Here is a 532,732-nt window from a genome sequence, read left to right as displayed (position 1 = left end):
AGGGAAGGTTTTTAGGCCATGTGCTGAGGCTGTGCTCGCTGCCTGCTTGCAGCTGTGTGCTGATGAGTGAGAAAGCAAGGGTAGATGTTATTTCCCAGCTACTGCACCAGCTAGGAGATGTTTAGGTACTACTGAGGGTAGTGAAAAAGGAAATGCCTCTCAAGGAAGAGCTTAGCTGTGAGGCCGTATACCCTTGGGAGCCTAGGGGTAGTGCTCTCCTATGGAGCAGACACGCGAAGGGGCACTCGGTCTGTTAATGCACACCTGAGAGATCCTCTTCCATTTCATGTTTCTGGTCTGCAGTAGTTTTTGCAGTTGTGGCATGTTCCTCCCCTGATACTCCAGCTGTCGGTGTATCGCCCTGCCGGCATCATCTGAGGGATGAAAGGCAGGAGGTGAGGGACCAAGAAGGAGAAAATCTTAGGAAACCCGCTAATGCTGTGGGTCCTCCTGGTCTGCTAAAGTTCGGGGTTTCTCCCTCCCAGCTGGAAGGGACGGGGAGATGAGAGCCCCCGGCCCTTCAGGGGGGGCATCTCCTCCCCTGCTGGGAGCAGAAGTCTGTTCCCCGGCCCCCACCCTGCCCCGTCCTCGGCGGGAGCCTTTCGGGGAGGGGCCGGGGCCGAGGCCGGGCAGCTGCCGGTGCGGCGGGCGGTGCTGGCGCGCCCCCGGGCGGCCGCGGAGCCCTCCGCCGCCAGAGCCTCGGGGGGAGGGGGGGGCGGGGAGGGCTGGGCCAGCCCGCGCTAAAATGGCGCCGAAAGCGGCCGTGGGTCGCGGTGGGGCAATGGCTGTTACGAAACACAGGGCGGTGGGCCCCAGGCGTGGGAAGGCGACTGCTGGGAACCTCCCGTGATGGAAGCAAGGCCACCAAACAGGGAAGGACGTGAGATGGCCTGAGAAGGAAGAGCCTGACCGCAGCGCAGAGATGACAGCTGCTGGCTCTCGGTGTGTGGAAAGGGATGTGGAGAGGAGGATGCTTCGAAGGCAAAAAAAAAATCCTGAAAACTGTGGTTTCTACAGCCAGAGTAAGTGTTTCTGACAGGCTGCTGGGGCATGACCGTAGTTTGATGCCTCAGGGCATTGGGGTCAGCATGAGCAGAGCAGTGGTGACTGGGTAGGGACACAGACTGTGCCTAAGGCTGCAGGATTGCTCACAGGGATCGGCCACAGGCTGCAGCTCCACTGTTGGTTCCTGCTCCTGCCCAGCCCTACCCACAGAGCTAGGCAAGAGCCCAGGAGAGTGACCTACATAGAAAAAAACAGATGGGAGCCAAGCATTGATCTTGCTGCTTTGAGGAGAATAGAGAGGCATGAAAGCATTCGTTTAATGAGGAATAAACTAATGGAAAATAACTTGTGCATCAGCAGGAATGCCAGATCTTGTTTTTCTTCTTTTTGTCTGCTTTCTGGCAGGACCACAGCTCTGTGGAGTGGAAATACTGCCAGGTCCTCACTGCAAATTGTAGTGGTTGGATCTTAAAACAGGTTGCTGTTGGGGAAAAATGCATTGTGTCAGATGTGACAGCCCGAGACAGGCTGCTGCCGCTCCATGTCCTCAGCCCCAACCAATAGCCAGGCTGAGCTTGTATTCCCTGTAGGCACCTACACACAAACACGTGTATACCACATACATACATATATACACGGACGGCCACACAGAGCACTCACACGAACACAGCACCTCATCCCACCCCCTCCTCTGGCTGAGCAGGATGGAAGTGCACTAGTGAGCATGCATACATATATACATGTGTATTTTTATATATATACATACACACACATATGTACAACGTGGCTCTCCCCAGCAGCTGGGCTCAGGCAGTCTGCCCAGTAGCTGCCCCTGGATCCCAGTCTCTCCAGTCCCCCTGGTCCCCCAGTAGCCAACTCCCCCCGTGGTGGTCTTGCCCCCAGGGGCCCCCAGGTCCCAAAGCCTCTTCTGCAGCTGGACGGGACTCCCCCGGCCCCCCTGGCAGCCGGCTCCTCCCTCCCAGACCCCTCCCGGCCCCCAGGCCCCCTCGCCGGCTGGTCCAGCTGCAACCCTCGCTGCTGCTCACACGCTCACCTGCACGCCCGCGCCCTCGCCAGGTGCTGCCCCATGGGCACGAGCCCCAGCCGCTGGCACCCAGACCCTCCCCCCACCCCCTGCGTGTGGTAACGAGAATCCCTCGCCCAGGGCAAAGTGCGAAAGGAGTTTAATGAGAAGACGGGACAGGCTGTGCCGATCAGGCGCAGGGCATGGCCAGACAAACCATCACAAACCACTTACACGCGACCGGCCCTTTTTATTCCCGTATCCCTCTGTTCTCCCACACTTGTTCCTCCACAAATCACCCTGATCCCTCCCTTTCCCGCCTTTGGTTCCTCCCCTAAACATCCCCTAATGAGTCCTGTGCAATCCCCAAATGCTCTTCCCCTGCATCCCATCGTGTGTCCCACCCCCCGAACGCAGCGACCCCCCCAGCCCTAAAGGTGCTCTGGGGCTGAGGCTCCCCTGGGACAGCCCTGGGAGGGGCCCGGACACGGTGTCCCTTCCTCCAAGTCCTTAATTTGGGTTCCCACCTGCCATTGTGCCCCTGTGCTCCTCTGGGCCTTTGGTGGGCTGATGGCTCCTGCGATGGGCCTGGGAGCAGCCCGGCAGGGTGCTGTTTGGGCTCCCCCTCCTGCCGTTGTCTCCCTGTGCTCCTTTGTGGGTGTGCAGACAAGCTTTTGTCACATAACCTGCTTAATGATCAGTATAGTTAGGTTTGGGATCTTCTTTTTTTATATATAACCTAAATAAAATTTCTCTCTTTTAAAGATTTGGGTATCCTTATATAATTTCTCTTGTTTCTTTTAAGTTCTTTGGTCATCTACAAACAAGGCAATTGAGCCGTATGTTCCTGTTGTAAGACTATATAAAATGTGCATAGAGGCACACACGACTTCTACCAGTCTGTTCTTCAGCATAAAGGGATGAGGGACGGGAAGAAAAGCATGTTGTCGCTTTTGCTCCAGCACCGATTTGCTGAAGGGCTCCTTAAAGCCTTGGAAAGCAAAGGCAAGAGGAGCTGGAGTGCTTTATGTGTAGAAGGTTTTTTTTTGCTGGGGGTATAGTGGAAAACCAGATCATATGCAGGTTAATGACCAGGGAGTGAATTCAGATGGGGTGAGTGTAGCACAGGAGAAGAGGTCAGCACCAGGGAGTCAAGTGGGACAAGGCAGGGGACACGGGCGGCAGCTTGCCATGCAGCCCTGACCACAGAAGGGTGCTTTGCAGGAGGGGTGATGGCTGGCACACACGCTGCGAGAGCGTGAGACTCGTGTCTGACGGTTGTGTGTCCAGCTCATCTTGGACCAGCTTATCTAACGCTGACGTTGCCCGGGGGCTGCGAAGGAGCAAAGTCCACTGAAGGGAAAGGGAGCAGGGCCTTGGACTTTGGTACTAACCACAAAACACTGGCGGCCATCAGCTCTGAGCAGCATTCCCAGCTGGTAAACACCCGGCTCCGCCTGGCAGCCGGCTGGGGCACAGCCACCCGCCTGCCCACGGGTACCAAAGCTGGGCAGGCACTGATGGCACCTGTGGGGCACTGGCAGCCTCAGCCCTCCGCAGCTCCCCAGCCTCGAGGAGAGGGCTGAAGCAGCGTCCACCTGCAGCAGGCTGGGACACCGTACCCCAAAAGCCGCTTCCTGGCATCCAGGAGATCATGTCGTGGGGGGTTTCACGCATAGCTCGAGCCTAATTCTGCTCAACATGTTAATTAAACATTTACCAGAGGGAATGTCTTTCCTCAGAGATATTCACCACCTGAGTGACCACCACCCTGTACAGCCCAGCCTAACTTTGAAGCTGGCCCCATTTTGAGCTGGGGGGTGGACAGGACGACCTCCAGTGGTCCCTTCCTACAAAAATTATCCTTCAAGTCTCTGGATACGCTCCTAATAACTGCGGATGTTACCCAGCTAGGAAGGGCCGGGAGCACTCGGGAAGGTAGGGTAAGATCACAAAGTCCTTCTGATGAAGGAGAGACACACTCTGAGATTTCCACGTGGAATTTAACACCAAAAATGACAAGCTATTGCAGTCGGAGCAGCAAACTAACACAAGCAGTCAGCTGGGAGGAGTATTGCCAAGCAGGATGATGAAAAAAGAAACCGCGGGGAGCTTGGATGGCCGAACGGCAAATCAGCAGCGCCCGTGTTGCTGCAGGAAACCGAGCGTTAGCTGCGGGTTGCACTAACCGGAGCAGTGCCTGCAAAATGCAAGAAGTCTCTTTTTTTTTTTTTGGGGGGGGGGGTGTTACTCAGAGCTGACGAGACCTTGGATTTCACATTTGCCCTGTCTGAGGCAGCAGAAAGGTCTGGATCAGGGGGGGCAAGGATAACGCCGGTGAGAGAAGGGGCGTCTCTGGGAAAGCCCAGAGGACGAGACCCGCCTGCTTGAGGCAGAGGCCGAGGGCGGCTGCAGCGCCGCCAACCCCGGCCGCCCCGCGCGCTCTGCGCCGGCGCGGGAAGCAACGAGCCCCCGCCCCGCCCCGGCGCTGTCACTCGGCGCAGTTGCTATGGCAGTGGCGCCGGGCCCCGCCTCCCCGGTTTCCATGGCAGCGGGGCGCCGCGCTCCGCGCAGCTCAGGGTGTCGGCCTCCGCCGGGCCTGACGGAGCTCCCTCCGCGGGGTGGGAAGCGGGGCCTGTGAGGATGGAGGGCGAGGAGCTGGAGGGGGGCGAGTACAGCCTTCAGGAGGAGGGGGAGGAGGGAGAGGAGGAGGAGGAGGAGGAGGAGGAGGCGGCGGCGGCGGCGCTGTCGGAGCAGGAGGAGGAAGAACAGGTGAGGGAGGGGGCCTCAGCACCCTCTGGCTGTGGTTAGGCCAGCGCTGGCGTTGAGCTCTCTCCTTCTCTCCCAGGTGCTGGCCCCGTGTCCCCTGACGGAGGAGGTCCTGAAGGAGGGCCTCTCTCTCCTCTGTAAGACCGGCAATGGCCTGGCCCACGCCTATGTGAAATTTGAAGCCAAATACAAGTGAGTGTCCAACACCTGCCCCAAGAGAAGGCCTCCTCCTCCCCAGGCATCTACGTAGCCATGGAGCAGCTGCGCCATAAGGCCACTGGTGACCAGCTGTGTGGGGCAGGAGCGTTTACAGGCCACATTCTCTGGCTGTCTGGCTTCCAGTCTGTGCCTTGGCATAGCTTGTCCATCCTCAGCCCTGAGCTGGGGACTGTCTCCACTATAGCCAGATGCACTGTTGGGAACATCAGCGTACCCCTAGATTGAGGGGAGCCTGTCCATCCCTCTGTTCTGTGGTCTCCTAGGGGGACCTGAACAGGGTGACCTCCCCACAGTCACTTCGAGAAGTATCCATTAAGCATCTCTCCTGTTAACTGCTAGCCTTTAAGGCATGCACTTGTAAGTACAGTGCCACAACGGCCTGGGGACAGTTTGGAGCCTCGGCCCCATCAGTACACCCACATAACCCTAGAGCTAACTAACAGGCCTCAGTAAGACACTGTCCTTCAGCAGCCTCATAGGTATCTCAACCAGCTTTTTCCCACTAGCAAAGTTCTTCCACACAGTCCTTGGTGTTGCCACTACTGTCTAACAGACCTACCTCCCCAGACTTACCCTCCTTTCTGCTCTGGTTCTGCCGTCTCCTGACAGGTACAGTTCAATGGGAATAAGTACTCCCTGTGCCAGGAAAGCAGGTCCAATCTTAACATTCAGCCTTGTTTACAGACTATTCGTCCTGTCCCTATTGCCTGCCTTTTTCCTCCTTCTCTCCAAGCAAGGCTTCCTAGCAGAGCAGGGAAGTGGGAGAGGAGGATGGCCTCCCTCCAGTAGTGGTGAGGAGCAAACTGAAAGCTGGTAGCAGGGGGAAATATGAGAGATGTTTTATTCACATCCTCCCTCCCACAGGGACTTGACAGACATCAGCCTCCTCAAATGCTTCATTCACCTGCGGTATGTGGATTTGTCAGAGAACAAGCTGCAAGATTTGTCTCCGCTGAGCAGCCTAACCCACCTGCTTTGGCTGAAGGTGGATGGGAATCTGCTTACCAGTGCCTGCATGCAGGAGCTGCCCTACCTCCAGATCATCAGCTTTGCTCGCAACCGCATCAAGGATATGGAGGGCATTACTCACCCCCGCTTAGCCAACCTCAGCCTGAAAGGTGATACGGACCACCTCTCTTCATTCTTGTGCACATAGGACGCTCTCTTTGGGTGGGATTAACTCTCTTGTTGTTTCTTCCTCCTCTGGCACTCAGGAAATAAAATCCAGACAGCGCTGGGCCTGAGTCACGGCCAATTGTTCAGCCTGCAAATCCTGGAGCTGCGAGGAAACATGCTAGAGAGCACAGCAGGGCTCAATCTTCCCAAGCTCAAGAACCTCTATCTGGTAAGGGTTCAGCCAGCTAGGGGAGTGGGACAGAGCTGCTGCAGAGCCTGGCACCTCCAGTCAGGGGAGGAGGGGAGGAGGCTGTCCCTTTCAAAGCAGCATAATTTTCATGCTAGCCCGTTCAGTTCAATCTTCTCAGCCCGAGAGAGGAACAGATTTCAGAGAGCTAAAGAGACAAAATCACTTCTTTGGGGTAGATCTTTCTACGCTGTCTGCCCAGACAGTGCGAAGGGAGTAGCCACTTACTAGTAATTCCTCTGCAGAGAGTGGAGGAGTTGGCAATGTTCAGTGTGCAGGGTTCTTCCCTCCTGGCCTCCTGCGGGAGAGCGGTATTCTTTTCTGGCAGTGTTAGGCAAGCCTGTATTCTGTGTGTCCCGGGACCCCCGGAGGTCAGTGGGGACTGACAGGTTTGCAACAGGTTTGCTCTGGATGACAGGGGGAGGTGATGCCTCTTTCTCCTCTCTGATGGGCCTAATCAAATACCGGTTTAAAAACAGCACAATTATATGATTCACACCTTCAGCTGCCAAAAAAGAAACTGAACATCGCAGTGAAACTAAGATAGGAGAAGCAATTTCCTAATACCATAAACAATTGCTTCAGGGAACGTTTACTCCTAGAGACGCAAGTGAAGAAAGTATGTATGGCTTAGTCCCATGCATCACACAGTGCTACAGCTTGCGAAGACTGGATGGGTGTCCTGAGTCACTACCTCTTAAAAAGCAATTAAAGATGATAAAGGCTTTGAAAAGCTATATGGTTTCTTTTCATCAAGACTCCCTGGCAGAAAACACTGAGGAGATTGCTTGCTGAGATTGTCTGCAATTTTCTGGTAGAAAACTGAGGTTTTAGGGCTAGAGGTACTAGAAGAAGGGATGAAGTGGATAAGTCACTAGATATAATACAGAATTTCAAAGTAAAACCAGGCACTTTAGTGAATGATTGGAGGGAAGCAAAAACTGCACCTATATTAAAAGAAGGTTCCTGGCATGATTGAGGAATTTCTGAGCTGCATATATGAAGTGGGCAAATTGCAAGACGTGATTATTAAAACTAGAACAACTGACTCATTTCTCAGGCGTCTTTGGGGCTTGAATTTGTCTCCCATGTCTGCCTGCTCACTAAATCATTTTGGAGTAGGGTCTTTCCCAGTACTGCTTTGCTTTCAGTATAAAGATTTTGATAGTACTTGAGCCATGGGTAGATGAAGCTGATGCCTCAAGGACAGGGTTCAAGACAAAGGGTTCCATTTAAAGGACCTGAACCAAATTTGGTTAATGTATGACATAGTTGCAGATGAAATTTAGCATTAAAAAAGTTATACCTACTAGCAGGAAGACTATAAGCTGGCTGCTTACCATGTGGCACTTGTATCGGTTTGAGGATTACTGCTGTCAGTAGGACTGTGTTGGCTCCTGGTCATTGTGCAGCAGTGGAGACAAAGGCTAGCTAGAGCAAGGTTAGGTATGCAGGAAGGGGAGAGGGAATCATGGGAAACATATTATAGTAGCTTTCCGTAAGAAATGATGGCATCACATCTATGTGAACAACTGGTATCTAAGGTAAGGTGATGATGTGAGCACTTAATTAAAGCAGTCATATAGAATGTTCTTTGATTTAGGGAGAAAAAAACAACCCTGAAAAAAATCCATTCTGCATTTGTCCTGTTAGTGCTTGCAGGGCCAGAGCCGTTAAAACTATTCACACCGAAGTAATGAAGAAAGTGAGAGTGATGGGAGGTTACTATTCATTTTACAGACCAGTGGTCTGTGAGCTCGCCATCCCATTTCCCACACCAGCTCTTGATTTCCTCTGAGGTACAATTTACTAATCCTTCCTGGTTGTTAAATCTGTTCACACGACCTTTGCTACATCTCTGACTTTCCTCTTTTTGCCCTTGTGTTATCCTCTTTACTTGGCCCAGCTGGTCCAGACTTTTCCTTGTCCAGTTTCCACTAGAGTGCTCCTTTTCTACAAAATGTCCTTTTCCTGAGTGACCCAGTCCTAAACTGTTCTCTTACCCCACCAGTTCAGCCTGTGCCCCTTTCATTAGCCTCAGGTGTTGGCCACTGTCACTGCCTGGGTACCAACGAGGAACAGAGAGCACAACGGCACCTCTCCCCCTGTTTCCCATGCAGGTGTCTGCATCCTTAGAGACTGCAGCTCTGAGCCACAATCGCAAGTGAAGCTGTTGTGGCATTAACCTCAGTCAGCAACTGAGCCCCACACAGCTGCTCACTCACTCCTCCCCCCCCACCCCGGTAGGATGGGGGAGAGAATTGGAAGAGTAAAAGTGAGAAAAACTTGTGGGTTGAGATAAAAACAATTTAATAATTGAAATAAAATAATAATAGCAATAATAATAATAATGTAATAATAATAATAATACACAAAGCAAGTGATGCACAGTGCAATTGCTCACCACCTGCTGACCGATGCCCAGCCAGTCCCCGAGCAGCAGCCCCCCCGGCCAGCTTTCCCCAGTTTATGTACTGAGCATGACGTCACATGGTATGGAATGTTTCTTCGGCCAGTTTGGCTGTGCCCCCTCCCAGCTTCTTGTGCACCTGCAGCCTTCTCAGTCGGTAGAGCATGGGAAGCTGAAAAGTCCTTGACTAGTGTAAGCATTACCTAGCAACAACTAAAACATCGGTGTGTTATCAACATTGTTCTAGTCCTAAATCCAAAACACAGCACTGTACCAGCTACTAAGAAGGGAATTAACTCTATCCCTGCTGAAACCAGGACAATATCCACCCCTTATTCTATACCATCTACGTCATGCTCAAGTCTCATATTTTCCAGTACATTTCCATTAATCACCACCCCTTTTCCTGGGTTTCTTTTTTTTTATATATATATATATATATATATATACACACACACACAGATATCATTCCCTTAGTCTATGGACCATCCCTCTAAAATGTTCAGTGAGTTCATTTAGTCCATGACTTTGGGCTCCATCTGTCATAATAATCTTCCAGGGCAGGAAAGATGGAGATGGTATGTGGTGTTGGATTGTTTCATGTTGAAGTCAGTTCTGGTACCATCATCACTGTGCTTTGCTTGGTTTCATCAAAGTTATTCTTCATTAGTCTGGGTGATTCTTATTGTAATATTATTAGTATGGCATATAACATTATGTAGCACTTAACATCACATAATTCAGATCATTGGCTATTCTCACCCAAAATCAAATCCCCTTGAGGCACACATCGGACTTCCCCATCCTTCCGCATTATCCACCAAGTGCACCCAGGTCCTTGAGCAAAAGCAGTCCCACGGATGGGTTTGCCTTTGCCTGAGGCAGGAATAACCCAAACTGTTTTCCCCAACATATTTTTTATGTGCACTACAGGGACTTTATTCCCATCTACAGTATGTAAAAGTTTTGACTGGGCAGGGCCTGCTCGATTGGCAGATCCCCGAGTGTTGACTAACCAGGTGGCCTTTGCTAAATGTGTATCCCAATGTTTGAATGTCCCGCCACCCATTGCTCTCAGTGTAGTCTTTAACAGTCCATTGTATCGTTTGATTTTCCCAGAGGCTGGTGCATGATAGGTGATGTGATATACCCACTCAATGCCGTGCTCTTTGGCCCAGGTGTCTATGAGGTTGTTTCGGAAATGAGTCCCGTTGTCTGACTCAATTCTTTCTGGGGTGCCATGTCGCCACAGGACTTGCTTCTCAAGGCCCAGGATAGTGTTCCAGGCAGTGGCATGGGGCACGGGATATGTTTCCAGCCATCCAGTGGTTGCCTCCACCATTGTAAGCACGTGGCACTTGCCTTGGTGGGTTTGTGGGAGTGTGATTTAATCCATCTGCCAGGCCTCCCCATATTTATATTTCAGCCATCATCCTCCATACCAAAGAGGCTTTAACCACGTGGTTTGCTTGATCGCAGTGCATGTTTCGCATTCATGGATAACCTGCGCAATAGTGTCCATGGTCAAGTCCACCCCTCGATCACGAGCCCATCTGTATGTTGCATCTCTTCCTTGGTGACCTGAGGTGTCATGAGCCCACCGAGCTATAAATAATTCACCCTTATGTTGCCAGTCCAGATCCACCTGAGCCACTTCAATCTTAGCAGCCTGATCCACCTGCTGGTTGTTTTGATGTTCTTCAGTGGCCCGACTCTTAGGTATGTGAGCATCTATGTGACAGACTTTTACAACCAGGTTCTCCACCCGGGCAGCAGTATCTTGCCACAATGCAGCAGCCCAGATGGGTTTGCCTCTGCGCTGCCAGTTGCTCTGCTTCCATTGCTGCAACCACCCCCACAGGGCATTTGCCACCATCCATGAGTCAGTATGGAGATAAAGTACTGGCCACTTTTCTCGGTCAGCAATGTCTAAAGCCAGCTGGATGGCCTTTACTTCTGCAAATTGGCTCGATTCACCTTCTCCTTCAGCAGTTTCTACAACTTGTTGCATAGGACTCCATACAGCAGCTTTCCACCTCCGATGCTTTCCCACAATATGACAGGACCCATCAGTGAACAGGGCATATTGCTTCTCATTTTCTGGTAGTTTATTATACAGTGGGGCCTCCTCAGCACGTGTCACCTCCTCCTCTGGCGATATTCCAAAATCTTTGCCTTCTGGCCAATCCATGATCACTTCCAGGATTCCTGGGCGACTGGGGTTTCCTATTTGAGCCCGTTGTGTGATCAGTGTGACCCACTTACTCCAAGTAGCATCAGTTGCATGATGTGTACAGGGGACCCTCCCTCTAAACATCCAGCCCAGCACTGGTAGTCGGGGTGCCAGGAGGAGCTGTGCTTCAGTGCTGATCACTTCTGAAGCAGCTCGAACTCCTTCATATGCTGCCAATATCTCTTTTTCAGTTGGAGTATAGCGGGCCTCGGATCCTCTGTATCCCCGACTCCAAAACCCCAGGGGTCGACCTCGAGTCTCCCCTGGTGCTTTCTGCCAGAGCCTCCAGGTAGGGCCATTCTCCCCGGCTGTGGTGTAGAGCACATTTTTTACATCTTGTTCTGCCCGGACTGGCCCAAGGGCTACTGCATGAACTATCTCCTCTTTAATTTGTTCAAAGGCTTGTCGTTGCTCAGGGCCCCGTTTGAAATCGTTTTTCTATCAGGTCACTTGATAGAGAGGGTTTACAATCAGACTGTAATTTGGAATGTGCATTCTCCAAAAACCCACGACGCCTAAGAAAGCTTGTGTTTCCTTTTTGCTAGTTGGTGGAGACATGGCTGTTATTTTGTTGATCACATCCATTGGGATTTGACGACGTCCACCTTGCCATTTTATTCCTTAAAAACTGGATCTCCTGTGCAGGTCTCTTGACTTTACTTTGGTTTATGGCAAAACCAGCCTTCAGCAGGATTTGGACTATTTCCTTCCCTTTTTCAAAAACTTCTCCTGCTGTGTTGCCCCACACGATGATGTCATCAATTTATTGTAGGTATTCTGGAGCCTCACCCTGTTCCAGTGCAGTCTGGATCAGGCCATGGCAAATGGTAGGGCTGTGTTTCCACCCCTGGGACAGTCGGTTCCAGGTGTACTGGATGCCCCTCCAAGTGAAAGCAAATTGTGGCCTGCACTCTGCCGCCAAAGGGATTGAGAAAAATGCATTAGCAATATCAACTGTGGCATACCACTTGGCTGCCTTTGACTCCAGTTCATATTGAAGTTCTAGCATGTCCGGCACAGCAGCACTCAGCAGTGGCGTGACTTCATTTAGGCCATGATAATCTACTGTTAGTCTCCACTCTCCATTAGACTTTCGCACTGGCCATATGGGACTGTTAAAGGGTGAGCGAGTCTTGCTGATTACCCCTTGGCTCTCCAGCTGATGAATCAGCTCATGGATGGGAATCAGGGAGTCTCGGTTGGTGCGATATTGCCGCCGGTGCACCGTTGTGGTAGTGATTGGCACCTGTTGGTCTTCGACCTTCAGCAACCCCACAACAGAGGGGTCCTCCGAGAGACCAGGCAAGGTGGACAGCTGTTTAGTTTCTTCTGTCTCCAAGGCAGCTGTACCAAAAGCCCACCGGTACCCTTTTGGGTCCTTGAAATACCCTCTCCTGAGGTAGTCTATGCCAAGGATGCACGGAGCATCTGGGCCAGTCACAATGGGGTGCTTCTGCCACTCATTCCCAGTTAGACCTACTTCGGCTTCCAATACAGTTAGCTGTTGGGATCCCCCCGTCACCCCAGAAATACAGATGGGTTCTGCCCCTTTGTGGCTTGATGGCATTAGGGTACACTGTGCACCGGTGTCTACTAGAGCCTTATACTCCTGTGGGTCCAATGTGCCAGGCCACCGAATCCACACAGTCCAGTAAACCCGGTTGTCCCTTTCCTCCCCCTGGCTGGAGGCAGGGCCCCTCTAGTCCTCATCACAGTACTCATTTCTCATTTCTTGTAAATATGAGTCAGAAGTTTCTTCATTAAGATCAGAAGTAAGATCAGCCCTTCTACTCTGGGGAACTGCCTGCTGGAAACTGGAGCAGCAATTTTCCTGGAAGAACCCCTTTCTGTGGTTGTTTTCCCTTGCAACTCACGTACCCGTGCCTCTAGGGCTGAGGTAGGTTTTCCATCCCACTTCCTCATGTCCTCTCCGTGGTCACGCAGGTAAAACCATAGGGTGCCCCGTGGTGTGTACCCTTTATATTCTCTCTCTTGAGCAAGAGAACGCTGACTCCTAATAGCCGAGATTGGTCCTCACAGGTGGGGAGTAGGACAGATCCTCTTTGAGTTGCTGGAATTCCCGGGACAGTTTTTTGGACAGTCTCTCCACAGCTGAGATGAGGGAGGAAGAGAGACTTTCTTCGTATTGCCAGAGTTGACCAGCCAATTCATCCACCGTTTGTCCCTCTCCATCTTTCCAGGTCATCACTGCCAATGAGTTGGCATATGATGATGGTGCGCTCCATACAAACTTCTGCCACATGGGTCGTGTGCACTTGACTTCATCTGGATCTTTGGATAGCTGTTCATTGTTCAGGTCACCATAAATCACCTCCAGCACGGCTAATTCCCTCAGGAACTGGATACCTTTCTCCATGGTGATCCACTTGCCTGGGCGACATATGACATCTTCCTTGAAGGAATACCTTTCCTTCACGCTTGACAAGAGTCGCCTCCAAAGGCTGAGGACTCGTGTCCCTTTTCCAATCGCTTTGTCAATGCCCCCTTCCCTAGAAAGGGATCCCAGCTGCTTGGCTTCTTTACCCTCTAATTCCAGGCTACTGGCCCCATTATCCCAGTATCGGAGCAGCCAGGTGACAATATGCTCGCCTGGACGACGGCTGAAATTTTTTCATATATCTCACAGCTCACTCAGGGATAGGGATCGGGTGGTTACTGCCTCTTTCATGAATTCTTCCTCTTCTTCCTCCCCGAGCAGTTGCTGGCCCTCCTCCTCGTGTTCTCGTGATGGCCCTTCTCCAGGGTAGTCTGCCTCGTACACTTCTTCCTCCGGCTCCCTTTTAGAAGAAGCTTCTTCCTCCCTTACTAAACAAGCCGACTTCCGCTTCCAAGATTTCTTCTTGTGTACAGGGGTGACTGATACCAGCACAGGGTGGCTTTTTGGTTCAGCCACAGGGTGTGTCGCCAGGGTCGGAGTGGCTGCAGGGCCTGTTGCCGGAGTCTGAGTGGCCGCAGAGCATGTCGCCGGGGTCTGAGTGGCTGCAGAGCTTGTCGCCGGGGTTGAGTGGCCGCAGTGCATGTTGTTTTACCATCAGATCCAGAGACCTTCTCTTCCCTTTGAGGGCACTGAATGGTGTTGAACAGGGCTCGGTAGGCATGGGCCAGGCCCCAGCACGTTGCAATGATCTGCATCTCTCTGGAGTTGCCAGGGTGACAGCATACTTTGTCCAAATATTCTACTAACTCTTCAGGATTCTGCACTTGCTCAGGGGTGAAGTTCCAAAACACTGGGGGTGCCCATTGGCCTAGGTACTTGCCCATCTTGTCCCACACACCCTGCCACTCATAACTATCCAGCCTTGGGGCAGATCTCTGGATGATATTCTTAAATTGCTTACCAACTTTAGACAAAACCAAAACCATATTCCAAAGAAGTACCAATAGAAGTATCTTAACTACCCAAGGATGTTCAAAATACTGAAAAGTTACTGTAATGAAGGAGGAAACATCATAGAAGAAGGTAGTGACACTGCCATTCTGTATTTCCTCCGTAAAAACCTCTCAGAAAAGTTACTGTAATTGCTAGTTGTCTCCACGAAGTGGTATCCATAGTACAGTAATGGCTTCATTGCGAAATTCACATACCAAATTAAGACCAAGGTCAATGTTTTAAAAATAAACCTCCCAAGCAGAACATCGCCAATCACTGCAGACCACAGCAAACTGCAAAAACCAACACCAATCTTTAACATGTACAGCAAAAAAACAAGCACAATGCAGTTTAGAGAAATCAATATTGAGAACAGAGAAACCAACATTGTGACCCACAACTGTGAATAGAAATAAATTCCTTAATACACTCTGGTTAATCTGTTATTATCTCAAACCCTTCGAGCCCCACGTTGGGCACCAAAAAGGACTGTTGTGGTTTAACCTCAGTCGGCAACTGAGCCCCACACAGCTGCTCACTCACTCCTCCCCCCCCACCCCAGTGGGATGGGGGAGAGAATTGGAAGAGTAAAAGTGAGAAAAACTTGTGGGTTGAGATAAAAACAATTTAATAATTGAAATAAAATAATAATAGCAATAATAATAATAATGTAATAATAATAATGATACACAAAGCAAGTGATGCACAGTGCAATTGCTCACCACCCGCTGACCGATGCCCAGCCAGTCCCCGAGCAGCAGCCCCCCCGGCCAGCTTTCCCCAGTTTATGTACTGAGCATGACGTCACATGGTATGGAATGTTTCTTCGGCCAGTTTGGCTGTGCCCCCTCCCAGCTTCTTGTGCACCTGCAGCCTTCTCAGTCGGTAGAGCATGGGAAGCTGAAAAGTCCTTGACTAGTGTAAGCATTACCTAGCAACAACTAAAACATCGGTGTGTTATCAACATTGTTCTAGTCCTAAATCCAAAACACAGCACTGTACCAGCTACTAAGAAGAAAATTAACTCTATCCCAGCCGAAACCAGGACAGAAGCCCTGCACAGCTCCAGGCTGGAGAACGTGGCGGGGAGGCTGTAGTTACCAGGGATGTTCCAAACTTGGCTGCACAAGGCAGTGGGCAGCCTGACCTAGCGTTGGTACTAGCACTGCGGTGAGCCCGGGGTTGGACAGGAGACCTCTAGTGGTGTTCTCCAGCAGAAATCCTGCTATGAAACTATTGCTGAAATTCACAGCTTCGTATTTCCCTGTCTTATAACTCACATTACAGTGAAGTGAATGAGATTCAATGACAGGGAATTTTGGACTGATAGGACATATTCTTCCTGCTGTAAGATTGTCAGATTTGTTGCAAGAAGATGCGCTTATGGATGGATAACAACAATTCTACTGGGAAACGCTTAAAATTAAACCAACCAACAACCCCCACCCCCCTGCAACTTCTCTCAGGAACACTCGGCCTGCTTCTGCTCCTAGAGGAGTGGAAGGGGAGACTTCCTGGTAGTAGATTTCCCCCACAAGAGAAGCAGCTGACACTGGAAGATCCCTGGACTGCACAGACTATGTGACTGAGAGGGGCTGGTTATTCATCCTTTAAATACCCTTGTTTCAGGCTCAGGTCCGTGCTTTCCCCTCCATGCTGTTGCTCTCTGAGGCCTTAGGGACTCAGATTTGGCACTGCCATGGAAGGGCGTGCTGCACTGGCAGTGGAGTATTCATCTGGGGTGGTTTTGTCTCAGTCATCAAGTGATGCTACAGGAAACACTTTTTCAGCAAACTTTTGGTCCTTGAATCTGAATACTTAGAACCCATTTGGTCAAGACCCTGAGTAACCTGATCTAGCTTCAGAGTATGAGTGGTAGGGAGTCTGAAAGGTAGAAAGAGCTTTAAAGGCCAGAAATAACTGCTGTTCCCTCTCCTGTGTGTCCCCTTTTTCCTTCTCTCTTCCTGCCTCCCTGGTGCTCAGGCCCAGAACGCCATTCGGAGCCTTGAAGGCCTTGAGGGGCTAGGGCAGCTGATGACTCTGCACCTGCGTGACAACCACCTCGAGACCCTGGACGGATTCTGTAGTAGCATGAAGTGCCTGCAGTACCTCAATCTACGGTAGGTCCTCCCTGCTCTCTGTCAGGACCAGAGATTCCTTCACCAGGCTGTACTCCCATTTAGGTCTTTAGGATTTTCTGGTTCCTTTGGAAGTTGAAGACCTGATGGGAATGGGTTGATCTTTACCGTCCTTAATTGGTGTCCAGTGCTCAGCTGTCTAGGAGTATAACAGCCAGGACCTTTCCTGGGCTTCTCAGGAAACAGCTACCTCTTCAGTCATTCTCAGACCCCACCTCATACTTTTTATTCCTTGCCATAACTCCTCTGGATCCCTCTCTGCGTGTTCTCTGTGTCCTGGACATGACACAAGCGCCCTTTACTTTTCGGCATTTGCCATACAAGGGCGATGGTGATATCAGATAATTCAGTGGACTGTTTGAGCACACTTTTTGAGAGAAATCCAGAGATGTCCTTTTTGTCCCTCAGTCTGGGGAGCTGCAGACAGGTCTGGATCTTAGATCACAGGTCTGTGGTCTGAGGTCTACGGTCTATCATGCTGCTAAGTTTTGCTTTGTCTGCCTTGTCAGCTTACTGTTCCGAAGGGACCTCGCTACTCCTATGTGTCTCTTTCCCCTGCCCTCTGTGCTTCCTCTTCTTCAGGAACAATGGGATCAGCAGCCTTCAGGAGGTGGCAAAACTGCAGGTCCTCCCCATGCTGCAGGCACTGGTGCTGTTGGACAATCCATGCTCTGATGAACCCAATTACCGGCTGGAGGTCCTGGTCCTGCTGCCACACCTGCAACGCCTCGACAAGGAATTATTTGAGCAAGATGAGCGGGCAGAGGCGAACAAAATCTGTCAGAAAAGACGGGAAGAAGAAAAGGTGAGAACAGTATGGCGGGGGGAGGAGAAGGAAGTGAAGGGACAGAGAGAGGATCAAACATGCTGATCAAGCCTCTCCTCCTGTAGATTACATGAGGAGAAGGCTGAGGGAGGTCAGTCCCAAGGGCAGAGGAGCCTGAAACAGAGACCGGGCTTCGCAACCTGATTGTGATGGCCAGCATCGCAACCCTACTGCCATTCCCGGCCCCACTAGCAGACCTGAGCGGTGAAAGGGGAAAAGAAGTCAGGCGTGGAGTCATTTAACTTCTCCCTCTTTCCTTCTTCAGGAAATGGAGGGATCTCGCCAGGGTGATGTGAATGAGTGACCCCTGGTTTTAACGCCTGTTCCCAGAGCCAGTCAAGATTTGGAGATGGCCTTCCCCCACATGTGCAGCTGGGGAAGTGAGAGCTGCAGGTAGCAGAGCTACCTTCACCTCATTTTGCCCCCGGAGAAAAGAGGAGGGCTACCCACCTTGGCCCTGGAAGCCGCCCTGAGGTACTGCAGTGTTTTTGCAATCACTGCGCTCATATGCTCCATTCTCAGTAGGCCCGAGAGGGAAAAGGGGAAAGGGGAGAGTTACAGGTTCTGTGGTTCGATTCATGGCTCCCAAAAATCCTACAAGATTTTTTGATTTGAATAAAGATAATTAATGAGCCGGGAGTGACTGGAACTGTTTATCCTGCACACCCACTCCTATTCCCTGGCTCTCTCACCCTCGTCTGTCTATGTCTATCCCCTGCCTGTCTCTCTCTCTCTTTCTCTCTCCATCCTCTACGTGCTGTTTGCAAAGCTTTGCTAAATCCTGACTCATCGCAGCTCTGGGTCACATGCTGCTGTCCCGGCCCTATCAGGGGCGTCTCCATCCTGCTGCCGCCGCCACTGTTGGCTTAGAGGACACATCATCTCCCCTTGAGGTCCTGCATCCCTCCTCAGCTTCGTCCTCTCTCCTTTCTACCAGCACTTTCTCAATCTCTCGTTCACCCCTGCCCTAAGAAGGTAAGTGTCTCCCCACAGCCAGCACCCCCTCACCGCATGCATGTTCCTGCTCCCCACCCTGTGCCCTCCAAACCCCACACGCACTTTGGGGTCCCTGCGGAGAAGGACCACGGTGAGCGGCATTAGCAACTAAACTCCCCTCACTTCCTCCCCCTGCTCCTCCCACCTCTTTCTCCTCACCCCCACCCTTCTCACTTTTCTTTCATATTTTAATTTCAGGTACTCCCTCCTTCCCTACCCCCGGCAAGCATCATTTCAGATGTGAACCTAGGGAGTTGCAGGAGGGGGGCAACCGACAAGGATAGGTGGTGCTCCCAAGGGCATTGCTGGGAGGTGCTGCGGGATGGAGCTTTACCTGGGGGAGGGGGGTGGTAGTGGGGAGGAGGCGAAGCTCAGTTTGGGCACTGCTGGGGAAAGGACCCAGGCTCAGAGCAGACCAGCCCCCCAGCCTCCCGAGGTGTTGACATAAACACAGGCGTTCAGCCGGGTCCCAAGGAGAGGGAGGGAGAGAGAGGGAGGGAGAGAGAGGGAGGGAGGGAGAGAGAGGGAGGGAGGGAGAGAGGGAGGGAGGGAGGGAGGGAGGGAGGGAGGAGAGGGGATGTTTTCTTATCTGCACAGCCCCACACCACACGGGGGGGGAGCAGCAGGGAGAGGAGGTGACAGTCAAGCAAGCAATAGCTGCATCAGCCACGACACTGCAGCAGTGCGGGCTTCCTGGGAGCAGTGCCCAGCCCGGGGGAATCGCAGCCGCACACGGGACTGGTGGCAGTGGCTTAGGGGAAAGGTCTTCGCCATGCTGGCCTGCCTGGTGGGGAGGGGGAATTGCTGCGGCGTGAACTCCAGCGAGACGATGCCCTGGCAACACGCAGTGCCACGAAGCACTGCCCGCAGGAAGGCACTGCAGCAGTGCCAGTCTCCCAGGCTGTCCTGCCCAGCCCCTGTTCAAGCGAGGCTGCCCAGCCTCCAGCCTGGCTCCTCTCTCCTCCTCACTCTGGTCTACAGGCTCCCAGCTATGACTCCGTCCCAATCCCTTATCCCAGCTTATCCGCCTCTGACCTGCTTTCAGGACAGTGCAGCTGATGCCAGGGATTTCAGGGTGGTTCTTTGCGCTGTTCAAAGGAGGGCAAACGCAGCGGGACACAAGGCAGCAACACAAGTGGAGAAAGGAGTGTGAAGGACTAGAGGGGAGAAGAGATCGAATGAGTGATGAGGTGGGGCAGGCAAGGCTGGATTTGGGCTTCTCATTTGGCTTCCTCGGAGCTGGCCCCAACAGGGGCAGGTGGACGTGGGCAGAGGGATGTGACCACGGGCAACATGACCACATAAGCAGAGAGGCACTGCATCTGGCACGGGTCTTGCTGTCAAAGGTCACTTTAATGGGGTCCTGTTCCTCTCTTCCCTGTGGAGGCTGTTGGGGCATGGCCAGGGCACTGCTGCAAAGGAAGCTCACAGCTGCGCTGGCACGGCTCTGGAGGAAGTTCCCACAGCGTGTGCCAGATGGCGTGAGGAGTGCTGCCAAAGCGGCTGATGGGGGATTCCAGCCCAGATGGACATGGTGGAGGGTCCTGTGCAGGCTCCAGAGAGCCCTGGTGTCGCTGACTGAAACTCCCCAGTATGGGAAGCTCTTGCTGGAACTTCAGAGCAGCGCGATTTCCTCACGCCTGTGCCATTTCCACCCACCCCAGGCAAGGGGGTCGAGAGCTGACTCTGGCTTCCCCCAGCCTGCTTCTTAGCTCTCCTCAGTACTGTGATGTGCTATTTGCAGCACCCCCCACACGGCACACACTCCCAACCTGTGCTGAGCCCCCCTGAGAGACGCTCACACGCACCATGGCGTGGTTCCGGCTGGGGCCCCATGGTTACCCCGGCCCCGGCCTCTGCACCGAGTTTTGCGTGGGTCCGGCCCTGCTCAGGGTTGAGTGAATCATCTGTGGGAGCCGGGGGAGGAAAACCTGGCGGGGCTGGGAGCGTGGGGTGACACACACCTCACTGCTGCTACTCCCTCTCCAGGGGGGATGCGGCTCTCCGGCATCGCACAGCCCTACAGCCGGGGGAATAAGAAGGTGGGATGGGGGGGCTGAGTTATTTTGGACTCCCTAGGGAGCAAACTTCATCAAGAGAAGCTCTTCAAAACAGCCGTCCTCACCCACAAGCCTGTTTTCCACTCCAGGTTTAACTAGGTGCATCCAAAACACCAGGTTTCCTCACCCTCCTCATCCGACAGATATGTCTCCCAGACTCATCCGCTTCCCCATGTCAGGAGCAGAGTGAAGGGTCGGGAGCTGGGCCCAGCCCCCGTGTTCGGGCAGGGCCAGGTCCCCCCTCCCTTCAGAGCCCTTTCTCCCACATCTGAGGCACCGTGGCCTTCAGCAAGATGGCTCCTCCGGCTGCTGGCCTCCTCCACCCTCCCATCGCCTCAGCACAGCCTGACCCAGCAGCTCATGAGGGAGCTGGGAAGGCTAAGCCAGGTGTTTGGGCGGGGGGGGACGCGGCTGGGGTCTGCAAGAGCCAGGCTGGGGCAGCTCCCCCCGCTGCGGGCTGGAGAGGGGCTGAGGGTCCCCGCGGGCCGGCAGCCCCCCTGCCCTGCCCGGCTCTGCCCCAGGCAGCCGCTGCACTCGGCTGGCTCCCTGCCCGCTGCGCACAGACACAGCGGCCGCTCGCTGCCTGGCCCTGGCAGGGACCATCCTTGCCTCCCGGCAAGGGGAAGGGAGACACTGGGAGCTGGTGCCCCATCCTTATCACCAGGGTGGGGACACCTCCCGGCTGCACCAGCTGATCTCTCCCTCTCTGCTGCCTGTGGATGCTGTGGCACCCTCCCCATATCTGCCACCCAGGCTCGTATCAGGAGCCCTGAGAAGCAGCAGCACTCAGCCGTGGTGCAGGGAGAGAGGGAGAGAGAGCTCTCAGTTTGTCATCTGCAGCAAAGGGACAGAATAAATTCAAGTAGATAACCAGTTCCTGTACAAAATGTGGCTAGATTCCCACAATCTGGGTTTTAATAGCAATTTCTAAATTTCCTTGAGCCGATAGTTTTAGCTCCAGCTCCTAAGGTCACTTTTCCTTGAGCGCCCTTCTCTCTTTTGGTGTCTTGTCTAGACATTAGAAGGGTGAGCACCATCTCAGAGCTGAACATGTCCTCTCCTCTCCTCTCCTCTCCTCTCCTCTCCTCTCCTCTCCTCTCCTCTCCTCTCCTCTCCTCTCCTCTCCTCTCCTCTCCTCTCCTCTCCTCTCCTCTCCTCTCCTCTCTACAGACTCACCATGGCAGTCGAGAGGATCCATGCCCGCGAGATCCTGGACTCCCGTGGGAACCCCACCGTTGAGGTGGACCTGTACACACACAAAGGTATGCGGGTGAGGACAAGAGATGGAGGGGAAGTCCTGCCCACCCCGGCGGAGCTGGTGCTGCACAGCAGCCTGGCACACTCTGCCGAGAGCATGGAGGGTCTTCTCCGGTGAACCCCTGGCAGACAGCAAGCCAGGGGAAGACGCAGAGACCAAAACTCTGCTTGTGGCTCTGCTTGTGCATGTGCTCAGCAACTTCGCACATGTGCTGGGCAAATCACGACGAGACAGCTGGCTGCCATGCATGTCATGGCTTGAACCATGTGCCTGCTAGTAGCAGGGACAGAAAGTTTCATTAACATAAATATATTTACCTTCTTGTCATATCACCGTGATGCCCTGCTGCAGCTATGCTTTTAGTCCTGGGACACAGTACAAATTTGGAAACATGTCCATGGCCATGCTCATGAGGCAGGGGAAGGTTTGTCCCTGAGATCTCTGTGCAGGTATGTACATGCACGTGTCTCAACTGGAAGAGCTGCATCTGCGCTGGGCCCAAAGCTAGGTGGGCTGAGGGGTGAGGATCAGTGAGGAGCCAGAGCAGGCATCCAATCAGTCTCTTCCTTCTTCGCCGAGGCAGAAACCCAGCCCCAGTCTGAGGGGGAGGAAGCTGCTGGTGGCTGTGGATCAGGCTGCTTCTGGAACCAGGAGGAGGGCTGAGGAGCCAGGCTTCCACCTGTCATCCGTAGTTCTGGGATCAGTGTGGACCTCTGGGTGCCTGAGATCCAGGTTTCTCAGTCTGGAAGCCCTGGGTGCATTTATTTCTGCCACCCTGGTGCTCCACCTCCGAGAAGTGTTCCACCTCTGAGAAGACCAGCCATGAGCAGCCAGCCAGCTGGGCCATCTGTTTGCACAAGTGGTTGCCACATCCTTTCCCACAACAGCAGGACAGAAGCAGGTGCATGAGGGTTTTCCCTCCTTTTCACCCTCTGCTCGTCTCACACCCGTGTTTTGCTGTTTCCCAGGCATGTTTCGAGCAGCAGTCCCCAGCGGCGCGTCCACTGGTATTTACGAAGCGCTGGAGCTGCGAGACAATGACAAGTCACGTTTCCTCGGAAAAGGTGGGGAGATGCCTGCTCCACATCCTGTCTCTGGGGCTGCCTGTGCATGGGGCTCCGCCGGAGGGTGCCGCGCATCCACTGGCGTGATGCGGATGTGTCCCACTGCCCTCAGGGAGACCACAGAGGCACAGACCTAGTGTAAAGTGAAAGATCAGGCCTCGATCTTCCCTCACTGTCTCCCTCTCTCAGTCTCTCTATCGGTCCTCTCCCTCCCTCTTTCCACTCTCCTCTTTGCCTCACTTTCTCTCTCTCTCTCTCTCTTTCTCTGTCTCTTCCCTTCTTCAGGGGTCCTGCAGGCCGTGGATCATATCAACAGCACTGTCGCCCCAGCTCTCGTGGGCTCTGTAAGGATTTCTCTTTGTTCTCCCTTGTCCAACGCTTACTCTGGTCCGTCTCTGTCCCCTGATCTCTGTTTCTGCCTCTCTTCATCTCACTGGGTTAACAGACATAGTGATGCTCTCTGTGAACCTGGGCACACCCATCCTGCCCTCCATGCCTGTATGTGTCCGCAGCAATCTTTTCTATGGGCGGAAAGGATTTAATGCTACCTGGTCCACTGCAGCATCTGTACCACCTAACTAGTCCCCTCGATGCTCCCTGTAGAGCCCTCTTGCTCTTTCAGATGTGCTCCTCCTCAAGCACTGAATCTCATCCACATGTCTGTGGCCTCACACCCGTTTGTCTCATCCAGCATTCATGGTGTGATGAGCAATGACCATACTGTGCAAGGTCTGGCAGCACCCCCAGCACAGCCTTGCGGAGTGGTGGTGTCACATCTGTAACCTGTTTACACCTGAAGACCTGGAGCCTGCTCTGAGGAGAGCTGAGCTGAAGCCACACGTTACACCCCATGCAGCCCGTGGGGGGGTCTGGCTGAGAGCCCAGCTCTCTCCACCCCTGAAAAATACCCGGCCTGGTGGAGGGCTGCCTGTATTGGGCCTAATCCTGCTCTCCACCTTGCTCTGGCATATGGCTCCATCCAGTCTACAGTCGCTTGTTTGGGACTGAGCATGTACTGTTGTTCTGCCTAGCTTCTGTGTGGTCACAGCACCACAAAGCTCCCTGGAAGCTGCCAAAAGGCTGGGTAAATCCCCAAGGGAGTCCTGTGGCCCCAGCAATGCGTAGCCTTGCCTGGGCTGCTGCTGATCCCCTCTCCAGCATGGGTACAAGTGCACTGCACTGCAGCAACATCATCATGGTTACCTAACTTGACTATATACCGAGGCACTAATTTCCGGAGCTTTGTGTGTATGTGTTCCCCCACAAGCTAAAAAGGTCCCTGTACCCCCAGCTTCTCCATCAACGCCTCCTTTCTCGCACACCAGAGCCAACAGCTCTTCTCAGCCTCCCCTTCTCAGGAGCTGTTTCTTTCTTGCAGGGCCTCTCTGTTGTGGATCAAGAGAAGATAGACAATCTGATGCTTGAGATGGACGGCACAGAGAACAAATGTAATTCATTCCTTTTATTTGGCCTGGGAAGTAAAGAGCATGGGAGGCTGCAGGGCTGGAGCGGGGGGCACTGTCAGAGCTGTGGTGAGCCCAAGGCTGGGCTGGCAAGGGCACCCGCTGGGCAGGAGGTTGCTGCCTGCAAAGCCTAACTCCTCCTTTGTTTTGCCCACAGCCAAGTTTGGTGCCAATGCTATTCTGGGAGTTTCGCTGGCTGTGTGCAAGGCGGGAGCTGCAGAGAAGGATGTCCCCCTGTACCGGCACATTGCTGACCTGGCCGGCAACTCCGATCTCATCCTTCCTGTGCCAGTAAGACTCCTCCATCCTTGATATCCACCTTCAGAAACTCCAAAAGAAAGTTCAAAGGGTGTGTTGGGAGGTAGAGAAGGAAGGGATATAGGACTGAAACATCAGCTGAGTGCACTGCACTTGTCAAGGAAGCAAACCAAGGCCTGAGGTTTGTCAGGTTTCAATATGGAAAAGAGGGCCCTGAGGAGGATACAGCAGAGGTTGTGGTGGGGGTTGGCTGAGGATCTCACTGTTAGCACAAGAACCAGAGGGCATCATGTGAACCCTCTGGGACACAGTTCAAAACAAGGGAATGTGGGTCTTCAGACCAGGGGTAGCTGCCCTGTGAAACTCCTTCACAAAGGCTGTTGTGGATGCTAAAGTTTTCTCAGGATCAAGGAGAAAGATCCTGGAAGAGAGATTGACGTAGCATTGTTGATAAACACATACAGATAAACACAGCACAGATAAAACACATATAGCTCAGGAGTGGGAAACAGGTGGGAAAGTCCTCTCCAACCATTTGCTTTGAGCCACTGTTGGAAGGAAGACACCAGGCTGTATGTGCCTTTGGTGTGATGCGTTGTAGCTGATGTGTTACGTTACCCTGTGGGATGTGGCATGAATGGGCATGGTGACTCATCTGCGAGCCTCCTCTAGGTGGTGCCAAGACCGGTTCCTTCGGCTCTGATTCTCTTATGGACTCTTCCAGGCTTTCAACGTGATCAATGGAGGTTCCCACGCAGGCAACAAACTGGCCATGCAGGAGTTTATGATCCTGCCTGTGGGAGCTGAAAGCTTCCGCGATGCCATGCGCATCGGGGCTGAAGTCTATCACAACCTCAAGAGTGTCATCAAGGAGAAGTATGGCAAAGATGCTACCAATGTGGGTGATGAAGGAGGCTTTGCCCCCAACATCCTGGAAAATAGTGAAGGTGAGAGCCTTGCAAAGATGGGATACCCCTGCCTGCAATGTTGTGGCTTCCTACACCCAGCTCACAGCATTCCCCAAAGATTGGTTCAAAATGTGATGCCTCAGTGTTATTGACCTCCTGTGTTAGAGAATGGTTTCTAAGCTCCTTCTCCTTGGGGTGGCCTTGATCTGTCATGGCCTTTCACATGTGCACAGACTTTTCCAAGGCCTTCCCCTAACTTGTCACTGGGCTGTGGATTGTATTTTAATTCCTCCTCGTCCTTTTGGATATGGCCTCCACAGCTCCTTGGCATGTTTCTGTTGCGCTCTGGGCTCCCTTCTACCTCTCCCATCACATCGTCAGACTCTCAGTGGCTCTCGGGACCCTCCCAGGGGAGGTTCCCACTGAAAGTCAGAGCTCTCTGCACAGGCTGACTCTCATGACTGCAACTTTCCTCCTCCCAGCTCTGGAGCTCCTCAAGGAAGCTATCGACAAGGCGGGCTACACGGACAAGATTGTCATTGGTATGGATGTGGCAGCCTCTGAGTTCTACCGTGATGGCAAATATGACCTGGACTTCAAGTCCTCAGATGACCCAAGCCGCTATATTTCTGCAGATGAGCTGGGTGACCTCTACCAAAGTTTTGTACGTGATTATCCAGGTGAGCTGCTGTGCTTGGCAGTAGGGAATCAGCACTGATGTTGCATACTTAACAGGTGCATCCCCTCTGTGTTTTTGGGGTGGAAAGGGTTGCAGCTTTGACTCATGTCTCTTCTGTTGTCCCTTCAGTGGTCTCCATCGAGGATCCCTTTGACCAAGATGACTGGGAGGCCTGGTCCAAGTTCACAGCCAATGTGGGGATTCAGATAGTGGGAGATGACCTGACAGTGACAAACCCCAAGCGCATCGAACGAGCTGTTGAAGAGAAGGCCTGCAACTGCCTTCTGCTCAAAGTCAACCAGATTGGATCTGTCACAGAGGCCATCCAAGCGTAAGTGCAGCCCGCTGCCCTTGTCCTGCGAAAGGGTGGGTGATGAACCACAGCAGGGTGTCACGCTATCCATTGGATGAATAGACTTTTGTCTCTACCAGAGCGTAGGATGCTGAGGGTGGGAGGAGAGGGTGCCTGGATCTCACCCTGTGCAGGTGGTGGTAATAGGAGTGAGAGCTACTGACTGCATTTCTCGCTCCTTGCAGCTGCAAGTTGGCCCAGGAGAACGGCTGGGGTGTGATGGTGAGCCACCGATCTGGGGAGACCGAAGACACCTTCATTGCTGATCTGGTTGTAGGACTGTGCACTGGGCAGGTAGGTGAGACCCAGGCCACACGCAGGCCTGGAGGAAAGCGAAGGGATGTGAAGACAGAATCCCCTGCCCTGCCATGGGAAACTGGTACAAGTCATAACAGTGTCTTACAGTGTTTGTTTTGGGGAATGCTTTACAGATAAAGACGGGTGCTCCCTGCAGGTCTGAACGCCTGGCTAAATACAACCAGCTCATGAGGTAAGGGGCTCCAGGGACGGGAACCCAGAAGAGAGAACGGGGGAGTGACTAATTGGGGTGGGAGAAGCTGAAAGCCCAAGGGTAGATGGGGCTTGTGGGGGAAATGTCATGAAGACAAGGCGCAGAGGTGACAGTGGGATCCCAGAGAGATCTCTGGAGCAGACTCCTTCCCTCCTCCTTGGTGTGAGGGTGCAGCCCCACAGGTGCAGCAGCTGGCAGGAGCTGAGCTCCTCTGGCCCATGTCAGCTTCCTGGCCAATGCACTGCCTCTCCGGCGCCCTGGTGCTTCCGATGCTCCCTCACAGCAAGGGCCTGATGTGTGCTGTCTCTCTCTGTCCTGCAGGATTGAGGAAGAGCTTGGCGATGAAGCACGCTTTGCCGGACACAACTTTCGCAACCCAAGTGTTCTTTGAACATTGTCCCCAGGGCACAGCCACCCTGCTGCTCTTTCCCACCTCACAGACTGTGAAGCCCCCTTCCCTCCACTGCTCCCTTTTTTGCTCTTTCTTCCCCCCTCCGCCACCCGGTTCCCTCTCACCTCAAACCCCCTCGAGTTCAGGTGTCCCCGGCTAGACGTACCCAGGTGAAGGATGAGAGAGAGGCCTACACCCTGTCCCTTGCTTTGGGGTCATAAGCATTTCTGGATCTAGGCATTGTGTGTCTTTTGTTTTTTGTGCAGGGCTGCGTCTGAGCTGCTCTGTTCATGTGTTAGACTATGAGAGCATGCTGCCCGGTGTGTTTCCCTTGTACGCCGAAGCATGTGCAGTGAACATATGTGTGTCGGCTGGTGTGTTAGGACAAGTGTCGCACCTGTAGCTGTGTTTGGACGAGAGTCACCAGTGGCTCGCTCTCGTTGTGCATGCGTGTAGGTGTATGTGTACTGGCCTACAGCGTCCTTGTGCCCCAGGTGTGTGTTTGCGCTGAGCCCTGGTGGGACCCGAGTGTCCCCTCCTTCCACCACGAGTGCTGTGCTGTGCTGTGTTGGGCTGTGCTTGCCAGCAGCTTAGCGTTGAAGTGCACTGCTGTTCCTCAGTGGGGGTGTGTGTGTGTGCTGTCAGTCTCCGGGTCAGCACGTAGTACTGTGGGGCGATATATTAAAACACATCCGTAAACAAACCCATGCTCTCATTTGCTTCTCGTGACCTTTTTCTCTCTGTTTCCTTCCCTCTTGCACTCCTTCACCCTCTTCTCCGCCCATAATGTCTGCTTCACCTTCTGGACAGCCCATGCTCAGCTGAGCAACAGAGAAACTACAGATCCCTAAACTCAATTAAAATGTATTTCACACCTGAGTTGCCTGGCTTGGCCTGATGTTTCTCTCTACATGCCAGTGTTTGGGAAGTGGGGACATTTTGCCATCAATGCACGAGAGGCTCACGCAGAAAGGTAACCAAAACAAGAGAAAGAACAGGCCCAGGTACCCCCACCTCCTTCCACAGCCTTGTCCCACAGCCAGACTGCTCTGTCGGCCACCCAGCTGGGGAACGCCGAGGGGAAGGCAGGTGGGAGGGTGGGAATTGCCCCCACCATCTCCACCAAATCACGTCGCATGAAGATCTGCTGTGCAGGGATTTTAATCGAGCCCTCCACTGATGTAAAGACCTCGGGACTGGCCACAGGCCAGCTGCCCACTTGACATCAAGTGATGGTACGCTGGAACTGCAAGTCTTCGGGAGAGAAAAAGCTGATCCCCCTCCCCCAAAAGGGGCTTGCAGAGCAGTGGAGGGGTAGACGGGATGTCAGTCTCTCTCAGCTCCATCTTGTTTCACAGGGGCAACACAGCGGTACTTGGTGAAAGTATTCCAGCTCCGGCTGGTGCCCCGGCAGGCTGAGTGCCAGCAAACCCCAGCGCCTGCTCAACAGCGTTATTCTGGACAGACTCCAATCGAGGTGGGAGGCCGGGGGGTGCTACTGTGAGAAATCCAACCCCAGCTATGGCAGAGAATAAACGGCACCCTGCCCACCGTTATCAGCTCACGTCAGTAGCCCTAGATCTAGGGGATCACTAGTGAATACAGAACAAATCTTGGTGCTAATGAGTAGCTTGTGTTCTAGCTGCAGGCCATGTCTCTCCCACCGTCTCCCTGAAGTCTCCCCCTCAGCCTCTTGGAGCAGCAGCGTAGCCGCGGAGTAAAACTCCCCCCAAACTCAAAGGCTGCACCTAAAAGCCAGTGTCCAGCTCCACACCTCGTGCCCACGGGTGAACAAACCAGTGCAAACCCCGAAGATGCTGGGAGGCACACGGAGGCCGCCGCTGGCCGTGCCATGCGGTCACAAAGGAGGAAACTCCCGCAGCCGGGCGGCGGGGCTCGTTGCAGGATGCCCACCCCCCGGGGAGGCAGGGGGGCAGCGGCGCCACCAGCACGGGCCGGCAGCCCGGACAAGGCGACGGGAAGAAGGGGGGGCGCTGAGGGCCGGCGGGGTCCCACGGGCGGCTGCCTGCCCCGCACCGCGGCCCGGCCGCGGCTGCCTTCTGGGAGCTGTAGTCCGGGCGCCGCTCGGGGAACGCTCCATTTTCCCGTGCCGGAGCCCGCCGCGCCGCACGATGCGGCCCCCCGGCAGGGAGGGGGCGGCGGCGGCGCCGCCGCACCGGGCTCCCCTCAGGCGTCACCCGCCAGCCCGCGCCCGGCCGCGGGGGCCGGGGGGGGGGGGGCGGGCGGGGCTGCGCGGTGTCCCCCGCGGCGTCCCCCGCAGTCACGTCTCCCGCAAAAGCGTTTGGGGGCGACAGGGCTGTTCTTGTGAAGGAAAGTGCATTTTGGGTGCGTGCGTGCGTGAGGTACGGGGAGTGTGCTATTTTTTCCTGTTGTACACCTAACTGCTGTTTTCCTTTGTTTTAGGTGCTGGGGTTTGGCAAACGGTATGGCTATTGCTGAGCAGTTTTTTGGAAATAAGTTTCTTAGCTTTCATATTCCCAAGAGCATCTCTCCTCTCTCCCCCCCCCCCCCCCCTTTGTCTTTTTTGTGCCAGCAAGGAAATTAGGTAGTCAAGGTAGTCGGTGTTGCCCATTTAAATGCAGCAATGCTGTAGCAGCGGGCAACGGGTATATATGTCCCTACATTCTGGTAAGAATTTGTTAGTGAAGAGTTATCGCCAGTGAGGTATTGTCACGTCCCTGTGTCAGAGAAGACGCGTGAAAGCACTGGGGTGATGAGAATGCATTGCGCCGTAGCACTGCCTCACCTTGGTGCCTTTTCTGAATCAAATCTTGTCAATGATGGCACAATGTAGATAAGGAATATATGACCCTGGTATGTTTGCTTGGGTCACTGCAAATATTTATCCTTAGCCAATGCATCGTAAGATATATGCTGCTTTCTCTTTGCTTCAGTGGCAGAGATGTGGTTATAGTTGCTTTGTGATAGAAATGTCCAAACACTGTGCTATTCCCGCACCTGAGGACTCCTGTTGCATAAGCTGATGTCTCCATCAGATTGGTGTGCCACAATGTGCATTCAGTCGGAGTATGAGGAACAGCACAGAGATGGGCTGGAGATGTGGCAATATCTGTGAAGGGAAACATTTGTCGGATTGGTTTTCTTTTAGCTCTCAAATCATGCTCTGTTTAGATGACATTTTCAGAGCAATGTCGAGCTGTTAAAGGGATAATTTAACACTAGCTCCACCCCCCCACCCCCCCAAAGCCTGCAGAATTGTTCTTTCATTTCTAAATAGGTGCGTGTGTCCGTTGAAGGAGCTGGAAGGGGAGATGTCACTGAATTAGGCTTGTTGTAGAGCACAGGGAAGCCTTAAGGATGAAGAGCTACTGAATCTCTCCGCTATCTTTTTGTCTCTCTCAAGAACGATGGGGTCGTGTTCAACCTTGGGAAACCAACATCTTCAACATAGGAGGCCGTCAGAGACACTCTTCTGCCGAACATCTGACAAAGAGGTCCAAAAATTTGGGTAATTCCTATAAGGTGCTGGACACCTTACTCAAATGAAGAGTATTTGGCTCTGTTGCTGGAAAACTGAATGCGGACAGCTTGGACAGGTTGTCAGGAGGGCATTATGAAGCTTGCTCTCTGGGCAAAGATCAGCTTACCAGAGCATTGCATGACTCACTGTGGAAGCAGCTGTAACTGTGTGCTACGCCATGTATGGGGGAGGTAAAACACCTCTGTAAATGATGCAGATGCCACAGTTCTGGATAAACTGTGTGCATCTTAGGGGTCTCTGCTAGCACAGTGCACATCCTGCTGTGCCTCGGAAATCAGCCGTGCAGCTGTGACATACTGGCACATCCAGTGGACAACTGAACTGGGGTGATGCCCCTTGCCCCTCACTTCTAGAGGATGCCAGAGTGGCACATGAATGAACCTCCACAATTAACACCTCCCTGTGCTGTAGCCCAAGCCCAATTAGCTTGATTAAATGGTAAACTGAGGCAGCTCATTGTTTCATTACCAGTCACTGAGCCACCTCGGCCATGGGGACAGCCATTGCTGGGAGACTGGTGAGACTGGGCGAGGAGGTTTATAACCTTCTCAGTGTTTCATTTCCCAACAAACACCGGTTCACAGGTATTATTTGTGTGAGTTTGAGAGAGCAAGCCAGGAGAAGCCATCCTGGGTGGCCCTGGCTGGGTTCTGGCTCGGAGAAAGACTTTCCTCAGGCCTAGTGCAGACTAGAGGGCTTGCTTGATTATTCTTTTCATCAAGGAAACTACTATGTGTTGTGTGTGTGCACTGTCGAAAAGGGAAATGGGGGTCTGTGTATTTTTAGAATCAGAGTTTCATAGGAAGATTGAGATGGGAAGGGATGTCTGGAGGTCTCCACTCCAAACTCCTGCTCACGGCAGGGCTAGCGCCAGAGCTAGATCAGGCTGCTCAGGGCCTTGGCCAGGTGGTTCCTGAACATCTCCAAGGGGGAGTTTCCCCAGCCCCTCTGGGCACCTGTGCCAGTGCTGAACCACCCTCAGGGAGGAGGTTTACCCTTTATCTAGCCAGAATTTCCCTTGTTGCAAATTTCGTAACCATTTCACTGTGCATCCATCAGAAGAGCTTGTCTCTGACTTCTCTATAACCCTCCCCCCCCAAAAAAAAATAGCTGAAGAGAGTAATTAATGCCCCCCCAACCTTTCTCTACTCCAGGCTGAAAGACTCAGCTCCTTCAGCCTTCCCTTGTACGCCACGGGCTCCAGCACCTTAACTATCTCATTGCCCCCCTGCAGGACTGTGTCTGGTTTATCAGCCTCTCTCTTGTGCTGTACTTCTGTAAGAAGGCTACATCCCAGCCAAGGCCTCTCATTTCGCAGGCTACTGTTTATCCCCTGGTAGAACTGGAAAGCAGTGGGATGACGCGGCTGAAGAGACCTCAAGAGATGGCGTGGCCCATCTCCCTGCTCCAAGGGAGGAGCAGCTGCACCCCAGCAAGCTTGGTGTCTGCTTGCCAATCCTCCTAGCTGGCTCACAGGCTCCCCGAGTCATTTATCCATCCTGAAAAGGTACAGCTAATAATGCTCTTGATTTGCCCAAGGTCTTCAATCTGTTGATTTCAAAGGTGAGATCATTTTATTTCCCGTGTTCTGCAGCCAGTTCACCTTGGTCTCTCCGTACGAGGACACACGACCGCTTGTGTTTCTCTTGTCTGTTTTCCGCTTATGTTGACCGCCCTGAATCGGAGTAAAAAGTGTGGTTTTACCTACCAGCAATTTGGCTATGAGGCTTTCTGAGCGGGGAAGGGGAAACAGTTTGACGCCTTTAGGAAGGCTGACAGCACCTGTGTCAACCCTCCTCACAGCCCTCTGGAAGCTTCCTGGTCACATCCTCCACAGCCTGTCCTCAGCCAGCCATAGACCCAGAAAAGGTCCCGACCAGCTGCACTTGTCTTCAATCACTCATTGTTTTTCGTCCCGCTGGCCAAAAACCTCGGCCTTACTGGTGGAGATGCCGCTTTTTGTCCACAAGCAAGCCCTCAGAAGTCAGGATTACACAAATGCAAATTGTTACCCTGCCCCCTGGTCCTGCTTCTCTTCTGAATCGCCTCCAATGACTTTTCATAAACGAAGACCGCGGGCTTTACAGGAGACAGGCCACCTTTGGCTGGCTTCTTGAAATAACACTAAGCCTAGTAAGATTTTCATAAGGCATTGGGGCATCTGCTTCTTCTCTTACGGAATAATAAATGACACTAAAATCTTGATAATAAATTTAACATTTGCTTAAGTCAGATTTTTGAACTCAAGCAACTGACCTGGTTATGGGAGATGATGACATTAAAACCATTCGGGGCTTGACTTAGTGGTTAAATAAACTTGGTATCACATGTTACTGATCCAGAAGACCCTGGGACTGAAGCAATACCAACCACTGTAGCTTTCACAGAGGCTTTTCCCCAAATCACAAACCTTAGGGATCTGGGTATTTTGTTTAGCATCCAGAAAACAGGGATTTTGACAAGATCTTCCTCCTTCATGAATCATCATTTTGGCCTTTAAGGGTCACACTCATTATGAGCTTGGGACGCAAAGCTGTCAGCTCCTAAGGTAACAGTTTGACTCAGCTGTGACAACTGCAAACACTACCACCTCAACAGCAGTAATAATATTCTTTCTTGTTTTCCGGGGCTCAGCTTGGTAAGACACTTTGTAAAGCAGATAATGCTTACCTCTGTGCTTGGGATCAACAGGGTGTTCTCTTCAACACAGCACCTCTGCAAAATAATATTCTGAAATGTTTCGGACTGACCACCCAAAAATCAGTGGGCATTTTTGCAAATGTTAGCCATGGCTTTTTCAGTCTCCCACTCCACGTGTGTAAATCAGAAAGTACTAGGGAACAATAGCACCCCGGGATTAGTGCTGACAGGGCGGGGGCTCTCGGCGAGGGTCAAGACAAAGAGGTAGGTTGGGGAGAAGGGCGGATGAAAGAATGAACGAGGGCTGGAGACGTGAGGCATGATTATATTGTGCAACGGGGTGCTGCGTGCCAACGGGGCTGGCTCTGGAACGAGAGGCACCAAGAGGAACGCTGCGTCCAGGATAAATAGGGAGGCCCTGAAATGGTACAGTACCCCTGGGAAGAGGGTGTGGAGCAAACGTGTCGGGAGCCATCGGCTTACAAGGGTGTTGCAGGGACATTGTTATTAATGTTTTTAAAGTGTTCGGGTGATTACCACTACAGAAAAACCCACGAGGAGATTAATACATCTGTATTCAGTGTCGAGTTTGGATGCCGTACAGTAAATAGTGCTTGGAGCCATGTAACAGACAATAAGAATTACTGAATAAAAACCCGTTGAGAGCACACCATCCAGCCTGCTCACTGAAAGGTCCTGCCGAGGAAATATTTTGCGATCATACTTAAAGGCTATCAGAGTGCAATACAAGGACTTGCCCATACGCATACCAAGTCTCTCTTATTTAAACGTGCAGACAGGCATGTCTGTACGATGCAGCCTGGCTTTTGCTTATGCGACCAGCCTTAGTCTCTACACCTAAAACGGCCGGGAAGGGCAGCATCTGGTCACTCGTACCTTCTCCCCGGCCCACGCTCCCCAGCTCCAGCGGGCCGTGCCCCAAAGAAGTCAGTGGCAGCGGCTGTGTTTGGATTAGACCCTTCAGTGACTTCTCGGGTAACAAAGCCAACAGGCTCCCCCCTTCCCTTCCCCCTTCCCGAAAGCCTCCCTTCGACGGCAACTTTTCCAAAATGGCCATGTACGCCCTCGGCGGGGCTGAACTTTGCCAGCGAGGGGAGGCAGCCGCCGCCAGTCCGGTTTTCCAAGCACACGGGGGATGACTGTTCACATTTTTAACGCCTGGGTGAACCGGAGCTCCCCGCAGCCCCGGAGCGGCCGCCGCTCCCCCGCACCGTACGGCCGCATTTCTAGCAGCGGCGGGGGGCGATGTGGCGCCGCTCGAGGCCGGCCCGGGCGACGCCCGCGCCCGCCGGCTCTCCGCAGCCCTGCCGCTGACGTGACCGCCCTTTGCGGGGGGGGGAGGGGAAGGAACCGGGACCCCCGGCCCCCCCGGCCCTCGGAGCGGCGCCGTCGCCCGGCGCGGCCCGGCTGCGGGCGGGGCGGAGCGGGCTCCCCCCGCCGGCCCCCGCACGAGGCTCTCCCTTTGTGCCGTTGCCTGGTAACCGGGCGGGGGATGGGAGGCGGCCGGGGGTGGGGGGGAGCGCGCGCGGCCCCGGCGCGCGCCGGCCCCGCGCTGCATGCTGATGAGCGCCAGGCGGGCGGCCGCCGCCCCCGCCCCCCGGGAGGCCTCGCCGCGGGCCCCGGCCCCGCGCCGCCCCCCCCCGCCGGCCGCCGGGCCCGCTCCCCGCCTCCCGCCGGCAGAGTCCCCTCCCGCAGCCGCGGGGAGCCCGGCCCCGGCCGACGGGTTCCCCCCCCCCCCCCCCCGCGGGCTCGGTCGTCCCGGGCCCGTCCTGCTAAAAAGGCTCCTCCGGGCTTTCCCCCTCCCCGGCCTTTGTGCCGGCGCCGGGGCAGGGAGGCGAGAGCCGGGGGAGCGGGGCGCGGCCGGGGCGGGGGCCGGGCTGGCTGCTCTCCCCGCGTCCGGGCCTCCTGCCCCGTCCCACGCTTCCCGCGGGCCCGCTCCCGCCCCCCGCGGGTGGGTTGGGGGGGGGGGGTGTTTCGCGGGGCCCCTGCGGCCGGCGCGGGGAAGGGAGGCGGGGAGGGGCGGCGGCGATCGCGGCTGGGGGGGTGACAGAGCGGAGGGGCGGGGGAGGGGGGCTTGTTCTGGGCTCTTCGGAAATGGGAGGTGGCTAAGGCGGGCAGCGGTGGGAGCGATGGGAGGGCGGCGGGGCAGAGGCGGCGGCGCCTGAACGCGGGGTGCGCGGCGGGAGAGGGGGCGACAGAGCCGCGGGGCGGGGGGGGGGGCCCGCTCCCCGCCGCACCCCCCCGGAGCCGCTGCCCCCGCCACCGACCGGTTATTCCGGAGACGCGAGAGGAAACGAGGGAGCGCGGAAAAGGAGGAGGGAGGAAAGGGAAAAAAAAAGGGGGGGGGGGCAGCGTTTAAATCCCTTCCCCCCGCTCCTCGCCGCCTCCATTCCTCCCTTCATTCGACCTCCCCTCCGGAGCCGCCGGTGAGTCCCTCGCCCGCTCACAGCCGCTCCCGCCCCGCTTGTCATTTTCGCCCACTCGCTGCATTCTTCCGCGGGTGTTTTTTTTTCCCTCCGGTCCGTCTGTCGGGAGGGGGGCGAAGCGGGGGGGGGGGGGGGGGGGGCGAGGGCGGGATGGCGGTTAACCCCCGCGGCGCTGGGGAAGGGCCCCCCGGCGGTGCCTTCCCCGGCGTGGATGCGGCGAGGGTGCCGGGACGCCGCGGGTCACGGAGGCTCGGTTCGGCGGGGCGGGGGCCCCATCGGCCCCATCCCGCTCCCCGCGGCGGCGGGTCCCGGCCGCGGCTGGGAGCGCTCGTAAATCACCGGGGGGCGCTCCCCGCCCGCCCGGGGCTTGTTTGCCTTGGACGGCGGCGGCGGCGGAGCGCCTTCCCCCCGGAAAGGGTGCGGGGGCGGGGGGGGCGGGCGGGCAGGGGGCTCCGCGCCCGCCGCGGGGGTCCCGGGGCGGGGACACCCCCCGCCGCGCGCTCGGCGTGACGTCACCGCCCGCGGAGCCCCCCTTCCCTGCAGCAGAAAGTTCGGCGGGGGCAGGGGGGCGAGTGGCCGGCGGCGGGGCGTGCGGGGGGGGGGGGGCCGGGGCGAGGCGGGAGTTCCGAGTTTGCGGCCCGGCGCCGTGCGGGGAGGAACGCGCAGGAATGTTGGTGGGGGATCAGCCCGCACGCTGCCTGCCGGGCCGGCTCCCGCGCTGCCGGCCCCTGAAGCCGCCTCCGAGCGGCCCCCTCCTCCCGGGGAGCCTCGTATTGTCCTTGCTTGCCCAGGTGCGGCTGGGGAGCGGGCAGGAATATTTGGAAATAATGTTTCCGTCGGGATCTGACCGCTGAGACGCGTCTTTGCTCCCCCTCCGTTTCTGTGGCAGGCACGGGTGGGATTCAGCCCCACCCGATGCCACCCTCAACCTGGGGACCTGCTGCCCGCTCCCGTGAAACGCCAGGTTGCTACTTGGGGACCGGGGAGCGGACAAGACCAGTACGGTTGGGCGGCGTTAGGATGGTGTTTGCGCTCCCTTTGAACTGGCGGAGATCCCTCTCTGTGTTGGGCTGGTTGTCCATTTGCTGTTGAGTTTTTTTGGAGAAGTGGCATCTGTATTTCCCACGTTGTCCTTCCGGCTGTGCCATTGAGCCGGTGGTGGTTCTGCCCCGCTGGCTTCTGCAGGCTGCTGGCCTGTGGCTGCCTCGGCTGTTGTTGCCCAGCGAATTGCCGCTTGTATTTTGCCGAGTGGCCGCTGTGCTGTTGAAGTGGCAGCCATTTGGTCACCGTGGCATTACTTTACGCGCTGCCTTTGCTTGCTGTTGATTCTGCCTTGATAGCTATTGTATGTTCCTGAAGTTGCTTTCGAGACAGGCAGTGTCTTTCTTTGCATTTGTCTCGGTGCTGTGGCTGCCTTGACTTCTGTGGCCAGTTACTTAGTTGCCAGGATGGGTACTGTAAGAATTTCTGTGGCTTTTGTCTGCAGGGTCTATTTTGCAGTGCTGTGGTTTCTTGGGGAGCTTACCCGTGTCCTTACCGAGCTAGCCACTCAAATCTGTTTTCCTTATCTCTGATTGTATTGGGTGAATTGCACGGGAACCGCTATGCTTTCCAGTGTTGCAAAAGTGAGGAGAAAGTAGTGGACCATTATCCTAAGGTGTGTAGCAGGAGAGCAGAGGAGAAGGAGTTGGAAATGCCATTCATTTTGTGTCCACCTGAACGGTGGAGCATGGTTACACATCCTGCAGGTATCCTTATGCCTAAAGCTTCAGAGTTCAGCCCTGACTTCCCACCAGAATCAATGTGTCGGTGTCAGTGCATCAGCCAAATCCATGCCTGGTTACCTCAGTTTCGTAACCTAAATCCCACAGTTGTTTGAATTGAAAGCTAGACCCTCCTTTCTTCTAGGCCCGAGGGTATTGTGCATGACTGCTGTGCTGCATATGCATCCCTGAGGGGCTGGAGCTCCAAGATCATTACCCATGGATGGGACACTTGTAAATGTGAATGGTCAAATTGTTTGTTGGAATGAATTTCATCCTTTTTTCCCTGTTTCTTGGCCAAGTTGTTATTTTTACATTTGTTATTAGTGACTGCACAACCAATCGTTTGTGTATTTCCCCGACTTCTTGGGAATGATCTGGTCTTTCAAACCAGACTTTTCCAACTCTGATTCATGAGGGAGCTTTTCAAGTATGACCATTAAGAAGTGAACATATAGTACCATGGATCATGCTGGAAACGATAAAACCCCTCCAAACATTTGAAAATTAAATGTGCAGTGAATCCTAATGAAGAAGATTAACAGGTTTAACCTGCTGCGGTAGCCTGCCTTTACCTCTCTTCGTATGTATTTATCTCTTCCCCCAGATTTTTTACCCCTTGGATGTCTCTGAAAGGTTCTGGCATTCTCACCTTTAGGTTTGTCTGCACAAGGAATTACAGCTAGGTTTCTTGTGGGCATACTTGTATTCCGAAATAATACTGGGCACGCAAGGAGCTATGATTCTATAGCATAGTGGGATCACTATACTAAAAGCTACTTGATCTGCATTTTTCTTCAAGAGGGGCAGCCTTTATTTGTAACTGAAATGAATCAGGCAGGTTTTGCTCTTCCCAAAGTTCAGCCTCTGTCACTCCTTATATACCTTCCTGATTCCTCCTGGAGCTCCCCCACATTCATCAGCGTTTTTCTGGGGGCTGGAGGTGGAGTTGAGGGGAGCAGTCGCTGTGGAATACAGAGCTGTGTAGGGAAGGATATTTATTTACCAGATCTGGGGTGCAATACCCTCACAAATGCAGTCTCTGGAATTGGTCTGAGCATTTATTCAGCTGTGTCCCTCCTTAAATATCTACCTGAATGTTTACCCAATCTTATATTTTTCCTTTTTGGGTGTCTGCCTTTTCTTCTGAGAACCTGATTTCCTCCTCTGTCAGGCTGTATCTTCCCCAGTTCTGGGTTTTCTTTCTCCCATTCTCTTTTGGACAAAAAAAATTCTTGCCTCCAGTGGATTTTCTGATCTCCTTCTTCCTCCATTAGGAGATGCTATGGAAGTATGAAGTGTATTTCCTGCATTTATCACTTCATCTCTTCCATCTGTACTTCTTGAGGACCGTTCCTAGTGAAGTACATAACAGTAATGCTTTACAAATGTCTTAAAGGCCAAAGGAGAAGGCAACACAAGTTCTGAGTGTGTTTAAAAGTGGAGGCATCCCTGAGAAAGTCATGCTCTTAACCAAGTGAGCTACACCTAGGGTATGTGTTCTCTGCAGAATTAATTAATGTGATCACTGCCCAAGGCTGGTCATAGCGGATGGTTTAACATGAACATGAGGTTCTCAGTCTCGGTGCATTGCCTGAGTTACTGAAGCTGCAACGGTGCCCAAGACGTGTTGCCAGGCTGGCCAGGTACATGTCCCATTGCTCTTTGTGTCACGCTGAGCTGAACACCGGAGAATCTTTCTGTCCTTCCAGTCATGTGGTGGGCAATTGTGGGCCCACAACCCATGTCCTCAGTGAGACTTGTATGGAGAATGATGAGACAGAAGGGGATGTTTCCAGCTCAAGTGGTTTGAGCTTCACCTCTCTACCTTAGTCTGGTTGGCTCATTTGGGCTTTGAGCGTTTTGGGGTGAGGATTTGGCATATGTTAAAAGTTTAACACAAGTCAACTTTGTGAGGAAGCGATCCCTTCAGAAGCGTTGCCTTGCTTCCAGTTCTGATAATGCTCCTGCAGAAATCTCCAACAGTCTGTTTTCTGTGTTTGTTGTGGCAGCAAACACTGATTTGTTACTGTCTTCTGCAAAAATAGCAATGTTTGATTGATTGTTGTGGCAGTATTTTCACCTACAAACCAAAGGGTAACTGCAATATCTTCTCTGAGCAATTTTAGCCAATGATGGTCTGTCTGGGCTTTGCTGAAGGAGGGTAGCTGGTTGCTTTCAATCTTCCTTCATGTCTCCTGCCCTGGTGATATTGTTCATCATAGATCAGTCTAGCTGGAAAATTTTAGTCTTGTACTTCCCTGCCTTACAAGGCACTTGGTGATACCCTGTTTCTTCCACAGGGTCTCTCTGTTTTATAGATCACTTAAGTGAAGGTTGCATTTGAGCAACCTTCGTCTCTTTGGACAGTAGATTGGATATACTCTGTGTGTGTGTGTGTATATATATATTTATATTTATGTCTGTGTATATATATCACAATATATAATATGTTCTACAGAGTATTATATATCTTATATAATACATAATGTTATATCTTATATTAAATTTTATATTGATACATATAACATAGTGTATTGGATATAAATTGTATCTACAGCATAGTATTTTGGATATACTACTGCTTTTCTTTCAGGCAGTGCAATAGATGATGTGATTTTCCTCAGAATTATTCAGCGTTTGCCAGACACATGAAGAGGATCCACCCTCTATGAAGAGCGGTTTATCCAGTCATGATTATCCATCAAGCTTTCCTCATACATTGCTAGACCATTACTTTCAAAGTACATTTTCACCCAGAGCTAGACCCCATCACCTCTTGGCCAACCTCTCTATGACTGCTAATGACTTTAGCATTGAAAAACCTGTTCCAATCAACTGTCTGGTCCTCTCCCCTGTACAGCACATGGCAAGGAATGTCACCTGGCAGTCTTTGCAGAAAATATTAGCGTATTTATTTTAGAATAAAATAAACCCTTAAAGATTTCCAGTGATATGCTAGATCCCTATGCAAGTTCTTCAAGTGACTGATTTCTCCCACTTTTCAGATTTCGCACTATTTCTGTGTGGAATTTGTCTAGCTTCAGCTAGATCCATTGGATCTGGGGTCTTTGTCTTGTAGGTTAAAGAGCCCTCTGCTATCAGAAATATTGTCCCTTTGTAGTACTCATAGGCCATGGTCAAGTCGCCTTTTAACCTTTCCTCTGATAAGCTAAATATATTGAGCTTCTTAAGGCTCTTACTGTAAGGGGGAGGAGTTATCAGACTTCCTTCTTGTTCTTTTTTGGAATTTTTCAATTTGTCAGCATCCTTTTTGGAGTACGTAGGTAGAAACTGCACACACTCCTCCCATAATGGTCCCACCGATCCTATATATAGTCAGGTAAAAATCATCTCTATTCCTGCTCCTGAAGAGCATTCCTCTCTTTATGCACTGGTGGATTTCATTCGTTCAGGAATAGCCCCCTTAGAAATCTCGTGCTGGGAACTCGTGTTCAGTTTGCTATCAGCTGTTAATTACAAGGCCTTTCAGAGCTTCTGTTTATCCTTGGATCTTCATCCTTGAAAGCTTAATACATTATTCTGCTCTTGATGTAAAAATCTTCCATAATTAAAACGCTTGTCTTTCTGTGCGACCCCATTGCAGCAGTAACGCCAACTGGTCTGTGCCAGAGTTTCTGTTTCATCATTTACCATCTCACCTGCCTCAGCACCACCTGCAAACTTTACCAGTGTTTCTGCAAACTTTGTTCAGCCCATGCCTTCACCAGCCACCAATGAATTCTGTGATGGGCCACTGTGGCCTCTCAATGGCAAGCTTTGGGGGACTTGCTTTTTCACAATGGATCCACGTGTGAGGTCTTTTTGCCAGGACAGGTCACGCTTGTGCCATAGCTGTGCACCAGGCTTCAGCCCACAGGTTGTCACGTGCTGCTTGACAGAAATTACCCAAGGCATTAAAAATATCTCAGGCAGTGGTTTCACTTGCCATCATGCCATTTCTCCTGGCAGTCCAGTCTGAGTCTAATTTGGGATCAGTCTCAGGGCTCAGGTGCCCACTTGAGAGGTGGAGGCCTGTATCTGTGAGGTAGATTATGTATCCGTAGGTGGTAGCACTTTGGCATGAATTGCTTGCTTTGAATTCTCTTGGGATCAGGGAGAATTTTAGATACTTGTGACTTGTAATCCTTTGTTGTATTGTGACCAGGAAGATCTTGATCTAGCCATAAACGTCATGTTTTCTGATTTTGTAAAATCATAAGAACTATAATCGTACTTCACTGTGAACTTGGTGAAGTATGTAAGACAAAAACTCTCCTTCCTCCCAAGCACGGTTCAGCACTGGCACAGGTTCCCAGGGAGGCTGGGGAAACTCAGTTCTCTGAGGTGTTCATGACAACCTCATCTAGCTTTGCAGTTTACTATGAACAGGGGGTTTGAGTGGAGACCTCCAGTGATCTCTTCCTGGGTAAATCTTCTTGTGACACACCGTTGGGTTTCCCTTCTCTCAGCCCTACGGGTGAGGGCAGGATCATCCCACTGGCCAGTTCTGTAGACCAAGGAAAAGCTGTGAGATCCCAAGCAAGGGAGTGACTCAAAGCTTATCAGTGTCTCAGGCCTGCTGTACGATTGTTCTGTGTCCATCTCCCTGGCCCCAATTCACTCCTTTCCTTCTTGATCTGTCTGTCTGTCTTCTTCCTGTTCAGACGCTTGCCCTTTGCACAAATGGCTCTCGCATTGGCTTTGCTGTCAGTCGTGAATCCCTAGAAACACAGAATCAAAAAAAAAAGGGCATCCCTGGGTCCCTTTGGGCACCATGCCAGCTACTTTCTTTTGCAAACTTAGTGAATTCTATCTTAATGATTTTCATTTGCCCCTGTTATGCTCTGTGTCCCTCAGCATTCTGGAAACTGTTTTCTGCACCTTCTGCAATCCACTTTCATCTTTACTGATGTTGGGTAACTGAAGCATTACATGGTCTACCAGAGGATGTCTGACAAGTGCAGTGTTCAGTGGCATTAATACTTTTTCTGATTGCTTGATAATACATTGCCTGATGCCTTCAAAATAACATGCCTTCTCCTCCTCAGCGCTCCCTACTGATGAGCAGAAGTTCTTAGGGCGGGTGTGCTTGTCACTTCTCTTCAGTGTATCACAGCACTTTGTACTATTGAACTTGTTAAAAACATACCAATGACCCTACTAGGTCCATCTAGTCCAGAGTCCGTTGCTCCAGCAGTGGTCCCTACCAAATCCCTAGGAAGGAGTGTGAATTAAGGCAAGCTTACGTGCTGTTTTCCTCTGATACTCCTACAGCTTCCAACTGTTTTCAGCAGAGGGACTGCCATAGCTGGATGTGGTTTCTTACTGTTCAGTAAGCACCAGTTACTCTCTCATGCATGAAACTCTCCAGTCTCCCCTCAAGTCCATGCAAACTTCTAGCACCCATAGTGTCCTTTGGAAATCCTGCAGCCACCCATTTTAAGAAGAACTATCTCCTTCTGTTTGTTTTGAACTTGTTTCTTTGTGGTGTTATTTGATGGTCCTCAGTTCTTATACTGGAAAAGACAGTGAAAAATTATTTCCTACACAACCTCTACTTCTCATATATGGTTTTGCAGTCCTTGATCACGTCCTCACTTAGTAACCCTTTTCTCTGGATGCAGATGTCTAACCCACTCAGTCATGCCTCTTCATTGCCCTTTCTAGTTCCTATGGAAGGAGCAGAACTGCACACACATTTCAAGATCTGGGAAAACCATGGCTTTGTGCAAGGGCATAATGACATTCTCGGTTTTGTTTTCAGTTCCTTTCTTGGGAATCTCTAGCATGTGGTTTGCTTTCTTGATGGCTGCTGAATGCCAAGGTGACATTTTCATGGATCTGCCTCTCATATCCCAAGGCTATCACTCTTGAGTGGCACTGGTCAGCTTAGAGTCCATCATTTAATATGTGGAGATGGAGTTGTTTTTTCTCTGTGTGCATTGCTTTATGTTTATCTAGATTGAAGTTCACATGCCATTTAATTGCCCGATCACTCCTCTTGGAAAGTCCTTCTACAGTTCTCCTCAGTTAGTTCTCATCCTCATTACTACCCTTATTAATTTACTCTCATCAGCCACATTGGCTTCCCTTTGCCCTTTTTCCGTATCCATCCTGTCTTTGTTTCTTCAGTGTTTTATTCTCTTAAGTTCTCTCTTAAATCATGATTATCTGCGATACTGACAGTGTCTCCTAATTTAATGCTGTTGGGAGGTAGGACATTGATCCTTGTGAGGATCCAGCAGGCTTTCGTCCACCTAGCCTGATACTTTCAGCACTTCATTCATTCAAATCCATTTGCAGAGTTTGATCCTTCTAGCTTCTTCTCTACACTTTGACTAGTTTGCCTGGGACTGAGGGCTCTAAGCAGAGTCATATCCTTGCCCGGACCTCCCTCTGCCACCTTCAGAACGATGCAGGGTCTTGGCAGAAAGGAGTGACCATGCTTTTCACTGGTCTGTTACTGAAGGGAGGGATGGATGATGTGGCTGCCCTGACTTTGGATTCAGCTTCTGGTTTCCTGTATTCTTCTATATGTCCTGCAGCTGCAAAGTTACCAGCAATTTTCCCCAGTAAAGGCTTGCAGCGGAAGTCTGGAACCATGATGGGTTGACAGGTGGATAACTTCCATGTACTAACAGTGAGGAGCTATGGTACGTGGAGTCACAGTCACAAATTGCAACAAGGAAATTACGACTGGTAGTGGGTGTTTCAGCACTGGAATGCATGTCCGAGGTCAGCTGGGGAAGCTTCGCTCCTGGAGTTGTTCAGGACTTGCCTGGACGAGGCCCTGAGCAACCCCATCTAGATTTGGGGTCAGCCCAGCTGTGAGCAGGAGTTTGGAGCAGAGACCTGCAGAGGTCACTTCCAGCCAACATCTTCCTTTGAGTCTCTGGGCAACTAGCCTGCAATGTCTTTGAGTAATTTACTTTCCATTCCTTAGTAAAGGGACATCTATGTATAAAAAGAGCGGTGTTAAGTATTACAATAGACCCTTAAACCCAAACAGTTCCACAGGTGAGGTGTGCTCAGGCGCTGCACTTCTTAAAATAGTGAGTATGGAGAGTGTGATGTGTCCTTCCTCTGCATCATGCGTCCGTAGGCCTCCATCCCACTCGCAGAGGGAAGAGCCCAGTGTGGTGTGTTTTGTGATCCTCCACTAGGCTCTGCCAGCCTGTGTCTCCAAGAGATCGAGAGGCCCTCCTCTGGGGAGACTGAATGATTCTTCTGAGATTTTTAAGTAAATCTGTTACATACTTACAGTCATTTTAGTGTGCCCTCAGGAATTGTTTTAGGATTAATGTAACCTTCTTTAGTACATCTAACCTTCATTTAGTGAATCAAACTCTATTTTCAGTTGCTTCTGCAAAAATTAATATCTCCTTCTATGCTGTAAATTAAGCTATTGTTAAATGCATGAATGTTTTTATTATTTAGTACCTCGCTTTAGCTCTAATTGTTTGTATTTCACTCTGCTCATCAGAATTTTTTTTTTCTCAGATATGTTTTTCATTGAATGGAGGTTCCAGAATTACAGCCTTCATACTTAAAATAACATTCTTAGTCCTCATGGTTGTGCAGAATTAAGAAAACAAAACATTAATATAGACTTAATAAAATGTAAACTGGCTTTATCTCCCAAGACTGCCAGCACTCTGCCAGTTTATTTTTAGTACTCTTATTTGGCACCCTTTCCTGAAATACGAGCATTTTAATTTTTATTTATCATTTTACTGGGGAGAAGGAGCACCTAGGTGTAGCATGATAAGTGAATTTGTCAACAAGTACTGTTGACAAATAAGTCAACAAGTACATATAAGAAAAGGATTACAGCTCTTGGCTCAGATTGAGTCTGGGAGGTATTATTTTAGGCATAGAATCACGGGACGGTTTGGGCTGGAAGGGACCTTTAAAGATCATCTAGTTCCAATCCCCCTGCCATGGTCAGGGACATCTTTCACTAGATCAGGTTGCTCAGAGCCCCGTCCAACCTGGCCTTGAACACTTCCAGTGATGGGGCATCCACAACTTCTCTGGGCAACCTGCTCCAGTGTCTCGCCGCCCTCATTGTAAAAAATGTCTTCCGTATGTCCCATCTAAATCTACTCTCTTTCAGTTTAAAACCATTACTCCTGTCACACGCGCAGTGTTGGGGGGCTGCAGAGGACAGGGAGGTGTGTGCTCTGATCATGGGGGGGTGTGTGTGTGCAGTGGCGTAGGAGTGGCCCATGGGAGCCGGGCGAGCAGGTGGAGAAAGCTTTAGCTAACGCTCACTGCCTTCAGCCTGGGCTCATGAGCGTTTCAGTCCCCAGCTTCACGTTAGTATTGGGGGAGGGATGTAGTTAAACTTCATCCACTGGGTAGGCAAGAGTTTTAACTGGAGTATGATTATTTGATCAGGTCTGCACTGTTATTCCTTGATTAATCCACCTTCCAGACTGAGTTCACAGCCCCTGCATCCACCCAGTGTTGTAATTATGTTGTAGGAGACAGAAAAATGCCTGTGCTTCAAAACTACCTTTCGTTTGGTGTCACGTAAATATATTTCTTCTTAACAAAATTTACTGAGTAAAAAAAATTTGCAAGTCATGGGAATAGTCACGCCCACAATAATATTAGCCACAAGTGTTTGCCCACTGCCATCTTGGTGTTCAACCATTTTGGCATCCTAATCCGTTTGCTCACACAATCATTTTCCCTTTTAACAGTAGTGTCACGCTCAATCAAAAGACTGACAATAAGACTGTGACATGCAACCTGAACCCTGACCTATTCATTTATTGCTATCTAACACTAAACACAGCACCCTTCCCCTTCCTTCCCTCCCTGTCTCCAGCATACCCTATAGAAAGACACCAGGGTTCAAACATGAAGTCAGGTACTTAGCCACTGGGAAGTGTTGTACTTCAGGTTGTCTGATTGCAGTATTTTGGACAAAACTTTGTGTTTTCAAGATACTACACCGTTGTTAACCCCGATTAAATTTCTGGGAATGAGGGAAATGGAGACAGGAATTAAAAATGGATTGCCTGGGACTGTCATTCACTGGGCAGTATATATAAATATGCCAACTTCTGACTTCCTACCCATGCTGCGTGTCCCCTGGCTATACTGCTCCAGTGGGCACTCCCTTCTGAGTGATCTTTACCTGTCAAGAGGGATCCATTGGTTATCATCCCATCTTACTTTCAGGACACTTTCCAGCATCTCCAATGTGTTAGAAAGCAGCTGTGTTCGTTTTGCCACCCTGGGTCCTCCCTCCAGTGCTAACCCGTCCCTTTGCAGAAGGGGGAAGAGGAAAACCAGGATGGGAACACAGAGCTAATGAATTGCAGAGAAACAGACTCAGTTTAATTCTCACATCTTCTGACTTCTAAATCCCTTTCTTTGCAGCCAAATGCCTTTGATTTCATGTAGGATTTTGGATGTAGTTCCTACATTTCAAAAAATGACTTAAGGAATAGTCACTGTGTACTTCCAGCAGTTCCAAACTGAAGAAAACAAGAGGTTTGAACTTCAGAACATCTGTACTTAGACTAAAGGAGGAACTGACGTCTCACTCCAAACTTACTTTCCATGGTCTGGCATCTAGTGGAAGATAATGCAGTCTGTGTCTACAGTAACAACACTGGTACACAGCACTGGCTGTCCATTACCATGGCGTTCCTTTGTACGGTCTTTGGTCTGTGCCAACGAGTGCTCTCCCAGATGATGCCTGAGCGTGGTTGAGGAGTTAGCGTAGGACCATGCTGATTGCCAGTGGCCAGGTTAGATGTGTCCATCCCCTTTTGGAAGGTAGGAGAATTTTGTCATCCGGGTGCAAGCTGTGTAATGCAAATCACCCCCAGGACCAGAGAACAGGCACTGTCCCATTTTATTTAAAAATACAGATGCTGTCAAATTGCCCCTTCTTGCAGCATTTGTGGTCCTGATGGGTGGCAGAGTTTTTAATTCATTTCTTCTTGGAGACTGAATGATCCAGCCATGCACCTTGACATCTTTGCACTCAGTGCCTCCAACTAGGTGTATGGTCTACCAGGCAATGCCTAGGCAGAGCCTTGGTGGAGAGAGGAGGCTACATCAGTGCTATTCCCCTCCACCCCCAAATCATCACTGGCTAGCTCAGGGGGGACTCCTGTGTCATGTACCATAGCCATGTTCTGCCTGCTGCACCTCCCGTCCTGCTTGGAGCAGGTCTGAATCCACCTGAGATTACTGGGATGTTACAGTCGGAGAAGATCGGGAGTAGTAGATAATAAAACCAGGTAGGTGTTTTTTTTTTTTCCCCCCAAGAGAGGAGTAATAGAAAAGAAAGGGAAGAGACCGTGGTAACTGTTGACAGCTGAGTACCAGCAGCTAATCTCAGTGAGGACTGGATCAGGCCTTAAATGTCTGCTAGCTAAAGAAATGCTGCTGAAGTAATGGTGGTGTTAGCTCTTTTTCTTCAGTGGCATGGATGCTGGGAGCCTTCAGCTCTCCCTTCTGTCACTGGCCCCAGGGATGGCTAGCTGGACCTTAGCTGGCTTTTAACTTTCTCAAGCAGACAGGACCCCCGGACTCGGGCTGCCCATCCTGGAGCTTGCTCTGCCGTTGAGCACCAGCCGAAGTGACAAAACCCTTCAGCCCTCTGTGGATTTGGAGGCACCTCCCAGGCTTCCCTGTCTCACTGGAAATTGCCTCCCTGCTGTTGGGACATGTGCTGGGTGTACCTGTGTGTGCAGCCCCGGCATGTGCAAGCCTTTGGGGCACATAACTCATTTGTCATTTACAGTCCTGGCCAAGCCCCCAAACACCATCCCAGACAACTTGGTCCTGTTCCCGTTTCCTCTGCTTCTGTTGCCATCTAGGAAGGTTTATTTTCTGAGACCCTCAATCTAACGTGTAAATGCTATCCTGAGCCAAGGACAAACATTCACCCAGCTTTCTAAGAGAGACTAAGGGTGTATACTTAAGTAGGTAAAACTTGAGTGCATCTCATTTGAGGTGGACTTGATTCCTGTTTTGTTACCCGTGAAGAGTTGCTCCACACTACAGCCTGGGAAGGAGAGAGCTTATCTGCGTCCTTCAACAGAAGAGGAACTGGAGCCCGTGATCTTCTGGCTGCCTGTGCAGGACAGTCCACCTTTGGCAAGGAGAATTACTTGAAGCTGGGGAGGAGGAGGAGCAGGATCCATTTTGGATCCCATGTGGGGATGCCTGTTGAGTGCGTGTTGCTTGCAGGAGACTGCACCAGGGCTTACACGAGAATATGGAGGGGTTTGGGCAGTAAGCCAAACCAAGCTGGGTTGAATGAAACGCAAACAGAAAATAGCAATTCGCAATGCCTCATAACTCAATCAAACCTGTAAAGGGCTTCACAGGGCCAGGAAAAGGTTATACCTTCGACAGCAGCCCTGCCAAATGTCTCATTTCCTTTCCAAAACCACAGAGCCCTAAGAACTCTTCAGAGACATTTACAGGGATCTTCGGTGACGGGAAGGGTTAGGTGTAACTTTGTTAATTGTCAAGGCTCACATTGCAAACTTTTATTTCATAGATGTTAAAATTAGAAGGCAGTGTTGTGATCCTCTCATCTGGCCTCTGACATAACGGTTGCTGTACTGAGCCTAATAATGTGCGCGTCAGTTCTGTTACATATTTTAGAAAAGTCGTCTCTCTCTAAGTGATAGAAACTTCTGCCCCAGTGGTTAATTGTCTACTGAAACGTACCTATTTGTTTCTGGCTTTGTTTGGTACTGCATATTCAGCGGCTGACATAAGTACTGAGTTGGTATTTCTTTTAAAAAGGGAAGTTTCAGTATGTGGTTGGCTGTATATTATTTTTCTGACTTACTTCTCTGGAAAGACCACCATAACTGTCATTACAGGGTTACTGGAAAGCTGAAGTGAGACCTGTGCGCTGCATTATGATGATTGGTTCTTTGGTGTGGGAGGTGTGGGTGGCATCCCTGTTGAATGTAAAGAGCAGTGACATATTGGTAATGTGCTGTTGCTGCTTGTGTGTGTTCAGAGCTGAGCTAATACTTGAAGGTTGCTAACATGGCATGTGTTGAAGCTGGGTTAAATTAGGATAGCCTTACTTACAATGTTTGTTTCATGTAAGAAATGTTAATTATAGATGCTTATCTAGAATAGCATCAGTGTAACTGGCTGAATTAGCAACCAAAGGCCAAAGTATGACAGAAATGTAAGGCTGTAAAACATGTCAGCTGGTAGAGATTAGGAGAGTGCTCTGCCTCCATTAGGTCAGTTATAAACCATCGTGACCTATTTTTCTATTAAAGAAGAGGTCTCAGTTAATGAATTGCTGTGTGTGGGAATTAATGCTGGATGAGTCCCCTGTGGCTTTCATGATGAGGGTCAAATAAAATATTAATGAAATTAAAACAAACAATCCCCTGCTCTTCCCAAGTACCTTCCGGATGGGTTTCTCTAAGCATTGGTCAGGGAAGATGTGGAGCCCCACAAGAGACAGGCCAGTGTCATTACTGCCTTTTCACAGGTAGGGAGATGGAGGCAGAGGAATGCAGCGACTCCAGGGCCACACAGTCCAGCAGCAGGGCTGCACAGGCGGTCCAGGAGTTCTCCTGTCTGGTGCCTTTGCTCTGATCCCTGGTTTCAGCTCCCTTCTCAGAGGACTGAAAGTGCATCCAGACTGCTCCTGCACTGGCCAGCTAGAAGCTGATCTTTCCAGGTCTGGGATGGCCTTTAGGAGTCCCGAATCTCAAGTCTTCTTATACTTATTCACAAAACTTTCCCGTGCTTCCAGATCAGAGAATATAACCCAGGAGATGTGGATCTTTTCTCCTGATGCCTCATCCACCGGACACATTTCCTTCTCTTGCAGATTGTCCATTCCAGAGGCTGAATATAGGAGCTCAAATGACAGGCTGGGGAAGGACAGTCTCTTTTTGGTTACACCTGCACAGTACAGTGCAGTGCAAAAGGTCTTGAGCTGGATGGAGCCAAGCAAACTAGCTTCAGGAGCAGCATCCCTGAATCACTTCAGTCCGGTTCCCAGGCTAACACAATCATGGTGCTTTCATACTCTAAACTAGGAACTGTGTGGCATAACAGGGTATGAAATATCTATGGTGCTTTTGGACGTAGCACAAAGCTGTAAATTTATTCAGAGGGAGCTCAGAAATCTTCCAGCTGCTGCAAAGTGTAAGGATGTACTCTTGCATCTCTGGGCATGACTCTTAGGTGGTACACTGAGAAGCAGTCCAGTGTATAGAGAAGAAGGAGACCTAGGCAGGCGCTTCAAGCTAAACAGAGTTGATTCTGTTTGCGTCATGCAAAATCAAAGCTAAATGCATTTTCTTGCACCTATTTGTGTACCTTGGACACCGAACAGCCTAAGCAAGACTTCTCACATTTTCTGCGTAACGTGCTGGTGCATGTATGCATGTGCATATGCTCTGGAGAGGGCAGGGCTATATAATACCTCTTCAGCAAAGGCCACTGGGGGCTCATTACGCAGAGCTAGCTAATGACAGCACATGGCCAGTTAAGGATAGTGTAACTTACTGCATTGACAACAAGTGCAAAGAGGAACTTATGAAGTCAGAAAAATTGTCATTAGGAACATTTTAAAGCATTTTCCCATTTTTTTTCCCTCTCTCTCTCTGAAGATCAAATAAACAAGGAAATGGAAATACTAAAATGATTTCAGAGGACAATCAACATACTGATAACCATTCCTCTCTGCTTCCTCCAAAAAATTGGAGGACTGCCTGCCTCACATCGTGTGGGTATCACTCCTAGAAATTGGAAATGAGATGTGAGAGTGGCCAAATCTTTTCCCCTTCTGATGGGGAAGTTTATTGCATTTTTGGTAAAGATCCTTGCGTCTGTAAATAATAATTAAGGAAACAGTAATAATTTTGTCATGTTTCTATAGCAGACCACAAAAGGATGTCCTGCAGTCCACTCACTCTTTCTCCCCTCTCATCTCCTTGTCTGCCTTTCAGGATTCACCGGGATCTTGTTGCATTGCTGGTGTAAGCCCCCCTTCCAGAAGAACTGCTCTTGCCCATCTCCGCCTCCCCGGGAACAGCCGAAGGGGGTTGTGGAGTGATAAAAATTTATGTTTTCATCAAGCCGGACCAAGGAGAATGGGGGTCCCACACCCAAAAGAATGAAGACACGACAGAACAAGGACTCAGTACGTGAGATGGGAGGGGGGGGGGGGTGAGACACAGGAGCCAAGCTGGAGCTGTGGGTTGGGACTGAGGCTCACAGCAAAGCTCGTGGACATGAGTTTGGCGTAGTGGAGTGCCAGGGGTTCAGAGACTTCAGGAGGCTGGGGACAGGGCAGGAGTGGAGGGAGATGCAAAGCAGGACTGATCCAGTGATCCCTCTCTTAGATGTCAATGCGGAGTGGACGGAAGAAAGAGACTCCAGGGCCCCGAGAGGAGCTCAGGTCACGGGGTCGAGCTTCCCCTGGGGGCGTCAGCACCTCCAGCAGTGATGGCAAGGCTGAGAAATCCCGACAGGCGACAAAGGTAGTATAAGCTAGTATGCGAGCGTGGGGTGCCTGGGGACTGCCCAGATTGGGTAGGATCTGTTTGGGGATCCAGGGATGCAGACCAGAAGGGATCTACCAAGGAACCCATGCTGCGTTAGCTCTCTGGAATGGGTGGGATCCCTCTTTCATCCTCAGCATCTTGCACTTCCCATCATCTCCCAAGAACGGTCTTCAGTCTCACCAGCCCTGTTTAGAGCTAATTTTTGCCATATTCTGGCTCAGTGTTGCACTGCTAAGCTCTTCAACACACACGCCATAGTGGCTGTGTCTCACCAGTCTGTGAAGGTCTGGCAGGGTGGGAAGTTTCCCCATGACCCTCCCACCTCCCTGTTCTCCTCTCTCTTGCAGAAAGGCCGGGTGGAGGAATCCTGCACCCCCAAGGGCAGCAAGCAGGGCCGAACAGAAGAGATCTCGGAGAGTGAAGGGGAGGACACCAACGCTCCCAAAAAAACCAAAACCGAGGTGAGTTGTCCCTGCTGTGATTGCTGGCATGTCCTGGGTTCAGGGCAAAGGAGTCCCCTGTTCCCTACCTGTGCTGCTCCCACCTGCCTGGCTTGAGGTTCCCACTGCTCGGGAGCCCTGGCACCTTGGGTTTCGCACTGCAGCTCTTCCAACCTAAATAGCATCTGCCTGGCTACAAAAACGCCACCAGGAGTGATGACTGAGCAGACAGCAGGCTCTCCGTCTCTTTTGCCTTGTCTGCAGGGGACTGCCGCACTCTCGGAGCTGGGCATGTGCCCTGCCTTTCCCGGCTCAGTGGCAAGAGCCTGGCTCCGTGCGCAGCTGCCAGTCACGTTAGACTCAGCCTCTTTTGCTCCCCCAGAGCAGTCTGAAACGGAGATCCTTAAGTCATGGTGGGGTCTGGGTGATGGTTGTGCAAAACCTGCTCACGCACACGCTCTGCATAGTTGTGGCAGGGCTTTTCCGAAATGCCCACAGCACCGGGCTGGATTGGTTGGAGGAAGACTCAGCTCTTGCGCTTCTCAGTTCCCCGTTAGCCTGTTCAGGGAACTGGCCTTAAAGGCCTGCAAACATGGGGATATTTGCTTGCATTATGAGGTCATTGTAATTAAACCGCTGTGGTTACACCTGTTTAATTTCTCCACGTGGACACTCCGTTCAGTTCAGCTCAACAGTGATCTTTTTACAGTTTAGCCTCTCTTGTAAGCCCCGAGGCTCAAGAGAGGCACTTGTTAATTGTCTATGCTAACTGTTGAATCACCAATGCTTCATTGCTTCATTGCCTGAGGCAAGAGGTGGTAGGGAGGAGCAGGGATTGGGAAGTGCAGGACATGGGGGAGGTAAGGAGTGGGGCAGCCAGAGGAGGAAACACTTGGGGCAGGGGGCTGGAGGGGAGTGGGTCTCCTCACCGAGGGAGAGCCCTGCAGGGACAAGAAGAGCGATTCTGGGTCTGGGGGCTGTGCTGGGCGCACTGTGGTGTGTACTGCTCTGTGCCACCTGGTGGTAGCACTGAATCATACCCTGGCCAACAGCCCATCGCCATCGCCGGTGATAGTGGTGCTAGGACCTTTCGTATCCATTCTCAACCTCATCTGTAACAGTTCCCTGCCCTCCCTCGCTGCCTCTGTACACAAGGTGCCCATCGTTACCTCCTCCCTGAGCGTGTGATGCTCATGAAGGACCTGAGAGCACTGAAGTTGCTCCAAGGGGAGGCAGGAGGACTGGTGTTACTTATACCTTGCCAGACGATGTCTCCTTCCCTCTGTGGGGTTTTTCTAGTGCTGGCAGAGAAAGGTCAGAAAGCAAGTTCTCTGGGAATTTGAGAAGTACTGTGCATGGTCTGGGAGGCCACATAACATCTCTCTCCTTCTTCCTACTTCAGGAGTTGCCCTGCCCTCCATCCCCATCCGACGTTGACAGCCTTGATGGCCACAGCTTCAATGATGAGATGAGCAGTGACCCACGGGACATTGACCAGGATAACAGGAGCACCTCACCCAGTGTCTACAGCCCTGGCAGCGTGGAGAATGACTCCGACTCCTCCTCTGTGCTGTCCCAGGGGCCGTCTCACTCCTACCACCACCCTCCACTCTTCCCCCAGAGCCCACCAGTAGCTCCCCCTCCTGACAGCCTGGCCCGTCCACCCGAACCCAGCTTTGGGCTCCCGGGCGAGGTGCACCCCCAGGGACCCCCTGCAGGGAGCTACCACTCCCAGCTGGAGGGTCAGGCCTCCCGCATTTTCCAGGCTCAAGCCCCACAGACACCTGCCTCCTCCTCCTCTGCTGTTGCTGCCCCTTCTGCTCCCCCTTCCTCCTCTTCCTCCTCTTCCTCCTCCTCCTCCTCCTCCTCCTCCTCCGCCCACGCTCCTCTTTACCCTACGGCCAATGTGGTCCAGGTTGGGGCCAAAATTACCAGCGGAGTGGGGGGGCTCCCAGCACCAGGGGGTCGCGAGCAGACTCTCAGCGCCAAGCACAATCCGCCACCCACCACCCCCATCTCGCTGGCGTCAGTGGTCGGGGGGCTCCCCCCTCAAAAGACGCCCCCAGCCAACCCTCCAGCCGCCCCCCCGGCTTCAGCCCCTTCCTTCCCCCACGTCTCTGCCAATCTGCCTCCCCCCCCGGCCCTGCGCCCGCTCAACAACGCGGTGGCCACTTCCAGCTCCCCGGGGATGGTGGGGCAGGCCCTGAGCGGCCACCTTCCCTCACCCCATGGGATGGGGCAGGACAAGGCACCGGCCCTAGCCCCCTCCCGCTACCCCTACGCCCCGCCGCCGCTGCCACCCTCCAGCTCCTCAGCCCAGTACCCCCAGCCCTCCCCGGCCCAGCCCCTGCCCAGTTACAGTGCGTCCTACGGCCACTCCTTCCCCCCGCCCAGCGGCCTCTCTGTGTCCAGCCAGCCCCCCAAGTACACCCAGCCCTCCCTGCCCTCCCAGCCCGTCTGGAGCCAGGGGCCGCCCCCCTACAGCCGCCCCCTGGGCAACGCCAGCTCCCACCCTGCCGCCCCCTTCCCCGGCCAGCCCCCCCATCACCAGCAGCCACCCCAGCAGCACCACCATGGCCACGGGAGCGGTGGGGGGGTCTCCCCGGCAGCTGCAGCTCCCCCTCAGCCCCCCGGGGGTTACCCCCACGGCCTGGACTCAAACAGCCATCACCCTTCCCATGCCACCTACGGGCTGCGCCTCTACCCTCCCCACAGCCAGGCCGCTTACAGCCAGGCTCCCTCAGCTGCTGCCGCAGCTCCTTCTTCCTCCTCCTCCTCCTCCTCCTCTTCCTCCTCGTCCTCCTCTGCCGCCTCTTCCCAAGGAAGCTACCCCGGCATGTGCGCTCACCCCCCAGGGCAGAGTCCTGCCACCTACACCTTCCCCCCACCGCCGCCCCCCTCCCCTGCCCATGGGGCTGGCCCTCCGGTCACCTCCGCTGCCACCACCCTCTCCACTGTCATTGCCACTATGGCCTCCCCCTCCGCGGCCCCCTACAAGACCGTCTCACCCCCGGTACCCCCCTCAGCTGTGGCCCCTTACGGGAAGCGGGCGGCCTCCCCCGTCCCCACCTTCCAGCCCCCAGCCCCCTACAAGCCGGGCTCGCCCCCCGCTTCCTCGGCTGCCCCTTTCCGGGCAGCCACCCCTCCCGGCTACCGGGTGGCCTCCTCCCCCGTGGCGGGGGGCTACAAAGCCCCCTCGCCTGCCCCCTCTGCCCCACCACCCCTGCCGGGGAGCATGGCTGCCCCGGCCCCCCCGCCGCCCCCACTCCCCCTCAGTGCCGCACAGATCAAGCAGGAGCCATCGGAGGAGTACGAGCCCCCCGAGAGCCCCGTGCCGCCTGCTCGCAGCCCCTCACCGCCTCCCAAGGTAGTGGATGTGCCAAGCCACGCCAGCCAGTCAGCCAGGTGAGGGGCAGCTGGGGGGGGGGGGGGGGGGCCGGGGGGTGTCCCCAGGCTGGGGAGGGACGTATGGGGCAGGGAAGGGGAGGTCACCCCACGCGTGGGATGCAGCTGCGCCCTTTTGCATTTTCCATGATGCTCTTTCCTACAGTGCAGGGTTCGGCTTTGCCTGCCCCTGTCCCTGTCCCCATCCCCATCCCTGCCTTCCAGCCCCCTTCTGCACTGACAGGTTTCGCCTCTCGCCCCCAGATTCAACAAACACCTAGACCGTGGCTTCAACTCCTGCTCCCGCACAGACCTGTACTTTGTGCCCCTCGATGGCTCCAAGCTGGCCAAGAAAAGGGCAGACTTGGTGGAGAAAGTGCGGCGAGAGGCTGAACAGAAGGCGCGGGAAGAGAAGGAGCGGGAACGGGAGCGGGAGCGGGAGAAGGAGCGGGAGCGGGAGAAGGAGCGGGAGCTGGAGAGGAGCGTGGTAGGTCTGGATGTCCCACTGCCGCAGTGCAGCCGGGGCAGATGCTCAAGGACCCTCTTGGCCGCTCCGTGCTGGGACCCTGACGCTGGTTTCTCTGCTCTCTTGCAGAAGATGGCTCAGGAGGGCCGGCCGGTTGAGTGTTCATCCCTCGGGCCGGTTCCCCACCGCCCCTCCTTCGAGCAGGGCAGTGCTGTAGCAACTGTTCCCCCGTACCTGGGCCCCGACACCCCAGCTCTGCGCACCCTCAGCGAATATGCACGGCCCCATGTCATGTCCCCCAGCAACCGTAACCACCCTTTCTATGTGCCGCTGGGTGCGGTTGACCCAGGCTTGCTGGGGTACAACGTGCCGGCCATCTACAGCAGTGATCCAGCGACGCGGGAGCGAGAGCTGAGGGAGCGAGAAGCCCGTGAACGAGACCTGAGGGACCGGGACCTGCGTGAACGTCTCAAGCCCGGCTTTGAAGTCAAGCCAGCCGAATTGGAGCAGCTCCACGCTGTGCCAGCTGCTGCCATGGATCCGTTCCCACGCCATGGTGGGCTGAGTCTGCAGACGGCCCCCGGCCTTCATCCCGCTTTTCCCTTCCACCCAGGGCTGGGCCACTTGGAGCGGGAGAGGCTGGCGCTGGCAGCTGGCCCGACCCTTCGTCCCGACATGTCCTACGCCGAGCGCTTGGCGGCTGAGCGCCAGCATGCCGAGCGGGTGGCTGCTCTCAGCAATGACCCTCTGGCCCGGCTGCAGATGCTCAATGTGACACCTCATCATCATCAGCATTCCCACATCCACTCCCACCTCCATCTCCACCAGCAGGATGCCATACATGCAGGTAAGGACTCCATGGTGGTGGTGCCCTGCACAAAGCCCTGCTCTCCCTCCTATCGCGCCCTCCTTGCGCTCTCTCCCTCTGGCCCTGGGGAAGCCCAAAAGCTGCTGAGACTAGACTTTGAGGCCCCAGATCCACCTCTTCAGCCAGAAGAGGTCAGCATCATGGTCATTCAGCCTTGCCCTCACTCCCATCGCACCAAAGACACTGATGTCTGTGAGTTTGCTGCTTAGTGGCGAGCAGAGTTGTTTGCACCGTGTCCTTTAGTTCTGGATCTCTGGGGACGCAATAGGAGTGCTGGGGTACCACTGGCTACCAGGGTGGTGGTGCTGTGGACTGCATCCCTCGCACTGTGGTCAGCAGAGGCAGTGGGAACCCTGCTAGCAACAGTTTCAACAGTATTCTTGGGACTAATGAAGTGTTGGTTCTCTGCTCCTATGGCTCTTGCTGCAGATGGTGGGATGGGATGGGAGAGAAGATGGGCTAATTGTAAGGAACTGGAGGCTGCTGTCCTTCAGAATTGAGTGGTGGTCCCTTCCATTTCCACATCCTACAGGAAAGCAAAGTAAAAAGAAGTTTAGGGATGAAAATCTTGGGGAAGCAAAGCCCAAACAATACAATAGGAAAAAGCGCTGTGCCTTCTCAGGTACTGTGAGCGGTCAGTGGGAACTAGTGGCAGAGTCACAGTTGCCGCTCTAAGCAGCCGCAACTAATCAGAGGTAGCATCAGGTACAAATGAATGTCCATTCCCCGACACTCTGTAGCTGGGCACCTCCAGCCAGCACTCTGGCAGTGAGTCCGAAACACTGGGTAGTTTTCATACAAATAGCACCTTGCATTTCAGCCTTAGGTAAGTACTTGCAAACTTGAGTGCCTGGCACTGAGCATCTGTGCTGGATGAGACCTGGAAATGGAAGCACCCAATATGAGAATGCACATGAATGACAGTCTGTGTGTCAGATAGGCACGATACTGGGTACAGACACGATTGCAGAGCAGGTCCTTGCAGAATTGACTTTAAGGAGCAGTACTTCTCCCTGAGGAGCGTAGGGACAGAGCTATGCCAGACTGGTTCACGTGAAATTCAATGCAGGCAAAGGGAGTAACACTCAGAAGGATGTGGTACTCTCCATGTCTGTTTTGTTGTGCCTTGTGCCTTTCTCCATGTTACCTCTTACAAAGCATGGGACAATTATCTTGTGATATCTTTTCTTCTCAGCCTCAGCCTCTGTTCACCCTCTTATTGACCCACTTGCCTCGGGATCACACCTCACCCGGATACCGTACCCAGCTGGAACCATCCCCAACCCTCTCCTGCCTCACCCTCTACATGAGAATGAAGTGCTGCGCCACCAGCTTTTTGGTAAGGATGCTCACAGGGACTGCTGGTCTCCTCTAAAGAGCACCAGCAGAGCTCCAAGGGGCAGGGTGGTCACGAAGGGTCGCAGGACCAAACTGAGGTCTATTAAACAGAGCTCTGGCATGGCGTAGGACAGGCCTACACTATCGGGATGAGCGAGTCCTGCACATGGGCAGGGCTGGGAAGGGAAGTGCAGTAGTCTTGACTGAGCTATGGGGCCATGGGTGAGGACGGAGCTGTTACATTAACTTGTTTATTCTCTGTTTCGTCTTTGGCTGCAGCTGCACCCTACAGGGACCTGCCGGGCTCTCTCTCCGCGCCCATGTCAGCAGCACATCAGCTCCAGGCCATGCACGCGCAGTCAGCTGAGCTGCAGCGCCTGGCTCTGGAACAGCAGCAGTGGCTTCACGCCCATCACCCTCTGCACGGCGTGCCGCTCCCGACGCAGGAGGATTACTACAGGTGCATGGACCTGCTCTCTTCACAGCGCAGGGCGAGCAGACCACTCTGTCCTCACAAGTACACCTCCAGGCCCAGCCCTGGCCTGGGGGTGGCAGAGGCAGTGGGGACAGGGAAGCATTGCCCTGAAGTGGGTGACTCGGCCTGAGCCCACACCTGGGAGCAGGGATGCCTTGCCACTGGGGCACAGCTGTGGGTTGGCCACCAGGAAGGTCATTCTTGGCAAGTGGCTGTTGGGTGGCTAATCTCATGTGGGGTCTCAGCTCCTCTCCTCTGGTGGGAGGGGTAAACTTGCATGTTTTACACATGCTTAATACGGTTATGACTGATACCCCTGCCAAAATACCAAACATTCGTAAGGGTTGGATGCTTTTGCCAAGACGAGGCTTTCGGAAGTGCATGGAGAAGCACGTTGGGAAAGAGAGAGGTGCAATGTTGTACCTTTTCGATAGCATCTCCTACTTCAAGGATTTGCAAAACTTTCTAAGCCGGCAGTGTCGTGCGGGTCTAGACTAACAAAAGGCAGTGGGAGATACTAAATTGCCTTTTTCTCTCTCACAATCACCTTGTTCCTCTTCTTTATCCTAGCCACCTGAAGAAAGAAAGTGACAAACCCCTTTAAGTGGACTTTTACTGTCAACGTGACATCTTCATGTCTTTCTCTCAAGAGGAGCAATCAATCAACCAAATCCTGGGGGAGGGGAAGCTGCAGAGTGACACCTCCTGAACCCACCATGCAGTAGAGTGCAAGAGAAGACGGGACAAAAAGTACAGGATGGCATCCTGGGAGCAGAAAGTGGAGGCGAGAAAATGGGGAGGGACTGAAACACCACTAACGGACATGAAACGATCGGTACGTGATTTCAGCAGAGCTCTGAAGAAGACAGAATCAGCATTGCACAGAGCTCAAAAAGACAAAGACTGACGTGAATTCAGGATGGCGGCAGCCCCATCCTTTGTTTTGGGGGAACAGTCGCATTAAATAAAAAGCGCAGAGCGTTACAGGACTTCATGTACATGATGCTGCTGCCTTTTCTGCTTCTGCGAGGAGGAGGTGTGGCCAAGAAGTAACTCAAAACCCAACAGAGCCTTTTTTCAAGATGCCTCCTCACACCCCGCCCCCCTTTAGGTGTAAGATACTGCTTAGCGATACAAAAAAGCAACGTGGAACTTTTTCAGATTGGCCAGAGCAGCTTCCCGTTCTCCAACATCCCTTCAGATGCAAACAAAGCATTACGGGACCCCTTCAAAAGCGGCCGCTCCTGCCTGCAGAGGGACGGGTCCCAGCCATCGGGGTGCAAAGCACCGCAAGACTGTTTGCAAGATGGTGGCTGTGCTTTCCCACGGCTGACGGGAACGGGCACGGCTACGAGGTGCAAAGCACCAGGAGACTGTTTTCAAGACTGCAATCACCACCATGACCCCTTCTGAGCCCCGCGGGGAGAGCTGATGTGGCCGAGCGTACTGCGTCCTGGGACTCTTTAAGATGGCGGCTGCCCCTTTCCCCTCACCCATTCTAATTGATGTACTTTAACTCATGCACATCCTATTAGACGTGGCAGTTTTATGTAGCAACTTGTGACTCCCTTGCCCCCGCGTGCGTGTCTGATTTCACAGTTGTATCTCTCGATTGGTCCCCGTATATATATTTACTTAACCATTAAAAGGAAAAGAAAAACCAACCAACAACCCAGCTATGGAAAACCACCCAAATGAAGTTCCCCACGCACTCCCAAGCCCCAACACACATTCTAATAATTTATATATATAAATATATATATGACGCTCTTAAAAAAAAAAAACCCAAACAAAAAGACCCTTCCAGAAACAGACTCCGTTGTGTTCATTTCTTTTTACTGGGGCCAGGAGGGGACCTGGCTGAGCAGGGCCGTGGCGAGCGGCTCGCCTTGGGAGCAGGCAGAAACGCGCTCTCCAGGCAGGGGGGTGAAAACCGGGGCTGCTGAGAAGGGCCGGGCAGCCGGTACCCGCCGCCTGGGAGCGGGCACCGCCTCCGGAAACGCCGCGGAGGAGCCGGTGAGCGGGCCGGTAACGGCCCGCCGGCGGGGGAAGAGGCCTGCAAGGGCCCCGCCGGCGGGCACTGGCGGGGGGCGGGAGGGGAGCAACGCCGCCGGCTGAGGGGCCGCCGGCGGGGCTCGGCGCCGCTCCTCCCGCCGGCCGCTCCCGGCAGCCCCAGCGCCGGCGGCCCGCGCCCTGGCGCCGGCGGCAGCGGAGAGCCCGACCCCCCCGCGGGGCGGGGCGTGCGCGCCGCTGCACCAATGGGAAGCGGCTCATCTGCATACCGCCCGAACGGCGCGGCAGGGCCCGGCTTCGCGGCGGCTGCCGCCGCTGCCAGCGCGGGGCGGGGCGGCGGAGCCGGGCGGGGGGCGCGGGGCCGGGGGCTCGCGCGGGAGGCGGCCCGAGGCGGGAGCGGCCCTCGCCCTCACCTCGGGGCGGGCCGGCCCGGGCGGGGCCGGGCGCGGGGCAGCCTCGCCGCAGTGATTTCAGCTCTTTTAGTATTTGTCCAGCAGGTTTCCCGCCGCGCGGGAAGCCTCACCCACTGGTGCAATGGCAGGGGAGGGCGGGGCCGCGCATGCGCGCGCGTGGGGGGGGGGAGGGGGACCGGCGGCGGCAGCAGCAGGCGGTGCCGAGCGGCCGTGAGGGGGCCGAGCCGCGGGCGCCCCGCCGGGCTCCATGGCGGCGTCCGCGCAGGCCCCGGCGGCGGCGCTGACTGCGGAGCAGGCTAAGGGTGAGTGTGGGAGGGCGGCGGGCGGCTCTGTCGCCCGGGCGGGCTGGCAGCCGTGTGCCCGTCTCCCGCAGCGGTGCTGGCGGAGGTGATCAAGGCGTTCGGGGCGCCCGAGAACGCGCAGCGCATGGAGGAGGCTCGGGACAACGCCTGCAACGACATGGGCAAGATGCTGCAGTTCCTCCTGCCCGTGGCCACCCAGATCCAGCAGGACGTGATCAAAGCCTACGGCTTCAGCAACGACGGCGAAGGTGGGTTGTTCCCCCTCGGGCGGGGAGCTCCGGGCCCGCCGATGGGGCGGCGGCGGGCGGGTGCCTCCTTCCCACCGCTTCTCTTGCAGGGGTCCTGAAGTTTGCTCGGCTGATCAAGTCCTACGAGTCGCAGGACCCGGAGATCGCCAGCATGTCGGGCAAGCTCAAGGCCATGTTCCTGCCGCCCATGACGCTGCCGCCGCACGGGGCCGGGACCGGTGGAGTGGCAGCCTCCTGAGACCGTGGACCTCTCCTGCCCCACCGGGTCACGGTGCTCTGGCAGGGGCTGTCAGCCCCGGGAATGGAGAACTTCAACAAGGGAGACGCTGACCTGAAAGAAACGTGATGCTTTGTGCGTGCTTGTGTCTGCTCGTGAATAAAAAATGCCTTGAAAATGCCCTTGTTTTATGGATGAACGTGAGCTCAGTGGTGCTCCTCAGGCACAGATGCTTCTCCCTGGTGCAGAGGCAGTTACAGCAGTGCCCACCTCATTCTTGATGAAACCTGTGCTAGTGTTTTGAGGGGCGCAGTATGTACCAAGTTCTGCAAAAAGGTAATTGCTTATACAAGCCTTGGTGCGAAGCCCTAGGACTTGATATCAGAGTGACTTATTTTTTTTTAATATTTCAGAGGTGTCTAGCATTTCAGCCCTGTCTAAGAGCAAGCATTTACAAATGTGCTATTTGAAACACACTAGGTAATGTGTCCCTAAACATAATCTAGCACTGTTCAGCAAGGGCCATAAATGCCGCTGAGACCCCTGTCCCCAGCAGGGTCGGTGCTGCTAACTCACTCCTACCACCAGTGCCTGTGGCTGCATTGTTTTCCAGCTGAATGCGCAATCAAACACGTCAGCCCTAATGAAGAAAGCAGCAGAGGGATGCAGCAGGGAGTGGCGCGGTATGGGAGGGCTGGGCTTGACCCATTTGGCTGCAGCCCGGATTAGAACAACAAAAATGATGTAAAACTATCTCGCGTCTTCTGGGACTGAAGAGAGACAAACCTAGCGGAGCAGCCTCACTCCAGTGTGACGTTTTGTGTTTCCGTCTTGATTCAAATGAAGGGGCATCGGATACGTCTGCTTGTGGCCTCCTGGCCCACGTGCCTGTTGCCCTTGGAAGCGTTGAGGTCTTCGGGGAGGGCGATGGGTGGCAGGGCTGGGGATAAAGAAGCCAGGCCAGGGAGAGCAGGGAGCTGCGAGCCAGGTGTGAGAGCGCTGCGTCTGGTTTTGCCTTCTGTGCCTTTCGGTTACGAACCAGACAGGAATGTAGCCAGCGAGGGCGTAAGCTTAGTGGATTGGAGGCAGGAAGAGCAGTCAGTCCCTTCCGTCTCCATCCACCTCTCCCAGCTTGGCCTTGGCCTTCCCCCACCCCTCTAATTATTCATTAACTACAGCCCAGGAAGTGCTTTGCAAATGGTGAAAATTAAGGCCTCTGCTTGAGGCCTGCAGTTTGCCTGACCTGGAGCTACCACCTTCTTAGTCCGCCCAGGAACAGGTGGGATTGTGCCGGTGTGGATCAGAAACAGGTGGGTCACGGGAGGTGTCGCAGCCCCCAAGCACTGCCAGTTGCTCCTCCAGAGCTGTGGCACTCACCGCCAAGAGCATCCAGCCCTGTCGGGAGGGTGCGAGTCCGCCCCTCCTCTGTCAAGGTCTTTGATCTCTCTCCCAAATCCGTCTCAAGACACTGTCTTGATAATTCCAATACTGTTTTATTTTCTTTAGTAGGACCCCCTGGTTAAGGGCTGTGGTACTTCCTCCACCAGCTGCTGTCAGTCCCCCATCAGTGGGGATCTGAGGGTCAAGATCCTGATGCCATCCTGTGGGTGAGTGCTGTGAATGCTAGTTAGGGGAAGAAAACAAGAGTTGTTGGTGAGAAAAATAAAAATACTGGCAGTAGGAATTGGGCACAGAAGGGAAAAAACCCACCTTCTAATAGGAGCTACAGGATAGCTGGAGGACTGGCGTTCAGGGCGGGTTAGATTGTTACTGCTTTTACCTTTGCTCCTTCTCACTTTGATAAAGAGCAAACAATTGCAATGCCCAGTCCGCTACAGTTACTCTTCCAGCCCTGCAGCTGCAGCATCTCTGAATGTTTTTGTACAGAGAGAGGTCAGGTGGCTGACCTTTTAAATCCTGGTTATTTCTTGTTTTGCTTACAGTCTTTTCTAGCCCTTTGTGGAACAGCAGGACATAAAACCTTCACAGTCAGTCCAAACGGGTGCTCTGCTCTAGGGACTACAGTGGCGTGGTGTAAGGAAATGGGATTCGCACTAGCATTACTCTATGGTAAGGATCTGGGCAACCACGATGGTCCAGCGCTGTCCTGGGGTCCCGTGGCCTGACAGAGAGCATCTGGCTTGGGCAAGCTGCAGGAAGATGGTCCATCTGCCCATTCCCCAAGCCCAGGTGGCCTTCACTCTGCACTAACAACTGAACTACGATGCAGTTCTGTGCAAAACGGCAAAACCTCCTGTCTAAAGTCATCTCAGTGCTGAGAATTAGAAGTAACAAATGCAATGCTTGATTCTCAAAAAGGGCTCCAAATGAGATCCCCCAAATGCGAGGGAGGCACAGAACAATAAAGTTGATATCTGGGCAAGAGGGTAGACAGTATAACAGAAAGCGACAAGTGTGATATTAAAGAGTCAGCATCTGCTTTTGTAAAGGCAAATCCTGTCTTGTAAAACTGGAGGTTTTTGAGGGACTTAGCAAGCTTGTGGATAAGGCAGGTCTGGCTGATACAGTTTCCTTGGATTTCTAAAAAATGATTTTACAAGATTTTCTCATCAAAGTCTTTAAATAAAGCTGAAGTCATGACATAAGAAAGAAGATGAGGTTTTTCTTGGGTAAAGAATTAGTAGAAAATAGGAAACGGAAGGTGGGAATAAACATCCCGTTTTTACAGCAAAGGGAAGTCATCAGTGATGAGATCACAGGAGCCTAACCTGAAATATACGCTGTTCAGTATATTCCCAAATGACCTGGAAATAGAGCTTGTATGGTGAGGTGAGAAAATTGGATGATGGTAGAAAGTTATTCAGGATAATAGGGTGGGAGCTGACTGTGAATAATTGCAGAAGGGCCTTATGATAGTGAATGAACGGGCAATAGAAAAGCAGATGAAATATAAATATAGGCACAGGTAAAACAATGTTCATGGAGAAAAATAATTCAAAATTTACATATAAAACAATGAACTGTGAACTAATCGTAACCTCTCTGGAGTAAGACTGTGATCATGCAATTGTTAGCTTAATGCTTGGTTGTGGTGAACAAATAGCAGAAATCATCACTGTGCCTGTATACGTATATATATATACACATATATGTCCATGTCTCACCAGCATCTTGACCACTGCAGTTCTGTGCCACCCTTCACCCTTATCTCCAAAACAATACACCAGAGTTGGAAACATCTCAGAGAGGGACAGCAAAGGCGATCAGAGGTGTAGAAAAGCTCTGTAGGAAGAACACCTAAATAGGACTGGAGTCTTCAGCCTGGCAAAGAGCTGAGGAAGGGTATGGACGTTATGGGTCCGTATCATGAGCAGCTTGGAGGGGGTGAGTAGGAATCAGTCATTGATTTTTCTTTCTTTACAACAACCAGATGTTAATAAAAATGAGGCAGGGAGCAGGTTATAAGCAAGCCAAAGGAGGGGGTGTTTCTGTAGCTGAGCAGTGGAACTCCTTGCCAAAGGATGCTAAATTTGTTATGGATTTGAGGGTTGACTCTGCAAGTAGCTGCAAATAGAGGCTTAGGGACTACAGGGGGGAAAAGAAGCTCCACGCATAACCTCTTCCTCTACCCTTCCTTCGCCTACCATTTTGATCTCTGGATCACCTAGTCCAACCCCCTGCTCACAGCAGAGCTAACCCCAAAGCTAGATCAGGTTGCTCAGGGCCTTGTTCGGGTGAGTCCTGAACACCTCCAAGAGTGGAGATTCCCCAGCTTCTCTGGGGACCTGTGGCACTTGCTGAACTGCCTTTGGGGGGCAGAGCGTGTGCAATTTTTTCTGATACCTAGTCAGAATTTCCCTTGCCGCAAGTTATGCCTGTTGCCTCTTGTCCTTTTGCTGTGTCCCACAAAGAAGAATGTGGCTCTAAAACCCCCAGTCCCCCTCTAGGTACTCTCAGACAGCTGTTAAATCCCTCTTTAAGCATCTTTTCTCCAAGCTGAACAAACCCAGCTTCCTCTGTCTCTGCTGCGGTCCAGGCTCCTCACTGCCTTAGTGACTTTATGCTGGATTCTGTCCAGTTTCTCAGTGTCTTTTTTACAGCAGTCCAGATGTGGGTGTCTTTTAATTAGCTATTTAATTTATCTTCTCCTCTAAATTTGTTCCTGTGCTAGCTGTGGCTTGGCTCCACAAAAGATTTACAAGATGAGGTTCTACCATCTGTGTTGTACTGAAAGCCAAACAACAGCATAAAAGTAGTCTCTTTGCTGAAATCTCTTGACCTGTTAATTATATTAAGAAAGCATTTTAGCGACTCAATTATAGTCTGCTGTTGCATGCTGCAGCCATTCAGGAGAGCAACCTCAAAGATACCAACAAATTGCTGCTTTACTGTGATATTTGCCTCCCTTACCAGCAGGAGCTCCTCGTTGGTGGTTTTTAATTAGGTGGCCCAGATCAAAGACACCAAGGCAGCTGTGCGCATCCAGTCCCTTCCTGAGCTGAAAGCAACCAGCGGTATAAATTCATGCTGTAAATTATGTGATTTGGGATTTGTATCCACACAACTACTGACAACTGCACCCCGTGGTTTGTCCTACTGGAGGACACTGAATTACACGGGTTTAGTGCTAACTGACCCTTTCTATTCTGATCTGGACTCTTTGCTACCTTGTTCTTTCCCTGTTCCCCTGTGTTCCACTAATTTATCTTCCTCGGACAGATTTTCTGCTTCAGCCAGTTCATAAGGTGTAGGGATGCCTAGGTTTTATTTTTGTCTGCCGTGGCTTCATATCAACCCTGCATAATCTAATATTCTTTTGACATCAGGAATTCTCTTCTGAGACTTCTGCCCAGAAGTTCCTGTCATTTCTGTCCTACCACTAAACAACATTTCTTTCCTGTGCCAGTGCTAAATTGGCTCAGATTTATGTGCGGTCTTGTAGACGTTGCATCTAAAACTTTGTGTGGAAGTTGTTCCCTTGAGCCACAGGTCTCTCTGCCTTGAAAGTCTCCTTTTTTTTAATATCAGTTTTAAGTCACTACAGCTGGATCCCTGCAGCTCACCACATCCCAGCTCATCATGTGTTTGAAACAAGAAGTATTTCAAAGGAAGCTGTTGTAGGTGCCTGGACTGCCTTTCTAGCAATGAAGTTTAGCTTCCCACTAGTCTCTCCTGTACTTCCCCTTGTTGTTAGTTTCTGTCTTGGCCACGAGTTTTGTCTCGGTCATTGCTAGCGGCCTGTTCAGTTTTTTGCAGGATTTACCAGTCTGGTGGTGTGTAGGGAAGTCTGCAGCTGCTCATACTTGAAATGGGCAAGTCTCTTGCTGTTCCTGCTGCTCACACCACCACACAGGGTAGCTGAGATGGCCCCAGGGAAGAGTCAGGCTCCTTTGCCAGCTGGATTGCCCTCTTCGGCCACTGCTTATCTCCCATTCTTTCATGAGCGCTGCAGACCTTGAAACCAGTGCTATGGAAAAGGGCAGTCATGGGCCGTAGCTGGAAATGGCTAGGTAACTGGAAACGGTTAGTTTTCCTTCTTTGTATCTGGTTGTCCAGGTTGACAGCTTTGGCCTCAGTATGCTGTACTGGGATCTTGAAGGAACTAGGCTAAGCTCTCATGGTGCTGTGTGGGCCCACTGCAGGCAGTAGCTCTTTGCCCTGCTCTCTGCCTGCTTTTCTGGGCAGCTTCAACACCACCTCCCACCCCATCCCCCTCGAGCTACTAATGCTCGTGTCAGTTGCATCCCCCAGCAGGCTGTTTTCAGGAAGGCAGTGCTGTGCTTAGAGTGCTAGCCTGGACCTCAAAGTCTGCAGCTCTGGGTTTGCACAGATTGCCCCTGTGGCTGTACAGAGCACGTGGGATATTTACCTGTCCAGAGGGTTCCTCAGCGAGCTGGAGTATGGAGGTTTCAGCTGGGTAGCTGAGGGCAGCCCAGCAGAGCCAAGCTGTGTGGCTGGGCAGTCATACCCTGTAGCAGGGTGCTTCATTGCTCAATGTATGCTAGCGTGTGCTGCCTGCTTCAGCCTTGCAGGTGTGTGGGTGACCCCAGGCAGCTGTGGTCCCCTTGGCTCCACGGCCAAGGGCTTGGGAGCACTCATGCCTCACTGGCCTTTTGGGGAAGAAGGGGAACAGAGGACGTGCAGAACTGAATTTTGTGAGCACAGCCGGGACCCAAGATGCACTTGTAGAGTCAAGCCTGGTGTGAAAAAAGACAGGGACCCAAGAATAACAGGGGGGATGGGGAGGAAAGACACGAAAGGAGAAGCAGAAGTGTGTGCAAAGCAGCTTGGGGCTGGGGAGTTGATAGCTCAGAGCGCTTCCTGTTCCTGGAGCCGCGTGTGCCCAGCTGTGCATGGGCTTGCGCCCGCCTGTGCCCAGCAGCACTGTGCAGAGGGCCAGAGATCAAGGCACGTATCCAGAAACAGGTGGATGGAGAGGGTCTGAATGGACTGACGGTAGACGCCAGGAGAGATACATGGCCAGCTCCCAAGAGGCGCAGAAACAGCTTGGCGTTGGGTATTCCAGCACAGACCTCCGACTTCCTTTTTCTCGCCAGCGCAAACTGATTTTTCCTCTGTGTTTTTTGAGTTGCTTTGGTGGTAGCCACTTGGTCCCCTCTTCTTTTGCCCTTCACCATGGTGAGGTAAGAGGGGCTGAGAAGTATGTGTGTGTGTAGGGAGTGGGACCAGGAAAGTAGGACCGATCAGAGGGGGGATCATCCTGGAAGCTGTATCTCAATGGAAACCTTTCATAGGCTGGCGGAGGTATCGGGTAGGAAGGGATGCTGCTGCTGGCTGTCACCTGTATGGTATCTCTGGGGATGCTGACCGGGGACCATTCTTCACTGTACAAGTCTCCACAATAGTGCCTGGCCTTTTTTATTCACCTGGTCTTGTTTTTATCTCCTCTGCTAGGTGGTTTCACCGTGACCTGAGTGGGCTGGAAGCTGAAGCCTTACTGAAGGGACGAGGTGTCCATGGGAGCTTTCTGGCCAGACCCAGTCGGAAGAATCAGGGGGATTTTTCTCTTTCAGTTCGGTAAGTAACTTGGACCCCAACTTCTGTCTTTCCAGGGTTACATACGCAGAATGCTTAGATCCTCACATGTCCTGTGGCATCTTCTTCATCCTGTCCTTATTCCTTTGATTCTTTCCAAGCTGTAAAAGGACCTGAACTTCCCAGCATCTTCTAGACCCCCCCTCAAGTTGCCCCAGGAGCTTCTCTTTCCAGTCATCTCCTTCCACTGGGATGGTTTGCTCTGGTTCCATGGCAGGAGGTAATGCAGAACATTTTCTGCCTCTTTTCCAACTGCCTCACTGGACTGCTCTGTGCATCATCCCACAGGGTTGGTGACCAGGTTACCCACATCCGCATCCAGAATACTGGGGATTTCTATGACCTGTATGGAGGGGAGAAGTTTGCCACCTTGTCAGAACTGGTGGAGTACTACACGCAGCAACAGGGCTCGCTGCAGGACAAAGATGGAACCATCATTGACTTGCGATACCCGCTCAACTGTTCTGACCCCACTACAGAGAGGTACGGAGAAAGCAAAGCAGCTGGTGTGTCTGTGATGAGACATCCTCTGTGTTTCATGGTCTTCTTTCTGCCCTGCCTGCATCCCCAGGGCAAACCCTGCAAAAAAGTGTCTCCTGCCTCCCATGCCCTCCTATGCTTCCACAGGGGCAGCATCCCCAGGAATAGCTGGACATATCTTGACCCGTCACAGCAGACCTAATAGGGCTCTATTTTTATTTCTGGTTTCCTGTTGCCTTTGCTATTTATATACTGTTCCTAAAAGCAAAGGTTGTAGTGTTAGTTACGGGTCTGCAGTGGTCTGTAGAGTGACATGTTATGTGGAAGCCCTCAGCCTTGCCCCAAACCTCCTTGGTTATTCTGGGCCTGGGTGACTCACGTAGCTGAGAGCAGGACCATGTTCCCCTGCTATTCCTAGCCTGCTTAGTCTCCTTCCTGTACCAGCTTTGCATATGTCTCTGACACCAAGTTCCTAAATCAAATCAGGTGGTTTTGCCCTTGTGTTGTGCTTTCAGGTTGTTTGATGCAGCTCGGGGAGCAGTTCCGCCGTGCTCTGGGGCAGACAGGTCTTCCTTGTGCGTCTGGAGACAGGGAGCAAAGATGCCCTGGGCGAAGCGCCTGGGTACGCCCCTGCTTACTCTGGGGTCAGGCTGCAGAGGGGCCAGCGTCTGCATGCTTGGCTGTCCTCTCACTCAAGGCTGTTGGGCTGTGGCCCTGCAGTTTCCTCCCTTCCTCACTGCGGTTGGAAACTTCCCCCCCCCCCAGGCTCTTATGAAAGCTCCTCTCGCTCTCTCCCCAAGTGATTTTCCATCACGTGGCTTTGAAGAGCTGGGCTCTACTGGGGGAAGGGAGGGGGGGAACAGGACCCATTAACCCCTTCCTACCTGTGGATGGGAGGCCCAGAGACCTCTTTGACGAGCAGGAGGGGTCAACCATTCCCTGGGGGGGCATCTGAGCACTGGCACATGGTGGCTGAATCCTTCTTTGGGAGGAGGATCAGAAATTAATGACTGCTGTGCAATGGAAGTCACAAGCTATTTCCTGCAGTGCATGAGGTGAGGATCAACAGAAGTTACTTGCTAAGGCACAACAACTGCCTGCCACATCTTGCTGTCAAAATGGTTTCTAGATGTTGTGTAGAGAAATGTGTTGGTCTGGCCAGATACAGGGGTGAATGAATGCCCCGGCTGCTTCTGTGACTGGGGCATGGCCTCCCGAACTCCATTTCAATTCTTGGGAACAGATAGCTCTAACAATGTGAAGTTCACCATAGGCACCAATACCACCCCAGGCCTCCACTGTTAGCTGCTCCGCGGGCAGTAAACCTGCTCCCACAGCTCTAACTACACTGGCTCATCTACTAAGCGTCAGCCTGGCCTTGATGGCAGTGCGCACCGTGATGTATGGAGCATGCCTGGTGCTTGTTGCGGTACCTGCAACAAGCGGGAGCAGGGAGGGGCGTTGCAAGTCAGTCTGATGCAACAGCTACCTGCTTTTGAAATGCTGTTCACCAGGGGAGATTGCCAAAACGGCTGTGTCTCCAGCTGCTGAGGCAGCTCTGTGGAAGTGGGACAGAGCTGCAGTGAACACGGCCTTCGGCTGGCACAGCAGCCAGCCCCTGCAAAGCTGCAAAGGCCCCTGAACGCAGAGCCCAGCACATGGCTCCGTCTGGAGATGGGGATGTCTCAGGACCAGAGGGGCCTGTTTGAACCAGGCCCATCCCTGCTGGAGGAGAAGGGCCCAAGTCCCCTCCCTGACACCAAGCTGGGAAGGAGGGAAGGGGCCGGGGCAGGAGCACCAGGGCTGTGGTGGCCCCTGGGCTGAGATGGGTTCAGATCCAGTAGGGGCTCCACCAGCAAATGGGTACCTGGAGAAGTGGGATGATTCAGAGTGTTTCCCAGTGCCCAGAGCACCACACAGCTCTCAACTTTCTATAATTTGGATCTTCAACTCCAGCTTCCAAGCGAGTTTTGTGGAAGCAGGACAGAGCTGCAGTGAACATGGCCTTCTGCATCTCTACTTGGCAGCTCAGCAGTGTCCCCCAGGACCTTCTGGTGTGGTCCAAAGAGACTGTGGAGCTTGGGACAGGCATGAGGAACTAGAGGATCTGCACAGAGACAACCTGGGTCACATCTGGAGTTTCTGCAGGAAGAGCAAGCCCTGCAGTAGGAGGAGAGGCCAGGGTTGTCCCATCTCCCAGCCTGCTTCTGGTGTCCGTCACTTGCACCCACACCACACAGTGCAGTGAGATCCCACCAGGCAGGCACACTCCCCACCCCACCCCCCCGAGACCTTTGTAGGTGGGAAGGGGCTTGGCAGTAGCTGTGCCATTTGCACCAGCTGTGCCATTTGCACCACACTTGTGTACCTCTCTGCTCTGGGTCCAGTCCCGCAGCAAGGCAGAGAGCATCTCGGTCAAATGGGGATGCTCCTCACCTTGCGCTGAGAGGAGAGAAGGAGCTGCTGACTGGGTGTTTGCATTGAGGACAGGAATGCGCACATGGATCAACAACAGTGATAAGTACCAAGAGCTCTAGGTGACTCCTGGTGTTCACTCCCATGGCTAGGCTTATTGCTGCAGTGTGATGTGCCCAGGACATGGGAATTATCCTTTGATTGAAGAGGTGACTGAGTTTCAGAAAGAGGGGTTGCTGGGATGGATCTTCGATGGATCTTCAATGGATCTGATCTCAACACAGCCATTTGGGTGCTGCTAAATCCGATGGGAGAGTTTCTGACTCACTGGGGTTTTGTTTTTTTTTTCCCCCCCCTGGTGTTTGAGTTTCCAAAGCACCCTGCAGCAGTAAGGATAGAATCCCAATAATGCTGGGAGGTGCTGAAACCCACAGACTACCCTTCCCCAACTGGTCTTCAAGCCAGCAAGCATTGCTTATATGTGCTTGTGTGTAACACACAACTGGATCACACGGTGCTTTCCCACTGTATCCTCTGGTACCAGCATTCTGCTCCCCAGGTCCCTTCTACCTCCACCTCATCCCTTGCCCTTTCCTTTTCTTGCCGGCTCTCTACTTCTTTCTCTCATCTGCTTTTCCCAAGATCCTGCTCCTCCCTTGGTTTCCTTCCCTCTCTCTTTCCCTCCCCTCTGTTTCCCCCTTTCTTTCTTCCTCCCTCACCCTTCCCCAGTGTTCCCTTCACTCATCAGCTCAAGGGCATCCACTTACCTGCATCTCCACCTCTCTTCTGACGCTCTCTTGTTTTTTCCTAGGTGGTACCATGGGCATCTGTCAGGCTCTGCAGCTGAGTCACTCCTCCAGGCCAAAGCCACCCCTTGGACCTTCTTGGTGCGGGAGAGCCTCAGCAAACCTGGGGATTTTGTCTTGTCTGTCCTCACTGACCAGCTTAAACCTGGGTCTGATGCTCCACCAGCTGGGGCAACCAGTGCCTCTGGGGCCCGGCTCAAAGTCACGCACATCAAGATCATGTGTGAGGTGAGTGGTTGGGAGAGCAAAAGGGAAGGGAGTGGAAGAGGTCGCTGCCAATCTCTGCTGATCATGTCCTCAAATGCATGGGCCCTGTCAGCTTGATTACCACCAGCAGTGTTTCTGAATTTGGATCAAAGTGCTGTCACCTTGCAGGTTCCTTGTGTACTCACCCCAGCCTGGGTGACCATGGGCAGTGCTGGGTGCTCAGACAAGGGAGGAAGCAGGGCTCAGCGTGACCGAGAACTCCAGTACAGGGAGTTTGTGGTGAAAAAGAGAGGAGGATTCACAGTCTAATTACGAATTCATCAAAAGAGTTAAAAGCTCTTGCGGGAGGAAGAGGGGCATCTGCAAGGCCTCCACACTTAGTCTGAAGGATGTTACCAACCTGGCTGTCACAAGTTCTCCTATTTCTTTCATGTGGGATGATGCAGAGAGTGAAGGGAGATTTCAAGGACAGAAAGCAACTGACCTTAAATGAGAGCCGAGGGCGATATACCTTCTCTGGGCTTCCATCCACTGAGAACAGGAGTCAGTTCACCATGCTATGAACTTCGTGTTCTCAGGGCAAACTACCATTTGACCTCCCTGTCAGAGGAAATGCTTTTCTAGACGGCACAGGGTGGTGCCTATGGCTTTGCACCCCAGCGTTACCTTTTCCCTGAGCATTATCAGCTTTGTCTGTAGGAATATTATGAGTGGGACGTTACACATTCTTCCTCCATTTAGAATGGACGCTACACAGTTGGAGGTGCTGAAATGTTTGACAGCTTGGCAGATCTGGTGGAGCACTTCAAGAAGACTGGAATTGAGGAGATGTCTGGCTCCTTTGTGTACCTGAAGCAGGTAAATCCCATTTCCTCTGTTTCTTAGGGATCCTTTGGAGGGACCCGCTTGCTGTTTGTTCCTGCTTTGTGTCCCTCTCCTCCTTTTCTCCACAGCACACAGAGGAGACTTTGCTCTCCAGCAGTGTCTCTCTCTCTCATGCCAACCCATTGTGTTTTCCCATTCCCAGCCCTACTACGCTACGAGGGTGAATGCTGCTGACATTGAGAATAGAGTGCAGGAGCTGAACAAGAAGAGTCTATCTGAGGACACGTCCAAGGCTGGATTCTGGGAGGAATTTGACGTAAGAAACTGGTGGGGGACATTATTTTGGCTTTTTGGGAAGTCGCTTTGCACCACCTCATTCTCCATCCCCGACTTCTTCCTGGACACAAACTTCTCAGGTGTCTTGTAAATTCTTGTCAATTTATCTCTGAAAGAAGTCTCTGTTTGGAACCCAGAGGAACACTCTGGGGAGTGAGTGTCATCTTTAAGTGAACCCAGTGAGGTAGAAATGTGCTTTTTCATGGTTGGGAGAACGAGTCACCAAGACAGCAAGGGCATGAACCTTGGACTTTTCAAGTCTAGGTTTGCTTTTCAGTTCTCTGCTCCCCCACAAGCATGCCCATGTGTCCCCAGAGTCACCACTGTTCCTCTGAGTGCCCATCTCCCCTGTCATACATTGTGACCTTGCCATGACTATTCTGTCTTCTGCTCTCAGAGTCTGCAAAAACAGGAAGCCAAGCACCTGTTTGACCGTCATGAGGGTCAGAGACCTGAAAACAAGAGCAAGAACCGATACAAGAACATCTTGCCTTGTGAGTCTTGCTTCTCCACTATAAAAAAAAACCAAACCAACAAATAGATAGGCAATGAAGAGCTGTCCGAGTCATCCCTGTCCATCATCCCTGCCTCAGCTCGCTCTATCCTCCAGGGCGGGTTACAAGGTGTGCGGCATTGAGGATTTAAGAGCTGATGAGAGAGGTCACAGACTTTTCATGTCCTTGAAGGAAGGAGGGAAGGTTGCATCAGACTCATTAGCTTCTGATGGTCCATCACAGAGGTAGAGAGATGGGAGGACGGGGTGAGATTGGTCTGACCCCAGAGAAGGAGAGGTGAAAATATGGGGCATGCTGCATGCACTGGGTAACATGAATGAGGTTGCATGGGGCAGTGAAGGAGCTTCATGTGGTTGGGCACAGAATATCTTATTGCTCTGTTTATTCTTTCGCCGCATCCCCAGTTGATCACTCCAGAGTCATCCTCCAAGGAAGGGACCCAAATATCCCTGGATCTGACTATATCAATGCCAACTATGTCAAGGTGAGACTCTTGAAAGATGCCCAAAATGGAGGAGGGCTTGCCTGCTCCTGCAGCCCTCCTGATCTTCCCCTGTCCACACTCAGAACAACCTGATCAGCCCAGATGAGTGCACCAAGACCTACATCGCTAGCCAGGGTTGCCTGGATGCCACAGTCAATGACTTCTGGCAAATGGTGTGGCAGGAGAACACGTGCATTATTGTGATGACCACACGGGAGGTAGAAAAAGGGCGGGTAAGTAGCAGTCTGTAGGTGTCTTGGAGCTGCCCTCTTTTCCCCTTCAACCACTGCTCTGCTCTTTCTCTCTTTCCTGCCTTCTGCCCGTCCTCACCCTGCCCTCTCTGTCCACACAGAACAAATGTGTGCCTTACTGGCCAGAGGTGGGCAGCACGAAGGAATACGGTCCCTACCTTGTGGAGAACACTGGGGAGCATGATGCATTGGAGTACAAACTCCGGCACCTCTGTGTGTGTCCAAGGGATAACGTGAGTGTGCCTGGTCAAGGGCTGTCATGGAGCCCATGGGTCTAATGGTCACTGTATGTCTAAGGCTGGGAACTGCTGGGAGCTGTGGTGATGCTGCTGTTGTATCAGTCTTGGGGTTGCTGTTCCCACTTGGTTTGGGCTGGAATAACACTGTTGGAATCACCAAGAAGTGCGCAGGAGACGGAGATTCCCTCTGGCTTCAGACCCACCTCTCCCTGGAACAGAGGCCAGGGATAGGACTGGGTTGCAGTTTTACTGGGAGGGTGTTTTGTTATTACCAGGGTAAGGCTGTGCGTGAGATCTGGCACTACCAGTACCTGAGCTGGCCTGACCACGGCGTACCCAGCGAGCCAGGAGGAGTGCTTAGCTTCCTCGACCAAATAAACCAGAAGCAGGAGAGCATGCCAGATGCAGGGCCTATTCTGGTGCATTGCAGGTTGGTACAGAGGATGGAGTTTGAAGCATTCTCCATCCTTTATATAGGGTGAGGTGTAGAAAGTCTGTCCTGCTGCACCAGCTCTTCCCCAGGACTTGCGAGTGAAGCTTATGCCAGCCCCGCTATTTGCTTTTTCTTCTTTGATGCCCCCAAACCAAACTCTGCTGCCTGTTGAATCCTTGACTCCTTCGTGGTGTTGCTGAACAGCTGCTACAAGTGCCGCATCCTTCCCCAGAAGCAGCTGCATTTTGTTTCAGGAGCTGTATTGCTCTTATCTCTGCTTGTCCTCTCCTTGCAGTGCTGGGATTGGCCGCACTGGGACTATCATCGTCATTGATATGATAGTGGAAACAATCTCCACCAAAGGTAAGAGGACTCCAAAGTGTCTTGAAGTGAATTGGCCTACCCAGTAGGGCTGTGCCCTTAAGTCCAGCTGCAAAGGGATGAAAACTGTCACGTGTCAGTGGGAGAGATCCTGCCACAGCCCTGAGAAGGTTGTGCTGTCCTTGCTATGTGGCAGCTGCTGGATCTCTGCAACGTATCCACTTACTGTGGCTTCAGCCTTCCCTGAGCTCAGGCTCTTCCTCCAGGGCCAGACATGGAAGATGCTGAGCAGGAAGGAGGGATAGGAGGTCCATACGGGAGTAAAGAGTATGGAGGGAGGTGGAAACTTCTTGACTGATCTCCACTGTGACTGCTCTTGGTGGAGAATTGGGAGAGTTGGGGTCAGTGAACATGTCCATAAGCTTTTCTGGTGCCCCTTGCTAGGGCTAGACTGTGACATTGACATCCAGAAGACCATCCAGATGGTGAGGGCCCAACGCTCAGGGATGGTGCAGACAGAGGCCCAGTACAAGTTCATCTACATGGCCATCTGCCAGTTCATAGAGACGACCAAGAAAAAGCTGGAAGTTATCCAGGTGAGAAAGGGGACTCTACTTTCCTGTCCTGTGAGTCTAGACCCTGCATGGTGCTGGCTCTGAGCCCAAGCGCTGTTTCCCAAGCCTTAAGCTAGCACGGGAACCTACGTAGACTATGATGGTGCACCAAGATTTGAGTCCTTGTTTCTCCCTTTAAAATTCAGGGGACAACATTGGCAGCTCAAGTACCAACCCCTTCTGAACAGCTAAACAGCAATAAGTTTTAATGCAGTTATTTCAACTACATTCTATATAATGTCTCCACCAAGTGCTATTTTGTTACAAGCTGAATCTAAGACAGGCAAAGACTTTGCCCTCTCCTTTCCTCTTTGTCTTTCCCACCCTGGTTCTGCAGTTGCCTCCCAGGCCCTTGTGGAAAGGATTTTCTCCTACTAGCTGAGAAGTGGCATCTTTTATCTCTCCTTGTAGCCTCTGGCAGCATCCACTAGCTGCTGCTATCAGTTTAATATCCTTTAACTGACACGTGGCACTCTCAGGCATTCCAGTGCCTCCAGAAATTTGTTGCCCCACTGTTCACTGCTGTACAAGGACATATTTGCATCCCTGCTGCTCACCTCTGCGACAGCAGCGGCCAGAGTGTACTGAGCCTGAGGACTTCAGCAATCCACCAACCTCCACTGAGATCCTAGCATGAAGCATGGTTAAACAGCCAGAACTCTTCTCAGCTTGGTTCTTCTCTCCTGTAGTCTCAGAAGGGCAAGCCGAACGAGTCTGAGTATGGGAACATTGCCTACCCCCCTGCAGTGAGGAATGTGCATGCCAAGGCTTCACGAAAATCCTCCAAGTAAGAGCTCACCTAAACCAGAGGCCCACCTATGCTTGCCTTTGGCAACAGTCTCCCTGCTGGCTTGGATGGCTTTTTCCTCTTGCTCACTTTCCCCCTTGTTTTTCCCCGGTCTTACAGGCAGAAGGAGGAGTCAACAGTTTATGAGAACTTGGGGAAAAAGGAGGAGAAGGTGCGGAAACAGCGCTCCTCAGAGAAGAAGCTGAAAGCCTCACTAAAGAAAAAATAAGCATACATTGCAGGTAGCCCCATGGGGGTTTTGAACCCCAGGGTGCAGGACTGGAGCTCATGTCCAGGCTGGCCTGTCTCACCTTCCTCGCTCTTGGACTGGAAGTAGGCCTTCCCCTTCTCTTCCATGCCACTTTTCAGTGCCCTGAACCAGCCTGCTTTCCAGCTCAGCTGACCGACTTCATCGTCCCTTGCCTGTGCTGCCCCTTCATCATTCATTAACAGGAAAAAATCACACCCCTTCTTTCCCTTGCTCTCTGAGCACTGGGGCCCAAACTCACCTCTGCTGTACCAGCTTCAGTGGACTTCTTGAGGAAGAGCTAAGGAAGCTCTTTACAGGAGCTACATCTCTGTCCACTGCTGTGAGTTAGAGTTTATCCTGTTAGTGTTCCCTGAAGCCTCATCTTTTAACGTCTGGAGTTTTTGGCCTGTTTCAGCTCAGCTCCTCTGTAATTCAACAGGAAACTTCCTCTTGCCTTAATACCAACCCCCTGCCCTATGATCCCTTTTCTACTTGATCCTTCGATTGGATGCTGTAAATATACCAGAATTTGGTGTGATGGCCATGTTTTCTCCTTTGTTTGTAAATAAACGTGTATTTGTTTGAATGCTGAGTCCCAAAATTTTTTTCTATAATTTCTCTTGGAGTATAGCTGTACTCCTGGCTTCACTTGCAGCCCTGCAAAGACTTACAAGAATGGCTCTAGCTTACTTTTCATCACTTCCTGCAGCCTTCAGACTCCTGAACAGAAGCTGTGACCAAATACAGTGGCTCCTTGCTGTGAGACTTGAACGTTGGTAGTCGTCAGGGAAGTCTGAGCGCAGAAAGTTAGCTGTGACAAACTCAGACGCAGGCTTTTGCACTTAAATTTTGGTATTTGGAAGAGTCGTCCTCATGCCCCCAAATCATTAGTCATTTTGTCATCTGTCCCATCTGCCTTTGGTGGTATCCAGCCTCAGCTGGAGGGTAAGTCAAGTTGTAAGGGCTGCTTCAGGAAACAGTGTAGTGCCTGACTGTTCCTTCCTAGGCATGACTTAGTAGAAATGAAACTTCATCTTTATGGAGAGGGAAGACCAGAGCATGGCTTCACAGATACTAGTCAGTCACCTACAAGGAGGGGCTAAGGGAGCTGGATTGTTTAGTCTGGTAAAGAGGAGGCTGAGGGTTAAGCTACTCTCATCTACAACTACACGGAGGGGTGGTAAGAAAATGATGGTAGTGGCAGATAATAAAACCAGAAGCAATGGTCCCAAATTGCAGCTCGGGAGGTTTGGATTGAACACTAAGACTGCTTTTATCAGACAGCATTCAAACAGATGCTCAGAGGGAGAACTCTGGCCTTGCAGATTTTCAATACTTGAATGGACAAAGCCACAGCTGATCTCGCCTAGTGCTGGTAATACTGCCACTTGCAGCAGCAGCCTGGACTAAAGACCTCCAGAGGTCCCTTCCCACCACTATTTATATCATTCTGTGAATGCCGGAGGGCATTCCTTAGCACTGGAACCCATCCTTGGTGGTGTTAAAATGGGCCTCAGCATGGTTTTTAAACTCTTGCCAGTTAAAACTAGGCCCCAGCCTGTGAACTGTACCCAGGAACCATTTGGGAGAATGCTGAGAGAGTTTGGATGAAACCACAGCTAAAGAGTGCAGACCTGAACCCTTCTGTGGCAGCTGGCCTAGATTGCAGAGAATGTGCTGGGGAATCCTTAATTTACAGGTACAGGCACTGCTTAGGCTGTGGGCGTTTGCTACTCAAAGAAAAAGATGGCTCAGGTGTCCTGGACTAGGACCTGGTTAGAGCTGATGGCAGGAAGAGCTCAGTCTCACTTAGGGAAAAGTCTGAGCTAGGTCACAGAGTGACCTAGGACACAGGCCAAGAACGCTTGGAAATGTGGGACAGGGAATTTTGTCTGGTCTGAGCCACATCTAGGCTCTGTGTGGGAAGGTAACGGCATTGAGGGACCTGCACAGTCAATCCCTATCAGCTGCCTGACACAGGACCATACTGAGCACTTTAGAAGTCCAGCTGTAATCGTTCCCTGCTTTGGCATTGGGACCCTAGGACTGGGCTCTCTCCTCTCAGTTTAGAGCACAAATCCAGATGGGGGAAGGGGCAGAAAAGAGAAGGAATGCGGCATGCCTTGAACTCTGTTCCACGTAGCTTGTAGTACAGTGGCAATGGCCAATGTGCCTGCAAGGTGACGTACCTGCCTGGGAGCCGGCAAGGTGAAGCAGCTACCAGTCTGTACAAACCAGCTGGAAGCAGGCACTGCATCCTTGTAGCCCTGCCACCTGCCAGAGGACATGCCCACGCTCATGCACTTTGCAGGAGGGAGCAGGAACCCCATCAGCACGGCAGGGGCAGGATGAGGGGCAGGATGATTTAGCCAGCTTCAGCTAAGTTCCCTGCTTTGATCTGGTGCCAAATGCATAAACAGAGCCAAGGCAAGGTTGGACAGTGTACAAAGGCGTGGACAAGCTCTGTGGATGCTGTGGTGATTTCAGCCATGCTAACACAGAGAATAGCGTCCCCCAGGCCAATGCTGTGTGGCACAGGTACAGCAAAAATGCACTTCCAAGATGAAAGAACTCATCCTGTTAGAAAAAACAACTTCACCCTATGTCTAGGCAACAGGCAAGCTTATGAGGGACAAATCACAGCACCAAGGATGAGTGGCACATGCCATCCTGTGCATACCAGGGGTATTGTGCCCCTTCCTAGCTGCAAACTCTGCCTCAAGCAAGCAAAGGCAGAAACAATGCCACAGCGGCAATCCCATCCTTTTTGAGTTCAGCAGCCGATTCTAGAGCACGTGGCTGAGAAAGCTGCCTGGGATAAAGACACATACCTGAGACACAATACAGTGGGAGGAAGGACACTGCTTGCTGTCATTTGACGTGGCAAGAAATCTGGTTGGAAGCATTCGGAAGATAAACGATACTTTGTGAGCAGACCCTCTTCCCCGCGTGCTGGACTTCAGCTTCCCTTAGCCTGTGAGCCAACAGGCATGTGCATTTACCGGCTGGATTTGCAACTCTGCTGCCACTAGAGTAAAAGGCAGGAAAGGGATGGTGGGGGAAAACAATGGACAGAGAAGTAAAGCTGAAAGACGAGTGAAGGTACAGTGTGTTTCACCTCTGAATGATGCCACATACCCTCTTCTAAGCCATGGGCCTAAAGAACTACTCTCAGGAAACACCTGCTTTTGCTTTAGACTCCAATCCACCTCCTTCTTAAAAAGCTGCCATAGCGTAAAGCAAGGCATACCAAACTCTCCCCAAAGCATGAAAATGAAGACATCTTGTGGAGCAAGTTTGGGTTACACTGAGAACTTCATTTGTGTTTAAATTCCAGAGCTTAATGTGTCCATAATATCCACTGTCTGCAAAGAATATAGACTGAACAAGAACTTTCATGACTGTACGTCAAGAAATGCAGCACTGAAATAAGCGGTCTACTCTGCTTTACCTTAGGCACTGTTACATACAGTACATACATACTTTTGGGTAGCTATTTGAGAATGCATTTTCAAAGGTGGTTCAAAAAATTGGTGCTTCCTTGATGCTGCAAGTCAAGACAAATGGGTATTAGTTATGGCTCTGATTTCTAGTAACAGTGAGTTGTAAAACCAGGAATCCATAGATCATATCTGTTCCTTTAAACATCTTGTGCTCTGCTTCACCTGCGTAAGAGGTCCCTAAAGGCCTCTCTTCTTCATTGGAGAGCTTAAGTTGGAGTTGTTTGTAAATAGAGATGGTCTCATGGGTGGCTGTCTTGGCCATCGTGATCATGAAATAGTTGAGTTTAAAACCTTTGGTCATATGAGAAAAACTGTCAGCAGAGCTACTACCCTGGATTTTGGGAGAGCAGACTTTAGGCCACTCAGGGAACTAGTTAGTAAGGTCCCCTGGGAATCTGCTTTTGAGACTATTAGGGTCCATAAATGCTGGTCACTTTTTAAGGGCTTTCTTTCAAGAGCACAGGAGCTCATTCCAATGTGTCTGAAGTCAACCAAGTGAGGCAGAAAGCTGGCTTGGCTGAATAGGGATCTCCTTCTGCAACTTAGGTGGAAAAAGAAAGCGTATGGACTATGAGCAAGGACAGGCTACACAGGAGGACTATAGACATGCTATTCACCATTATAGGGAGAAAATTTGAATGGCCCAAGCTCAGTTGGAGTTGAAGCTGGCCGGTACTGTGGTGGATAACAAAAAAGGCTTTTTTAAGTAGGTTAACAGCAAAAGGAAGACTAAAGAAAACATTGGTCCGTTACTTGATGAGGTTGGTCACCTCATCCCCAAATAGGGATGAAGATAAAGCAGAGACATTTAATGCTTTCTTCACCTGTCTTTAACACTGATGATGGGCCCTGGAATGCCCGGAGCCCTGGGTTGGAGGACCGCAACTGGGGGGAGTGATAAGCTCCAAGTTGACTTTGAACTTGTACGGGATTTGCTGCTGCAACTGAATGCACACAAGCCTATGGGGCCCGACAGGATTCATCCCACGGTACTGAAGAGTTGGCCAATGTTATTGCAAGACCTCTCTCAGTTATTTATCATCAGTCTTGGGAATCTGGAGAGGTCCTGGTTGACTGCAAGCTGGCAAATGTTGTCCCAATTTTCAAGAAGGGCAAGAAAGAAGACCCTGGTAATTACAGGCCTGTCAGTTTCACTCTGGTGCCTGGTAAAATTATGGAGAAGATTATTCCGGGAGTTATTGAAAAAGACTTGAAAGACAATGCAGTCATTGGTCAAAGCCAGCATGGGTTCATGAAGTCATGCCTTACCAACTTGATAATCTTTCATGACAAAGTTACCTGCCTAGTGTAGGAAGGGAAGGCAGCAGATGTGGGGTTTTTTTGATTTTAGCAAAGTTTTTGATTCCTTCTGGACAACGTCCAGCATACAGCTAGACATGCACACAATACAATGGGTGAACAATGGGCTGATGGGTCAGGCTCAAAGACTTGCAGTAAATGGGGTAACATCTACCTGGTGGCCAGTCACTAGCAGTGTTCCCCAGGGCTCGCTTTTAGTGCCAGTTCTCTTCAAAGCTTTTATCAATGACCTACACGCAGGAGCTGAGTACACACTAAGCTTGCCGACAATACTAAATTAGGAGGAGCCGTTGACTCCCTCAAGGGGACAGAGGCCTTAGAGAGAGATCTTGACAGATTAGCATGCTGGGCATACACCAACCGTCTGAAATTTAGGAAGAACAAATGCCAGATTCTGCACCTGGAATGGTGTAATCCTGGATGTACGTATAGACCGGGGGACAAGAAGCTGGAGTGCAGCCCTGCAGAAAGGGATCTGGGTGTTTTGGTCGACGGTGAGCTCTATGAGTCAACAAAGTGCCCTGGCAGGCAAAAGGGCCGTTATCCTGGGGTGCATTAGGCACAGTGTAGTTAACTGGTCAAAAGAAGTGATGGTCCCACTATACTCAGCATTGGTCCAGCCTCACCTTGAGTACTGTGTGCAGTTTTGGGCTCCACAATGTAAGAAGGATATAAAAATGTGTCCAAAGGAGGGCAACAAAGATGGTGAACGAGGACATGACTTACAAGGAGCAGCTGAGGATACTAGGTTTGTTCAGCTTAGGGCTGACCTCCCTGCTGTCTACAATGTCCCCATGAGGGGAAGCAGAGAGGGAGGTGCTGATGTCTTCTCTTTGGTGTCCAGCAACAGGACACGAGGGAATGGCTTAAAGCTGCATCAGGGGAAGTTCAGATTGGATATAAGGAAAACGGTCTTCACTGAGAGGGTGGTCAAGCTCCCCAGGGAAGTGGTCATGGCCCCAAGCCCTGTCTGTGTGCAAGATGCATTTAGACAATGCTCTTATCCATGGTTTAACTTTTAGGTTGCCCCGTGGGCAGTGAGGAGTTCGACTCGATGATCCTTGTGGGTCCCTTCCAACTCAGGATATTTTACAATTCTATGATTCTGTGAAATCTCTGAGTCCTAAATCTAGTATGGGGCAACCCAGTGAGACAGGGAAAAAGCTAGCCCCTGAAGCAGACAATATTTTGCCTTGGAAACCCAAGCACAGAAGAAAGTTTAGTCAGTGGAGGAAGATTTCTCCTATACTTCTGGCCAGGAAAGCAGGAGGAAAAAACCAAGGTGTAACAATGGAGGTCAGGACATAGTACATACATGCTGCTGTGATATGGAAAAGCAGGTAAACCTATGTTCACCTCTAGCATCTATAGGCAGCTAAGAAACTGGCCCTGGTCACCTGTGCAGCTGTATGAGCATCCACACCTGCTCCTTCTCTCCCCACTCTGTGATTTCTCAGTGAACAGGAGGGCATTTCCCTTGCTCCTTTCCCCACAACATCCCAATTCTGCCTTCAACCAAATAAAAGCTCTGTTCCACCTCCCCCTATGCAAAACAACCTCTTTTTCTGGCACTAAGCACACTTAGACACAGTATAAATTTTGGGGGTTTTAATTTTTACAAATGTTTGAAAGAATCACTGAGCAGACAGTGACACAAATAGATACTCCAGCAGTGACAGGCACCCAATGAATGACATTTTCCTGAATTCAGTCCCAGGTTCTCTTGGGATCAAGAGTGAAAGAGAAACAAAATTTACTGGAAAAAAAGCCTGGTGCTGATGGCAGCAGAACTCCCTTGCTTGGCCAAAAAAAAAATATTCTGATTTCACCCTACGGAAATCTAAAAATTAATGAAGATTAGAGGTGAATTACTATTCCACATGGGTCAATACCAGTAAGCACCCTTGCCCCCTCCCCAAATTTAACTGGTGGGGTGAGAAAGGGATTACAGCTGCCTAGTGGCAGAGCCCAATCCCATAACTGGATCACCACAGATGGAGCAGGGGCACGGGAACCAAATCTGGTTACTGGATTAGCAGCTTCAAAGTGAGGGCAAACAATGCTAGTGGAGGGAGTTCAAAGCTCCTCACTCATATCTTCTGCTGGTCAGCGCCGGTGGTTCTAGGAGGCTTTAGTTTCTTTCATTTCTTCCCTTGTTTGAGTAGGAGACTGTCACTGAAAGGGAGACAGAAATGAGTCACTAGTCCAGAAAGCACAAGCAAAGCTGAACCAGACCCTCACTACAGACTTGGGGGTGGGGGGTGTGACACCCAAAGGATCTGGACTTCAAGTCCTTCCTATTAGGTACTTTTTTCAAAGTCCCTTAAGCCTTCTGGGATGAATAAGACAGAATCTGGTCAGAGTAAGGAAGAAGGATCTTACAATCAGAGATCCCACAGAAAAGAAACCAGCTCTGGCTTCCTTTCTTGATTCTAAGAAATCTAAGCTTTTAGCTGCACGCTATCAGCTCAGCTGGCACTGCCTTGTCCAGTAAACACTGGACAGATTAGGCAAAGCCACCAAACTCCTGCCAGCTCTGAAAGCAGGGGTTTTCTAGCATGGCCTGGAAAGCTTTTGGAGAGTAACAACAACATCCTTCCTAGAGATCGTTACCCCAAACCAACACAAATTCCTACGATCATCTAACTGCCTTCTCACAGTCCCCTTTGCCGTAAATGCAGGATGCCCTGTATGCGCAGGACAGATCAGAGGACGCTCCTCAGTTACTCCTGCCTCCCCACACAAGGTTCCTTATGGGACACACACAAAGCTCCAATTAGAGTATCTCCTACTTGATGTAGATGTTTGTGTGGCCTCTGCAAGGAAGGGTTTGAGCTTCACATCACAAATGGGAACTGAGGCAGAGACGGAATAAACTTCCTGTGGCCAGAAAGGCCCAAGCCAGAAACATCCCAGGCACCAGGCAAACATCAACACCCTTGTTGCAAGTACTAACAAAAGGATCAAAATAAACAGTGCCTTACCTTCCTCTGTGTGTCAGGAGATGCAGTTAAGGGGCGGAAAAAAAGGAAGAAAACCAAGAGTAAATTGATTAGATTTAACAAAAATGTCAGTTTCCACAGTAAGACAGACTGCTCCCTACTTGGCCGTGTCCTCTGGCATCAGGCTCCTCTCAGAAAAAAGATCCTGAGAGCGCTCCAGAAAGGGGACCAGCTTCACAGGTAGGGTGCAAATAAATCCAGCCATCTGGCCCCTTTACCTGGTGAAGCCCTCATCCTGCAGGTTCAGTACCAAGTTATCTGCTGTGAGATACACACGGTTTTGTGAGCCAGCAATCTGAAAAAGAAATCCATTACAGAGATGGCATAATGCACACAGAGGAACAGCACTAATAAAGAACCTATCTCCCCCTCCAGATACAGCACTCTTGTTTTATTCCCTTAAGATCTTGGTTAAATCAATGCAATTCCCCAAAACAACTCTGTAACTTCCTGACTTCCCATGCCAGTGCCATCAGACTTTCTAAAAGAAGCGCTCATTCTGTCTCCCTGTCAGACAAACCTTTGATCCCACGCTTATCTGTTCCCTTTTCTCAGCCTGCAGGAAACCAGGAGCTTTTGGTGGCTGCAGCTGAGTGTGGGTGATGGAATCTGATGTGGATCTGGCCTTGTCATATGGAGGGCATGAACTCTTAGCCTCACATCTAATTGCCGATCATTGCAAGCTAAATCTTAAGCTCTACTTGAACAGAGGAGGGCCGGGCAGGAACAAAGACCAGGACAGGGCAGGTCACATTCGCCTTAAATTCATCATGTGGCCACTGGGCTGGGAGGACAGCACAAGGACTGCAGAAGGACGAAGGAAATTCTGTGCCTCATTGCTCACCGTTTTTGAGATGTTTTGAGCAGCTCGGATCTTACGTAGCTTGATGTAGCCTGGATTCCTGCTGAGAGCTTCACCGAGGTACAGGGGAGCAAAAGTTAAGGAAAAACCTGCTAACAGAAGCTGCCGACCCTCAAGGAATTCTTCCCAAGCCATACCATCAAATATCTTAGCAATCTCTATCCCAATAACCTGGGCCTTTGGGCAGGCATATTTTTACTTCCCCAAATGAAGAACAACATTATGGATTGTGGTCACACACAGCCAATAAAAGTTAAACCTTACAACAGGGAGCGAAGGCTCATGGCCTTCTCTGCTCTGACCTGTAACCTCACTCCAGCCAACTGTAAAGGGGGGGGGGGGGGGGGGGGAAGACAGTGACCTACTTGAAGCTATCATCTGATAACAGTCTCCTAAGCGTGAGCCCAATGTGACAGATTCTTGGGACTGTCAAGCTCACAAGCCACATCCCACAAAATCTCCCAAAGCAGGATATCATCTTGGCAGCTGTAGCTTCCCCTTCAGCCTGAACAATCTTCTGCTTCTGCTCCTGCTTGGCCTTCTCCACGAGAAACTGCGCGCGCTGTGCCTCCTGCTGGGCTGCAGAGAGAATGGCCAAAAGCATTCAAAGCAGATCCCATTTTCTGAGCCCTCCACCAGAACCCTACAGCTGAGGCCTGGGGGCTCCACTTCCAAAAGAACCGATAGCATTCTGGGGCCATATCCACAAATAAGCAATGTATCTAAGTGTACTTTACTTTTTCTTAAATAAAATCAACAGCATCCAGACCCTCTAAACATAACCCCCATAGTAAGTGATAAGAGTCCCAGCCTGAAGAGGAACCCTACAGTCTTGGGAGCTCAGTCCCACTGATGGTCTATCCCATTAGCTATGACCCAAAGTTTTCCGATAATACCGGTGAAATAACCTGTTTAGCTCCATTACTAAGGAGTCTGAGATTTATAACTCTGTAGCTGTATCAATGCAAAAGCAATGACACGCTAGCGCAAATCCTCCTTCCTTGTTTAATAATTCAATGGAAAGGCAAAGGCAATCCACCCTTTCCAGGCATAAATTGAACTCACCCACTTGCTTAGCCTCCACAGCTGCTGTGTATTCACGACTGAAACTAAGCTCCGTGATAGCCACATCATCCAGGATGAGGCTGAAATCCTTGGCTCTCTCAGTCAGTTCTCGCCTAATGAGCAGAGACACCTGAAACACAAATATAGCAAAAAGAGTACCAAACACAGGCTGTTTCTCACTTCCTGTGCACTCCAAAAGTGAAGCACAACTGCTCTTCACAGTTCATTCACATCGGGCCCAAGAGAGACATTACCTAAAATAAAGCCTGAACCATGGGCATCAATACCACCTCTGAATCTGTTGCCTCTAAATAATGCTGCATATCCATAGCTACATACCGCATTTTCAGAAGTATATTACAGCTCATTTACAGTTATTACTTAACTATACTATACAATTAATAGTGCAAAAATAAAAAAAACCTCCTTGAAAGTTTGCTTTCACATCCTATCACATCTGGTTCCACAGTTCCTACACATGTTTTGGCAATAAGTATTTCCTTCTCCATCTTGAATTTGCCACTGTGTGCAGTTTGACCGTCTCCTCGTTATTTGTATTCAGATTAAGAAAATAAAAATTACCACTCCCCACTCCTACACTGTAGACGTATCACGTCTCTTAATTACTGTAGCTACTTGTCTACTGTGGCTACTCCACTTTTTTTAGTCTCTTTGGATCAGTGTTGTTGGTAGATCTTTTGATTTATTCTACTAATTTCTGAGTTACCTTTAACTTGCCAGCATCTTTTTCAGGCAGGCTGACAACTCCTGCACCAAATATTGACTTAAATAGAAATCACAGAATCATAGAATAGTTTGGGTTGGAAGGGACCTCTAAAGGTCATCTAGTCCAACCCCCCTGCCGTGGGCAGGGACATCTTCAACTAGATCAGGTTGCTCAGAGCCCCGTCCAACCCGACCTTGAATGTTTCTAGGGATGGGGCATCCACCACCTCTCTGGGCAACCTGTGCCAGTGCTTCACCACCCTCAGCGTAAAAAATTTCTTCCTTATATCTAGTCGAAATCTACCCCCCTTTAGTTTAAAGCCATTCCCCCTTGTCCTGTTGCAATAGGCCCTGCTAAAAAGTCTGCCGCCATCTTTTTTATAAGCCCCCTTTAAGTACTGATAGGCTGCAATAAGGTCTCCGCGAAGCCTTCTCTTCTCTAGGCTGAACCCCAACTCTCTCAGCCTTTCTTCACAGGAGAGGTGTTCCATCCCCCTGACCATTTTTGTGGCCCTTCTCTGGACCTGCTCCAACAGGTCCATGTCTTTCTTATGCTGAGAGCTCCAGAGCTGGACACAGTACTCCAGGTGAGGTCTCAGCAGAGCAGAGTAGAGGGGCAGAATCACCTCCCTCAACCTACTGACCACACTTCTTTTGATGCAGCCCAGGATACGATTGGCCTTCTGGGCTGCAAGCGCACATTATGATGTGCTACAGTACAATACAAATTATTGCTACAGTATCACATCCTTGATCAGTCTAGCATTTGCTTTTACTTTTATTGCAGCTGTTTCTGAGCAGAGTTCCAAAATGATGCCAGAATCCTTTACTGAGTGAACTGTGAGCGTGTAACTACGTAAAGTCACTTCATTTTCTTCTGATTATCAACCGCTTCAATATGCATCACTTCACAGTAACCAATGCTAGATGAATATATGACAAGGCGGCAAATTCAAGTCAGTTTGTTCAGAAATTGCAGATACCCAAGTGTCCTTTGCTTCTGATAAACCTAAATCCCTTGCAGACATTTGTTTCTTTGCTGTAAATCCTCCCTTTCCACTCATTCTCTTTATACAAGATCATTAAGAAATCCCTTCAGTGCACAGCATGTGGCCTAGCACAAAACCCTGAGGTCCCTGCTATGGTTCAGTTCTCACAAGAAGACCTGGGTGCTTAGTTCTACTCTTTGCTTTTTTGTCATGGATCAACAACTAGTTGAGAGATGCTTTGTATTTCATTTTTCTGACAACTTATCCTCTTTAGCAGTCTCACACAGGATCTCCTCTAAAGCCTTTTAAAAGAAGATCAGCAACTTTTCTCTTCCTCAGCTGTGATAGGTGACAGATATTCTCAAAATCCCTGGCAATCAAATGATCAGAACACAAACTTTCAGGTATAGGCTTTTATAAGCTAAGTATTTCTATTATTTTGCAACCCGCCCAGATTACTCTGTGATCTTTTTCTAAACAGAAGTATTTGCTACCCTTCTGTAGCACCCATTACTGAAAGTTTACTGCTTTGTTAACTGCTCATCCACTTCGTTTTTCAGATCCTTTAAAACTGTTTAATTTGCTCTGACAGCTCTTCTGAGACCCATGAAGGGCCAGCTAATCATTTTTTTAAAGCCAGTTCTACTGTTACTTGTGGACTATGATGTAAACCAGCTTTCCCTCCCCCATCATTACATTACGGTGCAGTTTTGCACTCTATATACCAATGAATCCAGTTTTCTTCTCAGAAGCTAGTGGTACAGCCTTAGTGTTTGTATCTGTATCGGAATCAAACTGTAAGCGGGATACAGTTCCATTCCCCTTCCATTTGGATGCACCATCTACCAGCCGAATATATTTATGCTTCCTTTGTTATAACATTCCTCATAGTTTCATTGCAATGTGAGTGTAGTCTCCTCCAGTAAAGTTCACCTGGGCTCTCTGAGTGATGAGCTGTGAAGCGTTAAACTTGGCTACCACACTCTTGAGCACTTCATTAACGATGGAAGGCAGGACTCGCTCCTCATAGTCCAGGCCCAGGCGCTGGTACATGCTGGGCAGCTCTGCGGCATTGGGGCGTGTGAGGACACGCAGTGAAATGTTCACCATCTGCAAATCTGAAGAGGAGAGAAAGATGTGAGCGGGGACAGCGCCGCAGCCGGACTCCTGCCCCCTCCCACCCCCACAGGCGCCGCCTGGGCCTCGTGCTCTGGCCCGCGGGGCCGCTCTCACCTTTGGAGCCGGTGGGGGAGGAGATTTTCCGTGGCCGGGCTCGAATGTCGTAGATGATGGGGTACTGGAACCAGGGGATCCTGCGAGGGGCGGGAGGCCCGTTACGCGGGGCGATCAGGACAGCGCGGGCACCCGCGGCGGCCGGGTCCGGGTCCGCGGGGCCGGGCTCGGGGCGGGGGAGCGGGGCCCTACCTGAAGTGCAGCCCCTCGGCGAGGATGGTGTCCTGCTGGACGCCGCCGATGCGGTTGAAGAAGATGGCCCGCTGCCCGCCTTCCACTGCGGGGAGAAAGGGGCACGGTCAGCGCGAGAGGCGGAGGAACCGGGCGCGGGGGGGAAGGGGGGGCGAGGGGGACTCACCGATGAAGACGGACTCGCGGACGCCGTAGGCCAGGGCGCCGGCGCCCAGCAGCAGCTTGAGGGCGGTGCCGACGCCGCGCGGCCCGGCCGGCAGCCGCCCCGCCAGGTCCTTCAGGTTCTGCGCCATGGCCGCGCCGCGCCGCGCGCCCCGCCGGGAAGGACACCGGAAGCCGCCGCCGCCAAGGCGCTCCGGCGGGAAACCGCGGTGCGACAGGCGCCACCGCCCCTTCCCGCCCCGCCACCGCCTTCCGGCGCGGCCGCACTGCCCTCCGGAAGTGGGTCCGGCCGGAGCGAGATAACGGGCGCGCCCCGGGCGCCATCTTGGGTGGTGGCCGGTGGGCGGCCTGGGGGCGGTGCTCCCGGTGACGCGTGCCCGGTGCTGCGCTGTGCGGCGGTAACAAAATGGCGGCGCCCAGGCGGCCTCATGAGGAGGAGGAGGGGGAGGCTGAAGACGCTTCGCTGGAGGCCAAGCGGCCCCGCGGGCCGCGGCGGCTCTTGGTGGTGCTGGAGGGGGCGAGTCTGGAGACCGTGAAGGTGCGGGCGGCGGGGGATCTGGCCGGGCCGAAGGCAGCCGCGGGCACCCTTGCCCACCTCTCCATGCTTTGGCCGTAGGTGGGGAAGACGTTCGAGCTCCTCAACTGCGACAAGCACAAGGCGCTGCTGCTGCGGAACGGCCGGGACCCCGGGGAGGTGCGACCCGACATCACCCACCAGGTATCGGCTGGATCCGGGCAGCGTCTGCGGCGGCCTGGGCTGCTCGGGGCGGCGGCAGGGTGGTCGGCTTGAGGGAGGTTGTCTCTCAGCCTCGGGGTCTGCTTGTGCCCGTGGAACGGGGGCGAGAGTTGGCCCTTACCCACTATGTTCGTGGTTTGTAAGTTTAGTAATTCTCTTTATTTGGATAGAGGATTGCTTTAGCTCAGCATTGCAGCAGAGCTCGTATGGCTGGATGAACTCCTTTCTGCCTCAACGTCGGTCCCTTCTGCATTTATGGGGCCTAACCCTCAAGTTTTCCAAGAGTCCTCTCTCTTGCACCTTTTCTACTTACACTACTGCATGTTTTTCTATTTCAGAGTCTCCTGATGCTCATGGACAGCCCCCTGAATCGGGCTGGTCTCCTGCAGGTTTATATCCATACCCAGAAGAATGTTCTAATCGAAGTCAATCCCCAAACCAGAATCCCAAGAACTTTTGATCGATTCTGTGGTCTTATGGGTAAGTGATTCAAATTTTATACCAGCCACAAAATAATGCAGGAAGGCGGTTAGGGGTGGAAGAATTTTGGGAAGAGTCAAAAAGTTGCACCAACCTTAAAAATGTGAAACTGAGAAAAGAGCAGAGAAATGAAAGTGTCTTTTTGCAAGTTCCGGGATGCATAGTCCAACTATGTGTTCCTTAGCACAGTGGGGAGTGCCTGCATGAGACTGTACTAGCAGCAAAGTAACTTGCTGATCAGTATTTCTTAGGACTGCTTTAGAAGATGCTGGGAACTCTAAAGATAGACTTTTTGTCTACTTTAGCTCTGATCACTAGGTAGAAGATAGGATTCCTCTGGCAAAAGAACAGACAGCTTAACTAATTTTCTTCTCTTATCAGTTCAGTTGCTGCATAAGCTCAGTGTTCGAGCAGCCGATGGGCCTCAGAAATTGTTGAAGGTAAACATTCTTTGACTGTTCACAGGTAATGTTGCAACATTCCTCCTTTGCAGCTGGTGATGTAGGAGTGATTTTTTTTTTTTTTTTTTTTTTTTACAAACCATGGACTTAGCTATGTGGCAGGGTCTCTTACCTCTATGCCCCTATTAACTTTCTGCAGGTGATTAAAAATCCAGTCAGTGATCATCTCCCTGTGGGCTGTATGAAGATAGGTACCTCTTTTGCAGTTCCAAAGGTGTCAGATCTGCGTGAACTAGTTCCTACAGCGGAGCCGGTTGCCATTGTTGTGGGAGCTTTTGCCCACGGTTCGGTAAGTGCATGTATCCCTTATTTGGAGTTGTAAAAATCTTTATCAGCATAGATTTCAGTCTAGTTCTGAGTATGTGTTTTTTTTCTTCTGCTCTTTTTTGCTTGGTCCCCCCTGTCCTGCCCTCCCCCTCCTTCTTTTCCCCCGGGTAGGCTTGTCAAAAAAAGGCCCAATGCTGCAACACTTGGGACTTTTCTCCCTGCCGAGAGAGGGCACTAGTGAGGGCTAGCAGTTGTCCTACTGTGTCTTATTGTACCCGTGCTCAACCTTGGAGAAATACTGTGCCCCTCCAACCAATGGAGATAGATGGGACTAAGTGAAAACTTGCAGCTTGATTTTTTTTTTTTTTTTTTTTCCCCCCCCCCCCTCTCTTTCTCTAGGTCAATGTTGACTATACAGAAAAGATGGTCTCCATCAGCAACTATCCCCTCTCTGCTGCCCTGACATGTGCTAAAATTACTACTGCCTTTGAGGAAGTTTGGGGAGTAGTATGAGCTTCTGCTGCTACTACTGTCATGGTGGACTCCTATACAGTGACTCCGTGTTCTGGAGAGGCTCTTTTACTTAGGTGTGAACCTGGTGCAACTTTGGGCTTCTGGAAGGGAAAAGGCTTCAATTTTGTCCTTGTAGCTTCTGGAGCAATGAGACTTTAAATGGACTGCCCTACTGACCTTTTTTTCCCTCCTATTAAAGGTCACTTTTGATAAGAGTGCTTGTGTATTTTACTTTCTCATGTTTAATACATGGGCAGGCTTGATCCCTTTATAGCAGGGACTCAGCCCAAATTTGTCATGGAACTGAAATTTTTAGCTGTGCCCTACTCACCCTGCAGGTGAAGCTACTCAGTCCTGTAGAATCACCTTACTCAGTGGTGTGTGACAGTTCACACTCCCACACCGAGGCACTCAAGAGGAAAGGAGCTGAAGCCGATATGAAAAAGACCAGGAGCAATTTTTATCTTGGATGACAAACGTAGAAAAGTCAGAAGGTGGCTCCAATCCAATACAGTGCCTGCATTGAGTGTTTTTACAATCATCTGATACCAGCAGAGAGACACGAGTGTCCACTGGAGGGCGGCAGAGAGATAAGGCAACATACAGAAGGTGGAGGCTCTGGAAGGAGGCTTACTCCATTCCCCTCCTTTCGGGTCTCTGACCCTGTGCTTTCTCTTTCCCCCTCCTCACGTTGAAAAAAAGTCATACTTCAACACAGCAAACTTGGCAGGTGATGCGTTGATTCCGGAGTGTTAAATCAACTCCTAGAAATGCACAGGTGGTACAATCTGAAAAAGAGAAAAGTGCTAGATTTGTTTCTGTTGGTTTTATGTTTGCCTTTTACCTTGGGATGTAATATTGCTGCCCCACTTCACCTCCCCGTCCAAGTGTGAGATTCTCTCTGCATAGCATGACCCTACCTTTTGGCTGTTATTCTGCTTTTTTTAGTTTTTCTTTTCGTGGCACAATTAATCTGCGAATGTAAGGCAACACCAATAATAAGCTGAAGACCAACACATGGCCAAAGAAATAAATAGACTTGTACACCTGTAAAGAGAAAGGCAGGGTTAAGGATCAGCAAGCAGCTTTGAGCCAAGAACATATGAGAAGGCATGGAGGGAAAAGGATGGGTTGTCTGTTTGTGGCTACTAAATACCTTCATCCATTTGTCCCAGGTGAAAAGGCAAAATGGCACCAGAGAGTAACCCATAAACATCCAGTGGTTAGCCTGTTGCAGCACGTAGAAGATGGGCTGCAAGGCAGTGATGGAGGTCAAAGTGCTTAGGGGAGGACTGTCCCGAACAAGGTTTATGATCTAATTTAAAGAAAAAACAGAATTCTCCTCAGTTGGATGTCCTATGGCTATATATGCAGGCTCTGGGGCCAAAGTATCTATCCAGCTGTGTAAAATGAATTTTAGTAAGCAGTTAGTCTAAAAAAGTAGCTAAGTACCCTGTCCTGCTCAAAGTTTTAATTAAAAAAAGTTTAAATATGGAATGTTGTTCTCTCAGTACTGGGAGATTTAGCAGAGGCATTCAGCTCGTGCTTGTCCTCCAGCCTTTCCAGCTGCCAAGCACTTCAGTTACCTTCTACACATATGCCAAGTTCTCCACTTTTCTTCCTGTCAGCTTCTCCAATAAATTTATGGCTTGCCTGTGCAGAAGCCAGCAACCTACTGAACTCTTGAGAACAGAAACGTATCATGTTTGAACACCCAATTCCAAAGTGAGCAGCTATTTTTCATATTTAATCCAAGTAAAGCCTTCAGCGTGGCAGTTTCCAGAGTCACGGGGAAAGGCTAACGCAGGCCACCCCATTCTGGTAAGTCAGACAAAGCGCACCTGTCTTTCAACGATGACTATAAGCAACTCCATTTGAAAGCACACCAGGTAGCCAGAGTGCAGCCCGTGCCAAATGGCCAGGAAGAGCAGGGCCAGTGCCTGCGACAGCAGTTTGTTACCCAGGAACTTCAGACGCTTGAAGATGTAGCTAGAGCAGAAAAGAAACAAACTCAAAGTGCTTCTAGTTTATTGTCTGTCCTCCCCTCTCCGTGTCAGAGGTGCAGGGCCCAGGGGACCGTATGCCTTTGCACACCCTGTAGTGACAGAAACAGCAAGACAGCTCCCCTTACCAGGGCACAGTGTACCTCAGCCCTTGTCTTAAAGAAATCCCAGCTAGTGGGGAGAAGTGGTTCATCTGACAACGCACACAGAAATGAAGGTATTTTACAATTCAGTTGTGTCCCCCAGCAAGTGCCGAACCAAAACCCGGTGGAGTCATTGCATAGGGAGCATCAAGAGGCATGATGTAGGAACCAGCTGTTAGAGCAGTTCTGCAGCTGTTTGACCGGGCAGGCCAAAGGGCTCGCTGTGGTCCCGTTCTAGCCTCTGCCCTCCTGCTGCCATCAACTGCTTGCCTATATTAATGAACTGCCCTTTTAGATTGAATGAAAAGATCTGTCTGACCCAGTAACCTGTTTCAAACGGGACAGCAGCAAAACGTGGAAGAAAGTGTAAGAACTGAAAACTGGCAGATTCTTCCTCTAGTGCTCCCTCTCAGCCTAGGACCTTGGTTCTGTTGACAGACGTTACCAACACATTACAGAAGGGGAATTTTGTCCTGCTCACCGGGCCACCCAAGCATTGGTGTTGATGTTGAAAGAAGCAATGGTCCCTGTGAACAAAGGTGTTGTCTCATACAGCCAGACTTTCATGTTGGCACAGGCATCCCACAAAGGCTTTCCACTCTGGTCCTTTCCATTGTACCCCAGACCAACAAGGATGCAGACACCTTCCTATGGAAAAAGATTCACAAGAAGGAGATGAGAGGAAAACATTGCCCCCTTTTTTTTTGGAAAGGCAGAGCTGGGGAAGCTCTAACTCACTGTGTTGAGTGGAGAGACACTACTGCAGATGGAACAAATGGATTAAAAACTGCCTGCTTTTTAGTTAGCTAGCCTTTGCTAACTTAAAGCAAGCTAAACTGACCTGCACTGATCTCCAGACATTTGGCTTACTTCCATTTAGCACTAAGTCCAAGAGCATACTAAGTAGCTGCAAAGGTACTATCTTTGTTCATTTGTCTTTTGTTTCTGGAATGACATCTAGACTCACCGTAACAAGCCAGCAGGTTACGTATTTGTAGAGTATAATTTTGCCCCAGATCAGTATGTAACCACAACGGAACCAGAAAGGCTTCTCCTGCAGAGATAACAGTGAAATAGAATAAAAATTAAAAATGGAGTTGAGTGGCAATAATAAGACAAAATAGACGAGATCTCATCACTGTCTTTCAGTTTAATCTGATGTATGTGTTGGGACTGCTACATGGACTGGACTGCCAGGCTATTGGCTTATGCAAATTTACACATCATTCTCCTTCCTTTGGTAATATTTGGCTGTACTGAAGTAGGTACTTTGGGAAGACTCTGTGGTTAGCATAATCATTGTGGAATTTACACCCTCATTTATTCATACTGACACAAACACTGATAATCTTTAGGTAGGAATTACTTATTAAGAGTTTTTCAAGAACCTCAAAGATTCTGGTAAGCCTTGCAAGTTACTCTAGTGAAGTTCCTTGCATGTAATGGTTAAATGGAAGGTCATTAAAAGGTCACAAAATACATATGTTAGGTTTCCAAAAACAACAGTAGCATCTAAGATTAATTGTCTATTTGTAAAAGTTTTCATTTGGTTCAGTTCAGCTTAACACATTCCTGTTCTGTGTCAAATGGAATCCACAGGACAGGCAGTAAAGCCAAATCAGTTGTGGAAAGGCTTATCACTAGTTGCTGACTTACCCTATTTTTAAATTGAGGCAAAACTAAAAATAAAAATCCACTCTTGTAGATCCACTGCCCACCAGAGCAGTAGAATTCTTCCACACCCCAGAACTGCCAAATGAATACATACCATATAATCATCTGAGATGAGGTATTCATCAGAGACGTACAGGCTTGACAAAGTATAGGTTACTAGAAACAAGAGACCCAAACTCAGGCGCTTGAGAGCAGGCACAAAACTGAGAAAGAAAAATATGAAGGTCAAAGAAAAGCCTCGGAAAGAGACCTTCAAACTCATAATTTTAAAAACAGAAGTGGAGAAGAAGAGGTAGGGGAGATAGCGATAGGGAGTCACCATGTTCCACTGCAGCAGATGCCTCCGTTTGGAAGCTGGGATGCTAACATTACCAGGTTGGGACCGAGTCTGTACTAAAGATGTCAAATGGTTGTTGACGTTCATGCCCTGGAACAATGCTAGGACATTATGCAGAGAGTTATGAGCAACTTTTGAAAGACTGCCTTGTCTTGTAAGTCACTTTTGGTCACCGTACTTCAGTGTCCAGGTGAGAAGGCACTTTGCTGCAGGGAATATGTGGAGGATTCAGCATTCTGGGATCTCAGGAAGGTGAGGAGCTAAGTGGCTTTTTGTTACCTATTGGGTCTCTGTCCTTGAACGTCAGTCATCTCACCCCTTGCCAGTTTCTGATAGTCTGTCATGGAGAACTGAGGCCCCACCATGAAGGCACCATAGAAATAGGAGAATCCTGAGACCTCCAGCAAGGTAGGAACTCCCCGGACAGCAAATCGCCGCTGCTCAGGGGTCAGGAACTCCTGCACCAAAGGGAGTGGCATTAACATCATCCTAGGGGATCTCATACTAGCTCTGGATGTTATGTTCTCAGCCTACCTCCTTAATGGTCTCAGTTCTTGCTCTCCATGTATATGGAGCTTTCCACTTTGTACTTCACATCCATTCCTCTTCCCCAGCCCTCTCTATCCCCACCCCTCTAAATAGCAACAAGATCCAATGGCTGAGACCAGTTGCACAGACCTGTATTCCCAAATAAGCTCAAAACATGGAAGGGATCTATTGACATATATCCCTGCCAGCGTAGCAGGCATAGTAAAAGCACTGTACCTGACCTATTCCAGGCCCTGACTGCAATCACATGTACTCTCCCAAGACCTTATCGTCCTACAATTCCTACTTCTTGATGCAAGAATTCATTGTCTTTCAATACTTTAAACTTCAGCTTAGTAAATTTCAGCTCAAACTTGTTTTCGTGCAGTCAGCAGCGATTCCATGGATGCTAAAGACTGTGTCAGGCCCCAAACAGGAGATGGGGAATGCAAATACTTGAAGTAAGACACTGTAGCAAGTGTTCTGCCCTCTCCCACACATTGTGCCATGCAACTCCTCTCACTGTTTCATCTGCTCTAAAAACAGGGCCCTAACAAACAGTAAAGGGTAACCATCCACAAGGATATGGTAAGACTAAACAAAGGAAAGGAAGATGGTAACTGAGATCCAGTGCTGATGGTCTGCAAGTTAAAGGTACGCTACCCACAAGACACAGAGCATTGGGGATCGGGAATCTAAAGCAACAGATTTGGGGGAAGGAGATGGTGGGGAATTTGGAGGGGGGCAGAATAATATTCTGACATGATTAAAACAACTTTTGTCCATCTCTAATCACTACTGTCTCTGTTCCAAATTACTTTTTTCCACTCCAGAATTCAGTGCCCTCAGACACTCACAGATGCTCCCCCCTCTCAGCTATGGCTTTTACCAAACAATGAATGCAGCTTGCTAACTCGCATCCTTTGAACTTGATTTTCTGACCTCTAGCTCACTGGAATGGCACTGAAGAGCGGAGGAGGAATGGAGAATGGTGTCTTACTCACCAGATCTTTTCCTCCATCATAGTAATCGATGGCCAGACCTAGAGGTGAGAAACAATTATATGAAGCCCTGGGATGGGCTGGTTGGGCTGAACAAGCAGTCCCCTCTTCCCTGAGGCACAGCTTGTAGAGTGCAAGAGATAGGAAGGAGGTGTCACTCACCAATCAACTTGAGCGTCAAGACACAATGTGGCATTGTCCACTTGATGTCATAATGCTCTGTGGCTGTGAAGTAATATCCAGCCATAAGGTATGTCTGAAAGAAACCATTGTTTGGGTTATTCAAACTAATTCCTCCAGCTGGTTTTGATCTGTCTCCACTTTTCCACCCACAGTTGCTAGTGGGAAGTGCAAAACTAAACAGAGGGCTCCTTTCTACAAACCGATGCAGTAAGAAAGAGAGTTTTACCATCTGAAAGAAGAACGTGGTGAAGACGGCAGTGATTGTGCGACCCATAAGTCTCAGTATGAGGAACTGGATTAGGACACATAGCAGGGAATGAAAGAACTGCATCCCTGTGGAGCGGGGAAAGAGAGAGAGGTGAAGTAGAAATCATATTTTCCCATTATAGGTCCTCCCAAACCACAGCACACCCTGGGCCAGGCAGCTCTCTCTTCCCAAACTCATCTTACCAAAATTGAAGTAAGCAATTGAGAGTCCTGTGAACACATTGTAGAGATGAATGAGGTAGGTCTCCTTCTGGAAGAGGAAATAGCGCTGGAACAAGGCAAAAGGATATCCTGAGTAGAGGAGAAAAAAAAAGATGAGAGTTGTAAATTAGTGTAGACAAGCGTTTGTAATGGTCCAGATTATAGCTTTCTTGAACATGTTATTAGGAATGTGTACTTTATATAGATAACATCATCAACACAGGTCACGGTATACATTCCTGATATTGTATTTCCATCTCAGGGGATACATGCCAGATGACTTACTCTTTATATTATACAGAAGAAAATACCTTAGCAGGAACGTTATTATATCAAAGTTGACACTGAAGTACAGAAATTCGAGGATTACAGTTTCTGGCCTCATTCAATACGTGAGGTGGATAATGCTGAAATACATGAATCAAGACTTTAGTCTCCGATTCATTTCCAAATTCTGTGACAAATACAGTGAATGTGGCAAGAAGCCAGATTAAAAAAAAACGGGGGGAGGGGAAGAGGGGGAATTTTATGGTTAATACCATTACATTGTCCTAAAAAATTCAATCCCTGCTCCCACCTCAATGTGTTCTTACATGATGCTGACCAACTTTAACACCAGAGTTCCACAAGAGATCTCCACTAGTACGCTCTTTCTTTTCTAACTTCAGATTTGCATCTGATTTGTGAAGTACTGGGCACACAAAGCTGTAACCAAAATTCACGGGGACTACGCATGTAGTAGTTTTGAAAAAAATCAAAGTCAGAAGCATTTCATATGGAGCAGCTAAGATAGGTAGAAGGAGTTTTTTTCTTGCATTTTCTGTGTGTTAGCTCCCAGTCTAATTTAGGAATGCCTCCAGATTATTCATCTGTGGCTCTAGTGAGAAGCAAACATTTGTGAAGCACTCTGGTAGTATGGTGAGAAGTACCATACAGAAACTCATGAGTAAATTAAATTCTGTCACCTAGGTGAGGTTCACGTAGCATGCAATAAACATTGCCACATATTAGACAATAAATATATTATGTTTTAATACATATTGACACAGGAAGCATTGTCCATGAGTACGTGAAGTCTGTTCATGCAACTAGTGTTTCTAAAGGCATGTGCACAACGAGCTGAATTGAGATAGCAGAAGCAACTTTAATTCTGGCATTTCATAACTTGGTGCTTTACTTTGCAAACTTGTGTTCTTTAGCCTGATTAAAAACAAAACAAAAAAACCTCTTCTACCAAAAAAAAAAAAAAAGGAAATTCATCACATACCACAATACTGGCATCCACACTGCTCATTAGCCTAGCTGAAATCTGTAGCAGTGGATAGATCTCTGCTACTTGCACTAATGGAGTAATAGTAGCAGTAGGTAGTCATGTTTTATATGGAGCAGTAATAAAAGGTGATGAAATGCACATTTTGCCAAGAAGCGTTTGATGGATGAAAGGTTTCCAATAAGCAAGGCCAAATCTAGTCACTACTGTAAGAGGAAAGGAGAAACTCTATCATGTTATATAAAATACACATATTGCAGTCTGTCAGTGCTAACGGGCTGAGGCGTGACTGGAGCCATTTCAAGGTCCTTTCTGTCCCCCCAGGTCCCTTGGGAGGGAGTCCCAGAGTTTGGGACTTTCGGGCTCCCTTCTAGATCCCAGACGGTGGCATGCTCTACTGAGCCCAGGTATGTACCTGCTGCTTCTTGAAACTAAGCTGCTGCTCCCCATTTCCTCCGCCTCTTGCCACCCTACTTTTGGTCTTCCCTGCCTCCTCGTTCCTGTTCCTTCCTCCTTTCGTGTCCTGCGCCTGTTTCCATGCCACAGGCTGCTTTCTTGGTCTGAGCAGCTGGCCAGCCCCACATACCACAGCCCTTCATCCGCAGAGCCTAGCAACCTCGCTCCTGCACGCTCATTCAGCTTGCTCTTCCCTTCTGCAGCAGCGTCTCCACATTCCTCGACAAAATGCCTTACCCAAACTCTCCCTTTCCCTTCCTGCTCCGACACCAGAATCGGAGGTACATGCCTCTGCTGTCCCCAAACGCCAGCTGAAGAGGAAATAGGGAATCAGCAAAGAGAGTTCATCACATGGGCTCTTTGGAGATACAGGAGTAACTCAAAGAATTAGAGCAATTCACATGATTTTAAGAAAAAAAAAGTAAGCAGTATTGTCTATCAGCCTTATATGCAGAAACATATAGACGGGGATTCTTTTTTCACGTGTCAATTTTCCTGCTGAAGTTTAGTAAACATATTAACAACGACAACAGATTTGAAATGGAAAGTAGTAAAAAAAAAAAAATAAATAAAGTGTTACCATCAGTTTAGATCAAAAGTTAAAATACTGAGGTTTACTGCAGAGAAATGTTTCCCCCTTTTGAGCAAGGGGGAGAAAGATCAGATCAGAAATACAGGCAAAGCACAATTTATTGCTGTTTGTCGACACTTACGGTTTTAAAACCACATTTTCAAGGATTTCCCACTCTCTCAAAAATCAGTAAAATCTCGCAAAACATTCCATTTTCATCAGAAAAAAAGTATCTGGTTTCTGGCTCCAGCCATTGCTGTAGACAGAATTAAATTATGACTGAATACTATAATGCACTTCAAGTTTCTAAAAGCCAGAAATTTTACCTATTTTCTTCCATCCCCAACTAGTGTTCCCACTCTTTAAAAGACCTGTCTCACCTGTCACACATACTCCTTTTTAGCTCTACACAGGAGATCATATCGTGGTTTGGGTAATGCTGCTCTGAAGGAGAAAGAATTATGAGCCCTTGCAAATAGAGAGCTACTAGTATGCACAGCATATATGTTTTTAGAAAGCCACAAATTTAAATCCCGGTCTTGTACTACATGGATGCTGTTCCAGTTCAAAAGTCACAATGCCAGCCTAAATTCTTCTGATATCCAGAGCAACTTGCTAGTACTCTGGACTGCAATTTAGTTACAGTTTTGCTGCCCGCAAGGTAATTTTCTCAGTTTTACAACTGGGCCAGTTCCACACTGCAGATATAAACTTTAACCCTCAAATGGCAGTGGATACTGAATATCAATGGCCATCCTGCTGAGGCCTGTGCATTTTTGAACACTCGTAAACTATCTATTAAATAACGAGCTATTCCTACCGATAACAACGGCAGTACTCCCGCTCCACTACGGTGTTCTTGAAGCAGCCTGAATTAGCAGAGCAAAAGCAGGAGAGCAATTTTTGAAGTTACCGTTGCCACCTGGCAAGCTTGCCGTCACATTTGGATATGTCAGCGGCAGGATGCTGCGCTGCTTTGCTTTTGCCATTCAGAAGCAAGAGGACGGGAGTCCCCGCTCCTTGCTGCCGAGGGACCCTGCACAGCAGCTCCCAGTCCGCCAAACTCCTCTTTCACAGCTCCCTCAGGCAGAGCGGACCGAGGCAGGAACCCAGCTGTAATACTCCTGGAGAAAACAGAAGGTGACCTCCTGATCCGAGGTAATTCTCCTTCTCTACGCACCATGGAGTTGAAAAGCAGTCTGCACGCAGAGTTGACTTTTGCCTCTATATAGACTTTCTATAGAAGGGAATTAGCAATTGATATAAAAGGGACAAATTAGCCGAGATATGCTGCTGATGATAAATTCCTCCTTTTTTTTTTTTTAACTTCACAGGAACAAGAGGATGACCTCTGGTTAAGAGAACCCCGGCACTGGAAGAAAAGGAAAAGGTCAGCTTCTTCACCACAGCCATTTGGGAGAGTAATGGGCCACTGCACAACGCCCAGGTTGTCCACAGATACAAGAATCTAGTTGAGCAAGAGAAGTAAATGATCAAGAGGCTGGATTAGGCAAGAGGAAAGTTCTACTAATTCCAAGCAAAAATAGCGCTGTCAAGTTTGCCATCTTCTGGAATGGGTGATTAAGATGCCTGTCTTTTTCCGGAGATAAAGCTGCAAATAAGAACACCAGAAACATTCTTTTAATCTCTGCTCCCTTTATTTCCCCTTTTATATGTGTTAGCTTTGTTTCATCTTCAAGAGAGCAGATCAGACTATTTTTCCTCTTCTCCCTTCTGCTGATCAGTTAACACTACCTTTGTTAACATCCAGCAGATCAATTGTCTCCATTTTCTTATAAGAAAGCTAAAACTAAAAGGAAGGGGACAACAGGAAAAAGACATGTTAAAATATAAGCCTTACCTAATACTTTGACTTCAAAGGTATTCTCTTTTTCTGTCTATAATACTGCAAAAGTCCTACGCCCTGTCTAACAGTAAGTGTTACATGAGTATTTTAATTCAGCTCAGGAGTGTACTTTTGAAGTCCACTTACAGTGCTTTAGTTTGCATAGCAGAACCATCTCAAAAGCATGTGAACAGGACTCTCTTCGGATGAAACTGAACTGAAAATGCACTCCAATCGGTGCTCAGTCCGCATGACCAGACTGAAGCAAATCCAAAGTAAATGCCCAAAACCCGTGTAGTGAGGACATAAGGTACTGCACACAAACTAGTCTGCTCTACAGATACATTCCTACTGGGCCATTTTACTTGCTAATGTAGACACAGTCAGTGTGTAGCATTACACAGCTCTCTTTTTTTTTTTTAATTATTTAAGGAATAAGATGTATTTGAAGTTAAGAGTTTAAAAAAGGCAGTACGTGAGTGCTCTGTGACAGGGCTGGTTTTAGCACCTGTGACAGGATGGTGCTGCCTCTTACAACTTCTCCCATCTCTTACCCATTAAAACCAGTTGTTTGCCTCCCCTTCAGTAAGGTTCTTGCTTGGCTGACCACCTGGGGACTTGATTTGGGATAAGTCATCAGCTATGGGTGACCAGAGGGAGAATTTCACTGAGCCTAAAAATCTTCAGGATGCAGACAGCAGGAATAAGCAGAGGATGTAAAAAAACAGGTGAGAGGCAGAAGAGGAGGAGATAAGACCACTTATCTCCAACCAGCAAAGCAGCTGGTTTCTGGCACCTATTCAGTAGGAACGTGTTACTTTCTGCAGGTCACTGCTATGTCTGTAGATAAGGGAACATGTCCCCAGTGCTTTTCCTGGCAGGTCTGGGCAGATCAGCAGGGTCAGTTCTGGCTCAGGGCTGTAAACAGTATGTTGGCCCCCCTCCATATTATGCAGCAGAACATGCCAGGCAGCTTGCAAGCCACTGTGTAATAGTATGGCCAGATAAACATCTTTAATTCCTTGGGATCGTACAGCCACACAAGAAATAAGATCAACTTAAAGTCTTAAATACACAGCGCCACGAGGCCTTCTGTATCCTGGCTTACACTTTGAGCGGTGACAGCAGGAAAGAAATGTCTCCTCTCATGGGAGGACAAGAACAGCAGCATATAAACCCTCATCCCTCCTTCGTACCGCTGGAGGGGCTCCCTCCCCTTCTCCTCCAAGAGGCTAGGACAGCATTTGTTCAGACTGCTTACTTCAGCAACCGGAAAGTAACTCTGTAGGTACAGAGCTGAGACCATTGGTGCCTTCCATGCTGACCTAAAGACAGAGTTTCTCCTGGGGGAACACTGGGCCCTGGACCTACTGAAGAATGCAAGGTAGAATACATCTCTCAAAAGACATTTTCATATGATTGATAGACATACCACAGTTTTTTAAATGACAGGGTCCAGAACTATGCTTCAAGTATTACTGCTGTTGATAATATTGCCAAATTGCAGCCTAATTTCTTCAAAGGCTGTTTATGCAAATTTTCACATACAGGAAGTCTGAAGTAAATTTTTAATCTTGTATGATCTGAGTAATGGACTCTATTCTAGTTGTATGCTTTGCTTAAAAATTGCAGGATGTATAAAAGGTGTCTCTGATTTAAATACAAAGCTGTGATTAAAATCCCCATAATGTACTCAGCAGTGTGCTGTTACAATCTTCATTTGTTCACTGAGAAAAGGTGGTGCCCTTTAGGACTACTCCAATTTTTCTTCTTAGTTGCTCTTCCTTTCTCCTCCTCTCATTCTCCCCTGTATTAAGTTTTTTTCAGTAGTGGCAGAATGTTAACAGTTTTAAATTACCTCTTTTGGTTATTTCAGATCATGACTAAGCAAACACTCTTATTCTGAATCAAGAGAGTCCATTCAGACTTTTTTTTTCAACAATAATTCAGCTTTCTCCAGAAATTAACGTAAGAAGTTGCAAAGTCCTTTGCGATTCTTCCTCTTTTGCAGAAGGCTATTTTTACCAGTTTCTGGTGATCTCCTGAACAGTGAGACCCTAGAAACAGCTGTCGCAGTAGAACTGCACAGTGTAGATGGTAAACTGCATCACAGAGGGAGAAACAAGCAACAACTTTTCAATCCATCTTTGGAACAGAGTACCGTGCTTCATCCTCATGGTCTTGTTCTGAAATAATTCAATAGTATTAGCTGCAGCCAACAAAAATAATTTTCTTCCTGAATCTATGCAAACACCTGAAATGGAGGAAGTGAAGGAAAAGCCATACCTTGCCTGTCCTAATGCCATTTCCAGCTTTTAGAAATGCCTTTCATTTATACCCCATGCCATCCTATGAAGTGGTCATCAGCGCTAGTTGCATTACCAACAGGCTTAAGGGTTTCAGTCACATTAAAAGGATTGTAAGCTAAGCTGCAATTAAATGAACACTTCTTTTCATGTTAGTGCTGGGTTAAGGAACTCTTCTCACTCTTCTCTCATGCTGCTCTGGAGTGGTGCTTGGCACTTCCTTTTAATGTAATGGTACACTGCTTTACTACCCACCCATTAAGCAGGAAAGCTGGAGTCAATCCCTCTGCCTGAGTGGTTCAACCTACATGATCTGCAAGAGTACCAAACTAGAGGCGAGGCTGTTCTGCATGCCTTTTAAGCCTTCCGTCTGAAGTTATGCCTTCAATTGCATGTAATTAAGAGACACCGAGCGAGGGAAAAAGGACAAGGAAACGTGCAGCTCTAGCCTCCTAGTTTGGTATACATTTCAGGTATGCAGGGGAAAGAGACGTGAGTGGGTTCTCAGTCCTTGATCCCCAGACTTTTAATACAAATTATAAAGATCCATTAAGAATTTATGCAAAATAGACAGTGGCCTACATCAGGAAGGGACACTGTGCCATCTCAGTGGCTTAGTGTCAACACTGTACGTGGAACGTTTGTAATGACACACACAAACCTTGGACTTAATGAATCTACTGACTGCAGTGGGCATCTCTTCTTATCATTAAGATGATAATTATCTGCTGTTCATTTCAAAGAAGTAAGTAGTTTTGCTCACCCATAAGACACCAAGCAGGAAACAGCCTTCCAATATCATGTTCTAGCTTATTGCTAGTAAGAAGGAAGAAGGAACTCTGAGAGTACGTTCAAGGTACATTCTGCAAAGGCATCACTACTGTATCCGTCTGCCTCCACACACGCTTTCTAACACCTTTTCTGCATCAGTACTTGTTAGACTAGTCCCTTGGTTGGTTCAGTTGACTAACCTGGTAGTAAACTATCTGCTTTTTCTGGTTTAGGTTTCTGCCAGGCAAGTAAATTCAATCAGATCGTAATTAAAGTACCAGAGACAGACGTGGGAGAAAGGAAAGCAGGACTTTTCCCGTTCAGCTGTGGGGAGCTGCTAGATTAATTCATGCTGACTTATGTGCATGTCCTGTATATGTTTCCTATTACATTTTTCTTTATAGAAGTTTGGTTTAACTAACTTCTAAGTTAAGTTCAAAATGATAGTCAGTTCAATCCCCTGTATCTATCCTTGACGTGAAGAATGTTTTGGTTCAGTTTGATCTTACACATCGTAGATTAAATCAGGCAGAAACGTCTGGTTCAGACCACAGTTATGAAGTGACACAACTCTTCTTGCTTCCCTTTTTAAAAATTATACTTTTAGTTAGCCAAAGGAACTTTATTTTGACAGATCACACAGTAGCAGCTGTATCCCTTTAGATAGACTTTTAGGTTCAGGGAAAAGCTTGTCTTTCCTAGCTGCTAGGTGACTACACCACCAAAAGCTTTCAAAACCTACAGTTTCATTGGGTATCTGCAGAGATTCAGGTAGACAGCATGTCTACATACATTTGAATTAGTGTTTTGGGAGCTATGACCTCCCCCTCAATTGTTAGCCCACATCGTAACTCCAGCCCTGCCTTAACCATTTTACATGTGATGTAACTATCTCATGTTTAGATAAGCATAAGCAGCATGTGTTTTGCAACATGCTTTGCACTGCAGGTGGAGCGTAGCACAGCATCCCGGGTCTTCTGCCCACTTAGCCAGCAGGCTTTGCACACCCGACCTGGTAGTCCCCGTGGTGACACGCCACTCCCGCATAGTTCCATGATCGCCGCAGACACTAATAATGTCTCTTGGCAGAGAGCTCCCTGCACTCGCACAGGGCGACGTCTCAGAGGGGTTGTGGAGATTCCTAAGCGTACACCCCTCCCGACACATGCTCACGGGGGATCCGATGCACATGCAGCACCTGGCACTCGCGCAAAGACAGCGGAACAACTGCAGACAAAGTTCTGGCGCCCAAAACAGCGCTCACCACACAGACCCAAACCGGACGCGTTTCGCGGCACGCCGAGTGCCAGCACCACGGCGACTGGCTCCGCAGGTCTCAAAGCCAGGCTCTTCCCCTCGCCCCCGCACGCGGGGTGCCCGCACCCCTTTCACAGGCAGCCTGCCAGGACCGCACCCCCCCTCCCTGCGGGGAAACCCGCCGGCTCGCCCGCCCCGCTTCAGAGCGGCTTCCCCCTCTCCACCAGGAGAGTCGGAGGGTCGCTCGGGGCTCCCACCCCGACAGCTGCTGCGAGGCACGTCCCGAACTCCCCGCCGCGCCGCGGCACAAGCCGGGCGCACGCCACCCTCCGCCGGCCGGGCCGGGCCGGGCCGGGCCGGGCCGGTGCCGGTGGGGGGCTCGCCCGCCCGCTCCGCGCGCACACGTGGCCTGGCACGGCGGCGCTGACACAGGTGCGGCTCCGCGCCGGCAAGGCGCTGCCCGGCCCTGGCCCCCGGGCGGCGCGGCGCGGCACAGCACGGCGGCGGAGCAGCGGGGGCGCCCGGCCCCACGACGGGCGGGGCGCCCTCCCCGGGGCGCCAGACCCGTCACCCCCGACCGCCGCGCCCCCTGCCCTCCCTTACCCATCAGGATGGACACGATAAGGCGCAGCGCCTGCTCCGACGAGCCCAGGGCCTCTGCCAGCTGGGCCAGGCCCCAGCCGGACCCCGCCACCGCCATCTTCTCCCCCGGCCGCCCCGCCGGCCGGTCGCTCCTCGAACCTGGCAGCGGCACCAGCCACCGCGGCCCCCGCACCGCTCACGGCCCCCTCCGCGCCCATTGGCTGCGCCGGGCCGGCCACGCCCCCACGGCGCCTCCGATTGGACAGCCGGTGGCAGCGGGGCAGGGCCCTGCGCTCACTAAGGCAAAGGTTACCCCGCGAGTGGGCGGGGCCGCGGGGCTGTCCCCGCTAGCCAACGATTGGAGAAAACGCTTCCGAGGGCGGGGCTCGGTCCGGGAGGTGGGGGGCGGGGCCAGGCAGGCGAGGCGGAGCCCGCCTCCCCATTGGCTGTGGCGGGACAGGAGAGAGCCGGGCAGGGAGGGGTAGGAGGACGGGGCGGGGCAGGGGTTATTCGCGGGCACGAGGCGCGCGGGGAGGGCGGTGCGGGACCAACGATCCTGCGACCGGGGCAGGGGCAGGCTGTGGGCCTGGGCCTGGGCCCGGGCCCGGGCCCGGGTCTCGGTCTCGGCTTGTGGCGCTGTTCTGCTGGCTAGGGACAAGACACGCTACTGACCCTCCCCAGTGCTGCCGGGTTCCACCACCCCAGTGGCTCCTGTGGGACAGACTGTCGCTGCTTGGCTCTTGTGGCCCAGAGGGACCTGCTTCTCATACCAGACAGTAGGGCAGCACCTGTCCCTCGCCCTGTCCCTGTGGCATCCAACTCTTTGTAGTCACTGGGCGGCTCTGCCTACACAGCCTCCTCATAACTCACCTGTTGGAGGACCTTCTAGGTGTGTCCCTTCACGCAGACGTCCCGGAGTGTGCCCCAAGTTCTCCTCAGCAAAAGCTTCAGGTGCAATGGATGTGATCCTCTTCCCCTTGTTTGTGTTACCATTTTCCTGCTGTGTCATTCAGGTGGGCAGTATTGCCCAAACATCGCTGGAGGGGCAAACACAGACTCACACAAAGGTTTATATGAAAAGGGACCCCTGGAGGTCTCTGATCCAAACCCCTGCTCACAAGCAGGACTCCAAAGCTGGATCAGGTTGCTCAGGGCATTGCCCGGGCAATTGCTGTACGTTTTCATGGGTGGAGAGCTCCCAGCCTCCCTGAGCCTCTGCTGAATCATGCTTTGGGGGAAGTATTTTTGCCCAGTTATACTCTGAATTGCCTCTGTTGCAAGTTATGCCCATTGCCTCTAGTCCTGGGAAGGGTCTGATTCCATCCTCTTTATAACCACCAGTTATAAAGGCAGTAGCATCTGTTAGATCCCATTCCTTGTCAAATCTGACTGGGAGAGGGACTGACCAGCAACGTGCCCACATAGACCTCATTTACTTAGGAGACCAGGCTAAAAAACCTTGCCTCCCCTTGCCCTTCTCTTTTCCAGTCTAAAAAAATCCAGATTCCTCAGTATCGATGCTCTAGTCACCTATCCAGTGGTCCTCCACTGGGCTCTTCACAGTTTGTTCACACCTCTCTTGTGCTGGGGAGCCCATAATGGACACAGCGTACCAAATACAACTTTATCTGTGCCATACAGAGGGAAATAATCACTCCTCTCCACCCGTTGACTATGCTGTCATTCGTGTCACCTGGTGTGCTGTTAGCTTTTATTGCTACAACGGTGCATCATGGGCTGGTGTGCCAGAATCGCCAGGATCTTTTCTGCTGAGCTGCTCCTTAGCCCGTTGTCTCCCAGCCTGTGCTGGAGCATAGGATTACTCTGCCTCAGGTGCAGCTCTGACCATGAGGTTACGGTGTGGCTCTGGGGTGGGCTCGTCTGCTGGGAACAGGCCTTGGTGGGCATGGGTTTCCCTTTAAATGATGTGGTTTTTTCCTCCTATTTTCCTTTCCCTGCCCCATCGTGGCAAAGGCACAGATCCAGAGAAGGAAGAGGAAATAGTCTTAAAAGAGCAGTTTTCCCTGCACATTGGGCAGTGCAGCAGAAGATGGAGAGAGTGCAGAGAGTAGAATAGATAAGGAATGAGAAGAATGAAGGAATGGCTTGACAGAAACCTCACGAAGTTCAGAAAAACAAATGCACCCAACATAACGTGTGGCTTAACGTGGGGCTAAGGAAGAACTGAGCCAGAGTCACTTCAGAGGTCCACAGTGAAACAGCGAGAAGCTGCCACGAAGGAAATTTCAATTGGACCAAAGAGTGGTTCACCATGGGAATAGGTGCTTAGAGAGGCTGGGAAATCTTAAGCCTTGCAGATGTTCAGAAGATGCCTGGACAAGGCCCCAAGGCTCACAGAAGGTGAGAAAAATGGAAATGAAGAGTAATCAGTGCAGTAAGGAAGCGCATGGAGGGGAGATCTTGGCCTTGACCTCCAGAAGTCCCCTGAAGGCAGTGTAAGGTGCGGAGTGGCAGGCCAAGATGGTTAGTAGGGGTTTAAAAACCCTCCTGGATAGCTGACTCTATCAGGTTAGACTTTACAAATAGGTTACTCTATTTGTTCACCCTAACTGATCACTGTTTGCCAAACTTTTTGCAAGGTCCAAGGACTGACTGAATATCAATCTGTCATTTCCATGTTTAATTGGGTGTTTATGGTGTTTAGGCCAGTTTCCTAAGTAAATGAGGCCTGTGTGAGCATGCTGACTCTCTGTCCCTCCCCCAGTCACATTTGACAAGGAACAGGCATCTCAAACTTCTATGTTTGCAGAAGTCTCATGAAAATGGAGAGCCAGATTGGAGAGAGAGGCCTGTTAACATCACTGCTGAAGGAATCCACTCTATAATCAAGCTTCCTCCCATGTTTGATGCAATTAAATTATCCCACAGATTTAACACTTCTGGGGTTATAACCTCTTAAAATCTCTATCCTGCTCGACTATGCTGTTGTCTGACAGGGGATCATTGTTATCATTTTATTAAAAGTCCATGAACGAGTTAAAAAGTGATGAGAACATTCATGTAAGAAAGATCCACTGAGGGCATGTAAACAGTAAGATACGGATACAACTTCTGGCTCAGGAAGTCTCTACGCTTCAGATAGCCAAGAATGGAAGAATATACCAGCGAAATATCACCGTGTGCTAGCTTCCTTCCTTAAACCTCCACATCTGGCTTCCCCTCTCCTCATCCTTCCCCTTCCCTTCTCAGCCCCTTTCTATAAAAATTTAGATCATGCCTGGAGAATTATTTAGATTCTGTGGGCAATGGCCTTGCTTTGGAGGTCAAACTGTAACCTGGCACTGTTGCTGCGGCCACTGGTACTCTGTTGGGCTTGCCACGAGGGCTTATAGCATTGGGCTTAGCTTTCCATGTGCACCGGTACATCTCCTGCCCAAGTAGACCTCTGTCTCCTGGCAGATGCAGACTCCTTCTGATTTTGAAAAGGCAAGGTGCTCCATCTGGTTTTGGAGGCCTCATTTGTAGCAGCAAAAATGGCTTTGGACCACAGTCTTTCTCAAGTGGTGTCCTCCCATAGACCTCCAGCAGTCCATGCAAAACTGACCTGAGATTGCAGAAAAAAGGAGAGTTAGAGGCTGTATGCTGGGTTGGACCAACTTCTGTCTAGGTCCTTTGTGTTCTGGAATAGCTCAGGAAACAAACCTGTGAAACACTCCTTTTGTGCACAGAGTAACTTATTTGAAATGTCCACTATTTGTAAAATAAATTTTAAAAATACTGTAGTATTTAAATACACTTGTGGTCAGTTGTGTGTAGTGAAACAGAGTGCATATGAACTTGTAGATTTATTTCGTTCTGTAATTTACTATTGTCAGAGAAGGGTTTCAGAAGCAGCATCTACTCCTGAGATTGCCCAACAGTTTCCATTGCGAGATTCTGTTTTCAGTTGCTTGAAATGTTGCTATATTTGACCTGTTTAGACTAAATGCTAGATAGCCACTTCGGGTCAGAGCATAGCAGCTGTTTTTGAGACTCAGATCGTAATGAGTACCATTATTTTTCAGTATTATTATTTTTTAATAATCAGGGCAGTGCTATGCTTGGGAGGAGGGGGTGTAACCAAAAATCTTTCTTTACTGTCCTGAAGATATACCGTGGTTTCATGACATTACATAGGTATTAGTGTGAAACGTGAAGTTCACATGAGCTCAGCGTGGCAATAAGGGAATGTAGCTGCTAAAGGTTCTGCAAATTAATTTTTATTGACTGTGTTCAAGTGGTTCATGCAGCTTTCCCACAGACCACAGCTGCACAAGACCCCAGATGGTTCTTCAAGAGCTCTTGCAGGACTTTCCTTCCAGGACCATTTCTTCTGCACCGAGGAACTGAAACAGGAATCTTGTGCCCTGCCTTGCCAGTGCCTCTTCTCCCAGGCAGGCCTAAGAGCCTATCCTGATTCAAATGGCCACGGGAGAGGAGCAGGCTGCTAGGGGGCAAGGTGTCTATCTGGAGAGTGGGTGGGACTGCAGTTTAGGGTTGAACACTGACGAGGAGGAAGATACTGGAAAAGCAAGAGTCGGAATAAAATTAAATCTGACTGAAGTGTGCAGCTGGGAATCGCTGAGCCAAGGGAAGAGAGCACAGAGGGGGTGGGGAGAGAAACACCACTAGCAAGAGATGGAGTACGGAGGGCGAAGGGTGACTGCTTGGAAAAACAGGCAGGGGAAGACATGAAAATAAGTTTTAATTAGAAGCGTGGGTAGGAGGCCTTGGAGCCGGTAGGGAAATAGAAGCCAGGAGTGGGTGAATGACAAACCAGAGGGAGTCGGAGGAAGCTGGGACTCGGTGGACCTTTGAGATGGGGAGGCAATGGTATGCTTGGATACAATTCACCTTTTCGGTGTGGAAATTACTGCACAAATAAACACGATGTCAGAGCCTGTTTTTCAGACATCGCTGGCTCCGTTCCCCGGCCCCCCTCCACGAAATTAGGGAGTTGCAGTCCGCGTCCACTGTTTACGGTGGGTGAGCTCGGACACAACGCGACCGGCACACGCTGGTGTCGCCCGGGGGGGCGGTCAGGGAGCGCAGCACCAGGCACCCCACCCCGCTGACATCCATTTTGTCGCCGGGAGGGCCGGGCGGGGCTGCTCCCCAGGGCCGGGCCTCCCCGCCCTCGCCGGCTCCGCGGGGCCGGCCGGTCTCTGCTGCCGCCTCTCGGTGCCGCCGGGGCCGGCTGCAGCGGGCGGCCGTCGGCGGCGGGCTGGGCCTCCGCCCTTAGCTTCAGGGTGGGGGAAGCAGGCGGGAGACCCTCGCCCGTACCCGCAGCGCTCATCACTCGCGGCGTGGCTGCTCTGCCCTGGCTGGCAGGAGCGGCTGGCGCGTCTGAGGAAAGCTCGAGCACCGTGTCACTCCCGCCGGCCCAGGCTAGCCGTCTCCTGGAAGTTACCCGTCCTGCTGCAGGAACGTCGCGTTTCCCCTCACAGCAGCTGCTCCGCCACTGCAGTTTACAGCCGTGTGGTTTAAAGTAAGCCACAGTATTTAGGAACATTTTACTCTGATGGACAAAACTCTAAACTGTTCCTCTTCAGCCACTGGTTCACTGCTGGTGAAGCCATGCGTGCGGCGAGGATGGAAATCCCTAGGAAGGTCATGGCAGAACCCACGCCAGTTATCCACGGTGGGATATCGCCAGCTGTGAGTCAGAGCCCCGCACCCACAGGGAAAAGGCCTTGGGTGCGAACAAGACTATAGGGCTTCTGTTTTGTGGGAAAGGTGGTGCATCGCCTGTGCAGGCACTGTCTGTGCTTAACAGTCACAGGCGCTTGAAGCTACATCCAGGGGTGTAGAGGAAGGGAATCCAGAAGGGAAGAGGCATCTCAGTGTGGTACAGTGCATGGAGCAGAATGGTCCCAAGTCCCAGCTTTTGCTGGGAGGCTGTGGGAGCTTTGCATTCAGACTCGGTGCTGGAGGGAGTAAAAGAGGTGGATGGACTCTGGTGAAAATGTCCCTGGTACAGTATGCAGAATTAGAAATCAGTGGGTTATACTGAGCAGTTCTGAGCCAGTGCAGATTTTCCTGGGGCTTACCCAAGGCTCTGAATTTAACCACTGGCAACAAAACTGGCCTGGGTCACAAGAGCTAGGTGGGGAAGCGCGGCGTGCAAGAAACCCACTGAATGCTCTCACTAGCAGAATGGGAAACAGGCAAATTACTGCCGAGGTCTTGGTGGATCAAGGACATTTTACTTGGTACTTACGTATCCTTGATTTCCTGCTGATGGATTTCACCTAGTTAATGTTATGTTTTCTCTTTTAATATTTACTCCCTTTGTTTTATGCACTTACTCAGTGTTTCCAGATGGGAAAGTGTGGCTTTTCTTAAGAACTTGGGGAAAGCTTTTTTCCTCCCAACTTCCTGGGGGAAAACAAGCCAGTCAAGCCTGTTTTAGATGGTAATTTTATGAAAACCGGAACACTACTGCTCTTCATAACGTCTGGCAGAAATGTTACAGGTACGCAACTCTGAGTAATTTTAAGAAAAGGTTTGTTTTACACAATTTGGGAAAAGTAGTATGTGGTCATGTAATTTAGGAATTTAAGAGAATGTGTGTGCCTCTGAGCAGAATTATATTGCATTGGCAAAGTTAATGTTATCATTTATTAACCTTAATGGCATGATTTTGCCTCTTTTAAATTATTATTTTAATATGATTTCTGACATAGTTTTAGTGAATTGTAGAATATATTATCTAGCTGTTTCATCTTATGAATTGTAAAAACAATACAGATCTAGGCAAATGCAATAAAATGCTGTATGTGTACTCAATGTAACTATATACATCAATATCACCGGTCTTCTGCATCAATAGTTAGCATTATGCAGATATGTGCCCATATAAAATGCAGCTACCTTTTTATTTAACTATCTTCAGCAATCTTTTTCTTAATTAATAGGTATATTTCTTCTAAAGAATTATTAATATTCACACACATATTAATTTACCACTGCTACAGACAAGTTGAGTCAGGTTTATATGAAAATATACAATTCCCTTGTGATGAAATGACATGCATAATATATCAGCCCACACTCATTTTACTTCTGCCATGCCCATTTTAAAATATGATTGTGACTTAAAGAGTCACTGGCAGGGCCTTCACTTTGCCCAGTTCAGAGGAGAAAACATCTCTCCATGATTTGCTGTGTATCTTTTATCACTGTTTTCCTGGTTCTCAAAATTCTAGTTAGAAACACCATGCTGTGCTCCCAAGAGACATCAGAAGTGAGATGACATGCTGTTTTCTTTCTCTATCCATTCTCAGTTTGACAAACAGACTAGGCATGTTCTTCAAGTAAAGCCTTTATCCTGACTACAATGAAGTCAGTTATGATTCATCTGTAGGTGTTTCTCTCCCTTGACAATATAAAGGAGTCTTTCAGCTGGGCTTTGCTAACACGCTTTGCCCATGGCCTGTTGAAACTTGAACCATCCTGGCCAAAAGCAGCTCTGGAGTGTGCTGTGCTGATTGTAAAGGGTAGAGGTTGCAATGGAGTTTTACATTTTCATTTATAATCCAGCCCTGGTATAGCTGGTTTGTAAGGAGGAGGGGTTTTCTAGAGTACTAGTGACAGGTCTTTTAGCTTGTACGGTGGTATTTTGGTCTTGGCTTGTGGGCACTGGCTGGATTAAGGGTCCTACCTGCCATAGGTCTTGAAACTCCTTTCTGTACAGTCTTAGATCTAACTTGCTCCAGAGCCAAGTCTGATAACAAGTTGCTCTTACATGAAGTTCACTTGGTAAATAAAGAGGTAGTTATGAGTTCTCAGTCAAGTTCTTACTTACACGAGTGTTCCCATAACAAAAACCAGCAAAACAATGCACTCTTAACTCCTGCTGGTAGCCTGAGAGGCACAACATTGAATAGGCCACTGTCGTTTCCTTTTTTCCCCCTAAAAAAGGGTCTCTGAAGCATCAGATGAGGAGCAGTGGCAGCAGCCCTGTGGCCACCAGGTTGCAGTAACAGAATGGGCTCCGGCAAAGTGGTCTCTGGACAGGATGATTAAACATTCTTTTCCGTGCAAAAGCATTGGACCAGTTCTCACGTGGACTCTCCCTTTTCTACACCCTTTGGATTTTGTTCCTAACTTTTAAAAGGGAGGGGGAAGAGGGGGAGATGGGACGCAGCCGAAACTCTGTTCCCTGCCCTTTTCCCAAAAGTCATCTGATTTCCCGAAAATGCCTAATACAGACCAGATCTGTGTGCTCCCCCCGCGCAGCCGGAGCCAACAGGATTGTGCAACTTGTTCTGGAAATTCCCCTTCCTGCCGAGAGCCAGCAAGCCGAGCATCTCACCGCAGCGGGGAGGCTGGGAAGCCGCATCCCACAGGTAGAGGGTGCTGCGATATTGCGCGTTAGAGGTCTCTTCCCCAGCCCCCAGCCTTGGCTACGTTTGGAGGAGGGTGTGAACAGCAAGAAAAAAGAAAAAGAGAAAGAGAGAAAAGAGAAGGGAAGAGAGAAGAAAACCAGACACGAACTAGGGAGAGAAGGTAAATATTGCAAGCATTAGAAATGGGAAAGGAAAATATTCCTGAGCGTCGCTGTCTGACAGCTAGAAGAGTCAGGACAAGTTGCTCCCCAACCCCAGGGTCTTAGCATAATTTTTGGGGTGCTGGGAAGAATGGATTGGGTACCCTGGGGGGGAGGTGCTTTCTATCTTAATTTGCTGTGCACCAGCATGGTGTTTGGAGACACTGGTGGTCATAAGGGGAGAACGTGAGTACCAGTGAATACCAAGGTAGAGACTATCTCTCCGTTTTGTCAGTACGGAGCCTAGCATCCCTTCTTGATGCTTGGGGTTGCTGTATGCAGGAAGGAACAGAGATACAAACTTGCTTTTGAGGCAAAACATTGACGTATTCTCCACAAGCTGGGGTTTTAGGGTCTTTGACCTGCCTAGCAGACACGCAGAAGCACAGGCAACATTAATCAATCACACTGTTTTTTGTCCCAGACCATAACTCCAAAGTCCAATTCCCGAAAATTTTCGGAAAGGAAGATCTGCTTTTTCCAGATGTGGTGAGTTATTGAACCTCCAAGGGGAACTCAGGTTTATTGATAATTTCATTTTATAAATTAGGTGGTTTTCCTGTAGTACTGTACTGATTCTCAAATCTGAATGTATCTATAGCCCAAGTAGCCTCCAGAACAAGGCAGTGAAGTAGGGAATAGCACTTAAGACCCTTGTGTTCAACTCCTGCAGCATTACCAGCTCTTACAGAGCTGGAGAGGAGCAGAGAGCACGACTGAGGTTGTACTCTTTCTGTGTGGAGGGCTACAGGAGAAAGACAAGCACCACACAGCCACAGCGTTGGTCATTAAAACTCCAAAGCCAGGAGTTATGCTGCATGCTATGTACAGCCAAAGACTAGCTTTTTCACTATAGACTGTGTGCGTATGCAGACGGAGAAGACTACTGCAATGTCATCTTCCTTCCTCTTTTCTCAGGTACCTTATCTTCTTCTGTTTCCCTCTCTGGGCCGATGCAGCCTCCATGTATGGTGAGATCTTGTCACCCAATTATCCTCAGGTGTATCCCAATGATGTGCAGAAATCTTGGGAAATCCAGGTCCCTTCAGGATATGGCATTCGCCTTTATTTCACACATATGGATCTTGAACCATCGCAGAACTGCGAATATGACTTTGTGAAGGTACTGTCCCTGTCCTCAAGTGAGAAAAAGACAAGAAGGCGGGTTACAGAACAGCAAAGCTGTGTACAAAGCTCAGGGCTGGAAGAGGAGATAGTCACATCCTTCCTGTTCTGAGCTCCAAGAAGCCCAAATGATTGAGTGTATCTGCACTAGCAGTCACTAAATTGATTTGAGTTTGCCTCATAGCCACATGAGTATTGTCTGCCAACTGCATGTCCCATCTATATCCCCTTCCCCATGTTTCTCCTATATTCATACGAAAAGCCTTCTTAGCCACCACTGACACCTCCCTATTGCAAGGCATATTCTTAGCCAGTGAACCGTAGGTATAAAAGGACCATTTTCTTAGAGCATTGCTTTTCTGTCCCTGAAAGTATTCAGAATTAATCCATGAGTGGACATAGATGATTTAATGCTATCAGAAATTGATTGGAAATGATGAAGGTTAAAAACAACCAAGAGATCTGTGTATGGATAGTGGGCACTCAGATAAAGTGCTGTGGTCCATTGCACCACAGTTTTCTATGATCTATGTGCCACAGATTTCTTAAAACTTAGAGACCCACTAGCTCTGCTCCATGTTGTCCCACAAGGCACAAAAGATCAAGCATTTCCACACAGACAGAAACAAGACCATCCTATTCTGCAATAGCTATGTGTGAAAAGGGGCAATAAGATCAGGTGCAGCACCAGAACGAGACTTTGGAGAAGGACCAAGGTGGGACAGTAGGATGGATGTGCTCTGCTGGGAGCTGTAATAACACGTGTCCTTTTGCAACAAACCGATGAACCTGTTAGACTGCTCTGCAGACTGTCAGTGATTGGTTTTGCCATTTTGAACCACGGGGTTGATTTTTTGTACAGGTGGGCCTGAGGAAAGGATGTTAACAGAGAATTTTCTGGATTAATTTGTACCTGAGAAATTAAGACAGGCATTTCACAGCTGGGAAGCCAGTAGGAGGGAACACTCCTCAAGCGTCTTGAATGTCATAAAACTGGTTGTCTAGGGGCTCTGTTCAGCTGTACCCTGGCTGCCAGCCTTGGCCAGCTCGGTGGATGACACAGCAGCCTTAGTCCCTCCTGCTAGCTATGTGACATAGCCGTGCCCTGGCAGATCTACCTGAATGTTGTGAGAAATGCATGCAATTTAGGAGCCTTTGGTTAGCCACCTATAAGCTGAAAGACTCAAGTGTTGGTGATTACATGTATTCCAGTAATGAGATAAGACCTCTCTGCATTCTTCTGCAGATCCTGTCTGGTGACCATGTTGAAGGCGTGCTTTGTGGGCGGAAGAAAGCTCATGCCCCTGGCTCCTCGATTGTGGAGGAATTTCATGTTCCTTATAACACCCTCACTCTGAGCTTCCAATCAGACTTTTCCAATGAGGAGCGTTTCACTGGTTTTGCGGCCTACTATGTTGCAGTGGGTAAGGTTAAAACAGCCTCCTCTGAATCTCTGTAGTGTCCAGGCTAGCCGGGGAGGAAAGCTGACAGAAGGGTTTTCCTTACAAGAATGCCTTATTTGAAAGAGATCCCAGCAGACAGGACTGCTTTCCAATATGACCAGTATAAATGCTGTCTTCGAGATACCTTTTCCTTGTTGTCCACCAGTGTTTGCTTCACTTTCTCATCTTCCTCCTGCCCTTAGGGCCCTTTCCTAATCTTGGCTGATTCATCTTTTCACACTTGCAGACTTGGATGAGTGTACGGATTTTGTGGAGGAACCTTGCAGTCATTACTGTAATAATTATGTTGGAGGTTACTTCTGTACCTGTCCACCAGATTATTTCCTCTATGAGGATAAGAAAACATGCGGAGGTAAGAGACCTACATAAGCTGTGGTCAACAGCAAAAGTTAATTTAGGCCAAGTGAGATACTGTATATGGAAGACCTTCTCTATCAACCTTCTCAACCAGTTGTGACAGGTATATTTTGGGGAAAAAAACATACCAGTGCAAATCTGAACTGGCAGTAAACTGTGATTTTGGGAATGTCTATTAACATATTCTTAACGTTCTTCTTTTTTGTGTCAAAAGAATTAAGAAACTACTAAATGACATTCTTTAAAGACTGTGATGGAGAGCCTTGTTAGCATACTGCTATCTGTGAATCTTTTAATCTCTGACAAAACAGGGCAGTTCAATAAAGACACAAAAATGGCCAAGGGGCTGCTTGGCTTGAATCAAAAAATTGCAAAGTCACAAATGGTGCATGTTGAAAGGAGTATAATATGAGGACCTGAGCATGAGGGGAGGGGGCCTAAATCACGGGTGGAAGGTAAAAAGAAAGGCCACTAGAAGTTAAAGGCCCTGGCTAATTGGATAGGGAGTGGCCCTGGTTTCAGTTTCTTGGAAAGATGCAGTGTTGTGACATGGTTAATGCAGGCGACTGGGGAGACTGGAGAGGTAGTGGAAGAGGGAAAGCTTGTCAGCTTCATACATGGACCATTTCCTTTCTGAATCCTACCTGTGTTCCTACCTTAATCCTAGTGAACTGCAGCGGAAATGTCTTCACTGAGCCATCAGGGGAGATTTCCAGCCCCAACTATCCCAACCAGTACCCGGAGAACTCGCGGTGTGAGTACCGAGTGGCCCTGAGGCCAGGCTACTTTGTGGCATTGACCATACGCAGTGGGGACTTCGACGTGGAACCAGCCGACTCAAAAGGGAGTTGCCACGACAGCTTAACAGTAGGTGTGGGGCTTAGGGAGGGATTCAGGATGCTCTGGATCTCCCCTCAATCTCCTCATATTCAGAAGACCCTTTGACTGCTTAACTTTATTTTCAACTATGTTGCCTTTTGAAGTTCTTGGGGATACATTTGGATATGTATATATTGAATATATATTTGAGTATCTCTCTGAATACATTTGGTATTTCTCATTTCTTCTTGTTTGTTATTTTCCCAGCTTGTCTCTGGAAAGCAGCATTTTGGTCCCTATTGTGGCAGCAAATTCCCAGGTCCTCCTGAAATCAAAACTAGGAACAACATTCTTGACATTATCTTCCAGACAGACCATGCAGTACAGCACAAAGGCTGGAAAATACGCTACTATGGGGATCGTGAGTAAACACTTGGGAAAGCGTTCCCTCTGCTGCTGAGTTAGGGAGAGAGTTTGTCCCGGGTCAGATTCATGGTACAACAGGTTGTTAACAAGTTCACAGCTGCTGGTATTGAGTAAACAGAGGATGCCTGTTTACTAGGGAAAATAGTCACTGGGGAGAAAGAAGTTGGGAGCTGGAAGGAGAGTAAATCTTGAACCAGTTAATCGCTGATTTGCTGGAAGAAGAGTAAATCTTGAACCAGTTAATCACTGATTTCCACCTATCTCTTCAAAGCTGTAACCTGTCCCCCAAGTGTCATCCCAAACTCTGTTCTTGACCCAAAGAAGGACAGGTATATCCTCAAGGACAATGTGAAGGTGACCTGTGTGGAAGGCTACGAAATTGTGAGGGTAAGTTACATAAAAAAGTATGTATCCTCTCTGGCCCTCTCAGCAGCTTCCTGATGCCATTTCCCATCAGGTGTCCTGAGCACCTTTGGGGACTCAAAGTTTTCACCACAGCTGTAGTAAGTGGAAACTTCTTTCAGCCACTGCAGCATTTTGAGGACCCTCCCTTGGAGTGCCTGTGTCAGATACATTTCATGGCCAGTGACTTACATGGATCATGTGTTCTTTTCCCTAGCAACGAGACAGCATCATGACTTTTCACTCCAGCTGTCAGGACAACGGTGAATGGAGCAACTCCCATTTCAGCTGTGTTCGTAAGTGATCTGTCTTTGTATTGTGGGAAGCGGACTGGAATGGAGCCTTTAGGCTCTAGATCCACTGTATCTCCAGATTAGGAGAATGCTGAAGGACTGGGATGTGAGCATGCTGAAGGGACAGAGGAAGTGAGTGCTGATGACTGTACAGGGACCAGAGGAGCTGAGTGGTTCCGCATCATACAGAATAATCATATTGTTGGGTAAGGATGCCCCTTTGTTTATATTTGATCGTTTTTGTTTCTTCTCTACAGCTGTGAACTGTGGTGATCCCATTCCTATTGACAATGCCCAAGCCGTATACGTCTCCGAACTTCATGAGCCTCTGTACAAAGCTGCTTTCCGGTACCAATGTGATGCACCTTACTATACCCTAAAAAACAAAGGGGATGGTAAGCATTGCCTCTGCTACACAAAAATATTTCTTTGATCAAAGGCCTAAGAAATGGTACTGGCATCATCATGGGACTAGGATTATATCCCATCAGGTCAAGACTGGGAAAAAGTTCTTATTGGTGTGGGGTTGCAGGTGGTAGTTTTGTGTTGCCTTTGTGTTTAATATGCTCTGTTAATGTCTGTACTTGGGCTGTTGACCTTAAATGCATTAGTAAGTCCTCTCTCCATTTGCCTGGTGTGTGAACCATGGAGATTTTTGTCACATCTACTTACCCTCTCTTCATCTTGATTGTATCCTTATGGCATTCTTTTTTCTTGTGTTTTCCAAGTGGTGTATCAGTGCTCAGCCAGTGGAGAATGGGTCAATGAAGAGATGGGAACAAAACCACCAAAATGTGTCCCAGGTACTACCAAGAACTGTGTATATGTACATGCAACATATGAAGACCACTGCTCCTTTCATTTTCCTGTTTTTCAACTGCTAAGCCTGAAAGTACAGTTGATCCTTTCTATGTTGTTTGAATCACATTGGACAGGGTATTTCTGAAAGCTGTGGGCCCCAAAGAAGGGTCAGATGAGGCAGCAGAAAGAAACTGGAAACAAAAGTGGGCAACATAATAAGACATCTGGTATAACAGGACCTTTTCAAGTATCAGTGTGTGTTTCTGCACCAGTTTCCCCACCTTCAAGTGTGCCCATTCTCAAGTCGTTCAGTGCTTTAGATCTCTGGCTGCATTGCAGGTAGCAAAAAGACTGACAGGTCAAAAGAGATGTCCAACAATGCTGGGCCTTTCTGTCTTTGGTCCCTCCCAAGCTACACTGAGAGCTGTAGCTTCTCTTCAGTCCTCTCCTGGGGGTAGTGCCCAGCTGTCCACTGGTCACTACAGATGCAGCACTACAGGGAAAGGTCTTTCACTACTCTCACTGGAAGTCATAGCCTAAACCCTTAAGGTTTAATGTGTCCGTCAGTATTCAGCTATACTTAATATGTCTGAAAGCTCAAGCAAGATTCCTGTCAAGGACCTTCTCATCCTCTCTTTGTGTACTGGGGAGACACTGAGGAGGGAAGTGCATAGGTACTACTCCTGCTCGTGACTGCTGGTAGTTATGGCTGGGTCTTAACTTCCAGCTGATAGAGAGAATTTTAAATCCTATGTATTCTGCACGCTGTTCAGCTTACCTTCTTAGAGGAGGCAGCATGCCTAGGTACATAATGCCTGTTCACTACTCCAAACCCCCAAATCTTCATTGGCAAAGTACAAGATCCAGCTGAAGATGATTCAACCCTCTTAAGGGCCAGCTCAGCCAGTGACTTGGACTATACAAGTGCACGGTGCAAAAGGCAAATTGTAAGATAAAGCTCAGGGAATTTACCACCCAAGAGGAGGTTACAAAGAATATGAAGCCTGACTCTTCTCAGTGGGACACAGCAATAAAAGACAATGCCAGGCAATGGGCACAAGTTGCAACAAAGGAAATTCTGATTGTATTTAAGGAAAAATACTCCCCCAGAGCACTGGAACTGTTGTCCAGAGAGGCTGGCTAATCACCACCCTTGGAGGTGATCAGAAATCACCTGTCAAATCCCCTGAGCAACCTGGCTTTGCAGTTAGGAGGGCAGGGGGAAGGGCGGTTAGGTTGAACTAGAGACATCAAGAGGTACCTTCCAGCCTAAATCTTTCTATGATTACGTGAAATTCTTTAACAAACTCTGCTTCATTTAAATTGGAAGCTACCTACTGGCTATAGTTCCTTAATCTCTGACTATATGACGAAGGGCTCAATGTAAACAAGGCAATGTGATAAGAAATCAATTTCCTAGCTATGTCAGAATGACCAGCCTTATTTATGCCCTTAGTGCTCACATTCTGCAAAACCTTATAGAACATTTTACTCAAAGAGCATGGAGCATCTCTGCACCCATAAGACCCACAGATAAGATCTCCATTAACCCACTGCTTAAGATTTTACATACCAAAAGAATGGAGAGGAAAAATGGTAAAACATCAGTGACAAACCTGAACACTTAACCTGAGACTATCTGGAGTTCACAAAAAAAAATCATTTTAAAGAGCAGTGTCATATTTCTAAGAACTTAAGCAAATATTTTTTCAAAGACAATCCCTTCACCTACAGGACATAATTCAGCAAAGGAAAAATGCTAACTAGAATGCAATTAAATTGTGAGCTTCGACATACCCAACAGTGGCAGGATGACAACTGCTTTCCACAACAAGAATTTGAGAATGAGTATCTTCAGCCTAAATTGAATGTTGATAGTAGTTTTGCTTGAATTTTCTTGACTTTCTCTGTAAATACTAGTTGCAAACTCTATGACATAGAATATAAACATCAGTTACTCAGAATCAAAAATTATTTAGAGGACACAGGAAGGAGGGGACTATGGGCTTTTTAGCAGTACCAAAGAACCCCCTATTTGTAATTGCTGATTCTCCCATCTGGTTCCTCTTTTTTTCTTTTCTTTCCAGTCTGTGGGGTGCCTAGTAAACCCATCCGAGAGAAAGCAAAGATTTTTGGAGGCACCCTTGCAGAAAAGGGCAACTTTCCCTGGCAGGTGTATTTCGATTACCCAAGAGGAGGTGGTGTACTCATCTCTGAAAGATGGGTAATGACTGCGGCTCATGTGCTGGAGGGATACGACAAGCCCAACATGTATGCTGGGGTAATCAATGTTGGTAGAGAATCTCTGTACTGGGAGGCCAAGCAGCTGATCCCAGAGGCTTCATTCATCCATCCTGATTGGAAGAAGCAGCCCATAGAAACCAGGACCGATTTTGATAATGATATTGCACTAGTGAAGCTGAGGGATCCCGTGAAGATGGGCCCAAACATCTCACCCCTCTGTCTTCCTGGTAAATCACCTGAGTATGAGCTGCAAGAAGGGACTCTGGGCTACATTGCTGGCTGGGGCCAGAGAGAGCGCGGAAGACTGCCTATTTATCTTTGGAAGGCCCAGATTCCTGTGGTGGACATGGATAAGTGCCGATCTGTGAAACCAGAGGGCTCTGCTGATTCCAGTGCTTACCGATTCACTGACAATATGATCTGTGCTGGTGGTGACAAGGACAGCTGTAAGGGGGATAGTGGTGGAGCCTACGCTATCCAAGATCCTCTTGATGACAGACGGTACTATGTGGCTGGGCTGATCTCCTGGGGACCAAGATGTGGTACCTTTGGTCTTTACACCAAGGTAGTGCGTTATTTGGACTGGATTACAGAGACCATGAGCAAGCATGAGGATGCAGAAGCTTGGCAGGATTAGCTCTTTCTCCTTTCAGCACAGTCACCCTTTCTAAATGTGATGGTTACACGTTCAGGCTGGCTGTGATCCTGTTCACTCTGTGTATATAACGGGCCTACTCATTGTGTCTGTGCTGAGTGGAGAGTCAGGAGTATGTATCTGTTTCTCCCACTGTCATTGTGTCTGGGAAGTGAAATTCTCTTTCTTCCACTCATAGTAGCGTAAGAGGAAAATGGAGGCTTCTTCTGCTTCCTCTCATTTTTTTCTGTCCCATTTTTTCCCACTTGGACAAGACCTAGCCATGCACCACCTGACAAGGAGATTTCAGTGAAGATGAGACAATAATTGTTGGTTCCCAGGGTAGGTTCAGAGCCTGGTTTCTGATTTATGTATTTCCTGTATGGTTCAGAATATCTAACAGCATTAAAGAATGTCCGAACTGCCTTTTGTGCAATGTGCTATTGTGTGTGTATTGCCTTTCTTCTTCTCAGTCTAGACCTAGTTCTCCTTGAAACTCCCTAAATCAAGTGTCTAGTCACATTTTGACCCACTATGCTGCCAGTTTTTGCCAAGCTGTAACTTGTGCTACCTCACCTCTCTACCTGAGAGTCTTTATGAAGTTCTTCTGAGATAGTTGCATCTCATTGACCAACCATTACCAGCAATGAGGACTTCAGACTTCTGAATCAAGCTGAGCAGAAGACATATCTTCAAAATCCTTTCATTCACCTGTCCTCAGGGCTTTATTTTTCCAACTTTATTGTGTTAGATAAGAAATAAAGCTTGCTTGATTTAGGGATTTAGGGAAGGTAGTGTTGTGGGGGAAGATTGCCTGATGTGCATTAGGGGTGTCTTCTGCTCCAGAAAGTCCTATATCACTCACAGATATCCTTCCACTAAGATGGTCAGGGAACTGGTGCAGATGGCATATGATGAAAGATGGAGGAAGCTGGGTTTGTTCAGCTTGAAAAGGAGGAAGCTAAGAGGGGGATCTAACTGCTGTATTCAGATACCTAAAGGAGGGCTAGAGAGTACACAGAACAAGACTCTTCAGAAAGGTGAACAGCGAAAGGACAAGAGACAATGGACACGAATTGCAATAAGGGAATTTCCAATTGGGCTTTTTCCCGAGGTGTGGGTCAGCACTGAAACAAGTGCCATAAAAGACTAGGGAATCCCTGTCCCTGGACATCTTCATAACTTGCCCAGGCAAGGCCCTGAAGCTCTGAAGTTAGTCCTGCTGTCAGCAGTGGATTGGACTAGAGACCTCCTCTTCCAGCCTAAGTTTTTCTGAGAGTCTAGGAAATGGTGAGGAGGATGTGTGCAGCTCTTGGGAGATTTCATATAGATCCCTGCACTCAGCTCAAGCACCTTCAGTTTTCTGTAACAAGCAAAAGGTTATTTTGTTGTTGGGCTAGTAACCAGGGATCTTATACTACATTCCTGAAGAACTGTGACTCACAGGATGTTGAATGCTTTTTGCTTTTATATCTGTATGTGCCAACTTTAATCTACTATGAAGTTTTATAGTCATTCCTGCTTGTTGCTAACTAGGTGGACTCATCTCAGCTTTCATCTTTTGGAGCGCAAAAGGGAAGTGTCCATCCCTGGTAACTAGTCCAGGCTGCAATCTTAGCCCATGTTCCCCTTGTGCAAAGATGTGACTATATACTGGCAAAGGAACAATAATGATGCAGTGGTGCCATTGTAACTATTTTATAACTTCACAGTACGTATTAGAATTTCATAAATCATACAGACATGCCCAAACATCTGGGGTAATCATGAGCAAAAGTCACTGGAAATCTTACAGACTGCTATGTCTGGCTATTAGGAAGCTTCTGCTTTGGTATGTGATGGATACTTCAGCAGTAGAAATAGCTCAACAAAGTACATTTTAGGGAAAATTAATCCATTTTAAGTTCTGAAAAAGTGACCTTCAAACTAAGGTAAGACATTTCCTTAGCTTCTATGACCACAAAGCCACTTAGGCAAGCAGCGTCGCAATGATTACTCACTAGCTCACTGATTAACTCCAGTCTCTCTGGAAAAGGACAGGAGGACAAACTGCTGAAATCAATTCAGGACAGCAGAGGAGAAGAGAAACAGAAATGTGGCTGAATTGTCCAGGAGTAGGAGACAGGAAAGATACTTATTTAGCTGGGATTGCTATTCGTAGGAGGGTCACAGATTCCTATAGCGATTTTGGGCAAATCATCTATTCTCCATGCCTCAGCTTCCCAAAGTTCCCTAGTCTCCTGCAAAGCAGGAGATTCTTTAAGATGGCTTCTCAGTAATTTTTCCCAATTTTTACAAGGACTGAAGAGTTGGGTATTTTGTTGTTCTTGTCACCTGTACTCACTGAGCATCCCAGAAATTCCCTGTTCTTCACCTGAATACCTCCCAGTTGCATATGCCTCATTCTCCCTTCCCTCCCCCAGACCAGGGTTTATCCATTGCTCCTGTACAACTGGACAACTTGTTTTTCCATGCTCTTGTTGCCTCTTATGCTCCTCTCTTGCCCATACAAATGGGAAAAATCAACAGAATTCTGACCCATGGAGATCATGGATGAACTTACATCAGATGTGCAATTTCACAGATCACTCCCCAGGGTATATTATCTCAAAAGCAAATGAGAGATACTGACACCTGAGAAGATCTGGAGCTGGATCTCACAGAAAACAGTGCAAGAAGGCAACTATGACCTTACCCCCCGAGTTCCCCTGTCAAGCTCTTGCAGACTTCAGTTCTTTCAGTGACCCACATGAAAAAGGTAGGTTGTTCTGCAGTAGCAAAACTAGTCACGAGACAACTCCAGAGAATACCCACAACACAAAAGGGGTCATCTTCTCTCTGTCAGCATCATTTTAGAGCTGCTGTCCTGCAGTCAGAGCTTTATTTCATACAGTATAAAAAAAATCCATCCTCAAATTCTGATTGGTGAAGGTTCCTGGGCTCTTTCCTCCATGAGATTGGTTGTTGTCTTCCCTGTCTTTTGAATGTGGCATCACACAGACAACTTATTTTTGCCTCCTTTGAAGCCATCTGGAGTTTCAGACTGGGTAATCTAATTGTAGTTTTGTGACAGGTGAGCAACTGCCACATGCTGTTGCAGAACTGGAAACACTTTAGTGGTAGGTAAAGCAATCCCTATATAAAGTCCGCAAGTTGCTTTCTGTGATGGGGAATATTTAGTAGTTGTTAAAAACAAAGACAGAAAGACATAACACAATTGTTTTCTCCAGCAATTATTTTAATATTCATAGAATCTCACTGATGCCAGTGGGCATATGCACACTGTACTCAGCACAAAGTACCACATCCTTCAAGAAAGTCTGCTGCCCTGCAACCTTCCCACACAATAGAATACAAAAGTAGACAGCAGTAGTCTGATGATATTGTCACCACTTCAAACAATAACGTTTGCTGTCATGAGATTTCCTGATATTATTAAGGCTTCATCCAGTAATAAGATTTGGAAGAACTAGAACGTCCACAAAGGTGTCCCACAAGCTGCCAATGGTACAGCAGCTTTGGTAAGTTTTGATGGTACTACCAAGAATTGATCACACAGTATGGTGGCTTTCAGAAGTGCCCGTGAGGAAGGTTACATGGTCTGCATGTATGAAAAGCCTTTGGGACATCATCAAAAGCTTTAGATATGATTTGCTGTGTCTGGAAATTTACATGCTATCAGTGATTCTTCAGCTAGTGGGACAGCAACATTTAGAGCCTATCCTCCTTTACTATCCCTTTGATCCAGTCCACATAGTTGAGGATCTTAGTGTAGAAGCCATAACCTTCGGCACAGCCAATACCCCAAGAAACAATACCGGTAGCCACCCAGCGACCACTTTGTGTGTCTAACACCGTGAAGACACTCCCACTATCCCCCTGGCAGGTATCCTGTTTGACTGTGAGAAAGCCAGCACAGAACATGTTCTCAGAGAAAACCATAGGTATATCTCTCTTCTTACTGTCCAGCCAACTCTGACACTTCTCTCGAGCAACCGCTGGTAGGCTCACATACTTCAAATTATTTGAAATAAAGTTTTTTTCCACACCAAAGCCGCTCACGTAACCCACGTGCCCATCCATGTAGAACGTGGTGTTGGTGGTATCTGGGAGACAGATGGGCAGTACTGTAGGGCCCAGGGTTACGGGGTGTTTCAGCTCCAACAGGGCTATGTCCCCATTGAAGTTGTGCTCATCTTTAGGGTTGTAATCTGGATGGATAAAGATCCTACGTACAGGGTGGTTACCTATCTTGTAGAGCTCTTCTACCTTGGTGTGGCCGAGGAAAATGTTAGCCTCCTCTGCTAGCTGGTCCAGGCTAGCATTGTTCCCGCCTGCCCCTTTGGGGAAGATGGTGTGGGCAGCGGTCAGGATCCAGCGATCGCCCAGGAGCGCACCACCCCCTCGTCCATGGATGCCAGTCAGAGCCTGCCAAGGGAAACTGCCTCTCCTTGCTGACCTGCCGCCCAAGATCCGCTGGACTTCAGTAATGGGATTGACCGGCTTCCCACACACTGTGGAGAAATGCAAGGAAATCATGACACCCTCTGTTGCCCTGGCTTTTCTCTCTCTTTCCTGCACCATCACTGTTCAATTTCACCTTATTTTTGCCTTCCTGGAGAGATTTCCCCGTCCTCCCTCACTGATACCATTATCCTCACTCCCCTCCCTGCATGTTGTCCCAGCTTTGTACTGACTGTAAGCATGAATCGGTAAACACCAGACAAAGTCAGAGTTTTTTACTGACCTGGCAAGCAGGCAGGAATCCTCACCTGGCCATCTCGATCCACCCAGGTTCCCTCGGGAGAGCAGGTGAATCTGTCTGTAGCATGAAAGGGAAGTGAATGAGACCCAGGCCTGCAGGCATGGGGTGGGAAGAAAGAATAGAATAGAATAGAATAGAATAGAATAGAATAGAATAGAATAGAATAGAATAGAATAGAATAGAATAGAATATTTTCAAAGGGTTCCTCTCTCCAAGGTGTCCCACATGCTGCACTCAGCCCTTCCATCCCAAAGGCACCCTTTCCCAGGAAAAGCCACCTGTGGTATAGTCTGGAATGTCTCCATCTGGGATAGCATGTACATCTCGAAGCACCTCAGTTCCAGGTGACGAGTAAAGCTCAGGCACTGCTTCTGTAGAAGAAAAGCCTGAAGAGCCATTTGAGTAAAGTCTTAACTTCACTCAATCCACATGCTTACAGAGCACTGTTTGACCTTATTTAGCCCAAAGAAGGGAGAGAAGAAGTAAAGACATGGATTTTAGATTCAAGTTTCTGGTCTCTGTATTTTACAGAGAATAGGACAAGGTGGTTTGTTCCAGAAAGAGGAAAAAGATGAGCCAGTTACTGTACATGCTCAGTATCTATTTCTGAGGCTATATTGCAGGTCAGCTAACTCGCATGTCACCTCTCAACACAAACTCCGCGACCTCCAACATTCTTGCTTTTCTTAGAAAGTTTGTGCTGGTGACTAAAAATAATTTATATACAATTTATCTTACACTGTAGTAAACGCTTCCAAGAAAGTGTTTGCTGTTCTCTTTCAAAATTGACTAAATCACAATGACTCCCCATCAGAATTTGGTGGTGCTGATATTTACTTGCTCCTGATTTTTTTCTGATGAGACTGAGCTCTGACTCTTTATGAAGGAGTTAAACTCAGATGCAAGAATAATCAAATTCAACATTAGTACCAACTTAAAGAACTCCTTAGCTGTTTGCTCCTGGCCCCAGTACTAGCATGTCACCTCTCAGGCATGCTGCACAACTGTGTGTCCATGCTGGCAACCATATCCAGGAACTGATTCAATTCAAAAATATACATTTTTTTGTGGAGGCTAAATGAGCAGCCAAGGCAAGGAAATGATGAACTCCTTATACTGTTCTTGTAACCAAAGCTCCTGTGTCATCAAATCATGTCTCAGGTGCAAAAAGAAGGCATGTGAATGGTTTTGAATGTTGCCTTAATTTTTCTGAGCTGCTGCATAAAAATAGATTTTTCTGTATGTATGTTATTTAGCCCTTAGATGTCTCTGCTGCTGAACAATATTCCAAAGAGGTAAACAGAGTTACAGTAGAGTAGAGTGTGAGTTTATTTATTTGCATCTGTAGCAACTTGGACTGGTGTGATGAGGTTTCAGAATTTTGGTGATTCCCAGACACCATGCCTCAAATGTCACTGAAAGAATGAAATCCACTGGAGAAGAATAAATGATGACTACAGATGAGAGAATAAGACCTTCTGCAAAAGTTAAGGAGAGCGTGGAGGAGGGATGTGATGGACTCTGGGACTGAAGCAGCGTGGGAATAGGCTGAGATGACAAGCCTCAAGAGCTATGCTGCAGAGCCAAGGAAAGATTGGAGAGCCTTCACAGGAGGAAAGCATGAGCCCTAAGCCTGGGGAGCAGAGAATTCTAACTGGAAATCTGGGAGGGCTTTTCACGCACAGATTTCAATGTCTGTGTGGGATTAGGACTCACCACCGCCTGTTCCGGTGACAATGTGATAATATGGCTCATTGCATCGGTACGTGATCACTGACTGGTACTTGTTGTTTGCAGGTTTGTTAACATAGCTGAATGCCCCATTGGTCAAGTTTGTAGGGTTGCCACAGTTCACAACTACAAAAAAGAAAAAAAAAGAGATGACTCAAAGACAGCCTTACTGCCTGCAGGTTTAGGCTTGACTGGATTGTGGCCATGATGTGAAGGACCAGTTAGTACAGCAGGCAGAGAGAGGTTGTTCCAAAATGGATCCCAGACTGGAATCTTTCGCTTTTAGATGTTACAACATTATAGCAAATTTTTAGTGATATTTTGTGTGTTTTTGTAAGGGAGGAAAAACATTTACGTTTTTGCAAGCGGAAAAATGTAATGAAAGTCAACAGTGGACCTCCACAGGTCCCTCCAACCAGCATATCCATGAGTCTATGGCCACAGACAAATTGAGTCATAGAGGCTGAACTCCCCATGTTCTTAGAGGGGGAAAGCCACGGCAGGGGACATAATCCCCGTTCTCAGATCACTCACTTTCACAGCGGGGCATGGATTGATGCCATGTCCCATCAGCCTGGCAGACAGCCGTGAAGGACAGCAGCTTTCGGTCGCCCTGCATGGGAGAGAAAAACATCTCTGTTGGTTGTACAGAGCCTTACATTCCCTTCCCCACATTAAAATATTACTCTATCTGCCCATCTTTTCACTGCTGTCCAATAGTTGCCCCTCTGCAGTTTGTTCCAGTTGCTGTCCTCTCCCTTTGCTGCCTTCCCTCTATCCTGGGTTTTCCACAGGCTACAAATTATTCATAGCAAGCCAAGGTATCAGCAGCCAGCAACCATAGACCGTGACAAGTCTGGGGCGCTACCTAGTCCTGGCAAAAGGATGGCAAGGGAGGCAGGTAACATCTTCTGCTTCAAGTCTGATTTCATATCCTTCCAAAGAGATATTCTTGTTTACCAATGTCTCCTGGGATCTTTCTCTCTCATCTTCTACCAGGGCTTCGTGAAACAGTAACTGCATAAGGAAGGGAGCTAGGAAAGGAGAAACCACTGGAAGAAAGCAGATAGAAGCAAGGAAGAAACAGAAATTGCAAGAGGTTGCCATGAGTGAAATCTCCAAAGAAAGTTTTACTGAAAGGTGAAAGACTTACACAAACTGAAGAGAAGCCAGAATATGGCTGAAGGGAGTGGAGAAGGGATCTCACCTCCATCAGGTTATACCCAGTCTTGCAGCTGACAACGAAATAGTCCTGAAATTGATACACAGGCTGCAGGTCTCTGATGATGGTAAACTGATCCCGTGGGACAGGCTGTGGGCACCGTATTTCTGTTAGAGAATGGGACAAAGTAAGTTGGTACACTACTACAAATGGTGTAGATAGGCTGTAATAGCCTCTGGGGAAGAAATGTCTTACTCTCTGAGGTGTAGTGGATCTTCCAGCCACGGCTGAACCCTGACTCATCAGTGAGGAAGAGTATGTCTACCTCATTACTGTTGGTTTCAATGCTGCCAGGTGACTCCTTGCCACAGAACTCACCAATCTCTCTCCCTCGTGCTTGGATCTGATGAGGAAAACGTATCACAGGGACAGAAACACATATGCCTCTCTGCCCCAGTATCCCTATTTCAATCCAGACCAAGTTTGCCACAGTGCCTGTGATGGTGAACAGAGCTGGTGTCTGACCCATCTTTGCTGATGTCTGCACTGACAGATCAGAACAAAGGGCTGACCTCCCACAAGCTCTGCTTCTCCCTTATCATGGGAATCAGAGCTATCAACCCCTTCAAATCCTGAGATTAAATCAAAGGAAGATAAAACTGGAAGAAGGACCATTTTTTTGGCTCTACTCACAGGGGCTTGTGACCCAGAGCCTCTGACCTCAGGACAATGGTAATTAAACGCATTGAGGGAGGGACAAGGGAAGAGCTCAGTCCTTCATGCTGGGGCATTCTCCTTGTACTGATCCTGTATTTCTCATCCGAATAGTGGTGTCCCCACAATTCCTGTCCAGGTCTGGCAGCAGGGTTGGAAGTAGAGTCTGCTAATCTCCAGTACCTTGAGTTGGTCATAAGGACAGTGGACTTGCTGGTGTTCATCAATCTCAAAGGGTTCCAAGAACTTGAGGATGATAGACAGGCCCTTTTGCAGACGGATGCTGTAGTTACACCGGAGGTCTTCAGGATAGGGCTGGGGGTACTCAGGGCTGCTCAGGTACCCAGATGCCTCTGTGAACAGCTCACTGCTGCACTCCACTGGTGTAGACGAAGAAAGTAGAGGTCACATTGTGGAGCTGTGTCTTCTGCAGCCCTGTCAACTGCTCCCTAAGTCATTTCTCCCACCCTTCCTGGCTGAAGGGCTCCCTCCCTGGAACCCTCTGATCTTTCAAAATTTCAATTTACCTTTGCAGGAGTGGTGGTCACTCTGAAGCTGGTAGCCAGTCCGGCAAGAACAGAAGTAGCCACCCACATAGTTGTGGCAGAAGTGCTGGCACTGAGGCCTTTCATCTTTCTCAGCATCATTGTTAGGGTCACATTCATTGAGATCTGAAGACATAGGAGATACAGGGACAAGGGGCGGAAAGTGTTAAACCTCTCTGCTGTACACTGAAAGTACACAGAGATCCATATCCTTGCTTACAGCTTCTCTTTATTTGCCTGACAAGGAGGAAAATTGCTTGGAGCCACAGAGGCTTCTTTCTGCATGCTGAGGGTATTGCCTACTCACCCACAGCTTGGTAATAGGCCAGGAAGCCCCTGTAGGGAATCACTGTGCCATTCTCTTCATTGGAGAAATCAGAGTAAAACACCAGGTGCATCCTGTTCCCCTTAGATTCAAACTCCTTTCTTCCTGGGTGATTGCCTGTGGTTGACCCAAGCTGGCCACAGTATCTGCCCAAGTTCTTCTTGTCTGCTTTGATCTGTCAAGGTTAAGGGGAAATCACTGTAGCCTGGTAAGATTCAGTCTGCTCCACGCATCACTATTACCCAGCCATGAGTTGCCAGTACCTGCTCCACCCATTTCTATCTTTAACTCCTTCCCTTTCCTTTGTGGGAAGCATGAGAGGAGGCCTGGTGAATGAAGAGCCATTGCATGTGGTGGCCACTAGATTCCCATCTCCAGCCACCCCTTGGAGTGCACATACCTTAACATAGTCATAGAAGCAGGACTCAGATGGCTCCAGGTCAAAATATCTGAAGGTCAGCTTCACGACATAGCCTTTTGGGACGTGGATATCCCAGGTGCTGACATTATTGTTGGGATATGGCTTGGGATAACCGGGGGATCTGATCTCCCCAAAAAGCTTTCTCGGGACTGGACTGGAACTGATCACTCCGAAAAAGAGGAGGGCCCACAGGAGAAAAGGAACGTGCCTGTGAACATGGCAAGTAAACTGTGACATTGCACAAAATCAGGTCATCCAAAATCAGGGGAGACGTCACAAGTGACTTGTGCGCTAATGGAATCCAAACACAGGAGGCCTAGTTGCAGGTCCAACTTCTGGCTTGGATCACTCAGGAACAAGGAGCACAGCTGAAATGAAGACACCAGCACTACCCAGGTTCCAGCAAGGCATTGTGGCCCAGCCAAAGAGATTCATCAACCCAGGAAGCAGTTTGAAGGAGGATGAGTGAACTCTCTGAGCAACGTCTGCTTGTTCCCAGCAGTCACGAGGCTGGATCCCTTAGAACCAGGGGAAGTTTGGTTCCCTTTGGCTCTGGGCCAGCGGGTCATTTCTGTTTATTGCTAGTTTAGGATCTCTGCCCAGTTCATTTGGTGAGGGTCTGAAGATCTCAAGCTCAGTTTGCAGGAGCAATCCTGCAGTGCCTCCTGGGCTGCCCTCTACCCAGTCACGCCTCAATCCCTCTCCTCCAAAAGTTGGCCCGCATTTTTTTTTCCCATTCTGCAGATCGCCCCTCTTCCCCTCTGGGGAAGTGTTCCTCCAAAACGAGCTCACTGCCCGGATCTCATGAAAACATCAGCCAGGAGGATCCTTCTTCCTCAACCCTACGTGCTCGCAAAGCTTTAACGGAGGGACAGTGAGCATGAGCTTAGCCCCTTGGACCTCTTCTCCTTCCTGGAAGGGTCTAAACCCCCCCCCCCGTTCCCTCCCCGCAAAGAAGTGGCTGTGCGTCCCCCCTCCCCAGCTGCCCCCACTCACATGTCCATGCGCTCGCCCGCCGTGCACGCACCCCTGCCCGTTCTCCCCGCTGCCCCGGCCGGAGCTCCGGAGCGGCGGTCAGCGGGACGCCTGGGGGCCGGTCGGGTAGGTGGGGAGAGGCGGAGGGAGGGAAGAGAAAGCCCGGCTGCAAGCAGCCTGGCACCGGACCAGGCTCCCGCAGCCCGGCGCCTGCTGCCCTCTGCTGCCGAGCTGCTGCCGCGCTGCGGGTCCCCCTGGCCGTGCCACCGCAGACTCCGGGGAGTCCTTCTGGGGGGCTGTCACATCCTAGCCAGGCAGAGCCGGTCTGTCTCTTCTGGGCGAGAAGGCAGGAAAACGATTGCTAGAGACCATTCCTAGGGTTTGATCTGCAATCCGGCAGCTGCTCTGAGTTTGTTCCCCCCCTGAAGATGTCCTCCAAGGAAGTCTCCCCCACTCCTTCTGGGCAGTTTCCTGGTGTAGGAAGAAGACCAGAAATTTTAGTCTTAACAAATTAATTTAAACTTAAAAAAATCAAACCAGTCAAAAAAAGTCAAGCTTTCTCTGTTCTGGCTTGCTGAAGAGCACTGCAGAGGTTTTTTGGGATGGGAACTGGGAGCTTTTTCAGGGAAAGCAAGAAACCTCAGACATTTGAGTTAAATAGGTATCATGAAAAATGAACAAATATATAGAATTAAAAGCATTTTGAGAACAAGTCCCTTTTCAAGGACCCCTTCTTGCTGTTTGTTCTGCAAGCATTTTTAGGAGAAACAAGATAGATAGATAAGGCCTTCAGTATTTAATAGGGAAATGACGAAAGATAGCAACTTAGAAACACATTTCAGGCTTTTATCAACATAGTGCCCAAGACATATATTATGTGCCACCAACTTTGTGAAGTTTAAAATTTCTTGGCTTTCAGACTTTGGTGTGAAAGGTAAAACACCATTTTAGTGCTTTCCCTTAGAATTATGGGTGGCTTCAGAGAAATTAGCAAGTTTCTTGCATTGAAATCATAGGAAATAATTCACAGCTACAAAAACATGTTGAATGAAGATGAAAATAGTGTTACAAAGAATGAAGAAAGTGTCTTTGGGATATTTATGGAAGTGTACTGGAGAACCTGCTCATCAAATGTCTTTGAATTATTATCTGAAAAAGATCACATAAACATGTAATTAGTGCCTCTGTAATTACACCATATGGCCCCACACATCAGAATTAAGATTAAGCGGGGGACATTACTCCAGTACTTCTTGATGTCCAAATATCTCCTCTGCGTGATGAACATACTTGGGCAGGCTCACTGCTGTGCTGTGCCGTGCCGGAGCAGGTTCTGCTGGCTTACTGTCCCACCAGAAGGGAAGCTTTTACTCAGAAACCACATCTGGAAAGTAGCTGGCAAGCGCTGGAAACCACTCTCCGAGGGATCTGTTATGAACAGGTCACAGGTGGAAAGAGTGTTTCCTGGCAAAGCATGGATAGACAGAGGTGACTGGGGATCCTTTGTAAGGGAGCTGATCATTTCAGTGTGTTCTTGACAAGGAATCTTCTATCCAGGGGGCACTACTGGGAGTTCCCCGTGGCACTTTCAAGGGACATCTCCCATGTCTTCATTCCCCGCCCCCCCCCCGCGATAACACCATCTGAGCTGCTAGCAGAGTACTTCAGCTGGTAAAGCAAGGGTGGTTAGCTGGGGATACGCCTAACTGGAGCAGCCCACCTCTAATACACGTCTCATAGACCCACTTGGTTTGGACAATACAGCTATGCCCTCAGTCCTGCTCCAGTGCTCCCACTGGTGGCGTTCCTCCTCAGATGCTCTGTGCAATCCTTATGTTAGGTAGGAGCCAGGAAATACCTGGTACCATTTTTTCCTCGGCAGGATGTCTGCACCTTTCTTTGCTTAAGGGCAGAATACATGTAGGACCATGGAATACATGTAGGACCACAGAACACCAAAATTAGCATCTGTTTGCTGCCTGCTTGGCTGAGCTGGGCTACAAGAGGACTGGACAATAAATCCAGACAATATCAGAGCAAAGTAAAGAAACCATAGATCTTCAGCACAATTAAAGATGCCAGCATCCTCTCATGGAGAGCGACTCCTGCTTTGAATACAGTGTGTTGCAGGAGGTCATTGGAAAGAAACCTCCTCTACCACCTCAGAAGCCATGAGATCATCCTCTGATGTGCAGACCCTCTCATCCACTGAGAAGGAGATGACTTAGATACTTTATCCTCAAGCCTGAAGCAAGGAGGACAGAGAAATACCTCTGCTGAGCCTCCTATAGCTACACCACCTACCCTACAGTACACCAGGGCCACAGACCCAGGCTCACCTGTAAACACTGAGCTGCTTTCCCAGGGCACTCTACCTTCAACCCCTTGGTTTGACTACCCATCACTGTCCCCCAGCCTTTTGGGGACACTCTGCCACTAGCCACAGGGCTTGGGCTTCACACAGCCAGGCCTGTGCTATCCAATGGCTTACCACTTTTTCAGACAAATCATGCCACTCCTGCAGCTCTGGCTGATACAGACAAGATGACCTACACCAAAAGAAGGCTCAGGACTCTAAGAGTGGGTCTTCCCCCTGGTATGAGATGGTGAGCAGCATCATCATCTTGGTAGTCTGTTTCTGTGTCTTCTAAATCAAGGAGCAAAGCCAAGTGTAATACTCCAGAAGGGATGTAGTTCTGCAGCACTAGCCACTCAGCAAGGGGCAAGAACAAAGACAGCGTCCTCCCAATATCACACCTTATCCCCTGCCTTACGCTAGCATCCTCACCTTCCACAGGCTCGTGTCTCAGCGATATAGTACTGTTGTGCAAAGTCACCATCTGACTTAGGTATCACAACAAAAGAAAAAACAGTGAATTATTAGTGTTGGTAGTTACTAACTGAAGCCCTAGAATAGGTTGGAATATTATCCCTTGTGATTATTATGAGTGTGGACCACATCAAGTGGGTATGATTCCTATCTATGGTTCCAGCACAACCGGATGCTTCCTGAAGACGAGAGGCTGTCATGGATGTATGATGGCCAGCAACCAGTCAGAAGCAATCCCCTCAGCATATCACCTCGCAGGCTTACATGACAATTAGGTGGATGGTTGGCATGCCAGTGGAAGAGTCTGGCTAACCACCTGAAGGCAATCGCTGTCTACCATCAAACCGGAATGTAGGCTCAGAAAATTAAAGTTGGTACCAGCTTTTGGTGCAGGGCCTGAAATGAGTTGATTAGTTGTTGATCACACGGTCTGGAATCAGTCTGGACATGGTGAAGTGACCTTGGTGTTGGGGATCAGAAGCAGCTCAGAAGGGCTCTCATTATATGGAGGAGTACGAAGAGGGCAACAGTTGAACCAGCTTCAGCTGCTGTCAGCCAAAGCTCTGCCTTTTGCAACCTTGTGATACAACAAAGATCATGTAGAGGCTCCTTGTAATGGAAGGAATGATGGGTTGTGGAGGTCTGCATAGAGCAGATAAATGACATGTCAGATGGCGTGGCTATGATTGCTCATTGGGTTTGATTGTGTCCCACCCCATCCCAGTGGTACTCTTGCACTGTGGATATTGACAGGTTGCTGCAGCCTGGGATGTCCTCAGAGACAACCTTGAGGAGCCAGAGGTTGACATTATAGGCACAGCTGCAGCTCCCCGACCCCTTGCTTATCACATGTTCTGAAGCAGTGCTTTTCTCATGGCACTCATCTTTGCAGTTCCCTGAAAAGAAGCTCTTTGGAAAATACTATTTTTTAGATGAGCTGCTGGAGGAAAAAATTGCATTTTCTCAGCTTGCAAAGGGCCTGTATTTTCAAAATCTGCCTACCTCTTGGTTCTGTGATGTCAGTAGCTACACATTTCTGCATACCCTGCCCTTCAACCTTTTGTTGGGGGGCAACCACAGGTGTCCTTCAGAAATAACTGCCTGTGGGCTCGTGCACATCCCATCAGGTGCCTTCATTAAAGGACACCTCTGTCTTTGGCACTGGTCTGGCTTTTCAGGGGACCTCATCTCCTTTGGTTCTGTCCGTTGGTCTCCGATTGTAGATAGGAGCTGTGAACCAGGCTAGCTATGATGGCCATGGGGAGACACTGCCAGAAACGCCAGAAGGAGCGCTGGGGCTAGAGGTGGTGGCTGTGGTTTCTTACACCAGGAGGAGCCTGAGCCTTCCTCACCCTCGGGACCTTCTCAGGAGCACAGTGAACTTGGGGCTAGTTCCCTTGCCCCTGCCCTCGGATTTCACACCATTACATGAAAATCCTTGACTCTGAAGGACAAGTTCTGTTCTCTACCCATCCTGCTCGAGGATCCCGGCATCCTGAGAAGAACGTGCTGTCCCCAGGGGACAGGAGAAGACGGCTGGTGTCGGTGGCTGCGGAAGAAGGGGCAGCCTCAGCCACCCTTGCCCACTCGGGCATCAGCTCCTGCTTCCCAGGGGGAGCCGGGGGGCAGCGCGGCGTTCGGCTTCGGCGGGGGCGGCAGGAGGAGCGCGGGAGCTGTGGGGGGGCCGGGCCGGGCGCGGGGCAGCCCCCGCCCCGCTCCTCCCCGCCCTGCTCTTATTCTGAAAGGAGCCTCCGCGCAGCCGACGGCCCATCGCCCTCCCCGCTCCGGCCCACCCTGGCCGCCTCCTCTCCCCGCCTCTCGCTCCCCGCGGGCCCGGCCCCGCCGTGACCCCCAGGCCGCGGGAGGGCCCGGCCGGTCCCGCCCCGCCCCACCCCGCCACCGGGCGAGAGGCGAGGCAGAAGAAAACACGCTGCTACGGGGGGCTCGGCTCGCTCGGGTCTTGTTTTTTTTTTTTCAATTCGGGGCAGTTTGCACTCGGGAGCGAGGGTCCCGTCCGGGCGTCCGTCCGGCATCCGTCCGGGGGAGCGCTCACTTCACTTTCTGGAAAACCTGGACACAGACCTCATCTTCAGCGGTCATGCGCTGGCAAAAGAGGAGCGAAAGAGGAGTTTAGGCTGGATCCCGTATTTCTCTCCCTCCCCAGCTGCCACCACTGCAGCCCTGCCTGCCCTCCCAGTGCTGGCTGGAGTCTCGCAGGCCACATGCTGCTGCACGCCCTTCCCGACCCGCCCAAAGCCCCAGCGGGTCAGGCTGCAGGGCTGGGAAGGGCCATTGCCTTTGTCGAGCTGTGTTAACTTTTAAACCCTGGAGGCGGATGTTTGGCTGCCCCTGAGGAGCTGGGGCTGAAGTCTGAGAGGAGCTGGAAGGAAGCTGCACAGCTGGCTCAGAGCCCGCAGCGTATGTGTCCCCCCAGCCCACTGTGATTGGGATTTAGCAAGCTGCCTTGGACCCCTCCTCACCAGATGCAGCTGGTCCCCCTCCAGCCAGTGCCTCCAGCCTCGGTTCCTCTTCTCTCCTAGCTGCTCACACACCAGCTGATCCCCCTCCCAGGAGACCGTTGTCTGAAAGAAAGGAGTAGAGGGGAAGACATGGTCCCAAGACAAGCGGGTCCTGGCAATACAGGTTTCCAGTGATGACACTGACCGTTCCTCTCAGACACATTTTCAAATGCAGCCCCTGATCTGGTGTCTCTTTGGTGGCTCCTTGGGACTGATTCTCTTTGTGGGAGGTGAATGACCCTCTGGCTTCCAAGTGCAACAGAGTACTGCCAAGTGGGCTGAGGTTCTGTCTTTTCAGGGCTTTGCTCCAGAGGATAGTACCCTTTGGGTCCCAAAGTACTGGGTTTCCGGCTGTTTAGTGCTCATCCCCTTTTTGCTGTGAGTGATTTACTCATAGAACCACTTATTCCTGGACCTGCAAGGGCACGCCAGCTCTGGGCTGGGCTCTCATCTGGTTCGTGAATCAAAAGCTGAGCAAGTCCCTGAACTTCTAGTGCACCCCAGTCCGCTGTCAAAATGCACCGCATGGGCTTCTCACCTGGCACTTGCGTCCATCCACGGGTCCCAGGTCTTCCTCAAACTGGACTCCCAGGTCAAAATCCATAACATAGTCCCGCAGGGAGGTGATCGTGCGGATGACCATGTGATCTCCCGTGTGGATGATCTCTTTATCGGGCTTCAGGAGGCAAACCAGTTTCCGCAGGACCACATTGATATCTGGAGGATGAGAGGGAGGGGAGATCTGTGGGAGACCTGGGTCCCTCCTCTAGCAGCATCCCCACAGGGCTCCTCCACTCTTTTAGCCAGGGATCCCCAGCCATGATACCTCCTCCCCACTCCCAACACAGTGCAAAAGTGATGGTCGCAGACAGAAGGACCAGAAGGTTCCCAAACCCCTTCCTCCCCTTCCCGACTTCTGACATTTTTGGCGACGGAAGGGAGCAAAAGGGGAAGAAGGAGCAGGATGAGGAGGGTGGAGTTACCTAAAGCACGCAGGTAATTGTCCATGTTCTCCTGGGAGACGAAGCGGTAATAGCCGGTGAGGTTGGGAGGCATCCCGGGGCAGAGGGACGGGGCCGACGGCGAGGAGGAGAGCGGGCAAGGAGCGGGACAGGCACGGAGCTGGGACCGAGCTCGCTCGCCGGGCGGGCCGGTCCCTCTCCCGCGGTGCGGCGAGCTCTGCGGGGCAGCTCGGCTCCCGGACTCCCCGCTGCAGTAAAAGTCCCCGCGCCGGGGGGCGCGGAAAAGGCCGGGACTGCCCCTGCTTCCAGCATCTCCGCCTCGGCGGGGGAGGGCGTGAGAGCGGCAGGTCACCTCCTCACCCTCCGCCCTCCTCGGGGGCTGCTTGTGTTAAAACTCTTGGCTGCCAACCAGCGGCAAGGCCCCCCTGCCCCCCGCCGGCCCTTCCTCACACCGCGTCGCCGGTGGCTGCGAGCTTCCTCGGGGCAGTGCCCCGGCCCACGCTCCCCCCGGCCCGGCCAACCCGTCGAGGAGACGCGGCGGCAGGCTGGCAGCTCCGCCCTGCCGATCCCGCGGCGGATGAGCGGCGGGCTCCGGCGGCGGTCTGCAGCCCCTCGCCCCGGCACCCCCCCGATCTTCACACCCCCCTCCCCGGCCTGCTCCTCCCGCGTCCCCCTGCAGCTGCGAGGATGCTTCCCGGGGCGAAGCGCCGGGCGCCGGTTTTGAAGCCCCGGCCCCCCGCCCACCACGGCCAGGCGCCCCCAGCCCTCGCCCCTCTCCGCGCCCGGCCCGGATTGCAGCGAGGAGGAAAACAGCGGCGCCCCCGCGCCGCGCCGCGCCGCGCCCCCGCGCCCCCCCCCCGCAGCACCTGGCGCGGCGGCCCCTCGCATTGGCTGCCGACCCCCACCGGCCCCCGCCGCCGCCCGTGACGTCATGCTGCAGTGGCGGGGCGGGGCCGGGCGTGGAGCGGAGCGGGGCTCGCGGAGGTGCCGCGCTGTCCCTGCGAGCCGCCGCCGCCGCCGCCGCCGCCGGAGTGAGGGCGTGGGCCGGGCCGGGCCGGGCAGGGCAGGGCAGGGCCGGGCCGCGCCCGCCGCTGTCCAGTAGCCCCGGGCGGGCTGGGACCCGCCGCCGCGATGGGCGACCCTCGGCCCCGCGCCGCCGTCCTCCTCCCTCTCCTCTGCCTCTGCGCCGCGCTGCCCGGCGGCGCCTGCAACAAAGGTGAGCGGCGGAGCGCCGCGGGCACGGCCCCGGGCGGCGGCGGCGGCGGCGGCGCGGCGCTCCGCTGGGACCCTCCGGCTACCCCCCGCGGCGGGGCTGAGGGGCGCGTTGGCCGCGGCTCATCCATCCGCCCCCGCCGTGGCGGTGCGGCTCCGCGCTGCCCGTCGCCTTCGTCTGGCACGTTTTTGTCGGGGGATCTCCGCGGTCCCCGGGGGCTCCGGCTTTCTTTGCCCCGTCGGGCGCCCTCATCCCATCCCCTCTCTCTACTTTCTCCGTCTGTCTCCTACCACCGCTTTTTTCTCCATTCTTTCCTCTCCTTCTAGCACTCCCCTCGCGTTTTCCCCTTTTCCACCCACTTGTCTTGCTTTTGTTTCAGTTATCGCCGCGTGGATTTAGCTTCCCTTCCCTTCCTTAGCGTGCTGAGAGAGAATGTGTTGCTTCTCCACAGACCCCTGTGGTCTCCAAAACACATCCCCTATCTCCATCTTCCAATTCTAGCTCATCCATCTACAACCTGTCAATAGGAATTATTGTACAGTTACGTGTTAACTATGCAGGTCGCCAATATAAAACAGTATTTTATGTGCTAAATATGTAAAAAAACCCCTAACGCTACAGCTGTAACGTTCTGAATGCAGATGTTCTTTGAACACGTAGAGCAATGGAGAAAGATGTAGGTTTCTGGATCTGTGGCTGTAGACACAGGCGCGAGAAATTCATCCCAGGGGAGTCAGTACATCAATAACCTGACAGGGTGGGAGAATCTGAAAATGTGCGAGGGACTCGAGGGTCATCAGGGAATGTGACACCTCAGGGTGCTTTCTGTGCTTCAGAAGAGGTAGGGCTACAGGGCGGGTGCAACGCGGTGCTCTGTGTATGCTGACATTGGCAGGGGCATTTATTTGTACTGCTCTAGTGCCAAGGGGCCCAGTGGCGAGGCAAGGCCCCTTATGCGCTGGATTTTCTCGCTCCTTTGTGAATTTACACTCTGAAACATCTCCCCACCTTTTGCAAATTATTTTAGATTTACAGGAGCTTTCTTGAAGCTGGTAGGAGTCTGCATCCTAAAAATATTCCCCAAATATTTTTCTAATCTCCAGTAACTCATTTCCCGAGAAATCAGGTTGGTGATTCCCAAGTTGCAGGTAGATGCAGCAAAGGATTTATCTCTCTACCACCAGCCTGTTACCCCAGCAACAGGGCATATTTGGCATTTGTAGCTATGGATTCCCACCTCGGTGATGTGGTGCATGGACTAGAGCCGTCACAGAGTGGAATCTGGTGGGGGCAATGGAAGGGCGGGGTGAAACGTGGGCACTTGCACACAGGAAGGATTCCACCTGCATACTGAGCAGGATGGATGTTTCTCTGGATTTCCTACGCAATGCTTTATAATCTTAATCAATACGGTGAGGGAGAAATGCCAACCCACGCTCTTCGCTCCTACGCCAGGCTGGGTCTGCCCGCTCTGCCCTGCTGGTGCATGCCCACTCTGACCTGTCGCCCTGCCTGCTGGCCCACCACCCGGCTCCGGCAGCATCCCCTGGCCCCGATTTGCAGAAGTGCTTGGTTGTAAGGGATACTGTCCCCTTTGAGTCAACACGTCATGCCATGCCGGTATGGTTTCAGAGGATACTGTGCTGCAGAGGATGAATTCACGTATTGGAAGTAGTGCCCTTGAGGGAGAGGCTCTGTATCCTCCTTCCCCACCAGCTCTGAGCCATGCTGTGCTCAAAGTATTGCTCGGTTGTAATAAATCTTGGTCTCCAGGGGCCGTGAGAGTGGGGGATTATCTGGGAATGGGGGTTGTAACTAGGCCATGTAATATAATCTCTGAGGCCCATTTGGCAGGGAGTGGGCATGGGGGAGGGGTTTTTAATTTGTAATGATTTTTCTTCTCTCTCCCCTCCTCTCCCCTCCCCTTCCCTCCCCCCCCACCCCTTTATTTCTCCCTTTCCCTGCCCCGGAGCCTGTGTGATAAAGATTAATTTGCTATTTCTGGGCCTGTGACATTTTTCAGAGCCTCCTGCTGGCTGCTGCCTCCATGCCAAGCCTGGCTGGGCTCCAGCCAACGGGATTAGCAAGGAGGGGCTGAGGGACTATGGTGCGCACCATGGAGTGGGGAAGGAAGGAGCAAGGGACTTTCAGAGTAGGTTATTATATGCATAGGATGGCTGACTGAAAGTGTACCTGGGTACATGTGTGTAGATCCTGGGCCTTAGTCCAGAGGATGCGAGGCCTAACTGATAATGGCTGCATGCAAGACTTGTCCCCTGGGGACACCCCAAAGGAAGATGTATCCTGGATCCTTTAATTATGGCTTCAGTGAGATAAAGGATTTAGTGTTTGGAATCTGCTTTCAGAATCAGGCTTCTTCTGCCTCTTGATTTCATTTTTCTTAACCGCTCCAGCTTTCCTGGGCGCCCAGATGCCTCTCCACATATTTCTAATAAGATAGTAATGAGGAGGCCAGAAGGAACACATTGTTTCTGATGAGGTCTCCCAAGAGCCATGTAGAGTGGAACTAAAGAAAGATCGCTTCTTCCTCCCAGCCTATTTTAGACTTCTTTATTTCCAGAGAAGAAGGTGGGGAGGGGTGGTTGTTACCTGCCACTGGATGATATTCTGCTCTTTTCCTACTGAGTCTGTCATTGGCGGTTAACACATTCCTGTCCTCCATCCCTTACCCCAAATCCACCTCAGCAAACAAGCACAAACCCTGGATTGAAGCTGAGTATCAGGGCATCATCATGGAGAATGACAACACAGTCCTGCTCAACCCACCGCTGTTTGCACTGGACAAAGATGCTCCACTGCGCTATGCAGGTAGGTGGGTAGCAGCTCTGGGAGGGGTGGGAGGCAGGGAGAGACTTATGAAGAGGCAGAGACAGGGTGACATTCATCCCTGTGCTGGATTCTAGCTCTCTCCAGGAAATGATCACCTCCGAACCGTGTTCCAGAGGAGGTCCCCAGTGAAGTCTGGAGGCAATTTGGGCACAGCTTGATTTAGGATGCTGTGAGCTGTTTCCCTTAGGGAGAGAAATTGAGGGTGGAGCCAGCTACTTTTTGACGCAGTTCTGCTATTTCCAAAGATCACATGCACAGCTCTGTGTCTGTGAGCACTGGAGAAAGCTGGTAGGGCACACTTCGCTGGCAGTGCTACATCCCCTCACAGTAAGCACAAATCCCTGAAACTACAGGCGAGGCTTTACAAGGGTTGTATTCCTGGTGCTTGCTTAGGCCGTGCCTGGAGCTTCCTCATGCATCCTCCCTTAGCTTTGGGAGAGGAAAAGTGGTCCCTGTGAGCTGAACTTTAGGATTTAGGTGACCCTATCTGCAGTTCCCTGCGGTACTGTGTACATCCTGCGTGTGTGGGTGGATGAGACATCATGGATCTTCCTGCTTTGGCTGTCTATCTGCAATATATGACCTGTTTTGCCTCCCTGAGGGATGCAGAGGAGAAATAAGGTGCTCCCTCAGTACTGTGGCTGTGTAGCACTAATAAATCTAGCTTGAGCCTTGTAACCTCTAATCTTTCTTGATGCTGGTCAAGACTCCTTGCTGTGGGAATAGTCTCCAGAAGAGGGCAATCTACATCATTAATGGCTGTAAGAGATGGCAGGAGGAACTCTTAGGGAACCAAAAAATGCTCAAGATGAGAGAGAAAGGAGAAATGAGGGAGAAGGGAGAGTGTAAGTTAGAAAGGAAGAAAATATGGGAGAGGGAAGCAAGGGGGCATAATGCGCTCTCCTCAGTCCTTTTCTTTCTCCCCTTCCTCTCTGCCTTTGTGGGTACCAGGTGAAATCTGTGGCTTCAGGATCCATGGGGCGGGTGTACCTTTTGAAGCTGTGATCCTGGACAAAGCTACAGGTGAGGGGCTGATCCGGGCCAAGGAACCAGTGGATTGTGAAGCACATAAGGAGCACACATTCACCATCCAGGCTTATGACTGTGGAGAGGGACCTGATGGAGCAAATACCAAGAAATCACACAAGTAAGTACATGCAGTCATTGCTGCATGTTACAAAATGCGATCTGTCACAGAAACACAGATGAAAATTGCTGTGGGAATGCTTCCTTTAGCCAGAAGTATTTTTCTCTAGCCTTGATGCTATAACTCAACATGTTAATAAGACCCAAAGAGAAGTGTTCACTGACTGAGTCACATGAGTGAACACACTAGAAATGAGGGCTGCTTGACAGTTGTGTCTAAGGGTGGTGTTTTATGTTGCTGCATATAGGCAGGAGGTCCAGATTACATTATCATTCCTTTTGCTCTTTCTCTGGGGTGGGAAACCATTGTCCAAGCTCCTGCATGCCAACATTGCTGCACTGAAACCGAGGCCTCTTTCCTTGTTGTTGCTTTTGACGGCTGGAGATCAGACTGGCGCACTTTAGGGAACTGACTTACACTGAAATTTAGGTGGTGTATGGCTCCTAATCAGCCGATCAGTTCTTACTGATGTCTCTCTGCATCAGGGCCACAGTGCACGTTCGAGTAAATGATGTGAATGAGTTTGCTCCTGTCTTTGTGGAAAAGTTGTATCGTGTGGCAGTGACTGAGGGAAAGCTGTATGACCGCATCTTGCGTGTGGAGGCCATTGATGGAGACTGCTCGCCACAGTACAGCCAGATCTGCTACTATGAGATCCTGACCCCCAATATTCCCTTTCTGATTGACAATGATGGTAAGAATCTGCACCTACCATGAGCACGTCACTCCCCCTTTCCTGCTTTGCTCCCTCTCTGCCAGTCCCATTTGCTGGCAGAGCTGTGCTATGTGAATTTTATAGCGCTGCTGATCTCTCTCTCCTGGTGCAGAGACGCAGCAGCCATTTTGTGGGATGCTATACCTTGTTACAGAGTGGTACTGGGGAGGGGGACTGAACCCCTTTTTGGTTGTTTTTGTAGTTGATCAAAAATAAGAGTGATTTCTAGAAGGACCATCTTTGAAGAGACTGTCTTTCCTCTCCCTTGATCTCTTTGTTTTGCTAACCAGGGAACATCGAGAACACGGAGAAGCTGCAGTACAGTGGAGATCGTCTCTACAAATTCACAGTGACAGCCTATGACTGTGGAAAGAAGCGGGCTTCTGATGATGCTGAAGTGGAAATCCAGGTGAAACCCACCTGCAAGCCCAGCTGGCAGGGTATGAAACCTCCAAACACAGTTATGTCTTCCCTTTGCTTTTGCTGAACTACTACTCAGTCCTACTCATTGCAAATATTTGTATATACACATATAAATTTTTATGCCCATATATATGGTTCAGTTCTGGCATCAACCCATCAGCCCCATCTAAGGGGATGCAGCAGACATCTAAGTCTGTTGCAAAGCCACTGAAAGGCAATTCTAAAATTGGAAAATCATTCCTTGCATTACTGTGAACTATTATGTATTTGATAAAGCTCATAGACTGTATGCAGTGTAGATTGTTTTTGGGGCTGCTCATTTGGAGGATATTTGACTTTTCCAGAGGTGCTGTATGCCTACAGGTTCACCTTAGTCCATAGAATTAAGGGGAAATCAACACAGCTAAATATCTGCTCTGCCTGATAAGAGAGGTTAACAATCCAAGGAGTGATGCTACACTGGTACTAGCTGTAGAAGATGAGAATTTGGACTCTGTGCTTCTAGGAAATCTTCCCTTACACTGATGCCAGCTGCATAAAGTTGTCTTTTCAACGTGGAAAGGGCCAAAAATCTCTGTTTCTGGGCTAGTCCATAGATGCCACTTGTGTGTGTGCCAAATGTTCTGGCCTTGGGTCCTTGGCAGGACCTAATCCCTCTCTTCCACTCTTCTTCATTAGGCTGGAACAAGAGGATTGAGTACACCCCGGGTGCAGGCAGCCTCGCGCTCTTCCCCAGCATTCACCTGGAGACCTGCGACGAGCCCCTGTGGAACATCCAGGCCACGGTGGAGCTGCAGACAAACCATGTGGCCAAGGGCTGTGACCGGGATAACTACTCCGAGAAGTCACTACGCAAACTCTGTGGTGAATTGATTCTTTCCTGGGCCGAGGGCAACTGTGGCACAGCACACTGCTCCTTCCCCTGGAGGGGTTCACAGTGGTAGCTCTGTGCCTCACACAGCAGAGATGCCGGGGGACACATTCCTCACATCTGCTGTGGTCAGCAGGGCTGGGAGAACACCTAGCTCACGGTGCTGCGTTGAGGGGCAGTGGGCACCCTGCCCGTATTTACAAGGGGCTCCCCATGTTTTCCTTGCTGGGAAGCCAGAGGTTTCTGTGCATTGCCCCAGTACGCAGAGTCTGTGGGACTCCCCTCAGCACAGACGGAAAAGTCACCATCCTTCTCCAGATAGGAGAAGGCCTATAGGCAATTCCTCCTCTCCCTGTGCTCTGGGACGTTACGACGAGCCCTCTAGCACCCTCTTCATCAGTTCCCCAGTTCTCAGGCTCCTTATTCTCCCATGCTGACATTCCTGACTCCTTCCGTTCTTGGTAGGTGCTGCTTCAGGAGAGATTGACTTGCTGCCGGTGCCTAGCCCCACGGCGAACTGGACCGCGCGGCTTTCGGTGCACTACAGCCAGGACAGCAGCCTCATCTACTGGTTCAATGGCAGCCAGGCTGCTCAGGTGCCTGTGGTGAATGGGCCAAATGCCCATGAGGGGCTGAGTGACCACTTCACCTTGTCTGTATGGATGAAGCATGCCGTGGTGCCTGGCAAAGGCAGGCGGGAAGAGGAGACGGTGATCTGCAGTACAGTGCAGAGCGGTGAGACGCTTTTCCTGGGGTTGTGACACTTCTGCCCACTGCCTGTAACTTGTCAGAAGGGATCGTCCCTGTAGGGGGAAATCTCTTGTGTTCCAGAGCGGGACCTGGGCAGGGGTCCCTCCTTTAGGAACACAGCTTCTTCAGGTGTCACTTTTTCAGGGAGCAGTCAAGCCTGCTGTGAGCACACGGTGTTGAGTGCCAGTTGTGCAGGCTAGCGTGTGCTTCTGGGCTCTGGCTAGTGAGAGTGCTCTGAGGTGTGATACGTAACTCCCTGTGCTTGTCCCTGGCAGAGGATGGCTACTCACATTACTCCCTGGCTGTGCATGGCTGCCGGATTGCTTTCCTCTACTGGCCATTGCTGGAAAGTGCAAGGCCTGTGAAATTCCTCTGGAAGCTTGAGCAGGTGAGGAAGCGTTTGCCTCTTCCCCATGTCCCTTCTCCTTCTGCCCTTTGCTGATCCCTTCCCCTGCTGTCTGCTGTAGGTCTGCGATGATGAATGGCACCATTATGCCCTCAACCTGGAGTTCCCTACTGTCACGCTCTACGTGGATGGCGTCTCTTATGACCCTGCCCTCATCCACGACAATGGCCTCATTCACCCACCACGGCAGGAACCCTTGCTCATGATTGGAGCCTGCTGGACCGGTGAGTGCCCGCTCCTTGAACCACGCTCTTCCCATATGGGAAACAAGGGAGTGGAGGGAGAGACAGAAGAGGTGAAAGAAACACCACCCAATACTAAATGATGCAAACCAAGTTGCAGCCATCTTGCATCCTTGGCACCAAAGCCAATGTGTCTCCTTCATTCCTTATGTCATTGGCAGCTTCATGGACAACAGCAGTAGAATATGCGATGGATAACCAGCTTTCAGGCAGAGGAGACTCGAAACTCTATACCTCATTCAGGCGTTGGCTTTCCTATCAAAGCTTTTCACCAGAGAGCAGGCAGTACTATTTGTGCTGCTGGTTGTATTGATGGGGATTTCTGCGTCTTGAGGGTCTATATGAAGAAGTCACAAACCATTCTGTAGAGGAATTGGGTTGGAGGACAAAGATCAGGTTAGGAACATAGTTAAGCCACTACCAGATTAAAACCCGTTCTGTGGAGATGTAAGGCTGCATTTCCCAGGTCTCTCAGTTCTCCTGCAAGACTGAAGCAGGACAGAACTAAAGGAATTTGCCTGCTGCTTGCCTTCGCTCCAGCAGAAATTTCTAGCAAGATCAAATCTTTACTGTAGTATTGCTTCTCCCAGGTCAGGGGTCTTCCCACAGCTCTGTGCTCTCGATTGGCCTTTTGCAACCAACAAATACTAGTCAGCTTGGGACACCCTCCTGGAACCATCTGAGTTTCAAAGGGATGTTGAGAACATGGCTTGTTGTGAACATGGCTAGGACCATGTTCCATAAATGGGAATCAATTCCCAAAATAGGTATCATTGGGAAAGGAGAAAAAAACCCCTATACTTTCTCCCTTGTATCAGTTACTCATCCTACAGTCTCACCATCCCCTTCATGAGAGGGACTCTGCCCTCTTTCATCTGTGATGTGCTGTCTCTAGGCTTGAAGGGTGCACTGCTTGGCACATGACTCCAGAGCTGTTCTTTTGGCCTGGCCAATACAGGGACTTGTATGGATACTTGCCTGACCCTGTAACTACCCTCTTCCAATGCCTTACTACTTGTCTGAATGTTCTCCTTTTGCAGAGGAGAAAAACAAAGAGAAAATCAAAGGAAACGAGAACTCCACTGATACTGTACAAGGTAGGGAAAAGAAAGAAGATGGTTCTCTTCCCCTCTTCACCATGCATGACTATCAGTTCTTGCATGGTACCTTCCTCATACGGCTCCCCCAGTCCTGTCCTGCCACCTCCCACCTTCCTGGGAGGAAACCCCTTATTTGGCAGATTGGTTCTTGATATCTGTGGAGCATGAAAAGGCTGATAGGAGGACTACAGCCTGCTTTGAGAGATGGAGTATGCTTTTCATGTGGAGAAAGAGTCCTCATGCCTGATCATTAAAGTTGGTCTCTGAAGAACACAATAGCCATTAGAGACATCGGGAGATGTCACCTCATCCCTAACTATCTATGGAACATAGAGTTTCTTTTAAAAGCCCTCGCAGGAAGCGGTGTGAGAAGGGGACAAGAAATTGTTTCCATCTGGCATTCAGCAGTTTGGCAGAAACTTCTCTATGCTACCCACCATTCACTACCCTAGTCTTTCTATTGGTCTGTTTTTCTCGCTTTCCTCCATCTGGAATTAAAAAAACTGTCATCTCCTTACTTCAGCATCCCCTGTCTTCTTCTTGTCTTTGCTTTTCCATGTTCTGTGCACCCTTCTGTCTCGCTCTACCTCCCTTGACATCTGTATGTCCCTCACACTGTTGCTTTTGTTGTCTTTGCTCTCTTCCTCGCCATGTCTCTCACACCCTCCACCTCCCATGTTTCCCTCAGGAGATCCTCTGTCGATACACCACTACTTCCATGGTTACTTGGCTGGCTTCACTGTGCGCCCTGGTAGCTTGGAGAGCCGGGAGGTTATTGAATGCCTGTATGCCTGCCGTGAGGGGCTTGATTACAGTGACTTCGACAGTCTGGGCAAAGGGATGAAGGTATGCCCATCTGCCCAGCTTGCATGGGTCTCCTCCACTCTCCTCCCCAGCCTTGCTTCCCAGGACTTTGCCTGCCCTCCCACCTCAGAGAACTCCCCACCTTTCTCCTTTGTGTCTCTCTTAGCCTGAACTCTTGGCATTTGCCAAGGAACCCTGAGTATTTTCTTCTCTTCCACCTGTAGGTTCATGTGAACCCCTCTCAGTCCCTGCTCACCTTGGAGGGTGACGATGTGGAAACCTTCAACCATGCAATCCAGCATGTGGCTTACATGAATTCCCTGCGCTTTGCTACCCCTGGAGTCCGGCCACTCAGGCTCACCACTACTGTCAAGTGAGTGGACAAAGCAGCACCTCCAGCTAAGTTCAGCAAGAGGATTACCTCTCTTTTGACTAAAATCACACTCCCTCACCTTGTATTTTAATTCTAATTGATGGTCTCAAAATGGGTAGGAGTCTTCCTGAAAATAAATAGTAAAGTATCCAATATCCAAATAGATACTGTAATACTGGGGTCTATGCAGGTAGCAGAACTTCTGCCTTCACTCATGGTGTTCTTGGCATGTGGGCTGGTTGTAATTTTCTCTGTGGTGTGTAGATGTGACCAAGTCACCGGAAACCCAGTGATGTCATTCCTACCACACCTCTCTGTCTTGCACAGCAGGCTATAGGGAAGCTTTAGGAAGACTACCAGAAAAAGGATATTCCCTTCACTGGCAGTAATGGGCAGGAGATGTTCTTTTACAATGCTGCTGGTGGAAGCTTGGGCCAACTGATGCTCTCTACTTCTCTCCTTCAGGTGTTTCAGTGAAGAGTCCTGTGTCTCCATTCCTGATGTGGAAGGTTATGTTGTGGTGCTACAGCCTGATGCCCCCCAGATCCTGTTGAGTGGCAATGCCCGCTTTGCTCATCCTACATCAGACTTTGAGGGTCCTGATGGGGTCCCCCTGTTCCCCAACCTCCAGATCACCTGCTCTATTTCTCACCAGGTGGAGGCCAAGAAGGATGAGAATTGGCATGGTACCGGTGAGTAGAGTACAGGGCGAGGTATAAGAGACAAACTGGAGAGACCTGCAAATGTTGCTGTCCTGCAGAGGAAGTAGAGCCCCTCATTACACCCAAAATAGGAGAGAGTTTACAAATACAGAAGCAAGGCACATTGTCTGTCAATATGTAGGCTAATCAGTTCTTATCCCTTTCTGCTCCTCCCTGTACTTTTTCTGTCCACCCAGTTAATTTGCCTCGCTCTCTCCTCCTTTCCCAGGCTGCTCATTCCTAATCCCTTTTACATTTTACCTACATTTCCCTTTATTGAGTCCAGCAGTGGATGGATGTCCTGCCTGTTACCCTCTCCACTCCTGCACTTACTCAGTCTCCTCCTGCTTCCTTCTCTCCTGCTTTCCTTATTTCTCGCCCCCTCCCAACTCTTCCTGCATCACTTATTCCTTGAATTCCCCAGTCAGTTTCCTCACACCCTATAATATCTTGTCCCTCAATTTCTCTCCATCTTCCTCAGATTACTTCTCTGCACTCTGTGCTCCACATGTCCTTTCACTTCTTTCGTATCTTTTCTGGTAATGGGATTTTTTGCTCATAGTTTTCTGTTTAGCAGCTTTGCCTTTCCTCATACAATGATGAGTTTCTTGACTTGGAGCAGGTTGGTCTTAGCCCTGCTGAAAGCAGTTAGTCATTGAATGTGGTTGCCATTTTAAAGAAGATAAGATCTCAACCATGGTAACCAGCAGTTGTGAGACAGGGGAAGGCTTTCAAAAGCACTTCAGGGTCTGGGAATGTGTGATATCCTAATTTGCACATTGTCATTGTCAACAGGGTCCTTACAGCCAAGATGTGTTATCATGAACCAGTCCAATAATAGTATGTCGTTCCAAAATAAAGTGACTTTATTATGTGCATAAATAATGTCATTAGAACCAGGGGGACTCCTCCAACAAGTAATTAGACTGACAGTGATTTTACTCAAGGTCAGTACTAGCCAGAGAAAGAGAAGTCATTATGTATGATGTGAGCACTTTTAAGTAAGTGGGTACCACTCTGAGTAACTCCTGCCTTCACTGATGGCTGGCTGGCTTTCTGGCCCTGTCTTCTTTCCGTTTGCATCTCAGTGACAGACACACGAATGTCAGATGAGATTGTGCACAACCTGGATGGCTGCGAGATCTCATTGGTGGGAGATGACTTGGACCCAGAGAGGGAGTATCTGCTCCTGGATGGGGCACTGCTGCAGCAGCGGGGCCTGGAGCTTGTTAACACCTCTGCCTACCTGACCATCACAGGTATGTCCTCTCCTTTGCCACAGCCGTCTAATTATGCCTCTCTCACTGCCTGTCAGGCATCACTGGGAGAAGCACTTAACCCGATGTTAGAGATGTGTTGGTGTACTTTGTGAGACTCTGAGATGTAACCATTTGTTGAACTCCTGGCTTTTGAAAGTCCCAGGCCATCTCCTCTGGGAGGCGGCTCCTCCTCCAGCACACAGCATGGTGTCTGAGCTCTGACCCAGGCTTCTATCACTCCTCCTGACTTACTCCCATTGCCCTTGGGGTTTGGTGTTCTCAGATACCAGCAGCATTTTGCATGACACAACTGGGGGACAGCACATCCCACAGGTTGTGGACTGGTACAACACTATTGTACTGTCAGAACTTAACAGGGCTGTTGCTCTTGATTCTTCCTTCCCTTCCACGTGTTTCAGCAGTGCAGGCAGGGATTTCATCAGGTCCTTTGCAGCCAGCTCCAGCTCTGCTCCCTTCCCAAAATTAATCAACCCAGCATTGCCTTGGATTCTTCTATAGCTCCTAGTTGCTACAGCATTACGATGCCAGATGACTTTGAAGCAGGAGCTCTCTCGCTCCACACCAATTCTCTTCTTGTCTCAGGTGTGGAGAGCATTGCAGTTTATGAGGAAATACTACGCCAGGTCTCATACCACATCAACCATGGCGCTGCTCTTTATGAAAGGAAGTTTCACCTGTCCTGCACTGAGATGAATGGACGCTACTCCAGCAATGAGTTTACTGTTGAGGTACAAGATCAATACATGCACATACAGGTGTTTGTGCATGCATGGAGGGGACATGGTGGACGGGAATGCACACAATGTAGAATGTATCGCGATGAACACAGGGCTGAGTCTCACTCTGGTCTTTCTGTAGGTGAATGTCCTCCACAACATGAACCGAGCTGCTCATCCTAACCATATTCTGAGTTCCCAGCAGTTCATGCACCGAGGCCATCATTTACCCCCAGAGCTATCTGGGCACAGCTTGGCAAGCATCCATAACAACCCAAGTATGTAACACTATCTTTTGGTTTTATTCCTTTAGGTCAGGATGCTGATTTTCTGATATCCTGGTAGAACCTATAGCAGAGGATTCCTTTCAGGCTCCCTATGCCCATGTTATTGAGTTCTCATTATACTGTACTGTCCCACTCTTCATTAGCAAATGGACTGCAATCTGTGTCAAATTGTGCTTTAGAGCTTGGTACAACAGTCCTCCTCTTTTGGTGTGTTGTTTTCTTGATGTAGAAGCAGTCTGAAATCTACACCTGAGAAGGTCTAAAAAGAAGGACCGTAAGCTGGTACGATTTCATTCATGCACCTCGCAAAGGTGCTATGCAGGCTTGGGTAATGCAATTTTAGAAAGAAGCTTCAACAGCAGGAGAGAAAAAAGAGAATCAAGACTGCCACTGCTCTAAAAAAAGAGATGGGACTAGGTGGCGATCAGCAAGGCAGAAAAATATAGGAGACAGCACCACACAGATAAGAGGATTCTTGCCCCCAAAACAGAGGAGAGAGAGAAGCCTGAAAGCTAGACTAGAGATTAGATTTGTTGGTTTGCCCTGGCAGCCCTGTGCCACAAGCATGACCACAGTCTAATTGGCTCCTCCTAGGCTGTGAAAGCTCTAGGACTGTTACAGAGGACCCTGCGTTGGTTTTGGCCCCCTGTTGTAGGGAACATGGAAAGCACCTTTGGTGCTAGCTTTTGCTGCAGCTTCCTGCAGCAGCTGATCCCAAGCTGGTCCAGTCCTGCAGCCGGCACTGAGCCACTGCAGGGACAGCCTACGTACATGCTGGGAGACGACCAAAAACCAGCCTTTGCCACTCACTTCCCCAGCTCTGCCCTAGCGCAGCAGAAAAGGAAAAGTTGTCCCTGCTGTACAGAACCACGCAGAACAAATCCACGGAGGGCCTGGATAGATTTTGCAGGGAAGGGGGTTATCTGGGGAGTCAAGGCTTGGCCTACAGGCCTAGAATAAAGGGGTGGGAGTTGGGCTAAGGGTCTTACATGTATTTCAGGTTTTCTCCTGTGGAGAAGCTGGGCTTTGACCGTGGCACTAATTAGAAGGCTATCATAGCCCTCACCTCTGCCCCATGTGCAAAACGGACTTATTTTGGCTTCCTTTTTTCTCTACTGCTTGCACAGAAATCACACCCTCTGAAAATCATCCTCGTGCCCTTAGAGGCTCTCCCTGGCACACATTTATCCCTCCCAAGGGGAGGATACAAATGGCTGCTGTGCAACATATTCCGGTGACTCTGTAGATGAAGACATGCAGTCTACAGGCCAGGCTGACATCAGAGGATGCCTGGACCTAGGCATCCTGGCAAACTGTGCAGGCCTCAAGTGAAGATGCAGCAGCTAAAGGCAGGAACTGCCTGTGCCCAGGGGAGCAGAAAAGTCAGGACACGTTCCTGTCTAGACCAAAAACCCAAGCTCTGCCTAGGAACCCCAGTTCCTGCAGGTCAGGTTGGAAATGCATGTTTCTCCGACAGACTCTAATGACGCCTTCTCATTTTCTTTCTCCAAAGTGGTCCCCAGTGCTGCCACTGTCATCATTGTGGTGTGTGTGGGCTTCCTGGCACTCATGGTGATCCTTGGCATCCTGCGCATCCACTCCCTGCACCGGCGGGGAGTCGGGCAAGAGGTCCCTGGGGCTGCTGAAGGAGGGCACACAAGCACCGGAGGCAAAGAGAGCGACATGTTCTGGGACGACTCAGCCCTCACTATCATAGTCAACCCCATGGAGGTGAGGAGCAGCCACCAGTGGCTGGGGCTGGGTGGGCAGCTGTGTTGCCAGATCCTTCCCCTTACCCCGTGTCTCACCTCCCCAGTCCTACCAGAGCTGCCAGGAGAGGGCAGCAGAAAGCGGCGAGGGCAGAGCTAGTGAGGGCATAGACGATGATGACAGCACCGACTCGGAGACACCCGACTCCCCAGACAGCAATGACGTGGATGACCGACACATCATTGGCAAAAGTGACGTCTCTCACCGCTACTAGGAGCTTTAAAACACCAATCCAATGGATCCCCCCAAAACATGTGGCTGGAAGGAGGAGGTGTCTTACTTTTAACTTCTTCCTTCCCCCACCGTGTACACATGCTCTCCTCCCTCATTTGTCATTTTTGCCTCCCATGTCCCCTCATCTTCTGCCATTCTCATTGTGGACATTCCCCACATTATTGACCTCCCATCTGGCTCTCTAGAAACATGTGTTAGGGCACTTGCACATGACAGTGGCACAGTTCAAACTATGATGAGGAAGGAGGGGCTTGGAAAGAACAGAAATTTGGAAGGAGGAGCCAGCCACAGGGCTCAGTGTGGGGTCTCTCACAACCCCTCCCCAGATATTATATATATATATTGTATATTTTTTCAATGTTGTCGTTTGAGGTTTATTCTCGTTTCATGCAAAAAAAAAAAACAAACACTGCAGCTTGTGTCGCTTTGTAAAATTGTCAATACTCCTAAACTAAATGAACGAAGGTAAGAAGGATGAGGAAACAAAGTGGATTTTAAAATAAATGGATTTCAAATAAAATGTTCAGGGCTTCTGCAGTTTTTCACTACAAGCAGGGAAAGAAACGGTCAGTGTAGCCTCTAATGTGAGACTGGAGATTGTCCAGAGCACGTATTTACTGAAATTACTGCCTTATCTCGGGGAAGGGTTACATTTTTTAGTGTATGTGCTGGAACAAGAAGAACACATCACACCTGGCCGTACCCCCTGCCTTTTTGAGAGTCAAAATACTCTTTGTAAACACAATGTAGCCTTCCCCGGGACACGGGGCTAGGAACCCACAGAGGAACAGAAGACATCCCAGCCTGTCACATTCAGCAAACTGAATTCTTGATTACAAAAAAAAAAAATAAGGCTCTTTCCATACACTTAGTGTATCATCAATACAAACAGGCTCAATCCTCAGCTTCATCCATCTTTTCACCTGATCCACTTTACCAGCATAAAAGAGTATTTTTCACACCAGGGATTCCAGCTTGTAGCAGAACAGCCCCAGCACTTCTGAGGGAAGGAAATGTCCTCCTCTTTCTGTTGGGAATGGAGGGGATGGAAACACAACAGATATTGGCAAAGCATGGCTATGAGCCCAGTAGCATGAGTTGTTAGGGTAGTGCTTCATAGCAGGTTGTGCTTCTTCCCTTTATCTACTTGGCCTGGTTTTTCAGACCTTGTAAGACAAAGAGAGTCTGTCAGCTGCCTGACACATCTCGGGGCAATGGCTGCAACATGTTAAGGACCCAAAGGAAGATTGTGCAATAGGACATTTGCTGGCAGCCAAGGTCGAGAAATCCTCCTTAGGGGCAGAAAGGTAGCGCAGTAGGTGAGAGAGGAAGGGCCCCTCTGAGGGCATGAAAGGTCTCAGCACAAGATCTCTGCTTGCTGCAGTTCTCTCAGATGTCTCAGCTCTAGCCTGTCTTCATGTCCAACTATGCCCGTGTATGGTTGTTACTGGGTCCAAAAGAAGTGAACATGCTGAGTCTGTCTAAGATACTCTTACGCTTTCTCCTTTGTCTCCTTCCCAGTAAGTTCCATGCCCTTGTTTCATACAGGGAGCTTACAGCAGGCACTGTCAAACCAGTGCCCTGAAATCTTGAAGCACTGGAATAATTCAAGTCTCCAGAAAGAAGAAAGGCTACATTGTGCACATTGGAGCCAAAAATTTTGCACAAAATAGTCTTATGTCCTGAGAATGCTATGCCTGTCCCAGTTCTGATATGCGATGAAAAGCACCACCTCTCGGAGCATGGAAAAAGACCAAGTCTCAGGACCATGAGGTCCCTGTATCTCTACAGCAGCCTCAGCCAGGTGCTACAGTGTGCTTACAAGGTAGAAGAGGCCAAATGTACGATGAGTTCATAGGTAGCCATCATGATAGCTGTGTTTGGGATCTGGCGGATCAAGTGAGCCAGGAGCCCTCGGTATAAAGCCAAGGGACCCTCTTCATGGACCACAAGCTGCAGAGTCTGTATAAAGGAACGGTATCGTGACCCTTCTTCTCGCAACCGTGTCCGAATGACCTCTGGAGAGACAAAAAGGGAAATGATATTAGCAGATTGATCCTACAGGCATGGCATCTCCCATTGAGGGGAACAGAGGGTGGACCCACTCACCATGTGGGTATGCAATGCATGAAGCACATGTTTTGGAGACAGCAGCAGCTCCCATTAGTCCAAAGAAATCATGGCTGTTTGGTGAAAGTGTGAGTGGTGGGGAAAGGGAGTGATGGCTGTTTCTCAGCTGCTGTTTCAGTGCTTCATAGATGACAAAGTGTATGATGGTCTCTGACACTCCAGCATAGGAGGCAGTGATACCACGGTAAAATCCACGAAGGCCTTCAGTGCGGTACACGTGCATGGCACATTGGAGAGCATTGCTGGCCATCTCCCCCTTCACCCTGTAAAGAAGAGGGAGGGTTAGAACAGCATACTGCTCCACTGACCTAAAATGCTGTTATGAACACAACTGTATGACTCTTCCCAGCATGCCTTGAAGACCTATGTTCTGATGGCAAGTCACAGACCCCTACCCAACCCCACCCCCAAACCAGTCCTGATTTGACACGGAGTGGCTCTGCATTGCTAGCCTGCCTTACCTGGCTTCCAGCTGCATCCTGGTTTTCACTAACCAGATAGGGTTGGTGAGCGTGGCTGAGGTAATGCCTGGAGAACAGACGAGGAAAACAGCCATGAGCACCTGGATCACGCTGACAGTTTGTGAGGAGGTGCTGATCTATCAGCTCTCTGAATACTGCTTGGCAAGCTGCAGGCATTGGCAGTTTGAGAACGACCTTGAGCTCACATGGGAGGAGACATTTAGGGCAGACTATCTCATTCTCCTCCTCCCCCATTCCATCCTTTGTCTGGTGGTAATTAGCTCCTCTGCCTCCAACATACCCTACTACAGGCCCTGGTGTTACAAAGAGGCAGGAAACAACGGGCTAAACTTGCAAGAGTGGAAGATTTTGTTAGAGAACTGGGATATATAAAGAGAAATGATTCTGTGAGTGGTCAAAATTACATGCTGCCTTCTCCCTCTCACAGCTGAATGGAGCTGATAGCAGCTGAAGGGGTAAAGACTAGATCCATGACTTGAAGAGATGACCCTAAGAAGAACGAAGAGTGAGAAAATGTTTTGGTTACCCAAGGAACTCACTGCTCCAGGTGTGGAGGGAGAAAACTTCAGAAGAGAGAGCAGGACTGATGGGAGCAGCAACGGGGAAGGAATGAAACCCATTTACACTTACAGACAGAAGGACCCCTAGGCTCTAATTTGAGACAGAGGAGGCTCACCTGCACAGGCTGCTGATAGCATGTGTACTTTCTTGGACTCCGGTACAAGGACAGCATTGAGCCTCTCCTTAACACCAGAATAGGCAGCAAAATATATAGCCCTGGTGGGAAAAAATACAGAGGAGGTTACAGCTCACCTATGAGGAGCAGAGACAGCACTGCTGTAGGGTCTCACTCCAACTTTTCTTATTCCCAGCACAGGTTTGTCTAATGTGACATCAGATACCATTTATACTAGGCCCACAGCAATCATCTTATCTTACAGCTATGATCAGAAGGTCCAGAAAATGTCTGTGTGAAGGGGTCCTGTGGCACAATTAGCACAAGGCCCAGACTGCTTTCAGAATGTGGGGCAACAGCTGTCACAGAGGACCTTTAAAAAGTGTACAGCATGAGCTATCCTCAGGGACCAGTACTCACCGGGAAGGAGCAACCCCAACAAGGTTTGGACCCAGACCTCGGAACAGGGATCGCATGCCTTCCTTCTCAAGGATGGCCCTACAGAAGGAAATTAACACAGAAATTAGCAGAATAACTAAGCTGGGGGCTCTCCTGTTCCTCCTCCTTCTTTGTTCTTCAGTACTTCTTGTAGCATCCTCTCCTCACCTCCCGTGTTATCCTTTTTCTGCCCTACTCTCATTTTCTCTCCAACAACTTCTCCTCTCTCCTTCAGTCGTTTCTTCCTATTCTTGCTGACACCGTCACTCTGGGTCTGATCAAACCACTAGCTGAGAAATTTCTCACAGTCCCAAAAGCTGCCTTGCAGACTCAGAGTTCAAAGCACAGATCAACTGTGAGAATCAGATGTACCTGTGCTCTGATGAAACTTCCTACCGCACTTCCGGTTTTCAGAGCCTCAGCTCAAATGCTACTTCTGTCTCTCTCTCTCTTCCCCCCTCTCTCTCCACCTGATGGCCAAACCTTCACCTCCCCGGTGCGAACATGCACGCTGCCCTACCCTACTCACCTCAGCAACTTCAGCACTCCAGGAGATGGTGGGGTGGGGTTCATCAGCCTCACACTCATCCCCGGCAGCTGTATCTCTGAGAGGCACAGAGGCCGCAGCGTCAGTTGGGATGACTGTAGACGTGTCTTCACCACTTCCAGGGGACAGGTCAGGATGGCTCCAGCTGTGCCACCACATCTAGGGCATAACAAGGGCATAACAGCACATGTAAGAATGACCCCTGTGCAGGAACAGGGCAATAATTCTGACCCTGTTCATCCACAACCTCTCCCCTCTAGGAGAGGAGGTTAGTTCCCCCAGCCTACGTCACACATGACCTCCTGCTCTGACATTGATTAACGTAATAACGGCTTAGCTTGGGACATCTCCTGGCAGCCTCACTCTGAAACCTCACTCAGTATTTGAGACAAACAGTCCCAAGTCCACAGGGACTCAGCAGTCCCTCAGCTCAAAGCTGCTGATCTTTGCATTCAGAATTTCCCAGAGCAAACATTTCTGCTGCCCAACCTCGCTGCAATGCCTTCTGCTGAGATCACCGGGCACCGTGCCTCACACCTCCCCACAGCAGCATTGGCTCAGAGAGGGACAGCACAAAACCCTCCCACCCCTCAGCCTGCCTGTGTCTTCAACCCATAATCCATTCAGCCCCACATTTGCAAGGCCCTGTAAGCAAGATCTGTATTTTCTGCCAACAGCTAGGCTCACCCCCAGCCTGACTTGCTTAATGAAAGAGGACCCTGACCTTCAGCAGACAGAAGCTATTTTTGGAACTCATGAACCATCACCATCAGTCTAGCCACACCTCAGTAATGCTGAAAGGACACGTATCCCCTTTTTCCCTTTCTGCCACCCAGGGACAAGTCAGAATCAGAGAACCGACACATTTGGTTCTCAGCTTCTGCCCCTTCAGATCCTCTGACTGACAACTCTGTTCTTCTAGAGGATGCTCAGTACCTGAAAGGTTGTTTTGAGATGAATTTGCATGGAACAGCCATGCAAGAGGCTTTGACGAACAGACAGATGTTCATATCTGCTACAGCCAAACTCACTTTGTTTCACAAGAGATGGAGGCTTAAAAAAAGCTCACTCTGCTCCAAAGAAAGAAAAGCCAACCGAAGAACTACAAGATATCAGGGAAGAATCAAGTCTATCAACAGAATTACATATGACGGTACAGGACAGCAAATGGCTAGAGTTCCGAAGAATTATTTTGAAAAAGTCTATACAGTTCAGTGCACTGCATTGCTCTCAAAGCCTTTGCTCCTAGGGTTTCATTTATTATTGCCTGCAGGTTAGGGGGGAGGAAAAGAACAAAAAAAAAAAAAAAAAAAAAAAAAAAGGCCTGGATGCCTATTGCAATGAAGTCCAAGAGTTGAAGATCTGGCAGCTAGAAGGTTATGCAGCTAATGATGCCAGCAACTAGTTACGCTACTCCATTACATTCATGCTGCTTTGTCAAGCCCCTTGCAGATCTGCGCAGTGGTGATGACTTGCAGAGCAGCTGATCAGCAGTAATTTCCCTCAGGAGATATGGTGAGTGGTGGGAGTCTGGGATCAGGTGGAACACAACCAAAGAACTTAGCTCGGGCTCAGAAGACAACACAAAGCAAAGCAGCAAACGTCCTGGCTCAGGTTCTCTGGATGAACAAGCTGATCAAGCACAGACACCAAGACAGCCTACATAGCGATCCAGGAGTCGCATGAGGCAGGGCCTCCTTTTACAAAAGCCATGTTGATTCTTCCCATGTAGACCATATTCATTCAGGGGTCCAACAGTCCTGTTCTTTACCACAGTTTCTACTGATTTGCCTGATACAGGCTCCCGACTTACATGCCTGTTGTTTTCTTGACCAGAAGTGTAGTTTCCAGTTCAGGAGAAGACCGAGTACAGTGGTGACAGAACAAGACATCTAAGAAGTCTGAATAGAGCAGTTTCAAACTCTTGTCTAAAAGCTGAGCAAACACTACAACAGGACAACATTTAGAGAAGCAATTGCTTGGTATCCTCAAGATTTTTCTCTCTAACAGTGCATAAGGAGGCACAACTTTATATAATGTTTTCATAATATCTCATTTCTTCAAGAAGTCCCTACCTGAGCGTGGTCAGGTTATGAATTTGAACCCACGTCTCCAGTATGTATAAAAGTTTCCTGAGTTCAAGTTCCTCAAGCTACTGATACGTATAGATAATAGAGAAGAATTTTAAAAGCAATAATAAGAGTTAAAGAAATTGTTACTCCTTAGCGTGGTGGTCATTTAATCAGCAGTAAGAGAGTCCGAGGTGAAGGCGGACCTCTGAGCCACTATGGCTCAATGGCGAGACTAGGGAGGATTTTTCAGGGAGCAAAGAACACTGACTAAACAAAGCTAAGGAAATAAGGTGTACCAGTTGTTCAAAACTAGGAGAAATCTCAACTATGATGTCTTATCACTCACTACATGATGATACAGCTGCTCACCGTGTACGAAAGGCATAGGTCTCCAAAATTCTTCTGTTTCAGGAGAAATGGAAAATTATGTACACTCGTCACAAAGAGATGAACTGTTTTTCAGTCCAATGCTAATGAAGGCAAAATTTAACAAAATCTAGTCGGAACAAACATTTTTAAAACAGCAGGCACAAAAACCCCATGGCCATGGATATTAAAAATAGCTGACTGAGGAGACTTCACACCTACAGATTTAAATGCTTGAGAAATGTTAGGGATCTGAGGAAATATACTAGCCTAGAAGAGTTCTAATGTCTCCCAGGACTAAAAAAAAAAAGCGTATTTGTAATAATTTATGCTGCTAAGGTTATATGGTTATACGACCTGAGATTCATGCCAGAAGAGAATTACAGAATCAGATCACTATAGACTTAAAAGACACTTTGTACTAATCAATGGGGGAGGGGGGGTGGCTATATTGTTGGGGTTTTTTTATGGAACTTACCAAACAAAAGCTGGATTCACAAAAGCAACTACAAAGATGTACCATACTTCAGTTTTGCAAAAAGTGAGCTTGATATCTGACAAAAACACACTTGGAGCCTTAGCACTCTGTCTACAGCATAGATGCTAAATGGATTAAAATCAGACCACAAAATCTCAAAAAGAAGAAAAAAAATATCAGCCCCACTCTTTCCCTGCCCTGAAACCAGTTGTCAGTAAAGAATCAAACAGCAGTGGTCCAGCAAGAGTCTAGGAAAATAACTTCTAGACTAGACCTAACAATTTTCAGTTTTTCCACCAACAGACAGGAAGTAACATTTTACTCTTGATAAAATCCATGGGTGACAAAGATTGTCACAGTACTGAGCAAAGCTGCAACGACTGGCAAATAATGAAAACACACATGGAACTGAGCAGTCACCAAGGGTCCTTATGCTGCGCTTAAACAGACTGGTTTAACAAAACCAAACCCCTGAAGTCATTACTCTAGAAGCAGGAACAAAAGCAATTCCTGCAAAATATGATGAAGAGCAGCAGTTGACAACCAGTACAACATGCACCCCCAAAGCAAAGAAGTGACAAAAAGAGCTAATTGAAGAAGGCAGGTAATTTTACCTTAGAAAACAGTACTTGCCTCTAGATCTTGCTCTCACATTTTAAAAGGAAAACTGAAAATTTTGAGGTGGCAGAAAAAGAGGATTAGTTGAGAGAAATAAAAAAACCGCTGTTAACATTTTTTCAATGATCTGAAAAGGGTATGAGAACATGCACAGAGGTGACATGGTTTACTGGTAATTCACATTTTAGCCCTTACTTAGGCTAGCCAAATATTGAGATGGCTTGAAGATCTTCATTTAAGAATAGCAATGCTAGGTCAGACAAACCTGCAGTTAAACCAGGATTCTGCCTAGGACACAGGCGAATAAAGATCACCTACAGAAGAGTAGGAGAAATACTCATCTCCAGAACACTCTCCCAGCTTCCTGCAATTTTCAGCTCAGGGACTTCCTCAGCCAGAAATGTTGCATTGCATTTAATAGCATTCAACACATTCTTTTTCATTAATCTTTTTAAAATGCTTTCTGGACACACAAAAAGCTTTTACCCTCTAATATCCTGTGGCCAGGAGTCCCACAGTTTAACTGGACACTGTGTTAAGAGCTAAGTTCTTGCATTAGTTTTGAACAAACCTCTCGCAAGTTTCATTTGATGGTCCCCAGTTCTCGTACTAAAAGATAAAGTGAACAACTGTTCCTTCATCAATGTTTCATTAGGTAAAACAGTAATATTAACTATATACTGCAGCAATAACCTGAACTTCTTATTCATCTCTTATTCATCTTATTCATCTCTTGGGTTTTAATTAATCGTAATTCAAGGATTATTGCTTAATGTGCAAGGACAGGATACAGACTGACAAAGCTCCCACTAGCAATGCTCCTGTCACCAGGCAACCTCTCATAGTTTTTCAGGAACCGAAGTGGAAAATGAGGATAAGGAAAAGCTTAAGAAGAAAGCTAAGAAATAGCAAAAAATATATTAAGAAAGGCTAAGATGCAGTGACTATATAGTTCAAAGGATAAATTAATAAAAGAAAATAACATATACAAAGTAACACTGGGAACAGAGAGTGCAAGTACATATAAGCAAAGATCGACATAACACAACAACTGCATTAGCTGCAGAAAACTAGAAATTTACTAATTAAGAGCAATTAAATGATGTGCTTTATTGCACATGCTATACCGCAGACCTCACTGTCACACGGACTCCAACAGCCTGGTGGAATTTGGAAAGGGATTAGGTGACTGTCTAGGCAAGGGAGTTCTGCGGTTACTCAGCAAAGTCCGGAGGACCACAGTATCTTCTGCTTTAGGACATCATAAACTTAACGTTCATTGTTTTGAGACTTAAATGTTTCTTAAAGAGAAGAGGGTGAAACGCCGCACGAGAAGGGACTTGCTCAAGGGCACGCTGCGAATTCAGAGGCACTGCTGAGATCCACGCTCCAAACACCTGACTCACCAGAACCAGCCGCACTATTTAAAGCCAGAAAAGACATGCAGGAATCTCAGCCACGTGATGATGGATGGTTGGCTGCCCTCCCAAAGACAAGGATGCTCCACCATTTGCTCTGCTGAATGGGCCTCGTGGCGCCTCTCGTTCCCCCGTTCAGCACCCCACTTTCCTTGCCCCCCCATCCCCGGTAAGCTCAGGCTGGACAAAATGCCAGGCGAAGGCCCCCGTGGCTCACAGGGAGGCTCCCCTTCTTCCCAAACTGCAGAACCATACATTCACCCCGGCGCTAAGCGGCTGTGCCATACCAATGTGCCGCCTACATTTGAACCTGGCACAGCAAAGAAAGCGTGGGTGCGGATTATGGGGCGCAGGCAGCGTCTGGCGTGGGGCAAGGCAGGGTCTCCTCTCCCCCGGCTCTTTGGCAGCTGCTGCTGGACGTGCGGCCCCACAGTACCCGCGCAAAGTGCGGCCGCGACCCGAGGCCCGCCCGCAGGGAGCGGTGGTGCAGGCCGCCGGCCGCCGCCGCAGGCCTCGCTCCTCAGGGGCGGGCAGGCCGCCGGGAGGCGGCGGCGAGGACGAGCCGGGGCGGCGGCCGGAGGGAGACCCCGGCCTGGCAGCAGGCGGGAGCGGAGGACGGGCCCGGAGCTCCCCGGGGAGAGGCCGCCGCAGCCGCATGTCCCGGGCCGACCCGGGGGAGGAGGACGAGCCGCGGGCCCGGCGAAGCCCCGCGCAGCCTCGGGCCTCCCCGGCCGCGTGTCCCGGGGCGGAGGCCGTCGGGCCCCGGCCGCCCCGCGCGGGGCCACTCACCCTCCAGCGAGCAGGTGGAGCAGGGTGCTGTGCTGCGGCATGGCCCGGCGCTCTGCGGCGCCGCCCGCGCCGCCGCCACCCCGCGGGCCGCCGCCTGGCCTGGCCTGGCCCGCCCGCCGCCCCGCGCATTGGCTCCCGGTGGCCGGAGGAGGTGCCCGGGCGGCTGCGGGGCCGGGCCCGCCGGCGGCGGCAGCGGGAGGGGCGGGCCGGGGCGCCGCAAGCCGGGAGGGCCGCGTGGGGACGAGACCCCGCAAAGCTGCTGCTCCTGACCCCCTGCCCGTGGGGTCCCGGGGCCCGGCACCCTAGCCTGTGCCGCCTCGGGGACGGTGCCTCCCTCCCGTGTGTTCTCTGGGCTGAACCCAGGCCTCGCTCCTGCCGGGGTGGACTCCCCGCTCCGTGCTTTTGTGTTCTCGTTTTCCTCCTTGCAGATTTTAGGGTGCTAATTCACACAGCTCTTTTTGCCCAGCCACTCAACGCTCTTTCATTTAAAAAAATCAAAGAAACCTCGTCTTTGTTTTGCAAGTGGGGGAACCAAGGCAGAGATGGCAAAATAATTTCTCTGAGGTCAGACCACGGGTGATGCATCCAAGAGCAGACCCTAGTTGTTCCTGACTCTCATCCTCGCTCAGTGGGATCACAGATGCTTCCTCAGATGTTTGGTTTTATATGAAAACAAATGTGTTTCAGACGAAAAAAACTCAGAACAAATTAGACTCATGATTTTGAAGTTCGAAGGATCAGTATGTCAAAGATGGGGAATATTCAGGGCCAGAAGATCCTCTGTTGCTTTTGCCGATGCAAAGTTTCAGATGGTGTCAGAGTTCACAGAATATCATCTTGCTCAGAAAAAAGCAGAACGTACATCAACATCATGCTGTTGCTAAAAAGGTACACATCATATCAGTTTGTATGGCTAGAAGGATAGCCTGTAGGTCAGATGAAACAAGCTGTCGGATCAACTCTGTACTACTGGGACTTCAGCACTCACAGCACCGAGTGACACAGGACTGAGTGTCCAGTTTGGGTACCACGCTGCTACAAAACAGGCAAATGTGGGGAGGCAAATCCACAGAGGGGAACAACTCACCTGGGCCACCCAAGCAGAAGGATTGAAAAAATTGCAGTGTGTATTCTAGAGAAGAAGGAATTGAGGGAGACATGGCAACTGACTTCAAGTATGTACAAAGATACTTCAAAGAGGAAATGAATAATCACCTTGTCTGTGGTGGAGAAGAAAAGAACTCTCAGCCCATCAATAGTGCCTGTCACGACATGGGCAGTGAGGGGAAGACCAGTAAAAGGACTGGCCTTCTGGTCAGTGAAATGGAAAATCGACCAAAGATACCAAGAAGTTGCAAGTATTTTTCACTTGTCTTCACTGTGATCATGGCTAGGTGAATACCTTAAATAGCACCAATGACAAGTGGGTAGAAAAGCCGTTATAGATTTCTAAGCGCTTAGGCAAAGTCAATGCTTTCAGACCGGTTAGGCTTGATGAAATTCATCCTGTGATGGTTGGAGAACTGGCTGAAGCAACGTCAGGCCCACTGACAGTTATCTTTGAGATCTCTAGAGAATGGAGAGGTTCAGAAGACTGGAAAAGGCCAAATATATTGGCTATTTAAAAAAAAAAAAGGATCTGAGGAATTACTGGCCAGCCAGCATTACTTTACTGCCTCCCCCTGTGATACTGGAACAAATAAACATTAAGCAGACAACTCACATTTTCCATTTGCCAGAAAAAGAAATCAAGTCAAACCAATCTGTCATGGTAGACTAACAGGCCTTGTGGATAAGGAAGTAACAATAGATGCTATATATTTTGACTTCAGTAAGGATTTTTACTGTTTCATCTGACAGTCTTACAAACAAGCTAGGAAACATGGGAAACTGGATCTACTGAAATCACTGTTAGGAGAGTCTGATGCTGCTTAGAAAACTCTAAGATTGGTTTTCAATGGTACGCTGTCTATCTGGAGAAAAGTAGTATCAAGAAGGAGTCCTGCAGAGATCTGTTCTCAGTGTGGTATTAATAGTTTCTTCAGTGATTTATACAGTGGACTAGAAAGCAAGTCTATTAAATTTGCAGACAACACTAATCTGAGAGGGGTTGCAATGTATTTGGAAGTCATTAGTACTCAAATGATCTTAATAAGTGGGAGAAATGGCCTGAAGGAGTAGAACAACATTTAATAAAAGCATGTGCAAAGTTCTGCACTTGGAAAGAAATAATGAATTTCACAAAGTTATGATGGGGAATAGCTAAGCAGAGACCTCCATTTTGTCACTGGTCCCCATCAGGCCCAGGACCTTCAGCAGAGTACTGGCTACCATCAAACTCAGACTGGCTGAAGGATGCAGAGCCCAGAATAGACTTTTCAGGAGCTGTACAATTGGCTTTTCTCACCTCTCCAAGAGTTATTGAGGCCCCCTGATATTTCAGTTCTTACTGCCAAAATATTTACACTTTGCAGGCAAGGGTCCATTGACTTTGCTCCTTTTCCTGCTGACTTTAGATCAGACCCTTTGCTTTCTACCTGCAAACAGAAATATTTGTGGCTTCAGCAGGATACTTATCCACCAACAGCTATAGCTGTGGTTGTCCTGGGTGCTCTGCCAACTTCTGATTCCTTTAGTTGCATCACAGTCTTTTGAGACTCTAAGGGATAATGGGGCCATCCAAATTTTCCTTCTGTCTCCTTTGCTCTGGGTCTAAGACCTAGAAAGCCTCACTCTGCAAGGTCTCTTTCTGTCTCTTCAGGTGGAGGGGCACCCACGCCTCACTCTTGGGCAATCCAAACTGTGACTGAGCCATGGAAGATGCTTTCTGAAGGCCTCCTACAGGCTGTCTTCAGACTGGTGCAAATGATACCATGACATTTTCAGTAGATCAAAGGATTGCTTAATGTTGGAACTGGTTCAGTGATGAGCGGTGCTTTGCAAGAGCCTTGGTGAGCCTGAAGGCAGCCAAAAGCCAGGGAAAAGAAACTGTCTTCCCAGGAGAAGAGAAAGAGGGGAAGAGAAAAGAAAAGATACATTTTTCTTTAGTGTGTCTTGTCCCTGCAGGCAGCAGCGATGACCCTGGGTGCGTTCCCTATGGGGCCTGTTCTTGCTGCTCAGACTGAAGAAGGGAGGCTGTGGGGACGTTTTTACAGAGCAGTCTTTCAGAGTCCCTGCCCTGAACCAGTAGGCCAGGCTGGACTGGTATTATAGGCTGGTGTCATGGGCATACCCCAAGACCCTGATACAAATGTTTCTAAATCAAAACTGCTTCATCTGGACTTATTCACTGCTCAGTCTCTGATGACTTTTGGATTTCTGCCCATGCCTTATCTCAATGCTTACACTCCCCTTCTCCATGCCTTTGTGCAGTCTATTGTTTTTCCTAGGAGCAGCACTGTCCGTCTGTTCTTCTTAAAAGTAATTCAGGCTTCTGCCCTCTGTCTCACTCTTCAAGTGCTCTTGCTAACCCTTGATCACGCTGAGCGTATACAGGATTGACATTTGGTAATAGCGGGTGAGTCTTGTTTGTCATTCCAGGGGCTTCATTCTGGAAGTGTCGGGTTAGTGCACTCATAGTCCTGGGATGACTACAACTTACAGGCAAGTAGGGAGCAATATCGTAAGGCAGACATCTGGAAGAGTGGAATGTATTGTGCCAGTGTTACATAGTGTGTGCAGCCTCGGTCTCCATGTGTAAGAGTGGTTATGTAAATGTCCTTTCAAGTGTTGCCATCTTAATGCAGCTGCCTGCCAGATGTAGGGCACTTCCACGTCAGTGCCTGAATGGATGTCTGCAGTGTGCTTTCAAAGTGAATCTTCCAGTAATCCCCGCTTGCTGGGCTTTGGTTTGTACCGCAGAACAGTCTCGGTGTGCAAACTAGATTTCTTTCAGGTGGTGCTAAGCTAGTAGGTGTGCCGTACATAGGAGCACACCTCATGCGTTTCAACCACTAATTGGTGTGCAGTCCATGGAACCAGGGAAGACATAATCCAAAGTAAAGCTCCCCAAACATGTTTGGGGTGGATGTTGGATTTCCAGCCCCAAATCTATCACTTTAAAGATTTGCTCCTGTTGAGCCATACGACTTGCTAGCACAGAACTGGCTGTAGATGTCAAAGCTGTAAGGAGAGCAGTCAAGAAGACTTACTGTCAAAAAATAGTGTCTAAAACAGCACCAGACATCAGTTTTTGGATAGATGAACTGCATCTGGGAAGTTTGGAGAGGACCCTGCAGAGGAGCATATTCCTTTGGAAAAGGAGAAGATGGGATTTGACTCTGAAAACAATTTATTTCTAGCACCCTAAACAATTTATTTCTAGCACCCTAATGTCACAGGAGGCAGTACACATCATGCAAACCCCTCTTTGTACTTTTCCCATCCTTTTAGAGGCTACACACGAATGGCTCTGATTTTCCAGGCAGTTTGCTCTTCCTTTGGAATCACACATGTAGAAGCATGAAAACTGTAAAGGGGTTGACATTTCTATGGCTTATCTGAAGCCATCACATACTTTTTGGCTAAATGCAGGCACTTTTAACCTGTTACCGCCAGCTGCAACATTTTAGTGGTCCCAAAGCAGATAATAAAATAGCAGCCCGTCAGCCAGATGAGTGTGTGCTATTCGCAAATACTACGAGAACCTCCGGTTCTCCACATGCCTTTACAACGACCCTCCGCTCAGGCCAGAGGCCTGTAGCCTGCTGTAGGGTGGGCTGCAGTTAGTTAGTGCAAAAATCACTTATCCGTGTCTGCAGTTCAACCGAGATGGGCGGTGAACAGGACACCAACACCGCGGCAGAACTGCTGCTCTAAATCTAGGCAACTTATTTATTGACTCTGTGACATAGTTTTAATGATTATTATAACATTATGCATATTTGTGCCGTCTATGTACACACCATACACACACCGCTCCGCGCCAGCGGCGGGCAGCAGGGACTGGCAAAGCCCGTGCTGGCATGCCCGTCCTCTCCACCACGGGTGCTGGGCCAACCGCGGGAGCGCCGGGCTCGGGAACCGGCCCAGGAGCTGCGGGAGAAGGGCGGGGGGAGGCCGGCGGCCGTGCCGCGACCGGGGGGACGGCGCCCGGCGGCGGGCGGTGACACGGAGAAGTGCCAGCGCCGCCCCCCCGGCTGCACCTGAGGAGCTGAAGCCGCCCGGGCGCAGCTCCAGCCGCATCGGCATGTCGCCTGCTGCAGGGAGGCCGGGCGGCGGCCCGCCCCTGCCCCGCGGGCGGCGGGAGGGACCCGAGCGGCCGGGCCGGGGCCGGGCGGGAGCAGGGACAGTCCTCCGGGCGTCGGCAGCCCGCGGGACTCTGGCCCTTTAAGGCGCTCTGGTGCGGCGCTCGCGGGGTGCCTGGCCCTTTAAGAGCTGGCCCCGCCCCCCCACCCCGTGAGCCCTGCGAGCCCCGGCAGCCCCAGGTACGGTGCCGGGCGGGGGGAGCTCCGCCGCACCGTCCCGTCTCCCACCGTCCCTTCCTCCCGCGCGGGGCGGGGAGTGCCGGGCCGGGGCGGGGCGGGGCGGGGGTCCCGCCGCCCAGGCGGTTGGCGGGAGGGGTGGGCGGGGGCGCGGGGCTCGGTGGAGAGGCCGCGGCCTTCCCGTCCTGGCGAGCGGGTGGCCTCTCCCGGGCCGGCCCGGCGGCGGGCGGGGGCTGGGGCAGGGCGGAGGGAGCCGGGGGGGGGTCCCGCTCCTCGCGTCGGCCGGGGCGCGGAGGCTCTTGCTGGCCATGGCAGCTGTGTCCGCCCGGGCTGCGCTCGGCCGCGCTGGGAGCCGGCGGGGGAGCTGGCGCCGTGGTGGTATGCCTCTGAGCCTGGCCCCCGCCCGTGCGGGCTCGGGGCCTCCTCGCCCGGGCAGGCCGAGGGGGCGGCCGGCCTGCCCCCGCAGGCTCCCGGGCCCGCAGGGAAGGGAGGGCTGGCGGGTGGCGGCTGGGTCGGGGCCCGGGGCCCGGCGCCGGGCGGCCCCGGCAGCTGGTCGCTCGGCCTGGCGTTCACGCGGTGTCTGTGCCGCCCCGGGGCCAGGTGCAGGCCCGGTGGGGTTTGGCGCCGACCCGCCCTCCCTCCCTCCCTGCCTGGCGCCATGGCCATGAGGGAGCTGGTGGAACCGGAGTGCGGGGGCTCCAACCCCCTCATGAAGCTGGCCGGCCACTTCACCCAGGACAAAGCCTTGCGGCAGGAAGGACTTCAGGGCCCGCTGGCCTGGCCCCCTGGGGCTCCCGGAGCGGCAGCCGTGAGTGTTGCCGGTTGCTCTGCTTGCTGAGCTGGGGTTGGATGTGGGGCCTGCCCGCGACTGGGTCAGTCAGCACGGGATAGGGGTGTGCTGGCTGAAGGGGGGCGTGGGGTGAGCAGTATGGGGGGACTGTTGGTGCAGATAGGTGCAGTGTTGCTTTTTTCTGGGGAAAGAGACCATGGGGTCACCCGATTTGTCCTGCAGGGTTGTGGGGTGAGGGCCTGTTTGTGGAAACTGCTTTTATGGGCACTCAGAGGATGTTGGTGGCTGTGGTGAGCTGTATGCTTTACTGTCACAGGCCCTAACCCAGAAAGTGGTGGGAGGGGGGTTGGACAGTATCACTCAAGGTATTCCTGCTCCTTTGGCTTCCACATAAGCAGGCAGCTAGTGCAAGAAAATGCTGACAGCCTAAGCTCAAGGAAGAGGAAGATGTAGACTAATAGGCTTACAGGGTGTGTGTGGAGAGGAGTATGGGGTCAAAGCTGTTGGGATAATTGCACACTATTCCCTGTAGGTATCCAAACCACTGGGAGTGGCCACCGAAGATGAGGTAAGAACAGATTGATGCGTCTCCTCAATGCTTTTCTCATCAACACTGCTATTTTTCCCCTTATCTGCTATTAATCTTTCCTTCTGACAAGCCCATTTCTTTCTCTCATGCTCCATGGTTCCACCTGTTCATCTTCTATGCTCTGTTTGTAATCCATCTCTGTCTTTGGCAGCTGGTTGGAGAGTTCCTGCAAGAGCAGAATGCCCCTTTACTGTCCCGTGCACCCCAGACCTTTAAGATGGATGACCTGTTGGCTGAGATGCAAGAGATTGAACAGTCAAGCTTCCGACATGCCCCTCAGCGAGGTGAGGGGAGCTAGAGTAGGTGGAGAGCTGGAAAAGATCTTGGTGTTATGGTTAAGCTTCTAGCAGGGTGGTTCCCATCTATTCAGCACTTGTGAGATTGCATTGTTTCCAGATTTGGGCTTCCCAGTACACTGACATACTGGAACAAGTCCAGTGGAGATCAGTAAGGTGTTCAGGGACTGGAATACATGGTGTAAGAGGAAAGGCTGAGGCAACTGGGTTTGTTCAGCCTGGGGAAGAGGAGTCTTAAGGGGCGGGGGGGTGGGGGGTGGAGTGTCTAGTTGCTGTCTTCAGCAGCCACAGCCAGGATCTTCGCAGTGATACACAGCAAAAGGACGAGGGGCAATGGACACAACTTGCAGAAAGGGGAACTGCCTAGATGTAAGGAAACATTTCTTTTCTTGGAGGGTGGTTCAGAACTGGAACAGGTGCCTAGGGAGGCTGGGGAATTGCCAGCTTTGGACAAGTTCAGAAGTTACCTGATGAATGCCCTGAGCAATCTAATCTCTAGCTTTAGTGTTAACTTGCTGTGAGAACACTAGCAACCTCCAGAGATTCCTTCCAAGTGGAATCTTTTCTGTGATTTTATTCTAGCAAAGAGAAAGGGAAGGATCAGAGATGATGAGGGCTAGCCTGGAATACTTAAATGATGCCTTTGAGTCCTCCAATCCTCACTTCTGTTTTTCTTCCTCTTGTAGCTCCAGGTGTGGCAGCCCTGGCACTGTCTGAAAACTGGACCCAGGAATTCTTGGCTGCAGCAGATAGTGCTGGTGATGTCTCTTCAGATTACAATGAAGCTGACTGGTCACAGGAGTTCATTGCTGAAGTGACAGGTGATGGGTCCCTTTTGGAATTACTGTCAAGATGTTGCCCAGTCACATGCCTGTGTGTAGTGGAGAGTTACTGAACATGAAATTGGAGTAATGCTTTGGGCCCAGCAGTCAGTGTTTACTGTAGCAGCTTTAACGGCGGGGGGGGAAAAAGCTGCTTTGCGATGGCTTAGCCAAATTGTGAACAGTGTGGTGTGGAAGCTTTTATTCAGGTGTAAGGATCTTTTGTTTTTAGCTTAGGTTACTTGGAGAACTTGGGAGAAGCAGGCTATTCAAACTACTTTTATAAAAATTATGATTCAACTGATGCAAATTCTGGAGATGGTCTGGTACTGCTTCTTGCTTACATACTCTCTAATTCCCTCTCTTATGGCTAAATTTGCCTTTGGTACAAAGGTAAATACTGTTTAGTGTGCTTTGGCCAAATACTTTTTGTCAGTTTCATGGAGGTAGGGGGATGTTGCACCTTGGAAATGTGCAAAGTGAATGTTTCTGGCCCAAAGGTTAAGCTTTCTGTTTCAAGCAAGGCAGTAGTTTATCTGAAAAGCCATCCTGCATTGTGTATAGAGCTGGGACTGGAATAGGGTCCTGTTACCATCCATGACCTAATCTGGAAGTTAGGAGTAAGACTTAAATAGATGCTATTCTCTTCTCCAGGGGTGGTCACTGTAGGGAGCCAGGCAGTCCTATTCTTTGACCTTCACTCTTTATACTTCTGGGAATATAAATCAGCATTTACAAAGGTCTTTGAGAAAGTTCTGATGAAAACCTAGTGCTTTGTAGGCTGTGCTTTTGACAGAGACTTGTAATGCATTGCTAATTTTCTTGACCTACTTAGTATCCCACATGGAGCAGATGAATAAGTTGTGAAATTAAAGTAGAAAATCGTAAGGTTATTGGCACCACAGTGGCATCTGTATTAATACACAGTCTTGACCCTAAGGCTTGATTTTTAGATCAGAATAAACAAAGTTAGAAGAAACAAGTGTAAACAGTCTTTCTTTGAAGAGGTGTTCTCTGTATGTTCGCTAACTACTGTTAGTGTAAAGTGGAGAGAGCAAAATCTGAAGCTAATCTGAGTGATGGTCTGCCTATCTTGCTCTTCTCCCCATTCTTCCTGATGTCCTATGCAGATCCACTGTCTGTGTCTCCTGCCAAGTGGGCAGAAGAATACCTAGAGCAGTCAGAGGAGAAACTGTGGCTTGGGGAATCGGAAGACCAGTCTTTGGCAGATAAATGGTGAGTCTGTCTTCTCAAGACTAGTTATTGCTGCTAGGCACTTGGGTGGATGAAGTTTGGACAGGTGATAGAAATCTGCTATGGCCTGAATGCTTTTCAGTCATTTAACCTAGATTGACGTTCAACCTAGATTGCCTTTGATTTCAGAGAAAGGAGGAAACAATGCTTGGAGACTGAAGTTTTTAAGAGGTCCTAGCTTTTCTATTTTGTGGGTCGTGTAGGCTAGCTTAATGTCATGCCTAATGCAAAGCTTCTTAAAGTGATTTCAGGAGTGAGTTCAGGAACTCCTGATCAAGCAGAATTTTTTTTTTTCCACAATAGATGCTTTTTTAGATTTAAAGATCTCAAGTACTAGACTCTACTAGTTGTAAACTTTCACCACTTTATTCTCCCTATCTGGCAAATCACTTCCAGCCTTTCCTCTGCATATTTCTAGATTCAGCCTTCCAGACATTATTTTCATGTGTTTTTGTGTGGTAGATTAAAGAACAGTCTACTACTATGGATCTTCTCTGTATAGGTACCTGTTGACTACAGTCAAGTTTTTCAATTAAAGAAGCAAAACACAAGCAAGCAATTTGGGCTTCTTAGATCTTTCCCTAAAAGAGATTTTGCATATTTGGATTCTCTTTCCTCCTGGCTCTTGCCTTTTCTGATACCTTTCTGCAAATATGGACATTCCTGAGTTATTGCCTCCAGTTCCAAAGACTTTGCCAAGGCTGCATGTAGTGGTAACGCCTGGAACTGGTCCTATTCTGCTGTAAACCAGACAACATATTGAGTTGTGTGCTTGCTATGAGCCCTCAATCCTCTGCAGAGTTGATGCTTTTCCAAGACACTGTTCCTCTTCCATGAGCACGACCTACTTTCTTTGTTTCTAGATATATGACCTTGTTTTTGGTGGTGCTAAAACTTGCAATGTCTGATAGGATGTGAGCTTGCCAAGGAATCCAGACTGTTCTGCAGAACTGTGCTGTCACTGTAATTGTTTAATTCTGCTACTGTTTGTAGTTAACTTGCACAGTTAACCTAGTAGTAATTTTGGATTTTTACAGATGGATAAAGGTACTGAATCGCTTAGGAGAACCCCAGAGTCTTTGAGGAGGGGTTGTATCCCTCAATACTGTTGTCTGGCCCTTTGTGTAGATCGTTGTTAGTGAAAGAGTTCACTGTTGCCTGGTATCAGACTATCTCTTTCCCTTTTACTGCCTCTGAACGTAGGTATGAGGAATATCAACCTGAGGATGATCTTAAGAAGACTGTTAGTGATTTCCTCTCTAAAGTGGATGATCCAAAACTCAAGAATTCTGAGGTAAGAAATTCCCGGACTGGGGCTGACAGATATCTAGTGTGAATAAGGGGTGTGGGGAATTAAGAAGGGGGAAGACAGTAAAGGAATAAAGCCTCCTGCTGTCCCGTGTTTCCATTTCTTCCCTGATTCCTAGAAGTTGAACCCTACAATCCACTCTAGATATTATCTGTCTTTACCACATGACTCTGGTGAAGTCCTGTCCTCCCCACCTTTTCGGGCCTTTTGTGCTCACTTTGCAGAGAGAAGTCCTCGTAGTGAAGGAGGGGGGCATGGGCAGAGAGCTTTTGGCAAAGCATCTGCCCAGCTCCACCCTTGTTTCATTTCTCTGCCACAGTTCCTAAAGTTTGTCCGCCAGATCGGAGATGGGAGGGTATCGATCGAAGCTAATCAGGTGACCCACAGAGATCAAGATCAGGCAGAGCAATGGGCAGCTGAGTTTATACAGCAGCAGGTAGGAGCCCCAGCCCTATGTGCTCTGAAGGAGGAAAGCTTTTTGCCACAGTGCACAGTCTGGGAGCGAGGGAGAATGGCAAGTCCAACCCTCAGCAATGGTCCTCTAATGACTAGGCTGTGGGAGGTGAGGGAGGGGCTGTTGGGCTGCTCTTAGCAGAGTCTAGCCAGAAGCTGGTAAGGTATTTGGGCAATGTGAGTTTTCTCATTTCCCATAGCACCTGGGAGGAAGGGGATATCCAAATGAACTCTTTTCCACTTTACAGGCCATCAGTTCTTGCTGATGGGGAGGAGGGGTCATGACAGACCCTCCTGCTGTTTTGGGATGTGCCCTGAGGTTGCCAAATTCTAAAAAGAAAGGTGTGTTTCTGTTTCCAAACTCTCAGGGGGCATCCGATGCCTGGGTGGATCAATTTGCGCGATCTGGGAACATGTCAACTCTTGATACGGAATTTGAGCAGGCAAAGACTGCTGTGGAGGTAAAGCTGACGGAGGAGGAGGGCTGGGGTACCAATTGAGAGCCCATGGTAGGGTTACCTCTCTCCTTTGCATGCTGTGAGGAGGGCTAGAAACATTAAAGAGGGTGTTCTCTGGGGTGTCTATAGAACTCAGTTCATGGTTGAGGTACTCTAGTCACATTCTGTTCTCCCTTCAGTCAGATGTGGACTTCTGGGACAAACTGCAGGCGGAATGGGAGGAGATGGCCAAGAGAGATGCAGAGGCTCACCCTTGGCTCTCTGATTACGAAGACCTCAGCTCCTCATCATATGACAAGGTAATAGAGAACAGGGTCTCTCAGCCCTACACTGTGATGGACTGCCTTGAGGAGACTGGCAGTACGTCTGCCTCACAGGTGAGCTCCACAGACCCCAAATGCTGCTAGGATTCCTTCTCGCACTGATCTTTTGCTGTCACTTGCACCCTCATCCCAGATCAGCTAGGGGTTAAACAAATACTGTTTTCACTTGTTCTTGTCTGCAAATGCTGTCTAGTTCTTGTCCGACACCACATACCAGTTAATGCTGGGATTCTTTGCGATGAGTGCAAGTGTTGTCACCCCCCCAAGCTGATAGGACCCACACCAGATGTTTAGTCTCTGTTGCAACTTATTCCAGGTCTGGTTTGGGGGAATTTTTAAGCACAGAGCAGGCAGGAAGAAGAGCCGTTGTTCTCCGATCTGCTACAAACTAGCAGAGAGGATGAGGTGCTGGCTGGTCTGCAGTTTGAGTGTTTCTGATGCAGCAAGACTAGACTGTGCTGTCCTGTAGAGAGTGCTTTTCTCCCTAAGCCTGTCTCATAGCATTAGCCCCTGTCTGTCTTCCCTGCTAGGGGTACCAGTTTGAGGAAGATAATCCCATGAGAGATCACCCAGATGCATTTGAAGAGGGGCGGAAGCGCTTGGAGGAAGGTGACCTCCCCAATGCTGTCTTGCTCTTTGAGGCTGCAGTGCAACAGAAGCCAGATCATATGGAGGTGAGTGAGAGCAGAGATAACAGGCCAGGTGTCCTGCTACTTGGATCCTTCCCTTGTGTGGTGTCAGAGTGTGTGTAGAAAACTCACTTCAGTGTTAGGAGCTGTGCAGGGTGTATGAAAACATAACATTTTTCTGTGGCTCTGGTTATGTAGCTGATGTATGTGAATCCCCAGGAGGGCTGTAGGCAAGGAGGGTTATGACTAAGGTCAGTTACAAAAAGCGCAAAGGCTCTGGCCAGAGCTGTGTAAAACATTTTGGAGCGCACGAGACTATGCGTGGAGCCAAGACAAGGAGTTCTCATCTCTTAAGTTGCTTCTGTGGAAGTCTTTATTGGCTTTGCAAGTTTGGAGATGCTTATGGCAGATGGTAACTGCTTTCAATATCTGTATTAAAGATGAATTCTGAGCAGCTTGTTAGACTAGGGGACCTGATTAGGTCTTCCATCTAGATGCCAGGAGAAGATGTAACCCAAAAGGGTTGAGAGAGATGGCTTGGGTGTCTTCACAGTCTTCATTTGAAGCTGTGGGCCAGAGAATGATTTTTATACTGAAGACAAATTTCCAGCTCCTAATTCAATGAATACTTATTTCCATAAAGCACTTCAGCTTCTGCAGGATGGATTGAGAAATGGAATAGTCTGTGCTCCTTTCTCCAGAGGTAGAGGACGTGGGTATTCTCAGGAGGAAGAACGCAAATGCACCCATGTTGTCCATTTCTGGAGTGCCTGCCTCAAGGACCCAGGGGTGCTGAATTCTCAGTGTGTCTGATTCAAGCAAGCCCTGCTAATTATATAAGATTGGAAATACCTAATTTGTTAATCCTGAGGCTTAGGTGAGAGTGACCTCTTGGAACAGAGGTTCTTGGCTTCTGGGAATACAGGCATCTAACTTTCTAGGGTACTGGGAGTAGGTGAAAAGTAAGTAGAGGTTTTGGAGATCTACTTTAGCTTTAAAGTGGTCAAAAGGTGTTGCTAATATTCCTTTAGAATCGGCACTCTTGTAGGCAGTGTGGGCTGCAGGCTGAGCATAATGGAGAGGTAGCTGAAATGTTAGGGGAAGAAATCTCGGGCCAGTTCTGGCTAGCTGTATTGAAAACATTCTACTGTGACTCTGCAGAAAGTACAGGAGAAGTCAAGACTTCACAAATGGTACAGTGATCAAGTAGACTTGAACAATTGCTCTGAAGGAAGCGTCATGGTTGCTTTGGTCCAAATCACAACTTTACCTTGAATCTCAGCTCTTCTGTCTGCAGAACACTATGCAGTTACCACTGGTTAGCTCTTCTTGAGTTGCAGCTAGCTATATGGTGAGGCATTAGAGATTTGAGACAGTAGATTGCCTCTTGCTTGTGGTGGCTTGTGCAGTGTGTCTGGGTCTTTGCTAATGAAACAGTTTCCTTCCTTGAGACAGTGGATACTGCATTTTGTGAGACGTTCAAAAAGTGGATACTTCATGCTGACAGTCCTGCCAACTATCTAGTCTATTTTTGATCAAGGGGTGTGGTTACCAACATAAAGTGAACAGGTACTTTGTATTTAGTGCCTTAATTAAATACTCCCTATGTCAGCAGCCTGGAGATGGAAGTGCTTACCTTGGGGGTCTCCTTATTATTAGCACTGCTGCTATGCCATTTGTTCTTAGGAAATAAGAGATCTGCTTTTCCCTCCTTCCTCTGCAGTTTGACCACAGTTAGAAGTTAAAAGTGGAGATTCTGTGACTTAAAAGTGTAAAAACTGCCAACAGTTGCTTTATGATAGATCTCCAGGTAGACATTCACTTCTTTTCACTATAACAACGCCAGTTTTATTGGCCTTGAGGACCTATGTGCCATAAAGTCTATATGTCTTTCGAGTGAAACTTAAATCTGTGGCTAACGTGTACACTTGCATATATTTGGTCTCACTCTAAAAATGTGTGGGAAAATATGGTGGGTTTAATCTCCGTGTCTGTAGTTTATTGGCTGATCTTTTTCTCTGGATGTGAAGAAGTCTGACTTTGTGCATTTTTATCTTCTCCAGGCCTGGCAATATCTGGGAACCACCCAAGCAGAGAATGAACAGGAGCTTTTGGCCATCAGTGCTCTCAGACAGTGAGTATTGCAGAAGAGCTTCTGAGCATGGCTCTTTGTCTAGTGCATAGTGCCACAAGGACCATATGGCTAGCACGGTGTGCTCTGTCTTGACTGTGTTACCTCCTGTATCTGGGTGTCTCCCAGGCTGATTTACTACTGTATTCACTTTTCTTTCTTTAACCTGCAGGTGCTTGGAACTGCAGCCTGGGAATCTCACAGCACTTATGGCTTTAGCAGTCAGCTTCACCAACGAGTCCTTGCAGAAGCAGGCATGTGAGACCCTGCGGGACTGGCTACGCCATAAACCGGACTATGCCCACCTGCTGGAGAAGGAACCGGAGGAGAGCGTCTCGGGGACAAATCTGGGGCCTTCCAAGCGTGTCCTAGGTTCCCTGCTGTCTGAGTGAGTTAGGGTTACAAATTTCAGCCTTCAGCTGAAAGGCTTCTTGGAGGGTTGGGACTGGTCTAGGCAGGAGCAGAGGGAGCAACCCAAGGCAAGCTCTCTCCACAGTATACAATATCCTTTTCTGTGCTGTTCCAGCTCGCTGTTCGTGGAGGTGAAAGAGCTGTTCTTAGCAGCCGTGCGCAGCAACCCCTCAACTGTGGATCCTGATGTTCAGTGTGGCCTGGGTGTCCTTTTCAACCTTAGTGGCGAGTACGAGAAGGCTGTGGATTGCTTCAGTGCCGCACTCGGTGTGCGCCCCAATGTAAGAAAGGGCAGACTCTGGATGCTAGAGGTACCTGGAGGTTTACGGGTGAAGGTTTGGGTGGAGGTGCTGCTTGTATGAGAGTTTCTTTTTTGAAGTGGAGGAATAAGGCGGACACATGGGGAAGGGAGGGTTGGCTTGGAACTTAAAAAGATCCAGTTTATCTCAGCCCTTTCTCTCTGCTGCCTCCTTCAGGACCATCTTCTATGGAACAAGCTCGGTGCCACCCTGGCCAATGGGAATCGGAGTGAGGAAGCTGTGGCCGCATATCGTCGGGCGCTGGAGCTCCAGCCAGGATACATCCGCTCTCGCTACAACTTGGGCATCAGTTGCATCAACTTAGGCGCCCACCGGTGAGCATAGGATGGGCAGATCTGTGACCCATGAGTGTGCATGTGTTTGTGGGAGAGAGACTGCGACAGGTTACTAGGGCAGTGCCACGCTGCCTGCAGCCTTCCCTTGGCATAGGAGAGCAGAGCGAATGTGTGGACTCTGCCCTGAGAACAACGTGTGATGCAGATGCAGTTGCAGTAGGGGCCATCTGGACTTCAGTTTCTGTTAGAGGGAAAAGGGGGATCTCTGATGGTTCTGGAGCGGGGCAGGATCTGGTGAAGAGGAGGAAACTGGTTTGGAGGAGAAGTACTTCAGAAGCAAATGGGGGAGGGAGTATGAGATGTACCGTCTTCTCCAGTAAGCGTGTGTATGTTCTCATGTTGACAGTGAGGCTGTGGAGCACTTCTTAGAGGCTTTGCACATGCAGCAGAAGAGCCGAGGTCCGCGGGGGCAGCAAGGCGCTATGTCTGACAACATCTGGAGCACCCTCCGCATGGCCCTCTCCATGCTGGGGCAGAGTGACCTGTATGGGGCAGCTGATGCCCATGATCTTCCCACACTGCTTCAGGCATTTGGCCTCCAGCAGTGACTCTGGGATGGTCTCCCCTGCGAGTGCAGGGTTGGCCCAGCCCAGCAGTGACCTTCCTTAGAGAGAAAATGTTCACTAGGGTTCACACATCTTTGCTCTGGTAGGGCAGATCATTGGCAACTGTTTTTTCAAGGACCTCCCGCTGAAGCATGCAACTTCCCCTACCTGTCTGTTGTGGCCTGAGCATCTCTGAGTGGTTCATGTTATCACCTCCATGACTGACTGACACTCTGCTGGTAGGCAGATGATCAAAGTGGGGAAGACAGCAACATCCAGCCCTCTTGCCAGAGAGCATTTGCAGAACGCCCAGCTTGGCTACGAGACCTTACAATAGCCACTCTGCAGAGACTACCTGCTGGAGGTGTCTCAAGTGCAGGTTGCTTTGGTGGGGTGGGATTGCCATTTGGTGAAAGGATGAAAAATTCTGGGTTTTGAGCATGCTTCCCCCATGTATGTGCTTGCATGTGTGTATATGTGGATTGCTAGGGAAAACTGGGGGCAGCAGTTCCCTTTTCTGGGTACTGATAACTTCATGGTACAGCCAGATGCTAGTTTCTGTGTCTCTTCATGAACGTTTCAGGAGCAGAGTATTGTACTTACGCTAGGGACACAGGTGGAGGCCCTTAGCCTGTCGGGGTGAGAGTAGATCCCAGAGTTCAGACTTGAGGGAATGTGATAGGAATAAAAGTCTAAAACGTAACCTCCCCTCCCAGAATATGGTGGGGAAAGGGTCAAGTCTTAATTTTCACTTGATCATCTGTCATTGTTTTTCTTTGTGCAGAAGTTCCCCATCTTGTGTGTAACTGAATCTTGTTAATTATAAATATCTGTATATGATTCTATTGGGGAAAATGTTTTTTAATTGTAAAGTATTTTGTATAATAAAGGGGGGAGAATTAAAATTGCCAAAATGACATCTTTCTCTGTGCCTCTGTTGAAGCTGCTTGCAGTAGGTAGTATAGATCTCTGGGGGTATAAGCCCACTGGTTTTCAAAAGATAGATCAGAGTCTCTCAGTTTCTGTCTCCTCTTTTGACCCAGGTTTTGTTTTATTGATCACTCATATGCAAATGAAGCTTCAAGGACCTCATTTTGCTGTAGCCTCAGGCTTCAGTTCTGTGAGCCAGCAGAAGAGCTTCCCTGTGCCAAAAGCGCTCTCTTTTTCCTTGGTTAGGTTTAGGGGTCAGTGAAGCAGTCTTTTTCATTTTCTTGCCATCTGCAGTGAGGGAAGTTGCGTTACATTTTATCACCTCTTTGAGGAACCTGACTGCTGCAGTAAGCAAGACGGGGGGCTTAGGCAGGGAGCACTTCCCCTTCCTCTTCCACCAGGTACATGTTTCTTCATACCTCTACCTCACAGGCTTGTTTTTCTCTCGCTACTGTAACAATCAGGAGCAGAAAGTGTGTGCAGAGAATAGTTCTTGCCGCATGTTTTCTGAGCTCTAGCTTGTGTCTCCCATTCAGCCCTGTGGCACTGAAACCTACATGCACTGTTCTGAAATTGCTGTAATGCATGCAAAACAATTTGCTGCTTGTGCTGTCTAAAAAGAAGGGAAACACTGCTGCTGCGTCCTGCTCACACACACTGCTCCTGGTCAGAGATGTGCCTTTTGGCTTTTACTGATTTCACTCCTTATGTCAGATTCTTCTTTGCTCGGCAAAAGAAAACATTAGTGCCTATGCTGTTCCTCAGCTGCTGTCCAGGTGTTCTCCCTTCCCCAGTTCTCTGCTGTCCCTCTCACCACCGATTTCCTTTGCCTCTTTGCTGCACCACATTCCTCTCTGTTCACACTCCCATTGTCACTGCTTGGCCTTCCCTTTTTCTCATCCTCAGGTGCCATTAATGCTTCTCCTCTCCTTGGCTTCCTGGTTGTCTCAATTTCCCTTGCCATTTGGCTTACCTCTTGACTTTGTGCTTGGTGTCCTTCCCTGTCACACATCCCCTCCTGTCCCTGCAGCTAGAGTGGGCTGTCACCATTTGTTCTCTTTCCCTGTAAATGCTTCTCACTTTCTTCCCTCCCACCTTAAATCATCTCACAGCATCTGTGCTACCTTTGCTGAGGCCAGATCTTCACCTAGACACTAGTCCCTATTTAGTCTCCCAGGGCTGAGCGAAGACTGAGCTGCCTCTGTCCAGACCATGTCTAACCTTGTGCTGTTAAGAATTGTCTTTGGAAATGGAGTGTTGGTGCAGGGAACAGCAGCTGGCTGATCGAATCTGCATTCTGGTTCCAGTTCACACCTTTTGCCTGCCCTCTGCAACACTATCTCTGGCCACCTCTGAACCAGGCTTGCACCGGGGCTCCGTAAGTATCTTGATCCTAGTTTGCATTTCCAGCCACATCCACATCTTCTGTTGCCAAGCCCTGTTGTACAGCAGGGGTGGGTAGCAGGTACTGAGCATTTTAGATTCACAGAAAGGCAAGGCACTGAGGGATGTTTGGAGGTCCCTAATCCGACCCCCTGCTCACAACAGGCCTGACTTGAATGCTAGATCAGGTAGCTGAGGGCCTTATAAATGACTGTGCTCTGCAATTTTTGTACTTTCTGTACTTTTTCCTCTTGTACTTTCCCCAGCGTACAGAACAGTGGCAAGGCCTATCACCACTAGGTGATTGTGAACATTGTGCATGTGAGGGATCCCAGCAGGCCCTTCTTTGTTCTTTACCAAATCCATGGGCATCACAGGACACAAACTAGATCTTTCATAGGGCACTGGGCGTGTGGTCAAAGGGGATGGTTCAGTACACCCACACGTCTTGCTATGTTTCTGCTGTATTTCTTCCTTCAGTGTTTTATTTATTTGCTGCTTAAGGCCCCAAGAAGTCTTAGAATCTCTTGTCTCTTGGTCTTGGCCTTACTCAACACCCAGCTGGGAGGTACCAGCAAATGAAAATTTGTGCTTTGAGATATCCTTATACCTCTAGCCACAGTGCTCCTCTTGTCACAGCTTCTGTACTTGTCAAGAAGGTGGGTGTGCTGCCATTTTATACTCTTTTACCACTGCAGTTTCCTCACCTTGAGCTGCTGAGCCTCATTATGATCCTGAGTTACAAATCAGTTTTCCTGAGTTACAACCCCCTGATCTCTTGTCTTGGGTCCCAGGCTCTTACCTCTTTTGCCTGTGTGTGCTGAAGTCTTTCCAGTCTGGAAGGGGCTCAGACCAATCCTTCTCTAGAGGAATGCTCTAGGGGTGGTGACCTGAAATGGGTTTTCATGGGAAAAGTGTAAGGGCAAGCATACAGTGGGTACTCTCATATTCTCTAGGAATCTGCTGCTTTGAAGACTGCCTGACCCAGAAGTTGCATCAGTATGTTTGTTTAATAGCCTTTGGTGGATTTATTCTCTGCCTATGCCTCACTGATTTTTAAACCAGCTGGTGCTTTTGGTCTCTACAACGTCTTGTGGATGCACAGAAGAACTGTTTAGATATGCAAAGTATTTTCTTTTGTTTTAAGCCTGCTACCTCTTCCTTTGTGGTCTCCTACTTCTGGTACTGTAAGACATAGCAAATAATATGGTTCTAGTACAGTCCACGTCTCCCCAGGGGGGAGCCCTTTCCCTACCTCTGTACCCCACGCTTCTGTATCTTTTCTACTTTTCCTGTGTTATTGCCAGTATTTCCTTCATGCCCTAGCCTGCCTCGAGGCCCTGACCACAAACATCATGCCTCTTTCTCCTCCTCTGAGTCAGTCCCTGAGGCTCAGAAATCTTTTGGCAGGCAAGTCTGCTACTGAGGAAGGACTGAAAGCAGCACAGCAGCTCTCCCACCTGCAGCGGCAAAGCAGCAACAGGAACAGGCCAGCAAGACAGACCACTTTGCCAGAGCGGACTCTGGCAGCTTCTCCATATGGTAGTCCCTTGTTCACGTAGGCATGCGTTTCCTTGCTCCCGCAAAAGATCAGAAGAGAAACCTTTCGCCGGTCACCGTTATGCTTAGTATGGCAAAGCATTGTCTGGTATTTTCTGATGCTTTTGGGTGCCTGATTTGAGACATGTGAAACCTTAAAACTCCGTAGCTGCCCATGACTTTAGGAAGAGTTGTAGGTACAGAGATCCCCTGAAAATCTGGTGCCAGATGGGTAGGTTTTTTTTGAAACTTTTCAATTTCTCTGTTGCATTTCTTAAGCAGAAGTGACACCTAGTGTTGAGTCGAGGGCAGGTCAATGTCTGTCACTCGTGCTTGGACCAGGCCACTAAAGGGTTTAGGAGCACAACCTGCTAATAAAATGAGAGGAACAAAATGCTGGATGCATTTTCTGAACGTGTGACTTTCGTGAGTTGGAGAGGCTTTCCCAGCCAAATGTGGTGCTGTGAAGCTAAGACCTTTTAGGGGTCCGTGATGCCTTTTTTTTTTTCTTCTTCCCCCTGGTACTAAGCATCTAATTAGTCTGGGCCTTTGTGTTTGCAGAGTCCAGCTTAGCAACCATGCCATGGAAACCCATTTGCACATTTATTAAACATGGGGGCAGAAAGCAACCCAGTTGGGTTTCTGACTTTTTGAGCTAAAACAATCCACGTCTCCCCAGGGGGGAGCCCTTTCCCTACCTCTGTACCCCACGCTTCTGTATCTTTTCTACTTTTCCTGTGTTATTGCCAGTATTTCCTTCATGCCCTAGCCTGCCTTGGGGCCCTGACCACAAACATCATGCCTCTTTCTCCTCCTCTGAGTCAGTCCCTGAGGCTCAGAAGGCAGGCTTCATAGACAGTCTGTTGCCTTTTCCTTTATCTGGGAAGGGGAGGCTTTGGGAAGGAAATAATAGTTAGAAAAGCTCTTCCCTTTCCTTTCTGGCTTCTGTGTCTTGTCAAGCGGGACTTATAAGGCTTTTGTCAGTCTGTATTTGCTGTGCCTCTCTTTCCAGCACATCTTTTGTGGAACTGACTCCCAGTGCTGTGAGTGGATATGCAGCACTCATATCCCTGTTGTAGTCTTTGCTGAAAAAGTAGTGGTGTTCAGTCCATTTTACTGACCCCTGGCAATTGGGGAGTGCAGCGAAAACAGTGGCAAACAAAGAGAGAAAAGGAAAAAAGGGGAGTGTGTGTGAGATACATGCTAGGCAAAATAGGAGGCATCTTTTTTCCCCTCAAGGGTTTGGCAGTGAATGCATTTATTGGTGGGTGGGCTGTTCACAGCTTGGGGTTCTGTGGTCGAGTTGCGTGTTCCTATGTTGCATTTTTGGGGGCTTGTTTTGTTTGAGAAACAGAAGTCAGAGCCAAAAGTGAGAAAGAGACTTCCGGCTTTGTGATGAATTACTTGACCAGCCCTAACAACTGCTAAGAGAGTAAAAACCACAAAAAACCCGCCTCCAACCACAAAACCCCCTCCAAAACAAAGAAACCAGTGTCCTGCTGCCTTGAGTCCACAACTACCAGGCAAAATAGCAATCAGAAACTGGGGAGATGCAGTTCATGTGTGATTTTATTTTTTTTTAACCCCCTTATTTTAAAGTAAAAAGAGATGAGTAATAATTGAGATACAAACTAAGGTATCCACTGTGGTGGAGAAGGGTGGGAACACAAGAAGATCTGGAGGGGGAAGGAGTTTGTTGTTAATTTGATTTTTCTACCATTTTACCTTTTCCAGCACTGTGAAGTGGGTGCATATGTGACATCCACAGCTTTAAGTGAAATTGTTTTATCACTCTGCAATCTAGTGGAAAATAGACCCTGGCAGTGCAATGATGATGAAGCCAACCACAGAGGAAATAAAAGTAAATAAATACATAAGAGTCTTGATGTATTTGGAAATGATTCTATGGGAGAACAAAAAAATAAGCTTGCTATTAAACCTTGTCAAAAAAAAAAAAAAGAAAACCAGTTTTATGAAAAAGATAAAAATATTTTAGTAATTTTTGCTCCAAATCAGAATGTCTTCATTTGTTCAAGTGTTTTTTGCATAATGTATTTCTGCACATTTTCAAAGACTCTGCATGTTCATCATTTGTCTTGCCCGTTCTTTTGCTTTTTGTCTGCTGAGGGCAATAGAGGAAGAGGGGTTTATCTTCTTTGAGTTTTCTTCTTTGTCTTTTAACTTTTGTTGCACGCTTTCTTTTCCAGATTTTGAGATACTGCTATTTCTGCAGGAGGGGGGTGGGGGGGAAGTTTGGGAAACATAATTTCCCATAAGAAAAAAAAAAAACCACCCAAGCCATAAATACTTCCAATCTCAAAGTCCTAGCCCTACCCTGTGGTATTCTGCTTTGTTCAGTGGTGTACTTCCTTGTGCATAAAGCACCATATAAATGAGATAAGCGACACTGAAATCCATTTAGTTTTCAATCCCAATAACACTAGGAAAGATGGTCATTAGAACCAGGGGCCATTTCTTTCTCTGAGCTTGAGAGTGTTTATACAGAGATCCTTTTCCAAGCTTTCGTGTCAACACATCCCATCGTATATCACCTTTCCATTTTCCTCGGTGCCATGAAAAGTCCCACTGCCAGCTTTGGTGCTCTGCAGAGAGGATGTGGGGGACTTAGGAGTTCACGGTTGCCTGCATCATTCTGTAACGCAGTTGAGATACACTCAGACTCTTTGTGTTGCCTTCATGGCTCATACACTTGTCCAAACAGCTTTTCTGAGTCTGCAGGTGCTGAGAAAGATGGGAATGTTTCGTTTGTGATGAATTATGTCATTATATATATGTAAAAAAAATTTTTTTTTTTCAGAAACACAACTAAATAATTTCATGAGTGAAATATACTGGCAAGCTAAGAAGAATGAATGTTGTTCAATGGCAGCATAAATCCATCCTATTCTAGGCTGTGTTAGTCCCTCTTCCAAACATTCCTCCCATTGGTGTGCTCCTCCCTTCTCCTACCAGATGGTGGACACTATGGTTCAGGAGTGGAACAGGGCCTTCTCCTTTCCAGCAGCACTGAGCTGTAGGGTGAGCTCACTGCAACACACGGAACCATGCCGTAAAGGTGCGATTTAGCCGTACAGCAAAGCTGATTTCACATCTAGCCGCTGCTAGAAAGTGAGGTCCTGCTTCTCTCCTCCAAACCCGAGAATGCAAATTTCAATTGCTCTGCTTCCAGCCTCTGCAGAGCAGCAAAAGAATGAACCATGTGGGAAAAAAAACCCATGTATTTTTGTGCTAGCTTAGTTCTGTGATCTGGCACGCCATGAGCTCAGCCAAGCACCAGTGAAAGAGATGCAGCAGGAGGATTTGGCTGGAGCTAGTGTACAGGCTGCCTGTTTTGGCAGGGGTGAACTCTCTCCCTGCCTAGCTCCCCATCTTCTCCAGTAATATCCTACCTGACAGAGCAGGGGTCCCTGAAGCATCCTACAGTGGGGCACGTTATAACAGCGACCTTGAAAGGAGCCCTGCTGGTCAAATGTTGCCCCTTGAGGTCATTATGTTTAATGACAGCCTAGAGCAAGCATCTGCTCTGTATCTGTAAGCACAACCACATATTTTCTTTCTTGGGAGTTCTGGTGTATGAAAAACTGGCTCATAGCCCCTGCCTCCTTGGTTCTCTCAGAGGATTGCGCACAGTGCCCGGCCAGTCTGCCCATATCAAAGGTATATTTGAGATCTACCACTACTGAGCTTGTGGGTATTTGATTTGCTTGCTCCAATAACCACTAAATCTCCTCTGAGTCCTTGTTGCGAGCTTTCTCACGTCTGGTGGTAAGGGAGGGAACACTTTCCTCCGAGGGTGGTTCAGCACCCGGAGCGGCTGGGCAATTTCCAGCCTTGGAGATGTTCAGGAGTCACCTGGGCAAGGTGCTGAGCTGCCCCAGGTAGGTTTAGATTCAGCCCGGCTATGAGGAGGGGGGGTTGGACTCAAGACCTCCAGAGGTCCCTTCCCACCTATACCTTTCTGTGAAGCTAAACAGTCGCTCATTTGCTTTCACTGGCCGTGCAGCTTGTTCGTTTTTTTACACAGTTGTTATCATTCATCAGACTGTTGCTTGATTTCAAAATTTGGAGATGGTGAAGGCAAAATAAGCCTTTAAAGGAAGTCTCTTCCTTTTACTGCTGTGGGTATTTGCAGGATCTAGATTGCTCTTGAACTGACGAAGATCCCATTGTTTCCTCCCACTGTGGTACAGCTTGCCAGCACGCTAGCCAATTAACGAGTCTGAAAGTATATTACAGAGTAAACCTGCAACATGAAAATAAGCAAAAATATTGTTACTGCAGCTCTGCCAGAGCCTCCTTGCCCTGCTTTACCAGCTCTGCATCCCTGTGGCTGCTCAAATGGCTATGCAGGTGAGAAGGGGGAAAGTGAAAAAAAAGCTACTTAAATGCCACCTCTGTCACCTGGATATCTCGCATAGAAACCCTTTGGAAAACTAATGTGTATTAGATTTGTCTCCCAGGTAAGCAAAAATGTAAACTGCAGCAAGCAAAAAAATTCTACAGCATGTCACAAAATACTTGGGTGTGTTTTTATTACTGTGATTCAGCTGACTTCTGGAGAATAAAGACAAACAAGAATCAAAGCTCTAAGGTTTATCAAGAGACTTTTGAACCAGAGCAATGAGATGGCTGGCTGTAGGAAGATCAAAACCAAAATAAAATAGTTGATGATTTTTGATCCCTGAGGGTGATACTGGCCACCCAGTTGGTGATTGGGTGATATCTGTTGAATGGGGTGTTTCGCAAGACTTCTGTGCGAGCTATAAATGTAGGCAAGTGAGCCGCCTTTTGCAGACAGCAGCACGGGACTGGAGGAAGTGCCATCAGCTGTCCCCATCTGAGAAGCTGACGTCAAGGTGAGATGCACACTTTTTACATGAAAACTTTCAATGTCTTCTTGGGCAGCTACCATGAAATGCAGTTGAAGAGAAGAGGTTTAAGTGTTGGGATGAGAGCTGCAACATATATGTGAGGATCTGATGTCTGTATTTGCAGAAACTTAACACATCTTTTAGGTGATGAGAAGACAGCTGCAGGATGAACATACCTTGCAGAGGGTGAAGACAGCCATTGCTACAAAATTTGAAGGGGTGAAAGTGAGAATATTTTACAAATTAATCTCGGGCATAGGATCTTTATGTTGTGTCAGCAAAATTAACTGGCTTGTTATTATTGTTACTTTTTCTACAGGCAGAAGGTCATTGTACTCAATCAATCAATAAATTAAAGTTTGATTAACCACAGCCTCCATAAATTCAATTATAACTGTGAAAAAATGCTTAAATGTTTTTAATCACATAGTGAGATTTTTTTTTTTTCAAAGTGAGATTTAAGTGAGATTTTTTTTTTAAATGTTGATTATGTTGCTCAGGTCTTGCAATTTTAGTCTGACTTTTAATCTTACTTGGTCAGATCTTCTCCCATCCCTTCCCAGAATCAACTAGAGTAACTGCTTCTTTCCCTCATATATATTTCCCCTGAAATCTAAAACTTTGCTCCGATGACTGCTATGTGATTTAGAAAGGGAGCTGTTATCTTAATTGGCCACTCATTTCCATTCCTGCAGCTGTTACTAATAAATAGGGTTCTTTATCTGATTCTAGACGACTTTGTGTGGAATTAGATATGAGTATTTGTAACAGTGCTACAAAAAGACATTTACAACTTGAAATTTAGTCTGACTCAAAGAGCTAATGCTTTGAACTTGATTGCTTCTCAGCTTATGTCAAGAACAGGAATCTCTTGATTTCAATAGAATTTCATATAAAAAGAGAAATAAGGTATTTCAGTGAGTGTAAAGGTACAGTTCTGGCCTTAACAGAATAGATATTTTTCCTATCTACAGTACAAAATGCACTTTCATTTAGAAATTAATTGAATGTCTCACTACTTCTTTACTTGTAATATTATGTGGATCATGAAATCTAGTCCAAACAACGAATGCCAATTTCTAAAATAATTCTCAAATGCAGTGTCAATTATCAACTGAAAGATGTATCATCAGTTATATATTTTATCTCATTATTATTTAGGATATACCAATAAGATGTTAAACTAAATGCGCAAATGTCCCTCGCACATATATATAAACCAACATGCACAACTAAATAAAACTGGACAGTTTTGGTGTACATATCTCATTTTACTTTTTTCTTCCAAATTAAAATTTCTATGTCATGCCTTCACTCTTTTCTAGCTGCTGCTATGTTTATCCTCTGCTAAAAATGTTTTGCTTTTCCTTTTTTCCTTTTTTTTCACCCTCTCCAGCATCTTGTGTCTGGTGCGAAAAGGCTTCTTACAAGCATTGCTTATTTTCTGTTTTCCTTTTCTGCAGGCTGTCATCCAGCTCCTACAGCAAGAAATCTGAACTACAGAAGTCCTACTGAGATGGGAAAAATCATCATTTATGAGCATGCCAACTTCCAGGGTTACTGCAGGGAATTCACCAGTGACATTGCCAATCTAAAAGATGTAGATTGGAATGATTGTGTCTCCTCAGTGAAAGTAATTGGCCAGCCTTGGGTGGCTTATGAGCACCTCAACTATACAGGCCAGTTACTGGTATTTGAGGAGGGAGACCATGGCTTTGTTGGTGAGCAGATGAATGACAAGATCACTTCTCTGCAGGTGATCACTGAAAATCTGCACAATCCCCAGATCACTCTCTATGAACATGCCCAATATCAAGGGAGGAGCAAGGTGGTACATGCAGCAACCAATCTGGCTAGGGGACATGACAATGACATCATATCTTCTCACAAAGTTCAGAGAGGTGCCTGGCTGTTGTGTGAACACAGCGATGGAAGTGGTTTTCGTTACATTGCACGAGAACATGAACACCTTCCAAATTACAATGCAATCAATTTCAATGACAAGCTTTCGTTTCTGCGTCCCCTTCTCCCCGGCAAGAGCTGTGGCTGTTAGACTGCAAATCCTGCAACGCTGAGAGAAGATGCAGCCCCAGCAAGAAATCTGATTCCTAGATCTCTGTCTGTGCTTGTATTGCTTTCTTCCCCTGTGTCACAGAAACAGTGAATGGGAGAGCTCTCTTTCATGCTGCACTGCAGAGCTGTATTTCTTGATCCTGCCTTGCGCTGTTCTCCCTCCCCATAATTCCCACGAATGCAAGAACTATCGTATTTGGTCAAATGAAAGAAACTCAAAGATAAGAGACATGCCAGGGGTGTGTAACCTGTTGCACCTGCAGCTGGCATTCCGATGTCCTGTACTATGTAATGTAAAGCGTTGCATGTTGCTTCTGTTGCTAGATGCATAAACAAAATGTGACCATATAACCAGCATCACTTACTTTGTAATTTGTTTTACAATGCTCTTGCTTTACCACGGCCTCTGCCATTTTTTGTATTCCATTTTGTATTGCTGCCATTAAAGAAGCTATTGAAAGCAACAATGGGTCTATTTTATGTATTGTTTGTGGTTTAATATAGATAAATATTGCCCTTTCATGATGAGATATCTCTATGTATTTAGAGAACGGTTTATGCAGTCACTTGTGAACATTTTTCATGGATCTCTCCTGAAAGGTTTTATCTCCTTCTGTTCTCACTTGTCAGTAACATTGCATTCAGGCTTAACTCAACCAGACTTAAAGTCTTGGTGAGCATGCCGAGACTTGACTTAAGTCACCTGGAGACTTGACTTAATTATCACAAGATTAATTGTATCTCAAGGCATTCATCACACTAATGATATAGTCTTCCACTGCCCTCAATTGTGTAATGAAACAGAAAGTTTTGATAAATTTGAATTGATTGATTGATCACAATAGGAAAACCTGTCTGATTTTTTAAAACCTTTTTTATCTTGATATGAGATGAGGTATCATTTTGAAATCACAGTGTTCCAATCAGAATGGGAAAATCCCTTTCTTCTAAAGTTACCTTCATTGTAATTTTACATTCTAATGGCGTTTTACCATTGTAACAATCTCGAGAGTCACCACGTGGTATGGTCTACCATAGGCCAGACTTAAATGCTAGATCAGGTAGCTCAGGGCCCTCCAACACACCAAGCAGTGCCAGGGGTTATCACTGCTACAAGCATGCGAGGAATTCCAGCAGGCCCTTCTTTGTCCTTCACCTATTCCATGGGCATCACAGGACACAAACTAGATCTTTCATAGGGCAAAGAGGCAAACGGAGGATGAAGATGCAAGCTGCAAGAAGCGGCAAGCTACAGGAGAAGGGTTGCTGAAGCACCTGTAGTTCAGATGCAAGCCCCAGAGCAGCCTGGAGAATGACCTACTGTTGAGCGTTCCTGCAGGATTGTGACTCCGTATGTTTACTCTTTGCCTCCAAAGCTACATTAAAAGCTACACGACAGAGTCAACTTCAAAATAATTGCATTTTGGAATATGAACTATGCAAGGCCTTCTTGCAGATGTGGGATCACTAGCTATTTCAAGAACTGTTTTGCCATGTGCAAGTTTACCTAGAGAGCACACAGTTGCAGTTCTGCGTTATCGCTGTCTAACAGCAGCTGCACTCTCCGAGCCGTGTATTATGACAGCTGTCACGCAGCTCCGCATTGCGATGTTTATCTAGCTCTGTGCTGGGTTCCTGTTTGCCATGATTTTCTTGTATTTATAGCTAAAAATAAAGCCCAGAACATGCTGCGCTATCACCTGCTGGGCTTTGTTCCCATTTTGAAACAAGCACTGCAGACTGTGCCGACGTATCAGCCACTTGTGTTCCTCTGCTAGGCTCATGTGGGCAGATGCAATGGTGATAGCTCAGGCTCCATGTGTTTTGGGACACTTCTTACTGCTTTGCAGCCAATTTCAGGTTTCATTGCTCTAGTCACCAAAGATCTTCTGTTAATGGGATTTCAAAATTCAATTCAAAGAACATGGAGCATTCTCCTTACTCTAGGCCAAAATAACTTGGTAACACTGAGCACTCTCCAGATAAAGCCAGCTGTGTCCAAAGAAAGGAGATGATAGTGTATTGGGAGGGGGAAAGCAAGCACTGGTATATTCAAATGTGGACTGTAGCAATGGTATCAGTGGGTATGCAGTATGCGGTGTTTTCAGAATTCTCAATAAGGTAAATTAGACTGTGCAGAGCTCCGTATTGTCACCATTAGACTTCTTCCAGAAGGCCCAAGCACAACGCTTTGTGCAATATACAACAAAGCTGCAAAACACCAATGCACATTATGTTTTTGTTCCCTGTGTTAATGCAACTCTCCAAAATTAATACCTTTTGGAGTGGCAAATCAAGGGGCAAATGTAATCTTCTGCCCAAACCAATTTGTGGAAGAAATTATTTTGGAAGTCCTCTTGAATTGCCTTGGTCATGTCTGAGAGATCCCTTTCAGCATCTCAGCATAATAATAACATTACATAGGCACTGTTAATAGGAGAGAGATTATTTAGGATGTCTCTAATTATCTTTCCTAGGAAATACACTTAATGATACTTTGATATTTCCTTTGTGAAAAATGCCATTTCCTGAAGAAGAAAGAAGTCATTCTCTTATTTTCTTGGCATATATAATTGAAAGTTTATTTACAGCCAGGATATCTCTGAATCAGATAATTGTTATCACTGAGTTTTCCCTCTGTTTCTCTTGGGCAAAGAAAAGATTACATTACCTCCCGAAGTTGATGTTACTCTGTGATTTTAACCAGCTCATACTCCTGTCTGTCTCTGGTTCTCCTAGTCACCAGAGAGGGGCTTTTCTTTATTTTGGGGGTGAGGGGTCTAGTTGCTCTTGGGGTGCAGTGCACTGCAGACTAGCAGGCAATTTCTACACTGCTCAGCTAGCCCTGCCCTTGAAATCATGTTCTCTGATCATCCTCACCCCTGCCCTTGTGGCAGGCTTTAAGAGGCATCTCAGAAGAATGCAACACCCTCCCTGGCATTTCCTACTGTACTTCTCACATGTGTTAGTGGTGGCATGCTGATGCTAGGGGCAAAATCGATAGCCCAGCTCAAGTGCATCTACACCAATGCACGCAGCATGGGCGGCAAACAGGAGGAGCTGGAAGCCATTGTGCAGCGGGATAGATACGACTTAGTTGCCATCACAGAAACATGGTGGGGCAACTCCCACGATTGGAGTGCTGCAATGGATGGCTATAAACTCTTCAGAAGGGACAGGCGAGGAAGGAGAGGCAGTGGGGTGGCCCTGTATGTTAGGGAGTGTTTCGATTGTATAGAGCTCCCCTGGCAGGCTCACTTACCAGCTGTGTCAGGAAGTTGTCTTCCACACACTCCAGGAACCTCCTAGACTGCTTCCTCTCTGCCGTGTTGTATTTCCAGCAGACATCATCGATTGTGATGATGGTACGGTTGAGTGTTTATGGGTAAGGATGAGGGGGAAGGCCAACGAGGCAGATATCCTGCTGGGAGTCTGTTATAGACCACCCAACCAGGATGAAGAGGCGGATGAAGTGTTCTACAAGCGGCTGGCAGAAGTTTCTCAATCGCTAGCCCTTGTTCTCGTGGGGGACTTCAACTTCCCGCATGTCTGCTGGAAATACAACACGGCAGAGAGGAAGCAGTCTAGGAGGTTCCTGGAGTGTGTGGAAGACAACTTCCTGACACAGCTGGTAAGTGAGCCTACCAGGGGAGGTGCCTCGCTCGACCTGCTGTTTACAGAGAAGGACTGGTGGGAGATGTGGTGGTCGGAGGCCATCTTGGGCTTAGCAACCATGAAATGATAGCATTCTCGGTTCTTGGTGAAGTAAGGAGGGGGGCCAGCAAAACCGCAACCATGGACTTCCGGAGGGCGGACTTTGGCCTGTTCAGGACGCTGGTTGAGAGAGTCCCTTGGGAGACAGTCCTGAAGGGCAAAGGGGTCCAGGAAGGCTGGATGATCTTCAAGAAGGAAGTCTTAAAGGCGCAGGAGCAGGCTGTTCCCATGTGCCATAAGAAGAACGGGTGGGGAAGACGACCGGCCTGGCTGAACGGGAAGCTTTTGCTGGGACTCAGGAAAAAAAGGAGAGTTTATCGCTTGTGGAAGAAGGGGCAGGCAACTCAAGAAGAGTACAGGGATCTCGTTAGGTCATGCAGAGAGGAAATGAGAAAGGCAAAAGCCCAGCTAGAACGCAATCTGGCCGCTGTCGTTAAAGACAACAAAAAATGTTTTTACAAATATATTAATGACAAAAAGAGAGCCAAGGAGAATCTCCATCCTTTATTGGATGTGGGGGGGAACATTACCACCGAGGATGAGGAAAAGGCTGAGGTACTTAATGCCTTCTTTGCCTCAGTCTTTAACAGGCAGACCAGTTATCCTCAGGGTACTCGGCCCCCTGAGCTGGAAGACAGGGACGGCGAGCAGGATGAACGCCCCATAATCCAAGAGGAAGCAGTCAATGACCTGCTACACCACCTGGACGCTCACAAGTCTATGGGGCTGGATGGGATCCACCCAAGAGTGCTGAGGGAGCTGGCGGAAGAGCTCACCAAGCCACTCTCCATCATTTATCAGCAGTCCTGGTTAACAGGGGAGGTCCCGGACGACTGGAGGCTTGCCAATGTGACGCCCATCTACAAGAAGGGCCGGAAGGAGGATCCGGGGAGCTACAGGCCTGTCAGCCTGGCCTCGGTGCTGGGGAAGATTATGGAACGGTTCATCTTGAGGGCGCTCACAAGGCATGGGCGGGACAACCAGGGGATCCGGCCCAGCCAGCATGGATTCATGAGAGGCAGGTCCTGCTTGACCAGCCTGATCTTCTTCTATGACCAGGTGACCCGTCTAGTGGATGAGGGAAAGGCTGTGGATGTGGTCTACCTGGACTTCAGTAAGGCCTTTGACACCGTCCCCCACAGCATTCTCCTAGAGAAGCTGGCGGCTCATGGCTTAGACAGGTGTACTCTGCGCTGGGTAAAAAACTGGCTGGACGGCCGGGCCCAGAGAGTTGTGGTGAATGGAGTTACATCCAGTTGGCGGCCGGTCCAAGGCTCAGTTTTGGGGCTGGTCTTGTTCAATATCTTTATCAATGATCTGGATGAAGGGATGGAGTGCACCCTCAGTAAGTTTGCAGATGACACCAAGTTGGGCGGGAGTGTTGATCTGCTTGAGGGTAGGAAGGCTCTGCAGAGGGACCTGGACAGGCTGGATTGATGGGCCCAGGCCAATTGTATGAGGTTCAACAAGGCCAAGTGCCGGGTCCTGCACTTTGGCCACAACAACCCCATGCAGCGCTACAGGCTTGGGGAAGAGTGGCTGGAAAGCTGCCTGGCGGAAAAGGACCTGGGGGTGTCGGTCGACAGCCGGCTGAACATGAGCCGGCAGTGTGCCCAGGCGGCCAAGAAGGCCAATGGCATCCTGGCCTGTATCAGAAATAGTGTGGTCAGCAGGAGTAGGGAAGTGATTGCGCCCCTGTACTCGGCACTGGTGAGGCCGCACCTTGAATACTGTGTTCAGTTTTGGGCCCCTCACTACAAGAAGGACATTGAGGTGTTAGAGTGGATCCAGAGAAAGGCAACGAGGCTGGTGAAGGGTCTGGAGAACAAGTCTTATGAGGAGCGTCTGAGAGAACTGGGGTTGTTTAGCCTGGAGAAAAGGAGGCTGAGGGGAGACCTCATCACTCTCTACAACTACCTGAAAGGAGGTTGTAGCAAGGTGGGTGTCGGTCTCTTCTCCCAAGTAACTAGCGATAGGATGAGAGGAAATGGCCTCAAGTTGTGCCAGAGGAGGTTTAGATTGGACGTGAGGAAAAATTTCTTTACTGAAAGAGTGGTTAAATGTTGGAACAGGCTGCCCAGGGAAGTGGTTGAGTCACCATCCCTGGAAGTATTTAAAAGACGTGTAGATGAGGCACTTAGGGACATGGTTTAGTGGACATGGTGGTGTTGGGTTGACGGTTGGACTCGATGATCTTAGAGGTCTTTTCCAACCTTAATGATTCTATGATTCTGTGATTCTATGATTCTATGTGCATCCCTATAAAAAAGTACTGCATGACACTCTTGCTCAGGAAAGACTAGAGCGTTGGCATCTCAATCTGCCTGTCAACACAGGGATAAACAGGATCTGGAGTCCCCAAGCCCTGTTAAACTAGGCATGGTACTAATACAGAGTAAAAAGACTGCTTCCAAAATAAACAATCAGTAAAAACCTCCACAGAGGGGATTATTACTAATCCACAGTGAAGTGCAAATGGACATTTGAACAGAATGCTGCATAAGGAAGGCTTGTAACCTGTGATATACCGAAAGGAGATGTCTAGAGAAGAAGGCTTGAACACCATAGGTGTAACTAAGAGGTGATACATAAACAGACTGAACTTTTCTCTGCTTGGTTAGAAATGTCTGCAGACCAAGTTCAGGCATGTTTGGGTAACCACAGAATATAAAACTTGGGCTTAAGGTCAGATCTTGTCTACCCAGAAACAGGGAGATGATTACACATTAACCACCTGTGGGGATTAAGGCACGGACTCTGGCTGGAGGCAACCAAAGACCTTTATTATACATTAAGCTCTCCTCTTATACAAAACTCAAGTGTTCACATGCTATCAGCGGCTTACTGATAGGGTACAGCCTTTTGATCACGTGCATCTAGACACAAGCACATAGGCTAGTCTTCTATGAACACAGCAGTTTCTTCTTACTTATTGTTCTCTTCTCACGGACACAAGGCTCGGTCGTCAAGGTCAAACTCCGCAATGCTTGTCGTCAGGCTGCCTATCCCCACAACCATCCACCTTATTTCTGAACAGTGCCGTGTTGCATTGCTGCAATAGGTGCTGCAACCTGATACAGGTTCTTCAGAAAACTTTCCTGGAGCAGATTCCTCACACTGACTCGGCTCTCAGCTCATGGCTGGGCTTGATGCATTGATGGATCATGACTCTTGACTGACAGAACACCAGGTGACTGTCCTTCAATCCATGGTGTTTAAAGTAAGAATTACATTTGGCATGACTTATAGATGCTAGATCCAAATTTCATTCAGAAAATATTGCATAAAAGATGAAATCTTTAAATCCCTGTGTACAATCATTAACTGCAAAAATATATTCCTCCTCTTTTCAAAATTGTGTAACACACACATCACATCACTGTTCTTACTTCCTGTTTTTTTGCTCCCCTTACTTACGCTGGAAGTTATAGTTGGGCATACGCGAACTGCTTGCAAGCAACCTACACTCAGATGACCCCACAGGAGCAATTAGCTCTCAGAAGGGAACATGTACAGAGCTTAAGGCAGCACAAATTTTAATTTCCACCACAAGTTTGGAGGCAGTCTGAGGAGAAACTCCGCAGAGCTTCAGCAGCTGCATATACAGCAACACAATTTTTGGCTGCCCCACTGTCCAGAGGAGAAGGATCCTGCTGAAGGACTTCAATTCTAGGTTAAAGAACGGCATCCTTGGTAACACTTACTCGTTTGGTTCTGGCACGTTTGTTCAGAGGTGAACCTGTGAACCAGCTTTGAAACTCTTACTGCAAAGGAAGTACCTCAGGATGGTGTAAATTCTTTTATACATATCAACATGCAAGCAGTTATTATTTCACATTCAAATAGAGAATGATGCATTTGAGGGCAGATAGCTGATTTCAAAATCCTGTTTAAAAGCTTTGGAGTCACACAAACAATCATAACAGTTAGGAGACAGTAACCCATAGCCTGTGTCTCACAATGGAAGAAACAATGGGGCCATAACTGCAGGCAGATTATCAACACCAGGCCCCTTTGTTTCACTGTTTCAGGGCTGTGATGCAGCTCCTTTGCATCAGCTGTGCAAATGAGCAGCTCTAACTTGTAACCTGTAGCGGCAGCTCCATTGCCCAGGCAGCCCAGAATGAGAGAAGCGGAGGGAAACAAGAAGACAGGATATTCTGCTGCACCTATCTTAGTCTCTTTTTTTGGCTGAATGATTTAACATTCACTTGGGAAAACTCAAGCTGTTTTTCAAATACAGAGTTCTCAGACTTCCTGTTTGCAAACTTGCAAGCTTTTAGTGTTTCTTTCTGTTCTGCTCATTTCATCCAGTGCTGGTGCTCCCCCAGCTTGACATTACAGCAGCTTTTGTTTCTATAACTCTATAAACCTCTCTTTGGCATGTCATAGACACAGCTACCCATGCACCAGAGACGAGTATAATCCTACAAAACTTTTGAGGTCAAGAGCCAAATACGGGAATTTAAAGTGAGGCACATAACAGGGCTGTAGGCTGGTGTCAGCACTGTAGCAGTAAATATTGTAAACTCCTCATAGGTGTCACAGCAAAGGAAAGTTTTAAGGAGGTATATGGATGAGGATGTGTTGGAAACTTTGCATCTGCTATTGCAGAGGGGTTTTTTTGATCAAAGTGACAGAATATAAACAAATGTGAAAGTGTCGGGTCAAAAAAATCTAGCAAAGGATTCTTGAAGGTTTTTCAGTAATAGGAGGATAAAGTAAAGGTGGGGATGGACTTTGACCCTTAAATGGAGCCCTGTGGATTACATTTGATAAGGTAACAAGTGAGAGCCTGTGGAGGAATTGGGAGGGAAGACTGACATTGGGGAAACGGACTTTATAAAAGTCAAAACAGTAATCCCCAAGTTATTGTACATATGACTTGAAATGATGATGAAACTTTTTTAGTTTCAGTAAGATGAGCAAAAGGTCAAATTTGCCACAGAGTGACTAAGGCTTTTTAATCTTTATTAGAATTACTGACGGAAAGATTTAGGCAGGAAGGGACCTGTCTAGTCCAAGCCCTTGTTCACAGCAGAGCTACCGCCAAATGTGATCAGGTTACTCAGGGCCTTCTCCAGGTGATTTCTGAACAATTCCAAGGGTGGAGATTCCCCCGCTTCTCTGGCCTCTCTGCCATGGCTGAACAACCCTTGGGGTGAGAATTTTTTTCCTTATTTTCAGTCAGAGTTTCCCTGTTGCCAGTTAAGACCATTGCCAGTTGTCCTTTTGCTGTGCACCTCCGAGAACAATTAGCCTTGTCTTCTCCAGGCTGAACAGAACCAGGTTCCTCAGCCTCTCCTGATGTTCCAGTGCCATGCAGTGGCCTGTGCGGGGCTCTCGCCACTTTGTTCACGTTTCTTTTGTAATGGGGCATCTGAAATGGATGCTGTATTCCAGATGTGGCCTCATCAGTGCAAGATGGGAATAAACTCTTCCCTTACTCTGCTGGCTACTCCTGTCCTCATGCTGTGCAGTATGCAGCTGGCCTTCTCTGACACACAATTGCATGATTAGCTCATGTTCAACTTCTTGTCCACCAACAGGATGGAGTGAGAAAGAGACAACTCAGAGACAACTAAAATTCTTTAATTTCTCTGTGGTTGCATATACTAAATACCGTTAAGCTTGGGGTAGGGTAAAACCTTTACAGCAATAGTGAGTGCAATGGCTACTCTTCAAAGTGAGTATAAAAAAGGAGTAAGTTGGGTGGAAAAGAGCCGAAACAAGAGAATCCTCTGCTCAGAGACTACATAAAAGTTGGAGTTAGGTGGTCAGGATGCTTTTTTGTTTCCTTGGAGCACCCTCTGAAGAGTTTAGATGTGTGACTCAACTCTGCGAGTGTGAGAAGGCAAGTGGTTGAAATCATTATGGAAGCAAGGATGGCTGAGCAACCTCAGGGTTGAGAGAAGCACATGAGATAACGTCAATGAAATACTAGACCCCCTCCTGCAATTTCACCTCCTAACAGAATAAATTTGCAATCTTCTTATGCTTTTCTTGGGTTAGCAGCAACCTGTTCTCCTAACTGGTGACCCTACAGTGAAATTTTGCTTAGAAGTTGCAATTGTTGATGAGAAGGAAAGGGACAAAGAAAGGTAAGAAACAGTGCACATCTGTTAGATCTCAAATGCTTTAAACAATTAATTGTTCTATGCAGTCAAATATTAATAAAGCTACTGTATGCAAATAGAAATGTGGTAACTTTTCAGGGGAGGCAGAGAAATTTGTTATGAGCTGATGTAACTACTATTTTCTCTGATCCTTTCACAACACTCAGGGTACATTTTCTTTCCCTGATAGACAATTTTTCAGGAGTTCTGAAAGTAGGGCTTGACCAGGAATTAAATTGTGGATAGCACCTGTGATGTGTCCTAGATGTATTTCTTTTTCTGTACCCTTATATCTGTGCCCCTCTACACTGGGTATGCAGATAGTTATGCATTTATTTCTGTCTGTATACATTTACACTGCAGTTTTTAGATTCAGTATTGTGTCTCAGGCTGTGGTGTCTTCTGTACCCACACTATGAGCCTTCTCAGGCCTCCTGAGCACCACTGGCACATTCACACTGCCAACAAAAGAAGCCAGAAATGCCACGTGAGCCATTAGGCTTCACCATCCGTTTGGTTCTTCTAGCAACTTCAGCAGAAACAACCTTACGCACCTCGTAAAAATACGGGCCACATGTCGTCCTGTAGAAATACCACGTTTCAGTCAATCTTTCAGCCTGCTTGGTTTTCCCACACTGTGTGGGGAGAGGCTGGGGGAAGGGAGCCAGCCAAAGCCTACGTTCACTCTCCACCCATTCCTAAGCCAATGGGTCAGTTCTGCTGTGACATTCACACCAAATACCAACAATTCAGAGACCTCATTACCACAGTTCACAACAGGCAGTGCACCCTGCTGTGAAGGGTGGGAATAATATAATTTGTAATATATAACATATAACATACAACATATATGATATATATTGTATATAATATATACTATATAATATATAGTATAGAATATATAATATGCAATATGCAATATGTAATATATAATGTATATATAATATCATATCGTATCTTATGATCCTGGTCCTCTGCAATCTTTCTTCCTTCAAGAGTGGGATGCCCGGGAAACCTGAGTTCTTTTAAGATAGACAGGAAGCTTTGATGTGAATGTTGCTCCTCTCAAGACCAGCTCCTCTGTCTTGAGACCCCTCTAGTTTATCAATATTTGTCCAAACATGTTGTGGAAAAATGTAGTTTATTCCAACTTCACAACACTGTCTCTTGTAAGTGATAGGATCATTCAAGTTGTCAAATCTGACCTTGTTGCCAAAAACGTATTGGAGGTACTATTGCTTCAGTTATCATGCATCATGTATTCACCTGTTGAGCTGGGAACCAAGATTGTCTGAGGAACCGGCTCCAGAAAACAAACTTCCAATGAACTGTGTTTAGAAGAGGCTTTCTGAAAATATAATTTGTTCAGCAAATGAATCAAAACAAAGTGGTACAAATACTTCACAAATGAATTTTTCAGCTTAAGAAGAAGAAAATAATCTAAATACTGAAATTAAATTTTAAGGTGCTAGGGAACAGTAACAGGTGACCAGGCGTTTCAGTGCTGTGGTCTGTTCATGCTGTAGTCATTAAATGGTGAGTGTGTGAAGACCTCATTATGCCTGCAGGTGGAACCTTGGCATTAAAACCAGCTCAGTGGGAAGGGAGCACTGCTTTTGATAAATCCTACCTTTTAGTAGCCAATTATTAGCATCCTGCACGTATGTTACAAAGTTACATATATTACAAAATAAGGTAAGCGGGTATGCCTACTTGTCATCTGGTTTCCTGGCAGACAAGATCTGAACTTGAGCCTAATTTTTACATTTGGCAGTGAGCTAAACCAGCCAGATCTTGTTCTGTGGTTGGTTCTACCTGTGAAATATTAATTCTTTTTACCACCTTTCTGAGGACAGGTTATCTGCAGGGTGCTTTACAGGCTTTACAGGCCAGACACGTTCAAGAGTTCCCCTGCTAAGATACCAATGGAGACACTCTTGTAACTCACCCAAGGGGGCCCTGCAGGCTACTGAGCATACACTATTTGGGAGTCTGGCCTCAGTGGTGCCAATGAGTTTGCTTCTACATGGCAGTGCAACATGGTGTGAAAAAACTGCTCTGGAGCCTAAATCGATGTCAAGTGCCAGCGTAAGGCTGCACCTGAGTTAATTAGCCCTGTTGTAAATCAGCCCCTCCTAGCACAGTGACTGCACTGTACCAACACGTATACACAACTCTGGGACCCAAGCTCGTGTCTTTGTTTAGCACGGTGCTGTGCCCTGCAGACACAGCAGCTCATGATGGTCCCTTGTCAGATGAACTCAACGGTGCACACGGAGATTGGCCTTTGAGTGGGCAGGTCAACAGGGCAACTGGTGTGTGAACTGTTGGCTGGACTGAGGCAACAGACTGCACCTAAATCTTGCATAGGCCCCTTAACCCTATTTGGATGTAGACCTAAGTGACGTGGGATCTTACCTGTACAGTGCTGTAACTTTTCAACAATTGGATTTTTCAAATGCTACTCTTAGTAAATCTTATTTTTCATTAGCTTTAGTGTTAAAATCTTTGAAGTTTTGCACATATGCTGCATAAGAGAGGGAACTTTTATCCTAGAAGAAGGTGTTGAGAGAAGACATCTGGAAAAAATCTCATTTTGAAATTCATGGCTGAGATATCTTTCCCCTGGTGGATTATTACTAATGATTCTGACAGTTTGAGGAACTCCTTACATGTTCCTAATAACTATGGATGAATGACAAGTTTGAAGAGTATAAAGTGGTGCTCTTGACCAGGCTAGTGTATTGCCACCTGGATCTTCATGTTTGTTACTCCATAGACCAGCAGGATCTCACCTGCTGCTAAAATAGTTCAGACATTTTAATTAATGATTCTTTAGCATAAAAAGGATAGGTCACCCATGGGCCAGAACCATGGAGTGCTGACACTGTTTCTTGCAGATTCTCCCCCATCTCCTGGCATACAGGATCATTACCCTTTTTGGCCTGGCCTTTTCCAGCTCCATGCATATCACATTTTTGGTTGCTTATTCACTAGGATATTTCTCCTCGTGCCCCTCAGATGGAGACTTGCAGCCCCCACATATTTACGACTGAAAGACATAGCCTGGAGGAGGTGATGGAGTGCTTGTTAAACAAGTTTGCCTATGACACCACTTGACAACAGGGCTGCCATCCAAAGGGATCTAGACAGGCTGGTGAAATGGGCTGACAGGACCCTTATGAAATTTGACATGAACAAATACAAAGTCCTGCATCTGGGAAGGAAGAACCCCTTGCAGTGACACATGCTGGGGACCAACTGTCTGGGGAGCAGCTCTGCTGAAAAAGAGCTGTCTTTGTAGGCAGCAAGCTGAACATGAACCAAGTCTGCCCTGGCAGCAAAGGCGGCCAACAGCATCCTGGGCTGTATTACCAGGAGCCTAGCCAGTCGATTGAGGGAAATGATTATCCCCCTCTACTCAGTGCTTCTTAGCATCTAGAACACTGCATCCAGTTTTGGGTCATCTAGTACAAAAAGATGTTGATAAACTGGGGTGAGTTCAATAGAGGGCCATGGAGGTCAGGGGCTGCAGCACTTGCCTTGTGAGGAGAAGGTGGGGAGCTGGGCTTGTTAAGCTTGAAGAAAAGGATTTGGTGGGACCTAATAGCAGCTTTCCAATAACTACAAGGAGCTTATTGAAGGCATAAGCCAAAACAAGAGAGTTTCCAACTAATATAATGAGAATCTTTTTCATGATGAGGTCAGTAAAAGTTTAGATCACGTTACCCAGAGAAGTTGGGTAGTCTCCATACTCAGGGGGTTTTCAAGACCTGACTGGATAAAGCCCTGAGCAACCGTGTCTGACCTCATAGTTGTCCCTGTTTTGGGCAGCAGGTTGGACCCGATGGCATCCAGAAGTCACTTCCAACCTGAATTATCTTACGATCCCATGATCCTCCTGGCTAGCAGGATCATTCAAGCTCATTACTTAAGACCCAAGACTGGCAAATCCTAGTATTTCCTGTCCCATGTTATTCCTCAGCAATCTTGCTATAAATAAAGGTGATCCATGTCCCCTGTCCATCCTTCCTATTCAGCCATGTCAGTCTGCTGCTGTCCTGATCTGGATTTATGTATACTGATATTGACTCAAGTGGGTCTAATGAGCTTCTTTGCTTTGTCCGAGCATTCAGCAATTAATTTGTCCCTGCAATTTGTCTCTCCTCAGTTTGGTGTTTTGGGCTACTTGTTGATAATTTTTTTTTTTGTGAAACTAATTTTTCAGGGTGCTGTTCTATTGCTTTCGACACAGTAGAAGTAGAAGAACATTCTACAACAAGTGCAAGAAAAAGGGAACTCTGATAGTATCTGCTGATCTGTAGGATTTCGACATGCGAGATGCTCTTCCAAGAAAGCCCATGGTAGTTCCTTTAAGCTGTTGATCACCAATAATGAAAAAAAGAGTGAAAACATATCACGGAACAAGGACATAAAGTAAAAGGAATGAACAATAGAGTTGCACAAGCTAAAACAATCTACAGCTAATACAAGGTATGTTCACCATTGTTCAACACTGAAAGTTACTTACCTCACGAATTTGCACAGTCCCTGTTGTATGCTAGCCAAATCATACGTAACACACTTTCCAATGCTTGCTGAAATAAATACACTTTATTTTCAATAGGCAGTCCACTGCTGTGGTACGTCAGTCTTTCCCAACCCTTCAAATCCCAGGTTTTCCCCAGAAAAGTGGGAAAACAGTGTTTCTTGCACAGCCTCAGCAGGCGCAGCACTGCCTCCCGGCCCGGCCGGGGTCCCCCGGGCTGCGGGCACCGAGCTGGACCCCCCTCCCCTGGGCAGCCGCCAGGGACAGCTCCGGGCAAGGCAGGAGGGGCCGTGTGGCCGGTGGGTGGTTCTTCTCCTCTTGCACCGCTCGCTGTGTGTTACACCGCTCTCGGTGTTACCCGGGACTACTGTCCAGATTTTGCGGCTACAGAGTGCTACTTCATCCTGCCGTGCCGGGAGCCCTTGGAAAACTTGCTGAGCTCAAGCCTGGAAACAGCAGGGAGCTCAGCGTGGTCTGAACCAGGGAGGGGAGAAGGGTTCTTCAGGGTTGCTTGGCCGCTGCTGCCATCCTCTGGAGAGAGACAGGATGTACCTGCAGCGAGCTGACCCGAAGTGGGCTTCCTTTGTATGGTTTGGGGGGGGTCACTGCTGGTAACAAAGCTTGGATTTCATTTGGGCGGGGGGGGGGGGGGAACGAGACGGGACACACGGACGACTTTGCTGTGATGGCCCTGATTGGAAAGAAGTGGGCAATGAAGCTGGGACCAGTGTGCCCTGAGGAACTGGTTGCCATCATGTGCAGCAGCCTTGTGCCTTTGGCCTTGGGGCCAGCAGCCTGCTAGCGGCAAGAGGGTTTTAGGGAAAGGGGCAAGACTTAATGCAAGAAACTCCTTTTTACTGCTCTCTCATAGTCCTTATTAGAGAAGTTAAAATATAAACCAAACATTTTAGGAATGTCCTTATTTGCATGGTTGACATAATTAATCCTTAGCTGGACTATTAATTGCAGACTACAGTGGCCAGTATCAGATGATTGTGGTGACTATAACCTGAATATCTGCTTCCTAAAAAAATAAATAATAGCACTCACTACCTCTATATTGTTTTGTTTTTTTCACTGTGCTCCTGGGTAGCCAAAAAAGAATGGGGAGGAGAGGGGATGGTTGGCTCTTTATAAGTATTTTTAATTCATCCATCCTTGCGGTATTTGAAGAAAACTCTGCTATACTTGCCCAGAATTTCTGCAGAACTCTCTACTGCACTGTAATTACGATTAACGAGATGTCAAGGATTGATGTTAAGCAAAGATGACATGGTCTGAACTTCAGAATACCTGATGGTGAATGAATATGACAGGAATATGAAGGATTGGTGATGGAAACAGCTCCCAGTCAACAGCAGCAGCTGGAAAGGGAAGCACATTAAGATACCCTCTGCGTGATAAGCTGGAGCTGTAAGCACAACTAAGAATTCATTTGTTATTTATCAGTTGTTCATGGATTTCCATGTCATCAAATCAGTGGAGCATTGTTCAGAAATTCTGCTTCAAGTGGGACTCTCACCAACACCACGTCAGGTCACTGTGACTTTATCTAGCCAAGTGTTGAAAATACTGATGAAGAAGTCCACTATCTTGTACCCAGTCTGGTGCTGCACTGACTCCTAGTGAAAAAGTTTTTCTTAATGTCCAGTTCAAACCTCCTAAATCACAGCTTGTGTCAGAGCAATTACTATTATGGGTGGATGAAGGCTTGTGCAAATACCAGAAGGGTACGATTGTTGAGTGACACGTACTGAGATTATGGTTAGCGCAGTTGGTGGAAGCCCATGTGTAAACACTGACTTTGCTTGAGGGTTGTCCACATCACAGCACTGCATTATTTTAGTTAAGGACTTCCCTACACTACTAAAGGCTAGGCAGATGTAGCTTTTTCTCTCCCCCAAGGAGAGATACAGAGTATGGTAAGAGGAGTGTAGCAAAAATATCTCCCTCGGCAACTCAGGGAGACAGAAGCCCTTCCCTGTATGAGGTACAACTATGCTGAGCAGGGCTGGAGGGAGCTTTTTCATGTTTCTAACTGATGCAACTATGCGCCAAACACAAGGGGATGGGATCAGGAAAGCCAAGGCACAGCTGGAGCTGAATTTGGCAAGAATAATAAGGCGGCTTTTACAGGTACGTTAGTCAGAAAAGGAAGATTAAAGAAAATGTACCCTCCCCCCCACTGATAAATAAGACAGGAGAACTGGTGACAGCTGACATGGTTCAGGTACTCAACAATTTTTTTGCCTCAGCTCTCTCTTCCCACATCTCTCAAGCCCCTGAAACTCAAGACAGGGACTGGGGGAATGAAGTCCCTCCCATCGTAGGAGAAGATGAGGGTAAAGACCACCTCAGGAACCTGAACATACACAAGTCCATGGGACCCAATGAGATACATCTCAGGGTCCTGAGGGAATTGGCTGATGTAGTTGCCAAGCCACTCTCCATCATATTTGAAAGGTTGTGGCAGTCAGGTGAAGTCCCCATTGACTGGAAAAGGGCAAACATCACTCCCATTTTTGAAAAGGGTAAAAAGGAACTACCAACCAGTCAGCCTCACCTCTGCGCCCAGTAAGATCACGGAGCAGATCCTCCTGGAAGACATGTCAAAACATATGGAAGACAGGGAGGTGATTAGAGACAGCTAATATGGCTTCACCAAGAGCAAGTTCTGCCTGACTAATCTAGTGGCCTGCTACAATGGAGTAACTGCATCAGTGGACAAGGGAAAAGCTATGGATGTCACCTACCTGGACTTCTGTAAGGCCTTTGACACAACATTCTTGCTGCTAAATTGGAGAGATGGGGTTCGATGGATGGACTGTTAGATGGATAAGGAACTGGCTGGATGGCCGCTTCCAGATAATTATAGTTAATGGCTCAATATCTGGGTGGAAACCAGTAACAAATGGTGTCCCTCAGGGGTCCATACTGGGACCAATACTATTTAGTATCTTCATCAATGACATAGACAGTGGGATCGAGTGCACCCTCAGCAAGTTTGCACATGACACCAAGCTGAGCGGTGCAGCTGATATGCTTGAAGGAAGGGATGCCATCCAGAGGGACCTTGAAAGGCTTGAGGAGTGGCCCAATGCAAACCCCATGAAGTTCAACAAGGCCAACTGCAAGGTCCTGCACCTGGGGGCCGGGGCAATCACCAGGATCAGTACAGATTCAGGGATGAATGGATTGAGAGCAGCCCTATGGAGACGGACTTGGGGATACTGGTGGATGAAAAACTAGACGTGAGCTGGCCATGTGCCCTTGTAGCCCGGAAAGCCAACCGTATCCTGGGCTGCATCAAAAGAAGCATGGCCAGCAGGTCGAGGGAAGTGATTCTGCCCCTCTACTCCACTCTGGTGAGACCCCACCTGGAGTACTGCGTCCAGTTCTGGGGTCCCCAGAAAGACATGGACCTGTTAGAGTGGGTCCAGAAGAGGGCCACAAAAATGATCAGAGGGATGGAACACCTCTCCTATGAAGAAAGGCTGAGAGAGTTGGGGTTGTTCAGCCCGGTGAAGAGAAGCCTCTGGGGAGATATCCTTGTGGTCTTTCAATATATAAAGGGGGCTTACAAGAAAGATGGAAAGAGATTTTTTACCATGGCCTGTAGTGACAGGACAAGGGGCAATGGTTTTAAAACTGAAAGAGGGTAGATTTAAATGGGACATATGGAAGACATTTTTATGATTGGGGGTGGTGAGACACTGGAGCAGGTTGCCTGGAGAAGTTGTGGATGCCCTATCCCTGGAAGTGTTCAAGGTCAGGTTGGAGAGGGCTTTGAGCAAGCTGATCTAGTGAAAGATGTTCGTGCCCATGGCAGGGGGGTTGGACTAGATGATTGTTAAAGGTCCCTTCCAACCCAAACCAGTCTATGATTCTGTGATTCTATGTTTGGAACTCACCTGGACAAGGCCTTGAGGAACCTCACCTAACTTTGGAGTCAGCCCTATTGTCAGCAGGAGATTGGACTAGAGGCCTCCAGTGGTCTCTTCCCACCTTATCTTTTTCTGTAAATCTGTGATTCTGGCCTTAGGCCTCAATTTGCTGTTTTATGCTTTATCACCAAAAGGTGACAATTTTTTTTTTTTTGTGAAAGGAATTTTTCAGGATCTTTTTCATTGCTTTCGACACAGCAGAAGTAGAAGAACATTCTACAACAACTGCAAGAAAAAGGGAACTCTGATAGTATCTGCTGATCTGTAGGATTTCGACATGCGAGATGCTCTTCCAAGAAAGCCCATGGTAGTTCCTTTAAGCTGTTGATCACCAATAATGAAACAAAGAGTGAAAACATATCATGGAACAAGGACATAAGGTAAAAGGAATTAACAATAAAGTTGCACAAGCTAGTTTTTCTGTGGGAGAACACCAGTTCCAGAGTTTCTTTTTGGTCAACTCACTTTTCAAGTTTAGTGTGTAAGTATAGGTAAGGGATGTATGGCAGGCTTCAGCCCCGGTAACTCCTCCTGCCTGGCTGCTGGAGCCCAGCTGGGGTCTCTCTGTCGAAGGCTGGTGGACAGGGCTGCTGCTTCCCAGATTGCAGGTTCAGCCAGTAGTGAGGTTGGGTGTGTAACCCAGAGACACACGCACACGTGTCCACGCAAAGGACACTGACACGGCCAACTGCACAGGCTGCCACAGATGGGGTGCTGCCTTCAACAGCCCCACATATAACACTACCAGGACTCACATAAAACAAATATAGACAGCGAAGTCCTCCGTCTAAATGCAATGCTAATTACAGCACTGCAAAGCTGTGACATCAAGAACATCCTACATATTTCCTGCAGTGGTGGCTGAGTTACTTACCAGTTCTATTGTTGTCATTCTCAGTTTGGCTCTATGTTTTATTGGAGAGAAAAAGCTTGTGTTTACAGTTTTAAGTAACATACCCTTTTGAGGCCATTCCTGGACTGAGGTGAATCTCAAACAATTTCATCCTAACAGAGGAGATTGTTTCTGGGTAGAAATGTGAATCCCTGCCTAATGCTGCCAACACATCAAACATCACAGACTCAGTTGACTACAGGGAAAGATTTCTACTTCTGGCATATTATCTGAATTTTCAGGCTTTGGGTTTTTCTTCTTCACTGTAGTGGAAAAAAGATATTGGTCCATTTATCTGCCTGGATGTCAGTACACTATTCTGACTATTCACCTCCCCCTGAAACAGAGTTTCCAAAATTCACGTTTTTCCCCAGGTTTTCTTCTTTAAAGAAATACCCAATAAGACAAGTAGCAGTGCTCAGGCTTGGTCTGCTCCCAGTTTTATCACTCTTGTTTTGACCAGGGCCTGATGTTGTGAGTCATTTACAAATCTCTACTCCCAGCGACTTCACTGTTTGTTTTCAGGGTGGCCTTGTGCCCTTTTTACTTTTCCATGGCATGCATAGCTAATTGACAAGTAGAGCCATAATTTGCACCTTGTGTTCTGCCCACCATGCAGCATTTCCATTGCTCCACAGTCCTCAACTTCTGACACAAAATGGGTAGTGTTAAGTCTAATATGAACAATGCCTCCTGAAACGAAAAATTCATAGGACTGCTGTTCATTGGGAAAGCAATGGTGCCTCTGGGAATAGTCATTGAGCTTCCAAAATCAGACAGGGCAAGTAGTGATATGAGAAAGTATGGATATTACTGTTCCATCTTGGGTAAAAATTAAAGCCTTGGTTTGGAGCATCTTGAAAAAAAAATATTTGTTTAATTGTTAGATACAATTATATGCATTACTTAATTCTAATGAAGTTGATCTTCTGATTTTAGTGTTCAGCAGAAGTGTTGAGAGGCACATATATCAAGACTCCTCTCTCTCTGACCTAACTTACGCGACATTTAACACTATTCTAAATTTCAGGCAACAAAAGGCTGCTCTATCCATCAAAGCCCAGAACAAATCAAATCAGAATTTAATAACATGCAAACTTTGCTGAGTTTCATCTCTCGTATTTCCGGCTGGCATTTAACAGATTTCTGTAATTTCATATCCTTCAAAGCCCATCCTCATCATAACTGAGGTTGTATCCAAGTGCGTGAGGCTAGTGAGTATGGCTGTACCTGTTACAGTGTAAATTAGGATCATCTTTCCCAGTTGACTACTCACCTCTTGAGACTGTAAGAGCTGTTGTAGGATGATCTTCATTTGTCCAGTTCCTCAGCAGAGAGAAAACAGTCTACATTAGTGCACTTCTGATGACAGGAAAAAAAAATGGATTCCCAACTTTCATTTATCTCATTGACAAATTTTAATATCTGCAGCCCCTCTGAAGTGACTGCTCTGTTATTCTGAAGACCTAACCACTGTGAACTGAAAGTAGTGAATGAGAGAGATATGATGATCGATGAGCTTATGGGGATAAAAAAAACAAACACGAAAGAAAAATTATAAACAAAGCTTTGCTATCAGTGTCTCCCAGGAGTACAAGGTATTTGCCATGCACAGACCCAGTTGCAGTAGGTTCTCCATCCATCTCTATGGGAACCAAAACGGAAGTGGGGATATACTGGAGGCTGAACTCAGTTTCACTACACAGCTACCCACAGTCAGCTCAGCTCAAGCCATTAGCAATGCAATAGCCAACAGTCTCTGCCTGCCAAGCTCTTGCCCCACACCACAGAAGACAGTAGATTTCATGCTTTTCATTTCACTGCCGGTTCAAATGCCGTTGCTCAGCACAGAAAGACTGCTGGCTAACGAGCACAGCAGTTCAAAGGAAGGCATTGTATTTACATGGTGCTTTCTGCAAAGAAGGTCTAGACTTCACTGCCTCTCTTCTTCAATTCTTTCACCCTGTGACTTCATGCAAAAAAGAGTAAAGAAGGCTACTCCTTCTTTATGCTCTTCTAACAGGCTGTTTTCCAACTTGGTCCTGATGTACTGATCTTGTTTTTCCTCCTTCCTGTCCTGTCCCCCTCTTCCCCCCACCTTCCAGTCCCAAATGGCAGAGGTTTATGACAGCCCCATTAAATCAACAGTAATGGTCAATGGCTATAAATCACAGCTTGGGAGGTTCTGGTTGGACATTAGGAAAAACTTTTTCACCAAGAGGTAGGACAGCACTGGAACTGGTATCCAGAGTGGTGAAGGAGTCTCCAACCTTGGAGGCTTTCAAGACTCAGTTAGACAAGGCCATGACGATGTGATGTGGCATTAGTGACACTCCAGCTCTGAGCAGGAGTTTCTGAGCTAGTTTCTTATGTTTCTGTGATCCAGTGAAGAGCTTCTGTAGGGCTGGAGAGCATTTTGGTATCACATCCACTTGATGCAGTTTCATTACATTTCCCATTCATCAGCCTGAAAGAACATCTGAGTACTTAGCTTGGTTTGTGGCTCAGGGTGTTGCAAGATCTTCAGCCTATGTTCCCTAATTAGGGAAAATTAGGTTTTGCTAATAAAAGAAAGTTGCTAAAACTGAATATGGAGAAAGCTCTGCTCAGTGTTTGAATACAAAGGAATAGGCATAGATATGCTTCTCAGCTAGCACGTGCTCTAACCAGCAGTTTATTTCTAAATACAAGTCTTTGCACCAAATAGATCCATGAAAATAAGGCTTGGAAAACAGAGGTGTCAGGTTTTAGATCACCCATCCAAGGCCTAGCTCTGCTGTATTGGTCAGCAAGCATGTAAACATGAGCATGGTCTCTTGCTAAATGTAAGTGTGCCCCCAGGTCCCCTGCCCAGGACAGGGCTCAGGACTCTGACAGCCGAAGGGTGTTTGTCAGTGCTGTAATGCAAAGTGAGACACAAGGTTCCAGAAAGCCCGGCCAAGCACAAGTCATCTGTTATTGCCACATCTTCACTGAGACTCCCAGAAGGTGATAAGGGCCTAATCTTTTTGTCCTGTGTTTACAGTGAAGGTTCAGTGTCACCTCACCTGCCAATTATTTGTGCTAGGGGAGTCCCAATAACAAAACTGGATGGAAATGGGCGGTGAAGCTGACTGGCCTAGTTTGCCTGCTCAGCAGAAGAATAATAGGGCTATTGTCCCCTTCTTCCCCCTGTTACTCCATACAGCTCATGATTTTGTTGTGCCATGTGATGTCTCCTTTCAGATAAGGGCTTTGGTCACCCATGGAGCACAATGAAGAAATTAAATATATGACACATCTGTAGACAAAGATCCCTGCAGGCTGATATTTCTCTCCCCTATCTCTAACAGGTCCTCATGGAGAGAAGCTATTAAAAAGTCTGTCTCTCTTGCATCCACTTATCTTGAAACTATTTCCTGTGAATCTGTGTTCATGGACACCTGCACTAGTATCATTTTGCTGCAACTCACCCTTTATTCTGCAGTGGTGCTGCGCTGCTTTGCTTTGTGTTAAGGATAGTTCGCTGAATTCTCACTGAGACGTTTTAGTTTTTCCTTTTATGATAGATAAGTATATAGAGATGCTGTGAACACAAGAAACAGAATAATAGAAGTAGATAAAGCATACATCATTGTGTGAGGCAACAAGTAGAAATGATGCTAAAGAATGGTGAAGGCAAGAGCTGGATGGCTCTTCAATTGAGCATCTGCTCCCTTGCTGTCCAGTCCATCAAGCAGCTATATATGGCTTCTAAAACATAGGTTCTGTCTGCCATTAGTGACAGATTGCTCTTTTCTTTCACCTTCTCCACCTAACTTGCTTGAAACGTAGCTTGAAACAACCTCAGGAGTTCGGTGCTAGAACAGATTCTGCAGCCCACCTGCTTTCTCTGACTACACATATACTGGCTGTCTACCACAGTTCCTCTGTCTAAACGAGCTCTAGTTCATCTAGAATTTGTTCATTCAGTTTGGGATGCTGGTTGCCAGAGTTTACTTTCTGCAATAAGCTTCTTTGGAAAAACATGTTGGTCTAGTAGTTATGTGCCTCGCTGCCCTGAAAATGAGCCTTGGGTTCCTTGGGACATAGGTGCAAAACGTTAACCTAGATGGCCAAACATGAGCTGGGAGGAGGAGGAAATGAGTGGTAGCCTGGGTACATTTGGGATGGAGTGTGTGCAGCATCAGCTTGGGATGATGTCTCCTGTGGAAAACTTCATAAGAGAATGAGCTTTTCTGCCACTCCTCCCAGAGGCTGCAGTTGCATCAGATCAAATTAAGCAAAAACAAATGATGTCCCCAGGTGGAGTGTCTCAGCCACTGCCACCCTAAGGAAGAGCTCAGGTGGGACAATGCCTCATTTACCATTGCACAGGGAACAAAAGGAGGCAATAAATACATGATTTTTCAGTTGTCAACACCAGTGATTCTCAGCAAGGCCCCAGGGTGCTGTGATTCCAGTCCCAAGAGGGGCTGAGCACTGCTGAGCTCCTTCAAGGACTATGAGAGATGCAGCTACTCTGTTCCTTTCCAGATGAGCCCCTCTGGCTGCAGGTTATAAGCTGGCTGTTAAAAACCAAACTTTTAATTAGATCTACAGAGACATCCACAAAGTTTTCCAAATGAATCTGAAACTAACTTCCAATAACATTAAGAGTTGCATTCTCCAGTTATCTCCTCTGGTCAGCAGCTCATTTTGAACAACCGGGAAAGGCTTCCAGGGTAGAGATGAAGGGGATTGCAGCCCCCATTACATTGCCTGGTGTCATGTATATATTCCTTTCACATGACTGGGGTGGACTTTCTCACTTCTTGGTCTCACAGTGGTCCAGTTCCACCTTCCTCTTCCCCACTCCAATATTTCTAAGGTCCTTGTTATTGCACTGGCATTTTTTCATTCTTGTGTGTTTTTAGTTACTGATGTGCGACTATGTCATGCTTGTTCTCTTGCCCTACAGCAATATGAGGCCATGTCATTTTGTGTCATCAAGTCCTGCCATTTTAGTCTCATGGGATTATCTTGTTGAGAACTTGACTGATGTTGTAGATGAGGTGGAGCGGTCACAATGTGAGACCTAACGTGTCAGGCTGTCACATGGCGAGACGAAGAGTTGAAAAGGGCAGCTAACAGGCACCTCAAGTTTTTCAGAATTAGTGAAGGGTGATGACCCTAAGGGCTGTGAAGGGCTGAGGACATCTGTACTGATTACTTCACAGAAACAACCAGATGCCCAGGAAAGCTGAAATCCCAGAATAATCATGAAGCAAATTCTCAAACAGATAAGAAAACTTAGACGTTTCTTCAGGATGTCAGCCTTCCTTACTACCTTCACCTTCTTTCTTGTCTTAACTACAGGAGTTCAAGTTAATCTTTTCCAGGGCCTGTAGCTTAATTTTCAGTTTGTCTGTCTTTTTCATTTTCACTTGCTGTTTTCAGTTTAAATCTTTTCATCCTCTCTTTCATGATTTCCCTTTTTAGATTTGTCCTTTCTTTAGTTCTAAACCAGTTTTTGGTCAGTAACTTCATTTTTTTCTGACTACGAAAAGCTTGCTTGTTTATGATGGTATTAACTGATATATGCAACCATTTTCTTAGCAGAGATGCAAGACAATGCCTTTGGCTGGGTTAGAGTATGAGTAAGTACAATGAGGTGAAAGAAACGCCCCACCTTTAACAAACCATGAGGATAAGTCAGCTGCCAGGCTGCCTACCCTTTTTTACAAAACTCGGTTTTGGTTGGTTTATGGTTCCGCATCTTTTCTGGAGTGAGTTCCCAGGCAGTGTTTACCAAGCCAAACAAAAGAAACTCAATGAGAGCAGGGTGATGCTTTTTCTCACCAAAGCAAATTGATGCCAATCATCCTGCTGTTACCACCTCAGCCAGTTTCAGTTTCCAGTTCTCAGAAAGCTCTGAACATTACAGGCATAAGGAAGCACTGCTTCTCCTAAAGGCTATGCACAATTGTGTCAGTGTCTTGCCTCTGTGGGAGGCAGCATTTCTTGACTCCTGTTGACTACAGAACAGGGATCCAGTACCTGTTAAAAAGTCTCTTCAAGATGCTGCCATTTCCAGCCCCTGGCCCAGCTACATCCTGATCACAATTCAGTCTTACTGGAGTCACAAATGCACTTTCTCAAATTATATTAACATTTATTTTCACATTGCCACTGTGACATTTTCATTAGAGTGAATCTTAGTTTTCATTAATCACCAAATAAAATTCAAGCAATCTACCTTAATACTGCCTTAATTTCTCTAATCAGATAAGTCACCATAATGTTTCTGAATAACAAAGTAGCTTCTGCTTGTGAACATACCTGCAGCAGAACATAAATGAAGCTGCTAAAGCCAAAATCTTTGCTTTCTACAGCTGTATGATACCCCTAGAGGATCAATATCAGCATGCTTTTGCATACAAAGAAGATCTGCACTCTTTCTTATTCTCTTTATTCTCTTTTACTACTGGCTAGTTACTTCATGTTGCTCGAACATTATTGTCGGCCTGCTGAAAAGTTTTGCGTCTCTCCGTCATGTCAGAGCCGCAGGGATGTCTGGGCTGAGAGCGCCGTTTCCTTGGCTGTCACTGGGACCGGCCGTCCCTCTCCTCCAGGCTTCCTGGTATGTGTCTCAGCCATTTCCCTTTTTGTCCATATTGCTCCAGATTACGCTGAGCTTCCCAGTAACGCTTCCCAGGCAGCTTTATTGTTTCTCTTGCCTTCTTTGGAGCAGGCTGGCGATTCACAGGTGTGGATAGGCAAGCCCAGCGCTGGTCCTTTTTCTGAAAACCGAGGGGAACATCCTCTGAAGTATGTTGCAATTGCTGATAGAAACTGATATGATGTGATTCATTAACCGTAGATGGATTCCAAGAAACTCTTTATACAAATTCGGGCTAAGGCAGGCCAGTCCCAAAGCCTTGCAGGCGTGTACCGAAAAAATATCACACAGAGTGTGGGGGAGGAGAGCAGGGCTGAACTCTGCAGCAAGGAAGAAGGTACATCTCTCTAACACATTGTAGACTCAAGACATGCAAACACTGATGCTAACGTGCAGCTTTTATTAATCTATTATGAATTTGGCTGCAAGCTGATGCAATGAAAATGCTGGGAATCTGAAAGGCGTGGGCTAGAGGAGGAAGTACGGAGTCACTTTGACATGCATATTCTTATCCTCTCCTGCTCTTTGTTTGTCTTGTTGCTGTGTGTTCTGGCACTGGGATGCATACCTCACTCCAGCTAATGTGCCCCTGTTCGGTGAGCCATGTTTTGGAGGTAATGTGTAGGCGTGTGTTGAAACGTTGCGGGGAGGGGTAAGTTGCGTGTTAATAAATGAGAGCTTATCTACATACACACAAACTGAAACAATAATTTGCCTTACTTATTTCAGTGCAAGGCTGGGCACTATGCTAAAAAAAATTAGTGCATATTACTGCTGACTGGGTGGTATTGGTTACTGGGTACGTGCTGACTCACCTAGGTTCACCTCCAGTCCAGCAGCAGCAAAGGACCATCGGAAGATGAGAGAGTTGGAACAGACTTGTCAAAATAGTTCCTTGTAATTATTTTTGCATTGTTACTGAGGTAGCAGATTTTCTCCTGTGGTTTGGGTTAGAGAAGAGAATAAATATAAATTAAAGGAAGAAATGGCACCTAAGCCCCTGAATTTTATTTAATAACACAAAGAGAAACTATACATGAGCTAATCAGTTGGTGTTCTGAAATTCTCACAGAATTTGCTAGAGGGAGCAATTTTACTCCACAAAGCATTTGAACTAAAACAGACTCTTCACTGTAAAGATTTACTTCCCCTTATAATCCACCCAATTTGCTAGATGGAACTATAAAATAACCGGCTCCTTGATTTTACTCCTGTTACAGCTGCAGAGACAACATGCTACGGAGAGAGACTTCAAGGCTGTTCATTCATTCATTCATTATTATACAACAGCATCTAGAAATTCCAGCCAGATTCAGAATTCAGTTTTGTAAATGCTTTAAAGGCATTCTGTGCCCTGAATTGTTTGCAGCGTCTTAAACAAAAAAAGTGAAGGGAAAAAATTTGAAATAAAAAAAAAAGTTTTAAAAGTTGCAAATTAAAGAAGTGAATTGAGAGACTAAAGAAGATAGACCCCACTGTCATAGCTTTAATTCCAAGAGTTACATGACAGGTTTTAAAAGGAGGAAAAACACTTAAATACGACTTTGGCATTTAAGTTCTGCTTAATTTCAAAATTGTGACACTACAGAATCCCAAGTAGTGGCCTTGGAGGAGCCGAAACTCCACAAGTATTTCAGTTTGTGACAGCAAAGCTCCTCAGGTACACACACAATTCTGCTCCTGTCCATACTGGATATCTGATGAAGGCTGAACAGAATCATAGGCTCAAAGAAAGATTTAGATGGGAGGGGACCTCTGGAGGTCTCTAGTCCAACACCCTGCTCCCAGCACAGCTAGCTCCAGGGCTAGATCAGGCCTTGATCAGGCAACATTTGCACATCTCCAAGGAGGAAGACCTCCCAGCCTCTCAGGACACCTGTTCCGGTGCTGAACCACCCTTGTGAGAAGAAGCGTTTTTTTCTTTATGGCAAATCAGAATTTTCTTTGATGCAAATGTTGTGACTGTTTCACTGTGCCCCTCTGAGAGGACTCTGGCTCTGTTGTCTCTGTAGCCCCCCAATAGCTAGCTGAAGTCATCAGTTGGATCCCCCTTTGGCCTCCTCTTTGCCAGGCTGAAAAAACCTAACTCTCTCAGCCTCTCCTTGTACATCATGTGCCCCACTTGAGCTTGTTGTCTTCTTTGGTATGGGGGACTGCAACAGTGGACACAGTGTTCCAAATGTGGCTTCATGTGTGCCAGATAAAGGGGAATAATCACTTCCCTTCACCTGCTGGCCACATTCTTACTACTGCAGCCCGGTATGCGGTTGGTCTTCGTTGCCTCTTCCTGGCTCACGTTCATCTTGCTGTCCACTGGAAGCCCACGTTCTTTTCTGCAGAGCTGCTCCCAACGCAATTAGTCCCCTACTGATGCATGGGGTAGTTTTGTCCCAAAATGACTACGCCGTATACATAAAATATTACAGAAGAATATTTTGAAAGGTAGACTTCCTCTAAACCATGTCCTGGAAAAATCTTAAGGTACCATATTTACATGTTTCTGCCAAGTTGGGTTAGTGGAAAGCAGTTCCATTTTAGCAGTCAAAAATCTTTACCTCTCTTTTCTACTTACATAAGCCTACAGATCTCTTTAATGATTTCAGTGTAAGTGGCCAGGAATGACTATAACAATACTAATAAAAATAAATTGGACCCGAATAATCTCAGTCCTATCCACTGCTGAACAGTGATTTCATCTGAGTCAGTAAGAAATAATGGATTATCTGAACTGGTGAAAACTCCACACACAGTTCTACAGATGGGTTTAAAGTTTTTATATCTGTTTTGCTTTGCCTTTAAGTGTGAGTTTGGTTTAAACTAACTGTTGTGGTTTAACCCGGCAGGCAGCTAAACACCACACAGCCGTTCGCTCACTCCCCTCACCCCCAGTGGGATGGGGGAGAGAATCGGAAAAAAAAAGTAAAATTTGTGGGTTGAGATAAGGACAGTTTAAGAGGACAGAAAATGAAAGGAAAATAACAACAACAACAACAACAACAATAATAATAACAACGATAAAAGAATATGCAAAGCAAGTGATGCACAATGCAATTGCTCACCACCCGCCGACCGATGCCCAGCCAGTTCCCGAGCAGCGGTCACCACCCCCCGGCCAGCTCCCCCCAGTTTATATACTGAGCATGACGTCACATGGTATGGAACATCCCTTTGGCCAGTTTGGGTCAGCTGTCCTGGCTGTGCCCCCTCCCAGCTTCTCACTGGCAGGGCACGAGAAGTTGAAAAGTCCTTGACTAGCGTAAGCACTACTTAACAACAACTAAAACATCAGTGTGTTATCAATATTATTCTCATCCTAAATCCAAAACCCAGCACTGTACCAGCTACTGGGAAGAAAATGAACTCTATCCCAGCCGAAACCAGGGCACTTACTTAAAGACCCACAGATTTATTTTTATTTAAGAAGAGCAGCAATGCATTCTGTTAACTACATCGTTGCCATTTCTGGTACAAACCAGCCCAATTGAATAGTCAGCTCCTTTCAACTGCTTCAGCGAAAGGAGCAAGAGCCCTCTAGGAGGGTGTTACAACACCGCCCTCCTCTAAAGGTGCAATTACATCCTATTGCTTGATTTACAGAAAAACTGCAAACCCCCTTTTCTTGGGAGGAATGGAACTGCCTGTCATTCATGCAGGGAGGGCAGAGGCAGCAGGGAAGAGGAAAGACCTCTACGTCATATTGTATATAAGGAACTCGGTCCTGCAGAAGAGAAGAGAGGATGATTATGAAATGCTGAAGGAAAACATTGGCCCTAGGGACGCTCACAGCCAGAGGGACCCCAGATTGAGCAAGAAACAGAATCTCAGCCCAGACTGAACCGCGCACATCATCAAGAGGAAGAAGTCTCTATTATCTTCTAAGCCAGAGATGGTATGTTGTCACTGAAATGATCAGCTCCAAATGAAAGGAAGGGAAACCCCTGTTTCTTCCCCACTCTTTAGCTTTGCTGTGTTTTGTAGAGTCCTCTTAAAGTCTCAGTACTTGGAGTAAGGGGAGCCCCAGCTGGTCCCCGGTGATTGAGTCCGCAGTCTGGAGATCACGTATCAACTAATTACTCCTGTTTTCTGTGAAGACCTACTACTTGCATACAGCGTCAAGAAAGCTATATAGCCAGACTGTTTAGAATAGCTGTCGGGGAGGTCCTGGAGCAGCGAAAGGTGGATGTAGGAGTTAGCCATGGCTTTATAACCAATGGGAACTGTGTCTAGCAGTAGTCCTTGTTGAGTTACCTGCTTTTGGAGGATCACTGCTCCCTCTACATTCTCTAAAGAGCTCCTTCTCAGTCTTCACTGACTGTCCATTTTTTTGTCTTGGAGCTTACGGTAAAGTTTCTTCCTAACTTAGTAATTTTGCTGACTTATGCTCTGAAGCACAAAGATTTAATTCCTAGTTTTGCACCTGAGGTAATATATTGTGGATGTTTTCATTATTCTCCTGAGTCCTCAGATGTTTTGAATCCTGCTGAGATACATGATCACAAGGAAACCTTGGGGCAGCATGTTCCAGAGATTGCAGTGGCAAAAATAAAGGCAAAGGCATGTACGCTTATCAGATTCAAATTCTCAACTTTATTGATTATTTCTTTCTGGAGCTTTTTTGAGATGTCTTCTTTCCAGGAAAATCCCTGTCTCCACTAATATATTCCATCACTTTCCCATTCCTTCTATTTTCTCTTATGGCATTGGAATATTTAATGCAATTTTCCAACTTCTTTCATACTTAAATATTGCTGGTTTTTTTATGTGAGCAGAAGTCTTCAAGGAATCTCTGCTTTTATTCCTGGTTTACAGTAAAGTGTAGAAAGGATTGGAATTATTCCTTGTAGTAAATATTGCATTACATGAGGAACACATGAGCAATGAGCACTGTTCACCTGAGACCAGTATATGTAATTTATTATTATACGGCTCTCTACATCCTTATCTTTTCTAGATCTTTACAACTTAAACAGCTTTGCATCACTCCACATTCCTAGGAACTTTCCATTCTTCCTGTGACAAGCAAGATCTCAGTCTCCCTAAGTCCAAGATATTAGCTTTGTATTTTCTTTAAAAAATTGTTATACAGAGTACGTTGCCATGGACAGCTTTGGTTTTGAGTTTGGAAGTTTGTTTACTTCAACTCTGATGCCATAGGGCTGAGCCAGGCATAAAGATGTAAGCAGCCAAAATGTCAGCTCTAATTTTTGAATCTTCATGTCTAATCACTGACCCCTTCCATTTGAAATCCCGTTTCCATATGAACTTTGAGGCAGATCCATTGTGGGGAAGGGAGAAGCCAGTCAGCAAACACCTCAAATTCCCATTAATTGGAGTCAGATTGTAGAGCAGAAGCTCCAGCTCACTGTCAGGTTGTCCTTGTACATCTCTGGCACAGATGTAGAGAACTGCAGTATTGGTGTGAATAGAGAATGAATGGGTCTGCCTGGGAGTGGAAGCACCAGAAGGAGCAGTAGCAGAATGTCTGCAAGACTTAGGTGTCAATGGTCATCAAGATCCCAACACATCCATCTGCAGCTTCTTAGGACGCTCAGATCAGGAGGGAGAGTCCAATGATGACTCTCAAAAGCAGGACAGGATGGAGAGACAGTGTCAACTCCTAAAGGGTACCTAATGCATGTTCAAAACCTGCACATGGTCACCAACCTAAGAACAACACAGAAGAGGTGATGAAGATCCAACAGCTGACATTCCTTGTCATCAATGTCATGGCAAAGAATCCTAGGCAGATCATTTGGGCACAAGAACCTTGGTGGTTGTGAGAATATGGGTCTGAGAGTGTGTTGAATGTGACTGAGTGAAATCAGTTTTGTTTTTAAATGAAATCACCTTCCTCCCCCCACCATGAGCTTTACTACACTGGTTCTACAGTACTGCAACAGTATTTCCCATATGGAATTGATTGCCAGGCATCAGGTCAAATTCAACTGTCTCCCTTCTGTTTCTCTCCCTGTAGATACCATGTGAAAGCTGCACGGAGAGGGACAATAAGAGCACTGGTGAAACCATGGAGTTCCTCCTGCTTGGCTTCTCCGAGCTGCTCTGTCTGCGGGTCCTCCTCTTCTTTATCTTTCTCATTGTCCATTTGGTCACATTGGCAGGGAATGTGATGATCTTCATGGCGGTGGCTATGGAGCCTTCCCGTCCTCCCATGCTTTTCTTCCTCTGTCAGCTCTCTGTCATCGAGCTCTGCTGTACTTTAGTCATTGTCCCTAAGGCACTCCTCAGCCTGATAGTGGTGGATGGCAGCACCATTTCTTTCATAGGCTGTGCTGCACAGATGCACCTTTTTGTGACACTCGGTGGGGCTGAATGCTTCCTCCTGGTAGCCATGTCGTACGACCGTTACGTTGCCATCTGTCAGCCACTTCACTACGTAGCTGTGATGAGTGAGGGGCTCTGCCTCAGGCTGGCTGTGGCATGCTGCCTGGGAGGCTTTGCTGTTGCTCTGGGGTTGACGGTGGCTGTTTTCCGCTTACCTTTCTGCCAGTCGCATCATATCAACCACTTCTTCTGTGATGTCCCTGCTGTGCTGCACCTGGCCTGTACACAGAGTTACACCCCTGAGCTGCCCTTGCTGGCTGCCAGTGTGCTCCTCCTGCTGCTCCCCTTCCTCCTAATCCTGACCTCGTATGTTTGCATTGCTGCTGCTTTGCTACGTGTCACCTCCTCTGCAGGAAGGGGCAAGGCCTTTTTCACTTGCATTTCACACTTGTCCATCACCTTGCTACACTATGGATGTGCCACCTTCATGTACATTCGTCCTAAGTCCAGTTACTCGCCAGCTCGGGACAAGATGGTGTCTCTGGTCTACACCAACATTACTCCATTACTGTATCCCCTCATTTATAGCCTGAGGAACGAGGAAATCAGAGGGGTCATCATGAAAATGTTGAGGAGGAAGAAAATAGCTCAGCTGAACTGGGATACTATCAGAGCTGTGATGTGTGTGTGTGGTAAATTTTAGTAGAACAAATGTGTGCTTGTTGGAAAACAGCCCCATAACCATGGTAGGACCAGATTCTCCATAGATTTCACTATGGCAAAAATCCAGGCAGAATTCAACATGCATCAATACATTTATGACAAAATGACATCTCTGCTAAAAAAAAAAAACAAAAAAGGTCTCTAATGTAACACTTTACCTAAATGGATATGCTTTAATGACTTGTGAGGAAGAAGAGCTTTGATCAGTTTGTGGTCTCACTTCTGCGATCACATACATACTCATGCTTAGATTCATGGTCATCTCAGCACAATCAAAAGATCAACACAAAAAGATTTAAAGCTGCTGTATTGGTTTTGTTATTTTTCTATCAACATGAAAGTAGAAACTGGAAACTGGGAAGTCAATAAAAAATTTTAGACTGGTAAGTTTTTCAGCACAAAAAATCTAAAGAGGGTTATTGGAAGGTTAGAAGAAGAAAGCCCATGCCTAGAAAGAAATGGAAATTAAGCTGTGGTTTTCTCCAAATTTAGTAGAAGGCCGCACTCCAGCATCCCATCAAAAGTGGAAAGATCATGAATGTAAACTCATCTTACTTTGAATTACTCTAGATAATGAAAATGAAAGTGCCATCAATTTGACAAGAGTATCACTTTCCTATGCCTGTTTTGCAGGAAGCAATCTTTCCTTTTATAGGGAGATGCTTTAGGTTTAGATTGTTCCTATGGCAACATAAAGGCTAAGATACTGGTCTTATCATATGACTTTTATCAGGAACGACTGTATCATATAAATAAGGATACCTGAGGAGTGTTGAAATGTATAATTTTAAGATTAATAATACCACTGCTACATTTACTGTAATTTCTTTAGCAAAACCAGTGAGAGTTACAGCACATGCTGGACTGCAGCAGACACAAGAGTCTGAAAGGTGCAAAGCAGTGTTATTTTGTGTGTTTCCTACATGTAGGCGGAACAGGATGATTCAGACAAATTAGGGAAGATCAGTTTTGGAGAGGAACAGGGGGGAAAGAAGCAACTTCATTATTTTATTTAATAGTTCCCTTCCCCATGGCTCTTTAAAGCCGCAAACAGACCCTATGATTCAGAACCCACCTCTTACATATCAAATTGTTGAGAAAAAAATAAAAGGCTTGCTTCTGTTTCTCTGTCTAATCCAAAGGAATGTCAGCACCTCAGCTGCCCTCAGCTCTCTCCCTTGGCAGATTGAGAGAGCAGAGTGTTATTTGCTTTCTCTGGGCTACAATCATTAAAAATAATGGTAAGTGGATTTGACTAATGTAAAAAATTGGCACTGTAACTGAGGAAGTTAACTTGGAGCCATCTGACAAAAGAGAAATGTGGAATTTAAAACTCACATTAAAAGCTGTCTTCAAGTTGACAGTCTAGCCAGGCTAAAACATTAACACAGAATATTGGCTCTCATGTCAATGAATACTTAATTACTGCTGTGAGCAAAGGTTTAGCTGCATTATTTAAAATGATCAAAGTTGTAGTGAACATTTTAATCACCTGCCAGGTCTTCCAAAAATAAGAAGGGGAGGGTCTCAATAAAAGCACATTACTTACTAATAGAGAAGTACTTCAGAAGTACATTAGAGAAGTACTTTGAATCAAATACTATTAAAGGATTTAAAGACAGTAAATAACTGTAATGACCACAGGACAAAACTGAAGCATCAATTCCAAATCCTGTCAAGTCAAATCAAGCTTTGAAGTTAATCCTGCTGCAAGCAGCGGGCTGGACTAGAGACCTCCAGAGGTCCCTTCTGAGACTAGCAGGATTTTAAAGCAGAGATTTCTGGGAGGTATTGATATGCTCAAATACCTGGCAATAAAACTAAGGGACAGAAAGACACTGAGGTTTAAAATACTGATCAGAACCTTGGTAGAGGCCCCCACGTGTTTCTGGCAGCTGTGGGCCTGGGATAGCAGAGATATAACTATCATCTGCTGCTAGCTGTGAGAAGATAGCAGGGCTGTGTCCTGAACTAGAGATGTTCCTCATGAACAATTGCTGACTGGGGCCACCTCGGCAGACCTGTCCTCACTGCAAGGAGATGGATGATGCCTTTGGGACGGATGACATGACTGAAACAGCAGCCAGGCTAGACTCCCAGCTCTTTAGTTCTGAAATACATGTGGGAAGCACAACAAGCAATGGAGGCTTTCTGTGAAGACACTGTCTCCACCCAATGTCCTTGCAGATGAATGGAGTGAGGAGATATCCCAGAGCCCAAGATTATCCCCCATCCTATCCCCATCAGTATTCCCACACCCATTCACAGCACCCACAGTCCCTCTCCTATGCCCAGCTGTGTTGAGTGCAGGGCTTTGCTGTATAGATCTGTAGAGAGGACTCAGGGATGAGAGTGGGAAGGGGAAGCTTACGGTGTAAGAGCAGCAACAATGTATATGAGATGTCAGAACCACTTTCTTTTTAAATGTTATCTTTCAATTGCCAGGAGCTGCCTGAAGTCCCTTTTCCACCACCTCCTTTTACAAGTGGCTGTTTCAGTCCTGTTGACTCAGTATGCTGTATGTTGAGAGCTGGAGAATGCCCAAGTGAAGTAAGACAGCAACATCCCTCACGTAGGGCATGAGCACAGAAAAAATACGAGAATTTCTAAGTCCTTTTCAGAACTTCACAGGGAACAGCAGAATCCAGCCAGGCGGTGCAGAGTTAGACAACTGCATATTCCACCTCCAACCAAAGATAGATAGGGCAAAGATCTTTCCATGGGCATCATAACTGTCTGGGTTAGGTAGGGTCTCAAGACCCCCCAGTGTATGAGTAAGGTTGGGGACCTGCATTCCACAAATGGTCCTGTCCTTTCTTGGAAGAAGAATGCCTACATCCCCAAATTTGCAGAGGTCTGAGATCTGGCAAACACAGGTGTCATGAGGTTTTTCAGCACAACCAGCTAAGACATCTCTAAGAATCCCTTCATGGTTTACACAGCCATAAAACCACAGTATTCATCCTTGCAATTAATTTTGTCAAGGCTGCCCTGCGCAAGGCACTGGATGAGAACACAGCTCTCATCAGTGGTTGAGCTCAATCTCTAAGAGTTCAACCTGTAAGGCCTGTAAGATCTCATCAGTGCTGTCCATGTGCTCAAAAATGAAGAGGGTTTGGAAGATGATGGCAGAGACGTTGAGTAACATTCAGGGTACTCAAGGTCCAGTACCTTGAATGGTACATACCATTCAAAGAGGTACGTTCACTCAAGGAGGTATTTCAAGGAGGTATCTTGGGTGCTACCTACCAGTACCACTGATACTGGTAGGGTACCAGTGAAATCTCCTTTTCAGTGTAGAGAAACCAGTGAAAGCTCATTTTCTTTGCACACTGTCATGTTTTGCTGGCAATCCAGGTAAGACATTTCCTAAAAATTGTTCCTATAAATCATCAACCTCCTAAAAGAATTAAATGCACTTGCATCAAAAATATTTCCTTACTTTTTAGGAGTCTAAATACAAAAAGTTTACTATGGGGATGTGTTTCTGTTATGGGTTAGGGAAGTTGAAATTCTGACAGAAGTCAAATTTTAAGAACATGGAAGAAATTTCAATGTATTCAACCCCTCTTGACAAAGGCACGTTATCACAGTCTATCCATTTTGGCTTACATGGAAAGTGAGTCCACCAGCCTCCCTTCTTTTGGATTCTTTAAAAGCTTAGAAAACCTGCAGATAATCCTGTATTTACCCAAATAGCTTCTTTTGTCCTTTGATCTGAAGCAGAAGGAAAGCATCAAGGTGTAATTAATACAGCTATTTACAACAATGGAGTTGTAGCCAGTGAAAATGGATGTGTGGATAGTATTAAACTTAGAAAGCGGACTTTAATATCATGAGTGTGAAAAGCTGTCAAAGATGGTGATTTGCTTTATTGAGAAAAGGCCCCTATTTTCCATATATTTATTATTCAGCATGCCAAGGGCAATAGCCATATTGACTTTTCTATGATAAAAACTAGAATGCCATAGGAGTTTCTCTTGCAGATATTTATAGATAGAAGATTTACAGAAGAAGGGAGATGAATCCTTCCTGAGATTGTTTTGTGCCATTATATGAAGTTACTTACCCAGCATATAAAATCTGATAGGATCCTATATAAAAAAATAAAGTCCACACCCCTATAAACAGGTTAATGGGGAACAAATATGCTTAAATATTCTGCCCTTCCCCTCCAGAATAAAAAATTTCTAGACTTTAAAAGCTTTTTATTTTCCAACTGGGTTGTTGCACAGGCCTTAAGTCCCCTTTAATGGACTGCCTCAGGAAGCAACCAGGGACGTAGGACAAGAAATAATCAGGAGACCAAAGTGGAGTTGAGGAATGAGGTGAAGCTCCATGCCAGCTGGTTGGTTTCAGAGTCAGTTTCACTTCACCCTGCAATCATCTCCACATCAAAAAGCTGGCTGAAGGTGCTATTAATAATTCCAGTATTGTATCCCTAACCTAAAGCTCTTGGCTCTAAAGATCCTGCCGTGCTCAGTTATTTTCTAGACAAGTCCAGGAAAAAGTGAGAATGGGAAGGTCAATACCCACCCAGTGCGTACCCTTGGCTTTACCCGCATAAGTGCAAAGATATGAGACCGTCTGGTTCTACAAATTGGTATGTAAAACTGAGGGAAGACCAGACGGCTCAGCAGCATATGGCCTCTAGCCTAGTCACTGCTGAATATCAGGCCTCCTAAAATCTGTGTCGCGTTTTATTGTGGTTTTGGTCTACAGTTGCTCTCAGCATTCATTTTAGTTTTCATGTTTTGTTTTAATTAAGAGTTCAAGTTTCAAAAATCAAGTGGGAAGCTGAACTGGGAATAGAGTTGACAGTGAGTTGAGAAGATGTTACCACAATCAACGCCCTCTTTCCACCTGCAAGACAGCAAGATGTCTGTTTCAAATATCTAATATTTTCTCTTGATGTCAACATTGAAACCACTCAGGATGAACATAGGTTGTTAACGCAGTGACCAGCGGCAACTATTTCATTTCTGCACAGGATAGCAACACTACAACACCAAGATTAAGCTACAACAGCAAGAAATAAAGGCAAGCTTATTGTGTTTAGATTGTGGAGGCAACTCTAATTTGTCAAGAAGAGGACCATAAAAGTAACTGCAGATTTGAAACAGACATAAAAGCTTTAAAATTTCTATTAAAAACCCCAGAAATTATAAGATCGATTAACTCACACATTCAGCCGTCAGTGTAGAAAAAAGAAACTTAAAATCACACTATCAAAGTGACTAGTGATATGGCTGCTTACTGCATGTTATTAATGCTAATGATTTTTTTCAATGTTGGTGAGGTATTTTCACACTTAAGCATAATTAATCCAAGAGTGGGAAAGAACAGCTAGAAAATATGAACAAATTACAAATTACAGAGCCGTATGTACTTGTCATGCAGAGACTACTACTGCTGTATTTTGAGCTGTGATTCAATTGCTAAAAATATTATAATCCTATTTTTCTACAACTTAGTTGAAGAAGTCATGAGCATCTCTACTAGAAATCAAATTTCTCTGAGTCAAACTTTATGTTTATCGTACATATGCTGTTGTGTTAGTAATGCTCAAGGAGAAATTGAATTCTGCTTTTTTTTTTTTTTTCTCTTTTTTCCCTGAGGTCAGTAATAGAAGTAATAAAAAAGTAAAAAGTTAATGCCACCAAGATAAATAAATATCCTCAAATGTGCCCAGGAAGCATGTGCTCTTGAAGAGGAGTGGTAAGTGTAGAACTGCACTTTTTGGATTTATAAGTATATAATGTGCTATAATATCTATTGGAAAGTAACTAAGTCTTGTGACCCAGACTTGTACCACTTAGGGCAGTTTTATGAATGGGAATATGAATCAGATTACATTATGGCTGGGTTTGCATTGCTTTCCACTTGTCTATCCAAAATGTCGCATCTTAATGTAAGTGAAGTCCTGTTTTGCTTAGATTTTTTTTTTCTTTTTGCAATAGGTCCCTTGGTCTCTCATGGCTTCACTGTTGACCAAAAGTGTTAACTTGGAAAGAAACAAAATCCCAGCCATCACCAGACAAAACTGATTGCATCACCCTTAAACCACTGCGGTCCTGATGGGTGGGGTGGACTGCTCTCTGCACCTTCAGGCAGCCAGGACCTCTTGGGCTCCACATCCACCGGACCACCAGGGGGAGCAGAACTGGGGTATGAAGGCAAGAGAATTTTCTCAGGTAATTTCTGGGGAAAAGAAAGGTCCTCCTCCTCATTTTCAGGATGGTACGATAATTTAATTTACTCCTGTTTCGCAAGCCCAGTAAGAGCATGACAGACCATGCACAGGATAGCTTGTCAAGAGACAAAAGCCAGAAAGCCTGCAGTTCAGCCAACAGTGGAAGTACACTACTGTGCCTAATTAGAGGTCCAGCCAGGGCATCAGTAGATAGAGAAACACCTATGACTACGTTGCTGATGAACAAGTAAGTGGAGTTTTATGCAGGGATACTGGACTTCTAGTCCATGTTTAGTCCTTCCCACTGGTATGTCATCTCCATTAGGTGGAGAATACATATGGGAAGCTGCCCTCCCGTTTTGATTGGAGCCCAAGTAAGGAGCTGTCTACATTCCTGATGGCAAGAAGACATGATTATTCATCTACTAGTGATGAACAGAATCAGAAAAAGATTAAGGTGGGAAAGGACTACTGGAGGTCTTTAGCCCAAATATCTACTCACAGCAGGGTTAACGCCAAAGCTGTGTCAGGTTGCTCAGAGACTTGTTCAGGCAAATTCTGTACATCTCCAAGGGTGTTCCTCTCCGGATATGTGAGGAAGAGTGAGGGAGTGTCCCCTGCTTCTACTGGGATGAGCAATAAAAGTGAAAACCCAGATCTACCCCCTGTCTTTATCAGCTTTATTCGTTCCCTTGCCCTTGTTATTCTCACGGGAGAAAGATAACCAGCTTGACTACTTGTGCAGTCAAGTCCCCAAGATCCTAAGCTAGGGGTGACCACTTTGTGATCAGCAGGAGTCACTTGCGCTTCTTTGTAGGAGTTTAAAATATCTGTTTAAAATAAAGTCTGAGTTTCTGAATGAAAAAAGTCCATGCACAAAACTAATTTAACAGCTTAAACCACTAGATGGTAGGAGTCTATTTTCTGCAGAAAGACTGTCTGAAGTCAGTTTGAAATATTCTAAGATAATTGCTGGTGGAGAAGAGCCAGAAAACTTTCCAAGATAAAAAAAGAAAATGCTAGAATATTAAACTGTGGTCATGGAGGTGAGAATAAGAGAGAGCGCATGAATTCTCTACAGGGAATGAAACATCAAAACAGAGCGTCCCCTATGCTCTACAGAGCTGTCATATATTTTTCTTAAAGTTGTAGAGATAGTGCATAAAAGGAGTGAATCAGAGGCCACAGAACAAGGGCAAGTTCCTCCTTTAGACTGAAGTGGGGCTTGTTGCAGATTGTGATTGGGGTCCCTGGGAGCCCTATCCATCTATGTTACTACAACACCTTACTGAAAGCCAGTTCAAGATGCATAGATTCAAGTTATCAAAACCAAAGGGATGCTTTCATAGTTTGGGAAGTAATATAAAGTGAGGAACTCCAGAGATTGTTTTTAGGTTCAGTTTCATTATAATCTAGAAGGACATTTAACAGCATAATGGTGAAACTCATAGCTCTTTCTAAAATGTGAGGAGCAGCAAACACAGTAAACAGTTTATAAGAAACATATGAAAGAGTTCTGTCTGAACTGCGGTTCAAAAGAAGCACATCCCAACTCAGTCTTGGAAGTGCCCTTTGACTGTCCCAACAGTACATCAAGACAAGACCTGGTGCATACCCTTCCTCCTCACTTCCCTCACCACAAGCCCACATACCTGTAGGAGGAAAGCCCAGGTGTGTTGTGTAGTGATACTTTCCAGCTAGTTACCTAATCTCAGTGATACACAAAACAGGATACTGGGAAATGGAAGGAAACAATACGCCCTGTGATTCAGAAATACTCAGAGGGACTAGAAACACAGGATGAGATTCAACCCAAAGACACGCTGAGAGTAAGTTTAAAAGATGCAGTTATCTTCTTACCATCAAAAAGCATGCCAGAGATGGGAAGCTCACTGGGAAGCCACGACAGTGAAAAAGTTGTGGAGGTGTAAATCACAGAATCATAGAATATGATTGTAAAGGTAAATATTTTTTAAAATTAAGTTATTTCAGATTTTTTTTTTTTCACTAGACACTCAGGGAATTAGTTTTGTCCAACAGTTTACAAAGACAAAATCCAACCCTGTGATGCACAAGCAAAAGGATCCTGTCAATGAAATACTCTGCAGAGTTGTATGAATAATTCACATGTAGTACTCCACTGTACTGGGTACAACTTCTGTGTAGATTCCCTCTTCTTCCCTTTGGATCTGCATTTCGGTGCAGAGGACACATGGCAAAGCAATGCAGCAGAGCTTTTACAGATATCAGTAAAGTTCCAGGCATTTGGGGTTTCTACTTTCTTATGCTTCCACTTGTTTATAGATTTGCTGCAGATCTTGATCTTGCTGTAACATTAGATTGTATTTTGTTTGACTACTATTGTACACATTCTGACTGGGAGCTACAGTAGGTGAACTCCAATCTACGAAATAACAAAGCAGTACATATGATTTCTGACCACTGTCATCTGGAATACCCCAATTTCTGACCCCCATCAGCCAACACCAACAAGGGGCAGAAAAAGAAAGTAAATCTTTTTTAGGCCATCTTCTCCAAAAAGCCCTAGTAAATCTGTTCCTGCCTATTCCAAATAGCTTAGATCAAATGTCCTGAGTATCTGCCCACTAATGAAACAGAGACAGAGCATCCCCAGGTTCTTCACCCCGGACCTTTGGCACTTCTAAGATTCTACAGATGCAAACTTGGGTAGCCCCGAGGAACTGAATGTAAGGCTGCATCGTGGTTTAACCCCAGCCAGCAACTGAGCACCACACAGCTGCTCGCTCACTCCCCCCTGGTGGGATGGGGGAGAGAATGGGAAGGGTAAAAGTGAGAAAACTCATGGGTTGAGATACAAACAGTTGAATAATTGAAATAAAATCAAGTAAAATAGTAATAGTAGTAGTAATAATAATAATAATAATAATAATAATAATATCTACAAAGCAAGTGATGCATGATGCGGTTGCTCACCACCTGCCGACCGATGCCCAGCCAGTCCCCGAGCAGTGGTCACCGCCCCCCAGCCAGCTTTCCTCCAGTTTATATACTCAGCATGATGTCATATGGTATGGAACATCCCTTTGGCCAGTTTGGGTCAGCTGCCCTGGCTGTGCCCCCTCCCAGCTTCTTGTGCACCTCCAAGCCGCCTCAGTCGGTAGAGCATGGGAAGCTGAAAAGTCCTTGACTAGTGTAAGCACTACTTAGCAACAACTAAAACAACAGTGTGTTATCAACATTATTCTCATCCTAAATCCAAAACACAGCACTGTACCAGCTACTAGGAAGAAAATTAACTCTATCCCAGCTGAAACCAGGACAGGCTGCAACACTGATTTTTTTTGCCTTAGGAAGGATATGAGCTCCTGAGCTGCCCTAGAGCCTTACCCTCCAGTTGCAAATGGTTCTTTCCCATCTCATGTCTATGTAGGCCTGGCCTATGTTGTCCTGTCACAAAGGAGAAGTTAGCCATGGGTCCATCTGCTCCACTGCTACATCATAGACTGAAGAAGGCACAGTACTGTACAAATGAAGACTGAAATGGATACATTCCACTAGTGCAAACTCAAGGTATGGGATGTAGACAAGGAAACCTTATTCCGGTGCTGCAATGGGAGTCATTCAAATGTGGGAGAAAGGTCGGCATAAAAATTTGAGACTTAGCACCATAGACTGAGAAAGAGCACTTTAGACAGGATGAAACTGGAATAAATTTAAAATATAAGTATTCTGAATAACATTAACATTTGAATTATTTGTACTGATATTTTACTTCATGTGCTATGTAAAATTTAAAGCTTAGTATTTTAGCCATTTGTTCTCAAATTTCTCTTGCCTGTGTTCAAACTTCTTGGGATAGATTTTGGTTTTCCAAGATGTATGGTTACAGAATCACGGAACTCACTGAAACATTTAGATGCAAAGGACCTCAGGAAGTCCGTAGCCCCAACCCCTACTCACAGCAGGGCTGACTCCAGAGGTAGGAAAGTTGCTCACGGCTGTGTCCTGGTGAGTCTGGAACATCTCCAAGGGTGGAGATCCCCCAGCTTCTCTAGGCAACCTGACAAAGTCCTTTCTTTAGCCTTCCTTGGGGAGGAGGAGGAAGACAATGGGAAGAATGCAGCCTCACAGCAAGTGGAGGAATACTGCCATCTGTATTTTACGGGGAGGGGTGTAATAGCTATGTATGGGTGGGAGTAACATCCTTGATGAATGGCAGAAGAGATACAACAAAAGCACATTGTTTCATATTCATGTCCCTCAGGAAGGAAACTAAAAAGTCCCATGAGGTCTTCCTACATAGAGAGAGAATCCTTCTGGCTCAGTTCCTCTCCCGTGATGTTTTTATTGAAAAGCAGGCACCTTCCAATGATGCTGAGGAGCTTACTAAAAGACAAACAGTAATTCTGCCAGATAAAATGGCATGGCTACCCCTCTGTGACATGCTGTCACAGCTTGGGGAACAAAATGGGCCGCTGCCACTGCGTGCAGATGGATTTCCTAAATACCTACTGCAAGGATGGCTCAGTGGTTTTAGCCACATTATCACCGAGAGAAGTGGACCGAGCAGCCTCTAACGCAGCGCCCGGGCTGTTTTTCTCTCTAAAAGAAAGTCAGGTTACAAGTGCGCCTCGTGGGGGGGCCGGGGGCAGAGGCGGGGCCCAGCCCTGGCCAGGCGCCCCGCCGAGCGCCCCCGGGGCAGCCCCCGCAGAGCCGCCCGGGGACGGCGGCGGCGGCGGCGGCAGCGGAGCAAGAGCGGGGACGGTGGCGAGGGCTGCCCAGGAGGTGGCAATCGGGAGCTTCTTACGGGACTGGAGCAAAGGTGGAGGGAGGCTCCCAGGAAAAAGGTGGCTGCCTTTAAGGTGGGTTTATTTGCCTGCCAGATGGGAAGTCTGTGACCAGCCCCTTTAAAACAGGTAAAGGCAGTAAGGCTTCTCCACCCACTTGCCTTGATCTTTCATCATAACTGTGGGCCAGGCAGGGAGGTTGTGCAATGTGTGCGCTCCAGTCAGGAGGCTGCGGGAGAGGTTCATGCACTGCGAGCAGGAGCCAAGGCTCGGAGGCCTGAGCCGGGAGAGCAGGCAGGGGCTGGGAGCCAGCCCCCCCTCTCCAGCCAGCATGGAGCTGATGACCTGGAGCAGCAGGATCAAGCTCTCCCTCCGGCTCCTTCTCTTCTGGGCTCTCCTTCCTCCCGAGGTGCCTGGGAAAGAAGGTAAGCGTGGGACCTGCTGGTCCCTCTGCCTGGAGGTTTGGGCTTGGGCAGGCAGGCAGAGAGGGACCTCTCTAAGGGGCAGGGAACAGGGCCTGGCCAACACACGGAGGGCCCCAGGGACACCACAGCCTGCCCAGAGGGACTGGAGAGGGACTGGGGTGTCTGGGGAGGGCAGGTGGGTGTGGGGGGACGAGGGCCAGGATCAAACCCCATCCAACTCTTGGTGGCTCAGTGAACTGAGCCCAGGTATGTTCCCCCCCCTCCACCCCCTCCCAGTTGAAGCACAAATGCCTCGGCATATCCAGTGATCCAAGAGAATTCTGCCTCTGTTTGCCTTAAACACAGCGTTGCAGATAACAAGTTTAAACACAAACTCAGAAAGTTTCTCCCACCCCCCTGCCAACACCCCCGCAGTTTCCTCAGGAAGCCCTCTTGGGAGTTAACCCTTGTAAGCTGGGGACAGTCATTTTTTTGGAGCTTGAAAGGTGAGACAGTCTCTTTCACCTACCTCAGTGTTGGAAGGTAGAGCTGGGCTTTACAATTTCCTCTTCCACCTCTTCTCTTAAGAATCCCTTGCTTCCCTTCTCTGTTCCACTTAGTCCCTTTTATTAGATGTAGTGATCTTTTTTTCTTCCATCTTGGCAGTTGCACAGTGGTTATGAAACATCTGGGGAATGGGAATTTTAATAGAGAGGTGAGAAAGAGTAAATCTCTGTTCTGTTCCCTACCTCTTCGTGCAGTTAATTCCTGCCAGAGACTTCTAGTCTCTGTTTTGCACAGTGAGAGGTGTTGGGGCTTTTCCATCCCAAGGACAGCCCTCTCCTTTGCTGCTCCAGGCTCTCGATCGAGAGGACTTAGTCATAACTGGCAGTTCAGCCACGGACTCATCTCAGACTCTTGCGAGCGCTGAGTGCTCTTTTAAAGTTCTTGACAAGCACGTTTGTATTAAGGATCCAGCTACATGGATGCAGCTAGCAGACATTGTGGAGAAGGCCAGCCTAGGTGAGAAGTAATATGAGGTAGTGCCACACAGCTTCTGGTTTCCGTAAGTGTGTGACCAGTAGTTGGCAGTAACACTCAGGGACGTCTCTGCCAGCTTCTCCCCTATCTGAACCATCTCATTTGGGCTGTGTCTGTGATCCACTCTTCCTTAACGTGTCTATCTGGGAACAGCTCATTTCCCTGGCGTCCTCTCTTATCTGAAGTCTTTCTTCTTTTTGGGGAGACCTCCTCCCATGTGGCTGGACAGCCACGTGAGATTCCTAGCAGTGAGGCTGTGGACCAAAGAGCTGGTAGCCCCAGAGTATTCATATTCCCTGTGTTCTTGTAGTCTTGCTGATTCATTCTTCCTTTCCTTGGAGAATCCCTGTTGTGGGTTTCACTTTGAGAGGTACTTCTTGAGAATGGACTTCGCCCCCTTCCAGTGGGCACTCCACAGCTGAAGGAGCCGCTGCAGGCGGTGCAGCGGCATACCACACGGGCTGTGCCAGGTTCCCGTCCCAGCAGCTTCTGAGTTCCTTTTCCCTTGCTCTGCTAGAACTTGCTATGCAGCCCCTCTCACTTCCACATCACTGCTTCAGGCCTGAAGTGCGTGGGATAGATATTATCTGGGTGACGGTTCTGGAAGGACAGGCTACCTCACCCTAAGAGTTTTTGGAGCCAACAACTCAAGAACAGTATCTCAAATAGAGAGATTGAGAGCCGAAAGGAAGTGAGTGAGGAGCCTTGTCTGGACAGGGAGACTGTAGCTAGGAAGGTTTTTGCCACATGACCATGCTGTGAACGCGCGAACTTGCAAAACCTGGATTCCTGCTTTTCCCTTCTCCCAATCCTGAAAGGGTGTTTCAGAGGTGAGAACGGCAGTGCAATCCCTCTTATCTCTGATTCTGGGCCCACAGCCTGCTTCCTCATTCCACAGGACTCTTGCTGATCTGCACTTTACACTCTATTACTTGTAGTTGGCAGGCAGTATTTGTAAAGCAGTCAGATGAGGGGGAGGAAATCTAGTTATTTAAATGCCATTTAAATATTTCCCCCCTCCTACCTTTCACCCCCAAATTCTTTTCTGAGATGTTTAGAAATAACCCCTCTGAATACACCCACAGGAATCTAAAAGGGAATCCAAGGAATTTTTCCTGTTTCCTATGTTCCCAAGCTGAGGCTGCGATAGGTGCACCAAAACCAGTAGTCTGTTCTGGCAGCACCGGCAGACCCAAAGGCAGGCACGAAGCTGCACATCCAGCAGTATGACTTACTCCAACTCCTCTCCCTTCTCCCTGTTTGCCTACAAAGTGATAAATTTTTAATTTCTCTTCAGATCAAGACTTGAGGACAAACTCTGATCACATTTTCAAATTTCTTTGAGGGCTAACAATGAACATACTGCTGATTTTCTCCTTTTGTCACATGACTCCAGGAGCCAAGGCTTAACAACACAGCCATGCAGTGCAATTCTGCCAGAGGTGGCAATGCTATGCCTGGGAGCCGTTATTGTCTTACTGTCATGGCTAAAACAGTCGTGAGGGGGGGGAAGAGAGTGAAACGATTTCTAGGCCACCATCAGAGATGGTGGACAGCCTGGGTCAGAGGTAGAGGGCTCAGCAGTTTGATGCATCTCATGGCTTTTGGGTACTGGGGCAGTGGAAAGTCCCTTCTACAAGGTCACACTGCCTCTGTACTTTCCCACAGTGTTTCAAGCACTGAATAGTACCTCTGGGTGACACTGATTGATCTTTTGTGTTGGTAATTTATTTGCTCGCCTGCCTCTTCATCCATTTTGTCTGCTGCCTTCCTCTTCCAAGGAAAGATGTGTTCAGCTGCTGATGCTGGGTTCCCATTTCAATAGGCTTCAGCCTCCTACTCCCATTTTGGGGCAGCTTTAGGAAGTGGAAAAATTTGTCAGGGTTGCATTTTTTGGATGTGTGTGGGTATTACTTGAGAGGCGGGTGGAAGGGGAGGGGCGTCTCATATATGAAGAAAATCTTTTAACTCCTGACTAGCTGCACTTTCTTGTATCTTCCCATCCTTCCTCTAGCCATGCTTTTTGAAGGTAAAAAGTCACAAAGGATGTGGGGCTAAGAGGGGAAGTGCAGGCTTTGCCTTCTGTGACAAAAGGAGGATGAAGCCAGTTCACAGGCCATATGAGTCGGGTCACTGATTTTTTTTTCCCCCCCTTCTTCTGGTGTTCAGTGGATCTACTCGACACAAGCACTGCGCAGGGTGAACTGGGCTGGCTTCCAGACCCTCCAGAAGTAGGGGTGAGTACACATGTTCAAGGAAGGGGAGCCACTGGGAGTACTAAATGATGGAAAAGCATAATCCAAGTTGAAATTTCAGCCTGCCTCCCAAAATCGGGCTTCTGCAGCTCCACCCTCTCCTGGACATTGTATGCTTTGTAAGTCTCTCTCCCTTGCAGCCCCTTCACCTCTGCAGCCTCACCCACTAGCCAGCTGTTTGAGGACTGATGCCTCATTGACTTCCAGTAGCTCTTCTGATGCCAATTGGCTTCCAGTAGCTCTCAGTGAATAAACATGTCCTTGAAATATATTGTTTCCATGAAGTAATAAAACTTAATGGAGAAAAAGGAAAAAAATCAAATCATCACCCAGTTTTTCCATCCTAACATGTTGCAAATGCATCTTATGTCTCCTTTTCTGGGCAAATAGCCATGGCAGAAGTACTTCTGTCTCCAAGTCTCTTAAGAATTTAGAATCTTTGTCTGTTTAAGGTTGTTCTGTCTTTTTTTCTCTTGAGTACTAAACTGAATGACTCAGTTACAAATTTTTTAAATCAGCAGCTGACTGAAGAAATAACTGTTAACTCATGGGGCAGCAATCTGGCCTACTGGGTGGGCTGCAAGGTTCTAGGACTTTACACCCAGCCCTAATACTGTGTTTGGCCCTTTATCAGCATTATCGCTGCTGATAATGAGAGAGGCCATTTCCCTGTAGAATTGAGTTGATGGAAGTGCTTCAAAACCTACTCCTGAAACCACTGCAAAATTGGACCCAAAAAGACAGCTGAGCTCTCAGCTATTTTTGTGCAAGTACAGCTATTTTGCATCAAGTACAGTTGATCATCAAGTCCCTCTAGCGTCACAAGCTACGTTATTGGAGATGGTTTCCTTTGTAACAGCAGGACTGTAGGAGTGGTGGAAGGAAGGCACAAAGAAAAGGGAATTCAGGGACTACACTACAGTAGTTAGAAGGATGTATGTTAATACATAGTTCCAGTTCCTCATCCATGCTCTTACCATTCTAGCAAGCCCCAAGTTCTCCTATGGAGAAAGAGTCTTTACCCTTGCTGCTTATAAAGTAGACCTGGGTTCAGCCTGTTCCTAACTCATTTTCGTAACTTTCCTCTGTAATGCACTGTGGCTGGTTTAAATTCACCCCAGCCTCCTCCTACTCCTGGTAGACTTGCTGGGTGAACTGGAGCCAGACAGTCCTGTACTGGCATAACTGCATTTGTTTCATTAGTACAGCTGTTTTGGTTATTATTATTATTATACCCTACTCAAAACAGGTGCCCTAGTGAGACATACATGTAGATCATGTTTTGCCCATTGTTCCCTTTGTTGTCCCCATGTTGTCACACATGTTACCACCCATGTGTGGTAATTTTAACCCAATACTGGGCTCCAGGCATGGTCAGGATGAAGTCTGCCTCTTGAAGAGGTTGGAAAAAACCACTGAAAAGTGCATTCTAAAAATAATCTGATAGAAAGAAGACAAAACCTTTGTTACAGAACATCTGATTTTTGCACAGTAGGTCCACAGCAGTGCTAGGAGTTGGCATACCCTTCTGCTTGTGCTACATCTGCTTTTTAAAATGCATATATTTAAAATATAGTAGCTGTAACTGGGAATTGTAGAAGATGCTGGAAAACACGGCCTGAGAGCAATCTAAACTAATAGATCAGGATACTGATGACTGATAAACTAACAGAGGATGAAGAATAGATTCATTGACTTCTGATGAGCAACTCTTTTGCAGGGATTTGTCTAATTACGTCCTTTCCCAATAACTGTTAGGTGGAAGGCCGACAAATTGCCACAAGCAAAAAGGGAACAATGGGCGATTCTCTTGGAATCAGAACTTTGAACAACTGTTTCTGAAACCATTCTTCCAAAATGAAGAAGTAAATACGTTTGAAAGAGAACTGAGGTTAATTCAGAACATCTTTTGACACAAAAGAGCTAAGATTAATACTGAATAGTCTGACTAGCTTGATTAGTAACAGGCTGGAAACATCTGAGCTGTATTGCATACAGAGTTGAAGGGTATATTTCATGTAACACTGCTACTTGTACCTAACATCAGAATGCCAGAGATCTCCCATCTGTGAGCTGGATTTGTGTCAATATGCTTATCAAACAGAGGAGGAATTTGCTGTGAGGAATTTTCATGCTTTATATGGACAAGGTCTCCGAGGCATAGCTCAGAAGAGGTTGGGTAATTCTGTGGAAGCAGAATTACACCTTTGTTTTCTCCTCACTTTTAGCCACTGACAGTGGATGAGGTGGCTTGCCATGTGTGATTGTTTCATGGTCAGACTTGGTCTGTATCCAGTATAGACAATGCTTCTGTTGACACATGCTCAGCCTAAGAACACTGAGCTGTATACCAGGCAGTTTTGGACAGCATGGGTCATTTTTCTGGATCCTAGAGTACATTAACTGGCAGCAAAATCTTGCCTAAGCTTAAAGGTAGTCTTCAAGTGAAAGTGTCTGAACTTAAGTAAAGTGTCTGTAGAAGTTTGTTTGCTAAAAGATTTGTGATAGCTTGCTTTGTAATAGCTGTTTAGAAAGTGTTTAATTCATTTTAGGCTACTATTGGAAACTAGGCTGTTACAAAGGCAGATTGTAGTTCCTATAATCACTTTCTTATCTTCCTTACCACCACCCCATCATCTAACAAATTCCTTGATAAATTTTTTGTCTCTGAACTTTTGAGATAGCAATATCAGTTGGGCATGGGGAGGTGTATTACAGTACTAGTGGTAGATTCCTGTCTTTCAATGTATATTACAGAGCTAATGGTGATCACTTTGAAGGTGTGAGGAGTCCAGAATTTACTTGCTCTGACATTTCTTTAAGGGTCCCCATGCTGCAAAAACAGCCTGGCTACTTGAACTGATTTCAAAAATCACTGAAACTGTGCAAAAAGGACTTCTCAAATGCTATCATGAACAAACTCAGTTACTGGGCATAGTAGTACTGCTTCTTGGCAGCTTGTAAAATAACAGTATAAAAAGTTATTTATTTTGCTTTCAAGTATAATTGCATCAGCTTTGAACAGATGATGATGAGGAGTCGTGTTATCCTCTTGCATTTTGCTTTTAATAGACAAGGCCCTGAGCAACCCAACCTGGCTTTCAAGTTAGCCTTGCTGTAAGCAGGGGATTGGAGTAGAGACCCAAAGGTCCCTTCCCACCTAAATCTTTCTGTGTTTACGTGATAGTTTTGCATTGTTTGTTCATTAGTATTCTGAGCTTGCATTTTTAGCTCAGGCACAAAAGGCCCTCCCAGTTTTACCTGATTTAATGTTTTGAGCTCTGTAATATCTGTTCCCATGGATTTTCTGTATCAGTTTATGTAGGCCTATGATACAACGTATTGGGCAATCCAATATTTGTCTTTAGTTGCTATGATTATTTCACCCCCAGCTTGTGGGCCTATCTTGAAGTTTTCCTTTTGTCCACTATTTCCAGTTTCTTTTTTGTGTGTGTGAATAGTATTTGCATGATCCAGTCATACTTCCATGAGTATATGTGACTACTTAAGTTCCTTGTACTGTAGGATGCTGCATACTGGGCCTCTCAATATGACTTTCTGTCTCTATGCTGTTGAATGGATTGTAAACTAAACACACTTTATCCTTTCTCCCTGGTATGTTTTCTTGGGAGGCATGCTTTCACCAGTTCTACAGCTGTCTGCTTGTAAAAGTGTCCTTTTTCACAGTAACTTTGTTTTTAAATTGGATATCTGTTATTTCAGAAATCACATGAACTCTGCTGCTGCCACCAATTGCCAAATTGTGTCATATTTATTACATATTAAAGGTTCAGCAATGCTCAGTTCTGAACTGGTAGATGGTTTATGGACCTTATTTTTCCCAAATGATATTCCTGCATGGATCATAGTATTATTAAAGTTTTCAGATGATTTTCTTGGTCTCCTTTTTAAGCTCCCATTGTTCTCAGTCTCCTATGCATGGTGAGGTGGACGACATAATTTTTTCTGCCTATTCCATACCCTTGCTTGCTTCCACGCATACTTCAAAGTGTTGCTATCAGTTTCAAACTTTCTACCAGGTCTCTCAGTGTGCATGGCACCTGATCTGCTCAACTTTTCCAAAATCTACCTTCACACAGGACTAAGGATGTGCATTTAATCCCAGTGACCTAATGTATCCCAGAGGCTATTCATAAATAGCCACTAACTGCAACTATTGTGGCTCCAAAAACACTTGAAAAACTTTGGAAATGATGTAATTCTTGTGCAGTTCTGCACCCCATGTTTCACAGGAGGTCTGATTATGAACATAGCAGCTGCGAAAGCTATGTGAATGCAATATGAGTAAGCCAGTGCTCAGATTTTTTTTTTATGCCATTATTTTCCTATTAAATCCCAAGCATAGTACAAATTCTACACTGCTCGATTATTTTCTTTAGGTAATAGACTAGATCAAGTACCTGTGATCTGTCAGCAACTTTTATATCACTGACCACATGATAATGTTTACATGCCTTCAGGTTCTAGCAAGGTGAGGTAGTGTTCCACCGGACTAAGAGGTCCCAGATGTTAATAACAGCTGATGGCTGGTTTCTGTTTCCACCGCTTCTGCTCAGACAGATAGGCCTGGTCATGAAGGAAATAGCGTTGTGGGCCACACAGCCCTCAACCTGCAAGTTATTCCAGCACAGCACTCCTATTTCATTAAACCAAGGCAGTTCACTTTTAATCAGACTTCTTGGTATCTTACTGAGATAGCCTTACTTGGAACTAGTCTCAGCCAGTCAGCTTTTTGTAGCATCCGAAGATGGTGTGAAAAATAACCATCAGAAATGCTGTTGTGTGCATCTCTTCCCACAACTGTTGACAATGCATGTCCGTTAAGATCTAACTCAAAAGGGGTGTCATCATCTCTGAACCTGGAATTGAGTAGCAGTATATACCTCAGCCTGCTCTCAGTTTAAATATCAGGCGATTAGCTCTTCCAGGTGAACAGGATCTGTATAGAAGGGACAAATGCCTAATAAAGTCAATGACTAACTGGAAATGGGAGCAGCTCTGGCTTGAGGGTCATATCCTGACATGCCCTGCCGCTGTTGATATGCGGACTGGTGGAGATACTTCTTGATGATATTCTGTTAAGTGAAAATTAGTTATTTTGTGTGGATTTGGGAGAGAAGGGGAAAAAAAATGTTATGCATATCCAGATATACTTTACTTTACTCAGAGGGGTGAGAGGGGGAGTAAAAAAAAAGTGAGGTGAGAGGAAGTAAAGTGTAAATTAATAACTGTACTGTAGGCCAGACTGCATGAGCCACCAACCTAGGATGAAGTCACTGCCACAGACCCAAGTAGCAATCTCAGCTAGTGCACTCAGTGTTGTGACCTGAAGGGCAGAAAAGACCACGTTCTGAGCCAAAGCGAAGATGCTGTACAACCATAACATGCATCACCATGGCTGCTCAGGGACTACAGCGATGACAGCGCTGTTGCCTAGCAGCTTCAGGAAGCTGATTCACCCTTTTATAGCAGTTGAATGAGTGGACAAGGTTCACTGAACTTCCTCACGTCAACACAAAAGCACCACAAGTCAGCTGGAGCTTTGAGATGAGTCTGCCTGTAGCAAGGTCCTCCAAGAAGACTAACAGGCTATTTAAAGTAAAAAACAAAACAACTTTTATTATAATACCAACCAAAATACTGGTGAGTTTGCAGGCAGGAAGGTTAGAAGGGAAAGGCTTTATATCTTTTGTTGCCTGTTGTGACTTGCTGGACAGACCTATGCTTTGAAGTGTGATTCTTACCATCTCAGAGGCAAAGTAGCAGAAAAATGTGCCTGTTCCCTCTGATTTCTTGGAAGGTTATTCTCATTGCTTCTAAAGCCTTAGTTCCTGGCTTCCCTATGCTTGACCTGGAGCCTGCCAGCTCCTCACTGTGACTTTCACGCTGCCATCTCCTGCAGCTTCTTTTCTCCTGGCAGGCTTGATCATCTCAAAGAAAAGGCACAATTACCCTGTCCCTGTGTGGGATTCCACCTGACCTGTCACTCATCTTTAAAAGGAACCTAGGCAAACAAAGCAAATATTGCCCATTGCTATCAGACTCATTTCCCAGGTTCTCTGTACATACTGGAAGTATACTTGGCACACCATACAAAACCATAACTCACACCATACAAAGCCCTTTGCCTTGAGAAAAAAAAAAATCACTTCCATTTACAATGGATTCTATGCAATGTACAATGTAGTGCAAAAATAACATGAGAGCTAACATTTGCTTTATTGGTAATACAACTTTAGCCATGAACTCTGAACTCTTAAGATGCACCATCTGATTTTCCACTCCTGTCCTTATTGTAGTTATTGATATTGTTAGTGGGTGTTAGCAAAATACGTACATATGAAACAAGTGTTCCAAAATACCTAGGTGAAATGTTGGACTAGACTACCATTATCCTTCACCTAGTAGCATCTGTTGTGATCAGAACTGTTTTCATGCAAGACCTTAATGTGGCCAGACAGTTCAGAGAATGAGGAGACAGCAGAACCTGGGTTTGATAAACAGGTTCTGTAATCAATACGCTGGAGCTCTGTGGCTCACATGAGCACCTTATCTTCCCATAAGAACCCGAGTACAAGTTAAATTGGAAGGAGATGGGTGGGATGGAGACCTGTGTGCTAGTGCCCTAAAGGACAAGTAATTACATAATGCAGTTGCTCCTCCCTGAAAATAATCAATGGATCATTGTGGGGAAAAAATATATCATCCCATCCAGAAAGATACTGTAGACAAGTAAACATCACTTCTATGTTCAGTTTTGTCTAAGACTCCATGATGATGTGATGAAATCAAACTTCCCTGACCATTGCCAAAAGATCAAAGAAGTAAAAGCAGCCTCTTTGCTGTTCTCAGATCTAAAGTTATAGGACTCATGAAGTTAAGTGTCTAGATGTCACCACACTTCTTTCATCATCGTCATCTAAATTGTCTTCCACACCAGCAAAAGAACTTAGCAAGAGTATTGAGAAACTTTCAGTGAAGGGTCAGAGAGACTTCATTCTGGAATACTGTCAGAACACCACTGTGGTGCTGCTATTTTTGACTGGCTGGTCTAGCTGTACCTCCTGGCAGATTTTTGTCAGATGTATTTTAGCTGAAGAGAAGCTGTTCATCATATCACGGCAGGTATCAGCAAGATGTCTCTATTGTCACAGTCTTTCCTCTGAGGCACTACGCTAAGAACGTAGTACAGCTGAACCTGTAATGTACAACTGCCTTCAACTCTGAATATATTCCAGGAAGGTTTTTCTGGTCACGGTAGCATGCAAATGTACCATACAAAAGTCAAAGAGACTCCATAGGCAAAAGTGCTGCCAGGGGAAGGAGATAGAAACCATTCAGCGGTGCGTGTTCTGCTAGGTAGTTTCAGGCTTGGGACACCAGTGATGTGCTGTTGCTGAAAAGGATTGCTGTTTTGGGGCCCTGCAATTTTTCTTCAAGAAGAGATTTCATGGATTAAAATAGCACTCTGAATTCTGTTGCAGATTAAATGGGAAAGAGATGCACTTGCTAAGCATAGGTACACTGTAGCTGGCTATACTAACTCAGCCAGTGTCTCCATCTTAGTCCAGCTCTCTAACTCTAAGTTAAACAAGTTACTGGTTTTCAGTATGTGGACTCCTATCTTTTCCAGTGGAGATACGCATCTTAGCTTAGTAACTTTAAGCCTATTGGCAAGATGCTTGCCTTGTTACCTTCTGTAAGTCTCTTAAAAGTATCACTGTGCCTTTCCCCAGGGGTCTGCAGGCCACAGATTGGAAGCCACTGTGCTGAGCTAATGTGAAGGCAAAGGAACTATAGATCACAGCAGGCAGGCTTATCTGAAAGGAAACAGGGCAAGTCCCCGGCAAGCTGGAGATGGAGACAGCATTACTGTTGTGAGCCACAAGCTCTTTTGACTCTAGTCTGAGCCTAAGGATTTGCAATACTGTCACAGTCTGCTGCCTCTGTCACTGGTAGCCTACCTCTTTATTAGCAAGGATGAAATTTTTATTTGTCATCATAAAAAGTTTGTTGGGTGTTTTTTTCCACATAAAAAAGACTAAAAACAAAAGACACCACTTTATTGATGTCTGCAGAGCCTGAGACAGTAACTCCAAGAAGACATACGAACTGTCTCAGTTTGTTTCCATCTTATACCTTATGGTATAAGTAGGAAGTAAGAGTAGCCCACAGATGGATGGAGGAATCACAGGTTGTCCTAGATAGGCTCCTTGACACAGACCTAACCTAGAGAAGGCTCATTTATAGAAAAAGCAGAGTAAGCCTTCCTTAGGCTTCAGAGCTTCAAACTGTATAATCAATTCAGAGTCGATCAAGGCAGATATTAAAAGGCATGTACCTTATCTTATCTTTGGATCTTTACTCGCAAGGCAGACCAAACCAATACTGTTTACTACAAATGTCTACTGGTGCCCTTCCAGATTGTCATTCAAGTCATTCTGAATGGCCTTCATAAAGACTGCTCGTCTCCACCACTGCTTTCTTTAAAATGAATCCAACCTAGCAATGGGAGGAAAGTTGCCTGCCTTTTTCCTAAACTTGCAGTGTTCTGAGGTTATTGAGATAGTACTTTTGCTTTGAGGTTTTCATTCACTTAACACTAATTGCTGTGCTGGAATAATTTTGCTCTGTATTATACCACCAGACCAAGACTTTCAAGAACAAATCTCTGGAACTAAGTGCCCGTGTTAGTATATGGGTTCCTGAGAAGTACAGAACACCCTTTTGTTCTCAAATCCAATAGCTACATCCTTAGACTTTTTAGAAAGTTAAGCTACTAATTTATGGCCCTCTCCTGAATGCATTGGCTTTTGTTTTCTTAGCAACTTTTTAAGAATTTTAAAAGGTTTTAAAAGTTTAAAGACTAGTTTAAAGACAGTTTAAACTTAAACAAGAATTTAAATTTAAAAGAGTTTAAAAGGAGTTTTAAAGAATAAAATTTAAAGAGTTCAAAGCAACTCTTTAGGTTGCTTGGAGCAGGGAATTGGACTAGATGATCTCCAAGGGTCCTTTCCAACCTAAGTCTTTCTATGATTTTGAATCTCATGAGAAAGTTTTCTGTAGCATCATAAAATCACACTTCACTTACTGCTAAAATGAGGAAGTCTGACTCGCACTGACCGCCACTTCTCCTAGAAGAATGTTTCCCATCCTGCGGCCAAACTGATGACTGGAGTAAGGATACAGTTCTGGAATGAAATGGGTAAAAAGTTATATTATCAGAGGAGGTGGATTCAATGTCATTGGCAGACAAACTCTAGAGCCAAGTAATTCACATTGATTGAGCCAGACTTTACCACACCTGTTCATTAAGAACATTAGATTAAAAATCTGAGGCATACATTTTGATTTTGCAGCAGATTCTTTGAGGATGTGAGACAGTTGCCTAGCAACTTCTGGACTCATCACCCTTTCATTATGTCTTGTATGTAACAGTTTTCCTCTACTACTTTGAATTTAAAAGCTTCACTGAATAATGAAAAGAAGTCAGAAGCACATTTAACAATAGTTCTGTATTGTTAGCATAAATAATACCCTCATTTTACTTCCTTTACCCATCAGCAGTAGAGTCTAGAAAAACCAAGTCTGACTCCCTTGTTTTTTCTTTGCACCACTCTGCATATGAAACTGTGCAATAGTCAGTGCTAAGCATCTTTGCCCTGAAGAGCTCAGTCTGGAAGAAGCTGGGCTGAGGTGAGCTAAGAAATACAGGAGTGAGCAGTTGGATGTTTTCCAGCAGTAGAGTTTAAAGGAAATTTTTCTGCTAGAGTTGTCACTATTGAAAATGAAATTTTGGTTAAGTTATCACTTAAGTTTTGAAAATGGTATATTCAGGACATGCATCACAACAGCTTATGTCTTTTGGTGAGACATGTCTGTGGCATTACCTTAGAATAAACTGCTAATGGAAACTTGTCTAACTCTCAGCCTTCAAATGCAATTATGCATTTCCCATCAGCTTGGTGGAGGCAGACACCCATGGAAAAATGCTTCTAAAAGCCAGTCCTAACATTGGCAGTTTCTTATGAATGCTACTTTGCTCTTATTCTGCTTTCTAACTTCTTTTCTTCTATTTCAATATACTTCAGGATGTGTTCTAAGTTCAGTTCTGTAGCATTTTCCATAAGTTTTTCAATGCAATAGTGCAAGGGGTGATTAAGTGATTGCCCCTTCTGGTTGATCAATTGAGACTGATCAGTCTGTTTCTCTCTCTTGCTATCCTAAATCCTTTGACCTCCAGTAAGTGAAGTAAGTGTAAATCCTGTGTGGTGCAGGTATATGCCAGGATCAGATTAAGAGGGTGGGGTAACACTGGAGATTAATTACATGGAGAAAAAGGAAACAAGAAGGGACACATAGATACCATCCACAGAACTTCCTGGGAGGAGACCACTAGTATGCACTTAGGCAAATGGCTGAAATCAGCCAGATACGAGCTTATGCTATCAGCAGGGCTTGCTAGTGTGGAGAAAGCACTCTGGTAGTTTTCAGAGTGCTGCTGCATAGGAGGTATGCTCTAAGTCATGGCATAGAAGCAGAGCCTCCTTTGGCACTCTGTGGGTCTGTAATATCTTACATTACACTAGCAGAGTGACCCGCTCTGTGGGATCAGAAGTTAGGAGAGAGGCTGCAGGGTTCTGCTGTGAGGACAGGAGGTGGTGGTGCTGGAGAAACGTGCGAGTCTCACGCTCAGCCCATGAGACTTGACAAGCCTAGAGTAATATAGAGACCGAGGCCTTTTTTAAATTGCATCTTAACCTGGGGTGTGATTTAAAACCAAGATGCTTAAACTTGTGCCAATACCTATGTGGGCACTTGTTTCAATTTAATTTGATTAAACATTTAAAGTGTAATGAGAAAGGCAGTCTTAGCACGGGTGGAAAAAGATTCTAAGTTATTTTCCCTGTGGACAAAACCTTGCTTTCCAAGTTTTCAGTTCTCATGTGCGACTTACTCAAAAGTGAATATTCTTTGCATTTTGTATCTGACCTGTGGTGAGGAAACAAAACTAGAACCACATAAAATTCAGCAAAAGTGTACGTTAAAATACATATCAAACCCTACTGGATTCATACAAATAGTATCAGTGAGGTCATATAACCAGCTGGGCCCATGTCCTCCTCTCAGCCATTATTTGCCTGGGGAAGAAGCAGAACCTAGTATGAAGTCAGGAAAATCAACTGAGTTTTAATAGTTAAATTAGGGTTTGCAAAATATCACACTTAAAGAAGCGTGAACTCCAAATTAATGAGTGCTTGCTCTAGCACAGTCCTTCTGCAACTGACCTTCCCATTGTGTCGGGCCATCTTTTCTCTTACCCCAAAGTGCAGGGGTAGATAATAGTCCTGATCTGGTATGTCCTACTGTACACTTTGAATGTAGACAGTGGCAGAGAGAAGTGGCCAATACATGGGAGTAGTGGGTCTTTTTCACAATCTAAGATACGACAGCGTATGAAGTAGATTGGAACTGAGGTGGGATGAAGGTGATGTGCAAGTGTCCATGCACTGTTGTTCCCTTCAATTTGTCATAAGTCAGATCCTAATTACAGTATCCTCTTTGCTCTCTATGTAAAAGAGTTTAGGCAGATATGGGGCTCTAGATCAGATGCAGCTTTTGCTCAGTGTAAGAGACTTAGCTAGCCAGGCTTTGAGCCCTGAATGCTATATGGGAATGGATCTTTTAGGCTAGATTTTGTCATATTTGAAGCGAAACTTGTTTCTCACATCTGTCTAACAATGTGTGTTTTCTTCTACCCTGGGAGCAGTGGAGTGAAGTGCAGCAGATGATAAATGGTACCCCGGTCTATATGTACCAGGACTGCAGTGTGCTTTCCGAGGGTGACACTGATCACTGGCTTCGCACCAACTGGATTTATCGGGGTGAGGCAGCCTCCCGCATTTATGTGGAGCTAAAGTTTACTGTGAGGGACTGCAAGAGCTTCAAAGGTGAAGTGGTGACCTGCAAAGAGACCTTCAATCTCTATTACATGGAGTCTGAACAAGATGTCGGGATCCAGTTCCGCCGCCCGCTGTTCATCAAGGTCTGTAGCGTTGGGGGTGAAGGCTGAGTCATATCTTTCTGCTTAAACTAGTCATATCTTTCAGCTTAAACTAGGTGTGTCTTGCTGGCTGGGGGAGGCCAGGAGAACCAGCATCTAGGGAGGGGCATGGATAGTAAGTGTTGTCCTTAGAATAAACTTTGCCCCCAGTGCCTTCTGTGATGCTCAGAGCAGTCATTGCCACAGGAGGCACAGGAGTTTTCAAATGAGATCAGCCCTCCATTCTGCCTAAGCACTTATTTAGCTGGACATCACGTAGGTAAGGATTCAAAAGGGCTATAACAGTGCTAGATGGTTATGCCAATTTTTAGAAATAGAAATAGAAAAGCAGAGACCAAAGGAATTTGACTTGCCTTAGGTAACAAAGCAAGATTAGACCAAGTGAAGAACAGAATCCAGTTCAGGTCTCTGTGCTCCTGATCATTTACTTTGATTGTTATGAGATACAGGGTCTTTTTTTTTTTCTAAAACTGGAGGTGATAGCTTGCTATAATGAAATTCTTCCTTGTGTGAAAGTATTTAGCACTGCTATATTTTAACTGCTGTTTCCCCCAACATAGTGCCCTCTTGCTATGGAAACATTTGAATTGCAGAACAGGGAACCTCAGATGTTTTGTAAGGGGACTTCTATAACCCAGTTCTGTCCTAAAAGAAGCCACAGACCTAAATTATTTGACTGCCCTTTCCTCTGCAGTTTAAATGGCATGTGATGAAAACAAAAAATGGTAAAGGCCACCACAGGCAGAGCAGGACTCAGGTAACAGATTCCCCTCCCTCCTCAGTGCTCCTCTACCTCCCCTGCAGCTGGGACCTACCAGGTGAATTTGTGCGATACCTCCGCAACTCCTAAAGCTGCCTTAGGATCCCACTGCCAGATGCAGCTGCTGTGCAGATCCTTTCATCTGCCATCCAACTACACAGAGCGGGTGGTGTCACGTAATGGGGAGGGGCCTGCGGAGGAGAGGATCGGTTATCAGGCTCTCTCTCTGAGAAGAAAGGCCACCCCACCATCAGGCTCTCTGAGAAGAAAGGCCACCCCACCTGCAGTCCGGCTCTTCCATATCACATGATGTCATGGAGGCCTTTCCCATTTGCCCAAGCATTGACAGCATCTCTCTCTCTCATCCTTTGTTTGCTGAGGCAGTGGGAACGTAAGAGCGTGGGAGCAGTTTTCACCCGAGTATCTACAGTGCTGAAATATGTTGAGTGCTGCATGAGAAGCACCTTGCAGTAGATGATCTGATCTGCTTCAAGTACAGCCTAGAAACAGGTGGTGGTAATTCAGTGCTCAATTTAAAACCACAACTCTAAGCATTGTTGTGATTTTACTGCATACAATTTGCAAACAAAGAATATCACAGAAGAGAGATTTGCTCCTTTAGGGGCAGTTCCTAAAGACCTCTGAGATCAGAGACCCAGAACACAGTGTACTATATAAGACCAGTGAATGACTGCTAAGGAGTTGAAAGGAGATGCTGGAAAGTATGGAGACAAGAAAGGACGCGGATCCTGTCGTTAAGACTTCCTCCATGTGCAAAGAAAGCATGCAGTGCACTGGCATTAGAAACAGTTGACCATACAGCCTCTAAAAGGCCTTAGTGTAAAAGAAGTTTGAGGCATGGGTATCTTACCTGCTGCTGCCTGCTCAGGTGTTAACTCTGTTGTCTTTTTCTCTTTCGCTTAGCTCAACACTGTGGCAGCAGATCGAAGTTTCACAAGCAGAGACATTGAATCGGGCGCTATGCAGCTGAACACAGAAGTGTGCCCCATTGGGAAGCTGTCTCGCCGGGGCTTCTACTTGGCTTTCCAGAACTCTGGGGCTTGCGTAGCGATGGTGTCTGTCCGAGTGTATTACAAGACTTGCCCAGAGGCAGTGCGGGGCCTGGCCCATTTTCCAGAGACACTAGCAGGTTCAGAGGGGCTGACAGAAGTGTCCGGGGTCTGTGTGGAGTATGCAGCTGAAGAAGCGGGCTCTCCCCCCAGGATGCACTGCAGCACTGACGGGGAGTGGCTGGTACCAATGGGCCGATGCCTTTGTGCTGTGGGGTTTGAGGAAGTCGATGGGAGCTGTGTAGGTGAGTATGCAGACAGACACTGGCTGTAGGCCATGGGAGAGGTTCCAGGGAGCTAGAGATCAGAGCATCTGTAAGCATAAAGTGGGATCAGGGGAGTTAGTGTGGTCTACCTCTCTCTTGCCTGCCAGGTGTATCTTATACCTTTTCTCCCCTCCTTAGCTTCTCTTTTTCAATTGTGATTTTTCTCCTCATGTGTCAGGTGCAAGACCTGCACACACCTCTCCACTCCCTCTTGGGCTTCATCCAGGAGCCTTCAGCTCCGGAGCTAGTTTCTGCGACCTGTAACTGTGTGATTGACACTGACTCACTCAACAACTGGTTCCCAACCCTTAAATGGCAGCTTTGTTCTCTCAGGGCAGACGGGTCAGATGCATGGAACAGTGTATTTGTCCCGTGACTAGAAAGCCGAGAGTCAGAGGGGGACAAGTTTCTCCTCTGTGTCCCCTTCTGCTTGGACTGGGATGGCTCTTCTGCCATGGGAAACCATGTAAAGCACATTGCACAATACCGTCGGTGCCTGGCTCATTTCTGAGGAAGAGCAATTAGCAGGCATAGGAGTCACTGGGGTACTGGAGCCACAGAGCGAGCCAGGGTTGTTGGAGCAAGCAGTGCAGGGCTCTCCCTTTGCCACAGAAGGGACAAGATCCAGCTTCTTAGGGCAACTTTGTGTATTTGTCAGGGGAGAGGATATGTGTGGTGTTTTGGGGGCTATGTATTACTGCAGGGAGGGAGGTAAAAGACAACACATCTCTGCTCTTCTTGTCAAAGCCATATGGCACAAGGCTAAGGCATATAGAAAAAGGAATGCATGCACTGCTCTCAGGGTCAGCAGGTGCCCTGTCTCTCTGCTTTGTTCTGCCATTGCTCTGCTACAAGGATCTGGTGCCCCTGCCTGTGAATTCCCATTGCTTGCTGCTCATTTCGCTTGGGGAGCTGGTGAAGGTTGAAGCACAAGATCCTTTCCCTTCTCAAGCAATCCCTTCTCCTTGCATAGCTCAGCCAGTTTTTCCACTTAGGTGCTACAGAGCTCTCCCCGCCCTCCTGAGAGCACTCCCCTGGGAAGGGGCAGGGAAGCTGTCATGCCTGGACAAGCCCTGACTGCTATCGCAGCACAGGTTCATTCTACATCTGTGCTTTCATCCCACTCCGCCCAAGTACAGCTGCAGCCAGAAGCGTCTTCTGTAGGATCAGTAGGGACTGGGGAGGTCTCTCAGTAGAGGAAGGGAAGAGGGGAGAACCTAGCAGGGGTAGAGAAAGATACTTCATGTTCAGAGCAGTGTTCTTATTGGAGGATCAGAGGAGGTGGTGAAGGTAGGTTGCCTGCTGGGGGATATCTTGGGGTCCTCTCCCTCAACAGAAAAGACCAGGCATCGTGCAAAGGACTGGGAACAATCCAGCTCAGGATAAAGACTGAGGTCACAGCTTCTACTTTGTCCTCAGAAGATGAAGGACTTCTCCTTCAAACATGTAAAGGGGGACAGGATGGAGGAAGACCTGCTGGCAGTGTCTTCTGGTTCTGAGTTTTGCCTTAATTAGAAACCAAAAAAAAAGGAAAGCTGAACTACAACCCTTGCTTTGTATCAGGGAGGGGAACCTGCCCTCTGTAACAGGACAGGAGGCAACAGAAAGCTGGAGGTCGAGGTTCTGAACTAGTTCACTCAACCTCTCAGTGAATTCCCAGCCATATAAAGCTCTGCTGGGTACATAATGGCTCAGCCATCCCACGATCCCAGAAAAACTGTGCCTGCCCAGAGCATTGTATCTCAGCCTTTCGTAGCATTGCAGACTTTGTTGCCGATAAACCCAGAGCTCCGTGATTAACTTCCTCAAGTACGTAATTTACCGTGACACAAAGGCTGGCTGTGCCCCTGGCCTGTGTTTTGGTTCTTTGATGGGCTCTGCAGGGTGGCAGGCGAGCCGAGCTCCCCGTCAGCTCAGGTCTGGCAACTACAGGCTGCCCAGTGTTTGCGGGCAGTCTCCCGATGAGCACCTGTAGGAATAAGGAATGAAGGGAGGGCCCCAGCTATCCTCTCTGCCCTCCGGTGCCTGGCAAGCAGTGCTGAGCAGGCCCTTTCCCAGGCCTGTTTTTCCCATCTCGTCGCCTGGAGCGGCTGCCTAAGGGCCGGGGAAACCAGGTGCCGGGGGCCAGAGGGGCTTGGCGGGAGCCGAGACTGCGGGCTGCGCACCTCCTCTGCCGGGTGCACTCCGGCGGGAGCCGAGGGCAGCCGCTCATCTGCTTCTGCCCAGGGACCCCAAGATCTCCAGGGAAGGGAGGCAGGCAGCGATGGGAGACAGGCTCCACGGCCCGCCGGACAGCGCCTCCTCGCCCCCTCACGCGGCAGGCCCGGGCGGCGGTCCGCCGGTGCCTGCTGCCGCCGGACCCGCCGGGCGGTCCGGGGGAGGCTTCGCACCGCCTCCGGGGCGGGGCGGGGCGGGGCCGGGCACCGCGGCTGCCGTCCCCGGGGCGCCTCGTCGGTGCTGTGCAGCCGCCTGCCGGCCGGTGCGGGCACGGCGGGTGCGTGGGCCCTGGTTGCCGCGGCGGGGGAGCCGAGGCGCCGGGCGCCGCCACCGCAGCGCCTCGTGCGGTCAGGCGGCGGCCGCGGCCCGGGGGCGGCGGGGCGGGTCCTGGCGGCCGGGGCCGGGGGCTCCGCCCTGAGGCGCCGGGGCCGCTCCCTCTCGGGGCCCGGCGGCTCTCCCTGGCTGCGGGGCTGTGCTGTGCGCGCCGCTCCCAGGGCGCCGGTCGGGGCTGGCCTGGGCTTGTGTGGCCCGCCGGCCCGAGACTGGATGGCCTCATGCCTGCTGCCCGCGGGAGCTGCCCCCGCGCTGCGCCCCGTCCCTCCCAGCGGGCCCGGGCCTGGGGCTGGGGCCGTGCTGGCGTCTGGGTCGTGCAGGCAGCTGGGTGCCTTTGCTCCTGCCTGCACCTCCCTTTAGTTTACTGGTCTAGACACAGCCTCAGGTGATGTGACTTGGTCCGGCCAGCTGGTGCCTGCCCGATTACCTCCTGGGTTTGTCCCTTCGCCCACATGTCCCCCGTGCAGTTCCCTCCCTGCACTCCCTCTCCCTATGAGGCATGCTGTCTCCCTGCAAGGCAGCTCACCTGCTTGAAGGGTCTCAGCACCTCTGGTGAGTAAAGTGGAGACCGGAGACTGGTGAGTAAAGTGGAGACCGGAGACCAGGCAGCAGGTGTGGACTGTGGGCTGGAGCGGCATTGGAGCTTAGTCCGGAGAAACAGAAGCCTAAGAGAGGCTCTCTCGGGGTCAGACCTAACTGTTCTTGAGTCCTCAAATCCAAATTTCCTTAATTTACTTGCTGACTGTCTCAGCCTGATAAGAGGGTGTGTATGTCATCCCATATATATGGCAGGTAGTATTGTCCACGGAACATCAGAACCTCTGTGTTATACAGGTCTGTGGCGCTGCGCTTTGTTTATTTTTTATGTTGCTGTCAAAGCTCTCCTGACCCAAACTGATCTAGTGTCAGGAATTTTGAAATCTTATGCTGGAGCAAAATGGCAGGAGGCCACAAAGCTTTCATCCTCACTCCCGCATGTAGAAGTGCTCTCAGTCATGAGCAGCCTAGAGATCCAAGTAACTTTTCTTCTTCTTGCCTATTTCTGAAAGAGATGATTTGATCTTGAATATAAATGGAATCTCTTTGGGCTGATGACAATCAATACTTGAGCCTTGTAATTCTTTCAACAGCCTTTGCTATCATTGACCACATAGTTGTATGATTGTAGCTCAGAATGACAGACTCGTTCCTGAATGGTTCTGTTATTTCCCAAAATTGGAAGGTGCTGGTTGCTCCTACTTCTTGTGATTATTTCTCCTTTCTGTGCTTTTTAGGCTTAACTGCTACAAATCCTTTTGGCCTGTGTACTGTAATAGTATCCTCAAATGGTTGTGTGATGGTATTACTGTGCAACTGGTAGGCCAGCTAACATCATCCAGTGTTAATGGGACAGTCTGCCTGCCATCCCAGGGCAAGAAGGGGGACCAATAGGAATGAGGTGAAGCCACTTCTCTGATGACAATCTAGAGAGAGATCTCAACGTACAGTGAGGATAATGACTCTTCCTGAGACTGATGGTGAGGAGTCTTGTTTGGCCTTTGTTAGTGGAAATTTTTTTAGGTCCCTCAGGTGTTCCTTTGTGTCACATAGTAGGAGTGGCTGGGTTGTTTTTTGTCTTCTGGATAAAGGATCTTTCCTATGCTATGTTCCACCACAGTAAGCCATTTGTGTCAGGCTCCTGCACAGATGGCTTTGGGATGTTCTCCATTGGGATCTCCTGAGGGATTACACAGGACATTGTTGCTTTTATAGTGCAATATGAAAAGGGTCATTCCCTCAATGCTCAAGTTAAATGCAAGGTGGTAGCTGTGGCAGAAAATTAGTGTATGCATTCCTCAACCATTTGATTAGTGATAGGTTGTTTGTTTCTTTAGTTTAAGAACATTTGATAGATTCATTTAGCACAGGCTGGTAAACCATTAAATTCACAGGTTACTTCAGCCTCCCTCACTCATTTTCTCCTTGCTACACACCTATAGAGGTGAAGCATTGACCTTGAGATAACTAGTAGACAGACCAGTGCTCCTGTAGATCAAGCTGATAGTAATGCAGCAAAAACAGAGTGTCAGATGTTATACTTAGAGCAAGATGCGGCTGCTTATTTTTGTAGCACTGGAAATAGAAAGCATGTGGCACCTGTTCTCTTGCAGACTGTGGTGGCTCCATAGCCAGTTACACTCAATGCTGTTAGGCGAACTGATAGTTATCTAGATATTCCCCAGGGCCCTGCTAGGTGGTGCTCTGGTACAACACTTGAAATCAGAAAAGATGCTTCTGCTAAAAAGCCCGCTGACTTTCCCATATGAAGTCAGCAAGCAGAGGACTCTGAGAAGTACAAGGACTTGGAGCTAGTATTTACAGCTCTTCTTTATGGTGTGGAAAGCTTGAAGGGCAAGGTGGGGACCAGTCTGGGTTTATGTTGAAAGAAATCTCTGAGGTTGACCAGCTTCTGTTTTCATACAGTATCCATGAGGAATGAGATCCCCCTTCTTCAGTCTACAAGTCCTATCATAACATTGATCCTACCTTGAGTTTGCATCTCTTCTCTATCTGCTCTGAGAAGATGATTGGTCTAGGTGACCTCCAGGGGTCCCTTCCAACCTAAATATTTCTGTGAGCTAAGAAAATGGAAGGAAAGCAAGCAGATAAAGGAGTGTTCAAGAAGCCAAACAAAACTGGCAGGTGGTTTCTTTTTGATCTTATGTTGACTTGTTTGTCTCTTCACAGCCTGCCAGCGAGGATTCTACCGTCATTCCCTGGAAACTAAACGCTGCCTGAAGTGCCCCCCCAACAGCTTGTCCAATGAGTCAGGGGCTACGTCTTGTTCCTGCAATGCAGGCTTCTACCGAGCACCTTCGGAGGGCCAGAACATTGCTTGCACCCGTGAGTCGCAGATAGAAAGAAAGAACAATATCTATACAGACTGGGGGATGAACTTATTGAGAGAAGCCCTACAGAGAAGAATTTAGGGATAGTGGTGGGCGAAAAATTGGACATGAGCTGGCCATGTGTGCTTGCAGCCTAGAAAGCCAATCATATCCTGGGCTGCATAAAAAGAAGCATGGCCAGCAGGTCAAGGGATGTGATTTTCTCCTTCTACTCTGCTCTCGTGAGACCCCACCTGGAGTACTGGGGTCCCCAGTAAAAAAGAGACATGGACCTGTTAAAGTGAGTCCAGAAGAGGGCCACAAAAATGATCAGAGGGCTGGAACACACCTCCTAATGAAGAAAGGCTGAGAGAGCTGGGGTTGTTCAGCCTGGAGAAGAGAAGGCTCCGGGGGGATCTTACTGCCGCCTTTCGATACTTAAAGGGGGCATATAAGAAACATGGAGAAAGACTTTTTACCAGGGCCTGTAGTGACAGGACAAGGGGCAATGGTTTTAAACTGAAAAAGAGTAGATTTAGATGAGACATACGGAAAAAATTTTTTACGATAAGGGTGATGGGACACTGGAGCAGGTTGCCCAGAGAAGTTGTGGATGCCCCGTGTTTGGAAGTGTTCAGGCTGGATGGGGCTTTGAGCAACCTGATCTACTGAAAGATGTCCCTGCTTATGGCAGGGCGGTTGGACTAGATGATCTTTAAAGGTCCCTTCCAATCCAAACCATTCTGTGATTCTATGAACAAGGAGATGGGAGGAAGCAAAACATTGGGAAATGGGGATGAGAGATTGGAGAGGGAGAGGCTGGGGGGACAGAGAGCTCCATTTGAAATGCATCAGCAGATGGGAAACTGCCACAGAACTTTGGTTATTAATAGCTGGATCTAATACTTTCTTTCATGCTTCTTGTAGGCCCCCCCTCAGCTCCCCGCAATGTCAGCTTCTCCCTTATTGGCACGCAGCTGAGTCTGTGGTGGCAGCCACCCAGCGACCACGGTGGGCGAAAGGACCTGACTTACACAGTCTTCTGTCAGCGCTGCCATTTCCTGTCGTGTGAGCCGTGTGAGGCTGGTGTGGTATTCTCCCCCAGTGCTTCTGGTCTCACTAAACCTGCTGTGGATGTGGATGGCCTAGAAGCTTACACCAACTACACATTTGCTGTGGAAGCCCATAATGGTGTCTCAGGAATGGGACCTGCTCCACAGAGAACTGCTCCAACTCTCTGGGTCGCAGTTGGACATGCAGGTTAGCAGAAGCAGAGAGAAGTTCTTCCTGCTCATCAGGAAAAGGAAGAGGAATCTCTGTGAATGTTTAAGCTTTCTCCATCTTCTCCTTCTGTCTGCCACATGTGTTGGTATGGTATGATAAGGACTCAGGTACCTCTGCCTCTGCCATGTAAAGTCCATCAGTCATATTCCTTGCAAGGCAAAGCAGCAGTAATCATTACCCACCAAGAGCTATGAATCCACCAAGGACTTAACAGAGGTGAGGAGGATGAAGCCCTCCCTGTCATACACTAGTGTAGACCTGTGTGACAGGAAGAACAGGGACTGTGGCATGAAATATTTCCCGTGACTCAGATATTGCAAAAAATCCAACCAAACACAACAGAAACCCTGCTGTAACTGAAAAAAAAAAAGCTTTGAAAGCATGGAGAAATGAGGATGTTAAAAACATGCAAGTTCTTGACACATTTCTGTAGTTTAGCTTCAAGCTGGCTAGTTTGGCTGCCCTGTGAATACTTTTCAGAGTCTTGTGAAATGTGATTATAGAAAAGTGACATCGCAGTGCTCAGCAGCCCTTGGTGCTTTCCCCAAGTTCTGATTTAGTGACAAAATACGACTTTTCTTCCTGACGCTATGCGGGGGCAGCACAACTCTGAACTAGAAAAGCAGAGCTACTTTTGGCTCGCCTCATCACTTCCTGGTGATGATGAAGGACAAAGAGAGAACCAGGCTTGACTCTTCAGTCCCTGCAGACTGTTGAGAGTTATCTTTTTATTCATGAACAGCATGCATTTGCAGTCAGCTGAGAGATTTTGAGCATTGAATTTCACTGTACACCTATGAAATGGAGCTGCATTCATAAATCACATAGGATAGTTGTGTTACTGCTGCTGTAAGAGCATAAAATCCTAACATTCTTATTTCAAATTGAATACTTTCAGTGCAGTGCTGGATTAAATGTAATTTCTTGGAACACTGATTTTGTTTTGAGGGCCAAAGTTATGCTTCTGTTGTTGGGGTAGAAGCATACTATTCATGGAAAGCAATTAATTACAACCTGAGACCTCATTTCCCTTTCACCACAGAAGAGAAAGATGAGGGAGTGGCAGTGGCAATGAGCGTCAGTTCCAGTTGCATGGTATGACCAGAGAAGGAAAGATAGAGCTTCTGTTGGAGAGAGGGCCTAGTTTGCATTATGTTTGTATTTCTTCCTGATGTTCTCTGTTCTCTCCCCTGCAGCTCCGGTGACAGTATCCCAGTTTATTCTGACACAAAGAGATGACAGTAGTCTTTCTGTTTCTTGGCTTGCCCCACGGCAGCGCAGCCGGACTTCGGTGGAGTATGAGGTCATGTTCTTTGAGAAGGTGAGGCCTGCCTTATTTGTTCTTCCCCCTTTCACCCAAAGTGGTGGAAGCGTCCTCTCTGTTCAACATGTATTTGTTACTTGACCCTGTTTGATTTCTGCAGGGAGAGGAGGCACGTTACACAGTGAAGCACCTTCTTGAGCCAAATGTCACTCTGACAGACCTGCAGCCAGACACAGCCTACCTGCTTCGTGTGAGATCCATCACACCCCTCGGGCCTGGGCCCTACTCCCCGGAGCAGGAATTCCGCACCCTTCCACCAGGTAAAGGACAACCAGTGGTATCTCATTTGGAAGAAACTCACTTCTCCATCAGATTGTATATTCATATGGTACACGGATCTCTTTTTGTCTTCTGCTAGCTGTAAGGCACAGACACCACACTCCGAAGTTTCTTGTCACCAGGGCCAAGCCTGTTGCTTTGTAAAAATGTAGAACAAGGAGACATTTATCCTGTTTCCTTGCTGTCCTATAAAATCCACTTGTACTTTCCCATTCAGAACTGATCAGTCTCAGGTTTGTGTGTTGCTCTGGCAAATTACCTACCAACTCTTCCTCTAGTTCTCCTGAAAGACATTTTGATTCTGGCTAATGTTTCTAAGTTTGAATGTTAGCAAAATTATTACCATATGCCTCCTTTTGTGTGAAAGTTACTAGTGAAAAGGAGAATTCAAAGGACGTCACCACTATTTTTTTCCAGCTTTATTGTTTCCCCTGTATGTAGTCCAGCCCTTGAATGTAACTCTGCCCAAAAAGATGGTATGTGCCGCTGAAAAAAGGTCTCCACCAAAGCACGAAGTGTAGAAGGCCAAGCTGTTGAGGCCACAAGGAAGACCTTTCTCCTATGTCAAAGAACATCTCATACAGGCCTCGCATCCAACCTCCTCTTTCCCTGGGTTACTCAGAGACTTCCCCTTTATCAAAAATTTTCTATGATGGAGTTTGCTCTCTCTTTATTCCACACATTCACAGATCCTCCTATTGAACCTATGGGTAATTTTAGAAATACATCTGTTGAAATGATGCCTTTGAAAGGCTAGTTTTATTGTAATGAAATAAGGACATGGAAGAAAGCAAAGGCATACCTTAATGTAACTAAATAGTTAAGTTAACTGTGTAAAAGCTCATAAGGAGTTGTGATACCATGATTGGAATATCATTTAAAGATTGGGCTTTTTTTTGGCACCAGGAGCTTTTGGTAAAATTTTCATGAAGTCGCAGTGCCAGATGATGATGACATAAATGATCTTTAACCAATAGAATAACGTACGAGAAAGGTTCTGTGGAAAATATGTAAGTTCACATGTACCTTAGATGGTTTTGATTATAAAAGGACATGTTAGAAAATACTTTCATGACGATTATGCTTTTTTTTTAAATAAAAGTTGATCACCTCATCATGCCAAGACAAAAGTATTTTGAATATGAAAGGGATTAAAAAGAAGTGCCAGCAAGGTTTCATGTGGTGGGAGTTCTTCTTTGATAATACTGGAAGCATTGTTTAGCTGTAATGGTCTAGGGATGTTAGTGGAACAAGCTTTGCAGGGAGAGGCAATTTTTTAAAACCTGAATTTGAGAATTTAGATCCTTTAATTTCCTGCAGAAGTGCTATGTACCTAAAAGCTTGTCCATTTTATTAATAAAATATATTATTTCACCTTCCAAATCTTCCCTTTTTGATTTTAACAAAAAAGAACATTAGCTCTGCCTCTTGATTTCTGCTTAACTAAGCTGGTGATTTTTAATAATTTTAGTGGGATGAGTCAGCATCAAATTGAGCAAGAATAACAAGTGTTAATTAGGCTTTACGGATGCTGACCATTGGACTGGATGTTAGGAAACACTTCCAGACACAGTTGTCTGTGTCACACAAGCTGTTCCTTACTTTAAAATCTGCTCATTTATTGAAACAATTTCTTTAGGAATTTTTTTTTCTTCTGGATGTTTTCCTAAATCTCTTTAGGGAAAATATTAAAAAATGTAGATTCTCGTTAGATATGGATATGAACACTTTTCATTAATGTATTTTTAATTTTTTTAAATGTTTTTTTAAGTTATGGGAAATAAGGCTTAAAAACACATACTTCATCAACAGAGGTCATTTAGCATTTCATCTGATGAATTCAAATATACTGTATGGAAATGGATGGCTTTAGCTTGAGAATCTAAATGGAAGAAGACAACCTGTGTTATGTGGATGCTCTCTGAATGCTATCCAATCACAAACTGAAACCACCTGACGCTTAGTTTTGAGAAAGCAGGAATATGATGTTAGACTGCAAGTTCATAAGTCAGTACCTGCTTGTTTCAAAAGTCCTAGGCAGACAGTGTCTTCTGTCAAGGTAATTGGGCAAAGGACCAATCCCAGATATTGATGGAAGGGGAGGGGGAAATTAATTTCATAAACAAGAAGAGGGTCAAGGTAGACTGCGGGGCAAAATCATGTCTTTTCTGTGCCACAGTCTAAATCAGCTACTGAGCAGGAGGAAGGGTCTGATCTGAAAGAGCAGTTGGAGAGGAGTGGGAGGGAAGGAACAGCTGTTCCTCGTTTTTGAAAGTGTCATGGAATTTATGTGGGAAATGAGGCATAAGGATAAATTACTCAGCTAGAAGACCAAGATTGTAGATAAGAGTTAACCAGATACCCACCAGAAGGTGCTCCATACACATGAATAACAATACGATAGGACTCAAATCTGGTGGCTCTGCTGCCTGGAAGACCAATGGCTGTAACTTACCCAATACCATTGCCTGGTAGAAGCTGGTTGCTACATTCCAGACAAACAGTTCTTGGTCTTTTAAACGATATGGCCTTTCTCTTTGTTTCTGCAGACACGGGAGCTCTGTCTGGTGGAGTCATAGTCTCTATTATCTTTGGAGTTCTACTATTTATTGGGCTGCTTCTTGGACTTCTCATCTTTCGGCAAAAGTAAGTGTTGCTTTTTGGTATTGAAAAAGGTATAGGTGTAGGAATAGCTGAGCTATGGGAGCTTGAGAAAGGGAGGGAGGCCCTGATTTCTCACAGGACATTGGATAGGTAGAGGTTAGTTAGGGAAGAAAGAGTAAGACCAGTGTGCTGCAGCAAGATGGAATGAGTCTCAGTAAGTAATTTTGATTAGCAGGATTGGAGGGATTGATATGTCTGTAAGATAATGCTTGCTGCTGAGGACAGAGGAAAATGTGGTGATTTCTCAGTTTTGTTATAATCTAGCACTATCATACTGTTATCATGACAGATGAATAAAAATATTGTTATGGTACAATCATTTCTATAGCTGCTGATCAATTAAGTGGGCAATACATGTATCTAGTAATTTCAAACCATTTTCCATATACCATTACTTTAGCGGTCCTCTACCCAGATACAAAATTCTACTTCCTTTCTAAATGTCTATAAGGCTGCAATTGTTTGGTTTTAAGAAGATCAAGTATTGTACTGAAAGTGTACAGAAAACATAAAATGAATAGAAATTAATCTCTAATTCAGCAAGCAGAAGGATGAACAAAACTACCTGCATGAAAACAAAGCTCTATTTCTAAATGTAAATGAAGCATCACGTTTTCTTGCTAGCTGTACTCTACCAAGTAGGTGCAGTGTCTGGTTCCTCTTTGCTCTGCACTACCCTGAACTCTGTTCCTGACCAACTAGGGCAGACACCCTGGAAGTCTTGCTTTTCTCTTTGCTATCTGCTGACCATTTTATTCTCATGACTGCTTCTTATGTTCCAGGCAGGCTCGTCGGAGACAAGCACGGCCAGATTACAATACTTCAGGCTTTGATCGAGGTGAGCTTCAAAGGGGTAGTAGAACCAGGGAGAAGCCTGGAATGGGTTGGAAGGAATGAAAAGAAGCAGTAGTTCCAAACCAGACACTGGCATGGATTTTCTGATGTAATTTGCCTCTTCCCATAACAGCTCTAGTCTTCAGTGTATGTTTGGTAGATTTGTTTACTGCCATTGTCAGAATCCCATGGATTCACCTCTACTTCTGTAGCTTTGCCCTGCAAAGCTTGTCCAAAGAGTTGACAGGTTAATTTGCTCTTTTGTTTCCCTTTACCACAGAGAAAGTCTGGTTGAAGCCCTATGTAGACCTGCAACCGTATGATGACCCCAGCAGAGGGGTGCTGGAATTCACTAAGGAACTGGATGTCTCTTGTGTCACTATGGAGAATGTGATTGGAGAGGGTGAGTTACTTGTTGCTCTCCCCATCTTTCAGTTCCCCCACACTGTTGTTTTGCTGCCTATTCCTGAGTTCATCTGTGACTTTTTGCCTCTGGTTGTCCTCAGGGGAGTTTGGGGAGGTCTATCGTGGGTCCCTGCGGCTCCCAGGGAAAGAACGTATTGTGGTTGCCATCAAGACCCTGAAGCCGACATATTCAGACTCACAGTGGTGGAACTTTCTGCGTGAGGCAACAATTATGGGGCAATTCAACCACCCGAACATTGTGCGTCTGGAAGGAGTTGTCACCAAAAGTAAGAGCGTGTGGGAGAGAGTCCTGGAACGAGAGCAGAAACTGGCACATTTCTCAGGCCTTTCTTTGAGAGGATGCTGTCAGAGAGGCTATGCTGGAGAAGACAGGCATTGTCATGTTAGCCTATGGCAAAGAATGAGGAAGGGAGGAGAGGTATGGATTTCCAACAGGAGTCATGAGGCAGTGTTAGGAGAGGTCTTCTTGGGTTGGTGAGTGGATGAGAAGTTGATATAGTGTAAGGGACACACTAAGGTTTTGTGTGTGACACAAGGAGGAATACAAAATCATTGGGGGAGATCTAAGGAGAAGGATCAGCCAGCTGTGCCAGTGCAGTGGGGATGTTGGCTGGGATTGGATATGGTTCTCTGTGTTGGGGCAATGTGGAGAGCATTGAAAGGCAAGAGTAGAACTGCAAAAAGGCTGACACCTTCTTGTCTTCCTCAAGGGAGGCCAATGATGATCATCACTGAGTATATGGAGAACGGAGCGCTGGATACCTTCCTCCGGGTGAGAGACCCCAATCTGTAATAGGCTTCTGTACTGATGGAGCTTGCACTTGACCTGCATTTAGGACCCTAAAAGAAGACTAGAAATAAGATCCAGACATCCACTTACTTTCTGCTCACTAACATTTCCAGTCTCAGCAGTTGAAGCTTGATGCCATCCAGTTTGCTCAGTGTCCAGAGTGCAGTCTTTAGTAGTTGAAGTGCAGGTGCACTCTGGAGACCACCACCAGTCCCTTAGTGAGAACCTCTTGGGTCCTTTGGGCTGCAGCATTGCCTTTTTGCTTGTTCACCAGTGCCCACTTTGCACGTTGATAAGGCCAGTAACTAAAAACCAAGCAGATTGATGTCACTTGACCAGGATCTTCTCTCACTTCTTCCATGCAGGAGAATGAGGAAAAATTTAGCCCTGTGCAGCTTGTGAGCATGCTGCAGGGAATAGCCTCTGGCATGACCTACCTTTCAGAACACAACTACGTGCACCGGGATCTGGCCGCTCGCAACATCCTGGTAACACGCAGTCTTCAGTGCAAGGTGTCTGACTTTGGTCTCTCCCGAATATTGGAGAATGATGCAGAGGGAACCTATGAAACCAAGGTAATGCAAAAACAATCTCTCAGTCTTGTAAATGAACTGTAGTTTCAGGGGCATTGAGATTCTGCCAGATAAGAATGGCAGAATTTCTTCACAATAGGAAGCAGCAGGCCAGGGGAAGATTTCGATGGAAAATCGCTGAGGAAAACCCATAATAAAACTGCAAGTCACAGTGTGAACGATTCAGAAGGTGGTGCTTTTCTGTCTGGAGTCCATGTTGATTTTGTTTGCTAAGAGATTCAGAGGGATTGTGGTTTTGAAGTGAGAAGCAAAATAAGAGGTCTGATCTTTTGCACTCAGTTAACTAAATCTAGCTTTGAAGATAGCCCTGCTGCGATCAGGGGTTTGGACTAGAGACATCAACAGATCTCTTTCAATGAAAGTTCCAGTGATTCTAATGTCTGGTGTCATTCAAACTAGGGCTGTGACTGGTGTCAGGCTCTTACTCCCACTCCCTCAGCAGTGGTTTTGTGTAACATTCAACTGAACAGATGGCTTAAACTCAGTCACTTTCCAAGAATGTTTCTGTCCTTTTGAGATATTTCCCCAGGGGTGGTTTCATGTCACTTCAAGTGAAGTGGGCCCAGTCTTTGAATCACTTTGTAAGCTCCTGGTGTGAAAGCACCGGAGAATTATAACTCAGTGATACATGCTGGATACACTATGTCTCTGCTCTTTCACAGGGTGGTAAGATTCCCATCCGATGGACAGCCCCAGAGGCCATTGCTCATCGGATTTTCACCTCAGCCAGTGATGTCTGGAGCTTTGGAATTGTCATGTGGGAGGTGCTGTCATTTGGTGACAAGCCATATGGGGACATGACCAATCAAGAGGTAACAGACACTGAGCTCAAGTGCTGATTTAAAAAAATAAACAAGGCACGTAGGCCCAGCTTTTGTAGATCTCCCTTGGCCTGCAGTCTTGACATTCTTTTGAGCGCATAACTACTATGTCTCCCTCCCTGCTAAAAATCAATGCAACCAAGTCAAGAGCAATAAGCGTTTGGGCCTCTGAACCATGTTCAGGTGTCAACAGCAATGACCCAAATGAGCTGATTAAATCAGCCATGGCCTTTGGGTCTGGAGATGTTCTCTGTTGGTTTCTTTCTCTCCTTCCTCTGGCTCTGGAGTATTATTGGTCTCATACTCATTCTATGTTCAGCACATCTGTGAGGTTAGCTCATGCTGTTGAAATTATTCCTCAGAGTCTGGTTCCCCTTTTCTCACTGGGCCTGTGCCAGGATCATTTGGTCCTCACTTCTCATGAACACATGCCCTGAATGGCAAATGGGAGCTAGGCTAGTAAAGGATTGAAAGTACCTGCATATGCCACTTCACTTTTTGACATCCCTTAGGTGTCCTGATCCTTTGCTGTGCTGCCCAAACCCTAATTTATACACGGAATCTGCTTCAACCCCTCCCTGGCTGCACACTGTGCAAAATAGTGAACTGCCTGCTCCCAGCCCCACAGAGGTCTCTGGCTCCTCTTTCGCATTCTCTGCTCTTGGCCAGATTTCTCTCTGTCCTCTGTGCAGGTGATGAAAAGCTTAGAGGACGGGTACCGGCTCCCCCCACCTGTGGACTGCCCATCTATCCTCTATGAGCTCATGAAGAGCTGTTGGTCACACGATCGGATGAGGAGGCCTCATTTTCAGGAAATCCGGGCACAGCTGCAACATTTCATCTCAAGTCCTCAGCTCCTCCGGCCTGTTGCAGACTTTGATCCCAGGTAAGCAGGCTATCACTGGAGGAGAAGTTAACTGGGAGATTTTCACCTCCCTGTCTCCAGCAGGAGGAGAGGTAGTGCTAGCCATGCAGGCTGGCAAGAGGCACCTTGAATGCTCTGTGTGCAGAAGATAGTAATCATCTCTCTCTCATCGTGACAGAGGGCATAGCCATTGGCCTGGGCAGTCTGACCTCACTGTGCAGAGAGCAGATAAGTTGGCCTAGCTCTGGCAGAGGGGGGTTGCCCTTTAGCTACTGTCTCATAGTACTGGCCATTTAAGGTAGTTGCCTGGCTAATGAAGGTTTTATCTGTCTTTAGGGTAACACTCCGGCTTCCCAGCTGCAGTGGATCTGATGGAATCCCCTATCGATCCATCCCTGAGTGGCTAGAATCCATTCGCATGAAGCGCTACATCTCCAACTTTCGCACTGCCGGCCTGGACACCATGGAGTCCATTCTGGAGCTCACTGCTGAGTAAGGGCAGGCTAAGCTCCCACGAGGCACCCCAGGCTATGCTACAAATAGCTGTGTCTGTCCCTGTGCTCTCTGAACAGGCACTCATATTTACTTGGAAGGCTTCTCTCCATCCTTCTCTGTATAGTTAAATGGAAGTGGACTGGCTTCTTGCCCTAAAAGGGAAGAATCAGCCCAGAAGAATTGGGATCAGCCCAAACTGCGAGACTTAATTCCCTAACTGTCCATGCTTGAGGCTCTTCAGGGGCCTGAGCTGCTCTGAACTCACGTCAGACACAAACAGCAAGGGGAAACAATAGATGGCAGACAGTTCTCTAACCTGACCATCTCCCCACCCTTGTAAGGATTTTATAAGAGAATTTTCTTGCCTTGAACTCTAGATGGGCTAGTGATATTCCCCCCACATCAGCCAGGCACTGTTCTATCATAGAGCAAAGTCCTTCTGGGCTCCTTAGAAGGACTCAGGTCAGATGCTTTACCAACGCAGGCATGTTCTGTTGTAGGGTTGGGAACGTATAGCCAGCTCCAACCAGGGCAGTTAGTTACATAAAACAAATGAACAGGCACAGTGCAGGGGCAGACCTGCTAAGGGGTTGAGACATGGCTCATATCACAAGCTGACATGGACACAGTCCTGGTTTAATGGGAGCACAGGCCTAGTCACAAGGTGGGAGAAGCCAGTTGACTGGGTGGGCAGACGTAGCCAGGGAAGGGCAGAAACATCTAGAAGTTTCTTCCCTCTAGAGAAAAGGTAGGTATAGTAGGAGACACTGAGGGAAAGGAAGCTTTCTGAATTAATACTTGGTAACTGTTTCTGCCCTTACCCCCATCCCAGTCCCCAGGGAACAAGAACAGCAATTCATTTTTTCCTTTCTTTTCCCCTTTCCTTCAGGGACTTGAAACAGATGGGAGTGTCACTTCCAGGCCACCAGAAGAGGATCCTGTGTAGCATCCAAGGCTTTAAGGAGTGATCAGTCGTGGCTCTCTCAAGCTTGCTAAATGCCCATTCTTACCAGATATCACTTGGAACCATTCCTATGGCAATTGCTTCCAAATGAGTGACTGGGACAAGCAAAGTGAAACAGCCAGAACTGAAAGGGCTCGTGAGGCAACACCACCTGCTCTCGTTTCTGTTCCCCCTTGCTTTAGCTGTACAGCAGCCATCAGTACGTTTCAGAGCACTGGTCTTAGAAACTGTTCTCAGCCCTGTCTTCTGTAGTCCGTTCTGTGCAGCACTAAGTAATCCCTGTGGTCCACATATTGGAGTTTCAGACCCTCAGTATATCACATGGAAACATGAGGATACATACAAAGCTGGTTGGGGGCAGTGGATAATGTTTTAAGATTGGAGATGAGAGTTCAGATAGATAGACTGGGACATTCAGGGAACATGCACAAGGACACAGACATGTAGAGATTGGGCCCATTCGCTCCCTGGCATACATCCTTTCCCACTTCAGCAGCCTTCTGTCTTCCTTATTTTACAACAGGAACAAACTATTCAGTCTTTCACAAGGCTGCTGGTAAGGAATATATTTTTTAATTCAGCTATTCTTGCCTTAAACACCAGCTCATGGTGTACTTCTTTCTTTGGAGGAGAAGTTGGGAGTAGCAGCACACTCTGCTGTAACTTGTGTGATCATGTAACCTCAGCATGTTGCTGTTTTGCACATGCACACTTCAGCGGGGAGATTTACATCTCTCCAACCTGCTTAATACCTTTTCTTGTGTCATGGACAGAAAGCCCTTTAGATGATGATACCCATTTTTCTCTGCCCCTTTTTAAAAGAGAGAATAGCCTTGTTTGGCTGGATAGGGTATTTGTAACAGAAAAATGTATAGGTGGTCTGTCTTATTCCTTCTCTGTGGAGGAAATGTTATTATTTATCAGAGCTCAAGACAGTTATAGACTGTAAATAATATTTTGTAAATAAACCTGTGGCAGAGCAGGCTGTGTTGGAGTTCTTTGGTTTATTTCAAATATGATTGGGACCTTTACTTGAGCATATATATTATAAGTTCCAGCAGGGTCCTTACATCCATGTTTAGTTGTTTCAGCCAATGGTCTTTGTCCATTTAACTGCAGATTTAATGTGGAAATGCAGTTGCATTAGGATTAAAGGATACATATGCAGCTGGTCACTTCAGACCTTTTTCTCTAAACCCAGTTACAGCTGTATCCATCCATTAGCCAAGTCCATCTTTTTACAGCTCCTGTGTTTACTCCTAAACCATGAGAAGTATTAGAAGCTACTGCTGTAGTTTGATGAAATACATGTGAGTAGTACTTCCTTCTCCTGCAGAATAGACTGTCCGGGGGGGGGGGGGGGGGGGGGAGAATCTCACTCTGCTGTTCCTAAGACTTTCTCCTACCTGGGAAGAGTAGTCACTCAAGATTTATTTTTCAGTGCTTGAGCTAAGTCTAGCTTGGTGAAGAAGGTGAGTGCTAGCCATTTAGCAATCAGTTACTTGCTGTAGATAGCTATCAGTGTTTCTGTAATTGTATAATGCTCCAAATTCTTAAGGCTATAAATTAACACTCCTGCTCCTGGGAAGGTCTTTCTTAACCATAAATGACAGAAGGGTTAAGAAGCAGAGATCTAAAGAACTGCAACTTAAAGCAAGAAGGCTGGTTTCTATTCAACATGAGAAGCAGCAGAGTGTACATGAATGAACCATAGCACACACGTACCTCAGCTACTCAAGTCACTGCAACTATAGTAAGAGAGACAGCTGACAAGCTCTTATTGTGAGTCTTTTTAGTATCTCAGTAAGTTCAGTCTTAGTAATAGTCTTTAACATGAAGTACAGATAATAAATAAAGTTGCTACATGGCAGATACCCAGGCTAGAAGATGAGTCTTGATGAGGCTGACACAAGATTATGAGCTTGTGTCATGCATCTGTAAACTTTAGCCTATCCTTGCAGATGACAGAAAATTGGGAGTGGTTGATATATCAGATAGTTGTGCTGCCATTCAGAGGAACCTTAACAGGAGAAATGGGAAGAGAGGAGACTCGAAGTTGAACAAAGGGAATTGCAGAGCCCTGCAACTGGGGAGGAATAGCCCCATGCACCAGTACATACTGGGTGCTGACTGGCTGGAAAGCAAGCTTTGCAGGAAAGGACTTGCAGGTCATAGTGAACAGCAAGTTTTACTTGAGCCAGTAAATGTGCCCTTGTAGCAAAGGAGGCCAACAGTATCTGGGCTGCATTAGCAAATGCATCACCAGTAGCTGGAAGGAGGCGATTCTTCCTCTCTATTCAGCATTGGTCAGACATCTGGAGTGTTGTGTCTGATTTTGGGCTCCTCAGTACAAAGAAGGACATGGACTTACTGGACTTGAAGGGATTAGAGCATCTGACATATGAGGAGAGGCTGAGAGAGTTGGGACTGTTCAGCCTCGAGATGAGAAGGTTTGGGTGGCTTTTACCATTGTGTATAAATACCTGATGGGAGGGAGTGAAGAACAGGGAGCCAGACTCTCCTCAGTGGTATCCAGTGAAAGGAGAAGCAGCAGTGGGAACACATTAAAATACAACAAATTCCATTTGAAGGTAAGAAAAAACTTAGTGTGAGAGTTGTTAAACACTGCAACAGGTTACCCAGGGAGGTTGTGGAGTTCTCATCCTTGGAGGTATTAAAAAAATGATGGGGTACATTCCTGAGCAACCTGCTCTGGTTGACCCTGCCCTGTGCAGGGAGGTCCCTTCCAACTTCAACCGTGAGAGCTGCTGAATCAGCTGGCCTGATAGAGAAGAGGCTGCTCAGTTCCATGTCCTCAGGTACAGCCAGTAGAGCAAGCCGGAGCGTGTATTCCCAATAGGCACTCGTGCACACAAAATATATATGTATATAATATGTGCATGTATATATATGCACACACACTGTACTGGCCTGAGGCAGAAAACACAGCAGTCACGCAAGCACAGCACAATCAGCCTGATCTTATTCCCTTCTCTGGCTGATCAGGATGAACCTGTTAGTGGGAAATATATACATACATACTATGGATCCCTCTAATGTCTAAGGCCAGCTATGCAGTAGCTGGCTCCACGATCTAGAGCCTGAGCTGGTCTCCTCAGTTGCTGGCACCAGGACATGAGTCCTTGAGGCCTGCAGCCCCACTCCAGTGGTGGGCACTCAGACCCCTCTGTGCATGCACATACACAAGGGAGCCCTCCAGTAATTAGCCTTAGACATTGGCTCTACCCAGCAGCTGGCCTGGGGATTCCCTGGTCTCCCTGTCACCTCACACACAGATGCTAACTGATCTCTGGTAGCTGGTCCAGGTTTACCAGTAGCTGACTTCCAGGCTGGAGAGTAACTGGCTTGGACCTCGTGGGAGCTCTAGCAGCTGACTCTCAGGCTGGTCTTTCCAGCATCTGGCCAGACTCGCCGCCATGCCAACTCATGGCTTTCAAGCCTCTTACCCTACTTACTCACCGGCTACTCTGACTTGATTTTTGCTAGTGATTATGCTGGACATACACAATACGCATGTACTCAGGTATTTCCAGTTGCTGGCACTTAGGCCTCCACATGCACTGAACAGAGTCCCTTCACACAGGAAAATAAAAAAATTTAAAAAAAAGTTTACTAAGAAGAGAGGACTGATGGCACTGATGACACACAGGGCATGGCCAGACAAGCGTACATGCAGCCAGCCCCTTCTGTGCCCTCTTCCCCCTCCCGTTTTCCCATGCTGCTTCCTCTCCTTGATCACTCCCTTTTCCTGCCTTTGATGCTGCCCCTACACATCCCGTAACAAGTGTTGCAGTCCCCAAATGCTCTTCCCCTGCACCCCATGCCCCTCCGAGGGACTAACCTCCCTTTAATCTGCAAGGTGATTCAGAGAGCCCTTCCCATTGACTCCGTTGGACACGTTTCATAGCCAGACACTGGGGCTATAGTCCTCTGATAGCTCTGGGAGGAGCTAGGTTAGAGTGCTTCTCTCCTCCCCCCCACCCCCCTCATCATTCCTCTCCTCTGTGCTCCTTGGTGTCTGTGGGCATGAGCTTTTAGTCACATAATCTAGAAACAATCACTCAAAACAATGCCTACAAAACAGCAAGAACTCAGATAAGAAAAGAAAAAGAAAGCAAATGTACAATTTGTTTCTTCTTTGCTCATCCTATAGGAAACCTCAAAGCATTTACTGGATCAATTTGCAAGGAATCATTTAAGATTTCCCCAAAACTGGCAAGAGAACAAGAGTAGGTTTCATGTCTTTGAAGTGTAGAAGCATTGATGCTTACCACAACGAAGAGTTTCACCTGCAGTGACCAAGACACTACCATGCTTAAAACCATAAACATCAAGCACAAATGCTTTCTGAGTAGCAATAGTTAAGGCAAAGCAAGCAAACTGACCACTTTATTCCAGTCTGATGCAAGTGGATTGTAATAACTTGCCTCCCAGTGACACCATCAAGCAGACTACAATCTGGCTGTACTGAAATGCAGTCTTCCACTGCTTTAAATGAGAGCTACTCTTCAGGCACAGGAAAGTAGGAAAATAAACAGATTGAAAAGGAGACCAAGAGGTGGAGATAGAAAGGCCATTTTCAGACTCATCATCTCTGGAGGCTAGGTGGAATAGCAACTACACATACACGCTGTACTGCTTAAGACAGCAGTTCTCATGGGTAGTTGAACAAATACAGCAGACACTTGTTAATGGAAAAAACCCACATTTTATTGAATGCAAACAGTGGTTGGACAGTGTACTTATTCAAAAGGTTTATTCAGTTTGAGAGTTTCTAGTCCAGGAAATGGGGCTCAGTGTAGTAACACTTAGAGCCAGACAGTACATTGCAATTACACTGCAGCTTTCACTGACGGCAGTGAAAGAATCCCTACTGGAACGGGGAGACGTTCCTTAGTCTGCTGAATCCTCATCCACGCACTGAGATGCCTCCTCACCATGTGCTGCCCATCCTTATGACGGTCTTTATTTGTAAACATGCATTCTTTGGACTGCTTTGCTACTCTGGTGCCCAGCCTGGCTGTCCAGAAACCACACTGGGAAATGATTCATTTTGGGGAGGGAAAAAGATTTTAAAAAAAAAAAAGTTTCCAAACTCAGGAACAGAGTAGGATTCCAAACATTGGCAGGTCAATCTGGCTAAGGAAAAAAAGTGACAAGACAGTTAGCCAGTAAAATCCATTAGAGACAGAAAAGCTATAGTAGGTTAGCTTTTTCCAGCAACGATAACAGAGATTCCCAGTATGTTCTGCCTCCACACTCTAATGCAGGAGTGAGGGAGGGGGCAGGGGAAGACATCCTGATAATGAGGTGGCACAAGAAAAAAAAATAAAATAAATTGAAGACAGAAGTGGTGCCGAGATGGAGGCTTCCACCTTCTAAGCTCAAATCATCATTCTTGGCTCCGTGGAACAGAAGAATGCTCAGCCCTTCCCAGCACCTGCCACCAGGTTGTTCTTGCTATTTCCACCAGGCAGTGGTGGAGGTCTGGTCTTTCTCCTCCAGAGTCTTAAGGGAACAGAGATTTTGCACTCACCCTGATCATAGCCCCCAGCCTGGAATACACTGTGGCCATGAAGTGGCTTCAGAAGAGGTCCTTTCTTGGTGGGTGTGGAGAGTGAAGTCTAGGAGCAGTTAATCCTACATGAGTAAAGAACTGCGCTGGCATAGTCTCCATTGGTAGCAATCTGCCTTGTCAGGCAGAGGGACAGGACAACGGTGGGGAGGGGAAGAGTATTGAGTGCAGGGGTCTTGAGGGTATGCCCACTCCAAGCTCCTCAGCATGCCGTTTTGGCACGAACAGTGTGACACTTAATACACAGCACGTGCCCATCCAGTGGAAAGCACCCATTCTCATCTGCTTCAATGGACAAGGGCTTCCCACAGTCCTAAACAGGGAAAGAAAAGAGGGAGGGAGCTCAATGACAGCCAACAGCAGGATAAATGCATTCAAGGATGTAAGAAATGCCCCACTGGATCGGGATAATGGCTCACAGCCCACTGCTCTGTCTCTGATGGTGCTAATGGGAGATACTGTTTTGAGGGAAGCGCAAGCCCCTTCTGTGATCCCAGCGTGTTCCTCCGGTATACACAGCTGCTGTATTAGGGATGTTAGAGACTACAGCCCTGCATAGTCCATGTTCATGGACCTCTGGTCTGTGAATGTCTAATCTTTTTCTGAACCTGCTTCAAAATGCTCCAGATTAATTCAAAACAATCTTAGTGTTTGGTCAGGACAGACAACAAAGGTGCCCAGTTGCTGGCAATGGGAATGGGAAAGATGGGAGGAGTAGGGCCACCAGGCTTACCTCACACTTGTAACATTTCATGTGGAAATTTTTCTCCAATGCCACCACACGCACTGTCTCATCCTTTCCAGGCTCTGGCATGATAGGCTCACTACAGACTGAGCAGCGTGGAGCATACTTCCTGCAACCCACAAAAATATGGAGGAGACCATGACCACCATAGTGGCATTCAATGCAGGTTTCCCACTGCCGTACAATAGTATTAGCAGCAGAGGAATAATAAATCACAAAGAAGTTTATGTGGGAAAAGACCTTAATTGCTACAAGGTACATTGCCCTCTCATTATTAACTTCATGTCCAACAGATCACATGGGCAACCCAACCCCATACTGCAGCAAAATTAAACAGGTGTGAAGGAATCTGCCTTCTTTCAGACACCACATGCACGTGCTCTCTCCATACCTGTGGTAGTCATCCACACAGTGAGGCTGGTTGGCCTGGTCCACAATAAAAGAGGCCCCCTCAAGAGGGGTATGGCACATCACGCAGGTGAAGCACTGGGGATGGTATGAGTTACCAGTGGCCTTCAGCATCCGGTCTGTGATGGTCTGTTTGCAGACACTGCACTTTTCCAAGGTCCCCTGCACCCAAAGGAAACAAGTAAGACACGTTAATCCAATCCCCCACCCCTGGGAGGCTACACCACAGACAGGCAAGATGGAAGGCGGAAGGGAAAGCAAGAGAGAGCAACCACAGCAAGCTCAGCTCTCTCCAGCAGCTTTCATCCCAGTGACTCACAGCATAGCAGTCCTCACAGAAGGGCTTCTCATCCACATTGTAGAACTGCTGTCCCTGCAGCTGCTTCTCACATTTGAAGCAGGTGAAGCATTCCACATGGAAAAGGCAGTCCAGGGCCCTCACAGCTGGCTGGGTTCGTGATAGGGGCTTCCGGCAGAAGCCGCAGAGCTCTGTCAGTGGAAGAAGAAAGGGATTAGGAGAGAGGAAAACCCACCACAGTCTTAGTCCTACGGCTGTCCGCTGAGGGAACACACCAGAAGTAGCAGCCTCTGCTGGGGGCGGATGCTCCATATCTTTCATTAGTTTCTGGGTCAACATCTCCAGCTCTTCTACATCCTTCATGGTCAGACAGGAATTTCCCCTAGGTGGATCTGCACTGGAGCCTGTGGGTCTATGCTGCAGGAAGAGGAAACATTCAGTCCCGAAGGACACATATAGACAGACTCCCTCCACATCCTTCCCTAATAAACCTACTTCTCTCACCTTTACTTCTTTTCTCTGTGTCCCTCTAGGGAACTATCTGCCATCCACTGTGCTTGCTCCTTTCCACCTTTACATGAAGTCCTGTCCCTCTCTATCACTGTCTCTAGTTACGCCTCTTTCAGATGGGTAACAGCTTCCCCTAGCCTGGGACAGACCCTCCCTCCTCATCCTTCAACTTCACTCCCAGTGATGCTGTGCCCGTCCAAAGACAGCAGTCCCATGGCTCTATCCCTTACCGTGTCTTTTGCAGCAGCAGGTTGTTCTGTGGGACGTGGCTTCTCCTGCACTTGGGGTCTTTCCCTCTGCTGGGCATAGGTGAAATTGGGAGGCTGTGGCCGAGAGGAGGGCCCTGAAGGTGAAGGGGCTGTGAACTGAGTCTGAAGGGAGGTAGGATATCTTGTAGAGTTTGAGGGAGCCACGGGAACATTGGCACCTGATTTGGACCCAGACTTAGGAGAGCCAGCGACAGGGGCTGGGGTGAATTTAGGGGCAGTCTGAGCAGGAGGGAGAGAGGGGGGTGGAGGGACTGGTGGTAGGGGCTCCTTGCGTTGCTGTGGGGCTGCCCATGGGGTTGGGGCAGGGGTCAAATCCACTCCAGGGGGCTTGAAAGATAAGCTTCCACTTGGCTTTGGAGTGAACTTGGAAGGAAAGGAATGAGGAGTATCTCTGGGTGCAGATGGTATTTCCACATGAGCTTTTGGGGCCGATGGCTTCTCCAGAGAACCTGTGGATCCTGGAGATATCTGTAAAGGGAAGCAACAGAGAGAAACAGGCAGTTATCAGCAAGGTGGAAGAGAAAATATGCTGTCTATAGCAGTAAGTCAGCAGCTATCACAGACCCGCAATGCTAAGAGTTCCCACACTGTTACACATTTACCAGTCCTGACAAGCTGCAAGATCTATGCTTTCTGGTCCTTCACATACACTTTCTTGCTATGGTTTATCCAGACATTTTAATCTTCAGTAGCACCCTTCTCACTACCTCCATTCAGCAAACCAGTCATCTCTCCTTCCACCTGCAACATTCTGGAGAGCTCACCCGCGATTTGAAGGGGTCATTCTTCTCCATGTCATCCAACATTACGGACAGTGAGTCAATCTCAAGATCAATGCTGCTCATCTTGCCACGTACCTATACCACCATCCATGAGGAAAGAGGGAGCAGAGCATGTTACAGGAACAGCCAGAGAACCGGGTGTATCCCCTTACAATAGCAGATTTCGACACTTTGGACTGTGGTACAGATCTGCTCCTTGCTTTGAGTGGATAGCAAGTTGGTGAGGATGAACAGGGCACAGTCTCCAAGGTCTACAAACAGTGGGAAAATGCACAGCCCAAAGAAACCTCACAGACAGATTTAGGTGGGAAAAGACATCTGGAGGTCTCTAGTCCAACACCCTGCTCACAGCAGGGCTAACTCCCAAGCTAGACCAGGTTGTTCAGGACCTTGTCCAGGTGATTTCTGAACATCCCCAAGGACGCAGACTTCCCAGCCTCTCTGGGCACCTGTGCCAGTGTTGAGCCACCCTTGGAGGGGAACAGGTTTTTCTTCTGTCCAACAGGAATTTCCCTTGCCGAAACTTGTGTCCATTGTCTCTTGTTCTCTTCTTGTGCCCCAGTAAGAGGAATCTGTCTTCTCTCCAGCCCTCCTTTAGGTATTACAGACTGCAGTTAGATCCCTGCCTTGGCCTCCTCTTCTGCAGGCTGAACAAACCCAACTCTTGCATCACGTGCTCCAACCCCCAGTGATCGCTATGACCCTTTGCTGGATTGCATCTAGTTCAGTATTCCTCTGGGGTTTCTATACTGGGGAGCCCAACTGGAAACAGTCCTCCAAGATGCAGCCTCACTAGCACTGAAGAGAGACGAATAATCACTGTCCTTGTCCTGCCGACTACACTCTCACAAATGCAGCCCAGCATGTGGTTGGCCTTTATTGCCACAAGGGTGCATTGCTGGCCCACATTCAACTCATTTGTCCACCAGGAACCCCAGGTCCTTCATCTGCAGAGCTGTAGGCTGGCCAGTTGACCCTAACCTACGCTAGTCCATGGGGTGGTAGCATTATGTGCTTTCCAAGATCTCAGGGCTTCCTGCTGCTTAGTTCAGAGAGTAGTGAGAAGCTGTCCCAACTCACAGAGCATCACAAGAAACTATACTTCCCTTGACCTCACTCACCTGTGGGGCAGGTACCTTGCTCACAGGCCCTTCATCAAACATCGGTGGAGGAGGAGGAGAAGGAAAAAATTCTTCTGGGGCTGGTGGAAAAGGCTCTTCAAAGGGTGGTGGTGGTGGGGGAAAAGCACAGTTTGAGGAGAAACTTGCCTCCTCTCCAGGTGGGGGAGGAGGTGGCAGTGGCAGCTCTGTGGGGAAGAATGAGAATAAAAGCAAGTTTGGATCATTTCTTACTCTTAGCCAGTACAAACCCCAGGAGGGGTCTTGAAGGTATTACAGCAAGTAGTTCCCCAGTACCCAGAAGACCCCAGCACCCATCAAGGACAACCGAACTCCACAGGCTGGCTTTCACCTTCGCCAAAGCTATTTGCCATCATATAAACTTTCATCAGTAGCTACTGCAATTAGGCACTGGGAATAGTTATTGTAAAATTGGGAAACATGTCTTACTATGCCCTCTCCCATTCCTCCTCTCATTCTTTGGTCCCTAGCATATGCTTCTCTCACCAGTAACTAGCTCAGATTGCTGAATACAGAGCAGCATTAGAAGGAATGCCAGCAGACAACCCAGGACCCTGAACAGCCTGCATTATTACAGGAAAATAAGCTGGCACCTCGCAGCTGGCTACTAAGCACTACAAGAAACAAGTGGGGGAAAAAAGGCAAGTTGGACCAACTACCCCCTATGCATATGAGGAATCTTTGAAACTGCTTTTATTTTTCTGGGAGATGAAAACAGCTTTCCTTTTGGAGGCTGAAATGTCCCCATACCTGATACAGATTAGGACATGAGAAATTTTCCAGCCTTTTAAGCAGGCTGAAAAGCACCAGAGTGCCTCAATCTCCTGGAAGTAAACCCCATTGCTTCCACCTATTCATATTTGCCAAAGATGTGGAACAGGCAAAAAGAGACATTTTCTACTACAGTGCAGTCAAATAAATGTGAATCCTCTTCCCTTCACCATGTATGGGAGAAGTTGTCTTCTCATCAGCCAAGCAGCAAAGAACACTGAAGACAAGGAGACATAACTTCCACATCCCTTCTTCTAGACACCCACCTCTCTTCCTAGCTAGCCCCAACCAGCAGTAGGGTGAAAGATCATGTTTTCCACTCCTGCTACTCCATGTGCAACTTTTAACAGCAGTAATTGAATTGTCTCATCTTTATATGCAGCTGTTGCCGACAGACTTTATAAGGACTTCTCATCTGTAACCTAAGGGAGATGATACTGCCCTTCCAGAAAAGGAAAGCTGAAATCTTACTAGCCAGCAGAATGCATAAACTGCACGGGTATGCAGCACCTCTTTCAAGCCTTCTTGCGCCACAGAAATTCTGCTTGGGGGGGAAATAATACCAGGCTGGTATTTTTTCTTTGAAACTACAGTTTGGGATCAAGTTTGTATACGCTTGCCTTTTGATTTATTGAAATGATAAAGAATATTGCAGAAATGTAGCCCTGATCTGCGGTCACATTGTTTCAGATGCACTAAAAGCCTGTTTTATGAATTATTCACACAAACAAAAGAGTTCCCCACAAAGTTACTATACCAGATTTACAGAATGATCAATACTAAATATAACATTCCTACAGCAATACTAACTTAGCCATCCTGTCATTTAAGACAAAGAGACCAATTGCTATGGCTTTATGTTATACTACTATTTGTTTGGGGAGTGTATAGGAAAGGGAGAGAAGGATTGAAGAGATGCATCAGAGAAGGATCAAGTCAGATGCATTTCTCTCATGACTGAGCTTTGGTGGTTCATCTGTACTTCAGATGTCTTGCTGGCAGCCCTCACCCTAGGGTGACACAGCAGCTCAAGCCAAATGGTTCTTCCACTAGTCTTTCTGTCAAGTTAGTTTCTCCATAATAAGCTTTATAAGGAAGGGAGAAGTGGAGCAAACAACACCCAACCCTCCACTCGCACTGTATATTGAAAAATAATTTTTAACATCCATCTGTCTACTTTTGTACTTCAGGTAATGTATTTGTGTCAGTTTGAAACCTTCTGACAGACACATCCCTAATCCACATGACTATAGCAGAAGATCGTAAAGCCTAAGATGGGACCTTGAATTACAGACACAAGATTCCAGCCAACAACGTATGAGAAAAAGGTCACCAGAGTTAGCTGGTACAATTCTAGGAGACAGAAGCACCAACATGCTGAGGCCCTTGTGACTCAAGAAATGGAAAAAATGGCTTAATAATTTGTCTCCTCTGAGCACAGGACCAGCCTTCCTACATCAGGTCAGCTGCCCACTAACTTAGCACGCTAACCTAGAAAACATCGGTGTTGCACAGTCTGTGCTAGACAGTGAAAGGAAAGAAATTTAAAACAGCAGTTAGCATTATCTGAATACGTGTATCCCAACTGAGGTGCACCCTGATAAGAGTCCTGGGGTAATATGCAGCATCAAGAGGTCCCTAGGGAAATTTCTGGTGGCCCCATGCTGATCAGTTCCAACTAGGAAGCCACACAACCAGGAACCTTCTGCTTCTTACAGGACACAAAACCAACCAACCAACAAAAACCAAACCAAAAAACCACCCCACCACCACAGGAAATAAAAAAATAAAAAAAAAAAAAGGAAAGAAAAAGAAAACCACACTAAAGCAAGAAGTCACTCTACACAGGAAAACACACCCAACCCAAACGGCTAGGAAAAAGTATAAAACTCTACAAGCCATACAAACTCTAAGTCTCACTTCCTGTTTATGATAGCTTCCACCATTTTTTCATGCAATTATTTCTTCCTCCCCATCTCCAGCAGCAAAGATGGCAATTGCAGAGTCCACGAGAAGGATCTCTACAGTCAGAGACAACCAACTTGAGCTGAGATGAATCAAGAAGAAGGAGAATAGCATGATTCATCACCATCAGGATCAACTTCCCTGCAACACACTTGCTCTCAGACATGCTGGCCAGAAACTGACTGCAGTTACACAATTATGCACTCAGGGAATACTATGAAAAATCCATTGCATTCCTCCAGCATCAGTGCAACGCAGGATTGCCTTTCCGGCTCCTTTCCTAATGGAGATACTACGTATTTTGAGATCCCTTTACAATTGTTTTATTTCATTCTGGAACCTGCCGACCTCTACAGCAAGACTATCCTTCACTCATAGCAGTTATGGCCCTGTTCTCATGTTAACCCCAGTTACAGACCTCACACCCTGAGAATTTAGAAATGCATATTCACATCTCACATGCCAGCCCTCACCTACCTTCTGCCAGCAGGGACATGGATGCTGATGGAATCTCCCCCACCTTCCCCATCTGAGCACGCTGGGCGCCAACTCCAGGAGGTGGGGGCAGCGACGACTCTGACGCACCCCCAGCCTTGAAGGGGTTCACCTTGGGTTTAGGGGCGACCACAGGTGCAAACTTCTTCTGCGGGTTGTAGAAGGAAGGGGTAGAAATGTTGATACTGACTGTGGATGTCATGCGGGTCCCTGGGGCACCTGGGGAGGCCATCTTCTCAGCACCTGGCAGGAGAGAAGAGGGAGGATACCTATATGAAGTCAGCCTTGAGCCAGAGTGGAAATAATAGAGAGGAACACGTGAAACAGAGGGATACAGGAGTTTAAGTCCGCCCAGAGGCTGAGGTGCCTGAGCAGGGCACAGAGCACTTCCAGGATCAGCACAGGAAAAAGGAGGAACAGAAACTGCAGACAGCTTGAATGAGCCAGCGCGCTTCACCATCTCAACTCAGTATGGCATTAACCGCAAAGGGGTTCTTGCCACGGAGAAAACCAAGCTCTTTGCTGCGCAAGAACCCTGCGTGCATGCATGCTGGAGACGACAGCAGCGAGCCAGTTCCTCTTGACCTTAGCCTGTGACAGCCCCAGTAACGTCCCACTTCACCCCCCCAACTCTGGCACCCCCCCCCCCTCCCCCCCCGCATCTTCCATCCTTTACCTCCAGACCACTGCAAGCCGGAGGAGCGCAGGCAGCTGCGGCAGAGGCAGAACAACAGGGCGGGTGAGGAGCTCCCTGGTGTCACGTCCCCGGGCGGAGCCCCCTGCTCTCCGGATCTCGCCTCCGCTTTCTCTCCTTCCTGCCCCCGGCGAGGGTGACAGCGGCTCCCGCCACCCCTCACCGGCTGCGCCGGCGCCCGCTCCGCCCCCGCCAGGAAGCGCTCCTCGGATGCCGGCCGGCGCTCCGCCGCCGCCCCCCGCCGCTCCGCCGCGCACGGCGCCCCTACGCCCGTCCCTTTGGGCTGCGACGGGGCGCAGCCAGCACCGCTGCAGCCGGGGCTCCCGTCCTCCAGGCAGTGCGGCCGCGGTCCTGCCCTGTGCAAGGACAGCCCGTGGGGTGGGAGGGGGGTAAGCACTCCGCTTGCGGCATGCGGGCAGACGAACCCGCTCCCCTCACTCCTGTCCACCACCAGACTCGAACAGCCAGAGGATAGCCCCGCCAAGGCGGCTGTTTCAGGAACCGCAGGTCTCGTGACGAGAGCCACATTTCCAGGATTCCCTCAGTCCTGCAATCCAGGCCAGGAATCTCATCCGTGCTAGAAACCTCCATGGAGCCAGATGCTTTGTTGTAAAGCCTGGCATGCCTATAGTCCTCCTAACACCCCAGCACAATAGCGCTTCCGCCAGCACAGGGGCTCTGTGCCAGTATTCCAAGTTGGCATGTTCAAATCAGTGCCCCTCCACACTGCCGGCCTCTCTCACACGGACAATAACAGCTGCTGGGACAGACAGCCCTGGTGCCACAAACATCCGCCCACCGCTAGTTCACCCATGGCTGCTGCTAAGACCCGCATGCCCCATTCTAAGCGCTCCAACGATTCAGTGCAGTATGGCGAGATGTAGTAACCTGTAACGGCTTCTCCAGGTGACAAGCGTGTGACAACATAGACAAATGTTAAGTCCATGCTGCTGCACTTTTGTTCCCTTTGTGCAGGGCTGTCAAAGTGCATGCAACTCACCAAACTCTTTGGGGCTTTTCAGAAGGAGGAAGAGGCTGCAACACTAAGCAGCATCCAAAAAGCTGTGCTGAGCATCTCCCACGTGATCCAGCATGGGAAAGGGCCAAGGCATAAGAGTTATTAGCAAGGTCTGTCCTCAATCCCTCAGACTTGGAGGGGGTCAACAGACTTGCAAGTCAGAAGGGACTGACCAACTCCCTCTAGTCTCCAGCTTCCCACCGAGCTACAGAAGCTATTAAAGAGACCTCCAGCCTTTCTTTAGAGACTTCTGCCTCGTGCTCCACTGTTTTGCTATGGTGTAATGAACCACATGGTAGTAGTTCTACCAGAATTTACAGCGTTACGAGCAGAACACCACAGTGACAATGCCACTTCTGACCATGATCCATACCCATACCCATCCAGGGTTAGTCAACACAGAGACAGTCTTGGGACATCAGCTGCTTCACAAAAAAGTGCTGGCTTTGCTACCAGCAGCTGCTATCTCCCTTAACCCAAAGCAGCCCGTTTCCTACTATGCTGTGTCACACTTAAGGCCCTTTCTGCTCAGAGCTGTCTCCATCCAGCAGCTGCCCCTGCTCATCCTCACTTCTGTTTATCAGTCCACCCCCACACAGACCAAACAGGCTGAGAAAGGCTGGCCTTGCAGAGTCACCCCCCCCAGCCCTACAGCATTGCCAATACCATCTAAGCCTTACCAGAAACACACAGCTTACGAGAGTCCTGTGGTGCTGTTTGTAAAAGCTATTGCAGAGGGAGTGTCACACCAGCAGACCTAATCTCAAATCCTTCTCATCCTCACATTTTCCCTGAGGGGAGAGATTTTTCTGCCTGCTGTAACAGCATTTAAGATGACTCAAGTGGAGCTATGAAGAAAGACGTCCCCAAAGGACATGGTCAGGATACTTAGTTGCCTCATACACTGTTTCTCTCTAACAGAAAGCAAGGAGAAGTAGGAGGACAGAACCAAGTGACACCTCCCTCAGCAGCAGGGTCACCTCCCAGAAGGTCCCATGGTGGGTCTGCCACCTCTTATGCACCCAGACAGCTTTCAGTTCTTTGACCCCAGGACACCTCTTTCAAAAGCTCAGCTCCTTTCTTGGGGCAGCAAAAGGAGGAGGAACCTGAGGAAGCAGAAAGCTGAGTGTTATTTTTCACCTCTGTTGGTAGAAAGCAGTTTGGCTCCAGCCACGCGGGGAGCCCCTGTAAAAGCTAGCCCAGCGCCGTAGTCTGACACACCGCATCTGTACTTCCCCTGTTTGCCAACTTCCTCCCAACTGAGGGGGGTCAGAAGGAGAACTATAGCAAAAAATATAGAATATGAAGTGAACAGATTAAACAGATTTAGGAGTTACGTCTATTTTCATCCTCTCTTACAGACTAATTCCAGAAAGTTCTCCCAGCCTAGCCCAAATTTACAAAGCTTCAAAGAGAGCAAAGTCCTCCTATCAGCTATACAAGCTGCAAGGTACAGCCTTAGAACAACCGGGCTGGGGGAGGGGGGCATTCAGAGCTACGAACTTCTCCCACATATGCTGGGCTTGCCTCCTCCCTGTGCGGGGGGGGGGGGGGGGGGGAGAGAAAACTCCAAAAAGCTATGCAAACATATTTAAAACGTTAGGAAGTTCTACGACTTTGCAGTACTTGCGTCTTCACTTTCTCAGGGCACTCCCAGAGAGACAGAAACTCATAAATTAAACAAATTTCATGCACAAAGAACCCCAGACTCCTCTCTCTCAAGCACATCTGGAAAAAGGCTCCATAGGTGTCTCACTCATCCGTACGCACACAAAAGAGAGCTTGTCCCGAGCAAAACCAGGCAACACCCCCTCCCTCTTCCCCACTGCTAGAGCTTTTACAGGAGCGTTTAGCTGCCTCCATTTCACCAGGAAGGACGAAAACTCACCAGATTAACACACACGCGAACCTCTCTTCTGCGGAACGGCAAAAATACCCAGGAGCCACGACCTGAAGTCAGCCCCAAAGAGACCGAGACTTTGTACGAGGCCAGCAACCCTCCCGGCGGGAGCGGCAGGAAGCCCGCGCCCCTCGACACGGGCGCACACCCCTAACTCCCTCAACGCCAGCCCCGGGGCTGCAGACAAAAAGCTTTTTCTGTAAGCCAAGAGAAGAGACGAGACTCACCTCTGGGGACGGGGCTCGGGGAGGGGGAAATGCCGCCCCCGGGGCTGGAGACAGATCGCGGGGCTGGGCTCCTCTGCCCCCGCACGGCCAGCTGCCTCGGCCCGCCTGCCCGGCCGGGAAAGGCAGCAGAAATGAAAGGTGGGGGAGCTGCTGAGCCCAGACGCTTCCTACCAACTCGCGAAAAAAGCCTCGCCCAGGCAAAGTTGTTTGACCATAAAAGGAGAGAGGCTGCGCGAACAGCTGAGCTCACTCGCTGGGGAATGTGGCAATGAGGTAAGGGGGGAAGGCGCGCACCGCCGGGGGACGGGGCTTGCTGGGGCAGTGGCGGCGGGAGCCCTGGGCTGGCATCTTGTGTGCACCCCCTTCGGCTTTAGGGGCAAGGGGGGGGTTATTTCTCTACCTGCCAGCGGTCACGAAGAAGAAATGTTTGTTGGGGCTTGCCCCCAGCCCTCTCTCGCGGCCTTACCGGGGCCTCGTAGCGCGGTCCCTCGCCTAGTGCCCACCCCGGGCCGGGCTCGCTGCATCCCACCCTCACAGAGCCCTGCTCCTCCCGCCTGCCCTAACTCCAGAGCTGCCCCCAGCCCATAATTTCACTTCCAGTCGCTGAGCTGGACGTTGGGAAGAAATTGAGCGGCTCTGGTGAGTCAGGGTCCCTGATGGCCTCTTCTTTGCATGAACCAGCTGCAAGAGCGTCTGACTCACGCTCCCCAGTCTTCCAGAAATTAAAGCAAACGTCAGATGACTCCACTGTGCAGAAAAGCAACTTGTTCTCCTTGTACTGTCTGCAGGGCCAACACTAAACTGTTTTATATCAAACACTAGCCACTTGAATTGCTTTGTTGCATTGCCTGTGCTGCACATCAGTTTTATTTTTATCCCAGCGCTGGCTTGGGGGTTCAGCCCTGCTCTAGACCAGGGACAGCCTGACCCAGCACAACAGAGCATGTAATTTTCAACCCCAATCTTTTCTTCTCCTCCTTGCTATCTCTCAGGGAGGAGGGATACCAATAAAGACAGAATTCCTGTGAATTGCACAACCATTGTACTTTGTCTTTGGAATTTGGCCTCAATATTGGGGTTAATACCCCTACTGTTCCAGATTCCCTGGAGAATTACTGTATTTGGTAATGCTCAGGAGATCTGGGGCTTATCTGCTCCTAAGACTTACCTATCAACATAGGTACCTTTCAGTACTGGTAATTTACTCACAGGTGGGTGAGTAAGCCACAAACCATACCAGTTCGACTCCCAGTGTGCACTACTGCAAAATGTTCATATTGGAGAGCTATGCAAAGAGGTTCATCAAGGCTTAAAAAATCCAGTGTAAACAAATCTCTAATTTTACAAGGAAGGTTTGTACAAAGAGTTAACGTCTTTTATTTAACCAGCTGATACAGTTAGAAAAATTGAGCCTTCTGTGAGGTTTTTCATTTTTATATACCATATAAAAATGTCACCCATAGCAATGCGTAGCACTGAGCATCTCACTCCTTACACAGCTGCAACTGTTGAACTATTGATCTATAGCTGTGAATTGCTTAGGGATATATAGCTATTGTATGGGTGCTAAATAATCCCGAAGTTGCTGCCGCTTTTGTAGGCCCGTTACCTCCCATGATTAATGCATGAAGTAACTATATAGGCTAAGGAAGGTATCTCTGTGCTGGGTCTTCTAACACTGTCACTTTTCTAGTGCAGTCTTTTTCCCTCTTGTTCAGATAAAGATGTCAGTGCAGAGCTAAAAAGATTTCATTGTGGAATTGCTAACCAAATTCTGGAACATCACAGCACACCTTACAGAGTCAGCCTGACATCAGAGTACCCTGCCACTGGTCTCTGGGCTAGCCCTGACTCCAGAGGAAACAAAGAATGTCTCAGAATGAGATTAAAAAAAGTGCTGAGAGAATATGAAAAAAAATCTGTTCTCTCACACTTTCTGGTCACATCCCCATAAATCCAGATGCTTGCACATTTGTCTCACCAACGTGGTGAAGTTAAAAGCTCATGAAGGCAGATCAAACGAAGTGGGAATAAGAAAAAGAAAAGCAGACCCTCCTAGACATTTTGTATTAACTCCTTACTATGAGGAAACAAGTACGAAACAGAGAAGTGTTTAGCAGCTTGAACATGTGAAAGCTAGAATTCTCAAATTGGAGTACATCAGAATATACAGGGGGAAACTTTAATCTGATTTCGTGCTTGCCATATAGTGGATTTAAAGTCTGTGCTTTTGTAATCGGAAATGAAGATGAATTAACTTCCCTATGTTAGTTCTGATTCCTCTGGAAAGAAAATAAGAATCTCCTTATGCTAGCAACCTTCCTTCATGCAATCCTTTGCTTGGAAGAGTAGACATTTTTCTGCTGCAAATTGAAATTAGTGCCTTGAGATGTACGCAGTTGTAGTCAATCTCATAAGTTGAAGCAAAATATTAGTCTTGAATAGGCGTTTAGCTATCTGGGTATGGAGATGATCAGCAGGTATACTCAGCTTGTGCCAGATGACACGTTTGACCTTGTCATTTCTGGAATTAGCAGCAGTCCTCTGCATAAATCACTTCGGCTGTCCCATGACATGAAAATAGTGACCTGGTACTTTGGGGTACATTGTGGTGTGAATGCTACTTTGCACCATGGGTGAGATGACAGCCGACTACAAAGCAGATGTTGGAGGGATTTGGAATATGCAGTTCTAGCTCGGTGCTGCTTTGAGATGAGTGTCAGGAGGTAAGCCCTGGTACTGGCTGTAAAATCAAAGCTTAGAAATTCTTAGAGTTCAAGGAACCCACCTCAGAGAGACTAAGTTTTTATGGAGACAGATATAAAGAATCTTCACTGGTAATTCAGCTGTGTAATGCAATGAGTAAATAAGGAATAATGTGATACAGAAATGATGTGGCAAATTCATGTACTGCACTGAGATGAGGAGTATGCTAGCAGTGGTTAGGTGCCTGTAAAATGAAAATAAAAACAGATGTAAGAGAAGAAAAAATAAGTCCTTGAATCCAAAGGAAAGATTATTTGCAAGGACACTAACAGGGCATTTAACTTGTCAGACAGAAAATCTTACCTAGATTCAAGAGGGTTCAGGTAGCTGCAGATGGGAATCTTTGTGTTAAAAATAAGTTTAAGGTCAGAGGAAAGCAATCTGGATGCTGGATAGGATGATTTAGTTGTGTTAATAATGTAAAACATCTGCGTCTGTATAATTTCCATCCATATCAACAGATCAATTAGTGCCATTTTATCTCAGCATGAGTTAGTTAATAATTAGTGATGCCACGCAGGAGTCCATGTTTTCCCTAACCAATGAAAAGTTCTGACTCATATCTGTGTTGCATCTCTGATACTTCTTTAATCATATAACTTCTGTTTAGTCTAACCACATTTTATTGATTAATGCTAAGCTGCTACTCATAAGCTTACCCTGTGCTGTATTAAATGCTACGTCTGGGCCTGCTGGAAGAGCTGGGAATATATAATGGGTCCGCTTTGGTCCCCAGGCCAAGAGGTACAGATGAGGTTAGGCCCGCGCTGTCCAGGGCAGGGCCACCTGCAGCAAATTGTCTGCATCCGTACAGACCAATGGATGTAATGCACCCTGGTAAGAGCTCTCCTAGAATCTGTTGTGCTCCCACGGCACATCCCTCTCCTGGTGTGCTCCTCACTCCTTTCCTCATGCAGGGTGTTCTCCACGTGAAAGGCTACACCTGGCATAGGTTGACACCCGCCATGGCTGCTGCTCCCACTCTTTGTGGAGGCCATGACGTATGCAGAGCAGTCTTTCTCCTGACCAAAAGGCAGTTTCAAGTTGGAGTGCCTCAATCCCATTGTGGGATGTGTGTCGACAGCTGGGTGCCAAACACAGAGAGCTGCACTGGGGACGGCAGAGCCTCCAGTCCTTATGAGCCTAGTCATCCTCCTGCATCTGTGAAACTGGCATGCAGTCAGGAATGCTATTTGCAAAGGTCATGAATTGTCCTGGAGAAGTCCCTGAACAACCAACAGGACAGATAACTAGTGTCTCTCCACTGCTTGCCTTCGGTAGTGTCCCTCCCCAGAAGGGGAGCTGTTTAGCAGCTACAGAGAGCCTCAGCAGTCTCTGAAAAGTGTCATTGCAGGTCTTCAAATCCCACTATGAAAGTATTGCATGATACGCACACATATGTACGTACTTCAAAAGACCATTCTAGCCATACACATACAATTAGATTACCCTGACTAAAACAGTAAAATAGGCTATAAGCTGTAAACAAAAAAAACCCCCAACAAAACAAACCTTGCTGTGCCAGGAAACACTTTTTAGTGAGGCAATTCGGCCACATACAAATAAGAGGGAGCAAAGTATCTCTGTGGTATGACCATGGTCATGACAGCATGTCACAGGCCGTCAGAGTGGCTGGGGAGCAGCGGTCTGGGGTGGTGTCTGTCCAGGGAAGAAGCTCCATTTCAAGCAGGGCTGGCAGGTCATTTTTAAACAGAGCCATGGCAGGGGCTCCTGAGCAGGAGGTGCAGCTCCCAGATGAGTTACCAGCCTCACTGCTGTTTCCTTGTCTCCTGCCACCAAGATTTCCTGCTGAGCTGCTGCCTCCGTCCGCTTCTTGGCGGCACGGCAGGCCTGCAACTCCATGGCTCCTGGGGCTTGCTTGCTAGCAGGCTTCCTCCCCCTCACACTGCTCTCCCACACCTCCTGCTCACTGCTGCTGGGCTCTGTGCCTGAGCAAGAGGGAAGCAAGCAGGCTGTCCCGGTGGATATCTCTTTCCCTAGGTGGAGTATGAGCTGTTCTGCAACTCTGGAAAACTGTGAGCAGTTAGCCAAGGCCTGGAGAAGGCAGTAGGATGCAGCTGAAGCATGGATGGGTGACTGGGGCATGCCCACATATGTGGCTGAGTATGGATGGCTGCCAGAGCCCATTCTGCTTGGAAAGCAGCCATTTCTACATTCCAAGGTACCCTTGCCATTTCCGCAACCATATGCCCCACCCCTTGCCACCAGCAAGGCAAGGAGTGATGTATTTGGCTGTTCTGTGCAAATATTGCTTGTCAGAACTGACTATCAAAGAAACAGATCTGTCAGCCTGTTAATTAAAGAGTTCCTGTGTGTGGTGCAAGCCTCTTTCCACCCCTGAGTGCCATGCTCTTGTGGTAGAAGTCTCCTTTCTTCATTTCATTATGTAGTCTTGTAAGCATGGCACAAACAAGCCATGCTCCTTCCTGCAAATGAGTGTAATCAAAGAGATGTACGTACTCAACAGAGCTGGATGCATACCTTGTTGCATCCTGGGGGATTTTGGCAAAAAGTTCCAGGAATAATTTTAGTGTGTATATGTGTCGGGGGGAGGGTGTCGTGTCCTTGGAAAAGGGTTCTTCCTTCCACATCCTCCCTGTGACAAAGGTAAGAGGCAAAAGCAAGTTCTCAACAGCCTTGGTCTCATACTGAGCCTGCTCCTAGGTCATATGATAGAAGTTCTGTGGTGGCTTCCCAGAGAAGCATCTAGTGCAGCTGCTCAGTACTGGAGTGACACAGATGCTGAGCTACACTCTCAGTAACATTAACCTGGGACAGGATCCTGGTCATTCTGGTCCCCATGTAGCCCCTTTCTACCCCAGTGCTATTTTCTCGCATAAGAAGTGAGATAGCCAAATAAGCAGGGACAGACTTTGGAGACTGCTAATTCTCTATTTTGTAGTGTGCCTACAAAGATGTGCCATGCACATGCCAGGGCATGTTGGACTTGTGAGTACATTAGGAATATGTAAGAAGATTGTTCTGGTCAGGAAGAATGAAGCCTGGTGTAGTCCACACCTGCATTATCTATAGGGCGTGGATCCTGAAGCAAACTACCCTCTCTTTTGAGCCTCACAAAACCAAAAAAATTGGTTAACTCCAGATCAGAGTCCTAGCAAAACCTAGTATGTACACAGTGTAGATGATCAAGGAACCAAGGCCCTAGAGCAAAGCAACAAACCAAATAGGCATATGGTCCAACTTTCAAAAATACTAGGCCAAATGTTGTCTACAAACTGCACAGTAAAACACAATGTTTTGTGTTTTACACAAGCTTTAAGAGGTGTAGCCCCTCAAGCCCTTGCCTTCTAAAAGCAAGAGTTGTGGAGCTGTATGAAGTTTTTTGCAGTTCCCAGGTTTAGTATATGTGGCTACTAGTATGTTTGCTAGTTAACTTACCGCCAGTATGACTAAGAGGATGACTACAGACCAGACAAAAATCTTTGACTGTTTCATGGGGTTGTCAGGATAATTAGCAGGGCCTTGCGGCGGAGCCACTGTCCTTTCAGTGGCAGCTAGGAGTCTGTGACAAGTGACGACTTACGGGAGAGAGCTGGTCTTCAAGCAGAGTATGCTTTTCAGTAGGTTGAAAATGTAAGGGTGTGACAGGTCTTACTGAAGATTTGTGCCAAGTTCATTTTATATCTAGCAAAGTGATCAAGCACTGTATGAAAGCCACCGTCTGTGGAGAATAGGGTAGTAGCAGTTACAGGCCACCATTGCCAGCGCTTTGTAGCTAGTCTAAGTGATATTGAGAGATTGGTAGCCACAGCTATGGCTGCATTGTTCAAAATGCAGGAGAGGTCCTCAAAAAGTGTTCCATCTCGTATTACCAAGTCATTGATAATTTGCACATTGCGTTCTCCAGAGGTGTGCTGGGATGACAGAGGCATAGCCTAATTTCTGGATCAGTTGACTACCGCAACTTTACACCAATGCAAAGGGCTTTTCCTCTATTAACTGTGAATCATCCCTGCCTGTCAGTAGTAGATGCTTGGGCAAGGGCTCAAGACATTGCATTAAAGAACTCAGTTGGGGATGTACATTTCTGGAGATGTACTTCCTTCAATCAAGGCATTCTCCAGTTGCCTAGATGAAGGTCAATACGATGACCATGTCTCTTAGGTACTTGGCAAACCTCCTGACCCTTTGCTCCCATGGCTCATGAAAAAAGTTACTTGGAACCTTTACCCTTATCCAAAACACTTCAGTTTTCATGTAAACAACTTTAGGTATGCATTTGGCCAGTTGAAATCTACATGAAGATCATCTGTGTCCTCCCAAGGTGGTCATCAAGCCTCTATCTTAAGAATATAAAACAAAAATGAGATTTGATAAACAGAAAGGATATATTTGTATTGAAAACATATTTTTGAAGTAAAACAGAAAAGATTGTGGATTTGTGGAAGGGTGTGGTAAATTTAAAACAGTGCAAGAACCACGTATTATACCCAAACAATGTATAGGCAGGCAGTGCATGATGACGTAACCACAGCATCCTCAGATCTAACACCCTGAAAGGGAAGGAGCCGCCTTAGTCAGTTCCAGACATCCACTTGCTTTGGGACACACTGGACAGCCTGCATTTCTCCAATGCAGTAAAATGGCTCCAATTTTCCTCCTGATCCAAGAAAGAGGAAATCTGCATAGAGGTCCAAATTTGAATGTACATATGGGATACTGTCTGTATCCATTCCCTCCTAAGTTTCAAAAGGAGGCATTCCACAGGGGTTAGACTACACACTGCAAATGAGTCTTCTTGAGGAATGGGACAGAGAAGGGTAGAGGGTACGGGTCAGTACTGAGAGGAATGCTTTGAAGAATATGGATGAAGGCCTGCTCTAGTTGATGCTGTTCATTGCCTCTGACTCCTCAGACTTGGTATCACTGCAGACAGATATCAGCCCTTGGGTGCCAAAAGCCTACATTCAATTTAATGACCTTAGTTTGCGATTAAATTAGAGGCATACTAAATTGTAGACTCTTTTTGACTCTTCCATGTTCTCAGGCTCCTGGCTTGGTTTTGAGGCTGGAATGAGTCCCTCATTAGACTCAGAATTCATTTTGTCTTTCAGCTTACACTGATGAGAGGCCTACAGTATGCTGCATGCTATCTGCTTTGCTTTCTTACCAGATTATACCAGAGTCCTAGAGTCTCCATTTGTGTTTGCTCTTGACTCAAAAATTGTTGTTCTCTGAATCCCTGCACCTCCAGTCAGAGAATGGAATTTCAAGTTACATAGTTAGTGCCCTGTGCCTGAAGAATTCCACTCTCCTAAACATAGCAATTATTTATCTGATTTGAGGGACCATGAGACCAGAACTCTTCTCATCTACAATTGTTTCAACTCCTTCTTCCAGCTGACAGTAAACTGAGGAAGAAGTAGTAAATATGAAAGTGTAATAAATGTTCTCTTACCTACTGCAGATTAAAACCAACTTTGGGGAGATAGAAAGGAAGAGCAGCCTTCTGTGAGAGCAGAGGAAAGCTAAGATCCCCCAAAATGCAGCAGACATATTCTTGCATTAACTGCACCTTATGTTTCAGGGCCTTACTATGTAAGAATGGGCCTAACTACACATGAGAGTGTGAGAAACATCGTGATGGCTGATCATAGTATTATACTGTGAAAAAACCCATGTATTGAATGAATGTATGTCTTGATTCCATTTAAAATTGTTTTTCTGTCAAAAACATGGACAGAACAGGGTTGGCTGAAGATTAAAGATGCTGGGTAAGGTCAAGCCACGACCCATCAGGTCAGACAGGGCTTTGAGCAACCTGATCTAGTGAAAGATGTCCCTGCCTATGGCAGGGGGGTGTTGGACTGCGTGAGCTTTAAAGGTGCCTTCCAACCCAAACAATTCTATGAAAAAGTACTTGCAGGCTTTAAAAACATTAGTGATTCATGGCAGGGGTACCCAACTGCAGTTGCTGGTCAGTCACAAACACAACCAGGTTTAAGAAAAAACAGCAGTCATCTGCCAGCACAAAGGAACAACAGTGTTAAAGAAGGCCATCCTCAGCACTGGCCAGCAGGCATTCTCACCCGATGGTTGCTTTGTTCCAAGGCAGTAGCACTCCTTCATATGTGTGGGAAGTGACAGGGTTACCAGTTGCTGGACATAGTGCTGCCCAGACTGGTGCCTATTGTTTTTCCTGTACATGGACTTCAGGGCCTTTGCCTTAGCCCAGTACCGAAACATATGCTTCCATATACTGTGCGGTGCAACAGTAAACATTATTATTCCAGGAGTTTCTAGTGGCCACTCTTGAATTGTATTGGTGCCACAAAACCCAGGAATTCAGGGGATTTCTTTCAAGAATCAGCTGTGATCACAGAGGGTTTGAGGCCAGGATGCTCTCCCTTCCTGGCCTGCTTCTGGTAGGGGATGCCTCTTGGCCAGAAGCATCTGAGGGTATCATCAGGATGTCAAGGATTGCAAGACAATAAGAAGAAAAGGTAGCGAGGCAGCCTCTTCTGAGATCCTGTTCCTCAAATTTCAGTAGAGAACACAGAAAGAAGCAAGGCCCAAATGTGCTTATTAGGAGGTTGTCAGCAGGTGAAAACATTTGACCTCAGAAGACTTGTAAACACAGATGGGAATGGAAAGGTCACCTCCAAATAAGTACAGAGGTAGGCATTCTGGATCCCACCATATTCTTTATGAAGTGCAGCATAGTAGAGGAGGTAGATTTATTCAGATCCTCCAGAAACAGCAGCAGGCCTGACTTGATTCCAAGAACATTGATCCAATGTTGATTTGCCAGAGCCTACTCACAGCAGCTGTGTGCTCTATGTTACATGGAAGAGGGTACTTTCTGGAGATTTTTTAAAATCTGAGGGCCATTCTGTCAATGCATGAGTGAACAGTTTAAGTTGATATTTTGCTTCTGGATACATTATACTTTCATTATTCCAGACATAAGAATTTGGCAGTGAGGACAGAATCACTAGCTTTTAAAATAAGAAGTACTTTCTTTGTTCAGACTTGATTTTAAGCTTTTGGGTATTTTCATATGTTTTTATTAAGATCTGTATAACTCCAAAACCATATTGCAGAAAAAACCCCCTTACTTTTAAAAGAGTTAATATCTACAGTTTCTGTGAGCTTCTATTTCCAATATATCAGACAGTGAGGAGATGACAACTGATATTTTGTAAGGCTAAAAATATTGCGCCTTTTTACATAACACTGGGAATTTAAAAAGAACATTAACTGCTTGCAGATTATTTTTAAAAATGCAGTTTGAGCAGCATCACTAGTATAGATTCAGCTGACATTTAGGAGAAGTAGCTGCTGTATGTTTCACTGTTTGGAAACGAGACATTCAGTAGAAAATGAAGTAAACGTTTTAAAAAAGGAAAAATAAGACTCAGACTGCATCAAAGATGTCTGCACCCTAATATACACCTCACATTGATGTCATTGGTGGTGTCTGTCTTCCTAGTGCATACTGTGTACCCTTTTTGACCCTCCAAAGCGACCTCCTCAGACCTCCCCTCTTGGCACTACCTACCTGATGGCAAGGAACCTGTGAACTCTCAGTTTGACTGCCAGAGATTCACCAAGTTCCCTCTCTCTTACATTCCTGGAATTTCCTTTCTTTTTTCCTCCTCCTTTGTTAGCATCTGCTCAGCCCTTCCTGGCAGGGAGGGAGTGGGAAAGAGTCCCTTATCTGTGAACTCGCTCATCTTCCCATTTCACGTGCCACTGGAAAAGCCCCAGGCCATGGCAGAAGAAACTGGAATTTCAGAGTGTGGCCCAGTCTACCTCCAGTCTCATTCCATGTGAGCAGGCATTTAGCTGGTTCAGACACCAGGTAAGGACATACGAGGATGCAGAATAGATTTATGAAAGATACTCACCAGAATGGTGTTGCTGAGTGGGTGAAGCTTGTGGCAGATGAAGCAGGCTAGACTTGCTAATTGTTTGATACTGAGCTGCAGTTCCAGAGAGCGACGGTTCTCCATGCTCAAATGGCAGGTGATGCCTGATCACATGCAGTAGGTCAGTATGCTACAAAGGCATTGGTGAAATGCTAACAGAACAAACTGCACCACCACAGTTCCAGACGGTTAATTCCTTTCTGTAAAGTCTAGAAATGGGAACTGTATGAGAGATGAGATCTTATTTAATCTATATAGAACAGACGATGACACTTCTGCATGACTCCAGATAAAAATCAAACATGGATGAAGATGCTGAGAGAATCTTACACTTGCTAAAAATCTGCAAAACAGCAATGTTGTTCTGAAAAACCGGGAAGCTACAAATCCTTAAGAAAAACTAATGGAAGGCAAATATCAAGATAAGGTGAGAAAAGAATGATGAACACTGAGCACTGAACATTTATGTAAGTGTGAACCAATATGCCAAACCTATGTGTTTTAAAGAAAGGTGATTATATTTTAAGAGAATACTGCCAAATAAGCGAGGTCACATAGCAGGGATCTTGCATCAAAGCAGGTATGGGAATACTGTCTGTTGTTAGATAACAGCTAGCCCCCTGCTTGCCTGCTCTTTATGTGGTGCGATGACATACCTCTCCACTGTAGAAATTCTTAAAATTTGTTTCAGAAATATATTTTTTTTTAAAATTCAACCTGCATTGAAATGAGGGTGTTTTTAAGGTATCTGGCTAACATCAAAGTATTTCATACCTCTGAGTAAGATTGTCCTTAATTTGGGACACTCTATCAGTATTTAGTTTCCAATAGATGATGCCAGGATATCCAAAGCGTGTGCCTCTACTTCGGCAGCACAGGCCAATTTGAGAACTCGCCATGCAGGGGAAGCGGAAAAATAATCTGTCGGTGCTCACCATTACCTCTCTTCAGCAACATGGGACAAAATACCCAGGACGATTTTTTGATCCACTGTTGTTGAGAGGGTGGATCGATTAGTTCTGTCTTAGCATTGAATTAGTATGTTCTCATAAAGTTTTTTATGACCTCTGGGTGCAGGCAGAACAAGATCTCATTTGCTCGGATGTGAGTGTAGGTAAGCATGAGCTTAGATCACAACACATAATGCAAACATATCCTACGTCTATACCTGCCATCTATTGTCCCTTCTAATCTTCAGCCTCAAATATTTTCCCAGCTTGAAAGGACCCAGCCTTCCACTTATGTCAGATAAGTTACACCACTCTCAGGATCTGAACTACATTGGCACGGCTTTTTTCATTCTTTGAACCTCATAAAAAGCCTTTCTGTTTGTCTCCTGCACGAAGGAGCTCTGAACAAGAAAGAAGAACTGTATGAGTCATTTTGCTATCTCATTTCCTTTTCAGTCCACATGAAAATCCTATCAGTAGCTAATACAGCTTGATGTAGAATTAACTCCTGTGGCATCTACTCCATTACTCCTATGAAGCAATTAGAGAGATCTCTGCCAGAAGCAGCATTTACTGGGGAATCCATACTGCCAGTGGCAGGAGGCCAGCAGAGAAGCATATTGGAGCAACAGTCCCCAGAGGACGATTCCTGCCTCTATAGATCTGATACAGATACTATTTTTGTAAACATCTCCTACTCATGAACTTCATAGGCCTCTGTATATTTTCCACAGCTGAAGACACATCTTGCAAGAAGCATGCAGGAAGTCTCTCCATGTCTTTCTGTGATAGTAGTTGGTCGGGCCAAAAGATTTTAAATAAGGATTTTAAAAAGGATTGGAGAAGGTGGTGAACAATCATTTTTCAGAGCCTTTTCATGGGAGGATAGACATGGTTGCCAGTGAGACCTCTGGGGACAGGAACTAATGTTAGGATGAATGATAGACAGAAGGAAGACATTTTAAATTATTTGGGGGTTGGCAATGTTTACTTGAAAGTGAAACATTAGGTGGCAAGATTTACATTGGTACTTTTTTTCATTTTAACTGGTTTAAATGGCAGCTAAGGGAGACAACAGGGGCACATTACCTACTGTGATATAACCTGCATCCCTGATAATTAATTGATGAAAAGAATAAATTTACTAAGCAGGTACGACAGTGACAATAGCTCTGTATTTTATAAGCAGTGTTTCTTAGGAAGAAGCTGTTCCAGTATTTATAATTTATAAGATATTTATAGAGAGCTATAGGGAACCTCTGGAAAAATAGGCTTAATAGATCCATCAGTGGCTTATAGAAAAGATAAACAATGCTGAACAGCCGTCTCTTAAAAAGCAAACAAACAGTTAACAATTTACAGCATAAGCCTGTCTTCAGGGTTACAATGGAGGTGTCTCAGTGTGGATTTGGAACAAGCTGTTAAAAATCGGAGCTTGTTCTGAAACTGCTTTGCTCTGTGTTATTACCAGCCCCTCTACCAGGCATGAGGTCACTATCTTTAGCTTTGCTGGAAGTATGTTTTCCTCCCCCACCCATCCCTGCTCAGACCTAAGGCGACCACTCTGCCTGTGTGCAGGGAGTGGGGGGAAGAGGCTGCTGGAGGCACGGATCCTTGCCTGTTCCCAACTCACCTTGGCATTCAACCCCAAAACCAGGTAGTACTCACCTAGGAGCACGTGCTTAATGAGTTGATTATGGCATCTCAGTCAAGTTCTCTGTTGCATTCATGGCAAAGGTGCAGGAGTGGAGGAGGAAAAAGTTCCCTTCCACCAGCAGCATCCTTGACCTAGTTAGGGCAGCCCTGAAGCTCTGCTCTGCACACAGAAGTTCCTACCGGCAGTGACCTACAGCCCACAACAGCCTGAACACAGCCACGCTCTTCCGTCTCTCTTGCCCAGCATGCCTCTTGCAACAGGGTCTGTGGAGGGGGAGATCTATAGCTCTACAATAAACAGAGGGGCACATAATTTCACCCATCATACAACTAATTTAGGAGGCTGCAAGTGTCTGTCTCCTACTGCTCCTTCCGAGATACCCAGCTATGTAAAGAATCTATCCATGTTTCTCTCTCTAGATACTTAAATGTTTCCATCTCCTAACCCTGTATGAACACTTATATTTACAAAGATCTTTCAGACCAGCATTTAAATCAGCATTATGCAAAATGTATTTTGTACACAATTTCCTACATGAAATTATAGCCTCATTGTTTAAGAAAGTACCTGCAATGCTTAGAGAAAATATTCAGAGCCTGTCAGAAAGTGTATTTCAAAGAAAACAAAACAATTTATGTTTTGTCATTTACCTCCTGTTTCTTGCAGCAGCAGTGGGAATACTGTTGCTCAGGAAAAGCAAGGACAGAAACTGGGGGGACAGTTAGATTTATGCTCAGTTTTAGTCCCTTGTTCAAAGATTCAGTCCTGTCACTTCCCTCCTACATGGTAATTCTCATGAAATCATATTCTCATGAAATCATGTATTTCTTCAGAATGTAAAATAGCTATGGTTTTCTTATGCTACTGTATGATAAATGTATTTTAACTGAATTTAGGAAGTAAAAGTTAGGTATTGGCTTATTAAAAACTAGAAACTGTTCACTGATGATGAGCTCCCTGTTGCATGGAACCTACTGTATGGAAGAACCAAGCAGCTGTGTCAAAACTGATAGATAGCTGATAGTCTAACAAAGTCTTCCCAACTTCTAATGAGAATGAAATTTACTTTAAATATGTAAAGTTATGTACACAAGGTCCATAACGAATAAATATCTGAGTAAGAACCAAAAGATGGTGAAGAGTCTATCCTTTGATTAAATTGAGTATGTTAAAAATGGCAGACAAAGCATGGTAGTGCTTCCAGCAGCTAAGTGATATTGATTCCAAATAAAAAAAGGAGAGAGCTTGTGACGTCAGGACATGCGACAGGCCAATAGTTCTGTGGAGTGAATGAATGGACACTGGAGTATAATCCTCCTCCTTTCCAGTTTTCTTTCTCTTCTGTGCATGCCTGACACTTGCCTTGCAGCAGCACAGGTGTTTCCCAGATCCCTGTGTAAACTACCAGCTCACTAAAGCAGCAGAAGACAAACCCATCAAGAACTGGAAAGCTGCTTTTCAGGCAGGGTAAGTGCTAGGACTTGCTCACCTGCCTGTGGAATCACACCCCGAGGCAGAAGTCAGAACAGGCTGATGTAGCTGATATTGTAGCTTAATGAAAGGAAAGCCAAATGTGTACTTGCTAGGACCTGGGGTATGACTTTGAGCTTGAGAAAAAGCGGTAAGACAAGCTAAAGCATCACACGGGGGGAACAAAGTAAGAAGAGTCAATGTGACTTACCTGAAATCTGCACTGAAAAGGAAACCACAGCAGAGATCACTCATGGTGCAGAAAGGAGGTTCACAGAGGAACCGTTTTAGATTGGGTGGGTGGGTGAGGCAGAGAAGGGGATTAAAATGAAAGCAGAATCTCTTTGAACAGAGAAAAAGAAATTGCCCACAGCTGTGTCAGTAATACATCCTCTCAGGCTAGGATGAGATGCAAATGCTGTTCGGTGGCATCTGCGGTGAAACTCCTGAGGACAGCTGTCCTGATCAATCTGTCTGCAGGAGACTCTGGATGAAAACAGTTGGCTGGGCAGCCACCAACTTACAAAAAATTTATCTGAGACAGGCCTTGTGTCTCTTCCCATCCCAGTTTGCTTTTGTTTCCCCTTTCCTTGTATTTAGCCTTGGAAGTCAATACAGATCTGCTTTTCAGAGATGCCAGAACACCTCTGATTAACATAAAGTTCCACCAGACCTATGGTTTCCCAGCATTTTTACAGCTTAGGTTTCAAGAGTGCAGATACATCAGGAAAAATATCTTCAGTGAGTCATTCAAAAAGACTAGATGAAAACCGATAGGTTTGGAAATATATGGGGGAGGTGGAAGGAGGAGTGAAATAGGGAAGGAATTCTAGCTGTGGAAAAGCTTCATCCTCAGCAGAGATCTAATGTGCTGTACCCAGTGATAAGCATTATAGCACCAGAGCAGACTGTCACTGGCCTCAGGCACCCAGACAGGAGGAGACTATGATCTCTTACACTTCAGCAGTGTCATGTTCACCATACTTAGTAAATCTTCAATATCATGAAGAAGGGAAAAGATATAATAGCTGCTTATATTCAGACATTGCTATCTTTATTTCTGCACATGTCCTTCCTACGTAAGTTTTAGTTTGTAAGCTGACTTTGTGTGAGTAGACTTCCTGCTTATTGTTTCAGAGGCTCAGGCAAAATATGTTCTATGTGAAGTCCTTTTTTTTTTCCTTCTTCCTTAGGCTGACTGTAAGTTGTGAATGGGAAAATGGATGAACTTCCCTATTTCCCATTTCTGCTGTTAATCAAGGCTGTTCAGCTGCCTTGGGTGACTTCTCAGCAATGCAGACAAAAACCTGAATTTTCCAGGCCCGAGGATGAGAACAAAATGGCTCATTTGGGATCAGCAAATATCAATTTGCTGTTACTAGAGATTGGTGGAAGGAAGCTGGAGAGATCAGTGAGGCTTTTGGGGTGAAGGAAGCACAAAGGGACAGGGAGAAATCATGAGCGTTTCAGAGAGTGAAGGTGGAAGGAGCAGACTGGGGAGAGTCCGTGGTGCTGGGGAAGCAGACCAGGAGGATGCTGCCTGTTGCTGCTGCTATCAGGTGAGGAAGAATTTGGGCTGTGAAGGGAGCAGACCTAACGGCATCTTCTCCATCTGCAGAGATCCCTCCTCACTGCCACGTTAGCGGGGAGGACGTGGGAAAGGCCTCAAGGATCTTCCATAGGGTTGAGCTTGCTTCTTTCACCGTTTTGCGAGGCGACGGGGAGAGGGCAGCGCCCCACATCCGCGCCCCGCGCGTCCGGAGCCCCGCAGCAAGCTCCAGCTCCCCGGGGCTCCGGAAGGGGCAGAGCAGACAGGGGACCACCGTCCTCCCGCCCGAGCCCGTCGCCAGGGCCGCTCCGCGGGCCGCAGCCGCCCGCCCCTCGGCGGCTCCCGCAGTCCCCGCAGGGCTGCGGCGGGGCCGCTCCCCCGGGGCCGGGCCGCCCGCCCCGGCTCAGCCGGCTGCGAGAGCGAGGGAGCGCGCCAGGCCCGCCCCGGGGGAGGCGGCCGCTAGGGGGCTGCCTGTAATTGAGTCGGGCCGGCAAGTGTAGTTACCGGGAAACGGCGCCAGCCACCGCCCCGGCCCCCACCCGCCCCGCCGCCAGCGCCCCCCGCGCCCCTCGCTTCTTCTTCCGGGGACGCTCCCGCCTCCCCCCCTCCCCACCTGCTCGCCCCCCGGCCCCCGGCCTGCGGCGCCGCCCGCCGCTCACCTGTGCCGGCCCCCGCCCCGCTCCGCTCCCCCGGCGGGCGGGAGGGGCCCTGCGGCGCCCGCCCCGCCCCCCCGTCCACCGGCGCCGTCCGCACCTGTCCGCCCGCCGGGCGGGCCCTCGCCTCCGCCCCGCCGCCGGCCCCGTCCCGCGCTCCCCGAGGGCGGGCGGACGGCGCGGCCCGGCCCGGCCCGGCCCTGCCTCCCCGGGCCGCGGAGGCCGGCAGCCAATCGGAGCGGCGCTGCCGGGCCGGAGCTGTTTACCCAATCTCAGCCCGCCTCCCCGTCGGGGAGCCGCCGAGGGGGGAGCGGGCGGAGGGGGGCACGGCGGAGGCAGGGACGCGGCCGCGGCGAGGGAGCCGCAAGGGGAGCGGAACAAAGCGCGAAGGCGCGGCGGGGGCAGATGACAGCCTGGCCCGCGGGCTCCCCTCCCGCCTGCGTCGCCCCGGCACCTGACCATGACCCCGCGCCGGTCCCGGCTGGGCCACCCCGGCGTTTCCCGCTGAAGGGACCGGCTCCTTTCCGACCTCCCCCGCTCCCTTCCTCCTCCGCCTCCTCGCTGCTGAGGCTGCCGCCTCTCCCCGGAGCCCTGCCGGAGTGATGGGCTGCATCGGATCCCGCACTGTGGGTAAGGCGTTGGCGGGGACGGCGCTAGAGGATGCTCGGGCAGTCGCGGCCCCCGCCCGGGTAATGGCACGACGGCCCCCGGCACGGCGGGTGGCGGGTCGCCCCTCGCTGCCCCCCTCCCGGCTGCCAAGGGCCCGTCCAGCGCCATTAGCTGCGAGCGACCGTTCCCCACCTCCCCCTGCCCCGGTCCCCCGTGGCGCGGCGGGGCGGGCGGCGCGGAGCCCCGGCCGCTGGCCTAGGTGCTGGCAGCGGGGACTGGGGGAGCGGGGCTGCGTGGCATGCCCGGGGCTGGGGGGACGTCTCCCCGTGTCACCCGTGGCGGAAGGTCGCGGGACATGTGGGTCAGTGCGGTGCCTCCGGAGAAGCGGGTGGGTGCGGGGCGTGCCTCCCCAAGCGGGATCAGGCGGCCGGCGGCTGCCTCCTTCGCTCGGTAGCGGTTTATTGTTATCCGAGTATACATAACATTGCATGATCTGCACGTCGTCTTCTCTCCCCCTTCTCCCTACGTAGACTTCAATGGCGAACAGCAAACAAGACTGAATCCCTTCCCTCTCGCAGAGCCGTTGCGAGGGGACACAGTGGGAGGAATCGCATCTTTCCACTGGGCCACGCACATTTTATAGCAGAGGATCTCAAGCCTTTAGGCTATGTAACCTAGCTCTCCCCTCCTACACACATGCGGATACCAAAAGATCCCTTGATCCCTAAGCACAGGTCTCTACAGGTAAAAACAGCATCCTGTGGCACACTTTCCTCCCCGCAGGAAAATTTCTTTCTGTGCAAACCACATGTACAGACATCAGTTACACGGGGACGTGTCATTCAAGCCATGAAAACAATCTCTGAGAGAAAAACACAGCTCATTTGGTAGTTCATGTCTCTCTCTCAAGCCTTTCCACAAAGCATGCGGGCACTGTGACATCTGTGGGAAAAGGAAACCTCTGAGGGCAAGAGAGTTGAACCACCTCCCCAGAATAAATCTGAGGGACTGTGTCAAAGCCTGGTGCTGTGACACTTCTTGGCTCAATGGGAAAGCCCTTTGTGAGCACTTGCAGGGAACCATCTACTCCTGCAGCAGCAAACTTGAAACTACAGACTCCAGTTTCTACTTTGGGATTTAATTCCCACATCTAGCTTATGTCTCTTACCAGTCTCAAACGTTGTCATGACCTAAAGAAATCTTTTATGTCTTCTGTAATGTCCACATGGCAAAGATCACTGCAATATTTCCCTTAAGATTCTTCAAGCTCACCTGGATCTGTGTCTCGATCGCATATCAAAACATGTATTGCCTCCCTCTCCTGCCTTTCCCATATCCTCCACACATACACACTGCCAAGGGCATTATCATCCTGTTAGCTGGCAAATTATCTATACCCCTTTTATCAATGAACGAGCAGCATTAATTCTTGGTCCCTCTCCCCACAACACTGTTCAAATAAAGAACAAACACACATCTAGTGACATCCACTCTCTACTCCAAAATGTGGTTAAGCTGTCATACTTAACCACACAGGTATTTGTTCCTATGCATGGCAGCATTTTTATGATCTGTGACCTGGAATCTGTGTTACAAAAAAGCCTTGTATAACTGAGCTATTGCAAGTATCATTCTCATATATAGAGATGAGAATATATACATTTTTATGTATATGTATTTATAAATGTCATATGGATATGTGGGCACAGATGAAAATATAAAAGAGCATCTATGCATTAAAATGATGATGGGATAATGATAATTGAAAATGCACTTTGCAAATTGCACTCCTTAAATATAGACCTTAACGGTACAGATCTTGGACCCTCCATACTATAGTGACTTTTGGTTTATGCAATATATGCTCATTCTAGATGGTGAGAGCACAGTGGACTTTATACAGTTAACGGCGGAATTTTTCCTTGACCTCATGTTATGAAGGTGTGTGTTAAGGGGGATTGCGCAACCGTGATTCTAATCTCTATGGAAGTCAGATATGAATGTAGTAATAGTGCCTGATGCCTGCTTCATGTGAAACTTTTACACTGTTTTGCTTCAGTAGGGGCTTCATCTGTTTAGAGTCCTAGAGGTTGGAGTAGGTGAAGGCGGGATCCTTGAGTTTTACTTGGACTCCTCCACCTAAGGAGGTTTGTTCAGAACAATTCTTATTTGGCAGCCTAGCTTTTTCACTCCAGCCTTACTGGGGTTATTGGGAAGATTCTTCAGACCTATTTTGGGAAATCACTGCTTTTAAGTGCTAGGTCTGGGCTCTCGGGTCTGGTTGGAAACTAACACCCTAGCATGAGTAGAGCTTTGTGTTCTTGCTGTATAGTGTATCTGGTTAGATTTTTGCAGAATTAGTTCAATATACAGGCTCTGCATTTCCTTTCCAAGACCAGGTAGGTCCTAGAGATAGAAAAAGGGTAGTATGCTTGTATTGGTTTTACCTTGGAATTTGCATGTAGCAGATTTTGAACTCAGAATTTGGGAGGTTTTAATTAGTGATAGAAAGCTTGTAATTCGTCACATTTAGTTTATTCACCACACAAGGGCCAGTGCAGGATTGTGCCCTGAGCTTGCTCCGGGCCTTTTTCCATTCCAGTTTTAAGCAAGCCACATGATTACTCCATCTCCCGCAGGGACGTTTTACTATGATCTAGTTAGATGTCATAGTTTGCACATGTTTAGTGATGTGCAACTTCACATTTTCTTTCCTAAATATGAGTTTTCTGGTTATTTCTCCCTGGGGAAAAGTAATTGAGAGGGTCATAACAGAGCAGCTCCATATGCGTAAAATTGAAATGGAGTCATATAACACCTTTCAGTCTTATAGAGGACACCAGAAATCACAATGGCAATGATCAGATTAGGATTTCCTAGGGTATGAAAAAAGCTGAAAAGTTATCTTAAAAGGCTAAACTGATACCCAATCACCTTCTCCACAGATGCACCCACTCACACCTCAATGTCATACATGTGCTTTGTGTTACATGGCATGCTAGCAATTACACAGTGAGCATTGCAGCTGGCTTCTGCCTCTGATAATAGCTACAAGTCAGGTCTGTATATTGGCGATAATTACCCCATCATAGCTCTCAGAGAGCTGCCTAAAGACTCTCATGATAGCTGGGACTCAATTTCTGTGAATGCAAAAGAAGGTTTTCACTGAGGTTGCTGGACAGTTAAGGCTCCAAAATCCAACTGGGAACTTGTAGATATTTGAGTGCCAACTAAATGTAGAGATGAGCTTGATTACCATCAGTGACTGAATTAGCCAAATTTAAGATTTCAGGCCTGCATAGATGTCTGAATGCATTGCAAGTGTACCTTTGACCACAGCTTAGACATCTCCTAATATTGGCTGTTCTGACTAGCGTGACGAGATCGCTCTTAATTCCTTGAATGGATTTAAATGAATAGAAAGCTGAAGCCTATTAAGCTCAAGATTGCTCTCTGTTTTTTCCGGTGGTGTCGCTGACTTCTCTCATGTCTTTGCACAGAAGCCTGCAGCAGACATGTTTTGTGAAGTGACATAAAATGGTGGAAAAATATGCCAAGAAATTAAAAACTAATAGTACTTTTGGAGTGCAGGGGAAGAGAAACTAGAGATTCTCACACTGGATGTCAGGAAAAACTTTTTGACCATGAAGAGTGTCAAGCATTGGAAGGGGTTTCCCAGAAAGGTTGTGCAGTGTCCATTCTTTGAGGTTTTCAAGACCAGACTGGATAAAGCCCTGAGTAACCTGTTCTAACCTCATAGCTGATTCTGCTTTGAGCAGGAGTTTGGACCTCAAGAGGTGCCTTCCAACCTGAATTATCCTGTGATCCTATGCTTAGGATCTAAAGCCTGGAGTGGTTGACTTTCTGAGTCAGGTTTGACCTGGTGCTTTAGTCCTATTCTGCCAGAGGACCCCAGGTCTTCTACAGGTCTTTAGTACACTCCCACTATACCTTCCCCCCATCACCGCTTTCCTGTAACTACTGGGAGTACTGTGTGCTCCCTCACCATAATAACCCCAGCTGTCAGCTGAAGTCCTCCCCATGTTTGTTTGGTCTGGCAATTTTGCAAGAAACCGCTCAAGTGATAGCTGGTTTAGGCTGATGCACAGAGTATCAGTCACTGGGTAGGCCATGCAGAATGGAAAAGACAGTGCTCTTCATTTGTCAATCTCTGGGTCAAATCTGACCTGCCAAAGCCAGCTAGCTGGTTTGCTGGACTCCCCTCTACAAGGAATGGTCAGTGTACTGTCAGAGAGAGGAGTACTTAGCTTCTATGTTGCTTTCCCACTGGATGTGCTATACTAAGTGTAAATGAATGGTTCATAACATCCACAGTAGGAGAAATGGAGCCAAGGACCACCCACTTCTTCTAATCCAGCCACTTTAGATTCAGCAGAGTGGGAGCAGGACAGGAGACTGACAGGAGAGGGTGTAAGCAGCTGGAGGAATCAGTGAACATCCCCTTCATTGTTCTCCTTACTCATCCCCCCCACGGATCTGAAGGTGTGTGGAGTGAGATCTGGTATGGCAAGTGTAGTCTATGCACTTGGAATGTGAAAAAGTGAGACATCTGGTCTGCATACATACATACATCATATCAAGGAGGCCCAGTGTCCAGTTCCTCCCTCCTTCACCTTCAACATGTAAGTCAGTCAGTGAAAAGAAATAAAGAGAGGGAGAAGCCTAGGAGAGGAAATGGTAATGCAGAAGGAAACTGAGTCATGGCATTAGGGATATATTCATTTACTTGCAGGCACACAGGTGGAAGGGGAAGAAGCACAGAACTCTGTGTAGAAACCTCCACTTTATAGGCAATGTGGGTAAAATAGTGGGAATATGTGAAGTAGGGCATCCAGGTATCTTGCTCTTCTCTTACCTGGGGGAGAGACAAGCAGAACAGAGGGGCAAAGGGACACCTCCTTTTCCAGATCAGACTGCTTTGTGCTTGGTTTCAGTTCATTACTCCTACTTCTTCCCAGTCTGGCCTTTCTTCTTTCGAGCAGGTCTCAATTTGATCACTTTAAAAACTCAACTAAAGAGCTCTGGGATAAGAACTTACTTCTGACAGTAAGGATCTGAACAGAGACTGTCTCCTGGACCTAGCAGCCAGTCGTCATGAAGTGCATACAAACTGATCGTCTCTGAGACCCCTTTCTATCTTGTCAGGGTTACTGAGAAAGGCTAGTGGTTTTGAGTTGTTGTGGGGAGAGGGCTAACAAATAGCATGATTGCATAAGCCTAGCTTTATAAGGAAACCATACTAAAAAACATGTGCAAGATAAGTGTATCAGCAACGGTCATTAGTATAAGAAAACAGTCTTTGGCATGTTGCTGGTTGACCTAAGACGACTTTTTTTTTTTTTTTTTCCCTGTGGAGAACACAACAGATGTGATTTTGAGGAACAGAACTGAAGGACAACATACTGACTTTATGAACTCTTATGGGCAGTAATATGAGAGAATTATGAGACAAATTACAAAGGAGGTGATGGGAAAATGGAAGTAATGAGTAGTATTTCATTGACATGATAGAGCTGGGAGTCTGACTTCTATAGACTGATGTGTATTGAAGCAGAAAAAGTGAACTAATCAATAAATATTTTAGGCCTGTTTTCTTGGGGGAAGTAGGAGAAAAATAGTTTTCAGCTCATTTAATAAGGATATACTCTCCAACAGCAACCAACCATGATTTTAGAGTGATACTTACAACAGCCAATTCAACATAACTTGCACTCAAGTGTTTTTAAGCAGTTGGATAAAAAGTCAAAGCTTTGTTTTTCAATAAGTCTTGAAATAGTGAGGAAGATCTGGAATTGAAAAGCTGGGTGTTTATCACAACTTTAAAAGTTCTGTGAGATGACCTAGGTACTTAATTTTATCTATCTGATATAATTCCCAATAAAATATTAGAAGGACAATATGCCAGTCAGAATGGGTTTGTGCAAAACAGATCCTGTCAAGCTAACTTCATTTCATGACTTTTATGAGACTCCCTGCAGCCAAGTACTTCTACGATAGAAGTACCTTTACCTACCATCATGGTAGTGGATCTAAAATACTAGATTGGTAAAAGCTAAAAACATTCATCAGTTAGCAACCAACTTAGTAACACATGATTCTTTGACTGATAATATATGAATACGATACATTTTAAGTGCATCAAAATTCAATAGGTAGCAAAACAGTAACAAAGAAAGAATCATTGTTGAAAAGCTTGTGTTCCTTATGTGATCCCACAATTCTCAATATAGTTGCCAGTACCATGTGATTTTTTGACATCTTGCTCAAAATCTTGAGGGAAATCTAAAATACTTATAAACTTGGTAGAATCTACAAATGCTGGAAGAACTGCTAAAAATGAAAATAAAAATTAAAAGGATAAATTACTGATATGGAACCGTTTGATTCATTTGGAGTATGAATCTTGACAGACAGTGTGTGTTTCAATCTAGCCAAATATGAGTTCATATATCTAATGACAGAGTGTGAACAGTATTTACAGGACCAGAGCTCTATGTTAGAAAGCAGTCACACTGAAAAAGATTATAGATATCTGAACAGATAATCAGTAGATCAACAGCTACTATTGTGATGCTGCAGCCAAAGAAGCTAATGTGATTCTTTGATCTATTAAGAGCTGAATATTGAACAGGAAGAGAGGTGGTTATATTTTCTCTGCATTTGGCACTTGTGAAAAAATTATTTTTCATCTACTTTGTGTAATTCTATTATTATCACTTTGAGAAGTACTGCGAAACTGAAGAATGGCCAGAAAATAAACGCAGAACCATAAATAAAAACTTACAGAAGTGACTCGACGACAGTCTCTAAGTGTTTGAGTGAGGGAAAAAATACCCTTAAAACCATTTGACTCTTCAACCTAGCAGAAAACAGTTAAGATGCGATGGAAGGATGGCAGATACATTCAGATTGGAAATGAGGCAAAAAATCAAATTGTAAAAATACTTAACTATTGGAATAACTTACTAAGAGCTGTACTGAGTTCTCCATCACCTGAACACATAAAAATCAAGATTAAAAAGAAAAAAAAAGCTCTAGTTCAAGCACAGCAACAGAAAGTATAATTAACAAATGGAATACCTTTAGCCTCTCTTATTTTAAAGAGGGCAGATTAGATGATCAGGATGTTTCTCTGTGAGTTTAAGCCCCACGTTCTCAAGTCCAGGAGTATACTAGACTTTTAAAGGAAACGTAGTTTCTATATCCTGGGAAGATGTGGTTGTATCCACAGATTCTGATCAGACATGGCTTATGGGGAAAGCTTCAGTGCAAAATTTCTTAACTAAATTGGAGAAAATAGTTTGGTGATCCAAATGGCTAGCATGCGGATTGACGTTCCACATGGGAAAAATAGTTTTAGGGATTATACTACTGACCATTTATGATCACTGGCCAGGATGGTGACAGGAAGCTGTGACAGCCAGAGGAAGATCAAAGAGGCTGTGAAGGCAGGAAACTCAGTAGTAACAGGGACTTCGGTTAACCCTATGTGTAGGCTGGCAAATTAAATGTTTACTTCAGGAGCCGTTCAAAGAGCCTGTAAAAGACAAGTACCTTGCCTTGTGTGATGATTAGGACTTAGTGCATGATGTTACTACTAAAGAGGCATCAGGTGACTCAGAGAGATTAAGACCACAGCAGAACACCACCCCCACCCCACCACCCCCCAGCCTCAAAAAAACAAAGAACAATTTTGTATCTGTTCATTGTGGAGAAAGTTGTGGAATTTTGTCCTATGGAACTTTTCCTTGTTGGGAATGCATCAGAAGATCAGCTTCAAATTGAAGCCTCAGTAAATGAGGTTGTAAGCAGGTAGACAAACGAGTAACAAGTCATCAGATGGTATTCATGCAAGACTTCTGGAGAAATTTGAGGCTGAAAGAGCTGAGCTACTGATTATGATTTGTAACACCTTCCAATTACTTTGGTACCAGAAGACTGGAAGGTAGCTAGTGTGATGCCGGTTTTCAAAATGATTTTGAGATCTGGGAAACTATAGGTTGGTAAACAAGATAAGCCTAGCAGGCAGACTAATAAACGTTACTCTAAAGAACTGAATTAGTTCATGCATGGACAAATAAGATATACTGAGGAAGAGTTAACACTACTGTTGTTAAGGGATATCACACCTTACAAGTCTTAAAAGGGTTCAAGAAGCATATTGACAAAGAGGAGATCCAATGGCTATAGCCTACCTGGATTTGCAAAGCACATTTGTAAAGGTCACTCACCCCAGGCTGTTAAAGACATGAATGTGCTGTTGGATCAAAGGGACGTTCCTGAAATTATTAAGTAGCTGGGTAAAGATAGGAAACAAGGATTAGCATGAAATGGCCGGTTTTCACAGGGATATTTTTTCAGATTTGTGCATATCCATGAATGATATGGAAAAGGGGGGTAAATAATGAGGTAACAAAGTATGATAATGACAGTAATCATTTGGGGGAGCAAACAAAAAGCTGCATGTAGAGATTTGCAATAGGATTTCACAATATTGAATGACTAGGTATTAAAATTGTGGGTGAAATTTTATGTAGATAAATGTAAAATGATGCATACAGGAAAAGCAATTCTAGCGTTACATTTGCAATGATGGAGGTTCTGAGTTTACTGTTTCCATGCAAGAATGAGATCTTGGGGTTATCATGGATAGCTTAATTCTCAGTACCAGTAAAAATGCCAATCAAATGTTAGTAATTGGGAAAAGAATAGAGAATAAAATGAGAAACAGCATTTTGCTATGCATAAATCCATGCTATGCCCATATTTTGAATATCATGTGTTGTCCTTGATTGCCCATTCCCATTTCAGAAAGGACATAATCAAACTGGAAAAGATTCAGAAAAGGGCAGCAAAGACAATCAAAGGTATGGTGTGGCTTATATGTGAGGAGCCATTTACATAGATATGGATTTCTCAAGTATGGAAAAGAAATGATTAGGGGAAGTTACGACAGATATCTATAAAATCCTGAATTTTCTCTGTGATATGAGCAGAATGGAGAAAATGAAGAGGGAAAAATATTTCATTATCTCTTTCAAAACAGTATCTAGACATCAAATGAAACTAGCAAGTGGCAAGTTTCAAACGAAAGCCAGCACTTCTTCACATAACACAGAGTTAAAATATGGAACTCCTTGACATAGGATGCTATAAGTACTAAAAGTTTTCTTTGGTTTAAAAAGTGAACAGATGAATAGATGCAAACTCCTTTAAAGATGACTAGATACAGAGGCAACATCTCTGTCTCAGGAACTACTTGAGGTGTAAATTGTGGGAGGCTAGCTCAAGTATTCTGGCAAAATATCACTACTGTTTCCCCTGTTCTTATACTCTTTCTTACACATCCACTCCCACTTTAGGGACAAGCTGATATCCATCCCAAACAAATACTAAATGCCCCCCAAAAAGAAGAAGAGAGTGAAGAAAAGAAGCCAGGGAGAAAAAAAGACAATCACTGTGGGGGGGTGGTGGAGGGGTGGGGGAGAAGAAAAAAAATAAGGAAAGAGAACAGGGTAAAGACTAACAGGCTAAAACCAGAAAAATAGGGAACCAGAGAGGAACAGTGAGCAGAGCACCCCTGTATTTCCATGGTATCCAGGGACTGGTGGGTGCTGCCTAGTGATGCCCTGCCCACAATAAGGGAATAGAAATAGCACTGCTAGTTGCTGGGATCTTGGGTTTTCCTCCTCCTGGAGATGGAGATAGCCAGCCTGGTGAGAAACGGCGAAGTTGATAAAGAGGTCCCAGAATTTAGTAGGTCTTGGGATGGGAACTGTACAAGTACAGATGTGAGAAGTGCAGCCGTAATCTCAATAACAAGTTCTGGAGGAGTTAGAAGACTGGCATGCTCGATGTACAGAGGTGCCAGTCTCCCTCTCATTGCATAAGAGACACGAGTCAGGGGGTCCTGTGAACAAACTTGTGCCTTCTGCTTGATGGAGGATTTTTCCAGCTGATGTTCCCAGTGGTCCATGGAATTAGCTCAGAGTAGAAACTGGCCATCAGGTTCCTCACCCTCTCCTGACAATGAGTGGTCCTACAACCATGTATCATGATTGTGTGTAAGGGTGAGGAAGTTGAGCAATTGATGCATGAATGTGTAGAGGTGTTCTCAAGGGAGGTCATCTGGTTGTTCAAACCTTACTGAAGTGATGTGTGAGTTGGACAGGGAGTCACAGGCCAAGGCCTCAGAGGTAGCTCCGTGGAGCTAGGTGTTGGAGGGGGCTACCCACCTGTGGGACTTGCCTGAGGTAGGAGATGGTGGTATAATCTGGGTGTTCTACACTGTACACCAGGCAAGCAGTGTGGGGTTGACCCAGACTCACTGACCATAGACCCAGTGGTCCCCAGTTTTAGTGATGCTGCAGGGACGATCCTTCCATGCAGTGATGAGGTTTCTGCCTGCACATGGAGGTGAGTTTTGTTCAGCTGGGGCTTAACAGGCACATTCCCCCTTGCTGGTGATCATGAGAAACTTGATTACTCCATAGGGCTTCTGGGTTCTGAGGAGGGCCTTGTAAAAGACCAGTAGTTCAAGAAGGTCTTGCAAGAGGCCTCTCGGATCAGTGGTGTAGAATGATAGACATCTTGGAGGTGGTGGGGGAAGGCACATTCCAGCACAATCCAGGTTGGACTGCCTGAACTATAAAAGACCATCCAGAAGTCTGGTCTCTTGGAGGGTGGTCAGTGTTGCAGGGATAGGGCACAGGGTGTTGACGCAGTATTGAAGCATGGGTCAGCACTCATTGGTTGATGACCAGAACCTTCCCTGAAGGAAAAGTTGCTGCATCAGTTCTGCCTGCTTCTGCAGCTACTCAGACCTCTTGACCTCCCTCTTATCCCAGTTAGTAGCCAGAAAGTGGCTGGTAGCACAGAGGTAGGCTCTCAGAGCAAAAGGCACGTGCCATACTGGTGTGGAGTGCAGCTGGGAGGTTGCTAGCTGCCTGCTTAGCATCTGTTTCCAAACACGTGGTGAGACCTCTTGACCCAGTTGACTTGGGCAGAGGAAGATGCTATATACGTGACTTGGTTGACCCATGTGTGCCAGGTCTTCTGGGTGGAAGGAGGCATGTCAGTGGGGTAAAATCCACATGACCACACATAACTTTAGTTCTGTGAGCACCAGGCCCATCATGCCCTAACAGACAATACAGAGGAAGGACTCTATGATGATGGAGTGGCAATGGCTGGAATAGGGCAGCCCTGACTCACTCCCCTTCTGAAGCCAAGAGGACCCTGTTGAGCTTGAACAAGCACTCTGCAGTTGTACACAGCTGCTGGAGAAACTCCATGAAGGAGGATTTGGAACTGAATGCCTCAGGGTCCCCATAAAATAGCCATTACCTATTCTGTTAAACACTTTCTCCTGGTTTGGGGACCAGGAGGAGGAGAGCTAATGACAGACTGTCTCTTTGTGGTCTTAGATCATACACAGTTTCATGCTCTGGATTGGAATCATGTGGCTCTGGTCTGGGTGGACCACATACACCAGCACAGACCTTAGCTACGTTATAGCTTTTGCTGTAATCTGTGCTGAGGAGAAATACTGTGCAGCAGTCCCTCCCTTTGCAGAGATCCCAATATTTTTGGCAGAAGAACTCTCGTGCCTCTCTCTCTCATGAGAAGCAAAGCTCTTCACTCCTGAGAGGCTCAGCCTGGTAGCCTTGGAGAACCTGGAGTTTTGTTACTGGGCATGTGGTGGAGAGTTTTTGACATCTCAGCCACAGTAGGAAGGAGCTCCAGTGAGTCCTGGTCAGCCATTTGGTACTTTTGCTCAGAGCATGGCAAATGCAGAAATCAATATTATCCAAACAGAAGTGGGCTGCACATAAAGTCCTTCCTCCTTCTTGCCTCTGCTCTGGACCAACGTGAGGAGCAGTACCCTTTGCAAGGATGCAAGCAACGTGTTTTTGTCACCTCACTTCTGGAAGAAGCAAGTGCCATAATCCATCTCCCAAAGGAGCTGGGTCTGCAACCAGGCAATGGTGTTCTGGACCTGAACTTCTTCCAGGACCCAGAGCTTGCCCTGTTGCATGTGGCACCCACTGAATTCCTGAGGGAGCCAGCCTCTCCAGGCTGAGAATATCCTGTTTGTTCTGCCACATTCTTCCACTGTCTTGCTGCCATCATGTAGTTGTAGGAGAAGAACTTGGCCCACAACTTCCTACTCTACCTTCTAACACCTTTGGGACAAGGGAAAGGATGGCTCTTCTTTCATGTGTTGATCCAGAGGTCCTGGGAAGCTCCTATAAAGCTCATATTCTTTAACAGGTTGTTAAATTATTGGTAGGCCAGCCTCATCCTACAGGAGGTGGTGGTGAGCACTATGGACAGTGATGTGAGAAGAATAAGCTTACAACATGTTGTGTGAAATAGATGCCATTCAGTCAGGAGTGGCTTATGCTCCGCTACTCAGATTCAGATGGAGGAAGCATAGTCAGGTGTATGGAGTTTGCACCAGGGCATGATCTTCTGATGGACACATGCTGTGGCCTCATATCTACCCCTGCCAGTGCAGTTCAGTGGGATATTTTAAAGTTCCTGTCCAGGAATAGCACTTGGGAGGAACCAGACCAACAAAGAAGGCAAATATCAGCTAGAAGAATTATAAATGGTCTGGGCCTGGTTTTAGGGTACAGACATCAACTGGATTACTGGCCCCCATTCTATGCAGAGTGAAAGGTGCATCAGGTGTCGGGCATGTCTTCAGTGACTTCCAGCACCTTGGGTTGCATTCCTAAGGTGAACAGGGTTGCTGTTCCATGAGAGGTAGTGGCATGAGACTTTATCCATGAGGCAGCTAAAGTAGACCATGCTTTTCTACCACTGTAGGAACTAGGCTTGGCAGTTAGATTGGTGAAGATCTCCTCCAAGAACACAATGGAGAGCCCTCCTGCCCAAAGCAAGGAGAATACCCAGCCCCTACAGAGACCCTTCCTCCTTCCCATGGGGTTTAATGATGGGATTTTGAGCTGTTTCACTTGGAGGGAGAGAGAAGGGGGGGTGAGGAACCTGCTGGCCAGCAGTGGTGGTGTCAGTGGTACCAGCAGTGCTGTATACCAACAAGTTCTATAGCCAGAGCTGTGGTTCCCATGGTACAGGGAAGCCCTCTGCCCCCTGGGTCCCCTTCCCTCCTTGAACAGGGCCCTCACTGATGAAGATGAGGTTGCAATCTGCCATGGCAAGGGTCAGCTGCATCTTCTTCCCAGATCAATGAGTCTTCAGCAGGTAGCAGAGCTTGTCCTTCAGCGTGATGGGTTTGAGGAGCCTGCACACTTGTGTGAGCCCATGGTCCTTGTAGTGCCCAAAAGCCTGTGGACTGGGACATTTCTGTCCCTCTCCTGCTAAATAAAGGTCCCCAGCCCCGCCCAGCCACTGTACCTGGCAGAGAGCAACGACTCTCCCCCTGATGCAAGGACAAGCAGCAGAAGGAGTGGGGTAGCCCTTTCGGGATCAGAGGGGCCTCGTGAACATCAAGCACCTCCTGAAGGTTGCTTCATGTAGGTGCGGATGTCCTCAGGGGCAGCAGGGAAAATCATGGGGTGGGGTTAGGAGTGGAGGTGGTGGTGGTTGTGATGGTCAGCTGTGGCCTCACCCTGACAGGTACAGGAGTGGGCAATCAGAGGCAGGGCTGGTGGTGGCAGCTCTGCGTGGTGAGCTCAGCCCCTACAGTCTCTGTGCCAGCAGGTCTTTGTCATTTTCCCCAGTTGCTTAGGGAGCTGTGGTGCTCTGTCTGGTGAGGACATCTAAAGCCCTGCTGCTGGCTTTCTAGGATTGGGAAGTTTCTCCCTCATTGCCCTGTACATCTGAAGGGAGCCAAGGCATTCTTGGCAGCTGCACTAGGTCACTGGCATGAAAAAGAATGGATTGGTAAGTAAGTAGTCCCTCAGGCAGGGCCTGTCTCATCAAAGATAGTGGCCTGTGCCCCCCGGCCAAGGACCTCAAATTCAGTGCTGACTGGAGCGACCAAATGTGCAAAGGCGGGTGAACCATTCTGAGATCCCATAGCTTGGACCTTCACAGAGGAATGACAGCAACGACCCCATTCTTCCCAGCTAGCTGTGGCCAGCCCTGCCCTCTTGGCTGTCTTTGAGGGTCCAGCGATGGCCTGAAGTGGCCTCCTCTGGGGATGTGGAGAAGGTCTGTCTTCTCTAAAGGGATGGGAAATGTTGGGCCCACAGGTATGCTCTGCATATCTGTGCACAAGACGAGGGTTGTCAGTGGAGAGGGTTTGGGTTTCCAGGCAATAATGCACAGAGGAAGGAGGCATGAGAGGTAACAATTTTTCCCTGTAAGCAGCCCTCTTCTTCCCTGTGTGGGGTTCCCCCAGGTGGGGTGGGTATCTGCTTATGTTGTGACCACTTCCATCCTTCATTGTTTGGAGGGCTAATGACCCTTTCCTGGGCCAGAAAGCAGTCAATTCAGAAGTGTCCTGGGCTCACCAAGGGAAGCCCTGAATGTCCCTTGAGGAGCTGTGGATGTACAAGAGGATTCCTGATGTTGAATGATAAGGGACTCTGCAGCTCTCCATGCCATGTCCTGCCCCCACTGTCTGGATGGGGACTCTCCTCTGGCAGAGGGAGTTGTCCTTTGCAGCCCTGCAGGAGAGGGTTGATGGGAAATACCAGCTTCTTCAGGACAAACAAGGGGAAGATAATGGGGAGAGTAACATTGAGAAGAGGGGTGAGACAGAAGTTAGTGTCACCTCTACACCCAGCTCCTGGAGGGGCTTGAGGAGAATGAAGAGCCCCTCACTGTGAGCCCTTTACCCATTGCCTCCCAAGAAATGGCTTGTGTCGCCAGGAAGAAAACCTACTATGGCTTAGAGGCCATTGTCATGGCCTAGGGCATCACTGCCTCTGGAAACTCCCGCGCTATGGTTTTTGGGGAGGGTGGTGAGAGGGAGGCAGCAGTCTCGGTGCCTCCTGGCTGGCTCTGACCATTGCTGCTGTTCCAAAATCAGATGCTTGATGGGGACTGTGGCCGAGTGCATGATGGCTGTGGTGGAGAAGGATGTAGCCACCTGGTTGTATGCTCTGGAGCTGCCAGAGTAATACCCCACAGCTGAGGGGGAGTACAGATAAGGAGAGTGGAGCCTGGAACTGACAGACTGCCGCTGCCCCTATGTGCTGGTGTTTTGAGCAGGCTCTTGTTCTGCTTCTTCCTCCAACTCGTCCTGCTGGCTGTGAAATGGTAGTAGTGGGCCCAGAGGTGCAGCAGTGGAGTCCCACCTCGGCCTGTTGACATCACCTTGGCAGTGGTGCTGCCCACCCCACAGAGAGGGACTGAGAGCATCCCTCGGGTCAGGGACCCCTGTTCCTCCACCCATCCCAGTGTCTCCACACAGGCAGGGCAATGGGGATGGGCATCTGGGATGTTTTCTGGGTGTTTGTCTACAATAGTGCTTGGGAGAGGGTCCAGGAGGGTGCAGGGGGGCTGGAAGAGGGGAAGAGGCCCAGGGTGCATGAGGCAGGGCATGGAGCAGGGCTGGCCCAGGGACAGGCAGGGGCAGGAAAACAGAAGATGAAAAATGCGTGGAGGTGCTGAGGAGGAGGAGAGAGCCTGGGAGGGCTATGGTGTGAATGGGAGAGCCTGGGGGAAAGGAAGGTGGGGGTATGTGTTTTTCATATGTATAGTAACATCAGGGAGACGAGGAAGAGGGTAAAGAGGGGGAGTAAGGCTCCATGCTGTTCCCTCCCCAAGTCCTTTGGTGTGTTGCAGAACCTGAGGACAGCAGGAGGTGATGGAAGCATGGCCACTATTTCACCAGGTGGACATGGGGGACAGGCAGGGCCCTCAGAGCCCTTGGGCTCCTGTTTTGTGCAGGGTTACGTTCCAGCTGCAAGTGGGGATTGAGGTGTCAGCAGCAACCGCAATGGCAGTAGTTCTGGAGGCAACAGTGGCAGTGACACCTTCCTCTTCCTGCTCCAGGGTGCAGGGAAGGGAGTTCAGGGAGAAAGGCGCATTGTGATCTGCCGGTTGGCTCCCGGGGAGTATTTGGGATGGTTCGTCTTCCCCACTGGTAGAGATGATACTATGGGACATAGATGTCACAAGTAATGGTATTCTTATGCTCTAGGACAGTGCCCACGTGACATGCTGGCCACAGAGATTAAAATTTAAACACATATGGAGAGAAACATATGAAATTGCCTGCTGCATATTACTTCTGTAATGTTGGCTATAGGCCAGCAAAAAAGGGCTGCTACCTTGGTTCATATTGACGTTTTCATGCTTACTGTGCTGAATGATGCCCCTGGGGACACATTCTCTGCACTTCAGAGAAGCAGTAAAGAATGAGGATAAACCCATCGCCGCTGTTCATGCTGGCTGATACTTGTTCTGCAAATGAGACAGGGCTTTGAGATTTTTTTAAAAAATTGTGTTAGTTGGATATGTTTCGCTTTGCAGTACCTCCTTAGCTTAAATGACATGACTGCTTCTCAGAACAGAACTGCCTGTGTCTAACATTAGGCTCTCTGTTCATCTCCTTTTAGTTGTGACGACATGGTACACAGTAGCCTTTAGTATTGGTTTGAAAGTGTTTCCAGTCAAGAAGAAAAATGTTGGTGTTGGAGCTTTGTTCATTAATTCTATTTCCTAAACAGCTCTAAAAAGGGACCTACCTGCAGAAAGAGGCAGAATGGTCTGGAAAAGAATTTAGATTACCCAAATCCAAAGCAAAGATCCTGAGAGCTGCCCATCTGATTCCTAATCTTACAGACATCTCAGAGCTGTAGGTGTTTTCATTTTTGATCAGAAATTTCAAAGACATCTGTTTTGTGGAGACCAAGACATTTCTCTGCCTTGATGAGCACCAAACTGTTCAGCCCTATCTCATCCATGAAAACACTTTTTTCTGTTCATCTTCCACAAGTGATTCTGTTGGTAGGTGCTAACAGCAGCTAACTAATTTCTATGTTTCCTCATGCAGTACAAGCTAGAATACTTACACAGTTATGTGAATAACTTAGGTTGATTGATTTCTCAGCTTTACCTAGGAGAATTTGAACGCTTCTGTCTGAGGTTCACCTCAGGGACAGTTCACCTGACAGAGGTTTATTCCTTTCCTTGATGTTGACCTTTTGGCTAGCTTTGAATGGGTCTCTGTAAAGCATGCAGGGAAGGAAAAGGTTTCTATGATTATGCTATCCATCCATCTGTCAGTCCTTCCCAGTAGCTTCAACTACTTTTATTTCAACCACATTTGTCAGGACATAATGATGTTGTGTTTGACAAAGATACTACACTCCCACGAGTATCATGAAAATTGATACCAGGGAAAGAACAATTTAAAGACTGATCATAATTACTGCAATTACATTTGTTGTTTTCTTAGTTGTTCAGGGAAGAGAAGGGAATGGAAAAGAATAATTGAACCATTTACTCTAAATATTGGTCTTTACCAACATTAAAATTGGCTACCAATATTGAATGATAATGTTTCTACTCTCTGCTGGAAAGTAAAACTTGAGAAACAGAAGAAAGTTTGCTAACAATGGATAATAGCGGTGCTGGAAATCCACTGTTTAATTAATATGTTTCTTCTTATGCTAATTGGCATGACACATCAGAAAGCAATTGACACAAATACATGTTTGGTATATGGTGTACATATTCACCAGCATCATGTCAGGAAGGAAAAAACAGAATTTAAGACTCAAACTGTATTAGTTTATTTAGTGTGGAACAAAATAAGAAGACAAATTAGAGAAGATGTTTAGCATCTAGCAGAGAAGTTACAACAAAATAGATTATTAAAGGCTTCTGCATAGATGCAGATGCCTGATTCAAGCATGTACCTTGTTAAATGAACAAAATACAGACACAGGTACCAAGTATAGTATCAATGAATACACAGTGGTAATAGGAATTGAGAAAATGTCAAGAGGAAACCCAAGGAGAACGGACTTGTTTAGATTAAGTAATAAGTAATTCAGAACAAGGTGAATTTCCTAGGATCACAGAAATGCAAAGAAACTGAAAATATGTCCAACTAAGAAATTCTGTCTCCATGATAAATTAAAGTATGTGGCAAAATGAGCTACTGAATAGGAAAAAAGTAGTAATATTAGATCAGCAAGGTAGGATACAGTCATCCAGATGGCTTCTTGGATTTTTTCCAGTGCATTCATCAAAATGGTCATCATTTTATATTGCTTGGGAATGCTTAGTACACACATTTTCTGATTTCTGAGAGTCCAAAGTTACGATGCTCAAAAAAAAAAAAAGGGGGGAAAAGGGTATTCTCTTTCCCCCATCTTTTTTCCTCTTTAAGTGTTTTTCATCTTTATTCTTTAGAAAGGCCCAACTTAAAAATAAATCTTGTTTTTTACCTTAACAGTACTGTAACAGAAAGAGGGATGATATTTTTCCCCCAAAGGCTTAGACGACTTGAGTTGGAACATTACTTCAGTTGTGATGGAGACATCTTTTTATAATGAGTGCTTCTGGGAGTTTTTTTATCAAATTTGTGTTAAGAATACAAAGCAACCATGATCTGCAAACAGTGTGGCTTAGTGTATTTATGTATTTCAACTGCTTTGGTTTTACCTTGCTGCTTCATGTAATTAGCTTCCTGCTTGTTCTTCAGTCATCTATGGAGTCTTCCAGAACAAGGATGGAATTTATGACGTTAAAAAACCCCAAAACAAATAATATTTTTTTTTAAATAAAGAAATCTTTTAAAAGTTCAATGAAAATGAAAGCCCTCTATATCCTTTCTATACACACCATACAGAAACAATGACAAGGAAATCAGAAACCCAGTTATCTTTTAACTTTTATGATCTCATTTCAGAACATTTCAATGAGAAATTCAGTAGCATGTGTTTGTAAAAATCCCACTTTAAAATTAGCTTTATGACCCACTCATGTTTTAAAATGCTTATCCGCTATATATGGAGAGGAGCAAATACTGTTCTGTAAAAGGTGATTGATGATAGAATTACAAATGGAATAGTCATGATGATTAGCAGAAGCTGGAATGGAAGATGGATAAGAGAAAAGAAATTATATTGGAGAAGAAACGTACCTTTACAAAAGAAAAAACCCAACATACTAACTGAAGTGAGAAAGAGGTTGACAAGAGGTTGAATAAAAACAATACTAAAATATAATTTACTGCTTTCAGTTCCTCTTTTCCCACTTCACTGTCCATACTTTCTGATTTTCCGTGTTTCTTTCCTTCCATCTGTCAGAGCAGAGCTTGATCTTCCATGTTTCTGGATTAATGTTGCTCTTGCTATTTCTAGCAGAAGAGAAAAAAAACCACTAACCTTTATACAACTTTCCATAAAAGCAAGTAACATTGCCGCAGGCCCCATGCCAATTAGAACCCAGAGATTTCCTTTCAACCACAGTGTGTGATGATGTAACTCTTCAGCAGATATTATTGCATTTAAAAGCATTTAACAGATATTAAAGTTATTTTCTCCCAACATATTTATTTCTTTCTTAGTACCTGTGAAACTGTTTAGACCAAGAATTTTCAATAATTATTCAGTCTTTATGACTATAGTGCATGCAAGATCACATATTACTCATTCTCTTCCCTTGTCTAGGTAGATGAGCTATTTCAACTGGAGAAAAACAGTAATAAATAAATTTTATAGGCCTTTAGTTCCACTATTATAGAACAGGTGTGGACTTTGAGACAAATAATTATTTAATGTTCTTCAACTGTTTGACGCCATCATCTGCCAGAATAGTATTAATATTTTCCACAGTCTAAGACTTCATGGAAACCGTCAGTGGGCTAGCAGAATTGAAAGCAAAGGTTGAGTGTCATTTGCCAAACTTGGGGGCTGTGAAGTCGTATGTGCTGAGCACCAGATTCCCTGAGGTTGGTCTCTCTCTTTGGCTGGGGGGGGGTCTTTGCAGCGCATTCACAGCCTGTTCTGCACTGTGTGCCAGGATGTCTGTCTAGACTTACAGAAGGGCCATGGCACTATGCTCAGAAACAGCTGAGAGTACAGGAAAAAGACCTAGGGTAAACGGAGATAAAACAAGCATGACACTGCTACCTGCACTGAAGGCTTCTGTACAGCTGCCTTCTGCTCTGGAGTGGTGGCATCTCTCCTGCCTCTCCAGCATCAGTGTCTTGATCAGCTCTGCGGCAGGAATGCCCCAGCCCTCCCCTTCTAGTGTGAAGGGTTGCAGATGGAGGGAAGGAGCAGAGGCTGCCTCTACAGGAAGAGGCAACGGGATCCCAGCATGCAGGGGCAGGCTCCCGCTCTGCTCTTAACTCCAGTTTCGTCCTCCCACTGACCTCTGTTGATTCCTCAGCTCACCCTGATCACAGTCAACCCCTCTGCTCCTTCGCATACCTGCCCTCTCTAGATCTGCACTTCCTGGCAGTGCCCCTTTCTTCTCCCCTTTACCCCTTCCCTGTTCAAGGGAGACTAAATACAAATGTATTTGATTTTAAGCCACAACCAAACGTTACAGCTGATGCAACTGGGACTGACTGACAATTGGGCTTTTCACAGCTCTGACAGGCACTTCCCTTTTCCAGAGATATTTCTAGCCCTAGAAGGTTTGCTTGGACCCCAAATTTAAGAGGTCTCCAGCCATGATGGGAATGGGCAACCCATGAATGGGTCTGCTAAGGCCTTGCCCCTCTCACTTGAATCCAAGCATACCCCAAACCTCCCTCTCTCGCTTTGCCAAACTCAAGATGGCCAGTCCGATAGGTGGTAGTGCAGTCTGCCACAGCTTTATGAAGCAAAACAGACAGAAAAGAAACTTCTGTCAAACGGTGAGGCCAAAAGCTAATCAAAGGTTGGGTAGAAGGTAGCAATGACGTGCCTAGGCTTTATGCCGTGATAAAAGAAGTGTTTGCTCAGGGTGGACTAGTGGCAGCTGTGCTCCCCAGCCAGAGGGAGTGAGGGGCCCATTCCATCCAGGCCTGCCATGACAGGATTTAGAGAAAGCCTTGGCAGCCCAGCCCTGGGAGCCTGCCGAGGCCTGGGAGTGGAGATGTCTCCAGACCTGCTGGGAAGCTCTGGTACACACCTTCAAGTGCCCTTATATGTTAGCAGGGGTGAATCCAGCATCCCAGCAGAGGTGAGGCCGCGGCAGCTCCCTGCCCCCAGGTGCAGCCAGTAGCCAGGCTGAGCTTGTATTCCCAGTATGCATACACATAAACACGCATACGCAACACATATACATACATATATGCCAGCCACACAGATCAGCACAGACACACTCACTCAGCACTCACGCAAACAGTGCCAACAGCCTCATCCTGCTCCCATCTCTGGTTGAGCACGATGTAGATCCACTGTGCAGCAGGGATCCCTCCTGTAGCAGGGCTGCTCAGTCTGCCCAGTAGCTGCTCCCGGATCCCAGTCTCCCCAGTTGCTGGCACCTGGACACAGCAGCCCCCAAGGCCACAGCCCCACTGCAGTTGCTGGTACAGACCCCTCACTCACAGATACACACACACACACAGAGAGCTCTGTGACAGGTGGCTGGGACTCCCCTGATCCCTCCGGTAGCCAACTCACCCTGTGGTCTCACCCTCAGGGTCACACATCTGGCACCCAGATCACTTCACCTTCATTTTGGCTAGTGATCACGCACTCATTCACACACCCTCACTCGCTCCAGTTGATTTCACTCACTCCAGTCTCTCTAGTTCCTGGCGCTTAGACCTCCATCACAAAACACATGCACCCAGAATAGAGCATCCTTCATGCCAGAAAATAGTTAGAAATGGAATTTAACAAGAAGACAGGACAGACTGCACAGAACAAGTGCAGAGAATGGCCAGACAACCATACTGATCAGCAACCTGTCTACATGCTACCAGCCCCTTTTATCCCTTTATCTATTTTCTCACATTTGTATGTCCCCAAACCACCTAGATCCCCTCCTTTCCCTGCCATTGGTTCTTCCAATAAACATCACATAAATCTAGTGCAATTCCCAAATGCTTTTCTCCTGCATCCCATAATGGGTCCCATACCCCTAGGCAGTAACTGCCCCCCTCAGTTTAGAAGCTTCTTCTGAAGCCTCTCCCCCTGACTCATCTTGATGGGCTTTGCCCTGGAGCCTGGGGCTGAGCCTCTCCTGGGACAGCCCTGGGAGGGGCCCACACAGGGTATCCCTTCCTGTGAGTCCATAATTTGGGTTCCCACCTGCCATTGTCCCTCTGTACACCTCTGGGCGTGTGGAGATGGGCCTTTGGTGGGCTGATGGCTCCTGTGATGGGACTGGGAGCAGCCTGGCAGGGTGCTGTTTGGGCTCCCCCTCCTGTTGTCGTCTCCCTGTGCTCCTTGGTGGGTGTGCAGACGAGCTTTTGTCGCACAACCCAACGTTATGCCCTGCGAAGGGGGATGCCTGCAGATGGGAGCGAAATGATCTGATCAGAATTTAACACAAGTTCAGCTCTACACTTGTAGCTCATGAATTGATCATGGTTAATAAAAATCAGAATTAGAAATAAATAATTGAACTCAGTAAGGCCAAATGCATGCATGTGCTTGTCAAGAAAATCAGTCAAGAGGATCACAACCTTGAAAGGTGGTCTTTGTCATGCTCATCATAGCCATGTCCTGCCTCCTCCTGAAGTCTGGCTCTGTCTGACCTCTATGCTCACCTTTGTAGCATACAGTAGAGGAACCTCCCTTTTTTTTTTAAGTTCCCTGCAACTTTACTCAACCTAGTCATAGGCATATGGGGGATGCTATTAAAGCACTTGGTTCTAATTATCCTGATGAACAGAAACATACTTCAGGTGTGAAGGGGTAAATATGCCTTGGTTCTTTCAGGAAGAGAGATCTTGCACAGCAGAAAATGATGAGATGTGAAGGTGTGGTGGACACCAACTCACGTAGCATTTTCTTTCTGCTGGTTTTCATTTCACCATGTTTAGCCTTTTTAAGGGACCAAATTATTTTTTTTACATTTTGAATTCTAGCTTATGAGTGCCTCAGGCTTCCCATCCTTAAGTGCCTACATGCCTCCTGCAGGCCTGTGTAGGGCGGAGCACAGCGTCTTGTTTCTACTCGGGAACTGCAGTGAACTAGTGTAAACGTGCCAGAGCTGCTAGAACGTGCAAGGGGATTTACAGATGTCTGTGGAGAAGAAATTTGCTATAAAGAGTAAATAAAAAGCTAAAAGCTAATGAAAACAGAGCCATTCACATCCAATGACATGTATTTCAAATAGACTAGAGATTGCTGAATTGGTCCCAGGAATAGATGATCATTTGGGGAGGTATATTTCTTGCCAGGTTCCAAAAGGCTCAGTTTTAAACACAGTGCAACCTTTCCCTCCATGACATGGAAGCAAATAAGTTTTAACTGAGTTTGAGAATGGCACAAAGGCTGAAGGCACGGTAAATAGCTATCTGGACAGAGCAGTCACACAGAGCAGTCCTGGTTACTTGGCTGACTATTTAAAGTGTGTTACTTCGCAGGTAGTTTCACTTTTATTACAATTTAATCTTATTTAATAATCTTATTTTTCATATTTATTAATTCAATTTCATAATTTCTATTTTATGTTATTAATATTTAATTTTACTTGATCCTTTAAGTTCTATTAAAATGCATCTAAAATCAAACGGCACAGACTCTGCTTTTGAATGGGTGACAATCCCGGAAAGCTGTGCAAAGTGCATAGGGATCTGAGTGAACAAACAGCTGAATGTGAGAATCTACTGTGAGGTTATGGCACAATGGGTTAATGTGAAGAGGAGCAGCAAGTAAATTTTAACTTTATTAGCAGAATGGGTGAGAGCAGTCCTGCATTAGTGTATGCTTTTATGTCCACATTTGGAAGAACTGAAAAATTTGAGATGTCTTTTAAAAAGAGACACAGATTTATTAAGGGGGCTGGAAAAATGCTCTACAGTAAGAAACCTAAAGATCTCAGTCTGTTTAGTTTGTCAAGAAGAAAAGCAAGTGTATGAATAACTTTCCTGAAATGTAATGGCAGGTATTAAAAAGGTCTTTAATCTTGCTGAGAACGGCAGAGCAAGGGCACCAGCAGCTCTAAGCTGATGTCAGACCAATTCAAATTATAAAGGAGAAATGCCTTTTTAAGTGATGATGGTTTAGTATTGGGACAGGATATCAAACGAATTGGTTCTTTCTCAGTCACACTTCACGACTGGATGCTTTTTTTTCTGGGGAGCTGTGCTTCAGCCAAGCATGTGTTATGCTTGAGAAAAACACAAATCACTGGTCTTCATATGGAGATAACTGTGTAAACTATAATAGTTGATGGTGTACAGGCAGTCTGATTAAAATAGAAAAGTCTGATTTAAGGCTATTGTGGCCTTAAACTCAGTGATTCTCCTGTATGCTGAGCTGACTTGGCTTAAGACTGCTAGAACAAATTGTAGTGGCATTCAGAAGCCTGACTAGATGTGTTCCCACAGGAAACGAGGTGATTGCAGTAGACTGGAAGGGACTGAAAGATGTGGACCAAATCAATATGGACAGCACCAGTTCACTGCATGGCAGCAGCTTCCATCGACCTTCCACTGAGGTGAGTGCCTGTCCCAGACCCACTTACCCAGGGGGATCGGAAAGCTTAAATTCTTTCTGAGTTCAGAAATGGGTGTTGTGCTTCACTGGGACATCATCTGGGAGAGGACCAGAATGTCAGTGTGCGCCTGAGGATCAGACTTTCATATCTGTGCAGTTTGGCTTGCATTGAATAGAGTTGAGTCACTCCCTTCAGAATATCCATAGTGAGTAAGAATTTGCAAATGAAAGTGACCACTCATGACTGGAGTGGAACAGAACATGAAAAAAACCGTGGCAGTTCTGACAAGCCTGTAGGTCTGCATTCCTTGAATAATGGATTCATTGAAATGTCCAACACTATGTCTGTCCCAGCTTCTGCAGCACAGCCATAAAATCTTTTGAAGAAACACATTTGTCTCCATTTTGATTTTTAGGGATGCATTCACTAGTAACTCACTGCCAATTGATTTACCATGCAGTATCTCAAGGGCTGGTTCATTTGCTGTTCTGAATTATTGCAGCTTCTGCCATCTTAGATACCTGAATTTTCAGGTCTGTAAGGTTCAGGGTATGCAGTCATCATTAATAAAAAGATCAAAGTTATTTTAAACACATAATATTTGAGGAATCACAAATAATGTTCACAAATAACATTAAAAATAACATACAATTTGCAAAACCTTACAAAGTGCTAATGTATAGGTATTTTTATTTCCTTATTATAACTTGCTGGCTTGGAATGTAACTCCAAGAAACTTGGAGTTTCACGGAATCCTGGCAGAAATTGTGGGGCCCAACCTTGTATGGAAAATTCAGTTAAATCAAATGCAGATCTAAAAGTCAATGAGCATAAACTATACCTCAGTGAACATTTTGATTTATGTGAATGGATACCATAGGTGTAATTGATTCATCTAAATTTTCCTGAGTGTCCACATCCCAAAACCAAGATGTTGAGATGTGAGTCCTCCCAGCTGAAGGAAATGTGCTATGAATTGGTACTGTAATGGCTCATATGGGAAATGGATCTGGTTTGTAAGGGGAAAGTGGGTCAGAATGGACAAACTGCAAGACTACAAAAGAAAATAATTTCAGCAGAAAACAATTCTGTAACTTGCTGTGTTATACTCAAAATATATAGGTAGTGTAGCTCCTCCTTGTGTTAGCCTCAAAGCGATGCAACTCCCACGCACGGGTGCCAGCATTGCAAGATTTAGCAAAGAGCTATTAGAAGGGCAGCCTTATGAAAAGGGGTTTGTTTTTTTCTCTCTTACTCTCTCTATATCATCCTATTCACCGTTGTACCTTCAAACACCATGATATCTACAGACATCACAATCAACAGCAGGGAATGAAACCAGCTTGAAAGACACAAGTTTTTTTAATACATCAGATAAAGTAGTGGCTGTTGATTATGGCAAACTACTAGAGATATGCATGGCTGTTTGCAACTTGTTTGTTACACTAACATAATGTCCTTCTTTGCTTTCTTTAGCAAACACGGACAGATTTCTCCTGGGATGGTATCAATGTGAGTATGTGCCATACCACTGTTCAAATTTCTAGTCATAGGAAGACCAGGATTTGTCTGCCATTGGATACAGTGGAGACCAGAATGGAAACATGACTGAAAGTCTTTAGTGCCACTGAAATTCTGGGAATTGTCTAAGATTCAGAGGATGGTGATGAATTTTTGTTTGCCTCTGAGTCTTTTGCTGTCTGGCAGGTATTGAGATCTGCAGGTGACTAATAAATTGGCTTTGTCCTCTTTGGGACAACTGTGTGTCATTTCATGTGGTCTCTTTTTGAGATTTCTGGGCACTGCTAGATAAAAAAGATGTCTGCCCAGCATGTTTAAAAAATCAGTAGTCTTTGATTAGAGCATCATTGGATCTTCTCCAGGAATTTGAGAGAAATGTATCCCTCATTTTCAGTTGCATACAGAAGTAAAAGAATTCTTAATGTCCCCTGGGGGACATGGTCAGCACCAGTTAACTTCAGTTAGCAAGTGGAAGAAGAAACAAGCAAACATTTTAATAACACATGTTCCTTGTTGCTCTTAATACCTATGCCATGAAAAAATATGATTTTATTTTTTTCTTTTTCACTAATGCAAAAACAGCATCCTGAAAAGGGAATAATGCATGTTAGTGCTACCAAACTATTTTTTCTGCTCTGGAGGCTTAAAAAATGTGTTCACATAAATTAGCTTTGATAGTTTTGTACACTTGGAAAGGCAGAATAAGAAGCTGCATTTTTGGTAGTATAAGCATTTTCAAATTTCAGATACTATCAAAACTTTTAAATGGCTGTCATTTTCTGGTTCTCTGTGGATTGAAAGCACTTGGGCCACTGAATATCAAGGGGACTTATATTTTTAACTAACCCTCGCCCTACTGACATCTCTTTCATTGTGGCACTATGGCTTGGGATCTTTTGCTGAAGCTCAGTTAGAGAAACAAATTGTGCAGGAAAATTATGGTGCATGCAGCAACTGTCTAGAAGAAATTTGTCAGGTTTTCCCTCACTGCACTTCTGCCTAGCTGAAAGCAAGGTACACAAAGTCACGTTTTCTTAAAGGTAGTAGAAGACAGTTTCCTTACTTGCAGTTTCCCATTTTCCAACCCATTCTGAACCCATAGAGTTCTTTGATAATGCAGCTCTTTCTCAGCTTAATTCCATGGATCTTTGGTATCAAAGCTGGCTCATGAATTTCTTTCCCTTCCCATTCATTCCTGCCTTCATGTCATAGCTCTCCAACCTTGTAGTGTTAGAGACCTTCTGCAGTTTACTTTCTTCTCTGGACCGTTTCCATGAGGTGGCTCACAGCACAGCCCCTAGACTGTCTTGAAACAAATGGGTGGATACTGAACAGTAGCACCCAGGCAGGAATGACCAGTGGGGCATAGATGGACATTCTGCAACCAGCTTTATCACTAAAGGAAATGCATCATGGAACAAGGGCTGTGTTCTCAGCTACACCTGTCACTTTTTACTTCCCCCTGCTTTCTGATTTCTTCACCTCACATGTTACACACAGACATCCCTGGCTCCACAGTTACAGGATGCCTTAGCTGCTGCATTTACACTCAGTTTCCAGAAAAACTCACCTCTCATATTTTGGCAATTGACTGGGATTATGTGCAGTTCAACATCTTTACAGTGCCTTCCTTTGCCTCCAATTATTTGACTGCCTAGTTATTGCTCCTCTCACCTTTTGTGAGGTTTGTGCCTATGACCAAATGCTTGCTTCATGTCAGGATTTAAAACTTCCAGTGTCATGGTCACTACTTTTGAGTATCTTTGTGTTTGAAACATGCTGGACTTGGTTTTCAGAGAGGTTGAAATGAAGAGCAGAAGCAATGCTTGTTTAGCCCTTGTGAAAATTAAGCCTCATACGCAATGCCTGGCATCTCTGAAGAAGCCTGATGCGTTCATCTTGAGGGACTGTGTTTTGCGATGAAGTCTGTGACTGCTGCCTGTCCCAATACTTTCCTGCCCTTGTTATTCAGGGACTGAGGATGAACATAGAGAAGAGAGTAAAGGGAATTAAGCAGAACTGTAGACCTCATTTGTTTACAGGTCGTTGAAGGTGCTTGAAACAGGATACATCACTGATACAGTTATGTTCATTTTATTAAGACCATATGAGAAGAAATGAAAACCAAAAGTAACATATAAAAATTAATATCTGTAGTATGATGCATATATGATGCATTACTGTGTCTTGCCTATCACATTGTCAGCTCCCCATTGTAAGCTCTCTGAATTGTCTATCAGCCATGTCTTGCATTCTAACAAAGAGCTGGGAACAGTGCAGCATGTCTATGGAGGACTGGCAGGAGCCAAAGGGAGGCTTCTCACAGCCTGCTTCTGCCTCTCCCACTGACCTTGCCTCACTCAGTCCCACTGCGATGCAATATGGTTAAATAGGCTCTAATTTTTCCTTCCCTTCTTTTGTTTTTTTTCTTGTTGCTTGCTTCTGCTCCTCATCTTCCCCCTACCTTCTGGAGTCCTTATACTGATTTCTCACTTCAATTGACTTCCTTTTCTCCTTCCTGTATATCATTTCTTCATATTCTCTCTCTTTTCAGCTCTCCATGGAAGATACGACCTCCATCCTCCCCAAGCTGAAACGCAACTCCAATGCTTATGGGATTGGGGCTTTGGCTAAATCATCTTTCTCTGGTGAGGTCCTCAAAATTTGGGTTTATCCTTGGCAGTTTCTCTCTACAGGCCTTTGTGCCTCTTCCTGTATCTTCCTGTTGCTCTCCCAACTGCTCCTTTCCGACTCTTGCATTTTCGAGGCCTTAGAGGAGTCTCCATCACAATGGTTCTAGATACAGAAATCTCTTAGCTGTTGCCCTTTCCAGATTTGTCTTACTCCTGTTGGCTTCTCACCATGCACCCCAGCTTAGACATCTCCAATTGCTTTCCCTCAAACAGTCTTGGGCTTAACCCCATTTTCTATTTCTTAGTTTGTTCACTTCTAGGCTTCATCCTTCATGCCCAACTCTGTCCTAAATGGATTCTAAGCAAGGAAGGAAATGGTTTTTCATATTTGGAGTTTCCCTTTTTCCCCCTTCTGAGAGCCAGTCCAAGGAAAGATGGAGAAACTCTCCTGGAGAGTGATACAGTGAAAGGTGGGAGACACCCAACCCAAGGCCTGAACCCTGTCAGGAAAGGAGGGGAGAAGCTCCACTTCCAAGAGAAGTAAACAGCATGGCAGACAACCCTGGAGCTGTGTAATAGCCCCTCCTTGTTTTCTAATGTCTGGCCCCTTAGGGATATCTCGCAGCATGAAGGACCATGTCACAAAGCCAACGGCTATGGGCCAAGGCCGTGTGGCTCACATGATTGAATGGCAAGGCTGGGGCAAAGGTAACAGCCAGCAGCAGCAGCACACGCATGAGACAGCACGCAAAGACGCTGATGCCTATTCAGACCTGAGTGATGGTGAAAAGGAGGCCCGGTTCCTTGCAGGTAGCACTAACTTTTTGGCATGTGGATTGGATTGGTTGGGATGTCCTAGAGCAGAATCCCTGAGAGACCAAAGTGCAGGAACCTGAAAAACACACTCAGGAGAGCCTGTGGGTGGTTCAGATGGCTGAAGGAGATGAGAGACTGTGGTTGGAGTATTGCCAATGGAATGCAAAGTGGAGAGAGTGAGGGCCAACTGTGGGTGATGGGTGTTGCTGAGATAGGAGAAGAGTAGGACAGTGTGACCAAGAGATGAGGTTAAAGAGGGTGGTGAGAAGTGGAGACTTTCACACATCCCTGCTTCCCCTCCCTGTCTTCTTTGGCACAGGAGTGATGGAGCAATTTGCTATTTCTGAGGCAACTCTCATGGCCTGGTCCTCCATGGATGGTGAGGATGTGAGTGTAAACTCAAATCAAGAGAACCCAGCAGGCAACTACTCTGAGAACTATCAGGAGCTAATGGAGAGCCAAGGTGAGCTCCAGTGCCTCTTGCTAATCTTGAAACATCCCTTTCCTGCTCTTGTTGTCATGTTGCTCTCTTTCCCTCTACCCTGTTTTATTCTGTAGCCTCAATTTTTGGGATTGGGATCTAGCAGAGGCATCACCTATTTGTGGAGCTGTCCAAGGAACCTAATCTTAACAGGGAGGCTCCAAAGCCCAGTTCCTTTGCCTTTTTTGGGCACAACTGTGGAACAACCTCTTGCAGTCAATTATGGGTATAATCAAGTTCATCTGTCTGTTGCCTAGAGCTGCCTTTTCTCTTCACCCTCCTCCCCTCTAAAGGATTTATCAACCCTGTACAGTACAGTGCCATGCACAGGCACACAAGCTATCTGAATGAGCCAGCTTGGCCTGGAAAGGGTGTCTAACTGTGTCTTGTTTCCCTCCTTTACTTGCAGAACATATGGCCCAGACGCAGTATGACAGCTGGCCTCATTCCTACGTCTCACAGGGCATGTATTGCTTAGGTTCATCCGATGCCTGGGAGACCAGTGACCAGTCCCTCATTGCTTCCCCAGCAACTGGCTCCTACTTAGGCCAGAATTTTGATGAGTCCCAGACAAACCTTCAGGAAAGCATTTTGATTCAGAGCAGCCTTCTCCAGCAGCAACAGCTGCAGCAACAGCGGCAGGAGCAGAACTTCATCCAGAGCACGGGGCTGGTCCATGTGTGGCCCCTGCAGACTGCTCAGGGTGGGGGTGGGGCTGAGTCCAGCACATACATGGAGGACCACATTGAGGATGAAGGGAACCCACGGCTGGAGAAGGCTCCTCTCCTAAACAAGAAGCCCTCTCCAGAGGAGGATGATGCAGTGTGCCGGGACCTGGAATCACTGTCTCCTCGAGAGGAGATGGAACATGCTGCACTGAGCCGCAAAGTCTCAGATGTCACCTCCTCTGGGGTGCAGTCCTTTGATGAGGAAGAGGGAGAAACAAACAACTGATGCTGTCTGTGAAGTTCTTATCACTGCTGAACAAATAGAGGGGTGGCAAGGAATGAAATGACAGGGATTCTTCTCTCCAGCTCCCCATACTTCCGAGCAGACACACCTTCCATTCCTGACATTTAATTATTTTTTTAAACAAGAGGAAAATCTCAAAGCGATTGACACATGAAGACCTCTTCTTCCCCTCCACCATGGACACCTATTTTTGATTTTCATTGCTCTGGGCAACACATGTGAGGTGCTTGGAGAGATCTGGATTGGTAAATCATTTCTAAATCTTTTTAATGCAAAGTCTTGGCTGTGGATACAAACTCTTCTGGTACTGGGGATATGGCTGATGAGACAGGCTTGGTATAGGGAGTGGCTATGTGGCTAGAATCCATCGTGGCAGAATGGATGTTGCTCTGTGGACATGGTCCCCTTTGATAGAATATATGAATATAAACTGGTTTAAAATGAAGATATGGCTTTACAAATATAGATTGCACTAGTGTTGTGATTGTGGCTTATACAGAGGATAAGGCTGTATTTGATACAGACTGTACTGAGATGAAAGATTTGCTGTGTAACCAGATCCTCAATAGCACCTTGATATGAAATTGTAGGCTCGATGGATACAAACTGCACTCTGTGGGCATGGGCTGTGCTGCAGTACAGATGGTGTGTCTCTGTGGGCATGGCTCTACTGTGGCATGGAAGAATGGATGCAGATACAAATCTAATGCTGCTCTCAGATATTCATGCTTTGGTCTCTTTCTAATCTTTCATTTATTTGTTTCTCTCTTTGACATTTCTACCTTCCCAGGAGCTGGCAAGAGTGGTGTGTCCTTTTGGCATTGGGCACTGGATGCCAGTGGAAAGGACATTTTCAGCTACAGAGACAGTCATAAAAAGCTGACTCTTGCAGGGGGCTTGAGAACATGTCCATCTCTGGTGCTGCTGCTATATCCTTCTGTCTTTTCCCTTGCCAGCAGTATGGGGAGACCCAGAGAGTAGGCAGCAGATCCAGGAACCGTGTGTACAGCTATGAGATCACAGATATCCAGTTTACATCGGACTTTTCAGTTTTTGCTTTTTTTTTTACCTTTTTATATTGCTGGGAAAGTGTTCCTAACAAAGCAGTTAATAGTGGGAAAGGCTCCAGTCATCACTTAACAGAAATACTGCTCCTTTCCCATTTCTGCCACTCCTTCTGCAGTGCCAAATGTAGCTGGAGGAAAAGGGGTGAGAGGAATTTTTCTCCTCCTATTTATTTCTTCTTCCTGCCTATATTTTCTTCTTTTGTTTTCCTACCCCCAAGCAATGTAAATAATGCTCAGTACTTGGTCTGTTTCTTTTTCCCTCCCATCTCTTTTTTAGGAGTGGAGAAAGCTGATTTCAGTAGTTTTCCCTATTTGTATGGGTTCTATTTTTTTTTTTTTTTGTTAAAAATATATGGTTCATTGACTAGGGGGAATTCAGTCTCTTGCAATTCCTCGCCATGTTTCTACAGACCTCCTTTTGGCGGGGAGGGGTTTTGAAAGGAAATTGAACTAACTGTCTCCTCTCAAGCTCTCACCAGAAAATAAATGGGAGCAAAAGCAAAAGAAAAAATTGTACAAGGCTATCGATTTTGCTAGAGGGCTGAACAGAACCAGCAGAGATTACCCAAGTGCTGAGTTTTAATTGCAATACCTCTTGCAAGGAAGCATCAGCAAAGCATTGGTTTAGATCAGATGCTACATCTGATGAGCTAGAGAAAGGAATTTGCCTGGGCACTGCCATACTGTCCCAGGGGCAACTCTTTCTCACTTACTCTGACTCATATCTACTCTGTTTAATTCATGATGCATTTGTCTCTGCCTCCTCTTCAGGCTTGGTGTATTTTTTGGATGACAGGAGAGTGATACATGCTTCTTTCCTGATTCAGGTTTAGACCCAGCATATTTGCAGGGAAGAGTATCTGAGGAGAATAAAATGTGAATGAAGTAATATCATCAAGTGTCAGAGTTCAGACAGCTCCTGGCAAGCAAAGCAGATGATGTCCTGGAATTAGGAAAAGTACGAATGGGACTCTCAGGTAGAACTTTACCCCACTCAGCTTTCTCCCACTTGCACAGGCAGCTGCATGAAGAGGGTCTCCTCTATGAACGCCCAAGTCTTTCCAGCCAAGTCCACTTCAAGCGGATCTGTCTTCCCTCTCCATTGCACCTCTAAAGGAAAGACCTTTGGGATATTTAAGTAAGACTGGTAATTTGGTGTAGGTAAGAGATAAAAGTTTTTGTGACCACTTTTTTTTTACCCATTTGCTTGGGCTTGCTTACATCTCTCTAAGGAGGTAGCTCTTCTCCTGAATGATGACCTTTCAATATCTCTTTAAAGATGTTTACACATTCAGGTGCTAACCTCCCCTGAGCAGGAGCGCTTGATAAAGATGATCTCCTACAGTTCTTGCAGGGCCAGTGCTAGCTTATTGTCCTGAACTTGTTTGGGTCTAGCCACGGAGCAGGGCCTAGGAAATCACACTAGCCAGAACAGGGAGACGGGACAAATGCCAAGAGTACCTCAGCAGATGACTAATGAGTAAGTGTTAACCTTTTCTTATTTCTTTTTTAAAAAAGCCTTCAGGGAAACAAAAATGGTTGGTTATGTTCCTTTGTGGGAGAAGATTTGGGTGGCTTGTTGCTTTTTTCTCCAATCCATTTTGTTCCCACGTGCCTCTCCAGGACTAATCTGGATGTTTACGGTAACTTTCAGCGTAGCTTCGAATGATCCCTCTGTGTTGTTTACAGGATTGGGACAAGTGGGTCAGCTTGTCCAGGGCTTCTTTTTCTTTTAATGTGGACATGTGATACATTTACTAAGATGTCTGATCGATGTCTAAAAGATGTACATTATCTCCATGCAAGGCAGTGACAAGGAATTATCTACACGGGAAAAAGTGTGAAAAAAAATGACCTTATAGAAAATTCTATGGAGTTCAATAGGAAAAGAAAACCTATCTGTAGAGTTTTCTAACCTCTGTGGAATGGGATAGAGAATTATACCCTGCTGTATAATTCCATAGCCAGATCTCTAGAAATCTGTAGATAGACTCTCATTCTCTGTGAATTCTGACTGGTTTGAAGACTACGCTCTATATAAACTTTCAAGCTTACTAAATTCTATAAAACTTTTTCATAAAGGTCTTGACTTTCTGTGAATAATAAAATGTCATCCTTTTTCTGAAAAAAAGAAAAAGGCTAATTTCCATGACCTCTCCACAATCCAAAAGAGAAATGTATCTGCCTCTACAGTTGCCAGGAGCTTGACTGGAGAGAGCAGGTCTGCCCATCAACACTTGTGACCTGAGTGAGCATCCTGAGCTGAACTGGAAAGGCAGTTTGAATCTCTGAAAATGGAAAATGGTTTGTATAACCTGGCCTTTTCTTATGCAAAAGGCCTGCTGCTTGTGTGTATTCAATATCAGAAAGAGGGACCTAGAACCTTCTATACATTTCCCAGAAAAGCTGTTATTATATAGCTACACCTATTTAAGCATATGGACGGCACAGGTGCTCTGTGAGCAAAATTTGGCCTGCAGTTCCTTTATCCTGGTGAGGAGGGATGACTGGAGAGAGTCCAGCCAAATACTCAGAGCTCAAACTGAATTTGTGAGGCTGAAAATAAGAAGGAAAGGTAAGCTCAGTATCCCTGATGTACAGTTACTAAGAAACTGAGCCCTGCTGTTCATTTACACAAACCCTTCGTAGAGCAGAGCTGCACTACATAAAAATTTTGGATGTTCTTGAAGCAGCTGAGGTAGAAGATTCCCATCTTCCCCCCCCCACCCCTCCCGCAGACTTTGTCTTCAACAGCAACTTGTTGAAGTTACTGTGCTGAACATGAATGAAAGTTTAAACACAAGTGAGCCTGGTTGAAAAAGATCTCAGATGCCACTGCAAGAAAATTCTCTCTTGGTCCTTTTCCCATGATTGCTCGTATCTGATCAGTTACACTATTTCATAAGTTTTTCTTTTATATAAATCCTAAGCTTTCTTTACAAGCCTTGTGGGTTGTCTTCAACTCCATTACCTCAGACTCTGGGATGGAGAAGTCAACCTGGTTCTTTCAGTTTCTGTGCCTCTAAACCATCATCTTCTGGGAAGCTGCTGACAAGTCACCCACTTCCTTTTCCCGCTTAAAAACTTTAACTAATCACCTTTCATGATAGGCTTGCAGCAGAGAACACAGTTGAACCGTACCTCTAAGCTGATCAAATGGTGAGCTGCTGTGAAGGAGGCAGCCCTCTGCCCTGACTGTGCTCATGTCCCACAATCCTTGTGCAGATGCTGATGCACTGCTGACCCCACAGCAAACCCGTGCACTTTTACCTGACTATAAAAGTGAAGAGGGAACAGCTGTGAGCAGAGAGAGCACTATTCTCAGCAGCTGGCCTTTGTATCAGGTTAGGGAAACTGTGAAAGTGCACTTTGAAATGGCATCTTCATTATGAGTCTAAGCTGGTAAAAGGAGCTGTCATGCCTCCTTCCTTCCGTGACCACCAGCTGTATACTTCCACTGCCTAAGAAGCACCAGTGCTAACACTCATTTGGCTGCTTGGGGACTGACCCCATTGAAAACTAATCCAGTCCCCTATCAAAATAACGGTTTCAGTGGGATCAGCTCCTTGTATTGTTTCACTTGGTGAGGCACGCATCACTCAGGGCTGGTGAAACGTGCAGATGGTCATGTTGAAGAATACTTCTTTGGTTGGAGGTGCAACTTAAATTGGCTTAAGCTGATTTATCTGTCTGAGAAGAATAAACCCAGCTGGGGTACCAGGGAGGATATATTCCCCCCTTCCTGCCCTAGTGTTTTCCTTAGAATTTCTAGTATGCTCTTACCTGATTTGGTTTTTGTTACTTAATGCCCTGTTATTTCCCTCATTATTCCCTCCCCTTCCACAGGCTCCTTCTAATCGGGCAGGAGGAGATGAGTAACTTGATATACGCATGAAATTAATAAAATTAACATGCACAAATCTCGTATGCACTCAGTGATTACACTCCACCGCAACTAAGGATACTGATAATTCTTCTCCTGTAATTGCAAGAGGCAAAGCCTTGTGCAGGAGTGAAGCACAGCTGTTGGAGGTGAGGTTTATCCCTGTCTTTAAGCCAGTTCCAATCTAGTGTAAGATCCAGAATGGCACTTCACACCTAGGCAGAGTCTGTGCGTGATGTACTGTGTACAACAACAACTAACCAGTATTAGTTGTAGGCCCAGAGAAGAGAATTGGAGAGAAGGAAACTGTTCTCTTCATTTGACAGAGGTATGAGGTATGGTGGTGAGGCAAGGTAGCGTGCAACAGTACAGGCTTGTGGACAACTATGCAACACATTGTTGCTCTGTGCAACAGCAAGGAGAAGTCTAGCCAGAGAGGGAAAGACATTGAGAGAAAGGCTTGGGAAAAAGATCAAGAAAAGCTTGAAGGCTTATGTTTACACAACACAGGTAGGAAGCTTCATGGCAGACTCCAGGCAAAATGGGCTCAAGTATAGAATTGCTACGCAAGCTGTAGCTCCAGGATTGGTGCAGCTTATGGTACTCCTTAGTCCAAGCCACACTTTTTTCTGTAAGACAGAGTGATAGGAAAGAGACCTCCCTGAATTTGGGCACCTACTGGCTTCTTTTTCATCATCTTCAAAAAACAGTTCACAATATGCTTAATTCTTCAGGGGAATCGTGTAAGAAATACACCAAATGAGAACTTAGCCATCGTCCAAATGAAGTTAATGTGAGTTCTGTTCTCATTGGAAGCCCAAAATATCTAAATTTAGCTCAGGTTGCCTTAACTGTTTTATTGGTAATTGCCTAGAAAAAGAAACAAACTAAAATAAATCCACCTCTAAATGTGGTGGAGAGCAGAGCAACGTTGGCATAGTCTAAGCTCTTCCTTCTAATTTCTCCCAGATGGAATTTCCCATGTTCCTTGTTCAGACAACTCTAAACAATCTGGCATTTCCCTTAAACTAACTGTTTGACCTTTTCCAAAAGAAAAAGGAAAAGAAAGGAAAGAAAAAAAAATCCATTCTAATACAGAGATTATCAGCAGCTGGTGCCCTTACATCTAGTAAAATATAAATAAGTAGCAGTTTCATCTTTGATTCCCCTCCCCTGTAGCAATCTTACAGGGAAGGATTTCTATGCCATGGCTCAGGAAAAGGAAAAATAAACAGGAAAAATGTGAGTAAAGTAGTGCCTATTAGAACTAAATGTTTGTGTAGCACAGCCTACAGTCATTAAAGCACAGTCTCAAATATGAATGCAAGCTGTAAAGTCAACGTCAGGTGCCTCTTTTGTATCATAGGCTTTTCCCAGGCTAAGTAGTAGTGAACCTGCACAGGAGCAGAAGAGAACAGCTGGACATTGGTGCCAGACCAATGTCTCTCTGTCTCAGAACGCGTCATGGAGCCTGGGCAAGACTGTTGGGGACACTATGATGTCCCAGCAGCATAGCCAGCTTCATGAATTGACTGGGGTAGGGATGAAGACAAATTGTTATTTTGTTAACAAATGGACATGGAAGACCTGCACTTAGAACATTAGGGTCCATTTGCATCCTTGCACCAACATTTTTCCCCAGCATAGGCAGAGCAAAGTGTTATCTTTTCCTTGGAAATCAAGAGCAGCTCTATGATTGTCAGTGTTGGTCTGCGCAAAAGAAAATATGTGATATATTTTTCCAGTGCAGATACACATTGTTGGAAGAGGAAAAATTTAGTCAGGCCAGGACTCTCTGAGAAAGAGTATGTTTACTAAAACTGTAGAGACCTGTTCAAGAATGTTCTCAGTGCAGATAGTATAGAATCATAGAATGGTTTGGGTTGGAAGGGACCTTACAGATCATCTAGTTCCAACCTCCCTGCCATGGGCGGGACTTACCAACTGATGAGTAGTAGCTGCTGTCTTCTAGGAAGAGAGGGGTTGACAGTGTTCTGTGGAAAGAATGCCACTGAGGATCTTCCTCATCTCCTTTGACTGGGGACATTTTAAATGCCCTCTGAAACCTAGTCTTGTTTTTGCTTTCCCATAAGGGATCAAATGTCCATGCTAGCAAGACAAAAACATCTGAACAGGCTTTTCTCCATTATGGAGACAAGACCGTACACCACGATTTACTTCTAATAAGATAAAGACCTCTAGTCCAAATTCACTGGCCTTCTGGATTCATTTTCATTGGGCATGGAAATCCAGTCATGAGTTGGAGGTCAAAAGGTTAAGAACCCTCTTCCAGAGTTCTTCCAAGCTCCCATGAAGCAAGTACAGGCGGACTTCCCTTCTTTTCAGATACTGCATGTGTCAGCAATGTAGCAAGCCAAAAGCTCTTTTGCAGGTATATATTCTTGTTTGGCTTCAATTTTTCTTCTCTGATTTGTGGATGTTGTGCATGATCGGAGGTCTCTGGGAATCCCTACACTATAAAATAGGGACTCAAAAGTAATTTTACAGGGAACAGGATTTACCTTGTTTCAGCTCTTTTCAGATAGGGGAGGGTGTACAGGCTGAGGATCTGGGAGGTACAAGGGTGGATGGGAGTCTCAGGGGTGGCATGCGGAATGGATTCCTGAAGCATGTTTAAAAGTAATTAAAGGCTTGGGTCTTCATATGTTGTATTCTCAGTATCTGAAACTGCTTTAGTATAAGTGTATGGGACAACAGAGGTTGCCGCAAAGCAATTTTAAAGAGCTTCCCCCAAGCCTGTACACATTTTCTGTAGGGGGAGGCTGCATGGTGATTATATGTATTCTTTCAAGCTAGTGTTTGCAGAGGTGCATTGATGTTTGGGGGGAAAGTACTGAATGGAAGTAAAACAAAAAGGGAAAGGGACCCACTTTTGAAAGCTTTCATCCTTACCTTGTCCCACACTAGCCCTTAATAACTAAAATGAGTCTGATTTGCCTTTGGTCTTCCAGCTCCAAAACATGTTTGCCTGAAAATTTTTGTTGGATATACTTCGCATGTTTTGATAATGTGACTTATGAGATAACACTTCTACAAAGCTATATATAAATACATACATGTACAACCACATGCATACATGTACACACACTACATATAGACTTAGGAAACTATATGGCACTATACACCTCCATGCCTGTATGTGGCAGCAACCACAGTAAAGGAAGGGAGGTAGCTCAAAATAGCATGTACAGTCCTTTATGGAGTTGTTATTAAACAGAATGTGGTCTTGCCGTCCTGGCTGGTGGAAGTGTTTTATTTCTGTGGGACCGGTTCCAGGGGAGTTGCGTCTGAGGAAGGAGGATCCTAGGAAGAGGGTGTGGGTCTCAATGAGATAGTGTGATGGAGGACATTGAAAAGGATCCATGGTGGCTTGGAGAAGCATCCCAGAGTAGGAAATATATGATACATTATTTCTCATTAAGAAGATAAGAACATCACATGGGGCTAAAATAATACAGGGCTAAAATCTTGTGTGTGCCTGTGGCTACCATGACACAAATCCCAGGCCCTTGTAGCAGATTTGATGATAGACAGCATCACATCGATGGGACCCTCTAGTTTAGTGTAGAGTGAGTTTTCCTGTTCCACTGAAACAGCATTTTCCGGATGATACATATAAGTCTTGTCCTGGTATTGGTGACATGCAGACACATCTGGTACGGAGTCGGACAAAAGTTTCACATCAGCAGATTAGGACACAAAGAGGAGTCTAATGCTGGGGTTGTAAAAGGCACTGACACTGGGTAGCAAGATTCTGGTTTCACATTTCAGTTTTAAATCGGTGCTTCTCAGCCTGCTGTCCTCATAGCAGGTTGGGGAATTGGTTGACCCAGAGGGAAAGGAGCATCTCTGCACTTCCAACATTGTTGTATCATCTGCTTCTGATTTAGGACATTAGGCCAGATCCAGTAGCGCTTTGTTTACCATATGAGAATTTTAAGTTCTAGACATAAAAGATACCTATTTCCTTGTGAAGATACTTACTTGCACTTTTCCACGGGTTCTTACAGGGGCTAAGCAGTGTCACTTGCCCTGCTTAAGGCATAGTATATTTCACAATCAGGGCTATTTAGCTAGTCTTTGCTTTCTGTGTTCTATTTGAAGTTAATCTGCTTCCTTCCAGTTTACCTGCCTTTGCTTCTGAATAGATTCCCTCCCACTCACCCCTTGGTATGTATGTCTGCATAATTATGTTCATATAATTAATTGTGACTTACAGAAGACATGCATATTTAACTCCTTTAGGTTTTGGGGTTTTTTTTTGTCAATCCTTTAAGTCCCCTAGTACCCGCTCCTGTTTTGTTTGTTTGTTTGTTTGTTTTTTTGCCAACTGGCCTCTAAATTATCACTATTTTTTTTGAAACAGTGTGTGTCAAATGAAATCAGTTATTCCACACAAGTTTAAGGCTTGAGTCCCTGGGAAAACAACATGTCTCTGAGCCTGGAAGTTGTATCTCTGCACAGGAAAAATGTCTTTTTTTCTTAATTTTACATTATGCTACAAAGATGGTGTCCAGCTGCTGAGTGCTTCACCTAACAGAACTCTTCTACCATCATACTAGTCTAGATTTATCCCCCAGTTAAGTACATCTCCTCTGGATTTAGCTGCTTAGCCTCAACATGAACCTCATTCTGTGGTATCTGCCCCACTCTGATCTCCACTTTCTGCTTATTTCTCTGTTTAGACTAGATGGCAAATCTACCATATGTTTCTCTCATGTTACTGTCTTACAAGCTATGCAACATATGTTACTTCCTTTTTCAAGTCATTAATGAAAACAGTAAATAAAAAGGGCATAAGACCATTCTTGCTGCACACCTCACTGGCTCTGCACTTTGCCAGCTGCAAGGGTATTTTCTGTACAGTCCCTCAGACAGTTCGTATCTTCTGTGCCAGAGAAACTGCAAATTTGATTTAAGCATAAGATTTTGTGACATGTTTGGTCATAATCCAACCATCTCACAGCTCCCATTTCTTTTCACAGCCCATTTGCTTAAGTGCATTATAGAAGTTTGAGGGGGAGAAAAAAGCAGATGAGTATTTTTTGGCAAATGTATTCCTCATAAACCTTCCATTACTGTCTTTTGCACTTGTTTCTGTGTGGAAAAACTGAAAAGCTTCTCACTTGAGTTTGTGTGACTAATTCTGAACATATCTTAGTAGTCTTGTATTTTTACCTTTTGTTCTTCAAACTAAGTAAGTAGCTATTCAGTAAATAGCCAGATATTAGCAGCTTTTAGATTGTTGTTCATATAAAGCAGGCAATTCATGTTTTCATTTCTCTACATTGTTTCCTTTGTGAATTTGCTACTGGACTTTTCCTCAACATACTTTGTCTTCCATATCAGGTGCAATCCTTCAAGTTGGATAGATGCATTTCAGTAACTGGTTTTACTACAGAGCACAAGATGTTTGCACAGGCAGCACACCAAAACTGCTGGGTTGTGAGCATTTGAAAGGCCAGTGCTTGAACTAGTAACAGGTTTGGCTGAGACTGGCTTCATTTAGCTGGCACACTAATCCCAGCAGTGTCCACAGTAGTGTCTTTAGCCCTGTGAGGCCTCATCAGGACTTACTGACTTGAAGCAAGCTGAGGGAGGGGGAGATGTGGCTCAAAGCACAGGCAACCCAATTGCAGAGCTATCTACTATTGCACACCCCTGATTTGAAAACGGTCATGTTTGTGTGTGTGTGAGTACACTTGCACAGGGTTGTCTGTACAGTATGGGGGGGTGCACACAATGAGAGCCTGCGGTTTACTGTCAGGACCAGTTTAAGCTTGTCTCCCATAAATAAAGCCTTAAAAAGTTTTGCATCACATGGCTTAAGATAAAAAAAAGTTTTTCTGTATTTGAGAATACTAATGCTCAGGCATGGCTTTTGTGCGGAAGTATTAATTATGGGTCTTCAGTGTTGATTAAATTGTTAAGAGAGCTGTGCCCAGATCCTTGCTTACGTGGCCATGAACAACTTAGTGCTTGTTGTGACAGTATTTTTAATAGTGTGTTTTTAATTATACCCTTCCTGGGATTGGACTAATTTGGCAAAGAGGGATCTTTACTTCCTCAGCTGGTTATTGCCCTGTCTTGTACTCTTTGGCCACACAACACACACTTCTATGCAGTGTTTGCATAACTGGGGGGGGGAGTTATTTTTTATGAACTCTTGATTCTGTCTGTCTCTCTATTCCTGCTTGTACCAACTGGTTTTGTCTGTGGGGTTAGCAAACTAGATTTTTTTTTAGTCTGAAATAATTTGCCAACCAAAAAAAGTTACATTGTCCAGGCAAATTCTTCTGGTTGTCCAGTAGTCCATCTCCATGTGTTTTCTCCTTCATCTGAATCATGACCAAGTCTCTTAGCCTTGTCATAACTACCCAAAGCCCTATCTGTTGTCTTGTCAATCTTAAGTCTTCCTTATTTTTTCACTTCTTTATATTGGTAAGTTTAAAAACAAGACTTCTGCTTTCATATTGAAATGCTATGTAAAAGGAAGAGTTCAACTTTTTGCTAGATTAAAATTTAATGGATAACTTCTTCCCTTCATTAACTGAATATCGGTAAACTGGCAATTAGTTGAGATTAAGATTACATTTATCTTGAAGATACAAGGTCAAAGGATTTTTTTTTAGGGTTTTTGTTGTTGGTGTTGGTGTTGGTGTTTTCCCAAAATTTTCTGCTCTGATGGAGATTTTTCACTATCATGTTCTTCTCAGAGTATTTCCTTTTATGTTGGGTACCAAATGTAGTTCAGCAGGTGCTTGGAGTTGAAAATGCTGAACAAGATCAGCTCTATTTTAGTGCTTTGAGTGGTAGTGACAAGCTTGGTGTGACATGAATCTCTGCCCAAAACAATGATTCTAAGCAACTGCACATGCTATTTAGGAGAAAAGCAAGCTTCTGTGGTTCAAAACAGCCTCAGAGCTTCTTGTTTCTCAAGGCTTGTGCTTGCATTTTTGGGGGCAGATCTGAGATTTGACTTTCTAGCTGAATGTGAAGGCCTCAGTGCTGATACAAATTCTGGGGATATTTTGGGTTGGGGAAAAATTATTTTTGTGTGTAGGTAGCCAAGTTTGTGCTACTTGGATAGGATGAGAGATGCAGGTTTTAGAGTGACAGGTCAGTGTGACTTTGTTTGCTGGACAAAGGTTTCAAGTTTAAACTTTGAGGGGGTGCAAGCTTAGAGTTCTCTTGACAAAGGTTCAGTGTTACTCCACATTTCAAACCTACTAAAGTACTTAGCATCAGCTCAGTGAAAATTTTATTGGTAAAATGGAAGTGGAAACATCTTCAGCCATTGCAAACCATCTTTGCAGTATGTTTTTGTCCCCTCCTGCCTCCCTGTACACATTCATGTATACGTACTTTTTCCCAAGTGAGAAAATGGTGCAGGTGAATGCTGCTTCTGCTCAAAGGGTGGGGGCATACCTGGAATGGATCTTGACTAATGCCTCCAAAGAGCAGCAGTAACACCCACCTTTGTGCTTCCCCACAGAGAGCAGTCCTGTTCCTCATGGTAACTCTGGGACAGCTAAAGGCAATAGGAATGGAGAGATACGTGTGTGTGCATGTGTGGGAACACATGTGTGTCCTCTTGTACCCCCCAGGTGACAAACCTTAAAAAACTTTCCAGGTTAGCTTGTGTCTTAATCTGAGCTCCCCAAGCCTCTCCATGTGCATCATTTTTGTTCCAGCTTCATCTCCCCCAGCTCGCAATCTGTCTGTCATGACTCACACACTCTCTGGCTTTGATTAGGCTCCATCTGCTTTCTCAGGCAGTCAGATACCAGTTCTTCTGTAACACACCGTAGGAGAACTGTGGGACTGGAGCAGAACATATATCTGTATTTGGGAGAGAGGAGGGGGAGGTGTATTGACTCCAGCCTCAAAGTTTCTCCTTGTCTCATCTGTCTCGGTGCAAGCGTTTGGCTAAGCTGCAAAATGTAAGTCTGTACTTGCCAGTAATAAGGCTGGGGCTGACTTGGAGAATCTTGTCCTTCCTGAGGGTGTGTGGACCCCCAGATCAGATTTGGTCTCAGAGTGTTGCCACTCACCGCACATTTATGGGTTTTTAAAAGGAATGTCCTTTCTTGTCCCCTGCTTATTTAAAGGACCACTAAAATAGCCGTTGTTTTGCCTCTTCTCTGCAGGCAGGGGAAGGTGACACAAAGGTAGCAGGGAGGCTGTGTGCTAATGCCTGGCAGCCAGAAATGTGCCACAACCCTCTGGTGGAGGAAAGCAGCTGGTATGCGCAAGAGACTTGCCCTCAGATCACCACTGTCTTCTCACAAGGACAGGATGACCCTCGGAGGACTGAAGATCACTTTGGCAGGGAAAGGCTGTCCCCAGTTAGCTTATAGAGGGGGATCACGTGTCAAAGACAATACAGAGCTGGTGGGCTGTCTGTTCCAGACAACAAAAATACATCTCCCCCTCTTCAAGAGACTAGCTGGGGAGATTTCCCTCTACTATAAGCTTGTCACAGACTCCCCCACCCATGAGCATCATCAGAGAGGAATTGGTGCAAGGTCAATCCTTGGAATTAAAGCCAGGAGGGAATTTTCCTGGGGAGACTGGGTTAGAGGTAACCATATTTTTTACTTGCTCCTGAGACAGCTTATGGATTTTTATTAACTTTCACCTGTTAAGGTGAAACTGGTCACTCTAAGTTAGATAATGCTTTACTAATATGAAGAAGGTGGATGTGGCCTAACATGCAGGAGAATACCCCCAAGAACATATTCTCAGAGCCTGGATTTCTTCTCTGTTGCTGATAAGTGGAAACACATCCAATACGCTGCTTGGATCAAAAATATGATAGAAAAAGATGTAGAATGTTAGAGGAAAGCTGCAGAATACACAGAATTTGATTTTGCCTATTTACTGAGAAAACCTCACAAGGACAGTGAGTTAAACAAAGCAGCATCTTATCTTTGGATGCTAAGGTTTTGCATGCGTGACATGAACTGACAAGACATCTTTTTGCAAGATACAGATCAAGATCTGCTCCAGATTTAGAACTGGAATAGAGAGGGATGCTGCAGACAAGGGTTGAGGTCTCTGCTGTTAGTCACAACAGAGACAAGCTGGCAAAAGTGAGAACTGGAATTCTCAGATCTGAGGTATGCAGAAATATGTGGAAAGTAGGCAGGGTAGAATTATCAGGAGAGAGAGCAGGAGTTTTCAGAGAGAAGCCTGTTTACAAAGTGTAGAAAATGTGGCTTCCCTCTGCTGTATTTCTTGGCAGCCTGCTAACACTCCATTTTTTTTTTTTTTGAGTTGTTATTTTTTAAGACTATAATTTTGTAAAAATTGTGAACAGTGATTTAGGGACAAACACAAGCACTTGAAATATAGGTGCATACATGCTGTTTTACTCCTCTCCCTCCAACACTGAGGATGCCCCCACTTAAGATTTTCCCATTCTATTTAAAAATTCCAGAGATGATGGGAAAACAGAGAGGCTTTCCTCCCTTCCAGTGCTTTTCTTAGAGCCCTGGCTGAATTCAAGACATGAGACATAGACCAAATATTTTCCTCCCACCTGTTTTTAGGGCATGGCTCAGCTAAAGAACAGAGGAGAAGCTCCTAACTGCACCCCCATCCAGGAAAATCCCAGAGTAAAAATAGACAAAGAGAAAAAATGTTCTACATGGGAATGTTTGGGGGGGGATGCAAGATAAGAGCTAATGAAAAGGAGTTGCAGCAACATGGATGGGATTGTAGCCAGAAGCAGCAATATGCTTCTAGGCTGGAGGTCTGGCTGTGTTTACACTGGTGCATGCAGACCAGGTGTGACTAGAAGGATGACACCAATGGAGAATGAGAAGAGCTGCTCCTTCTCCACTTTCCACGTGACAGACTGACCCAGAGCGTCCTGACTGTGTCCAGCAGTATTCATGTCCTGTTACAATCCCTTCTGCCATGTTACTGCTTAGGCAGAAGCCTAAGCATTATGAGCCTGCCCTTAGCCACCTTGCAGTCCACATCTGACTCCTGCACACACCTGTATAGTCCAACAGCCTAACAGTCTTTGCACAGAAAGAAAGCAGCAGAAGAAAGGGTCAGTCCGATGCCCCTTCTCCCAGCTGAATCAATCCTCTGTGGGGATTGCAGAGAACATCCAAAAGCTTCTCTTTGAGGAGCAAACACAAGAAGACTGGCTCAACGGAAGTGTGATGGACTACTCCTCTCACACCAGCTATAAGGGGACATCCTCATCCTCATCTTCATCCTCATCCAGGTCAGTGGAACGTAGGCTTATGTCCTTGAGGATGTCTGAGATGTTTTCAGCAACTGGCCCTGTCAGCTCCATCTCTTCCAACTCAGTATCAGTGGCATAAGTGGAGCACAGGACTTCCCCCTCTTCATGCAAGTGTGAGGGCTGGGGGGAGTGCGAGCAGGGAGGCAGTGGGCTCTCTGTGCCCAAGTCCGCTGCTTGCTGTGCTGCCACCTTGCAGTTGTCCTGCCGGCTCCACACCTGAGTGGCCTGGCTGACCTTCTCACTGCTGATGGAATTCCGGTTGGTATCACGGAAACTGGCAAGGGGCGGGCGGAGGCGAACCCCAGAGCGTGTGGAGCCCTCTATTGCCTTCTGAAGCTATGAGAAGAGAAAAAGTTCAGAAAAAATGGATGAAAAGGAGGCTGACCCAGCCCTACCCAGCAGAAGTTCATCTACTCTCCAGGGTAAAGGGATCACAAACAGAGAGACTCACAGCTCTACCTCTGGGGCCTGTGGAGATCATCTTTTACACTGGTCATGTAATTTTTCATTCCAGGGTAAATAACAAATTCGACACCACTTTCAGAGACAGTAATAGCCGCTCAGTTAAGAGCCCTACGTTCATGAAAAGGACGAACCATCTAACATCCCTGTAAACAACACCTGCTGCCTCCTCTGAGATACAGTCATCCATTCCTCTACATGGCTTCCAAAGGGTTGACTCAGAATTCAATACTGGATTGAAAATGTAGCTATCGCAGTTATATATATTCCCAGCTGGATCCTCCAACACCTGTAAGTTATTGCAATGATCCACAGGACATTTGCAGTTGATTAGGAGGAGATGAAAGGATCTGTACTTACCTCTTCCAAAGCCAACACTCCCCTCAGCTTCCCCATACTGGTTACGTAGGCATGGCTGAGGCCCAGTAATGAGAACAATGTATGCGTCTATGAGCAAAACCACAAAAGACCACGTCAGGGACTTTGGAAACTGGTAACGTGATACTTGTTGCTAGAGCTGGGACTTGGGATTTAGAAATGGGAATCACAAAGGTGCACAAGTCTGCAGTCATCCCAGTGAGAAACTACCTCTTCCCTTCCCCTTCTGTAGCTAGCAAATACTACCCTTTGGTCCTTCTGCTGTGCAGCCATACTTGGGAGTGTGTTGATGATGGAGAGCACATTCTCAAGGTCACTCCCATCCTGCATCTGGCAAACAGAGATTCACATGCAACACCCTGTGTATTTGGGGACTTATGCAGATCCTATTTCATTTTGGTGCTGGAAATTAAACTATCATATAGTAATATGCAAAGTCAGAACCTTCTTAGGTTATTTATTCCAGTGCTTTCCTTAACACTAGAAGATTTCTTTTTTTTTGTTCCAGAATGTTTCCTGTTAGAACTTAAGCTTGTTGCTGCTTATCTAGCAGCAACTGAGAACAAGTTATTCCCTTTCTCTTACAAAGCCTTCTTAAAAGGACAGATATCAGAAGACTGCTATCAGTCTTCTTTTCTTCAGCCTAAATATACCCCATTATTTTGCTGTTCTTCATAGATCAGGCTTTCTAAAACTATCAGCATTCTCAGTGCTCATCTGTGGGGTATTTCTAACCTCCAAGTTCTTTAAGCTGAGCTCTAGCTGGACTTTACCTGTGGCCTCACATGAAGTCATTCTTTCACAGCTGGTGTTTGCCATTTTTTTAACATCACATGAGATATTGAATGTCATGTTCAAGTGTAAACTAGGAAAAATCTCATTTCTCAGGAACAAGACATTTTACCCTAATGTAAAAGAAAATCAGACTGGTTAAATACAATTTGATTATGATAAGCTGTGATATTCTTGCCATTGTCAGTAGTCGTACATTTAGCTCTAACTATGCATACCTCAGACAGTTTGATTATTTATTCCTGCATTTTTTGTGCATCCAAGTTAAGTTGACTTGTGTGTTATTTCAGAGTTTCTCATTTGCTCTTTTTTACAAGAGGTATGAAATTTCCCCCATTTGCAGTCTTCAGGTATAATTTCTTGTAACCCCTATATTCTCAAAGATAAATGTTAGTCGTTTTCAGATTACTTCAGCCAGCCCTTTAGAAAACACCAAAGTCATCTTAAATATATGCTAACCTGTTCTTATTTTGCTCAAGGCTGAGATCCTACCCCTTTGATAACAGTAATTAATTAATTTTGTGCAAGGCATATGCTGACCGTTCACATTAAATGAATATTGATAAAAACATGCACTGTGCACTTTTGCTTCAGTAGACTGCTTTCCCTTTCCATTGAGTGAAAGCCCAGTCCTCTCTTACTCCTGTTATAAAATGATTGCTTTTATCCACAGTCATCCTGTGCTAACCCTAGAAGTTGTATGATCCAGCTTCCTCTTTCCTTGTGCTTCAGTTCAATGAAGAGCCTGTGATACAGGGTGGTTTCAAGCAACTCTTCTCATGCACTGAGGCAGACTCTACACCCTGACAGAAACACCCTGAGAAATCCACGAGTACTCATTCCAGTGCTGCACACTGACAAAGCAGGGTGTAAATCTCAGTGTAATGCCCCCAGCAGCAAGGCATACAATACTTCTGTTAATGTAGTAGCTGGAAAATCCTATGTGGTGTCCAAAAGCTATTTTAATAAATGCACTCAGACTTATTATCATGTGGCCTTTCATATTGCAGGAGATTGGAGGTACATGCAGAAGGTTATAGGAACAAACCGACTTCTGTAGCTGGATGTGGAAGTAGCTGGTGAGAGTGGTTGTAGGTGAAGACAAGGAGAAGAAATAAGTCATAGACTAGACTTGCAATGATAGATAGGGTAGAGAAAAAATGTATGCCTCAGAGAGACATCTGCACCCACCTTGTGCAGGGAAGTTCTCTCCACCAGTTGGAAAGGGGAAGGGTCTATGCGGCAGCTGTCAAAGCACACATTCTTGTTCAGCTCCTCCTGTTCCCAAGCATCTATCTGACACAGGAAAGAAGAGGAATCACTCTTACAGTAATCAGCAGTGTTACTGTCTTGTGTACCCAAGCTAGTCCCATTCTCCTGTTAATGCTTCTTCCTTCCTATGTAGACCATTCATCTTGCCCATTATATCACACCCCTCAGGTTTCCCATCCCTTCTTTGCCAGATGCCAAGTCCCTATGGAAACAGAGTAATTCCAGTACCTCAGAGGTTTTCTGAGAAGGTGAGGTTTTGCTCCTTCCTGCTTAAAGAGGGAGTGAACATCTTAGCTTTCCTTTCTGAGTGCATCTTCGCCTTGTCATTGCAAGATAATAGTTCCTTTGTGTAAAAAATGAAGGAATATAGACCCACAGATTTAGGTGGGGGGTTACCTGTGGAGGTCTCTAGTCCAAAACCCTGCTCGCAGCAAGGCTGACTTCAAAGCTAGATCAGGTTAGTCAGAGCCTTACTCAGCACATCTAGCAGAACAATCTCTTCTGTTATTGGGTGAGACTTGCCCACTGTGCAACTCTAAGAAGAAAATGGCTTTAGCTATGGCTTTATGTGGCAATCACTGAGGTTGTCGGAGTTCAGGAAGTATTGCAAGTGACAGGAAATGGGCAAAAGAAGCATCAATTAACCCCACTCCCTTTCTACACCCGGTCTTACCTCTTCTGGCCTCATTGTGTCAACGACTTCCACCGGCTCCTGTAGGAGAAAACACTGTTCAGGACAGATGAAGAACCCACAGTTTCACAGAGTACAGAAAGGAAAAATTTGCACAGCCTCCTCACCCCATGTGGCCCCCTTTTTGTTCCAAATAGTATATTTCTGAGTGTTTAGATTTTCTTTATGCTCATACATTATAAGGTGTACTCTGTACTTGCTGTGCTTCCCTTGCCAATGAAGATTGACTATGGAATGCTGGTGGAGCAATTCAGGTGCCTAAACATGGTCATCTAGTACTGCTTTAGATGTTTTCAGATACCCCACATGGGGTCCAACCACTGCCCTAGAATGGATGGGTCTCCCATAGGCTCTGGATGATACCCACCAACCCTGTGCAGATATATGAGATACCCAAGGGCATCTAACATGGCACAAGGCAAAAGCATTTTTTCATTTTTATCGGGCCAAAACTGTTCACCAAATGGAATAGAACTGCACTTTATTCCAGGTTAGCCAAAATAGCGTTAAGGTATTCAATGAGAAAAAGATGCCCACACTCAGTCATGATGGTAGCCTTGACACCTGAGCACAGATGGCTCTTTAGGAAGATGCACATTCCTTTACAATAATCACATCCCTTCTCCTTGGAGAGAGTCCCCCACTGATGCTGTCAGAGTTCAGGACCATAAGCGTGTCCGTGCTTTGGCCAAATGCTGAATGGCTCTGAGTAGTAGGTTCTATTTCCATTGCATTCCCTTCCCTCTTCAGAGTACTACTAGGCTGCCTGTATCCCTAACCTGGGCGGCACTCTCTGTTTCAAGTGGACGGTTGTAATGGCACAAGAGCTGCTGGATCAGTTGCCTCAGGCGCCTGAAATTGCCTGAAGGATGAAAACAAACACACGGATAAGAGAGAAGAATAAGTGAGAGACAAAAATACAAAGCCCCATGCCCATCTCCTTGCCCAAGGCAGGCTGGGAAATAGTATGAGTGACATAGCAAATGGTATGTGACAGGGCTGAGCCAGCCACAATCTAGCATTCAATTTGTAAGATGGTGTCTGGGACATGCCAGAATAAATACTCCCATGCAGTATCTTTTCCTTAAGGAGAGGAAACAAACCATTACAAAGTAGCCCTTGTAGATAATATTCATAGATCAGTGTCCCTGAAGAAAAAATAAACAAGTGAGACTACTAACACAGCAAACAATCTGATACAAGGGATAAACTGCTGTGACTAGAGGTTTCTGCAGTCCACAAAGAGAATGTGGTTTGGAGGATGAGTATGGAAAGGGGAGGTGAGAATTTGGAAATTACTTCAAAGACAAAACATATCAACAGCCTGAATGTGACAGGTACAAAGGGGTGAGGAGTCTATGGGTTGTGCCAGCAGTGTAATGGTGGGAATGAAAAAGGCTGCAGAATTATTCTCCCAGGCAGGACATTCAGGAATTAGCAAAGAGGAGGAGATAGGGTTTCATGCTGTTGTGAAGTGAACAAGGCTGCGGAGGAAGGTTGGTCAGAAACAATGACAGCTGTGAGCCAAACTAAAAATTATGGCAGGGAAAGCCTCATAAATTCACCCCTGCTCCACTTCCTCTTGTCACTCCTGGATCACTCAGTACTAGTTTCACGTAAAATGTCTCACACACTGTCCTTGTTTTGATGTGATTCTTTTTCTGATTTGGAAAGGAGAGGTGGATGGCTGTCCCACCACTCTACTGCCCTGGAAGTGTAAAGTGGATTTTCCTGTGCCTTAGAGGTTTAGTCATACATGAGTGGTGTTAAGGAACCAGAACGTGCTATGTGCAATATTACATGCTAACATGGTGGGTGCCTAAAAGCACGAGCCAGAGCCCTATCTGTATTCATTCTCAAGACTGGGCTACACCTCTGTGCTTACTCACTCTCTGCTTATTTCAAGACACATAAAGGAAAAAAAAAACCACCATCCTGCATCAAATATACACGATATATGAATCAGAAATGAGCTATGAGTACAGTCTTGGAAGCAAAGCTAATATAGGCTGGGGTGGCACATAAAGAACACAATGCATCAGTATTTGTCCATCATATTAATGTAGCTGAATCAAAGAGATGCATGTCCAAGGGAGGAGCTGTTCAGTAACAGCTCTAACAACAGTAACTTGGAGATGGCTGAGCAACAGCCTAAGCTACTCAAAAAACAAGTACAGATGTTTAGCTCTCAGGCTGCTTTTCCCAGGGAAATTAATTCATGGGGTTAAGGAGGCAAGAGATGGGACCCTTCCACGCAGACTCTCTAGAAAATGTCCGCGGAGATGTTATTGCAAAGGATGGAATGGGGAGTACTGACAGAGAGAGAGCAGCTTGAGTGGGCCTACTTTTGCCGTGCTCTCTGAGGGACCACAAACAGAAGATGTTTCCAGGTTCGTTATACTGATGTTGAGGTGCATTAACAAAGTACCTTTAATACAGGAACAGCAGAGAAAGCTCCTTCTTTCAGTCTCGGAAATCAGCACCTCGCACAGGCAGGTACACACAGTTAGCATGAAAGCTTCCACAAGCGGGCTAGGACGTGGCTGAGGCATGCCAGAAGTTACCATACCTGGGAGTTGCTGTGGCTCCGAAGTTTCAGGCATTTGTTTAAGAGGACTTGTCGGGCCATTGGGCTCCTCTGGGTAACTGGGAGTGGGACTTGGGGGCCGAGGCAGCTGTTACAGAAAGGAGAGAAAATAAAGTCCACCCCGTGTCATTTTTTCCTCAGCCCTCAGCCTCTCCAAGTGCCTTACTGCTTCTTAAGCAGTCTCTGTGTTGCAGTCTCTCCACTTCTCTCCCTCACCTCTCCCTTCTCATCTGTATCCTCATCCTCATCAACATAAGCAAAAGATTCATGCTTCAGCTTTGGCAGCGTTGCCCATGGTCCCTTGCTGTGCCCATCGTAGGGTGCCTCAGACAGCTTCTGCTGCATTTCTCTGTTGAGGAGCCGTCGCCGTTCTGGGCTTATATGTCTCTGGAGGAGAGCCTGCAGTTCAGATCGCTCTACAGATCCCAGAAGGATCATGGTCTCTGCATAACACAGAGCAGAGAAGCCATTAAGCCACTTCAAGGTTTTGAATGTCCCCTGCCACACACTGCCCCTTCCTCCCTCCAACCTCTTCAAAGTGCTCGGATTCATACTACTTAGAGCTATACAAGAGTCACTGAGCACCCCTGCTAGTTGCTGCTAATACACCGTGGGGCTGTGGGAAGCTCACCATCCCCGAGTCGTGCCACTCCTCAGCACCATATCAGAAGCAGGCTCTTTACTTATGCTAGATCCCTCCCTGTTGTCACAGTTCAGTCCACAAACTTCCCACACACCTCCCTTACCTGCTATATCTGCTTCACTGCCCACACTCCAGCTTACCTGTCTGACCAGCTGAAACAGCCTTCTGTCATACAGCATCCATAGCGGAAGATTTTTAGGACAATATTTTATGTAGCGGGTCACACTGTCTCCTTCACAGTATGTAATTTGAAAGCTAGTTTCTTTGGCTCTTTAAGCTGAGACAGTCTCCAGGAAGGACCAGTTTCGCCACATTGCTTACCTGGTGAGTCCACCAGAGGCAAAGTCTTAACAGTGGTGCTTTGGAGTAGAGTTTGCAAGTCTCGGTATTTACAGTTGGAGGAGACGAATTTCACATCTTGGACCATAATATCCTCAACAAAGATATTATATTTGCTGTGAATTTATGGACAATAAGGTGAAAAGTTAGCATATTAAAAATGTCTAGCAGATAAATTCTTTAAAGAAATATATAAATGACCACTTCTTTAAAAAGTGTTCTCAGCACAGTTGCTAATCTTCTGTGAGAGTAACCAAAGAGGACTTTCCAACAGGATCAACACAGATTAACTGGATTTTCATTACAGTTGTATTCCACTCCATTACCCCTCACCATAAAAACACACACATATATATACATATATGTATACATGTTTTATAGATACATACCTATGTATATTATATATACTAGAGAGAAGAAGGAATGTATATGAATAACTGAATTTTGTTTTAAGCAAAATATCCAAATAAAATGATATTTCAAACATTTGCTGGAGAAAAAAAATCCAAACCCCACTGAATTCAGAACAAAATGGAAAATGAGACACTTGATTTTTAAATTTTTAAACTGAAGCAATTTGGTAACATCAATACAAATTCAGTAATGTTGCAGATTATTCAAACCTGTGCTTTCAGTGAAAAAAAAGAAGAGGACTTTTCTCTGTTTCTGTGTACAAACCCTGATACTACTCCACCACTTTTTTTTCCCTTGCTCCAGGCCTATTCTGCCTTTTTATTTTCTTTGTAGTACTATCCCCTTTTCATGACCTTTTATTCTCCCATGGTCTCATCCTCTTCTGCTTTAATTCTTTGCCACTCCCCACCTCCACCTCTGTTTTACTACTATACCTTATGTGATTCCAGCCCAGGTCTGGCAGGTAGGGCAACTTCTTCACCTGGATGATGCTATCATAGAGGCTGGGCTGCAGACTCTGGGCCACCATGTTGGCAAGAATGACAGCCACCATCATGGGGAGGATGTGAGAGATCTGACCTGTCAGCTCGAAGCAGATCACAGCAGTGGAGACAGTGTGGCTCACTGCTCCTGTCAGAGCTGCTGCACCTTTCCCAGGTAGGGTGGAAAAGGAATAGGGAGAGAAGATGACTGTCATATAGAAACAGCATGTAATGTCAACCAGGAAACTCATGGGGATGGGACCAGGCAAAGAAAAAGACATGCATACTCACCAATGACAGCATACCCTCCAGGTAAGATTTGATAAACAATACCATCAAAGAGGATCCCATTGGGAAAAAGTGATGCCATGATTTCCCCAATAAGACGTCCAAATGCAGCACCTGGAAAATATCACTGATAATTATGGAATTAACACCTAAGGAACACCCAGTCTGTGCTGTGCAGCTATACTGTGCAATCACTTGAGTATTTTCTAACAGAAACAAAATAAAAACTTACATTAAAATGACACTGGGGACTAAAGAGTAGTTCTCAGTTACAAAATATAGAAGTTAGACTCCAAGAGGACAAAAAAGTACTAAGATATGTAAGTACAGTTGACCCCTCATTCTTCCACTTAGGCACACCAGGCACAGTGGTATTTGTGATTCCCAGGTAGGAGGAAATATTTTCAGAATATGTACAATGTCAGTCCAGATCACAGTTGAGGCCCTTCACACACTCATTCTATCAATGTCCAAACACTAGAATCACAGCTTACAGAAGAGTTTAAGAGGGAAGGGATTTTTGGAGGTCTTGTTCTGACCCCTGCTTACAACGGTGCTAATTTCAAAGTGACATCAAGTCACCCAGGGCCTTGTCCAGACAAGCTTTAAAAGTCTGCAAGGATGGAGATTCTCCAGCCTTTCTGAGCACCTTAACCAAGGAAACAATTTTTTTCTTATGTCTCATCAGGATTTCCCCTGTTACAACTTGTGCCTTTACCTCCTATTTACTGTGTGTCTCTACAAGGAGTCTTTATATCCTCTCTATCCCCTTCTGCATTAGGTGGTGAAGGATGCAGATAGGTCCCGTCTTGGCCCTCTCTTCTGCAGGCTGAACTGTGACAACAGGGAGGGATCTAGCATAAGTAAAGAGCCTGCTTCTGATATGGTGCTGAGGAGTGGCACGACTCGGGGATGGTGAGCTTCCCACAGCCTCAGGCTTCCCTTGTTTGTTTTGTGCTCCAACTCCCCAACAATCTCAGTGGCCTCCACTGGACTCATTGCACTTTGTCAAAATCTCTTGTATTGGTGGACACAGAATGGCACAATATTCCAGAATTGTGTCCAAAATGCTGAATGCAGGGAAATAACCAATTTCTTTGCCTTGCTGGCTAGGCTTTTCCTAATACAGCCTTGTTTATGGTTAGCCTTCATCACTGCAAGGGCATGCTGCTGACTCATGTTCAGTTGCTGCCTGCCAGAACCCAGAGGTCCTTAGCGCACACCATTTAATTTAAGAGCTGTGGATCCTTACTGCTGAACTTCATGAGCTTGTATACTTTAGTCTAACATAGCTTCTCTTTCTTAACATTAGCATCATATTCTTTTTATGTTTTGGTCTTGGAATTAAAACCAGTTAAAAACAATAAACTCCTGTATGTTACCATATTTCAGTCAGAAGAAATGAGTAAGTGGTGGGATACATTGCAGGCACTAGTTTTGAGGTTATCTCTTCTAGTTGGCCTTCAGGGGTGAAAGGAGCAACTACTACTAATTGTAGGATGAGAGTTCCTCTGTAGGTGAAGAGGCAGAGAAATTAGAAGGCCATGGCTCAGCATACCTCCCCACAGTGTGGCTTTCCTTATGTAAAAGGACAGGGATTTCCTCCTCAGCATTTGGATTTGGGGCTGGGAAATGACAAAAGCAGAGACTCAGAGGCTGGGATATGGACTGTTAACCAAGCTTGTCATAGACGTCAAGTGATGACTCCTCATCCACTAGAAGAAACCTACTGGGTACGTATGCAATGTCTCTCATCCTCTCCACCTGTCAGACCTATACGCTGCAACCCAAAATTGAAACTCACCTAGAACAAAAACAGGCATGAAGCCTCCACAGGGGATTGGCATCGTGGTAGCAATGACAGACATCCAGAACTAGAACAGAGGCAGAGGGTGCAGTTGTTACTGAGCAGCAATAGCGTTTCCTGCAGCCCTACTCTACTGCCCAGCCTGTGAATCCGTGAGGAGACACGTTCTGAGGGATCTGGCAGTTCAGCCAGAAAGTGAAGGGGCTGTGGGGTGTGAAGGGGAGCTGGAGGAACTCTGGCAACACACCAACACTGACGCAGAGGACCTCTGGGCAACCGCTGTGGCGGCAGGGAAGCTGAATCACCAAGGGGCTGGATGAACATGAGAACTCCTTTGCCTTGCACCTCAGAAGCTGAGATTTCCTACTGCTCCAAACAGCTTAGCTTTTCATAGAACAAGGTTGTCAAAATTTCACAGACTCAGAAAGATTTCAGTGTGAAGGGAACTCTGGGGGTCTCTCCCCCAACTCCCTGCTCCCAGAAGGGCTAATTTCTAAGTTAGATCAGGTTGCTCAGGGCCTTGTCCAGGTGAGTTCTGAACATCTTGAAGGGTGGAGATTCCCCAGCTTTTTTGGGCATTTGTGCCACTGCTGACCCACACTCCGGGGAGACTTTTTTCCTGAAGTCCAACTCACATAAGTTTCCTGTATTATAGCTTGTGTCTATTGCCTCTTGTCCTATCAGTATGTTGGGCAAAATGATGAAATCTGTCCTGGTACTGCTAAAACCGATTCAAATGCTGACTTAGCCCAGCACATACAAACTTCTTCTGCCGGCAACAACCTAATCTTACAAACACCTCAAAGGCCAATACGCTCAGACTTTCTCAGGCAATATGACAAGAGATTTCCACAGTTGAGGGAAACACAGAGAATGCTGCTGTTTCAAAAGATTGTACAAAGAAGCGTACTGGCAAGATGTCACTTGCTGCAGCAGTATCATCCATAGGAGAGAGACAACCATGGTCCAGCACATCAAGAGCAATACTTTCAGGTATTTCAGGACCATAGTCTCCTCAGAGTGGGCAAATCCTTCCTGTTCAAGGTCCACCTTTGAGGAGGTGATGCCTCTGCAGACGTTGTTGTAGCTGTAGATGAGATACTAATCTGTAGACAGTCAGTTTGCTGAGAGGAAATCCACCCAGGACAGCTTTTCTGCTGTAACTCTCATAGGATGGTTGGCATAAAAGGGAAAATGAAGCCAGGATGTAGCCTTCCATTTAGGAAAGCCCTCTACAAAGGTAACAAAGAGCCAGCAGAACAGCATCTCTCAGCCCATGGTAGAGGAACAGCCTGTGAGGATGGGTTGGACCATCAATTTGATACTGGCTGTTGCTCTTCCTTCCATAAGCCATTTGAATATTCCAGGGGAGAAGTTCCTGGCTGGCTACAGAGGCCAGCAAGCTGCAGAAGTGGAGTACTGCTAACTAAGCTCTGTCTTCGCAGTACCAAACCCAGGCCAAATACAGCTGAGAATTGGGATTATAGTGCAGTGGAGAATCAGGCCAAGTCTTTGCCCGGAGTCGAAACAGCAGTTTCTTTTTTATGTGGTCTATCCCAACTCTGAATATATCCAGAAGAAAATAAACTGCTTGGAGCAGTTATCTAGTGAGTTGAGGAAGCCTTTAGTTAATGGGACAAGGCCAATGAATCTAGTGTCTGAGGATACAACTCTTCCAAAGGAGAACAGATGGGTTCAGGATAGATACGCCATGTAGTCCATCCCTCTTTTATTCAAGTAAATGAGACCTTATCTGTTTGGTACACTATAATCAGAATTATCACAGAAGCAGAACCCTTAACTGCCTGTCAGAAATTTGATAGTGTTTTACTTTAGGTGGAATCAGCTGTGTCAATCAATCATTGATGTCCATTCCTGATCTACTGAAATGTTCAACTGATATTGCAAGATGGCCTCAGCTCTTTTGCTCCTTTGCAACAAAAAAAATCACCATTTCTATGATATTTTTACCCTTTTATCTTCCCCCTCCCCCCTAGGAAAACCTCTTCCTTGCTACTTGTATTTTGAACACAGGAATATATTTTCTTCTTTCAAACCTCTTCTCTTGCTCTGTCATGTGTCAGTAACACAGCTGATCCTTTCAGAGGCTGAACAGTTGCAAGTTCCACAGACTATGTCAGCTCAGAACATTTAATCCACTGTTGCTTTCCGAGAAGTGAGCAAAACTGTTGCTCACTGCAAAGCTGTATTTCTCCATCGAGTTACGGTACTGCTAACAAATCCTTGAGTCTCACACAACTATAGATTGTGCTTGCATATTCTTATTTGTCTCCTATCTGTAGTCAGGAATATTAAGTAGACTGTATCAGGCTTTATTTAGACCAAATATAAATTATCTGAGAGCTTTTTACTCAATTACTTATTTTTTCTGGAACTTCAGAAATCTTCCCTGATGTAGTCCTCCCTACCAACTACTACACAGTGGGTACCAAAGGTCATTCAGCAGGATGCATGAGGAAGAAGACCTAGGGAGCAGTGAAAGAGATCACTATATTAAGGCCAGGAAACTATTCCCTAATAATTTTGGTAATCTTGCATTCAAGGTGGGCAAAAATCACTTCAAAAGATATAAGACCCCATTTCAGTTGTAGTGCTTCATTCAATACCCAGCAAGTCCTCACTGGCAGTTCACAAACTATTTTACAAAGCATCAGGAATATTCACTCCAAGTGGAGAAGGGTTATGGTGAACTGGGTTTCCTACCTTCATGAGGAAGAAAAGCAGGATGATGATGAAGACACTGACTTTGGGATGGATCCAGGCAGCAGATTTCCCTAGGATCTGAGGGTCTCCTGTGTATTTTGCCCAGGTATAGTTATCAAAGAGAGAGCTGATGGCTTCCCGTGGCATCAACTAAACAGCAAAAAAACCAGGCATGAGCCATGAGATTAGATGGAGTAAATATTCCACCTTTGTTCCAAGAAAGCGGAGGAGATTTTTACTTTGGTAATTCATGATTATGAGACTTAATTCACATTTTTATTCTTCAGGAAGAGAGATGGGACTTTACCTGAACTGGTGAAAGGATCACTACTTTCACACATGGGGTAACATCTTATTACTTGCTTAGGAGAATGGACCTTTTTCAAGTTTTATATGAAGGAGACAGCAGAGATCATAAGTCTCAGAATATAGTCCCTCTTCAGTCCAAACTCCTCCCAAATCTTTCTTCCCCTTTCTATGACATAAAACCTTATGGTTTATTGGGGCACAGGATAAGGGGAGACTGTTCCACAGAACTGCACAGAATTGCAAATACACATCCCACTCTCACCTCTCCTGCCATGAACTGCCCAAATCCTGGAGGAAAGGTCACAGTTGCTATAAGGAAGGTTATAACCCCAGGGTATATGAGGCGGCTGAAAAGAAAGAAAATTTTATTAAAATACAACCTCACATTCTTTTCTTGTAGCACTATCACTATGAATGCTATTTCTGTGAAAGCTCTCTGCCACATCTGTATCCATTGCTTTGGAGTTCTGTTACTGGCAATTTAATGCCCTGCTCCACTGATCATCAACATTCATAGAGAGTTCAAGAGTCAGCAAAGACATTTTTCCCATCAGAATTAGTGTAATGGGAGGGATGGAGGGAGACAGGGATGTACAAAATGCACAGACTTGAATACATGGGGGGATGTGTATTTACAATGATGTGTTGACCTATTGTCAAAAGCCAGCACCTCCTCCATTTGTCCTGATTATGCCAGTCTTGCCTCTTCATCCCCCATGCAATGTATCCTGTCCTAGTGTATTTAAATGTAGGTTTTTTCCATACATTTCTGCATGCATCCCCCATTGCATTAACTCTTATGAGAAAAACTGCTTTTCTTTCCATTGAATTGCTGACTGTCACACTTTTTGGGAAAGTGTCCTTGGTGGCTAGTAGGTCTAGCTGTGCTGGGCCAGTGGGGCACAGCTGGAGAGCAGGCTGAAGCCCTCTGTGTTTGCCTACTGCTGTGTCTAATCCCAGGATGGGTTTCTGGGTACACTGTGGTGCTTCATGGGCACTAAGACAACATGAGTCTAAGCTGCCTCCACATGCTGGACTAATCCTGTCAGGCCTCCCCTGACAAATTACTGTGTTCCCTACAGGAATTTCTGGCTGAGATGCTGTGGTATTCAGGAAGACAAAATATAACCTTTAATTTCTTTCACTCTAAGAACCTACAAAATTCTGAGAAATTAGTCAAAAGTTTAAAGTAAATTCCCACTTTTCAGGCTTTGCTCCACTTCTCTATTAGCTTTCTTTGATGGGTCTGCTGGTGCTTGTGGGTAATGCTACATAATGAAGAAAGACAATTTTTCTTCCACATAATAAATAAAGTCAGTCTGAACTTCTTTTTTAAGTAGTGGTTTTCTTCTGCTCAGATCTGCAACTTGCTAAGAAATGTAGGTCCTCCACACCTCTCAACTTAAAAAATTCTTATAACATCAGATTTCTTCTGTAAAGAGACTGAAGACATTTACAGTTAGCCACCTTTTCTTCTTCAGGTTATAACTTTGCAGGTTATAACTTTATTAGAGAGGGGAAAAAAGTATCTTCAAGTGCCCTGTAAAACCTTTATTGCTAAGATTTTAATTTTGTTTTGCATTTCTCTTCCATGCTGTAATTCACACCATTTGGTTACTATCAGTTTCAGCTTTTAGTTCGTAAGTATGCAGTAATTGCAATACCGCAGCACATTCTTTACATTTTTGCCCACATTTTGATTTAAAAAATTTTAGATTTTAAAGACATAGTTAGATTTCAGTTGTATTTAATTTTCTTAAATATAAATGATGTTGAATTTATTTTTTACAGATTCTAAAAAAAAAAATCAGAAGCAGCATGATCTTAAAAAGCATGATCGTTGATTTTCTAATTAAAAACATTTTCTGTCCAATCAGTAGTTTCCCTTGTCCTCTTAATGAATATTACAGACTATTCCTTCTAAATCAAGAAGCTATTTGAAACTATTGGGGCTGGTCAAGAAGAAAATCCAGCTCAGAACAAATTCTCTTGAAGTTTGCAGATATTTTGTTCTCATATAATTTCAGTTTCTCATATTTTTACTATCTTACACTTGAAATAGTGTAAGATAGTCTACTAGCTTCCAGAAAGCATTTATTACTATCCAATACCAGTAGGGTATAAAAATCCAGTCCCTAAAGAGAATATCTTCAAAGGCACTCACTATTTGGTGAGAAACTGGCTCAGAGCTGTATGACGCCTGATGCATAGGACCACTTGGCGATTGAGATAAACGAAAAATGCTCCAAGGAATCCAGAACATATCCTAAAGTGGAGAAAATGAAATAAAATGATACCAAACACAAACCATCAACCAAGAAACTAGGTTGAAGTGTTTTTCATCTTCAGCTGTTTATGAAGTCTTTTAAATGTCACCTAGAGGGTTACTCCTACAGCAACTCACTTGAAGACGTTGACTCCCTGATGAAAGGGGAGAGATTATTTTGGACCTCTTTGTCACACACACTGCCAGTTTACCACTTAAATTTTCTCTTGCTTAGAGGGGGAAATCTCATCTATAAAAACTATAAGTTTTATCTATAAAAATAATCTATAAAAAAGGACTGACAGATCTCCGTGGGGCTGGAGAAGAGCGACTGGGCAAAGACCAGTATTGTCAGAACTTAGACATCAGGTTGGAACAGGAAATAGTAAAAATGAAGGTAGTTTAACTCTGATTCAGCAAAATTATATACCTACATCAAATATTAAAAGTAATAGCAAATCTTGTGCCTAAACCAAAGTATGTCATCTCTGATCCTAATCACTTAGGCCTATGTTCCTCATCCTAATAAAGCCAAAAAAGTATAGTTGTGTAAAGACTGGTCTTGATCCTTGTGCTCTCTAGCTTAATGAGACCTGGATAAACAGGGCCTAATACTGAAAATGAAGTAGAAAAAAAAAGAGTGAAAAAAGAGTGCCTTTGGAATTGGTAAGGGGAAGTGTTATTTTATGTGGCAAATAATTAACCCACAGAATACTGAGGATTCAGATTTACTAAATGGCCCTTTAACCGTGTTGATGGCATCCCCAAATGAACTGACCCAACAAGTCAGTTTTCACTTGACAAAAATGGGACAAAAGATTTAACCAGGAAGATTCCCTTTTACAAGGCCAGAATGGTTATCCTTTTCAAGAGAGGTTGGTACACTCGACATGGTAGCAAGGGTAACTGAACTGTAATTGGATCCAGTGAGAGAAACAGTTAATTTATTAAGATAAGTGCCAGTTTTATTTTATTTATGGAGATATCTGAGTTGGTTTCGTTTGTGGAGGAAAATTTGGGAAAAGAAAGAATGAACTTATACCTGGAACCTAGACCAATTTAGACTTACTTTTTTTCCAGAACTTAATTTCTGAAAAAGATATATGGAAATAAACAGCTTGATAATACCCACATTTCCTTCCTTACCCATTGTGTTACATGGGCACCATTTCTGAAGGAGGAATCCCAACAAGCAGAGGCCTTAATTGTGACAATCAAACTGTGTAAAAGAGCTGTAACTGTTTTGCAAAAGAATTCCTAACAAAGCTCACATGATAACCTTTACAAAGAAAGGAGCCAGGCTCCTGGGAACTTACCCTATTACAGCAAATGCTGGCAGCTCTTGCAGATCAAAGGGGAAATCCATGCGAAAGTTCGTTCTGAACAGGGCTGTGATGGTGACTGTGAGAGAAGAAAGAGGTAGAGGAGGAAAGGGAATAATGAGGTGAGAAGTTAAATGCCATAAAAGTTAGGGGTAGGGACAGGGGAACTAGTTATATACATGCTCCTGTGTGGTTTCATGGCATTATATACAATATTACAGATTGGCACACTGCTCTGATTTCAGTAGTGCCTATTTTTGAGCACTTGCAACCCTAGCACTTTAGATGGTATAGGTTTGTTTTCAGAGAATGTATCTTTTTTTTTAGCTAAAATCCCAGATTTTTAAAGGGTTTTCTTTTCTTTCGTTTCTTCCACCATCCGTTCTTTAGGAAATAAAAACTCTTCCCACTATACTCACTGACTCTCAAAACTCTCTTTGCCAAGGCAGGCAGTGCTTACATATCTGGAGAAACTGTGTCACACACAGTTGTGATTGCCTTCTAGAAACAAAACTCAGATCCTCTCTGAAGTTATATCTGCCAAATTTTTGACTGGTACCAAAAGAATGAAAGTCTTAGAAATCAGAGATGGAAAAGATCAGCTAAGCCCCATCTTCTCCAGCTCACCTCTCCTGGTTGTGTTGCACTGCTAAAATGACTCAGATGTTGAAACCTGTCCTGCTTTTACCTGGAGGTACATAATTGTGTGGAAACAGTAAGTATCTGTATGCCAATAGGTGAAGTACAAATTACCAATCATCTAGTGCAGCGTGGAGATGCAGCTGAATGAGGATGGATGTAAATCCCAACTTGCCCTGGATGAAGGAATTATTTGTACAATGGGGAAAGAAAAGAAGCAGTGAAAATCTAGCATTACATGATAATTACAGGAGGCATTAGTTACTTGTTAATTGGTCAGACAGGATCAGGTTTAGAACAATGATTTAATCAGATCTCTGTGGATTACATTACCTAAGATAGCTAAGCTTGTCTAACAGTATGCTACTATCCAAAATGGGAAGATCTTAGTTCCTGTCTCTTCACCCCGTTCCTTCCCTCCTGGCTGCACTGTTCTCCCCTCCCATCAGGCACACTCTGACACATGTCAAGGCCTTCACTGGGTTCTTTCACCTCATTAAAACCTACCAGAAAACCTATCTGCTTTTTTCCTGGATTAGTCCTCTGCCAGGGAAGTGAGTTGAATGGAGGGGTCCAACGAACACAGAGATGTTACAAGGGAAGGGTGGAAGAACAGTCAGTGAGGGAAGATGGTGAAAAGCAGGATGTCCTGGTTTTTGTTAGATCAGCCCAAGAAAGGGATCATCTCAATTTAGTTTTAGGAAACAGATAGTCCAAGCCACTAAATGACAATGCATTAAAGGTATAGTAGGGCTCACTTTCAAAGAGTTTTGTCACAGGGCAGCAAAGATGACCAGGGCAAAGGGAAACAGTCACAGCACTTAGTCTGACTCTTTCTAGGTTCCCTCTCTACTCCCGCAAGACAGAAAGAGATTCTTACAGAAAGGTTCATCCCACCTATCTTCATCCTCTTTCCTGAGTGACTAAGCCATCCTGAAACTGTGTGGCTAAGCCCTTTTCTCTCCATTGGCTACAAACTCTACTAATTTAGAGTAGCTGTCCAACTCTTACAAGGTGAAAATTAAGAGAAGTAAAAAGAAATGAGAAAGTCTAGTTAATGGAAAAGTACTTTAAAAAGCTTTGAACTTTAAAATACCACTGAGCCATGCGTAGAAGTGATCAGAAAGAGCAGGAGGAAGACAAGGTGTAAAACACTATGGCAAATAAGATGAAGGCTCAGGACATGGTAAAACAGAAATCCTGCAAATTGCTGAACTCCAGTCTTCCGTGATTAGCAAACAGGGGCCTAAGTTGCAGCAGCCAACCAGAACGAGCCAGATGTTATTTGGAAAGTACAGGTAATGGTGTAAAGCCAGCCAACAAAGCCATCAGTATCCAGAAGCCAGCAAAGATTTTGTGGGTCTAAAAGAGAAAAGAATTTTGGTAAGTTACACAACTTATTTGCACCTGTCTACTCTGATGTGATTGCTTCCCTACCTGCTACTTCCTGGTAGCAATGATGCAGCTTGGAGGTTAAAAATGACAATAAAAGAGGTGTTAAACAAGCTGCAGACTTAAAAGGCATTAAGATCTGAGGCAGATTAGGAATGAGGTGGATGAGCTATTTAAAAAAATAATTCACCTTCTCTAATGAGCATCAAGGCCTCCAGGGACTGGAGCGGGACCGATGGGTAGCTTACATGTTTAAGAAGGTTGTGGAGCAATGTGGTAAAGTACAAAGAGAGCTGTGCATTAGCACCTGGCAAATTGGTTAAATACATATAGATTTTAAAAGCAAGCACAACCCTGGAAATACCTGTTTTGAACCTCAAAGTCAAGGAAAAAACCCAGAAGGATAATTCAAATGAATAAAATCTTTGTGACGTGGAGTTTTTTAATAAAACAGTAAAACCAGATTAAGGGGAATGGTATTTATTTAGATTATTGAGAGGTCCCACATGAGGCTGTGGAGCCTCAGGTAGAATGGCAAAAGGGAAAATATTATCATGGATCAGAAGCTAGCCCAGAGAGAGAAAAAAAGTGAGTTTATCATGTCAGACGTGTAATGATACATGTCATAGTACACATGTAGCAGGAGTTGCTAATTGTTGTCTTGGAGCCCTGTGGTGTTGAATGGATTTCTTCAGAGGTCATATTGGAGCTGATTCTGTTTAACATCTGCATCAATGTCCTGGATGACAGGATGGAACTCACTCATCAGTGACCATACTGAACTGGGGAGGGAGAGAAGGGGGTGGTTTGTCACCTGGAGGGCTTCATTCAGAGTGGCCTCCACAAACTGGAGGAGCTGACCAGTAGGAACATCATAAATTCAACAAAGACAAAGATTTAGTCCTGCACCTGGAATGACATGTGCGTCGGTTACAGTCTGGTGGCCTAGTGAACAGGAAAATCATAGAATCATAGAATCATAGAATCATTGAGGTTGGAAAAGACCTCTAAGATCATCGAGTCCAACCACTGACCCAACACCACCATGTCCACTAAACCATGTCCCTAAGTGCCTCATCTACACGTCTTTTAAATACCTCCAGGGATGGGGACTCCACCACTTCCCTGGGCAGCCTGTTCCAATGTTTAACCACTCTTTCAGTAAAGAAATTTTTCCTTACATCCAATCTAAACCTCCCCTGCCGCAACTTGAGGCCGTTTCCTCTCGTCCTATCGCTAGTTACTTGGGAGAAGAGACCAACACCCACCTCGCTACAACCTCCTTTCAGGTAGTTGTAGAGAGCGATGAGGTCTCCCCTCAGCCTCCTTTTCTCCAGGCTAAACAACCCCAGTTCCCTCAGCCGCTCCTCATAAGACTTGTGCTCCAGACCCCTCACCAGCCTCGTTGCCCTTCTCTGGACACGCTCCAGCACCTCAACGTCCTTCTTGTAGTGAGGGGCCCAAAACTGAACACAGTATTCGAGGTGCGGCCTCACCAGTGCCGAGTACAGGGGCACGATCACTTCCCTACTCCTGCTGGCCACACCATTTCTGATACAGGCCAGGATGCCATTGGCCTTCTTGGCCACCTGGGCACACTGCTGGCTCATGTTCAGCCGGCTGTCAACCAACACCCCCAGGTCCTTTTCTGCTGGGCAGCTTTCCAGCCACTCTTCCCCAAGCCCGTAGCGCTGCATGGGGTTGTTGTGGCCGAAGTATAGGACCCGGCACTCGGCCTTGTTGAACCTCATACAATTGGCCTGGGCCCATCGATCCAGCCTGTCCAGGTCCCTCTGCAGAGCCTTCCTACCCTCAATCTCTGCTCTCATGCCAGCGGATCCTGGTGGATACGATGCTTAATGTGTGCCCTTGTGGCAATGAAAGCTAACCACATACTAGGCCACATCAGCAAAAGCACAACCAGCCGGTTGACAGTGGTGATTATTTCCTTCTATACGGCACTGAAGAAGCCACATCTAGAAAACCCAGTACAAACGAAATGTTACAAAACTGGAGAGACTCCAGTGGCGAGCCCCAAGATGGTCCAGGACATTGGCATAGGGAGAGGCTGCAGGAACTAATTCTACTCAGCCTGGAAACGAGAAGGCCCAAGGGGGTTCTAACAGCAGTCTCCCCTACCTCATGGGGAAGTTGTAAAGACACAGTGAAAGAAAGAGAGGTAATGGGCACAACTTCCAAGAAGGGAATTTTGTCTACATAGAATGAGCAAATGCTTCTTTTTGGAGGGGTGGTTCAACACTGGAACAGATGCCCGGACAGGCAGTGGAAAGTTGTCCGTGCTGTAAGCAGGAGTTTGGAGTAGAGAGCTCCGGGGTCTCTTCCAAACTAAATCTTTCTATGATTCTATGATTATGAATTTTCTGAGGAAGACAGCAAAATCTGCACATGATACTGAATCAGTTTACCCTGGTTGGAAGCAGACAGGACTGCATGAGAAAGGCAATGTTCTGTGTTGATGAATGCAAAATAATGCAGTGGGGGAGGATTATTGATACATTAGGAAGGAATCTGATCTAACAACAGTATTGCAAGAAAGAGAGTTGGATCAGTGTAGACAGCTCTAAGAAAATGGCCTTTTAACCTTTTTCCTAACTACAGCTGCATAAAAATGGTATCATAATGCAGAGTTTTGCATTGCAGTATTGTAATGCCTTCCAATAAAGCCATTTGATAGCCACATCTGCTTGGAACTCTGATCATTTTACCTCAAAAATATTCTGGAAGAAGATGGCAAATGTTTGCCTAAGCAGAAAAGTTAGTTCACATATTATGTATGAATTTACAATAGTTGAGGTGTTCCACATGAACATTACAGGTAGATGTGCATAGTGCACATTAAGGGAAGCAGCTTCTTCCACTTTCAAGTACATTAACCCACCTCATACAAAGGCTTTCTTACTGGGTGATAATAGTAGCTATACAGGAAACTAGCACAAAGACATCCGCTTATCTACCGGGTGCATAACTTCTGGGAGTAGACAAGATTTTAGAGATTGTGAAGACATCAGAGAGGGAGCCTAAGAAAAACTCTTGCATGAACAAAGGCTGAAAAGACCGGGCTTGTAACTTTCAGAAGGAAATGAGGAAGAAAAGACATGAAAGATAAGTTAGAGCAGGCATGATAAAGGATCATAAAATAATGAATGACTTAGCTAGACAAAAGTTTCTAGTTCCTTAATACAAGGACAAGGAGACTGGCAACACAGACGAAGAAAAATCAGAACTTTGAAAAGGAACTATTTTTCATAGACAATTCGATCATGGAACTTTTTAACCCAGACAGTCAATTAAGCACAATGTAAGGAGCCATTAATATGGGTATTAAAGCTGTCTGGATGATTTTGAAGAAGGGACAACAATTAAGATGTTTCAGGATTAAGCTAATTTCTAATGATTTGAGAAATCAGCAAGGGAGATAAGTAGATAAAGTGAAGGATAGATTATCTCCTGTCATCTGTCTTTGAATTTCTTATATTTTCCTCTGGAAAGAACAGAAAGATGTGTTTTTTGTGACAGATCGGATGGTTGAATACCTCTCAATATGAGGTAGTGTTTCACAGACAAAGGTGTAGTCACTTTCTACATTCAAGTAGAAAGTGCAGTCACTTTCTATATTCAAAAGAATATTCAAGCCAAATAATGTTTTAGCACAAAAAAAATCCAACCCTGTGAAGTCAAGAGAGACATAAGTTACAGCAGTTTTAAGTAAGTGAACTGCCCACATGGAGCTCAGATCAATAAAATAGATGCAACTCCAAGAATAAAAGATAAAGACATTATAAGCAAGAAGTTTACAAAGAAATGGCTGCCTTCTGCCATTGCCACAGTATCTGAAATAGAATAGAATAGAATAGAATAGAATAGAATAGAATAGAATAGAATAGAATAGAATAGTTCAGTTGGAAGGGACCTACAACGATCATCTAGTCCAACTGCCTGACCAATTCAGGGCTGACCAAGTTGAAGCATGTCATTAAGGGCACTGTCCAAATGCCTCAAACACTGACAGGCTTGGGGCATCGACGACCTCTCTAGGAAGCCTGTTCCAGTGTTTGACCACCCTCTCGGTAAAGAAATGCTTCCTAATGTCCAGTCTGAACCTCCCCTGGCGCAGCTTTGAACCATTCCCACGCGTCCTATCACTGGATGCCAGGGAGAAGAGCTCAGCACCTCCCTCTCCACTTCCCCTCCGCAGGAAGCTGTAGAGAGCAATGAGGTCGCCCCTCAGCCTCCTTTTCTCCAAACTAGCCAAGCCTGAAGTCCTTAGCTGCTCCTCACAGGACATTCCTTCCAGCCCTTTCACCAGCTTTGTTGCCCTCCTCTGGACACATTCAAGGACCTTCACATCCTTCTTAAATTGTGGGGCCCAGAACTGCACACAGCACTCAAGGTGGGGCCGTACCAATGCTGAATACAGCGGGATAATCACCTCTTTTGACCAGCTGGTCATACTGTGTTTGATGCACCCCAGGATGCGGTTTGCCGTCTTGACTGCCAGGGCACACTGCTGACTCATGTTGAGCCTCCTGTCGACCAGCACCCCGAGATCCCTTTCTGTGGGGCTGCTCTCTAGCCACTCCTCTCCCAATTTATACTCGTGCCCGGCGTTACTCCGTGCCAGGTGCAAAATCCGGCATTTGGACCTGTTAAATTTCATCCCATTAATGATAGCCCAATGCTCCAATCTGTCTAGATCCCTCTGCAAGGCCTCTTGTCCCTCAAGAGAGTCAACAGCACCTTGCTAATGGTGCATTCAACTCCTGCATCCAGATCGTTGATGGATGTTCAAATATATCGAACAGAACTGGCCCTAGAACTGAACCCTGAGGAACACCACTGGTCACCAGCCAGATGTAGCCCCATTCACTACAACCCTTTGAGCCCTGCCCTTCAGCCAGTTCTTCACCCACCGCACCTTGAACCTGCTCATCCCATAGCTGGACAACTTGTCCAGAAGGATGCTGTGAGGGACAGTATCAAAAGCCTTACTAAAATCCAGAAAAACTATATCCACTGCCTACCCTTCATCCACTAGGTGGGTGACCTTATCATAGAAGGATATCAAATTAGTTAAACTGGACTTTCCCTTTGTGAACCCATGCTGACTGTGCCTGATGATTGCATTGTTCTTTAAATGCCTTTCAATAGTACCCAGTATGATCTTCTCCATAATTTTTCCAGGAACTGAGGTTAGACTAACAGGTCTGTAGTTCCCTGGGTCTTCCCTCATGCCCTTTTTGTAGACTGGAATAACATTGGCTAGCTTCCAGTGAGTAGGGACCTCCCCAGACTCCCAAGACCTCCCAACACCAGCTAGCTCCTTCAGTACTCTGAGGTGAATCCCATCAGGCCCCATGGACTTGTGAACATTCAGCTGATACAGCTGGTCCCTTACAATTTCATTGTCCACAAATGGAAAGTCACTGTTCCCACACTCGTAGTCCTGCTAATGTTCTCCTGAACAAGCTTGTTCTGTGCGATTTCTGTCTACACAAATGTTGCACTCGTGCTTTTCAGTTACTTGAGACAGTTATTTTTTCAGGACCTCCAGTTGCACCCTACCAATCCTGTAGCCTCCTAACCATTTTATCATCTCAATTTTCTAGACTATTTGGTTTTTATGCTTCTAGTCAAGAGATGACCAAAGCAGACCATGGAATTTCCAGCAGATCACAGCAGCATACACTGTAGTATGCATTACATCCTCTGTGATGGGATACCTCTGTGTTTGCAGCCTTGAGATTATGCTGAGTAGAGGCAAAAATCCCACCTCAGGGGCCCTCTTACTTCCCAAGGACTCATATTCAGTCATTTTTCAGTCATATCCCCAGCACACCTAGGAATAGTTTGGGTTGTACAGTTGATGACATAAGATACTTCCCTTTCTCTTTCCTTCTGTACTGCTGGAAGTCACATGTCATGGCCGAAGTTTCAAACATTATACAAGGTTGTAGTTTCGAGGAAGATGGAAAATAATAAATTAATAGGGCAACTTTTGTACAAAGAGAGTAGGAATGGTTCTTAGCTTACCTGCATCCTTGTTCCAAACAGCAAGGACTCGGAAAATGAAGGCACTAAAGGTAGCTGCAAAGAAACCTCTCCAATAATTGCGCACAGCAAAGTATGTAGAAGTGACCTCAATGCTGAAAAGGACCCCTAGAAAGAATTGGAAAGGGAGCAAAGTTAAAATCAGAAGTGTAATGTTAGAAGCATGAGAGGCTTCTAAATAGTCTTCTAGAGCAGTGGTCTCCAAACTTCTTTGATCGTGTACCCCTATCAATAAAAAATTTTTGAGCACATACCCCCCCAATATATGTGTATTTATTTAAAAATTATATACATGTACTACTGTACTAATATATTATGTACAATATAAAACATACACAAAAAATAGAAATTAAAAAAGGGTGAGTTAAAGATGAAAAAACAAAATTTTAAAAATAGTTTATTTATTAATGGAACAAAAAAAATTTTGTTCTTACAAAAAATATTGGTATTCTTTAGTTTTTGAAATCTTGGTTTAACACTTTGTGATACAGTGATTCAAAGGTCTGGTTCTATGTTCACTTTATTTCAATACTTGGTCTTAATGGCTGTCATAGCTGAAAAAGATATCTCACAAAGATACATAGATCCAAATGCAAGAAATGCATCGTTGGCTGTGCTTACTAAATCATGGTACTATTTTTTCAATCCCATCCACCACTTATGCAAAGATTTTTGTTGAAATTTGCATAGTAAATTTCCATCTTCCCTGATGTCAATCAGTTGTTCTTGCAAACTAATCAGAAGGTGTTGAATTTTTATATCTTTAACAAATGGGTTCAAAACCCACTGAAACTCTTAATCTGGAAGATTTTTAAACAGGTTAGAAAGTTGTTTCCAAGTTTTTAAGCATACATGTATGAGAGTTTTTGTAGGTGACACACTTACATTGTATTTGGCAAGAAAATCACAAAAATCTCCACAGCACAAATTTCTTTTGAAAAGCAGTTACTTTCTCACCCATGATTAGAACATCACTTTCACCTTGAAGGGATACATCAAGTAAGTTTATTTTTTCGAAAATAACTGCTAGGTAGTATGCTACTGACAGATGCTTGTCATCACAGAAAAGATCAGCAAATTCAGAACGCTTGTCTTCTTGTAAAAGAAAAATGTGTAACTGGTCTTTAAATTCAACAACTCTTTTTTGAAGCCCATTGCCACGAGATAACCAGCAAATGTCTGTATGGTACAAAGGATTTTCATGGTCCCTCCCCATCTCATTACAAAGTATTGTAAAGATTCTACTGTTTCAAGGTCTTGTTTTTATGAAATTAACCACAACAATGACATCCTGTAGCACTTTGTGCATGTCTGGCTCCCACTTCTCTGCTTCAATAGCTTGCCTATGAACAATGCAGTGGATGAATTTCAGGTGTGGTGCTATCTGCGTAGCCTTACCACGCAATCCTTTTCTTACGCCAGCCAAAGCAGCCACTCCACTGGTCGTTATACTTGCACAGCTTTTCCATAAAACATTTTTATTAAAGAAGGAGTTTACTGTTGAGAATATAGCTTCTCTGGTAAATCTCTCCTTTAGTGGCTCACAGAAAGTGGTTCTTCATGTATTTCCCTTATCGAAACAGAATCTAGCAAATACCATCAGCTGAGACATGTTAGAAACATCTGTACTTTCATCCAGCTGCATAGCAAGCCTCTCACACTGTGTAATTTGTACTGATACTTGTTTCTTCAAATCTTCAGCAATGTTGTCCATGCATCTTCCAACAGTGTTTGCTGACAAAGGAATGCATTTTAGTTTGCTGCTGTATTGCTTTCTGTGTATTATTTCAGCCATTTTTACCGTGGCAGGAAGAACAAGTGTTTCCCCAGTGGTATGTGGCTTTTTGTCTTTTGCTATGAAGTAAGAAACCTCAAAGGAGGCTTCTAAACATTTATCATTAAGTTCAGTGAAGTTTTGTAAACTACTGGATTGAATATCACATAGCTTGAAACACCGCTGAAAAAACTGTAGAGGTTTGTCTTCATGTTCTGGATGCTTAGTTTTTAAATGTCTTGCTAATTCTGATGGCTTCATACCATCATTAGCTAACTTCTCAAAGCACAATATACACTTAGGGTGAGGTTCATCGTTAATGATAGCAGATGTAAATCCATACTTCAAATAGTCTTTGATAATTTTTTTTTTTTGGCCAACTTCTTGTCAGACCTGATTAGCTGGTCACTTTTTACCTCATAATGTGACTGATTAAGAGCTTGTACTAGGAGTGGAAGTGTCACTTCTGCCATTTTCTTGTCATTCGTCTGTGCTCGCATTATTAGTATTATCTTCAATCCATGGTCTCTTTGCAGGAATCTTTTTAAGCCACTTGTCCATTTTGTGAGGGTTAGTTTAGTTAACGCTAGATAATACAATCCGTAAATCCACTTAGGTGGGCACACATCGATTGCAATACATTGCAATATGCTGAAAGTGAGCAAAAGAGTGAGGGCACCACTGTCAACTCTCCGCATTGTGAACAACTCTACACCCAGGACACCTCATGCACTGTATGTCACAAGAGTGGCCATCCGACATATGGACCGAGTGAGGGCACCAGTGCCAATTACTGAATATTAGTAAAGCTTAATTTATTTCTTATTTTTTTAGATTAAAAAAAAAATAGAAATTCCAATATTTTCTTCCCACACCCCAGTGGATCATCTTGCACACCCTCTGAGGTATGCACACCCCAATTTGGAGACCACTATTCTAGAGAGCCTTCCCCTCTTGCCTCCAGAATGCTGACAACGTGGAGAAAAAGACTGTGTCAGAGATGCTGGGGAGGTTGGTAACATTGAAGGTAAGCTTCTTTGTTCAAGGTAGTTGACAGATCAAAAATACGGTGCAGGAAAAGGGGAGAGGAGAAGAGGACTAGGCAGGAGAGGATTTAGGTACCTAAGAAAAAGGAAACAGAACAGCCACTTGCCTCCAAGTGGTGTCCCAAAGCAGCAGCCGACCCCCACAGCGCAACCCACAGTCAGGACATCCGCGTAATAATATGGCTGCTACTGGTGAAAGAGACAAAGAGAGACAGACAAACAGAAGAAAGAAGGAAAGAAAGCAGAGAGTGAGTAACAGAATTGGCAGGTACGGCCACATGCTGTCACCCAGCTCTGTCACCAGTCTTAGAGTTACAGCTATATTTATCTTACTTCTCTCTTCTGGATGGCTTCAAAACATTCGAAAGACAAGACCTGGCACAAGACAGGCATATACCTGGAGTCACATCTTCAAGACACGTGGAGAAGACAGCATCTCATCTTTCATTGAAACATGCACATTTCTGTCACTGTAGAAGAAATGTCTCGTGGAAAATCCTCCAGAGGGTGCAGGGCACATATGTATGTTTTACTCCATGTCTTTTACTTTGGCAGGGAACCTCAGGATGCACATGTGCCAGAGAGTGCCTCAAAAACCCCACCCTGTGAGTTTGTGTGCACAAGGCACATGCATATCCAGAACTGAGTGTGGACAGATGCTGAAGGTCCTGTCACCCTGGGTAGGTGAGTGGGTAACAGATCACCTAGTAAAGGATTGTGCCGTCCTGGTGAAAACAGTCATGACAATAAAGGGAAATGGAAGGTGTAAAAAGTAGATTCTCTCCTGAGACAGTTTTGGAAGCCACATAGCTGTTGAAAGGGAGAAAATGCTCTCCCACTCTTTCTCCAAGATTTGGCCCTGAAATACCTGAGAATGGTGAAAGTTGGGCAGATAGGTTTTCTTTTCTTTTGTCTAAATCCTAGGTGGTGTATAATACACCAGTGTTAAAAGCCTGTGTATTTGATACTTTCTACTACCACGTGTTCCCAAAGTAGCCTGTTAGATCTCCCATGAGAGTTCTGAGAATGGGTGGTCTTGTGTTATGGTGGGAATCTGAGTGGCCAGACTGAATTCTAAGGCCAGAAGGCCATGAATTCCTGTTTACCCGAGCAGGTGTTTGATAGAGTCCCAACCAAGAGGTGTCTCAAGGCTATCTCTGCACAGCCCAATAAAAAAGGGCCATGGACCATTCACTGACCCAGAACAATGTGTCCTTATCCACAGCTTTGTCTTAGGTAACTTCTGGGCCCTATTAGTGCCCTTGTGGCCTTAAGACATAATCACGTCCGGAATGGGGATGGGATTCATGGAATCATAAAATCATTTAGGTTGGAAAAGACCTTTAAGATCGTCAAGTTCAACCATTAACCTAGCACTGCCAAGTCCACCACTAAACCATGTCCCTAAGCACCACGTCTACACGTCTTTTAAATAGCTCCAGGGATGGTGACTCAACCACTTCCCTGGGCAGCCTGTTCCAATGCTTAACAACCCTTTCAGTGCAGAAATTTTTCCTAATGTCCAATCTAAACCTCCCCAATCTAAACCTCCTGGCACAACTTGAGGACATTTCCTCTCGTCCTATCACTTGTTACGTGGGAGAAGAGACTGACGCCCACCTCGCTACAACCTCCTTTCAGGTAGCTGTACAGAGCGATGAGGTCTCCCCTCAGCCTCCTTTTCTCCAGGCTAAACAACCCCAGTTCCCTCAGCCGCTCCTCATAAGACTTGTGCTCCAGACCCCTCACCAGCCTCGTTGCCCTTCTCTGGACACGCTCCAGCACCTCAACGTCCTTCTTGTAGTGAGGGGCCCAAAACTGAACACAGTATTCGAGGTGCGGCCTCACCAGTGCCGAGTACAGGGGCACGATCACTTCCCTACTCCTGCTGGCCACACCATTTCTGATACAGGCCAGGATGCCATTGGCCTTCTTGGCCACCTGGGCACACTGCTGGCTCATGTTCAGCCGGCTGTCAACCAACACCCCCAGGTCCTTTTCTGCTGGGCAGCTTTCCAGCCACTCTTCCCCAAGCCCGTAGCGCTGCATGGGGTTGTTGTGGCCGAAGTATAGGACCCGGCACTTGGCCTTGTTGAATCTCATACAGTTGGCCTGGGCCCATCAATCCAGCCTGTCCAGGTCGCTCTGCAGAGCCTTCCTACCCTCGAGCAGATCAACACTCCCGCCCAACTTGGTGTCATCTGCAAACTGACTGAGGGTGCACTCCATCCCCTCATGCAGATCATTGATAAAGATATTAAACAGAACTGGCCCCAAAACTGAGCCCTGGGGAATACCACTTGTGACCAGCCACCAACTGGATTTAACTCCATTCACCACCAGTCTTTGGGCCTGGCCATCCAGCCTGTTTTTTACCCAGTAAAGAGTACGCTCATCCAAGCCATGAGCAGCCAATTTCTCCAGGAGAATGCTGTGGGAAATGCTGTCAAAGGCTTTAGTAAAGTCTAGGTAGACAACATCCACAGCCTTTCCCTCATCTACTAAGCGGCTCACCTTGTCATAGAAGATCAGGTTAGTCAAGCAGGACCTGCCTTTCATAAACCCATGCTGACTGGGCCTGATCACCTGCTTGTCCTGTATGTGCCGTGTGATGGCACTCAAGATGATCTGCTCCATAACATTCCCCAGCACCGAGGTCAGGCTGACAGGCCTGTAGTTCCCCGGATCCTCCTTCTGGGCCTTCTTGTAGATGGGCATCACATTTGCTAACCTCCAGTCAACTGGGACCTCCCCGGTTAGCCAGGACTACTGATGAATGATGGAAAGTGGCTTGGTGAGCACTTCCGCCAGCTCCCCCAGTAACCTTGGGTGGGTCCCATCCAGCCCCATAGACTTGTGTGTGTCTAAGTGGTGTAGCGGGTCACTAACCATTTCCCCTTGGATTATGGGGCTTCATTCTGCTCCCAGTCCCTGTCTTCCAGCTCAGGGGGCTGGGTACCCGGAGAACAACTGGTCTTACTATTAAAGACTGAGGCAAAGAATGCATTAAGTACCTCAGCCTTTTCCTCATCCTTTGTCACTATGTTTCAAAGTGTCTGGAATAGTGGGAGGGTTGTGTTATAGCCCACCAGCATGGTGATTAACAGCTTGAAACTGAGGGTATACGCAACACGGCCTGCAGTATAGCAAGAGGTAATTAGAGTTGCTTGAAGGTGCAAAGCCTGATGGGACAGTGTTGAAGAACAGTATGAGATAGAGACACCTACCGCAACGACTGGGAACAGCCTGTGGCATATGGCATCTCCCAGGACCCAGCACTGTGTCAGAGTGCTGGTGCTGTGTAGCAGCACAGGAGTAGCCAGATAGACCAAAACAAATAGACAAACAAAGAGTACCAGAGTGCACTCAGAAAAAGTAGGCTGGGCACCTTTTGCTTGTTAAGGGCTAAATTGGCTTTTCAAATCTATTTTGAGGGCTCCTCATTAATACATAGGGTGGTATTCACCAGCAACAACACCAAGAAGTTACACACTCTGGGCAATATGATCTGAAGTTGCAAACTATATCTTGGATTAAGGTCAGCTAAAGATTACATGACTCCCAGGTAATGGAGATCACATTTGGCAGTTTGGTGTGAATCCATAAGAGGAACCCAACTAGGGCTACAAAAGCTATGATAACTTTCAGTTTGTTCCCATACCACAATGTTATCACAGACTCACAGCAAGTTTTAGTCTGGAAGGTACCTCTGGAGGTGGCTTCTCCAACTCTCTGCTCAGAGCTGGGCTAACTCCAAGGCTAGATCAGGGTGCTTAGGATCTTGTCCAGGTGAGCCCTGAGCCCCTCCAAGGGTGGAGATTCCCCAGCCTATCTTGGCACCTGTGCCACCCTGAACCATCTTTGGGGCAAGGGGAGAATTTTTTTTAATGCATAGATAGAATTTCCCTTGTTGCAAGTTGTGCCTGTTGTCTCCTGTCCTTTCACTGTTCTCTGAGAAGAGTTTGGCTATTCTGTCTCTCTAACATCTCCTTTAGCTACAGAAGACAGCAATTAGACCACTCCCCCTTTAGCCTTCTCTTTTCTTCTCTAGCCTCTCCTAGTGAACAATGTATAATGTGTCCTGCAGTTTCTAAGACTATATTAATTAGAGGTACAGAGAAACAAATAAGAACTATAGACTGTGTTATGGAAGGGTTTTTGTTTGTTTGTTTGTTTGTTCATTTGTTTTTCACTGTTTTTTTTTACCATTAAGAGAGATACCCTGTTCTTCTGTATACTACCGATGGTTCCACCTGACTATGGTCTAATCCTTGGTTCTGAACCTGCTTTCTCTCACAGTTTTTGGCAGACTTACAAGTTTTGCCTTGAAGCCTCAGTCTTCAGCTCAGGCTGTCTCCAACTTGCTATATTGCCCACATATACACAGCTCTCAGTCTCTCTCTTGCTGGACCTGATTTTCTTCCTGGCGCATCTTTTCTCAGGTTATCAACTGAAGAACCTCTAATTTGTAGCTGACAAACTATGTTCGTGCCTTCTTTTTAATAGCAAACCAGAGTAAAGATCATTATTATTGTTGATGCAAGACCATGCTGAATTTGTCAGCTAACTCATCCATTTGAAGACTAACAGGAAAGTAGCACATAGAAGAAATAAAGTCAACTTAGATAAAACATCACATTTCCAAAACTCCTTAAACTTCTGGGCACAATAACCATGGAGAGAGGTTTGGGGCAGTGCATGGGAGGAAAGTGAAATGAAAGCACAACAAAGAATGGAGAACATTTTAAGACAAATGATTTATGAATACATTTCCACTGTTTTAGGAAGAAGTTACCATGTGCCTCTGGCACATGTGCTGTTTAAGGAAATTCTGTGAATCAGAAGACTAGTACAAATGCGAGGGGACAGAGATAAATTTCCACATTTCTCCTCACAGCAGGATCATAGAAAAGTGAGAAGGGACCACTGAAGGTGTCTCCTCCAACTCCCTGCTCAGAGTTGTGCTAATTCCAAGGCTAGATCAGGTTCTTCTCCAAGGGTGGAGACTCCCCAGACCCTCTGGGCATCTGTGCCAGTGCTGAACCACCCCTGGGAGAGGGGAACATATTTTCCTTATACATCGTCAGAATTTCCCTTGTTGCAAGTTGTGCCCGTTGCCTCTTACACTCTGCCCCTCTGAAAAGAGCCTGGATCAATCTTTGCTAAAATCCCCCTTTAGATGGTTGATGATATCAGTTAGACCATCCCCCTTTAGCCTTTTCTGCCTTAGGCTGTGCAAACCCAGCCTCCTCAGCCTCTCCTCATATACCATTACTCCAACCTCCCAACCATCTTACTGGCCCTTCGCATCTCTCTTATATGGGGAGCCCAAAACTTTACACGCTGATATTTCTGTTCTCCAGTCCACTGATGAAGTATTCGTATAGTAGTTTCCTGTTCACATTATCACTTCCTGTCATACTTGCCATCATCTCCTTCCCTTAGATGTTGCTACTCCCTACATGAAGGGGTTTTTTTAACTTCTGTTCTCTACTCGATCCTTACTGATTTCTGAACAGACCTTGGTGCTCTCCAGGTTGAACAATGTCTATGGCCAGCACGGACTGAACAAGCTACATCATTAGAAATCAGCACATTAATAGGTGTCACTTTTCCTATGACCTTCCCTTTCTTTCACTGCCACCAGTTACATGAGAAAAGAACGAACTTGTGTTGCTTGAGTGGAGAGGTATCTGTGGAGAACCTGCCTGAGAGCAGGAGATCTCACAGCAAGAGGCTAAATGAGTTGTACATTAAATGTCACAGATAGGAAGACACTTGCCTCCAAGAGGAGCCCCGAAGCAACATCCAACTCCAACTGCGCAAGCCGCCACCAGGAGGTCGAACTGCCTATGCACATTCTGGAACAGAGAGTGCAGCCAGAGAAGGGCATGCTGGGGTTAGAGGGAGCAAAGCCAAGGGATTAGGATCCAGAACAATGAAACAAAGCAACAGCCAGCAGCAGATTCAGCCATTGCTATTACAAATAGCAGGCTCTACACACTTTAGTGCAGTCTTTAGTACTGTCAGCTGGTCTTCAGCAGTGACATCTGGTCCTTATGCACAGACAGGATCTACTCAAGTAGAACAGCACCTCCCATTGTTGTATTACACAGCCAGTTTCTGCTAGGAGCCTGTATGTAAAGCAGTTCCTACATTTAGCTATATATGCAGTTAATAGATTTTTTTATACAACTAGTCAATACAATGATCAGCCTGCAGAGGCTGTTCTGCGACAGCAAAAGCCTAGAGACAGTGTCAGTGTCTATAATTAGCAATGCTGTATAAATTTGGCTTAAAGACAAATTGATCTTTGTCTGCAGCTACTTTTTTATACAGACAATGATCACAGTGCAAAGGTATCAGCATCATGAGATTGAAAACTTTGCATATTCCTAACCAGCCTCTGTGTAATTGGTAGGTAACATTGGTGGTCCTGCACAGTTATTTGGCTGTATATCTGGCCTCCCACTACCATTTTCTTTGGCTTGTATTTTACTGCTCTATAGCAGTACGGTGAACTTCAATCCATATATCTCCTCTCTGTTTTGTGGCCTGCCAACACTATCCTATGTGTCTTAGGAGTTCAACCTGTGGAAGAGCTGTATGCAGACATGTGCCTTACCTCATACACACCACAGAAGATTGACATGAACTTGCTGAGTACCGCAGCACAGATACTGGCAATATGCACAAAAGGACCCTGCAAAGGAAGAGGAAGAGAAAATCAGAGAGGGTTACCCTCTGGTTACTGACAACCACCTAGCCATTGCAGATCTCATAATTTCTCTTTGGCCATCTCAGCCAGTCCTCCAGTCTTCTTTTTTTTTTCCCTCTTAAGGACTACCTGACTTGAGTTCTTTGATGTTTTCTATATCAAGCCTTTCAAAGTAGAAGGAAAATGGCCAATGGAAGATAAGCGTTGCTGGAAAGAGCAGAGCTTTGAGAAAAGGAATGGTGGCAAAGGTAAGAAAACATTTATAGACTCTTCTTCCACAGACAACCCCTCTCACCTACCAGACCCTGGCCACTAACTGCACATGAAAACAGCAATATTTACCTCTTTCCCCACAGGCATGCCACTTCCAAGCCCAGCTGTGAGGCCCACAACTTTGGCCACAAAAGCTTTGAGAGTGAGATATTCCTTGAGGACCACTCCCCTCATAATGGTCTTGAGCTCTGGGATCCCAGACCCTGAAAACAACAGCAGAGCAGGGGATGAACAAAACCCACAGGCAAATGGAATAAGAAAAAGAGACAGACAGAAACAGATCTTGCCATGCCTTCTGCCCTCACCAACAGCCTGTGGAGAGACGAGGTGGCAGAAAATGGCCGCAAACAGAATAAGAACAAGTGGGTATGTGACCCACGCCAGATACTGCATAGGAACATTCGGGTGCAGCTCTCTGTACATCCACTTGTAGGCTGTAGACAGACAAACAAAGAAGTTGTAAGTAACCACAGCTGCTCCAAACAGGTTGGTAGACATCAAAGAATCGCACACTTGCTAAACCTACCCATACTAAATGTCCCTGAGAAATGCTATCCTAAAGTCCTCATTTTCTAAGACAAGCCTTGTTACATTTTGAGTATGAGTTCCCAAATAAAACAGGCATTATGTAGGAATGGATAGAAGTGTCTCTCTGTTCTTAGACACTATTAATACCTGTGCCCAAATGTGGTGTAAGAAGAGGTGTGTTACATGCAGTTGTGAGGATGAATTACTGTACGGGGTCTTTTCATTTGACAGCCTGAGGGCCTTATGTAGGTCCTGAAGGATAATAAAGTGGTCCACCAACAGCTAGTGCCCTCTCCTCCATCTCAATCACACAAAAAATCATTCTTTCTTAAAAACTAGCTTAAAAGCTCTGCTTATGATTTGCCTTTTAGAGCAGCAGCATGAAGGGATCTGTGCCAACTGTTAAAACAGCAGTGGTACCATTGCTCAGTCAGGTACAACAGCACGAGCTGCCGAGAATCCAAACTGAACTGCAGCTCACGTGCAGTTCATCTTCTTTGCCTGAGCTGGCTCCTCACACAGCAGGAGGCTGAGACTTGGTGGAGGGAAAGAAAAAAACCAACCAAAGAACTCAGCTGCAGGGAGTATGAAGGACAAAGGCCCTCTGAGACTGGTAGGGTAAGCCAGACACCTGGTAGATGGGGAAGCTCTAGCGGGAGGAACACTGGGCTGAAGGAATATTGGGAGCTTTGAGGAACTGCAGTGTCTGGTGGACATCAGCAGCCAAGAGCACTGAGAGGAAAGGATTGGTGTGCATGTGCAGGTCAGGAGTGGGACACTGGGAGTAAGGACAAAGGAACAGTGCAGTTAACAGGGTGTGGGCAATGTTGTGTGTGCATGTGTGCACCGAGAGGGAGGGCAGGGGACCCGAAAGGTCTTCTAATTGTTACAGCTGGCAAAAGGGAGAGGGACCACAGGAAAAATGCAGGGAAGGTGTCCCTGCTCATTGCAGGGGATTGGACTAGACGACCTTTAAAGGTCTCTTCCAACCCAAACTATTCTATGATTCTGTGATATAAGACAGTGATTAGGAGATCTTTGTGAAAAGAGCCAAAGGAGAGAGCACTGTGGCCAGGTAGCCGGAAACTGCAGGGCACTGTATAAAAAAAATTAGAAAGAAAAATAATGAGGTAAAAAGCAGAAACAGTGTCAGGAGGGCATCTAAGAGCCCCTTCCCCTCCCTGCCCCCCATGTGCTCAATAGACCTGGGGAGGATGGGAACCAGTATAATAGGAAAGAACACAGTACCACTTCCCTGTGTCCCTACATATTCAAAGGAGCGGGAGGGAAAGGGATTCAAAATAATGGTTTGTCTTTGACTCATATACATATCCTTTGTTTCTGCCCGCTTACTTCCAAATTTTTCCCTGCCATCCCTTTAAAGAACCTCTCCCTAGTTAACCTTTTCTCTACTATGTCGCAAGTACTTCAAACTTTCCAGGCAGCAAGGGATGAGGATGGGACACTGATGTTAAAGGAGGAGGAACATTGGTCACTGGGCTTTGTAAAACATTCATATCATTTACGGTGTGCTTTTGCAACACCTGAAAAGGACCCACCCTGTAGGCTTTTCGCACTGGCATAATCCATTCCCCAGCTCACCAACGCCATGACCAGACCCAACAGAACCAAGAAAATCCAGTCCTCTCCAAGCTTCTTGGCAACATATTTCTGGATGCGTCTAGCACAGTCTGTGGAGGGAAGAATGAACCAGAAAAGCTGAGGGAACGTAGATGAAGCCTGTGTCTGTCTCTCCTCTCCTATGCTGAGAACTGACTATAATAAGGATTTATTTGGAAGCATCATGGGCTTAGTGTTGAAGGACTGGTACCCATCCCTCTCCTACACAGTCCTGCAAAATCTGATGCAGTTTGAAAAAAAAAAAACAACAAAGGGAGGAGGGGGGAATTTAACATCTTGTGCACTAGCAGCAAAACTTTGACTCAAGAAGGTCCTTTTCCTCCTGTTACAGAGATCTGTTGTGGAAAAAATTATTAACTTGGGACTGGTCTTTTTTCCAAACAGATCTTGGCTCTTCCTAGGATGAAAGCTGGCATTAAAAAGTCTTTTGGATCCACTGTGATTCCTTTTCCTTCCTTCTCTGCTTCTCCCCAGTCACAATTTTCTTGTCTTTTTGCCTTGCTTAAATTCTGGCTCTCTGACTTGCCTACCCAATATCTGGTCATAGGATAATGAAAGATGAATTGTCCCTACCTTGACATTTGGAATAGTGCTCTTCTTTGATCTCTACTTGACTCTCACGTTTCAGGGGTCTTTCATTGTTCTTTTGGGCTTGCTTCTTATTCAGTAATTTTGCTGCTTCCTTCTCTGCAAAGTCAGTTATCTTGTCTGTGTATTGGCCATAAAGCTAGAGGAGCAGAAAGCAAGAGAGATCAAAAGGAAAAGGTAAGGTAAATGGTCCTTCACAAATAGCATTAAAGATGAAAAGGCAGATCTGCTAACAGTCAGAGGTGCAGACCTGAATGTACCCAAGCAGGGAGATAGAGACACAGAAACTCTCAGACAGATGCAGCTCATCTTTTTTTGTTTGTTTTTCCTTTCTGGTTCCCTCTTCCGAATCTCTCAAAAATCTTTTCATCTCCTTTTTGGGGGTACAAGATATGATCACAGAATATTAATTGCTTTCTAACATCCTGAGAAAGAGCCGGCTCTGGTCTGAAGAGATTGACCAGGCTTTCTGGAGGTACAAAAGAAGGTCAAGATAGTTCACATGAGGCTGCCACCCTCAGGGCTGTCTCATAGACTTCAGCAGCACTGTGAAACATCTCTGAAGGTTTTGAGAGGTATTACACTATCAAACAGGCTGCAGAAATGTCCTGCATCTGTTCCTCCTGCTGCCAAGGAATGCTTAACAGGGCACACAGCCACTGATGGTGCCTGTGGAGGAAAAGAAGCAGCATCAGCTCAGAAATATCACAGGGTACTGCACACCTCCTCCCATTATTTACCCAAATCATCATGCTAAGTACTCACATATCTCCAACTCCTCTGAATTTCCTAACTACCTAATCTAGTCTTTGTCTTCAGATACTAATCTTGAAATGCAGTTGGTTATATACAATTCACAAGTAGCTACATGCGCTTACCAATGACATTTCACACATGGATCTGTAGTAAACTTGGCAGTTGTGCCATCTGTCAACAACAAGAACTCAAGGGAGCTTGAAGGATACTGACTGTGCCCCCTTGTCTGTTTATCAGATTCCCTCAAGAGCAGCTATCCTACCGCACTCTTTCAGAGTATAGGTGGGGAAGGTGTGCATTTGAGAAGCAGAGAATAAGCCTCTCCTCGTCACATGCCCTTCAATGAACCAGCTTTGACTTTACTTGAGGTCAGGTTACCACCTGACGCATGGCCTGTGATCTTGGTGCTTCCCACCTGCGAGAATGTGACCCTTTGCTTCCTCCCCAGCCCAACATCTGCTTCTCTAAGATTTTCTGAGTAGCAGGAGGAGAGTGAGCAATGCTTTAATCGGCAAAATCGGACACTTCAGCTGGAGAATGACAAGACATGAGAGAGATACGAAGCACTACCACACGCTTAGGAGACATTTCTATTCGACAGCTTCACGTCTCCTTCCAAAGTGACACAGATGTTGCTCCCGTTCCCTGGGGATCTCCATGAACTGAAATATCATCTGTACAACCGGGATAATGCAGCTGACCTATTTGTAAGAGAATTTGAGATCACACAGATTCAGAGACTCACAGAAAGATTTACACTGGGAGGGACCTCTGGAGGTTTCTAGTCCAAGCCTCTGCTTACAGCACACAAACTCCAAAGCCAGATCAGGCTGCTCAAGATCTTGCCCAGGCAACTCCTAAACATCTCCAAGGGTGGAAATTCCTCAGCTTCTCTGAGCACCTGTTTCAGTGCTCTACCAATTCATATTTCCACATAACAAATATGACTGAAGGTCCTAAGGGGTTTATTTATTTGCATATATTCCTCAAGAGACACTTGAATCATGTGCAATAGCTCCCTTCGAAATCCCTAGTGGTTTTTTCACAGAACACACATCTAGGCTTTTTTAAAATCGTCCTCTTCTTAAGGTGGTTTACCTGCTGTCTCTTAAACAAATTGATCCTGTCTGAACATCTGAAAGTATTCTTCCATTCATCACTGTACTGGATGCTGACAAATTTAATGTAATTATTAACCCCATGATTATCAACACGCTCTAGGCAAATTAAGCAATGCAGACTCTTTGCAGTGAGGAACGGCTGTGCTCTGACCCCCGTAATAGACAAGACAGTGAAACATCAGGCTGAAGGACTTGCCAAACTTCATATACAAGGTAAGCTGTCACATATAGAATCCAGTCCTAAATAGCAGACTGCTCCTTTTTTCTCTAACTGTGTCTATTTCAGCCAGAAATGCCAAGTACTAGCAGACTTTAGACAAATGCATCTTCACATCACCTTCGCTAATGTTTCATTGCCTTTACATGGTCATGAGGGATGGGTTTATATCAAATACAGCTTAATCCAAACTATGAACTCAAACCGGTGCCAAGTATGATGTTCAAATTAGTCTTCCATCTGTCCAGATGGAACAGCATGACAGTATAATAGTATGAATGGTAAAAGCCCTCATATGGTATCCTAGTTCACTGCTTCTATCTGGCTGGAAAATGGGGCACTCGGGATATGGAAGAAAAGGAGTTAGTCTCCAGACACAAAAATGAAGGTTCTGTCCTGGAGAACAAGTTAGTCTCAACTCACTTAAAGAATGCTTCATACATTTGCTTTGCTCCTCCAGGACTCTGGCACTATTTAAAATGGTAGGATATTGTGGGACAGAGAACGAATCTGGAAATCAGAGAATGACCTTACAGCAAAATTAGGTTAGGCAAGAAATATCCACTCCATTAGAAGACATATAAAACTAAAAATATAACACAGTAGGACTTTAGATCGTTCCTTCTTCTGATGCTCCCTCTCTAACACAAGGAACACAGGGTTTCTGAGCACCAGAAAAACTGGAGAGAATTTTAAAAGACATCAATTACCACCTAAAGGGTTGAGCCAGAAAAGGTACTATGATGCCTAGCTTGGCTAAATGCTGAGTGAGAACATGATAATGGTGCAAAACCAGCTGAAGGTATAAATATCACTAAAGGGGGGGGGGAACCCCAAAACCATCATAGAATCATAGAATAGTTTGGGTTGGAAGGGACCTCTAAAGGTCATCTAGTCCAAACCCCCTGCTGTGGGCAGGGACATCTTCAACTAGATCAGGTTGCTCAGAGCCCTGTCCAACCTGACCTTGAATGCTTCCTGGGATGGGGCATCCACCACCTCTCTGGGCAACCTGTGCCAGTGCTTCACCACCCTCAGCGTAAAAAATTTCTTCCTTCTATCAAGTCTAAATCTACCCCCCTTTAGTTTAAAGCCATTCCCCCTTGTCCTGTCACAACAGGCCCTGCTAAAAAGTTTGCCGCCGTCTTTTTTGTAAGCCCCCTTTAAGTACTGATAGGCTGCAATAAGGTCTCCCCGAAGCCTTCTCTTCTCTAGGCTGAACAATCCCAACTCTCTCAGCCTTTCTTCATAGGAGAGGTGTTCCATCCCCCTGATCATTTTCATGGCCCTCTTCTGGACCTGCTCCAACAGGTCCATGTCTTTCTTATGCTGAGGGCTCCAGAGCTGGACGCAGTACTCCAGGTGGGGTCCCACCAGAGCAGAATGGAGGGGCAGAATCACCTCCCTCTACCTGCTGGCCATGCTTCTTTTGATGCAGCCCAGGATACGATTGGCCTTCTGGGCTGCAAGCGCACATTGCGGGCTCATGTCCAGCTTTTCATCCCCCAGTACCTCCAAGTCCTTCTTGGCAGGGCTGCTCTCAATCCCCCCTTCATCCCCCAGCCTGTATTGATACCGGGGGTGCAGAACCTTGCACTTGGCCTTGTTAAACCTCATGAGGTTCACACAGGCCCACTTCTCAAGCTTGTCCAGGTCCCTCTGGATGGCATCCCGTCCCTCAGGCATGTTGACCTGACACCACTCAGCTTGGTGTCATCTGCAAACTTGCTGAGGGTGCACTCAATCCCACTGTCTATGTCATTGATGAAGATATTAAACAGTACCGGTCCCAATATGGACCCCTGTGGGACGCCACTCGTCACCAATCTCCATCTGGACACTGAGCCGTTGACCACTACCCTCTGGATGCGACCATCTAACCAATTCCTCACCCAACGGACAGTCCACCCATCAAATCCATACCTCTCCAGTTTAGAGAGAAGGATGTTGTGGGGCACCATGTCAAAGGCCTTACAGAGGTCCAGACAGACGACATCTGTAGCCCTTCCCATGTCCACTGATGTAGTCACTCCATCATAGAAGGCCACTAGGTTAGTCAGGCAGGACTTGCCCTTGGTGAAGCCGTGCTGGCTGTCTCGAACCACCTCCCTGTCCTCCATGTGCCTCAGCGTAGCTTCCAGGAGGATCTGTTCCATGATCTTCCCAGGCACAGACGTGAGACTGACTGGTCTGTAGTTCCCCAGGTCTTCCTTTTTTCCCTTTTTAAAAATGGGGGTTATCTTTCCCCTTTTCCAGTCAGTGGGAACTTCACCGGACTGCCACGGCTTCTCAGATACAATGGATAGTGGCTTAGCAACTTCATCTGCCAGTTCCTTCAGGACCCGTGGATGGATTTCATCAGGTCCCATGGACTTGTGCACCTTCAGGTGCCTTAGATGGTCTTGAACCTGATGTTCTCCCACAGTGGGCGGCTCTTCATTCTCCCAGTCCCTGCCTTTGCCTTCTGTGGCTTGGGCGGTGAGGCTCGGGCACTTGCCAGTGAAGACCGAGGCAAAAACGTCATTGAGTACCTCCGCCTTCTCCGTGTCCCAGGTAACCAGGTCTCCCGTTCCATTCCAGAGAGGGTCCACATTTTTCTTTGTCTTCCTTTTAACCCCAGCATATCTATGGAATCTTTTTTTGTTGCCCTTGACATCCCTGGCCAGACTTAATTCTATCAGGGCTTTTGCTTTCCTAACCTGACCCCTGGCTTCTCGGACAATTTCTCTGTATTCCTCCCAGGCTACCTGTCCTTGCTTCCACTCTCTGTAGGCTTCCCTTTTGTGTTGGAGTTTGTCCAGGAGCTCCTTGTTCATCCATGCAGGCCTCCTGGCGTTTTTGCCAGACTTCCTCTTTGTTGGGATGCATCGCTCCTGAGCTTGAAGGAGGTGATCCTTGAATATTATCCATCCAGGGAGAAACCACAAGCAGGGTAAAGTTAATTTTCAGGGAGGAAGCATTTATTAATGTTTAAGTGTAAACCAGCAGGGTGTGTCTTTCCAAAAAAGATGGGGAAGTTTCATTGCTTGAGTAATGGAGAAAAAGCTGCACAGGATCTCATGGGAAAAATATGTACAGCACCACAATCTCAAGACTTTGCTGGGAGCTATTTTCTGAGAGCTCAGCACCTGCATAAAACTCCCCTCCTCTCACAGTCCAAAGCCTAAGCTATTTCCCATGCCATTATGACTAAACAATATGTTCTCCACAGCATACTCCAGTCCTGAAATCCCTTCCCCCAGCACTGCCAGTGCATACTGTTTTTAATCTGCTGCTCCTGGCCATTGAGGCAGCCTTGGGCTCTACTGCTCAGCCCTCTCACTCCTGCCTTGTAGCCATCCTGCTGTTCCTGAAAAGATCTTCCTTAGGTTTTTTTTTCTGATGGATCACAAAAGAGTAGCCATATTTGGTCTCAAAGGTGAAACCTCCCAAAACTCACTTCATAAGTAAATTTATATGTCAGTAAAAAGTCTAGGCTCAACTGCTTAGAGATAGAGCCAATGAGGCACATGTGAGGGGCGGGGGGCAGCAACAAAACAGTAGTTCTTCCTGAAGAACAGAAGGCAAAGGGGAGATCCAACAGCAGTCCCACCACCTGAAGGGAGAGGGGGGTTGGAAAGAAACATCAGAGGGAGACTTCTCGGAGGGACACAGCGAAGGATGAAAGGAAAAAGGTGTAACTTGCAAGAAAGGAAAGTCTGTGCAAAATGAAAACATGTCCCCATCCACCCCCTCTTGAGGGTGGTTCAGCGCAGGTACAGGTGCCCAGAGGGGTTGGGGAATCTTCAGCCTTGGAGATGTTCAGAACTTGCCTGGACAAGGCCCTGGACAACCTGACCTAGCTTTGGAGTCAGCCCTGCTGTGAGCACGGGCTTGGGCTAGAGACTTCCAGAGGTACCCTCCCACCTACATCTTTCTGCGAGTCTGTTATTCTATATTACTGCATTGCTAATTACTCATTACACATCCCTCCCACTACACCCATCTGTGTATTGCTGAGGGAGCTCTCTGCCATGAGCACCCTTTCTATAGTCACGAATAACACAGCTTCTAAATACCTCACCAGCTGGAGCTGCTTTCTCATGCAGAAAGAAAACAATATAAAATCCTACAGCGTATGAGAATATGTATTTTTATCAATGTATGTTACATCATCTATCTACTATCTGTTACCTTAATTGTCCAAAATTATGTATATATTACTATTGTCATCCTCCTACTATTATTATTATCTATTAACCACTATATCAATTGTGTGTATCAATTAACTATCAATTATCTGAAGGTCCCAGGCCAAAGACCACTGTTCTGGGGCCTGTGTAAACCCAATCAAATCACAGAGCTAGTCTGAAATGGTTTCCAGCCTACATACAAAACAGAAAGCAACAGCCAGCAACAGAAAAGGGCACAACAGAATCAAAACCTCTCTATGCCAACCGTTTTTTCACATGGCAGTGGGGAAAGAAATCTTAATGGTTACTCTGCATGGAAACGGATGAAAATATGCAGCAGGTTGTTTTTCATGCTAATAACATAAGTGTGCATGTTTGTACAAGATATGTACAGTAGCATGCATATTTATACCCTAGCCACATATGCATGAATGGCTAGCAAAATATACATATGCACATCAAGCCTGGTTTTGCCAGAATACATCTGCATACAAAGTTTCATACATAAACGTACATGCATACATGTATATGTGATTGTTTATGTGAAAGTATTTCTAGGGCATATTTTTCAGTAAATCTATAAATATGACTGTCTGTTTCTAAGACTGCAAATTGTGTTCACAAATGCATGCTTGCCTGGGGACATTACTGCCTGAAGACATGCATGGGAATGCATTTGATGGCCTGCTCGTTTGTGGGTGAGGTTGTGTATGTACACGCACTGACCAGCCTGCCTCTGAAGCTGAGAACAAAGACACCCCAACGGCAGGTAGCAAGGGCACGGGGGTAGGTCGTATTGCCTCACTGCGTCATCTGCGCCTGCTTGTGAGAGGGGTTTTAGACATGTGGGAACAGCGTATGGGGTGGATACACGTGAACTGGGGTGTTTTTGCGCATGGATGTGCTTTACCGGAGAAACAATTTGCATCCCCCAGCAACCCCCCCGACCCCAACTCACTAACGGTTCATGCACATTCAAGAAGGTGCATTTCCTTAGCCCGCCCCAGCTCTCCAGCCCTAGGCGTTGCTCCACGCGCACCCCACGGGGCAGGCGTGTGCCACCCTCCCAGCGAAGCCGTGGCGCTCGCCCAGGGCCAGCGGGCTGACGGGGGCGGGACGCCTCGTTCCCGCCAGCGGCCCCTCCATCGGCCGCCGCCCGCCCCCCGCCGGGCCGCCGCCCGCCCCCCCGGCCGGGCTGCAAGGCTGGCGCTGGGCACCAGGCGGCGAGTCAAAGGCTGAATCCCGGCGGAGCTCGGCTCCAGCTGGGCGCACGCACCTCTCCATCCCGTCCCACCCCGAGCTCAGCCTGTTAGCGTGGCTGCTGCAGCCAGACCGTGACCTTGCGTTAGTGTGAATAAAGCATGAATTGCTCCAGTCAGACCTCTGTCCTGACGCCTTCCCGTTTGGGCTGCTGCTTCCAAATCAGCCAGGGAGTGGTTTTGGAAGAGTTTAGTGTAGGAGACATTTGCAAACTCTCGTATGTTTTAGACAGTTTCAGAAAAGAAATTCCTGAATATGGCCATGGAACTGATTCTCTAATCTTTTGCAATGTGGCACATATAATCCTCACTGGGATGCCTACCTACTGGAAGAGATTTTCTTGGTGGCAAATGTGGCTTTTTCCCTATCAGTAAACCACAAAAGTCTTCGGGAGGTGATGACTGCATCCCCTCCCTCATCCCCTGATCATTCACCTAAGTATTCATGTAAGGGGATTTGTATTCATGTAAGGAGAAACATCCACTCTGTATGAATTTCACATTCACAGGCTCTCTCCCTCATCATTTGACTGGATCTTTCATTGCTCTTACCTCAGCTTAGTCTGAGCAGAGTGGTAGGAAATAAGACACCAGGACTCTGCTGTAAAACCTCCCCTTTGCAGAAGGCTGTCCCAAAAGGAGAGGTAGAGGAGATACAGAGGGTAATGGAACAAGAAGCCATAACCAGAGTACATCGATGTCCTAGATATCTTTCTGAACCACTGCTTGTACAAACCAGAGCAAGAGTGAGGTCAAGTTTAAGGGTTAGAAAACCCCTCACTTACAGCTCCCCTAAGAGCTACCAAAATGTATGGGTCTATGACCATGAACTGCTTTTTGGTTAGAGAAAAGTCAGAACAGAGCTCTGCATGACTTCGTCTATACAGCTGTGCAGATAGATACCCATCTATATACATCACTGTTCTCTTTGTTTTTATTCACTCTTCTGCTCTACTTAGTATCACTATGCAGTTGAAGGCAGCTGCAGTTTCTCTTTGCTGTCACACATACATTAAAGGTCTCGTTGATTTTCCCCATCCCAACTTGCCCATTCTAACTCTCTTTGTGTCCATGGCAGGTAAAAATGACCCCTGACTCAAAATGCTGATAGCACTCCAGGATATAAGTGCAACCATTAAAGTCAGTGCCTGACCTGGGAGTCAACAAGCAAAGGGGAGAGTTGGTAGGATTGGGAATGGAGGGGGATGTGTGCTCTACAGCACTGTTCTGGGAGCCCCAAAAGCCTATGTGATCCCAGGGAAACCTGTGCTGCCACAAACGTCCCAGTTGTCCAGCCCTACCTGTGGGTAGCTGAGGGAGTTCTCCAGGTAGTGCAGGTCGTCCCCTGTCCCCCCGGCCTCGCGTCCTGCCTCCAAAGGTATCCCGTAACGGGTGCATTTCTCAAAGCAGACATAGTCGTATTGCGGTGTGCCCCCCCACAAAGCTGACTTCGATCTGGGTTCCTGCGTCATGGTCTCTGAGCTCTCCATGCCTCTACTATTCCTCACGCTCAGTTGTAATGGAGCTGCCGCTCTGGGCCTTACCTAGAACCACCTCATGTTCTGGCCGAGAGCATGGCCTCCACACTTTCTTCTGCTCCCTCCTTTTCTTTCTCTCCTCAGACCACTCTGACTTGTCCTGTTCCTGCACTTACTTTCTCTCTGCCCCTCCTCCTCCTCCTCCTCCTTGTGCCTCTCTCACTTTCTCCCCTTCCTGCGCAAAGGCAGTGATTGCAGGGTTTAACTATATTTATAGCAACTTTCCTCTGCCACATGATTCCCCAGTGCTGTGTCTGATCTCAGCAAAAGGCACTAACTCTGCCGGGATTGAATATCAGGTGTGGTCAAGAGGGGAACTCCTGAAGGAGAGGGAAGGGGGAGGGGGGGGAGGAGGAAAGAAGGCGGTAAGACAGACAGAGCTAGAAGTACAGAGACAGAAAGCAGACAGGAGGAAGCAGAAATGATTATCCAGGAGATCTCTTCTTTCACACCTCCCCATCCTGAGCAAGCTATATTTGCAATGCGAACAAAATTCAGTGGGCTTCCTCCTTCTCTCCCCAGACACCAGGTGTCCAAAAGACTGAGTGACAGTCATAAAGATGCCAGGAACTACGGTGAGATAGAACAAGATGGGTGCACACTCAGTGTCCCAAGACAATTTTTCTAAGTAAGTCCATGGTCCACAAGAGAAGCAGCAAGCCCTAATGGAGAAGTCAGACATCCCTGTAAACTGCTGAGCATTACAGCTTAATCTCAGCCTTTCCATGTGCCCTTATGGAGAACACTTTACACTTTTGAAGAATGTCACCAAACTTCTCTGTGAGTATTCAATTATGGGTATATGCAGAAATCTATTCTTCTTGATGCTCACTTTTCCACAGGCTAGAGCATTCAACAGCTTCTCCTCTCCACTCTACCACTTGTTTCTCAGCCAGGCAAAAAAGCAATGAGCTCAGCCAACACCAGTGAGCTACCAGCCAGTGACAGAAATGAGAAGCATGTTCCAGCAACATGGTCTAGAGACACCTCCCAGTGCTGTCAGTGTGCTGCCTGTAACCATATGTCTTTTGATGGCTATTAATCAATGAAAAGCAGTGAGTTCAGGATCCTAGAAATTGTGTACAAGAAAAGAAGACCCCACATGCCTCAAACACAGTCGCTAAAGAGCTGCTCTTACTCCTTCTTCCTCCTCTTGCACACTATCACCTTTCCAGAATAATGGTTTCCAAGCTTCTCACACTGCAGGATAAGAGATTTGCAGGCAGAAGGGGGGGGGGGGGGGGGAGGGGGGGGAGAGAGAGGCAAAACACCCTTCTTTTTGGTCCAGAACAGTAGTCTCATTATTTCATTTTGCAGATCTCTGTAAAACATTTCTCCTGGAGGCTCATTTTGCTTTTTCTCAGTCTGCATGGTCCTCCAGAGCAGGGTACAAAGAAAGTCTCCAAGAGGAAGACACACTTGATTTCCTCCATAAACCACCTCCTCACCTCCTCCAATGTTTCTGCTAACAATATCCATATGGATATCCATTAGCAATAATACCCATATGGATATTGTTAACCTGTACAGTCCACACCTGGTGGCATGCCAGGCAAGCTCTGAATATTTACAAAAGCAAGATCAGTGCTGCCTCAAAACATATAGGCTCATCTGTTTCATTCTCACCAGCACTCACTTTACTGTCAATAAGCAATGTTCCCTGGAGGAAGACTGTGGCCCATCAGTAGGGCAAAACTTGTAATGAACCACCTTAAAGACGAGTTTTTAAGTGACCATGTCTAGCATACAGAGAAGAATATTTGGATATCCTCATAGATTTCCATCTTAAAGGCATTAATTGCTCCCAACCTATTGAGATGCTTTTGGAAGACCAATGTCACTACAGCTTACATAAAAAATGATGCATAGCATATACTATATATGTATAGTGTATATATAGTGTATAAAATATAAAAAAGTGTATAGAATATGTGTACATCATATATAGAAAACCTAAAGACCAACCACGGTAAGCCCCAGCAAACATCAAAGCTGTAATACGGTACCAGATCTTCAGTTACTATTACATTTACTGGAGGAGAACACTCATCGTAGCCACTGGAGAAAACTAATGGGAACCTTTACCCAAAGGTGCACTCTTCCACCTCTTGTTTTTCAAGAGGCACAAGAATAGCATATCAGAAATTGCTTCAGTATAAAAAAGAACCCCCTACTGCCAGCTAACCAAAATCTACTGTCTGTTTTGTATGATACTGTTGTGGAATTTCCATGGAAAACAATTATATAATTATAGTCTAAAATAAGATGATCCTACCCTGAAAGGTATTTTCCAAGAACTGTCCCTCTCAGTTCCAAGAGCCTGGAACTGAGGCCTTGGAACTCAGCCTCCAAATTGGCCCCAGCCTCACTCACCTTATCAATAAAAGCATGAAGGACCCCAAGGCCAACATTCACCAAATAGCTCTAGATGCTACTCGAACAACAAACCTTTACCGTCCTCAAGAGGAAGACAACTCACAAAACCCCTGCACCTTCCCTTCTACTTTCCACAATGTAATGCACCTCATCCAGTGCACCAAATGGTAGACTGATAACTATACAGATGAAACTGAACCATCATTATGCACACAGTGGTACATGTGTACACTCTAAGGACCTAGCTCTAAGGACATCTGCAGCTAAGGACATAGCATTTATCTAATTCCCAGTGGGAGAGCACTTCTCATCAAACAATCTCTCTACCTCTGATCTCTGTACCCAGCATATTGTCTACTAAGGAAAAGACTGAGAACTGAAATTCACCATTGCAGTGTATGACAAAATATATGCCATCTGTAGAGATACTGGATTTATGTCACATTATTTCCTGTGTCCTGAACACTAATCTTACCATGCTCCACAGCTTATAAATCACCCCTCTCCCTCTTTCCCCTACGTGGAAAGCAATTTGTCAGCTCTCTGGGCGCTATTAACACCCTTTTTATTCCACAAGGTACCAATAACCTTTTGTCACAGCCTCACTGACACTAGTCTAGTTAAATTCAAAGCAGCTACTCTCAACTTGTATTTGCTTTGAGATCTGCTGCTTCTATTTCAGACTCAAAGAAGAACTTTTAGACCTAACAGCTTGTCCACTTTTTCCAGCTGGCACAGCTGACCTAATGAAAGGTATTGTTCCAGCTCCACCCATTGTCTTGTCCATGTTTTCAGATCTGCAGAATCCCAAAAATACAGAATACTGAGCACACCCTTAAAAGACCTGCCTTTCTGCACTGCTGCTGCCCAGCAACTGCTGTCAAATCTCCTCTATCACTTCTCCTGTAATTTCTTGCCACAGTTCTTCTTTATTGCTCATCTGTTCTGCTTTCTACTACCAGGGCCTAGCTCTGCCCTTAGAATCATAGAATCATAGAATCATTGAGGTTGGAAAAGACCTCTAAGATCATCGAGTCCAACCGTCGACCCAACACCACCATGTCCACTAAACCATGTCCTTCTACCAGGACACAGCAATGTAGTACTGCTGATGCTTGAGAGGTTACCAACAGACTCAGGAGACTAGCACAGAAGTGGAGGAAGCTGTCAAAAAAGTGGAAGATGTAATAACCATCTTGCACTAGTCACAAACACAGATGACCCGTATGTATGGCTTGACTCCTCAGGTGCACCTGAGCCTCTTGAAAGGGCTCATAAAAGTTTCCAGACTGCCCCACAGCACACAAGAGGAAAGGTATACAACCTGCTCATACATCAGTTTTTTCTTTGCGTATTACAGGCCCTAGAGGGACTCCAAAGTGTGTTTCTGTGGTACTTCCTTCAAGCAGGACTTCTTCATGACAGATGAAACTACAGCTACAGCCCCAATTAGGGTCTCGGGTGAGGAAAAAGAAAGGAATAGAAGTTAGAAGAACTCTCACCCAAGATGGGTCTCTTCTCCAGTCAGCCATCTATCTTTCTCCCTCCTCTTCCCAGTTTTCTCTCAGGTCTCCCTTTCTCTGCCTTTATTTTTTTCTCCTGAATGCTTTTCAGGATGCAAAAATATAATTCCTAGCCTTCCCACCCTATTGCCTTTATAGTGAAAGCTCTGATGGGGGGAGGGATGATTGAAGACTTGTACTTCTCTCACGGTCCTGTCCCAGGATATTTATCACCTGAAATCCCAGTGCTATTAATCAACAATGACAAGCTTAATGTTGTTCTCTGTGCCCTGCCCACACAGTTATCAGACATCATACTAACTTCTGAGCTTTCTGCTTATACTAGAGATTTTTTTTTGTTTCTCTAGCAGATTCATCCAAAAAGATTTAGACCACTTCATGACCTCACTGTATACAAGCCTTATGGCCCACCACCAGACTGCAGCCTCCTCTGGAATGAAACATAACGTCTATTTTTCAGCTGCCACCAATACTGCATACACAGACATTATAGCAGATGGTGATGCAGAGCCCTCTACCACCCCAGACTGAAAGGAGTTGAATTTGTGGAGGCAGAGTTATTGTTACTCAGAACCATGCATGCAGAATAGAAAAGCATTCATTTAAGAATAAAGAAAAAAAATATTCTGTGCTTAAGAGAACTCAGTCCAAGAGGTCCATAAGGCTGTGAAGGAGATGGTATAAAAGATAGGCTATGAGAGAAAAGAAACTGTAAAGGAGAAAGGGAAAAAGGGAGTTTTGAAGGAAGAAGAGGAGAAAGGTGACAAAAGGACTGCTTAACAGTTACAGAGACTCTAGGAGATAAACATGGAGGCAATAAGAGACAAAGAAAGCACAGAACGACATGAGGGGATGAGATGCAGGACAGGAAGAAGTCACAGCAAGTGTACCTTGCCTCAAGCAATAGCTTCAGATGGAGCAAAAAGAGTGAAAAGGCAAGAAAAAGACTTCAGTAGACATAAGATAAGGCAATGTCTTGTAGATGAGAGCAACGTGCTTGAATGGGACATTTTATTAGCCAAGAAACGCATGGAGGCTTCAGAGAGCTACAGGAGGCAACTGGAGCTTTGGGAGAGAAAGAATGCTGTGAAAAGGGTTAGGAAGAGGGAGGGAGACTGGGAGAAACAGCTTTTATAGTGAAAGAAATAGACCATGGACTAAGGCTTGAACAGTAGCAAAAGACAGAAATTTAAGCTGTGCAGGAGCACATTGCAAGCAAGGCTGAATATGGAGAGATGATGACAGAGAACTCTCAGAGAACACTTGAAAGAAGGGTTGAGTTCACAGTAAAAAGTGGAAATAAAAAGTCGAGAAAGTTTAAGGGCTTTCATCATGGAGAAATAACATGATAATACGACAATATTCAAGAGGACATGTACTGAATAATACTAGACTGAATAGAGCAGAATTGACAGAAACAGGGCAGATTTTGAGAATAATCAGCTTTTGATAACTCAGGTAGGGAGATGATGACGTTACCAGAGGAGAGGCAGAATGGAAAAAAAAACCCCAGATCCCACAACTGAAAGCAGATAAATACTTATAGGAACAGAGGGACATGGAGCCATTGAAGTAGATTTTGGAATAGATGAACTTGGAAGGAAACTTGAACAGATCATGATATGACATGATGACATTGTGGTATGACATGATATGACATGATGATATGCCATGACTTGGCAAAAACCAAATGAGCTTTAAAGGGGTAGGGTTGTGTCCCAGTTCCAGAAACAACCCAACTGTGACAGTCTGCACAGAACACCTTGTGAATTCACCCCAAAATCAAATGAAACAAAGCTGTATCTATGTTGATGCTGGTAGCTAAGGTAAATTACTTGCTAATTTAAGGTTGTCTTATCTTAGATCACAGTGTGTCACAGTTTGGAACTGAGACCAAAAAGAACAAGCAGAGAGAACTTAAACCCAGCAGCAACAGCAAGACACAGAAAATCAAATGAAAGAGAAGATAGCAAAATTAGGTTTTATAAATGGATCCCAACTCATCCAGAACTTTAAGGTGGATCTGACTAGATGTCCCGGTGAGCTCTCTGGTCAAGGACAGCAGGCTTCAAAACTCAAAATAAACAGTCTTTACTAGAATAAAAATAAGATTCTTTGATTTTTTAAATAGAGAAAACTTCAAGCATATAAGTCAGGAAGCACAGAAATAAATATATAGTTTATACACAACTCTCCCCCACCCACTGCGACCTTGGTTGCAATTAACTCGATGACCTTCTGAGCTGCTAAAATTTTGTGCTTACACTCCATTGCCTAGGAGATTGTTTCTGCACCTCCACAGCTTGCATGGCTCCTCCCCTACAGCTGCCCCTCTTCTTAAATTGCAACCCTCAATTCCTTCAGTGACTCTCTACCCTACAGCACCCTGTAGCCTCTATTAAATCATTTTTTCCTTGCGTATGCTCAATGGCTTTCCAAAGGAAGAGGTGTTTTACTGATGGGGTAGAGATCTGGTTGTATTGTCTTAGAATAAACCGAGAACAAATCAAATAGGCACAGTGTGTATACAAGTATCAAAAAGTTAAAGCAAAAAAAAAAAAGAGAGGAAAAAATAAAATTAGACTGCTGAGAGGCAGAAAACTTTTTATAACTGCATTATGCATCCAAAAGCAGCTAAAGTCAATAAGAACTAGCAAACACTCACTGAACTGTTTGAAGTGGGTTCAGTGGATTTCTTATTTTCTAGGAGAATAATGTTGCATCACAAACATTCTCTGAAGTAATCAGCTTGAAGATATTTTTAGCAGAAGAGACTAAGGAACATCTAGGAAATACAGATTCATCCCTAGTGATCAAAACATATTAGGGATGCTTCTAAGCTTGTGAATTAGTTATTATTCCAGGACAAAGAATCTACAGACTCTCTGGGAAATTGCTCTTTACCTGTGTATCTAGATGATGAGCTCTGATTCCAAATGGTGAATGTTCCCTAATAAGTCACCTGCATCATGACCTGTATTTTGTTTTTGGCTAAAACCATCCTTGAGAGATGGTAGGCAGTGCATGGTAAATAGAGTGTGCCTTTCTTCCCCTCCTTCCTGTAGATTGCTTGTTGCACAGGTAAAATTAATAATTGCACATTCAATCTGTCAATCATGCAATTACACAGTAGCATGACTGACATCATAAGGATGGAAAGCGAATGCAGTGATGAGCTGTGTAGAACTGGGCTGGCACAGGCTGTGCTAGGGCTTCTGGTTTTGTATTGGACTTGGCTAATTTCAAGAAAAGAATGCTGCCCCTTATGTAAGCCATGGCCAACTAGGAAAAAATGTGGTCATAGCTGAAAAGTTTAGGAGGAGGACTGGCTTATGAAGCAAAATTATTTGGACTGAGATGAAAAGGGAAGGTTTCAAGGACGTGTTAGGGGTATGCTTGAGCTGGGGTTGGGCAAGAAGAAGGGACCTTGAGTATAGACAGATATCTCCAGGAGGCCATGGCTAGGATTAGAGGTATGCAAGGAAAGAAATAATTTATTTCATTTTCCTGATACATGTTCAAGTTTCAAATGCTTGAAAAGTCACTTCTTTGAAGTCCTAGAATCTATTGATCTCTCTGAGAGGGTGACCATAAACCTTTTCTCAGTAACACTTGCTTACATTTCAGACTTTCACCATTATTAGAGCAAATGCTATAAATGACTTATATGAACTCCATGGTTGCCAAGTACTAGTTGCTGACTGTACTAGTGTGTCCTGTCCTGTCTCAGCTAACTGAGATAAATGATGTCAATATAAAAGTTGTAGCACAGGCATGTTATCACTACCATTAAAGATTTTTTAAATACCTTATTTACTATCAAAGTTATACTAGTAAATCTTGTACAGTTTTGACTAAGCTTCCTGTTTTCCTTCTCCTTCCCCCATCCAAATGCAGATACCCATACAAAACCACCTAACCCTACTGCACAGCAGGGGTGTTGCCTGTTTCCCATAAAACAATCCCCAGTAGTAATATGAGATAAAGATGAAGGTAAACAGAGGAAAGATAGTAGTTCTCTTGGCAGCCAGAATAATAAATCCATCACAAACAAGGGCAAAGCAATTCCCCTGTGGCAATAACCTTTCCTGTTATCACTGGCTACTGATACAGGGATGATAGTGAGAGTCAGCATGACATTCACTGGACTCTCCCTCTTTTACCAGCCTCCTGCTTTGACTTGTAGGAAAGTGTTGGGGGAAGGGAAGAACTGCATCAAGCAAGTGCATCTGGGTTGAAGTACTGGTTCACACTTTAGCATGAAGGCTGCAGAAAGACTTTTCTCTGTGGAACTCATTAAACTAAAGCTGCTGTATACTTACCAGCAAGAGCCAATTTTGACTGTCACAAGGGGAAAAAGGTGCAAAAAGTACCCCAGGGGCATGAGGGAGCAACAATCTCCAGATGTCAAAGAGACGGGTAGCCTAGTATTTCAAGTCCAGGACAAGATAAGTCAGCAGAAGAAAGTGCAGAAAGTGCCCCACAAATGGCATTGTGTCCCAGGGTTGACATTTAATGTCCATGCCATCTAAAAGTGTTAAACCTGGAACAGGAATCCAGGGAGTGGCTGTAGATCAACATTAGATGCTATTGACCAAAGTCAGGAGTGGTGGAGGGATAATGGGCCAATGAAAAAGAAGGCACAGAGGATAAATGATGGGAACTATTCTAACTTTCATTTAACTTGAGAAATGAAATAAGTTCTAGAAGCTACTAACTCAGATTGTTTATGAGAAATTACTGATTTTTGGATGTCATGTTTGTGTGTTTAATAACATTGCTCACAGTCTTGCTCATGTGCATTATTTGGTGTTCAGAGTCAGCAAAAATCACTGAGAGTATTTGTGGTATCCTGTTCAGACACTGCCCTTGGTCTGGGGTGTAACTCAATTTTTGCCTGTCTGTATCAGAGTCATATTTTATTCCACAAGTAGTATTATGCCTATAGCACATTTTGATAGGGATCAGTCAGAAAACAAAAAAAGGAGATGGTCCTTGTGAAATTTTTCAAATCCCACTCTCTCTGCTGCTTGTCCCTGCATCAGGGGGAGAGTCGTTGCTCTCTGCCAGGTACAGTGGCTGGGCGGGGCTGGGGACCTTTATTTAGCAGGAGAGGGACAGAAATGTCCCAATCCACAGGCTTTTGGGCACTACAAGGACCATGGGCTCACGCAAGTGTGCAGGCCCCTCAAACCCATCACGCTGAAGGACAAGCTGTGCTACCTGCTGAAGACTCATTGATCTGGGAAGAAGATGCAGCTGACCCTTGCCATGGCAGATTGCAACCTCATCTTCATCAGTGAGGGCCCTGTTCAAGGAGGGAAGGGGACCCAGGGGGCAGAGGGCTTCCCTGTACCATGGGAACCACAGCTCTGGCTATAGAACTTGTTGGTATACAGCACTGCTGGTACCACTGACACCACCACTGCTGGCCAGCAGGTTCCTCACCCCCCCCTTCTCTCTCCCTCCAAGTGAAACAGCTCAAAATCCCATCATTAAACCCCATGGGATGGAGGGAGGGTCTCTGTAGGGGCTGGGTATTCTCCTTGCTTTGGGCAGGAGGGCTCTCCATTGTATTCCTGCAGGAGACCTTCAACTTGGCAACCTAACTGTACTTCGTGGCATGACCACTTGGACAGACATGTCTGTCTATACAATTTCATACTGAGTTTTGCCACACTGATCATTACAACCCTGTCCTCTCTTGACCTATAGTCTTGAATGCTGGGGAACATGATCGTTGTACTAAATCAGCTGCTGCACATTCAGATCTGCTTGGAAGTGCATTAACGTCTTTAATATCTGTGTTCTGATACCAGGTCTGCAATGTCATTTTTATCAGGATGCCTTCCTCAGCAGTATCAGTCCGCAGGAGTGTCGGGCCCTGGCTGTGAATTTTGCTTCTGCCCTGCTCACAGAGCTGCACTGGAAATAAGAGGCAGATACCATCAGGAAGGTAGGAGGTCAGCACTCCCTAAAGGACACCTGGTACCACCTCCAGCCAGATAATAGTACTTCTTTCACCTATATCCAAGTGGAAGAAATCAGGCTGAGCCACTCCTGACTAGACAGAATCTGCATCTTGCACTGGAACATCTCAGAGACAGCCTCTGACACTGAACTGTTGTCCTTCCCAGACAACTATCTACTCTTTGTGAGGGCTGCTGTCACTTCTTGCTGGCCTACTGGCCATTTTAATATGGGCATTGTAGGACCTGTAGAAAGACAGGGCCAAAGGCTTTGGGAAACGGTGTGCACCTGGCTTGCATCTTGCCACAGCTACACATAGAGATGGCTGCCAGCAGAAGGATGTGGCAACAGTGCAGCTGTAACAGGAGGTTTTGGAGCTGGATGGGTGTTTGCCTGTCTTGTGATCCATCTTTCTACAATGAGTGTTGGGAGAAGTGGGATAAGCTGTAGGATTTGGAAATTTGCTTGTCCTGGTGTGTTTTTTTTCTGGTCATTCATGCAGCTCCTTTGGGAGACAGATCATACCACACATTTCCTCTACTCCTTGGAGAAAAAGAGGGTTCTAGGAAGCATATCATCTGCATCCTGGCAGAGGACAGCACTCCTTTTAAGGATCTGAAGCAGATGAAAGAAGGACTGAGGGCTTTCTATGTGGACCTGTTCTCTTTAGATGCCAATATATTGTCCTTCGGTAACCTCCATGTCTTCTGGAAATGTTTCATTTTTTTGGGCACATCTCTTAATTGATTAAAAGGCTTCTTCATTTTTATGTGGTTTTCTGTTTGATCCATTCTAGTGGATTTTTTACCCTTGCTGCTTCCACAGAGGTATTGACTCCAAGCACATTGTGGTCACTACAAAGTAGTGGTTTCAACTAAGAAGTTGAATTGTTTAGCACAGTATCTAGTCATAACCTTTTGTGGACTTCCTAGCTGACTATTCCACAATCACCGATTGCGTCTACTTCACATCCCAATGTGACATTTGCCCAGCCTATATGGGGGTCATTGCAGTTTTTTGTTACTACTGTAGTTTCTGCGCTAGCTGGCTCTGATTTCAATCAACATGTCATAGTGTTGCAATCTAGGTTCAGAAGGTGGTCATGCAGATCCAACAATATACACTTCCTATTTAGGTTTGAAATTTCAACCTATTCTGATGCTGAGTTTATTAGTTTGATCCAGGTTCTCATCAGCATATAGTACTACTCTATCATTAGTATGGTTTACCTTATCTTTCTGCATATTTTGTATTCTGGTATTACAATTTCCCTTTGATTGTCTGCCACAAAGTTTTTAATATGCCTGGTGTATCTCCTGTTAGGACAAGAGACTGGTCCTACATATTGTTTTTCATAATTTTAGCATTTGCGTAGAAGTAGGTATATCACTACTTTGGTTCTTGTTTTGGTACTCTATTTAAATTGAACCATATTTGCTTTATATGTATAATTTGATTGTTCACAGACTCTGATCTGCCCTGCACTTGAGGATATAGAATTTTTGTAACTATACTATCCTTCATAGAAACAACCTGAAGAAAATATGCTTTTGCACCTGTTATCTTCTCCTAAATCTTCAGTCCGAAAGTGTGCTGATAACCTTCTTAATGTTCAGCATCAGAAACCCAATTCCTGCAGCTGGTCAGTCCCTCCTGTACAAGGGCACTCTTTACAACAGTCTGTAGCAAGAAGCTGTATTACCAAACAATTTTCTCTTCCTTTCATGGAGTTTGAGCAGTCATGTGACTGAGAGGTGACCAAGTCGGTTGATGGAAAACTATTTGTTTTGATGGGTTAGATTTCTGTTCAATCACTGGCCTGAGCTAATTTAACATTGCAGTCATGGGCATTAGATCCATCCTGACAGGGGCAGTAGGAAAGCATGTCCAAGAACAGAGGGAAGAAAATAAGTCTGTCCCTTTTCACAGCTACCTGCCATTAGATCATATTATATTATATTGTAAAACTTCACCCTGAAAAGCATAAACAGTCAGTTGATACACTGTTATGGAATCAGTTGTGTCAGTCCCACAGTCCTCCACATTCAGCAGCAAAATGTCATCAGCTGATGATTGCTCATTCTCTTTAGGCAAGATCCATTTACTACAAACCCAAACACACTGATCTGGGGAAGTGGGGAGAAGGAGAGAGAAGTCTACACTCGTAAAAAGGGGTTGTGTTGAAAGTGGAAACAACTAGAGGTTCTGAAAGAGTCAAAAATCCTTGCGGAAGGATTTGGAAAGGGTGTGCCAGAGTATCTTAAGGTGTTTTGTTAATACATTATACTAACATTATACTACGTACTTGCTATAAGGATATCAGGTTCTATAAGGTATCAGGAGTTAGGTGGCTGAGTAGAATATAAAACAAACAAGACTGGAAGAAACAGCACATCAAGAAATAATAAGCAAGCTATACTCTGTGGATTTCTTGCACCCAACTGAGGATATATGAATTCCCTCCCTTTCTTTCCCAGGACTGGCACTTTCAAAGGAAAAGGTCAGTTCAGTAGTTGTCCAACCCCTGGGGTTCTGTTCCCTAAGATGCTGCTGAGATGAAGGAGTGGGGCAGAGCTCACAAGGGTTGACCCAGTAGGGCACTTTGGGCAGTTGTTGGTACTGCCTCACAACTTCAAACCATTGTGATTCATGCTTCAGGGGTGGTGTTTCTTTAATATAGTTATGCCTACGGGTAGCCTGTGTAGCATTTGAGCAGTTTCTCACAGTGATGGAACAGTAGAAGTAAAGAATAAGGGTGACAGGGGGTAGCTCAAGGCTAGAACTGAATGGAGGGTGAAAGGTACTATGGGGAAGGACTACTTCTTGCAGACACTCTGACTCTCTCTTTCTGTGGGCTTGTGGTGAAGGCTGGAATAGGCTATGCTACCCGAGCCCTACGCAGAACAGGCTGCCTGTCACACTGTGCACCTGCCTAATCAAAAGCCAGTAATGAATCAGACCTTGAACTTCTTAGTCTCCCCTATTCCACTTTTCCAGACAAAGTCTCAAGTCTGGTCTTTTTATATTTTGGTATAAGGGCACTTAAAAACAAACAAAAAAAAGGAACTCTTTAGGGGTCATCGGGTAAGAGTAGTTCAGACTGCTTTTGAAACACAGAGAAGAGGCTGGGTTAAAGAAGAGAGAACACACAGTAATTCAAAAATTTTCAGTGTTGGCCTGAACATTCACAGCTGCCTCAAAATTGTGAACGGCATAAAGAAAGGACAGTCACATTCCCTTCCTTGCACCAGCCCTGATATGTCTGCCCTTAGCATTGTGAAAGGTAAACTGATGGAAAAACATTCATGTCTTTATGCGGCTAACTGCTCAGTGTCGTGCTCTGAATGAGTTCACCATAGGTCAGGGAAGCAGCATTTAAACAAGAAGTCGTTACATGTGGCGGTCAATATATCATCTCAGCTACAATGCACACCCTCATATGAAGCATTAAAACACATGCTTAGGCAAGAGGAGAACTTTACTTAGCCCTTGCTTAATCTTCCCAACAGAAAGATTTTCATGCACTTCTGGAATAAAGTTCCTACACCACACTGGCTGTTTCTTCTGTCACGACTTTGTTGCACAGCTGCGATGTGTTTATTCTTGCATTTGCCTTTACAATTCCTGGAAAGCTTAGGTGAACCTGCAGTTCTTTTACCCTATGGGTCTGGAGCATTATGGACTTCCAATTAATGGAAATGAGATTTCCAACATGCCCTGTTTCTGTGTGGAATTGGAACTGAACGCAGCGTACGCTCAGTGCATTGTCCTCTACCACTGATAATAAACTTGATGCCAAGCAGTGTAACATCAAATACCTCTCTGGTCTGGAAAAGGGCTCACAGTTTGTTGGTAAGTTATTCAGAGTGAAAACAAAGGCTGACTGAAGAATTGTGTAAGGACCTTAACAGGACGACTGAGCGATAAAATGACAGATGAAACAGTCACAATAAATGTAAAGTGATAACAGGGAGGAGGAACAGATGTTCTAGCTTTGCATACACAAGAATCGTCCAACTGTTACTATTTAAGCTGACTTTTACTATTTAAGAATAAGGTCTTGGGGTTAAAAAGAACAGTCATAATAATGACTCTCAGTATTTTTTTAGAACCATGAGTTAAGAAGTAGGAAAATAAGACTAGATAAAATGCAATGTGCAACTACATCTTGAGTAATATTTGCATTTCTTTTTCCCCCAATCTCAAAAAGAATATAGTAGAACTGAAAGAGTTTCAGGGGATGGTGAAAATTATGGAATAGCTTCTGTATGAGGAACAGCTATGCAGACTCGAACCTCCCAGGCTGGAAAGGACAACAAGGGCTGGACATGAATAAAAACATGAATGATATGGAGAAAGTGAACTGAGAAGGTTTGTTTTGCTGTATCTCGGGAGGTAGGCAATGGGTTCAGAACCAAAAAAAATTGTTGGTCAGACAACACACATCTTGTTCTATTAAAGTCACAACTTCTTGGAATTTAGATGCAGGCAAACAGTTTTATTTTGCTTTTCTGTAATAGAAGTAAATGCCAGTTTTTTGTGAGTCCTTTAAAAATAAGGGTAGATAAGAGAGTTCATTACAGATGAGGAATTAAAAATACATTCTGTGTCATATTTAGAAGACAATAATCTTGTTGACCAGTAGCTAACTTGCACTGCTGTTCCTCTGAGTACTTTAGTTAATTACAGAATCACAGAATATTTGACCTTTAGATGGGCCACCTGCTGTCTCATACAATACCATGCTCAAGCAGTGTCAACTGGAGCAGGTTGCCCTGGACTATATCCAGACAGCTTTTGAATATCTCCAAGGATGTAAATTCTACAACCTCTCCAGGCAACCTCTGCCAGTGCTCAATCACAGCAAAAAACCTCTTTCCTTATGTTCAGACGGAATTTCCTGTGTTTCAGTTTGTGCCCATTCCATCTTGTCCTGTCACTGGGCACCACTGAGAAGAGTCTGGCTTCATCATCTTCAGTCTTCCAACAGATGACAAGATCTCCCCCTGAGCCTTCTTTTCTCCAGGTTAAACAGTCCCAGCTCTTTCAGCCTTTCCTCATATGAGAGATGCTCCAGTCCCTTCATCATCTTTGTGGCCCTTTGCAGAACTCTCTCCAGTAGCTGCATGTCTTTTGAACTGGGGAACTCAGAACTGGACACAGGAGTCCAGATGTGGCCTCGCTGCAGCTAAGTGGAGGGGAAGGATCACCTCCCACAACCTACTGGCAACACTGCTCCTAATGCAGCCCAGGATACCATTAGCCTTTTTTGCAGCAAGGGCACATTGCTGACTCATGTTCAACTTGGTGTCCACCAGGACCCCCAGGCCCTTTTCTGCCAAGCTGCTTTCCAGCCAGTCAGTCCCCAGCATGTACTGGTGCATTGGATTATTCCTCCCCAGGTACAGGACAAGTTTGTTGAACTTCATTAGGTTCTTCTCTGCCCATTCCTCCAGCCTGTCAAGGTCCCTCTGAATGGCAGTGCAACCCTCTGGTGTATCAACTACTCATCCCAGTTTTGTATTACCTGCAAATTTGCTGAAAGTTTACTCAGTTCCATCCTCTAGATAATTAATTTAGAGGTTAAACAGTATTGGATCCAGTATCGACCCTTGGGGTACACTGCTAATGACTGGCCTCCGGTTGGCCAGTCAGTTGCTACTGATCACAACCTTTTAAGCCCTGCAGTTCAGCCAGTTTTCAATCCACTTCGAGGTCCACTTGTCTAGCCTGTACTTAATCAGCTTGCTATGAGGATGTTGTAGAAGACAGTGTCAAAAGCCTTGCTAAAGTAAAGATAAACAAAATCCACTGCTCTCCCTTCACGAACAAGCTATCACCTGATCGCAGAAGGCTATCAGGTTGGTTAAGTGTGATTTTTTTCCCTTCATAAATCCATGCTGGCTACTCCCAATCACCTTCCTGTCCTTCATGTGTCTGGAAATGGTTCCCAAGATGAGTTGCTCCATCACCTTTCTGGGGATCAAGGTAAGGCAGACCAGCCTGTAGTTTGCTGGACTTCTTGCCCTTTTTGAAGAGAGGAATGGCATTTGTTTTCTTCCAGTCCTCAGTAACCACTCCCGATCCCCATGACCTTTGAAAGATAATTGAGTGGCCTTGCAATGAAATTGACCAACTCCCTCAGCACTTGTGGGTGCATCCCATCAGGTTCCATGGACTTGTGTATGTCCAGTTTGTTTAAATGTTCCCTGACCTCACCCTCTTCCAATGAGGGTCCTTGCTCTTTGTCACCCAGTCCCCTGCCCCTTAAGCAGAGGGCCCACATTTTTCATCACCTTTGTTTTGCTGCTGATATACCTGTAGAAGCCATTCTTGTTGCCCTTCATGTCCCTCACCAGATTAAACTCCAGATAAGCTTTGGCTTTCTTAACCTCATCCTTGCACAGTTGGCCAGTGTTTCTGTATTCCTCCCAGGTCACGCGACCCTGCTTACAGCTTTTTATGGCTGAGTTTTGTCAGGAGTTCCTTGTTCATTCATGCAGGCCTCCTGCTGCCTTTGCTTGATTTCCTACTCATCAGGATGGATCATTCCTGAGCTTGGAGGAGATGATTCCTGCACATCAACCAGCTCTCTTGGACCCCTCTTCTCTTCAGGGCCATATCCCAGGGGGTTCTTCCAAGCAGATCCCTGAAGAGCCAAAGGCTGCTCTCCTGAACTCAAAGATTGTGAGCTTGTTTTTAGCCCTTCTCCTTCCTCAGATCCCGAGGCTGTCCTGGACCTTCACACCCCCAACCAGTCCTTCCTTGTTTGTAAGTATCAGGTCCAGCAGAGCACCTCCCTTTGCTGTGTCCTTGATTATCTGTGTTTAGAACTAGTTGTCAATGTGCTCCAGAAACTTCCTGGATTGTTTGTGCCCGGCTGTGCTGTTGCTCCAGCAGATTGTTTCCAGGGACTGTGAACATGAGGCTCTTTCAGTTGTCTGAAGAAAGCCTCATCTAATTCTTAAGTCTCTTTGCAGGACTGTGGTCTGTACCTAGGCTGACTACATACTCAAAAATGGATAGTTATTTTCCTGTAGCTGTTAAAAGCAGTAATTTCTTTTTAACAGTGAAATATTTTGTCAGCTTCTGCAAGTGATCTTCAGGCAAATTCAGTTCTCTTCAGCATCCCAGTAGAGCTTTGGGTAGCTCCGAGTCTCAGGTTATAGACACCAATAGTCACTATAGTAGTTTACACAGGGTCGAAGAATGTGTGTGGGTCCAGAAGGTAATGTACTTAAACACTTGTGTTTCCTCACATCATCAAATCAGAAAGGAACATACTGCATGTAATTTGTCAGAGTTTTTAGAGCTGCAGGTAATGGCTTTCTTTGAAAAGGTGTAGGTGCCACTCACACTTGCATTAGCACTGTGAAATAAATATGGTGAAGTTGCTTTGTATTCTTATGTACTTTTAGAATCTACTCTCAATACCAATAGCTGATAAGCAAATATTCCTGATCCATGACCTTTTATAAATATTTTGTGGAAATGGATGACTGTCAATCCCAACAGTCACCTGGTTCCTTTAAGGACACATAAGAATCAATTACTTCACCAGGAGGCGGGAATTTGTTGTAGAGACATATGGCTCAGTTTTAACAATGTGAGCAAATACTATAACCCTGCCTATATCCTTAGCAATGCCCAAAGATTGAAGTTTCTGTTGCAGTAACAACTTGTGGATGATCTCTTTGCCACTCCTATGTTCGGTGTGGAGGCTTGTACCATTATCAAATACAAAAGCATAGAATGCCTTCACATGCAGATAACCAGCAATGAAATCTGGTTCCTCAAGTAGTTCTAAGTCACTTAATAGTAAATGAAAACACTTTCAATAAGCAGGTTCTGATAAGGTAGTCTCCAACATTAATAGCCTGTCTGTCCTCCCTCTGTGTTAACAAGGTAACAGTTATCGTATCATGCAGGTGTGTGGAAGCTGTTCTATCAATACTAACAGCAGCAACTTCAGCAGCAACTTCCTGCTACTTCACTAAAGCAAGCATTGACAAAGTAACTTATTTTTACGCAGTGTTTACCGCCAGCTTCTCTCCAGCATGCCCGGGTTCTTTGCTGTGATTTTGTGGAGATTCACAACAGTAGCTGAGTTTACCTTGAGGATTTGTATTTGCTGTACGTTTCTGTATTGATGCATTCTTTCTCATATACTGTACTTCGTATGCCACCTGCTGTACAGCTTGGGCAGTAACCTCTGTATTCCAGTTGCCCCTCTACTACCGTTGTTGACAATTTTGCTAGCAAGAGGTCTAACTTTTTGAAATACCAGGAATGCTAGCACATGGTCTTTCCATCCCCCCTGCCCCAAACTTGTCTGAAATAATTTAATCTGCTATACTGCCAAATTAGGTTGCAAGTATCAGCTGTGAAAACAATGATGTATTTTCTTTGTCCACATAAAAAAGCCTATAGCATGCAGCTACCCTATTAGGTTTCGAACAAATGTGGGATGCCCCCTTACGCCATTTACACAGAAGCAGGTCATTTTACTTTTTACAGCACAAGAGCAATGGCAAGGGTTAGATTGATCAGCATGCTGCCAGCCCATGGCATTTATTTGCTTGGACAGGAGGTCTGTACAATTTGTGGAAAAGCTTAAACTTGGTAGCATTATAAGTAAGGGACATATAGCTGGGCAATCTCACTGAAGTATCAAGGTATTCTTACTGCTACTGTGCTACCGTTGCAACAGGTTTCTCAGGAATAGACAACTGCAATGCTGAGAGACAACACCGCTGCTAGTCAGCTAGCTCCTGGTGTGTGAGAGCTCCACTTTGTATCTGGACACCTCGAGTTGTTTGGAAATAACATATTAAAACATACAATTCCAGACACCTTCATGACAGAACCCAGTACCTGAATGATGCTGGAAATGGGTGAAAAAAAGTTTTTCTGCAAGTAGCAGAAAAAGCTCCTTGCAGCACCCTGCTAGGACCGTGCCATCTAGGGTAAGGTGCCTGCAGGCAACCTGCACCTGTGAGGCTGCAACTGCTCCAGCGGTTCAGTACAAGGCCAACATGGGCAACAGCCAGGCAAGGTAGTGCCAAATGGGAGGCAAAGTCTTTAGTGCCGTTTCTGCTGCACGTGTTACTGTTAAATCAAACTTTCTCCATGGGAAAAGCATTTAGGTCAGTAATACACAGCACTGGTGCGCAGCTGTGGGTGTCACCTCAGGAAGACTTGCCTGGGTTGTTGATTAGAGAGGCTGAAGGAAGTGAGTTTATTCACCCTGGAGAAGAGGAGGCTGAAGGGGGCGGGGGTCTATTTGTTATCTGCCACTACCTAGAGAGAGGGTATAGACAAGATGGAGCGAGGTTCTTCTCAAAGAGGCACAGGGAAAGTGCAAGAAGCGATAGCCATGACTTGCAACAAGGGAAAGTCATGCCTGAGCAGGGGGTTGGACTGGATACTGCCAGAGGTCCCTTCTCATCTAAATCTTTCTGTGACTTTTTTTCACTTTGATAGAGACAAAACCAAAATACTGGCACACAAATTTAGATTATTAATAGAACTATGAAGACCAGGTCTGCTAGCAATACAAACTGGAAATTAGAGAATTTCTTCAAGAAGCTCCTAGGTCTTACAGTGGAGCTTATGGCCACAGCAAAATACATGAAAATTTCCTCTCCCCATGTTTTAAAGAGGTAGGGCAGCTCTGAACATCTCTCCCATGCAGTGATGGACAGAGCACTACTTTGTTGTTTGGGGAAGAGGTTCTTACATAAATTATCTGCAACCAGAGTGGATAGGACAGCTATGAACTTATGATTTGTCTCTAGGGCCTGGCATTCTGGAGAAGTAAATCTATACACAAACCACCCTTTAATCTGCTCCTAATCAATGAATGCCATGTGTATTCCACCTTACTAAAATCTTAAAAATAAAATCCATGTTACTTTAAGAAAAAGCTAGTTGTTAGTAGGCCTGTTCTTGTTTTTCTTTTCCTCAGCCTTCCTCCTGGCATGCCAGGTGGCACTGGAAACATGCTGTTACTCACTGGGATTCTGAAACTGTCCCATCCCTCAGCTAGGAAAGGTCCAGGCACAGTCCCAAAGCACAAAAGCAGGAGGTCTGTTTGCTCGGTGACTGGCTGACGGTTACAGAAGAGGAGCACTACTGTGTGTACATTGCAGGGGAATGCCTTTCAACTTCCCAGGCATTTGTACCATGCAGCCAGGACAAGACCCTATCACTGATTTCTGCAGTGAATTTCTGACAAGGCAAGGCATTAGTTTTGTGATCACACTAATGCAAAGTGGGGAGAGAAATGAATGCAGATCTTCAAATATGCCTATAGAACTGAGTCAGTAGATGCCAAAGCAAGGGGAAGTAGACGGCAAGGTGGATATGGTGGACAGGTGAATCGGAAGCCTTTAGCTGCAGTAGGTATTAAATTCCAGTCTGACTTACAGGAAGATGGGCAATGGACCTCTTCTTTTCACTTCTGTTAGCTTCAGCAGAGGCCGGCCTGTGAGCCAACAAATACTGCCAGTATACAAGAGGTGACTCTCTCTCCCCAAAGACTGAATATGAGAAGCTAAAAATTGTTCCCTAATAGCAGTAGGTGATGCTCCTAAATGCCTGCACTTCTAATCAGACAGCAAGAAACTGAAGAATTCTTTTCTTTCTTTTTTATTGTCATTGTTAGTAGCCTACATCTTGCCCTGTAGAGCTTGGCCCTGTATTCATCTGCATCTTTTGTCCTCTCCAGCTTTGGAATTAGCAATAGAAATCTGCACAAGTGATTTGTCTCATGACCTCAGTTCTCCAGGTCTCTTCTGCCTTCTAACATTACTTTCTGTATGATTGACAACATCTTCAAAAAGAAAAAGAGGAGAGGGGGGCTGTGGAGAATCCCCCCCACTGCCTTGGGACAGCACAGGGAAAGGGACACATGGGATATTTTTAGAACAGAATCCAATGGCAGTGATGTGAGGAAGGCACAGAGAAAAACACAGCTGTGAAACCTAACACTTGGCTACATATATACTGAGAGCAGGAACAGCAGAGAGAGAAACTGAGGAGACACAGCAGAAGACAAGAGTGAGAAAAAGGTATGTGAGGATAACAAGAGAATGGTAAAAGAGTAAGTGAAAAAAAGGCAATGAACACCAGGGAAAGAAATGGCTAAAAGAGAATATGGGAGAGAAATGGCAAAAGACTGAGCCAGGAGGAGAAAAATTTAATAAAGTGGCCATGTTATATAAATAAGCAGAGATACTTTAATCACAGAAGGGATCAAAGGACAAGAAATGGCCAGCTGACATATCAACACTCTTACATAGATGATTTGTGATCTTGAAGGCTGACCAGCAACTATGCAGTCTACCATCTCTCCTCATCCCAAGGTATAAGGGCTTCATAAGTGACTTAGGTTTTGGATTGTGACACTGCAATAGATTTTTTAAATTAGAGGAAAATAGCTGTCATTCTTACAGTCTTTGAAGTCAGGTGATGACCTACTGTCTCCCTTTTACTACGGACCAGCATACCCAGAGAGCAGTGACTGCTTTATGTATGAAACCTGATGTATGTAGCATTAGTTTCGAAGTGCTCTCTGCTACTGTTCACTCACTAAACAAGAAAGAGCTAACATGACTGACTACATGGACTGGATAGCGGTAATGATGATACTTCATAGGAGTATGCTCATAAAGATAGCATTTTAAGGTGTAACTTGCTAAGACACTCAAATCCCAAAAGTGTCTGGGATCTGCTTGAGGCACCTACATCCAGAATTACAGTCCCTTGTTCACTTGCTACCTAATCCTTATAACTGTTCTTCATCTTTCATGTTTTGAGAAATAATTCATCCTTCATCAAGGTTAGTGATTCAGCATCTACTTAGCACTGATGCCTGGGTTAGATCCAGCAACTAGCTGTTCTCAGTAACTAGCTGCTACTCTGCCTGTGATCCCTAAGGACTCCAGTATAGGGTCATTCTCAAAGAATTCCTAAATTTATAGCCAACTCCTTAATGAAATAGGTTGTAGCATAGTTGCCTCCTTATCATAAAGCTTATCTGGGATGTGGATGACTTGAATTCAATTAAAGAACTAAGTGTTTTGGGTTTATCCATGCAGACAGCTACCATTTATTACACAATCCTGTCCTGTCCAGAAGCCAAAAAAGCTCTCTGTGGCAAATATTTGGGATAAATTTATAAGTAAATGAAGATCATGCAGTACATTGTCTTGCTTTCTTTCTTGAATAGCTAGTTAGTAATGTACAAATGTTTTGTCAAAAATGACTTGCCTTAGTTTAAGTTATACAGATTATGCTCTTTGAACTCAAGAAATCTAATACCAGTTGTGTCTTCCCACAAGCATTCAAGAAAACTGTCACTAGTCTAATACTCTCACTAGTCTAGTTCTAAACTAAAGAATCTAAAACTGAAGATTCATGAGTTTGTTACAGTTACAGAAGAAATATAGCCATTTTCCCCAAGTAGCATACTCGCTATTTCTGCATCTTTTGCTGTCTCATGCTCTCTTCTTTACCACTTCTTTTGTTCAGTTTTGTAGTATTTCCTTACAGTTCAGTACCTCATGCAATTTGATCAGCTCAGAAACCAACTCAGTTTGAATTTTTGATCTCAGAACCCAACTCTTGTTCTCCCTCCACAAAACTTACATGTTTGTATACTGTGCAAACAGGCCACTGCAGTCCCATTATGTTGTACATTAGGCCCAGTCTCAATGCTCTAGTGTTGGTGCTACTTGATCCTGACACTGAGGATGCTACTTTTTTGTATTGGACTACAGAAAGCCAGGCCAACAGAGATGCAATATTTCATAATCCAGCCTTTCCACTGTAATGATTGGCTCCTTCAGCAATGGTAATACTTGACAAGTGATAAATAGCGTTCTTAGTAAAACACTGTTGAGCTGAGGGCACGTGCTTGTGATGTGCCTATGCGGAGCACTAAGAAATTTATATTAATTACATAAGTCTGGATTTGAAATCAAGCTTTCAGTCATAAAGGGCTATATGGTCACACTAAAGATCATACAATTCTTCATTCATCTGTAAGGCACTATGTCGTACACAAGAGCAGGGCTTAGCAGCAGAAAATGTTGAACTGAAAGCTACTCCCCTGGTCTTCACCTCAGCTTTCTCTTCCCAAAGGCAACCATACATTCCCCTTAGTAAACCAAGTGTTCTAGCTTCTATAGTCTCTCTATCTTTCTTTAGGGTAGCTCAAACAAGATGAGATTTCATGTTTTCCTCAGCCCCAACACAGTCTTATTTGTCTCCAAACACTGCTACCAAAACTTTGCATGGTCAGGTACAAACAGGCCGCCATTCGTTTTTAGAGGCTGGGATTCCATTCATGCTGTTCCTTAGGCAATCTGGAGTGTACGATGCCAAGTCTCACGTCAATTACCAAAGGAAGTGGCTTTTTAGATACAGTACAAACTGCTACCTCAGCTTGTCCAGAGAAGTGTGAGGACTCATGAGATGCAATAAATCTTAGTTCTCCTAGTTGGCAGTAATCTCTTAAAGTACTTAAAGCAGAAAGTGGGGCAACAGCCTGCATCCAAATACCTGTAAAACAAAGCAGTGCAAGACCCCACTGGGATGTGCCCAAAAGATGCCATAGAGCAGCATGCTCTGTGCTCTTACAGCACCCGTTAACACCCAGCATGGCAGAATCCTAACCACATCTTCTGGGAGCTGTAGCAAAGGGCAGGGAAAGGTTTCAGTACCTTATCTGTGGTTGTCTGGAAAGAGGAAACCCATTCACAACCAGCAGTTGCATTTCTATACAGCTCTGCAGACTATGTGTCCCTACAGACCCAGCCCTGAGTCTCTCCAGCATTTTTTTCTTGGTCTGGTGAATTCAGTGATGTAAATTTTTCACCCACGGGGATTAGGAATGGTTCCCATTTTCATACTTAGGAAAGGAGAATATGGCCTCATTCTCTCTTGGAGGAAGACGCTACTGGGGCATGTGCTCAGGCAGAACTCTCACAGATTCTTCCTAGTGCAAACAGGGAAGGATATTTGTAGGCAAAGAAAGTGTTTAGCCCCTTAAGCAGAGAAGGGAACAGCTATAGGAAACATTCTGTCCTCTTGCAGGTATGGTACTCACCAGAGTTTGTTGGTATCGGAACGCTTTTGTTGGAGAGGCATCCCCAGTCATATCCCCAGAGACAACGTCCTGTGGAGTAAGGGTTGTTCAGGGCAATGTCTTCCCGTCTGCTCTCCAGGGCAAAATCATGGAGCGAAACAGACACAAGGCTTCAGCTAAAATCCCACAGAGCCCCCTGAGAGAGAAGGTTACTGGTGAGGGAAAGACAGAGAGGGAGACTGTAACCAGAGACTCCCTGCCCCCTCCTGTTCAGTCTGTGCTTGGACACAGCAGCCGCTTCCCTGCTTTAATATCTCTGCTGCCCTGGCACCAGGACAGCTCAGTAAATTAACAGGCGGTAAGGTTTCCCTCTCCTCTCTCAGGCAGTATCATTCTTCACTGCATTTGGAAGGGGTCAACAGTGGGAACAGAAAGAATGGGGACTGATGACAGAGAGAGACTAGGGAAGAAAAGGATGGAAATTAAAAATTACCAAAATTAGAGACAAGAGAAACATCCTGCAACTTGAGCAGGATCATTGCTGCAACCTGTTTCAGGGACAACTTTGTGAAGTGTCAGCATCTGAGAGGGCAAGTTCTCCTAGCAGACCTTGGAAGACTATTCCTTATATAAATTACATGGTGTCCTCACATTTAACATAATTTTTCTCAAAGCATACCCATTATTGCTGATTCCCGGGCCACAATACCTCACCATAAATAAACAGCCTTCCTCACAGTCTTTGTTCCTTCATGAACTGTCATCCACTGGAATAACCAACATTCAGTATCTTTTTCATACAGAATCACAGGATGGTAGAGGTTGGAAGGAACCTCTGGAGGTCATCTGGTCCAACTCCCCAGCTCAAGCAGGGTCACCTTGAGCAGGTTGTCCCGGACCACTTCCATATGGCTTCTGAGTATCTCCAAGGATGGAGACTCTGCAACTTCTCTGGGCAACCTCTTCCAGTGCTCAGTCACCCTCACAGTAAAACTGTTTTTCCTGATGTTCAGAGGGAGCCCTCTGTGTTTCAGTTTGTGCCCATTGCCTCTTGTCTTGTCACTGGGCACCACTGAGAAGAGCCTGTCTCTGTCCTCTTTGCACCCTCTCTTCAGGTGTTTATGTACACTGATAAGATCCCCCTGAGCCTTCTCTTCTCCAGGCTGAACAGTCCCAGCTCTCTCAGCCTTTCCTCCTATGTGAGGTGCTCCAGTCCCTTCATCATCTTTGTGGCCCACTGTTGGACTCTCTCTAGTATGTCCGTATCTCCCTTGTACGGAGGAGCCCAGAACTGGACACAGGACTCCAGGTGCAGCCTTGCCAGAGCTGAGTAGAGGGGAAGGATCATCTCCCTTGATCTGATCTGCTGGCAGCAGTCCTCCTAATGCAGCCCAGGATACCATTAGCCTTGTTTGTGGCAAGGGCACGTTGCTGGCTCATGTTCAACTTGGTGTCCACCAGAACCCTCGGGACCTTTCCTGCCAAGCTGCTTCCCAGCTGGGTGGCCCCCAGCATATATTGGTGCATGGGGTTGTTCCTCCCCAGGTGCAGTAGTCTGCACTTCTTGTTGAAGTTCATGAGGTTGACTTTATGAGGTTTCAACTCTTAATGATTCTTTTTTCCATTTTCTTTCTAATTTTTTCCCAACATCCTCAGAAATGAATTTCAAGTTTTGAAACATTTTGTGATAGACAGATACACTGAAAGAATGCATATTCTAACAACTAAATAGATGTCATTTCATTCCTGAGAACTACCTTGAAAAGATCTCATATTTTCCTCTTGTGTTAGTGTTGGGGTTTTTTTCTTAATCTCTGACTAGAAATGACACGGGAATATAGAAGACAACAAAAAAGCTATGCTTAACCAAATTTATTATACCTAAAACCAGTCAAAGCTGCTCAACAGCACAGTCAGGAAAGGTTCATGGGATGTTGAGGATCCTGGAACATCAGTAGGGGTCCAAAGTAGGGAGGTCCTGCCTCCTGCCCTTCTGTGTGTTCTGGGCCTTTGTCACAAGAAAAGCAAGAAGGAACTAATAGGGTAGAAAGGGCAAAACCAGGGTGCTGCTCTGGGCTACTGCCTTGAGAAACAGAGCACTGAGCAGCCGTGGTAACTGCTACATCCTCAGCTGAGTCGTAGCTACTGTCTACTGTATCCTGAAGCAGCAGCAAGCCCAGAGGTCTGTGGGGAATGGGGCAGATAATACAGGCCACAGCTTTTTTCACAGACACCTGCTGTTTTTTCCTCTGTTATCTGGAAAGCTTTTCAATCAGGGAAATTGATAAATTCTATATATGTCGAGGCAAAGCAGACAGTTACTTAGGGCAATATCATTACTTCCTAAGCTCTTTCTCCCACTAAATAAAGATGGGTGACATAAGGGTATGTGAAAGGTGAAAGCATCTCCTTTATTAAGGTTATCCAGTCAAAGACCTTTTCAATGCAGAAGGAGATGATAAAGAAAGGGGGAAGCCACAAACAAAAGCACATGGAGACTCAGACCTGAGAGAAAAGGGATAACAAAGATGATGCAAAAGACCAAATGTCTCCAGTCACTATTTGATGGGCTATTAAGAAACTACAGGCACAGCTTTGGAGAGGGCCAGCCTGGACTTTGTAACTAATAAGGGGGAAACGAGGAACATAAGAGTTTGAGATATTTGAACTGGGTCTGTGGGACTATGCAAAACTCGTTAAGGAAAAGGGTCGGGGAGGAACAAAGTGGGGAACAGATGGAAAGGGGACAGTTTTGTGAAAACCAAGGCTGGTCAGTGTGCTTGTCTGAGCACTGCTCCTGACCACCAGTCTGTCCTATCTTCTTATTAAATCTTTTCTTAACTGTTTTTCCGTGTAATCTATCCCATGTACCCGAGTGCTGTAAAGATGAGATGCCAGCAACTGGTGAGACTGGTGTGAGTGAATTTGGGGTCAGCAACTGCAGTCAGACCGGGGGTCTAGGGGCTCTGGGACTGTGCTGCCAGCAAGTGGAGCAAGTGGGGTCTCAGCATCAGTAGCTGGAGTGACCATAACTCTCTGGATCATCTCATGGGGTGCCCAGAGTGCTAGCTACAGGTGAGACCTGTGTGAGGAGACTTGGTGCCAGCAACTGGAGTCAGACCAGGCGTGTAGGCACCCCAGGCCTGTGGTATCAGCAACAGGAGTGCGTGAGCGTCTGCTCCAGCCTCTAGGATGGGACCAGTGTGTGTCCTGGGCGCAGTTGCTGAGGGGACCAGGATGAGCGAGGCGAGGCAGGGGCTCAGCACCAGCAGCTGGAGCAGGACTGTGGGTCACAGCCCTTATGCCAGGTGCCAGCTGCTGGGGGGTGTCTGTATCTTCCCCAAACCTAGGATGCATGCATGTAATTTGGTGGCAAACTTCAATCTGGACTAACCAGCGAGTAGGAGGCCATGGGTCTGGTCAGGGGTATTAGGTAGGCAGAGGGATCATGTTGATATTCAGTGGTACCCATGGGTGTGTGGTGCCTGTGGGATGAGCATGTGAGCGCACCTGTTCATTAGCAACCATCAAGCTGGACTAGCCAGCAGGTAGCAGACCCGCGGAGCAGATAAGAAGGCCCAAGATTTGGGCAGGGGTATGGGAGAGACAGAGGGGCCATGCTCTCTGGCTGCTCAATGGATCCATGAACATACTTGTGAATCTAGAGTGGGGGTGTGAGTGTTTTCACTACTGAACTTCAATCCCTACCAGCCTGAGAAAGGGGAGGTGGCTGTCTATATTTATGCTTTGAGTCCTGGTAGCACTGAAGCTGGGTGCTGCTGGGTGCCTTATCTGTTGCAGTCTGTGTAGCCAGCCACACCAGTGTCCTCCGTACGTCTGTCCGTTTCCAAGATGCACACTCAGCCTTGCTACTGTTTGAACCTGCAAATGGAAAAACAGCTTGGGATGGAAAGCCTGGGGTTTCTGGGCTGGGCAGGAGGAATACCTAAGCCACAGAGCTGCTAGAAGGAGCGGCAGCTTATAACATCCCTTCACTGTTTTTTTCCGTGTAAAATCAATTTAGAAAAGTTAAGCATGCTCAGTATGACCTTTTCCCCCTCACCCTTTAAGTCACTTGTAAAGTGACTGAATACTAACAGCTACCTAGTTTAGGTTTTCTTTACAGAAAAAACCCCAGATCCAAATCTAAGTATTTTCTCAGCGCAGCATGATGCTCACCTTTGTCAAAGCATGGTTTCTATGAGAGGTGTTACTGTTTCTCCTTATTTTGCAGCTGAAAATCAGAACTTTTAGGAGTGACAAAGGAAAAAGAAAAAAGTAAAAAAAAATCAACAGCCTAAACCACAGCAATTCCAGTTATTTTTAAGCTGGAGAAGTCCAAATACAACCCTGAGCTCTCTGAAAGATGTAGTGAATTACACAGAAGATGTCTTCTTAAGAGTTTGTGCACACAGGCGTAACAGTTTAAGCAAAACTACAGTCTGGAGACTAAGTTATACATAACAGTGACCATAAACAAGGCACCAAATGCAGATGAATGGAAACAAAATAATACCAAACCTTCACAAGACAGAACTCTACAAGTAGAATTGGCAAGAACAGCAACACTAGGCCAAATACCATTGAGTAGGACTTAGTACTCGTGCCTAGTGAAACAGCTCCACCAAGGCTGCTGGCCCTGTGACAATGGTCAATTATAACTTCTCTGGAGATTCTTGTTTCACTCCTTTCCTTTAAAAGAAACTGTTTTCTGTATGCATACACTAATGACCTCATCCCTGTGTAATGAAGATGATCTGTTACGTAACAATATCTTCTTTTCTTGCATTTCCTTTTCCTAACCTAATAATTTAGTGTTGTGACGTCATGAAGAATTTTCATACCCTGAAGAAAAGGGTAAGAACGCATTGCACAACACAGGTACAGTGTATGTTAGGAATATCAGCTTGGCATAAATTTTATTTTACAAGATGTTTTAGCCAAATCTTTTGATGTTTTGGAAAGCATGCCCTCTTTCAATACCATTCTGTACATCCTAATTTTTAAGGAGATCAATGACTATTTTTACAAAGTCAAATCCTCTGAGTATTGATTACTTTTCATAATGGCGCATAGGGAAACAAAACCAGTTTAGAATAACTAAATTGTTCTACTAATAAATACAATGATTTTCATGCAACTCAAGATTTGTAAAATACCTTGTCTACATCCTGTTCACTGTTTTCACTTCCCGTCCCACAAAACAGAACTTTTGACCTTATTATTCTTTTGGTTTTGAGCCAAAATGTGAACCAGTTAACACTTTCCTGCTATCCCAGCTATTAAAGTCATTCCTTAAACTATGCTAGTAGCTCAAAACTTATTTCTCTGAAAATAGAAACATCTTGTTTACTTCATCTTCTGTACTACTGTAAACACTTTCTGCACAAGTAGATGTTGGTAATTCCACTGCTAAAGTTACTACTAGATTTCCTGTACCAGAATTTGGTATTACTGAAAAAACAATGTACTTTTTCCATAAAAGAGAACTTAGAAGACACACCCTTCTAGGTGTCACGGATGAGACAGAGTAAACGGCAACCTCTAGTGAAACTGGATACTGGGATTTATTTTAGAACTAATGAGAATAGAGCTTTTACACCTTCTCACTTCACACTCACTCACTGGTTTTCTCCCAGGTGCATTACCTAGGTCTCAGCTTCCCTTCCCAGCAGTGAGATCATTGCTGGTCTGTGAAGGTGGAGCAGACAGTTGTGTTGGTTCTGTGCTTGTGCAGCTGCTTGCAGTTACCAGTCTTGGGCATTAAAGGTCAAGGCCTCTGGGCATCCCCTGGCATTTGTTTCCATGCAGCTCTCTGATCCCCTGGATCCTCCTCCACTTCCAGGATCTTTCCTCCAACTGGTATCTTCACCTTCTTTCTAGGTCCTTCCTCCTTCCAAGACTGCTTCTGTTTTTCAGGAACCCTTCTTTTTGGCACCAACTCTTCTTCTGAGAACACCAAGCCCACAGTTTTCCCAGTCTAAATATTTTATGTGCTGAAACACAGTATCGGCCTCCTAATTGGTGGTTCTGCCTCATATCTCTTTATTAAAAATGCATTAACTTTAGTTTAGTCCAGCTGTTATCAAAATTCACAAGCAGCCCATACTGGTTGCAGCTAGCAAGTAGCAGGCTTCTGCCTGAGAGTTCAAAAGCGCCTCTGGGAGGTACTATCTCAAGAAGTTATGCAAAATTCTCTTTATATAGAAGCTCCATTTCCACACAGAGGTATAACTCTCCAGATGGAAGATACCGCACAGATTAATCAAACAAGAATTCTTTATTTTGACACCTCAAGGCAGTAAAATACAAGTATACAAAAAGTATATACGAAAGTGGCAGTGATAATGCAACTTGATGCAATCCTACAGAAATCTAATCCATCAGAGTGGACTGCTTCATCAATGTAAGTATCTGTAAAATATTGCACCATTTCAAAGAGGGAGCACTTGGGAAGAAAGTGTTTATACTCTAGGGAGGTACAACAGCCCCCCTCAACTGGTATCTTAAACTTCAGAGTAAGGCACCAATTGGCAAGTATGATCCTTGTTCTGTTTATCACATGTTGTGTGTAAGGTAAGTGCAAGATGCATGTTAATGCTGCACCTTTGTCAGCTGGAGGAAACACAGCCTTCATTTTCTTAGGCAGAACAATAAAAAAAGCACATGCCTAATTTTCCAGCCTCCCTCCATATCCTTTTGTGCTTCCTATTCATAATTCTATCCTGAAAAAAATACTTAAAAAGCCACACTTACATAAAAAGAGTAAGCCAGGAACTATGCCAACTTACTGCTACAAAATGGAGAAGATCGGGACTCAAGTGAACAGACTGTAGTCCATATGTAACCCAGTATATCAGGACTTAGGCTCTACCACAAAAAGAGAACAATGCCCATCTCCCATGTCACATCAAATGGGAGTAACTGCAACTGGACACAAGCAAGAGACAAATTACAGCATGAAGAGACTGTGTAGGAAATTTCCAAAAGAAGTGATGGATTATGCCACAACATTTCTTATTGACCAGTTGAAATGACACTTTGCAAGCAATATTGACTAAACAAACAGCTTTAAATGATCATGGCTGAAGAAAAAAAACTCACATAACAGGGTAATAATGTGAAACTCTTCCCTTTCATTTAAAAGGGAAACAAACTGCAGTGATAAATAATCCAAGCAACATGCTTAGACTGTAAAGAGCTGCCTTGACTATTTTTGTTAATTAAACAAAAGACACAAGATCCTTTTGTACAAGGCTGTAGGGTTTCAGGGATTCAGTTGTACAGTACAATTTATAGACTCCTGAGAAGTTGGTGGATTGAATGCTATGCCTGTTGTGACACACAAGTACTATGGCAAACAAATTCCTCAAAAGTAATATTCCATGCAGTTGTTCACACTTGGGACTAAGGGGAGCTAATCTAGAATTTCTAGATTCAAAACTCTTTCTGGGGCAGTTTACGGAGGCTTATTTGTCTGTATGAGAAATCCTGGATCTCTATTTGTTTTGCTGATAACCTGGGATGTCTTGTAGTTCTCTTCATAACTTGGCTACAGAAGGAATGTGCAAAAATAGACTTTTAAGTGATCAAGATGGATAGGGAAGTGTCAAGTATTGAAAACAATAACCTTCCATTTTAGAGAGGGGAAGGATTCTCCTTCACAGGGGAGCCCTTTTCTAATGTGCACAGGAGCTGACTGTCCTGCATGAAGAACCAGGCAGAAAGTATTTAAAAATTTTAAAATACAAGCATAAGATAAGTAGCATTGTATGAATAATTTTCCTTTCAGAAAGGCTTAACTTTAAAAAAAATTGTATGAATAGTCTGTTTCCCTTTTCATATTCACTTTGCTTACAAATGTCCTTGTGTCTCCTTCCAAAGGATGTTCCCACTTCCTCCCAGTTCCAGTGCTGATCCTCTTTCCATCAATTTCTATACATATGGAATAAGTCAGGATATTAGAATTTTAAACCCTGAACTGAATCAAATTACAAAGAGAGTTGCCAGATTATTTTAGAAAAAGACATCAAGAATTGGACTGGCCAGATATAAACAAGCTTTCCTTGCTTGTGCACCTGATGTCACAGCCCATAAGAATGAAAACGTAGACATCCATACTCAAAGTTCAGCTTTGGCAGTATCTCTCTTCCAACAGAGCTGGCAGAGTTATTTTCCTGGCAGATAGCCAGGAAACAGGTAAAGGTCCCGACAGAGCGTGCTACAATATTCTGACATTTCCTTGCAGCGGTGAAATTCTGTGCCTGGGGCATAACCTTCTCGTTGCTTGATTTGCCTATTCACCTAGATGTGAGATTAAAAAAAATAAAATGACTGGAAGGATTAAGAAGACAGAAGTAAGAAAAATGTCACTGCTTTCTGTACTCATAGATTATTCTGTTTAACTTATTAAGTAGTCCCCCCTATGTATTATCTTTCTAAATTATAAGAAGGATAGAGAACTAGGGTACAGTTCCACAGTAGCTCAAGTTGCCGTGGTCACACTGCTGTCTTTACTCTCTCTTTGCCCGTTTTCTTAGTCTTTCCCTTATGTGAGTGCAAGCGCTTGTGCAGCTATGTGGTGAGCTGGTTCAGGGAATGAATCCACCTGAAAAAAAGTTATTTCTATAGAAGAAAAGTAATTCTTGGTAAGCCAGATTAGTTCTTCTCATAAGTTCACCATGCGACTGCACAAGTGAAATGGAAGGAGTCAAAGAAACAGCATTTTTACTTTCGTTAAGCTGCTGTAGAGGGGGGGATGGAGTGCGTGTGTGTGTGTGTGGGTGGGTGGTGTATAAAAATGGGGAAAGAAGTAGTAATTTTGCTACAAACAAGGCAAGAACAATTGCTTTAATAGTAGATTAATCCCGGCAATTTGAAGCACTGGAAGGCTCTTCAGAAACCAGGTAAGTGTGGGAGAGGAGAGGAAAGTCACTCCAGCTCACCTTCACCAACATGTCAGCCACATGAGTGTCTCGTGAGTCCTCTGCAAACACAGAGGTGAGAGCCTCAATATACCAGGATCCACGCTTGGTGTTTCGCATGGCTGCAGTGCCTGAAAAGAAAGTGTGTATGATGAAGATTCTGGGGAACAGACACCTAAAGCCTCCTTATGCCCTAACAATTAGGGCCTCTCCCCAGTACCTTTCAGACAAGCATATCCACAGATCATATCAGAGCACGTAGGCAGACGCAGCTTGAGATTTTCTTCCTTGTTTGCATCACTTTCCTCACAGCCTGGGGAATCTGACCATTCTTTCCCATCTCTTTGATCCACTCCCCGGTCTGTCTCATCTGGGGGGGCAATAAACAAGGAGGGGGAGGGGGGAAGAAGAAGAAGGAAAAAAAAAAAAAAAAGAAGTTATCCTGAATTACTGGATGTAGTTTTCCTGTACTTCCTTAGTTTTGGGCTCTGGTCAGCAATGCCACAACTGGTGTTAAGCAGAAAGCTTTTGCATGAACTTTAAGCCTTTTCAGCTTTTTTTAAAACTCATCTGAAAGTTCTTCTGCACAAACTAATTCAGATAGCAACTAGTGCTAAACCTGCTCAACCTAACATGACTGTTAGTCCGCATGCCGGTTGATCCCCTCCCCCCACCCCGCCCTTTTCCTAGGCAGATCATGGCATAATGGGAAAGCAAAGAAGTTTCTGATAGTTCTTCACCATGCATGGAAAGATTTGATGCCTAGCCCTAAAAGTTTCTATTTTCCACTTTTACCTACCTTAGAAATGTCCAAAAATGTCTCGTCTAGTTTGCAATGCTAACTACCCACTTATTGCAGAACTCAAATGAGAGCTATAGTTTTAGTTGCTAAGGTCTACCTCCAAGACATCAAGAAAACATGAACCAAATATGTCACCTAGTTCTAAATCCTGACTATAATATCACTTGTTTCAATCAAAAGCATAAATTGTGCAATAGTAAAATGCAAAATAATTTGACCCCAAACACGAGAGAGAGAACTCCAGTACATGGAGATTAGTTTAAAACGTGGAGAACATTTAATGTCCTTTCCAGGATTCATTAGTATGTATTATGACAAGTGTAGATATTCTCAATTGGTTGTTTACATGACAGTTTCCATTGTAATCTAGACTAACTGCTTAGTGGCAATAACTTTAAGAGTCCAGCTATGTTGTAAGAAAAGTAAAACTACATTTTACAGGTTTTCTATATAATTTTGCCCTTTTGTTCTTTTGTTTTAAGATGAGAATCTACTATTCTACTTACTTCCTAACAGCATGGGTCAGATTCTAGTCTTAGGAGGCATAAGCGACCACTTCAGAGGCCTTCCTGTTATGATGGCTCTAGGTTTTTGTTGCCAGGTCGTGCCTAAGAAATGCATTTGGATTTCTAACCCTTTTACAGGCAGTGGCACTGGTGGCATCTCATAATTATGCACAGGAAACGGTCAATTCTTAAGTCAGCAACATTGTTCTTTTCCTCCAAAATGAAAGCAGCAGTGGGAGGAGTGTGATTGTCTGACAGGCTAGATATAGCCTATAATTAAGGCTCCATAGCTCAAAATTTCATGATTACCTCCACCAAGTTCCTTCATCATCTCTTTAAGGTAGCAATGCAAATTCTTCCATTTTTAACCACACTTTTTTCATGTCTTTTATCACACTTCTCCAAATACTTTCCGTTCTGTATCTTTTTAAAAATTTAGTGTACTGTTCACAGTATATGTTATTTCAGGTAAGACTCAGGTAATTTTACAGTCAAGCTATATTATTCACACTATCATCATCCCATAATGTATAAAGTCAAAACCTTTTTGATTAAAGCTTCAGAATTAGATGCATGTCTTCAAACACCATTCCAGTCAACTTACCAATGTAACTAAAAAGTATAAAGCACTAACCCTATCGGGATATTCCTCTGCATACTTAACCTCTAATTTCTATCACCAATAACTGCCACCCAGATTGATCCAGTCTGTTTAAATTTTACTGAAGCTCCCAGATTGCTGTTTTCCCAATTGATTTAAGTAACTACTAACTACCTATTTGTCATTATTTACCACAGTTCTTCACTTTTCTGGATCAACTACTATATTAAACACAGATGTTAAGCAGCTTCAAAGTCTCATTTTATGTCATAGTGAAATCTGACTATTTGTCTTTTCCCATTGCTTTCTGTTGCCACCAGTTTTTGACCCACGACTACTTAAATTCTTTAGTAGACTCCTGCCAAAGGCCCTTTGGAAATTAAGTAGACTGTACCAACTCTTCTTTATCTACATTTTTAATGTGTCATTAATAGAAGATAGATAAGGCCTATTACATAAACTTAGGGAAAAAGAATAACCTATGCATTTCTCATTTTGTTTCAACTGGTTCCAGCTAACTTGCATGGCATAGAGAGACTGACTACTAATCTGAAGTTGTCCACACTATTTATACAGTCTTTTAAATGCTGCTTTTTAAAAAAAAAAAAAAAAAATTGTATTGGCTAGTTTAACCTTTGAATGCTAACATGAAAAGCTATACATTTCTGTTGACAGCTCAATTACTTTGAAACTGGCTTTCCCCTCCAACTATTAATCAAGGTTTAAAAGAGAGGTTAAAAAAGGTAGTTTTGTGCTTTTTTTTTTTTTCCTAAATTAAAGAAAGATTTTTCCCTTTCAGTTTCTCACGTCACAATCCTTTGTCTATTGCAGTATCCCAGTTCTGCAGCATTTTGCATAGCTTTCTTAACTGAAACCTTTTTGGGAATAGGAAGGCCAAGCCTGATTTGTTGATGTGTACAGACCTATTATGGTAACATTACAGTCAAATAAACCTAATTACCTAATTAGGTGAGCTGCCACTTCTGGCTTATTACACTTACTTCCACACTGTTATGAGTCTGTATATTCATATTTGTTCAAGAGTATCTAAAGGTTCAATAACATAAGGAAAGCAATCACATTCAATTCATATTGTAAACATGCACGTTACAATATTTCCAAATGCTTAAAGGACCAAATATTTTTGATACCCAAAATACTTCATGTAGACTTTAGGTTTTTCTATGCATTGGGACTAAACACGAGTAGGTGACAGGTGAAGGAAACATTCTCTTGGCTAGAGGACAAACTATAAAGCTCAGCTAAAAATGAAAAAGAAGGGAGACAACTGCAAGGAACAAAGAAAAAAAAGGGGAAAAAGCATACACACTAGAAAAACTTCTCTCTCACAAGGGAAAAAACAAAGCTTTCTAAGACAGAACTCCTCTTTGGAGTATCTGCAGTTTCACAGTGATCTCAAAAAGTCCAAACACTTTAGGGAAAAATTTGGTCATTAGCAGATTTGAAAGGTAGTTAAGATACAGACGTGTTTAGTTACAAAAGGAGGGAAAATGAATAGCAGAATTAAAAAAAAAAATAGGAACAGAAAGATTGGAAAAAGAACAAGTCTATGAGAATCCAGAAAAGAATTCTGTAACTACAACAGGATCTGGAAAAGGGTGTAAGGAAAGGTCACTTGGAGGCTGAAAGCAGGATAAGGTGAAGGAGAAAAAAAAAAAAAAAAAGACTTGGAGCCTGACAGCTTGAGAGACACCACCACCAGAGACACAACACATCCTGGATCAAGAGAAAGACAGGACCTCAGACAACACTCCAGTGCTAGTGTACCACTCCATGCTGTGCTGCAATTTGATGCACCATATGCCCCACTCCCCCTACTGCAGGCATAGCGAGAGAAAGCCTCAATATATGAGTGGGATATGATAGAGTTTTTTATCACTAAGGTGCTCTGGGGTCTGCAAGTCAATGCACACACCTCATGCAGAGCAAAAGACACTTACAGAGCAACAGATGCAGTGGCAGCAGCAGGGCAGAGGGAGGTGAATATGGGTCCCACTTACACCTGAGAGAAGCAAAGAGGAGAGTTGACAGCAAGTTGAATGTGAGGGTGTGTATGTGTGTAAAATGAGCCTTAATGGCACGCCAAATACATGGCCTTTAGTATTTGGGCACTCACCTCCACGGCAGGCCTGAATAAAGAACATTTTGGGCTTATTCTGGAGATTTGGACAGTTTGCATTATCAAAGAGCCGGAAAGCCTCCTGCAACTGAGAGAAGAAGATAAATATACTTCACTGCAGCCTTCTGTGAGCCAAACCCAGTCTCACCTTGCTTCCCTGTATTTTGGTAATTACCTCACCAGTCTTCATATTTTCTCCTTTATCTCCAAACTCACCATGTGACAAACACATCCCTTCCTACTAGTTTGAGTTCATGCACTCTACCTAGTACTTGTACAGAAAGACAGAATGAAATAGCTTCTCCCACCTGCCCTATTTCTATGCCATTTTTTATCTTACAGACCTCTCATAGACAGACCCCTGCCCTTTTCTTCCCACAAGCCCTTATTTTTTCCTTTTTAAAAAATGTAAATCCTCAGTCTCCCATCACTTCACCTTCTCACTTTTTTTTTTTTTTTAAACATTTTTCCTCTTTCCATTGTTACTTTCCAAGACATAACCTACAACACTACATCACGTCAGGACACAGGAATATACCTGTAGTACTTTGCCATCACTGCCATAAATCCCACCTTCCACACCGTGGGAAAGTAAAGCTACAATACAGGAATCCACATCCCGGTGATCTGGCATCTTAGAGAATCTCTCCAATGCATTCTGCATCTCCTGGAAGAGAGAAAAAAAAATGCCTTCCAGACTTGCACAGGGTAAGTGGGTCAATGTACAGGGAAAAACACAAATGGTTCTCCTGTTATGAAATAAACCAGGACAAAAGACATGTATTCCATTAAAAAAAAAAAGAAATCAGCAAAATGTTCTTGTTCTTTCATCTAATATTCAGTCCTAAGTATAACATTGTGAAGCAGGAATCACTTAGGACATCTACATTGCTATATGGCCAACAGGGGGATGCAGCAAGTATCTGAGTTGGTACATACGGATTCAACATAGGAGACATCAACTGCTATCTATAGAGGTTTTACATTGACACTTGAGTCTGGCTGGGATGTTGGAGCAACTTAAATACACACTCTGGTACTTCAGGCATTCAAACACTAGTGATCAAAACACAACAGTTTAAAGTAGAAAACTTTAGGAACTCTGACAACATGGCAAGTGTAAAAGTCTTATTATAATGTTGCAAAAGCTGCCTTCTTGAGTAAAACACTTTAACAGGTTCTGTACCACTTGGTTTCATAGGGATCTAAAAGGAATAAGAACAAATGATGCTGGAGAAGGCAGCAATTGCACTCCTAGGGAAAGAGTGCCTTGATTCAGTCAGTCATGGAACATTGCTGATTTTCCTAAGTGAAGCACAGCCACTTCTCTAGCAAAGCAAAGACTGAAAGAGTGGAACTTAACTGCATAGATACTGGAAGACTGATAAATAGGATGGCAATTGACTCCATCAGTGAACGGACATGAAAACATCACTTATGCTTGCAAAGACTAGGTCAAATATTTGCAAAGTTTAACTTTTAGGATAGCAGATCGCTGGAAAAGTCTATCTAGAGTAAACTGGAGACTTTATTCATCTGTGGTTTTAACACGTAAGCCAGGTGTGGTCTAGAAATTCACACCCCTTGCACTACAAGGGTTCAGACTAGAGTAGTACCTCTTGTGGTCCTTTGTGATCCTACTTTCCATCGTAAAGTCCTCTGCCTTCCAAGCTTCTTCATATTTGTCAGTATGCTAGCAGACATCACGCCATTTAGCCTTATTTTCTATTCCTAAGTGACCATTCACATCTTCCTGTTCAAGCTTAGTTATACCAAAGGCAAGCTCTTAAGATGTTTATGTAACCGTTACAAACTCTCATCCATACTGGTTGTGAAGTACTAGTGTCCTGGTTTCAGCTGGGATAGAGTTCATTTTCTTCCCAGTAGCTGGTACAGTGCTGTGTTTTGGATTTAGGATGAGAATAATGTTGATAACACGCTGATGTTTTAGTTGTTGCTAAGTAGTGCTTACACTAGTCAAGGACTTTTCAGCTTCTCGTGCCCTGCCAGCGAGAAGCTGGGAGGGAGCACAGCCAGGACAGCTGACCCAAACTGGCCAAAGGGGTATTCCATACCATGTGACGTCATGCTCAGTATATAAACTGGGGGGAGTTGGCCGGGGGGCGGTGACCACTGCTCGGGAACTGGGCATCTGTCGGCGGGTGGTGAGCAATTGCATTGTGCATCACTTATTTTGTATGTTCTTTTATCATTATTATTATTATTTTCCTTTCCTTTTCTGCCCTATTAAACTGTCTTTATCTCAACTCACAAATTTTACTTCACCACCCCCACATCCCGCCCCCCCCGCGATTCTTGCCCCCATCCCACTGGGGGTGGGGGGGCAGTGAGCGAATGGTTGTGTGGTGTTTAGCTGCCTGCCAGGTTAAACCACAACAACTGGGATCCATTCCCCTTACCTGTGCAGTTTGATCATGAAAGACAGTCACTTGATACCCAAGATGCTTGAAAAGCATCTCCAGGGAAGTACAGTCCACATCTCCCCCTGAACGATACTCCAAGTCCTTCTCGCTGCTGAAATGGACATTGCTGAGAATAAGTGCTAAGCCTCGGGGCTCTGATATCAGTTTATATGCCTGAGAAAAAGATTTAAAATTGGTAAATTTAGACTACACAAGGAAATAATGGAGTGTTAGAGCAGAACAGCAATCCCCACATACCAGCTTGATACAATATGCAGGATTTCTCAATTGAGAAGGCACAACAACAGTAGACGTCAAATTTTTGAAGTTTTTTTTTTAATAAATAAAACAAATGTTTGTATTGCAAACGGTCCCAAAGATAACTGTATTTTCAAGTCTCCACAACTGATGATCCGACAACACTATTATTAAGATATTATTCTAGCTTGCCTTATTTCTAATTTTAAAAGAAACACAGCTTATACATTTCAAACTGTGAATTAGGTCTTGCTAACTTTTTTCCCTTTTCCCACCCTCACTCCAGCATGGCCCCACATATTTCCATCATCCCCATCAAAGGCCTTAGGACAACACTATGTAGAATTTCGCTAACATTTCTTAATTGCTGTTGGGAGCAGATAGAGATGTAAAATAGCATGTGAGTACAATTTTAATAATAAGGGACTGTCAATCACTGATCCTGAAAGTTATGTGGCTGTCAAAAAAGGTTAACAAGGAAAGAACTAATTTAAGAGGGGTGTCTTCAAAATAAGTTCCCTCTCTGCCCCTCCCACTCTAACAACAACAAATCAATAGTAAATCAGTTACTAACACTCCTGTAAATTGGAAGTGAAATTTAATACCAAAGGAGCATATCAAAGAGGGTGTATCCAGGAGCAGATGTAAAAGGAGGCAAGTCAAGCTCATGCTGACGCTGCCTAATTAGGTCTCCCCAATAGATAGTTTTAAAAAAAGAAAAAATCTGTTTTGCTGTACACAGAGCCTGACATAATTGTTTAAGTGTTAGCACATTGTGTAACCCTAGTAAAAGTGTCTGCCCCACTACACAAAATTATTTTTTTTCCTTAAGCCTACCCCACCACAACCTATGCTTTACAAACAGAATAAACAAAAAGTAATTAGACTACCCATGTAACTTCTAATGCTGCAGAAGAATAGAAATTCAGGTTGTTCTACCCAGTAGCACCCAGCACAGAATCCTGATCTGGTTCTTGAGCCTAACGAGAGACTCTTCCGGGTACAAGTTGGCAATTAAAACAGCCAAGACTGTGACTACTAGTTGAAACACAATTCTAATATCTTACAGTCATTTGCAGAGTGTGTCATCACACAGAAGAGGATGCATACAATTAAACATGAGGCAATAATACTGACAGCTTACACAGAGCAACAGAACAGAAGGCATTTCATGAAGCTCTTCGTGAGCAAAAACCAGAGGCAGAGATTTGTATAGAGTTACAGAACTACTCAGAATTTCTTGACACTTGTAAATGAGAACTACATCAAATCAAACATGACTGGTAGCATCTTTCAGTTACACAAATAGCACAACACTGATCTGCATCCCAATGAAGCGTGCGTTTTGACTCAGTTTTAAGTAGCATGTGTTCAGTTGATATATCCAAACATCTCACATCTTTCACATCTTAAGAAGATTTTCTCTGTCAACTACTTACCAAATGCTGATGATCATGATAAAATTCAGCAGTGCAGTACTTCACTGGAGGAATCAAGGGACCATCCCCATTATCCAAGGAATGTTCCATTGGTTCTGTGCAAAACAAACATATCAATAACAATAAAAAATTCCAGCTACAAAGCCTCTGCATTAAGGTAGTAATTTGCAAATTCTGAAGTATGTGGTCTTAGGCATATTCCTGTATTATACTATTCGTACCTCTCAAAATTTTGCTTGATCAGGGACTACAGACACACAATGAAACATAGCAGGAAAAACAGAAGTACTGGAATGGTATATTTATTTTTTTATAATTTTAATTGGCAACTTTTTTTTGTCTTGTATGTGGGTTAGCCTTATCTAAGGCCTAGTAAATTTGGTTCTACACAGTAGGAAAACAGAATTCTCATCTGAAATTAGAGCCGTGTGCTTTCTGTCATTTTGTACAGTATGTTATCTCTTTCACTGTTAGGCTGACAAACCATTGCTAGAAATATTCAAATAGAATATTGCTTTGCCTTTCATAAAAGGCCTCCCACGCTCACTGGATACAATTATTTATTTTTTGCTGAACACATGCATAAATGATCAAACTAGACATTTCGAACTTCCATAAAGTGCAATGCCCTTTTTTATTTATCTGCCTCTGAACAACGCTTTCCTCTGGATAACAGCAGATCAGGGGAATGATAATCAACTACTTGCCATTTGCAGACAAACACTCACTCCCCTGTCCTGAAGAAACGGAGCTAATGACATTCATGATCTCCTTCGAAATCCTTTTTCAGCCTTTTGAGATATGGCTCTCCTGGTTGGAGGAACACATGCTCTAAAAAACCAAAACAACCCAACCCTAAAACCTTTGCAGCTAAATAAAAAAAGCCTTCAAAATCTAAACACTTGTTCTTTAACACCAGAGAGAGCTCCTAGTAAGCAGCACCCAGTTAAAGCTGTGGTTAGGGAACATGAGTACTCCAGGCATTACCAGAGGCCACATGAAAACTAGCAAGGAGATTCATTCCAACAACCAGTTCCCTGACCTAAACCACAAATGCTTGCTAAAGAAAAGCTGATTTGCTGCACTCAACAGAAGCTACAGAAATCTATGTTGGGCCCATGTAACATATATAAGGCCTTGTACTTAAACTTATTTGCTAAGACGAAAGTCTAAGTTAAGGAATACTGCCTGAAATCAGTATCTTTTCACAGCTCTAGTTCAATTAAACTCTATTACAAATCTTAAACAAAGAAGAAAATCTTTGAAAAGTCTAAAATTTTACTGACATTTACTGACATTTTTACTGTCTAAGTAACAAAATTTCCTGTAAGAATAAATGAAGCTGACTAGAAACTGATTGGGTTTTCTCTTCCAATATGCTATTTCACTTTCATTTTCTAGCCTAATTCTGCCTCCTGCATCTGATTATAATATAGTCAGTTCACTGTCAAGTTTGTATTCCTGGGATGAGCAAAGTGGTGGCAAGCTTATTTCTAGAATTGAATTAAGAGAGTATTAAGAAATTAGAAGCAACCAACCAGATAGCCAATCAAGTATTCATGATGTCATGTGCGACTCACCAATCCAGCGTGGTCTCTTTGAATTACATGATTCACTGGCAGGGAATGGAAGACTTGATCCGTAACAGTGTTCAAGCTACAAGACATCCAATAAATCCATGAAAAAGAGTAGCATAAAACAGCTATTTTTTTTCTCTACGGTATAAGCCTGTAGGTATCATGGAACAAAGATACATGCATTTACATACACATCTATATGACTTAAAAAATATCATGGTTCACTTCCACATGGAACATCATGACAAGACAGCAGCAACATTTTCTGTCAATGCAAAATTCCTTCCCTTCTTTGCACATCTCTACTTCTACCCAAATACCCAGTTTGGAAACCTTACACTGAGGTCACATCCTCCCCATTTTTGCCAAAACTTGATTTGTCCAATGATTCCTAGCTTTTTGTTTGCTTGCAAGATTTCAGTGTTTATATAGTAAAGCACAATTGAAAGCAAAAAAAATAGAAAGGGCAGTCTAATAAATCCTACATTTTAACAAAGGAACAACATGTCTGCTCAAAAATATCTGGTCTTCCTTCCTTTGTATAAAATATGTTTACTGTGAGATTCCATGCTCATCAATGCACTGAGAATATTCAATATTTATTAAATTCTTCCCTTAGTCCAATGCTCACAACTGCAGAGAGTGAAAAGGTGAAAATAAAAATAACAAAATAAAGAGAGTCCCTCTCTCCTCAACAGACAAGACTAGCTTTCAGTAGCTTTCTACTAAGAGTATCATTGAATACTAAATTAAAAGATTTTGGAGAAAATACTTTCTTTGCAGCTTTTGGGTTCTTGATGACACATCAATTAAGAATATGTTGGACGTAGGAACATCCAGGAACCTTGTGCAGTTCAACAAAGAGAAGTGCAAAGTCCTGCACCTGGGGAGGAACAACCCCATGCACCAATATATGCTGGGGGCCACCCAGCTGGGAAGCAGCTTGGCAGGAAAGGTCCTGAGGGTTCTGGTGGACACCAAGTTGAACATGAGCCAGCAACGTGCCCTTGCCACAAACAAGGCTAATGGTATCCTGGGCTGCATTAGGAGGACTGCTGCCAGCAGATCAGATCAAGGGAGATGATCCTTCCCCTCTACTCAGCTCTGGCAAGGCTGCACCTGGAGTCCTGTGTCCAGTTCTGGGCTCCTCCGTACAAGGGAGATACGGACATACTAGAGAGAGTCCAACAGTGGGCCACAAAGATGATGAAGGGACTGGAGCACCTCACATAGGAGGAAAGGCTGAGAGAGCTGGGACTGTTCAGCCTGGAGAAGAGAAGGCTCAGGGGGATCTTATCAGTGTACATAAACACCTGAAGAGAGGGTGCAAAGAGGACAGAGACAGGCTCTTCTCAGTGGTGCCCAGTGACAAGACAAGAGGCAATGGGCACAAACTGAAACACAGAGGGCTCCCTCTGAACATCAGGAAAAACAGTTTTACTGTGAGGGTGACTGAGCACTGGAAGAGGTTGCCCAGAGAAGTTGCAGAGTCTCCATCCTTGGAGATACTCAGAAGCCATATGGAAGTGGTCCTGGGCAACCTGCTCAAGGTGACCCTGCTTGAGCTGGGGAGTTGGACCAGATGACCTCCAGAGGTTCCTTCCAACCTCTACCATCCTGTGATTCTGTATGAAAATTCTCTTCTTCCCAAATTTGTTCCCCTCTGGTTTTACTAAGGCTACTACAAGTTGCAATGAAAACCCATCCTATCCTTTGTAAACAATTATTTTTTTTCCATTTGTGAAAGATCACTTTGTGCCCAAACCAATCTGAAATGCAGTCCATCCATTTTATTTTTTTAAAAACTGTTGTACCCTTGCAATCCCATGGCTCAGGTTAGATGTTGTCTTCAAGATCATTGCCTCCAGATGCTGCTGTTTGGTTTCCCGCAGAGCTTCACAGAAGGCTGAGAAGGCATTAGGGCCTCTCTTGGGCAGCAAATTGAGGAATTCCACATTTTGGCTGAAGCTCCCAGACTTGGCCTAGATCCAGAGAAAAAAACAAAATCCACACTCAAAGTAACACCCCAACACAATTCATTTTGCATGATGCTTCAGAACAACAACTTTTTTCCTTCATGTAAATGTTTCACCACTATGCTTAGCTGTGCTAGATCCATTTTTATAGTTTTTCCTAGTTGATTTCACTCCCACTCCTCTGTTCCTATTAGCTCAAGGGGGAGAGTCTATGACAACGCAGCAAGCCAACAATTCATACATTACCACACGCAGTAATACACCCTCTTCTCTCTAAACATTTACTTCAAGTTACTGTTGGAATAGTATCTATTTCCCCTCATTGAATACACTAAGTCCAGAACATGTTTTCACTACTGCCCAATGACTTATGGTCTCATGCATCGATAACGCAAATCCTTCAGGAAATGTTAAGTAAAATACTTATTTTACGCAGTCAATTCTGAAAAGATACTACATACGTACAGACTGTAACATTTAGACCAATGAAGCAATATATAGTAGTATATGAGAAAAAGTAACAATCAAAAATTAAATTTATGTATCTGTAAAACAGTCCCAGGAAGTTTTAACTGTTAGACTATTAACAGGACATTTGCCAACAAACCGTATAATTTATACAATAATAGCCTTCCCTGTGAAATCCAAAACACACCAAAACATCACGTACTAAAATATTGGGTATCAAAAATAAATTTTATCAATTCCATGGAATTCATCCCATATTTTTTGAATTACCACTTAGATCCAAGATCTCTTCTTTTGGTGGATGATAAGAAATGGTTGGTGAGTTACACAGAATCAAGGCCTAACACTACGTTTGCAATCCCAGGAAAATCAGAAAAAAAAGCCTTGAGTCACGTGTAAATCCTCTGCTACAAAAGATTTCACATCACTGGTTTCTTTCATAAAATTTATCAAGCCTGGTGTTAAAAGTAGTTTGGCTTTTGTCCCATCACATTGTTTGGAAGGATATTGCAAAATCTTGTTGATCCAATGCTTATGAACCTGTTATGAAATTTCAGACCTACGTTCATTCATGACTGACTAATAGCATTTATTTTTGTATCAACAATGTCCCTTGACTTCAGTGTTCTCCTGTCCTTTCCCTTATTTATCAAGCTTCTTTCCATAGATCGGTCTCTATTTGCTACAGTAAACAAGCCACTTTCTTTCAGCCTCCTCATAAATGGCCTCTTCCCCTTGACAATGCAAGTACCCTCTCCTATTCCCACAGAAACCTCAACTTTCAGAGCATTGTTGACTAGAAGCGCATACAGTCATCTCACCTGTGCCTTTCCAGAAGTATGGGAATACTTGCCCCTTTCTCCTGGTAACACTTCTCCGTTAGTCCGCAGAAGATAACCAGCTCCATATACTTGTATCTTGCTGTAAGCCCACTGAATTTTATTTTACCTGATAAAGTAAATTGACAGCTGATATTCTAAAGTACCTATTAATTGTTTCTTCCTTTCTAGTAGACCTGCAGCTGTTTATGACAAGCTTAGGATCATTAATCTTCTTCACTTTTAATGTCTTCATAGTCTATGACTAAGCCATAAATCATAGTTAAGAACACAAGCTGACCTCAAGAATTGGATCTTAAGTTTTATTGAAAAATTAAGAATTTTCCATAATGTTCATATTCTGCACTTTGTACGTACAGTAGTCAGCTTTTGGCAGACTGCTTCCTTAGTGCGTCCTTAAATACCCAAAGTGCTGCAGCTCCTCATGTAACTTCCACATCAACACCACATTTAGGTTATACTAAATAATGTTCAGCAAACACTCAGAAGTAAAACTTTCATAAGACAGACTTCTTTCATTTTATTTTCTAATACGTCCTTAATTTATTTTTGTACCCTCACAGATGAGTTTGATAATCTGCATAACAGGAACTGGTTGCACAATAAACTCTGAATTCCTGTCAAAATCCCGTCGTATTAGTCTTCTTATTGAGCCTGAACATACACGTAGAATCTGTGGAAAGAGTATATATACTTGACAAACATCCTAATCAAATTTATGTCACTTTGTCAAAGCCAGTGATTCCTTCATTACTGTCTAGTGATCAACACAGAGCATTTAAATCTCTATATCTACACGATCTCATAGTCTTCGATTACAGTACAGAATAATCAATTTGTTTAAAAAGCAAGATAAAACTCTTGCTATCGTATCTGCAATTTGGAAGGTCCATCCCAGAGCTCTGGAAGAACAGCTGATGCTCTGACAAGAAGGCATTAATGAAGTGGATTTTGGACTTCATCTTAAAAACGGCTGTTTCCACTGTCCCACTTTATTTCCACTATCATTTTTGCTCTGTGTTTGAAATCCCTCTCTTCTGGGCCTTCATCTAGATAATTATATTTACATCATCTTCGCTACGCAGTAAACACATTTTTTTCTTTATTCTTTCTTAAAAGTGTATATAATTGAAAAAAACTCAAATGATAAACCTTGTTTAGTATCTTTCTGACCCAATTTAAATTCATTCCTGTCAGTTCCTACTCTCTCCCCCCATTTTGGACAGCAAAGGAAGCTGCTCCTATTTATTAATTCTTCTGTGGTGAACACCTATAAACTCTTTACTTACTCTTCATATTACTTGTGAGCTCTTCATCCAGCTCAACCACCTTTGTCTTCAGTGGCTCTTCCTGCAATGTCCCCCCCTCCCACCTTTTTCTTACTTGTGGTAGAGTTTCAGTACTGGTTTAGCATCTCACACTTGAAGAAGTTTCATCCTTCCTTCATCTCTCTGAGCTCCTTGGTTTATTTCACTTTCCTTAGATTACAAGAGTTTATTTAAGTGAAGTGCCCTATTTGTTTATTCTTCTGTTTAGTTTAAATCAAACCAACAGGACCAGTATAATTGTGTTTTTAAGACAAGCTGATTTAAAACATAACTATTTATCCAGATCATCTTGATTTCCTGACTTTTTGGGGGAGCAGGGGGATATATAGAACCAGTCAGTTACAATATCCAGGAAAATCTACGCTCTGTCATCAGAGTGGCATCTGTCTCCTCCTATTTCCACTAAGGTACCTGTTGATTAGCATCACAGTACATTTTCAAAAATAGGCTATCTAACAGCACTCCTAAGACCTTTGTTCACATTTGAGCCAGAGTGGAAGACTACTACAAATTCACAGACCTACTATAGAAAAATGAAAGGTAAGACAAAATGGTTTTGACTCAAATGATCTTTTTATTTTTAATGCATATTACTTTTTATCTATAGCACTGTTATGATCAGTACTATCCTGCAAACGTTCCCTTCACTTCAATCATTCTAGTGCAATGCATACTTTGCAGTAAGTACTACTGTTCCATCTGTGAATCTTTCCTCCTATCCCTGCCATATTTCTATTTTTGCTGCAATTTCCAGATTCATACCCTGCAACAGCAGTTCAAGTCACTTTCTCCTCTTGCTCAGACTGCTATTGCTATTTAAGCTCTTAGTTGTATTAGGCACTATTTTTCCACTAAGCCATTACTATTTACCTGACTTATCCATTGTAACACCTTTCTCCTTACTGACAATCCATTACTTAGTATTGTTGCACCTCCTTTTACCCAATTACACCTGGAAGGGAAGATTCCCTTAGTCTTCTTCCCTTCTGTCTCAGTTTAAAACTTAACTACAGCAGCATTTTCCCAAAAAGATTATTTTCTCTGGCATTATCCTACCTTTGAGAAGGCTTTTTTTTCTTTCTTCCTTTTCTTCCCCTCCCCCGCCCCTTCAGTGACTAACTGCAGGCTAGCAACTGAACATCCCTACTACCCACCCATACTTCAGCAGTGTCATGGTTTAACCCTGGTGGGCTGCTAAGCACCACACAACCACTCAGTCACTCCTTCCCCAGTGGGATGGGGGAGGGAATTGGAAGGGTAAAAGTGAGAAAACTCGTGGGTTGAGATAAAGCAAAAGCTGCGCACACGAGCAAGGCAAAACAAGGAATTCATTCACTCCTTCTCATCGGCAGGCAGGTGTTCAGCCATCTCCAGGAAAGCAGGGCTCCGTCACACGTAACGGTTACTTGAGAAGACAAACACCATCACTCCAAACGTCCCCCCTTCCTTCTTCCCCCAGCTCTATATGCTGAGCATGACCTCATATGGTACGGAATATCCCTTTGGTCAGTTGGGGTCAGCTGTCCCGGCTGTGTCTCCTTCCAGCTTCTTGTGCACCCCCATCCTACTCGCTGGTGGGGTGGTGTGAGAAGCAGAAAAGGCCTTGACTCTGTGTCAGCACTGCTCAGCAGTAACGAAAACATCCCTGTGTTATCAACACTGTTTTCATGACAAATCCAAAACATAGCCCTATACTAGCTACTGTGAAGAAAATTAACTCTATCCCAGCCAAAACCAGTACAATCAGTTCTTGATTAATTCTCTGACTTTCACTGTCTTCCTGTATCTTTGTCCTCTTTCACTAGGGATTGGAGCTATTTCAGGTAAGACTGCCTGCATCTCCCACAACTTAGCACAGGTATCCTTGACAGGTTCCATGAGGAACTTAACATTATCTTTGACACACAATGAGTCAAAATTCATCAGGAAGTTACTTCCTCATTGCTTTCAAAAACCTTATCAGTCTCAGGTTTATACCTCCTGCACTTGTGCCCAGCAAATAGCTCATAATTCTATTTTTCAGCATCTGTTCTTACGGCAGGACCATCAACCTTACTAAGGGACTAAAAAGTCCCTCAGTTGCTTACTTGAGTCTCGAGATGCACTTGACGTGCATCTTCAGTCATTTCCTTTCCAGCTTGCTTTCTCTTTGAAGACCTGTATCTCCATCCTGCACAGTCTTCAGCGCATTACCATACCTCTGGGAGCAATCCCAAGCTATTTCCAATGACTTCTCTCCATAGTACCCACTGCTCAGGATAAGTAACAAAAGCCCACAAACAGCATTTGTCATGTGAGAGTGAGTCTTGGATCACACATGGTTCTTCATGTAGTTTACAAAAACACATATAAAACACAAGTTCTTCAAGAGAAAGGTACACAAGTGCCACAACAAGCTGGTTTATAACATATTCATTTACTTACTTTCACAGTATTCTTTGAAAATCGGTATTATTCCTACTTCTACAAATGGGGGGGGGGGGGGGGGGGGGGGGGAGAAGGCACAAAATGACAACAAAGGACTGGAAGATACCACCTGACTCATGAAGCGCAGCCTGCCACAACTACATACCAGCATGCAAGCCAGCGATTTAGTAAATCTCAGACAAAATCCATATTGCTAAAAGCAGCTTACAGTTCTCCTACGTGTTGCAAGCAAACCCCATACTGCTTTGCGTGTTCTCCAGACATGATCACATTAAAATACGCAGGTAACATACAGATGAGTTTTACCGTGCTGCCACTGCCAAGAACGACACGGAGCTTAACTAGAAATAAAGCTCACGGTGCAGTCGAGTATAACCTGCATACCTGTATCATTTCCATCATCTCCGTGGTGATGATGTCTTTCTCTATCATATGCTCCATCAATTCTTTTAAAACCAGCTGTTTTGCCAGCACCACTCGGTTCCTCTTTAGCGCTTCCTGGTGACATCGCTGCATGCCCCACGCAACCAGCATCCTGGCAGGAGAGGGGAGACCAAAGCCACACTCAACGGCTAGAGCCACCCTTACCCCTCCCAACTTTCTGCTCAGGACGACGACGACGACGACGACCGTCTCCGCGGGCAGCAGCCGCCGCCTGACAACGGGTGGAAGAGGCCTCCACCGCCCGCCCCACCGGGGATCGGCGGAGAAGGGCGCGCTCCGCGCCACCCCCGGCTCCCGAGGCCGTGAGGGCCAGGCGGCGGCAGGCCGCAGGCAGGCGGCAGGCCGCAGCCCGACGCGGGCCGCTGCGCGCTCTCCCGGAACCAGCTCCGGCCAAACGGCCCGCGCCGCGCGCGCCGCTCCCGCCACTCACCCCTCGCTCCGCCTCGCGCGCGCGCGCACGCCTTCCTTCCCGGCGGCCCCAGCGATTCAAACCGCGAGACCCGCTTCCTCCAGTCACGTGGCCAAGGCGGGGGCCCGCGCCACAGCCCCTCCCTTTGCGACAGCTAAACGAAACAAGCGTCAGCCGTCACCCGTGGCGCGCATGCGCCGCCGCGCCTTCCCCAAGGGGGCTGGCGGCGCGGAAGCGGTTTCGCGCCTCTTCCTGCCTGGGCTCGGCCGCGGGGGGCGGGGCTTCTCCCGAGGCCCGTCAGCGCGTGCCGGCCCCGCCCCGCCGCCCCCCCGCCGTGCGCGGTCCCCCCCGGGCGCAGTGCGGAGGCGTAGAGGCCGGAGTGACGGCGGGGGGGTGGGGTGGTCATAGTCGCGCACGTCAGCGTAAGGCGGGGGGGGGGGGAGGGGATATTCTGCGTGCAGGTAGAATTAAGAGGTACGCAGCTTTCCTTGCAAGCATACCGGTTCCGGGATATTTTTTTTGTATAGAGTTTTTTGTTACGTATGTTTTGTTGACATTCGTTTCAGCTAAAGTCAGCTGAACTCGAAGGAGGGCCCAGGTAACGTTCAGCGATGGGAAGGGAAGAAAGGGAGCACGCAGGGCGTGCCGCGAACACGTGAAGCACGACGGGGAAAGCGAGTGAGCGTCCTTCTAGCGGAAGCAAATTTACAGCCGTTGTCACGTAAAGCATCCGATAGTTGTTCCCGGGTGCGCAGGAGTTTCACGTGCTAAAACCTATCACCGGTCCGAAGGCTTGAATAGCCCTTACAGGTGCTGAAGACAAAACCCTACTGATCACAGCTGGCGACATTTTTTCGTCTTTGTTTTGGCTAGTTTTTATCTGTGCTGGTCACCTCGATTTCTTCCTGAGTCCTGGCAACCTGGTGCACTCAGAAGGGTCCGGGGTCGCCCAGCTTAGACCCTAAGCTTCTATTCCTGCGTGGTACACCCGTACTGCTTTTCATCGTGGTTTGTTCTTTTGTGTTTGCAGCTACAGGAGGGAGATGATGCAAAAAATGTGATTGGCTTTAAAAAAATCACATTGCCTCTATCAGCAAATTTGTCTCTCATAATACTTTTATGATAGAGGTATCGCAGCTGCTTCATCATTAGTGATATTAAAGTGATTCAGCTGTAGATTTAGAAATGGAACTCCTCTCCTTTTTCTAAGCCAAGATTATCAAACGAGCAGAATGCAAGCAAAAGCATGCTTTGTGGAGTGTTCCTTTTGGGAGGAAAAACTAGTGATGCCACCAGGTATTTTTTGCGCAGTCCCATTTATTTATAAACAACATAAAAAGTCTTTTTTCTTTAAAGAATCAAACAATAGGAAATAATTTATTTGCTTTTAGCCTATGGTTTGATGTTTCCTCACATGAATTAAAAATAATGCTGTTGTACTAGACAAGGCTGTGATGATTGCTGCTGTCCTTCATAGGAGATTTGGACCACCATATTCTTTTTTTTTCTTATTTGGACATTCACCAGACATGAATATCTCTTTGCATACTGCAGACCACTTTAATGCTGCGGAGCCCATCAGTTTAACTCACCCATTTTAAAAGCCTTACATCATTGCTGATCCGTGAGAGCTAGAACCTGGCTCCAACCTAGAGCCGTCATGATGAAGACTGCCTGTGCCTCGGGACTGCTATTTTCAGGTGCTCTCCGCTGTAGCCATGACCTCGGCAGACAGACTGGGCCTTTCCAGAGTCCAGAGAGAAGCCTCCGTGCAGACTGTTGTTACGGGGAACTGGAGGAGCGTTGACCTTTCTGTCCAAGGTGCATTGCCATGATGACAATAAAGTACCTGAAGCGATCTCTTTGGGGCTGCAGTACAGCAGAGAAATACACCCTCCTGTAGAGCTGCTAAGACTGGTGGTCCAGGCAGAGGATGCGTGTATGTGTAAGTATCCCACTGCCGGCGCCTCTTACAGGAGAAAAACTGCTATTATCTCCCTCTTGCCCACCTGGAGGCTGTGTGGGATGAGAACCTTGTGAACAACAGAAGTAATTTCATGGTGCCGTGCTTGCCGTCAGCTTTTCAACCCCAAGTGACAGGTATCGGGTGGTGCCGGCTTCTGGATGAAGACAGCCACCCTCCCCTCAGTCACACTTCGGTGCAGCACAGCTGAGGATGTGGAGTGAGTGCAGCAGAGGTGTAGCAACCAACGGTGCAGACGATAAATTTGTGTTGCTGCAAAACAGCAACTCAGGGAACTGCAGCCTTGGTCTCTCAGTAGGGATTTTAGGGTGGCTGATGATCGCACAGCTCCCAGCAATACTGCTGTTTGTAACGCACAGGCAGAACCTACTTAGTGCTGTTTCCATTCCTCCCCTTTCTGAGGCAGCTTCTCCTGCCTGCATCCTACAGTCCTTCTTCAGAGGTCCTTTGGCAACTTTGTCTCTTCTCATGATTCACTCTCCTCCCCCATAAAGGTGTATCTCCAATTTGAGAATTTTTGCTGTATATAACACAACTTTCCTCACAGTGGTTTTACGTATCTGCCAAGACAAAGCATTGTGGTATTGCATTGATTTATATTCTGTGCAAAAAGATTCTAGTGAGATCAGAAGCTGTGTCTGTAGTTCAGCTCTGGTTCAAAGAATGGTGAGACAAACTTTTACAGTTTCGGGTGTGAAAAATCTCAGCTCTTTCACCTTCCCTCCAGGAACACCCTGTATTGGGGTGAGGGTTTGGTTCTGCATTCATGGAAGGTGAAATTAATCATAATATGGAGGACTGGAAAGCGTCTTCAAAGACCTCATCGTTGACGGCACTCTCATAAGCAGGCGGTGGCGTGAGTGGCTCCAGTGGCTCAAACGTGTCTTCAATACCTTTCACTTCATGGATGTCCGAAACAAACCGCTGTAGTCTTGGGGGCAGCACCAGCTGCAACTGCATCCTGGAGCCTGTGTCTGTCTCAGAGGCGCGCCTTGTGTCTGATGCCACTGACACCCTGAGAGCCTCCACCATAATCTCTTCTTGGCCAGATGATTCAATAACTACATTGTAAGGAGGAGGCTCATTCAGTGGTGAGGGCACCAAGCCTGGATTGGATGCAATCGTCCATATTGCTGGAACGGACATGGTCATCACCTCCTCATAGGTGGGCGCTTCATAGGCAGCGTTCACCCTATGCACAAAGAGAGGAATGGCAGTTACACTCGTTATTTTACTGCTTAGTTTCTGCAGAGGCAGGTAGTCTGGATAATGTAGCATAGGGACCGTGCTACAATCAACAGATGGGACTGAGACAGGATATCTCATGTGGTATTATTGTATGTGATATTCTGCCACTGGACCAGCTCACTTGTCCAGCCAACTTAATGTCTTGCTTTCTGGTCTGGAGAATGGCTCATGTGACCATTTTCCCACACTCCCCAGAGTAAGTAAAAAAACCTCACACTGGGTTTCAGTGTCCTAGGCTTAGCTTGATCATAGAATCATAGAATATCTCAAGTTGGAAGGGACCCATAAGGATGATGTCCCTCATTTAAAATCTCCTACCAGGTAAAATGTATTACTAAGAATTGCTAACTACTAATTATTTCTCAGAATAAAACAGGACCTTGCTTTTTTAATACATTAGCTCAATGTTCATCTGTTTTTAAGAAGAGGAGAAAATTCAGTATTTTCATTTAGTTTAAACAAGGACTAGCTATTCTGTGTTGGAATCTCTGCAGAGAAAAATGTTACTTTAGAAATATTTTCCTTTTTAGGTCATATTTTTAAATAAATAGATACTAATTTTCTTCTAGTATGCCCCCAGCCTAGCAAAGCCCAATATAGACTTCTTTTTATGTAGTCTTTCTAAAAATAAACATGTAACAACATTTTTACTCTCCTACAACACCCTGTATTTGAGAATGTCAAGTCATTTATGGATGTGGATAATGATTATCTGGATTATACAGACAAGGAAGCAAAGATACAAATAAAGTTAAACTCTTCAACTACAGTAGGCAAATTGGAGTTAAAGTAGGTGATGCTGAGAACCTGCAAAGATACATGAAGCAAAAAAGATGTAGGAGTATTCAGAGCCTTTCAAAATCAGGGCTTTTTAGTGTCAAGTTGGATTTTTAAGACTGGAAACACACCCAGTTACAAGTTCCTTTTTAAAAGTTTGCCGAGAACAGTTGCTCTGGTGATAAGGTTTATAGAGCTAAACCCAGCTATGATTCAGTATTGCTTCAGCATTTTTTCTTTTTCCTTGTCTGACTCATTGTTTGGCAAGAGTCAATTACTCAAAGAAAAATAAAACTGGGCCTGCATCTGTTTAACCTTGGAAATTGTTAGTGGATCAGTTCCTGGGGGGAAGAAAATATATATTGGACAATATATATTTGCCACACATGCATGGCACAGACATTTGCAACCTCCACCTGAAGAATGAAGGAAAACAACCTAAAAAGAACTTTTGTCTTCTGGAATGGAGTCTGTGTTTGGTGCCCTAGGGGAAGGGCAGCAAAACAATATGTAAAATGGCCGTATCTGAGGAGAGAGAGTTAAAGTAAGAGGAGTAACCAGGTTGCTGCTTACCCTGCTTGGCTTTGTCTGCTTGGAGGTATCTCATTTGCATCATGTTGGTGCCGATTCCTCAGGTAACACTCGGCAAACACACTCAGCAAATAGCCGACCAGGCACACTCCCCCTACTCCGAGGAAGAAATAGCCTACTGGATTGATGTTAGATGAAATGGCCAGCATGGTGACACCAATGAGAAGAGCAGCAGTGAAAAGAAGCAACAAGGCTTGGCGGATGTTCTTCCAGTGTGCCTCTAACCACATGGTAGTATAGATGGTGGTAGCAGACAGTTGAGAACAGATGAGTAGTTAAGGGAACAGACATCTGTGGAAGACGGAATAGTTTTTTCAATATGAAACATGAGCATACAAACACGTTATCAGCATCATGACCAAAATAAGAACATACATACTCGAGTACATGCCATCGTGAGAACAGGCAGGTATGCACATATGTAATAAGCCTGGGAAATCCATGCATAAATGCATGTCAATGTAAATGCACTAGAATTTCCTATGTGAATGCATATTGAATAATGGGAATGCTTGGACACACAGTTGCAGGACTAAAATGCATAAATAGACCATCAGCACTTATTGCCAGGCTTATCTAAAAAGGTCTAGCTTCTTAATAGAACTTAGAGCAGTCTAGGATGCAGATTTGAGGTTACTACAAAAGTGAAACAAAGAATAAATTTAATTCTAGGACATTTGTACATTGCATAATGAAGGTTCAGATACTAGTTCAGATCCCGGAAGAAAAGTAGCCTTATTAATGGGGCTGTCTGCCCCAGTAAATTGAGCATCTAACTTCAGTGTAGCATTATAGCAATAACATTACTTTCAGTTCTAGATATAGCTGGGGTATGTCTGTTTTTGCAAAATGTAGGCATGTGTTTGAATATTTGCCTATATCCTCAGTTCTTTTTCTGTTGATATGCTTTTTTGCACCATTCTCAAACACGAGAGCCCCTCCTGTCCTCCATTCCAAACCCCATCTCTCTGAAAGAGACAGCAGTTGTCACCGTGTGCAGTCAATATGGAATGAATACCAGGGATCTGTGGTATTCAAGAACACCATAATTAAGGAGTCAGCTTGCACGTGTTATACTAACCTACATCTATCCCACTGTTTTGATGAAGACCCCTTTGAAGGAAAAGAGCATGACAGTGGGCATATTTTTTATGAATATGCATCTCCAAACAAATACACAGTTTTATATAGTTCCATGTTACATTGTGTGCTTTTGCACACTAAATGCATTCCCTTGTTACAGCAAAAATAGATAATTGTATATATACAAATGCCAGAAAAAGAAACGCATTCTTTCTGAACAGATTACCTTCTCGTTACCTTTTTTACTGCCTGCTTTCAGCGTATACTTACCAGAGAGAGGTTTCGGTAGGTAGGAACAGTCATGTTTTAACTTCTCTCTTCATCACAAGGAAAAATGTTCAAGCCCTTTTGTCCCTGCTCCTTCCCCTTCTGACCTGAGGATGGGACACCAGTAAAAACTCTCCCTTCCTCCTTTTGAGTTTTCTTGTAGGGAGACAACGAAGATTTCTTTTGAAACTAAAAGCTGGTAACTAGTGAATATGGGAAGGCACCAAACGATGAGAAGATCCTGTTGTACGAGTTTTGTGTGGGAAACTAGAACCTCATTTTTCCAGGTTCTGAATCCAAAGCAATTTCTGGACGATCACATGCCTTCTACTCTTCTGCAGCTCTTCTAGGTCTGTCCCACAAAAGCAGGAAACTCATTAGGAAAGAGGGCGGAGTGAGTGGTGGGGGAGTGCTTACCTGTGTCGGATCTGTTTGGTCTGCCTTACTTTAATGAAAAGAAACTCTGCCCTGAAAATAATGCTCTCCCCCCCACGTAGCAGAGGAATCTTGATCTCTGCCTCACAAAGCAGGAAGGACTGCCAGCCCAGCCCACATCACATGCCCACACATAAATCTATTTATGAGTTCTGCAAAATGTAAATCCATACATTTTCCTATCCTGATTGGGTGCTATTTGTCAGATGTTGTTTTATGTCCTCTTTGATTTTACAAACAAAGGGAAAAAAGGAGGCAACGGGTTATTATTTCACAGAGGGCTGGGTTAAAATCCTTCTTACTCCCTGATGTATCTGGGAATGAGGAGTACTGATAAGCAACAGAACAGGTACTGAATTACTTCTTGAAGTCTGTTATCATCTGAACCTTTAGCATGTGTCTGAAAACATTGGAAGTTCTCAAATACTACAGCGTGAATTACCTCCAGGAGCTGGCTGCAGTTCATGTTTGTCTCTAATTGGAAGACGTCCTACTGCTAAATGTTTATTAATAGTATTCAGGTTGGAAGATTGGGCCAACGAGAATTGCATGAGGTTTAACAAAGATAAATGTAAAGTCGTGCATGGACAGAATAATCCCAAGCAGCAGTACAGGCTGCAGTCCAACTGACTGGGATGCAGTTCTGCTGAAATAGGGCTGGTGGTCATGAGGAACGGCAAGCTCAACAGGAGTCAGCAGTGTGCCCTTGAAGCAATGAAGGCAAACAGTGCCCTGGGCTGCATCAGTAAGAGTGTAGTCAACAGATCAAGGGGTGTGATTACTCCATTCTACTCAGCACTTGTTAGGACACACCTGGAATACTGTGTACATTTTTGGTCCTCCTAGTTCAAGAGCGAAATTGAAAAATTGGATATAGTCTGGTGAATTGCTGGCAAGATGGTTTGAGGCTTGGAGAACTTTGACAACCTAAGGAACTGGGTTTGTATGGCTTATAGAAGGCTTGGGCAGGTGGTGAATGTCTACTCACAGTTTTCCAATGTCTAATAGGTAGTTAAAGAGAGGATGGAGGTACTCTTCATGAGGGTACATGGTGACAGGACAAGAGGCAATAGGAAAGAGGGTAAGTGCCTCTGGATATAAGGAAAAAAGTCTTCAATGTGAAAGCAGTGAAACGTCACAATTACTTACACAGAGAAGTGGAGGAATCGTCCTGGCTGGAAATATTCAAGACTCAGCTGAGTCTAAAGCCCTGCTTTCAGTAGGAGGTTGGACCAGATGATCTCCCCTTCCAGCCTAGACTTTTCAACGTTTCTATGTTTCTAATATTTTTCCCTTATACCTGCCTTTTTGGCTGCTGACAGATAAAGGACTTTCAGCTCTGATTGTTATCCATCCTTGGCTTTCAAGAGAATTCCTTTGAAAATGGTAGACTTAACATCCGTGAAAAGAGGAGGAAGTCAGGCTTCTGGTGTGTAGCATGTCATTTTGCAAGACTATCATTTAAATGGGAAAACTGATTTTTTTCTTACAGCTCTTTCCATTTTGGGGTTGTCTAGTGTTGAGAACACTTTAAGTGCTAAGGAAGACTTGACAAAACTGTTTTCACAGCCTCTCTGCATGGAAAGCATGACTGACTCGTCGTGGAATCTGGACACCTCAGTACTTCCTTCTAACCGAGGTAGCTTAGTAGAACTCTTAGTAGAACTGGGGTAGTTGTTAGAACTCTTCCTTAAAGATAGAAGATTTATATCCTACTGAGTTGAGGAGGGAATTAAAACATAGTACAGACCCTGGCTAAGTGTTCTGTTTACTGAGCTATTGTAATAAAAGAGCATCACTACTATAAGAATTATTTTCAAAGAAGATGGTTCTACTTTTTAAAGTAGCGAGTGAAAGTGTGGTTTGACAAGGCAGCTAAACAAGCCTAATAGATAATTACTGTGGAATATGGTAGTACTTCCTCCTTCCTGCCTCTTCTCCATTTCCCAGCTGTCAAAGCCTGTCCTCCTTGCAGTGATTCTAGTGCTCAGCTGATCTCTTGCTGAGCCACCTCAGCTGTCTTGGCTAGTGGGAAAGTATTTACATTTTTCTAGAGTGAATTTAGTGGGCTGAATCTAGTCACCAAAGTATTGTCTAGCCACTAGATCTCCATTCAAGGGAAGCAATGGGAATGCATAGCTAGAGTGGTGGAGGGGAAGGAAGGAAGGAAGAGTGGGAATAACTTCCAGGGCTGCAGTGAGCACCGTTTGATCGGCTCAGCCCAAACCATTGGAGTAGAAGGAAGTTCTTCCTTCTTGGACTAAGTAGGCCCTGCAGAAAGGTGTAGAATCTAAGACCCATCTAGTCCTCAGCAAATTGTATTAATTATATCAGGGATTTCCAGCTCAGCCTGATAACTTCAGGTGCCTCCCAGCTCTGGTAAGTACACTGACTATTGTCAAATACCTCCAACAATCTGACTATTGTTGAATCCCCCTTGTAAGTACCTACAGAAGGTACTCATCCTTCTGTAGGCTATGTAGAGGGAGCCGAAGCACTTCGCTTGTCTGCACATTCTGCTGTGGGGAGTAGGTACATAAAAACTGCTTTGAGGCTAGACCTTTTTGCTAAGTTAGGAGAAAGTCAGAAAGGTGAATAAAATCTTCATTATTTGGTGGAAAACTACTTCTGTGATTGGAAAGGTTGTATTTGATTTGTGGATAGATGGAAAGATACAGGTTTTGCTCAAAATTTGTATAGTAGTTTTGATTGGTGCACCACTTTTTAAAGTATTTGTAGACATAGTTATGAAATATCAGGATGAAAAAAGGCTAAAAATGGTAGATCTCTCTGCTGCATTAGTTGTTGCTTGTATTACTTCAGTTTATTTCAGTTGAAGTTCAGAGTTCAGTAACTCCTGCATATTTTACCCGTGGAGTTGCATGGATGACTGGGCTGAATCTTTAGGAATGATTTTTATGCATTTACAAGAATCATACTTTGCCAAGCAGCTGTGAATGCATTAGTTGAACATATTTATGAATGTGATACTGACTGCTTTGTGGACCTAAGGGTACAAAGCAGGATGAACTTATATGAACTAACCTTTGCAATATACTTTCTGGCAACACAGTGCTCCTACGTGAGGCCTTTTGGCATTCCTGAAGGACTTCTGGAATTTTTCTGTCTGCCATTTTGATTGTCTCCATAGTCTGATACAGACTGTCATTGGTTACAGTAGGGGGGGGTCCATAACAAAGAAAAATTGATCACGCAGCTGCATCAAGAAGTTTTTGGTGATGACAAGATTTAGAAAACACAGAGGGGTTTGGGAAAGGCCTGAGAGGTATCACTATGCAGTGTTTGTGAATCAATGGATAGAAGTCAGGGAAAGTAAAGGACATTTATACTGCCATCCTAAACTGTCTCCCTTTTATGTACAGTAGAGATGTTTTTTATAGAAAGCTTTCTGTTCTCTGTTGTTCAATCGTGCTGTGAGGACTAGACTTCATTTAACAGCGGATTTCTTTAATTAAGACCACAGATTTCCTTTTTCCATTCTTTCTTTCTTCCAGTATCTCATTGTTGATCTTCGTTCTTCATTCAGCCTCTAGGAAGCATTTCACCTTTCCCCTGTTTCACCTCACTATCTACTCTACCTCCTGCCCAGACTGCTACTAATTAACTTAGTACCTAGAGTAAGCTCGCTTATCAGCTCAGTATGCAGAGAAGCTTGCTTTATTGCCAGGGGCTTGTGACGTACATACCACGGCAGGATTAATCTCTCTGTAATCACTAAGTCTATTCTTCCCTATAACCTTGTCCTGAAGCAATTTCTGAGAGCCTCAGCAAGTACTGGGGACAAAGTGCTACTGAACCACCTTTCCCTGTCTTGTTTACCTCTCCTTTTGTCTCCCAGGTTCTGCTTAGCCACCTTTGTGAAATATGACTTTGATTTTTCTGTTCAGGAGCATGATTATGTTGTATCTACAGAGGTCATGGGGCAGCCATGACCTATGGTTGATATGTTTCTGGTCAGTATAGTGTCTTGAGCAGGAGAAAGCAAAACCCCAAGGAAGTTTTGCCTATGCTCAGATGTTCAAAAAGTATGTGTGACTTCGAGAAATCCAGTGATGCTTGACCTGCCATAGCGGAATGTTCATACATTTCTTGGGAGCTGGCAATCTCTTTTTGTCTTCCAGCTTATTCCAGTTCTTACAGGACAATGGTTGGAAGTTATTGTATATGTGTAGTCGCTGTATGGTGGTTTTCTGGCATCGCTGTCTTCTACCTGCAGTGGCTTTTCTCTGTAGAACAGGGTTGAGATGTGGTCACAGAAGGACTGATATTGCAAGGAGAGCTTCTACTGCTGCCACTAGTTCCTCACCTGTCTCAGGGATACCCGAAAAGCATAAATCTACAGAGATTGAGTCAGAGACACTTGTTATGTTGTGCAGAACTAATGAATTTCTATTTTCTGACAGCGGGAGTCACATTTAAGGTGAGAAGTGTTTCCAGGGCTGCCTGCACACATAAAGTTCCTAAGTATTTAAAATTAACAAAGCAGCGCCTCCTTTTCTGCCATGAGAATGACAGAGAAGTAACAAGCGTTTACTAAGACTGTGATATATGAGGTTTTTTATCTCCTCTTACAGCCTTTCAAATTCACTTATATCACGTTTCATTTTTTCTCTGCAAAAAAGAAAGCGAAGGCTAGAAACTTCTTCATCTTTCTATTCTGAATTCTCCTTAGGGCAGGAGCTTTAAGACTGAGGTTTCATTAGCATTGGTAAAACTTTCTGCAGCTGGTTTAGTTTAATGAGAGAGCCAAATCTGGTCTATATTATTTACTTTCTGTTGGAGGACTTTCTATACTTGTGTAGAATCTCTGCACAGTGCAGTACTTCTACTGATGAAAAATCAGACGTTACTGTATATAGGATGTAAATTGGTAGTATGCGCTCTTTTGAAGGAATTCAACCTGGTGACTGTAATGCTACCAAATGGAATAGTAGAGTGACTTTTCCTTTTGTGCTAATTTAGAGCTCCTAATGTGGATCAGACGGGAGGAGAGAACTTGACTGTGACTAAAGTGAAGAAGAAGGAGGGTAGTTAAGATCCTACTGCTAGAATATGGTGAAAGAATCAAGTGGAATACCTAGTGTGGAAAGAGCAAGTGAGCAGAAAGAAATAGTTTCAAGATAAAATTAAGGCATCAATTGAGAATAGTTAAAAGAACACAGGAAGATCATTTGCTGTCATTCTAGACTGTATCAGGTGTCTCTGGAAATAAGAGAAAATAAGACCTGTATACGCTGAGCTGCTTTACTGTAGAACAGTGTTTGCATTCCTTTTCTCCAGATGTAATTTCACCATTCCAAAATGGAAAAGTTTTCAGCCAAAGGACATGAGATGCAGTGAGAAAAGTTAATGTATAATTGCCACAGAGTTCCTGTTCCCTATCTTCCTCCCTGGTCCTAGCCACATATTCTTGCTGCTGATGTTGCCAAACCTGTTATACAGGAGCCTTCCGTGACATATTCTGAATTGCTAACAAGACATAAAACTAACCAAGTAAAAAGTAAAAAAAATGCTCTTTTCTGTTGGGTTAGTAAACTAACAGTCACAAAAACATGCAGGAAGTGCCAGTATGGCCACAAGAGAGGAGAAAGGACCTCATGACCTATTTCTATGTTGAAGAATAGGGGATGCCCTTTTCCTTTCAACAGCATTAGATGGTTCTGCTAGGGAACCACACCTGAAATATTTGGAACTACCCAACATTAAAATATAGCCTCCTTGGGTTGGAATTCAGTGACTATGCAACTCACTGTAATACTAAATAACTGTGGACTGAAAAGTAATAGGCATGAGAGGAGGAGAAAGAGGTTGAAATTACTGTTGCAGAATGTAGCTTCTTGAGCGGGAATTTGGCATGGTTCACTGTCACTGGTGGGACCCACAGTGTTTCTCCTTGAGGTGCTCTTACGTTCCTATTGTATAATGTTGCACTTTCTTCAAATTCTTTCAGTAAATAGTGGGGTGGGACAATGGGTGAGGTGTTGCCAGACAAAGGGCTCACTTAACTATTTTATTGATGAGCTGTGCTTTGGAGAAAAGAGTACACTGCTGTTATTGGTACTGGTCACTCTTTGAGTGTTGTGCTTTATAGCAAATCCAGCGCAGAATCCCACATGCTCCTTGGTGCCTGTTCCCAGCCTAAGGTGCTCATAGTCTAAAGCAAGTGTGACAAAGTGTCGTGGTTTAACCCCAGCCGGCAACTGAGCACCACACAGCCGCTCGCTCACTCCCCCTCCCCCGGTGGGATGGGGGAGAGAATCGGAAGAGTAAAAGTGAGAAAACTCATGGGTTGAGATAAAGGCAGTTTAACAGGTAAAGCAAAAACTGCGCACGCGAGCAAGGCAAAACAAGGAATTCATTCACTCCTTCCCATCGGCAGGCAGGTGTTCAGCCATCTCCAGGAAAGTAGGGCTCCATCACGCGTAATGGTTACTTGGGAAGACAAATGCCATCACTCCAAACGTCCCCCCTTCCTTCTTCCCCCAGCTCTATATGCTGAGCATGACGTCATACGGTATGGAATATCCCTTTGGTCAGTTGGGGTCAGCTGTCCTGGCTGTGTCCCCTCCCAACTTCTTGAGCACCCCCAGCCTACTCGCTGGTGGGGTGGTGTGAGAAGCAGAAAAGGCCTTGACTCTGTGTCAGCACTGCTCAGCAGTAATGAAAACATCCCTGTGTTATCAACACTGTTTCCAGCACAAATCCAAAACACAGCCCTATACTAGCTACTCTGAAGAAAATTAACTCTGTCCCAGCCAAAACCAGCACAGAAAGCTACAGAGCAACAATTCAGGTGTGGAAGGCCAGAGAGAAATAACTTGGTAAGAAAAGAAATGAGAGAAAAAAAATTAGTAAAAACTATTTTAATAAAGGCCGTTTTTCTTGAAAATTAGATTTATAACAGTGATCCTTTTTTTGCTTCATTAGATACTCTCCATTGAAAGGCAACACTATTTGTTTCAGCACTAGTTTTAGCACTAGTTTTCGCTGTGTTTTGCTCCAGCCATGCGCCATAAAGGCAGCACACCTCAGAGACAAGCAGCTCGATGTGGTTCCTTTTTCTCCCTCAGGAAAAATGGGTGTTACATTTTGGTTACATCTGTGCAAATAGGCGTTCACAGGGGTCAGTGAAAGAGCATTTTCTTTGTTACTTTATGAAAGCACGTAGACACATGAGATGAAAAGAACATAGCTTTTATCTTGGCATGGTTCCTCAATGTGTGAGCTGTCAGTTTATTTAGTGATACGTACAGGTTTTATCCAGTTCTGACATGGATATGCATTTCTAATGGACACTGCCAAATTAGCAAGAGCACATCATAATGCATTTCTGGTATGTGCCGTGATCATGCCCTGTAGTACTGCAGTTTGTATGGCATCTGAATTGTTATCCTGGTACATTCTAGCATGGCATTGTGAAGATGTTTTTGATGTTTTTTGCTGTGGGGTGAACTACTGTTTCCAAGGTCAACCATCAGCTGCAGGAACAGTCTCATAAAGAGCACCATGCCACATCACTGCCAGACCAGGCTACTGTTTGTAAATCAATGCTGTGAAAGCAATACACCACTTTTGCTTTCTCCTGAGGCAGCAGCAGTAGTGATGCTGCAACTCCTATTGTTTGTAAGGGGGAACTCTGTTTTATCAAGGTTTCTCTTGCTGAGAGATACCTTTCTTGTTCACTGTAGGTGACAAAAAAACAGGACACGCAATATGTGGAATTAAGTGTATATCTGGTTAAACTGATGGCTTTGACAGAATTTATTAATGGTGGTAACTATCTGCTTGTTCCACATCACGTCTGTGCTCATGAGAAGAGTGATGACTGGTTGCAAAAGGTCTTTCTGTGAATATGGGAAGATTGCCCATGAGGGAGAATTTCAGGATAGAGTGGTCATAGTTCATGGACATCTGTGTTGGACTGAAGTTATATTTGATGCCAAAGATGATCCATGTGATGGTGCCACTGTTTCTTGAGAAGAGTTGTCAAGTCTACTGGCTACTGGCAACCTCTGATTTGTAAGACTGTTCTGTGAAATCCCTTGCAGATGAAAGGTGTCAGAGTGATTCAGGAGACAGTGTTAACTATTTGAAAAGCTCTCATTGACACTTGGTGCATGGGAGATCATAGTTTTGGCTGAAGAGACTTCTTTGAATATACTGGAGCTACTGATGAGGTATATTCTTGTCCACTGCCTCCTCTGTTCCTCCCTGCTTCCTCGAAATTTTGACTCGCTTGATTAAAAAAAGGGGATAATGGTGTCTTGTCAGAATCACTGTTATATGACCCTTTACTTCTCACGCTTGAAAGTGTGGCAGTGTGTGACACCCAGATCTCTCACAAATTTCCAGTCCACACCTGGTTGTAGATCCATTGATACTGACAAAGTCTCCCAAGTCTCCATTGATATTGATGAAGTTTCCAAGTCTTTGATATGTGGTGGTGCTACTTTTACACTGATTCTCCTGCTCATCAAGCTACTCAGCAACAACTTTGACCATCATCAAGACTTCCTAAATTTCTGCTTCAGCCACTGCTATGGGATGTACGTTTCACCATCTGAAGATAAGAAAAAGGGCCTTCATGATGAGAGCTGACTCCTCTGCTTCCTTGGCAATATCATGTTCACCTGCTGTTCTTGAAATGATATTTGCAAAGTGGGAGATAGGGCAGAATGAAGAATGTGTGGAGGTGAAGAAGAATTGTAGCCTTTAGGTGATTTGTTCAATTTCCTATGAGCACTGTAAAGGCCAAATGATGCACTGATCTTTATTTATGCAAAATCCCTGACAAGTGTTTGCTTATATTGAGTACTACAGCTTTCTGCATCTCTTGCTTCTGCTTGCTGCTTTCCCCTTGCAACCCTACCCTGAAGTGTCCTTGCATGGCAGCCCAGCTACAGTGGACTTTGTTAAGCCTGTCTCACAATTTCTGAAATTCCAAACCTCAAGTACATGACACTGGCAACATGAGTTTCTACCAGATCAACACACTTCATCATGGGGCTGGAGAAGGCAGAAATATGTTAATTTCCATGCAAACTATGTATGGCTTATTTAATGTAATTAAGACTAAAATACGAGTCATTAAAACACTTCTAGAGATCTTTTCAGAGGTGATTTTTTTATGCCTCTATTTTATATTTTGTTAATTTGCAGGCTGAATGTTTTTCTTACAGGTTGTGTTGAAACTGGTAGGTCAAACAAGAAATGTAGAATCTGACTGTAAATGTTTTCAAACAAAACAAAGACAAAAGCAAGGCTTCTTGTGAATTGTGGCTCTCTAAGTGGAGAAGTTTTAGCTAGAAATTGCCATAGTAAGAGGTTTTCGTGGTAGGTCAGTAAGAGACAACTGAAGTGGAACAGCTTGAAGAACATACAGAAAAAGGTGAAAAATGAAACCTGATATTCTCCAAATCAACACTGGATGTATGCCTTTGGATAAGTCAAGGGAAAAAATATTACTGTTTTGGGGTGATAGATGAAATACTGGTATTATAAACAAAGAGGCTGCGGTTAGCTGATTCCCTGTGTTTGACATTCCTATGCAAAACTCTTCAGGATGAGTGAGTAATTGATTGTTGCTCCTGTTCCTAAAGTCTCTGGTTTAGCTGTTGACCCTTCTGAGTTCTCTCCATAGCATTCACAAAGAGCCAGCTGGGGTTTGAGCGCTAACACAGTATAAATGTTTACTGCCTAACAAATCTAACTTTCCTCATTTTGGTAGAGTCCCACTATTGATTATAGTTCTGCCTTTCATTCCATGAATACATTTACATCAGTTATATCAGTATATTTATCAATTCTTAATATTCTTTGAGAAGGAAGTAAACGTCTTGCCCTCCTTTCATTACATTTTAGTTTGTGCAGCTCTACTTGCTGTTAGAAGAACGCTGGATTTTCCCTGTTCTCAATTTTATGTATCACCGAAGCATTGCTGGCATTATTTATTTCAGGTCTACCATTTACAGCAGTTTAGAAATTGCTGGATGTTTGCTATTCCAGCCAAGTGGTCACTTGCTGTCTAAGAATGGCTGGATGCTTTTTATCCCATGCCAATTTCACTTCAATCTACTAGGATTTTTTTGTTGTAGCAGTTCAGCTCCCTGCAGTCTAGGAATTCTATGCAGGCTGATTTTCCAGTGGTGCTCAGTTGTTTGTCCTCTTAGTGCTATCCAGGCCAGTGAGGTGCTTAACAAAATGATCCACAGAATCATTTTTCCTTAGTTGTTCTATCATTTAAATTTGATATGGAAACACTGTTTTGTGAGACATGTTGTCCAACAGTACTCCAAAAGGTTTAGGGAGGACTTCTCTGTAATAAGTAAACTTGAAGCCATTGATTCAGTTTTTACTGCAGGGCTGGTAGAATATATTATGTGTTTTATAAATATACGTGCACCTATACTGTACAGCCTACACATGCCAATTGGAACTGTGTCCTATTGTGATATGTACTGTACAAACACAGTAGGATATGTATTTAGCCATTCACACAAGGAAAATGTCCCCCACATTCTTCATTAATAGAAGAATTAGAGCACAGCAAGCTCACTACCCTGGACTTCAGGAGAGCAGACTTTGGCCTCTTCAGGGATCTGCTTGGTAGAGTGCCATGGGACAAAGCCCTGGAGGGAAGAGGGGCCCAAGAAAGATGGGTAATATTCAAGGATCACCTCCTTCAAGCTCAGGAGCGATGCATCCCAACGAAGAGGAAGTCAGGCAAAAATGCCAGGAGGCCTGCATGGATGAACAAGGAGCTCCTGGACAAACTCCAACACAAAAGGGAAGCCTACAGAGGGTGGAAGCAAGGACAGGTAGCCTGGGAGGAATACAGAGAAATTGTCCGAGAAGCCAGGGGTCAGGTTAGGAAAGCAAAAGCCCTGATAGAATTAAGTCTGGCCAGGGACATCAAGGGCAACAAAAAAAGATTCTATAGGTACACTGGGGATAAAAGGAAGACAAGGGAAAATGTGGACCCTCTCTGGAATGGAACGGGAGACCTGGTTACCTGGGACACGGAGAAGGCGGAGGTACTCAATGACGTTTTTGCCTCGGTCTTCACTGGCAAGTGCTCGAGCCTCACCGCCCAAGCCGCAGAAGGCAAAGGCAGGGACTGGGAGAATGAAGAGCCACCCACTGTGGGAGAACATCAGGTTCAAGACCATCTAAGGCACCTGAAGGTACACATGGTCCATGGGACCCGATGAGATCCATCCACGGGTCCTGAAGGAACTGGCGGATGAAGTTGCTAAGCCACTATCCATCGTATTTGAGAAGTCGTGGCAGTCCGGTGAAGTTCCCACTGACTGGAAAAGGGGAAAGATAACCCCCATTTTTAAAAAGGGAAAAAAGGAAGACCCGGGAACTACAGGCCAGTCAGTCTCACGTCTGTGCCTGGGAAGATCATGGAACAGATCCTCCTGGAAGCTACGCTAAGGCACATGGAGGACAGGGAGGTGATTCGAGACAGCCAGCACGGCTTCACCAAGGGCAAGTTCTGCCTGACTAATCTAGTGGCCTTCTATGATGGAGTGACTACATCAGTGGACACGGGAAGGGCTACAGATGTCGTCTGTCTGGACCTCTGTAAGGCCTTTGACACGGTGCCCCACAACATCCTTCTCTCTAAACTGGAGAGGTATGGATTTGATGGGTGGACTGTCCGGTGGGTGAGGAATTGGTTAGATGGTCACATCCAGAGGGTAGTGGTCAATGGCTCAATGTCCAGATGGAGATTGGTGACGAGTGGCATCCCACAGGGGTCTGTATTGGGACCGATACTGTTTAATATCTTCATCGATGACATAGTGGGATTGTGTGCACCCTCAGCAAGTTTGCAGATGACACCAAGCTGAGTGGTGTCAGGTCAACATGCCTGAGGGACGGGATGCCATCCAGAGGGACCTGGACAAGCTCGAGAAGTGGGCCTGTGTGAACCTCATGAGGTTTAACAAGGCCAAGTGCAAGGTCCTGCACCTGGGTTGGGGCAACCCCCGGTATCAATACAGGCTGGGGGATGAAGGGGGGATTGAGAGCAGCCCTGCCGAGAAGGACTTGGGGGTACTGGTGGATGAAAACCTAGACATGAGCCAGCAATGTGCGCTTGCAGCCCAGAAGGCCAATCGTATCCTGGGCTGCATCAAAAGCAGCATGGCCAGCAGGTCAAGGGAGGTGATTCTGCCCCTCCACTCTGCTCTGGTGGGACTGCACCTGGAGTACTGCCTCCAGCTCTGGAGCCCTCAGCATAAGAAAGACACGGACTTGTTGGAGCAGGTCCAGAAGAGGGCCACGAAAATGATCAGGGGGATGGAACACCTCTCCTGTGAAGAAAGGCTGAGAGAGTTGGGGTTGTTCAGCCTAGAGAAGAGAAGGCTTCAGGGAGACCTTATTGCAGCCTATCAGTACTTAAAGGGGGCTTATAAAAAAGATGGCGGCAGACTTTTTAGCGGGGCCTGTTGCGACAGGACAAGGGGGAATGGCTTTAAACTAAAGGGGGGTAGATTTAGACTAGATAGAAGGAAGAAATTTTTTACGCTGAGGGTGGTGAAGCACTGGCACAGGTTGCCCAGAGAGGTGGTGGATGCCCCATCCCTGGAAACATTCAAGGTCAGGTTGGACGGGGCTCTGAGCAACCTGATCTAGTTGAAGATGTCCCTGCCCACGGCAGGGGGTTTGGACTAGATGACCTTTAGAGGTCCCTTCCAACCCAAACTATTCTATGATTCTGGGATTCTATGATTTTCTGGGTATTTAGAGTTAGCGTATGGTTCCTAAGAGGCAGGCATTTTCTTACTGAATATCATGAAGTGATTCTTTTTAAGACATTACATATGCTAAGTATTTGTCACAGCAAGTATCGGCTGTTCTCTGCTGTCATACATACTTAAACTACTAGACCCTCCTTATTATTTACGTGTCCTTATTGGTGAACAAATATATTATCCATTATTTTGTCTCCTAATGCTCTGCATAAACCATCTTCACCGCTTTGCTGGTGGCCTATCACTGTGGAATAATTGGTAGGTGCTTTTTGATGAAATTCTCCTGAGGCAGTAATCGTGAACAGTCTGCATATTGTTGTTTACTGTCCTGATTCAAGTAAGTAACGATGTCCTCCCCTTCCCATAATTAAAGAAAGACACTGCATTTCATGCTTTTCTTCTATTGAGGAGTAGGGGGGGAAGGAAGGAGGCGGTTCTTGTAACTGATGAACTGAACTCTGATTCAGGTAATCTCAGTTAAATTTGCAGTTGCTACAAACCCTTTGGCTGTGACTTTAAGCAAATCCCTCGGCTCATCACAGGTCTCTTGGAGAACGAATTTTTTTAGAATGGGGACCGGCTGTTATTTTGTGCCTTGCAAATAGGGCCGAGATCTTGCTGAGCTATCTTGCAGCCTCCTTCGATGAAAAAAAAAGAATAGAAATGGTTCACTGAAACACATAATTTCACCACATTTCAGGTGTCGATGAAGTCTAAGAAATTAGCAGCACGACCCCCACCCCGCGCCATGGATTTGTAAGTGAACTTTCGCACCTCGGGGTATATGTCCTATTGGGTTCCCCTAACATTTTTAGGGCGCAGTAGTTTGCGGATGCTCCCTGCTCCCCGCCCGCACCGCAGTGGATCGTGCCAGCCACACTAATCAGCAGCGGCTCCCGCTCTTAAAGGGGCCGCGGCATCTTTCTCAGTTCCCGGGAACCCGCCAGCAGGAGGGGACTTCTGCCAGAAGAGGGGGCTCTGGGCTGATGGTGTCCTACCTCCAGGGATTCCCCAGCTTGAGGTGGCCTGGTGGGGGCCGCTCCCTGCCACCCCTTGTACTGCAGGCTGCTTTAACCCCTTCTGCCGCCTTCAGAGTTTCAGGCTGACAGGAGAAGTTTATGGGGAATAATCCCAGCTGGTTCAGATAAATTAAGAGCAGCTTTATCCCTAATTCTGAAAAAGAGACTTACTCATCCGATTGTCTTTCCACCCATGCTGCATCCCTCCAGGTCTGACCTCCCTTCCTCCCCATCCCGTGTATCTTTCCAGCAGTCCCAGTGCCAGTTTGGAAACTTGTGGGTACCTACATAGCACAAAAACTTTGCATGTGCACCCTGTCCTTCTGTTTGGATTAGGCTGCTATTATTCCTCTTGTTTGAATACCATTTTGTTGCTGCAAACTGTTAAACTTGTTGACCCAACCCAGGCAAGGCCCGTATCTTCACCTGTATGCTCTTCAGCCTTTCCTCAGTCTAATGACTTGCCTCTGCTGTCAAAAAAGTCTGTCCATCCTTCTGTTTTAACATGACCCTGGAAATCCTTTCACTTTTCTGCCTTGATTTCACATGTAATTCATGGACATGAACTGGCCTTGTATATCCATATGTTATTGTTTTTTGAGGGACTGAGCTGACTGAGAGTATAAAGAAAGTTTTTCTTTGTTAAAATTATTAGTGAAAGCCAATTATGGAAGAGAAAGGAACTAAGTCCTTTCTCTTAGGCATGATTATTATATAGATAATACACTACTGTGTGCAAAATGTGGGCTTATTAGAGTGCCTTCCTCTACTAGACCTGTCCTCACATCTCATGTTTTCCATCTGCCTGAGTTATCCTCTTGTTGAGCACCTGAGATATACTTTCAGGGCAAGACTCACCAGATGTTACAAACTCTCTCTGATTTTCAGAGTGCTCTCACATATGCCAAGAAAATATTTATCTGCTGAATTATTAGAAAACTTGGTGACTTCTGGGTGGAAACTAGTGGTGAAGAATTTCAACTTGGTTATGATCTGATACACTGCAGAACTTGAAGCTCTTACATTTCGTACTGAAATAATGAACTTTGACCTTCTGAACATTTCATGCCACAGGTGTTCTAACATGTAGTGAGTAAAATCATAGAATAAGCCAGGACAGTAACGTCTCATTTAGATCCACTACCCTGCACAAAATGGACAAATTCAAAGCTAGAACCAGTTGCTCGACGCCTTGTCCATACATCTTCTGAAGATATCCAGGAATGGAGATTACTCAGCCTCTCTTGGCACTTCTTCCCGGTACTGAACCACCCTCATAGAGGGAACCAATTTTTCCTTACATATAGCTGAAATTTTCCTTGGTGCAATCTGAATGTTACCTCTTGTCCTTCTGCTGTGCACATATGTCAGAACCTAGAAGTCACTTCTGTGGAGGAGCTGCTTCCTCTTCTCTGAATCGTGGCCATTCCAGTCATCTCTGAAATTAGCAATTCCATAATTTCCATCCATATGAATTTTCCCTGTTGACAAATATCCAGAGTTATACTGCCAAAATCTCCCCCAATTGATACAGTACTGACAGTCAGATAAATTAATAAATATTTCTCATATCATTAAGTTCTACTAGCAGGCAACTTTGCTCAAAGCTTGAAAATAAACTGAGTTGTTATCTAGGGGCTCTGCCAGGAGATTGATGATGCAGTTTCATGGGCCAGTTTAAAACACTGTTGCTTGCAAAAAAGAGAGTCCTGCCATATCCCATTTCCATCCCTGGCCACTTTATTCCAGTCCCCTTCATTGCACCAGCACTAGCATTCGGGATGTCGCCCAGATCAGCTGGCTGATCCGAGTGGGACCGTCCTCGTGTCAGTGTGGTACGCAGGTGTCTCGAGCTGTTTATGCAACTGTACTGACAGACTCCAAGCTCCGTTTCCTCTTCCTGGCCCTGGGTGACAGTGAGGGTTAGTCTCTCTGTGCCAGTTTATCCGTATGTGGAATAGCGGTAATAATGGGAATCAATAACTTATTGCGAGATCTTCAAATAAAGGTGGCAAGGAAACGTGAAGCGTTAGTACTTATATGGAAGCAATTTCTTCTAGATTCTTTATAGACAAATGTGAAGACCCAGTCAGTTTATAATCTAAGGGTGATTTAAAGGCTTGTAGAAATGGCAGGATGTTACAATTTTATTAATCAGGTTATGAATAATACTAATTTAAAATTGTAAGATACCAGAACTAGGACACAATAGGTCCAGTATGAGTCTAATATTCAGAATAAAATGCATAAATTTATGCTTCTATATCTGTAGGTAGATATACAGATATCGATAGCTGCTGTTTACTGAAAAGCCAAACATGACTGCTTTTCTAATATTTACAATGCCAGTTTTCTTACTTTTATTGAGTTTTACCATACTTTGTTCTTAGCCTACTTGTCTGGAAACAAAAGATTCCAGAAAGTCTGTGTGGGTGTGTCTGTACACCATTATCCCTTAGTAACCTTTGGAATAGTTGATTCTCTTCTACCAAAATTAGGAGATCAACGTCTCAAAGATAATTTATTCATTTGATAATTTTCTCAAAATTATATTTTGATGATTATCTGTTTGATATATCTTTGATAATTATCTCAAAGAGAATTTGTTCTCTCCTCTCAGATAAAAGGTTCCTATAAACTTAATTCAAATGGTCAACCAGGAAAAAAAAATTCCTGTAAATGTCCCAAAAGAGGTAAAGGTTGCAAAGTGAACCTCATCAAAGATTCAGCACAAGAGAAGTGTCTTATAAGTGCCCCAGCAGATTCAGTCAGAGTTCTTAGACCTGGAGCAACTACACAAAACAAATCCATAGGAAATTGGTTGTTGTTCCATCTGTAGAACTTGTTGGTTCCCATGCTCATGTGAAAATAAAAAGGTGCTGACTTTTTATTTTTTTAAAATAAAGCGTTTCCAGCCTGCATAATTGTGGAGAAAAGCTTGACAAAGCTTGATCTGTGAAGTTTTGAAAACAAGAACATAATTAAAAACAATTGTAGATACAAACAATCACAGTGCCCTCTTAAAAATAGTTGCTGATTTTCAGGAGTCTTACTCACAATTGAGGTTGCGATACCAACAATTTTTTATTAGGCACTTTATTTTTAATCTAATTTCAGGAAATTCTTTATTACTTCTGGTAAAATTCCTACAGATATTTTTTTAAAAATACGGGAAAAGTTAAATAGGGCAGAAAAGCCAATTATGACCTGCTGTTTGAGCATCCTAGTATGCTTTTTTTTTGTCTCTGTGGTGCCTCTGCCATGGCTATGGTCATGGGAAGAATTAACAGGAGAAATTACTGTGATGTTTGAGATGACCTAGTAGGAGGTCCCCCAGCAGACTGATGGGGCACTGATGGTCAGGCTGAGTTACTCCAGTGCAAAATGGAGTTGTTAATTTGGCCTGGGAGTTAAACTTAATTTTGCTCTGAGACAGATCTAAAGCACTCACCCAGTTGTAGGTAGTAGCCCTCTACAGAGGCAAAATGCTTTAAACGCCTTCACCTAGGTCTGCCAGAACTCATTTTACCATTGCCCAAGACTGGTACCGCATAGGAAATTCTTTAATTATCTATAAAAATTGTGATTGAACAATCATTCCAATCCACAAGTCAGTCCCATGACTCATGATTACCAAAAGCATTTGCAGAAAGTACCATGTCATCCTGTCCCCTCAGATTATCCTCTTTCAGTGCCTTTGCTATAGGAGTAAGTCAGTACTAAGTAAGCATTTTTCAGGTTTTTCCAGTCTGCTAACTTTCCCTTCCTACTCTGATCTGTACACATGAATCCGCATGACCCAGTTCACTGTCACCAAATAACTGTCATTACACTTGAGAGGACTAAAAAAAATGCGCTTTTCTGTGGAAAAAAACCCTCTCATTTTTAAAGGTCATCCCTGCAGGTCTGGGATTAGAAGTGCAGGGAGCAGGATGTGGGTGTACAGAGCTGCCCATGCTCCACCTATGGAGCTGCCGGTCTGGCCCTTTCCCCTAGGACCAAGCTTCTCTGCTTAAGACCCCAGCTGCTGCACAGGCTGGCTCTTCAATCGACAGTGATCTCTATTTTCAAGTATGACAGCACCGACCTGCTCGCTCTCCATTCATCTGCAGGTGGGGGCAGCGGAAGAGAAAGGGAGGGAGGGAGAGGGAGGGAGGACACTGCAACCTACGTGAATAATTGATAGTGCAAGGAAAGGAGAGCAGCTGGGTTCCCTGTCTCCATCCGCTCACCAGCTGGGGATGAGAGATCCTTGCTCAGGTAGGGGACGAACAGCTTAGCTGCTTTTATTCTTGTCTTGCCTGCAATGCCAATTAAATATGTTTTGCATCTAGACGGAATGGGAGCAAAGACAGCTGGGGGAGGGTTGATCCAGATCTCTGCTGCTTGCGTGGCGTTGTGTAATGGATGGACCTTGGGGCAGTTTCAGCCTCAGCACAGAAAGTGGCTGTATGCTTTTTAAAAGACATTGTGCTATACTGCATTGTGTAGAGAAGCAGTTGGGAGGAGAGAGAGAGAGACAGTGGAGGTGGAGAGAGCGGATGTCTGTGTAGGAAATGAGACAAACTGAAGAGATGGAGGGGCATGAAAGAGGGTCTGTCCAGACTCAAAGGAATCCCACCCTGATTCTGTCAACCTTTGGCATAACGTGATGAGTCCAAGTGGGCAGTGGGAGGTGCTCTCTGTGCACACTCAGTACTATATTTAGAAGCTGCTTGCATAGATCCGTGGAAAGAGCTGATGTGAAAACATGTATGTTTCTATCTGTGGGTGCATCTATGAGTTTGTGATGACTGAGTGTAATATTGTAGTAATACATAAAAAAAGACAGTTTCTGCCCTGAAGAGTTTACTGTTGAAGGATATGCTGCTGTGTTTATGTGGTACTGTGCAGCTTCTGTGGAGCTTCTTACAATGACTCAAATAATTAATAAAATTGCAGACATCAATTTCTGTGTTACAGCTAATACAGACTTTTCCTATGTGAGCAAAATAAAATGCTAATGCAGTTAATGAAAAAAATCTGTTAACAAAAACTGGGAGAATACATAGCAAAAGGTATAGACACCAACTACTGTAATACATATATTAACATACCTACAAGGATACCTGAAAGAACAGAAACTTGTGTGCCAGTCCCTAAAACACACAATAACTGTAAAATGCATAATGATCTATGCAACATAGACAAATATATGGTTTACAATGTGAGACTATAAGTACACAGAATTAGTCTCATAAGAACACAAGTATCAATAGAAATTGAATCTACTTAGTACAACTAAAGGCTTCTGTTAGGTGATATTGTTGCATCAGCTGTGTAAACAGTAACAATTCTCAGCCTGATTATAAGTTGAGGAACAGTGAGGGGAAAGGGGACCTGTGATTTGCTTACATGTGGAAGTGATTTATTCATATGATTATTGCTAAAGGAGGCTAATTAGAACAGGAATAAGGGTATTTAATAATTGTTTGCTGGTGGGTCTTAAGGGCTTTGTACACAACTGGAGTTGCACAGGAGGTTAGGTAAAGCTGCGAGACAGTTAAATGAAAGCTGAGCCCAGTGTGGTTTTGTATATGAACAAAGCTGGCTCTTGTCTGTAGTGGCAAGCTGCCGAAGAATGGTAGAAAGACCTGGGCCTCTCTGTATACTTTGCTTTCACCATGGCCAGGCTTGCTATTGCTGCTGATAATGACCCTGGGATGGGGGAGGGCAGTAGTTACTGCTGGCAGCCCTCTCTAGCAGCAGAAAATAATGTCTCTTCCTCCTTCCTGGATGCAGCAGAAGTGGCAAGCTTGGCTCTTTGCCTTGGCCCAGTCACATCTCTGCTCAGAGATTCAGGTGAATGCGTAAGAACTGCTTGTGCAGAGAGCAGCTGCTGTATTCACTGCCCTGGACCCATCTGGAAGGCATTTGGGTTGGAGCGAGAAGGTGGGCTGTATGAGTTAGCCCATACTCCAGCATCAGATCTACTGGTGAAAAAAAAAAGAGGTAGACAAGAGGAAATGGAAACACCTGGCCTCCATGCAAGTCACTAAAACCAGCAAGTGGATCCTTTCTTCATCCATTCAAAGTTGTCAGCTACCTTGATTGATTCCTTATAGTCTCTTTTCCCACCCACAGACCCTTGAAGCCCCCATAATCATTTCTATCCAGGTCTTTCATGAGTAAAATTTATAGGAAGCGTTAGGACAAAATTGCTGTACTCTTATCCCTAAAACTTTGATGTAGCTGCTTGCTTTCTCTATTTTTCTTTTTGCCCATCTATATCAGCTATCTCATATTTCCTGTCTGGTCTCTCTGCATTCTGCTTTCACTCTTCCTTTGCGTCTTTTCCTAGCTCTCTGGCTCCTCTGTCAAATTCTGTCTCTCATTCCGTGTTTCCTGCTGTCCCCTTCATAAGTTAGAACAAATCCAGTGTGAGGCTGACGCTTGGTGTAAGATTGTAGCTGCTGCCTTTATAGGTCTTGATGTAAAGAGGAAACATTACATCATCCTGTGGAATGAAATTGGGAATCACAGGAAAAAAAATGTGTCCAGAAGAGCTCTGTGTTCTTATTTAAACTCAAGTATATGCATACTCTTGCAATGGAAGATTGTGTTCTCATCCTCAGTTTTTATCAGTAATGACAATCTACTGATGAGTGAATACAAATACATGTGGTTAAGCGGTTTCTAACCCCTCAAAGTTTGAGCTTCCCCAGAGAATAGCTTACATGTTAGATCAGTGAGCTAGTTCGTAAGGGGGATGTAGAGCCAAATCTCTGTAGTACTTGATGTACATCAGCTCCAAATACCAAAGGCTAGTGGGTTTGGTATCTTCTTAGTCTTCCCTTGAAGGGAAAGGGAAGTTGTGGAGGGTTGCCTTGATGCTCGCTTTTCCCACTGGATACTGAGAGCTCAGGGAGAGATCTTACTCTACAGCAGAGTTAAATAAGGGACCCCTCTGCTGTCCTTGTCCAATACTGCTTGTCTTACCACCCCTGACAATCCGGAGTACAGCTTCCTCGGCTCGGCTGTCCCAGCAGAGTGCTCCTGCAGGCTGTGCACCACCTATGGATCCCCCAGAAAGGGGAGATCTAGGGGGAACTGATCTTCCACAGACGGAGGAGGAGCAGAAGTCATCACCCCATCCCCCGTTGCCTCATCTTCCTCCATCTCTCCTCCTTCTCTGCGCCTTTCCGTGTGCCGCTGCCCGCCCCGGCGTGGCTGGGGCCCGGTCCCAGCTGTGAGGCGCCCTTTGCTGTCTCTCCTTTGAAGCCCAGCTTGGGAGGAAGAGGAGGGGTGGGGGCGGGAGCCGCGGCTTTGCAGGGAGCCGGGAGGGAGCCTGTGCCCTTCTCCATGGCGAGGCAGGAGGAGAGGAGGCTCCCGAGGAGGGAAGCCGGGAGCTGACTCAGCGGAGCAGGCCGGCATGTTTTCCCGGGGGCACGGCTTCCCTGCCGGAGCCTGCGGAGGGTATGTGCTGGTACCGGTACCGGGCGGCCCCGCCTGGCGCCCTGCCTTTCTCCCAGCAGCCCGAGGACGGGGCAGGGGACCGGCTGGAGGCGCTTGGGGCGAATCGCTGGAGCGGGTCCCGGCCCCGGCGGCGGCCGTCTTGTGGGAGCAGGGGGAAGAGCCCTCGTGGGTTGTCTGAAAGAGCGGGGAGCCGATGGGGGGGAAGGCGATGGCCATGCCCCATGCCGGTAGGTCCGGCTTTGGCTTTGGGGCCGGCCCCGCCGCCAGCGGAGCGGAGCGGCCGCGGTCCCTCCCTCTCTGGGCCCCGCTCTGGTCGGGAGGAGGCGGGCGGGTGAGGCTGGCGGGTGCTCCTCTTGCTGAAGGGAAAGAGAGGGCGCGAGTGAGGCTCGCTTGCTTTTCTCCTGTCTCCCCGGGAGTGGGCGAGTTCTCCAATTTGGACTTCTCAGGAGGTGGGAGTGCGGATGCATGGCGAGATTAATTTGCCTCGGGAGTTCTCCTTTCTCCTGTCCTGCAGGAGAAAGGTGGGGAGTGAGAGCTAGCTGGGTTCTCCGGGCCTTGTCGGTACCCTACCCGCCCTTTCTGTCGGTGCAAGAAGAGGCAGGGGAAGCCCTGAGCAGAGAGCTGGGATTGCCCACATGTCGGAGCAGTGGCCCTCACGGGAGGGGCAGAAGCTCCCCAGCAGCCAGAAAGGGGAGTGCAGCTGCAAGTGAGGTTTCTGACTGGAAGTCAGAGTCTGTGGGCAGAAAAGTTTGTGATCAGCTGAGAGCAAACTGCGTCTCGTCTGTAGTAGTTGCTTCCTTTTCCTAGTTCTGTCTTGGTAATTCCTTTTCTTGAATTTTAGGAATCCGTGTGTGAGCAAAATTGAAAGCCTTAGTTTCTATACATACTGGTGTTAGTAGAGTAAGGCTATTCGCGTCAAGTTTTCAGCTGTCTTCACTGAATACCTAAAAGTCTTATTTGGTAGAGCAAATATGTCTCTAAGGGAGAAACAAGGGAGTGAAAGAGCAGAAGCTGTTGCTCAAGGGAAGTGGTTGCCCAGAATTTTCCTTATGAGCATTTCGGGCCTGTTCTTGTTGTTTCAAATTACCTTCAGGTTTTTTGAATTGCCTGTCCCTTCTAGTGAGCGATTTCAAAAAGACATCAGTGTCTCATTGCAAGAATCACTCATCAGGCTGGGATGCCAGTTATTATACTGACTGTCGTTCCATAATTAGCTGCAAATTGTGCCATGTTGTTTCTCTTACTGGAAGGCTTCCAGATTAGCAAAGGTTTTTACAATAGCTGTACACCTGCTTCCCTGTGAACTTTCAGGAAAATAGTTACCTGAGGATATGGGGCACTTGTCTCTTTAGAGCACAACAAATACCCTTTACCTCTGGAATACTTATGAAAGGTGGATGAAAGCACGTATGAAATCTGTCAAGGCCAATTTGGGTTTTTCTCAGAACAAATATTTGCATTGACTTGGTTATTGAACTGGCTCAGCTATAGCAGATGGGAATGATTTTGAGAGAGCTGTATGGAGACATCCTAGGACTGAAATAGCAGAGGATGCTGCCAGATGGGAATACAGGACGTGAGCAGAATTGTGTGTGTGGTGATAGTGGCTTAGAGGTCTGCAAAGGTGCTTCTCATACCATTTCAGAATTGAGAGTGGAGTCTTTAGCAGTGGATCAGCAGTACCTACTTCTAGTTTGGCTACCTGCTTGAAATTAATGCACTGGTTACTCTCACTAGTAAAATCCTAGTTTAGTCTTTAGCATTTTCTAGGCCCTCTGCTTCCCCTTGTTGCTATTTCCTAAAAATAAAGCTTCAGCAAGTATACATATTCCTTTTTCAGTCTGCAGAATTGCTTTTCTTTTTCAGAAGGATGATGATCTGCTTTTTTGTGGTCAGAGTTTGAAGTTCCAATTTGGAAAGAAGTATGTTCTCTTTCTATAAATAAAGCTTTCTATAAATAAAACTTAGTGCTTTTCATTCCAGAAGTTCAAAATTCACACATGGACTTTCAAGCAATAGTTAAAATGGCCCCAAATTTTTGTGGTATTTTGTAAAAGATAACATAAAATCTAAGTCATTCTCCTGGATTTTTAAAGTCCCTCAGCACATTCCTAATCTGGGATAATTACAGAATTGAGAACATCTCTAAATGTATGATAAGACTGGTGATTTTGGCATCTGCTGGAGTCATTTTGACAATAGAACTGTACTAGGATTGAATGGTAAGGAGCAGTTGCTGCACGAAGCGCTCAGGTCAGTCCAAAAATGTAGAGGTGAATTTATGGTGAGAGAAGAGGGTCGGGACTGGCCACACTGACCTCATGTAGGAGCTGCCAGATTTCCATGATGCAGGTGTGTATTTTGCTCCCTACTGAATGCTTCGGGATTCAAACCAGTGACAGTCAAAGAAAAACACTATAGCATGCAACAAGGCCCCAGGGCATCCAGTTGCACATTACTATTACACTTCTATTACACTATTACACTTCTATGTACTATTACACTTCTTTGGAGATGGCTAGTTTCTGAAAATGAGAATTTATCAAATTAAGCTCTTACCTTTTAGGGCTCACGGAACAGAAACGTCAGCTTTCTAAAAGAAACAATGAAAATCTTTTATGTACTGCCTTGGACATGAATTTTGTTAGTCCCAAACATGCTTCAAGTAAATGAATAAAATGATGAGTAAAGCATGCGTTGGTATAATATTAATATTAATTTAAAATACATTTGCCATCTGACTATTCCAATATTTATCTGAGGATGTCAAGACTAACTCCTACATCTTCCCTCCCATATACATTATGGATTTAATCTTTAGATGCATTACACGTCTCTCTCATTTGGGTTTTAGGAGAAAATTGTGGGATGGAAGCATTGTGTTACTTTGTGTAGATCAGCCTATATACAAGTTACATGATGCCATTGGGCTACCCAAATAAATTGTGAATTGTCAGGAATTGGTGGGTATAGAGATTCTTGGAGCTTGTAGTAGAGTGTAGCTTCATGATTACAGAAATATGTTACACTTCCATATGACGGGGAATGTAGCCACTGGGTTCAAAGTAAGTCACTCGGACTCTTACAGGTACTGAACTCTTAGCATGGAAGCAGTAAGAGTCATGCATCTAACAGCTAGAGGATAACAATTCATGATTGCATTACAAAGTGGATGAGCCTTGTCTCTTGTATTAGAAACTTGGGCTTTGTTCCCAACCCCACCTATGTGACCTTCACCATGACTTAAACCCCAGTTGTGACTGCTAGTAAAATCTGTGAATGGCATGGAAAGTTTATTAGCTAACAGTAGGAGCGCTGCAGCTAGCAGTGAGACTGTCCATAGTGCAATGGGCAATGCAATATATGTCTTTTAAACTACAGTGTATTGTTTGTGTTATTTTTTGTTTTCTCTTTTATGAAATCAAATAAGTGCTGCTGCTGCTATTTGTATACACTGCTGCTCCAGCAGGGGCCAAAATAAGAATATATTTTCAATAGAAGATGTGCAGACAAAAGCCCATCTAATGCACACACTGGCTTTACTAGCAGTGGTAACACAGAACCATGCGTGCGTCTCTCCTGCAGGGTCTATCAGTTCTGTTCTGGCACCATCTCTGTTATGTTCCTGTCTTGGAGAGTAATACCCAGGCTGTGGCAACTGGGGCTGTCCTTTAGGTGCTGATTTCAGTGATATTTCAGAACTTCTAGCTCTTTTAATATGGTTCAGTTCTGAGATCTGATCCCAAAGCTCCCTGTGAGACTTGTCTTTATTCTGCTGCAAATCTATGATAGAGGAGAAACTTGGCAAAAAAGATCGTTCAGCACTTACATGACAGTTGTGAGGAGAATAGTGCGTGTGAACAGAGACAGAGCTGTCAGGGCCAGAAGATTTTTGCTGTTATATCCAGGATGTTTGCAGGTGGCACGTGGTAAGTAAGACAGCTAGGGAATCTCACAGGGAAATGACAGCTTCCTCATAGGCAAGAAATGGTCTGGGGAGAGGAAGAGTAAGCAGAAGGCAAAGGAGGCACTGCAGGCAAGCACTGGCATCTTGAGTTCTCCAAGACTTAGAAGTTTTTCCTTTTTTCTTTTTTCTCCCCTTCTGCCTCTGTCTCTTGCAAGGAGGTTTGAGGAGGGGGTGCGCTGCTTCAGTGATGTTATAGACGCTCCCACCCAAGGCTTTCCATGTGCTCCCGCTCCTGCTGTCTGCAACAAGGTAAAGGCAGTCCCCGTTCCTCTGGCTCAGGGTTGGAATGTGCCTTGAACCACTGAGCAGAAGAAATGACTGAAAGCAAGCTTGTGTGCATGCATGTGTTATAGCTATAGTTGCCCACTTCTGTGAGAATCCTAAACTTCATCGTTTAACCATTTCTTATGCTATACTGTATCAAGTCAGTAGTCTGACCCTTTGAAAGAGAGAAATTCCTGATACCTGTCCGATCAGGTTCCAGGTCAAGCTTTTGCAACACAAGCTGAAGACAATTTGGCCAGTTGTATTGTCCATGCTATCTGTTAAGGAAGAATGATTCCATCTTGTCTTCAGCGAGCAAGTAGTTTCTGTGCCAAAACGTGGAAGGAGCTGTTGGCTTCTTCAATATCTGGGTTACCACAGAAGATGACGTTAGCTTCTGCAGATGTTAAATTCTTTTCCCTGTTGTCTTTTCCTTTTCACAGACTGTGGACTTGTTTGAGATGATTGAAAAAATGCAGGTAAGGAGAAGTTATTCTGTCAAACTTAGGGATCTCTTGATTTTTCATAGCCAAACAAATAATCAGCTGCTATTTGTCTTGTCACTTCACTCTCAATATGCTTTAGTTTGGGCTTGCAGAATATTTAGCTCTTCTAGGCCCAAGCTCCTATACCTACTCTTAAATGGAGTTTCAAAAGCGTTTTCCTGTGTTCATTTTTGCAGCCAGCATGATGGAAGGAGTAGACGCAAATTATTATAATTCTGTCTGTTCTTTGCAGAAGTGTGATTCTGAGAGAAAATCAAAGTTGCATTATCTCTGGCATCTTCTTCGAGAAACTATGTTTCTGCTGGGTAGCAGCTGCTAATGACAGGTGATTAATGGGATGTTAACATAACTACATTTAGCAAGGTCAAACAGTTTAATAAATAACTACTGTAGGCCCTGTCTTTAACTTGCACAAGAAAGAAGGACTTTGGCTTAATTCTCATATGGAAATAAATGCATTTAGTTGCATATATTACATTATAAAATTAAAATAGAATAAAAGGGAAAAAAATAACCCTGCCTTTCCGAATAGAGAAATAGTAATACAATAATATGTTATATATCTAACAACAAAATCTTTAAAACTAAATTTTTTGCATGATCTGTTCTTAGAGCATCCTTACAGACTACCAATATTTTCTGAGTGGTATACCTCCTTTAAAATGCTGTGGTTAACTTTGACCTAATATAACATGTAACATGACACATAACGCCAGTCTTTTATTATATGCAGGAATTAAACTTGTAAGAAACAATTAACTTCTTTTCTGGAATTTGGGTGATCAAATTATGGATATGAGAAAAATGCAAGACTTTGGTGGGATTATAAAGGTGAGGAGGTAGAAGGTAGCAGCAAAATGCTGAGTACAGAGTTATGAGGCTGAAGTACTATTTGGTAGACTAGAAAGGAGAAGTGGGGGAAGAAGGGGCTGAAGGTATATCTTCTGTATAGTCATGTGTAGGCAGACACAGACCTTGAAACCACTGTACTGACACCCAAACTATGTTTGGGATATATGCTCAGTGCTTTAGAATAACAAGCTCTGTAAGTGTGCCTTGCTCATTTAACTCTGTGTCCTGGTTTCGGCAGGGATAGAGTTAATTTTCTTCCTAGTAGCTGGCACAGTGCTGTGTTTTGGATTTAGGATGAGAACAAAGTTGATAACACACCGATGTTTTAGTTGTTGCTAGGTAGTGCTTACACTAGTGAAGGACTTTTTGGTTTCCCATGCTCTACCGACTGAGAAGGCTGCAGGTGCACAAGAAGCTGGGAGGGGGCACAGCCAAACTGGCCGAAGAAACATTCCATACCATGTGACGTCATGCTCAGTACATTAACTGGGGGAAGCTGGCCGGGGGGGCTGCTGCTCGGGGACTGGCTGGGCATCAGTCGGCGGGTGATGAGCAATTGCACTGTGCATCACTTGCTTTGTGTATTATTATTATTATTATTACATTATTATTATTTTATTTCAATTATTAAACTGTTTTTATCTCAACCCACGAGTTTTTCTCACTTGTGCTCTTCCAATTCTCTCCCCCATCCCACTGGGGTTGGGGGGGGAGTGAGTGAGCGGCTGTGTGGTGCTCAGTTGCCAACTGAGGTTAAACCACAACACTCTGTGCTAGAAAGTAAGCTTGAGCGTGCAGAGCTTCTCGTTCTGTTGAAGTGCATGTTAAAAGGTATGACAATCCTTTCCAGGAACAATCACTAGCAGATGTCCCTTACTGGAAGACTGTGCTGCTTAAGATTCTCAGTGTTTCTCAGCTCCCAGTTTACCATATGAAAACTGTCTGTCGTGGGATTTGGACCTCTTTAGTTGGAGATATAACAGAGGGAGCTGATGAGAACTTCCAACATATACAGACCACCTAATTTTGCATCTATATTGGTTTCTTAGCTGCCCGTTGTTAAGACTGTATAGTGGTGGTTTTTTTTTAATTTAGCTTGTTTTGTCACCTGACTTGCACTGGGAGAATTAATAACTGCTGCTTAAGTATCACAGCAATTTTTTGAAAGAAGGGAGGAGAGGTGTTTTCCAAAAGAAAAAGCTCCCCCCCCAATATTTCTTTTTATTATTTGTTGTGATCTTTCTTTATATTTTTACTAATTCTTTATTTATTCTATTTTTGTTTGGTTTTGCTTTCCCTTTCCTTCCATTTGACTCTGGCTATCCTTTAGATTTATTGAATTATTCTTGAAAATTAAATCTGAGATTTTCATTAGCCATCAAGTGAGTAAAAGCCAAAATAGGAGACTTGGACGTTTCTCCTGTAAAATAACACCAACAAAGCCACAGGATAGAATTAGTTTTTGAGTACTTTAACAATTGGATTGGAGTATAGTTGTCTGACTGAAAATTAACATAGCCATTTCACATTATGTGTGATGAATTAACAGGTAAAGTTTTGCTCTTTTTAAACTGAAACCTGTCCCTGAGATCTGGGAATGAAGTTTGCTTTTTTTCTTTTTTTCTTTTTAATCTTAATAATCATTACTTGAAGGAAATGGGCTACTGGCCGCATTGTTCTATGTATACAGATGTAGTGAAGTCACAGTAAATACTTTGTTAAGGACACTTAGGAATAATACATTGTTACTAGATTGCTCTGCAGTGCAAGCAGTTGAAAAGCAAGCAAATCTTATTTCAGCCAATAAACCCAGATGTTTTAGGTCTTCACATGCTTGCATAACCAACCCCTCTTCACTTACCTGCTTTTGTCTTTTATGGTGTGATGTTCACTACCTCTATCCCGCATTCGTACAGTTTCAACATGTCTTTCAGTCTTATTTTCTCACAAATACCTTCATGGTTTTTTTTCCTCTGTCCCCCTTCATGGTTTTTTTCCTATGTCCCCTTTTATATCTAAGTTGTCTGTTTTGAAGTAGTCACCTCAAGGCACTGCTCTTTCCCCATAAAAAACATGGGTTATCATAGCATTGTTATGCCATGTTGGACCCAACTGTGAGTCTGGATGGCTTTTTCCTCTGCTGTCTGTTCTTTCATCCTGCTCAGGCCAGGTTTTTTCCCTGTAAAAGACCCTGGGAATATCCGATTCCCAGACCGATGCTGTCTCCAGTAAGCTACCCTGGGAGACTGTGAGGGAAAGCCTTTCCTTAAAGGCAATGCTGCAAGCCAAGCTGGACCAAACCAGAATGGTGTCTCAACAGGTGGCTGAGACTGCTATAGTTTATGCCCCTCCCTTTTGAGGAATGACAGTGATCATCAACCAGTTGTTCTGCCCATGCTTTGACACTTCAACAACTTATGCTCTAAGTTCCCTGCAGTCCCAGTTACCCTCTAAAATAAAGCTTTGGACTACATGGCCCAGGGCTGCATTAGATCTTTGCTAGTATCTGAAGCTTCACTCCAGAGGAGAGGTTGGTAGATTTAGGCCTATGTCTTCTGCTCCCAGGCTACCAGGAGCTCCTTTAACAGTTCAGTCATGCAATGTGCTGGCACCTTCCTCCACTCTCTGTAGATAGAAACAGCAGCTCCTTTACAGCAGCCCAGGAAGTTTTCCCTCAGGCCTCTCTGAGATACTGGTCTTCTACCAGGACCTCCTTTGAAACCAGAAACTTTTTGCAGTTATCAGATCTGCCAAAAATGCCAAGGGAGGGAGAGAAATCTTGCAAAATTGCAGTTTCCCAACCTCCATTTCTGTGTGCAGAAATCCCCCGGTGCATAGCAATTTTGTCCCGGTATTTTCCACAGTTTGTTCCAGAAGGCTGGGGCTGCTTTGTACCTGCACGTCTCTCCTGTCTCAATCCTATTTTGTTAGAGCATAGGACTTTCTTGCCCCAAAGAACTGTTCCCGAGACCCCTGTTTCAGAACCTAGCCTTCCTCATGAGCCCTAACACACTAGGTTGACAAGTGAAACTCCAGATCACATCAACAAAACATCCATTTGCACTTATATTTCATGCACTCCACTTTCTCAGCTTTATGACTTCCCCAAATGCAAAAGGGTTAGTACTACCTCTGCAAAAGGTAAAGATCACTTGTCAGCCTCCATTCCATCTTAATTTCGCAACCTACCATGTCCTGCTAATTTGTTGTTCATTTTGTCAGTGCTGCCTACTGACATTGCAATTTGAAACAGATCTTCTGACATTTCCCTATGAAGAATAGTTATAAACTGGTATTTGTTCAGGCTTCTCTGTTGAAAATACAAATGAAAATTTTTTTTTTTTTTTTTTTTTGGGGATAACTCTCTCTAAGCTCAGCTTTTATAGTTTGATCCTGTGTCACCCTGTAAACATTTTGGCAAGCTTCTTTCTCCTAATATAGTTAAGGAAAATATTTTTTTTGCTGTTACTATGTTATCTGCAGATTGTTCCTCACTGGCTTTATTGTGTTTCTATATTTAACCAACTAAAATTTGTTGTTACTGCTATTTTTTGTGTTTGAACTCAACTTCAGACTTATGAAGCCCTCATGCATCTACTAGTCTCCCTTACCCTGGAGTTTAGCCATACTGGTTTACTTCTGGTGTTTCTAAGAGTTTTTTGAAGGTGTTATGCATTTGTTGTGAGCTCAAGGTCTGGTTCCTCATCATTTCATGAAGGTTTAGCTTTTTTAATGCTCATTTTTAGGTTCTTTTAATAAGCTTTCTCATTTTTCTATAACCTTTTTTTTTATGTGGAATGTATGTCTTTTTTTTTTTTTTTGCTCCTGCAAGGAGCATCCTGGTCATTATTAATCCTCGATCTAATGTTGCTATTGCCCAATGTTAATATTGTTGCTATACTAGCAGTTTTTTCACTCTATATGGCTGGAGCATTGGCCCCAAACTTTTGCTCTTGAGCCTCTTACATCTCCACTGTAGACGTCCACTCAGATACACATATTTCTGCCAGATACTAGTTTACAAGCTAGTTCCACTGTAGAATACTTGCATAGACATAGCTGTTATAAATCAGATCCTGCTTATTTTCAGAACAAAGTCGAGAGCTGCTTATCCTGTCTGGAATCCCCAATTAGCCACTCCATTAAGCAGTCACTGATGGTGTATAAAAATGTATACATGTGTACCAGCATGGTCTGGTATGAGAGTTACAAGATTTAGGTGGCAGTAGTTGAATTCTCGTGTATTGTGTATAAGAGAAAGCTGCAACTTAAATCCTGGTCTTCAGCTTCCTATCTGACAATGCAAATTTTGCCTCTTACTCTTCTGTCTGTATTGATGCCCACTTGGACTATGGGCAGCATTTTATTGGGAGCCTGTTGGCCCCCATATCTTTTTGGCTTCTTTTGTTCTGGGCCTCTGCTCAGTCTGTGTTGGGGCTGTCCTCACTAACATTTTCCTGTGTGCTTCTGCTGCAGAAGTGTGGTGTAAGCGAGCTAGTCTTGCCATGGTGAGAAGGCAGAGGATAGAATAGCCTTAAGAAAGAGAATCAAGTCTGGATGCCAGCTGCTGATTCAGGAAGAAACTAGGCACCCAGTAGTCTCTTCCCCTGCCATTCCAACTCACCTCACAGTAATGGTGCCTAGGAAAGCAGATGTGCAGGGCTTTGCTATGTGGCTCCTTGCTGCCTGCAGGAGCCTGTTGCACAAGTCAGATGTATGGATGGATAGCAGCTCTGACTTTCTGTCTTACCTCCAGGAGACAGATTTGTTCCCTTATGTGGATGGAAGCAAGGCACATAAGCTGCTTAAAAGCCTTCTTGCCTAGCCCTAATCCTCAAAATAAATGTTTGTTACTTCTCTTAACCCTGCTCTGAGGTTCTCGATGCTCTGCCAGTATCTTCAAGGGAGAGGGAAGAGTAGAACAGGAATGAATGGTCTGAAATACTGTTCTTTCATGTTCTGTCTTTATCTCTTCCTTTTTTTACTGCTTGGGATAGGAAGTAAAGTAGCTAGAAGAGATTAGAGAATTAAATAAGAAAATCAGTTTGGGAGATTTGCTTTTAATTTCTGCTAGCTTTCTGCTTTTTAAGAAATGTAAGGGGGGGGGGGGGGGGGCGCTTCAGTTTTAATGCCAAACTAGGGGACTGGCCAAGTTCTAGCTTTACTCCTTCTGTTTATTCCAAACTTGCATAAAATAGAATACTACAGAGAGAGACAAAATATGCATATTGGGGATATGGAGAAGGACACAGAGGGTAAGTGAAACAGACACGCTAAAACATAGGATTCACTGTCTGTGACTTTCTGTTTCCAGGGGAGTCGTCTGGATGAACAAAGGTGTTCCCTTCCAGCTCCTCTCAAGGTCAGGCCAAACTGTTGTTGTGTCCTAAGTTGCTGAGAATGGCAGATAATAACTGACCTGGCTTGCAGTGTATTTTCATCTTGGAGTGAACCGGGAGACTACAAACAACCCAAGAACACATATATGCTTGTCTCATTTATTTATTTATTTAAAGTTGCTGCACAAAAGGGTGAAACTATGTAGCTGAAGCAGAATCAATACTTCCCTTTTTCAAATTTAAGTGGCTCCAATAAGCATTTAATATTATTAAAAATCTTAGTTTTGACTAAATAATTTCTTAAATTTTATTCAATTTAAGACCTATAATAATATTTATGAAACCACATTGCATTTATTTCAGTCGTCTGCTTGAGGACTCATAAATGCTACTAGAAAGCTGGTCTGTTTCCCTTAATATTGGGCCAATAAGAACAGATTCCTATCTTTAAATTCTCTTCCTCTCCATTCTTTTAGTCTCAGCTCAGGCACAGTAACCTTAAAATCAACCTCGACCTTGAATTCAATCTTGGAGTGACCTTAAAAAAACCAAAAAAAGCCACACAGAGAATTGATATAGCTCAATTCTGACAGAGATAGTCAGTGCTCTTTGTGGTGACGGAGGGGGCATCCAACTGGTATAAAGCGGCTCAGATACTCCTATTCTTGCAGTCATGCCTCAGCCCTGCTCAGTTGTATACCATAGGTCTAGCTATGGAGAAGACACAACCTTGATCTCGCTGTAAATACAGTACTATTTCTACCATCCCTACTGTCATCTCTGTCTGCAGCTGTCTAACACTGCATGGAAGGAAAGGAGAGAGGCTCTTACTCCTAACCTCATCCAATTTGCCTGTAGTTTGACTACCTCATTTTGCATGCCTGTTTTCTGTGTAGTTTCAAGGAGGAAGGTGGGTGAAATCTGACTCCTGAATTTATTGTTCTCAAAGTTCTATATTATAATGCCGAGACCTGGGAAATGGAGTCTAATGTTAAATCCTAAAGTAAAACTCTAAAGATGGACTAGGGCAGAGTGGAAGCTGAGGGCACAGCTTGCGCCATCATGAGAGCATAACATTTTAAATGATGTCACGCATTTTTTGCTAATGGTCTCTTCTGATTTCAGACAGAAGAGGAGTATATTCCTTACCCCAGCATCCACGAGGTAAGTTAGTACTGCTCTCCTCTGTTTTTCCTTGGACTTTATTGGCCTTTCAGCTTATTGGCCTTTCAGCTTATTGGCCTTTCAGCTTTCATGTTCTCTGTCCTTCTGAATAGGTATTACAGAAAGGGTGGCCATATCCTCTCATTATCTTACCCCAGTTTGGGGGCTACTGGATTGAAGGGACCAGCCACAACCTCTCCAGCTTGAGTCCAACTCTGCCTGATGTACCCTTTCCCTGGAGTGGTAAAGTGAAACTGGAGAGTGACCCTACAGCCAAGCTGTACCGCAAACATTTTCTGGGGAAGGTAAGGGTGATCTTCAGAGCCTTCTCTGCCCACCCAGCCTCAAGGCTGAAGTGTATCTTGGGCTTTTCCTGATGGACTTAGAAATAACTGCACAGTCACTCCATTTCAATTCCTCGTGATGCCTTGAACTAATGTAAATAAGGTACATACTACTGTATGGCTAGTAGTGTGTTAGGTTGGTCCTGTCCCCATGTGATATGTGCATCATCCTGTGCATTAACAGAAGAGAAAGGTTTGCACAGGAAATGCTTATATTTGGTTAAGAAGCTCTTTTGAGGCTCCTGGACAGATGCCAACCTTGGGATGACAAGGGGAAAAAAGTGTAATAATACTGGAAATGGAGATGGTATTATTTTTAGAGGGGACTTCAGCGCCTCAGTAGTAAGAAAAATGGTCCATTTTCCTCGGTATAGATAAGCAACAAGTATAGTCACCACAGAATGTGTATGAAGAAACTGGACAATGTGTTTTATAGCTGTTTGATTTAAGTAAATTTGGTGCTAAGTGTTGCCTGACTTTAAAAATTTCAGTCTGACAGATAGGGAGACAGAGCTTGGCCTCATTAAGGGAATGTTTGTTGGCTGGCCGTTAAGGTCCATCTGGGTTGGCCTGTTTAGGGAACTGATTGATTCTCAGACTGGACCTCAGGATGATATTAACCATCAAGATAAGTGAGAACAAACCCATGATCTTTTCTGAGACTCGTTTCATGGCATAAGGAGATAAGAAAGCCTGACAGGTATACTCATGCTGCATCTTATTCAGTGGTCTCCCTCTGCAACTGCTTAGTAAGTTCAAAACCAGGAAGAGGTGGAGTTTTGGGTAGTACTGGGGACCTATTCTGCAGTAGCTGGACTTGTCTGAATGATCTTGTGTAGTATGCAACGCTAGAAACCGATATTAATATAATTTCTATGTAAAGTACCCTTCCTGGAGGCTTCCTCTCTAGACTGGCAAATCTGCTGTACAATCTGTTAATGGACATTTATCCTGTGACATTCTGGAAGCCTTCAGTATGCCAATTGTAATTATTTTTCTGTCATGGTAAATTTAGGGTTGTGCTTGAAGGTTTCCAGAGCCAGCTAGGATGAGACGCAAATTGGGATATGATTTTTTTTCACTCTGATTGTAGGATTCACTGCTGACCTGATATCACAGAATGGTTGAGGTTGGAAGGGACCTCTGGAGCTCATCTTGTCCATACCTCTGCTTAAGCAGGGCCATGTATCATCATTGCTCCTTCCAAGTGAGATCAGGAATTCCCATACCATTGGACTCTATACATTTGCAAAGTGCCCAACCATCAGTGCTTCAGTACTACAGAAAAAGTCCTCTCACCTATATTCTTTCTTTTCTACAGTGTCCAGTGTTTTATTCTTTGTCTTAATTGACAGGAATGTGTGTCTATGTTCCATTAAACATGCAAGTTTTTGAGCAAGCCAGTGTCAGAAAAGAACAAGGTGAACAGGACTCTTGTCACAGAAAACTATACTGTCCTGGTTTCGGCTGGGATAGAGTTCATTTTCTTCCCAGTAGCTGGTACAGTGCTGTGTTTTGGATTTAGGATGAGAATAATGTTGATAACACGCTGATGTTTTAGTTGTTGCTAAGTAGTGCTTACACTAGTCAAGGACTTTTCAGCTTCTCGTGCCCTGCCAGCGAGAAGCTGGGAGGGGGCACAGCCAGGACAGCTGACCCAAACTGGCCAAAGGGATATTCCATACCATATGACATCATGCTCAGTATATAAACTGGGGGGAGTTGGCCAGGGGGTGGTGACCGCTGCTCGGGAACTGGCTGGGCATCGGTTGGCAGGTGGTGAGCAATTGAATTGTACATCACTTACTTTGTATATTCTATTATTATTATTATTTTATTTTCCCTTCCTTTTCTGTCCTATTAAACTCTATCTTTATCTCAACCCACGAATTTTACTTCCCCCCCCCGCCTTCTCTCCCCCATCCCACTGGGGGTGGGGGAGAGTGAAAGAAGGCTGTGTGGTGTTCAGCTGCCTGCTGGGTTAAACCACAACATCTACGCATGCGTAGAAGACTTTACCCGTGTCTTTACCCATGGCTTAAAGGCTTAGGTAAGGAGAGAGCTCAGAGCTTTTCCACAAGGAGAGTATTTCTTCAGTTCAAAGTTAAGAGAGACCGGTGATTTTGATGCTGTGTGGATTGGGTCCTTTTCTTTCTGATAACATGGGAAGGTTATTTCAGAAAGTAAATGAAAGGTCTCTTGCATGCTTTGAATAACTGCAAACAATTCTTAGCTGAAGAAGAGTCCATAAGCATCATGTGATGGGAGAAGCACAGCCAGTGGTTTAGGGAATATCCTTTAAGCAAGATGGGAGATTAGAGTACGTGTGGTATTACAAACTTAATATGCATGTCTGTGTTGTGGGTGTGCATATACTAGGTCACTCAAACTCGGACAATTCTTTTGACAATACCTTATAGCGGATCCTATAGAACAACCACAAAAAAAAGTGCTAGGACATACAAGCCCTAGCTCAGTTCCTTTTGTGTTTCATGGTCTATGTTTTATATGATGATTACACACTAAGATTCATTTTGCCTGTAGGAAGAAGGCTGTAAAACCTTATGTCTTATACTGTGGGAATTATTAAATGTCTACGTTGTTTTTCGAGACTATAATAGAGAAGTAGCCTGAAGCCAGGAAGGATTTAATGAAGGTATACATTGGAAGTGCCAGTCAAAGAATCCTAGGGTGCAGTTGCACAAGCACTTGAAGCTGGCAGTGCTGATGAGAGAAGCTTTCTTGCCATACATTCGTATGTGGTCATGTATTTCTCGATTACGCTGTCCTTTCTTTGTGCTGGTTAGAGTATTGCTGCAGTGCTGTGAACTGTTGGGGAACCGACTCAGTGGAGTCCTCTCAGCAGAAAGAACTACGTCTTAAGTTATTAGCGTGAAATTCTAGCTTAACCTAGGACAAAGAGGTGGAAACTATTTGAAGCAGTCAAAGGACGTTTTTGTTACTAGGTATAACTGTAATGATCTCTTCTGTTATTTTAAAGTCTCTCTAATTTTGTTTCATTACTACAAGACTCTGATTTTAAGTAAATGTGTTCTCTGACTTGCTGAGACTGCAGGTCTTCTCATATTGAGGATCATTTTCCTCTGGTATGCAAATACATGTTTTTTGGAGCTTGTTACTGTTTTCCTGTCATGACAAGCTGACATCAGCCCAGGATTTTTTTTTTAATTTTTTTTAGTTTTCTCCAAGCAGAGATGCAGGGAGGGCCTGCAAGGAGACAACCTTATCAGGTATCACTTCAGTACCAGGCCAGCCTTAGTGGTCCTGCATTCTGCAGTTGCCAACAATGGCAGTAGCTTCTAGGTCCTTGTTGTCATCTGACTGGCAAACAACACCTTACACTTTTATGAAAAGAAGGCTTGCTGGAATAATGATGCTGCCTGCTCAGTACTGTAAGTTTATTAGGTATCTATCACTGTTGTTAGGTTTGGATGTTCAGGTATCATTATCTTCCTGTAGGTCATCACAATCATTTGGCCACCAAAGCTGCTTTTCTTCCTTCTTCAGGGATGAAATCATCCCAGTAATTTACCAGGTGACCAGAGGTTGCCAAGTTTTTTCAAAGTTAATTGTTTTTTTATTTTCATTTGTCTTGAAGGAAGAGGATGGGCTAATGAACCCATTTTGAATCCTGTAAAGATCTTTTAGTGTTCTATGCTCCTATTACTAAAAGAACTGATGAAACATACCAGGTCCCATGGGGAAGACGTCTTTTACTTTTTTCTGGTTTGTTCATCTTTGGTGCAATTGCTGCTACTGAGTAGTGAAAAATAATTCTATTTCATCAAAAAGAACCCAAGTGGCTAAGAACATGGCAGATATCTTAATAGCTTTATAACTTCTCAGGCAAACTGTCAGCACTCCTTGTGTATTCTGTTAGTCTTTTCCCTTGGCCCCATGGAGGATACTTAATTGCTTTTACAGAGATCCGTTTGAAATCCAGAACTTCCTTTCAGATTGCCCTAAATGTTACAGAAACTGCTTCTATGGCTGAACAAATTTATACCTATCATCTGAGCTGAGGTCATCTCAGCTCCAGGCTATCTTGTCACCGCTGAGTTGCAATCTTCAGTATTAACCATAAAGGTTTTTGATGGTTCATGTCTAACTTCAGGACAGCTAATGATAAATGCTGTTGTATGTTGAAGGACTCTGAGTCTGCCTTCTGTTGCCTATGTGTTTTTACAGAGAAAGAAAATCACAGAGGAAAAAAAAAGTCATAACGAGGAAATTATAGTTTTGTTCATATATATGATTACTCAGATCTCAGTTTAAAACCCAGGCTTACATTCAGGATCAAGCTAGACAGCCAGAGTAGCTTTGGCAAAAATTCAATTATTTTAAGACCTCCACTAATTCTGGTGCCTGTTCCCCTGTGAAGATTGCACCCCTTTGTGTAACTCTGTCCAGTTATGCCAGCTGCAGAGCTGATAGCCCAGTCTCCAGAGCAACTGAGATCCCAATGTGTCAGACCTGCTGGGGTCTGGCTTAGAAGTCTCATTAAAAGGCATCCTGTTTTGTGGTCTTTGCAGCTCAGTGTTACTTTTGGCTGCAGCTAACGTCAGGCTTCGGCTCCTATTCTTTTGTACTGCCTTCTACTCCTGACTTTTATTGGCATTGTACCATCTTTTTACTTAAAAGCCTGTCTTGGGCATCCACCCTAGCATATGACTTCTTTGGTTTATGGACTTCTTTGATTCTAGACTTCAACTGACCATTGAGCATGTACTTATAGAATCATAGAATAGTTTGGGTTGGAAGGGACCTCTAAAGGCCATCTAGTCCAACCCCCCTGCCGTGGGCAGGGACATCTTCAACTAGATCAGGTTGCTCAGAGCCCCGTCCAACCTGACCTTGAATGTTTCCAGGGATGGGGCATCCACCACCTCTCTGGGCAACCTGTGCCAGTGCTTCACCACCCTCAGCGTAAAAAATTTCTTCCTTCTATCTAGTCTAAATCTACCCCCCTTTAGTTTAAAGCCATTCCCCCTTGTCCTGTCACAACAGGCCCTGCTAAAAAGTCTGCCGCCATCTTTTTTATAAGCCCCCTTTAAGTACTGATAGGCAGCAATAAGGTCTCCCCAAAGCCTTCTCTTCTCTAGGCTGAACAACCCCAACTCTCTCAGCCTTTCTTCACAGGAGAGGTGTTCCATCCCCCTGATCATTTTCGTGGCCCTCTTCTGGACCTGCTCCAACAGGTCCATGTCTTTCTTATGCTGAGGGCTCCAGAGCTGGAGGCAGTACTCCAGGTGGGGTCTCACCAGAGCAGAGTGGAGGGGCAGAATCACCTCCCTTGACCTGCTGGCCATGCTTCTTTTGATGCAGCCCAGGATACGACTGGCCTTCTGGGCTGCAAGCGCACATTGCTGGCTCATGTCTAGGTTTTCATCCACCAGTACCCGCAAGTCCTTCTTGGCAGGGCTGCTCTCAATCCCCCCTTCATCCCCCAGCCTGTATTGATACTGGGGGTTGCCCCGACCCAGGTGCAGGACCTTGCACTTGGCCTTGTTAACCACTTCTCGAGCTTGTCCAGGTCCCTCTGGATGGCATCCCGTCCCTCAGGCATGTTGACCTGACACCACTCAGCTTGGTGTCATCTGCAAACTTGCTGAGGGTGCACTCAATCCCACTGTCTATGTTACTGATGAAGATACTAAACCATACCGGTCCCAATACAGACCCCTGTGGGATGCCACTCGTCACCAATCTCCATCTGGACATTGAGCCATTGACCACTACCCTCTGGATGTGACCATCTAACCAATACCTCACCCACCGGACAGTCCACCCATCAAATCCATACCTCTCCAGTTTAGAGAGAAGGATGTTGTGGGGCACCGTGTCAAAGGCCTTACAGAGGTCCAGACAGATGACATCTGTAGCCCTTCCCGTGTCCACTGATGTAGTCACTCCATCATAGAAGGCCACTAGATTAGTCAGGCAGAACTTGCCCTTGGTGAAGCCGTGCTGGCTGTCTCGAATCACCTCCCTGTCCTCCATGTGCCTTAGCGTAGCTTCCAGGAGGATCTGTTCCATGATCTTCCCAGGCACAGACGTGAGACTGACTGGCCTGTAGTTCCCGGGTCTTCCTTTTTTCCCTTTTTAAAAATGGGGGTTATCTTTCCCCTTTTCCAGTCAGTGGGAACTTCACCGGACTGCCACGACTTCTCAAATACGATGGATAGTGGCTTAGCAACTTCATCCGCCAGTTCCTTCAGGACCCGTGGATGGATTTCATCAGGTCCCATGGACCATGTGTACCTTCAGGTGCCTTAGATGGTCTTGAACCTGATGTTCTCCCACAGTGGGCGGCTCTTCATTCTCCCAGTCCCTGCCTTTGCCTTCTGTGGCTTGGGCGGTGAGGCTCGAGCACTTGCCAGTGAAAACTGAGGCAAAAACGTCATTGAGTACCTCCGCCTTCTCCGTGTCCCAGGTAACCAGGTCTCCTGTTCCATTCTGGAGAGGGCCCACATTTTCCCTTGTCTCCCTTTCATCCCTGACGTACCTATAGAATCTTTTTTTGTTGCCCTTGATGTCCCTGGCCAGATTTAATTCTATCAGGGCTTTTGCTTTCCTAACCTGACCCCTGGCTTCTCGGACAATTTCTCTGTATTCCTCCCAGGCTACCTGTCCTTGCTTCCACCCTCTGTAGGCTTCCCTTTTGTGTTGGAGTTTGTCCAGGAGCTCCTTGTTCATCCATGCAGGCCTCCTGGCATTTTTGCCTGACTTCCTCTTTGTTGGGATGCATCGCTCCTGAGCTTGAAGGAGGTGATCCTTGACTATTACCCATCTTTCTTGGGCCCCTCTTCCCTCCAGGGCTTTGTCCCATGGCACTCTACCAAGCAGATCCCTGAAGAGGCCAAAGTCTGCTCTCCTGAAGCCCATGGTAGTGAGCTTGCTGTGCGCCCTCCTCGGTGCCCTAAGGATCTTGAACTCCACCATTTCGTGGTCGCTGCAGCCCAGGCTGCCCTTGAGCTTCACATTCCCCACCAGCCCCTCCTTGTTGGTGAGAACAAGGTCCAGCATATCACCTCTCCTCATTGGCTCCTCTACCACTTGGAGAAGGAAGTTATCATCGACGCATTCCAGGAACCTCCTGGATTGCTTATGCCCTGCCATGTTGTTCCTCCAACAGATGTCGGGGTGGCTGAAGTCCCCCATGAGGACCAGGGCTTGTGAGCATGAAGCTGCTCCTATCTGTCTATAGAGGGCCTCATCTGCTTGGTCTTCCTGGTCGGGTGGCCTATAGCAGACCCCCACCGTAATGTCACCTGTCCCTGCCTTCCCTTTAATTCTGACCCATAAGCTCTGGGTTGGCTCCTCATCCATCCCCAGGCAGAGCTCCGTGCACTCCAGCTGGTCATTGCAATAGAGGGCAACACCCCCTCCTCATCTTCCCTGCCTGTCCTTCCTAAAGAGCCTGTATCCCTCCATCCCAACACTCCAGTCATAGGAGCCATCCCACCACGTCTCCGTGATGCCAATAAGGTCGTAGCCCTGCAGGTGTGTGCACGTCTCTAACTCCTCTTGTTTATTCCCCATGCTACATGCATTTGTATAGTTTTGCTCCTTGAATCTGTCTATTCCTCAGCTGCTCTGTCCTTCTGCCCTTGGTCACAATGACTACTGCACCTGATTCTTGTTCACATCCCCAAAATCTATTAGTATCCTGAAAGTCATGGTCAGGAGAAATAAACTGTCCTCTCAGCCATTGTGGCTTCCTTTGATTTCAGCTTTTCTTCCCACATACAGATAAGTTCAGTCACTGCCATTGACTTATGTGACAGATCACACTGGACTTCTGTGATTTGAACACTGCAGCTAGAGGCCACGTTATTCTGTTTGCTGCTCTTTACTTCTACCTTATGTTTTTCAGGACCCACTTGTTTGGTCTGCTTTAGCAGAAGGTAGACTATGTAGCACCAGAAGCCATGGAACTTTTTCCCCATGAGTCAGTAGCAGGGCAGTTCTGAGTGTTGGGTTTTTTTCTCTCTCAAAGAGAAGGTGAGGACAATGATACCTCTAATACTTAAAGAAGTTCAATAGCTTCATCTTCACATCCAGGTTCAGGGTAGTGACTGTAGTCTTAGTAATTCCTTTTTTTTTTTTCAAGGGGGGGATTGGTTTATGTCTGTTGACTTCAAGATGCCTACGTCCACATAGATATCAGAGTATTTCACTAGATGTATCTTTCACAATGAGTCAGAACTATGACTAATACAAAAAATTGTTTAGATTTTTTCCACAGCAAAAGGCAATCTCACCAGTGTGTTGGGAGAGATTGCAATCCACCAGACACAGAACAGACCTTCTGTATTTTCTAGGCAGAAGGCTGAGGAAGGAACTCTCAGAGTAGCAACTCTTTTTGATCAAATTACACACTTTGCTCCCATTGATTCCTTATTATGAGTTAATTGTGTCCGGAGTATTCCTTTCACAGAACACATTCCAAATCATGCAAGTTATGACTGTACAACTGAACACTTAACTTACTGTCCCAGTGCATAACACTGTGTCATACACAAGGATGTATTTATACAGTGCTTCCTGTGATGCTCCCTCCAAGTCTTGCAATCCTGGTTACTGGCTTCATGCTCCCTGGCCATCTTCTCAGGTTGCAGGTGACTCTGTCTTTGATTTGAGATGACTGCTATTCTGGTGGTAGAACAGCCCATTCATTATTTGCAGGGGAATGGTGTTTTATCTCTCTCCTCCATTTAATTTGACCATGACAAACACTTTGCATTTAGGCTGAGGAGAAGATAATTTCTACAAACAAACAGCATAAAACCACTGGTGTACATCAGAACAGAATCTGTACGCACTAAAATGTATGCAGAGAACTTTCATTATATCTTTCAAGTAAGTCGGTGATGGGCAACACTATCATTAGAAAATATATCAACAAACAGGATAGCAGTTGGTACCTCTTCTCTGTGAAACGGTTGACAAGTGGAATTTGGGAATCAAGCTCCCCATTAAAGTGTGTGCATTTTATCTCCTGGCAGTGTCTGACTTCTCAGTGAGTGGACAGAGCATTTTTTCTCCTACAGAACCACAGGTGGGAAATCCAGCTGGATATCTTGAGGTACATCATCTGGGATTTGGAAAATCCCAAGATTTGTCTACGAAAGATACCAAAAGAAAGCCTTGATTTTTTTTCTGTTGCCTGAACTGTTCTGCACTGGAGATCTCTGTGGACACATTCCTGATTTCACTGTCAGCAGATTGCTGGATGACTTTCTCCTGATTTTCACGGTCCCAAGGCATAAGGAGGCACTGATAATTCTGCCTGCTATAGGGTAGCTGAGACAATTTTGGTTTTGGGATTCTTTCTTTTGTTTTATTTTGTTTTATTTATTATTATTTTGTTTTGCTGAGAAGGAGTCTTACCCCAACTTCCATCATTGCTAGCTCAGAAGTATCATACCAATCTCACTGTATTCTCCTGGGTTGGACGCTAAATACTGGAATGTACTACTGCCCCTTTCAGCAGAAGTTCTCATTAGCAGCAAGAGATTAAGATATTAATCTAAGCAAATCTAATCCAAAGAGAATTGGATCCCCTGCGTGACATTCTTGTTGGTCTCTCTGTCCTGCTTATCCCTCAAACCCAATAATTTTGGACTGTTTGCTGAAAGCATGAGTTCAGTCTCAGCTCTTTGTTTGGTGAGAATTTATGTAGCAGCTAGCTCCAAAAACTGGCCATAAAGTGGTATTCCACTAGGAAGATGGGAGTGATCTAAGCATTTCTGGATGATTCTGCCTATATAGTATTCTTATTGTGCTAGAGGTTTCCGTTCACATCCCTTGTCAAAAGGCTTTAACCTTTTGAGGTTAGAGGTTATATATACAAATATGTTATCTATATAAAAATATATATATATCAATATATAAAATATATATTGATATACCCAGGCCATTGGAACATGGCTGTATACCCAGGAGAAATGTATGGCCACAGCCACTTCTATATAGAGCCTGTGAAAATGTTTGCATTATGGTTCATTGTTTGACTGAATGACTCTCTTCGAAGCACACCCCACTAAAGCTCAAGCAGTGTTAGTGGCACTGCTGAGAACAGTCTTCATCTGCAAAGTAGTTACCGGGAGCTCTGACTGCATCCTCCCTGAGACGTGAGTGCTCTTAGAGATCAATCATTTGGTGTAATGTTCCTGCCGTTACTGTTTGTATAGAAAATTCCCATGACCACATCCAGTTGAATGTGCTGGAGACCACTACTTAGTCATGCAGAGTCTGAATGGATACAGGGAATGTCTGTGAAAGATACGAATTTATTTACAAGAAACTCTATTTCTTCAAAATGTGTTGCTGAATGTTCTCATCCTATTCCTTCTCAGGAGCCCTTCTGATGATGGACAGCTGAGGAGGAACTGAACTGACAGTGGATGAACTTTGACTGATATGCTTATGCATTGATCACCAAGGGGGCTGGGAGGCAGTATATGCATGTCTTCAAGCATACCATTGCTAGTTAAAGAAAAAATTAGCTAATCTTGAGTGACAGGTTGTATGCAAAAAATCTGGTAAACTTCTGTGGGAAGTGTGTTGGGAATAATGCATTTTGGCTTCCTGTTTTCAGGAGCACCAGAACTTTTACTCCAGCGACATGTCCTTGGGCTACCTGGTACTTTCTGTGAAGTATGAACAGATCGAGAAGCAGGAAAACCTACGCCTGTTGCTGAGGTAACAGCGCCTGTTGAAGTGTATGTTACTGTGCTGTGTCCCTCATCTTAGCTTGAGCATCCTCTGCATAGATATGGGTGTGAATCTCGTGTCTTTCTCCTGGAGAGGGCTGCAACAGAACCTTTGAGCCTTCTTTTCTTGCCTTCCCCTCTGAGATTCTCTCAGCAGTTTCCTTCAGGAAGCTGAAGTGGTGTTTGCAGGCACATCTTTATAGTTCCTGGTGAAAAATATCTGTTCTTCCCTCAAAAAGAAAGTTTTTCTGTTTATTCTGTTTACTTAGAGACATGTGAGTACTCTCTAGGAGAATATGGATTCCCTGATGGAGGGCAGCCTAGCCCAGGCCTGTCTTTGGACTTTGTACTTGAGCCTAAAGCTCCCTTGAAGGAGAGCTAGAACATTCCTTAGCTTCCCAGGACAGCCTACGAAGTGCCGTAACCTTTAGGGCTTCCACAGAGAGCCATTACCCAGAGAGAGCTGCTGAATGAACTAGAGGAAGAACAGAGATGGATCTTGCATAGGTGAGAGGCACGCTGCAGAAACGCTTTTTACCACACTATGGGCTGGGTGCACTTCCAGTAGGCAGTATGCTACTGGAAACAACTGACGTACAGTTGCTGCTGACAAGGACTCATCCAGGGCTGAGGGAAAATACTGGTTGCATAGGAGTCAGCTACAAGAGAATCACTGGTAGGTTTCCTCCATTGTACGCGGAGAACACTTCAGAGTGCCAGGTGGAGCAATAATCTGGGGGGAAAAAAGAGAGACCCTATTTGTGAGCTGTGCCAGGGAATATTTATCTGAGCCCAGAAACCTTCCTACATGGAAGAGACTGGTGAAGAACAAAAGGGTAGTAATTCCTCTATTAAGGTATCGTATTATATGCAGCACCTTTTGCTCAATAGCTTGTTTATAATGGTTTGAAGAGTACTCTGACAGCCCAATATTTCTTCTCCCCTAGAAAGACATCTCTCCTTTAATATATATATATATAGAGAGAGAAAGGAAGCTTTTCTCCATCAGCTTTCTGGACCAATGCTACACCAGTTTCTACCTCCTATACTTTGCATAGATATGCTTTCCTAGGTTGTCTCTAACAGACCTTTTAACAGTCTTTCAAACCCTCATTGTATGATCTTATGAATCCATTATAATACTGTGTCCATGAATTGTATTTCAACATTTAGATTTCTGTGAAAGAAATGGTGGGGGGGTGGAGGGGGCAAAATATTTTTTCAAGCAAGAAAAGAATGCAAAGGAGCAAGAGACTAAGCATCCCTGTTTTGTCTTCCTCTGTTCCCCACAACAAGTGATGAGCAATAAGAAGTGTAAATACCTCCCTTTTCCAGTGATTTTATGCACCAGGCTTAAAATTAATCGCCTGGAATTAACTGCTTTAAGGATAATCTGAAGGAATGGCTACTCTTTCTTTAAAGAACCTGTGTTGCATATGTCTCCCTTCAGCTTTTGCTCTAATGCCTTTTTTGTTTTGTGTCAGGACTCGGACTGGCACCAAACATGACCTGATCCCCATTTCCTGTCTGAATGAGTTTCCCAACGCTGTCCAGATGGCAAAGGTGAGATTTGTGCTTGCCTTTTTGCTCTTACAGCCTCATTCTTCAAGTTACTTTCACCTCTGTCCTCCCATTTCCCTCTCTTTTACTATTCCCCAATAGTACTGTCATATACTTGCCTTTTACACTTCCATTTAGCTTCTCTTCTTTCTCTTCTAATTTTACCTCAGAATTTTTGCCTGAAGGGACTCCTGTCTAGGTTCGTCCGAAACTCCGAACTAGGTTTGAAGGGGAAAGGGGATAAAACCAGGCTCACTAGAAATGAGCCTAGGGGTGGCGTGCCGATGCCGGGGGTGAAATCTATAGCCCAGCTCAAGTGCATCTACACCAATGCACGCAGCATGGGTGGCAAACAGGAGGAGCTGGAAGCCATTGTGCAGCGGGATAGATATGACTTAGTCGCCATCACAGAAACATGGTGGGGCGACTCTCATGACTGGAGTGCTGCAATGGATGGCTATAAACTCTTCAGAAGGGACAGGCGAGGAAGGAGAGGTGGTGGGGTGGCCCTGTATGTTAGGGAGTGTTTCGATTGTATAGAGCTCAATGATTGTGATGATGGTATGGTTGAGTGTTTATGGGTAAGGATGAGGGGGAAGGCCACCGAGGCAGATATCCTGCTGGGAGTCTGTTATAGACCACCCAACCAGGATGAAGAGGCGGATGAAGCGTTCTACAAGCAGCTGGCAGAAGTTTCTCAATCGCTAGCCCTTGTTCTCGTGGGGGACTTCAACTTCCCGCATGTCTGCTGGAAATACAACATGGCAGAGAGGAAGCAGTCTAGGAGGTTCCTGGAGTGTGTGGAAGACAACTTCCTGGCACAGCTGGTAAGTGAGCCTGCCAGGGGAGGTGCCTCGCTCGATCTGCTGTTTACAAACAGAGAAGGACTGGTGGGAGATGTGGTGGTTGGAGGCCGTCTTGGGCTTAGCGACCATGAAATGGTAGAATTCTCCATTCTTGGTGAAGTAAGGAGGGGGGCCAGCAAAACCGCAACCATGGACTTCCGGAGGGCGGACTTTGGCCTGTTCAGGGCACTGGTTGAGAGAGTCCCTTGGGAGACAGTCCTGAAGGGCAAAGGGGTCCAGGAAGGCTGGACGATCTTCAAGAAGGAAGTCTTAAAGGCGCAGGAGCAGGCTGTCCCTGTACGCCGTAAGAAGAACGGGTGGGGAAGACGACCGGCCTGGCTGAACGGGGAGCTCTTGCTGGGACTCAGGAAAAAAAGGAGAGTTTACCTCTTGTGGAAGAAGGGGCAGGCAACTCAAGAAGAGTACAGGGATCTCGTTAGGTCGTGCAGAGAAGAAATGAGAAAGGCAAAAGCCCAGCTAGAACGCAATCTGGCTGCTGTCGTTAAAGACAACAAAAAAAGCTTTTACAAATATATTAATGACAAGAAGAGAGCCAAGGAGAATCTCCATCCCTTATTGGATGCGGGGGGGAACATTGTCACTGAGGATGAGGAAAAGGCTGAGGTACTCAATGCCTTCTTTGCCTCAGTCTTTAACAGGCAGACCAGTTATCCTCAGGGTACTTGGCCCCCCGAGCTGGAAGACAGGGACGGCGAGCAGGATGAACCCCCCATACTCCAAGAGGAAGCAGTCAGTGACCTGCTACGCCACCTGGATGCTCACAAGTCTATGGGGCTGGATGGGATCCACCCAAGGGTGCTGAGGGAGCTGGCGGAGGTGCTCGCCAAGCTGCTCTCCATCATTTATCAGCAGTCCTGGTTGACGGGGGAGGTCCCGGATGACTGGAGGCTTGCCAATGTGACGCCCATCTACAAGAAGGGCCGGAAGGAGGATCCGGGGAACTACAGGCCTGTCAGCCTGACCTTGGTGCCGGGGAAGATTATGGAGCAGTTCATCTTGAGGGCACTCACAAGGCATGTGTGGGACAACCAGGGGATCAGGCCCAGCCAGCACGGATTTGTGAGAGGCAGGTCCTGCTTGACCAACCTGATCTCCTTCTATAACCAGGTGACCCGCCTAGTGGATGAGGGAAAGGCTGTGGACGTGGTCTACCTGGACTTCAGGAAGGCCTTTGACACCGTCCCCCACAGCATTCTCCTAGAGAAGCTGGTGGCTCACAGCTTAGACAGGTGTACTCTGCGCTGGGTCAAAAACTGGCTGGACGGCCGGGCCCAGAGAGCTGTGGTGAATGGAGTTCAATCCAGTTGGCGGCCGGTCACGAGCGGTGTTCCCCAGGGCTCAGTTTTGGGGCCGGTCTTGTTCAATATCTTTATCGATGATCTGGATGAAGGGATGGAGTGCACCCTCAGTAAGTTTGCAGACGACACCAAGTTGGGCGGGAGTGTTGATCTGCTCGAGGGTAGGAAGGCTCTGCAGAGGGACCTGGACAGGCTGGATCGATGGGCCCAGGCCAACTGTATGAGATTCAACGAGGTCAAGTGCTGGGTCCTGTACTTCAGCCACAACCACCCCATGCAGCGCTACAGGCTTGGGGAAGAGTGGCTGGAAAGCTGCCTGGCAGAAAAGGACCTGGGGGTGTTGGTCGACAGCCGGCTGAGCATGAGCCGGCAGTGTGCCCAGGCGGCCAAGAAGGCCAATGGCATCCTGGCCTGTATCAGCAATAGTGTGGCCAGCAGGAGTAGGGAAGTGATCGTGCCCCTGTACTCGGCCCTGGTGAGGCCGCACCTCGAATACTGTGTTCAGTTTTGGGCCCCTCACTACAAGAAGGACGTTGAGGTGCTGGAGCGTGTCCAGAGAAGGGCAACGAGGCTGGTGAAGGGTCTGGAGCACAAGTCGTATGAGGAGCGGCTGAGGGAACTGGGGTTGTTTAGCCTGGAGAAAAGGAGGCTGAGGGGAGACCTCATTGCTCTCTACAACTACCTGAAAGGAGGTTGTAGCGAGGTGGGTGTTGGTCTCTTCTCCCAAGTAACTAGCGATAGGACGAGAGGAAATGGCCTCAAGTTGCGGCAGGGGAGGTTTAGATTGGATGTGAGGAAAAATTTCTTTACTGAAAGAGTGGTGAAACATTGGAACAGGCTGCCCAGGGAAGTGGTGGAGTCCCCATCCCTGGAGGTATTTAAAAGACGAGTAGATGAGGCACTTAGGGACATGGTTTAGTGGGTGGTGGTGTTAGGTCGACGGTTGGACTCGATGATCTTAGAGGTCTTTTCCAACCTCAATGATTCTATGATTCTATGATTCTGTCAGATAATTAGAAACAGTGCCTATGCTCTCATGCCCGCACATAGCTAGGGCAAATGATAATCACACTTCTGTTTCCCTCTCTTTCACTCGACAGCTACTGTGTGAGGATGTGAATGTTGAACGCTTCTTTCCTGTCCTCTACCCCAAGGTATAATGTTCTGATATGTCTGTATGTCCCTTTTCCACCAAGGTCTGGCTAGTGACGTCCAACTGATAATTTGTATTTTCATTACCTCAGGCTTCGCAGCTTATTGTTGCATTTGATGAACATGTCATAAGCAATAACTTCAAATTTGGGGTCATCTACCAGAAACCTGGACAGGTAAGCTTTCTCAGATCCCACGATACTTGAAGCAAAACACAAAGAGTCAGTTCTCTTAGCTTAAATGTAATAACAAGGTCTGTACTATCCTGTGAAAAAATACAGATGCTGTAAAGGGAAAGGATAGAAGCGTGCCTTATGTCGGTTGATTTGTTTGTGCAGGTCCTCAAAGCTGGTTGAACTGTGTATAGAAATTACTGCCTGTTCTTTGTACTGCTTGTGCTCCTTATGACTTCTCCTTTCCTTTTGAAGACGACTGAAGAAGAAGTCTTCAGTAACACAGAAGAGAGTCTCGGTTTCCTAGAGTTCCTGGAATTCCTTGGTGACAAGATTCAGCTGCAGGATTTCCGTGGGTGCGTACCCAGCACTGTTGGAAAGCCAGATTGAGTTAAGGAACACTGCGTGTTCAGAGGCTGCGACTCTGTTAGAGCCCTGCTTTCAGAAAAGTGCTCTGTCCTCTGAATCCCAGTGCAGGTGGAGAAGCCCAGAATGCTTTTGTCAACTGTCCTGTCTGGGAACCAGTTGGAGCTTAGGTCTCTGCTGGTATTTTCATTTAAAGGTCTCCTGGTATCTCAATCTGACCCACAATATCAGTAAAGAATAATTTTATTTGACTGTGAATGTAAGTTTGTTTCAAAATGGTAGGGGTCAGTAGTGTTTTAGTCTCTTTCTGTGGGGTAGCCTGTCCTTTCTGTAGTTCTAGAATATGGATTGTGTTTCGCAGAAGAAAGCCAAAGAAAGTAGCTCCTTTGAGGAATCCCTGGTTTAGCTTCATAGCTTTTAGCAAGCAAGCATGTTCATCAGCAGAAACATTGTGCAACTTCAGTCAGTGCATTTGTTTTGGGAAGATTTGGTGCCCCACTGTCACCGATTTCTTAAAATCACCTTTGATAATATTGATGTACCAAGCTACTGTTACTGATATCTTCTTTCTTCTCTCCACTTTCTCATCTCTGTCCTGCCTGACCTATGGCATGTTATGAATTTGCTCAGGTTCCGGGGAGGCTTGGATGTCACTAGAGGTCAAACAGGCACTGAGTCGGTCTATACAAATTTCCGGGGCAAGGAGATCATGTTTCATGTGTCTACAAAGCTGCCCTTCACAGAGGGCGATTCCCAGCAGGTATTGGATGGAGATCTAAGGAATTCAACAGTGTGGCTAAGAGGGGAGGAGTATTTGATGAGGGGCTAGTTAGAGGGGAGAGTGCCTAACTGTGTGATGTTGGGAATTATGGCTGGAGTAAAGGTAAAAGTAGTGATGAGGGGTTTGGTTGAACAGGTGGGTTGGAGATGCTAGGCAGATGGGTGTTTGAGGCCCCATCATACTGTTCTACTCCTTTTCACCTGCCTTCTCGCGTTACTATTTTTTTCCTCTCCAGCTTCAGCGGAAGCGTCACATTGGGAATGACATTGTAGCCATCATCTTCCAGGATGAAAGCACGCCTTTTGTCCCTGATATGATTGCTTCTAATTTCCTACATGCTTATGTGGTAGTTCAGCTCTCTCCTGGCACCACTGGGGACACGCTCTACAAGGTAAACAGAGCCAATAGATTCCCCTGTACTGATTTACTGATACTGATCCTTGAAGTGGAAACCTGTTCTTGGGCCTTTGGGAGAGATACAGGTTCAGCCAGCTGTCATCTGAACAGCTTTGCTTGCTCTGTTAGTAAACTTGATCAACGTTTTCAGTGAAAAGCAATAATTAGATCTATTACCAGTAAACCTAGAAATCCAGTAGCTGCTACCAGCTCTCCTTCCCCTTCACCCACTCTTTGATCTCTGACCAGGAGTCTCCTTCCTGCTATGTTGTTCTCCATTCTACAGGTTTGCAGAGGTTCTCTCTGTTTGGTGTGATTGCTACTATTTAGCAATCTGTATTCATGTTTGTTGAGTATTCATATTTCATAAATATATTGATAAGCTGGACGGGGCTAGGAGGTGAGGCTGAGAATGATTAAAGTTCTGGAACACAAGTATTTTACTGAAAGGAGTCCAGAACTGCTTACTGCCTCTACTTAGCAAATAGAAGGTTAATGAATAACTTGATCAATTTGTTAAGTATCGACACATGAAACTAGAATGTACTTGTATGTTTTTCAAAGTAGCTGATGAATTTCTGAAGCTTAAAGTTTGGGAATTGAAGCAGGACAAATTCAGATAAAAAATTTTTGTTTACATCAAAGAGCGTGAGGAGGAATTGGTGCCATTTTGGGGGATTTCTTGCTTGCATTATATGGGTCAGGTAAAACTCGTTCACCTGACTGACAGCCATGTCTGCATTGCTCATGCTGCAGAGCACAGTGCTGAGAGTTTGCACTGCCTGAGACTGCAGGTCAGATACAGCTGGTTGGCCTAATCTATGGAATCTGAACCAGCTACATCTGCTTTGGGGGATCCCAGAACTGATGCCCATCTGGCAGGGAAGTGCTACCTGTTAGGGCCCTCCAGTTGAAAGAAGCCCTGCTAGAACATGGATTCCCTATCTGCAGCCTTTGGACACAGCTCTTTCTCTGTCACGTGACTCTGTATGGATGTCTGTATAACTTTATGTTCAACTTTCAGTCATGCTGAGAGAGCAGAAAATATACAGAAGCTTGCATTCTGTGATGGATTTTCCATTGTATAAGCATTTTAATCAAAGTGCTATGTCTTGTATTATGTAGGAATTCTGATTTGGTATGATGAGTTCTTATGCCTTGGAGGTCTACAAGAACACCAAGAATATCAAAATTAGGACAGGATCTCCACCTCCTCTCCCACCAAAGAGCGTGCTGGGGGTGGAACAACCACCTTCCGTTGTTCCCTATGCTATGGGCAGCCAGGTCTGTAGTGACGCGATAGCCTCATGTTGATCAGGGGCGTGGGGTTCCAGTTCTCCTCTCACTCTCTGTTTTGTAGGACACAGAAGTTCACAGATTTTTTTAATGACAAGAGAAAGAGCTGGGAGAGCTTGCCATTTGTCTTGTCTCTTCCTACTATTGTTTTTGACTTTGCCTGTCTACAATGGCATTGTTTTTGTCAGTGTAATAGGGTTGCCTGTATCATTTCATGAAGAAGAAATAGTCCTAGTCAGGACCCTAGAGCCAATGCAGAGTTTTCTGTAAAGGCTTTTCCAAAGGGGTTTTAACTCATTCTGCCTTGAGAGCATTCTAGTACCTAAGAGACTGCAGTTTGGGAAGATTTTTTTCCACGCATTATTCTATTTACTTAAGCTTTAGTGCCTAGTGGTTAAATTGGAATATTAATGGCATTTATTTCTTTGAATCAATTTTTGCAATCAGAAAATTAAAAATGCAAAGCAGGATTTTAACTGATAGATATCTATTGGGAGGGAGAGGGAGGCCTTGTAGTTAGGGGGGCTAGCCTACAATGTGAGAAATCTGAATTAAATCGAGGGTCCCTTTCCTTCTTCCTCTCATTAAACTCATGCCTCTCATTGGCTCTGTGACATTTACACTGGAGTGTTATTTTGAGGCAGTTGCTGTTAAGTTGTTCTGACATTGTTCCCTGTTGTATGAAATGGCAAATAATGGTATTGTTCCATCTCAAACATGACGGAAGAAAAAAACTATGAAATATTCTTAAGTGCTGTATGTATCTGATAAGATAGCTGCATATAATTATAGGTTAAGTGCTGTGAAGAGCCAAGTGACAGTATGTAAAAACTGGACTGCATTACAGTTACTTTTTTTGGCATTGGTATGTCAGGTAGGAGCATGTTAAAAAAAAAAAAAAGCATGGATTTCCTTATCTCTTACTGGGAAAGTGCTTCTGTATGCTTACCACATGTGACTCAGAGAGGCAGTGTCACTGAGATACACTACACACTGAGGGGAGTATCTCCAATGAGGATTGTCTGTCAAAAAAAAATAGGTCAGTACAACCATATTGACAAAAGTTCTTCCAGTGGAGGTAAATCTTGCAGGCTGAATAGAAGCATCTTATTTTTTTGTTCTAAACACACTGGTTATTATTAAAAATATTTACTTAAAATATTTTTTAAAAAAGCAATTGGTTCAATTGTTTTTTTGTTGCTCTTACTGTGTGCACATCTAGCTGACTGAATTTCTGGGAGATAAATCAGCATGTCCATTCACTGAGTACAGAAACAGATGGATGCATATTAGATCTCTTTTGGATATGTAAATGCTTCAGGAGGGATCAGATGTACCATAGTAGTTTGAAGGCTTTGATAGTCTCACTTATGATACTTATTTTTTTTTCCCCTTATATTGTTTCAGGTTTCAGTCACAGCCCGAGATGATGTCCCCTTCTTTGGACCCCCTCTGCCAAATCCAGCCGTATTTAGAAAGGTTTGTTTCTCTGGTCCGGTGTTAGATGGCAGGGGGATATTGTGTGAGCTGGCACAGGCAGGACGCAGGAACAACCACAAAACCACGGATGAAATGCAGAGTAAATTTATTTTCATTACCTCGCCGACCGGGGGATCCCCGAAGCAGCACCCGGGCAGAGGCACACAAGCGGGGACGCAGGCACCGCGGAGCTCAGTCCTTGCTAGAGGATCACTGAACCTGCTGTTTTCGCCTGTATTTCAGGGATTCGCGCAGGCGCAGTTTACCACTGTGCTTTGATCTTTCCCACAGCAGGGCAGGAATCTCAAGCGTGTTTGATAGGGTGCCTCTAAGTCTATCGCAGGCCTGTGTTGTCTAAACACAGATGTTCTACTTGTCCAACACACAAGGCCAAACAACAATTAGTATGATATGTGTTTTTCGATACCCCAGCTGCAAGTCACTTGAGCGTGTTTACAACCCTCCTCACCAGTCTTCCGTTATTTTCCCACAGATATGGTACATACCCTTGTGTTCTGAGTCAGTATTGTCAGTCTGGCTAGATGACTTTGGAGGTCTAAAGAGTAGTAAGGCAGAGTTTTTCTCATGTGATATTTTTATTACTGTTTTCATTTCCAGTCTAGTCTTCATCTTGTCTTGTAGAGTGCAGAGTTTCGTGAATTCCTCCTGGTCAAGCTCATCAATGCTGAGTACAGCTGCTATCGAGCTGAGAAATTTGCTAAATTAGAGGTGGGTCTATTACCTGATTGCTTCCATTAAAAATTATAAAACTATATTACTGCCAGATTAAGAAAATACAGTATAATTTTTTACTTTCTTCTAATTTTGTGTTGCTTAAGAAAGGAAGATGAAATGTGATTATACTCAGCTATGTGATGCTTCCTTTGTATTTCACAGCAGGCATGATAGAATATAAACAGGTACATTCTAATGTAAAGATCTAATCCTCAAGTAAGAATGGGAATATGATGCATACATTTTGCTGGAGGAAATTCTGTATTAGCTGAAACTCAGTATTGTGCTGCATGATGTGTACTGATATCACCGATTTTGGTTCAAGGTACCAAAATTCTGTGCCAGACTGCTGCTTGCCTGATCTAGAAAAAAACTGCCTTCAATCCATGCCTGTTTCATCACCTGTAAAAAAAGTACTGATGTCCTTTATGACTTGCTTTAGAAAGAGTTTAGAAGGGCTGGGTATTACTGTATTATATTCCATAACTATACAGCTACAACCACTTCATACTGTTTAATTTTTCATGGTGATTTTTTTTTTTTAAGGAGGATGTGAGACATTGCAAAAACAGGGGGACCCCCCCCCCCACTCCCAATAATAGCTGTGTTTTCATTCCCAATGTTGATGCAGGAAAGAACTCGGAGTGCCCTCTTGGAGAGCCTTTTTGAGGAGCTGCAGCTTCGCAGCCGCAGTATGATGGGATTGCCCGTAGGGGAGGATGACAAGATAGAGAACGGCAGTGGGGGCTTCCTCGAGAATTTCAAGGTGAGCCATAGTGGATGGATTCCTTACCCAGTTGCTCACACTTTTCTCAAGCTCATTGTGTGTCCTTTCTTTAGAGCATCTTCAACTGTGCTTTACCGTATCTCTCAAGAAAAGACATTTTTCCCCTTCCTGTGCTCCTTTCTACATAGCTACAGCATGGTCCAGGGTGGAATTCCATACTGTCCCTGAGAAGTCAAACTCTTTATGCTTCGTGCTGGTGTTTAGTGTCAGATGGGGTTTCACCCCATGACTTACAGAAAAAGGAGTGAGTGTTTGCAAGAGGAATTTTAATAACTAGTAGCAAGCAGCTTTCAGTTCCTACAGCAGATCTCTTCCAATTAATTTTCATTATAACTGAAAGAGTTGCAAGAGCCACTGCAAGAGAGTTTCTAACACATCTCTGAGTGTACTGTCTAGAAAAACTGTGATGTTTTATTTACCCTCTAAAAGCCAGAGTTAATTTACCTTTTTTCAATGTAGATGACACTTTAAAAAAAAAAAAAAAAAAAAAGGTCAGGATTGGGTGACAGAACTTACTTTTAAAAGTTATCAAGATGATATGAAAAAGCAAAGTTTTTGTACAAACAGGCAAACTGAGTTTTGAACTGATTATATAGAGAGAATCTTGTATCACTTTCCTATCTAATTCCTCTTTCCCACTTCTGTGGGAAGTGCCTCACCACTTCTTTTGTGTAATAAGTTACCTGTCTGGACAGAGAGACGTATTACAAATAGCATTTCTTCAGATGACCTCCACCTGCTTTCTATGGTGGGCTGGTTAAAGTCATTAAGGGCTGTGAAACTAATCCATTCACCTATAGGTTTGGTAGCTATAGGCATAGCTGTGGTCAGAGCTGGGGTGCTTTGGTGAGGTGTATTTTTACATACAATCAGTCTACCCTGCCTTTGCTGCTAACCAGGAATTTCTACCCATCCATGTCTCACACTAATTATCCCAAAATGTCCTTTTCTGACTTCTAGCAGATGCTGTGATTTGCATGTCATATACACAGATGACCTTTGTAAAAGGCTGGAAAAGGCCGAGTAAACTCAAAAAATGGCTTCTTCAAATGCTGCAGATTTTGATACGGCTGCTTTCCCCTTGGAACCAGCACTCAAGTTCATGCAAGACTGAACCTTGCGGTCTTGAACAGGAGTTTGATTTTGTGTTTTGTGGCCTGTACTGGGTAGGACTGCTCCAGATGATGCTGTGTTATCCAGTATGCTGGGATACTGGTAGAGAATCTATTTATTGCAACAGGACAAGGGAGTGAAAGTAGAGAATATACTTGAGGAAGAGTTCTTCCCTGGCAGTGAGCTCCGTGAATCAGCTAGGACCAAAAATGGGTAATATCTAAGAGGCTGCCTTCTCGGAATTAGGATTTCTGTGGTTCTGGTGTTGGTCTGTCACAACTTCCCACCCAATCTGTGGTGCTTTTCATGCTGCCCTACCGTGTGCATGTCTATATGTGTATCTGTGTTTGTCTGTTTCCCTGCCTCCCTTCTGTTCAGCGGGTGATCAGAGGCCGCAGCCAGAGCCTGGATACCATGGGAATATCCATGAGAAAGCAGCAGCCAGCCACCCTGCCCAGCCGCCCAACTACAGCTGGCCTTGCCCTCAGCCAGAGTGTCGCCGAGGGCCCTAAGGCCATTGCTGCGGTAAGGTATTCGGGTGGGCTGTGAGAAAAAACTGGCATACCTTTGTGACCCACCCATACATTTTATTTCTCTTTCCCTATTAGATTGTCCTCTTGTCCTTCTGTGAATCTTTTTGTTGTATCATCCCATTTCACAAGTGGTGACAGCATGTGTTGCAGTCTCTTTTGTCTATGCCTATCTCTAGCCCCAGTTCATCTGTAAACTAGAGCTGAGATTGATGCAGAGTGGGAGAAGAAAGCCAAACATGATTCTACATCAGACATCTATCTCTGCTATCCTGGATTAGATCCTGTACGTTGCCATACCTTAAAAAAATGCATGCACTGTGGTTTGACCAGAATGGTACTGTACTGTCATATGGCAAGAGCTGAGAAGATAAGGACACTAGATCTGTTCCACTTTCTTCAATTTCACCAATCAGATTCTTTTCTGTAATACAAACAGGTGCACAATGTTTATTCAAGGTGCTGTTTTGCTGTAAATAGAATTTGCATGTTGGGAACAAACAGCAGAATTAATAAAGTTTGGGGTGAGAAAAAGAGTGAATATTTCTAGTCACTATCAAAGCTTTTCTTATTTGATAGGGATACTAAACATATGTGATCAGTGTGAGCATAATAAATCCATGACAAATGTTTCCAGAAAAGTATCCATGTTTCTGATATTGGAAGTATGGTTACCTTGGCCAAAGTGCATTCAGCTGATTGTGGGCTCTGCACTACTGATGTCAGTACAGGCAAACTACAAAAAAACATTTCTGAGTAAGCCAGGAAGGTGCCTTTCAGTGTGGAAATTTCTTGGTGACAGTTTACTCAGTTGTATGCATTCTTTATGTCAGCACAACAAAGTCACAGCGTAGTACTGACTTAGGTTTGCTGCCTCCTTCTCTCCTTTAACTTCTTGTTTTCTCTACCTTTCTGATTCTGCCTCTCCTTCTCTCATCATATGGGGATACCTCCCTTCCTGAACCTCTTTCTCTGTATACTGGCTGTGTATCTTGTTCTGCCTTTGTTTCTGTATCTCTCTGTCTCTTTCTCATACCACCTTTGTAAGCCCTACCTTCTCTTTCTCACTGACAGAAAGTACTCCTTTTTGCACTGGTGGAGCTGGGCCGTGCTACTGTATTGTAGGGTAAAGGAGAGGATCTGGATCCACATCGCAAACTCCCTCTCCCATGCTTCCAGTTCTCCAGTTTTTCCTGTCTTGTTCCCCTCTCTCCTTTCTGTCACACTTTCCTTTTTTCTAGTCTTTTGCCTTGCCTGGTAGGAGCCCATCACGTACTCGAGCCAGCCGCTTCCATGGGCGACGGAGTAGTGCCATTGGCATTGAGAACATACAGGAGGAAAAGAGGTATGAGCCATGGGAAGATGAGACAAAGAGAGGAAAAAACAGGAGGAGATGAGAAAAGAGAGATAGAAAGGCACATATAAGGACAGAAAGGGAATCGACAGGAATGAGAACTGAAATGGAAATGGTTGGAATGGGAAGAAAAGCCTGATTATCAGCTAATGGAGAAATGGACAAATAACAGAAGCAAACAAAATAAAAAGGGACATTTGGAAATGGGGAGAATCAATATTTGAGGAAGAAGGGAGGAGATGGGTGGAGGAACATAGTAAGATTGCTCTTAAACATTGTGCAGTATGATCTTAGTTCTCCTGTATTTGCCACTTTTAGATAAGAGTCAGATGAAAGGCTTTTACTTGGGAGAGAGGAATTGGGTGCTTGATTGTTTGTTTGTTTTCATGTTGAAAAGTTCAAATGGACAAAAATTCCGATACCTTAAAAAAAGGATTTTTTTAAAAAAAGCTTTAAGTCAAAATAACTAGCTTTTAAGTTAGATGGTCTAAGAAATAATTATAATGAAGGGGTAACATACAGGTTTAAGGAGTGATTTGGCATATTTGACAGAATTATAACCATTCAAAAGTTGTCTACTGGTCACGAGAGATTACTTAGTTAAATCAATAAATTTGTCTCAGCTCTAGCTGAGACACCATTTCAAGATTATACAGAGTCTCAAAAGTCACATGACTGCTCTGCATCTAATACACAGTTTTTCCAGTAGCAAGAATTCCAGGGAACAGCTTAAAGACTCGGTGTAAAAGAGGAAAAGCCATCTTTAATGTGGAAACTAGTGATTTCACAACAGGAAGAATTACTATATTTTCCCTTCTTTCCCGTTATTTTCTTGGACCTTTCCTTAATAAGGTGCCTATGACCCAATCTGAATAAAAAATAGTATAGAACTTTCTTTGAGAAAAATAAAATCTTCTGAGACAGCTTCCCTGTAACAGTCTAAGCCAACACAGTAGCCACAGCTCCTCACTAGTTTAAATAGTTTTTTACCTTATGCAGCTGTGCCCCTCAATCCATTACTTCGTGTACAACATCCTTCACTATCCCCTTACAAGATCTGTAAAAGTTTTCTACAACAAGGAAAAACCCTGGATTTATTTTCTTTTTTTCCTGCTCTTTGCTAGGAGGGAATTGGTTAAGCTGTTGGGTTTATTTAGCTTTCCTTTTGCTTATTTGTAATCTGCAACATGAGGAACAGTGAGCCTTATCTTGTGTTTTGTGAAAGACTTGGGTGATTCTTGAAGGTGCAGTTTCACTAGCAACTGGTCTGTTCTAACAGTTCATTGCTACTGAAAAGCAGGTATCATACTTTCCCTCTCCCAGCGTCTCTTTCAACAACCCAATCCTGTCCCATTCCTTGTGATGGCTCAGATGCTTAGTGGACCCTTCATGGAACTGATTCAGCCCATTAATCTAATAGAAAAAGTATCAACTTTCTTTCATCGGATTAATTGTCTGCCAGGTTCTGCCATGAACTGGCTCATGGAGAAGTCTGATGGGAACCAGGACTTGATGGAAAGTACACTCAGCAAGAGTGGAGGAGGCTGGAGCAGGCTCTCTCTCCGGCAACAGTGAGCTCAACATGTCATGCGTGACTTCACCCTGAAGCTGTAGCTTAATGATATGCAGGCTTTGACAGAGCTGACCCAGTCCATTCCGCTTGTTCATGTACCATAGAAATTTCAGGGTTGTTTCAGTTTCAGGATTGTTTTTTGTCAGGATAATTTCCAGTCTCACAAACAGTTGTACTAGCACAACTGAGGGCATGAGGAACTGTGATGTGAGGGGTACAGGTAGGATCAACTGACCAAGAGAGCAGAGGAGGAACTTTTTGAACTCCATCACTGAAGCCACAAAAAAACCCCAACAGAAACCTGAGTTTTCCAATCCTTAATTAAACATACCCCACTTTTCAGTTGCTCACACAGACAGCTTTCTTCAGAAGTATCTTGACAAGTACTAGTAGCAATAAAACTATTGTAACGATCCTGAAACAGGGAAATTTGCTGAATCCTTTTTCTTTATGCAATAAATATATAAGCTCTCTAATCAATCCTAAAGCTTCTTAAGACCAATGAAATGGGGGAAGGTAGAAGAAAAAGTTGAAGAATTAAAGGAGAATACTGAAATTAATTTAGGCTTTTATATCAACTCAAAAGGAGCTTAAAGTTGGCCATTGCTAACATACTGCCCTCAACAGATCACATCTAAGGAGTCTGTCCTTTTCAACACAACTGCATTTGCTTCCCGTTCATGTGTATACGAGAGTTCCAGCTTTGTATTGTGGCTTGTAAGGATGTGTTAGAATAGATAGTGGTTAACTCTGGCCCTGGGGTATAGCTGGTTTCTCTTTTGTCTCAGCAGAGACACTGCAGAGAGGATACAGAAGGTGCTGGACAATCCAGGAACTTTCTTTGACCTGAAGTCTGATGGATCATCCAGTCCCAGTTCCCCAGAGTTCCCCAGCAGGAAGAGCAGGTGAGTTGAAAATAATTTTAATATTTGAAAGATGCTCACTGTGTCTGGTATTGGCTTAAGTGTGGTGCATGTCTTGCTCTGTTGGAGGCTTTACTGAGATTGTCCACATCAGGCATTGCAGCATCTTAAAAGTTGTATGTCTGGCCATGGCACAGTAATTCAGAGCATGTAAGGAAGGAACTCAGCTTTCTTAAACAGCCAGTGAAGAAAGATTGGACCACTTCAAGGTGATTTTGTCTATATATTTACTGTAATGTTAGCTTGCATCCAACAGGATACACAAAGCCCTAGCTGTCCAATTATCCATGCTTACTCATGTATATGTTTCCTCTGTAGTTTGCTCTGGAGTGATTTTGGAGCTTCATGGAGAAGCTTGGACAAGGGTATGTTGGGATGTTGGATTGTACTCGAGTTCTGCCCCTTTAAGCAGGATTCATGCTGCTGCTCCCAACCAGTGTGAACTTGCCTGTCTTCAGTCCTCCCAAAGTGTTACTGCAGATGTTACAGCAGGGTCTTGTGTGTTGCACCTATGTTTCATTGCTAAAGCACGCCATACCACACCCAGTGTTCTCCTGCAAAACACTTCATGCAGTAGTCTGAAAAATAACTCTCCAGTTTCTGGTGAGTCTGGAAAAATGCACTTTCCTGGTAGTGCAGCTTTGCTGTTGCTAAGCTGTATTATGCTGGGATGTGATCCTATCTAGGATACTTCAGGACTTCACGGAAACCACACATTTACATTTCCAAGACTCCAGAGCAGCCTGTCTCTAAATCCAAGACTGCAGCTGACTTTCTGGAACAGCTTGCCACACCTGATTTTTTTCATGAGAACTTGGATGAGGCCTGTGGCAAAAAGGGCACTGAGTACTTTGTAGTAGGACATGTCCCTTTCTCAGGACTGGGGCTGCTCTAAGAAAATTTCAGGAGGTGCCCTAGAGCCAGGCCTCTATGGTTGTAGGTGCTCCAGGTGCCAAGTCTGACAAGGGAGGGCCTTCCTTCCAACTAGACCCGATGCTCCCTAAGAATTACAGGCTGGTGACTATCTGCAGTAGTTTAGCTACTGAATTGTATGCCGTAGGACTGCCCAGAATTTTGTCACAGCCAAGGTGCAGAGTTCTGGTATGTTTTTGTGATACTAGTTTTTGGGTTGGGTGGGTGTCCAAAATGTTGGTGGGGAGGAGGATGGGAGCACAGCTAGGAGATACAGACCATTCAAGATGCTAGCTCTGGCAGCCAAGGGCAAGAGAGAATGCAGGACATGGAACTGCTGATTGGTCAGCAACCCCCATCTTCCAGTATTACCACACCATTCCACCTCCCCTTCCTCATCCTGCCTGGGACCTTGTTAGTGAACTAGAAGTTCCTGGCTAGGCACATGTGAGGGACTCTTGCTCTGATTAGGTAGCTGAAGTAACCTTGTGTAATCAGCAAGAATTCTGCCTAGTAAGAAAACGTCTCATAGCTCGGCTAGTCCTGGTTACCCTACTGTAGAACATGTGCATGTCCTGGAAAAAAATGATGAAGCTTTCTTGACATCTGTTCCTGATTTCTGCATTTGATTGTGGGCTTCCCTCACTTCCCAACCTCCATTCTCCATTCATCAGCTGAGGAGGTGAGCCAGCTGCAATGGCTGTTTCAAATTGATATCACATGCTTTCAGAGAGCAAACATAGCATGGGATTTCACTAACAATACTTGCATGAATATTGTTTATGCACATGAGGCATGACCTGTATGATTTGGCAGTCTGTCTACTTCTGTCCCCAGGATTCTCTTTATGCATCTTTTTCCAGTCATGGACTCAAAACCACTTGTACGATCACAAGAAAAAGTCTTTTCACAGTTGTGGTTTAGCCCATTCCTGGACAGTTTGTTTATGAGGTGGGATGTAGCATGGAGTTTTGCACAGTTGTTGATTAGCCAGAGTTAGTTAGAGTTGTGATTTCAGAGTTAGAGATCAGCCCACATGCAGCCATACCTTCTGCATCATATCTGGGACAGGGAATCAAGGACATGTAATTCCACCATGTAAAGCACACCGTTTTCACCAAGACAGTATTAGCACAGTATTGCAGAAACAGCCTAGGAGTGTAATTCTAACTGTCTGTCTCAGAGACAGTTCCACTGAATTTCTACTGAAATAGTCTATTTATTGTTCATTAATTGTGGAACCACAAATCAGGATCATGATATAGGTATATTTCTAATGCAAAAAGAGTTCCAGCTGGTTCTAGAGTAATTTACGCAGCCCATATTAAAAATCTTATCCCTGGTAGTTTGTTACCCATCCACTCCTGGTTCTCTCCAGGGAGTAGCGTCACAGGAAATTTCTCTGTCGCAAAAATGTCCAGCATGTTGCTGCTGGTCTTAAATAATCATTTCAGATTCCAGACTTGAATGATCAAACTCTTCATCTATGTTCTTCTAAAACCAACCTGGAAATAAATGCAAAGGGAACACATAAATAATAGATTAATTCTTTTACAGTAGAGACAAACCAGCAGTTACTTTCTGTCCTTGCATGCTGATTTCCAACACACCCTTCTGCAGTGATCAGCCTTCAATCCATGAAAGCGCATTGTTCACTTGGGCTAACAGTGTCTTCTCTCCCACATACAGGGACAATTGTCCTTAGTTTTTCTGCTCCACTGTCCAGGTAGCCTTCCAAATAATCCTTCTTCCCAAGGGACAGACTCAAAAGAATGAACCCAGCCTAAGGAACCAGGTAGCGAAACTCCTCAGGATCAGACAGCTTTCTGGGTTGCATCTGAAAAATCAAGCACTGTACTGTGTATGTCCAAATCCTAGGAAAAGTACATGGGTTTTTTGTGTGTGTGTTTTCCCTCCTCAGACACATCTGAGTGGGGACATCAAGCCAATCAGGAGTGGACCGGATGCTACTCAGTCATTGGTTACCTCACTGAAGATACTGGCAAGACTTTTGGGGTGAAATGAGAGTCCTGGCTAAGAGGAGCATGAACTTACTTAGAGGACCTCAAGGACTGTGGAGAGACCAAGTGGCACCAAGTAACGCTCCACTGGCAGTTCCTGGAGCAGGAATCCTGGGAAAGGGAGATGGACAGATAGCTCCTATTGGAGCATTTTGGCTCTATGCCCTTCCCATTGCCCAATCAGCAGTCACTGAACCAGCCTCTACTAATGATGGGGGGAAGGAGGCCACCTTGAGTGCCTCCCCTTCTCTTCCCCTCCCCTCAGATGAGCGAGAAGAGAACAGCTTGGCCTGCAGAAGGCAAGAGCAGAAGAACATGTTTCCACCTCTGTCTCTAGTGCCTTTGGATGACATAGGTCAGGAAGTGCAGTGCAGAGAATGAGGATGGAGAAACCTGCTGAGGAAAGATGCTGAGAAGGAGATACTTTGTGGAAATCTAGGTCCCAGCTCACTTAAATTCATGTTATTGATTTGCGCTGCCAAGGGAGAAGCATGTTGGCCTTCATTTCCTCCAAAATATATTTCCTAATCTCCTGAGGAAATATCTTTGGCCTATATTGGCCCTATCTTTACTGTTCTCCCTGTTGCATGCTGGCATGTAATATGCCTGGGACTTTAGGTTTCATTACTGCTTGTAGGTCAAGGCTGGCCACATTTTGCAGTGTTTCTGAAGGAATAAATATATTTAGTATGTTAAAGGTGTCTTATCTTTCTTGCCTTTCCTAGCTTTTTTGGGTTTCTTAACATTTTTAAGCACTTCATCTCTCTCTTATTGGCTGGTCTCTTGTGCAGGCAGTGAGTATTTCACCATAAATGTTAGGCTTACATGCACAGTGCACTTTCCACCATGTAAGCATATCAGCCTCATGGGCTGCTCTTTCTCCTAGATGACTGCAAGCAGTGGATCTCAAATTCTGAGCTGGGAGAAGCTGACCTTAAGGGTCTTTCTTGACAGATATGAAACATGCACCAGGCTACCTCAGTGTCCATGACATTTGAGAGAGTGGTGGTCAAGTGATCCAATACAGTTTGCTTTGAATGTTCCCTTTGTAATGACCCTGTGGGAGCTAAAAGTCTAGTGGGATGGACCTACAGGAGCCAGTCTACTGGCAACTGGGCACAAGCAAAATCACCAGGATGGGCATCCTGACCTAGGTATGTTCATATCCGTAAGCAGTAGGAGAGTTCTGACCTCTCTGTGCAAGAGCTTGGCACTTGAGCCTAATAGTTTGGCACTGAGACATCCTAAAATAATGCAGATCTCAGTAATCTGTTTCTACCTTCCCATTGCTTCCTTAAACTTTCTTAGTTAACCATTCTATAATATTGGTTAATGGTCTGTATGCTTTCCTGACTGCTGTTACAGCTGTCCAGAAACACAGCGGTGACAGTTTATAAGCTCTATGACATGAAAAATGTGCTTTTATAGTCCCCTTGTACTGTCTGGAATTTCACGTAAGACCAAACATGATAGTCTGAGAGTGGCTGTGGGAATGGGTGGCCTAGGCTGGGTAGTGCCTTCCCTTTATACTTGGCTTAACACCTCATCATGTTGTATTTAGGCTCCTAAAATTTCTGATCTCCAAAATGAAGGCATCTGTTGATTTTAATGAATGTCTAGAGGTAAACAATACTTAAATGCAGGTGGTTTGACTCACTCTGCTCTAAGACACTTAGACTTAAAGTGACTTTTAAGACTGTGACTTAGACTTTTAAGTCTGTGACTTAAAAATTTGGTTAGTCTTGTCCTTTCATACGCTTACCTAGAATGGAAACAAGAAGTGGTGTTTCTACTAAATGATGTAGCAACTAGAAATTAAGGAATGCAAGCCAGTTCACCTGAATTCTGTTCCTAGGTGGAAAAACTAGCTGTGGATGAATAATTTCTTCTTACTGTTTCTGACTGCTATGTAATAAAGCTATGTCACAAAAAGTGCAAGCCTATGTGTAACAATAAGTATGATGATGTTGAATGCTTGCATTTCACAGAATGCTCAGGAGTCAGACTTCAGGATACTGTGTGATGCAGCCATTCTCACGTTCTTCATCCAGTGTAAGCAGTTGTTGTAGTGGTTTGAGGGAAAATGAAACATCTGAGGAAGAGGAGAATGACAGGGTGGGTGTATGATCTCTAACAAACAGGCTACCTCCCTGATTTTACCAAGTGCATTATTAAAACACGTCTTCTTTGCCCTCTCCAGGAGCTGATGTGCTCTCTTGAGGGCCCTCGAAAACAGGATTCAATGGTTCAGAGTATGTGGCTGGATGACAGTGACTGCACACCCAGTACTTCTAGCTCGCCAGGTAAAAAAGAAAGAAAGAAAACCAGAAAAAAATCCTCTGCTTATGCTTCTGGAAGCATATGTTGAGGTTGAGCCACACTTGTTTGGCAAAATCTTTTGTATAGTTATACTTAAGATTTGAGAAGCATAGGTAGATGATAGGCTCAGAGAAATGGGGAGAGAAGCTAGCATGCAAACTGTAATGGGGAGAGTATGGGAAGGGGAAGTGTGTTTCAGTAGCATGAATAAATAGTGCTGTACACACTGCAGAAGGAGTTACAGTAGATTGCACAGAATTAATGTGTTTATGTGTTTCTATGGAGAGCATGTATCTCAATGGTTGCTTTTCTGTATGCAGTGCCCCTTTATAAACTAAATACTTTAGATATGGGAATTACAGAAACAGTGCTTCCTGAACAAAGCAGTATGCTCCTTAGAAGGTGGGTAATCGAGTAGCTAACCTGCACTGAGCTTTTTGACTGCCAAGGCTGGGCTCTTAGTGTAGTACTTGATTAAAGTTGAAGTAGTTGATTAAAGTCAGCTTGGATCCATTCACAGTGCAGAGGTGATTATAGTCATTACAAGTTTTCTTTAGTCCTATAGCAGGCAGAACTATTGCAATATCTGTTGCTGAGGTATCATCTGCCCTGATCTCAGACCCTGTTTGCAGTTGTGTTTCACTTTGTTAAAATGAACTGTTTTGGATTGAAGCATTTCTTGTTGAGCATCAGCCTAAAGCTAAAATTATGGAAAAATTTAAATCAGTTTCAGTCTGGTTTTGAGGATGAGGCTGAAGGGACTGTGTAAGATTTTAGGAAACTATGATTGAAAAGACTAAGCTTTTGAGATTGGGAAGTCATTAGGAACTGTGGAAGGTAAAACTTAACATTTGTTGCTAAAAGATTCTGGAATAGGAGCAGGTTGAGATGGTAAGAGATACTGGGGATTATGTGGATGGCAAGGAAGAGAGTTGGTTGGAAGGAATGGTGGTTGGAAGGAACGGTGAAATCTTTATAGGAATTGTGTGAAAAGGAGGTTGTTGAAAAAGGTTACAAGGGTCAGAAAGTGGAGCCAATTTACTTTGAAGACAGAGTTAGGTGTCTCAGTCTCTGCAGCAGCTCTGTCTGAGATACCGAGTGGCCATCAGATCCCTGCTTAAAATTGCCTGTATCTTAGCAACAGCAATGAAGATGTGATACTGTGAGGTGTTCTGCAGAGACCTCTGTTCTGTGAAATGTTCTGTAAGATTTCTCCACATCTGCAGAACAACTCACAGCATAAGTGCTTGTATACTTAAAGGCACAAGAGAACCCAAGAGGCTGGTATTGAAACTCTGGAAGAACAGGAAAAACAAGTGGAGTTATTGATCATGAAGAGGAAGAAGAGAGATGTGCCGTTTGCTATAATTAGGAAGTGGGGTGCTATATACAGAGCCTGCCTGTCCTGAGGGAGAGACATAAAGGTGTTTAATGTGGTGATATGAAAAAGCAGCATGTCAGGAACTTTCACAGCAGAAGACAGCTAATTACCTGCTATTAAGAGGCAGAAGCTGGGAATGAGCTTCTGTAGATCCTTGTGTTGAAGGCTAGGAAGAAAGAGTTCAGTGTCATCAGCTCAGAGCAAGAGTGATAAATAAATACTATAAGGCCAGGAGGCCCAACACCATGAAATAGTTTCTTTTTGAAGGGGTCTGGAAATGACACCATAAAGGCAATAGCTGCTTTGTGCCTGGTTGTGTGCGGGTTGTCATTGTATCACCATGGCATTGTCCAGGCTACCATTTCCACAGGTCTGGGATTATCCCGAGTAGGCCACAGCTCCCCTCACAAATATTTGAGCTTTATTCACTCCTGTTGCCTTTGTGGCACTATACTGAGACCAAGCAGGTGTGAAAGATGGTTCCCTGTCAAAAGTGGACAAACAGCTTGTGTTTACTTGTGATGAGAAATACTAATGGGAGCAGAAAATGAGTGTAAATGCAAACTAGTTTGTTTCGCTTGAGTGTCAGAAATTGTCTATTGTCATCAAGCAAAAGATTTCACATTCCTTTTGACCTTGTGGGTAACTGCAGTTCCCCTTGCCCTCCATTTCTCCGAGAGCACTCCCAGGCACAGACATAATGCAGTGCTGTTTTTAACAGTGCTGTATGCCTCCCCTGCCACAGCCCATAGTTTAATCTTTCCACAAATCCACTTATCGCTCACATGTACCTGCGTCATGTAAAGCCCAGTGGAAGTGATCCACTATAACCTTTTATTATATTGGCTTGGGTTCTCTCTCCTTTTACCCCTCTACTCACTTGTGCAACATTTTCCTTCCTGCATTCTTTTTCGTGCCAGAAAATCCCACTGGATCCTAGAGCTGTAGCTGAGCTATGAAAGTTCAGATCCAAGTGCTAGGTTGATAGTACAGGCCCAACTCGCTCTGAGCTCCCAGCTTGCCACCTTGGGGAAAAGCTGCTGACTCAATATACTCTCCAGTAGAAGAGTGCTAGGTTATTCAGCCTAGCTGTTCCCCTTTTGTTATGGATATTGAAAGTAGGGATGCTTTCCAGTGGCCTCTGCTGCTCTTCCCAGATAGTTTCCCTCTCTGCTGACTCCTTAGTGTCCCACAGGTATATACATCATTAATATACATCACTGAGAATAATCATTACAGAGAATGTGAAGTTCAGTGTAAATTTTAGGTTTTGTACACTCCATTGTCAATGGCAGTGATCTGATACTGACACTGCAAAACTTTCACTGTGGTTTCTCAGTTCCTTGGTATGGTAAGACAGCTGCACCCTGCAGGAGTGGTGATTTTTTGCTGTACCATATCTACTCTTGCATCTTCAGTGCAGAGATTTTTAAAAAAAAAATATATATAAAGGTACACCAGCAAACATGCAGGTTTGTATATGGACTTCTGATTTATGCCAGGAGACCCATGGTTAAAAGGGATAAACATAGTGGATACTTTTCTGACTAGTAGAAATGAACTCACCGAATCAGGAGACTGTAGAGATGTAGTCTTGAGTGCCATTGCTGATTGCAGTAAGAAAGCTTGATGATGTCACCATCCATACCATTTAGAATGTGTTTGTGGTAATAGATGAAGGGGCAGAGGGGAAGGAAATAAAAGGTTATGTGTGTGTTTGAGGTACGTGAGGTAGCAGAGTTGAGCCTGCATTTTCTAAGCACAAAGTGAAATCTTGTCCTTAGGAATTTCAAAGTTTTTGCAATTTTATTTTCCAGAAATTCTGACAGTTCTTGAGCTATAAAAAGGTAGGATTAAGAGCAATTTGTTGCACTCAGAAATTTAGGAAAAAACCCAGGGATGATATATTTGTTTTGATTTTTGCAAATACTAAAAAGTTTTCTATTTATGTACTACAGCCAGTCCTGATAGAAGACTAATTACCAAAAGATCAAGTGTGGCAATACATGTTAATATTCCTAGACAAAATTACATTTAAATGAACGTATTGATAATTTGGGTTAATCTGTGCCACAGGGAAGAACTGTAATTATCCATAACCAAGCATAATAAACTGAAGAAATGCCAGAGTTAAGCTAAACTGAAAGCAAAGAGAACACCTTGGGACACAGAGAGGCATCCAGGTGTTTTAGTTTTGCCCTTTAGTGAGCTATACAATAACTATTCAGCCACAGTTAATGTACTGTGTAAAATCAGACTGAACTGATTTTTTCTGAAGAAACCTAAGACATTTCGGATACCCACTGTAAGTCTGGATCTTATGCTGAATGATCCTAACCAATGTTCACATTCTTGGATTCTCCAATTTGCCATTCAAATTGAGAGAGCAAAGTTGCAGAAAAGAAAAGAAAATGGCAGCAGTCTGTGGTCATTATGCTACCAGAGCTAGATAAAGACATAGAGAACTGCCACTGCCAAAACTGCTATTTCCCCCTAGCCTCAAGGCGCGGATATAAATTTGGCTATAACCCTCCTTAACACTTTCTTTAAGACACTTCTAGGTTAGTTAATATGCATAGTTGTTTTAGGTGTGTTTTTATTCAGTTACTCGGTCTATTAGTCGCTACCTACAAACATACATTGTAATTAAATTTCAAAATACTGGAGCTGAGATATATACAAAATGGCAAATTCATGTTGTTTAAAGCCACAGTTTAGCAACAAATGGCAGTGATTTACCAGTTTTGTTTTTAAACCTCAGAGTTTTAAATTACATCATGAAACTGGAAAAGGGGATAGTCTGCCTTTGAAAAATGCTGAAACACTGTTGCATGTCATCTGTTACCTAGAAATTGTTGGTATGATCATGTATAGTTCAAAAAGAAGAAAATGTTCCTGTGAAGAACATCTTGGCTTACCATCTTATTGCAGGAATCCCTCATTAGCTTTCTTAACTTTCCTGATTGAATGGTGGATAGGCATGCCATCAAAGTCATTCGTCTGCTCCTTCTGCCCCCTTAGCACATTCTGCACTGACACCAACTCTGTAATTCAAACTCTTTCCATTTTCCTCTGATTCAAATAAAAGAGTTAAACACAGATTTACTGTTGCAATACAGCTGTGCATAAACTCCCAGAAACTATAGTATTTATGAAATTACAATATTTAATAATTTTAAACCATCCTTAGTGCATAGGATGGAGGGTCACCATTACACCAAATTCAATGGTGTAAGAAAGAGGGCTGTTACGTTAAAGACATCATACTTATTTCTTGTGAAATGTGTATGGTGAATGTAAGATGATTACAGAAAGCACAACAATGTTTTAAGTTTGTGAATTTTGCAAAGTATTTCATTCCTGTTTTTGCCATGGTGTTGATATGTGATGATCGGCAAATTCCTTAAACCCTGAGGTCAGAGGTGGGAATCTTAAGGGAGGGGGCAGAGGGAGGAGAAGGAAGGGAAACGCTGTGAGAGCATAAGAGTAGATTCTGCTTCACAAAGTGTATTCTTAAGGATAAGGCATTAGGGTTGCACAGATGTATTCAGTAATGGCATTTCTTAGCTTGACTGCATGATGCTGTCACCTACTGGAACCTGCTGTATTATTTTAAACTATTTTTTGTGTATAACAGTAGACTGATACAGAAATTGAAAATGGGACTGATGGAAACATTTGGGAAAGTTGGAGAATGCCTTAATTACTCATTAGATAGCTATAGACATAGCTTCTTTAGGCAAGAAGCTATAGCCAGAGCAGCTGTGGCATTGAAACACAGTCTGGAACCAGTGGCCAATGATTTTTTTGAATGAAACGAAAGCCAAGTAGTCGCTTTCCTTGTGTTTCAAGCTGGAATGAGAAGTAGGTCAAGGTAACATTAGCCAAGTTGGGTGTAGATACATTCCTTTCACTCTTACCTGTGCATGAGCCACACACCTGTGAAAAGTTTGGGGTAAAACAGCTATGTGTGCAGCTCCTGGGATACCATCTTGATTATTTCTTTATTGTTCTGTGCTTGGTTCCTTTCTAGGAAGCAGGTTGCTTCCTTCCAGCAGTGTTGCTGGCTCCACTGGAAAAGGCAGCAAAGCAGATGCTCAGCACCATAATCCAGTAAGTGCTTTAATAAAACATTTCCTTCTCACTTGCACAGAGATAAGGATGGGAGAAAAGAGAGACTTAATTTAGGAGGCCTTGCTTGCTGAGGGTTGAAAGGACAGTAAGAAGGTGCTTGCAGGGGAAGGTTAAAGAACTGCCTTGTTCTGCAGGCCTCCATTTTGTGCTGCGTGTGAGGTCACCGCTGGAGGACTGTCTCGGTGCACACTGGGTGAGTAGCACAGGCAACGGGCATGAAGCAGCACCACAGGCTGGTGGTTCAGGGTGGAGGGAGGCCCCTGGGCCATCCCCGGCCCCACTGAAAGAGTGCAGCAAGTACTGTACAGCTTCACAGTGAATAGAGTTAATCCTATACCTTCTTCCCCAAATGATCGTCCATGGCTAGCTGACTCTGGTCTGTTTAATCTACCTAAGCTCTGCCTTTCTTGGTTTCCTGCTCCCTCTCAGGGAACAGCATTTCCCATTGAGACACCTCTCTCTGCCCTAACCTATGCTCAGTTTTATTCTCTTTTTTTTCTTTCATTGTTCGGTTTCCTTTGCTCAGATGGCCACCTATCCCCTGCTTCCTATGGTTTCATTATTTTACTGAGCCACTTTCTTTTGCTCATTTTGTGACTTTGTGCCTATCTCTACGCTTGCTTGTTTGCTTTCAGCCTAGCATTGGTGGGACCTACTTCTCCATACCAGTTTCACAGCTTTTCCAGACATGGGAAGTGGGACTGGATCTCCTGGTGAGGTCTGTAATAGAGCAAAGGGGAGCACAACTCCAAATTTGTTCCGTAGAGTTCATAGTCCAGTTTTGTCTGCATCGCTGAGAGTCACTCTTTCAGCTCAAAGTCCCTTTCCTTGGCCAGTATCTTCTCTGGCTTGACAGCTAAACAGCATGCTGCCTTGAAAGTGGTGTGGATGTGAGGCTCTCAGGAACTAGTTTGTTATATAGCTAAGTAAAAGAGGTACCATCTTTATGGAAGAAAATTCTTCCAGCTATTCCTAAATAGCTGGCAGTTCTTATTACTGCTTAGCATCTACCCCCGTGCCTGGTAAAAAGACACAAAAGTTTAGATCTTCAATGTTTTTTCAAGTAACGCTCAACTTTTAGCTGCCCTGCAACCTGGTGGCATTCAGAGCAGTCAGATAAACAGTTCAGCTCCAGGCAGTGGTGGCCATTGGTGTCGCAGCAGACTGACATTTACAGACAGAAGATCAGAAAGGGAAGCCAGGCAAAGAAGCTGGTACTCAGCGCTGAGACTACTTACATGCATGCTATGCCAAAGATAAGTACTGAGAATGACAGTATAGCTGCCAGACAGTATTTACTGGGGGTAGTCACCAGAGTGTAAGCTTGTGCTTACGATCAGGTCTCTGTAACGCAGGAGTAAGGTTGTCTCAACAAGAGGTAGAACTTCCTCAAAGCTCTGCTCCCAAACAGGCAACATTTGCTCGACGTAGGTATACAGTCAGAAGTGCAACAATATGCATACTCACTGATATAAATGCAAAGGCTGTAACCACTTACTAGTGGTTATCACAGGCAATAAGCAATGTAAGGAAAATCCTGAGTTTGGATTTTCCTTATCTCAGTAGTGTTTAAGTACTATTTTAGTACTTAAGGCTTTGAGCATTTCATTTCCACAGATTTCAAGTAGGGTCTAAGGGCCTTTAAGATAATTTTGGGAAATACATGACAATCTGTAAGACCCATCTCATTTGGTCCATCTGCTAAATCAACAATGTTCTGTCACAAAGGCTGTTTTTTTTTTTTTTTTTTTTTAGTCAAGCTGGTTCAAAGGACAAAGTTGCATAAGACCCTGGCTTTCACCATGAGATTATTTCAAGGTGTTCCTTGCGTTCTCCCCACCACAGTTCATTGCCTCCCATTTTACCCATTTCTGAGACAGCACTGCCTATGGCAGTGGCCCCAGGTCATTGGGGTGATCTGGCTTAAAGTGATGTTTCAGTCATTCCATTTTTATCACAACCTCAGAATCAGTTTGATAGCACAAATTGGAGACTAGCAAATTTCAGGGGGGAAATGGTAAAAAAATTTCTTCAATATGGCCTCAAGGAACTCAAAGAAACCTATGGCATCCGCATACATGATAACTTCCCTGTCATTCTAACTCCTAAATGAATGTAGCCTCTTACATCTCACAAAGATTTCCTTAAATTCTAGGCCGGATTTGCCCACAGACTAATGGGTGCACTGGTGGAAAGGAGGAAGGAGTTCTCAAATTATAGGATATTTCCTGAAGAGCTGAGAGAGGTGTAAGAAGGAAAAATTGTGGATGGGGGAACAAATGATACTCCCACAACACTTACAGCTGCAAGAACATGAAGGATACAGACTTTTTTTTTTTTTCCTGGTGCTTTGTTCCAGGATTTGCTGTTCAAGTAAACAAGCATGAATATGCTTTACCCTAAAATTCAGAAAGAGACAAAAAATGGAATTCCAGCTGCTGCTAGTTCTTCTGCTTCCTTCAGTGATGCATCAGATAGCCAGGAATCATTGAGAAATCAAGCCTCAAATTAATTTGTGTTATTCCAATTCAGCCAATACAGGGCCAGGTTCCAACTATTTCAGTGTGAA

At 46.1% G+C, this 532,732-nt stretch overlaps 22 protein-coding genes, 1 non-coding gene and 1 pseudogene across 71 annotated transcripts; 15 read left to right on the top strand and 9 right to left on the bottom strand.

Annotated features, from left to right (window-relative positions):
• Positions 1-3,106: 3,106 nt before the first annotated feature.
• On the top strand, positions 3,107-18,012 carry LRRC23 (leucine rich repeat containing 23). The gene is made up of 7 exons (XM_076335041.1): positions 3,107-3,142; positions 4,878-4,990; positions 5,882-6,135; positions 6,232-6,362; positions 16,398-16,534; positions 17,135-17,357; positions 17,644-18,012. The coding sequence occupies exons 1-7, from the start codon at positions 3,107-3,109 to the stop codon at positions 17,680-17,682; spliced, it is 933 nt and encodes a 310-aa protein (XP_076191156.1). The 3' UTR covers positions 17,683-18,012.
• Positions 18,013-18,200: 188 nt separating this feature from the next.
• On the top strand, positions 18,201-28,197 carry ENO2 (enolase 2). Of its 2 annotated transcripts, XM_076347111.1 has the most exons (12): positions 18,201-18,353; positions 21,605-21,696; positions 22,661-22,756; positions 23,042-23,100; positions 24,135-24,204; positions 24,377-24,510; positions 25,202-25,424; positions 25,868-26,065; positions 26,194-26,395; positions 26,602-26,710; positions 26,848-26,906; positions 27,249-28,197. In XM_076347111.1, exons 2-12 carry the CDS (start codon positions 21,612-21,614, stop codon positions 27,316-27,318), a joined length of 1,305 nt encoding a protein of 434 aa, XP_076203226.1. In that variant the 5' UTR covers positions 18,201-18,353; positions 21,605-21,611; the 3' UTR covers positions 27,319-28,197. The 2 variants fall into 2 exon arrangements, with proteins under 2 accessions (XP_076203226.1, XP_076203235.1); XM_076347120.1 differs by lacking the exons at positions 18,201-18,353; positions 23,042-23,100 and having other exon boundaries at positions 21,609-21,696.
• A 6,718-nt stretch (positions 28,198-34,915) lies between these two features.
• On the top strand, positions 34,916-61,001 carry ATN1 (atrophin 1). Of its 4 annotated transcripts, none has more exons than XM_076347068.1 (10): positions 34,916-34,979; positions 51,668-51,861; positions 52,064-52,201; positions 52,573-52,686; positions 54,068-56,070; positions 56,314-56,536; positions 56,645-57,362; positions 58,579-58,722; positions 59,001-59,181; positions 59,767-61,001. In XM_076347068.1, exons 2-10 carry the CDS (start codon positions 51,784-51,786, stop codon positions 59,798-59,800), a joined length of 3,633 nt encoding a protein of 1,210 aa, XP_076203183.1. In that variant the 5' UTR covers positions 34,916-34,979; positions 51,668-51,783; the 3' UTR covers positions 59,801-61,001. The 4 variants fall into 4 exon arrangements, with proteins under 4 accessions (XP_076203183.1, XP_076203191.1, XP_076203166.1 ...); XM_076347076.1 differs by lacking the exon at positions 34,916-34,979 and adding an exon at positions 35,435-35,453; XM_076347051.1 differs by lacking the exon at positions 34,916-34,979 and adding an exon at positions 35,691-35,928.
• A 670-nt stretch (positions 61,002-61,671) lies between these two features.
• LOC143155977 (U7 small nuclear RNA) lies at positions 61,672-61,731 on the top strand. The gene has a single exon (XR_012994531.1). It is a non-coding gene; the product is annotated as a U7 small nuclear RNA (small nuclear RNA).
• Positions 61,732-61,832: 101 nt separating this feature from the next.
• On the top strand, positions 61,833-62,570 carry C1H12orf57 (chromosome 1 C12orf57 homolog). Its single transcript, XM_076328809.1, has 3 exons — positions 61,833-61,924; positions 61,996-62,172; positions 62,262-62,570. Exons 1-3 carry the CDS (start codon positions 61,870-61,872, stop codon positions 62,408-62,410), a joined length of 381 nt encoding a protein of 126 aa, XP_076184924.1. The 5' UTR covers positions 61,833-61,869; the 3' UTR covers positions 62,411-62,570.
• Positions 62,571-63,611: 1,041 nt separating this feature from the next.
• Positions 63,612-78,955, top strand: PTPN6 (protein tyrosine phosphatase non-receptor type 6). 4 transcript variants are annotated; one of them, XM_076347036.1, is made up of 16 exons: positions 63,612-63,699; positions 63,899-63,996; positions 69,266-69,388; positions 69,695-69,889; positions 73,113-73,335; positions 74,056-74,172; positions 74,342-74,455; positions 74,873-74,969; positions 75,395-75,474; positions 75,558-75,707; positions 75,827-75,958; positions 76,240-76,394; positions 76,693-76,760; positions 77,163-77,314; positions 78,022-78,119; positions 78,240-78,955. In XM_076347036.1, the coding sequence occupies exons 2-16, from the start codon at positions 63,983-63,985 to the stop codon at positions 78,346-78,348; spliced, it is 1,827 nt and encodes a 608-aa protein (XP_076203151.1). In that variant the 5' UTR covers positions 63,612-63,699; positions 63,899-63,982; the 3' UTR covers positions 78,349-78,955. The 4 variants fall into 4 exon arrangements, with proteins under 4 accessions (XP_076203151.1, XP_076203133.1, XP_076203124.1 ...); XM_076347018.1 differs by having other exon boundaries at positions 63,638-63,699; positions 63,896-63,996; XM_076347009.1 differs by lacking the exons at positions 63,612-63,699; positions 63,899-63,996 and adding an exon at positions 68,637-68,867.
• A 7,426-nt stretch (positions 78,956-86,381) lies between these two features.
• Positions 86,382-91,571, bottom strand: PHB2 (prohibitin 2). The gene is made up of 8 exons (XM_076347132.1): positions 91,428-91,571; positions 91,262-91,346; positions 91,070-91,149; positions 90,770-90,954; positions 88,122-88,251; positions 87,532-87,635; positions 87,039-87,116; positions 86,382-86,489 (listed from the first exon to the last, which is right to left on the bottom strand). Exons 1-8 carry the CDS (start codon positions 91,552-91,554, stop codon positions 86,409-86,411), a joined length of 870 nt encoding a protein of 289 aa, XP_076203247.1. The 5' UTR covers positions 91,555-91,571; the 3' UTR covers positions 86,382-86,408.
• Positions 91,572-91,823: 252 nt separating this feature from the next.
• EMG1 (EMG1 N1-specific pseudouridine methyltransferase) lies at positions 91,824-94,098 on the top strand. The gene is made up of 6 exons (XM_076346999.1): positions 91,824-91,961; positions 92,040-92,141; positions 92,498-92,639; positions 93,021-93,079; positions 93,240-93,389; positions 93,767-94,098. Exons 1-6 carry the CDS (start codon positions 91,830-91,832, stop codon positions 93,878-93,880), a joined length of 699 nt encoding a protein of 232 aa, XP_076203114.1. The 5' UTR covers positions 91,824-91,829; the 3' UTR covers positions 93,881-94,098.
• Positions 94,099-94,318: 220 nt separating this feature from the next.
• On the bottom strand, positions 94,319-109,494 carry LPCAT3 (lysophosphatidylcholine acyltransferase 3). Its single transcript, XM_076346986.1, is given in 14 exon segments — positions 94,319-94,668; positions 94,801-94,927; positions 95,037-95,195; positions 95,722-95,869; positions 96,508-96,674; positions 96,994-97,080; positions 97,795-97,903; positions 98,317-98,495; positions 99,570-99,607; positions 99,729-99,822; positions 99,976-100,082; positions 100,200-100,307; positions 109,298-109,451; positions 109,453-109,494. Coding segments are annotated over 13 exon segments (1,509 nt in total). The 3' UTR covers positions 94,319-94,668; positions 94,801-94,810.
• A 6,192-nt stretch (positions 109,495-115,686) lies between these two features.
• C1S (complement C1s) lies at positions 115,687-126,817 on the top strand. 2 transcript variants are annotated; one of them, XM_076346971.1, is made up of 13 exons: positions 115,687-115,751; positions 117,518-117,787; positions 118,252-118,316; positions 118,746-118,950; positions 120,199-120,376; positions 120,642-120,767; positions 121,440-121,639; positions 121,859-122,012; positions 122,289-122,404; positions 122,637-122,715; positions 122,970-123,107; positions 123,441-123,515; positions 125,601-126,817. In XM_076346971.1, exons 3-13 carry the CDS (start codon positions 118,312-118,314, stop codon positions 126,392-126,394), a joined length of 2,070 nt encoding a protein of 689 aa, XP_076203086.1. In that variant the 5' UTR covers positions 115,687-115,751; positions 117,518-117,787; positions 118,252-118,311; the 3' UTR covers positions 126,395-126,817. The 2 variants fall into 2 exon arrangements, with proteins under 2 accessions (XP_076203086.1, XP_076203076.1); XM_076346961.1 differs by having other exon boundaries at positions 117,490-117,787.
• Positions 119,529-119,824, top strand: LOC143155585 (large ribosomal subunit protein eL39 pseudogene; annotated as a pseudogene).
• A 2,797-nt stretch (positions 126,818-129,614) lies between the features above and the next one.
• C1R (complement C1r) lies at positions 129,615-137,148 on the bottom strand. The gene is made up of 11 exons (XM_076346947.1): positions 137,051-137,148; positions 136,034-136,262; positions 135,616-135,808; positions 135,291-135,434; positions 134,947-135,143; positions 134,305-134,452; positions 134,095-134,216; positions 133,422-133,500; positions 132,873-133,013; positions 131,139-131,213; positions 129,615-130,905 (listed from the first exon to the last, which is right to left on the bottom strand). The coding sequence occupies exons 1-11, from the start codon at positions 137,056-137,058 to the stop codon at positions 130,103-130,105; spliced, it is 2,139 nt and encodes a 712-aa protein (XP_076203062.1). The 5' UTR covers positions 137,059-137,148; the 3' UTR covers positions 129,615-130,102.
• Positions 137,149-141,803: 4,655 nt separating this feature from the next.
• RBP5 (retinol binding protein 5) lies at positions 141,804-143,586 on the bottom strand. Its single transcript, XM_076328808.1, has 4 exons — positions 143,362-143,586; positions 142,917-143,095; positions 142,340-142,441; positions 141,804-141,962 (listed from the first exon to the last, which is right to left on the bottom strand). Exons 1-4 carry the CDS (start codon positions 143,432-143,434, stop codon positions 141,909-141,911), a joined length of 408 nt encoding a protein of 135 aa, XP_076184923.1. The 5' UTR covers positions 143,435-143,586; the 3' UTR covers positions 141,804-141,908.
• Positions 143,587-144,271: 685 nt separating this feature from the next.
• Positions 144,272-159,634, top strand: CLSTN3 (calsyntenin 3). Its single transcript, XM_076346922.1, is given in 19 exon segments — positions 144,272-144,400; positions 144,403-144,556; positions 147,260-147,382; positions 148,355-148,550; positions 149,036-149,244; positions 149,556-149,705; positions 150,367-150,552; positions 151,025-151,294; positions 151,585-151,697; positions 151,777-151,939; positions 152,998-153,054; positions 153,746-153,903; positions 154,086-154,234; positions 154,700-154,926; positions 156,024-156,194; positions 156,798-156,943; positions 157,074-157,209; positions 158,732-158,949; positions 159,035-159,634. Coding segments are annotated over 19 exon segments (3,123 nt in total). The 3' UTR covers positions 159,203-159,634.
• A 76-nt stretch (positions 159,635-159,710) lies between these two features.
• Positions 159,711-169,312, bottom strand: LOC143164396 (solute carrier family 25 member 36-like). Its single transcript, XM_076346935.1, has 7 exons — positions 169,237-169,312; positions 163,478-163,654; positions 162,931-163,008; positions 162,511-162,611; positions 161,814-161,880; positions 161,332-161,615; positions 159,711-161,240 (listed from the first exon to the last, which is right to left on the bottom strand). Exons 1-7 carry the CDS (start codon positions 169,275-169,277, stop codon positions 161,041-161,043), a joined length of 948 nt encoding a protein of 315 aa, XP_076203050.1. The 5' UTR covers positions 169,278-169,312; the 3' UTR covers positions 159,711-161,040.
• Positions 169,313-175,300: 5,988 nt separating this feature from the next.
• Positions 175,301-196,607, top strand: PEX5 (peroxisomal biogenesis factor 5). Of its 6 annotated transcripts, none has more exons than XM_076346901.1 (16): positions 175,301-175,467; positions 175,982-176,017; positions 176,190-176,322; positions 177,021-177,155; positions 178,286-178,391; positions 179,613-179,703; positions 180,038-180,154; positions 180,540-180,632; positions 180,809-180,928; positions 181,483-181,626; positions 183,645-183,715; positions 183,885-184,100; positions 184,239-184,404; positions 184,600-184,757; positions 187,561-187,631; positions 195,531-196,607. In XM_076346901.1, the coding sequence occupies exons 1-15, from the start codon at positions 175,318-175,320 to the stop codon at positions 187,607-187,609; spliced, it is 1,785 nt and encodes a 594-aa protein (XP_076203016.1). In that variant the 5' UTR covers positions 175,301-175,317; the 3' UTR covers positions 187,610-187,631; positions 195,531-196,607. The 6 variants fall into 6 exon arrangements, with proteins under 6 accessions (XP_076203016.1, XP_076203005.1, XP_076202995.1 ...); XM_076346890.1 differs by lacking the exon at positions 195,531-196,607 and adding an exon at positions 190,910-191,052; XM_076346880.1 differs by lacking the exon at positions 187,561-187,631.
• LOC143158657 (olfactory receptor 10AC1-like) lies at positions 195,584-228,980 on the top strand. The gene is made up of 2 exons (XM_076334904.1): positions 195,584-195,898; positions 227,970-228,980. Exons 1-2 carry the CDS (start codon positions 195,584-195,586, stop codon positions 228,978-228,980), a joined length of 1,326 nt encoding a protein of 441 aa, XP_076191019.1.
• An 11,224-nt stretch (positions 228,981-240,204) lies between these two features.
• EPHA1 (EPH receptor A1) lies at positions 240,205-275,598 on the top strand. Of its 3 annotated transcripts, XM_076346831.1 has the most exons (18): positions 240,205-240,387; positions 243,577-243,644; positions 255,454-255,729; positions 257,432-257,822; positions 263,121-263,276; positions 264,188-264,520; positions 265,741-265,865; positions 265,969-266,128; positions 268,697-268,793; positions 269,594-269,649; positions 269,926-270,048; positions 270,152-270,337; positions 270,782-270,843; positions 271,227-271,436; positions 272,117-272,266; positions 272,968-273,161; positions 273,477-273,632; positions 274,525-275,598. In XM_076346831.1, the coding sequence occupies exons 1-18, from the start codon at positions 240,207-240,209 to the stop codon at positions 274,601-274,603; spliced, it is 3,003 nt and encodes a 1,000-aa protein (XP_076202946.1). In that variant the 5' UTR covers positions 240,205-240,206; the 3' UTR covers positions 274,604-275,598. The 3 variants fall into 3 exon arrangements, with proteins under 3 accessions (XP_076202946.1, XP_076202955.1, XP_076202963.1); XM_076346840.1 differs by lacking the exon at positions 243,577-243,644; XM_076346848.1 differs by lacking the exons at positions 272,117-272,266; positions 272,968-273,161; positions 273,477-273,632; positions 274,525-275,598 and adding an exon at positions 271,534-271,584.
• Positions 275,599-279,305: 3,707 nt separating this feature from the next.
• Positions 279,306-308,509, bottom strand: ZYX (zyxin). Of its 7 annotated transcripts, none has more exons than XM_076346757.1 (10): positions 308,475-308,509; positions 287,560-287,820; positions 284,329-284,513; positions 283,190-283,282; positions 282,387-282,893; positions 281,922-282,063; positions 281,668-281,837; positions 281,332-281,510; positions 280,929-281,049; positions 280,315-280,508 (listed from the first exon to the last, which is right to left on the bottom strand). In XM_076346757.1, the coding sequence occupies exons 2-10, from the start codon at positions 287,807-287,809 to the stop codon at positions 280,398-280,400; spliced, it is 1,758 nt and encodes a 585-aa protein (XP_076202872.1). In that variant the 5' UTR covers positions 287,810-287,820; positions 308,475-308,509; the 3' UTR covers positions 280,315-280,397. The 7 variants fall into 7 exon arrangements, with proteins under 7 accessions (XP_076202889.1, XP_076202872.1, XP_076202861.1 ...); XM_076346746.1 differs by lacking the exon at positions 308,475-308,509 and adding an exon at positions 291,417-291,478; XM_076346766.1 differs by lacking the exon at positions 308,475-308,509 and adding an exon at positions 291,178-291,264.
• Positions 291,656-348,133, top strand: FAM131B (family with sequence similarity 131 member B). Of its 4 annotated transcripts, none has more exons than XM_076346807.1 (7): positions 291,656-291,689; positions 333,399-333,508; positions 334,985-335,020; positions 337,584-337,678; positions 338,267-338,472; positions 338,798-338,941; positions 339,369-348,133. In XM_076346807.1, exons 2-7 carry the CDS (start codon positions 333,455-333,457, stop codon positions 339,911-339,913), a joined length of 1,080 nt encoding a protein of 359 aa, XP_076202922.1. In that variant the 5' UTR covers positions 291,656-291,689; positions 333,399-333,454; the 3' UTR covers positions 339,914-348,133. The 4 variants fall into 4 exon arrangements, with proteins under 4 accessions (XP_076202922.1, XP_076202919.1, XP_076202911.1 ...); XM_076346804.1 differs by lacking the exon at positions 291,656-291,689 and adding an exon at positions 308,701-309,004 and having other exon boundaries at positions 337,584-337,677; positions 338,275-338,472; XM_076346796.1 differs by lacking the exon at positions 291,656-291,689 and adding an exon at positions 308,701-309,004.
• Positions 348,134-353,515: 5,382 nt separating this feature from the next.
• On the bottom strand, positions 353,516-407,843 carry CLCN1 (chloride voltage-gated channel 1). The gene is made up of 24 exons (XM_076334771.1): positions 407,778-407,843; positions 401,437-401,679; positions 392,596-392,749; positions 391,941-392,072; positions 390,159-390,287; positions 389,923-390,056; positions 389,488-389,565; positions 382,970-383,048; positions 380,025-380,150; positions 371,937-372,021; positions 370,519-370,620; positions 368,617-368,701; positions 368,046-368,195; positions 365,319-365,388; positions 363,518-363,628; positions 363,179-363,392; positions 362,313-362,446; positions 361,565-361,791; positions 361,331-361,436; positions 359,541-359,623; positions 358,744-358,782; positions 357,990-358,094; positions 355,989-356,075; positions 353,516-355,502 (listed from the first exon to the last, which is right to left on the bottom strand). Exons 1-24 carry the CDS (start codon positions 407,841-407,843, stop codon positions 355,104-355,106), a joined length of 3,138 nt encoding a protein of 1,045 aa, XP_076190886.1. The 3' UTR covers positions 353,516-355,103.
• A 24,052-nt stretch (positions 407,844-431,895) lies between these two features.
• CASP2 (caspase 2) lies at positions 431,896-452,379 on the bottom strand. Of its 3 annotated transcripts, XM_076346726.1 has the most exons (11): positions 452,217-452,379; positions 451,727-451,877; positions 446,119-446,286; positions 444,308-444,383; positions 442,728-442,822; positions 441,028-441,204; positions 439,146-439,274; positions 438,605-438,695; positions 434,779-434,928; positions 434,580-434,689; positions 431,896-433,938 (listed from the first exon to the last, which is right to left on the bottom strand). In XM_076346726.1, exons 2-11 carry the CDS (start codon positions 451,874-451,876, stop codon positions 433,804-433,806), a joined length of 1,281 nt encoding a protein of 426 aa, XP_076202841.1. In that variant the 5' UTR covers position 451,877; positions 452,217-452,379; the 3' UTR covers positions 431,896-433,803. The 3 variants fall into 3 exon arrangements, with proteins under 3 accessions (XP_076202841.1, XP_076202831.1, XP_076202848.1); XM_076346716.1 differs by lacking the exon at positions 452,217-452,379 and having other exon boundaries at positions 451,727-452,139; XM_076346733.1 differs by lacking the exons at positions 431,896-433,938; positions 452,217-452,379 and adding an exon at positions 438,429-438,490 and having other exon boundaries at positions 434,604-434,689; positions 451,727-452,139.
• A 1,120-nt stretch (positions 452,380-453,499) lies between these two features.
• TMEM139 (transmembrane protein 139) lies at positions 453,500-458,583 on the bottom strand. The gene is made up of 3 exons (XM_076346704.1): positions 458,149-458,583; positions 456,778-457,086; positions 453,500-455,371 (listed from the first exon to the last, which is right to left on the bottom strand). Exons 2-3 carry the CDS (start codon positions 457,023-457,025, stop codon positions 454,963-454,965), a joined length of 657 nt encoding a protein of 218 aa, XP_076202819.1. The 5' UTR covers positions 457,026-457,086; positions 458,149-458,583; the 3' UTR covers positions 453,500-454,962.
• Positions 458,584-476,339: 17,756 nt separating this feature from the next.
• Positions 476,340-532,381, top strand: LOC143164195 (rap1 GTPase-activating protein 1-like). Of its 23 annotated transcripts, none has more exons than XM_076346525.1 (24): positions 476,340-476,496; positions 483,965-484,055; positions 484,514-484,549; positions 490,743-490,790; positions 491,893-491,931; positions 492,045-492,236; positions 502,900-503,003; positions 504,499-504,577; positions 507,839-507,892; positions 507,983-508,066; positions 508,319-508,419; positions 509,060-509,189; positions 509,446-509,601; positions 512,310-512,381; positions 513,024-513,110; positions 513,748-513,882; positions 515,395-515,541; positions 516,788-516,891; positions 519,262-519,378; positions 524,318-524,444; positions 524,530-524,632; positions 530,063-530,142; positions 530,298-530,356; positions 532,319-532,381. In XM_076346525.1, exons 3-23 carry the CDS (start codon positions 484,532-484,534, stop codon positions 530,319-530,321), a joined length of 2,001 nt encoding a protein of 666 aa, XP_076202640.1. In that variant the 5' UTR covers positions 476,340-476,496; positions 483,965-484,055; positions 484,514-484,531; the 3' UTR covers positions 530,322-530,356; positions 532,319-532,381. The 23 variants fall into 23 exon arrangements, with proteins under 23 accessions (XP_076202640.1, XP_076202630.1, XP_076202775.1 ...); XM_076346515.1 differs by having other exon boundaries at positions 483,962-484,055; XM_076346660.1 differs by lacking the exon at positions 476,340-476,496 and adding an exon at positions 476,587-476,644.
• The last annotated feature ends 351 nt before the right edge of the window (positions 532,382-532,732 follow it).

Source organism: Aptenodytes patagonicus, chromosome 1 (assembly GCF_965638725.1).
Source record: "Aptenodytes patagonicus chromosome 1, bAptPat1.pri.cur, whole genome shotgun sequence".
Taxonomy (NCBI): domain Eukaryota; kingdom Metazoa; phylum Chordata; class Aves; order Sphenisciformes; family Spheniscidae; genus Aptenodytes; species Aptenodytes patagonicus.
The sequence above is the reverse complement of the archived record's forward strand: the minus strand, read 5'-3'. Positions and strand labels throughout refer to the sequence as shown.

Coding starts and splice junctions, on each gene's coding strand:
- LOC143164195 (XM_076346470.1), top strand. CDS start 479,796: ATGTTTTCCCGGGGGCACGGCTTCCCTGCCGGAGCCTGCGGAGG. Junction 508,067..508,318: donor TCTACCAGAAACCTGGACAG/GTAAGCTTTCTC, acceptor TTCCTTTTGAAG/ACGACTGAAGAAGAAGTCTT. Junction 519,379..524,317: donor TTCCCCAGCAGGAAGAGCAG/GTGAGTTGAAAA, acceptor TGCATTTCACAG/AATGCTCAGGAGTCAGACTT.
- PHB2 (XM_076347132.1), bottom strand. CDS start 91,554: ATGGCGCAGAACCTGAAGGACCTGGCGGGGCGGCTGCCGGCCGGGCCG. Junction 90,955..91,069: donor CTCCCCCACCGGCTCCAAAG/GTGAGAGCGGCC, acceptor TCTCCTCTTCAG/ATTTGCAGATGGTGAACATT. Junction 87,636..88,121: donor TGTGGAGGCTAAGCAAGTGG/GTGAGTTCAATT, acceptor TTCTCTCTGCAG/CCCAGCAGGAGGCACAGCGC.
- CASP2 (XM_076346726.1), bottom strand. CDS start 451,876: ATGCTGGTTGCGTGGGGCATGCAGCGATGTCACCAGGAAGCGCTAAAG. Junction 446,287..451,726: donor AGATGATGGAAATGATACAG/GTATGCAGGTTA, acceptor CTCTGGATCTAG/GCCAAGTCTGGGAGCTTCAG. Junction 434,929..438,604: donor TATTCAGGCCTGCCGTGGAG/GTGAGTGCCCAA, acceptor TTGCCCCCCCAG/ATGAGACAGACCGGGGAGTG.
- RBP5 (XM_076328808.1), bottom strand. CDS start 143,434: ATGCCTCCCAACCTCACCGGCTATTACCGCTTCGTCTCCCAGGAGAAC. Junction 143,096..143,361: donor CAATTACCTGCGTGCTTTAG/GTAACTCCACCC, acceptor CTCATCCTCCAG/ATATCAATGTGGTCCTGCGG. Junction 141,963..142,339: donor AGGGGGACCAGCTGCATCTG/GTGAGGAGGGGT, acceptor CTCTTTTGCCAG/CGCATGACCGCTGAAGATGA.
- C1R (XM_076346947.1), bottom strand. Junction 135,144..135,290: donor TGACCACCACTCCTGCAAAG/GTAAATTGAAAT, acceptor CGTCTACACCAG/TGGAGTGCAGCAGTGAGCTG. Junction 133,501..134,094: donor CTGGGTATAACCTGATGGAG/GTGAGATCCCTT, acceptor TCTCCCATGCAG/GGCGACCGAAAGCTGCTGTC.
- ATN1 (XM_076347068.1), top strand. CDS start 51,784: ATGTTTTCATCAAGCCGGACCAAGGAGAATGGGGGTCCCACACCCAAA. Junction 57,363..58,578: donor GCAGGATGCCATACATGCAG/GTAAGGACTCCA, acceptor TTTTCTTCTCAG/CCTCAGCCTCTGTTCACCCT. Junction 59,182..59,766: donor ACGCAGGAGGATTACTACAG/GTGCATGGACCT, acceptor TCTTTATCCTAG/CCACCTGAAGAAAGAAAGTG.
- C1S (XM_076346971.1), top strand. Junction 122,013..122,288: donor AATACGCTACTATGGGGATC/GTGAGTAAACAC, acceptor ATCTCTTCAAAG/CTGTAACCTGTCCCCCAAGT. Junction 122,405..122,636: donor AAGGCTACGAAATTGTGAGG/GTAAGTTACATA, acceptor TCTTTTCCCTAG/CAACGAGACAGCATCATGAC.
- PEX5 (XM_076346861.1), top strand. CDS start 175,318: ATGGCCATGAGGGAGCTGGTGGAACCGGAGTGCGGGGGCTCCAACCCC. Junction 175,468..175,981: donor GGGCTCCCGGAGCGGCAGCC/GTGAGTGTTGCC, acceptor TATTCCCTGTAG/GTATCCAAACCACTGGGAGT. Junction 178,392..179,612: donor CAGTCTTTGGCAGATAAATG/GTGAGTCTGTCT, acceptor CTCTGAACGTAG/GTATGAGGAATATCAACCTG.
- CLCN1 (XM_076334771.1), bottom strand. CDS start 407,843: ATGGAGTGTAAGCACAAAATTTTAGCAGCTCAGAAGGTCATCGAGTTA. Junction 368,702..370,518: donor AGCCAGTTTCTCACCAAATA/GTGAGTGCCTTT, acceptor CTTTCTTTTCAG/CCGCCTCATATACCCTGGGG. Junction 368,196..368,616: donor GGCAGTTCATGGCAGGAGAG/GTGAGAGTGGGA, acceptor TTTGCTGTTTAG/TTGATGCCACGGGAAGCCAT.
- ZYX (XM_076346757.1), bottom strand. CDS start 287,809: ATGGCCTCCCCAGGTGCCCCAGGGACCCGCATGACATCCACAGTCAGT. Junction 282,064..282,386: donor CTGCTGCTGCAAAAGACACG/GTAAGGGATAGA, acceptor CTCTTCCTGCAG/CATAGACCCACAGGCTCCAG. Junction 280,509..280,928: donor TGAAATGTTACAAGTGTGAG/GTAAGCCTGGTG, acceptor TTCCCTGTTTAG/GACTGTGGGAAGCCCTTGTC.
- C1H12orf57 (XM_076328809.1), top strand. CDS start 61,870: ATGGCGGCGTCCGCGCAGGCCCCGGCGGCGGCGCTGACTGCGGAGCAG. Junction 61,925..61,995: donor GACTGCGGAGCAGGCTAAGG/GTGAGTGTGGGA, acceptor CGTCTCCCGCAG/CGGTGCTGGCGGAGGTGATC. Junction 62,173..62,261: donor CTTCAGCAACGACGGCGAAG/GTGGGTTGTTCC, acceptor CTTCTCTTGCAG/GGGTCCTGAAGTTTGCTCGG.
- TMEM139 (XM_076346704.1), bottom strand. CDS start 457,025: ATGTGGTTAGAGGCACACTGGAAGAACATCCGCCAAGCCTTGTTGCTT. Junction 455,372..456,777: donor AGCAGACAAAGCCAAGCAGG/GTAAGCAGCAAC, acceptor CTTTGTGCATAG/GGTGAACGCTGCCTATGAAG.
- LRRC23 (XM_076335041.1), top strand. CDS start 3,107: ATGCAGGTTAATGACCAGGGAGTGAATTCAGATGGG. Junction 4,991..5,881: donor AAATTTGAAGCCAAATACAA/GTGAGTGTCCAA, acceptor TCCCTCCCACAG/GGACTTGACAGACATCAGCC. Junction 17,358..17,643: donor AAAGACGGGAAGAAGAAAAG/GTGAGAACAGTA, acceptor TTCCTTCTTCAG/GAAATGGAGGGATCTCGCCA.
- ENO2 (XM_076347111.1), top strand. CDS start 21,612: ATGGCAGTCGAGAGGATCCATGCCCGCGAGATCCTGGACTCCCGTGGG. Junction 23,101..24,134: donor CCCCAGCTCTCGTGGGCTCT/GTAAGGATTTCT, acceptor TCTTTCTTGCAG/GGCCTCTCTGTTGTGGATCA. Junction 26,066..26,193: donor TTTTGTACGTGATTATCCAG/GTGAGCTGCTGT, acceptor TTGTCCCTTCAG/TGGTCTCCATCGAGGATCCC.
- FAM131B (XM_076346796.1), top strand. CDS start 308,977: ATGGGCTGCATCGGATCCCGCACTGTGG. Junction 309,005..333,398: donor CATCGGATCCCGCACTGTGG/GTAAGGCGTTGG, acceptor GTGTTCCCACAG/GAAACGAGGTGATTGCAGTA. Junction 335,021..337,583: donor TCTCCTGGGATGGTATCAAT/GTGAGTATGTGC, acceptor CTCTCTTTTCAG/CTCTCCATGGAAGATACGAC.
- EPHA1 (XM_076346831.1), top strand. CDS start 240,207: ATGCACTGCGAGCAGGAGCCAAGGCTCGGAGGCCTGAGCCGGGAGAGC. Junction 266,129..268,696: donor ATTCCGCACCCTTCCACCAG/GTAAAGGACAAC, acceptor TTGTTTCTGCAG/ACACGGGAGCTCTGTCTGGT. Junction 270,049..270,151: donor GGAGAATGTGATTGGAGAGG/GTGAGTTACTTG, acceptor GGTTGTCCTCAG/GGGAGTTTGGGGAGGTCTAT.
- LOC143164396 (XM_076346935.1), bottom strand. CDS start 169,277: ATGCCGCAGCACAGCACCCTGCTCCACCTGCTCGCTGGAGG. Junction 163,655..169,236: donor CTCCACCTGCTCGCTGGAGG/GTGAGTGGCCCC, acceptor GTTATGCCCTAG/ATGTGGTGGCACAGCTGGAG. Junction 161,241..161,331: donor ATGCATTGCATACCCACATG/GTGAGTGGGTCC, acceptor TTGTCTCTCCAG/AGGTCATTCGGACACGGTTG.
- LOC143158657 (XM_076334904.1), top strand. CDS start 195,584: ATGGGAAAAATCATCATTTATGAGCATGCCAACTTCCAGGGTTACTGC. Junction 195,899..227,969: donor ATCAAGGGAGGAGCAAGGTG/GTACATGCAGCA, acceptor CTCTCCCTGTAG/ATACCATGTGAAAGCTGCAC.
- EMG1 (XM_076346999.1), top strand. CDS start 91,830: ATGGCGGCGCCCAGGCGGCCTCATGAGGAGGAGGAGGGGGAGGCTGAA. Junction 92,142..92,497: donor GACCCGACATCACCCACCAG/GTATCGGCTGGA, acceptor TTTCTATTTCAG/AGTCTCCTGATGCTCATGGA. Junction 93,390..93,766: donor GAGCTTTTGCCCACGGTTCG/GTAAGTGCATGT, acceptor CTCTTTCTCTAG/GTCAATGTTGACTATACAGA.
- PTPN6 (XM_076347009.1), top strand. CDS start 68,704: ATGGGCTTGCGCCCGCCTGTGCCCAGCAGCACTGTGCAGAGGGCCAGA. Junction 74,173..74,341: donor CCTTTGTGTACCTGAAGCAG/GTAAATCCCATT, acceptor TCCCATTCCCAG/CCCTACTACGCTACGAGGGT. Junction 75,959..76,239: donor GTGTGTGTCCAAGGGATAAC/GTGAGTGTGCCT, acceptor TGTTATTACCAG/GGTAAGGCTGTGCGTGAGAT.